At 40.8% G+C, this 576,716-nt stretch overlaps 1 protein-coding gene and 1 long non-coding RNA gene across 5 annotated transcripts; both read right to left on the reverse strand.

Moving 5' to 3' along the window:
• Positions 1–122,388: 122,388 nt before the first annotated feature.
• Positions 122,389–378,782, reverse strand: LOC123837417 (uncharacterized). The gene is made up of 3 exons (XR_010413411.1): positions 378,728–378,782; positions 299,519–299,570; positions 122,389–122,545 (listed from the first exon to the last, which is right to left on the reverse strand). It is a non-coding gene; the product is annotated as an uncharacterized LOC123837417 (long non-coding RNA).
• An 18,906-nt stretch (positions 378,783–397,688) lies between these two features.
• Positions 397,689–503,469, reverse strand: RNF144B (ring finger protein 144B). 4 transcript variants are annotated; one of them, XM_045866315.3, is made up of 8 exons: positions 503,344–503,469; positions 463,921–464,122; positions 438,075–438,179; positions 427,610–427,670; positions 409,452–409,656; positions 406,831–406,975; positions 402,707–402,796; positions 397,689–401,351 (listed from the first exon to the last, which is right to left on the reverse strand). In XM_045866315.3, exons 2-8 carry the CDS (start codon positions 464,083–464,085, stop codon positions 401,211–401,213), a joined length of 912 nt encoding a protein of 303 aa, XP_045722271.1. In that variant the 5' UTR covers positions 464,086–464,122; positions 503,344–503,469; the 3' UTR covers positions 397,689–401,210. The 4 variants fall into 4 exon arrangements, with proteins under 4 accessions (XP_045722271.1, XP_045722270.1, XP_045722272.1 ...); XM_045866314.3 differs by lacking the exon at positions 503,344–503,469 and adding an exon at positions 476,469–476,962; XM_045866316.3 differs by lacking the exon at positions 503,344–503,469 and adding an exon at positions 476,024–476,396.
• Between the last annotated feature and the right edge of the window lie 73,247 nt (positions 503,470–576,716).

The following is a 576,716-nucleotide window of genomic DNA, read 5'->3' on the forward strand; positions in this document are numbered from 1 at the left end:
CTCTCCTAGGAACCAATGGCAGTTGGGTCAGCATTCTCTGTCTCATAGCAAAGAAACGTCTGGAGAATCCCATGTCTCTCTCCAGCGGCAGTGCCCTACATCTATCAGGAAAAATGTACTGGGTTATCTGTTTCGAGGAGGTAATGAAGTTCTGGCTTACCGACTAGTGTTTCACTAATAACACACCCCCTTCAAGCTATGTGTCTTTAAAAGAAAAAAAATGGCATTGTACTCTAAGCCAGAGTTTTCTAGGAGCACCTGGGTGGCTCAGTCAGTTAAGCATCTACCTTCGGCTCAGGTCATGATCCTGGGTTCTGGGATTGAGTCCTGTATTAGGCTCCATGCTCAGCGGGGAGCCTGCTTCTTCCTCTGCCTGCCACCATCCCCCTGCTTGTGCTCTCTCTCTCTCTGACAAATAAATAAATAAAATCTTAAAAAAAAAAAAAAAAGAAAGAGCTTTCTATCTACAACCATTTCATTCATTCATTCATCCATTCATACTGTATAGACATAAATTCTTATATATTTCTCTTTTATTCATTGGGTGACAATCCACTACATTACTGGTTTGGGTGCTCTAATCATGCAAGGCTTAGGCAATGGAACAGCTCTAGTGTTATTTTGACATATTCCCATCTTTCTCAAGAAACTCCATGCTTTCTTGTTCCACGAGACAGTCTAAGTTTATCTATCTTGCAGTCTCCTACCCCCAGCTCTGGATTCAGCCATTCTTCAAGAATCCAGGCTCCGGGCGCCTGGGTGGCTCAGTTGGTTAAGCGACTGCCTTCGGCTCAGGTCATGATCCTGGAGTCCCTGGATCGAGTCCCGCATCGGGCTCCCTGCTCGGCAGGGAGTCTGCTTTGCCCTCTGACCCTATCCCCTCTCATGTGTTCTCTCTCATTCTCTCTCTCTCAAATAAATAAATAAAATCTTTAAGAAACAAAAAAAGAATCCAGGCTCCTTGTAGTGGAAATTAGTATTCAGAGCTAATTAATAAAGATGGAATCATGGAATTAGAAAATCATGATTTGGCAAATGCTGTAGTAACAACTGCTTCAGACAAGAATCATCAGTGGATGTTAAAAACCACTGGTGAAAGTCTGATGAGGGATATTTACATAGCTTCAGAGTATCTCCCCACAAAATACTTACTAATGACAGAAAAAAAAATAGTATAACTTTAAAATAACACTAATAGGGGTGCCTGGGTGGTGCAGTTAGTTAAGTGTCCAACTCTGGGTTTCGGCTCAGGTCATGATCTCATGGGTTGTGGGGTTGAGCCCCCAGCCCCCCACCCCCCTGCACTCCCACACCCCGCCCCACCCCACATCAGGCCCTGCACTCAGCTGGGAGTCTGCTTAAGACTTTCTCTCCCTCTCCTTCTATCTCTCCTCCTGCTCACTCTCAGAATCTCTCTCTCTAAGATAAATATCTTTAAAAATATTTAAAAAACAAAGTAACACTAATAATAACAGAAGAAACCTGTTAGACACCATCTTAACGAAACAATAAAAAGTATCATCATCGAGTCATGGTTCAAAATGACCTCATGAGCCCCCTGATACGGTGTGCTGAGAGCACAGTCTCACTTTGGTGATAATCTTGCAGAAATACATAATCTAAGTCTAATAATGAGGAAACACAAAGACAAACTGAAAGATATTCTTACAAAATTACTGGTCCAAACTCTGAAAATATACCAAGGTTATGAAAAGCAAACAAAAATCAAGGAATAAAGTGGACAAGACAGAGTATGTAATGCAACTTGTGGTTGAATCCTGGCCAAAATTTTTTTTCCCATAAAAGGCATAAATGAGACAATGGCTAAAATTTGAATAAAGTTTAGATATTAGTATATTATCAATGTGTTATGATTTTCACAGTTGTACTGTGGCTATGTAAGTAAACATGATTCTTTTTTTTTTTTAAGATTTTATTTATTTGACAAAGAAAGAAAGCGAAAGAGTACAAGTAGGAGGAGCAACAGAAGGAGAGGGAGAAATGCAGGGCTCGATCCCAGGACTCTGGGATCATGACCGGAGCTGAAGGCAGACGCCTAACCAACGAACCACCCAGGTGTCCCCCCTTTTTTTATTTTATTTTTTAAAAGATTAACATGTCTCTTTCTTAGCTAATGTGCACTAAGATGTTTGGTGATAAAGGGCATCATGTCTACTACTTACTATGAAATGGTTCAAAAAATAGTATATATGTTTGTGTTATATCTGTGTACACACACATAAGAATAGGAGGAGAAAGAGGAAGAGAGACAAGGTAACAAAGATGTGATAAAATGTCAACAATTGGTATATCTTAGTGAGGGATACATGGAAGTGTTTTGTACTATGTTTGCAACTGGTCTCTAAGTTTGAAATTATTTCAAAATAAAAAGTTACAAAAGATAACACAAAAATAAACTCAAAATGGATTAAACACCTAATGTGAGACCTGAAACCATAAAAATCCTAGAAGAGAGCACAGGAAATTATGTCTCTAACATGGGTGGTAGTAACATTTTTCTAGATATATCTCTTGAGACAAAGGAAATAAAGGCAAAGATAAACTATTGAGACTACATCAGAATAAAAAGTTTCTTCCCAGTGAAGGAAACAATCAACAAAACTAAACAACAACCTACTGAAGAGAAGATATTTGCAAATGATATATCCAATAAGAGGTTAATACCTAAAATATATAAAGAACTTACACAATTCGACACCCAAAAAGCAAACAATCCAATTTAAAATGGGCAGAAGACATGAACAGACATTTCTCCAAAGAAGACATCCAGATGACCAACAGATACATGAAGAGATGCTCAACATCACTTATCATCAGGGAAATAGGAATCAAAACCACAATGAGATATCACCTCACAGCTGTCAGGATGGCTAAAACCAAAACACAAGAAATAACAACTGTTGGTATGGATGTGAAGAAAAAGGAAGCCTCTTGCACTATTGGTGGGAATGTAAACCGATGCAGCCACTGTGGAAAACAGTACAGAGGCTCCTCAAAAAGGTAAAAATAGGGAGCAAGATGGCGGAGGAGTAAGAGACCTGGATTTCGTCTGGTCTCAGGAATTCAGCTGGAGAGGGATCGAACCATTCTGAACACCTACAAACTCAACAGGAGATCGAAGAAAGGAATAGCAACAACTCTCTGAACAGAAAAGCGACCACTTTCTGGAAGGTAGGACGTGCGGGGAAGTGAATCCGAGGCGATATTCGGGAGGATAGACGGCGGGGGAGGGGCCTCTGTCAGCCGCTTCTGGCAAGTGATAGAGCCGCGGGGCACAGAATCGGAACTTTTAAGAATCTGCCCCACCGAGAGACGTCACTCTGGTGGCTAAGGGGGGGTGGAACCCCCCGGGACAGTGTGGTCTCGGGACCCTCGGGGTCACAGAAAGACCGGGGGTGCCTGAGGGCGGCAGAGCTCCCAGGTAACGGAGCGGGGAAGCCGGCTGCAGAGGCGGAGCCCAGGCGCGGGCCCTCAGCTCGGGGTTGCCATTGACCGTGATCCGCGGCCCAGTCGGGCCCCTGCTCCTCCAGCAGGGACCCCACAAGCGGCAGATCCGGGGAGACTCACCTTCCTCCCCTGGGAGGAGCCGCGCAGGAGTGCTCCGCAGGGATCTGCTGGGTTTGGAGACTCCACCCGTGGTCGGGGGCCAGAGATAGAAACGCGCGGTCACAGGCCGGGTGAGCACGGAGTGCGGCCGGAGAGCGGGGAGACGGGAGTGACTGACGGCTTTTCTCTGGGGGCGCACTGAGGAGCGGGGCCCCGAGTTCTCGGCTCCTCCGGGGCGGAGATTGGGAGGCCACGATTTTCACTCTTGGCCTCCAAACTGTACAGAAAGCTTGCAGGGAACAAAAGCTCCCGAGAGCAGATACTTAGTCCGGCCAGGCAAGGGCGGGGCACTTCCGCCTCCGGCAGAGACATTTGGGAATCACAGCAACAGGCCCCTCCCCAGAAGATCAGCGAGAACAGCCAGCCAAGACCAAGTTCACCGATCAATGAGAACGGCAGAACTCCAGCGCTAGGGGACTACTACACATAGAATCCATGGCTTTTTTACCATGATTCTTTAGTCTTTCAAAGTTAATTTTTTTAACTGTCTTTTTGTCTTTTTATTTCTTTTTGAATTTTTCTTTTTCCCTTTTTCAACCAACATCTTATCAATCCCTTTTTTTAAAAAAAATTTTTTATTTCTCATTTTTAGAGTCATATTCTATCCCTTCATAGTAGTTACCCATATTTTTGGCTTATATATATGTAAGTTGTTCTCTCTTTAAAATTTTGAGATAGTTTCTTCTAACAGATTAAAATATACCCTAAATCTCTAGTATATGGTGTTTTCTATTCCCCTGCCTGATCACATCCTCTCCCTTTTTTTTCTTTTTCTTTTTTCTTTTTTTAAATCCTCTTCTTTCTTTTTTCAAACAACTTCTTATCAATTCCTTTTATAACATTTTTTATAATTTCCATTTTTACAGTCATATTCCATCCCTTCATCATATCAACCCTTATTTTTGTACATATATAAGTTTTTCTTTCTTTAAAATTTTGGGAGGCACTTTCTTCTAAAAGACCAAAATACACCCCAAATCTAGTGTGTGGCACTGATCTATATACCAGCCTGATCATATTTGATCACATTCTGGTTTTTTTGTTGTTGTTGTTGTTTTGTTTTGTTTGTTTTTGTTTTTATCTTTAAATTTTTCTTTTTCTTTTTTTTCTTTTTCTTTTTCCTCTCTTTCCCTTTCTTATCCCACTGCTTCAGGTCTTTTCTGATTTGTTTAGAGTATATTTTCTGGGGACGTGGTTACTCTGCTAGCATTTTGTTCTCTCATTAATCTATCCTCCTCTGCACAAAATGACAAGACGGAAAAAATCACCTCAACAAAAAGAACAAGAGGTAGTACCGACTACCAGGGACCTACTCAATACGGACATTAGTACGATGTCAGATCTAGAGTTCAGAATCATCACTTTAAAGATACTAGCTGGGCTTGAAAAAAATATGGAAGTTATTAGAGAAACCCTTTCTGGAGAAGTAAAAGAGCTAAAATCCAACCAAGTAGAAATCAAAAAGGCTATTAATGAAGTGCAATCAAAAATGGGGGCGCTGAGTGCTAGAATAAATGAGGCAGAAGAGAGAATCAGTAACATAGAAGATGAAATGATGGAAAATAAAGAAGCTGAGAAAAAGAGAGATAAACAACTACTGGATCACGAGGGCAGAATTCGTGAGATAAGCGATACCATAAGACGAAACAACATTAGAATTGGGATCCCAGAAGAAGAAGAAAGAGAGAGAGGGGCAGAAGGTATAATGGAGCAAATTATAGCAGAGAACTTCCCTAATTTGGGGAAAGAAACAGGCATGAAAATCCAGGAAGCACAGAGAACCCCTCTCAAAATCAATAAAAATAGGTCAACACCCCGACATCTAATAGTAAAACTTACGAGTCTCATAGACAAAGAGAAAATCCTGAAAGCAGCTCAGGAGAAGAGATATGTAACCTACAAGGGTAGAAACATTAGATTGGCAACAGACCTATCCACAGAGACCTGGCAGGCCAGGAAGGACTGGCAGGATATATTCAGAGCACTAAATGAGAAAAATATGCAGCCAAGAATACTATATCCAGCGAGGCTGTCATTGAAAATTGAAGGAGAGATAAAAAGCTTCCAGGACAAACAAAAACTAAAGGAATTTGCAAACACAAAACCAGCCCTACAGGAAATCTTGAAAGGGGTCCTCTAAGCAAAGAGAGAGCCTAAAAGCAACATAGACCAGAAAGGAACACAGACAATATACGGTTAACAGTCACCTTACAGGCAATACAATGGCACTAAATTCCTATCTTTCAATAGTTACCCTGAATGTAAATGGGCTAAATGCCCCAATCAAAAGACACAGGCTAACAGGCTGGATTAAAAAACAAGACCCATCGATATGCTGTCTGCAAGAGACTCATTTTAGAACCAAAGACACCCCCAGATTGAAAGTGAGGGGGTGGAAAACCATTTACCATGCTAATGGACACCAAAAGAAAGCTGGGGTGACAACCCCTTTATCAGACAAATTAGATTTTAAACCAAAGACTGTAATAAGAGATGAGGAAGGACACTATATCCTACTTAAAGGGTCTATCCAACAAGAAGATCTAACAATTGTAAATATCTATGCCCCTAACATGGGAGCAGCCAATTATATAAGGCAATTAATAACAAAAGCAAAGAAACACATTGACAACAATACAATAATAGTGGGGGACTTTAACATCCCCCTCACTGAAATGGACAGATCGTCTAAGCAAAAGATCAACAAGGAAATAAAGACTTTAAATGACACACTGGACCAAATGGACTTCACAGACATATTCAGAACATTCCACCCCAAAGCAACGGAATACACATTCTTCTCTAGTGCCCATGGAACATTCTCCAGAAGAGATCACATCCTAGGTCATAAATCAGGTCTCAACCGGTACCAAAAGATTGGGATCATTCCCTGCCTATTTTCAGACCACAATGCTTTGAAACTAGAACTCAATCACAAGAGGAAAGTCGGAAAGAACTCAAATACATGGAGGCTAAAGAGCATCCTACTGAAGAATGAATGGGTCAACCAGGAAATTAAAGAAGAATTAAAAAAATACATGGAAACCAATGAAAATGAAAACACAACTGTTCAAAATCTTTGGGATGCAGCAAAGGCAGTCCTAAGAGGAAAGTATATAGCAATACAAGCCTTTCTCAAGAAACAAGAAAGGTCTCAAGTACACAACCTAACCCTACACCTAAAGGAGTTGGAGAAAGAACAGCAAGTAAAGCCTAAACCCAGCAGGAGAAGAGAAATCATAAAGATCAGAGCAGAAATCAATGAAATAGAAACTAAAAGAACAGTAGAACAGATCAACGAAACTAGGAGCTGGTTCTTTGAAAGAATTAACAAGATTGATAAACCCCTGGCCAGACTTATCAAAAAGAGAAGAGAAATGACCCAAATCAACAAAATCATGAATGAAAGAGGAGAGATCACAACCAACACCAAAGAAATACAAACAATTATAAGAACATATTATGAGCAACTCTATGCCAGCAAATTAGATAACCTGGAAGAGATGGAGGCATTCCTAGAGATGTATCAACTACCAAAACTGAACCAGGATGAAATAGAAAACCTGAACAGACCTATAACCACTAAGGAAATTGAAGCAGTCATCAAAAATCTCCCAAAAAACAAAAGCCCAGGGCCAGATGGCTTCCCAGGAGAATTCTACCAAACATTTCAAGAAGAATTAATACCTATTCTTCTGAAACTGTTCCAAAAAATAGAAACAGAAGGAAAACTTCCAAACTCATTTTATGAGGCCAGCATTACCTTGATCCCAAAACCAGACAAAGACCCCATCAAAAAGGAGAATTACAGACCAATATCCTTGATGAACATGGATGCAAAAATTCTCACCAAAATCCTAGCCAATAGGATCCAACAGTACATTAAAAGGATTATTCACCCTGACCAAGTGGGATTTATCCCTGGGCTGCAAGGTTGGTTCAACATCCGCAAATCAATCAATGTGATACAGTACATTAACAAAAGAAAGAACAAGAATCATATGATCCTCTCAATAGATGCAGAAAAAGCTTTTGACAAAGTACAGCATCCTTTCTTGATCAAAACTCTTCAGAGCATAGGGATAGAGGGTACATACCTCAATATCATAAAAGCCATCTATGAAAAACCTACAGCAAATATTATTCTCAATGGGGAAAAACTGAGAGCTTTCCCCCTAAGGTCAGGAACGCGGCAGGGATGTCCACTATCACCACTGCTATTCAACATAGTATAGGAAGTCCTAGCCACAGCAATCAGACAACAAAAAGAAATCAAAGGCATCCAAATTGGCAAAGAAGAAGTCAAACTCTCACTCTTTGCAGATGATATGATACTTTATGTGGAAAACCCAAAAGACTCCACCCCAAAACTGCTAGAACTCATGCAGGAATTCAGTAAAGTGGCAGGATATAAAATCAATGCACAGAAGTCAGTGGCATTCCTATACACCAACAACAAGACAGAAGAAAGAGAAATGAAGGAGTCGATCCCATTTACAATCGCACCCAAAACCATAAGATACCTAGGAATCAATCTAACCAAAGAGACAAAGGATCTGTACTCAGAAAACTATAAAATACTCATGAAAGAAATTGAGGAAGACACAAAGAAATGGAAAAACGTTCCATGCTCATGGATTGGAAGAACAAACATTGCAAAGATGTCAATGCTACCTAGAGCAATCTACACATTCAATGCAATCCCCATCAAAATACCATGCACTTTTTTCAAAGAAATGGAACAAATAATCCTAAAATTTGTATGGAACCAGAAAAGACCCCGCATAGCCAGAGGAATGTTGAAAAAGAAAAGCAAAGTCGGCAGCATCACAATTCCGGACTTCCAGCTCTATTACAAAGCTGTCATCATCAAGACAGCATGGTACTGGCACAAAAACAGACACATAGATCAACGGAACATAATAGAGAGCCCAGAAATGGACCCTCAACTCTATGGTCAACTCATCTTTGACAAAGCAGGAAAGAATGTCCAATGGAACAAAGACAGTCTCTTCAACAAATGGTGTTGGGAAAATTGGATAGCCACATGCAGAAGAATGAAACTGGGCCATTTCCTTACACCACACACAAAAATAGACTCCAAATGGTTGAAAGACCTCAATGTGAGACAGGAGTCCATCAAAATCCTAAAGGAGAACACAGGCAGCAACCTCTTTGACCTCAGCCGAAGCAAGTTCTTCCTAGAAACATCGCCAAAGGCAAGGGAAGCAAGGGCAAAAATGAACTATTGGGACTTCATCAAGATAAAAAGCTTTTGCAAAGCAAAGGAAACAGTTAACAAAACCAAAAGACAACCGACAGAATGGGAGAAGATATTTGCAAATGACATATCAGATAAAGGGCTAGTATCCAAAATCTATAAAGAACTCATCAAACTCAACACCCAAAGAACAAAGAATCCAATCAAGAAATGGGCAGAAGACATGAACAGACATTTTTCCAAAGAAGACATCCAAATGGCCAACAGACGCATGAAAAAGTGCTCAATATCGCTCGGCATCAGGGAAATCCAAATCAAAACCTCAATGAGATACCACCTCACACCAGTCAGAATGGCTAAAATTAACAAGACAGGAAATGACAGATGTTGGCGGGGATGCGGAGAAAGGGGAACCCTCCTACACTGTTGGTGGGAATGCAAACTGGTGCAGCCACTCTGGAAAACTGTATGGAGGTTCCTCAAAAAGTTGAAAATAGAGCTACCCTATGATCCAGCAATTGCACTACTGGGTATTTACCCCAAAGATACAAAAGTAGGGATCCGAAGGGGTACGTGCACCCCGATGTTTATAGCAGCAATGTCCACAATAGCCAAACTGTGGAAAGAGCCAAGATGTCCATCAACAGATGAATGGATAAAGAAGATGTGGTATATATATACAATGGAATATTATGCAGCCATCAAAAGGAATGAGATCTTGCCAATTGCAACGACGTGGATGGAACTGGAGGGTATTATGTTGAGTGAAATAAGTCAAAAAGAGAAGGACATGTATCATATGATCTCACTGATATGAGGAATTCTTAATCGCAGGAAACAAACTGAGTGTTGTTGGAGTGGGGGGTGGGGTGGAGGGATGGGGGGACTGGGCGATAGACACTGGGGAGGGTATGTGCTCTGATAAGCGCTGTGAATTGTGCAAGACTGTTGAATCTCAGATCTGTACCTCTGAAACAAATAATGCAATATATGTTAAGAAAAAAAAAAAGAAGAAGAAGAAGAAGGTAGCGGGAGGGGAAGAATGAAGCAGGGGAAATCGGAGGGGTAGACGAACCATGAGAGATGATGGACTCTGAAGGGCAGGCAGGGTTCTAGAGGGGAGGGGGGTGGGAGGACGGGTTAGCCTGGTGGTGGGTATTGAGGAGGGCACGTTCTGCATGGAGCACTGGGTGTTATGCACAAACAATGAATCATGGAACACTTCATTTAAAACTAATGTTGTAATGTATGGGGATTAACATAAGAATAAAAAAAAAAAAAGAAAATATCACTTTCCTTAGGGATTTAAAAGAATTAAATAATTACAAATTTAAAAAAAAAAAAAAAAAAAAAAAGGATTCTTCACCATGACCAAGTGGGATTTATCCCTGGGCTGCAAGGCTGGTTCAACATCCGCAAATCAATCAATGTGATACAATACATTAACAAAAGAAAGAACAAGAATCATAGGATCCTCTCAATAGATGCAGAAAAAGCTTTTGACAAAGTACAGCATCCTTTCTTGATCAAAACTCTTCAGAGTATAGGGATCGAGGGTACATACCTCAATATCATAAAAGCCATCTATGAAAAACCTACAGCGAATATTATTCTCAATGGGGAAAAACTGAGAGCTTTCCCCCTAAGGTCAGGAACGCAGCAGGGATGTCCACTATCACCACTGCTATTCAACATAGTATTGGAAGTCCTAGCCACAGCAATCAGACAACAAAAAGAAATCAAAGGCATCCAAATTGGCAAAGAAGAAGTCAAACTCTCACTCTTTGCAGATGATATGATACTTTATGTGGAAAAGCCCAAAGACCCCACCCCAAAACTGCTAGAACTCATACAGGAATTCAGTCAAGTGGCAGGATATAAAATCAATGCACAGAAGTCAGTGGCATTCCTATACACCAACAACAAGACAGAACAAAGAGAAATTAAGGAGTCGATCCCATTTACAACTGCACCCAAAACCATAAGATACCTAGGAATCAATCTAACCAAAGAGACAAAGGATCTGTACTCAGAAAACTATAAAATACTCATGAAAGAAATTGAGGAGGACACAAAGAAATGGAAAAACGTTCCATGCTCATGGATTGGAAGAATAAATATTGTGAAGATGTCAATGCTCCCTAGAGCAATCTACACATTCAATGCAATCCCCATCAAAATACCATCCACTTTTTTCAAAGAAATGGAACAAATAATCCTAAAATTTGTATGGAACCAGAAAAGACCCCGCAAAGCCAGAGGAATATTGAAAAAGAAAAGCAAAGCCAGCGGCATCACAATTCCGGACTTCCAGCTCTATTACAAAGCTGTCATCATCAAGACAGCATGGTACTGGCACAAAAACAGACACATAGATCAATGGAACAGAATAGAGAGCCCAGAAATGGACCCTCAACTCTATGGTCAACTCATCTTCGACAAAGCAGGAAAGAATGTCCAATGGAACAAAGACAGTCTCTTCAACAAATGGTGTTGGGAAAACTGGACAGCCACATGCAGAAGAATGAAACTGGGCCATTTCCTTACACCACACACAAAAATAGACTCCAAATGGTTGAAAGACCTCAATGTGAGACAGGAGTCCATCAACATCCTAAAGGAGAACACAGGCAGCAACCTCTTTGACCTCAGCCAAAGCAACTTCTTCCTAGAAACATTGCCAAAGGCAAGGGAAGCAAGGGCAAAAATGAACTATTGGGACTTCATCAAGATAAAAAGCTTTTGCAAAGCAAAGGAAACAGTCAACAAAACCAAAAGACAACCGACAGAATGGGAGAAGATATTTGCAAATGACATATCAGATAAAGGGCTAGTATCCAAAATCTATAAAGAACTCATCAAACTCAACACCCAAAGAACAAAGAATCCAATCAAGAAATGGGCAGAAGACATGAACAGACATTTTTCCAAAGAAGACATCCAAATGGCCAACAGACACATGAAAAAGTGCTCAATATCGCTCAGCATCAGGGAAATCCAAATCAAAACCTCAATGAGATACCACCTCACACCAGTCAGAATGGCTAAAATGAACAAGTCAGGAAACGACAGATGTTGGCGGGGATGCGGAGAAAGGGGAACCCTCCTCCACTGTTGGTGGGAATGCAAGCTGGTGCAGCCACTCTGGAAAACTGTATGGAGGTTCCTCAAAAAGTTGAAAATAGAGCTACCATATGATCCGGCAATTGCACTACTGGGTATTTACCCCAAAGATACAAAAGTAGGGATCCGAAGGGCTACGTGCACCCCGATGTTTATAGCAGCAATGTCCACAATAGCCAAACTGTGGAAAGAGCCAAGATGTCCATCGACAGATGAATGGATCAAGAAGAGGTGGTATATATATACAATGGAATATTATGCAGCCATCAAAAGGAATGAGATCTTGCCATTTGCAACGACGTGGATGGAACTGGAGGGTATTATGTTGAGCGAAATAAGTCAAACAGAGAAAGACATGTATCATATGATCTCACTGATATGAGGAATTCTTAATCGCAGGAAACAAACTGAGTGTTGTTGGAGTGGGGGGTGGGGTGGGAGGGATGGGGTGACTGGGTGATAGACACTGGGGAGGGTATGTGCTCTGGTAAGCGCTGTGAATTGTGCAAGACTGTTGAATCTCAGATCTGTACCTCTGAAACAAATAATGCAATATATGTTAAGAAAAAAAAAAGAAGAAGAAGGTAGCGGGAGGAGAAGAATGAAGTGGGGGAAATCGGAGGGGTGGATGAACCATGAGAGATGATGGACTCTGAAAAACAAACAGGGTTCTAGAGGGGAGGGGAGTGGGAGGATGGGTTAGCCTGGTGGTGGGTATCGAGGAGGGCACATTCTGCATGGAGCACTGGGTGTTATGCACAAACAATGAATCATGGAACACTTCATCTAAAACTAATGATGTAATGTATGGGGATTAACATAAGAATAAAAATATATAAATAAATAAAAATAAAAATAAAAAAAAAATAAGGTAAAAGTAGAACTACCCTACAATCTGGTAATCACACTACTGAGTACCCAAAAAATACAAAAACACTAATTCAAAGGGATACTTGCATCCCTATGTTTATAGCAGCATTATTTACCATAACCAAATTATGGAAGCAGCTCAAGTGTCCATCGACAGATGAATGGATAAAGATGTGATATGTATACATATATATAATGGAATATTACTCAGCCATAAAAAGAATAGAATCTTGCCATTTGCAACAACATGGATGGAGCTAGAGAGCATAATGCTAAGTAAAATAAGTCAAAGACAGATACCATGTGATTTCACTCATATGTGGAATTTAAGAAACAAAACAAGCAAAGGGGAAAAAAGAGAAACCAAGAAACAGACTCTTAACTATAGAGAACAAATTGATGGTTATCAGAGGGGAAATGGGTAGGGGGGATGAATCAGATAGGTGATGGGGATTAAGTGCACTTGTCATGATGAGCACCAGGTGATGTACGTAAGCATTGAATCATTATATTGTACACCTAAAACTAATATAACACTGTATGTTAGCCATACTGGAATTAAAATAAAATTAAGTTTTAAAAAAAGTAACAAAGATGAAATAATATTGGTGGTGCCAAAACTAAAGTCTGTGTCAAGAATCCCCGGGAGGCCTGGAGGAACTAGCCTAACACAAAGTCTCAGAGAATGAGCACTGTTAACTCAAATATCTCACTGGGCAGGTCTTTCATAAAGACCACTATGAGGAAAATAAGCCTACAGTTGGGCAACATGGGGGTACCCCTTCTACCACACTCAACAAAGTGGGAGAAATGGCATTTGTTTTCATGTACCTTGACCCATGATAAATTTAATGCCTTTTCCCATTAAACCACCCTCCTTGCTTGAAATTGAGTTTCAAGATTTTCAGGTTCCTAATCCTATAGCATTTGAATGTATCTGAATGAACTTTTCATGTGGAAATAAAATACCAACTTCTTGAATCATGTTTAAAAGGTGTATTGGGGAAAATGATTTATAATCTCAGCCCATAAAGTATTTTTATTCACATTATACAAGCAATTTTCTCAGCCCTAATAACTTTGTGGGCATCTGATAAATTCTGGGGATACATAACAGATAGCCCTCTAAGAATTTATGCAGGAGCCAAGACAGAGCCCTGATAAGTACTAATTTGAGTTAATCAACTATTATTAGAAAGGAAAGTATTTTCAGAAATGCATCAGAAGGAAATAAATGGAGCAACCTCTAAACATGCTTTTGGCATAGAAATTTAATTTCCTGTATTCAAGTGGAACAGCTTCTTTGGGCAAAGAAAGCAAAATTGGGGTTTTGGTTTTGGTTTTGTTTTTTTTTCTTTTTGAGTTGAACATGTTCCTTGTTTCTAAGAATATCAGTGGTCAGGGTCATCAGATTGAGCCCCACGCCACCCTCATGTTCAGCAGGTAGTCTGCTTGAGATTCTATCTCTTCCTCTGCCCTTCCCTGCTCATGCTCTCTCTCTTTCCCAAAAAAACTATACACACACACACACACACACACATATATCTCCCTGGTGTGTGTGTATATAAGTGTGTGTGTGTGTGTGTGTCTCAGTGCTATCTCCTACAAACAATCATAAAAACTTCATAGTGGTGAGACAGTCCCTCAAAGACTCAAAACCTAGATAGATTTGCACAGCCTTTACATGTTGGACAGGGAAGGAATCAGAACACGTCTGCCATTTTGTTGTATTTCCACTTTTATTTACTTTGATATTAGCCATAGGATTTCTGGGCATAGGCCTGATGGTTTCTTCAACCATTTTCTTTTTTTTTTTTTTCCTAGTTTTATGTATGTATGTATGTATGTATGTATGTATGTATTTATTTATTTATTTATTTATTTATTGCAAGAGTGATCTTTTTTAAATTTTATTATGTTATGTTAATCACCATACATTACATCATTAGTTTTAGATGAAGTGTTCCATGATTCATTGTTTGTGCATAACACCCAGTGCTCCATTCAACACATGCCCTCTTTAATACCCATCACCAGGCTAACCCATCCCCCCACCCCCCTCCCCTCTAGAACCCTCAGTTTGTTTTTCAGAGTCCGTAGTCTCTCATGGTTCATCTCTTCAACCATTTTCTGAGAAAAGAAAGCAGCTCTGAAATTTCCAGGCTTGTGGGAAGCATTAATAAATCAGATGGCAAAGGCAATGCATTTAAAACGCTCATTACCTCTCCCTTTCTCAGCCATCATGGTGGGTGTGGTTGACTGTTCCCCACCATGTCTTCTCACAAGACTTTCAGGATCAAGCCATTCCTGGCCAAGAAACAAAAGCAGAATCATCCCGTTCCCCCCGTGGATTCAGGTGAAAACTGGTAATAAAATCACATGCAGCTCCAAGAGGAGACATTAGAGAACCAAGCTGGGTCTATGAGGGATCACACAGGAGGTGGCCCCCATGTTTATGCTACATGATGGTCACATGCTCATATCACTCTGTAAACATCACTACTATCTAAACAATAGACACATTTTATCAGAACAATGATTATTCTCTGTTACTATGCTTCTGTACCAGTAGGTTGGTTCAGTAACAAATATGTGAGACCTCTTGTTTGAAAAAATAATAAAAAATAAAATAAAATAAAGTTAGTCATTAAGTATTCTTTGCTCAAAGACAGGGAGGTTTGAGGGACGCCTGGGTGGCTCAGTCAGTTAAGTATCTACCTGTGGCTCGGGAGTCGTGCGCTGGGCTCATTGCTCAGCAGGGAACCTACTTCTCCCTCTGCCTGCCACTCCCACCCTGCTTGTGCTCTCAATCTCTCTCTCTCTGACAAATAAATAAATAAAATATTTTTTAAAAAAGAGAGGGAGGTCTGAAACTGCATTCTCAACTGTGAATTCCCTAAGACTAAATTGTGCAATGGTTCTCACCTGAAGCTCTGAGAACAAGGCCATTTTAGACCATTTTCTCTTGAAACTATTTTGGGCCACTCTGCTCTTATATTGTCTTTGTCTAACTAGCTTCTCATTCTATTCCTGTAATGATTAAATTTTTCCTATCGCTGCCTATTGCATAGCTTTGCTCCTGTTACCATTAAATTTGTTTTTCGCTCTTGAACAAAATCCCAAGTAGTACGATTTTATTCTGTTTCGCATTTGTTACAATAAAAAGATTGATTTACACTACTGTATCTTACTCAGTGATTTTACTAGTAGTAGGATCTGAATCATTAAAATATTAGTATTATCAGCAATCGTTGTCAATGGAAAATGGGAGCCTGTTCTTAAAAAGCACCTGCTCTTTAAAAAAGCAGCATTGCCATGGGGTGCCTGGGTGGCTCAGTTGGTTAAGCATCTGCCTTCGGCTTGGGTCATGATCCTGGAGTCCTGGCATCGAGCCTTGCATTGGGCTCCATGCTCAGCATGGAGTCTACCTCTCTGTCTCTCTCTCCCTCTGCTCCCCACCCCCCAACTTATGCTCTCTCTCAAATAGATAAAATCTTCTTTAAAAAAATAAAAATTAAAAAAATAAAAGCATTGCCTATTTAAAGAATGAAACCACATTTCCCATCTCAATGAATCTGTTAAAACATATTCCTCCTGAAAATTGGCATCATTTACATCTCATAGTTTAAAATTTGACTCAAATGAGGGTACATCAGGGCATTTCCAGGTTTGCTACCATATTGAGTCGATGCTCTATTAATGTTCTTTTCAGGGGCCTTGAGTGGGAGATAGGATCCTTTGCCTAAAGCAATGGTCTTAGATTGGGAGGGGGTTAAAAAATGATTTTGTCTGCTTGTCACAACTGGGGGAGAGTTGCTACTGGCATCTAGTGGATAGAGGCCAGGGATGATGCAAAATTCTCTCATTACACAGAACAGCCCCCCGCCCCCGCCCCAGCAAGAATTATCCTGCCCAAAATGTCAGTAGTGTTGAGGTTGTTGGTGCAAAATGAACTAACCTTTTAGAATCCCTAAAAGTAAGGAAAGAGAGCTTTATTCAAGCCCCAGTTAGGACAACTGCCTGGAAAACATACTCTTCACTGGAAAGAAAGTGCTCCAGAGAATGAGCTATTTTTACAGTATAATATACTTTTTTATATCTTATAAAGGCTCAAAAGATTATAGATTAGCATATAGACAGGAATCACAAAATTTAATGTCAAGGAATGCAGGGAGTGAGAGCATTGATCCATATCTTAAGGTCAAGATGGTTTTCCTTTAGGCTACTCATTTACAAAGCAGGTGCACGATGGATGCTTGGTGGACCATAAATCGGGCTTTTAGTTAAAATGAAGTTTATGTGTAGTCATGCTGACTTAGAAAGAAATCTAAAATGACTTCCCTTATATCTCAGGCCTTTAAAGAGTATTTTCCTCTCATCAAGGTTGAGAAACTCTGCTCTAAGGATACTTATGTTGGAGAGATCCATAAAACTCTCTGGCAATGGAGAGTCAAAATGCTACAGGTTGAGGGAATATATACTAAAAAGAAACAAAGTATAATTAGCTGCTCTAATTCTACCTATTTAGCCCCACCCATTTGTTGACAGAAACTTGCAAAAGTCAGCACATGTATAATGGCAACCACAGGCCATTTGCATAGGTTGATATACCAGCACACCATGTCTTTATCAAAGCCCAGGTATCCACAGAGGATTACAGAAGTCATATATATTCTCAAAGTTTTACACAAGCTGCCTGTTTGGAAAACTACCCTGCTCTTTCTGAGATTAGTCTGGAAGAAACTCACTGGCCTGAGAAAAATCTCAGGACACCACCTCCTAACACTGTTAGGAGAAACACCCAACAATGGAAGCTTCATAGTTATGTGGAAAATATAGAGAAGCTTCTCTTTGACAAATATAGACATCTAGCCTGTACTTCATTTCTTCTACCTAAAGCCATAAAAGAATAGTTGACATTTATTTAGAAACTGACTGGTGAACTATTGGGTATTATTCTACGAAGGACTCCAGGTATTCTGTTGGCTGGTGCCCAGCTATTTAACAGACTGTAGCATTCAGTGCAACACTGTGACAAGCAAGCCCGGGCATGTTTTTATTTGTATTCATGTTACTTGAATAAGATTCAACTACTGTCACTTTCATTAATTAATGTGAAACTCATTAGTCCTGGTGCTATTATTAGAAATGTTCCCCTTCTGAGGCATTCAAACAATGCACTATCTCATTGCTGCTACTCATTTCCGAGTCATCACAGCAGATGACAGGGGGATAAAGGAGTAGAGTACCAGGTTCCCGATGGGTCTGTTCTGTTTTCAAAATATTTCCCACAAATTCCTATCTCCTGGGATTTCTTACGTCCTTCCTCGGTGACCACTGGGCACACAGAGAAGTGGGCTTAGCCCAGTGGAAAGCACAAAAGTGGCTTTCTCTACAGAAACAATGAAAGCATCGTTGATGGTGATGTTTAATTAAGAACCTTAACCTCAACTATGTAGTCGAATGAGTCTTAGAGTTCAAATAAAATGTAAAAATGCAACCCTTCCTTTTGATAAAAAGCACAATAGGAAATAGCACATATTGTTTACCAAATACCTCTAGAGAATAAACAACTCACTTTTTACTTTGGGCATTAAAAAAAATTGTCCACTCTAAGTATCTTTGTCTCATCCAGGGAAATAATCAGAACTTTAAATTCTTATCCAATAGGGGGGCACCCGGGCGGCTCAGTGGGTTAAGCACCTGGCTCTTGGTTTTGACTCAGGTAGTGATCTCAGGGTCATGAGATCGAGTCCCACATCGGGCTCTGCGCTCAGCACGGAATCTGCTTCAGATTCTCTCTCCCTATCTCTCCTGCTCTCTCTCTCAAATAAATGAATAAAATCCAATAAATAAATAAATAGATCAATGTTAAATGAATTCCTATCCAGTGTAACTTTCAGGTATGTAGGATGAATAAGCTCTAGAGATCTGCTATACAACATCATGCCTGGGGTTAATAATACTGCATTGTGCACTTAAACATTTGTTAGGAGGGTCAGTCTCATGTTAAATGATCTTACCAATATTTTTAAAAAGTATATTCACCCTCCCATAGCTCAGGCCCCCTTCAGGCTGAGAAACTGATGATGAAGTCAGAGGCACGTCAGTTCCATTCTTACCTAACCCTAACCCTAGTTCTAGACCTTCCCCTCCATCAATCACTACGTCTTGTTTCTAGACCTCCAGGGGACAGACTGCAATCCAGCGGCTGAAATGCAAGAGGGGACAGTTATGCCCAGGCAAATGAGAGGCAGTGGACCCTCCAGAAATGCACAAAACTGCCCAAAAGACAGACTCACTTGGACATTGGCCATGTCCAGGTGGTACCAACAGCAGATCACAGGGGTACCAGGCAGATAAGACTCTGCTCTTTCCTTTAATTCCTTTATTATCCCCTCCAAAGCCAGAGGCGTCAAAAATCACAGCCAAGAAGTATTGAAGAAATGACCCTACCCTTTCTCTGTTCTGTAGAATGCTAGCCTGGGTCAGGCCCAAAGTGGGCAAGGTTTACCTGGATACACATTTGAAGTCTTGATTAATATTCTGGACTGGACCGGAGTTGTGTGATTATTAGATCAGACTGAAGTTTTAATCTCCAAACAAGGGACCATTTGTTTATCATCTGAGAGGCAAGACCTGCCTAAGGGTTCATCTAGGGGCAGGAAGAGAACTAATCCACAGAGCGTGCTTGCAGGAACTGGAGATGCAGTGTGAAGGGAGAAGTATGCTGTTTTCTGCTTATACTCAACAGGGCCACAATTATTCACCAAACCAGTTACACTTTTATTTCATTTTTGGTGGAGTGCCTGCCATCCCAAAATGAAAGCATATCCCCTCTTCATTTGCACTCCCTCATCAATATCTCCCCAAACACCTTTTCACAGAACAGTTCCTTTAGAAACCCACAATGATCTGTCTTTATTCTGTCTTTATAATAGTAAGGGCAGGCTGAAAGCTAAGAACTCCAATGCACTAAGCGGATGGACACCGTGTAAGTACAGAACTGGGAAGTCAAAGCTATCTATATGCTTGTTCTGGATTAACTGTATTTACTATAGGGAGTTGGCTAACCAAGCACTAAGACATCACTTACTCAGGTTGACCATGTTACAGGAAGGAAACGGGATCAGCTAAAGAAAGATGCTTGCCAGAGTGTGCCCAGTGGGTGTTTTCCACTAGGACCCAGGCCTCGGGTTTCCTATCCTAATAACCTTGCTTCTGCCCACCTCTAGTCCTTTATTTGCACCACTGATGTTTCTCTTCTCTTGCTTCTTGCCAGGAGTTCAGCCTCAACCATGCTACATACAATCAGATATAGAGCGCCCTGATGCAGAAATAAATAGATCTATGTGTGCTTCCTTTCCCATGGTTTTGACAACTAATATTTTCAACCCATCATAATGGAGATGTGTTTGCCAAGGGAAAACTCTCTGTTCAAAACTCACAGAGCCCTTGTGCTCAATCCACCACCATTAGAATAGCACAAAGTGCATTAGGCTGCCATTTAAGACACGGTACAAGAGACAGGCATGTATCATATGATCTCACTGATATGAGGAATTCTTAATCTCAGGAAACAAACTGAGCGTTGCTGGAGTGGGGGGTGGGGTGGGAGGGATGGGGTGACTGGGTGATAGACACTGGGGAGGGTATGTGCTCTGGTAAGCACTGTGAATTGTGCAAGACTGTTGAATCTCAGATCTGTACCTCTGAAACAAATAATGCAATATATGTTAAGAAAAAAAAAAGAAGAAGAAGAAGAAGAAGAATGTAGCAGGAGGGGAAGAATGAATGGGGGGAAATCGGAGGGGCAGACGAACCATGAGAGATGATGGACTCTGAAAAACAAACTGAGGGTTCTAGAGGGGAGGGGGGTGGGAGGATGGGTTAGCCTGGTGGTGGGTATTGAGGAGGGCACATTCTGCATGGAGCACTGTGTGTTATGCACAAACAATGAATCATGGAACACTTCATCTAAAACTAATGATGTAATGTATGGGGATTAACATAAGAATAAAAAAATAAAGAAAAAAAAAAGAAGATAGCAGGAGGGGAAGAATGAAGGGGGGAAATCGGAGGGGGAGACGAACCATGAGAGACGATGGACTCTGAAAAACAAACTGAAGGTTCTAGAGGGGAGTGGAGTGGGAGGATGGGTTAGCCTGGTGGTGGGTATTGAGGAGGGCACGTTCTGCATGGAGCACTGGGTGTTATGCACAAACAATGAATCATGGAACACTACATCTAAAACTAATGATGTAATGTATGGGGATTAACATAAGAATAAAAAAAAAAAAGAAAGATACATCTATATATCTATATAAACTAAACATGTCTTTGAACATCTAAGTCTTAATATTTTCACCCATAATATCTTGGGCTGCTCAAATAGGGGAAAAAAAGGATAAAATAAACACTTTCCTTTTTAAAATGAAAAAAAAAAAAAGACACGGTACATGATGTGCACATATGATCATTTCTGCACTGGGTATACCATAAATCTCGCCAAATTAGACTTACTTAGTGCCAAGTTGATAGGTATTGCCAACTGCTCTCTCACCCTGGAAAATTATGGGATTTTTTTTTTTTCCTGCTGAAAGAAAGCACTCATAAGCAGAACCGCAAACACCTGCATCCCGTTCTTGGCCTGCCTCTTGCCTTGAGAACTGCTTTGCTCGGCCTGTAATACCTGTGCATGCTTCAAGGACCGTGGGCTCTATGGACATTATAATATCCATCCTACCTGCCTTTTTTTGGAAAAATTAAAAATACAACCTGCTTAGAGGAGAAATCATTTCTTTCAAATAATTGAACATCTGGGGATTTTAGTGGGGCATTTGGCACCTTTAACATCTTCAAACAGAATGCCTTCTCCCAGTTTATTACTGAAATAATATGCACAGCAATTTATAAAGTGATAACAGAGAAGCTATTATGCTTGGAGACAGAATCCTTGACTGGATAAGTAAGTAGACCTGAGTTAGGTGCAATGTCAGTCTTCCTACTCTTTAATACTGTAAGCCACTGATCTCTTGGACATCTTTAAATTTTCATGTATTTGGACTGGGGCCATTTGGTTCAGGTAGCCTTGTTAAAAAGGGATTTTCAGGTCTTTGCTGTGTTACAGCCCTGCCAAGTTAGAAAAATTCAAGACAAGGTCAATGTCTAGGACTCTCTTGTATTAAATCAGCAAGTAAGCTTATATGCATTGCAGATTCCTTGCCCATGAGATCTCTTGTCTAAAGCAATCTGCTGAAAGGTGATAGGGTTGAAGCATGGGCTAGACAACATGCATATGGCAGAGAGTTTGTAATATTCTAAGTGGCATCAACAGAGTCCCCCTGGGTCGAGATAGGAACAGCACTGGTAAATCAATAGTTTAATCCATCTGAGACAAGACTATTTATCAAAACTCTTTCTTATTAAACAGAATTCTGCTAAACAAAATCCTTTGCTGACTTAGTTGGCAGGAGCCATCTTGTATCATACGGCAGATCCTACCCACACTAAAACAGTAATCAACAGCTATAATCCCCCATATTTCTGTTCCGACAGAAGGTTTGCTAAACAGACCAAGTGTTTCCCTTATGCTTAGGCACATGGCTATTAAGTAAATTCTGACAAATTGAATTGTAATTATGGAAGATTTGGAGAGCAATGACATTATTCAAATATTAATTCATAACTGAAATCATTAAATCACATGCAACATTCAAACAATTTTGCTGAAATCTTTAACTCATCTGTACCTTTAAAAGAAAAATGTCTTTATATGATGCTTGGTCAAATATACAGAGAGAGAAATTTTTTAAACAGTCTTTGTATTGAAACCTACCTGGTTTTTATTATAAGCAAATGAAAAACAAAGAGATGAAACCATCAATAGGTTCTTTTTGGGTTCTAAAATACTCTGTAAAGGGAATGAAAAACAAAACCATTTGTTTTAATATATTGGAAACCTTCCCTAAACTTTCACCTTCTCTAAACAATGAAAGAGAGTCTGAGAGAGATACCAAAGAAAATCCTCCCTGGTGACCTTCTATACCAAGAACAAGGGTCAGCAGCAGACTTCATAGTAGACTCATCTCCTCACATGTCACAGCATGTCCCACTCTCGATGCCCACAGCAGGGAGCTACAAACCCTACTGAGGGATGGGATTGTTGTACCTTCTCCAAGGTGTCTCTCTACAGACAGGAAAACAACCATAGCCACCCCCATAATTCTACTTTTGGGAAAACTATTCTCTGTGGTTCCTACCTCATCCTTACAGTTTCCACCCAATAAATATTTCTCAACATGTGCAAAGGACACACGGTTTCCAGGACACTGGGAAACTGAAGGTGGGTGTGTTTGCTCAGGGGCACTTGAACACTAACTCTGCACTTGCCACCTACATGAGAAGATGGGTGTCCCAATAAGGCCCCTGGTTCAAGGATTAGAAGAGCATGATGTCTTAAAATACCCTTTTAAATGGAAGGCAGATGATTAATATAAACTTATCAACATGGAGATATTAAAGATATAAGGACAATAGATAGAAATTCATCTTCTCTCTCAATCCTGAAGGAATTTTTTTACCTGCTTAGAATGTGTCAGCAACTAGGCAATGTGGAGACAGAGGAACAGCCTTAGTCACAGGATAAGCTGCAGGTGTCCAGCCTCCTTGCTCATGGGAAGCTCTGTAGCCTTGGCTAAACAAGCCAAGTATCCTTAGCATTTTATGCTAAGTGTGTATGTTTGTGGTCATGGCTCTCTCTTCAACCCATAAACCATCTGCCTTGCAGCAGTAGGTTATACTTAAGAACACTAGAAGGAAAACTGGTCCAACAGCCTCATGCATCCTTGAAAGAGGGGTGTTAAAGACAAGAGAGATTCTTTCATTGTGTGAGGCTGTGAAATTGACCAAATGAGCTCTTTCTCAGAGTATGTTCTACTGTAGCCAAAAGTATTTGTTGCCTCCAAAGAGTACAGGGGCCTTGGCTCGATGTATGGTGCCCTGAAGAGAGCTCTGTTCACAACACTAGAGTCAAATTGAATTTCTCGGGCAAGTGTGATTGGTCTTATCACCTTCAACTATGTGTGTCCTAGGACGGACCTAGAGTCACAGTTCAGGAACTATCCAGATGGGAGACTAATTGGAAAGAAATAATGTGAGAATTTCAAATTTGTCTGCCCAGCCTGTTAGAACAGAGTTCTAGAATTAGAAAGAGGACCCTGCTATCACTTCATATCTCCACTGTTAGCACAAGAGGTTCCAGCTGCTAATGCTTGTCCATGCCCTGGTATTCCTAATCTCTTAGACACTTCTGCATCCTGAGCTCAAACTGGAGCATTCCAGCAGTCACCGAGCACCCACAGCTGGGCGAACCCTAGCACACTGTCAACAGATTCCCAGGTCTTGATAACATTGTATGACCAGTTTCCTCCATTTTCTGGGCCTAGATCCTAAAACAAGCAGAGGAATCAGTGGTCATTGCCAGTTCAGCAGTCAATGTCATGATGATGCACCCTTGCATTCATGCAATATGTCACCATCTACAAAGTGTGCTCATGAACATTTTCTTGTCGGTTCATCACAAAAATTTTATGAAATGGATATTATTATCTCTACATTATGACTAAGAACCCCAAAGCACAGACTCAGACCCAGGAAATTTGACAACAACCTTGGAGCTCTTTCGACTCCTCTACAACCGCCTCTCACCCTTCAGAAGTCTTTATTTACAAGTAACTTACTACACCGTGGCTTGTGCTTAGTAGAGACATGATTCTAAACTGAATTTTCTCTGGTGAAACTTGGTTGCCCTGGGCTTCCTAGCTCCCTCCGCCCTTAGTCAGCATGTGCTCAGGTGATATAAGCAAATTGATTAAATCAGTATCTTAAGCAAAAACATAATCAAAAGGCAAAAACTTGTTGAGAAAAAAAGTGATCCTTACAATGCACGAGAGGTCATCCAACATTTACACTGGTAGCAGGTGTAGAAAAGATGAGATTCCTTCCATGAGAGTATCTACCTCCAAAACATCTCCTCCTAGCATTTGTGCACAAAACAATTCAGCCATTGATCATGCGCTGAGAAACTTCTGAGTGCTGTGCACTCAGAGGTATAAGGGTGAATGTGACACAGTTCCTGCAACCAAAGATCTGTAGTCTACTAATCAGGCACTTAGTGTGGAGTAAAGGAGAGCTTGCATACGAGGGACAAGCCCAAGGACTATAGGTGCAAACAGAAGCCTCCCCTACCAGTCTTTGAGGGTCAAGGAAGAAATGCCCCCAACAAGCCACGTCTGAGACAGAAAAGATAAGTAGTAATGAATGTGGAAGGCAGCTATGCTCACCACTATACCACCAACGCAGTAGTAATGAATGTGGAATGGGGAAGAGGAAGTGGGAAGCTGAAATTCTTTCGGCTTGGTTAAGACTCTGTGGCCCCGGTATTTCTCTCTTGGGGCACTCCAGCTTTTACCAGCCTGCTTTTGGATTCCCATTCTACAAACTAGAAAAGGCTTGTTCAGAGAATTTGAGAGGCTTTTCCAAGGTTACAACGCTAGAAAAGGAGAAATCCAAGAACTATGGTTTTAGGGAAGAAAGAACATGGACTGGAAGTTAGGCAACTGGAATTCTATTCTGTCACCAAATCCCTGTGCCACATTCCACAGGTCATTGAACAGCTATGCTCCACTTCCCTTATCTGTAACGTAAGAGGATTTAACCGAGATGACCTCTAAAGTTTCTGAGTTTCGGTCTGAGAAAGTTAAATCTCTCTTGTCTCCAACTCAGATCAATTAAAGTTCAAGAAAGTCCTGCAAAGTAAAGAGAAACCATGAACAATTAATAATAATCATTGTGTATGTAGAAGGCCACTCCTCTCCTGGACATACAGAGAAGGGGCAATAAACCACACTATATCTCTAAAGCATAATAGAATCTTTGACGATAAATGTGCCATTTTGGACTAACCAGTCTTTTGGATTAACAGAAAATTGCAAAATGACACTTTGACAGTATTTCACCTCAGTGGCTGGTTGGGGATCAGGTCTATTAAGTGATTTTAGTGGCTACTTTTCATAAAATTATGTTTGTATTTCCTAGTTATTGTGCAGGCTGTGGGAAAGCCCACTCTCTAAGTGTAATGAATAAGGCATTCAAGTTTCCTTGGGAAAAAACTCACAGACTCAGGGAAAGAAATTATTTAAACACATAAAAATGAAAGAAGGCAGAAAGTGAACTGTTTAAGAATGTTTACGAAGTGCTGAGTTTTCAGACTTCTACTAGAGATAATTTGTTAAGGCTAAAATCTTGGCGTGAAATATTTTTTAGTGATAAAAAGCATCTCTAACAGAGTTTTCAATTTAGTGTTTTTGTTTTTTTACCACTGCCTGCTTTAGAGAAATTCATTTTGGATATATCTTGAAATTTAAAAAGGTAAAGTCATCTTATTTTGACAGTCACTTCCACTGGTATAATAGGCGTCAGGATATTTTTCATGTATATGACCACTGTTGAACCTCATATCATGTACACCAGGTAGTGTGTTAGTTTCCTCCTGTAACAAATGACCACAAACTAGGTGGCTTAAGACAACAGAATATTATACTCTCCTAGTTCTGGAGGATCAAAAGCCAAAATCAAGATGTCAGCAGGGCCATGCTCCCTCTGGGACTCTGGGCAGAACACTTCCTTGAGTGTTTGTAGCTTTCAAGGGGTGGCCTCCAATCCTTGCTGTTTCTTGGCTCACAGACAGATCACGCCGATCTCTGCCTTCTCTCTGTCTCTGTGTCCAAATGTCTCCCTTCTTATACAAAAAGCAGTTAAACTCAATTAGTGCCCACCCTAATGGCCTCATCTTAACTCAATTACATCTTCAAAGACCCTACTTCCAAATAATGTCCCATTCACAGTTCCATAGATAACAGTTTCAATATATCTTTTTGGAGGTTACAAGGTAACTCATGATAGATTGCCTTGGCGTGGTTTTTATTTCCATGTTGTAGCTAAGGAAACTAAGACCTGGAGCACCCATGTGGCTTCTCTAAGGTCATACAGAATATGGCAGAATAAACACCAAGGATCCCATCTTTAAACAGTTAAACCAGCCTTATTCTAGCAAAGGAGTATTATGGTCGTCGATAATGATTTGCCTAGAATCCAAACTTATATGATTCATTCATCTAGACAGCTGTCTTGCCACAAGTCCAAATTGCTTGAGTCTCTTAAAGGATGCTTGGTACATTCTTGGTTATTACCTATCAAAATCAAATCCAATCACCTTAGGGTGTAATCGTACCTCATTATATAACTTTGATAGGGAAAATAGTTTCCTTTCTGAAATAGATTTCATAGTGTCTGCTTTCAGCTAACTTAGGTGCAGAAATAATAGGCCATTCTTTAACTGCTTCCATTCATAACCCCAAACATTCTTTGGCTGCTGTAAATGGTGCTGAAATAAACCTGGAATATTCGGTGGTAAATGGAACATGCTGGAACCTTTCTCTTAAGTGTGTATGCCAAGAAATACTTCATTTGGGGTCATGGGATAAAAGGAACAAAATTAAAACAGATTCTTCAAGTGCCAGCATATGTGTCCCAAGGAAACTGAGCCATGCCCGCTTCTCAACCCTCTGTCCTATTTGTCAACTGTGTCCCCTAGCTAGACAACAGACTTCTTTTCATAGTCAGCCTGCTCCACACTGGGGTGGCATTTATTTACTGCTGTGTTGGTCCAGCTGTGGAAAAAGGATATGGGCCAGGGTACAAGGCATAAATTAAACCATCCCTTGGCCTTTCTTCTCTAACTCATGTGATTGTTTTTTAATAAGAATCTATTTGCGGGGAATTCTCACGGATCCCCTTTGCAAGACCAACTGCCTATTGGTTGAATGAATGATTTCTGATTGTATGGAGCTTCCCTGGGATCACTAATGTTCTAACCTAGAGATACAGGCAGGAGAAAGAGGGTCGGATGATCTACAAGACAGGAATGGTAAAGGTCAGTAAAGACAACGAAAAACTCAAACTCTTAATTGTGATAAATAGCCTTTATTTCATTCATTTATTATACTGAGTGTCTACTATGTATCAGGCACTATTCTGGTACTGCAGATGCAGTGCTGAATGAAGGGGACAAGGCCCTCCCTTTATCATGGTAGACACTTCCCCTTCCAAAGACATATTATAATGGCCCATACACTCTGTGCCTTCTGTTCCCGGGAGCTCAGGTAAATTGTTTACAAAGTGAGAGAAAGGGATAAATCATTTTTAAGTCTTCCTCCATTCCCACCCCCCATCAGCTGCTCTTCTACCCCACCCCCACATGCCAGACCCAACAAACTAGTGTGCATACCTGGAGCTGACATTAAAGATTCCTCCAGAATGCAGAAATTACAGGAGGGATGAATCTTTTGGAGATCAAAGTTCCAGAGTCAACACAAACTGAAGCACAACACACGTATAGAGAGTCCCCTCCTTCAGGAGAAACAGCAAGCACCAGACTAGTATTTCTTGACCACTAGAACAATATTAGCTGCGGTGCTCGCATTGCTTAGAAATAACAGTAATGCATAAATACTTGCTACATACATGAATGACCCTCCAATCCTAACATTCAATGATATTATGGCATTGCATGAGCTAGCTATTCAAAGGAAAGATTTCTTTCAACCAAAAAAAATAAATAAATCTTTCTCATCTGAAATTTGTTTCTTTGTTACCTTGTGAAATAAAAGATCACACTGTTTTGCTATTCGCTAGAATTCCACAAGGAACTGTGTCAATCTTTTTCATCACTAGAACCTCAGACTTAGGACAGCGTCTGGCGCTCAGAAAATATTGGCAGAATGAATGAATGAATGACAACAAATGAAAAAACTGTCATTCACCAACAACATCCTGAAGGCAGCTTGATGCAGCCCCGGGAGTCATTACAGCGTCCTCTTCCAGAAGGCCAAACACTTTTAAACAATTTTAAATATTTATTTAAACAGAGAGTTTAAGTGATTTTGCCACTTGCCTTGCTCTTCCTTTCCTTTTCCCCTTTCCCTCTTACCTGCGCAATGGAGGATCCCACGTCCCCATGCCTTCCCAGCACAGTCTGCAGGACCCTTCCCCAGCACCTGCACAGCCAGCCTGGGAACCTGGGCAAACTCAGAGGCAGCCTGCAGCCATTGTCTGGGCCATGTACTTAGAGAGTTCCCAGTCCTGGGGCACCTGGGTGGCTCAGTCAGTTAAGTGTCTGCCTTCAGCTCGGGTCATGATCCTGGGATTGAGCCCCGCATCAGGCTCCCCACTCCCCACTCTGCTTCTCCCTCTCCCTCTACCCTTCCCCCCTGCTCGTGCTCACTCTTTCCCTCTCAAATAAAATCTTAAAAAAAAAAAGTTCCCAGTCCTCAATTTCCTGCTGACCAATATAAGACCTTTTTATTAAAAACACTGGTTTTAAACCCCTCCTGCACCCATGAAATAACAAAGTACAAAAAGAAACAGAATGAATGATGCTAGATCCATTAAGGATTTGGGGAAACACTATTTAAACAATGAGGAATTAATTTGTAGTCGAAAGTCTAATAATATGCTCAAAAGGGGTTCAAAGGCATATATTTTTTTTTCAGTGTATTTTCTTGTTTCCATAAGGGTCCTAGCGTGGACTCATCTGCAATGCCCCTCATCTAGTATGAAGATCCCATTATACTTCTTACATATCAGAAGATGTGGAATCCAGAGAAAGTTCCATTTAAAATTCTATGCCTGGTCATTGCAGAAATCTTCAAGGCATCCATTTGCAGTTATGCAGCACTTAACGATTTATTCAAGAGCCTGCTCTGTAACTATCAATACAATCAGACTAATTTTTAAGGCTCAAAAACCTGTGGTTAAAAGTGAGACCTCATTGGCCGTATTGCCTTCATGGATTCTATTCCTCAGGAATGGAGGCTTTTTTAATTCTGCTTCTGTATCTTTAGGAGCATCTGCCTTGATGCAAGGCTATCCCAACTGCAAATGGAAATTCCCCAGCTTGCTTGTCTGTACTGAAATCTAGATGACCACCAGAACAAATAAAAAAGATGGTACCATTTGTCACACTGACAACTAGATATAGAACACGGTTTTTTCCATAGCAAAGTAACATCGACAAGAAAGTGAAGACTAAACTTGATTTGCAGATAAAGAAAACAAAAGTACAAACTACCAAAATAATTATGAAGGCAAAGCATGCAAAGGACTTGGTTATCTACCCTCAATCTTCTAATGTGCTATTGTGCTTCTTTCCACTAGTACTGGCCTTGACAGGATAACTTTCAGTTGTGGCTACTGGGTTACATGTTAGTTTATCAAGAAACCAAATTCCCACTCAAAATAATGCTGTCTGGGAGCTTTTTGGTGGAAATCACTTAGATTTGGGGATAATACAGACCAAGATTAAAATCCCAGTCTCTTAGTTATTTTCCCTTAGCCATGAATTCAATTCTCAATTCTTTCCTGTTAAATGGGAAAGATACACCTACATTCCTGAGTTGCAATGATTAACTGTAAGTGAATAATAACATAAAGCACCTACAATGGTTAATTATCAGTGAATAATAATATTAAGCACCTACCGCATAAGTGCTTGGCTTATAGATGATGCTAAATAAAGAGAATCTATAGTTTTCATATTTTTTATTCGAAATGGTATAACTAGTGATGATAGTGGATAGTGGCTCATTCCAGTTCAGTGAAGAAGGAATTTTTTAAGCAGTACCACTGCCCAAAGATCAGATCAACTGGGTTGCTTATTATGAGGTGGTGATTTCCCCATCATCAAAAGCCTTCAAGCAAAACCTGAATGACCTTTTTTCCAGGCATGATGAATGGGGAATTAGTATAAGGCTTATATCCTAGACCCTTTATATGCTGTTTCTATAATGTCTCGAAGTTCCTGATAGATTCTGGAATAATGAACACATTTTTTCTGATTAATTTTGAAAAGCAAAGATAATGATGTTAGACAAATGAGAAGAAATTTGTCATGAGACATTGAGTTCAGCTTAAATGGTAACTTTGCAAGTCCAAAAAAATTAGTATTCAGATTCATGATTTTTTTTCCAGCAACAGGCTTTAAAAAAATAGAAAGGTCTAAATGTTCCTCAGCCTCTGGCTTCCAGTTGTCTGTTTAAATAGCTCTCACTGTTCTACTTCACCTTTTTCTCTCTAGTTGGGAAGCAGACATGACAAAGGTAGTTAAGCAAGAGCTGTTGATTAGCCCTAGGAAAACATCCATTTACTTCTAATTCATCAGGATATGCCCTAGGAATTCTCTTTTCTCTCTCTCAGCCTTTCAGTTGGCTGAAATTCTCTCTCCCTTCTCCCTACTCTAACCAGAAAGAGAAAAAAAAAATCTCTCCTTGTCTCATGCACAGTTTCTGTCTCTTGTCTGAAGACTCAGCATGCTCAGCCCTACAGAAAATTGCCGGCCCTGAGAGGACTTCCCAGGGCAATTTCCTACAAGACTACTCGGTCATCAAATGGAATGAAACCTCGCCCCACTTGCCAAAAGAGTCTTCGTCTTCATTGCATTGCAATGCATGTCCTATTGTCAGATGGTAACTGTATGATCCTAGAGAAGAGCAAAACCTGGGAAGAGGGGGAGGGATGTGGATTCTTAGGGTTTCCATGCAGTGGCCTCAGGATGCTTTCTGAAATCCCTGAAACTGTGTGCAAAATTCCATGGGAGTGTATACTTCGCTGGATGAGATCCCATGGCTTCATCAGATTCTTAGCTCTGCATACAATACCAAAAATACTTAAGAATCAGTCTCTTACAGAAGAAAATATTTGCAAATAATAAGGGTCTAGTATGTGCATTATATAAAGAACTTCTTGCAATGCAGCAAAAAGATAAATAAACCAATTTAAAAATGGGCAGAAGATTTGAATAGACATTTCTCCAAGGAAGATAGCCAAATAAGTACTACGCACATGCAAGGTGACCAATGTCAGTTATTAGGGAACAGCTAAATCAAAACCACAAAGAGATAGGACTTCACATCCACTGAGGTGGCCATGACCCAAAAGACAGACAATAACAAGTGTTGGTGTGGACAGGGAAAAATTGGAATCTGGTTCCTTCTGACTAGTAGGATATTGACTACAAACCGGTGACACAGTTGGAATCTGACAAATTACCAATTTTCAAGAATGGGCATCTAAGAGCACTCTTATAAGCATCTACAGCTACTGGAATGAGAGAAGTAACCGTCAATGAGAAAATCTTAAATTTGGCATCACTGGCACATGATGAAATCCTGAGATTGTGTTTCTAAACTGCCCATCTTCTTCAATCTCACATGAACTAATGATGCCTTCCATCCTGCTGTTGTCATGAAGATTAATGAAACTGCACCCGTCACACAACTTGAGTCTTTGTCTGAAATGTTTCCTGTGATTTTAAGGTAACACTCATATGCTTTTTTTATTTACCAAATAAAATATTAGCTTAAGAATGTGTTTGGCTATATTGCTAAAACTATTGGTCCATTCCAATAAAATTGAGGCACCATGGACAGAAAACTCATTTGAAAACCAAGTGACCCAGTGTTTCGATTATCCATTACTGTGTAGCAAGTTAACCTAAAGTATAGTGGTTTAGGGTAACTATTCCATTTTGCTCATGATTCTGTGGGTCAGGGATTTGGAAAGGGCTTGGCTGAGAGTTCTGTCTCTAATCCATGTGTCATCAGCTGGGGTGGGTTTATTACTAATATGACTGACATTTCAGTGTTCTCTGGCTGTGTATTTGTGTTCTCTCTCTCTCTCTCTCTCTCCATGCAACATCTTACTACCCAGGGACCCCCCATGTGGCTTGAGCTGCTCACAGCACTCAAATCTCAAGGAAGTCACACTTCTGCATGATGCTGGTTTCCAAGACGGAAGAAGCAGAAGCTGCCAGTCAAGATCTATGCCCAGAACTGGCACAGCATCACTCTGTTGGTCAAAGCAGTTAAACAGCCTGCCCAGATTCAGGGGAGAGGGGAAATATACTCCATCTCTTGGTGGAGGACTGGCAAGGTCACATTACAGAACAGCAAGGAGGACAGGAGATGTTCTTGCAGTTGTCTTTGGAAAAAATACAATCTGTTATAGCCAGGTTCTCATCCTGGAAGAACTGCCATCAACATTTTAAAATGGACCCAAGTCACTCCTACTACCTGCAGTTGGTCTCCTTCCTTAGAAAATGCAGGAATTGGGCTAGGGTTCTACTTAGGATCCTTTGGTCGCAAGGAAGAGAGACTTGCTCAACTTATCTTAGGAAGAACAGAATCCTCAGAGGAAAACACAGCAGACTGCCACTAAAACAAGCAAACCCTCAGGCACCAGCTATGCCCCTTAGCCTCTCTTGGAATGCTGGACTGTGTGGTTTTCTTCCCTCAGCCACATGATGTTCTTATAAATCCGATCTAATCATCATTCCTAACCCTTTCTCGGAGGTTCACACTCTGTAGGGTCTACCTGCTTTAACCCCTAGTTAAACAATTACCGTCTTTCCTAGTTCCTAGTTCCAGATTAAATTCCACAGAAAATCAATTACTGTCCTCACCCCCCACCCCTTTTAGTCCTTCACATCTTTCTACTGTAGGCAACTGCATAAGCCTCTTGCCACTCGAGGGATTGGTTGCTTTTCTCTGTAAGTTACACCCTTTATGTAATCCACAGTGGCAGAGGATGGCAGAGGACGGGGAAGTTGGTGTTGAATATAAAGATGACATCACCGAGTGTGCACACACACACGAGAGCGTGCACGCGTGCACACACACACACACACACACAAATGGCCATCTAGAAGGCATGGTGATCCATGAGTAATACAACTAAATAATATCCAAAGTCATTCCAGTTCCAAGTGTGTATGGATTTTGTAAAGGTAATTTCCATTAGCTCCTGCAGTAACACAATAGCCTACTCATTTCACAATGCCTCACAGAGTGTTCTAAAAAAAGGATCTACTGAGCTGCTTCCATTCCCTAGAGAGAAGAAAGAGCGCTCCAGGGACCAGGCCTAATTTCCTATAGCCATTCTATTATCCCAGCTGTATCTATGGTTTCTATTAGCCCTTCTGTGCTATTGATCAGCCTGGTCACAATGAAAGAGCTTTATTGAATTCCAAGTAATGGAAACTCATTACACGGCCTAGATAATTAATTACCAATTCTTTCCTTTTAGTGAAATTGAAACTGGCTGTGGAGAGCGAGCTGAGTGAGCCCAGTAACGCAGCCTGTTTGAAGCTGTATTTAATGTGGATGAGGAACACTCTCTGCTGGCCTTGGAGATGTGTTTGATGTACTGCAGACCCTTGAAATAACCCAAGTACTTTACTTTAAAATAAACCATCTTTTCAAACAGGATCAATTGAAAGGAGGAGGCACTTAAACTATAAAAAGTAAAAAAAAAAAAAATGCCAATCATACAAGGTTATGAATGGAAAGCATCAATTCACCGGTACTTTTAAAGCAGGTCATCAGTGTTTTTGCAAACCACTGAGTAAATCAGAGGTGGGAAGGGGGGTGTCCATGTCTTTGACCTTGTCTTGCCCCATGTGACTGCTAGGTGCATTGCCAATGTAATTTTCAAATAGTGAGTTACCAAGCAGACATTAATACCTAACATATGTAGAAAACCGATTACCTCATCAGTGGGTTGGACTGAAGACTGAGGAAGATGATTACTGATAATGGCTGGCAATTTAAAAAAATCATTAAAAAATAAATTTTAAAAATAGCTGGCCTTGATTGAAGGCCTATCACGTGTTAGGCACTGTGCTAGGCCTTTTACATATATTATGTCATTTAAATTTTCATAATTCTACCATCTAAGTTATATCAATAGCTATTTTGAAGGTGAGGATAACAAAGTGCAATCAAACTGCCCCAAATCAAAGGGCTAACGTTCCATAAATCCAGATTTAAGTCTGCCTAATTGATAAAACCCACTCAATCCATTATGCCATGCAACCTTCCCCAGAATTAGTATGATAAGACAAACCATTTCAAAAATCATTTACAGGAAACAGAGAAAGACTTGTAGTTTATACAGAGATCAAAGTGCAACATGGAATAGACAATTAGGCCTGACGTTAGAAGCCTGAAAGGAAAAACTTCTTTTAACACCATCACAATCCTTCTTCCTGAGACTACAGGTGGCAAGATGGCAATATAACGTTCACTTCTGTTTTTGTAAAACTTGGCCCTAAGATATTTAAAGCCTGTATGACAAGGATAAAAGCTTCGAAATGATAGGTTTCCAAAGCCTTATTCAATCCTCTGTGTTATAAGAGGTGGAGAATTGTGTAACTCCAATTACACTGGATGAACTCGAAGCCAGTTCTTTCTCAGAGAAACACAAGTCAGACTCCACGAACCACTGAACTGGCCTAGACGTTCTTCATTCTCTGCATCAAACTCTATGATAACTATGGCATGTTGAACACACGCAGACAGCATGTGCTACTCCTCTCTCGTGCCCTGACCTGCTTCTGCAGCCACCAGTCCGGTTCTCTGCTCACCCAGAGTCACAAGTGTCTGGTCCCAAACCTGCTTGTATTCACTGTACGTGGTACAGTGACTATATATTTAATTTTTTATTACACAAGCCAGTGAAATGAGGAGTATGAAAAATAAGAGTTGTTGGTTGTGTTGAAGAAAACAACAAGGTGTGAAGGCTTTGGAATACATGGATATTGTTTAAAATATTGCTGTTGAGTTAGATGTGAGGCAATGGTTAAAGACAAGGATTTATGTAAAAACATACAATCATACAGCACTTAAATTGCTGCACAAATACTTCTAAGGACTCACTCCACTTTAAAGAATATTAAAAATAAAATGGACTAATAAGAGTTTACACAAGTAAGATAATTTAGATTATCTTATCAGTTGACTTGAACTCATTAAAAAGCCCTTGGCCTTACTTCAAAGCATGTACGTTCTTTCAGTGTAAAATAAAACCCTTACATGAAACAAGTTTTCAATCCCTACAATGACCATATATTTTTTTAATTAATTAACCAGTTACTGATCCAGCTTGTCTGGAGGATTTCTCAATATATCACAGATGTTTACCAAAGGTTTCTTCCAAGGAGGCAAAGTAAGACTTTATATAACACACATTTTGAAAAAATTCCTAACTTCCCCTTTGGACATCTGTCCCTTTTCCTAAAGCTCCAGTCCTTCTTGCAGCTATCTTATATCTGTCTAAACCCCTCAATACTCCTCATTCCTCAGCCATCTGGCTGTCACTGGCTTTCTACCTCCTACTGTCTGTCTCTCACCTTTTCTCATAGACCAGCTGAGGTCCTTCAGCTTTCTCCAGTTCTGCATCCCCACCCATTACCTGCTCAGCTTAAGAAAGACCCAGGAGGCCACCAAAAAATGAAAATAAGGACTCTTCTTTTAAAAATAAAGCAAAAGAAAAGGTTACAGCTGCATATATTTTAATATTTTACCCCCCTTACATTTGAATAATTTCAGCAGACCAACCCTTATTCAGTCTGAGAAAATCTCTCCAACGGACCTTTTACTTGTAAAATATGAAGCAAAGACCCTGTGCTGAGATAAATGTCTCTGGAGAAATTTGTCACCACCAAGCAGCCAGAATTCTGCTTTGATTATGAGGTAAGAAAATTAAAATACTCTGTGGAGGAAGACTAGGTAGTAATTTGGCAGGATGAATTAAGTCATGGGAAGATGGGGACAGGGAGGCACTGACATGGAAGCTTCTTAGTTAGGATATGATTTCCAGTGGTTCCAGTGACATGGGCCAGAAGCTAACAGAACAGTTCTTGAAGGATTTGATGTAGTTCCTGACATAAGCAGAGTTAGGGAGGAAAGGAATATCTACAAGAGGGGGAGAGGGAAACTTTTTAGATATTTTCTAGTTTATATTGGGTGAATAATTGGCCTGAAGTGAGGATGTGATGAAGCAAGCCAAGTAGCTATTTAGGGATCTGCAAGAAGAGTATTCCAGGCAAAAGCCACTCCAAAGTGTGATTGTCCTGAAGCAAAAATAGGCTTGGTATGTTTGAGGAATAACAAGGAGGCCAGGGCAGCAATAGATAAAATCCAAGAATGGGGATAACATAGTACTGTGTGGGCCACTATAAGCCATTTTTACTCTGAAATAATCAAGAAGACTTTAAAGAACTCTAAGACAAATCAAAAGTCCATATAAAACTGAATATTATGGAAGTGAATAGACATGATGTTCATTTTTCCATTATTCAAACGCTTACTATGTGCAAAGTAAGAACTACAAAATGAAAGTGATGCCCAGGTATTTTCAGACAAAAGTCTCACTTGTACAAATGAAAGACAAAACTTCAATCTTAGGTATCTACCAACTGGTGAAAGTGTAAGGGTAACAAAACGAACTTAAATTTTAAGAAAAAGTTATCAAAAGAAACTCAATGATGTCAGGTATAAACGTAAAGATGACCTTTTTCTAGACTTTAGCTACCTAATCTTACAAAATGAGGGATTTAAATGGCCTTTCACAGCACTGAAATTTGGGATTTGCTGCTAATATTTGATGGCCTGGGACTTATGTCTGAAATGAACGGGATATGTCTAAGTTCAAGTGTCACAAATCTGAAAGGAAGAAGAAGCAATCATTGTATATTAGGAAGGTATATACATACTTGCATTTAAATTCACCAACTGAGGGGACCTGGGTAGCTCAGTCGGTTGAGTGTCCAACGCTTGGTTTCAGCTCAGGTCATGATCTCAGGATCCTGAGATCAAGCCCCACATCATACTCCGTGCTCAGTGTGGAGTCTGCTTGAGATTCTCTCTCCCTCTCTCTCTGCCCCTCCTGCTTGTGCTGTCTCATTCTCTCTCTCTTTCTCTCAAATAAATAAATAAATCTTTAAAAAAAATAAATTCATGAACCAAGCAATTCCTTGAGAACAAAGAAGGGGAGGAACTAAGATCATATTGTTGTGAGAGATTTCCACATCTAACCCAGACAAATAGAGGTTACAAGATAACATTTCTGTAATAGAAATTACAAAACTGGCACAGAAGCAAGATAAAGAATCACTGGAGGATTTGTACTATCAGGGTATAGAAGGAATATACCTCAACATAATAAAGGCTATATTTGACAAGCCCATAGCTAAAGTCATACTCAGTAGAGAAAAGATGAAAGATTCTCCTCTAAGATCAGGAGTAAGACAAGGATGCCCACTCTCACTGCTTCTATTCAGCATAGTACTAGAAGTTCTAGCCAGAGCAATCAGGCAAGAAAAAATAAAAGGCATCCAAATGGGAAAGGAATAAGTAAAACTGCTTTGTTTGCACATGAAATGATCTTATAAAGAGAATACCATAAAGACTCTACCAAAAAAACTGTTAGAACTGGTCAACAATTAGCAAAATACAAAATCAATATATAAAATTCAGTTATATTTCTATACACTGAAATATCTGAGAAAGAAATAAAAAGCCAATCCCATTTACAATAGTATTAAAGACAATAAAATACATAGAAATAAAGTTAACCAGGAAGTAGAAGATCTATACACTGAAAACTATAAAACATTAATGAAAGAAATTAAAGAAGACACAGATATGGGCATACCTCATTTTATTGCACTTCACATTACTGTGCTTTGCACATTCATTTTTCACAAATGGAATGTTTGTGGCAACCCTGCCATTGAGCCAGTCTATCAGCACCATTTTTCCAAAAGCATTTGCTCACTTCATTGCTCTGTGTCACATTTTGATAATTCTTGCAATATTTCAAACTTTTTCATTATTATTATGTTCATTATGGTGATCTGTGCTTGGTGATCTTTGATGTTACTATTGTAATTGCTTTGGGGCACCACAAACTGCTCAACCCGGCAACTTAATAAATGTTGTGTGTGTTCTGAGTGTTCCACCAACTGGCTGTTCCTCCATCTCTCTTATTCTCCTTGGGCTTCCCTATTCCCTGAGACATAGATATATTGAAATTAGGCCAATTAATAGCCCTACAATGGCCTCTAATGTTCAAGTGATAGGAACAGTTTCATGTTTCTCACTTTAAATCAAAAGCCAGAAATGGTTAAGCTTAGTGAGGAAGGTACATCACAAGCCAAGACAGACTGAAAGCTAGGCCTCTTGCACCAACCAGTTAGCCAAGTTGTGAACGCAAAGAAAAAGTTCTTGAAGGAAATTAAAAATGATACTCTAGTGAACACATGAATGATAAGAAAGCAAATTTTATAATTTTATAATTAAATAAGATTACTTTAGCTATTTGGGGTCTTTTGTGGTTCATACAAATTTAGGATTTTTTTTTTTATTTCTGTGAAAAATGCCATTGGAAATTTCATAAGGATTACACTGAATCTGTAGATTACTTGAGTAGTATGGACATTTTAAGAATATTACCTCTTCTGATTTATGAACACAAGATATCTTTCCATTTACAGGTAAAGCAATCTTGAGCCAAAAGAGCAGAGCTGGACGCATCACACTCCCTGACTTCAAGCTATATTGCTAAGATATAGTCATCAAAACAGTATGATATTGGCATAAAAACAGACACATAGATCGATGGAACAGAATAGAGAACCCAGAAATAAAACCACACATACACAGTCAACTAATTTTCAGCAAGAGCACCAAGAATACACGGTGGGGAAAGGACAGTGTCTTCAATAAACAGTGTTGGGAAACTGGATATCCACATGCAAGAGAATGAAGCTGGATCACTATCTTCCTACACAAAAATCAACTCAAAAGGGATTAAAGCTTTACATGTAACTCTTTAAACCATAAAAATCTTAGAAGAAAACATAAGGGAAAAGTCCCTTAATATTGGTTTTGGCAATAATTTTTTTTTAATCTGACACCAAAGGCACAGGCAATAAAAGCAAAAATAAACAAGTGGGACTACATCAAACTAAAAAAATTCTGCACAGCAAAGGAAACAATCAACAAAATGAAAAGGTAACCTATGGAATGGGAAGAAATACTAGCCATATCATGTATCTGATAAGGACTTAATATCCAAAATATATAAAGAACACTTGCAACTCAATAGCAAAAAATAAATAAAAACCCAATTTAAAAATGAGAAAAGGAACGGAATAGACATTTCTCCAAAGGAGTCATGCAAATGGTCAATAAGTATATGAAAATACGCTCAACATCATTAAGCATCACAGAAATACAAATCAAAATCACAGTGAGCCTACTTTTCTATAGGAAGTAAATGGTGTTAATATTGATGAAGCTAAACATTTACAGATTTTCAAAATAGGGAATATTTATTGCAAAGGAAAAAAATCACAGTGAGATATCACCTCACATCTGTGAGGATAGCTATTATCAAAAAGTCAAAAGATAACAAGTATTGATAAGGATTTGGAGAAAAGGGAGCCCTTCCTTGTGCAATGTTGGTGGGAATGGGTATAGCCACTACAGAAAAAATACGGAGGATCCTCAAATACATAAAAATAGGGACTACCATGTGATCCAGCAATCCCACTTCTGGGTATATATCCAAAGGAAATAAAATCACCATCTTGAAGAGATATTTGCACTCCTGCTTCATTGCAGAATTTTTCACAATAACCACGATATGGGAACAACCTAAATGTCCACTGATGTATGAATGTATAATGAAAATGTGATATTCAGCCTTATAAAGAAGGAAATCGTTTGTGACAACATGGATGAAGCTGGAGGACATTATGCTAAGTGCAATAAGCCGGAAACAGAAGACAAATATTGCATGATCTCACTAACCAAAAAAAGGCCAAACATAGTGATGGAGAGAATAGTTATAATCAGAGGTTGGGATGTGGGGAAAAAGGGGAGATTAAAGAAATTCTCAGTGGAAAGTAAAATGCTTGTTGCCAGAGGCTGAGGTGAGGGTGTCATGAGGGGTTATTGTTTGATGGACACAGAGTTTCAGTTTTACAGGATGAAAAGCATTCTGGAGATGGATGGTAGTGATGGTTGCATAACAATGTGAATACACTTAGTACCACTGAACTGTACTCTTAAAATGGTTAATATAGATTTATGCATATTTTACCACAATAAAAAAATTTAAAATATGTCCTATAAATGCAAAAATTAAATAAATTCTAATTGTTATTAAGAAGAGAAAAAAATTTTTTAATATCATGAATTCCACTACCATCTTATGGACAGTCAGACGAACTTGGGTTCTTTGCCATTTAATAGCAATGTGACCTTGAATAAGTTACCAGTTACTCTTAACTACTCGCACTATTCTATAATATAAGCTGTTTTTATATTTTTTCCCATACCTTCTCCACACATGAATTCCTTTATTTTAGAAACTAAAATGACAAACCAGAGTAGCTACATAATTTGCCCTAGGTTACTTGGTTAGTAAACAGCAGAACCAGAACTAATACCCTGATTGTCTAATCCCTTAGTCCAGAAATCTTTCTTCTTTACCATGTTTAATATAAAGTACTGGACAATTTTTTATGAGGATAATGGTTGGACAAAAATAGATCATTTATTAGTGATAAGAAGCAGGTCAATTCAATCAGCAGAGCTCCAGAAAGACTAAGAAGTTGGAGCCATCTGTTGCTATGGCAGATGGAGAACTTAAGACAGGGAACTGTATGAAAGTCAGTAAAGAACAATTAGACCCTTAGGTTCCCATTCTCACACAATACAGAAGGCAAGGAAACTCCATCCCACACTGCAAGAGAACTATGAACTCTGGAGAACATGAGCCAGAGAACCCTGGTTTCTGTGACATCAGATTAGAAAAATCTGTGAAGGAGACTTGAGTCTGAAAACAAAGCCAGACACATACAAGTAAATTCTGTATAATTCCATTTATATGGATTTGAACAACAGGTAATATCAATCTAGAAGAATAGTTAAAATAGTCAGGGAGAGCAGAATCATTAATAAGGAAAGGGCATAAGGAAACTCTTGCAGGACAGAAATGTTCAACACCTTAATCTGAGCGATAAATGGATACAAGCTTTTGTGAAAATTGGTGTTGTATGCTCAAGTTTTGCATATTTTACTGAATATTTAGCATACCTCGATTTATTTTTTTAAAAAAAGAATACAAGGGGTCTGGTAGCATCAAATCTAAGCCTTTCAGACTCAGCAAAGTTTTCAAAAAAACATAAGAAAAAAGTCACTGTATATAATTGATTCCCTTGTTTGGGTTTTGCTTTTTATCCAGAATACTTGATTCTCAACTTTTCACAACTGAGCAAATTTTATCCTGAGCTTCTTATTAAGTCAGCCGTCCTTGCTTTTCTGGAACTTTCTTTAAAAAATTGTAAAATTAGCCCATCCCCATTCTATTCCTTCAATCTTAACCACTCTCTGTAACAATATTTGGATTTACATATTTTGAAAGAAGTACATAACACATTACTTATGCTCTTTAATAAGCCAGTCAGCACAAATGTCCTTGTCACTACGCAGCCTCTTTGAGAAAGAGTAGTTTGACCACATCCAGGCAGAGAGGCTTACCTATATAAAAGGAGAATCAGAATCTGGAATGAGTTCTACCCACTGTTATACAAAAGGTCCTAGAGTGCCTGACCCAGTTGCCCATCACAGAGACAAGTTTCTGTCACTAAACAAATGTGTTGTTCCTAATAATCCACTCTCATTTCAAGCCCTATGTAAAATCCTTTAAAAACCTGAGGAAAACACAAACACTCTTTGGAGTTCAATTTATTTTAAAAAAGGGAAATAGAAATAAAAATGTAAAAGCCAGAGATTTTCATATTTGTGTGTTTTACCAGTTAAAACACTGCACAGTAACTTTGGTGGTACCTAAATTTAAAGCACAAAAACATACCAATTAACTTTCATGTTTCTCCAGATGAGTGCCTCATTGTTAAATTTCTGCAGAAGTGAAATTATTTCATTGTTCCTGTAATATTTTGGTATTTATTTTATATTTTCCTTCCTTGAAAACAGAATGAACTTTTTAATTTCATAATTTTAAAAGAACATTTTGTGGTTAAAAATTCTGTCCATGTGTATTTATAATTTGTTTTCCCTTTGAAAACCACAACATACTTCTAAAGGTTATCAAATATTTGGAATATTTTCACAGCCATCAGTATATCATAGATTCCCCCTCCCCGCAGTGTCACATTACTCAGTGTTCTAGTTCCATTGTATAATCAGTAAGTAGGTTTGGGGTATGAAAATGATAACTTTGATAGGATTTCAAAAATGAACATGCCACAAGGGCCAACTGGCAGTGTTTCCAAGCTTACCAGGCCATTTTACAGTTCGTTATCTCCTTCCTGATATGTGACAATTTTAGGTTATAGGGATTAAGCTTGGTGTTGTCCAACCACGCCTCCATTGTTGCCAAGTAAGTGACAATAATGTACAATGTGAATGTGACTCACAGAGGGTATGAATTATTCTGCCTGATTCAGGCCACATCACTGATCCAAGTGAAGGATGGAAAATCTCCCAGTGAGAAAAAAGTGTATGTCTACCTCTACTTGGACAACATATCAAGAATCCATAAGACTAGAGAATTTATTTGACTCATCTGAATGTAGAACAAGAAAGAAGGCAAGTAGTGTTTCCTTTATTATTAATGTATGAGATACTACTATAGTCAATTTTGAATGCCTACTTTAACTACTCTTGGTCTTGAGATTGTTTTGGTCTTTAGTTTTACTGAAATACCCTCAGGAGGATCAAACTTTGCTTGGATGAATTCCAATTACCATAAAACTTCAACAAGCCAACTTATGAATATTTAGTCTTCTCCTCATGTTCAAAAACATCTAAATAAAGATGATAATATAAAGAAATGGCCCCTAACAGGCATGGTTATCAATTCTAAAGAAATGTCAGTGTCTATGAATTTGAGATATGAAGTGTATTTAATATTTAAAAGACTCTTTAACAAGGTATGAACTTTCCTCTTCAATTAATTATTGATCCAGGCACTCATCTCCCTTTCATTTAAAACTTTTAAACAAAGTGTCTCAAGGATTTGGATTTGGCACTAGAGGAGGAGGCAGTCATTGACTTGATTTTTTTGGAGGTATGATCAGGAAGGAGTTCTAACAATGTGAAAAAAACACAAAAAACCCTACACAAACATCTTCCATTACTCCTACATTTGATGTTGCTGATGCCATCAAGCAAACATTAAATAACAACAAGCAAATTCTGTTGAAATGTTTAGCTAAATGGAACCAAAACAGTCACAGTTGACAATTTCATAAATACATTAATTAGAAATGTCTCCAAATAGTATGTGATTTTGAATTATTAACATAAAACACTGCATTATAAATGACTGCAAATTGCATTCCTAGTGTTCTCCATGCTTAATTTATTATGCCGTAAGAAAATTTGCAAATTACTTCACTATTTTATACTTAATGGCTAGTTTTATGTGTATATTATTCATTTAAGATAAAATTAAATTGCAGTGTACATATATATGTGACATGTTACAGGAGACACTCAAAGCTGGGTCAAAAACCGGTTAATCTCACTTTTGCTATGGGTACTTTGCATTCACAGTGGTTTGCTGTTAAGATTCCACTTGAGTTCTTGGCTACCAGGCTCTGTCTCAGTGCTTACTCCTTTCTTCCCCAGGGATGCTGTCTAGCCGTAACGGTGCATGATTTTTACTAAATTGTGCAAAGCATGGCTTTTTGTCAGTGAGGACTTCCTGGTACCATACTTACAAACAAATAGAGGTTAAACTCTCTGAGTTGAAAGAGCTGGCCAAGCTTAACCTTGATGAGTGTTGTCACTCACACTATGAGGACAAATTCTGAATATTGACCTTTTTTTGAAAGGAATGATCCGTGTGAAATTTTTCAAATTATTTTTTACCTCTACAGATACCTTTCAACTTTCCCTCTTTCTTATGATTTTGTCTTCATTTCACAATTGCATTGCTCTTTTATCTAAATGCTTTTAGAAGTGATTTTTCACTTGTTTAGGTAAAGAACCCCTACTATATTAAACAAAACTTAAAAGCCATTAGTCCCAGTCTGAATGGAGTAAGCCTTATCCAGATATTTGAGAAGCTAACATAGCATAAAAATTTTAAGTTACATACAAAAATGGATTACTTTTATCTGAACTGTAGGCACCTAAAAAGGGAAACCTCTCCAGTTCTCCCTTCCAACACAGCTTCCTTCCCTCCTCTAGGGATACCAAAGTATGGGTATTTTCCATGAAGAGTGCTATTATGGTTAAAAAAGCATGAACCACACTAGGCTTCTCTACTCATCTTCATCTTCCATCTGTGTTGCCAGACCCATAATTGAACTACTCTCCACTCTTTGTTTCTGGATGCATATCATAACTGGTGGTATTATTCAGCCCTTACTTAAGGGACTAGAAGAGGCCCTTAGGCCTTGTGTAGTATAAGCCATATGCTCTAGCTTAATTTACTGGTGTTCTGAAGTAGAGACTCATGTATAAACCTAGCTAACAATGGAATGTTTTTCTCTGATATTGAGTTCCAGGCAATAGATTATTCATCCTAACAATATTATAACTATTGGACAAGGATTTTAAAATAACTATGATTAATACATTAAAGGATATGGAGGGAGTGGGCAAAGTTCATAAACAGATGAGGAATTTAAGAGTAAAATGGAAATACTAGACATAAAAAATAATTAGAGGGAGACGAAGAATCTTTTTGATAGGCTAATCAACAGACTAGATATAACTGAGGGATAAAATGAGTGAACTTGGAGAAAGGTCAATAGAAATTATCCACACTGAAACCCAAAGGTGGAAAGAAATGAAACAGGGTATCCAAGAGCTAATATATGTGTAATTGGATTTTCAGAAGGCAAAACAGAGAGCAGGTGAAAGAAATATCTGGCATGGTGATGGCCATGAATTTTCCAAAATTAATGTAAGAAAATTTTTTAAAAATCCAAAAATCTCTGCTCACACATGCACAATAGATATAGATAGAGAATACAGATACAGATTTAGATCTACAATGACTGAGAGTGTCCTTGATCCTTTCAGATAGAGACGGAGACTTTTTGAGACAACTAAAATCGGAAAGAATTTATTTCTAGCTGATATGTACAATGAAACATTCAGGGATGTTGTTCAAGCAGCCAGAATTTGATACCAGATGGAAATGTGGACCTACACAAGTAACTGAAGAGAACCACAAATGGTAAAACTGGAGGGTAAATATGAGACTTCTTTCTTACTGTTAATGTTTTTAATAGATACTGGCTCATCAAAAGAACAGAGTAACAGTGTATTGTGGAGTTAATAATATATGGAGAAATAAAATGAATGACAAAAACAACACAAAATCAATGGAAGGGAGGAATTGGAAGTATACAATTAAAAGAGTCTTATACTCTGAAGCCGTATAATATTATTTCAAGGAAAACTACAGTAAGTTAAAGATGTACATCATAAGCTATAGAGTGATCCCTCCCCAAAAATGAATATAACTAATAAGCCGATGGTAAAAGCAAGTGAAATTTACAAGTACTCAGTTAATCTAAAAGAAGGAAAGAAAAGCATATCAGATAAAGAGAAGGTAAATCACAAAATGGCAAATTTAAATCCAATCATAATATTAAATATAGAAAACCTTAAAGACTTCATCAAAAAACTGTTTGAACTGATAAATGAATTTAGTGAAGTTGCAGGATACAAAATCAATATACAGAAATCTGTTGTGTTTCCTTATATCATTAGAAGAAGAAATTAAGAAAACAACCTCATTTGTGGTTCAGTAAAAAGAATAAAATATCTAGGAATAAATTTAACCAAGGAGGTGAAAGAATTGCATTTTGAAAACTACAAGACATTAATGAAAGAAATTGAAGACACAAAAAAATAGAAAGATAATTTATGCTCATGGGTTACAAGAATTAATATTGTTAAAATGTCCATACTACCCAAAGCATTATACGGATTCAATGTAATCCTTCTCAAAATTCCAACAGTATTTTTTAGAGAAATACAACAAATAATTGAAAGATCTGTATAAAATCACAAAAGACCCCAAATAGCCAAAGCAACCCTGAGAAAGAACAAAGCTAGAGGCATCACACTTCCTAATTTCAAACCATACTACAGAGCTATAGTAATTAAAACAGCATAGTACTGGCATAAAAACACATAGATCAATGGAGCAGAATAGAGGGTCCAAAAATAAACCCACATATATATGGTCAATTAATTTACAACAAAGGAGCCAAGAATATATAATAGGGAAAGGACAGTCTCTTCAATAAATGGTGGTGGGGAAACTGGATAGCCACATACAGAAGAATAAAACTGAACTACTATCTTTTTTTTTATTATTATGTTATGTTAGTGACCATACACTACATCATTAGTTTTTGATGTAGTGTTCCATGATTCATTGTTTGCATATAACACCCAGTGTTCCATGCAATACATGCCCTCCTTAATACCCATCACTGGGCTCACCCATCCCCCCAGCCCCCTTCCCTCTGAAACCCTCAGTTTGTTTCCCATAGTCCATAGTCTCTCATGGTTCATCTCCCCCTCTGATTCCCCCCCTTCATTTTTCCCTTCCTTCTCCTAATGTCCTCCATGCTATTCCTTATGTTCCACATATAAGTGAAACCATATGATAATTGTCTTTCTCTGCTTGACTTATTTCACTGAGCATAATCCCCTCCAGTTCCATCCATGTCAATGCAAACGGTGGGTATTCATCCTTTCTGATGGCTGAGTAATATTCCATTGTATATATGGACTACATCTTCTTTATCCTTTCATCTGTTGAAGGGCATCTTGGCTCCTTCCACAGTTTGGCTATTGTGGACATTGCTGCTATAAACATTGGGGTGCATGTGCCCCTTCTTTTCACTATATCCGTACCTTTGGGGTAAATACCCAGTGTGCAATTGCTGGGTCATAGGGTAGTTCTATTTTTAACTTTTTGAGGAACCGCCATACTGTTTTCCAAAGTGGCTATACCAACTTGCACTCCCACCAACAGTGTAAGAGGGTTGATCTATCTTACACCATATAAAGAAACTAACTCAGAATGAATTGAAGACTTAAATATAAGACCTGAAATCATAAAACTCCCAGAAGAAAATGGGTGGTAAGCTCCTTGACATAGGTGTTGGCAATGATTTTTGGAGTCTTGACACCAAAAGCAAAAACAACAAAAGCAAAAATAAACAAGTGGGGCTACATCAAACTGAAAAGCTTCTGCACAGCAAAGGAAACCATCAACAAAATGAAAAGCAACCTACTGAATGGGAGAAAATCATTGTAAATTGTATATCTGATAAGCTAATAAACAAAATACAGAATTTATACAACTCAATAGCAGAAAAAACAAAAAATATGATTAAAAAATGGGCAGAAGACCTGAGTAGACATTTTTCCAAAGAAGACATACAGATGGCCAACAGGCACCCGAATAGATGTTCAACATCACTCATCATTGGAGAAATGCAAATCAAAACCACAATGAGACATCACCTCTCACCTATTAGAATGGCTATGCTCAAAAAGACAAGAAGTAACAAGTGTTGGTGAGCATGTGAAGAAAAAGGAACCCTTGTGCACTGTTGGTGGGAACATAAACTGAGGCAAGCACTATGGAAAACAGTATAAAGGTGCCTCAGAAAATAAAAAATAGGACTACTGTAAGATCCAGCATTTCCACTTCTGGGTATTTATCCAAAGAAAGTGAAAACACTAATTCAAAAAGATACACATACCCTCATGTACACTGCAGCATTATTAATATTAGCTAAATATGGAATATTATTCAGCCATAAACAATGAAATCTTGGCATTTGTGACAACATGGATCAACCCCAAGGGCATTATGGTATGTGAAATAAATCAGAGGCAGACAAATAGGATCTCTTTTATGTGAAATCTAAACAAATAAACAAAAAAACCAAGTTCATAAATACAGAGAACAGGTTGGTAGTCAATAAGCAGGAGGTGGGGTCATAGGAGAAATGGGTAAAATTTATTTTGTTTTAGTTTAAATAAATTGAATAATTTTTTAAGCCTTAATCTACAGAAAGAAAAGTACCAAAATCACAGCCTCTGGGCAATGATGACACCCATAAAAACTATGGGACAGAAAAAGAAACTGGGAAAACTGTACTCTACCCCTGGGAAAGGGGCAGGAATGTGTGTGAGGTCCAGCATTACCTCTACAAGAAGGCAAGAGTTCCTGTGATATCCAGAGTCCTAGTACCTGCCTAAGACTGCGATTTCATCAGAATATTAGAGAACTCACTCTTCACCAGCCCCCATCAACACATTAATAGGATTCGAGTGAAAATAATCATGGAATATATCTTCAGAGGTACAAAGGAAAAATTCTCTTCTGGGGAGCAGAACAAAGGGAAGACACAAAGCTAAGTGAAGAATAAACATTAAGTAAACCCATCTGGCAAACTAGCCTACATGCTAAACAGGGTATTGCTGAGGAATTTAAAGTTTGTTGTTCCACTGAAGGCAACCATAACAACAGACTTCAACCCCAGCTCACTTCCTTAGGAGATCACACCAACTCCCAAACCAAAGGCCTAGCAAAAGTAAAGGTATGCCCATACTCATACTCATCACTAAGAATAAAAAAACATTTAATTCAATACAACATATCCAGCTTTCAACAAAATACCACAAAGGACACAAAAAAGCAAGAAAAACAATTATTAGTGTCAGACACAGATATGACACAGATGTTGAAAATATGTCAGAGGAAAAGTAAAATAACACATAAGTAATATGCCAAGGGTCTAATGAAAAGAAGTAGACAACATGCAAGATCAGAATGTGACTTCACTGAAGAGATGGAAACTATAAGAATGAATCAAGTAGAAATTCTAGAAATCAAAAACACAGTAACAATGATGAAGAATAGCTTCAAAAGTCTCATTAGTAGAAGCAACACAACTAGGAAAGAACCCATGAACTTCAATAATGCAAAGAGAAACACTAGGAGGCCAAAAAAAAAAAAAAGTAAAAAATACATAAAAATAAAACAAAAACAAAAAACAGAACAGAGCATCCAAGAGATGTGGGACAATATCAAATAATCTAACATATGCATAGTTGGAATCCCAGAAGGAGAGAAGAGAGAGAACAGCTGAAGAAATATTTTAAGAAATAATGGCTGAGAATATTGCAAATTTAATGACAAACACCAAACTACAGATGAAGCACAGAGAAAAACAAGCTGAATAAATACCAAAATAAAACACACTTAGGAATATCATATTGAAAATGCTGAAAACCAAAGAAAAAGAGAAAATCGTGAAGGACAGTCAAAAGAAAAAAAGACATTATCTACAGAGGAACAAGGATCAGAATTACAGCCAATTTCTCAACATAAACCATGCATGCAAGAAAGAATGGGGTGACACCTTTAAAATATAAAAGAAAAAAATGTTCTGTACTCAGAAAAATATATTTGAAACATAAAAGAGGAATAAAGACTTTCTCATACAGACAAAAGTGAAGGGAATTAATCACCAGCAGACCTACTATAGAAGGAATATTAAGGGAAGTTCCTCACAAGGAAATAGGATATAAATCAGAAAGTTTGGAAATGAAGAACTTTGGAAATGGGACATGTCATTATGAAATCTCACAACACCAAAGAAGAAGAGATCCTTAAAAATTTCAGGGAGACAGGAATAATTGGGTGCATTAAATTCAGAATCATAAGTCATCATATATCTCATCAGCAAAAGTAGATGCTGGAAGACAATACAGTAAATCTTACAAAGAGGAAAAATTATTTTCAACCTAGGATTCTATATCCAGCCAAACACTCATCAGTTAAATGAGAACAAAGACATTTTCATTCCTTCTTAAAAAGTTTCTCTGAATATATTCCTAAAATTTTGTGAGAAAAACAAGGTAGAAAATGATAGGATCCATTAAACAGTGTGTACAACCAAGAAAGTCAATAAAGTTCCAGATGATGCCCATTCAGATCTTTAAAAACATTCAATCCAGACAGGAATGGAGATATTTCTAGATTTAAAAGAAACCAAAGGAAAGAATAAAATAAGAGTTTGGTAGTATCTGAGATAAATTCATTGGGCAGACTGTTTAACAAAAAGGAGAATCTTTTTTCTAATCTGAGACTCCAGATAATCTCATCTAAACAGTGCTGAGCCCATAACAAAGAAAATATAATCCTACTACACTACACTATTTGGAATAGAGGAACAAAATGATTTGACTTATCATTTTGAAAAGGGAATAATTTAGCCACTGTGTCAACAACAGACAGGATGGAAAAGAAGGAGAGGCCATTACAGTCTGGGAAACTGTTGGCAGTAGGGACACATGGTCAGCTTGTGGACAGAATTTGTTTGTTGATTGCCTATGAAGTGTGAGAGAGATGAGTGAGAGCTTGAAGATTTTTGCCCAAAGAAAATGGAAGATTGCTGTTGCCATTGACCAAAAAGGAGGAGCAAGCTCAGGCAAGGGAAAATATTTCATTTTGAACATGTACATTTGAGATGGTTATTAAACATCCAAGTACAGACACTCACTGGTCAGTTAGCTGTTAGATATCTAAATGGATTTAATTGTTGGATATATGAATTTAAACTTCAGGGGAGAAATCAGGTTGAATATATAAATTTGGATTCCAAGAGCATATAGACTAGGGGTGCATGGCTCAGTCAGTTAAGCATCTGCCTTTGGCTTAGGTCATAATCTCATGGGTCCTGGGATCGAGCCCCTCTCTGCTGAGCAGGGACCCTGATTCTCCCTCTTCCTCTACCCTTTCCCCCGCTCCTGCTCTCTCCTGCATGCTCTCTCTCTCTCTCTCTAATAAATGGATAAAATTAAAAAAAAAAAACAAACCACGAACTGAATGAAACCACTTGGGAAATCCATGTAGCTAGAAAATATTGAGCCTTAGAACATTACACATTACAGAGTTGAGTTAGATAAGCAGAAGCAGTCAGTGAGCAGAGAGGAGGATCAAGTATTCTGGAAAACAAGTGGAAAAATTAAATGCTTCAAAGAAGGAATGATAACTGTGTTTAAAATTGGATATGAGTGAAATAAGAAAACAAAAAAGAGACCATTGCATTTAGCAAATAGAGGTCAGTAATGATCCTCAGAAGAGCTATTTTGTGGTGTGATAGGACTGAAAGATTGGAGTGGGCTCAAGAGAAAATGAGAGGAAAGAAAGTAGAAAGCAGAATATATAACTTTTTTGTAACAGCTTTATTGACATATAATTCAAATAGCATACAATTCACCCCTTGGAAGTGCAAAATCCAATGGTTTTTATTATATCTTCATATACAACTATTTCCAGAAGTTTTGTCCTTAGATAAATGGAGTTTGAAAGACAAATTTTAAAAGGGAGTTTTTTGAGTTTGTGATCTCTGTAAGAGATTACAGGATGTATGCACACTGATGAAATGATCCAGAAGATAAGACCAATGATGAAGGACACAGAGGTGACAATTAATTGTTGGCATGTGTCCTGAAGTAAGATAAGGCTGGTTGTAACTAGGGTGCCAGTGGACAGGCTGGCTCTAGATAAGAGCACAGGTAGTTCCTTCATAGTCCCAGGATAGACAAAGGTAAGATGGTAGATGTGGGGGTCAGAGCCTTTAGAAGTTCTCTTAGCACTGCTTGTAATTCCTCAGTGAGACTGAAAACCATGTCATCTCCTGAGAGAGAGGATGGGGGAGGAGATGTTGGAGGACTTGAGGACAAGAAATAAAATAGTGGCTAGGAGGGCAAAAGTATGAATAAACTGTATGAATATAATATGAATACCAGGCAACAGAAAGGAGATCTTTGGTTTTCATGGTCATGAAAGTAAAGCAAGACCAGTCAACTTAGTAGCACATTTTCTTCAGACACAGAGCAGGTGAAGATGTAGATATAACCAGGAATGAGGCTTTGCCATGTGAGGAATATAAAGGGAAGGGAGGAGAAATTATAAGGGGAGTTGTTATAAAGATCAGCTCTTGAATCTAAACTAGCTTAGTAAGGAATTGTGGCCATGAGGGGTACATGGAGGCCAAAAGATACTAAAGCTCAAAACTCTGTCAGTCTGAATAGGGAAATAGAAATCAGAGTATGACATGGAGTGGATATTTCTCTATTTGACCCACAGTACAAAATGTGAATGGTAAAAAGCTGGATTATATCCCAACAAAGTGAGAGCTGGATAAATCTTGAGGTAGTAGGAAGGACAGAAGGTGGAAAGACAGGCAAATATACTAATAGACCTCAGAATCAAAGCAAGGAGTCAACAGGCACTGACTATAGTTAATGGAAGAATAAATAGAAACAGGTGTCCTTTGAAATTATAGTGGTTACCAGTCTAGAAATACTGAAAAACTAACTTTGGAGAAAAGAGGAAACAAACTGGGGTGGTATAAAGTGATTAAGTCTCCACCTATTATAACAGATCATATCAAAACGTAATAAAAGGAAAATAAATATCTTTGAGAATTTTGGGGATAAATAATACAAGATTATACCTAAGAGGACCCTCTCCTATGTCTGAGAAGATAACTAAAACCAGGGTTTGCCCTGAGGAGCAGAAATAATGGAGGGGTGGTTAAGACAAGTGGATGTTGCTTTTGATCAAAAGCTCACCTGTGCTCTTTGGATTTTAGCCATGATGAAGATATGACCATGATAAAAAAATCTATATATACTTAAAAATTCACGGTCTCGGGTGCCTGGGTGGCTCAGTTGGTTAAGCAACTGCCTTCGGCTCAGGTCATGATCCCGGAGTCCCTGGATCGAGTCCCGCATCGGGCTCTCTGCTCGGCAGGGAGCCTGCTTCTCCCTCTGACCCTCCCCCCTCTCATGTGCTCTCTCTCTTTCTCTCTGTCTCAAATAAATAAATAAAATCTTTAAAAAAAAAAAATTCACGGTCTCAAAATTTAATGGATCTAATGACTCCATTGAACTTTCTCTAAAGTATATAGAAAAGAGCATATACTTTTTCTGATGTTTGGAAAACTGCCATTTTATCTTGCAACTAAGAAAATAAGGTAGGCTGGACTCATAACCTTCTTACTTCTCTAGTCTTATTATGAAATCCAAAGTCAAAGAATTTTTATATTCTAAGTTTCTAATTTCACTTCTAACTCATAGGGGAGAATAAAAGAAGGTTTTGGCAGATTTAAAAAAAACCTAAGAAATGTTTCTTAACAAATGGATTTTACTCAAACATTTTGATGAGTGCAGTGGAAAACAAAGTAGTTGGGGGAAAAAAAGTGGTTTGCGGGGGTAAAGTGCTAGAAAAACACATCTTGCTTTCCCTGATTGCAAAATATTTGAAAATGAATTTGTGACTTTGTTGAATGTACAGAGCAAATCAGACTTTCCACCCCCAGCTTCTGGCTTGTTTGCAATGTGCCAGAATTTGGGGAAGAACAAGGGAATTATCGGCATATGGAGTATAAGGCTGTTGTCATGCCATGAGTTCACCAGATCTCTCTCAAGAAAAATCTGATTGATATTATTTAAATCTTTTTATTTTGAAAGTTTCACACATATACAAAACTAGAGAGAACAGTATGATGAATTCCTTGTACACATCAACAGCTTCAGCAATTCTCAGTCTTCTTTCAACTGTACACCCACCCACACCCCCTTTATAATTATTTTACTTTTTTTAAAGATTTTATTTATTTGAGAGAGAGAGAGCGCGCGCACACAAGCAGGGGGAGGGGCAGAGAGAGAGGGAGAAGCAGACTCCACACTGAGCACAGAGCCCAACTCTAGCCAATCTCATGACCCTCAGACCCTGACCCAACAAAATCAAGAGTCGGATGCTCAACCAACTGAGCCACCCAGGTCCCCCTATAACTATTTTAAAGGCGATATATTATTCCACCTTGAAATATTTCAGTGTGCATTGCTAAATGTTAGGAACAGGATTGTTTTTATTTTTCTTAGCCACATATTATCACATCTAAAAATTAATAAGAACTCCTTAATATCATCAAATAATCAGTATTCACAGTTTCCCTCCCCTCATAGTTGTTTGTCTTTTTTCTTTTTTTCATAGGTTTTCTTTTTAATGATATGCTTGAATTGGGATCCAAATGAGGCCTCCATATTACAGTAAGTTGATATGCCCCTTAAGCCTTTTTTCATGCAGAGGTTCCCCCTAAATCTTTTTTCCTTTCCAATTTTTGTTGAAGAAACTCAGTTGCTTGGGGTCTCACGGTTTTGATTTTGCATCCCCCTGGTATTGTTTAAACATGTTTCTTTCCTTTAAAATGACAGATCTAGAGGTGTTTAAATCGGATTCAGGATTAAAAATTGTAACAAGACTATTTCATAGGTGGTGATGTATACCGCTGTTTAGAGAAACACGTGATTGGTTGCCTCTTTTTGTGATGTTAGCAGCCCTTGGTAACCGCTGCTTAGATGCACTATAATTCATTATGATATTTAAGTGCTGATCACCAATTCCAGTGTGTGTGGGGGGGAAGGATCCCCACCAACAAGCAATTCTCAGTAGACCAGCTGGGTGTCCTACAATTCAACTCAATTCTGACACTATCTACTTGAAAGCTGCAGATTCCATTATCGAGGGCTCAATCCCACAAGCCTGCCCCTCCCCCACCCACTTTAGCCAAGGGTCACAAGGCCAGGTTTTTAACTGTGCTTCTACCCACCGGCTACCCCTCCAGCTCAGGAGGCCAGTCTCAAAGTCCAGGTTGTCACCTGTATTTCTGACCATTTAGCTATAAATTAGAGGCTCCCACGAGCCCCTCTTTGTGTTTGATTATTTTGCTAGAGTGGTTCACAGAACCTCAGAAAAACAGCTCACTTACATTTACCAGTTTAGTATAAAAGGATATGCTAAAGGATACACATGAACGTCCAGACAGAAGAGATGCATAGGGCAGGGCCCGTGGAAGGGGCATGGAGCTTCCACGCTCTATTCTGGCCGACCCACTCTCCCCGCACTTCCATGTGTTCCCCAACCCGGAAGCTCTCTGAATCCCATCCTTTTGGGTTTTCATGGAGGCTTCATTACACAGGCAGGACTGATTAAGTCATTGGCCATTGGCAATTGATCCAATCTCCAACCTCTCTCCCCTCTCCTCCTGGGAGGTCGGGGAGGAGGGACTGAAAGCTCCAACCCTCTAATTACAGGGTTGCAACTAGCTCTGGTCCCTAGGTGCTTTCCAAAAGTCATCTCATTAACATAACAAAAGACAGCATTATCTCTCAACACTTAGGCAATTCCAAGGATTTTAGGAGCTCTGTGCCAGAAATGGCAGGGAAACCAAATACATATTTCTTTTTTTTTTTTTTAAGATTTTATTTATTTATTTGAGAGAGAGAGAATGAGAGACAGAGAGCATGAGAGGGAGGAGGGTCAGAGGGAGAAGCAGACTCCCTGCCGAGCAGGGAGCCCAATGCGGGACTCGATCCAGGGACTCCAGGATCATGACCTGAGCCGAAGGCAGTCGCTTCACCAACTGAGCCACCCAGGCGCCCTAAATACATATTTCTTATTAGATCCTCTAATCCTATCATTTCTCTTCCCTTATTAGCTGAAATACTTCTACAAAAAGAAACTTTCCCTTATCAGCTTTTGATTTCTGAGATTCAGTTGTATAGGAAAGGCAGGAAAATACTTATTTTGGTTTTCAAAATTTGAGTAAGTTCCCTAGCTCCTCCAAAGCCAATTAGGTTCCCCTCCTGACATCATTATAAACTCATGGATTTAAATATAATTCATGTTTCAACCCTTTGCAGTTATTATCCTTATTCAAGTTCAAACTGTCCCATCTTTGGCTGGTGGGAGATTTTTCAAGTTGACTCCGAAGTCTTTCTGATCCAACCCAGCTGGTCTTTGATATCCTTGCTTTCTGCTGTGAGATGTCCCAGGCTCAGCTTATGTATTTTCTGACAGAGCCCTGAAATCAGCAATTTCATTAAGGAGCATTGGTAACTTTTCCTAGTAAATAGTATTGAAAAGTCACAGTATTTACATTGATGGGCTTGTGGTGCCAAGGTTGTTCATTATTTCTAGACCTTTTGATGGCAGAGATAGATTTTTAATTCTTTTAACTTTTAACATTGAAATAATTCTAGATTTTTTAGAGTTTCTGTGCACCTTTCATTCAGTTCCCCCTAATGTTAACATCTGACATAACCATGGCATAATTATCAAAACCAGGAAATTAATATTGACACAATATTATTAAGTAATCTATAGACCTCATTAGAATTCTTGTCCACTCTTCCCAAAAAGACCCTTTTCCAGTCCAAAATCCAATCCAGGGTACCATGTTGCCTTTAATCATCATGCCTCCTTCTCTAGTCTATGACAGCTTTTCAGCTTTTGAAGACTTTAATGTGGATTTTTAAATTTTTTTTAAAGATTTTATTTTTTTATTTATTTTTGCAAGGGGGATGGGGTGAGAGAGAGAGAGAGAGAGAGCATGAGCAGGGGGAAAGGCAGAGGGAGAGGGAAAAGCAGACTCCCTGCTGAGCAGGGAGCCCAATGCCAGGTTTGATCCCAGGACCCTGAGATCATGACCTGAGCTAAAGGCAGACGCTTAACCAGCTGAGCCACCCAGGTGCCCCTGAAGACTTTGTTTTTGCTTTTTTATGACCTGATTCTTTTGAAGAATACTGACCAGATATTTTGTAGAGCCCTCAATCAGTGTTTGATTACATTGCCCCATGATTAGGTTGAGACTATGTGGTTTTGTCAAGAATATCACAGCTGGGATACTGTACCCTTTTGAGTGTACCATATCAGAAGGTACATGTCAGCACGTCATTATTGGTGATGTTAACGTTCATCACTTGGTGGTCTCTGCCAATTTTCAACTGTAAAAATGACCATTTTTCCCTTTGTAGTTAAGAGTTGTAAGTACATACTAAGAAATTTTTCAAATCTTTTTTTCACTATACTTTTTCTGCTAGTTATAGTATCCATCAATGATTCTTGCCTGTAATACTTTTTTTTATCACGGTGTTTGATGTGGGTAACAAAGGCAAAGGAAAAAATTAAATTTCCTTACAACGTACAGCTCATTGACAAGTCCTTGAGACAGGAAGAATGACCTTTCTCTAGGAACTCAACTGCCTTAATGTTAATACTTCACTAAGGGCAAAAGACAATCAGCTTAACACTATCCTGACCTCCAGGATCCTCTAAGTCCCCTTTAATAAAATTCCTTTGGGGGCGCCTGGGTGGCTCAGTTGGTTAAGCGACTGCCTTCGGCTCAGGTCATGATCCTGGAGTCCTGGGATCGAGTCCCGCACTGGGCTCCCTGCTCAGTGGGGAGTCTGCTTCTCCCTCTGACCCTCCCCCCTCTCATGCTCTATCTCATTCTCTCTCTCAAATAAATAAATAAAATCTTTTAAAAAATAAATAAATAAAATAAAATAAAATAAAATTCCTTTGGAAACTTCCTCTATCTCTACTCCCCAAGATACATATTAGCAATCATCCTCCAAGCATATGGCCCGCTGATATCCATCTGAAGGGTCTCATGACTATGGTTTTACTAGATAGTAGTAAATGACCCCTCAAGGTCCTGGAAACTTTGCTTTTCCTTAAAGACTTATGCTATCCCTAACCCCTTTCCCACTTGAAAACATACAATCAGCCACCCCTCACAACCCCAGTGCAGCTCTTTCTGCCCCTCGGTCCTGTCCCATGCTTTAATAAAACCACCTTTTGCACCGGACACCTCAAAAATTTTTTCTTGACGGTTCACTCCTGGACCCCAACATTTCCACATCAGTATTTATGCAACATTAACTTTCTATTTCTGTCATTTCTTATACATTTTTTAAGATTTATTTATTTGAGAGTGAGCACATGTGCATGCACACAAGCAGGGGGAGAGGGAGAGAGGATCCCAAGTAGACTCCCCACTGAGCATAGAGTAGAAGCAGGGCTCCATTTCATGACCCTAGAGATCATGACCCAAGCTGAAATCAAGAGTCAGACACTCAAATGACCCAGCTACCCAGGCACCCCTCTTATACATTTATTAATTAGAATTCTACACCCCTGTCTGCCATTTGTCTGTTTATTCAGTTATTTATTTATATCAGTATGGACGAATGGATAGTTAGTTCCTTGGGTTATAATCCATTACTATCTTATTTATTTTATTGGTCAAACTGGTCCCGGATTTCCCCATCGGGAACTGCTACAAGTTGGCCCCTTTGTCTTTTCAACATGTTCTCCAAATCTTCTACATGCCCCCACACTATCTGGGACCACAAGATATTCCAGCCTCACCTTGCATTTTCCCTGTACCTGTTAATATACTGGTTGCTATGTGCCAGGCACTGATCCGAAAGCTTTGCACATATTAACTCATTTTATTCCCTATGGCAAGCCCATAAAGGACATATCCCATGATTGAATCCACTTTTCTGACAAAGAAACTGAGGCACAGTGAGTTTCAGTAAATTGCCCAAGTTTTCCACAGCTAGTAAGCAGTACAGCTGGGTGGCAAACACAATGCAGAATTCATGTTTTTAGTCACTAACCTGAAATTTGAACAGCAAAACAAACATATTATCTTATCTGAAACTTACCTTGAATTAATAGATAATGTACATATATCCTTGCACAGGAGGAAATAAACTCTGTCTTATAGTCTATTCACATCAGGTCAGAAGGTGGCTTCCTGGAGATACTTCATCACTTTTGGGCCTCTCAAGGGTGCCATATTGTCTCTTACACCTACTGAACCATTTGACTTAGCCTTTCCTCATCACCACTCCCAGGTCTACTCTGTTTCCTAAACTCTGGTTTTGAATCTTACATCATCAGGACTACACCATCCACTCCTTCGCCTTGTTGACTCCCAACTCATTCCCATCATTCCTCTGGCTCCCAGCTCATTCCTCTGCAAATCCTCTCCCACTCATAACCATTTTGGTAGTCTGGCCTCTGCATTCTTTATCTTCCTCCACACCAGTAATCCTGTCCTCCACCCTATCTCAGCCACACATTACCACTGTACCCTCATCTTGGCCTTAGCAGTAATTGCAAATACTCCTTAGGTCTTTATTCTAGCATACCACTATCTAACTACAGGCTCCTAACTTTTCCATAACATACCCAGTTCCAACAATTTTTAAACCACATTGGGACATTCCATCCATTGATTCTACCAGTGTCCTCTCTTCCCTCCTTACCTGGGGTAAATCCCTTGATCAGCCATTACAAAGCAACTTTTTTGCATACACCCTCAATACCTTAACTGCTCTCTCATTTTATTTTTTTCATTTTTTAATTTAAAATCAGTTAAGTAACATGTAGTATATTATTAGTTTCATGCTCTCTCATTTTAAGCTATTAGCTTGGCAAACTACAATGCTGATTAAATCCAACCATCCTTTTATTATGTGCCTCACTTGACTGAAGTAAACCCCACAGCCATGATGTCAGGTCTCATGCACCTTGAGTGGGTCCTTAATGCAGCCAGAATTCACACATTTCCCTAGACCACCATCTCCTGTTTTCCTAACTAACTCTCCCCTTCCTTCTCTTTTTCATACTTCCAACACCTCTTCCCTTATCTTTACTCTCAGCAGATGACCAAACTTACCTCAGATAATTAAAGCAATCACAAGAACTTGAAGTATCTTATACCAGTACATCTCCCAACCTATTAAATCTGCAGCACACATCCCAACCTCCTACTTGTTACTGTGTTCCTCTCTAAAACCAATCCAGCCTCTGGTGCGCTCTTACCTACTCACAGATGCCAAAACTCCAGCAATTCTCCATCTTCATCTTACGTTATTTTTTGTTCACTACCGGATAATTCCCACTAGCATATAAAATCACTGCTGTTTCTCTCACCTTAATGACAACAAAAAACCTACTCTTAATCCTAACTGTCCCACCCATCCTTTTCAATAATTACCATTTCTCTGTTCTAATTAGCATCCAGACTCCTTCCAAGATTTGTCTAGACTGACAAGGAAAAGAGAGGAGAAATAATAAAGCACAAGTGAGGATATTAAGAATGTAATTACTCAAACCATACATATTTTAGAAAATATTATAAATTATCTCATACAAATAAGTGTGAAAATTTAGATGAAGTAGATAATTTCCTAGTAAAAATATGGATTATAAAATGCAATTCAAGAAGAAATGGAAAATCTAAATAAAACATAGCCTTTTTTTTTTTTTAAAGATTTTATTTATTTCTTTGAGAGAGAGAGCATGAGCGAGCATGGGGCAGGTGGCAGAGGGAGAGGAAGGAGCGACTCCCCACTGAGCAGGGAGCCCAATGTGGGCATCGATCCCAAGACCCTGGGATCATGACCTGAGCCGAAGGCAGACACTTAACCAACTGAGCCACCCAGGTGCCCCAAAACATAGCCTTTAAATAAATTGAATCAGTAATCAAAATCTCCACCCTATTTCCTCCCCACCAAAACAACAGCAGGGGCAAACGATTTCATAGGCCAATTTTTTAACACCTGATGGAAGAGGTAACTTCTGTATTAGCCAACCAAATTACTATATGAAACCAGTATTATCGGGGCGCCTGGGTGGCTCAGTTGGTTGGGCGACTGCCTTCGGCTCAGGTCATGATCCTGGAGTCCCGGGATCGAGTCCCACATCGGGCTCCCTGCTCAGCAGGGAGTCTGCTTCTCCCTCTGACCCTCCTCCCTCTCATGCTCTCTGTCTCTCATTCTCTCTCGCAAATAAATAAAATCTTAAAAAAAAAAAAAACAGTATTATCTTGATAACAAAATCTGATGTAGTCAACATGAGAAAAAAAAAATTATAAGCCATAACAGAAAGAGATTTACTTATAAAGGTAGTTTTATTTTTTAATCCTGAAAAAGAAGTAGAATACTAGCCTGGGCTTACATGAAGCATAGATGCAGAGACAAATACTTTGATGCAGGTAGTTTGTTTTATAAATGATAGGAATTATCACAAGTGAGAAAGTGGACCAAGTAAGAGAGTAAAGAAAAACCAATAAAGTGAGCATCATGAGTGAATTACTGATCCTCCAAGAACCATGTGAAACATACTTTAGGATCATGCCAGGTAAAGGTGGAGAATCTGGAGGCTTTGTCCAACAATTCTCACCCCCATAGGCTTCAAACAGGCTTTTGGGTTCTGGATAAAGCCCGTAGGCAAAGAAAAAAGAAGCGTTGAAGTGGGAAGCTCACAGAAAGTTAAAAACCTCTTCACCTGAAGCTGCAGGTGAACTCATGTATACATAAGGTCATCACCTGCTATCAATAATGAAAAAGTGCTTTCACTCCTTTTCCTTTTTAAAGAGATACTTTGACTGTGATATCACCTTACCTTTGCTTCCAGAGTACTTATTCTTTAGAATTAGTCTTTATAACTAGTGCTCTAAGGAAAGGTGCATTATCTCTAAAAATCAGGTTAAGAAAACATATTCACAATGGTTTTTAACCTGCAAAGTGATACTAAAAGTAGCCAGTCAACTGTGACTCAACTGTAACATTGAATTTAGCTCCTGAAGAGTGTATTTATCAAAAATTGCCAAGTTTCTGATATTCTTGAGTAAATGAACATGGTCAGCCCGATTAGTTAATTGGCTTCAGTTCATCATATGTTCTGCAGAAGGTCATACCTCAAAAAATATCCACTTAGTATTACTTTGTGTGGGCCTCTGAAAGTGGATAGCAAAGACCCAGACACATGAGATCCAAAAAATGTTAGATTTCATTTGTTTGTTTCAGTTGGTCTCAGGCTATTCAGAATACAAAATAGTTAACCATCTCAAAAGAGTTAACCATCTCAACCCTTGCATATGAACCAATGAAACTAAGCCTTCTTAGCAGTAGACATTTCTATAAAGGATAAAGAGACAAAATGGTTGAGTGCATGGACAAAGAAGAATGTGACACCAACCATCCCTGTCCTCCCAATCCCATGCCAAGGCTCCAAGACAACAGGAAGTCATGGTCCAGGTGGCCTCTGCAGATGAGTTCCTACCAAAGCTCTGGTCCAGAAATCGCAGAAGGGTGTGAGTTCACTGTAAGGGCACCATCTGAGCATGAAGGAGGTGCTGGAGCATTAGACAGACCACATAGCTGTGGCTCAGATTTCACAGGTTCCCTCCTCTGGCTCTTTTCTATCAAAAAACAGGGTCTACCCTTCACTGGTTCATCTTCCCAAAATTGCTATGCCAAAAGAGTGGACTTAAGTTCTCCATAGCTTCTTTACTTCTAAGAGCTGCTAGGAGAAGAGGGAGGCCATGTAGTTTGCTGGGTAAGAGCAAGGTTTGAAATAGTAGAAAAGAATACACTCTTACAATCAAATCTTGCAGACCAGTCAAAAACTGTCTCTCTCGGAGTACAATCTGAGGCTTAGTTTAAAAGCTCTCATTTTCTCTCTTTCCAAGATAATCACAACAGTGATCTTTAATAAAATTCCTTTCTTCTTTCTTTTTCTGCATGACTTTCTTTCAGAAGCCAATGATAAATTAAGGTGGTTCTCCCCAAAATGGGATACAAGTATGGCTACACAGCTCTTTTTTAAGATAGGTCATCCTTAATCATTAAAACATCCAAATACGGGGCTTCTTCCTATCTCCAAATATTTTTGGTGAAAAGATTTAAAATTTGAACAACCACAAATACATTGTTAAATAGAATGCAAAAGTCACATTAATTAAAATAAAATATTAGATTCCAAAAATATTTTTTTTCTTTTCTACAGCAGCTGGTATCTGACTACAACCACCACCATCACAACCAACACCACCCTCACCCCTACCAACACCACCACCAACACCACCATCACAAACACCACCACCACCACCCCCCCACCAACACCACCACCAACACCCCCACCACCAACACCGCCTTCGTCACCACCACCTCCAACACCACCACCACCCCAACTCTTTTCTCCGCCATTGATTACTTTGGGAGAAAGATTTGAGAAGCACTGTTTATAGTGGCATCGTAAGGTGAATGAGGGCACAGTAATTTTATCTTATAACCTGAGACATTTGGAAAACATCCAGAAATCTGAGGACCATAGTTTCCTTGGTGGTTTATCGTTTAGCCTTTGTCTAGTTCTAAGTTTCTGAGGGTTACATAAGCTTGCATTTTTAACTTCTCCACATTGACCTCTGTGAGGAAATTCTTAATTTTTAGCTACTTTACATGTGTATATGCACCATTTTGGACATGTAACACACACACAAACACACACACAGTGAGAACTCTTGAGACAACAGGCCCAAAAGAGTAAATGTTGGAATTCAAGAGCTAGATCCCCCCAAAATACCCTGCTAAAGACAGTGGCAACTTATAGTAAAAATGTGAGGCTTGTACCACTAGCCCATAGAAACTTTCAAAAAAATGTTTTCCTAACATTTTGATGCTTCTCCCCAGACACTAAGCAGCCATGGCTTCAGAGAGGCCCTAATGTGGCAGCTCACCAGAACTCCAACAGGTTTTTTTTTAAAGATTTTATTTATTTATTTGACAGAGGGAGACACAGTGAGAGCAGGAACACAAGCAGGGGGAGTGGGAAAGGGAGAAGCAGGCTTCCTGCTGAGCAAGGAGCCTGATGTGGGGCTCGATCCCAGGACCCTGGGATCACGACCCGAGCCGAAGGCAGACGCTTAACGACTGAGCCACCCAGGCGCCCCACTCCAACAGGTTTTACTTCTTACTCTCCACCCTAGTTTAAAATGCATCCATTGGATGATGCATTCAAGCACAACACTGCTTTCCCATGCTAGCAAACGTGCACGGTAAAATGTTGCTTGCTTTTGTTTTATTTATTCACTTGTTTTTAAAATATCAAACTTGCTAATCCCTACTGATATAATACATATTACATATTAATTTGTAGCCATTTTAGAGTGCCTTAAGTTTCAAAATGAAAGAAAAAGACATACCTGCTATATAACACAGAGAGATAAATCAGAATCTCTGGCATGAGGTTGAAAAGGTGGGGGTTAGGAGTGATGACAAAAACGTTAAGCCATCCCTGAATTCTCTTGGGGCAAAGAGATCTTGAATCCCCGTGGGGTAGAGTATACTGACCCATTCTCCACCCCCACTCCCTATTCAGAAACAGAGGTTGTAATGATTAAACTTACTGATGAGGGGAATGATGTGAAGGCAGAAAAACAAAGGTTGTGAATGAAGCTCATAAAATACTGAGTATTTCAAACACTGATTTTCTGTCACAAGAGCCTTTAGATATCTCATAATTGCTTATAAGATACACATACCGGGCACGTAGTAGTTGCTTAATAAATAGTAGATGGATTAATCCTACCCATATAGTTACATAGGATTTAAGCCCAATAATTAACTACCAATAAATATAAAGGCAAAATGGTAACACCCAGTGCATAAAATTGGCAAATTTTATGCAAATTAGGTTCGTAAGAACCTAAGTCAAAAACTAAAGCCTATCTTTTCAAAGAAATGAGTGAAAATGTCTCTGGCCACCCCCACAACACAACATGCCACACAACTTGGGACAAGGAAGAAGAACAGTCAAGAAGTTAAATAGAGGGCATCTGGGTGGCTCAGTCGGTTAAGCGACTGCCTTCGGCTCAGGTCATGATCCTGGAGTCCCTGGATCGAGTCCCGCATCGGGCTCCCTGCTCGTCAGGGAGTCTGCTTCTCCCTCTGACCCTCCCAACCCTCCCCCCTCTCATGTGCTCTCTCTCTCAGTCTCTCTCTCTCTCAAATAAATAAATAAAATCTTTAAAAAAAAAAGTTAAATAGAAATGGGTTTAAATGGAACTCAGATGGATGACTTTTTCCCCCTATTGTCTCTACGTCTGATTGAAGAGAGTAGGCTCAGTCCCAAGAAGTAGCCTCCAAATTTTTCAGATTCGGCAAACCTCAAAGTCTACTGTCTGCTTTGATCAACCACTTTCTCTTGTCCTGGGATCTGAATGACTAGCTTGCCTTGGAGCCAAAAAGATTAGGATAGAGAAAGTCAAGTGGGAACACTCTCCTATTCCTATGAACCTAAGGAGGTGGGCTGTCTTGGGGGAATGGGGAGACTACAGTTTAATCCATTTCACATTCTTGATACAGGTGGTAGAGTCAGTCCTTGACATCGGCTGTCCCAATAGGCAAAGCTAGGTTAAGGCAGTAAATTCCTGTAGATAAGGGCCTGGAGTCCATAAAGGATTATCAAAAGAATGACTGGCCATCTCCTCCTGTCATTTCCATTCCACTTGATCCCTGTACTAAAAAATGATGCATGCAAAGGACGTATCACAGTGGTACTTCAATTCAAAGCTGAGAGGGACAACACTAAGGGATAGAGAGAATCTTGTGGGTTGTTTTCTGTTGTTGTTATTTTATTTGCTATTGGCGCTTTTGGATGTTTGCTTTCTCTTTGAATATCAACCCTTACTTATTAAATCAGCATTGCCTTAAGTTCTAAGATTGTCCCATTGTCAGCGAGGCTGGGGTTAGGATAATCGATAGCCTTGCAAGTTCCTGTAAGATCATTATCCTTTCAAAGGAAAAAAACCAGGTTCATGCATCCATAACTCTACATGCTTTGGTTTCATGAGTTCCAAAACCCTAAAAATTTTTTGCTTTTCCACCTATTGACTCTCCCTCAAATTCCACTCCTGGAACATCATGTTTTTAAGTTTAATGGAGTGCTCCTTATAAAAATATAAAACCCTAGTGAGGAGTAACACAGCAAAATGTTTTAGCCATTTCTATTTGCTTTGCTTTCTAAGAGCTGAAGAGCAGGCTTTGATCAATTGTAAAAGAGAAAAGAAATGAGATATTCAGCTCTACTGAGGAAGAAGCAGAAGAGGGCAATCAGAGTGGGTCACGGTCAGCAAGGAAAATCTGTCACTTATGACCTGATGGGAATGAAAATATGGATATCTAAGAGCAATATTCTGCCCAAATCTCTGATATACGAGGTAGCATATCATCCCCAGGGAACAGACCTGCCTAGATGATACATTCTCAAGATCAAGACATCAATGCCATTATAAGTCTTGTTTTATTTTGTTTTAAATCATTGTACATAATGTTTGGGATCCATTAAAACACAGAGTAGTATTCATAACAACCACTACTTATTGAGATAGATTCTGTTAGTAAGTTAATTCCTAAGAATAGATCTGTGCACCCTGGGACAATTCATGAACTCTTCTAGACCACAAGGGTCCCATTAAATGGATTACTAACTCAATATATTAAACAGTACCCAAGTGGCTTTACAAAATACCCAACTATTCACATCAGGCACTTTGTGTCCTAGGAGAATGAATCTGTCTTGTTGATCATTTATTTTGTGTCATATATTATACCCAAACTGGTGCTGTATAATTTTAGATGCCTGTATCAAGTTAAATTCTCAAAGCCTAATTAAATTGCAAACCACATACACACATGTGCACGTGCACACACACACACATACACACTCCCTGCAGGCACTTCTTTTCATATTCCTTCAAATATTATCTCCAGATATAAAGAAAGCAGGAACCTGCATTTAAAGCTATTTATTATTCTAAAGAAGTAAAGATCCAAACCCCTCTCACTCATGTCTGCATCCTCACCGTCTCCCACTCAGTAGGCATGTTTTTAAGCCAATCACATAATTCTTTCACCTAAGTACACTGGATACCATGTTTTCATGGAAGCACCCACATCATCACATCATCTGTGCACTTCTCTTTCTTTTCACAATTCACGCAGAAACCCTACCATCATTTCCTCATGGCACTCTTCACTCAGCTATTCCAGAAGGGAGCATATACACAGTAATAGAAGGACGTAGCAGAGAAAACCCCTTCCCAGAGAATGCTAGCTTCTTTGCAAGTCTCAGACCTAACACACAGGATCTTGGAATTGTACAACCCCACATAAGCATTCACTGCTGTATGTTTACTCTGGATCTTCCCCTTAAACTGTTCCTGTAATACATTTTTCTGTTCATTTTCTTGCTCTGTTTTCCACTCTCAGGTGAGTTTGTTTCTATTTAATCTCCCCTTTTCTTCCATCTTCGCTCTCCCCCTTTGAAAACATAGTCCATTTTTTTGCTGTGGAATATAATTACTAACTAACGTACAAATATATGGCCATGTATATTCGAAAGGAACAGCTGCAAAATTGCTAATATTAGGTCTAATTTAGCTACAATAAATTAGCAAATGTGTGGAAGCACAATGATGACAGCATAATTATAACAAAAGTCGATGTGTTGAGGTATATGGATGACCATACATACTAATTTTAGAGAGAAAAAAGAGCCCTACACCAAATGAAATGCATGCAATGAACAGACGGGACTAATAGCTCAGACATATATACTTAATGTGGCCAGTCACTGTAAAAACAAAAAGATAGATGAAGCTGTTCAAAAAAAATCTAGCGCTAACAAGCAATGCAGTCTGAAACCATTAACCGTCAGGGGTAATAACACTCAAAGTGCTGAAGTGCCGAAAACCAGCTTTCCTGGGATGGTGGCGCAGGGACCCGCACACACCTGTGAAGAGGGTGCTAAATCTATCTGCACATTCATTATAACAGAGGGAGGAAAAACAACACTAATAATGTAAAGTATAAACGGAAATAGCAGACAGCAGAGAGTGACATTTGCATGGTCCCAGTCAGCTTGTTAGCTGAAGTGGGTTTTAATTAGCTATTTTCCAGCAAGCAAACGAGCAAATTAGTGGCAGCTATAAACAAGAAGAGACAATCAGACCCAAAGAAAAGGAAAAATGATCAGGGTGCCTTTGCATGAGGTAGGGGAGGAGAGGGCAAGGAACCACGGAGCTTTGAAAACTTTCCCCATCAGAGAATTAAAGAATGTTTTCTCTTGAACACACCTTAGGGATTATCTAGGACTCCCTTTCTTTCTTTCTTTTTTCTTTTCTTTTTTTTTTTTTTTTTTTTTTTTTGCAGGTGAGGAGACTGAGGCCGGTAGAAGCCAGCTGACTTGTGCAAGGTTACACCTCTGAAAACAGACCAAACCAAAATGAGGGCACCTTCCAAGCCAGTGTCTCCCAGAATCTACTTGTGTGATATTGTGAACGGATCCACCCCTCACGAACACAAAGAAGTGCAAAACCCTCAGCAAATGTGGCCTGATTATTGACAGCTACAACTATTTAGGTTCAGCTACATCGAGAGAGAAAACAAAACAGGAAAGAAGATGAGAAGCAGAACAATGGCATCTTCCTACAGCCGAAAGCACGTTTTGGAAAAGTATTCTTCTCAACAAGCACTTACCTTGGAAAAGTATTGTCCTGAACAAACACCACAGAATCTGTCAGTGCCTGTTATGTACCAGGCATGGCATTCAGTGTTGAGGATGAAACTCTGTCAGGCGGGATGTGCAGACGAGTACAGGAACTTTACAGGGCAGTGGGCACAGGGCCTGGCACAGCGGGACAGACTGCTGTGGAGCCCAGCAGCCGTGCCACTAAGGTGAATGTGGGGAGTGTCCAGGAGCATCTGAGAACAAGGGCCATCACACCAGGATGTGAAGGATGCTCAGCAGGATGCCAGGCTCCCCACAACCCCATAGTAAGAGGCTATGTATTTAAGGCGGTCACCAATGTAAAAAAAAAAAAATCAAAGGAACCATTTGTCCCACTGGACTAGATAAGAGAAGGGCTCTAAAATGCATGAACAAAGAAAGGCACGATATAGTTTTTATCGTCCAATTCAACCTGATTCGCAACCTGAAATACGTCTTTAAAAATGAATAAGGTGAGGGGTGCCTGGGTGGCTCAGTTGGTTAAGTGACTGCCTTCGGCTCAGGTCATGATCCTGGAGTCCCTGGATCGAGTCCCGCATCGGGCTCCCTGCTCGGCAGGGAGTCTGCTTCTCCTTCTGACCCTCCCCCCTCTCATGTGCTCTCTCTCTCTTCTCATCCTCTCTCTCAAATAAATAAATTTAAAAAATCATTAAAAAAAATGAATAAGGTGATTGGGAAGGTAGGAGAAATCTTGGGGGTGGGGAGTAACAGAAGTCAGTGGTCTTATTCCCTTACATCATAAATTCGATCGATACATTAAGAAGATTTCAATGTATTGAAGCATGATATAACCCAAACAGAATGCAGAAGGGAAATACAATGGCCAGGACAAAAGACAAGAAGCAAACATTACCACAAACATATGCTACTGCAACAGATAATGAACTCAAGGACAGTTGGTATGAAAGAAATTAGGAAAATGGAGCCTGTCTTTACCAAGAGGCATCAACCTCTTTTCATAGAGTTATAGAATCACAATTATATGATACTGTATAGTGCAAAAAATAAAAAAATAAATAAAAAATTGCTCATCCATCCTGACTTCACTATGCAAAGAATAGTGCAAAAGAATTGCTCATCCATCCTGACTTCACTACCCAAAAATGGTTTCAAATATGAGACACAAAAAGATAGACACAGGAAAAATTATGCATCCTCACTCCACTGCACAGTGAAACGAGGTGAACATGCAGTGTCATTAATTTCTCATTCATTCAACAAACATTTATTGAGCTCCTATATGCAAGGTATTGGATTAGACACTGGGTAGGCAGACATGAATGACTCTAAAGTTTATTTAGGCATGCCTAATTCCTCTCCCACAGGTCAGATTTTTAAACAGTGTAAGACAGCTATCATGTTCTCTCATCCTTCTTTGCTTGATGTTAACCATATTCATTGTATCTTTTTCCATAAGATATTTCCAAGTCCTTTAGACTCTAGTATTCAAGAAATTATTTCTATCCTACTGAAACCAAGATGTTCAGAACAATATTGTCTGTTTATTACAAAGTTCAACATCATTTCACCTCCTTTGGTCTAGGTATTACTTCATTAATCTAACCCTAAATCACATCTGCTTTTTCAGCAGCTACATACAATATTAACTAAATTTAAGTTCACTATTAACCAATACCTCCAAAGCCTTATCACATAATAATATCACACATTTGAGGAGATTCAATTACAAGGTCTTATTCCAAAATATAAAATTTTGTTAGATTTTATCCATTTCTCAGCCTGTTAAAAATTGTGTGGATCCTGATTCTGTCATCTAATATATTCACTACATTCATGGTGTAGGGTGACCTACACCGACATTATGACATCTCCAAGTTCATTAAGAATCTTTCTACATCTTGATTCAAATATTGATAGAAACTGAGGAAGATAAGGCAAAAATCCCTTCACAGAGTATCATCAGAAACCTCCCTTATTGTTAATTGGTTATGAAACTGGTCATCTTAGAATCCAGTCCATTAATCATCCATGGTTTAGCTTGGGTTCCTCCAAGAAGCAGACCCTAAGACTAGGATTTGAGGAAAGATGGCTTATTCTGGGAGGTTTTCCTCAGAAAGTGCTGGTGAAAGAGAGTGATGAGTGAGAGAAAAAAGGAAGCCAATAGAAGGGGCTCGGCAGAGGGATGAATAAACAAGGGCAAAGGGCCACCAACTCTGGCCTTCTGGTGACTGAGTGCTAACTCCCCGGCCTGTCTGCAGGCAAGCACACTGCTGGGGACAGAAAAGTCCTCAGGCAGAACGTGGCAGGTGCTTGCAGTCATGAGCTATCAAAATGCTGATTGAGGAAGGGACAGAGAGGACCAACATATGTAGCTCTTCTGGTATGATTGCATGAGACTTCAAAAGTCTCCCTCAAATCAAGACATGTTATATCAATCCTACCACCCTCACTCCTTCATTCACCTAAATTTATTGAATTCTCTTCATTGCCTAATATTGTATACATGATGCTTATTGTCTGGTGGCCTATTACATGAGTGAACTTGTCCAAAAATGATATTCATTTTATAGCTAATACTTGATAATCCAATTAACCCTAGTGATTTTTGCTTACATATTTCCTGCCAATCTCTTAATAGCTTCCAATACTCTGTAGATCTGACACAGGCTAGGCTAATCTATTACAAACCTGCATTTTTTTTCTTTATTAATTTTATAAATCAAGCATCCTCAATATTACATTTCGTTCTGATCTTTAAAGTTTTTAAGGCTCCAGAAGCATTCTATTTCCAGGATGACAGATTAGATATTTCCCCATGACAAACAGACAACAAAACTAGAATTTCTGGGGGGAATAAACATAAACATCCTTACACATGCAAAGCTGAACTTATAGGAGTCAGGATGTTAAAAATGAAAATGGTTAGCAGGCTGCAAAACTTTGACTTCTTCAAGGGGGTATCTGTTAATCTCAGCAGTCAGGAGACTTGGATCTTAATAGTATGTTGGTGGTAAATTTGGGCTCACACAAATACTGGTGACCTGAAACTATTCCTTGATCCCAGCTTGAATAAAGTTAAATAAAGTTAAATGAATAAAGTTAAATAAAGGCTATGCCATTACTCCAAAGTTTGACTGGATAAAAATTCTCCTGTTAACAAAAAGAGAGGAAAAGAAATTCTTCTGTCTCATCATGGAATCTAAGTAAGATAAAATAGCCTCTGATAATTTGAACCATGCAAGTTTTGGGCCAAAGTTTACACTATGATCTGAAAAATCTTAAGGCAATAAAACTTGTTTACATGATACTCTAAAGGCAGATACATATCATTATATATTTGTTGAAAGCCACAGAATGTACAACACCAAGAATGAACCTTAACATAAGCTATGGACTTTGGGCAATAACGATGCGTCAATGTAGGTTCATTGATTGCAACAAAAGCAGCTATTCGGTCTGGAATTTTGATAGTGAGGGAGACTGTGCATATGTGGGGGCAGGGAGCATATCGGAAATCTCTGTACCTTCTGCTCAGTTTTTCTGTGAACCTGAAACTGCTCTAATTAATAGTCTATTTAAAAAATAAATTAAAAAGGAATAAAACCATAATCATTGAATATGTTGATTTAAAAAGGTAAAAGCCTACCTACACCAAAGACTAAAAATAAAAATACTGAAGGTCTGGATAATTATTATGTTGCTTCAATCAAGGAAAGATAAAATTCTAATTTTATATAAACTGTTCCAAGGAAGAAAAAAATTTAAAAATAAATGCATGCTAATTCATTTTATGAAGTTAATCCTGCCCTGATGCCAAAAAAAAGAAAAAAAAATCACAGAGTAAAGAAAATCACAGGCTAATTTCACCTTTGAATATAGATGAAAAATCCTAAATAAATCAAGCCTAATAAGTATTAAAAACAGTCACCACATCATGGCCCAATTGGATTTATACAAAGAATGTTAAAATGTATTAAAATTTGAATATCTATTAATTTTTACAGGTTCAAACAAGAAAAAATAACATCACAAGAGATATAAGAAAAGCAAATCTAATATTCTGAGGCCCATTTGTGATTAAAAACAGTCTTAGCAAACAGAAAATAGGAGAAACATCCAGAATCTCATAAATTGTATCTACCAAAACAAAAAATACAGTGGACAATGTGCTTAGAGGTTAAAATTTAGAAATTAACATGAGAAATGAATGTCCTACTCGGTACAAAATGTTAAATATAAAAATGATATATAGAAATATATATAAATAAAAATATATGAAATATATACATATAATACATATGTTTTATATATATATGAATTGCAAAGAAGCAACAAGAATGTCACTTTTTCTGACATGTGGCTTAGAGCCAAAACTCAAAAGCATTTTAACATACTTGAATTAATTAAGAGTTTAGGGGCATCTGGGTAGCTCAGTTGGTTAAGCAGCCGAGTCTTGATTTCAGCCCAGGTCATGATCTTGGGGTCCTGTGATCAAGCCTTACGCTCAATGCAGGGTCTTGTCTCTCTCCCTCCCCAGGCTTGTTCTCTCTCTCTCAAATGAATGAATAAATAAATAAATTTTTTTAAAAAATAAGAGTTTAGCAATGTCATGGGATCGACACAAAAAAATTGATCATATTTCTATACACCAGCAAGGAACAGAAAATGTAATCAAAGATGATCAGCAGCCATTCAGCAATCCCTGTAATGTAATCTTTGAGAGCCCTGGAATGGCATGTTTCTGAGCCACAGACTTGCGCTCATTTTGCACAGCTTATGTATGTACTCTTGTACCCTCTTTACCTATCCCCAGCCTCCTTTCTCTTCCACATAAGTCTTTGATGGCCTTTTCAGTCTGTTCTTTTAACAACTGCTTTCTCCTATGCATGCCTTAACTATTATACCATCAACTCCAAGCACAACAACTATCATTTCCTTGCTTTTTTTCTTGCTAACCAAACTTTTTGTTGTCCTCCACTATTTTCAAGTTTCATAAGGTGTTTTAATTTCTCTGAAGCTTCACATGGTGCTTCCATCCTCTTAAACTTGTCTTGGATCTCTTTCTCTTTTTTCATTCATTCATTCATTCATTCACTCATTCATCCATTCATTTAATTTAGACTAGAAGAGAGTCTTTACTATCTGCTTCGGTTTCCTTAGGTATCAATCCCCTCTCTTCTACATTAGAAATATTTGCATAGTTGGTACTGTGTTATTTCAAGGCTTTGTAAGATACGTGAGTATTCTGTTTTACAGTCTCATGCTGTGAATTTGCTTGTTTCCCCAAGTTAATCATGCTGCCTCTATCAGTTAGGAAGGTCAAGGTTAGGCTGTGTGAACTATTCCAAAATCCCAATGGCTTATGACAACAGTTATATCTCATGTTATTTGTGGGTCAGGGGTGGCTCTGCTTCCTGTTATCATTATTCCAGATCCCAGGCCAATGGATCTGCTTCTATCTAGAATATTTCCTGGCTCAAGAAAGAAAAAAAAAAGTTATTCTTATAGTTTCTGTTCTAAAGTGTCACATGTCGGGGCACCTGGGTGGCTCAGTTGTTAAGCGTCTGCCTTCGGCTCAGGTCGTGACCCCAAGGTCCTGGGATCGAGCCCCACATCGGGCTCCCTGCTGGGCAGGAGGCCTGCTTCTCCCTCTCCCTCTCCCCCTGCTTGTGTTCCCTCTCTCACTGTGTCTCTCTCTGTCAAATAAATAAATAAAAATCTTAAAAAAAAAAAAAGTGTCACATTTCACTTTTACCACATTTCTTTGGCTAAGACATTCATTCACATGGCCTCCCCTAATTTCAACAGGGTCAAGGGAAGGATCATTTGTCATAAAATCTACCACAGTCTATCTACCCAATCATCTGAGTTGAGTATACTGAGCTCAGCATTGTTAAACTGTCAGATCCTTTTATTTTCTTCTTCTTAGTACTTTACAAAATATCATTCCATTGCCTTTGGTCTTTTGTAGCCTCCAGTAATTAAGTCATCTGTCTTTCTTATTTTTGTTCTTTTCTTTTGTTTTGTTTTGTTTTCTGGCTACTTTTGAGATTTTTTTTTTTTCATCATTGGTTTACAGCAATTTGATTAGGATGCTCCTTAGTGTGTTCTTCTTTGTTTCCTCTATTTTGAACACGATGAATTTCTTCAATCTGTGAGTTTCCAATTTTTATCAAATTTGAAAAAATTTGGCCATTATTTCTTCAAATATTTTTCTGTCAACTCTCTTTTTTTGTAATCTCTAGGATACCAATTACATATATGTGAGACTGCCTGAGAGTTTACCAAAGGTTACTGGTGTTCTGTTTCTTTTGGTCACTTTTTTCTCCCACTCCACTCTCTACTTTTTGGAAATTTTTTATTGCTGTTTTCCAGGTCACTGATGTTTTTTCCTACAAGATGTAATCTGTTCTTAATCCAAACCACTGCACTTTTCAAGTATTTTATTTATAATTTTTAGATGTTTTATTTGAGTCCTTTCTTTTATATATCTTATTATGGTGATGCCTTCTTCAACCTCTTGAATATGGAACATATTTGTAATAGCTATTTTTTTTAAGATTTTATTTATTTGAGAGAGAGAGAATGAGAGAGAGAGAGAGAGAGCACAAGAGGGGAGAGGGTCAGAGGGAGAAGCAGACTCCCTGCTGAGCAGGGAACCCGATGAGGGACTCAATCCCAGGACTCCAGGATCATGACCTGAGTTGAAGGCAGTTGCTTAACCAACTGAGCCACCCAGGCGCCCTGTAATAGCTATTTTTAACATGCATATCTGCTAATGTAATCATTTCTGTTATTTCTGGGTCTGAGCCTATTGGTATTTTTCTGGGTTATGGATCATATTTTCCTAATTCTCTGTATGTCTTCCAATTTTCTTTTGGATGTAGGACATTGTGAATTTTATGTTCTTGGATAGAGGATTATCTTGTATTCCTTAAATAGTGTCAACCTCTTCATCTGGAGTACACCTAAATTACTTGGTCTTTCATTGTTTCTGTATAGGATTGCTTTTAAAATTCCTTAGGTTAAAGCAAAGCAGCCTATATTCTAGGAATAATTTTAACCCCACTACTATTCCCTTTTAAGGATTTTACCCAATACCTCATTTATTATGAATTATCTTCACTCTAACACAAACAGAAATGATAGCCCATGGTTAGCTTCAGAAATTGTTCAGCCTACTTATTTCCAATGGTTCTTTCTCTAGCTTTAGATAGTTTATTCTCATTCATGAGGAGATTACTACTCTGCCAAAGACTCAAGGGGACACCTCAGCAGATCTTCCAAGCTCTGTGTTTGTGGACTTCCCTTTACTCCAATATTTTGGTCTCTCTGAACTCCAATCAATGTCTCTCAAACTCAGTGGGTTTCCTTGGCTTTAATTGATTTCTTCTGTTCCTGCACAGCAGAGGGGACACAGCTTCTATGTGGTAAACTGGGGCAATCATATAGCTCACTTTATAATTGGGGATTGTAATCATCTGCTGTTATGTAATGTCTGAGAACAGTGACTTCAGATATTTTGTCTGATTTCCTAGTTCAGAGAGTAAATCTGGTCGCTGTTACTCCATCATAGTTTTATCTAGAATTCTCTTACCTTTCATTTGGTAAAAGAGTGATCTTGAGCACTATATATGATATGTTATTAAGCTTGTGGTGGTGGTTATGTTTTATATGATGACACTGATGACCAAGAGGGGTTTAAGTATTACCCCATAGTGTGTGGCTAGCATATGTGAAATATAATTCATACGTGCTGTTTATCTTGAATAATGGAGTGATATTATTAATTGAGGAAATATTTTCAGGCCTCAAATAACAAGAAACCATATTTGCTTGAGATGTTAATATGAATATTCCTCTGGGCAGAACTCAATTCAACACTGTGGGTTTTGAATGCCACTCAAACTTTGTTGGGGAAGAAAAGATATGTAAGGATATGGAGTTTATACATATCAAGCAAAACTTGACTTTTCAAAATAAAATATAATACAAAGGCATGTAAACACTTTGACCATACTTTCATAACTGTCCCTAAGTGAATTTAAAAGTGCATTGTTTAAATATCTGTCATGACTAAAACTTGCATAATTTTATCATAAAATTGCCTTGAAAAAACTTTTGCAGAAGTGTTGACTCTATGAAATTCTGAAAGGTTCATTTATAGAAGCCAACTATTTCTCTCCATACCAGTAGTCTCAGAGAATATAAGCTTATGCCTATGGCAGTTACTTTTAGGATTTTGCCCACATATATAAGTTTTTCATGGAAACCAAATAAAAGCAACAGAAAGCACAGGGAAAGTAGATTTAAAATGTACCAGGGCCCATTGCCAATCATATCCTGTTTTTCTTTTGTTTGTTTTGTCACCAGATACAAACTTTGGTATGAACTTTTTAATGGGTAGTGACTATTAAACCATGCAATACTTTTAAAGATTCTGGGGATCTTTTGTAAAATACATCCTTTAAAATACACACAAAAGAGCTTTTTATTCATAAAACAGCCAATACAGATTTTTATGAGTTCTATGAAATACAGTTAAAATGTTAGTGTTTGCTTATATGTTCCTCAATAGATATTAAAGATTGATGTTGCCAACACCAAAATTTGAAACAACATGGACCTTGATTAAAATTCACTCTTTCTTCTGACGCACTGCCCAGATTTCAACAGAACCTTCACCACCACCACCCCAACACATAGCAAAAGCAATCCTAGTATTTCAAGGCTTTGGCATCTTTTAGTTTTATTCCTGATTTTTTTATTATTCCTTGGGAAATACAGAATGCAAGATTTGAGTATATGAATATAATATTTGAATCGTCTATCTTTGAAATCTTAAAAGCGTGTTTGTAGTTTCAAAATTAATGTGCATACTTTTATGATTAATTTGATATGATTACAATCTCTCTTTTAAATTTTTCTTTCAAATGTCACCGGCATTCTGTATCTAAAATATCATAGTTTTTCTGCCTCACAGGATAAAGGTATTTCCAACTGCTTCTACATATTTTTTGAAAATTAAAAGAAAGTCATTTCTGGGGAAAAAAGCAAAATGCATAGATTGTTTATTATAACTGGCATTAATATCTCCTTTGGCATTATGGGCTGTTACATAATGACATAATAGTGGGGTTATTTTCATAACTTATAATATATGCCCTAAAGGCAATAAAAGGTTTTTCTTATGGCCCCAAAGATATTTATGCTACCTGTTATCCTGGTCTATTAGGCATTGTAATTATGTAATTAGATGTTCTTTAAAGACTATCTTAGGTACCTCATAGATTAGAATGGTTCCTTTGAAGCAGTTACCAGATCTGTTATATAATTACATAATTAAGTCCATGTAGTAAAAATCTTAACAAAACTCTTTAAAAAAATAAACAGCCTGCATTGGGGCAACAGATGACTTTGATTGCAAATTGGAAGTGAAAAGAAAGTGGTAATGCATCCAATAAGAGTAAAGGTTTCTCGATACTTGTATTTATATTGGGATCTCATTACTCAAAGGAAAGCTCAAGAGAGTTGGATCTGGCCTCTCAATCATTCTCGTGTTATTCATGACACTTCAAAAGAATCTTCTCTCCATAACCTGCCAATCAATCTTCCTCAGAGACATTCATAAATTAGGTATCGTTTGGGGGTCAGTAAGAAAGATAAAGGGTGATTAAAATATTAAAGTTCTTCATATTTTCATCTTATATATTTTAAGTCCATTGAATTCTGCCACACCAAAGCGATCTTGAAAAAGAACAAAGCTGGAGGTCTCCCAGATTTCAAACTATACTACAAAGCTAGAATAATCTAAAACAGTATGGTATTGGCACAAAAACAGAAACATAGATCAATGGAACAGAATAGAGAGTTCAGAAATAAACCCACACTTATATGGTCAATCAATCTTTGACAAAGGAGGCAAGAATATATATAATGGGAAAAAGTCACTTCCAGAAATGGTGCTGGGAAAACTGTACAGCTATATGCAAAAGAATGAAACTGGGCCACTTTCTTACATCATACAAAAATAAACTCAAAATCTATTAAAGACTTAAATGTAAGACCAGAAACCATGAAACTCCTAGAAGAAAACAGGCAGTAAGAAGTTGGACATCAGTCTTAGCAATACTGGCACGGGGGTCTGTCTCCTCAAAGACGACAAAAGCAAAAATGAACAAATGGGACAATATTAATATACTAAAAAGCTTTTGCATAGCAAGGAAAACCATCAACAAGATAAAAAGGCAATCTATTAAATGGGAGAAGATATTTACAAGATATATCTGATAAGAGGTTAATATCTAAAATATATAAAGAATTCATACAACTCATATCAAAAAAAAAATCCAATTTAAAAAAAAATAGGCAGAGGACCTAAATAGATATTTCTTCAAAGAAGACACAGATGGCCAACAGACACATGTGTTGGTGAGGATGTGGAGAAAATGGAACCCTCTTGCACTGTTGGTAGAAATGCAAACTGGTGTAGCCACTGTGGAAAAATGTACTGAGGTTCCTCAAAAAAATTAGAAATAGAACTACTACATAACTCAGCAATTTCATGTCTGGGTATTTATCCAAAGAAAACAAAAAACAATAATTCAAAAAAATCATGTTCGCTTCAGCATTATTTACAATACCCAAGACACAGAAGCAACCTATGTCTATCAACAGATGAATGGATAGAGAAGAGGTGGCGTATGTATATATAAGCGCCCCCCACACACAGACACACACACACACAATGAAATATTGCTGATCCATAAAAGAATAAAGTCTTGCCATTTTTGACAACATGAATGGACTTCAAAGGATTATGCTATGTGAAATAAGTGAGACAGAGAAAGACAAATACTGTATGATTTCACTTATATGTGGAATCTAAAAAACAAAACAAACAAAACAAAAATAGACTCATAGATAAAGAGTAATCTGGTCGTTGCCAGAGGGGAGGGGCATGGGGGTGGTGAGTGAAATAGAGGAAGGGCATTAAAAGGTACAAATTTCCAGTTATAAAATAAATAAGAGTTGGAGATGCAATGTACAGCATAGGAAATACAGTTAATGATATGTAACAGCTTTGTACGGTGACAGACTATAGCTAGATTCATCATGGTGATCACTCTGGAATGTATATAAATGTTGAATTGCTATGTTGTATACCTGAAACTAAGATGGTATTATATTTCAACTACTCCTCTATTTAAAAAAATAATTCTGCCACATTCTACATAGCCCTAGCATATGACCTAACCTGCCAATTACATATATGCATTTTCAAAGTAGAAATAATGCAAATTAAATAATAAAATAAAATTTGGAGTTAGTACTCACCCTAAAACTCACAAAGATAATCCTTTTAAGCACCACTGGTGCTGAAATACATAGACATTAGGGTCCTAAATTACCTGATAGAAAATCAATATATCTGAAATACATTGACACTACTCTTTGAGACTGGCCCTTGGGACACTGTATGAGACAGAAACAAAGATCAGTCTACAGCAGAGCAGACATTCAAGGCAAAAAAAAGCCATTAGTTGTCCTTTTAAAACATCTTATCTCTTAGACTCCACAAATCCCTGGGTCACCTCAACTCTTGCATACTGACCTCCACTGATTCTCAGTAACCATTCTACTGGGCCTCTTTCAGTTCTCCCTGCCACCAACCCCACGGGAAACCTTACGTCCTGCTCACTTCTTAATTGCCTTTCACTTCCCCACTCTCATCATCAATTCATCCTCTGTGACTCTATTTCCATTCCGACAACACTGATCAGTGACAGCACCAATGTTTACTTGCTGCTCATTCACAGAGAAGGACTATTTCAAACCAAAGAGCGTGTGTCTCCTCCGTATTAATTCACTGAACTGGTTTTCTATCACTACACAACAGACCGTCCTAAAGCTTAGTGGCTTAAAACAATGATTTATGATTATCTGTCACAGCTCTGTGAGTTGACTGGGCTCACCTGGGTCATGAGCACTTCTGGTCTTTCATGTGGTCATGGTCTGGTCTTCATGGTCAGTGGCTGGGGCCAAAGTTATCTGAAAATCTGACTGGACTTTCATGTCCAGACTGGCTTCCATACTCACATTTCTGGCGCCTCAGCTGAAGGAGTTGGAAAAAGTAGGAACTCGATGTCTCTGTCCATATGACTTCCCTACATCGCCAGCTTGAGTTCCTCACAGCATGGTAGTTTCAGAGTGATAGGTGGCTTCTTGCCAGAGTGCACATACGTTCCAAGAGACCAAGTGTAAGCTGCCTGTCTTCTCCTTATGACCAAGCCTCAGAAGGCATGCAATACAGCACCACTTCCGTGATAGTCTATAAGTTCCACAGGCAGAGACTACAAAATGGTACAACTGTTGGGAGATGTGGCTCCTTGGGGATCATATTTAGTTAAATAGATGATCCACACTTACCAAATATGTTGCCTCACTCATCAAATATATGATAATACAGGATATACAATTTACAGAATATGATAAAGCAGGCTGTTAGATAGTGAAAACATCCCTGAAGTTGCCAGGAGAGTTATAAAAATTGTTGCTGTGTCTGAACAGCTTCTACTTTGTATGAGCATCTAGCCCCACTGATGTTGGAGAAAATCAGTGTAGACTCTTCCTCCACAGTACTCACATTCCAGAGGAGTTCAAGTTCCTTAAAAAATAGTCATGCTAACTGTTTAAATGAAAGAGACACCAATTTGTCCATCAAATAATACTATATATGCATGTACATGTGCATACACACAAACACACACACACACATGCTATCTGCTGGCCAAAGTATGGTGAAACAGTCATATTCGTACCATGCTAATAGAAACAGAAATAGCCAAACCCTTTTTGAGAGAAATTGATAATAAGTTCATCTTGCTTGACCCAGTCATTCCAATTTTGGAATTGAGATAATTCAGAAAATATGCTAAACTACAGAAAAATCTTTTCACACAAAGACATTTATCCTAAGATTATTTATAAAAGTAAAAAACTATAAGCCACCTAAATGTCTAAACATAGGAGAACAAATAACCAAACTATAGTATATACTGAGGATAAATTTTTATGCAGTCAAGTAAAATTATGTTCCTGAATATGTTTTAATGATAGGAATAGTAGTTAACATTTTTTTAGCACTTGCTGGACACCGGTACATATAGTATGGGAATGTTTAATATATATTATGTTATTTGATTCTCCCACTCGCTCCCTAAAATACATACAATTATTATATTTATTTTATGGATAAAGGAACTAAGATTTAAAGAAGCAGAATCACTTCCCCAAGTTTGCAAAAAATACAGAAATCGGGATTTGAACCAACACAGTCTGCCTTTACATTCCTGCATTCATAACCATGTTGCTTATACCACTTCTGATAATAGCATTAAATAAAAACAACATGCACACAGGCACTCATACCATTTTAAAGGGAATACAGATGCAACTAGTTTACAAAATAAAATATGCAGGAAACAGCAAGGTTGGAAGAATATAAACTAAAATACTGATAACAGTTGCCCTTAAGTGGTGATACTCTGGATGGTTTCTCTTCTCCTTTACAGGTTTTTAGGATGTTCTAGAATAAAAACAGGTTTTTTAGTCCCTTTATGGGAGATGAGGATTTTTTTTTTTAATCCTGAGCTGCTATTCCTTTCTGTACAGATAAGAAGCCCAGCTACGTGCATATCTACCATAAATAACCTGAGGGTGTAGAATTTTAACAAAAACTAGTAAAGTTGGAATTAAGAAAGGAACCTGGAGAGGTCCTGGAAAGTTAGAAAAACAAATGCCACCTTTCACTTGGTAAGTGGTAAGCAGGGAAAACATTCTTTGCACAATGAGGATGGTTTAACTAAAGGCACCTGATAGAAGGAAGGTCTGACAGAGGCTTTGTCAATGGTCAAAGTGCAGTGGGGAATCACAGAGTTCCCAAGGGTTCCAAGGAGTTGGACCTTCCAATGCCTAGAAAGAACCAAGGTAGCAGAAGCTCTTCTGATATTAGTTGCAGATTATAGATGACAGATGCAATTGGAACTAGGTTTCTTGCCAATCATGTTTGATTAATTCTTACACTAAGCAAAAATACACACATAGATTTCAACATATACATAGATGTACAACATACGCATACATAGATTTCATACATATAGATTTCAACAATCTAATAATTGATTAAAATATATATGTTCACTGCTTTATCAAAAAAAATCATTTTCTAAATAATGAGACATTGAATGGAAAACAGACAAGTCCTTATTTTCTCATTGACTCCATCTGACCTTTTTAGTCTTGAAGACCCCAACCTTGTGGTGGTTTATCTGAACAATAATAAGACAACCAGGAGGAAGTAAATAGGTCTGTGGATATTAGCTTTATAAACCCAAATCCCTGATGGCAGCAGGTGTCACAGAACTGGAAGTAACATAACGAGATGGGAGGTTCCCTCCACCATCCTGCCCTGTGTTGGCACTCCCTTCTTTGGCAACAAGGAGCAGCAACACGGGAAGGGGGACCTTGAAAACAAATAGGCAAGAACTCATCCCAATTGTTAGATTTTCCTTTTCTTTTCAAATGATTTTTTTTTTTTTTTGGAACATCAACCCAAAGAAAACCCTAGCCTTGTAGCGCTCTGATAGCTTACTAAATTCTAAGGTGAACGGACATAAAGTAAGCTTCACATACACTTAGATTTAATTGGCTAATTACAGGGAGAGAAAGGTGAGGAAATACACATGTATCTGGAGGAGGCCCCATCAAAGGAACTAAAGGAGACTGAATAGCACACCGCCTGTGTTTCCTGTGGCTTGTTTCTGTAATCTTCTATTCCTCTTTACATTGAATCTCATTCGTTTCCTTGAAGAATTTGGAAATCAGGTCTAAAACCTTTAGTCCATATACAAATAGAGTACATTCTATGGCACACCATAGGATGGTACACACACAAAATTACAGACCCAGCTTAGCACACCTTCTACACGAGCTCCTCATACAATAAACAAAGCTGTTCCCTTTTTTTTTCTGGCCTTTGCTTCATCCAGACCAACTTTGTTGTAGGGATGCTTCTTAAAAAGGTGGAAAGTAATCACCTCTATTGAGTAAGTCAGCATTCTAGCTGTACCAGCTGCTTATCGTTGACACCTTGTTTTACACAAATGTTTGATTTTAAATATAACGTCCAAGTCAGGTTCCAGTATGACTAACTTAGTGCCTTCTTGAGGGATACAGACTTTGCCCATAGTAGCTTCCCCCACTTTTCCCTCTAGTATCCCTGGGGTTGGTGCCAAATCCAAATTAACACTGAACAATATAAATTTGAATGTTAGAGATGAAAGGAAACTTGGACACCAATAAAACCTGCCTCCTAATGATACTGTTGCTTTCCTGAGCTGAGCGAATTTTTAATTCTTGCTTTTCTCAGAGTTCACAGCCTGATCGTGGTCATCCTTAGTAAATTTCAGCAAGTACCTTCCATCCCTGGAAGACCAATTCCTTCCCTATTTGCTTGTTCATCATCCTCGTTCAGCCCTTTTCTTCCCTCCCAGCAAAGTCTACCCAACCCTTCAAAGTCAAGCTCCATTAATTCCTGACACTGACAGGGACCTTTTTCATCATTCCATCCCACAACCAAATGCCCTTTCTCTGAACTCTATGGCATGCGATACCCATACCATCTGTTATGGGTTGAAGTGTGTCCTCCAAAAAGTACCTTGAGATCCTAACCCCTGTACCTTTGAATGTGACCTTATTTCAAAATAGGGTCTTTGCAGATGTATTCAAGTTAAGATGAAGTCATTAGAGTGGGCTTTAATCCAGTAGGATTTGTATCTGTATAAGGGGAGAAAAGACATGGAAGAATATGTCATGATATGACAAAGGCAGAAATGGGGGTGGTGCATTTATAAGCCAAAGAATGCCGAGGATTCTTGGCCATTGCCAGAAGCTAGGAGAGAAAATCATGGAACAGACTGTCCCTCACTTGTGAAACTGGTAACACCCTGATCTCAGATTTCCACGCTCCAGACCTAGGAGAGAACAAAATCCTCTCATGTCAAGCCACCCACTTTCTGATACCTTGTTATGGCAGCTGTAGAAATGTACACACAGTTCATTCATTACCCTTTCTTTCAATACACTGGTTACCTATCTCTGCCTCCATGACTATATCCTTAACTTGTATGTATGTATGTAGGTATGTATGTATGCATGCATGCATGCATGTATGTATGAATGAATGAATGAATGAATGAATAAATAATAACTTCTCTTGGGGCAGAAACCACATCTTAGGTTTTTTTTTTCTTAAACAGAGATCTTTCCTATGTCAGGATTGCCAAATAAAATAAAAGACACCCAGTTACCTGGACACACTGTATTTTTATTTTCTAAATAAGACAATCCTAATTTATATATGAAATAGGTGATCAGTAAATATCAAGAAAATAAATGTGTGAATCCCTAGTGTATCAACTTTATGAAATATTCCTTCTTAGAATTTATAACAATCAGTCATCAACAGAGACTCTGAGAAATTCTAACTTACCTTCTATTAAATTTTGGTGGCCCACACCTGCAATACTGAGTAAAATACTATAAGGGTGTATCAGAAGTAGACAGGATCCAAAAAGGAACAATTAGAATGGTCAGAAATATGAAGACAGATGCCATTATGGAGACAGAGACTGAAGAGATTCGGACTCTTCCACTTGCCATTTGAAAAGATTGAGTTGAAAGATTCATGATTAAAGTCTAGAATCATAAGAGACACATTAATGAAAAAATGTTTAGAATCTAGAATGACTAGGCTGAGAATGAAACTAATATTAATTGATTACTTCTCCATGTGTCAGGCCCTTTACAGACATTAATTCATTTTACCTTACAGCGATTATGTTAGGAAGTAGGTATTAATACCCCTACATCTCAGGGATAGGAGAATGAAGTTTAGAGAATAGAGTCAGCATTCAAACCCAAGATCCAAGACCTGTGCTCATTCCACACTCTCTAAACCTAAACAATTTCTCTCTAAACTTTTGTTCCCTGAGCCGTGCAAATTGGAAATAATTAAAGGAAGCACATATTTACTATGTAGATAACACCTACTTAAAAATCCATTGATGCAAAGAGCAGACAGGCATCAAATATAAAGTGTTACAAAATTGATGGACAAATTTCTGAGTAAGAGAGCCATTAGTGGAAGAGGATTCACATAGCACTCACCTTTGAAATTGACATCAGAAACTGCTAGAGCTTCCAGAAAACCTGGCTAAATTGATGTGGGGTCTGTTTCAGGATACCTGCTCTGATTCTGTGTCACAGCAGAATTAGGTCACAGGTAATCCTGGCTCAGTTTCCTCTTTTGAAAATGATGGACTGTTTTCTAAGTTCCTATCCAGCAAACGTTTAAGAGCCTCTTATATGCTTCTTTCATTTCATAATTATATTAATTCTTTTCAACCGATGTACTGTTTCCTCCTACATCTTAACTAGAATGCTTCTTCTCTTGATGTCTTTATATTTCACATTTATTCAATTAGCTGATCCCCTCTGTCAGGCATTATGTAGGGCACTGGGATGTAAGTGAAAACAAGAGAGACAAGGTCCTTACTTTTCTTAAGATTACAGAACAAAAAGGAATAATTAAAATGGACAGAAATATAAAGGCAAATGCCATTGTCAAGAGACCCTAAACTAATAAACAATTACAATTTTAATGACTGTTTTGAAGGACGATTACAGAGTCCTGAGAAACTATTTCACAGTTTAACTTAAGTCTCTGGGGTCAAGGCAAACTTCCCTGAGGAAATTAACATGTAAATTTAAACTTGAAGGGGGAGGAGAACGTGGCCTATTAAAAGGTGAGTAGAGAGTATTTCTGGTAGAGGGAACTCTGTGAAGGCTCTGATTCAGGCAGGAGCCTGGGCACTAACTGGAAACAAAAGAGGGTCAACACAGCTGAAGCATGGGCAGAGAGAGGACAATAGCTTGAGATGTGACTGGACAGTCACAAAGGGTGATCTGGGACTGCAGTAAGCTGAGTTAATAAGAAGAGAATGAGCAAAACTTGCATGCTTATTAAAATATACTCTTTCTGCTGTTTGGAATAGATTGCGAAAAGAAGGCATGAAGGAATAGTAGGAAAATTGATTTTCCATCCCCTTTTAGATTAGGCATTTTTATTATTCTATTTATCTCCACCATTGGCTCATGATGTATACTTTTTGTGTTGGTTGCCCTGGTGTTTACCATGCACATCTTTTGTTAAAACTTTATCTTTGAATATTACACTGTTTCACGTGCAGTGTAAGGAACTTAGAACATTATATTCCCAAACTCTCCCACTCATCTTTTATGCTACTGTTGGCTACACACAACACACTGATACTCTTTTTGTTTAGACAGCAATTAAAAATAAGAAAGAATACATTTACATTTGCCTTCATGTATTCCATTTCTTGCGCAAGTCATTTCATTTTGTAAAGCCAAGTTTCTGTATGATATATTCCTCTGCCTGAGCCCTTCCTTGAACATTTCTTGCAGTCTGCTGCAAGGAACGTTCTCATTTTTTGCTCATCTGAAGAAAAACAATGTTTATTTTTCTTTAATTTTTGAAATATATTTTCCCAGGGTTTCAGATTCTGGGTTGACTGTTTGCTTGTCTGTTTGTTTTTCTTTTAGCATGTTAAAGGTATGACTCAATTGCCATCTAGATTCCATAGTTTTTTTAAAGAATTACAGTAATTCTTCCAATTCCCTCTTCCAATTCTTCCCTTCCCTCTTTGGTATAGAACACATCTTTCCTCTCGGAGTGCTTTCTCATTATCTTAGATTTTTCAGCACATTGGATGAAATTTATTTAGGAATGTTCTGAGGAGAGAGTATTTATTTAGCTTGATGTTTTCTGAGCCCCCTGGATCTGTAATTTTTATGTCCTTCATTAATCTTGGAAAACTCTTGGACATTATATCTTTAAATGTTTCTTCTGGGGGTGCCTGGGTGGCTCAGTCAGTTAAGCATCTGCCTTCGGCTCAGGTCATGATCTCAGTGTCCTGGGATCGAGCCCCGCATTGGGCTCCCTGCTCAGCAGGGAGCCTGCTTCTCCCTCTGCCCTTCCTTGTGCTCTCTCTCTCTCTCTCTCTCTGCTGTCTCAAACAAATAAATAAAATCTTTAAATAAATAAATAGTTTCTTCTGCCCTGTGTATGTTCTCGTTTCCTTCCTGGACTCTAAGTCAGGGCATATGAGAGTTTTTGACATTGTCCCACAGCTCTGAAAGCCTCTTTTTTGTTTTACTGTTCTTCTTCTGTGCTTCACTTGGGTGATTTCTATTGATCCATCTTCAAATTTGCTGATTCTTTCCTTACTTTTATCAAACCTAACATCAAAAACAAAACATTGTTCATCTCTGTTACCATGTGGCTGGAAAATTTCCTAATACTTCCATTTGATTTTTCTTATGGCTTCCATCCCTCTGCTGTAATTCTCCATCTGCTTATATATGTTGTTCACCTATTGCCCCTACAATATTCACCAGAAATATTTTAAATTCGCTGTTGGATAGTTTCAACAGTTGGGCATAAATTGAGTCTGGCTTTGTTGACTTCTCCGGCTCTTGATTGTATGTGTGTGTGCTTTGTTTTGTGTGTTGTTTTGTTTTGTTTGGAAGTCCAATGTTGTGTGTAGACTAAGCCAAACATGTAGACTACGGTAAATAATATTTATGCCTGGAAATGGGCACCTGTTTTCCTTTGCTAGGTCTTTCATGTGGTTTGGGAGTCCGTCTCATTGAGAACTGAGCTGGTTTGGGAATTTGGTGTTGCTGTGGTGACTACCATGACAAACTTCCAACTCGTTTAGTGTTATCTTATGCTTAGGATCAGGGATGGTCCACCAGAGAGTTTTCCTCAGTGTTTGTTCTGTGCCCTCACAGAGGGTCTCTCTACATGCCTGTGTTCCTTCCCTGCAGTGGACCACTATGACTTGTTACTCAGCTCTTGCTAGCCAGGTGGTGGGGGCAGATGGAACAATCTCCATTCCTGTGGTTCAGCTTCAGTCTGTGGAGATGCTGTGTCACTGGCTCTTGGATGTGGGGACTTCTTAGTGTTCCTGCCCCTCCCCCCATAGGAGATTTCTAATGGCTGAGACCCAGGGCATTTTCCTGCCCCCACTAAGGGATAAAATATTTTGTATTGTTGTTTCTGTTTCTCCATTACAATGGATTTTTTTTTTTTAACCTGTGGCCTTCGGGCCACAGGGTTTGGTACTCTTCTCCTAGAAGCTTGAGGTTTTTGATGTGTAGAGGACATAGGAAAGAAAGATCAAGGCAGGGTGCCTGGGTGGCTCAGTCATTAAGCATCTGCCTTCAGCTCAGGTCATGATCCCAGGGTCTTGGGATCAAGTCTCATATCGGGCTCCCTCCTCAGGGGGGGAGTCTACTTCTCCCTCTCCCACTTCCGCTGCTTGTGTTCCTGCTCTCGCTATCTCTGTCTCTGTCAAATAAATAAATAAATAAAATCTTAAAAAAAAAAAAAGAAAGATCAAGGCAGGACATTACACTTTCCCGCAGTGCTGCCATTACCCTCCTGAGGGCTTGCACTGAGGGAGGCTTGCTCCCCGGTCTTCCTCATGAGTACCAGTAGGTTCCCTGGAGGAAGAGGACACAAATGTTTCTGAACAACCCTTGTGTCTGTGGCTCTTAGAGTTTCCATACTCTCACACTAGCCAACACTCACCTTTCGAATGTAGTAAACATTTTAGCTGAAGCCCTTTTACACAACTGTATGAAGTCCACCACCACCCCTGCCCCCATGTAAGCAAATGCCCATGCTCCATCTCTCTTTGAAGGCACCAGTCTTTCCTTATATTTTATGTTATTTGTCCTGAGACCTCAGCTTTCTGATGGTTCCAGAAAAGTTATGAATTTGCCCATTACCTGGCTTTTTGATCTTGCTGTGGCAAAGGTGGGAATGGCCCCTTTCTAGCTTTCTCCATCCTAAATGGAAGCCAGAAGTTCCCACTTCCCTTTTAGTTATCACTGAATTTCTCTCCTTTTAACAGCAAAATCCCACAAAGGAATTGTCTGTTCTCATTGTCTTCAAGTTCTCTCTCCCCTTTTTAGGTTTTTGCCCCTACCACATATGAACATGTATAAACTGCAAGATGATCAATAACCTATATGTGGCAAATCCCAGAGTTGGTATTTAGCCCTCATTCCTACTCGGCATGTCAATAATTCTAGACACAGCCCACCTCTCCCGTCCCCTTGAGAAAGTTTCTTATTTGCCTCCCGGATGTCACCCTCCCTGGGCTCATCTCCTCCCTCAATGCCTACCCCTCACCATCTTCTTTGCAAAGTAGCTTCCTTACCTTTCCATCTGCAGAGATTCTAATGGAATGATTCCTAGGGCTTCTTTCCTCTACCTACATTCATTCTTTTGACCTCATCAGTCTCAGGGCCTTATATATCATCCACAAATTGATGACCCCAGATTTATATCTCCAAGCTTATAATTCTACACTTCTCCTCTCAACTCCAGACTTACCTGTATAACTTCTAACTCAGTATTTCCATTACTTGGGATGTCTCAAAGGCATTTTAAAAGGAACATATCCCCAACTGAGCCCCTGATCTCCCCCTTCCTCATCACACTGCTCCTCCAGTAATTTTTCCCATCTCAACAACTGGCAAAAATCCATCCTCCTAGCTACTAGGGCCAAACAAGTTTGCATCATTCTCAGTTCCTCTACTTCATTCATACTCCACATCCAGGAAGTCAACAAACCCCATCAGATCTGCCTTCAAGGTCCATGCAGAAGATGATCACTTATATTGGCCAGGATGACCACCTGATTCAAGCCACCATAGTCTCCATCTCTCTGCAAAAGCCTCCAAGCTGCTCTCCCTGCTCAATTCTTCTGAAGTTGGGCCCTGGTAAAGGAGAAGTCAAAATCCTGTTGCTGTGCTCAAAATCCTACAAACATGCCTTCCTATTTCACTCAGAGTAAAAGCCAAAGTCCTCACAGTGACCTGGAAGACCAACCCACGATACAGGTGTGACTCCGCCATCTACCACTTTCCCCTCTGCTCCCCTCTCTGCCCAAGAGGTTGCTCTGACTTTTATGTTGTTTCTCAAATATGCCAGGCAGACTCTGCTTCAGGGCCCCTGGAACTGCTGTTCCCTTTCCTGAAATGTTTTCCTACCAAAATGTGCATGTTTTATCCCCTAACCTCTTTCAGGCCTTTCTTTCCTCAGTCGACACTCCCCCAGAGGCCTTCCCCGCGGTGCCGTCTAAATCACAGCCGCCTCTCCCACAACCCCACTCGCCTCCTCCCCCGCTTCATCTTCTCCTCAGTCCTGACAACCGTCTAACATGCTATATATTCAATTCTACATCTGTAAATTGCCTTGATTTATCCCACAAGAATGTGAATGCCTAAAAGGCGTGCAAGTTTGTAAGCATTGTTTGCCATACCTTCAGCCTCCAACACCTTATCTAGTACATAGTAGGGGCTGGACAAATATCTGTTGAATCCATGAAATTTATCACAGGCTAGGATTTTTTAAATGGTTGGGAACTTCACTCAGCCTTCTTTCTCCCCCACCCCGCCAAAACCCTGAAATGGTGCTGCCATCCACCTTAACGCATCAGGACATTAGAAGGAAAAAGTTTTATCTCCTCCTCACACTGGCAGCTACGCACTCAGATTTACTGATCTCTAAGGGCACTTACGTATCTACTGTTTATTTATTTTGGAATTATTTTATTATCAGCTTTACATGGTTATAAACCGTTGCCAGGATGGAAATTCCTCAGAGGACTGTTATTACTCATCCTCAGGATGCTCCCTGACCTGACCTTGAGAAATAACTGCAGCTCCTTGCAGAAGCTGGAGATAATAAAATCTTCCTTACTTGCTTTGGGCCAAGGAGATTTCTGCCCAGCACCAAGAACAGGCTGCTGTTAGCTGTGGAGCTCTGCAACAAGTCTCATGAATCATCCCCAAGGCCCATGAGAGATACACCCTCCTTCCCATTAAGACGGACCATGGAATCCACCACAGCCAGGGATCTCTGAAGATTTTATTCATGTGTGCATGTCTATGTCCCTACAACAAATAAAAAGCAAACAACAAATAAGCAAAAAGCAAACGAAAATTCAATTCCTGCCTTTTTTTTAAAGGTCAAAAAGACCTTCAAATTATGGCAAGATATTCTACGTAAAGTTTCAAAAATAGAACAAGTTGCCCATAATCACAACATCCCAAGACAACCAACTTCTTCAATTTTGTGTATCATCTGTCTTTTTTCTATGAATATTTTACAGTTGTATTGGTTCACAAACCGGCCCCCACACACAAGGGTGAGGAGAGACTGCAGAAAGAGGCAGACCACTCCAGATTGGTAGATGGTGGTTTTAATAAGCAAGGGAACTTATTTACAAGGCTTGTCTTGGGCAGCTGTAAACAAGAAATCTCCATATCTGCCCACCAGAATCTTGAAAATTATTTCAGAGGCCTTAACTAGGTTCAGTCACATACACCATCCAGAAAGTCTCCATCTTACTATCTCAAGGCTGTATCCTTGAAGGCCTTCTTTGTGGGAAGGGTGGGCAGAAAATACATTCCAAGGGCAGGGGTGGGGAAACAAGCCTACATTTGACCTCCTCCAACAAACAGTAGGCTTGATGTATGTGCAGTTGCGTATCTTTTTTAAAACAAGTATTATAATCATTATCAAGGGGTTAACAAAAATTAATGAGCACAAACTGTGAACCATGTGTTCGAGACATGTGGCTTATATAACCAAGAATTAAACCCTGTCCTCAAGGGGGCTGTAGACTAGCACTATCCAATAGTAATAGAACACAAATCACATACATAAGTCCAAATTTTCAAAGAAATGGGTAAAATTAACATTATGGACATATTTCATTGAACCCAATGTGTCTAAAATATTATCATTTTGACATGTAATCAATGTAAAATTGTTGGGGCACCTCGCTGGCTCAACTGGAAGAGCAGGAGACTCTTGATCTCGAGCTCATGAGTTCAAGTCCCACATGGGGTGTAAAGATTACTTAAATAAACTTTAAAAAAAAAAAGAATATAAAATTGTTAATGAAATATTCTACTTTTTTTTTCATACCAAATCTTCAAAGTCTGGTGTCTCTTTCCCTCTTGCGGTACATCTCTATTTGGACCAACCCCATTTGCAGTGTTCAAACGCCGTACAAGGCTCAGAGCCACCATGCTGAACAGGCCAGTTGCAGCTCAAAAGGTCACTTTTCCAGGTTTCTAAGTTTTTATCTTCAGAATTATCATTTTTCATGCCTTCATGATATACCATTGGGTTTACATGATCATTGTTGGGTTTTTTTAAACTTTAAGTTAGCTCCATTTTATTTACAGTTATAAATCAGACAGCCCTGGATTTATTTTTCCGTATTTTGAATTAGTATTTAATTAGACTACCCTCACGGATGTGGAATGATTGAGGTAAAAGGTTCAAACATGGTAATGGCTTTTGGTGCACATTTTCAAGTTGCTTTCCAAAACACTGAGTGATTTCACTGTGCCTCTAGCAATGTGTACAAACCAGTTTCACTCGGCACACCCTGATGCTAGTCTTGCCATTCCACATCCTTCCTGACTTCCTTCCAGCCTTCTTGGGCATTCGCTTTCCAGAGCTATCTTGTTGTTGTTGTTGTTGTTGTTGTTGTTGTTGTTGTTGTTGTTATTCTGTTTGTCTTTGTTAATCTGGTTTCTCTGGTTTTGCTTGATTTCCTTGATTTAGGATATCCATTGGTTTTAGTGTTGTTGTTTTTATGTGAGAAAATAATTCCAGTTCTAATTCCACACTACTGCTCACAGAATTTCTCCTCACTTACTGGGCCAACCGCTACCCAGAAGGGAAATGCAGACTCAGAGCAGGGTGGGATTTTTCGATCACCTCCGTTCTTTCTCCTGTTCCCACCCCTGGGAGATCTTCTAGAATGGGAATATGCCGCAAAGTTCTGCTAAAAATTAATTAGCAAGAGATATATTTAAATGTCGTATTTGTTTTAGTAGCATAAACAACGTGAGAACCCAGGGTAATTGGGTCTGCCCATCTGAATGCAAAAGGTAACACCAGTTATGAAACCAGCATCCAAAGGAAGGAGAGAAAATAGAAGAGGAGAGACAATTCCATATATTCAAAGTAAGTGGATTCAGCCCTAAAAGAAAGGCCAGCTGAGGCCAATGCAAAAGAAATATTTATAACATCTTCTAGGTTTTAAGAAATAAGAAAAACCCAAGTTTGTGTTATTTCTGGTGATAGACTGGGTCTGCACACCTTTCTTGTCATTGTGGGTTAAAATAGTAAGACCACTTGTATTTTTGGCAGACTAAATAATACTGATGTTTTATTTGCATTTCTAAGAGAACAAAGACCAAATATTTCCCATAACTTTGTTTTTGGTTTGTGTATACATATTCTGTTTTTCCTTTTTCTTTGGAAATAATTTTAAACTTAAAGAAGAGTTGCAAGAGTGCAGGGAATTCCCATATACTACTTGACCCAGCTTCCCTGATGCTCACATTTCACATGACCATGGTAAAGTTATGCAAACTAAGCAATACCATGAACTGAACTCTTTGGATTTCACCTGTTCTTTCCCTAATGTCTGTTCTCTGTTGCAGGATTCCACGTCACATGCAGTGATCGGGTCTCCTGGGTCCTCTGCAGTCCATAACAGTTTCTGTCCTTTCTCGCCTTTCATCACCTCAACACTTCCAAAGAGCATTTCAGTAGGGCACTTTGCAGAATTTCCTTCAATTTGTGTTTTCTGATGCTTTCTCCTAATTACACTGGGATTATGGGTTTGGGGAAAGGATATGACAGAGCGAATGCCATTCTGAATGCATCATATCAGAGGGTGCCTGGAACCAACATGACCTACTACTGACGGTTTTGGTTGTATTTTCGTTATTGTGTCCTTGGTTTATTTTATCCATGGTTTTTCTCCAATTTTCTCAAAAAGCATAAAAGAAAGAAGAGTGACATTTGAATATAAATGAATATAAATGAGGGGCGCCTGGGTGGCTCAGTCGGTTAAGCGACTGCCTTCGGCTCAGGTCATGATCCTGGAGTCCCGGGATCGAGTCCCACATCGGGCTCCCTGCTCAGCAGGGGGTCTGCTTCTCCCTCTGCCCTCTTCCCTCTTCGTGCTCTCTGTCTCTCATTCTCTCTCTCTCAAATAAATAAATAAAATCTTTAAAAAAAATAAATAAAAAATAAATAAATGAATATAAATGATTATTTTTAAGGACAGTTACATTCTAAATATTTCCTTCAAACTTGTCACCATAAGAGACTTCAATGTCCAATGAAGCTACCACCATTTATTTTTCCATTTATATATATTTATTTTTAATTTTTTAAATAATTTTTGCAAGAATAGTACAAAAAAATTTTTTTCCAGAACTATTTAAAAGTCAGTTGACAGAACGCCACTTAACCCCTGAATCCAAATAAGGATATTCTCCTACATAACCACAATACAACCATCAAATAGAAGTTAACCTTGTTATGTTACTACCACCTAACCCACAGGCTCCCATCAAGTAGCCTAGCGTCCCAACAAAGCCCTTTAGAAAAAGGATCCACCCAGATATAAAGTGCATTTAGCTGCCATGTCTCTTTAAGCACCTTCAGTTCAGAATAATCTCTCAGTCTTCCTTGACATTTGAAAATTATAGACCAGTTAATTTGTGGCATGTCCTTAAGTTTATCAGAAGTTTCCTTATGATTAGGGGCAGCTGGGTGGCTCAGTTGGTTGAGCGTCTGCCTTCGGCTCAGGTCATGATCTTCAGGGTCCTGGGATCGAGCCCTGCATTGGGCTCTCTGCTCCATGGGGAGTCTGCTTCTCACTCTCTCTCTCAGGTAAATAAATAACATCTTTTTTAAAAAAAGTTTCCGGGGTGCCTGGGTGGCTCAGTCGTTAAGCGTCTGACTTCAGCTCAGGTCATGATCCCAGGGTCCTGGGATCGAGCCCCACATCGGGCTCCCTGCTCGGCAGGAAGCCTACTTCTCCCTCTCCCTCTCCCCCTGCTTGTGTTCCCTCTCTCGCTGTGTCTCTATCAAATAAATAAATAAAATCTTTAAAAAAAAAAAAAAGTTTCCTTATGATTAGATTCAGGGTAAGAACAACATGGAAGTGATCCTGGGTTCTTCTGGTTGCATCTTTATGTGTGGTACATGATGCTGCTAGGTGTTATAACTGGTGATATCAATTTTGATTGCTTGATTCAGATTTTATCTGCCAGGTTTCTCCATTGTAAAGTTTCTATTTTTCCCTTGTAAGTATAAAGTATGTGTGGGGAGATACTTTGAGTCTGTGAATATCTAGTTGTTCAACAGACTTCTAGCCATTAGTTTTAGCATCCATTGACATTCTTGCTTGATTCAATTATCACTATGATAGTTGCCAAGTGGCAATCTTCTAATGCCATCATGTTTTTCTCCACTTATTAACTGGCATTCTACTGTTTAAAAAAAAAGGCTTTTTCTTCTTCCCATTTGTTCTTCTCTAACGTATTTAAATCAATAGGTAGGGACTTTGAGATTTTTATTTTATTCAATTGGTTATAATCTAACACAACCATTTATTTTATTTTGTCGCTCAATTTGTCCCAGCTTTGATAATTGGTTGTGCCCTTTTAAGCTGGGTTCCATTACTTGTTGATATGTCTCTATGATTCTTTAAACACTCCCTTATGGCACCAAAAATATTCCAGGATCATCTTATATTTTCCCTGCCTGAACCCTGAAATCACCATTTCTCCAGTTCTGGTTCCTCAGAGTGGAGAAAGGAATTTACAAGTCATGAACACACAACATGGTGTGTTCACTGCTAGGGTGTTGCTATCCCCAGGCCCTCTCAGTGGACAGAGGCTCACACATGCACACACACACACACGCACTCACATCTGTATTTATTTCCATCACTAGTTGTATACACTGAAAACTGAGTCCACACTAATACCACTCATGAATATCCAACCTTCTGGGTTTTCATTTTCTCCCTTTCCAGAGTTGTAACTCCTTTCTCTGACAGTGAGCATGGACTCCCACCATTGTGAATGTATTCACTTACTAGATCAAGCCCCTTTAAATGTGGCCAATCTCCCCTCACCGCCACCACCACTGCCAGCTCAGCTCACACTACCACCTGCCTTACCTGCTCTCGGCTGCCACCCTGCTTGGATGACACTGTCCCGCACTGGGCTGCCACCTCTCTCACCCTCCTTACATGGCACACTCCTCACCACACTCAGGCTCTGATGCTCAGACCAGGGTGCCACGCCCCAATGTCCGCAGGCACGGATGTCTGCCTTGTTCAGCCCTACCTAATGGCTTTTATCAGGAATTAATCAGGAAGATGAGCAGGAATGGAGGTAAGGTTGGCAGGAAGGAAGCATGATTTGAAGTAGTTTGGACTCTTACTAAATGTGAGCTGTACTTTTTAAGGGTCTCATTACTTCATAATCATATACTGCCATGATATTCTTTAGAAAACCAGCTACAAATTATCAACCACTTGTTGCAGTCATCAAATCTACCTTCAAAGGATAAAGATCACTAAAGATAATCTAAAGATTATTATACCATCTCTGCCATACTCATCAGGATGACTACTATCAAAAGAAAATAACAAGAGTTGGCAAGGATGTAGAGAACTCGGAACTCTTGTACATTGCTGGTAGGAATGTAAAATGGCTAACCATTATGGAAAACAGTATGCAGGTTCCTCAACAAATTAACAATAGAATTACCATATGATCCAGCAATTCCACTTCTGGACATATACCCAAAAAGAGTGACAGCAGACTCAGGGATATTTGTAAACTCACATTCATAGCAGCATTAATCAAAATAGCCAAAAGGTACATGTAACCCAAGTGTCCACCGATGGATAAATAGATAAATAAAATGTGATGTAGACATACAATGGAATATTATGCAGCCTTAAAAAAGGAAGGAACTTCTGACATATATTTTAATGTGTGTGAAACTCGAGGACATTATGCTAAGTGAAATAAGCCAGTCGCAAAGAGACAAATCCTATATTATTCTATTTCTATGAAATACCTAGAGTAATAAAATGCACAGAGACAAAAAACAGATGAAAGGTTAACAGATGATGAGGGGAGAGAGGATGGGAAGTTATTGTCTAATGGTATAGGGTTCCAGTTTTGCAAGATGGAAAAACTTCTGGGGATCGATGGTCATGATGGTTGCACAATAATGCAAATGCACTTAATGCCACCGAACTGTATGCTTAAAAATGCTTAAGATGGTAAACTTTATGTCATTTTTCGGTCTCAGTTGTGGCTGCTATAGAATGCCATGGACTAAGTGGCTTATAAACAACATAAATTTATTTTCACAATTCTGCAGACTGGGAAGTCCAAAATCAAGGCAGCTGGGGTCTTCTGTGTTCTCACGTGGAGGGAGGGGTGAGGGAGCTCTCTGGGGTCTCTACAGGCACTAATCCCATTCATGAGAACTCCACTCTCATGACCTCATCAGCTCCCAGAGGACCCACCTCCAAATACCATCACACTGAGGATTAGGTTTGGACATAGGAATTGGAGGAGTGGCAGGAGCCCCGAAGAGTCAGACTTTGTCATGTATATTATCCATAATAAAAAATACTTTTTTAAATTATACAAGCTTTGAACATTGTTACAGAAAAGACGTTTTTGAAACATCCCAAGCACGCAAACAGCAATGGAACAAAGTATATAATTCCTGCACAATGACTACGCTGATAGAACAATCCCCATGTTTCCCTATTACCTTATGCAAACACATGTATTTCTAGGAATCCTAATAGTTAGCTATCTTTAAACTTCAAGAATAGAAAATCTTGGAGAAAGTATTCTGTTTAGGTCTTGGATAAGTTAATATGAATTCAATGTATCCATATATTTTTTTAAAAAACAGGTATTTTCAGGATAATTTCAGCTAAACATACCTGAAATGTCATAAAACTCCCTCAACAATATATATATATATATATATATATATATATATATATATATATATATATATATGAAAAGAAATGTCAAGAGAAACAACAGATAGTGCTGAGAATAAATTCTCCCAACTCCATAAATTATACAGTGGAGTCTATTTGAATAATGCAATCAATCCACATGAAGGTTTTAGGCAACCTGATTAATTCAACAAACCTTCATTGAATGCTACTTATGCCAAATACAGTATTGAGTAATGAGGCTATAGAGATGAGCCTGACCTAATTTCTAACCGCTTGGATTTTAAATATTCTAGGTGGGAGAAGACAGAAGGTAAGAGCAGAACTGGTAACTACTTAAACTCTGAATATATTATCTTGTGTAATCCTCACAACCTCCCAATGACTTAAATATTATTATTCCCATTTTTCAGATGAGCAAATTGAGGCTGAGAGACATTAAATAAATGACTCAAGGGTTAACTATTAGTGAAAAACAGAGATCTAATTTCTGTGTCAATCCATCTGATTCCAAAATCCATACTCTGTCTCCAGCTTTAGTATATGTTACATTATATCCAGCTGTATCACACAATATAGACATAGGAATAAATAATTACAGCCCACTACAACATTGATGATACTAAAAATACTTAGCTCCCTGGGTTAGGCTAAAAACCACTACCACAAAGTGGTTACTTACATAGTGGAATTTGAGATTATGTAGGAATTCTGTAAGTGACAAAGGAAGAAAGAATATTCGATGGCAATGGGAAACTAAAAATATTTTCTTTTTTCCTCAATATCAGGATTTTGTCCCTGGTAGAAATAATCTTCCTTATTCCTCCTTCTATCTGTCTCATTCCTCTCCTTGAAAAACTGGATCAAAACTCAGCAGTGCAGTAAAAACACTAATTTGAAAAGATATATGTGCCCCTTTGCTCATAGCATTATTTACAACAGCCAATATATCGGAACAACCCAAGTGTCCATCGATAAATTAATAAAGAAGGTGTGATGTATAAATACAATGGAACATTACAGACATAAGAAAGAACGAGATCTTGCCATTTGCAACATGGATGGACCTAGAAGGTATTATGCTAAGTGAAGTAAGTCAGAGAAAGACAAATACCATATGACTTCACTTATATGTGGAATGTAAAAAACAAAACAGAAATGGACTCAAATACAGAGAATAAACTGGTGGTGGCCAGGGGAGGGGGGATGGGCAAAACAGGTGAAGGGGATTAAGAAGCTCAAGCGTCCAGTGATGCAGTAAATAAGTCACAGGGACGAGAAGCATAGGGAATATAGTCAATAATGTTGTAATAACTTTGTGTGGTGACGAACTACACTTACCATGCTGAGCATTGCATAGTGTATATAATTGTCAAATCCCTATGCTGTATACATCAAGTTAGTATAACATTGTATGTCAATTATACTTCAATAAAAAAGTTTTTAATTGAAACATAAATAAAGTAATTGCTTGGGGGGTCCAAAAAAACCCCTCAGCAGTGAACAATTCTAAGTAAGATACCTTTTCTCATTCATGCATCCTTCCAATTCACTCTGGTCTACAGCTCACCCACAAGAAGGTGTCCCATTTCCGTGTTACTTATAAATGTTCTCAGACCTTTGCAAAGTGAGAATGCTTCTTTCACTGTTCCCTTTACATAAACAGATGCTTCTGGAAAGCTATGTTTTGAAGATTTTTTTTTTTTGTAATATGTTTCCACTTGGCATATCTCGGTACGTATCGTATCTGTGCTGTGGTGTACCATCTTCTGTCTGTTTTGTATCCCCACATAGAGTCTGTAATCATCTTCAGCACGTGAGGGATGCTCAGGAGATATTACTAATTGATTTTAAGTTTTCTCAAAGAACATTCATTATCATTATCATTATGCCCACACTGGAAAAGTGTCAGATGTCAATGTCTACTTGGTAGAAAGAAATTGACTCGTGAATGTTAATACCTCCGTGAAATATTTTTCTATACATAACAATTTTCTAGGAAAATGCTCTTGCGATGTAATGACTGCATACAGACTCATCCGTTCTCTGGGGAAGGAAAAGCACCCCTACAACACACACCTCCCAGACTTGGCTAGTGACAGGGCTAATATAGATGCCCAGAGCTACATCCCTTACCCAGAGCTGACACTCTTTTTATCCATCATACCTCAAGCATCAGAACACTAATTCATGTACAGGATAAGACAACTGCCAAATTATTAGACCACAGAGAGAAGCTCCTCAGACACCTGTCATGTTGATGAAAGCAGCACCGTCCTCTGACCTTTGCTGGTTCAAGGTCGATAATGAGACAAGTCAGGCAGGAAGAGCAGTGTGTGCCGACTCCATTAACGTGCGCTGTGTGCACTCAGGAGCACTGCATCTCCTGTCAATTAGTGCAGGGAAACTGGGGACTACTGGTTTCCAGAGATGTGGCATAGCGAGCCGTGGTTACCTTTGCTTCTGTAACCTGCTGCATTTTAATTAGCCCCAGTCCCCTGACTATTTCTTCAATGCTTCATTATTGCCATCCTCAAGAAACTCAAGTAAGGCTTTGTACATCTCACATCAATAATCGGAAGAAACGTGGAACATTCCAGTAATGGAGCTGGAGGACACTGGACTCTGGGCAAAGGCTATGTGCGGGGCTTCTCAGAACAATATAGTCAGTCGTGACTTTGCTCAGAGCTGCGTGGAACAGGACCAGTAAGAGAAGCACAGGGAGAGACGAACGGTTTTCTGGGAGAGAAGCCATGGGGATGCAGCTAGGAAAGAGACAAAAATAAACGGGTGATGGTGGCCACTCAGACCGGCGTGTCCATGGAGGAGTCAGCTCGTACTCTTACAAAGAAAGAAAAGCCATTAAACAAGCCATCTGAGCAAACAAAGGGAAAAAAGGAAGGAATTTTAAAAATATGAAGTGGAAAACGTCTTCATACTTTTCAAGCTTCTCTCTTATAAAGAGAAAATGGTCTGAACCTTTGCAAAACCGTTCTACCCGGATAGATTTAGAAGTTGAAAACATTAAAGGCAGCTGAGGCTTGTTCTAATCAACCAACAGCACGGTTCGCAGAGCTGTGGTTCGCAAACTTGAGTGAACATCACAATTACCCGGAGCCCTGGGAAAACACACACTGCGAGCTCACGCCTCCCCTCCTTCAGGTTTCTGACCAGGTAGATCTGGGATGGACTAGAGAATTCGTATTTCTAGGAAGTTCCCAGGTGATGCTGTTACTGCTAGTGGGGGAAGGGCACCATATTTTCTGAACAACTTTCCAGGAAACAGCTACCCAAAGTTGCAGTAACGCCTAAAAGAAATAATCAATCCTCGCCTTGTAAAACACAGACAGCTTTATATACGATCACCTAAGTTAGTTTTTAAAATGTTAGCATGAAGTTTTATATGCATTAACATCCCATTATTTTATTTAATTGGGTAAACTGAAATACTTGTCTTAGTGAGATTCTTTAGTGCAAAAATTTTTATAAAGAGTTCGTTGTAGAGTAAAAAGGGCATCTCTTTGCTCAGAGCATGTGTCTGTAATATCTTCCTCTTCACCTAAGAAATGTTGTTTTATTTATATGTATAAAGGATAACTCACTATAGGCCAAACTGCATGGGACAATGACCTGGCAAGTATTTGAAGTGGGTGTGTGTGTGTGTGTGTGTGTGTGTGTGTGTGTTAGTTTAGTTTTCTAGCCATTGCTTTATCTAAAAAAGTATACAAAGCTAAATATTAGACGTTATACATAATATCATTATGACGATGGAACAACCCATTTTAATACATGCAGACTTCAGTTACTCATCTATAAGATGTAGAAACCCACTTAAAAATCTTTGTTCCAGGGTGTCTGGATGGTTCAGTCAGTTAAGCATCCGACTCTTGTTGGTTTCAGCCTCTTTCATGATCTCAGGGTCCTGGATCAAGCCCCGCGTGGGGGTCCACACTCAGTGTGGATTCTGCTGGAGATTCTCTCTCCCTCTGCCCCTCCTGCACATGCATACTCTCTCTCCTTCTAATAAATAAATAAATAAATCTTTAAAAAAAATCTTGGTTCCTTCTTAAGATTCCATGACATGGAATTTCCTATTTTTCTATTTTTCCTATTCTAATTTTCTATAATATTCTATTTTCTGCTTGAGTCAGCATGTTTACTGCCTGGTGTGACATTCAGATTAGAAATGAACATTTTAAATTCTGAGTTCAGGTTCTTTGGCAAGTTATTTTTTTTTCTTCTAGATTAGCACCAAATTGAAACGACCTGTTCCTTTGCCTCTCCTCCACGTTCGTGCAGACAGAAGTTCAGATGCACTGCACATTCTATAAAACACCAACCCTGATACTCCTAGGATAAGTAATGCATTAAAAAGGTCACATTCAGAACCACAGAAAGATCAAGTCTTTTGAGAAATTCTTTCTATGGCAGAAATTGAAATTTCTTAGAAAGAGCCCTGAGAGATCATTATATTTTAATTCAACTGAAAAATCACTTGAAATTCACACTTTCTCCATCCACTTTATTTGACCTAAATTAGAATGTCCAGTGCTAATGACTCAGTAGCCTAGTATTCTGGAACTAATGAATTCTGAATCCCTCCTGTAACATCACATTTGTTGAGAGCTTCCAATCACGTCCGTGGTTCATACTGATTCTGTAGCGGACTGTTGGTCAAAGCCTGAGTCCATGGCGGCATGGCACCTACAGCCGACGTCTTGAACCAGGAGTGGGAAAACAGTGGGTGTAAGGATATGGTTCTACCTACTTGGTTTAGGTCTAATATTATTTTTAGAAATGTTTATTTGGAGGCAATAAGGTTTTCTCCAATCCCATCTTTCCCCTTTGGACCCAACTAGCCTATAAGAAACCAGACAATGGGGAGTAGAAATGTGAGTAAAAAATTGAAGTCCTCATTCAAAGTTTTCACGAGAGTTTCAGGCTTCTTCTACCACCAGAGAGCCAATAAATATTTAAACCTGCTGACTTAGACACCTTTGTCTGTGTCCTTGTACACGTAAAGCACGGCTCAAGATTTCAGAAACTGAAAGTCTAACCGCAACTCTTCTCCTTGCTGCCCCCAGCATTTCAGAATTTGAGTGGATCGCCCCTCTTTTTTAAAGCATCCATGGAGCCCCTCATTTTCTCTCTCATCCCCTTAGATAATAAAGTTAAAACAGATTTTCTCTCACACTTGGCACACCTCAGATCAAAATCACCAAGCTTCTATGTAGAAAATTCCTTTTCTTCAGAGTGGCACTTTCAGATGACAAAACGTGTGCAGATCATGAAGGGGGGAGGAGGGGAGAAGAAAAGCTCCAGCCCTTTCTGTTCTGATACTGACCTTCCACTTACACAGGGAACACACAGAGAGCTTGCAGGACGATTTTCAAAAGTATTTTCCTCTGTGGAGGAGTAAACTGAGGCCCTGAGGATTGCAGGAACTAATGTGAGAGCGAGCCAGCCCCGCACAACATGGTAAATCACTTCCTATTGGGTCTCTGCCGCTGTTCAGGGATCCCTGCAGAATTCAACTCTATCAGCGCTCTCTGTATAGAGATGACCACTAAATTGGTGGTTCAACGTTGTGTTAAAATCCTATATATTTTGAGCTTAGATACAGAAAAATAAAGACACAAATTTTAAGAGTGTAAAAAATTCTCGCATGCTAGAGTCACCCATATTTGATTCTACAAAGGAGTCTACTGACTTTTCATGACTCGTATACCCAAGATCTTATAGCCCAAGTTTTCATTTATCACCAAGTATTTTGGTAGCTGCTGAGACAAACCCAAGTTTATTGTTTCCTTCAGGCTGTCCGAGTAAGGGCTTCTATCCTCCTTATACAGACCTAAGGGAGACAGTTCCAGTCTTCACGGATCAAATCACTGAGACTACATGCCCGCACACAAGCAAGAATGAAGGGAGTTTATAAATGAAAGGGTGCTGTTGTTTTTTTTTTAACCACCTACTGTGTGAAGCATCACATTCCACCAGGAAGGGAACTGTAAAGGAAGAAAAAAGAGAAAAAGGAAAGAGCGCGTGTGTGTGTGTGTGTGTGTGTGCGCGCGTGTGTGTGTGATCGGACTGCCCTCTGGTGGACATAATTTATTTCTTTCTTCTTTGAAGATCTAACAAAGGAGAAAGGCAGCAAGAAAAAAAAAAAAACAGGGAAAGGACAAATTAGAACATGAAAAAGAAGAAAAAAAGGGGAGGAAAGGAAAGAATATAGACAAGAAAGTCAAAAGAAAAAAGCAAACTAAAAATACTGGAGAGCAGAAATCAGGGACGTCAAAAAGGATATTTGGGTTAAGAAAAGGAAGAAACAGGATTATGAGCAAAAACAAAGACCAAACAATGACTAGTCTCACCTCACCATTTGATTAATCCCAGTTTTACAGAAAAAATTAAAAATTCTAAATTCTAAATAGATATGGCACATTAATATTTTTCTCAATAGGTCTGCTTTGCTCATTTAAACTGTTTTCATAGCAGCTCTTAGACATAAAAATTAAACATTTTGTGAAACTTTGCTTTTTCAAAAAAGTTACAAATGTAAAATTGCTTTTTCCTTGCACTTTTATCAGTGGAACATAAATCCTGATAGGAACATACAAATCATAAACATACAGTGCTGTGTCCACTCCGTATTTACCACAAACAGGAGGGGAAAGCGACTATTGTTTTATTTTGTTGACAGATTGAATGATTTGCTCACACATTTTCTAGCTATTTAGATGCTTTGGAGAGAAAACAATGAAGGTTAAAATATTATAAAATTTAAGATGAATTGGCGATTTAAAACGTGTTTATTACATAAAGACTACAGTAGGATCTGAAGTCTTACTGACAACTGACAACATCCCTCATGCATTCTGTTGTCAAATTTTGGCATGGGTATCATTAATGTCAAGTATGACAAAAAGAGAAATTCAGAGAAAGCTAGAACCACCATCCTCATGCTTCCAACCCTACATTTCCCCAAAATACCACCAACCAGAGCCATAGTATCTCTGTCCTGGGGTGGGGGGGGGGGGCATGAGACCTTCACTGTCCACCCCTGTGCAAGGGATTCAAGAGTCCAGGAGAGCAACTCAAGTGCCCAGCCCCAACATTCCCATCAGCTGCACCACTGTAGAGCTCAGTCCCATTCGGGACTGATTATTACCCACTCCTTGCCACTGAAACACACACAGTGGCCTCCATTTTGAATTGACAAACGATCATTTTCTGCTGCTGCGAGACTGGAACCCCCTCTTAGCTAGTTAGCCAAGGGGATATTTGGAAAAGGGGCAAAATCAATTAGTTTCATCAGCCTTTAAGACATCTTGGGGCATGCAACCAAGCTAAAGCACAGCCAGTTAATCTGATCCTGTGCCAGAAATCATAGGCAAAGAGGAAACAAAAGGAAAAGAAAAACAACCATCAGACGTATTTTTCACCAACAGATCTCTTCCTTCTACCCCAGAAAGAGCAGCCAAAGAGGCTGCACTGAGCATTCCTCCCTGCCTACAGGTAAGACAGGGATGTGACCACACGTGCCTCCTCACAAATGCACCTGGGCATGGTTGCATCTCTTGGGCTCATTCTTGGCCAAGCTCCTGTTCATGGGACTGAAGGGAAATTCAAGTGGACAGTCATGAAGATTGACCTTTGGTCTACCTTTGGCTTTAACGCTCAGACATTTTGTTACTTTGAAACACAAAGCACCCTCTCTAGTTTACCATATTCCCATTAGGCACTTGCCTAAAGGTGCTGATAATGAACATGCATTTTACTTCCTAAGTGTTCAAATTTCTGGAGAGTGGTGTCATCACCTCTTGGCCTGCACAAGTAACCTTAGGATATGAATCTCTTTTCATTCCTCCTTTCCTTCACTCCCTTGATTTATTCACTTCTATCATGTCTTTCCATACTGAAAAGTAAAACCTAATTATCTTCACTAAGAACCTTCATTTTGCTCAAACATAAAAAAAACGAGCTTCACACTCTGCCAGCAGCCATCCCTGATCAAAAAAAAGAAAAGATCTCTCCCTCTCGGAGAGCAGGATACACTAAATACAGGGATCAGACAATAGGCAAGAGAGTTCCACAACGGTGGAACAGAAATTCTAAATACCATTAATGAAAAAAGTCTCCCAAATTTAGCATGATAAAGGTTTAATATCCTGGGTGGAATCCACTTCCCATTCTAAAAAAAACTTTTAGGGGCACCTGGGTGGCTCAGTCATTAAGCATCTGCCTTCGGCTCAGGTCATGATCTCAGGGTCCTGGGATCGAGCCCCGCATCGGGCTCCCTGCTCGGCGGGGAGCCTGCTTATCCCACTCCCCCTCCCCGTTTGTATTCCCTCTCTCGCTGTCTCTCTCTGCCAAATAAATAAATAAAATCTTAAAAAATAAAAAAATAAAAAAATTTCAGCTTGTAAGATTACTGTTGGAAAATAGTAGTAGCTTTGCAGGGGAGGCAGTATTGATTACAAATATGTTTACACCAGAAGGTAAGTCACAGGCTTTAGAACCAGACAAAAACAACAAACAAATATCAGATGCTTTCTTTTGAGAAATTACAAACTTATCAAAACCAAAAATGCGGGGGTTTTTGCTCATTAAGCTAAAGGGGTCAGTTTTTCTAATGTCTACATTGATCCATGATAGCAAATTGGACATTAGCAAAAATATGAATTATTTTTGATAATAAAGATGATGCATTTAAGTCTTATTTCTGCTTCGCAGCAATTTGGGGTGTTCACAAATAGTAATGCCAACTGTTGACATTTATTATTAAGTGTGAAGGGTAGGGTACATCTCTGAACATAAGCCAGGTTGCTAAAGCCAGAATGACCAGCTATATTTCTAACTATTTATAATTTATATTTATAAGATAAATTTCATGCTTTCAGCAATTTGAGAAAATCAAAAATGAACTCGATTTTTGAAAATTATATCCCATTTAACATAACTCTAGGAAAATGAAGGTTCAATCAATCAAGTTACTTAAAAGAACATTTCTATAACTAGATTAATTCATGTAATTATCTTTACCAGATTAATTTTACTTGAGACTTATAATTATTTTCCTAGTAATTGCTAACTTAGGCCCACAGCTATTGACTCTAAAGTTCCTTTGTCATTCAGAAAACATTTATTTACTACTAGGTGTTAGGAATACATTTTTATTTTTAATTGATGTTTTTCAGGTGCTGACACTAGAGAAAAGGAGACAGACGAATATCTGACATAGTTTCATAAATGTCTCAGCAATCTGTTACAGTAGTAAAATAAAGGGCTACCTAATCAAGCATGGAAGAATCAGGAAGGCTTCCTCGAAGAGATGATTTATGAATGGAATTTTTAATAATAGTAATAACAACAATGCTATTCTAAATGTTTCACCTTTATTTTTCATTTACTGTTCACAGCTGAACTGTGATAGATGCATTATCATCATCTCATGTTACAGGTAAGGAGATGGGGGAAAAAGAGGTGAATTTACTTGCCCAAGTCAGTATAGAGAGGAAGTAGAGGTTTCCAGATACCAATCTAAACTAGCCTGACTCCACAGCCCATTCTTAACCACCCACCATGAACACTTTCCAGTTTCAAGCAGAGGGAGAAATTCAAAGATCCTGAGGTCTGGGAAATCACCAAACATTTGGAGACCAGCTGGCAGATCGGCATAGTGAAAGCACAGGGCATAAGATGGGTATTAGTGCCCAATATCAATCTAAATTTATCCACGAGAATTGTAGGCACTGTTGGTTATAACCTTGATCCAGATGATTATACTAGTTACAAAAACTAGGTTGTACTGGGGTGACAATACAGCTCCAAAATCTCAGTGGCATAAAACAGATGTGTTTATATCTTGCTTACATGACATGTCCAGCCACTCACAAGGCTAATGTGGGCTCCATCTTAACTCTTGCCTTCCAGGACTGTTCTGGTAGGAAAAGAGAGGACTGCAAGGTCAAGCCCAGGCAATTAAATGCTTTGGCCCAGAAGTGACGTCTGTCACTTTCACTCACATTTCATTGTCCAACACGAGTTTCATGACCACACTTACCTTCAAGAGTATAGGAAGTTCAATTCCCCTTGTACTTTGAAGTTGAGCAGTAGAGGATATTGGTAATTATGAGTAATACATTCCACAGTTTTGGTTTTCTCAGTATTGAGAGGTAATAGCATGCAGCACGTCAAAATAGGATTTGAAGTCAGACATAGCCAGGTTGGAATCCCAACATCACAACTCATCAGTTTGTTTTCTTCTGGTTAAGGTACTTAACCCTCAAAATTACATTTTCTTTTTCCTAATTATAGAGGCATTGCCCTTTCAAGATTGTTGCATGGTTTAAATGAGATCATGTATCAAAAGCATAATGAAAGTGTTTATGACATAGAAGCCCAATAAATGGTGGATTTATTTTACATTGGTCAAGAATCTGCAACTTAGGAGAAGTGAAGAGCAGATTTACAAAAAGGATTGCAATATAATAGTTGATTACAGTGGTTACCTCAGTTTACATAACAAAATATTCAGTGAGGCAGCAGGAAATTAGAGTTCACATGCCATAAACAAGGGAGTCTCTACCTTGTTTCTTTCCTGTATTAGTTTTCTATTGCTGCATAATAAATTACCACAATCTTAGTGGGTTCGAGCAGTTCCCATGCAGTTAGCTCATGGTTTTGGAGGTCAAAAGTCCAGGCTGGGTTCAACTGGGTCCTCTGATCAGTTTCTCACCAAACTGAACCACGGTGTTGCTCAAGTTACACTCTCATGTGGAGATCAGGGTCTTCCTCCAATCTTATGAGGTTATTACAGAATTCAGTTTCTTCCTGCTATCAGATGGAGATCCCTGTTGCTTGCTGGCTGTAGGTCAGGAGCTGCTTTCAGCCCCTAGCCACTGTTCCATGCCACATAGCCCCTGAAGGCAGTTCACAGCATGGATGATTGCTTTCTTCTAGGCCAGTGGAGATACTTCTGACTTCTTCCTCTGTGATTAGAGAAAACTCTATGCTTTTAAAAGAATCACCTGATTATCTCATGCCCACCCCAGATAATGTCCCCTTTGCAATGTAACATCACATCATACTCAGAGGTTCCACCCACACTCAATGGGAGAAAACTATACAGAGGTGAGGGTCATTGGCAATCATCCTAAAATTCTGCCTACCACATTTCTTCACAATTCTTACATGTTGAGCACAGCAAGGTCTCCAATTATAGTAATTCATGGAGATAGAGCGTAGGAGGCATCTATGGTATATAACATACAATCCTTAGTGCCAACAAGCATAGGATTCCTAGAACAAATGATTTGTTTCTTTCATTTGGAAACCCATTCCTAAGGGAAATCTTCACATATTTGTTATGAGACAATTCTCCATGTGTCCTGCTTTTCTGAACATCTTTCAAACAGAGGCACATACTGTCCTAGACTATCTTTTAAAGGATATTATTTATATCCTTTATATCCTATTATATCCAAACAACCTTGGAATTTAGAGACTGTGTCTCTCTCTAGAGCAAAAGGCATGTTTGCTTACTAGCCTGTATGATAATATCTCCTTCCAAAGCAAAGGACAGACATGCCTACTGCCTATTATAAAAGATTCAGATTTCCCAAGACAAGATTCCTCCCCTGGAACACAGCTTACTGTATAAGAGACAACCATCTGGGTCCATCTGCTTCATCTCCATTGGAACATGGAGGCAAAAGGAAACTGACCGGTCTGGTGACTGATTGCTAAGAGTAATAAGCAGTCATTTGTCTCTGACCCAGAAGTCTTGTGTCTTCTGCCAACAGCCATAAAATTATGGCAAGCTAACATATTAGCTTGGAAGAAAAGTAAAATCATCGACTTTTCATAGTTCTTGACAATATTCAATGCTTTGAAAGACAGAATATAAGGAATGGACAGTGAAGAGAAAATTTGTACTCAAAGAAAAAAGCTGATTGCATTTATTTGTAAAGAATTATACATACATATCTTTACCTTTAGAGGATAAATATCTGGAAGGATGCAGTTAAAAATATCTAGATTGGTAGACAATTTGAGTGATTTAGATGGTCTGATTTTGGTCATTAAGGACAAAAAATCCTATGAATCTCACATGAATATTTTCAGTGTGTGTTCACTTTTCTTTTCTTTGGTACTATTAATACAGATCATATTATCTGTATTTGTATAAAAAACTTTTAAAACAGATTTTTCTTTAATCCCTATGTATAATTGGCTTGTAATCCTATAAATATTGCAATTCAAATTATTTCCAGTTTTTCTCACAAATGCAGAACACTTGTTATCACAGATCACACTTTTAAGGAAATATGAAACTTCATGCATATCAGAAACCATTCCACGATGAGCAGAATTTACAGATTACTTAAGGTAGACTTTATTTTTTCCATAGGATAAACTTTTTTTCCAAATAAAATGAAAGAAATTCTTGTAGAACTTCGATTCATCACCAAACTTTTACCCCAACCTCTATTCATTGGTTCTACTACTGAATATTGAAGTAAACACACCCACACTCACACATGCATGTTTGTGCATGTGGGCACATACCCCTAGATTCCTGTATAGAAAAGCAAATTTATTAAGAAGCACAGATATCTTTTGGAAATTCACTAAAATGTAATCTCACATCTAGACTGATATTGACATGTCTTTAATATTTCTTGCATATAATTATTTCTCATTGTCTAGCATCATATTAAGATTTTAAATGCTACAAGAAATGTCCTGGCCTCTGGTTTTAAATGAGTCAGTTTCTAGAAGTCGGGAGACCACAAGGACATCCTCTATCTACCATGCCCCAGATTCTTTAGTATGGCACAATTTGTTAGCTCATTACATTTTTAATTTTTTTCATTTCAGTTATCAGTGCAGCATTAAATCTTTGATTATGTTCAATTTGGGTATGGGATACCAGCCAGTTTGAGAGCCAATTAGTTTCTATTGCAGTTGGTCTAAATTAAAATGATAAACCCCTTTCCACAGTAGGCATCCACTCACCACTGGACTCTGCCCCATCACAAAGTGAAAATCACTAAGCTTGTTTTAAAACTAAATCAGAAGTCAAATGAAAATATTTCCTGTGTGCATGAACATTCAAGGGTCATAGTTTACAATGAGTTCATTTTGCAGGGAGAGCAAGGACTGAGTCATAATCTCTTAGATTAGAGCTTTTCATTTTATCCTGTTATTCAGTTTTTCTTTTAGAAACCAATTGACTCCATCAGACACCAATCATATTCACAATGGTATCTTTTCTAAATCATGGAGGCGAGGAGATATGTGTCATTCTTTGCCTTTAATTTATTTCAGAAATCGGTGTCAGGATACCAAAAAAAAAAATCAAGCCCAACTGGAAAGGGATAAGAATGGCAAATGGCACGGTATACAAGCCATTTTAAAAGCCTTAGGTTTGAAATTTTATTATATGAATTAGGTTCTGGAATTTAGGAAGCTAGTCTTAATTCAGTTTTGTTGAATACAAAATAATAGGTAGGTATAGATAGAGATATACATGGCCATACTTATATTCGTTACAAAACTTGCTTAAAACTTTGGGAAATACAAGAAAATGTAAAGAAAAAAACTGATATTATTCAGTACCATAACAGCCATGATAATCCCTATTAACATTTTGGTGAAATTCCTTTTCATTTTTTTTCTAAGTATGCAAACACATAACTATGGATTGGACACTGGAGTGTTGATTCTTACAGCGTTTTGTAGGTGGTCACTGTGTACTATGCAGAACCTCAAGGGAAGCACTAAGGTGGTCAGTCAGGTGGCAGAAGACAGGAGTGAAGGGAAAGCTAGGCCAGAACCTTTATTGGGGTTTCTACAGAAAAAGCACAGAGCAGGGCAAACAGTTTAGGATTGAGTCATTTGAATAATTCTGGTGGTCTTCGGGCACAAAAATGGTCTGTGGTTACCTGGTACCTGGCCCTGGGTTGCTTTAGGGAGGGGAAATACTGACTGTTGTGTGAGAGTTTGATAAGGATGTAGTTTGGGGAAAAAAATTCTTTTTAAATTAAACAAAAAAAGTATGTAGTTGGGGGACATGAGCTTGGGATTGGTTGGTTCGTACAGGCAAGGCGTGCTCCCGCCTGAGCCCTTTATTTTATCGCTAAGCACTGGCTCTTAGATTGCTCTGGGATGGCCAGTCTCTCCCCCTTTAGCAAGGCCACAAATGCCAGAGCATCCAGAATACAGAAAATAAGAAAATAGAGTTAATATAATTGGTCCAGTGATGGGTGGATGCCAAATAAGCAAACACAGAATTTACGAAAAGAGAACAAAAGGCATAGTTTCTTCATGACTGCCTAGCAATCCATCACAGAAATATCCTGCAATTTATACAGTAACTCTGCCATTTTTAGATGGTTATCTATTTTATAGTTGTTTGGTGTTTTAAACAATTCCACAATGAACAGAGAAGAAAAAGACAGAAAAAAAGACATGAAATCATTTAAAATGCTACATATAAATATATATAATTATACATTATATAATATATATGTATATAATACAATCATACATGTGATACCATTATGTTGTCATTATAAAATTTATGTGCTTTTGTCTATATAAGGAAATTGGAAAAGTAAGTTAGATCTGTCTTTACTGACTTCTAGAAATGTCTACAATATATTGACAAGTGAAAGGACACTGCAGAATAATGCATGTAATAAAATGCCTATTTCAGCAGATCAATCAACCAAAATCTCTTTATATAATATGCTATATATATTCATTTGAACAAGAAAAAATGTACCAAAGGGTATCTACCAGACCACTAAAATTGGTTTCCAGAGAGGAATGACAGGCTTAGGCAGAAGGCAGGCAAGGGAAAACAATTAACTTTGCTTCTGTACTTTTGTATTATATCATTTTACGTATTACAAGAAGAAGGTATTATTATAATTTCAAAATATCCAATAAAGACATTTTTGAAAGAAAACTATTTTGTGTTCATTTCTTATTTTTTCTTTCAATAAATTCCTAGAAAGGATTTACTAAGTTAAAAAAAAGTATAAATATATTAAGGAGATACATATAGATACATATTATATATACATGGAGAGAGAGAGAATGTTGTCATATGAGCTACCATCAGCAATGTACAAAGAAAAGTGTATTTCTTTATAATGCCAACACTGGACATTAACATTTTCAAATTCTAAAAAGAAATTATGAACATTTGATTGGTTTTGATTTGACCTGATTATTGGTAAAACTGAACTCTTTAACCATTTGTTATCATTAATGAGGATGCAATGGTAAAATATTTTCTTTTTAAAAGGAAGTTATTTTTGGGCGCCTGGGTGGCTCAGTTGGTTAAGCGACTGCCTTCGGCTCAGGTCATGATCCTGGAGTCCCGGGATTGAGTCCCGCATCGGGCTCCCTGCTCGGCAGGGAGTCTGCTTCTCCCTCTGACCCTCCTCCCTCTCATGCTCTCTGTATCTCATTCTCTCTGTCTCAAATAAATAAATAAAATCTTTAAAAAATATATATCATGATTAGATTTTTATTGGAATAGTATTCACTTGATAAATGAATTTGGGGAAAACTGCTTTATTAACCATCACATTTTCCTCCATTTATTAAAATTCTCTGTCATTTGGTGAACTCTGGTTTTAGTTACCTGTTGTAGCTCTTCTTAGATACACATTTGCTATTCTTAGGAATAAGATTTTTCATTAGATTTTCTAAATGGTTAGTTCAAGTTTATGGGAAGGTTACTAACCTGCGTGTGTTTTTAATCTGGCCACATCTCTGAACTATCTTTTAACTTGATCAGCCGTTTTGTTTTCTTGAAGTTCCTAGCTCTACCACAGATAATTGTTAAGAATTCTGTATTTTCCGGGCGCCTGGGTGGCTCGGTTGTTTAAGTGACTGCCTTCAGCTCAGGTCATGATCCTGGAGTCCCGGGATCAAGTCCCGCATCGGGCTCCCTGCTCGGCAGGGAGTCTGCTTCTCCCTCTGACTCTCCCCCTCTCATGCTATCATTATCTCTCTCAATAAATAAATTTTTAAAAATTTAAAAAAAAAAATTCTGTATTTTCCTTTCCTGTGAATATTTTGATCATTATGGCTTTATGCCTCAGTGCATTAACAAGAACTTCCACAATACTGTAAAATAATACTGATAATAGCAGGCATCTTTGCCTCAGTTACTGGATTCTGCGGAAGATAATCACTATTATGTATCACATTGACTTCTAGTTTAAAATGGATATCCTTAACTGACTGAGCCACCCAGGCACCCTCCCTAAAATAGATATCCTTTTTACCTAGTTTGCGAAGATTTTTTAAAAATAAGGAATGTAGCCTTTTTAGAACCTTAGCCCTTTTAGAACCTATTGAGATGCCCGTTAAGCTTTTTGTTTCCCCTTTTTGATCAACTAACTTGATGTATTAATAGTTAAAAATACTAAGTCATTCTTGCATCCTTTAAACACAGCTAATACCAGTTTTAGTGGATATAAGTAGTGTTATGCCTATTTTTGTGTATTTTTGTATGCCTGATATATCTTTTCCCATTTTTTCTACTTAAAACACGATTATTTGGTTTTAGGTACTTCTTATAAATGGGTTCAATTTAAAATCTAATCTAAGCATCTTCATATAACAAATACATATTGCCATTCCTGGGGCATTTAGTATTATTGGTGGACATCCTGGTTTATAGTTATTTTTCAAAGTTTGTTTTCTTTTGATGTTGGCTGTCTTATTATATTATTTCTTAAATTTTTTTTGTTCTTTTTTGCCCTGACCATCCAATCTATCTTAATTTTCCTACTGGTTAAATTAGGATGTTAAATCATATCTAAAACTCCGCTCTTGAGTGATCAAGAAGGAAACTGTGTATTGCCATCCTACTAGACAAGATAAGAAGTTCGGCATACATTTACTCCCTGGCCAACAATGATTCCCATAAACACAGATGGTTGATTTTTGCTCATGATGTATTACTTATTTATATTAAGTATCTTCTCTTTCAAGAATTATTTCTGACGTTTGATTCTAATTTTTTACTAATAACCTAATTCTAATTATTTTACTACTATTTGGACATGGGGTGTGAGAGCCTTCATTTATGCTCTTGTTCCTGGCCCCAGAGAGATGTAGGTGTGGGCCCTTTCACTGCCATCATCTGAAAACTGGTAAGGTTTTCTTCCTTTATGTTTAAAAAATATTAGAAGGGGGGCGCCTGGGTGGCTCAGTCATTAAGCATCTGCCTTCAGCTCAGGTCATGATCCCAGGGTCCTGGGATCGAGCCCTGCATTGGGCTCCCTGCTCGGCAGGAAGCCTGCTTCTCCCTCTCCCACTCCCACTGCTTGTATTCCCTCTCTTGTTGTGTCTCTCTCTGTCAAATAAATAAATAAAATCTTTAAAAAAAATAAAAATTAAAAAAAATATTAGAAGAATGCGGTCTTCACCTCTTTTTTTTAATAAATCTTACCCACCAACGGGCCCTTGAATTGGCAGATACAAAGCTTTCTTCAATCCAAAAAAGTGATCTTCTATTATTTTCCTGTTCAGCAGTTCTTGGGGATTGCTGTTATACCCAGATTGGAATATCTTGATATCGTGTTGGCCCAACTCATTTTCATATATTTATCCTTTTCCCTTGAATATCGGAATATCTCAGACTTTTCATCCTTCCTTAATTCAATTTTATGCAGTGTATAATCTATTTGCCACTTGCACTTCTGTTTTTGAAATATCAATCATGCTTTACGGTTTTAAGTACGATATCCTCATCTCACATTTTCCCTCCTTTATGTCTGTCTTCTAAATTTAAATGGATATCACTCCCATGTGAAAATATAAAATGTTCTATCTATAGTCTCCAGTTTCTTGTGGTAAAATTATTTCAGCAAGAGGCACTCCCGTGACTTTTTTTTTTTTAAGGGCAGCCCTGCCCCCATCTTTTTTTTTTTTTTTTCTAACTGCAGTTACTCTTTTGTGGTCTTCTGCCTTTGTTCCTTAGAGAAAAAGCCAGCTCGTGACCTGGCATGATGCCCCCTGCAGAAGCTTTCTGGTAACTGCATCCCCCTGGGCATGCGTGTTTGAGCAAGTGTCAGCAAGGTGCCCGCCTGTGTGCTCATGGCAAGTGGTCTGTCCTCACACCTTCACAGTGAAGTAGCGGACTTGGATCAAACTCCTCTCATCCAACATGCTCACAGAAGCCCGGTGCTCTCGCAGGAAGAATGAGAATTCTCCAAATGACTGGAACATGCATTAAACTCTTTCTAGTTTTCATGCAGAGGTAGGAATTTTTACCTGCTTTTATACTTTTCTGGTCAATTCTACTGAAAACTGAAGACAGGAATTTGATTTCTAGTACGATCTCACCAAAATAACATTTTTTTTTTGAGTCTACTGATCATTTTATTTTTTGTGTATGGGAAACTTCATCAGGAATATGTGCAACTACAATGAAAATAATTCACTTCAATCTCCAAATGGCTTCCCTTGAGGAGATCACAATCTCATAGCAAAACTTGCAGTATGATTTGCCAAAACGTTTAAGAAACTGTATAGCTGACCCTTGAACAACGGGGGTTTAGGTGCACCAGTTCCTCTCACCCCTGCATAGTCAAAAATCTATGTATAACTTTTGACTCCCCCCAAATTTAACTGCTAATAGCCCACTGGTGACCAGCAAACTTACTGATAACATACATTTGTATGTTATATGTATTATACACTGTATTTTTACAATAAAGCTGGAGAAAAAAATATTAGGAAAATCGTAAGGAAGAAAAAATATATTTACAGTGCCGTACTGTAAAAATCCACATATAAGGAGACCACACAGTTCAAAACCATGTTGTTCAAGGGGTCAACTGTAGTTCACTTCTACAAAGTTAAACTCTTTCTACATGATGGAAAAATTACTGATAGGATATAATGAATTGAATTAGTATTCTTTTAATTTTCAAAGGGCTTTTACATCTTTTATCACATTTATTTTCACAACAGCATTACAACATCATCTGGTAGATAGGATACATAATAAAAAGCACATTTTCAGATGAAAAGCCTATGATCCAGAGATAACTTACATAAGAATTCTGCCAAGCAGTGGCAAAGCAAGGACAGAAAGGAGTCATTTAATTAAGTAAGATAAGACTCAGGATATTTACTTAATTTCTAATGATTTCAAATAACATAAATAAACTCCTCTCACTCCAAACTTAGTTGCAGCCATTCATTCAACTCATTCCTGTATCAGATTCCTTACAGACAGGTTTGATTCTTGATATGTTGGCCCCACAAGATAAGGTTTACAAGGTACATAAGATAGACCACTGAAAGAAAATACAACACTATTTCTCTTTGAAAGAGAAAATTGACCTTACTTTAGAGGACATTAGAATACTGTCTGCCCAGGAACCAAACTCATTATGGCAGATTAAAGATGGCAGAAAATTCTTTAATTCTCTTCCCATCAAAAAAAGGGGGCCCATGCCCCTTCTCTTTGAATCTGGGTACTCTCTGTGCTTTGACTAACAGAAAGAGCAGAAATGGCCCTGGCAAAACCTTAAGAAACTGGTAGTTTCCATTTCTGGTCTTTTGAACCACTCTTTCTAAGCACCCATGTAAGTATGAATACCCTGAAACAACCAAGCTGGAGAGGTCCCGTGTAGACACTCTAATCAACAGTCCCAGCTGAACCTAGTTTTCCAGCCATTTCCACCAGACACCAAACACATGATTCTTCAGACCAGACCAGGCACCAGCCCACTACCAACAAACAGCTCCAGATGACACCACATGGAACATAAAAATCTCCTAGCCAAGCTCTGCCCCCAAATCATCATCTAGCAATGAAACGATTGTTATTTTAAACCACTGAGATAAGTTGTCATGCAGCAGAAAATCATTGAAATACTTGTCATCCTATTTGAAGAAAGTCTGACTATAGATGAAAGGCAGGGCTCCACTTCCCAACACAGAAAAGTCAAAGTAGAAAATACTTTTTCACATCCTTGGTGACTGAAATGCAAGTGTGTGACCTGAGTTAGTCAAACAGGAGCCTAAGTTCAAGACTCTGAACCATGAAAAGGAGTGACACAAAGGAGAGGTAAGGTTAAAGGAAATTCAGAATAACTGCAACAAATCAAAAAGTCATTTCATGCAAAAGACCATGAATAGCCAAGAAAATGTTGAGGAACAGTAATAAGGTGGGGAGCCTTGCCTTTTCAATATCAAGACTTTTCATTAAGGCATAGTAATTAGGATAGTGTGGCTTTGGCTCAGAAATAGACACTGAGACCAATGGAACAGAATACAGAAACTGGAAGAAGAACATGCATGTATGGAAACTCTCCTATATGACATAAGAGGATTTCTAAATTAATGATGAATAAACAGGGCTGAGAAAATTGTCTATGTCAAAAAATAAATAACATTGAATCTTTACCTCAAGCATATGCTGCAATCAATTTTAATTACATTAAAGACACAAATAATAGTTGAAATTGAAAACATTTAGAAGGAAATACAGGAGAATCTTTTTTTACCTCAGGGTAGGGAATAATTTATTAAATTTATTCAAAATAATAATCAGAAATAATGAAAATTAAACTATAACAAAATTAGCAATTTACCGTCATCAAAGTCCATAAATAAAAGGACACACTATCGACTGAGAAAGAGATCTGTATATAACTGACAAAGGATTAGTATCTAGCATATATACAGAATTTTTCAAATTAAAAAAAAAGACAACTCAAAAAAATACTGCCAAAATAAACGAGCAAGAAATGAACAACAACAAACAGGAATGAACAGTAAATACTTGAATCCATGGTAAACTTCAAAAGCAAAGAAGAAAATGCAAATTTAAACCACAGTGGGATGCTATTTTACACAGATTACATTGGAAATATCAAAAGTTTGACAAAAATCAAGTGCTAGAAAAGATATTAGCAACTTGCTCCTTGAAACACTTGTAGGGGAAGAGAAAATTGTTATTCTCACTTTAGAGAGGATTTGGACAACATCTAGTAAAAGTTAAGGCATTTACCTTAAAACCCAACAATTCCCTCCCTGTAAATACCTTATAAAAACTCTTTATATGTACATTAAAAATAAGTAGAAATATATTAATAGCAAGAAAACAGAAATCATTTAAATACAAATCAAGAGAAAACACAAACTGTGAGATATTAATATAACATTATTACTCAACAGTGAAAATGAAGGTATGAGACCTATACAAGGGAACACAGATTATCATAAATACAACACTAAATTAAAAAGCAAATTGCAGGGGTACCTGGGAGGCAGAGTCAGTTAAGTGTTGGACTCTTGATTTTAGCTCAGGTTATGATCTCAAGGTCATGAGATTGAGCCCTGCATTGGGCTCCGTGCTCAGTGCAGAGTCTGCTTGAGATTCTCTCTCCCTCTTCTTCCCCCTCTGCCCTTCACCCCTGCACTCTTTCTCTCTAAAATAAATAAATAAATCTTTTAAAAATAAATAAGTAATAAAAAGCAAGTTGCAGAAAAACATGTAGAGTATAATACCACTCAAAAACTTTTTTTAAAAAGCAAAACTGAACTACATATACAGACAAACACAGTAAATCTATTTTGGAGCAAGGAAAAATAAACAGCAAATTTCAAATAGTTATTACATAATGGAGCAGGATGAGGGATTTTTTTTCTATTAATGATCTATTAATATGGTGTATGATGTTAATGGATTTCCTAATACTGAATGATATAAGCATATCATTATTTTCTTAAATAGTATTATATTCTTAGTGTAGTATTAGATTATGCTTGCTAATATTTAGTGTTTTGCATTATTCATTAGTGATCTTGACTTAAAAATTTCTTTATGTGTGTATGTACTATATTAAATTTAGATGTCAATGCTTTATAAGAAGAATTTGGAAGTTTCCCATCAATTTCTATAAATTTGAACAAAAACAGCACTGAGACTGAGTTTGGTAAAATTCTACTGTGAAACTAACTTAGTATCTTGATTTTATGTGAGGTAATCTCTTGATAACTTTATTTCTTTAGAATTTCTAAACTGGCTTCTGAGTCCAATTTTGACAAAATTCTATTATCCTTGAAACTTAAGCATCTAGGTTATCATAAAAGCATGAAAAACAAAAAACTCTGAAAAACTTTAATCTTTTAATTTTTTAAAAAAAATTACTATTTCAATATATTCCCCTTATCACCTCCTTATCTGTGTATATAGTTTTTCTCATATTTTCCCTTGATAAAGTTAGCTGATTTTTTTATTAATTTTTCTCAAAAAGAAAATTTTGGTAAACTAATTAGAACTTAGATCTTCTGTTCTTCAATGCCTCATTAATTTTTGCTTTTATCTTTGTTAGTTCTCTTTCTTTGGCTTTTATTTTGTTGGGTTTTTTCCTAACTTTTTCAGCTGTGAATTTCATTCATTTATTTTCACTATTTTACTTTTACTGATAAAAGTATTTAGCTCTATGAAGTTTCCCCTACCTGCTTTAAATGTATTCCATAAATTTTATTTTATTTTATTTTATTTTATATTTTAGAGAGAGAGCATGAGCGGGCGGGGGGGAGGGGGGAGGAGAATGGGAGAGGGAGAAAGAGAATCTCAAGCAGGCTCCACGGTCAGTGCACAGACCAACATAGGGTTCGATCCCATGACCAGGAGATCATAACCTGAGCTGAAACCGAGAGTCTGTTGCTTAACCATCTGAGCCACCCAGGCACCCCTCCATAAAATTTTAATATATACTATTCTAATGATTAGTACTTCTTATAGATTCCATAATTTCTGTTCGTATTTTTTCATTTCACCCAAGAGTTTAATAGAAGGTTTTGTAATTATCAGTTTTAACCTTGGTGCTTCTGTCTCCTCTTCTCTTTTATGTACTTGGCTGGAGGGGGAGGAGGCAGGAATTAGGATACTGCTCACTCTCCAAAAGGCTTATGGCAGGGGCTTAAGTTGAACATACTGCTGAGAGTTGGGGTAAGGTGGTCCCCCTTAGCTGTGGGTGATGTGATCCAAGACCCCACTGGGTGCCTGAAACCATGATAGTACCAAACTCTGGTTTTTTTTCCTGTATATACATACCTATGACAAATTTGAATTTATAAATTAGGCATAGCAAGAGATTAATAATAACAAATAATAAATTAGAACTGTGACCATATACTGTAATCAAAGTTATGTGAACATGGTCTGTCTCTCAAAATGTCTTATTGTACTGTACTCACCCTTCTCGTGATGATATGAGACAATAAAATGCCTATGTGAGGAGATGGAGCATGGAGAATGACACAGATGCCATGACGTAGCTGACCATCAGTACTGACCCTCTGATCACATGTCAGAGGGAAGATCATCTGCATCCCGACTGCCGTTGACCACAACCAAAACCTGAGAAAGCAAAACCATAGACAAGGGCGACTACTGTATATTTTTCTACTTAAAAGCAGTTAAAGTGGCAATGTTATTTTTCTTCTGGTTAGGCTGACATTTTGGGTTATGTGGGCTATATTTGTTTCTCTTGTTGATCAGTACAGTTTTTTGGAGAGATTCAAACTTAATGACAACCATTTTCCTAGGCTACCTGGAAGTCTCCACCATTGCTTTTAACCTAAACATTTCATTCCTTTGAACCAAAATTTTAATATTTAACATTTAATTAATCTGTCTTTAAAGTTTCTTGTTTCTCCTATCTTTTTCTTTTCCCCGGAAACAAAATGTAATGTCCAATCTTAAAGCTATCACAGGTCAAAGAAACTCATGAATTATCTAGTCCAGCCTAAAACTACCACAGTTATCATTTCTACAACTGATCCACAAAAGGACAGGAGGGAGATGGCTATTCAGGCTCTGGTTTCTTATTTTCAAATTTTCAAGACAACATATGCAAAATTTAGAAAGTTATACATATTTTGATTTTTGTTTTAGAGTTTTTTTCAGTGAAAAATATAGTCCTAGGAATTTTTGCCCATTGGTCTCATCTCAACCCGCAGCGTGAATACCCAAGCATACATGTGTACCCCAGAGAACACAGGATGACACAGAATAAATGCTCGTCTCCAAATATAGGAAGGGAACGAAGAAAAAAACATTATTTTGCATTATACCAATACAAACTTATAAAGTAGAATGCAATATTTGGATAGTATTTTTAAATGAAATGTGGGTTCTCAAAGAAATGTGACAAGTATCATTAAGAGTACGTTAGTGGAAAATCTGAGAAGCACTTCTCATCTAGAGTAACAGAAAAAATCATGTGTCTTGTATAGAGAGATTGTACATATAGCCTCTAGGGCTTTCATGTCCCTGTGAATTTTCTGTTCATAATCAGCATTCTTATGTTCTCATATTGTTCTCTACATGAAACAGTTTTCACAAGCTCAACTATCCCAGTCTTATTTTTCTATTTACTTTCTATTTGCAATAAAATAAAATTCCTAGAGGAGTTACAACACTCTAGGTATCACCAGATATTCTTTTTTTTTTTTTCACCAGATATTCTTACATGATCTGAACTTTATGTATTCTTTTATATGTGCAGTCTAACATTTAATTAGGATTGTTTTTTAACTCTTGAATACTATGTTTGGTTCTTACGGCATTTGGAACTCCTAGGTATTTCTGATATGCATTGTTCTGTGTGTAAATATGTGTATAAATCAGTGTACCTACATATTTTATATAGATATTACATACATACCTAAAATATACAACTAATTTCTAGTTAGTTATAATATTAAATTTCATATTTGTCCACTTACATTTTACTTTGTCAATTTCAATTCCTTTGTCTAACTATTGAGATAATTTTGAATCTTGAATCTAAAAACCAGGGGTGCAGATGGGGGTGGAGATAAGGGTGGTTAGGGGTAAAAGTACTTGCATTTTTTTGAGTATAAGACCTAAAGCTACCCAAGATACTTACCAAAAAAAATTTCTTTAAACTAGCATTATAGATTGCCCCTACAATGCAAATAGGTTTCCCATAGGTTAAAAAAACACACTTTTGAAGTATTTATTTAATCCTCTGCTTTAAAATTATGGTGAACAGAATATGCCTGGATATAATTTCAGTGGCATTCAGCAAGAGAACCCCTCCTCCAGACATCAATCTCTATGATAAAACTATTACTCAGTTGCTGAGTTATATATGAAACCCCCTCTATTACTCTCCATTGCACATTTCTCCATCTGGTCCACAAGAATATTCTAATATACTTTGCTGACATGACATGGTGTTTTGTTTTGTTTTTTAATTTGGTAGACTTTGATGGATGCTCATTAACTAAGACATGGCCTCTCCACATGACTTTCTTATGGAGAAAGGAAGGAAAGAAGGAATGAGAGAGAGAGAAGGGAAGGAGGGAGGGAGGGGGGAAGGAAGGAAGGAAGAAAAGAGGGAAGGAGGGAGGGAATAAAGAGAAGGAAGGAGGAGAGGGAAGAAAAGAAGAAAGAAAGGAAGGGGAGAGAAAGAGAAAGTAGGGAAGGAGGAAAGGGGTAGGAAAAACAGGAAGGTAGAAAGAAGGGAGGGGGAGGGGAAGGGAAATATAGCTTCAGCATAAACCTTAGTGAATAGTTTGAAGTTGGGATCTCAAAGTAAAGCAATTGGCTTTAAATGGATGCTAGGAAGAACAAGAAAATTTCTCTCTAGTCAACAACTATGAAAAATTTGGTCAATAGGAAATCAATAATAACTTTCTTCTCCAAAAATAATAGTGCTTGAGACAAGGGCTTAATTGATAATGTTAAAAGCAAATATAATATCACTGAGAAAAAAATTAAAAGTTTTTCTAAAGAATTAAAATACAAAGAGCACCAAGAATCTAGTTATGATATATACAAAGTCATCACGAAAAATTTCTCCTGACATCAAAACGAGAAAGAAGGCAGGAAGGAGAAACAAAGTACTAAAAAACAGATGGAAGAAATAGAAAAATGATAGACTTAAATTCAACAATATTTGCATTATATATAAACGGACTACACAGTCCAAGTAAAGACAGAGATTGTCAGGCTGAATTACGGAAAAGGACAACTACATTCTCTTTACAAGAGATACATTATTAAATATGTATCACAGATATGAAATACATAGGTTGACAACGAAAGAATAGAAAAGTCTATAACCACGCAATCAATAATCATAAAGTATGGCTATATTACTATCAGGCCAAGGACACCTCAAGAATATGAAATATTATCAAAAGTCAAAGTCAGGAAGACATAAAAATCGAAGCACAGTATGAATGCACCTAACACCATAACTTCAAAATACTCCAGACCAGATGCTTTCCGACACCTGATTTTCTGTTAGGGAATACAGAATACTCAATGTAGGAGCTTTTCTTTCCAGCAGATTTTTATTTAGTATTAATATATATCTTAACATTAAATATCCCTGGGAAAGTTCCTCAGCCATCGTTAATAATAGTAATGATCAGGATAGCAAGAGCAACAACTACTACTAGTGTTTATATGCTCCCTATATTCCAGATACTATGCCAAGAAATTTACCTATCTTGTCTATGAAGATGTTATTTTTTTTTCCTGTTTCAAAGATGAGGAAAGTAAAGATTATAAAGAGGTGAAAGGATTTTTAAATAGTCATATTACTAGCAGATGGATGGGCTACAATTCTTCACTGCTCACACTGACATCTTAAAGTGAATTATTCTAATGAGCCAACAGGTTTTTCTCTTTCTAATAGCTACTTAAATAACTAGACATTTGATTTGAGATAGGGAAAAAAGTTAAGAATGGGAGCTTTGGAAGAGAGCAGACCAAATGAAGAAAATATCAGAGGGTATGGATAGAAGTCCATGAATTTCTGGGAATAAGGGGAAGTGAATCATACTGGTGGTACAGACATAGGTGGGAATCACCCCACATTTAGATAGCAAGCAATATTGATATGGTAGCATCTTTAGTCACTGATTACTGCCTGAGATTTTCCTTAATATATATGTATCATTTTAAGATGGATGGATGGAAGGAAGGAAGGAAGGAAGGAAAAAAGAGAGAGAAAGACCTTCCTTTAACACTGAATTGAGGGAATTATGATTAGTTGAGTGTATGGATATGTGCATTTATTGCCACCTTCTCCCAAACCTCACTAAAATGACAAAAGTAAGATTTTTAAAAAATGTTTAAAACCCTCCTGGACAAAGAGAATGAGAAGGAGACAACAGCAAACAAGAAATGTCAACTAATTTTGTAAAGATGGAAAGAGAATACAGGATTGATGTCAACTTAAATCAGAGCAAAGGAAGCACAAACCTATGGGCCCCCAGAGGGTAATATCAATGAGAAGCAAATTGGTTTATCCCTGAAGAACCTTTAAAAGGTTCAGGAATTGGAAAATAAGGTATTACACAACCTGAAGGTCAAGTTTGGAGGTAAGAAAGGGAAACTGACTTAAAATGTGCATAAGCAGCAGTTAAATTCTTGGTTTCTCTCTTCTGCCTTCCACTTCAAGGTAATTATCCATTTCTTATTCTCAAAGGAGAATAAGGGTCTCTTTCCTAAAGAAATGGAAACAGAAATGCTCCACCTTGAAGACATCAGGCACAGCTGAAAGCAAGGATAAGGTGCTAGATGGAAAAAAAAGAGATTAAATCTGTTTACTGAAAAGTGACACAGCCTTACCATCTCTTCCTCACCTAGTTGCCAGAATGCCTACAGATTGGATCCTAACCTCTTGGGCATTGTGGTTGACAGCTTTCCAAAATGCTTCCACATAATCCCTGTCTGCTGGCATTCACACCCTTGCTTTCCCTTGTATGTGGGCTGGACCCAGTAACTCAGTTCTAACAAATAAAATGTGGAAAAAGTGATGGAAAGATTAGGTAACTGAAGACTGTCTCATCTCGCTGACACTCTCTCTTGGCTTCTTGGCCTGCTTACTTTAATGAAGCAACTCATCATGTTGGAGAGACTCCAGTGGCAAAAAACAAGGCAGCTAACATACAGAAAGGAACTGAGGTGCTCAGTCCAACAGGCCACAAGGGACTGAATCCTACCAATAACCTCATAACTGAGCTTGGAAGCAGATCCTTCCCCAGTCAAGTCTTGAGATGACTAGAGCCCTAGCTGCCCCCCTTGATTACAGACTTTGAGGCACCCTGGGACAGAAGAGGCAACAAGCCACACCCAGATCCTGACATGAAGAAACTGTAAGATAAATGCTGTTTCAAGCCATTAACGTTTGGGGATAGTTTTTATGCAGAAATAGATAACTAATAAAGGCATTTTGGAACATCCCTCTATCAAAAACCTGAGTGACCAAGATAAAAGACCTACAGAAATGGACATCTGGTATACTCTCAACAACAACAGAAGCCTGACCACCCTACAGTAAAGTCCACAAGCCAATAAATTCTGCACAGCAATCCAGATCTACCAAATAGCTCTTTGATATGAACAGGAAACCAAGGATCACCAGAAGTTGACTGAAAGTTCCAACATGGAAGGCAGGCTAAAACAAATTTACAAAAGAAACTTTAAGGAAATAGAAGCAACTCACACACACAAAAAAAGGAAGCAAGTTAAGCTACAAATTAAAATTATTATCCTCAGAAAAAGACAGCACATCTATGAAACAGAATTCCAGAAGAAGACAAGAAGAAGAAGGGTGAAGGGGAGGAAGAGGAAGAGCATGAGGAGGAGGAAGACAGTGAGGTGGGAAGGGAAGAAAATAAATAAAAATGGTTCTTGGAAAATAAAAATAATTGCTGAAATGGAAAATTCAATAAGATTGAAAATACAATTGAGGAAAAATCTCATACTCTAAGGGTGATATGATATAGAAGGTAAAAAAAAAAAAAGACAATCCATCAAGTTTAATATCTGACTAATAGGAGTACCAAAAAGAAATACAAAAGGAGGGATTAATTAAAAAATACTAAATTAAACTTTCCCAAACTAGAAAACATATTTCTCCAGATAGAAAGAGACCCACGGAAAGCTCATAAAAAATGATAATAAACCACAGTAAGATACATAATCATGAAATTTCAGAACATCAGAGAAAAAACAAGAGCCTACAGTATCCTGGGAGAGTAGATGTAGATGATTTGCAAAAAATCTGGAATATGAACAGTACTGGAATTTTCAAAAACAATATTAGAAGCCAAAGACAAGAGAATAATGACCTCAAAAGTTTGGGGGAAATTAATTTTTTTAAAGATTTTATTTATTTATTTTGGAGGGGGGAGCAGAGGGGGAAGGGGCAGGAGGAGAGAGAGAGAGAATCTCAAGCAGACTCCCCACTGTGAGACTCCATCTCACAACCCTGAGATCATGACCTGAGCCGAAATCAAGACTCAGATGCTTAACCACCTGAGCCACCCAGGTTCCCCTGGGGGAAACTAGTTTTTAATCAAAAGTCAATGCCTACTACTGGGTATTTACCCCAAAGATACAAATGTAGGGATCTGAAGGGGTATATGCAACCCAATGTTTATAGCAGCAATGTCCACAATAGCCAAACTGTGGAAAGAGCCAAGATGTCCATCGACAGATGAATGGATAAAGAAGAGGTGGTATATATATACAATGGAATATATACAGCCATCAAAGGGAATGAGATCTTGCCATTTGCAATGACATGGATGGAACTGGAGAGTGTTATGCTGACGAAATAAGTCAATCAGAGAAAGACATGTCTCATATGATTTCACTGATATGAGGAATTCTTAATCTCAGGAAACAAACTGAGGGTTGCTGGAATGGTGGGGGGTGGGAGGGATGGGGCGACTGGGTGATAGACACTGGGGAGGGTATGTGCTATGGGGAGCGCTGTGAAGCGTGCAAGACTGTTGAATTACAGATCTGTACGTCTGAAACAAATAATATATGTTAAAAAAAAAAAAGAAGACGAAGAAGATAGCAGAAGGGGAAGAATGAAGGGGGGGAAATCAGAGGGGGAGATGAACCATGAGAGACGATGGACTCTGAGAAACAAACTGAGGGTTTTAGAGGGGAGGGGGTGGGGGGATGGGTTAGCCTGGTGATGGGTATTAAAGAGGGTACGTACTGAATGGAGCACTGGGTGTTATACACAAACAATGAATCATGGAACACTACATCAAAAACTAATGATGTAATGTATGGTGATTAATATAACATAATAAAAATAAATAAATAAGAAGTCAGTGCCTAGTCAACGACTATGAAAGCAGAAGAAACTGAAGTGCAAGGTCTAAAACAATTGTATACAAAGTATCTTTATACAGGAAGTTATTGAATGTGGTGAACAAAACAAACAAAAAGCAGAAACAGACCCATAAATACAGAGAACTGGTGGTTATCAGAGGGGAGCAGGGTGGGGGTTGGGCAAAATGGGTGAAAGGGAGTGGAAGATGCAGGCTTCCAGTTATGGAGTGAAGAAGTCACGGGAATAAAAGGCACTGCTTAGGGAGGAGAGTCACACTTCATGAGAAAAACTTATTTCTAAGTGGTACACATCAGGGAATGAATGAATAGAGAGAAAACGATCTAGGTATGAAGAAACTGAAGATGGGAAAAAGTGTAAGATAATCTCTAGAAGGCAGGCAAACAGAAGTGCCAAGACAAGACTTGTAGAGCAAGACCGGAAGAGATGCTGCCTAGCCTACAACAAGTGGATTCAGGGCTCCAAAAGAGGAAAACCATGATCTAACAATTTGCCTGATAAGGGCATTGAATAGCTGTTGGAGATAGGAGAAAAGTTTGTCAGATGCATGAGAAGAATTAGCATTGGTTTCATGTAAGTTAAGCAAATTGAAAGTTTGAGACAATTTTTAACTGCAGAAAAAAAAAGTTTTAGAAGAAAAACACCTTAACATAGAATACTATGTGACTCAGCAAGTGACTATTTCATGAAATATGCTATTTCATAATTATAAGATGTACACTCTGAAAATATTTTTAATAAAAAATTTGAAATGTAATTATATTAGAAAGGATAGGAAATACAGCGAGGAACAGAGGTGTAAGAGAGATAAACCCTTACATACCATAAAAGGAACTGGATATTATACCACTAAAAATGATAAACCAAGAAATGGTAGTAGAGGAATGTTATTTACAGTGTGGAATGGAATAGTCCACGAGATACACAAAGTAACAAGAAGTGGTTTTCTAGGAGATGTGAAATAGGTGAAAGAAAGTACTGGTGCACTTTATTATAAGTCTTTCCATTTGTCTTTAACAATATGCATGTATTACCTTAATTAAAAAGAGCTTTAAAAACAAAATAATTACACAAATCTGTTTCTCTCAAAGGATGGTTCTAATCTACAATTAAATGAAAAAGCCAAGATGCATCTGAATGTATGTGGTAAATTTCCTAATTTTCACAGAATCAGAAAGAAATACACTTCATATGTGTGCAAACAAAAGAGTATAGACAATACTGAAAAATATATACATATTGATTCTGATTTATTAGGGGAGCAGTAGAGTTGGAGTGGGGGAAGAGAGATCATTAACTTCCATGCAAAACCTTAACCTGCTACAAATGAGAAAATTAAAAATTCAATCATTTGGATCCTAAACTAGGTAAGTTCTTTTTTTCTTTCACCATAAAGGACATTAGTGGGACAATTGGTGAAATTTGAATAAATTGAGTAGATTCAAGTGCTACATCAAGGTTAATTTCCTGATTTTGATAACTATACCACTGTTCTCTAAGAGAATGTTCTTGCTTTAAGAAATATTTTGGGGTAAAAAGAGCTTTATGTCTGCAACTTTCAATCAATTCAGATAAATATACGTGTGTGTAGGCACGCACACAAATCAATACAGAGAGAAAAATAAAGCAAATGTAACATCTGAAAGATTCTGGATGAATTTAAGGGAATTCTCTGTACTATTTTTGCAATGTTTTTGTACATCTGAAGTCACTTCAAAATAAAAAGTATAAAAAAAAAATTTAACCATGTGCAAACAGACTCTCATGTTACACTCAGTAATATATCCCTGAGAGTGACACAAAAATACTGTCTTTTTGTCATAGTGTTATTAGGAAGATCCCACCATCGGATACTCATTACAGAAATCATTTAGGAGCCAAGAGATGTTATGTCGGTGCTCTTCCCAAGACAGAAGGAAGTTAAAATGACAAATAAGACTCACCACCCTGAAGTGGTTTCAAGAAAATGCACCATAATCGTTTTTAGAAAGAATTATTTGGAAAGGAAAATATTTTTTGCTCTGCTTCTCATATTGCATCTGTATCAGACAAGTTGATCTTATGAAAGATCACTGAAGTAGAATTTTAAAGCATAGTTTTTTTTAGGTGCCTCAAAACCATGAAAAAATTGAAATGGAGCCAGTTCCCCCAGATACATACTTGGAGCAATTGTTTTTCAAACTTTATTGAAGGCATTTCTGAACCAGGTCAGAGTTTTGTGTGGGTTAACATTTTCTAATATTTCACTCTCCTTCAAGGTTAGCCACTGAATACTAGGGCTAAATTTAACAAGGAACAAGCAAATAGTACTGGATGGTAAGCTCTGTTTAATTGGCCCTCAAATCCACCCACTAAAATATAATAACTTATATAATAATAAATAATAACATAATAATAAAAACTAAGGTCTTTATATTGAGGAGTTTAGTAACCTATAAGCATATATTCCATTACAACCTGTCTCTGCCTTATTTACATAATGAATATGATGCGTGGGAAGCGCAATTACTTAGCTGGGTAATTTAGGTAAGTCAATTTTGTTTCAGTGGGTGCCACTTTTCCTTATCATTAAAAAGAAGAGCATTGGACTACATGACTTCAAGTTCCTTTTCAGCTCTAAGAATATTTGTATTAGTCAGGGTTCTCCACAGAAACAGAACTAATAGGATGGGGTGCGGGCAGGGAGGGAGAATGAGACAGGAGTGAGATTTTGATTGATTTTAAGAAATTGGCTCATATGATCTTGGAAGTGCAAGTCTAAAATCTGTGGAATCAGTTGGCAGGCTGGAGATCCGAGGAAGAGTTGCAATCTGGGAGGGGGGAAAGATGGCGGAGGAGTAGGGGACCCTATTTCAACTGGTCCCTGGAATTGAGCTGGATATCTATCAGACCACTCTGACCACCCATGAAACCAGCCTGAGATGTAAGAAGATCTGGATCTCTACAAACAGAATATGGCAGGCGGTTGGTTTCGAGGTACGAAGTGGGGAGCCGTGATTCTGTGGGCAGATATCGGAGGATAAACGGCAGCGGAAGGGTGCCTGGCCGTGGGGACCCTACACCGCGGGTGAGCGACAGTCTCGCGCTGCGGACGGGGCACAAACTCGCACACAGACCGGTAGCGGTGGGGAAAGGACTTTAGGGCAGCCCCTGGGGCGGAAACCCTGAGCGGTGGGGTCACGTGTGTGAACTGGGAGCGGCTGGTGGTTTTAGAAGCACAAAGGGCAGAGACGTGCCCTGACCTGGAGGCAGGACTGGGGGCGCTGCGGAGGGGCGCACAACAGAGGACGCTGCAGCTTATAGCAGCACCAACAGAAACGGAGACAGTGTGGCCTGGAGAGCTCACTGAAGAACAGACTGCGGTCTCTCTGCTCTGAGGCAGAGGGTTGGAAACGGTCTCTTCTGCCTGATTCGCGGAAGAGACGCGGAAAGCCTCCAGGGAAAGCTGCCAGAGAACAAAAGCCCAAAAAACTGATTCCCGCTGAGCCCATCCCCGCCACAGGGGCGCAGGGCAACTCCGCCCAAACAGGGTTGCCTGAGTAACAGCGAGGCAGGCCCCTCTGGCAGGAGACAGGCTGGGAAAACAAGAGGCCAGCAACCCTAAGGTCCCAAGAAAACAGGTGCATCTTGCTCCGGTTCTGGTCAATAATTTGAACTCTATACATTCCCTCAAACACCCATCAACAGAATGACTAGGAGGAGGAGCCCCCAAAATAGAAAAGACTCAGCGATTATGACTTATGCTGCAGATTTACAAATGGATGCAGATATAACCAAGATGTCAGAGATGAAATTCAGGCTAGCAATTGTGAAGACAATGGCTAGAATGAAGAAATCAATTAATGGCAACATAGAGTCTCTAAGGGCAGAAATGAAAGGTGAATTGGCAGAACTTAAAAATGCTATCAATGAGATCCAATCCAATCTAGATAATCTAACAGCTAGGATAACTGAGGCAGAAGAGAGAATAAGCGACCTGGAAGACAATATAATAGATATAAAGGGAAAAGAGGAGGCCACGGAAAAACAACTCAGAATCCATGAAAATAGAATCAGAGAAATAGGTGACACCATGAAGCGTTCCAATGTCAGAATAATTGGAATCCCGGAGGAGGTGGAGAGAGAGAGAGGACTAGAAGATGTATTTGAGCGAATCGAAGCTGAGAACTTCCCTAATCTGGGGAATGAAACAAACATTGGAGTCCTAAAGGCAGAGAGGACCCCTCCCAAGATCAAGGAAAACAGGCCAACACCCTGGCATGTAATAGTAAAACTCGCAAATCTTAGAACCAAGGAAACCATCTTAAGGGCAGTTAGGGGGAAGAGATTCTTTACGTACAGAGGGAGGAACATCAGAATAACATCAGACCTATCCACAGAGACCTGGCAAGCCAGAAAGGCCTGGCAAGACATATTCAGGGTACTAAATGTGAAGAACATGCATCCAAGAATACTTTACCCGGCAAGGCTTTCATTTAGAATGGATGGAGAGATGCAGAGCTTCCACGACCGGCAGAAACTGAAAGAATATGTGACCATTAAGCCGGCCCTGCAAGAAATATTAAGGGGGATTCTATAAAAGGAGAAAGACCCCAAGAGTGATATACAACAGAAATTTACAGGGACAATCTATAAAAACAACGTCTTCACAGGCAACATGATGACAATTAATTCATATCTTTCAATAATCACTCTCAATGTGAATAGCCTAAATGCTCCCATAAAACGGCACAGGGTTGCAGATTGGATAAAAAGACAGGACCCATCCATATGCTGTCTACAAGAGACTCATTTTGAACCTAAAGATACATCCAGACTGAAAGTGAAGGAATGGAGATCCATCTTCCATGCCAGCGGACCTCAAACGAAAGCTGGGGTAGCAATTCTTATATCAGAAAAATGAGATTTTAAACCAAAGTCTGTAATTAGAGACACAGAAGGACACTATATCATTCTTAAAGGGTCTATCCATCAAGAAGATCTAACAATTGTAAATATCTATGCCCCCAACATGGGAGTAGCCATCTATATAAGCCAACTGTTAACCAAAATAAAGAGTCATATTGATAACAATACGTTAATTGTAGGAGACTTCAATACTCCACTCTCAGCAATGGACAGATCATCTAAGCAGAAAATCAACAAGGAAACAAGAGCTTTGAATGATACATTGGACCAGATGGACCTCATAGATATTTACAGAACATTCCACCCTAAAGCAACAGAATACTCATTCTTCTCGAGCACACATGGAACTTTCTCCAGAATAGACCACATACTGGGTCACAAATCAGGTCTCAACCGATACCAAAAGATTGAGATTATTCCCTGCATATTCTCAGACCACAATGCTCTAAAACTGGAACTCAATCACAAGAAAAAATTTGGCAGAAATTCAAACACTTGGAAGCTAAAGACCACTCTGCTCAAGAATTTTTGGGTCAACCAGGAAATCAAAGAAGAACTTAAACAATTCATGGAAATCAATGAGAACGAAAATACATCGGTCCAAAACCTATGGGATACTGCAAAGGCGGTCCTAAGGGGAAAATACATAGCCATCCAAGCCTCACTCAAAAAAACAGAAAAATCCTGAATTCACCAACTAACTCTACACCTTAAAGAACTAGAGAAAAAGCAACAAATGATGCCTAAGCCACACATTAGAAGAGAAATAATTAAAATTAGAGCAGAAATCAATGAATTAAAAACCAGAAACACAGTAGATCAGATCAACGAAACTAGAAGTTGGTTCTCTGAAAGAATTAATAAGATCGATAAACCATTGGCCAGACTTATCCAAAAGAAAAGAGAAAGGACCCAAAGTAATAAAATTATGAATGAAAGGGGAGAGATCACGACTAACACCAAGGAAATAGAAACAATTATTAGAAATTATTATCAACAACTATATGCCAATAAACTGAGCAATCTGGATGAAATGGAGGCCTTCCTGGAAACCTAGAAGCTGCCAAGACTGAAACAGGAAGAAATTGACAACCTGAATAGGCCAATAACCAGTAACGAGATTGAAGCAGTGATCAAAAACCTCCCAAAAAACAAGAGTCCAGGGCCTGATGGATTCCCTGGGGAATTCTACCAAACATTCAAAGAAGAAATAATACCTATTCTACTGAAGCTGTTTCAAAAAAATAGAAACAGAAGGAAAACTTCCAAACTCATTCTATGAGGCCAGCATTACCTTAATCCCCAAACCAGGCAAAGACCCCATCAAAAAGAATTTCAGACCAATATCCCTGAAGAATATGGATTCCAAAATCCTCAACAAAATCCTAGCTAATAGGATCCAACAATACATTAAAAGGATCATCCACCACGACCAAGTGGGATTTCTCCCCGGGATGCAAGGGTGGTTCAACATTCGCAAATCAATCAGTGTGATAGAACACATTAATAAGAGGAGGGAGAAGAACCATATGATCCTCTCAATTGATGCAGAAAAAGAATTTGACAAAATACAACATCCTTTCCTGATTAAAACTCTCCAGAGTATAGGGATAGAGGGAACATTCCTCAAGTTCATAAAATCCATCTATGAAAAACCCACAGCGAATATCATCCTAAATGGGGAAAAGCTGAGAGCCTTTCCCTTAAGATTAGGAACACATCAAGGATGCCCACTCTCACCACTATTGTTCAACATAGTAATAGAAGTCTTAGCAACAGCAATCAGACAACAAAAAGAAATAAAAGGTATTCAAATTGGCAAAGAAGAAGTCAAACTCTCTCTTTTCGCAGACGACATGATACTTTATGTGGAAAACCCAAAAGACTCCACCCCCAAATTACTAGAACTCATCCAGCAATTCAGTAATGTGGCAGGATACAAAATCAATGCACAGAAATCAGGTGCTTTCTTATACACTAACAACGCAACTGTAGAAAGAGAAATTGGAGAAACGATTCCATTTACAATAGCACCAAAACCCATAAGATACCTCGGAATAAACCTAACCAAAGAGGTAAAGGATCTATACTCTAGGAACTACAAAACACTCATGAAAGAAATTGAAGAAGACACAAAAAGATGGGAAAATACTCCATGCTCATGGATCAGAAGAATAAACATTGTTAAAATGTCTATGCTACCCAGAGCAATCTATACCTTCAATGCCATTCTGATCAAAATTCCAATGACATTTTTCAAAGTGCTGGAACAAACAATCCTAAAATTCGTATGGAATCAGAAAAGACCCCGAATTGCCAAGGAAATGTTGAAAAAGAAAAACAAAGCTGGAGGCATCACATTGCCCGATTTCAAGCTATATTACAAAGCTGTGATCACCAAGACAGCATGGTACTGGCACAAAAAGAGACATATAGGCCAATGGAACAGAATGGAGAGCCCAGATATGGACCCTCAACTCTATGGTCAAATAATCTTTGACAAACCAGGAAAAAACATGCAATGGAAAAAAGACAGTTTCTTCAATAAATGGTGCTGGGAAAATTGGACAGCCACATGCAAAAGAATGAAACTCGACCATTCTCTAACACCATTCACAAAGATAAACTCAAAGTGGATGAAAGACCTCAATGTGAGACAGGAATCCATCCAAATCCTAGAGGAGAACATAGGCAGTAACCTCTTTGACATCACCCACAGCAACTTCTTTCAAGACACATCTCCAAAAGCTAGTGAAACAAAAGCAAAAATGAACTTTTGGGACTTCATCAAGATAAAAAGCTTCTGCACGGCAAAGGAAACAGTCAACAAAACAAAGAGGCAACCCACAGAATGGGAGAAGATATTTGCAAATGACACTACAGATAAAGGGCTGGTATCCAAGATCTATAAAGAACTTCTCAAACTCAACACCCAAAAAACAAATAATCAAGTCAAAAAGTGGGCAGGAGATATGAAAAGACACTTCTCTGAAGAAGACATACAAATGGCTAACAGACACATGAAAAAATGTTCATCATCATTAGCCAGGAAAATCCAAATCAAAACCACATGGAGATACCACCTTACACCAGTTAGAATGGCAAAAATGGACAGGGAAAGAAACAACAAATGTTGGAGAGGTTGTGGAGAAAGGGGAACCCTCTTACACTGTTGGTGGGAATGCAAGTTGGTACAGCCACTTTGGAAAACAGTGTGGAGGTGCCTCAAAAATTTAAAAATAGAGCTACCCTATGACCCAGCAATTGCACTACTGGGTATTTACCCCAAAGACACAGATGTAGTGAAAAGAAGGGCCATATGCATCCCAATGTTCATAGCAGCAATGTCCGCAATAGCCAAACTGTGGAAAAAGCCAAGATGCCCTTCAACTGATGAATGGATAAAGAAGATGTGGTCCATATCTACAGTGGAATATTACTCAGCCATCAGAAAGGATGAATACCCAACTTTTACATCAACATGGTTAGGACTGGAGGAGATTATGCTAAGTGAAATAAGTCAAGCAGAGAAAGTCAATTATCATATGGTTTCACTTATTTGTGGAACATAAGGAATAGCATGGAGGACATTAGGAGAAGGAAGGGAAAAATGGAGGGGGGGGAATTGGAGGGAGAGATGAACCATGAGAGACTATGGACTCTGAGAAACAAACAGCGTTTTAGAGGGGAGGGGGGATTGGTTAGCCCAGTGATGGGTATTAAGAAGGGCACATACTGCATGGAGCACTGGGTGTTATATGAAAACAATGGATCGTGGATCACCACATCAAAAACCAATGATGTATTGTATGGTGACCAACATAATAAAATTAAAAAAAAAAAAAGGGTTGCAATCTGAAACCAAAGGCAATCTGCTGGTAAGATTGGTTGGAGGAGTTCAGTCTTACTTCTGTTCTATTTTTTCCTTTTTTTTTTCTTTTTTTAAATAGACTTCATGCCCAACATGGGGCTTAAACTCACGACCCTGAGATCAAGAGGCACATGTTCTATCAATTGAGCCAGCCAGGCACCCCTCAGTCTTACTTCTATTAATGCCTTCAACTGTTTGCATGAGGCCCACACACATTACAGAGGGTAATCCCCCTCACTCAAAGTCCACCAATTTAAATGTTGATCTCATCCAAAAACATCTTCATAGAAACATCCAGAATAATGTTTGCCAAAAATCTGGGCACAATGGCCCAGCCAAGTTACACATAAAATTGACTATCACAATACTTGATGTTATAATTACTTTAAAATTTAAAAGTCAAACGCAGTGTGAGAATCACTGTCAGATTTTTCTTAGAGAGAAGCCTAAGAAACTCTACCACAACTCCTTGGAAAACACTGTAGTTTTTAAACAATTAAGATGCTCTTTATCAATGTGTTTGAGCCATGGCATGGAGTGAACTTAGCTCGTAAACATAATTTTCAGCTACCAACAAGAAGGACGTCATATACAAGGCCAAAATACAGTGATTTCAAGAAAAGATACTGAATCCTACTATTGACTCCACCTCATATCTACTAAAGATGGTTCTGGCCTAAAGTCTCAGAATGATGGTTTGAACAGAATTCAGCCTATTATCTGTGTCCTTTCTTTCTAGAATTGCATGTGCCAGCTTCCTTAGTATGGATTCCCGCTCATCATTTCAGTGTTGTGATATCATATTTGGAGTAAGTAACAATCCTCCCATCACATTATAAGGAATATTTATCTCAGCAATAAAAATGCATTAACCAGCAATCATGTTATCACTTATTTAAAAATACACAATTTTGAAGTAAAAGAAAAATAGCAATGTAATACCAATACTACCAAAAGAAAATATAAATCTCTTTTATTTGCCTCTTAACTATTATTCTTCCAAGGATTCTAATATCTTGGAATATGGGACCAACTATAAAGCAAGCAATAGTCAGACTTCCACTAGTATTCTCCCCTTACCGCAAAATAACTCTGAGCAAATTTAATTTTTTTTTTAAAGATTTTATTCATTTGAGAGAGAGAGAATGAGAGAGAGCGAGTACATGAGAGGGGGGAGGGTTAGAGGAAGAAGCAGGCTCCTCGCTGAGCAGGGAGCCCGATGCGGGACTCGATCCAGGGACTCCAGGATCATGACCTGAGCCGAAGGCAGTCGCCCAACCAACTGAGCCACCCAGGTGCCCTGAGCAAATTTAATTTTAATCACCACAGTGCCCAACAAGAAAATATAAGTGAAAGAAGCCACAGTTTGAGAACATAGCCCCCCCTGGTCTTCACAACATTTCTTAGTCTCCTGCTCACACATTCACCTGAGGACTTTGGTTATAAAGGCAAGAAAGAACACACATGGTGGTCTAGTTCCAGAATTCCCAGAAAGAGCAACTTTCTTGTGATTAAAATGAGTGGAGAGTGGCCATCAGAAGGATGTTCAGTTTGCCTGCACATCTTCAGAGAACTTTGAACAAAGGAGGTAACTGTTGAGCTACCACCCACATGCTATTGAGCAGAGTTGATTCTCATTGTTGAATGTGGAGTGGGAGTTTAAGAAAGGAAAAACCTGGCGGTCCTCATTAATGAATATCCTCTAACCTTCCTCAGTGGCCTACTCCCAAACCCCCTCCTCCCAGACTGAGTGAAAACAAGCCATTCTTTGAAGTCCGAAGTTCCTCACTGAGTGTTTTGGTAAATCCATAGGTACCTTCTCAAGGTGAAGCTTTTCTATGATCTGGTCCTCTCAGGGGACTTTTGCATGAGGGGGCACAGCCTCGATGCCCCTGAACTATTTTTTTACTAAGCCTCAGCTCTCCATAACCAGATGTAATGACAAACTGTCAAGTTCAACAATATGAAATTTGCAATAAATACATAGATCAAATCATTATGTTGTACACATTGGACTCATATGTTACATATCAATTATAGCTCAGTGAACTGGGGGCAAAAAAACAACCTTGCATCTGTACCCACAGGTTAGGAAAGATTGTTTGCCTGCAGTTCCAAAGGCAAAAAGAGGTTATTTTTGTCATTAGGGCCAATACTAAAAGGGAATGATTTAAAAGGCATGAAAAAGTTCTTCAAATTGACAAAAGTATACAATAGCTGAGTGCAGTTGTAAGCAAACAGGAAGAAAGTTGGTACCACCCCATTCTTTTCATGAGGTGTTAACTGGAAGAAGGAGGTAGAGAGAATGAATCATGACCTCCAGGCCCATGGAATGAAAGGAAAGTACCAAATAAGTGGCTGGTCAAGGGCCCAGGTCAAGAAAGTCCCTTGCAGCAGACCTCTAACCACAGCTGTTCCCAGCAGGAGAGCACTGAGAAGGTGTTCCGGACCTGCAGAGCCCAATGATTCTCCTAACTCCCAAAAAAAAACCCTAGAAAATACCTTCATCCAAGGTGTCCCAGCTCCCCATCTGGGTCCCTTGACATGAAGTCCTCAGAGAGACAGGAAGTTAAATCTCTCAATAAGAAAGGGACTCTTACCACAATAGCCAAACTGTGGAAAGAGCCAAGATGTCCATCGACAGATGAATGGATAAAGAAGATGTGGTATATATATATACAATGGAATATTATGCAGCCATCAAAAGGAATGAGATCTTGCCATTTGCAACGACGTGGATGGAACTGGAGGGTATTATGTTGAGTGAAATAAGTCAAACACAGAAAGACATGTATCATATGATCTCACTGATATGAGGAATTCTTAATCGCAGGAAACAAACTGAGTGTTGTTGGAGTGGGGGGTGGGGTGGGAGGGATGGGGTGACTGGGTGATAGACACTGGGGAGGGTAGGTGCTCTGGTAAGCGCTGTGAATTGTGCAAGACTGTTGAATCTCAGATCTGTACCTCTGAAACAAATAATGCAATATATGTTAAGAAAAAAAAAAGAAGAAGAAGGTAGTGGGAGGGGAAGAATGAAGCGGGGGAAATCGGAGGGGTAGACGAACCATGAGAGACGATGGACTCTGAAAAACAAACAGGGTTCTAGAGGGGAGGGGGGTGGGAGGATGGGTTAGCCTGGTGGTGGGTATTGAGGAGGGCACATTCTGCATGGAGCACTGGGTGTTGTGCACAAACAATGAATCATGGAACACTTCATCTAAAACTAATGTTGTAATGTATGGGGATTAACATAAGAATAAAAAAAGGAAAAAAAAAAAAGAAAGGGACTCTTAACCACTTCACAGGGAATTATGAAAGAATATAAAGTTATATATGTTTTTACACATGGAGTTGGAATGATCATTGAAAAAAAAAAATGAAGCTCTGTGCACGTACGGAATTGTGCTAGAGACACAGGACACACGGCCTTGTTCCTAGATGACCGTGTCTTAAAAGGTGCTTCCTTAGGAAGAAAACATCCTTCAGCTGCATGGCATGCACTCCTCACCCATTCTGTTGAGGTTGGTTCTCAGCAATTGTGACTCAGAAATTAATTTCAAATAAGCAGATAAGGGACTTCCAAAGATATAGTTGCACTAATAAAAAGCATTCAGATGCTAATTCCTTTGCACAACCAAAGTGATTCTTAGGACACAAAAACAGCCATTAAAAATATCAGGTCCTTTCATACAAAATGGCCAAACAATATCTGCTTCATGTTAGAGGAAACAAACGGTTATAAATTCTATTTCATTCCTGCTTCTGTGGGAAATAAAAGCAATGCACGTAAGAACCAAACCCTTGGGAAATTGCTGATCAAAGGTATTTCAGTGTCACAACATTGCTGCTCAAAGTACACAGATTTTTCTGTGATTTTTTACAAGAATGTCTATAATTATTAATGATAGGGTAGTTGACAAGGTGCTCGGCAGTTTATTAAACATTTATGTTCCCTGACAGGTTTGCAATCTATACAAATAGGTTCGTCTAACTTTTCCAACATTGCCAGGCTGTCCCCTTATCCCCTGCACACTGGCCTCTTACCTTCTCTCTGTCCCTGTGTCACCATTCCTAAAACAAACCCATCAACCTCCTACACAGGAAGCACGTGTGTCTCTGCACCCCACCTCCACAAATAGCTTTACCTTTTTTCTTCTTTTCTTGACATTTTCCCTCCTTTTCCACCTTCTGTCCTCTACCCATCCCCCCTTGTTCACCCCTGGTCCCTCCTCTGCAGCCAAAGTTCCTACTTTCCACAACCATCTTTAATTATCTAATGTTTTTATGTAAACATTTGAAGGAAAAGAACATGCCAGAACATTCACTAGGCAAATAAAAACAAAAGAGAGAGAGAGGAAAGAAAGTACTTCAAAAGCAGAAAGCAGCACTTCGAGAACTCCAAACGTTTGTTATGGAGAATAATGAAAACTAGAACTCGAGGCCCTTCCTTCCTTGTGTGCCCTGTTGTTCTCAGTTACAGATCGAAGCAAGCAAATCCTTCTCTGCTGCAGCTCCAACAGAGACTGGAAAGTTCTGGAAAAGTTCTTCTGTGTGCGGTCGGAGATATTTTAGAAGTTGGACACTCAAAGGACAAAAGCGATAGACCAGAATAATGGAGGCCAACCCGGCAAAATAAATAAATAAGTAAATAAGTAAGCATGGCGAGGAGGGAAAATATGGTTTCATTAGAAAAAGCCTTTCTGGGTAATAGAAAACTAAAGAAATACTGAGAGAAATCAAGCAAAAGAAAATTAGGAGCCGCAAAACTGGAGATAAAGTAGAATTAGAGGTAAAAGAAGGAACGGCAGGATATAATCTGGAAGGTCAATTGATAAAATGTGTAGCAAGCACTGAACCAACACCAATCAATACAGCTCAGTATGAACCGAATCACAGCCTAATAACCACATCACATCCATTTTATGGTACTATCTATCACACGAACAGCAGGAAACAGTGGCAATTCAACTTACTGCACACTCCAGCGACCTGGCTTCCAAGCATCGTTTGGAAGGAGCAGTGCAGGAGTCCCTGTGATAAAGGGCCAAGGGAGCAGACAGCTTTCAGAACAAACCGCCTGTGAGCTCCTGTGAGCACAGATCTGGGGCAAGAGCGGGACAGAAGGAGCAGAGAGAGAAGGATGTGAAGCACGTCTGCTCACGTTCCAGGTGGAATGAGGACGTCCTGCAGGACCCTGCTCTGCCACATTCTGGGGAAGGGCTTGGGGCGCAGGCAGAGGCAGGGGTGAGGGACAGAGAAGGCTGGAGGAAACTTGAATCATGCACAGAAGCATGGAGAAGCAGGGGCTTGGGAGCTGGTCAAGATGTTCCCCAGAATGAGGGGTTTTATTTAACGTGTGCTTTTTTCCTATGTTTACATGGCTGTGGCATTTTGACTTTTCTCCTCGGGAGCGGTTGGGGGGCGGGGGGTGGAATCCTGAGACCAAAAAAAAACATATTAAGCAAAAGTCGGAGTACACACTATACACCCTAATATCAAGGCTGTTTGGCGGCCACAGGGCTGTCTGCACCATCCTCCTTCCTCCGGGTCTTCCGAGAGCCTGCACTCTTGACCTGGGACAAGGGATGCAGGGACAGCCACCAAACCTTCAAGGATGGTATCACACATCTTCTCAAGATTTGTTTCAGGAGAACAGTTTTTTTATAAGAAGTCAAAATAGAGCTTCGTTTTCTTCACGAGTATCATTCTCTGCCATTATCATTTGTTTTCAGTTTGTTACATTTTGACTTCCTTTCTTTAACAGAGATGTCAAGTCCATTGTAAGCTCTGGGTAGAGATGCATGGTACAAGTATTTCAGAGAATTAAATGCATTCCTGTGTCAGCATGCAGTCCCTTCCTTACCTCTGAAAAAGGACACAGATGGGAGCCCTGTCTCAACATTTGCTCTGAATACTCTAGGGAATATGTGAAGCATTTAAGCTGGTCAAACCACACATACCTGGTAAAGTATATGTGTCATAAAGCAGATTTATAATAGAAAATAATTTTCAAATGGTGTATAGTTTGATTTTAAGACCTCTCTACCATTTGCCAGCCACATTAAACAAAACAATAAGAAACTACATGGGCTAATTAAAAAGGAATGCAATATTCCACATAAGAACTTAGTTGAGGTGCTTTATGTAACCACAAGTCTTGACTGTTGGTAGCAGAGATTTATCTATGGAAAGTTTAGTGTCCTCAATTTTTCATAGGGACTCATGCCAAATATCCTCCCTTAACACAAATGCATTAATTGTTTTCCGAGGAATTTATGTTTTTCCCTAAATTATTTGGCAGCCCAGGTAAGAACATACCAAAATTCTCCACTCTTCTCCTCATAAGGGATGTAGAAGTGAGGGGCAGATAATAATAATAATAATAATAATAATAATAATAATAATGACTCTGCAAAACTGAGCCTTTCTAGAGTCAAAACAAACCTGAAAGCCTTCAGTTTCACCCCAAATTTAGAATCCAAAGTTTAAATCCAAATGCCTGAAATTATATCCTTTTGTTCTCTCATATCTATCTTCAGCCTCCAAATCCAGTGAATGTTTTTCCCACAAATGACCTTCCAAACATGTTAGATGACTTTCATGTTCCATTTTTTCCAAATTACATCAAGCGATTTTTAAAATGAGACTTAAAACACTCCATCTTGTGTTTCATCTAATAACAGAAATGTGCGACCTAATGACCCTGAAATCCTTAAAGCTGTGTCTTTTTCCTATGTAAATGATTTATCATAACATAACCTGTATGTTGTCACATTTGAATGCAGGTAGGTGTTATAACTAGACACTGAATGGGAAGAAGGTACACGAGTGTGTGAAAAGCCATGAATGTGATGGTGGAAGCAAGTCAAGGATGGGAATGAAGGGGAGAAGGAGAGAAAAGTAAAACTGCAGGTACACAGGCATTTGGAAAGAGGTGCATCATGGCTGGTTCCTTTAGCACAGATTTTACCTTTAAACTCAGGAACAAAAAAATTTAAAAATAAATAAAAAATAATGTCAGGAACAAATCTGGATAGGCAGAAATCAAAACATGAAAGAAGGAGGGAAATTAAAATGAGTACATCAGGAATTTAAATAAATTCAGGTGCCCAGATTTAAAAAAAAAAAAAAAAGAAAGGACTCCTAGAAGTAGGACACTATCTTTGTTGCGATCTTATAATCTTGGGAAATAGCATGAGAAAGAAGAGTAGAGACAGAGACCTGGTTTTCTTGATATTATCTCCTTGCAAAATGATTGTCATTAAAACCTAGTAAAATTTCATTTACTTCCAGAAAATGAAATGCACAAGTTGGGGGGATCTAACTTGGACTAGAGTCTAACAAAATAGATTTATGATACAAAAACAAACGAACAAACAAACAAAAAGCCTCCGAAAGCTTGTGTCCTTCTAGCCCTGGATGTGCTGGTGATGCAGACGGAGTCTGATTCTTTGTTTCCTTGTTGGTAAGACGCATTTAAAAACATGCACAGTTCTTGCCTCAGGATTACTGTGGCTTTCCAATGAAATATATGACAATATTTTGTAAACTGTACTATACCATGGAAAAACCGGGGATATTATCATCAATGTACATGAAAGAAGACTTTTTTAAGTTACAGCTGACAATCCACTAAGAGTGAGCAAACACCTCATTGGCCTTAACAGAAGCTCAGTGAGTGAAGTGATGCTGTTTTCATCCTTACTGGTTAGGCTACACTGGTAAAAGACCTCAAAGGAAATTATTTCCATCTTCTTATGTCTATATGGCTGGTAAGGAAGAAGGACCGCTTACCTTACTCTTTGTTGAGAACAGAACCAAAATACCCTAAAAGAAATTACAAGGAGATTTCATTTGGTTAGAAATTGACTATAGGGCGGAGCAAGATGGCGGAGGAGTAGGAGACCTGGATTTCCTCTCCTCTCAGGAATTCAGCTGGATAGGGATCAAACCATTCTGAACACCTACAAACTCAACAGGAGATCGAAGAAAAGAAGAGCAACAACTCTCTCATCAGAAAAGCGACCACTTTCTGGAAGGTAGGACGTGCGGAGAAGTGAACCCGAGGCGATATTCAGGAGGATAGATGGCGGGGGAGGGGCCTCCGTCAGCCGCTTCTGGCAAGTGATAGAGCCGCGGGGCACAAAATCGGAACTTTTAGAAGTCTGCTCCGCCGAGGGACGTCACTCTGGGGGCTAAGCGGGGGGTGGAACCCTCCGGGACAGTGGGGTCTCAGGACCCTCGGGGTCACAGAAAGACCGGGGCTGCCTGAGTGCGGCAGAGCTCCCAGGGATCGGAGCAGGGAAACCGGCTGCAGAGGCAGAGCCCAGGCGCGGGCTCTCAGCTCGGGGTGGCCATAAACCGGGATCCGCGGCACAGTCGGGCCCCTGCTCCTCCAGCAGGGACCCAACAAGCGGCAGATCCGGGGAGACTCATCTTCCTCCCCCCGGGGGGGGGGGCCCGCGGAAGTGGACCACAGGGATCTGCTGGGTTTGGAGACTCCACCCGGGATCGGGTGCCAGAGATAGAAACGCGCGGTCACAGGCCGGGTGAGCACGGAGAGCGGCCGGAGACCGGGGAGACGGGAATGACTGGCGGCTTTTCTCTGGGGGCTCACTGAGGAGCGGGGCCCCGAGTTCTCGGCTCCTCCGGGGCGGAGATTGGGAGGCCGCCATTTCCACTCTCCGCCTCCAAAGCTGTACGGAAAGCTCGCAGGGAACAAAAGCCCCGGAGAGCAAACCCGAGCAGATGACTTAGCCGGGAGGGGGCAAGGGCGGGGCACTTCCGCCTCCGGCAGAGACATTTGGAAACCACGGCAACAGGCCCCTCCCCAGAAGATCAGCGTGAACAGCCGGCCAAGACCAAGTTTACCGATCAATGAGAACGGCAGAACTCCAGCGCTAGGGGACTACTGCACATAGAATTCACGGCTTTTTTACCATGATTCCTTAGTCTTTCAAAGTTAATTTTTTTTTAACTGTCTTTTTTTCTTTTTTTTTCTTTTTGAATTTTTCTTTTTCCCTTTTTCAACCAACATCTTATCAATCCCTTTTTTTAAAAAAAACATTTTTATTTTTCATTTTTAGAGTCATATTCTATCCCTTCATAGTAGTTACTCATATTTTTGGCTTATATATATAAGTTGTTCTCTCTTTAAAATTTTGAGATAGTTTCTTCTAACAGATTAAAATATACCCTAAATCTCTAGTATATGGTGTTTTCTATTCCCCTGCCTGAGCACATCCTCTCCCTTTTTTTTTTCTTTCTTTTTCTTTTTTCTTTTTTTAAATCCTCTTCTTTCTTTTTTCAAACAACTTATCAATGCCTTTTATAAAATTTTTTATAATTTCCATTTTTACAGTCATATTTCATCCCTTCATCATATCAACCCTTATTTTTGTACATATATGTTTTTCTTTCTTTAAAATTTTGGGAGGCACTTTCTTCTAAAAGACCAAAATACACCCCAAATCTAGTGTGTGGCACTGATCTATATACCAGCCTGATCATATTTGATCACATTCTGGTTTTTTTGTTGTTGTTGTTATTTTGTTTGTTTTTGTTTTTATCTTTATCTTTTTCTTTTTCTTTTTTTTCTTTTTCTTTTTTCTCTCTTTCCCTTTCTTATCCCACTGCTTCAGGTCTTTTCTGATTTGTTTAGAGTATATTTTCTGGGGACGTGGTTACTCTGCTAGCATTTTGTTCTCTCATTAATCTATTCTCCTCTGCACAAAATGACAAGACGGAAAAAATCACCTCAACAAAAAGAACAAGAGGTAGTACCGACTGCCAGGGACCTACTCAATATGGACATTAGTACGATGTCAGATCTAGAGTTCAGAATCATCACTTTAAAGATACTAGCTGGGCTTGAAAAAAATATGGAAGTTATTAGAGAAACCCTTTCTGGAGAAGTAAAAGAGCTAAAATCCAACCAAGTAGAAATCAAAAAGGCTATTAATGAGGTGCAATCAAAAATGGGGGCGCTAAGTGCTAGAATAAATGAGGCAGAAGAGAGAATCAGTAATATAGAAGATGAAATGATGGAAAATAAAGAAGCTGAGAAAAAGAGAGATAAACAACTCCTGGATCACGAGGGCAGAATTCGAGAGATAAGCGATACCATAAGACGAAAAAACATTAGAATAATTGGGATCCCAGAAGAAGAAGAAAGAGAGAGAGGGCCAGAAGGTATAATGGAGCAAATTATAGCAGAGAACTTCCCTAATTTGGGGAAGGAAACAGGCATGAAAATCCAGGAAGCACAGAGAACCCCTCTCAAAATCAATAAAAATAGGTCAACTCCCCGACATCTAATAGTAAAACTTACGAGTCTCATAGACAAAGAGAAAATCCTGAAAGCAGCTCGGGAGAAGAGATATGTAACCTACAAGGGTAGAAACATTAGATTGGCAACAGACCTATCCACAGAGACCTGGCAGGCCAGGAAGGACTGGCAGGATATATTCAGAGCACTAAACGAGAAAAATATGCAGCCAAGAATACGCTATCCAGCTAGGCTATCATTGAAAAGTGAAGGAGAGATAAAAAGCTTCCAGGACAAACAAAAACTAAAGGAATTTGCAAACACAAAACCAGCCCTACAGGAAATCTTGAAAGGGGTCCTCTAAGCAAAGAGAGAGCCTAAAAGCAACATAGACCAGAAAGGAACACAGACAATATAGGGTAACAGTCACCTTACAGGCAATACAATGGCACTAAATTCCTATCTTTCAATAGTTACCCTGAATGTAAATGGGCTAAATGCCCCAATCAAAAGACACAGGCTATCAGACTGGATTAAAAAACAAGACCCATCGATATGCTGTCTGCAAGAGACTCATTTTAGAACCAAAGACACCCCCAGATTGAAAGTGAGGGGGTGGAAAACCATTTACCATGCTAATGGATACCAAAAGAAAGCTGGGGTGGCAATCCTTATATCAGACAAATTAGATTTTTTTTTTAATTTATTTATTTGAGAGAGAGAGAATGAGAGAGAGCACATGAGAGGGGGGAGGGTCAGAGGGAGAAGCAGACTCCCTGCCGAGCAGGGAGCCCGATGCGGGACTCGATCCCGGGACTCCAAGATCATGACCTGAGCCGAAGGCAGTCACTTAACCAACTGAGCCACCCAGGCGCCCAGACAAATTAGATTTTAAACCAAAGACTGTAATGAGATGAGGAAGGACACTATATCCTACTTAAAGGATCTATCCAACAAGAAGATCTAACAATTGTAAATATCTATGCCCCTAACATGGGAGCAGCCAATTATATAAGGCAATTAATAACAAAAGCAAAGAAACACATCGACAACAATACAATAATAGTGGGGGATTTTAACATCCCCCTCACTGAAATGGACAGATCATCTAAGCAAAAGATCAACAAGGAAATAAAGACTTTAAAGGACACACTGGAACAAATGGACTTCACAGACATATTCAGAACATTCCACCCCAAAGCTAGTGCCCATGGAACATTCTCCAGAATAGATCACATCCTAGGTCATAAATCAGGCCTCAACCGATACCAAAAGATTGGGATCATTCCCTGCCTATTTTCAGACCACAATGCTTTGAAACTAGAACTCAATCACAAGAGGAAAGTCGGAAAGAACTCAAATACATGGAGGCTAAAGAGCATTCTACTGAAGAATGAATGGGTCAACCAGGAAATTAAAGAAGAATTAAAAAAATACATGGAAACCAATGAAAATGAAAACACAACTGTTCAAAATCTTTGGGATGCAGCAAAGGCAGTCCTAAGAGGAAAGTATATAGCAATACAAGCCTTTCTCAAGAAACAAGAAAGGTCTCAAGTACACAACCTAACCCTACGCCTAAAGGAGCTGGAGAGAGAACAGCAAATAAAGCCTAAACCCAGCAGGAGAAGAGAAATCATAAAGATCAGAGCAGAAATCAATGAAATAGAAACTAAAAGAACAGTAGAACAGATCAACGAAACTAGGAGCTGGTTCTTTGAAAGAATTAACAAGATTGATAAACCCCTGGCCAGACTTATCAAAAAGAGAAGAGAAATGACCCAAATCAACAAAATTATGAATGAAAGAGGAGAGATCACAACCAACACCCAAGAAATACAAACAATGATAAGAACATATTATGAGCAACTCTATGCCAGCAAATTAGATAACCTGGAAGAGATGGAGGCATTCCTAGAGATGTATCAACTACCAAAACTGAACCAGGAAGAAAGAGAAAACCTGAACAGACCTATAACCACTAAGGAAATTGAAGCAGTCATCAAAAATCTCCCAAAAATCAAAAGCCCAGGGCCAGATGGCTTCCCAGGGGAATTCTACCAAACATTTCAAGAAGAATACCTATTCTTCTGAAACTGTTCCAAAAAATAGAAACGGAAGGAAAACTTCCAAACTCATTTTATGAGGCCAGCATTACCTTGATCCCAAAACCAGACAAAGACCCCATCAAAAAGGAGAATTACAGACCAATATCCCTGATGAACATGGATGCAAAAATTCTCACCAAAATACTAGCCAATAGGATCCAACAGTACATTAAAAGGATTCTTCACCATGACCAAGTGGGATTTATCCCTGGACTGCAAGGTTGGTTCAACATCCGCAAATCAATCAATGTGATACAATACATTAACAAAAGAAAGAACAAGAATCATAGGATCCTCTCAATAGATGCAGAAAAAGCTTTTGACAAAGTACAGCATCCTTTCTTGATCAAAACTCTTCAGAGTATAGGGATCGAGGGTACATACCTCAATATCATAAAAGCCATCTATGAAAAACCTACAGCGAATATTATTCTCAATGGGGAAAAACTGAGAGCTTCCCCCCTAAGGTCAGGAACGCGGCAGGGATGTCCACGATCACCACTGCTATTCAACATAGTATTGGAAGTCCTAGCCACAGCAATCAGACAACAAAAAGAAATCAAAGGCATCCAAATTGGCAAAGAAGAAGTCAAACTCTCACTCTTTGCAGATGATATGATACTTTATGTGGAAAACCCAAAAGACTCCACCCCAAAACTGCTAGAACTCATACAGGAATTCAGTCAAGTGGCAGGATATAAAATCAATGCCCAGAAGTCAGTGGCATTCCTATACACCAACAAGACAGAAGAAAGAGAAATGAAGGAGTCGATCCCATTTACAATTGCACCCAAAACCATAAGATACCTAGGAATCAATCTAACCAAAGAGACAAAGGATCTGTACTCAGAAAACTATAAAATACTCATGAAAGAAACTGAGGAAGACACAAAGAAATGGAAAAATGTTCCATGCTCATGGATTGGAAGAACAAATATTGTGAAGATGTCAATGCTACCTAGAGCAATCTACACATTCAATGCAATCCCCATCAAAATACCATGCACTTTTTTCCAAGAAATGGAACAAATAATCCTAAAATTTGTATGGAACCAGAAAAGACCCCGCATAGCCAGAGGAATGTTGAAAAAGAAAAGCAAAGCCGGTGGCATCACAATTCCGGACTTCCAGCTCTATTACAAAGCTGTCATCATCAAGACAGCATGGTACTGGCACAAAAACAGACACATAGATCAATGGAACAGAATAGAGAGCCCAGAAATGGACCCTCAACTCTATGTTCAACTCATCTTTGACAAAGCAGGAAAGAATGTCCAATGGAACAAAGACAGTCTCTTCAACAAATGGTGTTGGAAAAATTGGATAGCCACATGCAGAAGAATGAAACTGGACCATTTCCTTACACCACACACAAAAATAGACTCCAAATGGTTGAAAGACCTCAATGTGAGACAGGAGTCCATCAAAATTCTAAAGGAGAACACAGGCAGCAACCTCTTCGACCTCAGCCGAAGCAACTTCTTCCTAGAAACATCGCCAAAGGCAAGGGAAGCAAGGGCAAAAATGAACTATTGGGACTTCATCAAGATAAAAAGCTTTTGCAAAGCAAAGGAAACAGTCAACAAAACCAAAAGACAACCGACAGAATGGGAGAAGATATTTGCAAATGACATATCAGATAAAGGACTAGTATCCAAAATCTATAAAGAACTTCATAAACTCAACACCCAAAGAACAAATGATCCAATCAAGAAATGGGCAGAAGACATGAACAGACATTTTTCCAAAGAAGACATCCAAATGGCCAACAGACACATGAAAAAGTGCTCAACATAGCTCAGCATCAGGGAAATCCAAATCAAAACCTCAATGAGATACCACCTCACACCAGTCAGAATGGCTAAAATGAACAAGTCAGGAAACGACAGATGTTGGCGGGGATGCGGAGAAAGGGGAACCCTCCTACACTGTTGGTGGGAATGCAAGCTGGTGCAGCCACTCTGGAAAACTGTATGGAGGTTCCTCAAAAAGTTGAAAATAGAGCTACCATATGATCCAGCAATTGCATTACTGGGTATTTACCCCAAAGATACAAAAGTAGGGATCCGAAGGGGTACATGCACCCCGATGTTTATAGCAGCAATGTCCACAATAGCCAAACTGTGGAAAGAGCCAAGATGTCCATCGACAGATGAATGGATAAAGAAGAGGTGGTATATATATACAATGGAATATTATGCAGCCATCAAAAGGAATGAGATCTTGCCATTTGCAACGACATGGATGGAACTGGAGGGTATTATGTTGAGTGAAATAAGTCAAACAGAGAAAGACATGTATCATATGATCTCACTGATATGAGGAATTCTTAATTGTAGGAAACAAACTGAGGGTTGCTGGAGTGGGGGGTGGGGTGGGAGGGATGGGGTGACTGGGTGATAGACACTGGGGAGGGTGTGTGCTCTGGTAAGTGCTGTGAATTGTGCAAGACTGTTCAATCTCAGATCTGTACCTCTGAAACAAATAATGCAATATATGTTAAGAAAAAAAAAAGAAGAAGAAGAAGGTAGCGGGAGTGGAAGAATGAAGGTGGGGAAATCGGAGGGGTAGACGAACCATGAGAGATGATGGACTCTGAAAAACAAACAGGGTTCTAGAGGGGAGGGGGGTGGGAGGATGGGTCAGCCTGGTGGTGGGTATTGAGGAGGGCACATTCTGCATGGAGCACTGGGTGTTATGCACAAACAATGAATCATGGAACACTTCATCTAAAACTAATGATGTAATGTATGGGGATTAACATAAGAATTTAAAAAAAAGAAGAAGAAATTGACTATAAATACCTATAATCATTTTCAAATCCCATTTCTTATAGTTTTAGGCATGGGAAAAGAAAGAAGTTGGTAATTTGGAGAAGAATCCCCTAACAATCCTGTGTGTGAAAAGCATACTCTTGAGATGCAGAGGGTATAATGTGCCCAGCCCGGTAAGGCAGGAATCCCTTCTCTGAGAGGTGGGTGATTTTCATGTATATAAATATGTGAAGAGAGGGGTGCCTGGGTGGCTCAGTCAGTTAAGCGTCTGCCTTCGGCTCAGGTCACTATCTCAGGGTCCTGGGATCAAGCCCCATGTTGGGCTCCCTGCTCAGCAAGGAGCCTGCTTCTCCCTCTCCACCCCCCCCCCAACTGCTCGTTCATGCTTTATCTCTCTCTCTCAAATAAATAAAATCTTTAAAAATAGTAATAAATAAATCTGTGAAGAGAGTCAAGAGTTACAAAGCACACCCCTTAAATAGCCATCCCACAGGCCCATGAAGAACTCTTGCTTCCTTCCCTAACCTTCAAGAAACAGTTTTCTTTTTTTTTTTTTTAAGATTTTATTTTTTGACAGAGAGAGAGACAGCGAGAGCAGGAACACAAGCAGGGGGAGTGGGAGAGGGAGAAGCAGGCTTCCCGCCGGGCAGGGAGCCCGATGTGGGACTCGATCCCAGGACTCTGGGATCATGACCTGAGCCGAAGGCAGATGCTTAACGACTGAGTCACCCAGGCACCCAAGAAACAGTTTTCTAGAGTGAGCACTTCCCACTTCCCAAGAACCCCTTCCTTCTTGTTCTTTGAAAATCATCCCTCACCATAAACTGCCCCTAACTCTTGGGGTGTGAAATAGGGCAGATAAAAGGCACCCTCATCTATTCCCAACTGCCTCAGCTTGGAAAATAGAGCTGAAATGCATCCACATATATTCAAAGGCCTGTGACTTTCTGTAAATTCCTGATTGTTTTGAATAGAATATTTAAAACTGAGGAGAGAGAGACCAATCGTTGACCAAAAACTCAGCTATGATATCTGATGGCTAAGGAGAAAAAAGACCATGAGAAGACTGTCAGAAATAGAAAACAGTCCTCATACAGAACCCACTACCAGCTTTCTCAGTCTGTACTAACCAAAAGCCAAGCAGCTAGGAAGTTCTGGGGTTCCACACTGAACCTTGTGTGCAGCATGCTGACTTGACTAGCGGCCAGTGTGTGGCCAAGAAGGTGCCCCAAGGGCACTGCTCCCTGTGGAGGCAGTCCTTAGGAGGACCTACCAGAATTGCTTCCACTAAAGCCCTCCTGGCTTGCCATTATTGAGACATTCTCACAAGATCCCATCTCGCAAGTGCTGGATTCATATAGGTAGTCCTTTATCCAAGAATTCTGCAAGTATGCACAACAAATATCCAAAAATCACCCATAAGGTGAATTTACTCCTTCAATTATGTTACTTGTGTTCTATTCCCTTAGTTTTTCCTTGTAAAAAGAGGTTTTTTTTAAAACCATATTAGATTTACCGTAGAGTTTCTAGGCTTTGGGAAGGAGGGAGGAACCAGAAGGATTTGCTTAAGAGACTCGGGGTTCCCTTCTGGGGTGATGAAAGTGTTTGGAACTAGATAGAAGTGTTTGCACAACACTGTGAATGCACTAAATGCCACTCAATTGTCCACTTTAAAAATGGTGAGTATTATGTTACGTGAATGCCACTCAACTAAAAAAGGTATTAGAATGGGATTTAAGATTCAGGGAGCGAAGGGCCTTGCATTAATTAGAAAAATCAACCTCCTGGCCCGTAAGAAAACACGCCATTTCCTTCTTTGTTTCTTATGGAGAAACCCTGCCATGATCACCCTCAGAAGCACATGAAATCATCTTTCCCAACCCAGAGACATTTTGGCCCTGTGATGAGTTAGTCAACAGCGATTGTTCCTCTGGGGCCTGGCACTTGGCATTTAACATCTTCCTCCCCTTTGAGGTGCAGGGAACAATGGAAATACTGTCTTCCCTTTTCAGACATGTTACAACTCTCACAAAAAGATTGCCATGAAGAGGTTCTTGTCCAATGTACTGGTTGAAGTATGTCCAATTATTATTGGTATTGTACTTTTCCTCAATCTGACTTATCCAATGACTCATCTCTGTAGGATTCCTTAAACAAAACCTATTTGGAATTTAGCTAATCTGTCTTGGAAAACAGAATCCAAGCATAGAGATTTCCCATAGAAAGGGATGTGTTTGAAAAACTAAACAAAAAAACACCAAAGAGATCAGACTTGTGGTTACCAGAGGTGGTGGGTGGGAGGAGGGGGATTGGAGGAAGGTGGTCAAAAGGTATAAACTTCCAGGGGTGCCTGGGTGGCTCAGTTGGTTAAGCGTCCAACTCTTGATTTGAGCTCAGATCATGACCTCAGAGTCCTGGGACTGAGCCCTGTGTAGGGCTCTGTGCTCAGTGCAGAGTCTGCTTGCCCCTCTCTCTCTGCTCCTCCCCCTGCTCATGTGCACTCGTTCTCTAAAATAAATAAATAAAACATTTAAAAAGAAAAAAAAGGTACAAGCTTCCAGTTCTAAGATAAATAAGCACTAGGGATATCATGTACAACATGATGATCATATTAACACTGTTACGAGGTATACAGCAAAGCTGTTAACGGAGGAGATCCTAAATTCTCATCACAAGGGAAATTTTTCTTTCCTTTTGTTGTATCTACAAAAGATGATTGATGTGAACTAAACCCACGGCAGTAATCATTGCACAAAATATGTAAATCTAACCAACATGCTATACACCTTAATTTGTATAGTGACGTTTGTCGATTATTTTCCAATAAAACTGAGTCTGAAGGGTGTGTTTGGAATCACCTGGTATATTTTTTTTTTAAAGATTTTATTTATTTATTTGACAGAGAGAGACACAGCAAGAGAGGGAACACAAGCAGGGGGAGTGAGAGAGGGAGAAGCAGGCTTCCCGCGGAGCAGGGAGCCTGATGTGGGGCTTGATCCCAGGACCCTGGGATCATGACCTGAGCCGAAGGCAGACGCTTAACGACTGAGCCACCCAGGCGCCCCAGAATCACCTGGTATATTAGCCAGGGTTCTCCAGAGAGATAGATAAAGAAATTTATTGCCCAGTCAATTTATTGGCTCATGATTCTGGAGGCTGAGAAGTCCCAAGATCTGCAGTTGGCAAGCTGGAGACCCCAAAAGCTGATAGTGGAGTTCCAATCCAAAAGCCATCAGCCCTGAGACCCATGAAGAACCAGCGTTTTGGTTTTCAATTCAAATCCAAAGACAGGAAAAGAATGATGTCCCAGTCCAAAGCAGGCAGATCTTCAACTGACTGGGTGAGGCCCAACTACATTAGGGGGTGTGCAATGGACTTCATTCAGCCTACCAATTCAAATGTTAATCTCATGCAGAAACACCCCAGACACACCTGTGGCCCAGTCAAGTTGACACATAAAATTAACCATCGCACCTGGTCACAGAACTTTGGACCAGGTATCACATGCCTCACAGCTCCCAACACAGGGTCTTACCAAAAAAAAAGGTAGAAACTCAAATATTTGTTGACTGGGAAATGCAGCCTTTATTTTCTCCAAATTTGTTAATTATGAAGTGTCTCCCGTAAAAATATTCGAGTAGTCCTCAAGCCCAATGAACCGTTTAAAATAAACTATATTTACTTTATTAGCCTTGAATGAAGGGTGTAACTGCTTATAAAAATGAGCAAGGAGAGGGTTCCTGATGTCATAAGGCCACTTTCTCGATCCTTTTCAGACCTACAGAAGTGTCCAGAGATGGGCAGGTAAGGACCCAAAGGAGGACTGCTTCTGAAGAGAGCTGAAATATGTGGACTGAGAATGTTTGTTGTAATATGTTAATGTAACTAGCATAATTGGAAGGAAACATTCTACACCAGCAGAGAGAGGGTATATTAAATCATGCACTGGCATGACAGGTTTAGGGCATGGACTGAGGGGAGAAACCACCTAGCCGAGGAAAACAACCTGACCGTGCCCGTTGGTTCCAGGCAAGGTTGTCAATCTGTTTCTTGAGTTGTCAAATGGGGAAGGCAGCACTTACCATACAGTGCCTATGTCAAGTAATTCAGACATTACTCAATATAGTAGAAATGTTCTATAAACGTCAGCTATCTTTTAACTCTGTGGACATTTGGGAAATTTGTCACACACATGGCTAAAGAGTTGTCTTCTCCCAAGAACCACAGATCAGCAGGCAGAAGCCACAAAGACAGCTCCACGGTGTGATCAGATTAAGATCCCAGTCACCCTACCCAAGGTACTGGAGGCAACGTGGCCATAAGGAGTGGAGGCAGGTGCAGCTGTCTCTAGAACCCCCAAGTCCCTATAAGGGCGTGGGACATGTTAATGTGCTGCCCACACAAGGAAGGATGTGGTCAGATCCAAGAGCCCCTTTCCTGCTGTGGATGAAAGAGGAAAACAGAAACAAGCATACCCCAATCATCTCTAGGTCATTAATGGAAATAATGAACATTCACCTCATTCCTGATCCTCAAGCCAAGCTCAGCAGTGGTCAGAAGAGCGGCAGAGTCCATTCCCATGGGCTCTGAACTGCTTCTCAGCCTCATTCACCAGTTTCCTGGGAGGCCAACTTCCCCACTGAGGTCTATCTGCTGACTCTGCTTTTTTTTTTTTTTTTTTAAGATTTTATTTATTTACTTGACAGAGAGAGAGCACAAGCAGGGGGTGCAGCAGGCAGAGGGAGAGGGAGAAGCAGGCTCCCCAAGGAGCAGGGAGCCTGATGCAGGGCTCCATCCCAGGACCCCGGGATCATGACCTGAGCTGAAGGCAGTCGCTTAACCAACTGAGCCACCCAGGCGTCCCAATCTGCTGACTCTGCTTAATGCCCTTAGTGTTCAAAGTATGGTCCAAGGACACAAGTCCAATGTCCTCCAGCAACCATCTTCAATATAAACATAATAGTTCCTTTTACTTCCAGTGCCTTCCAGTGTAGTTGTGACAAAGCTAGCTTCCCATCCTCTACATGGCTAGATCAGACCCACAGGCTGAGTACAAAGGGGTAATACCCAGGCAGAGAGTCAGAGGCATTTGAAACAACATGGTGTTGTCTCCTCCACTCACCCACACTGATGTCTGAAAGACCCCAGCAAAGACGATTACTTGGAGAAAGACAGGATTTTGTTGCTACTGTTGCTAAAATTTAAGTCATTCCAGAGAAAAGAGATCCTCAAGCCTCTCAAATCATTTATCATGACACAATTTGGGAGAAGAGAGAGGGCAGGTTTTAGAAATGGAGGAAGATAAGGGGCGGGAGAGAAAAAAATACACACCAAGCACTGGACAGCTAGGTTCAGGGCTCAGGAGCACCGAGAGACACTGAGCATCTGACATAGTAAAGATAAGAAAGCAAAAGAAAGATAAATCTGGAACTAGAAGCAGGACGACACCAAAGAAAAGACCCCATCTGCTAAAGAGCAGCTTTTCCATTGCTCTTTCCTCATTTAGCAGAGGAGTCAAAACACACCCTATGGTTCACAAGAGAGGGAATGTAATAATGTCCTACAAGGTTAGTTGATAAACAATCAAATGTTTTACAACATGGGGGGAGGGGTGATAATGGCTCTTAATTGCTATGAAGATCATAAGTTGTTTTTTTTTTAAAGATTTTATTTATTTATTTGAGAGAGAGAGAATGAGAGACAGAGAGCACGAGAGGGAAGAGGGCAGAGGGAGAAGCAGATCCCCTGCCGAGCAGGGAGCCCAATGCGGGACTCGATCCCGGGACTCCAGGATCATGACCTGAGCCGAAGGCAGTCGCTTAATCACCTGAGCCACCCAGGCGCCCTGCCACATAAATTTTAAATGGTTCTTCAACTCTAACCTTCCCTGCAAAGCATTGGATCATGTTATTGGCCTCATGCACACAACTGGCCTTCACAGTTCCACCTTCTTGGAGGTCTCTATGTGCAGCTTGAGTCAATTAATTCCTAATGCATCAGAGCCCAAATTTTGCAGAGAGCATGTGTTGACTTGAGAAATCAGCATCCTACTGTGTGTTGAAAATAATGCTATAACCTCTCTCCACTATCATGCATACTCTGTTTTAGTGGTGGAATTAAACCCAAGGATCTGAGTTTCTCGTACATTTGGCATTTGAGCAATGCAGGTTTGAACTCTGCTGGTCTGCTTATATGCAGATTTATTTTCAATACAGTACAATTCTGTAAATGTATTTTCTCTTCCTTATGATCTTCATAGCATTCTTCTCTAGCTTACTTTACTGTAAGAATATAGTATATAATACATATAACATGCAAAATATGTGATAATCAACTGTCTATAGTATTCTGTGGCTTCTGGTTAAAACAGGCTATCAGGGCGCCTGGGTGGCTCAGTTGGTTAAGCGACTGCCTTCGGCTCAGGTCATGATCCTAGAGTCCCGGGATCGAGTCCCGCATCGGGCTCCCTGCTTGGCAGGGAGTCTGCTTCTCCCTCTGACCCTCCTCCCTCTCATGCTGTCTCTCATTCTCTCTGTCTCAAGTAAATAAATAAAATCTTTAAAAAAAAAAACAAAAAACAAAAAACAGGCTATCAGTTGTTTAGGGGACTCAAAAGTTACATACAGATTTTCGACCGTGTGTGGGGGGTGGATAGTACACCTAACCCCACTGTTGTTCAAGGGTCAACTGTATACCAATACACTTCGATTCAGGTAGCACCACATTAAACAGAACACTGAGATTTTGAAAGGAACTTACAACAATCTCGGTGATTTGAAGCTGTACATCTCAAACATTAATATGTACCCAAATCACCTGGGGGTCTTGATAAACTTTATTTCTGATTTGGTAGGTCTGAGTTTCTAACATGTTCCCAGGAGATGCTGATCGTGCTGGGCTACAGTCATGCTTTGATTAGCAAGTGAAGAACAACATGTGAAGGTAAACAGCGTCAGTTTCCAAGATAGAGTGAGAGTAGTATTAATACAGCTTCAGGGCGCCTGGGTGGCTCAGTCGGTTGAGCGACTGCCTTGGCTCAGGTCATGATCCTGGAGTCCCGGGATCGAGTCCCGCATCGGGCTCCCTGCTGAGCAGGGAGTCTGCTTCTCCCTCTGACCCTCCTCCCTCTCATGCTCTCTCTCATTCTCTCTCTCGCAAATAAATAAAATCTTTAAAAAAAAAAAAAAAGATTTTAGAGCTAGAGAGAGAGCAGGAGGGGCAGATGAAGAGGGAGAGAGAATCTCTAGCAGACTCCGTGCTGAGCGTGGAGTGTGAACGTGAGCTTGATCTCATGACCCTGAGATCACAACCTGAGCCGAAACCAAGAGTCAAAAACTTAACTGACTAAGCCATCCAGGTGCCCCAGGAAGAAACCTTCTAATAACTTCTAATTCTTAGGTCAACTTCCAGTGCTCTAAAATCCAAAATCCAAATGGCAAATTTGCACATGTGAAACTCCTTCCTGAAAGTTTCATCAAAACATTCAGCTTGGCAAGGCTTTCATTCTTCACTTATAAAAGGAGATCAAAGTTTCATTTTCTGATCTAGTTTCATTCAAGATCTGATGGAAAGTGGTGGTGATGCAGGTGCAGGGAAGAGGGTCTCCCTATCATCTGGAGACTAGATTAAAAGAAAATTGAAAAGATATTCTCTAATTCCACTCTCTCCTTTTATTAAGGAAACATCATCTTGATCTCTTCAGGGTCACTCAGTCACATTAATCACTGGAAAATGTGGTACTAAAATCACTAATTTTTTTAAAGATTTTATTCATTTATTTGACAGAGAGAGAGAGAGAGCACCCACCAGGGGAGCAGCAGAGAGAGAGGGAGAAATAGGCTCCCTGCTGAGCAGGGAGCCCGACATGGGGCTCAATCCCAGGACCCTGGGATCATGACCCGAGCTGAAGGCAGATGCCCGACCGACTGAGCCATCCAAGGCGCCCCTAAAATCACTAATTTTTAACTCCTGATTCACTGCTTTGCTTCTACATTCTTAAGGAAAACTTTCCATGTTTAACCTTTACTTTTTGGATGAGTACTTTACAATTATAAAACTTTATGCAAAGATGACAGAAACGGGCTTTAAACAAAGTTTGGCATCTCAAATGGCTTACAAGCAAAAGGCAAGCCTGATGACCTCCTCATAGGACCAAAGAGCTACAGTCAATAGGAAAACAGTGTCCAGGAGCAAGAACTGTTATGTTAAATATCCTGTCAGTGATGGGTTGCCTGGTCTTATAATAAATGTTCTAAAAAAACTAGTGAAGATGTAGTTATAGGGAAAGCCACACACCTAAAGAACTAGCTGAGGATAGGGATTATTTCAAAAACAAGGATTGATCAACAGATGAATGAAGAAGTTGTGGTATACACACACACACACACACACACACAATGGAATACTACTCAGCCATCAAAAAATGAAATCTTGCCACTTGCAATGATGTGGGTGGTACTAGAGGGCATTATGCTAAGTGAAATTAGTCAATCAGAGAAAGACAATTATCATATGATCTCACTCATATGTGGAATTTAAGAAACAAAACATACGATCATAGGGGAAGAGAAGAAAAAATAAAACAATGAAATCAGAGAGGGAGACAAACCATAAGAGACTCTTAAGTAGGAAACAAACTGAGGGTTGCTGGAGGGGAGAGGGTCAGGGGATGGGGTAACAGGGTGATGGGCATTAAGGAGGCTATGTGATGGAATGAGCCCTGGGTGTTATATAAGACTGAGGAATCACTGACCTCTACCTCTGAACTAATACACTATATGTTAATTAACTGAATTTAAATAAATAATTAAAACAAAACAAGAACAAAAAACAAGGATTCTCTTGTCCAACACCAAGGAAAATTGCTAAGGATGCTTCCTCCTGCACAGAAACAAGGTGCTTGTATTTGTCTTACAAAGAATGGAGACTTCAATTAAGTCTAAGACCAGGCAAGAAACTTTACATGAGCCCTGGTCCTGTGGGAAAATGTTACAAATTGACACACTGGATAATTCTCTTTATGCTGAATTTACTGCATTTTAAGCCTTTAAAAGAAATCTCTTATTTTGGTCTTCTACCGTATTATCGAACATTTTGGTCCATGATCTTCTCAAACCCTTGAAATGTCTGCTTTGTGTGTCTTATGAAATACTTACTATAGAAAAGTCCAGTTTTAAATGGCAAGGAGACATATAGAGATTAAAAAACTCTTCCTTACACTTAAGCAGCTCAAAGTCCAGGTGGGGAGACAGATGTGCACCCAAATAGGGCATGAAGAGAGGGGGCAGGCAGCTGATCTTGGTTTGGTATGAAATGTAGCCTCAAGCTTCCAAAATGGAATGTGTATAGCCAAGTGGTTAAGAACAAAGACCTACCATTAGATTCTCTGTGTTCAAATCCCCGCTGCTCCACTTACTATGTGTCCTTGGACAAATTACATAACTTCTTGGTACCTCAGTTTTCCCATGTGTAAAATCCTATAAGAATAAGGATGGGAAGATATTGATGAAGGAGATGAGGAAGGAAGGTGAAGATGATGATGGGGGGGAGGAAGGAGAGGAGGAGGAAACAGGATGAGTAATGGAACACTGATGGATTCCAACCTTCCTTTTTTAATTTTCTCCAGTCCTTGGGAGTAAGTTACCGTCTTTTCTTTTTCTTCCTCTTCTGCTTATTTGCCCTGTTTTTTGAAGTCTCTTTTCTCTCCCTTTATACATCATTCTTAACTTATTTCAGAGAAAATACCCTGAGCAGAATACAATGGAAGAAGAATTTCTAGCCCTTTCTGTTCCAAATTCATTTTTATCTCTTCCTGTGTCAACAGAAACTTTATGGAATCAACACCACCACGCTCTGTGGGAAAAAAGGAAAAGGTTTTGCTCCCTAGCTCCACTAGAAGCTGTAGGGTGTGAGGTCCCTGTGTAGTAGTGCATAGAATTCTGGTTTTCCTTTCTCTGTATGGAGAGATTACACTGTGTCTCTATGTGAATATGGACAGTTAGCATTTACCAAAATGTACCTGCCTACCTTCTCGTTAAAAAAAAAAAAAACCCTTTTTAAAAATGGGGTTATAGAAGGTCAGCAAAGGGTGGGTTTGGGATGTTTGGGTGGATTAAATGGGTATTTTGACAACATGGCTACTATTTTGGCATATTTGTAAAGTTCAGTGGCCATCCTTGCAGTTTAAGATGACATTTTTAAAATAAAACTCTCTCTCAATGATGACCTGAGCCCTACCACTCCATGGGAGAATCCACAGAACCTGTGGGATCTTATGTGGAATGGACATCCTCTGTTGTAATTTTGTTCCTATTTTTAAATTTTGTTGGTTTCCCTGGAAAGGAAAGATGCTTAGTTTTAAATATTAAAGTGTACAAGTTGGGGCACCTGGTGGCTCAGTCGTTAAGCATCTGCCTTCAGCTCAGGTCATGATCCCGGAGTCCTGGGATCGAGCCCCGCATCGGGCTCCCTGCTCAGCGGGAAGCCTGCTTCTCCCCCTCCCACTCCCCCTGCTTGTGTTCCCTCTCTCGCTGTGTCTCTCTCTGTCAAATAAATAAATAAAATCTTTAAAAAAAAAGTGTACAAGTTGCCGTTACAATAAAACTAAGTGTGTATACACACACACACAAAGAACAGTACCTTCCCTATAGAGTTGAAGATTAAATGAATCAAGATATGCAAAGTCTTTAGCAGAATGACCTGTCACAGAGTGAGCTTTACCTAAGTGGTAAGCTACTTCAATTATTCTTCTGAAGACTGACCTATTTGATTCCCGAGGACTTTGTGTAGCATAGAATCCTCCCAGAACCTACAGGGTAAGAGAGCAAACCAGAAGAGGGGGCCGTTCTTAATTTGCTCATAGTGAACATATGTCTGCTCCCTCCCATGGTTTTGGGAATAGTGAAACAGTTCATCTCCAAATGCCACAAAAGCCTAAGAAAAGTTTGTTTTCTGTGCCTAATATGTTCTCACTCAGTCATGTGGGCTCTACCAACGGTGGGGAACTTACTCGGTGTGTTTCCAAGCACTGAAAACAGGCTCAGCCCAGTGGGCTTAGTCTGTTACCCGAAACCTTGGCAAGGACTTCGTGCTCAGAACAGGACTGATTTACAGTAGGGGTAAAAAATAGAAAGGAGAAATATTAAAGTGCAATCATGTTTCTATTTAAAAGTGGTTACTGCCAGCAGTATTGCAAAATAATGCGGGCCAGCGACCAGAGAGCTGCACCTGCACCAATTCCAGCTGCAGAACCCTGGAACTCTCGCTGTGATTGCTCAGTAACTCTTGTACTTAGCACCACTGGCAAAAATTTGGCAGACCTTATATGCCCACAAAAACACACGTACACACTCATACTCACACATACACTGGCAGTTGGCTTAGCCCTTGTGCTAAGACACTCCGTTTAGGATGGTCAAGATGGTATTCTTTTATAACTACTTTCAGAAAATATTTTTCTTGTTAGTCTTTGAACTGAAACCATATGCAGCTTTATATCCAGCCATATTGAGTTCCCCCTAAATCAAGTGTCATTTCTGTTACGCATGTGCCTTTAACATCTGCACAGCTCTAGAGGAAAGAGCTGGTCTACCTCTAGGAAGAGCCATTAAAAAATGGTTTGACATTCATTTATGTAGTATGGTTTTCTGAGGAGTTCCTGGTGCAATAATACTACCATAATATTTAGTAAACTTATGGCAAATTGGAGAGCTCATTTTGGTGTCTGGATTGCAATAGCAGCCAGTCCTGGAAGTCCTTAGGAAGACAAAGAGTTGAGTATCAGCCCCACTCCTCAGCATCTGCCTGCCTGCTCGCCTGCCCTTGGACAAGATACTCTGGGGACCTCAGTTTGCTGATCTGTGCGACAGGAATTAAAGACCCTGTCCTGCCTAGCTCACCAGGATTGATTGCTGTGAACAATTTAATGGAACTATACATGAAGGGAGTTGTAGCTTACACCATTAAAGTCACTCAGCAAAAGCAAGAACTTATTTAAAACCCCATGAAAGAACTCAAAAAAGAAGCAATGTGTTGGCCTCCATCTTTCCTTCCCTGGAGGAACCAATCTTGATTGCTGCTGAAATCACCTATTTTCTCTTGCCAACAAATATTCTCGAAATATTTGATAACATGGTGATGAAAAACAAAATATTGATTGAATTTTGTCCCTACAAATACATTGTTTGGTAACTTAGAGGTCTCTTAAAAATGAATGGCTGGTAGGGGAGAGGGTCAGGGAACATGTATACAGTCTCTAAGACTCTCTGAATAAGACCAGAGAAGAGAGAGGAAGCTTAAAAACATAAAGAACAGGAGCACCTGGGTGGCTCAGTCGGTCAAGCGTCTGACTCTTGATTTCAGCCCAGGTCATGATCTCAGGGTCCTGGGATTGAGCCCCACATCGGGCTCTGTGCTCAGCAGGGAGTCTGCTCAGGATTCTCTCTTTTGCTCTTCCTCTGCCCCTCCCCCAGCTCATGCTTTCTCGCTCTAAATTTTTTTAAAAATATAAGCAAAATATGATTTTTTTTCTATTTTATTTGGATTTCTCTAAGTCAAATTTCCCTGACAAAATCAACATTTAAGTTTTGTACTTATATCTTTTAATATTTTATCCTCAAATAGAAAAGAGCAGCCATGCGAATGACTTATTTTAATAAAATGTGCTCAGTGCAATGAAAAGGAGAGATACTTAACACCACTCTTAGGAATCAGGAAAGGCTTCTTAAAAAGGAAATTCCTAACTGAGCCCTCAGGGAAATGGCAATCCCAAAGAAACAACACCCTTTCCAGCTGGAACAAACCCATATTTTCTCCAATAAACTTTGTAACGATATCGTCCATGCTTCACAGAGAACTTTCTTCATGCCCAGCACCAAAGGAGAGGCCTGAGGGATTTCCATCTTGCTGGCCATTGCAGAAAATTTGTTTAAATGATCCCCAATAGCATGGAGGAAAGCCACTTAAAACTAATTAAGTGTACACCTAGTTGCCTTGAACAGAAATCAGAGAGGTTCTGAAATATATATCTAAGCTATACCTAGGCTTCTACTCTTAAGTCAGATAATGACTACAACCGTGGTCAAGTTTATTTAAACCTCTAGGCCTCCATTTACCCGAGGGCAGAATTCTCTTAGTTTTTACTATTTGGATTGGTCTCAGAATTGTTTTTTATTTTAATTCCAGTATAGTTAACACACATTATTATATTAGATTCAGTTGTACAGTATAGTGAATCAACAATTCTATACATTATTCAGTGCTCATCATAAGTGCATTCTTTTTTTTTTTTTAAAGATTTTATTTATTTATTTGAGACAGAGAGAATGAGAGACAGAGAGCATGAGAGGGAGGAGGGCCAGAGGGAGAAGCAGACTCCCTGCCGAGCAGGGAGCCCGATGCGGGACTCGATCCCGGGACTCCAGGATCATGACCTGAACCGAAGGCAGTCGCTTAACCAACTGAGCCACCCAGGCGCCCATCATCATAAGTGCATTCTTAATCCCCATCACCTGTTTCACCCATCCCCCCCACCCATCTCACCTCCGATAACCACCAGTTTATTCTCTATAGTTAAAAGTCTGTTTCTTGGTTTGTCTTTTTTGCTTTGTTCATCTGTTTTGCTTCTTAAATTCCACATTAAAGCAAAATCATCTGGTATTTTTTGTTCTCTTATTTCACTTAGCATTATAACCCTCTAGATCCATCCATGTTATTGCAAATGGCAAGATTTCATTCTTTTTTAGGACTGAGTAATATTCCATTGTGTATATATACCACAATTTTATCCATTCATCTATCAATGGCTAGTTGGGCCGCTTCCATAAGTTGGCTATTGTAAATAATGCTGTGATAAACATAGGGGTGCCTATATATTTTGAATTAGTGTTTTTGCATTCTTTGGGTAAATACCCAGTAGTGTGATTATTGGATTATAGTGTACTTCAATTTCTAAATTTTTTGAGGAATCTTCATTCGGTTTTCCAGAGTGTCTCTACCAGTTTGTATTCCCACCAACAGGGCAAGAGGCTTCCTTTTTCTCCACATCCTTACCAACACTGGTTTTTTGTGTTTATTTTGGCCATTCTGACAGGTGTGAGGTGATAGCTCATTGTGGTTTTGATTTGCATTTCCCTGATGATGAGTAATGTTGAGCATCTTTTCATGTGTCTGTTGGCCATCTGACTGTCTTCTTTGGAGAAATGCCTGTTCATGTCTTCTGCCCATTTTTTAAATGGATTATTTGGGTATCTGGTGTTGAGTTGTATAAGCTCTTTATATATTTTGGATACAAACCCTTTGTTGGATATCTCATTTGCAAATTACCTTCTCCCATTCAGTAGGTTGTCACTTCCTTCTATTGATGGTTTCCTTTGCTGTATAGAGCTTTTTAATTTGTTTTAATCCTCTGGGCCCTTAAGATCTTCAGTTAGTTTTCATCTCTGTTCTTTTTTTTGTTAACCTCTATTCTGTTCATAATCTTTCTACAGGTAAGTGGCCAAAAAAATACATATGTGGACATAGCAAGTAGATTCATGCACACAGTGAGTTCAGAGCTATTTGCATCAGTGGGTGCTGGATGATGAACTCTGAAAGAACAGAAAAGATTTCAGGTGCCTCTTCTACATGCAGCCTCTCTGCTATGCAATGAGCTAGTTGGCCTATCACTTTCAAATCAGCAACTTAGGCGTCTCATTTCAGAAAGGAATTCATCAGAAACTCATTAGTAAGGCAATTGGTTTGACCCTGGTACCTGCTTAGTAATTTGTTCCTGGGTACTATACCATAATCAGAATTTAATGTTTCAAGGACCACAAGAAAATCACCTCAAAAGAACTGAAATTTGGTTCTGATTTTCCCACTAGCATTCAAGTCTTTTGAAAATATGTGAGCCTTCTCTATGTGCTCAGCCTACTAACACATAACTGAGAGCCCAGGGAGTGAAATCCTGACAGTTCCTATTAAGGTAAAAATGGGGTTACAGAATTCATTTTCAAAGTTTCTTTCCAGTTTATTTTTTTTTTTTAATTAAATTGGCACTACCAAATTTAATGACAAGGCTACCCTGCTGAGTTCAGAGCCCAGAAAGCTATTGTCTCCCTGGTCTATGTATCCTACTCTGCTCTAATGTTTCCTATAATGCGACTAATAACCAACCATCAGCAATAAATGCCTTGTCATCCCATTGTTGCACACAGCGATAGCTGGAGCAGTGATACTGACAAATGAACCCGCGTAATCACTTTGGATTTCTTTGTTACATTTCACAGTATGAAGACAGCTTCTGCTCAGCACGTCCCCAAAAAACAAACAAGCACTATTGCTGTCTCCTCCATCAATCTCTCCTTATTGTTGTCATTCAAACACCTGCACTGCCCTCACCGCCAACCATCTTCTCAGAAAAGTAAAACATCCCAGATCTTTGAGTGTAGACCTTTGATAATCCCTATCCCACTGTTCTTTTGCCAACTGTATCCAAGAAAGAAATGGGAATCCAGAGAGTGAGGGATAGAAAGAACACAAACTTTCTCTACTTTTCAGGCTGTTTTCTTTGGGGGAAAAAGAAAAGAAAAAAGAAAAAAAGAAAGCTCATTAAAATCCAGTTGAGTCTGACATTTTCCCTTTTACCTTTTCAATCTTTTTATAGTTTCAAATCATTAACTATCAGCACGAAGCTCAAAGGTAGCTCTCGCCATCTATGAAATGGTGACACATTTGACAATAATGCTTTTGAAGAGCCTGTCACATTCTCTCCCCAAACAAGTCTCATTAATGCTCAAACTGTCTTTCTTTTCTCTCTGCTTTTCTCCTGATTTCTCTCTAATTAGCTTGTTTTTTTATGTTCCCTCGTTCCACAGTTTGAACTTAAAAAAAAAAAAAAGAGGTGGATGTCATTTCCATGAACCCCAAGGCCAAGTTAATCAGCAGAATTAATGACTCTATTACCCATTGGACTGGGGGCGGTGGCGCTTAACTCTGAGCACCCAGCACTCGCCTTCTACCATGCTTCTTCATTTTGCACTGACAAATGTAAACTTTCGCTCTCTCAGAGCAAACCCTGAGGTTCAACCCATTTGTACAGCATTTCTTTTCCCTTCAGGGCGTGAATCTGGAAGAGAGGTTGAAAATGTAGCCACCTCTGTCTGCAGCGTCCATGCTGAGAAAGTGTCATGGTATTAAATGAGGATGGATAAAAGGAAGTCTCAGGAAATACTAGAAGAGTCATACCCTAGCATTCCCTGTATCACTTGCTACAATTGATAATTCCTTCCTGTAGAACAGTTCACAGTAAAAACACACTTCAGCGTTTTTAAAAGTCATACTGTGGAAGTAAAAGATATATGGAAAATTGAGTCAGCAGACAAGTTGGTTTGATCAATTTTAACAAATGTGATTAGAGGTTGAATAATTTTTGAAATTCATTTTCAAAAGATGGAGGGCAAAAACTTCAACTAGTTGTTTCCTCTTTGAACGAGAATCAACAAATAGTATTCTTTTATTATAAAAGTAAACACTAACACAAAACCAATTAAACATTTTGTATGTATTCAAAATACCTCATTTTAGAAGCCTCTATCTAGGAGCTGTCAGAAGATTAGGAGAGTTTGTACCTTTCATAACTCAACACAAACACCTTCCATAGAAGTTCTGAGTTTAATTTTTAATGATATTGCTATCAATAAAAAGATAAAGAAAACAAACACACATCTGGGCACTCAAATGGCTTCTAAGGAGTAAAAATACCAAGACCATTTCAGAGAAAAGACTTGCACTTTTCTTCAGCTATACCTCCACTCCCATGTAACGTAAGACGCTTTTTGGTATCATTTGTTGGGTTATCTTTGCCTAAGGAGATTATTCTCAGAAAAATTTCTTTTTAAGGTGAAAATCTTGTCCTGGTTGGGCTTGAATTATCTTGCGCCAAAAAAGAATGTCTGTACTTATTATGCCTTCCAACCTTTCCTTGTCCTTCACCCTCAATTTAGTCTACAAAATACAACTGAAAGGATATTGACAAGAATGATAATCTTAACACTGACTTTATTCTTTTGCCACATCTATTCATAGAAACAATACCATTCTTGTTCACTGGCCTTTTTATTTTTAATGAAGGGAAATCCTCAGGGCATTAAAAAAAAATTAAGTCAATAGAAGAACTCAAACTTCCAAGAAAAAAAAAAGGTTAGAAAAAAATGACATTTCAATGGTTATTAATGGGAGTTTTGTGTTACAAAAGGGTATTTGCAATACTTCGAAATGAAAGGAAGAATATTTGCATTGCTAGGAAAATACCACAATTAGCATAGCTATCTTCAAATATCATTGAAAACATAAGCCATCCAATTTCTCTTTGATGGGTAGTCAACAGGTGTGAAATAAAACGTATCATAAAAATAATACATTTTATTTACATAAGAAAGTGGCTTGAAACATTTCCTTTTAAGAGTCAATGTAATGCAATGATCTTTGTCCCAACTCTGAAAATCAGGAAATAAAAGTTCCAGTCCCAGCCGTCCGACCTGTCAACCCCTCAGAATGTTCATGGGTAACCAAGGGGTGGAGGCAGGAAGTGTGAATTTTACCAACTTCTTTGCCTTATCTCTATACAAAAAATAATAATATAACATGAAGCCGTATTATAGGTAAATTAAAAATAGCATATAAAAATCACTACAAAGATTCCTACCACAAAGAAAAGTTTCCAAGACCTCATTCAAAAATTTACACACATACACACACACACACATATTGAGAGTTCTATTTGTGTTTATCTATCCTTTGCCACAGATACACAGTCGTTTATCCCATATCTTCTTTCTCTTGCCTTTATCCAGGTGATACAAGATAATATACTTTGGGGAATTCCTGAAATGTCTTTGTGGTAGGTTGTCCTCCTAAGTGTTCTTGCAGCATCCTCTAGTTATCTTATATACCATTTATCTCATTTGGCTCTCTCTATGCCCCATTACAAAGCCATGAGGACAAGAACTGTGTTGTGTTTTCAATTGTACCCTAAGAACCTAGTACACTGTCTGACCCATAGTTGGCATGAACAACTTGTAGAATACACAAGCGGAAGAAAATTGAGTTGATTAACTTAAGCTTCAGTCAGCAATTATAAACTTTATTTTCCTTATAGAGCCATTGACAATTACCTCCAGGTTACCTAAAAACCTAAGACACATCCTAGAATGCATAAAAGTATGAGAGTATTTTTGTGTTAAGTTCAGGTGAATAAAGTTGATGGGAAGAAAACAATCCCATGTCAGACACATTACTTTACTGGCTACTTTTTACCCTTGACTCCTTTTAATACTTAAAATGTCAATAATGCAAACACATGAAAGAAAATATATGTGCTTCCAGGTTCATTGTAGCATTATTCACAATAGCCAAGATATGGAAATAAGCTAAGTATCCACCAACAGATGAATAAATAAAATATATTTATATTTTTATTTTATATTTTAACTAATAATTTAATATATATTCAACCTTAAAAAAGGAGATCCTGGATTTGCCACAACATGGCTAAATCTGGAGAATATTCTATTTAATGAAATAAACCAGACACAGAAAAAAAAATTACGTTCTCATTTCTATGTGTAATCTAAAAAAAAAGTCAAATACACAGAAGCAGACTAGAACACTGACAGAAGTTGACACTAGAACATTAATTACAAAGGATGGGGGTGTGGGGGAAATGGGCAGATATTGGTCAAAGAATACAAAACGGCAGTTATGTAGGATGAGTAAGTCTAGAGAACTAATACACAGTGTGATGACTGTAATTAATAATACTGTATTGAATACTGGAAATTTTCTAAGACAGTACATTTCAGGTGCTCTCATCAAAAAAATAAAAAGATGGTAACTATGTGAGAAGATATGTTAACATGATTGTAGAAATCATTATATATATGAACATGCTGATTAGTTCATATTATACACCTTAATTATGTGCAAATTTTTAAAAAGTAAATATTCAACATTTTAAGTTAGGATTTTTCCCTGCTGGAGTGGAGGGGGGTGGGAGGGCTGGGGAGGCTGGGTGATGGACATTGGGGTGGGTAAGTGCTATGGTAAACGCTGTGAATTGTGTAAGACGGATGAAGCACAGACCTGTACCTCTGAAACAAACAATAAACATTAATAAAAAAATTAAAAATAAATTGGGATTTTTCCCAATTTCCAGAAGAAAAAAATGTCTAATACTTGAACTCACTTTCCCCTGCTTGAAAAGAGAGCTCTCTCAGTCCTGACTCTACATTAGGATCACTTGTAGTACTTTAAAAATATTGCTGCTCAGACCCCACCCCAGAGATTCCAATTTTATTGGTCTGGTTTGGGGCTGAGGCACTGCCATTCTTATGTCCAGCCAGGGTTGAAAAGAGCTGTTCTAGAAAAAGATGGTGAGTGTCAATCAAGAAATAACATCTTTGCATTAGAGTTCATCCATAAAGACCTTCAGATGCTGTGGGAAGTCAGCACCTTCTTTCATAAGGGACATTCACCTTCTTTATTTCAGTGCTTATGACATGCATGAACTCCACAGGTAATGCCCAAGACCACAATAATGCTGAGAGTCACTAGTGAGTTCAGTGACAATGTAATTTCTATCATCGGAAGACAACGGCATATATTTCTCACTTCCAAAGCTGACTGGGCATAAGAATCACCTGAGAAACTTCTTAGGGGCAGACTGCAAGGCATCACAAGTGACTAACTGAATCCAGGATTTCCAGAGGTAAAGCCCTGTTATACATTTTTATTAAACTACCCAAGGGATTCTTACATGTTTGGCTTGTTAATAATTGTTAGACCTGCATAAAGTATGTCATAAATACATAGAAACATTTTATTCTGAACCCAAACCCTTTCTGTGGTGTGATAGAAAGGCAGTCTTTAGACTCCAACACATCTGTATTAGAATTCTAGCTTCACCTTAACCAAGATTTGTGCCCGTAAGTTACCTAAAGCCTCTGTGCAGCTGAGAAAGTGAGGATAAGAGTATGTCCCTCAAGAGTTGCTGTGAACTACCCCACGATGTAGAACACAATATAGATGGCCAATACATGTCTGTTCCTTTCTCCCCTCTCCTCTTCTCTGTAATGTGATCAGTGGAAAAAGAACAATAGAAATAGGTAAAATATAAAGTATGGCTGACAAATGAGAAAAATACAAATATAGGGTATTAAGAACATGTTAATCATTTCCTTTAAATCTAAATAATTTCCAATAATTAAAGGGTAAGAATCAATGCTAACTTTTTCTGGGATTCACACTACCTACAGATTAAATGATTTTCTGAAATATTTTGAACTCATAGCATAGCCATGTTTAGTTGATTTGGGTAAAGGGTTTGGAAACAATTCAGAAACTATGACTCATAACAAATTCATGAAGGCAAAAAGAAGATTCCATTTGAAATTGCAGGTGTTAATTATGAAAAAGAAAGATACAGTAAAATCAGGTCTACCTTGTAGTCCTCTAAGTAATTCACTCTTCTCAGAGAAAAGAACTTGACTTCTACTCCTTTATTTATAATATAAAAAGTCAACGGCCCCGTAAGGCTTCTACTAAAAATCCTCTTCTAAACAAGGCGAGTTCAATTCAACAAATATTTTTTGACCAACCAAACGTTTTGGCCATACAAATGCCAAAAACTTTCTCCTTTGAACTCCCAGGCTATCTGGAATATGCTTCTGCTACCACACTTTCACATCATTTTGTAAATATCTGTTTCCTTGTGGCTCTCCCCTACTAGACAGTGTTCCTCTAAAACAGAAACCAGAACATATTTATCTTTGAATTCTTCTTGCTCAACACAGCGCCTGACACAAAGTGGCTGGGGGAAGAAGAGACAAAAAAAATTGGAAGAAAGAGTGTTAATGTTATCCAGCAACAAGGTATTGTGTATTCAAATTATATGTTGGTATATATCAAGCACTGGACAAAGCCCAATCTCATTCATAAAGCAAGAGAAATCTAAATAAAATATTAGCAAGTTGACTCTAACAGTACACTAAAAGAATAGCTAATAAATCATTACTAAGTGGTGATCACGTCAGGAACACAACAATGGTTCATTGTCAGAAAATGTATCAAGGAAATTCACCATATTAAAAGGTCAATAGAAAAATTATTTTTATCTCAGCAGATGCCAAGAAGGTATTTGATAGAAAGAAACTCCCATAATAATAAAATTTAAACTGAAGTAGATACCAACTTCAGGATTAATGGTGAATCTCTGGAATCATTCATATAAAAGAACAGTAAAAGTAATTTCTGCTATTAACTCCATTATTTAGCATTCTCATATACATATACAACTAAACATTTTTGAAAACATAATTATGGGAAAGAAGGAGGGCAAAATTACCACTGTTTTAAAATGATATATTTGTAGGGCACCTGAGTGGCTCAGTGGGTTAAGCGTCCAAATCCCGTCTCTTGGTTTTGGCTTGGGTCATTATCTCAGGGTGGTGAGATCGAGCCCCACCTCGGCTCCACACTCAGTGTAGAGTCAGCTTGGGGTTCTCTCTCTCTCCCTCCCTCTCCTTCCCACTCTGCCCCTCTCCTCACTCATACACACTGTTCTCTCTCTCAAATAAAATCTAAAAAATAAATAAAATTAAGTAAATTGGCATATTTGTATACCTAAAAGAATCAAAAGATCAAACTGAAAAAAAAAATAGAAAATTAGGAATTCAGTGAGATGGTCAGATAGAAGATAATCTGTTGTCCTGTTTCTTCCAAGAAACTTAACTACATTGGCTACAGGCTCCTTCCCCACCCCCCAAATCAACCCTGAAGTATAGAGAGAAGGAGGGAGGAAGGAGAGAAATGAACATCCAGGCAGAAGGGAGTGTAATTTTGAAATGGTGTTGCATTGGCCAGGGTGGGGTGGGGAAGAAGCAGGTAGACTGGACTTGAGGTGGGAAGCTACTCATCTTGGCTTTAGGAGATAGAATAGAAAGGAAAACTTGGTATCCTGCTCTTCATTCTCCTATGCCAGTGGTTCTAAAAGTGCTATCCCAGGACCATCAGCATCAGCATCACTTGGAACTTGTTGAAAATAAATACTTGTGCCCAAGCCCTGGACTATTAACTAAAAAATTCTGGGAGTGACATATATGGAAGTTAAGAAAGAAAACAGATGAACATATGGGAAGGGAGAAAAGAAAAAAGGAGAGAGGGAAACAAGCCATAAAGACTCTTAATGGTAGAGAACAAACTGAGGGTTGATGGAGGGAGGTGGGGGCAGGGATGGGATAGATGGGTGATGGGTATTAAGAAGGGCACTTGTTATGATGAGTATTGGGTGTTGTATGTAAGTGATGAGTCAATGAATTCTACCCCAGAAACCAATATTTCACTACATGTTAATTACCTAAAATTTAAATTTAAAAAATACAGAAAATACTCAAAAATAAATAGTAGTATCAAGACTCAGAATGTGACACAATCTTACATAATAGGAGTGTACTTTCTGTACTTTCTTTCATTTTGTCCCTCTCTGCACACTGTCTTTGGAAGAGTCAGAAACCACTTTGCAAGCTGAGGGAGGAGAAGCATAAAATGAGAGAAGATACTGACCATACCCACTTACCAGATGTCAATAGCCTATCTGAAATCCTCAACTGAGAGAATGGAAAAGATTTAATTCTCAATCAAGTTTGGAATGAGGTGTTCTAATCCCAAATTGAGACTGTTCAGTGAGTACAGAACTTATCATTACCTAAAAATGACTACAAAGTCATGGGATTCCTAGATTTTTCATCCAGCAGCAGGAGAAAAATTTGCCCTATAGTACATATTCTGAATGGAGAGTGGGAAAGAAAAATAACATTACTTTTTATTATATCCACCCCCCCAAAAAAAAAAAAATTCTGGGAGTGAGGCCCAGTAATCTAGGTTTTCAAAATGTACTCCCCATGTTTCTCATGAATACTAAAGTTTGAGAACCACTGTCATCCTAATACTGCTTCTGGGGGGCAGGAGGGGAGGGAGGTGGGGCAAGGGGGAGTACAAAAGGTAAAACTCTGAGGTCTTATTTCATGGTGTGAAAAGTTATTACCCATAGTTTCCAGGTACCTGGGGTTCTCCATTGTTTGGCTCATCTATATCCCACCCTTGTGTTCACTAAGGATGACACAAATTGTGTTCTAGTCTTCTTTCATATGCTTCCTTTGACCTCATAAATACCCTAAGAAAAAAATGAGCTCACAGGCAAAAGTAACAAGGCATTTGAGGATCTTAATTATGCCCAAAAAAACAAGGTATACTGGATAATAAATTTCATCAGAAGCAAAAAATCTTACAATAGAGACCAAGAACTTAAAATTAGCCAATTAATTAAATAACAGAAAACATTAGCAATAGGAAACAAGAACAAGAAAATATAAAAAAGAACTACACATAAATCTTAGTCATATAAAATATGATGGTTAAAATGAAGAACACAATTGATAAGAAAAACAGCAAAATGGAAATAACTGAGGCATAAATTAGTGAATTCAGACAAATTCCTAAAAGAGAAGAACAATGATAGAAAAATATAAAAGAACAAGTAAGAGCTATGGAGTATCAAGGCAGAAATGGTAATACTGAGATCATCAGAGTGCCAGAAAGAGATGGAGATGAAAATGGAGAGGATGCCATATAGCAGTAATAAGATAGATAAATTTTCTGGAAAGAATTCAGATTGAAATTGAAAAGGCCCACAGATTTCTGCTTCCAGCTTTGATGGAGTTAACAAGGAACCACATTTACCCTCTTGAACAACTAAAAACCAGGCAATATACATGAAACAGTCTTCAGATATTGAAGAACAGGCAGTAAAGGACAGTGATTCCTGTGAGAAGGAAAACACACAGTTTGACCCATCATTTTCCCAACTTATTGCCAGAAAGAGTTCCCAGGGGACAACATAGGGAGGAAAGACCCAAACAGATTTTGGCAAGGAGGAAGGACCCAAAAAGATTTTGGCATTCTAAGGTCAGGAGATGGAGTTGACAATTCAGGGACATCAAGGAAGTTAGAATTTGTAAGACAAAGTACAAGAAAAGAGGAGACACACAGAGGGCAAGGCCCTGCAGATCTATAAAGGGTGAGTTTTCACATGAGTATTAGTCAAGGTATAAGAGAGGAAATTATCTGAGGCTGGGGGAGAACCCACAAGAAAAAAAAAAAAATCAGGGGAAACAATTCTCATTACTCCTACAAGGCCAGGGATATTTATGTTTCCAATGGCCAGTATAAACTTTGTAATGCATGGAACATCAAGTTGAGTGCTCAGACTGTACTGCCTTAGCAGAAGGACTAAATTTTCCCTCAACTAATGTTTGCTTTGGTTCTGTGGTACAATAAAAAGTACATATCTGGTCTTTGCCCTGGATTCTTGGCACAGAGCTTCAAGAACCCTTGGAATTGCCTGAGTGATGGTGTTACGCTGATGAAGTAACTCATGAATTGGGTGGGCCCTAGATGGCTACATGATGGGGGCTGGTCACCAGAAAAACCCAACCACAGAATGAGAACATTGAAATTTCAAGTTGTATGACCTCTCAGAAGGGGAGGGAAACTGGAGATTGAGTTCAGTCACATGGCTGATGATTTAATCAATCATTCCTAAGTAATGAAGCTGCCATAAAAATTCTTGGACATTAAGGCTCGAGGGAGCTTTCTTCTTGACCCATTGATATGCTGGGAGGGTGACATACCCCAATTCCATGAGGAGAGGGCATGGAAGCTCTGCAACCCCCCAACCTCCCCATCTTGCCCAATGTGTCTCTTCCATTTAGCAGTTTGAGTTGTTGCCTTTATAATAGTAACTATACCACTTTCCTAGGTTCTGGGAGTTGTTCTAGGGAATTATCAAATGAGAGGTTGAATTGTGGGAATCCCCAGATTTAAAGTCAAATGGAGAAGTGCTAGTAGCCACATAGGGTATGCAAAGAAGCAGGAAAATGCAACACATGAGAAAAAATAAAATTAATAGAAAAAGACACAGAAATGGCACAGATAAGAGAATGAGTGGAAAGGTAATAAAACTGCAACTATAGGTACACTGAGATGTTCAAGAAGATAGACAAAAGTACTAGTGCTTAAGGAGAAATGTGGAAAATATAACAATGAAACAAACTTACACAGATGAAAAAAGTACAATGTCTGAGCTGAAAACTACATTGGATGGGACACACAGCAAATTTGACACCACAGAAGAAAACATGAGGGAACTTGAAGACAGAGCAATAGAAACTACCTAAAACAAAACAAAGGAAGAAAAAGATCTAAAAAAAAAGTGATTAGAACATCAGGAAACTGTGAGACAAATTCAACCACTAACTGAAATTTAGAAGGAGGGTGATTTTTTTGTTTGTTTGTTTGTTTGTTTTAAATAATCACGTAGTTGGGAAAGTCTTTTAGCATATCATAAAAAGTCAGAAGCATAAAACAAAACACTGACAAACTGACCATATAAAACTAAAAACTTCATTATAAAAGGAAAACTAAGTATATTGAACCTATTTTTTAAAATAAACTGGGAAGTAACATTCACAAAGCATATGACAAAAGATTATTATCCTTAATATGCAAAAACCTCAAAGATATTTTTTAGGATTAAAAAATGTAATACAACAAGAATAGGCAATTATTGAAAGGAAAAACTTAAAAATGGCCAGCACTCACAAAAAGATGTTCTTATTTATCATCAAAGAGATACAAATTAAAGCAAACATAAATCATGCTACTAGCCTGGCAATGTTGAAAAATACCAAAATCTCTATTGAAAGGGGACTGGAAAATCAGGCACTTACGATGTGTTGATGAGAATTTCAATTCATAAGCCCTTTCTAGAGATCATTTTGGCAGACACCAATGCAGAAAGAAAAGACCAAAGGAAGAAGGGAGTGAGGGATGAGTGATGGTGGGAGGAAAGAAAAAGAACACGTTATTTAAGCAAATTATGAAACAAATAAGACAATACCCTGCAGCCATTAAAAATAATATAGGATCCTTCCCATCATGAATAAATGCTCAAAATCAGTATGTTATATGTAACTATATAAAGAATAGTATAATGTGATCCCAATTACATTAAATGGGTATAGAGGCACATTGTGTATATATGCATTCATAGACATCTAAAAGAGTTTTCACCAATATATTAACTGTAACTATACCTTGGTGAAGGAATCCCATGTGTTTTTTTATATTGGATTTGTATTTTCCAATAGCTTGAGTTTTTTAAAATAATAAGCATATTTCAGTTGTAAAACAATAATGCTATTTTTTAGATAGATGAGAAAATTGCTTAACAGTAACATGGTAACTGATTCGACTTAAGAGCACATATATAGAAGTACTTAAAAACCTGTCTTCTTTGAACAATCCTTCTATTATATTCAGTTTCTTCGATCCTCCCCCTCTTCACTTCAGAGAAGACAGAAGAGAAACAAAATCAGGAAGCATTTGATAATACTCCCAATTAGGAAACCTTTATTAAATTTTCTATATAGTGGTTTTAGCAACTGAATTTCATTTTAGGTTCATTTATGATATTTAGAGAGAGGCAAACAGAAGGCAACATTAGTACGTCATCAACATGTTTCAAGTATATACCAGGTCCAAGAAAAGCATTAGTTATGGCAGGCTAAGAAAAGAAAGAGGCAAAAAGTTGACAACAAACATTTATCATAAGTAGATAGAATGGAAGACCATGAGAGACTCTAAGAGTAGAAGTTAAAAAAAAAAAACCACTGAACATTCAGAATCAAGAACTATAGTATAGGATAGATTTGCAGAAGTCCAAAAGAATAGTTTAAATAAACTAAAACATTTATAAATCAGTGTTCATAGCCATTGTTCATTCATTCATCCTTTCGGTTCAGATCCAATCAGATTACTACCACTGGTGCAATATTTGGCACTGAAATGAACATTAAAACTAAATATTTATTGGCACCTTAATACTATCAGAGCCTTGTTCCAACTATGACCCAGGTTTGTTTCCATTAGGAAGTGCTGTATGATGCTTAATTCTGATCTCCCTAAAATCAAAAAATGCCATTAAAGAGATTTTATTTTCATTTCTAGCATCTGTTTTAGGATGCTGGCTCTCTCTTATATTAGTATCTGGCTATCCCATACTCTTTCAAATACTGAGGTTAACCTAGAGTGTTTTTACTTCAAGGTCAGTTTAACCAGTGAAGCAGATAATAACTCTCCTGAATTATTACACACTTCAAAAACAGATATTCTACATGCCTAACACTTGTACCCTAATTCTAGACATTTCCACTAAGGAAATCATTATGTAGGTGTATAAAGACTTATTTACAAATTCCAGTACAAGATTGTTTTGACAGGGGAAAAACAAAAGAAATGAAAGCATGCTACATGTCCAAACAAGAAGCCAGATAAAGAAATTTGGGTACAGACATTCCAAGCAGTCATTAAAATCCATTTGAGTTGTCTTTCTTTAAAATGTCAATTTTCAAAACCAACCTATATAGCAATAGGTATCATAAAAGAATTTATACAGCTCCCTTTACGGCTATGCCTTTCAAATGTTTGATCATCACAAGCTGACACTGTTCCATGTTGCACACTGGGAAGGCTCGATTGTGTGGCTGACACTTACAACTATCATCAGTGCAACCCTCAACTCTACCTCTCATCACATGAGGTATATGAGACCTCAAGTTGTCTTTAGCTCACACAAGTCCTATTGCCATGTTGTTTTGATCTAAGATCCCTTCCCTGGCCCACTTTTCCAGGTTGGCCAAATTGCATAACTAACCATAAAGGATCTTAGATGGTCCATGATTTAAAGTGGGTTGGGAAATGTTTGGATATATGTATTAATACAGAAAATTCAAGCTGTAACTCAAGCTGTCACATTGAGATGCCTGCTCATGAAGGGCACATGTGTGGAGTGGTCTTGATGCTGTTCCAAAGGGCTGTCATCACATTATCTAGGTCACACGACAAGCCATGTACTTAGAAATTGTTCACTCCAAGGTTTTGGATATAGAAGATATTTTGATCTGAAATTGATCATAATACTAAAAAAAAAGTAGAATTGCACATGCCACATTATTGGTCAGGATCCAAAAAAGATATATTTTTCTCCATCATGAAAAGTAACTAAAAAACCTTCGTTAGGAATTTATAATTATTTTACAGAGTCAGAGGATGATCCTGTTGATTATGACTGACTTCTTTTTAAAGAATTAATTCTATCATGAACCTCTGCTGAAAACTGTTGAGCCAATTATTTGGAACATAAATTTCCAGGCAATCTAGATTCTGGAGGTAGTTTTGCATCTAACTTAGTTTGGTTCAAGGATTCAATTTTACCCTTGCCGCTTCATGTTCAAGCGAGTGGTCCAATTATAACAGTAGCAAAGACCAAGGGATATGCTTTAGTGAAGTACTGGGAGAAACTGTCCTAGTTCCTCTGTCACTGCATGTTCAACAACCATTAAATTACCAATGGAAGAGGTGCCTGGGCGGCTCAGTCTGTTAAGTGTCTGCCTTCAGCTTAGGTCATGATCCCGGGTTCCTGGGATCAAGCCCCACATCGGGCTCCCTGCTCAGTGGGGAGTCTGTTTCTCCCTCTCCCTCTGCCCCTTCCCCCCCACTCGTACTCTCTCTCAAATAAATAAATAAAATCTTTTTTAAAAAATTACTAATGGGAAGCTATTTGAAATCTTGCTCTGATTCCAGAAAGGAACAATATAGAAGCAAAATACCTGGATTTTAATACAACTTATTTCAATGTGGCCCTTGAGACTCTGTTTCCCCATCTGTGAAACTGAGAGAAAGTCTATGTCAGAGAACTGTCATAAGAATTAAATGAGAATGTGCTAAATAAACCACAAAAATGACATTAACTTTTATTAATACTTCCACTGTCACATACCTGTGATGGTCAAACCTCAGCAGAGCTACTAACATTCTTCTAGAACCACATGGCCTGGCCCTGTGGCCCCCATATATCATCACTTCAGCTATCTATTGTTGCATTAAAAACTACCCCAAAACTTAGTGGCTTAAACAGCATCCCCTCCTTTGCTCACAATTCAATGGTTAATATTTTAAACCAGGCTCAGCTAGGTGGTGGTTCTTCTCCATACAGCGTAGCTAAGATCACTGTCTACATTCAGTTGGTGAGTGCATCATTCTGTACTTGCGCCTTTCAAAGCCCCTAATACATTCTACTACAATTGCCCATTTATGTATCTGTCTCCCCCAGTAGACATCTTCCTCCAAAAGAGAGACCATGGTTTGTCCACCATTAAATCCCCAGCACTTGGCGCGGTGTCTAGCACAGGGCAACTGTGCAATGTTGGCCGGATTAATCAATCAGCTTTCAGCAGCACAATTCCATTAGACCTTGACTACAGCCTTGTGAAGGAAGTGAAGAAGCTGATACAAATGAACTACGTGACTCGCTCATCCTGACTTGTGACCCATTGGTCTTCTCTCTAGACTGTGCATCAGTATCAGCAGCATACAGAGTCATCTCTTTTTCTTTAATCACTTTGTCTTCTGTGCCATTAAAGCAGAAAGCTCAGGACTTTCAGAAAGAGAGTTGGAGTAGAAAGGGCCCAAGAGACTGTTTTGTCGTAGTCCTACTCCAGCCTTTTCCACAAAGGAAACCAATCCAAAGACCAGTGACTTGGGGCACATCCTGGTCTAGAACTCAGGCCTACCAGTGGCCCCTTCATTTTCTTTCCTTTGGTAGAAAGGTAGAACAGTGCAATAATGGATTGATAAGCGCACCTTTTTGCCAGATTTGGGTCTTCGTCCCAGGCCTATTAATGGTATGCAAACAAACAAATTTGAAAAAGAACATAATTTTCCATTCATCTCTCCGTTCTAGTTCCACATGCCACAAATGGAAACCATTTGGTGGGGGCTCTAGGGGTGAGAAGAGATCTACAACGTGCAGCTCTGCATCGCTGCTCAGCAGGGCTGTCAGTAATATCTTACTTAACATACTGTCACAAAATTTTCCTTCAGTGTCACCTCGGTCGCTACTGTAACACTCCATAAGAAATAATGCCATCTGTTAAAACACACAAGGCAGGGAAACGCAGCTGCTGTCATCAAAGATGGAATTAACCAACACCAAGCAATTACTTTCCTTTTAAATTTCACAATTAGAATTTTAGTCTTGCTTCATTTGTATCACAAAAGTCACCACAACACTGTGCCTGTTGAAGTAACAACACCGCTCTCTTCATGAAAACATGGAGGAGGAGGAGTTTAGCTGGGGATAATGGTAATTGTTAACTCTGTTGCCTCTTTTATAAATATTTTTTAAAATCCCATTGGGCAGTGTTAATTATAGGTAGCAGTACTAAGAATAATGGATTTGCATCTAGCATTCACATTTAGGCTCTCTTAGTACACAAAGAAAAAAAAATCACCAAGTGAGGTTTATTGCTGATGGAATGATTGTTATGCTATATATCCAAGATCTTTTTTTCTCTCCTTGGTAGTAGAAGATTATAATGGAGAATGGACCCAGCTTATAGGAGACAGGTTTCTAATTTGAACAGAGATAAAATTCTGCCTCTCAGCTTTTATTCCATTCACTGGAAGGGAGCAGATTGCTGGCTAAATAACAGAAGGGTGGACCTATTCAGAGCTTGACTGCTGAGCTAACTCTTCAAAAAGCTGTAAGAGATCAACAATTGCCTTGGCCCAACTCCATTATGAGGGTGTCAGCAAGCTGGTGTTTCCTTTTTGATGCATCTTTTTGCATGGGAATTATATACTATATTTTCTGGGGGCAGAGCAGTAGGCAAAACCTGCCTTCACTGGTTTCCTGATGGGCAGAGTTCTCTCACAGGGTAGAGCAAAATCCGTGAACATCACAAAGGGTTAACTTCTCAGCTTTCCTTCAACTTCTGACCTGTTGATGAATCACCCAATGAGACCACATACCAATGACTCCACAGAGTGTGGAGTTATCAAAGTATTTAACTTGGTCCTTAAGAGGAAGCCTCTCGTGTCCACCCTTCTCATGGTACCTTTATTAATTCTTTAACTGTGAGTACAGTTTCCATCCCTTTGCTTTTAATGACCTTTCATACTCATCTAGTTCATAAACATAACAATACACATGGGTTCATAGGCAGAATGGCTCTCAAACCTGGAAAAAAAAAAAAAACAACACTTCATTCCTCCTTAGATTAAGTTCATTCTCAACTCTGTGGTCAAGACATATGCCTTCATAGCGAAGCTACTTATTAGATAGCATACACTTGGCATTTTATCACAAAATATCTTAAAAATTAGTTATTTCTCAAATTCATATAGAGCTTGACCTCCCAAAGACTGTAGATTCCTTTAGGGCTGAGATCATGCCCCATCAGATAGAACACAGTGCCATTGGTAAGAAAGGCTCAATGTTTAGGGACTAACAGCTTCAGACTTTAAAATCCAGGTTTTGTCCATTTTGAAATTATTTATGTTAGCTGTTCGATATCTCGGTTGGGGCAGGGCAGGGGGAGGGTGCCTAACAAAATTATTCTCACAAACAAAATGTGGCTAAATTCATTACTCATACACATGGATTTGCCTGGCTCTATTGACCAAAATCTTGACAAATACAATGATGTCTGATGTATTATTATGTGGAGAAAACTTAATTTTATCACAGACTGCAAGACTCTTCAGGTCCTTGAATACAAAGGACCCTATTTAGAAAGAAATTGCAATCTGTAAATATAATTCACAATCAAGGCTCTCAAAGTCACAAAATAGCAATGACTACATCTCTGATTACTAATTGAATCAGACACTACCAGCACTCCAGTGAAGACCAACCAGACATAGGAAGTCTCTGGACCACGCTAGTCTGTATCTTGCACCACAGACACATGCCCAGACCACCTTCAGTTCCAAAAGATGCTGTTTCTGTTTGTAGCATGATTTATTAAAAAAAAAAAAAAGGAAAGATGATGTGCTAAGCATTATACTAATTTTTTTAGCTGTAGTAATATGTGTCCTTTAGGACTAATAGCATGAATTAATAATGATCTAATTCGTGTCTCTCTTGGCCAATACCACAACCAAAACCAGTTGTTTGGTCACAACGTTGAGCTTCTGTATTATATGACCCCTTCTTTTTTGAGCCAAACTTAAAAGAACGTACAGCAATGACGAAAGTACCTAGTTAAGAAGCTAAAAAGAGGGGCGCCTGGGTGGCTCAGTTGGTTAAGCGACTGCCTTCGGCTCAGGTCATGATCCTGGAGTCCCGGGATCGAGTCCCGCATCAGGCTCCCTGCTCGGCAGGGAGCCTGCTTCTCCCTCCGACCCTCCCCCCTCTCGTGTGCGCTCTCTCTCTCATTCTCTCTGTCTCAAATAAATAAATAAAATCTTTATAAAAAAAAAAAAAAAAAGAAGCTAAAAAGATTATTTTCCCCATGAAATGTATAAGAAGAAATCTTAGGGGTCCCAGAGAGGAAAATATACACACAATCTGTTCAAACCACCCAATTTCTCATTTAATCCCCTCCTTGCATATCTCTTCATTTTTTAAAAACCCCTTGCCTTTCCTATCCTCCTACTGTTGTTCTCTTTTGGGTCCCATAAACTCACTATATATCCACACCCAGACTCAAGTTCTCACAGACATTTAGCATAAGCATTTCACGTAACATATGAACACTGCTCAAAGTAGCACATGCGGGAAAAACATAGACAAACCTTTTTCCCTTTGACCCAAAGCAATAATTGGGGGGAAAAATCTCTAAGTGTAAATGAAGTAAAACCTTTCCAACTTTAGGATTTATATTTTCTCAGCTATCACTGCTTCTTTTTTTTTCCCATTCTAACAATTTCTCTAAAAATGGACACCTTTATGTAAGCCAAAAAGTAGAAAAGAATAAGTTTAAAGACAGATGGAAGAGAGTCAGACTTTAGTTTTAATTCTGCCTCTGCACCCAGGTGTGAGAAGAGGTGGGAAATAAGAAACAACTTCGACTAGCCGAAGACATTATCGTTAGCTGGGGTCTCCCCAACTCCTACACACAAACACATACCAGATGGTTCCATGGCAGTCAGAAGGCTTGAAATGAAGCAATCATTTAGCCTGCAGCTGGAATACACAGTACTGCCCAGTTTAAGACACACACACACACACACACACACATGCTCATTTATTCAGATGGATAAAAGGATTTAATCTCATAAGGTATGAGGTTTTACTTTCTTTGAGTTTCTAAAAAATCTCAAACATAGTGAACAACACTCCCACCCCAGCCCAGCCAAACCGCTTTCAAAACCAAATTAAGATATATTCTATTTGAATATGTATCTGATAATTTCCTTAGTCTTCATCACATTTATACGGGTTCTTATGTTAGATTTGACAATCAACATGTCACCATGTTTTTGTGTTTGTCCCACACTGTCATATTTACAGTCAAGCAGCCAGTTTAGGAGAGTCCATGGGAAGGTTTTAAAAAATTCCAATCTACAATCAATTGCTCTAGTAGGTTCTCAGTGTTTAAGCAATCCCTCTAACTTTAGATCAGTGTGGCTTCTCCTAAGTATTTATTGGGTTTTATCCAGCGCACATATAATCATAGCCATATTTATGTAATTTTTTTTCATCAAATTTTTCAGCCACTGAAAACTTGTTACCTACGTAGGCCCATTTATTTCTCCTCAGATTCCTGAAAAGACACAAAACAAGGCAATAACTTAATTTATACATGATACTGCCCATCTAATTTTCCTATTTGTATAACATAAAGGAAGCCTCATAACTTAGGTAAACAAACACAATTTCACCCTAAAAATAGAGTATAAAAGTGGAGTGTGGGTGGTGGAGAGGATCCAAGTCTTCTGGTCCCACCAATATGTTATTTATTTAACAGCATGCAAATTAGTTAACAAGAATACATGCCGGGTTCCTGGGGTAAATAATTTCCATTCCTGTCACTGCCTAGAAACCATCCTTAAGTGTCTCCTAAATATTCATGCTATGGAAATAGGCCACAATATGAATTAAGGGGAACATCGCTCACTAAAGATTCTCCCCTAAGAAGAAAGGGTAAAAAGAGAGTAGAGAAAAACACAGTGAGAAGAAAGAAAAAGGAAATTTTTCCCATTTTTCATTTTTTTAAGTTTTCTACTTGGGCCTCTTGGAATTAACCTTATTTCATGGTCGGTTTGTGAGCATCATAGTATCATGCTCGTGGAAAGCACAAAGCTTCTGGAACTGTTAAAAAGCAGACTCCTGAGGAAAAGAGCTACATGTAATTACCATTGCATGTTATCCAGCCAAGTCACTATTCTGAAAGCAAAAAGCCTAATCCCAATTTAAATTATCACCATGTTTGTGCCCCATTGTGCAAATCAATGAGAAATTTCACAAAATATCCCATTAAAATACATAATTTGTGTTATAACATGCATTGAAAACACATTACAAGTCAAGCAATACCTTGGCCAAATAAGAGATGCCAAAATGTCAGATTGTTCCTGTGTAGTATTACACAAATCCGTAATAGTTTAAGCAAATAAAAGTGCTTTTTTTCCTCACACTATGCTATGGACTGAATTGTGTCTCCCTAAAATTATGTTGAAGCCCTAATTCCCAATGTGACTATGGCCTTTAAGGAGGTAATTAACCCAATAGGACTGGTGTCCTGATAAGAGGAAGAGATCAGAGACCTCTGTGTGCACAGAGAAGGGGCCATGTGAGGACAGGGTGAGAAGGCAGCCATCCGCAAGCCAGGAAGAGGGGCATCACCAGAAACCAATCCTGATGGCACCTTTTAATTTTTTTTTTTTTTTTGACATACAGAAAGCTGTACTTAATTACTGTATACAACTTGCTGAGTTGGGAGATAAGTATACACCCATGAAACCATCACCGTGATCTATGCCATAAACTCCTCCATCACCTCCAAAAGTTTCCTCCCACCCTCTTATTTAGTGGGTGTGAGAAGAACATCTAACAGAAGATCTATCTTCTTAGAAACTACTTAAGTGGGGGGTGGAGCAAGATGGCGGAGGAGTAGGAGACCTGGATTTCGTCTGGTCTCAGGAATTCAGCTGGAGAGGGATCAAACCATTCTGAACACCTACAAACTCAACAGGAGGTCGAAGAAAGGAAGAGCAACAACTCTCTCATCGGAAAAGCGACCACTTTCTGGAAGGTAGGACGTGCGGAGAAGTGAATCCGCGGCGATATTCGGGAGGATAGACGGCGGGGGAGGGGCCTCCGTCGGCCGCTTCTGGCGAGTGATAGAGCCGCGGGGCACAAATCGGAACTTTTAAAAGTCTGCTCCGCCGAGGGACGTCACTCTGGTGGCTAAGCGGGGGGTGGAACCCTCCGGGACAGTGGGGTCTCAGGACCCTCGGGGTCACAGAAAGACCGGGGCTGCCTGAGTGCGGCAGAGCTCCCAGGTAACGGAGCAGGGAAGCCGCCTGCAGAGGTGGAGCCCAGGCGCGGGCCCTCAGCTCGGGGTGGCCCTAAACTGGGATCCGCGGCACAGTCGGGCCCCTGATCCTCCAGCAGGGACCCAACAAGTGGCAGATCTGGGGAGACTCACCTTCCTTCCTGCAGGGATCTGCTGGGTTTGGAGACTCCACCCGGGGTCGGGTGCCTGAGATAGAAACGCGCGGTCACGGGCCGGGTGAGCACGGAGTGCGGCCGGAGACCGGGGAGACGGGAGTGACTGATGGCTTTTCTCTGGGGGCTCACTGAGGAGCGGGCCCCGAGTTCTCGGCTCCTCCGGGGCGGAGATTGGGAGGCCGCCATTTTCACTCTTGGCCTCCAAACTGTACAGAAAGCTTGCAGGGAACAAAAGCTCCCGAGAGCAGATACTTAGTCCGGCCAGGCAAGGGCGGGGCACTTCCGCCTCCGGCAGAGACATTTGGAAACCACGGCAACAGGCCCCTCCCCAGAAGATCAGCGAGAACAGCCGGCCAAGACCAAGTTTACCGATCAACGAGAACGGCAGAACTCCAGCGCTAGGGGAAAACTGCACATAGAATTCACGGCTTTTTTACCATGATCCTTTAGTCTTTCAAAGTTAATTTTTTTTTAACTGTCTTTTCTTTTTTTTTTCTTTTTGAATTTTTCTTTTTCCCTTTTTCAACCAACATCTTATCAATCCCTTTTATTTAAAAAAACATTTTTATTTTTCATTTTTAGAGTCATATTCTATCCCTTCATAGTAGTTACCCGTATTTTGGACTTATATATATAAGTTGTTCTCTCTTTAAAATTTTGAGATAGTTTCTTCTAACAGATTAAAATATACCCTAAATCTCTAGTATATGGTGTTTTCTATTCCCCTGCCTGATCACATCCTCTCCCTTTTCTTTTTTCTTTTTTCTTTTTTTAAATCCTCTTCTTTCTTTTTTCAAACAACTTCGTATCAATTCCTTTTAAAAATTTTTTTTAAAATTTCCATCTTTACAGTCATATTCCATCCCTTCATCATATCAACCCTTATTTTTGTACATATATAAGTTTTTCTTTCTTTAAAATTTTGGGAGGCACTTTCTTCTAAAAGACCAAAATACACCCCAAATCTAGTGTGTGGCACTGATCTATATACCAGCCTGATCATATTTGATCACATTCTGGTTTTTTGTTGTTGTTGTTGTTTTGTTTTGTTTGTTTTTGTTTTTATCTTCTCCTTTTTCTTTTTTTTCTTTCTCTTTTTTCTCTCTTTCCCTTTCTTTTCCCACTGCTTCAGGTCTTTTCTGATTTGTTTAGAGTATATTTTCTGGGGACGTTGTTACTCTGCTAGCATTTTGTTCTCTCATTAATCTATTCTCCTCTGCACAAAATGACAAGACGGAAAAAATCACCTCAACAAAAAGAACAAGAGGTAGTACCAACTGCCAGGGACCTACTCAATAAAGACATTAGTACGATGTCAGATCTAGAGTTCAGAATCATCACTTTAAAGATACTAGCTGGGCTTGAAAAAAGCATGGAAGTTATTAGAGAAACCCTTTCTGGAGAAGTAAAAGAGCTAAAATCCAACCAAGTAAAAATCAAAAAGGCTATTAATGAGGTGCAATCAAAAATGGGGGCGCTAAGTGCTAGAATAAATGAGGCAGAAGAGAGAATCAGTAACATAGAAGATGAAATGATGGAAAATAAAGAAGCTGAGAAAAAGAGAGATAAACAACTACTGGATCACGAGGGCAGAATTCGAGAGGTAAGCGATACCATAAGATGAAACAACATTAGAATAACTGGGATCCCAGAAGAAGAAGAAAGAGAGAGAGGGACAGAAGGTATAATGGAGCAAATTATAGCAGAGAACTTCCCTAATTTGGGGAAGGAAACAGGCACGAAAATCCAGGAAGCACAGAGAACCCCTCTCAAAATCAATAAAAATAGGTCAACACCCCGACATCTAATAGTAAAACGAGTCTCATAGACAAAGAGAAAATCCTGAAAGCAGCTCGGGAGAAGAGATATGTAACCTACAAGGGTAGAAACATTAGATTGGCAACAAACCTATCCACAGAGACCTGGCAGGCCAGAAAGGACTGGCAGGATATATTCAGAGCACTAAATGAGAAAAATATGCAGCCAAGAATACTCTATCCAGCTAGGCTGTCATTGAAAATTGAAGGAGAGATAAAAAGCTTCCAGGACAAACAAAAACTAAAGGAATTTGCAAACACAAAACCAGCCCTACAGGAAATCTTGAAAGGGGTCCTCTAAGCAAAGAGAGAGCCTAAAAGCAACATAGACCAGAAAGGAACACAGACAATATAGGGTAACAGTCACCTTACAGGCAATACAATGGCACTAAATTCCTATCTTTCAATAGTTACCCTGAATGTAAATGGGCTAAATGCCCCAATCAAAAGACACACGCTATCAGACTGGATTAAAAAACAAGACCCATCGATATGCTGTCTGCAAGAGACTCATTTTAGAACCAAAGACACCCCCAGATTGAAAGTGAGGGGGTGGAAAACCATTTACCATGCTAATGGACACCAAAAGAAAGCTGGGGTGGCAATCCTTATATCAGACAAATTAGATTTTAAACCAAAGACTGTAATAAGAGATGAGGAAGGACATTATATCCTACTTAAAGGATCTATCCAACAAGAAGATCTAACAATTGTAAATATCTATGCCCCTAACATGGGAGCAGCCAATTATATAAGGCAATTAATAACAAAAGCAAAGAAACACATCGACAACAATACAATAATAGTGGGGGACTTTAACACCCCCTCACTGAAATGGACAGATCATCTAAGCAAAAGATCAACAAGGAAATAAAGACTTTAAAGGACACACTGGAACAAATGGACTACACAGACCTATTCAGAACATTCCACCCCAAAGCAATGGAATACACATTCTTCTCTAGTGCCCATGGAACATTCTCCAGAATAGATCACATCCTAGGTCATAAATCAGGTCTCAACCGGTACCAAAAGACTGGGATCATTCCCTGCCTATTTTCAGACCACAATGCTTTGAAACTAGAACTCAATAACAAGAGGAAAGTCGGAAAGAACTCAAATACATGGAGGCTAAAGAGCATCCTACTGAAGAATGAATGGGTCAACCAGGAAATTAAAGAATTTAAAAAATACATGGAAACCAATGAAAATGAAAACACAACTATTCAAAATCTTTGGGATGCAGCAAAGGCAGTCCTAAGAGGAAAGTATATAGCAATACAAGCCTTTCTCAAGAAACAAGAAAGGTCTCAAGTACACAACCTAACCCTATACCTAAAGGAGCTGGAGAAAGAACAGCAAATAAAGCCTAAACCCAGCAGGAGAAGAGAAATCATAAAGATCAGAGCAGAAATCAATGAAATAGAAACTAAAAGAACAGTAGAACAGATCAACGAAACTAGGAGCTGGTTCTTTGAAAGAATTAACAAGATTGATAAACCCCTGGCCAGACTTATCAAAAAGAGAAGAGAAATGACCCAAATCAACAAAATCATGAATGAAAGAGGAGAGATCACAACCAACACCAAAGAAATACAAACAATTATAAGAACATATTATGAGCAACTCTATGCCAGCAAATTAGATAACCTGGAAGAGATGGAGGCATTCCTAGAGATGTATCAACTACCAAAACTGAACCAGGATGAAATAGAAAAACTGAACAGACCTATAACCACTAAGGAAATTGAAGCAGTCATCAAAAATCTCCCAAAAAACAAAAGCCCAGGGCCAGATGGCTTCCCAGGGGAATTCTACCAGACATTTCAAGAAGAATTAATACCTATTCTTCTGAAACTGTTCCAAAAAATAGAAATGGAAGGAAAACTTCCAAACTCATTTTATGAGGCCAGCATTACCTTGATCCCCAAACCAGACAAAGACCCCATCAAAAAGGAGAATTACAGACCAATATCCCTGATGAACATGGATGCAAAAATTCTCACCAAAATACTAGCCAATAGGATCCAACAGTACATTAAAAGGATTCTTCACCATGACCAAGTGGGATTTATCCCTGGGCTGCAAGGTTGGTTCAACATCCGCAAATCAATCAATGTGATACAATACATTAACAAAAGAAAGAACAAGAATCATAGGATCCTCTCAATAGATGCAGAAAAAGCTTTTGACAAAGTACAGCATCCTTTCTTGATCAAAACTCTTCAGAGTATAGTGATAGAGGGTACATACCTCAATATCATAAAAGCCGTCTATGAAAAACCTACAGCGAATATTATTCTCAATGGCGAAAAACTGAGAGCTTTCCCCCTAAGGTCAGGAACGCGGCAGGGATGTCCACTATCACCACTGCTATTCAACATAGTATTGGAAGTCCTAGCCACAGCAATCAGACAACAAAAAGAAATCAAAGGCATCCAAATTGGCAAAGAAGAAGTCAAACTCTCACTCTTTGCAGATGATATGATACTTTATGTGGAAAACCCAAAAGACTCCACCCCAAAACTGCTAGAACTCATACAGGAATTCAGTCAAGTGGCAGGATATAAAATCAATGCACAGAAGTCAGTGGCATTCCTATACACCAACAACAAGACAGAAGAAAGAGAAATGAAGGAGTCGATCCCATTTACAATCGCACCCAAAACCATAAGATACCTAGGAATCAATCTAACCAAAGAGACAAAGGATCTGTACTCAGAAAACTATAAAATACTCATGAAAGAAATTGAGGAAGACACAAAGAAATGGAAAAACGTTCCATGCTCATGGATTGGAAGAACAAACATTGCGAAGATGTCAATGCTACCTAGAGCAATCTACACATTCAATGCAATCCCCATCAAAATACCATGCACTTTTTTCAAAGAAATGGAACAAATAATCCTAAAATTTGTATGGAACCAGAAAAGACCCCGCATAGCCAGAGGAATGTTGAAAAAGAAAAGCAAAGTCGGCAGCATCACAATTCCGGACTTCCAGCTCTATTACAAAGCTGTCATCATCAAGACAGCATGGTACTGGCACAAAAACAGACACATAGATCAATGGAACAGAATAGAGAGCCCAGAAATGGACCCTCAACTCTATGGTCAACTCATCTTTGACAAAGCAGGAAAGAATGTCCAATGGAACAAAGACAGTCTCTTCAACAAATGGTGTTGGGAAAATTGGATAGCCACATGCAGAAGAATGAAACTGGGCCATTTCCTTACACCACACACAAAAATAGACTCCAAATGGTTGAAAGACCTCAATGTGAGACAGGAGTCCATCAAAATCCTAAAGGAGAACACAGGCAGCAACCTCTTCGACCTCAGCCGAAGCAACTTCTTCCTAGAAACATCGCCAAAGGCAAGGGAAGCAAGGGCAAAAATGAACTATTGGGACTTCATCAAGATAAAAAGCTTTTGCAAAGCAAAGGAAACAGTCAGCAAAACCAAAAGACAACCGACAGAATGGGAGAAGATATTTGCAAATGACATATCAGATAAAGGGCTAGTATCCAAAATCTATAAAGAACTCATCCAACTCAACACCCAAAGAACAAAGAATCCAATCAAGAAATGGGCAGAAGACATGAACAGACATTTTTCCAAAGAAGACATCCAAATGGCCAACAGACACATGAAAAAGTGCTCAATATCGCTCAGCATCAGGGAAATCCAAATCAAAACCTCAATGAGATACCACCTCACACCAGTCAGAATGGCTAAAATGAATAAGTCAGGAAACGACAGATGTTGGCGGGGATGCGGAGAAAGGGGAACCCTCCTACACTGTTGGTGGGAATGCAAGCTGGTGCAGCCACTCTGGAAAACTGTATGGAGGTTCCTCAAAAAGTTGAAAATAGAGCTACCATATGATCCAGCAATTGCACTACTGGGTATTTACCCCAAAGATACAAAAGTAGGGATCCAAAGGGCTACGTGCACCCCGATGTTTATAGCAGCAATGTCCACAATAGCCAAACTGTGGAAAGAGCCAAGATGTCCATCGACAGATGAATGGATAAAGAAGAGGTGGTATATATATATACAATGGAATATTATGCAGCCATCAAAAGGAATGAGATCTTGCCATTTGCAACGACGTGGATGGAACTGGAGGGTATTATGTTGAGTGAAATAAGTCAAACAGAGAAAGACATGTATCACATGATCTCACTGATATGAGGAATTCTTAATTGTAGGAAACAAACTGAGTTTTGTTGGAGTGGGGGGTGGGGTGGGAGGGATGGGGTGACTGGGTGATAAACACTGGGGAGGGTATGTGCTCTGGTAAGCGCTGTGAATTGTGCAAGACTGTTGAATCTCAAATCTGTACCTCTGAAACAAATAATGCAATATATGTTAAGAAAAAAAAAAAAGAAGAAGAAGAAGGTAGCGGGAGGGGAAGAATGAAGCTGGGGAAATCGGAGGGGTAGACGAACCATGAGAGACGATGGACTCTGAAAAACAAACAGGGTTCTAGAGGGGAGGGGAGTGGGAGGATGGGTTAGCCTGGTGGTGGGTATTGAGGAGGGCACGTTCTGCATGGAGCACTGGGTGTTATGCACAAACAATGAATCATGGAACACTTCATCTAAAACTAATGATGTAATGTATGGGGATTAACATAAGAATAAAAAAAAAGAGAGAAACTACTTAAGTATGCAACACAATGTTAACTATAAGTATTAATGCCACACTGTAGATCTCTAGGTCTTATTTATCTCATGTAACTAAAACTTCGTGCCCTTTTTTTTTTTTTAATTTTATTTATTTGACAGAGAGAGACAGCGAGAGCAGGAACACAAGCAGGGGGAGTGGGAGAGGGAGAAGCAGGCTTCCCGCCGAGCAGGGAGCCCGATGTGGGACTCGATCCCAGGACCCTGGGATCATGACCTGAGCTGAAGGCAGACGCTTAACGACTGAGCCACCCAGGCGCCCAAAACTTCGTACCCTTTAACTAATACCCCCCCATTTCCCCTTCCCCCCACAGCCCCTTGTAACCACTATTCTACTCTCTACTTTGGTGAAGTTGATTAGATTCATCATGTAAGTGGTATAATGTAGTATTTGCCTTCTGCAACTGGCATATTTCACTTAGTATAATACCCTTAAGATTTATGAAAGTTGTCACAGACAACAGGATTTCTTTCCTTCTCATGGCTGGGTAATATTCCATTTTATACACACACCACATCTTCTTCATCCATTCATCCATTGATGGACACTTAGATTGTGTCCATATCTTGGCTATTGTGAATAATGTTGCAAGGAACATGCGAAGGCAGATATCCCTCTGAGATCTTGATTTCAATTTCTTTTAATATGTACCCAGAAGTGAAATTGCTCAACCATATGGTAGTTCTAGTTTTAATTTTTTGAGGAACCTCCATACTATTTTTCATTGTGGTTGCAACAATGAACATTCCCACTAACGCTGTACAAAGATTCCCTCTTCTCTACATCCTCACCAACATTTATCATCTTTTGACACTTTTTTGATAAAAGCAATCCTAACAGGTGTGAGGTGATATTTCATTATGGGTCTGATTTGCATTTCCCTGATAATTAGTGATGTCGAACACTTTTTCATATAGATATGAAATATGTTAGTTCTTTGTGTGTCTTCTCTGAAAAAAAATTTCTATTTAGTTCCTCCGCCTATTTTTTAATTGGGTTATTTGGCTTTTGTTATTGTTTTTTGTCTCGTTTTGCTATTGTGTTATAGAGTTCCTTATATATTTTGGATATTAACCCATTATCAGATACATGCTTTGGAGATATTTTCTCCCATCCTGTAAATTGCCTTTTCATTTTGCTGACTGTTTCCTTTGCTGTATAGACGCTTTTTAGCTTGATGTAGTCCCACTTGTCTGTTTTTTCTTTTGTTCCCTATGCTTCTGGTGTCATACCCAAGAAATCATTGCCAAGGCCAATCCTGACAGCATCCTGAGCTTGGCTTTCCAGCCTCCAGATCTGAGAGAAAAAGTGTTCTGCTATGTAAGCCACCCAATCTGCAGTATTTTGTTATGGTAGCCCAAGCAGACTAATATATTCTTGTTCCACTAGACTTGAAATTTGTAAAATTAGCAAAACAAGTTCCTTAAATTGAAGCCAGCCAGCTTTATCAGCTTTACGAAAGGAACAGGGAAACTGGCTGCTAAAGTGAAAGGTCTACATGGGCACAGACCTTATATTAATGCAAAAATAAAAATTTATCAAGTGCTTTGACTATGTCATACACTATTCCCAGCATTAATGATATAATAATGAACAGAATAAGAAACTACCAACTCTCAAAGAGATTGTATTCTGGTGAGAGAGATAGTAAATGTATAAACAAAGAAATTAATAAAATAATTTTGATTAATGGTGGCATGAGAGAAATAAACCAATAACATGTGAGAGGGAGATCAAAGGGAGGGAGAGAAGGATGGGGGAGAGAGCAGTATTTCTAGAAAGGTGGCATCTGAGCTAAGACAAGCAAGGAAGTGATGAAGCCAGCCATAAAGATGAGAGGAAAGATCATTCTGGGTAGAAGGAAAATCAAGGGCAAAGACTCGGGGGGTGGGGGGCACAAACTTGATTTGCCTAAGGACCGGAAAGAGCATGAGTGTCCCTGGGAAATGGAAGTGTCCCTGAGGAATGGTGTGCAAGAGTTTGTGTAGGGCCACCATTATGTAAGGCTAAAGGAAGGAACTAGGAATTCACAGCACAGTACAAATCAATGGAAGCTTCTGGAGGGTTAAAGAAATTGGAAAAATTATATGATATGATTTATATTCCTAAAGATCACCTTAGCTACTAGAAGATGAATGATAAGGAAGGCAACACGTGATACTGGAAGACCAGTAGGGTGGCAGTTGTAATAGTTGAGGGGAACGATGAGAGTGACTTAGGTTAGAGCAGATGGGTATGGCAGTTGATTTGATATAACACATCCAGTTTGCGTATCTTGGAGGTAGAGTCAACAAGCTTTCTGATGTCTGGAGGGGTAAGGAAGAAAAGGAATCAGGAATGATTTCTTAGGTTCTCAGTTTAAGAGACTAAGCAGACAGTGGTGGATGTATAGGTCTAACTCAGTTCTCTATCTCCATAGTACCCTGCCTGGCTAAGAAAAGGCACTCACTTAATACTTGTGAAGGGAAGAGAGAGGAGGGAAGGGGAGTGGAGGAGAAGGGAGAAGGGGGGGGAGGAGAGGAGAACTTCCCTGACTATATCCTCATCCACAAGAAAATCACTGTCTTTTGCAAAAACCCAAGTATTTAAATAGAACAATGCCTGAGTTTTTCAATATATATTCCATATACATTCAGTATGCATTCCATAAAAGTCAACAGAATAAGTATTATGCCTAATAATGACTGTAAAGCATTGCAAAATTCCAAAAAGCTTTCTAAATAAAAGATTAAGTTCTCTTCCAATTGATTGGGAAATATATGTATCATTTTCTCCCAGACAAAATACTATCCATGCTACATGACTCTTTCCAGAGCCAAGTTTGTTCCCAAAAATCCATACTCTGACCGTGTCTTAGAATAGTTAACTTAATGTATTACTAAATTTGGAGACAGGTTATTTTGAAGACTCAGTCTTTAAATATGTCACTTCAGAACTCCGGTAATTGCCAGAAGGTTTTACTTTAACTTTTTTCTTAAGCTTGTAATTTGGGTAACTGCATTATTTCCTTATGAAAAATCATTGGAATGATCATTAGCTCAAAGTCTTGTCTTTTTCTTTTAATTGTGCATAAAAACGTACCCATGAAAATTTGCAGGAGTTGCCAAGGCCAAAAGATGCAACTTTTAAGAGAAGTTTAAATGAGCATCAGGATTTAAATGATATATTTCTATGTCTATATTTTAAATGCCAAAATGAGTAATAGTTTCCTCCTGCAAGTGATAAAGAGGATTAAACAACACGTAGGGTGAATCTGGAAAGTCGAGAAAGTTAGTCTTAATCATTTACTCAACAGACGAAACATTGTCTGGAAGGCACAGGGTAGGAGGAGGAGGAGCTGAGGTAGCCACACTGGAGGGAGCAGTTTTAATCCCCTGGGCAAGCAGCACAAGGGTATTACAACCTGGGCAGCATTAAATATAACTGTGCCGAATCATGCTAGTCAAAGATATAAGGACTTATCCTATACAGAAGTTCATGAAAGTGTGCCATGTCTAGTAATAGATATTTAATTTCTTGGTTCCTTGGTGGCTAATTTATTTTTTAATTTTGCCAAGCCCCAAGAAGGCACTTAAATGTTAGTACCTAATTCAGCATGATTATGGAGGAGTAAAATTTGGAAGAGTCACTGCAGAGAGAAATGATCAAGATGTCCCAGGTCCACAAGGATGCGATGCCTAGACACCCTGTGTCTGCCAATCCGTCTTCTGCCATCCCCACCAACCAGAGAACAATTCAGCCTGGGGAAACAGAAGAACGTGCACATTGCTCGGGAGACCTCTGGAAAAAACACATTATCTTGTTTTCCTCTGTCACCATTTTCTTCATAAAGTGATCTTTCAAAAATCAAACCATTTACACATTCAGATAATCAAGGGAGTTACGCTATAACCTCAGCCATATGGTTGACTTCCAAGTGCTCATCAGAGGCACCTCTCCTTCACTCCCTATTTCTTCAGACTCTAAAACCAGGATAGAATAGGAGATGTTTCCATGGTAAGCTCCAATATGACACAGGACAAATTCACAGTGAGCCCTGGGGTTCCTATTCTCCCACATCCCCTTTCACTGCAGACAGAACTGACAGCTCTGAGAGAATGTTCAGGTTCTGTCCTCCGCTGAACAACTGAGAGTAGCTCTCTTTCCAGAAGTCCTACTAAGAAAATACAAGATAAATCCAGCCCAGCAAGAACACTGCATAGACGGTCTATAAATTCAGCCCCACAAAACAGCCTTTGGAAGCCTTCTCAACTGTGCGTGCACATGCGCACACACACACACACACAGTCAATTCCTTGAGTATCTTTATGTATTTACTTCTTACCAACATTGTCAAAGTACCTATGTTACCTTACTGGCAATTGATTTTATGACTGATTCTATACAAGTTTACTTTCTGAACTTCTCTGGATGGAATGAAGCAGGTGTTTCATGAAATACTAGTAGGTACCTAGAACCACATAAAAAAATGAATACAGGGGCACCTGGGTGGCTCAGTTGGTTAAGCAGCTGCTTTCAGCTCAGGTCATGATCCCAGGGTCCTGGGATCGAGCCCCACGTCGGGCTCCCTGCTCAGCGGGGATCCTGCTTCTCCCTCTCCCTCTGCCTGCCTCCCCGCCAACTTATGCTATCTCTCTGTCAAATAAATAAATAAAATCTTTAAAAAAAAATGAATACACTCTGTACAATTACTTTCCTTCAGACCATGAAGACAGAGTTTATCTTAAATTGATTGATATATGCCCATTTTAAGTACCTATCTTCTTAATTGGCATAAGAAGAAATATTAGAAAATCTATGACTTCGGCAAATGCATATTTTGGTTACAGTTATTGATGACCAGGAGGGTGGAATGTCTATTGAGATTGGCTATATTTAGGCCTCCAAAGTACAGGCGTTCAGACAGCAAAAAAATCACAGCAAAGAATCCTAAGGCACATGACTTCCTTTTGTGGCGTAACATGATTAACCTGTCTCACACAATAACACTGGCTGTCATGCTGGGGAGAGGAACACCACTGTTGCTTGCCTTTAGAAAAATACATGAAAAAATATAAGGCTTATAAAACAGAAAAGTCTGGAAATATGAATCTGATTATTATAAGAAATATTTCATATTTTTAATTCAGCAACAAAAGCAATATGGGTGACAATTAGAGTTTTAGCCCGCAAGAATGCAAAAAGGAAAGAGAAATAATAGAAGGAGGTGTAAGAAAAGCAATTTTAATCAAGTGAGAAAGAGGGAGAGAGAACTGAGAAGGGGCAGCTTCCTCTCAACATTGCTTTCTATCACTTTCCAGAGACAGAGGAAGTCAATTATGTACCCAGCATCACCTAACGCAATTCTATTCTCTGGCTGACCTTCCCTGAACACACCTCTCAGCAGGATGTTTTGACAAGTTGCCCTGAACATCAGCAGAGAAAACTTTCACTACCTGTAGATCTAGAGAAGCTCATTAAAAACACACTGAGTGTGGCTTGGGGCTGTAAATTACTTTAAAAGTCTCAGATTTTTCTCTTCTCTCTCAAATTGTACAGATCTTAAGCTTTGCCACAGAAAAGTAGATCATAATATCTGTTACCATACCACAGCTTTATCAAGCTGCCAGTCATTATTCACCACAAAGAAAGCAAGTTTTATGACCACACTAAACCAAGTATTATCTTGGAAGGAAGGAAGGAGGGAGGGAGGGAAGAGGGAGTGGTGGTAAGGAGGGAAACAGGAAGGGGAAAAAGAGAAGATAAAAACTGTTCACTGGATAAATAAAATTTTAACAATTGATCAACCAGCATTTACTACACTAATTAGTATCTCCTAGAGGGATACAAATGTGTTTATATCAATTAAAAACTATCTGATATGACAAGAAAATACCCACGTATCTAACATCAAAAGCATTTCTTTCTTCTTTCTCTTCCTACCTTACTGTAGTCAGCACATGATGAGCACATGAAGGAAAGTAAAATAATTCATTATGTTGTCTCCGACTGCTTTGTACAGCTTTGTATCTTCAACATTTTTTGAATAAATACAAAGTCATAAATTAGCTTGTAGCAAAACAGAATTAATTGAATGTCTTAAGTAGGATCATCAAACCAAGGTTTGAGTCAATTTATCTAAGATTTCACTAATGTAGTTCCAGCTCATTATGGCAAGAACTGATGCTAGGGATGGGACATTATTAGATATAGAAAGAAAATATAAGATCAGGAAAACATGACTCTGCTTTTGCAAGAAAACTTCTTGAAGGTTATCTGATGTATGCAACAGAGCATAAACAACTCCCCTTCAAAGAATAATCTATGATTGAAAAATAAAGATGCTTTCATAGAATCTGAAGACATTTACACACACACCACACTGACACTGAGAAATCTCTGCCCTTCATTCTCTTGCCAGAAAACATCTTAGAAACACAGCATGGAACAGCAATTCGTGTGTGTGTGTGTGTGTGTGTGTGTGTGTGTGTGTGTAGGAGAAATAACCACACACATATAACAAAATGTATTTATGGAAAAGCAAAATATATTCTACATCTGTGTGTTATACATAAATATAGAGAGACATTAATCTGATTGTTTCCTTGAAAAATAAATTTTTCAGGCATCTAAATGAAACAAGAATAATTGTGCATGGCAAGAAAGAAACAGCAAAGTTGTGGGGGAGGGAGATTTTCCCAGCATTTCCAGTAATGGGATCAATAATAATCTGTGATTCTTCCAGTAAAAAGGCTCCCCCACAGGGGAACTTATGACAGTCACTGAGCATCCTGCCTGACCCAGGTCAGCCTACAGTTGCATGGATGTCCAGTTCTGTTCTATCCCTACATTTCATGAAGGTGAGTTTCTTTCCTCATGGACAAGATAACAAGATCTCAGAACTCCTAGTACAACTTTTTGTAAATAGTGACAATAAATTAAGAAAAACAAAATGTTAGACTAAGGTGTAAGTGATATTAGGTGGGCCCCAAAACACAAGGCTTTGGGTAGATATTTCATTTAGTTAATCCAAACATTAAAGAATCCATATAAATGGAGCAAAATATCATCAAGACTGCATAGTTGGGATAAAATAACCAGAAATAGTTAAAAGTCTGGCTTGGTAGACGAAGTCACTTGCTAGATTTGACCATAGTCAAGTTATGCAACCCCTCAGCTTCAATGCCTTCATCTGTAAAATCCAGATCCGTAACACAGGTTTGCTGTGAGGATTAAAATAGAGGATGTATTCAAAGCACTTAGCATGATACTTAGCACATAATACGCACTTGATACATGTCAGCTACGTTCTTCTTATTATTCACTAGACAAATTCTCATCTCTTGTGTCACTCAGCTTATCAGTATACCCTAATAGAGTAGATGTTGTCTTCAAAGTTACCGGGAGTATTTAACAACAGCAACAAAAATCTAGCCTTTATCATGGTTTAAAAAATTGAACTGGTTTTATAAATCAGGTTTAAAAACCGAACAAGATAGATTTTCATTTCTCAGCCAGTGCTGAAAAACCAATGGTTAAAGCAGCTTCATCCACCAGAAAGATCTGTGACATGGCTAACTTCATGATACATACGCTGCGCACAGCTTCGGATATTTATAAGGTTAAACATGTTGAATTTTGTGATGCCAAAAATTAAAATGTATGTGCATATACATATATATGTATATATGCATCAATTCCTTTCACTTGAACTGCATTGTTTGTAAGCCCTAAGTACAGAACGTTATACACAATTACACTTTGTGTCTTACCATTGCACCCTCTTACAACTGTGTTTTCGTATTTCCAGTTGAGTTGAAATTATAATCAGTGTGAGTTTCTAAAGTTTATACTCTTACAATGGAGAGAGGGTTGCTCTTTGCCGAATTAGAGATGACCTTGCCCAAGTGGGGGAAACAAAAGATTGTTGACTTGGGGTGCATTTATCTTTATGGCCAGCAAAATATTTCCCTGGTGCCCCCCAATGCTCCTCTCTGGTACTATGAGAAAGAAACTTTGGTTAGTTGCTCCCACTCACATCTGAGCAGAGCTGCAATAACAGCAAATGATCCTTGGAAATCACAATCACATTAGGCTGCTGTTCAAATAGCTTTTAGGGTTGTGATAATGGGAGGCATTCCTAATAACTGGTGACACTGCAAGACCCTGCCCAGAAGGCCTCCAAATGGCAGCGCACAATTTAAATTTTAATCTGGAAACAGTGGAAATGATGAGATTCCAGCTGGGGACCTTCTGGTCTGAGGGCCGGCGTTCAGCCTCCCCATTAGATGCCCCAAAGCTTCGTTGAGTTGATGAGTGAATGCCCCTACTCTCTTCACTCGTTCTCACTCCATGCCCACCTCCCACCTGATTCCCTGGATGGCAGGAGGTTGCGTTGCTTTGCTTCTGTGGAGGCGATCTTAGAGCTGATGAAGCATTCCCATGTCGCTGTGATCCAACCCAACACATCTGTGCTTGACATAAATGGAATGGTGCTTCCATTGTTCTGACAAGTGATTACTTTCTGAACTTTTCTCCTTCCATGTGTGGGGCGGGCTTTGGGACATACTTACCCACTTTAAGCTTGAAATGAAAGCTGGCAGATGTATGCCATGGGCAAGAGGAAAGTGCTTTATTTTTTCCTACAATAAGCAATAACCCTTAGGATAATCACTCAACACAAGTTAAACAGCAAAAGAGAACATTAGTGGGACCCTGTTGGCATGGAAGGCAACAGCTGACCAGCAATCACTGCATGTCATTACTTGGGAAGTCCACTCCCGATGCCACTACCAACTTGTGTTTCCTCAGTGTTTAGGCGGTAACACATGACAGATGAGAAAGCATCATAACAGGACATTGGAGGCAGAACTCTAGATTTTGATGTTTGGCAATGCCAGATTTGGTTTCCAATAAGCAGAGAGGGGGAAGAGAAAATCTTACTAACGGAAATAAAGTAGAGAAGAAAATGGTGAAGATTCTTATAATTCTCCTCTCATAGCTCCTCCTAAACCATTCTTTAAATGGGAACTTTTTTTTTTTATTCTCCATATATATCAGTGGCTCCCAAGAATGGTGATGTCTCTCTCAGACTAGGAGTGTGCATCTAACAAAAGGATGAACATTAATATATGGATGCCTGGAATACTCAGTGCAAACACAACTGCTTCCACTGGGCTCCATTAGGAAACCTATTCCAGTACCCCAATACCCTCAGCAGCAGAATTAGAAAGTTGTTTTGATTTTAAAAACACACACACACACACACACACAGGAGCAAAAGTCTGCAAGGTGGAAATGGGAATAAAAACCAGTGTTTTGGAATTTTTTCTTTGCAGATAGTCATCAAATGAGGTACAATATTTGCTAACAGAGGGTAATTTGAATTATCCACGGATAGTTCAAAAACACAAAGAGTTCATTACCCAGATATCTCTATTTAAAATAGATTTGCTTTTGTTCATCAGTGCAGTGCACATGGCTGGGAAATGGCAAAGTGCCAGAATGAAACTGCTCCTAATTTTCAGAGGAGGCCACCAGCTAATTACACAGACTGCAGGTGTGAAGAGAGAAGCTCAAAGTAATCAATAGCAGTAATTAATCTGCTAGACTGGAGCTAAAGAGCTAACAGCTGGACATCAGAAATGGACACATGCAACAAGATCAGCAATAATTACCTCTTTAAATATTGAATTTCCATAGCAACAATTAGGCTTATAAATAAAGGCTGGAAACCAAGGCTTTGAGGCATGACACTGCATGGCAAACACAACATTCCCCAAATCAACCCTTTTAATAAAACACCAACAATATGCTTGGGCTGGGTTGATCAGTTTTCCAGGGTTGGAAGAAGCTGAATGTAGCTCCTCCAGCCTCAGCCTTCTTGGCAGCCTATTGGATCTCTGAGTCACCAAGATGGCCCTAGAAGCTTGATTTGGGCAAGAGAGCAATGCCTTTCCATGTCACCTAGCACAGCAGAGCAACCAGCTACAAGACACATTTCTCATCTGTGAAATATGTTCCTTTAAAAAAAAAAATCACAAAACCTGCAAGCAAAATTCCTAACCAATGTGTTGGAAACATCAGTCTTTTAAAAAGCAACTGGGCTGTATTTTGAGGGTTTTATTTTCAAGACCAACATGATCAACAAGAGACCCAGACATTGAAGCTTCCATGACATTCTTTTGTTTTGTGGAAAGAATAAAGAAAACTTTTTGTTAGTGGATTTTGTATTATTTTTGAGCTGATGGGGAAGAAGAGGTTGTTACTGAAGGTGAACTAAGAGCCTGGCACTGTGCTACACATTTTATGTTCTTCATTCATTTGAGCCTAATATTGTTTTGTTTGACAAAACAAAAGGGGCACAGGGAGGCTAAGGACTTGCCAGGGGTCCACAGCCAACAGATTGAAATGGAAGGGTCATAATTTGAACTCAGCCCTGGGAGTTAAGTTATTTCATCAAAGTGCTCAAACATCTTTGGGAAGGAAATCTGTTCTCTAAAACACTGAAAATTGTTATAGTTTGAAATGCAATTTAAATTACGCTGTTTATGTTCTATCATTGTCACACACACACAAAAAAGAAAATCAATGATAACTTGATTACTCAATAAATATTTAATTTTCGGGGCGCCTGGGTGGCTCAGTCGGTTAAGCGACTGCCTTCGGCTCAGGTCATGATCCCGGAGTCCCTGGATCGAGTCCCGCATCGGGCTCCCTGCTCGGCAGGGAGTCTGCTCCTCCCTCTGACCCTCCCCCCTCTCATGTGCTCTCTCTCTCTCTCTCTCTCTCTCTCTCATTCTCTCTCTCAAATAAATAAATAAAATCTTAAAAATAAATAAATAAATAAATATTTAATTTTCTTTCACATTTTTTCATTTTGATTTTGGTTCACAACTTCCATGGCCCTTATTCAAACCAATAAGTATTCTGTAGAAAAATATGGACAGTAATTGCCAATAATTTTCTAATCCAGAATCAAATACAGTAGCTACGGAATATGGAATTAGCCAGGCGCATTTCCTCTTAAGCATTATCAAAATAGAGTAGTTTTTATTGAGATCCTATTCTCCACCAATTACTGAGCAAAGCACTTTTCATGCATTATCTCATTTAATTCTTATGATAATATTATAAACTATATAATTATCATCCATTCACACTTGAGGAAAAGGAGGCTCAGAAAGGGTACATAATATTCCCAGAGACACATCTACCAGTACAAGCTCCCCTGAGTTAGGACTCAGAATCAATCTACACTCTATTTCCATGGTATACCCCCTTATATGTTGTCACTTTCCTAAGCCATTAACTCCCAAAACACCAGTGGTGGCATCCTTCTGCACATCCCAAGTATGCTAAAGTCACTGGTAGCATGTTGCTAAGGCACATATGGTTAAGAGCTTAGACCTTGATGTTAAACTGGGTTTGAATTCCAGTGCTGACATCTGGTAGCTCTGTAATCATCGTTCTTCAACCTCCCTGTTAAATGGGCATAATAATAGAATCTGCATAGTGTTAAGCAATTAGCACGGATTGGGCATAGGAGGAGCTGCTTACGGCTGAAACATTACCATTGCTCTTTTTCTAACCTCTGCTATCTTCTCCACCCACCCCTTAATCCAGTCCCTCCTTTTTATTCCCACCACTGCTAATCCAAGTCAATCCCTTACTCTTGCAATCACGCCTTCTTCATCTCCTTGTCCCTGACATCTCTACCACACTATCCATATGGACAAAGGAAGTGCTGATTCTTGCTATCATGTACATGTGTGAATGAATGAGGCACATCAGCACCTGTATGTAAGCACGTGCATCTGTGTAGACCAAAACTCAGTCTGATAGCCTCAATACCACCAGAGACATGCCTACTGGCAAAATGAGTTCTAACACAATAACCAGCTCTGGGAAGACTGTGAGTTGTATAATAGCGCCCATTCCAGAATATCTCAGTAAAACTGAAGTAAAACTTAGGAACATGGTAAGTCTAGGCACATAAAGTAATTTTGTGCAATACATGGGAAGATATATAAATTTCCACTGCTCTCAAGCTATGCTGCTTTGCAACTGAATATTCAGTGCACACGCACACATTCCCTCTTCCATCAATTTCTTACTCCCATCACTATCCAAAGGGAATCCAAGGTGTGTAAGCAACAATGACAACAGGAAAAGGGACTACATTCTCTCAGAGCAAAGAAATAAAATCGAGAACTGACCAATTGAGTCAGTATTCTTCTTTAAGTATTAATCTATGCCCTATATACAATAGGCATTATTTTTGAAGCTAATTGAAACATGTTATTTTGTGACTTCTCTGTGATGTTTGGTCAGAAAACTAAGGGGACAAAGGATTGTGCCAAATAAGGGAACGAGTTTTGTAAACTTTCACTCTTATTTCAGTCTTTAAAGAACAAAATTTTGTGTGACTCAAGAAACTTTTATAGATAAAACACCCATGATTGTGTCATGTTAAATATTCCAGTTTTATATATAAAAATAATGGGTGATTTCTTTATAAAGACATTAATTTGGACAAATCCACTAGCCAAATTTGTAACTGAATAGACACTTTGCGAAAGCTCGACCTTTAAACTATCACTGGGAAAAAATAGGTATTCTCCTTCCAAATGCTGTTGATTTACTCATCACCAGACTTTCCATGAATGTAGAGCACTTCTACTCCACTGCCCAACAAGAAATAGTTGGGAAAGAGCACTTCTGGCCTGTCTGTCCTCACTTCCTCTTCCATATCCTAAGAGAAGCAATTTAACTGACACAAGAACCAAGGCAGAGAGAGACATGGACCAAAAAAGAAATAAAAAACACGTGAAGGCAAGCAATGCACTGGAGTATTTCCTCATGGGAAACCCTGCCTAGAGTTTAGTGACAGATGGCTTTTGGAGGACCACAGTAGTTCATAATAATACACACTTAATTTGACCTGAATAGGACACTGGGAGACCCTGGTTTTCCATAGAAGTTGGCAAGGGCTGTATGTGGTTGAACCCCAAAGATTTCCTGTTCTTTTTTTTTTTTTAAAGATTTTATTTATTTATTTGACAGAGAGAGACACAGTGAGAGAGGAACACAAGTAGGGGGACTGGAAGAGGGAGAGGCAGGCTTCCCGCCGAGCGGGGAGCCCGATGCGGGGCTCGATCCCAAAACGCTGGGATCATGACCTGAGCCTAAGGCAGGCGCTTAACGACTGAGCCACCCAGGCGCCCCAAGATTTCCTGTTCTTGAAAATAATCTCAAATCAAAGCAAAGTGAAGGTGGGTATTGTTGCCATACTAACACCAGGAGGAAATGAACTATGGCTGCTGATTTCCATGCCCTAGTGGGGCACTAGACCAAGGGTTGCTAAACTATAGTCGTGACTCGAAGTCGGGCCTCCTGCCATCTGTTTTTGTTTTGTTTTGTTTCGTTTTTTGCTTTTCTGCTCCTCAACTGTGTTTAAATTTATTTTTTATTACAGTAAAATACACATAAGAATTCACCATTTAACCCTACTCAGTGTGCAATTCTGGGGCATTATGAGCATTCACACTGTTATGCAACTCTGCGACCACTACCATCCATCTCCAGAACTTTTTCATCTTCCCAAACTGAAACTCCGTACCTGTTAAACAGTAACCTCTCCACTGCCCCTCCCTGAAGCCCCTGGTAACCACGGTTCTACCATCTGCCTCTCTGAATTGGACTACTCTAGGTAGCTCACGTAAGTGGAATCCTACAATGTCTGTCTTTTTGCATCTGGCTCATTTTACTTCCATAATGTCCTCAAAGTTCATCCAAAGGGTAGCATGTGTCAGAATTTCATTTCTTTTTAAAGCTGAATACTGTTCCATTTACATGTATCACATTTTGCTTTTCTGTTTGTTGATGGACACTTGTGTTGCTTCCACATATTTGTGAATTTGCCATTGTGGATAATGCTACTATGAACATGGGTGTATGTTTAAGTATCTGTCCGAGTCCCTGTTTTGGATTCTTTGGGGTATGTATCTAGGATGGAATTTCTAGATCCTATGGTAATACTATGTTTCACTTTTTGAGGAACCTGATTCCTGTTTTTATAAATAAAGTTTTATTGGAATACAGCCACGCTCATTTGTCCACATGTTGCCTATGGTTGATTTTAGGCTACAATGGCAAAGTTGAGTGGCTTTCACAGAAACCACATGGCCTACAAAACCTAAAATACTATCTTGTCCTTTACAGAAAACTTTGCCAGCCCTTGTATTACATCCCCTTAAGGCACTTATAAAAATACAGATGCCTGGGCACCCTCAGACACACTGAATCAGAATCTCCAGGGGAGGGAACTGTAAAGCTATGTTTTATATATTCTTTCAAAATGATTCCGACACAGCTAGTATCTCAGCATTTGGGGACCCATCTACTAAAAAAAGACCTCCAGAAACTGGCACAAATGTATCCAACTGCCCTAAATGTCAGCAACAATAGTATTCAATTAATCTCAGTACTTAATCAACTCTTAATGCACACCCAACAATTGAAAGCATGGACAGTGAGGATTTGGCAGAAGCTACGCCTGATTACAAAACTTGTGTCTGAAAGATGAACAGTTTGGGAACTGAAGGGAGCCCCATTTTGGACAGATGTATTTTAACACCACATAGGAGGAGGTATTTGAGCAGCCTCCCTCTTATAGATCCATGTAATCAAGGAGAATTTCTCCATCCCAGTGGTCTGTCATATCACCTTAACTCAGCATCTCTGCACCCCTTGACCTATTGATGGCCCCTCTGCTTTTCAGTGTGCACTGTTTTGTTTTGCTGTGCATTTTCAGAGTCTGCTCATCGACTTCCCTCTCCTATCTTTCTGGGGATCTCATGTCTCTCATCCCATCTTAACACTGGTGTGTGTTCATTTTTGAACCACAATGAAGAAGTCCTTTGTGCTCTTTTCTTTCCTTTCAGATGTTCTTTAACTCTTTGCATGAGTCCATGGAAAACACCACATTATAGCCTTGTGAGCTAAGTCACACTCAACCCAAATATCATAGTAATAGCACACATAAAATCCCACTGAAACAAATATAATTGAATGATAACATCTTTGGAGTATAGAAGTAAATATGTTAGCCTAATTAAAGTCACTCTTATTTCAGGCAACATACTTTATGAATAATAGTACAATCTAAGAATCTGGATTTTCCTTGGATATGATTAATAAATGGACTGAAGCTATTAACTGATTAGGGCTATGACCTTGGCAGCAGCATGTAACCAAAACCAGCCACATGTATAAGAAAAATGTGCTTTAATATGCTTTTAGGCAAGTTGAAAATATTTAATATGGCCCCTAGTGGGCACAGAGGAGACAGAAGTTAACAAAGTGTAGTCCAGTGGTCCTCAGCCTTGTTGAGTTTGCTGAACAATTTGAATATTAGAAATTTTGAAGGAGCAGATCCATCCACTATACACTTGGTCATCCTTCATACTTACGTAGGTGTTTGAGTAAAACTATGATCTTCCCTGATCGTGATCTCTTTTATTGTCCTGCGGGGAAATTCTTACATGCTCCCAGAAAACGAGCCATCTTTCTTGATTTTGGCTTGGTGTTATCCTCTACCTATTACAGCCAGTTGCACCTACTCTGCACTGATTTATACTAGCTCAAACCTTACCCATCGGACAGCACTAAACAGTGTGGATTCTCAATGGCAGCCAAATATTTTATGCCCTGATTAAAAGCTGTCAGCACAGTTGTAAAGGGTTTGAGTATTTTATAGAAAAGAAACAAAGTCAATGTTTAACCTTTTTCTTTTCTTTCACGACTGAGGTCCATTTCTTGAACTCCAGTCATTATTCTAAATCCCTCAAGTGCTTCTCTAGTACTGAACACTGTTTCCAACTTCTCTGAGTTCTTACTTTTTTTTTTAAAGATTTTATTTATTTATTTGAGAGAGAGAATGAGATAGAGAGAGCATGAGAGGGAGGAGGGTCAGAGGGAGAGGCAGACTCCCTGCTGAGCAGGGAGCCCGATGCGGGACTCGATCCCGGGACTCCAGGATCATGACCTGAGCCGAAGGCAGTCGCTCAACCGACTGAGCCACCCAGGCGCCCAATGAAACTTTATTTATTTTTTTTATAAAGATTTTATTTATTATTTGACAGAGAGAGAATGAGAGAGAGCACATGAGGGGGGAGGGTCAGAGGGAGAAGCAGACTCCCTGCCGAGCAGGGAGCCCGGTGCGGGACTCGATCCCGGGACTCCAGGATCATGACCTGAGCCGAAGGCAGTCACTTAACCAACTGAGCCACCCAGGCACCCACACTTTTTTAAATCTTCTCATTCACCCCCAGGTTAACTGCTATCTGTCTTTCATTTCAGACACAGTGATACTGTGGAATGTCCACGGGCTTCAAGGTCAACAGACCTGGTTCCAAACCCAATTCCTCACTTAGCTGCATAATCCTGAGCAACTTTATTAATTCTCAAGATGTTGTCTCCTTACTGATAAAACGTGGGTATCAACACTTAAGAGATTTTTTTTAAGAATTAAAAAATTAGAATTTAAGCTAAAGATTCAGGATAATGCATAAACATACCCTCAATAAAAAGAGGCATTTACCATTGTTCATACAGGTCTTGGTCAAATTACTGCTTTACTTTGGTCTCTAATCTCTCAATTCACACCTTGCTCCCTTCTGCAGTTGACCCTATTTCAAACCATTATCAACATTGCTACAAGTGTCGCTTTATGATCCAGCTTTGTTTCACCTCCTGCCAAAAGTTATTCAATGTCTAACACTTTATCCCAAGCAAATCTCCACTTACACTGCCCTGTGAGAGACTTTATGAGCTTCCTGTTGCTGCGTAAAACAAACTACCATGAGCTGAGTAGCTTGGAAAAAAACCACAAATTTATTATCCCATAGTTCTAGAAGTCAGAAGCCTAAAAATCAAGGTGTTGGCCTGGCTGCATTCCTTCTGGTGGCTCTAGGGGAAAACCAGTTACTTTGCCATTTTGTGCTTCTAAGTATCATCTGCATTCCTTGGCTCCTGGTCCTTCCTCCATCTTTTTTTTTTTTTTTTTTTTTTTAAGATTGTACTTACTTGTCTGAAGGAGACAGAGAGCACAAGCAGGGGGAGCAGCAGAGGGAGAGGGAGAAGCAGGCTCTCTGCTGAGCAGGGAGCCCAGTGCAGGACTTGATCCCAGGACCCTGTGATCATGACCTGAGCCGAAGGAAGACGCTTAACCAACTGAGCCACCCAGGCACCCTGGTCCTTCCTCCATCTTCAAAGATAGCAGTGTGGCATTGTCATCTTGCTCTCTGGCTCTGACCTCCCTTCTGTCTCTCTCCTCCACTTTAAAGGACAATTGTGATTATATTGGACCCATCTGTATAATCCAGAATAATCTCATTTTCTTAAGGTCAGCTGATTAATAAACCTAATTCCATTTGCAACTTTAATTTCTCCTTGTCATGTGACGTAACATATCCAAAGGTTCCAGGGATTGGGATGTGGACATCTTTGGGTTTAGGGGATGACATTAGTCTCCCTACAGCAAGGGCCATGTTTTTCTTCACCCCTGTGGTTTCACACATGCTGTTTCCTAGAATGCTTTTCCCCCCACTTCTCCAACTGAGTCAATCTCCTTTCATTTGAGACTCGAGTACCAACTCATTCAATAAGCTTTTCTACACCCTAGCCCTATCTGAATTATATTTCTCTCCTCCATGCTTATCTATCACTCTATACATTACTTAATATTTCTATGATTGACACTGCAATTACTGATTTATTTATATCAGACACCAGATAAAAAAAAAATGTATGGTCAGGGCCCAGGTCATTGTTTCCGAATATTAGCCATTAGCAGGGTGTGAAAATTAAAATATGTGCAGAGGAGGTATCTGATGAAAGAGCAAATACACCTTCAGAAAGAAAAAAAAAAGTTGTTTTATTCTTTGGTTTTGTTGGTTGGTTGGTGTGTTTTTGCTTATTTACTGATCTTTGCCTGAATTACATTTCAGTTCAAGTTATCAAATATGTGACTACAAGAAAAGTGTTAGCATAAAATAGAAATTAAGGTCCTTGTAGTTCTCAACACTGGCTTCACCTTGGAAATCATCTGAGGATGATTAAAAAATCCATGAGAGACTATGGACTCTGAGAAACAAACTGAGGGTTCTAGAGGGGAGGGTGGTGGGGGGATGGGTTAGCCTGGTGATGGGTATTAAAGAGGGCACGTTCTGCATGGAGCACTGAGTGTTACATGCAAACAATGAATCATGGAACACTACATCAAAAACTAATGATGTGATGTATGCTGATTAACATAACATAATAAAATAGAATTAAAAAAAAAAATACTGAAGACTCCAACCCAGCTTTGCAGATTCTAATGTGATTCCATAGTGTGACCTGGACATTGGGAGTTTTTCCCAGCTTCCAGAAAATCCCAATGTACAGCCCAGGCTGAGAATCACTGGTTAGACCTATTTCTCAAAGATTTCCTATGGGCAAAAAAAAAAAAAAGATTTCCTATAGCCATCTCAAGAGAAATATCCTGTATTTTAAGATTAATGATATTTTAATAATACACTAGTATTGCTTCTTGATCAGATATTCCATGACTACTGACAAATGGTGATATTGTTAAACACGATTTGGAAAAAAAAAAAAAAAAAAACTCCATGAGTGTGAGCTTACACTCCCTTTTCTGACAAATTCTTCACATTCTCTTGAAGAAAAAGAAAGCCAAGTTTTATGTGTTTTTATTAAGTGGCTTTGTGCTATGAAGTAGAAATCATCTCAGCCTCTGAGGAGCTAATTCTCCTTGTTGTTGCATGACTGGCTCATTAAACTTTACTGCTTGGGCCCCAGCTTCCTACCCCTAGGGCTTAGCCTGGGAGAATATAGAGATTCATAGAAAAGAAAGGCAAGTTCCTGCCTGTGGAAACTCTTTGAGGCTGTACAAGGGCAACGCCTTATTCATGAGGCCTCCAGAGCCCAGACTTTTGCCAAATCATCTCTATTTTTTACCAATCTGTCAGTTACCAAACTAAAAGCATCAATAATGATATCTGGGGGAAAATATTAAATAAGGCTCAAAAATAGCTGAATGTACGATATCTTGCTGAAGGGAAGTTGTCCCATGCAATCAGTGTTATACTCATCAGTGAACATTTAGTAACATCTCCTTTCCCTCCAACCCCAAATGTGAATGTGGCAGACTACACACTGGGGAAAGAAAACATGTTTTTCAATCTTCACAACTGTTTTGTACACTTAAAGGTTTAGAGCAGATTTAAGAGCATGGTACTTTAGGTGTGGTTTATAATATTTGCTAACATACTATTACCACCACCTTTGCATCTTATACTAAAAAATAACTTGAAAATGTTTAGGACACAAACGTATTTTTCCAATTATAAATAGCTATAAGCAAATCGCATAAACTAGAATATCTACTTTCTTGTATAAATTTTCTATTCCTGGGTAACAAATTACTGCAAACTTGGAGGCTTAAAACCATACATATTTATTATCTTGTAGTTTCTGTGGATTAGGAGTCCAAGCACAATTTAACTGAATCCTTTGCTCTGGGCTCCACAAGGTTGTTATCAAGGTGTCAGCTTGGGTTGTGGTATCATCTGGAAGTTGGACTGGGGAAGAACCCACTTCCAAACCCAGTCAGGCTGTTGGCAGAATTCATTTTCTTGCAATAAGATCTAGAAGCCAGTGCCCTGGCTTCATACTGGTTGTCAACTGGAAGCTGCCCTCCTAGAAGTTCCTAGAAGCTTCCTCCAGCTTGTTACATGGGCCTCCCAATATGGCTGACTACTTCTTCAAATCCAGCTCGAGAGAGTCTCTAGAGAAAGACTATACTAGCAAGACTAGGAGTGACATCTATTACCTTTGTCATATTCTATTGGTTATAAGCAAGTCACGGCTTGCATCCACCCTCAAGGGGAGTTGATTACACAAGGATGTGAACATGAGCAGGCAAAGATCATTAGGGGGTCATCCTAGGGCCTGTCTGCCACCCTTCTATGGCCACAGCATGACCCGTGGTAGTATGAAATGGAGATTAAGCTAACCCGTTCCAGCTATCCAAGACAATGATTATGAGCAGAGTTTCTTGGGCCATGAGACTGGGAACATTTCTAAGACTTTTGTGGGGACTAAGGAGGTCTAATTAGAGAACAGAGTTAGAGTTCTGTTGGTCCTTTGCTTAGAAAGATAAAAACAGGGGCGCCTGGGTGGCTCAGTCATTAAGCGCCTGCCTTCGGCTCAGGTCATGATCCCAGGGTCCTGGGATCGAGCCCCGCATCGGGCTCCCAGCTCCGCGGGAAGCCTGCTTCTCCCTCTCCCACTCCCCCTGCTTGTGTTCCCTCTCTCGCTGTGTCTCTCTCTGTCAAATAAATAAAATCTTTAAAAAAAAAAAAAAAAAGAAAGATAAAAACATAAGTTAGGAAATACCTGGATATTTATATAAGTAAACTATTCTTGCCCGGTCCCCAATCTAAGCAGAATATTTGAGGTTTTCTTTTCCTTTTTTTTAAGAGTTCAGTAAAAGCATTTGCAGAGTATTTAAGATAGCTAACTCAAAAGACCACCTGGTAGGATAAAACCTTGACATAAGGTAGAGCTCTGATTTCAGTTATGTTGCCTTAAACAAGCCAGATATTCTGTGAACACACATTGGATTCAAATGAATCAAGGTACTTCCTTAGCATCCTATGGGGGATGAGTGACTTGTCCACAGTCACACCATTAGTAGCTTAGGGTTTTATCTCCAAGTGTCACATGCCAGGAACACTGCCTTTCTGTCATAGTCAGCTGTTACCCTCCTCAATTCCTTACATAGTTGTGTGTATGTGTGTGTATCTCATTTCATCTTAAAAGTAAACTTTCAGCACCATTTGAGAGATGGGAAAACTGAACTTCTTGGAGGCAAAGTAATTTTGCAAACACTACAAACCATATATGCTAAAGCCTAAATATGGATTCAGATTTGTCAGATTTAAGCACTGAGATAAAGTAGTGCTGTCTCCATTACACCAAGCGAACTTCCCATTTCTGGTAAGGCCTCAGTGGTGACTCAGCAGGCAAAAGGTACAACAGGCTACATGAAAACTGCCTCTCTAAACATTCATAAAAGCTCTGTCATACTATCATTCTCATTTTTGAGCTTTCTACTGCCCATAGTGAAAGGGAACATTTGGCATATAACAGCCCATGGATCGGGTATCATAAACATGTAGTCACTTATCAGATACCAGCAACCACTTCACAGAGAACCTGATCTAATGCATTGCCCCAACACAGACAGCTAGGAAATTTCATTGGCCAATGCATAGGCAGAAAGAAGAAATGAGAAGGAAGTACATATTTTTCAACTATTTCATCAGCCAATTCTTTTAGGGACATTATCATTCTGGTTATAGATTGAATGTGTGTGCCCCCAAAATCATATGTTAAAACCCTAACCTCCAATGGGATGGTATTAAGAATTAGGGTCCTTGGGAAGTAATTAGGTTTACATGAGTTCATGAGGGTGGAGCCCTCATGATGGGATTAGTGCCCTCATAAGAAGAGACCAGAGAGCTCTCTTTCTCAATGTGTGTGTGTGTGTGTGTGTGTGTGTGTGTGTCCCCCTCTTGTGAGGACACAGCAAGAAAGCAATCATCTGCAGGCCAGGAAGAGAACCCTTACCAGAACCTATCCATGCTGCCCCCGATCTTGGACTTCCCAGCCTCCAGAACTGTGAGAAATGTTTGTTATTTAAGCCTCTCAATCTATAGTATTTTGTGATAGCAGCTGAGCTAACAAAGACAATTCCTTTTCCCACATGACATTCCTAAAAAGTAGGTGGTTTTCCTTCCTTTACAAGTGAGGAAAATGAAGGCCAGAGAATGAAAGAAATTTTTCTACATAATGAGCTATAGAGATGAATTCCAACCCAAGTCTAGGTGACACCAAGGCCTATGTACATTCTACTATGCCAGATTGTCTCCTCTCTACTTTACTATGAACAGTGTGACCACTGGCAAATCCTTTGCCTGCCATGAAACTCTAGTTAGATGACCCCTTAGCTCCCTTCCTTGAATTGTAGACTTTCATGATTCTGACTCACAGCTACTAGTTAAAAGTGTTATAGTGAGTGATGTCACCAAGATGGCAGAGTAGGAAACCCCAGCCTCCATCCCACCGCAAATGTCAATATTCAACAGTTATCCACAAACAAAAACATCTCTGGGAGAGCTCTGCAGTCCATTTAGAAATTTCAGCAACATGTTGAGACAAACAAACAAACAAAAAATCCTTGAGAATACAGCACAAAAAGGGAAGGAAGTTTTCCCTGTATCGTTCCATTCCCCAAGCTGGCCTTGCTCAGTTTCAAGAGTGAACTCCCCAGCTAGAAAGAGTTCCCCTCACAGGGAAAGGGAGAGGGGGATGAGAAACCAGTTTCCCCATCTTTTGGGGACAACTCAAGAAGATCTGCTTCCATTTCAACCAGCCCAGAGACTGCCAAAGCTGAGATACATAGAGGTATCTAGAAATAAGGAAGATAAGCAGGGGCTACCAATAGCAGCCACACGGTGGGAGCAATCTCAACTCCCAGTGACCTGTTCTGCAGAAAAACCTAGCAGCTTTAGCCATGAAAAAAACAACAACCAGCACAGCTAGGCAGACCTACTGCAGATTTCACTGGCTTTCACCCCACAGGTATTTGCATTCACTGAAGCTAGCTCCCTGAGTTTCTCCCTGTTCCCCTCCTCCCCTCCTTCATGCCCCCACCTCAACAGCAGCCAGCCTGGGCCTCTGCAGTTGCTCAAGTGCAAGACACCAGCCTAGACACCCACGGCTGGTCCCTACTGCCATGCACACACTCCAGGTTAGCCCCTCCAGCTGTGCATTTGCACTCTTTGAGCCTGACACCTATTACCAGTGTCCACTGCCACAAACAAGCCCATGGGGAGATCGTGCAACCACAGGAAAGCACACTGACATCCAGGGCCCCCTCAGCCACTTGTGGACCCAGATCATGCTTTGTCTTCTGCCACTGCCACACTCTAGTGCACCACTGCATTCATCTGCAGCCAGAAACCCCATCTGTGCACCTGTATGCCTCTGGCCCAACCCCCATCACTGGCCTCCAACTCTGTGCACCCGAGAAGACTCAGCAGCCACAGCATGACAGCCAGCCAGGGCCCATGCAGCTGCCAGTGCACCTACAACTGGCCCTGGCCCTTCCTGCCTGCCTCAGCCCCCACCACTATATATGTGTTTGCAGTTGGCCCTACTACTGCACAGAAGCCTGCTGCTCTTGCAGCCAGGCACATGTACACCACCAGCTCTAACAACTACCACTGCTTGTTCTGGTCTCTAGCTACTGGACCTGGAGGCAATGTTGAGAACCCCAAGAGCCCTTGCAGACTCTGTGGAACCCCTTGCAGCATTCAGCAAGGACCATGCAGTTGTCAGTGCTGTGGACCCCAACAACCTGAGTCAACAAGCCACTACACCCCCTGGACGTATTGCTACCACAATCTCCTGCATCTGGTGCACTGCATCATTAGATCCAAGGTCACAGCACGCTCCAGTGTGCTCCTACCCTTACTGAAGTCAATCCCTAAAGTGTGGAAGGTGTGACAGTTTCTTCAAAGGCACAGACTCCTATGCAAAGCTACGGAGATCATAAGGAATCACAGAAACAGAATTCTACCAACGGAATACAGTAAACCTCCAGTAACTGGCCCCCAAAAAAAGGAGATATGGAATTTCCTGACAAAGAATTCAAAATAATTGTTCTAAAGATGCCCAGAGAACAAGAGGACACAGAAACAATTTAACAACATCAGAGAAACAATACAAGAACAAAATGAGAAGTTCAGCAAAGAGTTAAGAAGCATAATAAAGAAACAAACATAAATGGAGCTGAGGAAAACAAGAACTAAACTGGAGAATTCATTAGAGAGCTTCAACAACAAAACAGATTAAGCAGAAGGAAAAAAAATCAGTGAACTCAAAGACACATCTTTGGAAATTATCCAGAGAAATGAAAAGAAAAAAATACAGAAAGTCAATGTGACTTGTGAGACAACATTTTACATCATTGGAGTCCCAGAAGGAAAAGAGAGAAGAAAGGGTATAGAAAGATTATTTAAAGAAACAATGGCTGAGAACTTCCCAAATCTGGGGAGAAATTTGGACATCCAAGTTCATGAAACTAATAGATCACCCCAAAATCTCTATCCAAAATAACCTTTTCCAAGACATGTTATAATTAAACTGTCTAAAATCAAAGACAGGGACGCCTGGGTGGCTCAGTCAGTTAAGTGTCTGCCTTCAGCTTAGGTCATGATCCCAGGGTCCTGGGATGGAGTCCCACATCAGAGTCCCTGCTCAGTGGGGAGCCTGCTTCTCCCTCTGCCTGCCACTCGCCCTGTTTGTGCTCTCTCTCTCTCTCTGACAAATAAATAAATTCTTTAAAAATAAAAGACAAAGAATTTTAAAAGCAGTAAAAAAAAAAAGTTCTCATAAAAGAAAACCCCCATAAGGCAATCAGCAGATTTCTCAGCAGAGACCTTTCAGGTCAGGAGAGAATGGAATGATATATTCCAAGTGCTGGAAGAAAGATATTGCCAACCAAGAATATTTTATCCAGCAAAGTTTTCATTCAGAAATGAAGGTGAAATCAAGACTTTCCCCAATAAACAAAAGCTGAGGGAGTTCATCACCATTAGAACTGCCTTACACCTGGGTGGGTCAGTTGGTTAAGCAACTGCCTTCAGCTCAAGTCATGATCCCAGGGTCCTGGGATCGAGTCCCGCATCAGGCTCCCCCTGCTCTGCAGGGAGCCTGCTTCCCCCTCTGCCTCTGCCTGCCACTCCCCCTGCTTATGTGCGTGTGCTCTCTCTCTCTCTCTCTGTCAAATAAATAAATAAAATCTTAAAAAAAAAAAAAAAGAAATGCTGAAATGAATTCTTCAAGCTGAAACAAAAAGACACTAAGCAGTAACATGAAAACCAATAAAAATAAACAATATGCTAGTAAAGGAAAGTATATAGTCAGAATCAGAATACTGTAATACGTGGGGAATCAAAGTGTACCACTATAGAATCATCAATCCACAAAGGAAGACAGCAAGAGAGAAAGAAAAGGAACTACAAAATAGCGTGAAAATAGTTGACAAGATGGCAACAATAAGACCTTACCTATCAATAATTACTTTAAATATAAATGCTATTGAGGACACGTATTGCATGGAGCACTGGGTGTTACACACAAATAATGAATCATGAAACACTACATCAAAAACTAATGATGTACTACATGGTGACTAACATAATAAAATAAAAAAACAAATAAATAATAAAAATGGATTAAAGGTACCAATCAAAAAAAAAAAAAAAACGGAGTGGTTGAATGGATATGAAAACCAAGAAGCAACTATATGCTGCCTATAAGAGACGCACTAAAGGTTCAAGGACACACAAAGGTTCAAAGTGAAGAAACAGAAAAAGATATTTCATGCAAATGGAAATTAAAAGGAGATCAAGGGTAGCTATACTTATATCAGACAGACATTAAGCCAAAAACTGTAACAAGAGACAAAGACAATCATTATATAATGATATATCAATTCATCAAGAGAATATAATAATTATAAATACATATGTACCCAACATTGGAGCACTGAAGTATTTCAAGCCAAATACCAATGGATTTGAAGGGAGTAATACAAAAGATAATAGTAGTGGACTTCAAAATACCACTTTCAACAATGGATAGATCATCCAGACAGAAAAATCAAGACACAGACATGAACTATACTTTAAACTAAATGAACCTGGGCGGGTGGGGGGAAGAGAGGGAAGCAAACCATAAGAGACTCTTAACTATAAAAAACAAACTGAGGGTTGCTGGAGGGTAGGTGGACAGGGGGATGGGCTTAATGGATGATGGGTATTAAGGAGGGCAACTGTGTTGAACACTGGGTGTTATATGTAAGTGATGAATCATTAAATTCTTCTCCTGAAACCAATATTACACTACATGTCAACTAACTAGAATTTGAATAAAAATTTGAAAGAAAAAAATAAACTAAAAGGACCTAACAAACCTATACAGAACCTACTATCCAATAGCAAAAGAATGCACATTCTTCTCAAGCACACATGGAACATTCTCCAAAATGTTAAGTCACAAAACAAGTATCATCAAATTTTAAAAGATGTAAATTATACCAAATATTTTTTCTTACTATACTGGTGTGAAACTGACAATCAATAGCAGGAGGAAAAAATTCACAAATATATGGCTAATTGGAACTGGAAAATTCTGGAAACTGGAAAATTCACAAATATATGGATATTAAACAACATATGACTGCACAACCAATGGACCAAAGATGAAAACAAAAGGGAAATCAAAAAATACCTTGAAACAAAAGTGGAAACATAACATACCAAAACTTATGGGATGCAGCAAAAGCAGTGCTTAGAGGGACATTTATAGCAACAAATGCCTACATTAAGAAAAAGAAAGATGACAAGTAAATAACCTCACTTCAATAAGAATTAAGCTGAAACTGAAAAGAAGGAAGGAGATAACAAAGACCAGAGTAGAAATAAATGAAATACAGAACAGAAAAACAATAGAAAAGATCAACAAAAATAAGACTGTTTTTTTAAAAAGATCAACAAAATTAACAAAACTTTAGCTACACTACCAAGAAAGAGAGAAGATTCAAATAAAATTATAAATGAAAAAGAAAACATTGCAAATGATACTATAGAAATACAAAGGATCATAAAAGACTATGATCATATGCCAACAAATTGGACAACTCTGAAGAAATAAATTCCTAGAAATATAACCTACCAAGTCTAAATCATGATGAAATAGAAAATCTGAACAGACCAATAACAAGCAAGGAAATTAAATCAGTAATCAAAAAGCTCCAAAAAACAAAAGCCCAAGACCAGAAGTCTTCACAAATTCTACCAAACATTTAAAGAAGAATTAATGCCAATTCTTCTCAAACTCTTCCAAAAAAAAAATTGAAGAGAAGGGAACACTCCCAATCCGGTTTTAGGAGGCCAGCATTACCCTGATACCAAAGCCAGATAAGGATGCTACAGGGAAAGAAAACTACATTCAACTCTGATGAATTATAAATGCAAAATCCTCAACAAAGTATTAGCAAGCCAAATTCAACAGCATACATCATGATCATACATCATGACCACATGGGATTTATCCATGGGATGCAAGGATGTTTCAAAATATGCAAATCAGTAAATGTGATAACACCACATCAATAGAACAGAGATCAAAATCATATCATTTCAAAAGATGCAGAAAGGGCATTTCATAAAAGTTCAATATCCTTTCATCATAAATACTCTCAACAAATTGGGCATAGAAGGAATGTACCTCAACGTAATAAAGGCTGTATATACCCAACCCACTGCTAACATTGTACTCAATGGTGAGAAGTTGAAAGCTTTCCCTCTAACATCAGGAATAAAACAAGGATGGCCACTTTCACCACTCCTATTCAATATAGTACTGGAAATTCTAGCCAGAGAAATCAGGCAAGAGATAAAAGGCATTCAAATCAGAAAGGAAGAGTTAAAATGATCCCTGTTTGCTGATGACATCTTATATAGAAAAAAATCTTAAAGATTCCACCAAATAACAACTAGACCTAATAAATAAATCCAGTACAGTTTCAGGATATAAAATAAACATACAAAAATCAGTGGATTCTATACATTAACAGTGTACTATCTGAAAAAAAAAAAGAATTCCATTTATAATAGCATCAAAAACAATAAATACTTAGCAATAAATCTAACCAATGAAGTTTAAGATCTAAACACCAAAAACTATAAGATATTGAAAAGAAATTGAAGATAACAAAAACACATGGAAAGACACCCAGTATTTATGGATCAGAAGAGTTAATATTGTTTAAATGTCCATGCTACCCAAAGCTATCTATAGATTCAGTGCAATCTCTATCAAAATTCCAATGCCTCATTTCACAAAAGTAGAGAAAACAATGCTAAAATTCATATGGAACCACAAAAGTCCCGAAATAACCAAGTAATCTTAAGAACAAAACTGCAGGCATTGCACTTCCTGATTTCAACTATACTCCAAAGCAATAAAACAATATGGTACTGTACTAAAAACAGACTCACAGACCAATGGAACAGAACTGAGTGTCCAGAAATAAACCCATGCGTATATGGTCAACTAGTATATTGACCATATATGTTTGACAAGCTAGCCAAGAATACTCAATGGGAAAAGGATAGTCTCTCAATAAATGGTGCTGAGAAAACTGGATAGCCACAAGCAAAACATTTAAATTGGACCCCTATCTTATACCACTTACAAATATTAACTTGAAATGGATTAAGGACTTGAATGTAATATCTGAAGCCATAAAACTCCTAGAAGAAAACATAAGATAAATACTCTTTGACATTTCTGACGTTTTTTTGTATAGGACATAAAAACACAAGCAACAACAAAAATAACAACTAGGACTACATTACACTCAAAAGCTTTTCACATCAAAAGAAACAATCAACAAAATGAAAAAGCAATCTATGAAATGGCAGAAAATATTTGCAAGCCATATATCTGATAAGGGGTTAACATCCAAAATATAAGAAATTCACACAACTCAATAGCAGAAAATAAACAATCTGGTTTAAAAATGGGCAAAGAACCTGAATAGACCTTGTTTCAAAGATGACATACAAAGTCCAAGAAGTACATGAAAAGGTGCATGACATCGCTAATCATTGGGAAGTACAAATTAAAACCACAAGGAGGGGCGCCTGGGTGGCTCAGTCGTTAAGCGTCTGCCTTCGGCTCAGGTCATGATCCCGGGGTCCTGGGATCGAGCCCCGCATCGGGCTCCCTGCTCAGCAGGAAGCCTGCTTCTCCCTCTCCCACTCCCCCTGCTTGTGTTCCCTCTCTCACTGTCTCTCTCTGTGAAATAAATAAATAAAATCTTTAAAAAAAAAAAAAAACACAAGGAGATAGACCTTATACCTGTTAGAATGCTATTATCAAAGATACAAGTGATCAAAATGCTGGCAAGGATGTAGAGAAAGGGGAACCCTCCCACACTGTTGGTGGGAATACAAGCTGGTGCAGCCACTCTGGAAAACAGTATGGAGGTTCCTCAAAAAATTAAAAATAGAACTACCATATGATCCAGCACTCAAAGATAAAATCAAAATCCCAAAGAGATACCTGCACTTCCATGTTCATTGAAGCATTATTCACAATAGCTAAGACATGGAAACAACCTAAGTGTCCTGCAATGGATGAATGGATAAAGACAATGTGGTTGTATATACGATGGATATTATTCAGTCATTAAAAAAAAAAAAAGACATTTACAATAACATGCATGGACTCTGAAGGCATTATATAATGTGAAATAACTACAAGAAAGCCAAATACTACATGATCTCAGTTACATGTGGAATCTAAAAACACTAAACTCAGTGGCGCCTGGGTGGCTCAGTTAAGCATCCTACTCTTGATCTCAGCTCAGATCTTGATCTCAGCGTCATGAGTTCAAGCCCTACATTGGGCTCCAACCTGGACGTAGAGCCTGACTGCCTGCCTGCCTGCCTGCCTGCCTGCCTACCTACCTACCCACCCACCTACCTACCTACCTACCTACATAACTAAACTCATAGAAACAAAATAGAATGGTAGTTGCCAGAGATTTAGGAATGGGGGAAATGGGGAATGTTGGTCAAGGATACAAACTTTCAGTTATGAGTAAGTTCTGGGGATCTAATGTACAGTACAAAGACTATAGTTAATAAAACTGTATTATACACTTGAAAGTTGCTCTGAGAGTAGAGCTTTAATATTCTCACCATAACAACAAAATTTTAATTATGTGAGGTAAAGAATGTATTAACTGAGCTTATTTATGATAAATATTTCACACTATATACATGTATCAAATCATCCCAGTGTACATCTTAAACTTACAGTTATATGTCAATTTTATTTCAATAAAGCTGGAAAAAATACAACAGAAGTGTCATAGCAGTTGAAGCAAGAATAAAACTCTTTTTCCTTTCTTTTTTAAACTATGAAATAATTTTTGAGAATATAAATGTCTATCTTTTTGGGGCGCCTGGGTGGCTCAGATGGTTGAGTGTCTGCCTTCGGCTCAGGTCATGATCTCAGGGTCCTGGGATCGAGTCCCGCATCGGGCTCCCTGCTCTGCGGGGAGCCTGCTTCTCCCTCTGCCTTTCTCGCTCGCTCTCTCATGAATTAAAAAAAAAAAAAATCTTTAAATGTCTATCTTTTTCTTTCTGGGAATTCAAAGAAGCCCATACAATAGATATTAAATGTGATGTATTCCACAACTACAATATAAGAAAACCTGGCTTTGCATGCATTTGGACTTGGCTATTTCTCAGTCACTTTCTCCTACCACATGCAGCATATGCAAGATCTTGCAGAGGCCTACCGGGCATATTCTGAGTGAAAATATGTAAAGTACACAAATATCTCAAAAGAAAGCATATCCATTCACAGTTTTTTGGAAATAACAAGCATATAATCTAGGAAGGCCTTAAAGAAAGGTGGATTTTAGCTAGAATTTTGAAAAGTAGAAAGAATATGGTTGAGCAGAGAGAGCGTCTAACTGTGGAAAGAGTTGGCCCAGGGTCCCAGTAGGTTTTTAGGAAAGTGATACAGGTCTGAAGGCTCATCAAAAGATATTTTAATAAAGGGATCACTTGCAGTGTTGTGGACAGGAATAAAGGAACCAGGGAGAAGCCATTTACATACCTACTGAATGGGCAAAAGGAAAAAGTGGTGCTCCAGGGCCCCAGTGAGAGTTGGAGCCTTGATAGGAGTCTTAGGCATGGAGAATATATTTGCTGCCAGAACCATGCCCCCAAATGAGAGGGTGAGAATGACCTCTCTTGCCTTTCATTCTCTTGCCAATGCCTCCCATGGGGCCAACACCAGTGGGAAGCTGGTCCAGCTGGAACAGCCTCCTGAGGAATGGAGGGATGGTGGAAGACTGGTCTGAAGGGTGCAAATGGAGAAAAACAGCCCAGGAGATGAATTTATCCCCTCTTCTCTAGATGCTAAAGAAGGTTAGGAGGACACAAGAAAAAGTAAACATTGAAAGGAAGACACCTTCCCCCAAGCAGGCAATCACAGGAGAGTCTAAGCAAGAGCTGAATTGTGTAGGGTAAGTAACAGCAAAGCGGTGTTACTCAGGACTCCTACTAGTAGTAGTTCACAATTACGTTCAAGTCAAGGCAGATTTCTTTTTAAAGTTGTTGCTTACCTCTTTCAAATTCTTAATGGATCAAGATAACTGGACCATTATTATTATTCACATTCTTTGCCTTGGGTGTGAAAAGATGATAAAGACCTGATTTTAGCCAGGCTCTCCTAAGCCCTCCTCTCAACTAGGTCCCAACCAGTTTTAGCAAAGAATCCTAAGTCCTTCTGGTGAGAATCTGCCCACCTGTAATATCTGACCAAGTTCTTCTTAGTAATTGTCCATCACCGGCCCTCTCACTCCACTGGCTACAAATCTCCAGCTGTCTTTTCTGTATTCAGAGTTGAGCTCAGTCCTACACTGAAGTCTCTCTCTTCCTACTGCAGTAGCATGAATAAAATCTGCCTTGCCGTTTTTAACAAGTATGTGATGCAAAATTTTTTTTTTGACACAGATGCTAAGGATGGTTCAGACAGGAGGCATGAGAAAGCACTGCTTCTCACTCCCAGAGCCTCAGGAGAGTGGTCTATCCCTGCACTTTTGCAGTCAAAGCATAAGCCCTCAGCTGAAGCTCAGCTTGGAAAACCCCTACTGGTTGTTGAATCCCTGAAGGAGTAACTCAGGGGCAGGCAACACAATCGTAGAGGGAATTTACTATGAAGATAAAGGAGTCAGCCATAGTGGTAGGATTTGTCCAGAAGCCATGACATCCCAAAACATGTCCAATGCCCATGGCTGTTGCCCTAATCTCTGACCCAATTCTCCCACTTTCTTGTCGACTCCATTAACTGCTTCTATCATTCTATTGAATAAATTTTACCTTACTGGCCAGTTAAAATAGCCAACATCAGTTTCTATTGTTTGCACCCCAGAAGCCTAATAGGCTGCACTATTACCTAGTTTCAATTTTATTTTTGTGAAAAACTAAATTTTTTAAATATTGTAAAACAAAGGCCAGTTAGTTTCCCAGGGCTGCCATAATAAATTGCCACGAACTGGGTCACTTAAAACAACAGAAATTTATTCTCTCACAGCTCTGGAGGCTAGAAATTCAAAACCAAGGTGTTGGCTAGACTGATTCCTCCTGAACACTCTGTGGTAGAATTTGTGCCTCTGCCCAGCTTCTAATGATTGGTGGCTATCTTTGGTGTTCCTTGCCTTATAGATGCATCATTCTAATCTCTGCCTCAATCTTCATATGGTATCCTTCCTGTGTGTCCAATTTCCTCTTCTTGTAGGGACATCAGTCACTGGACTAGGCTCCATTCTAACCTAGTATGACCTCATCTCAACTTGCAGACATCCACAAAGACCCTATTTTCCAATAAGGTCACATTCACAGGTACTTGGCATTAGGACTTGAATGTATCTTTTGGGAGGACACAATTCAACACACAACATAGAGGAAACTACTGACCATATAGTCCTGGAACCAAATAGAGTGAAATGAATCCAAGTCAGGGGTAATAGATTAGGGTAAGAGGATGAGAGAGAGAGAAGGTGGTGCAGAGGTCTTGGGAGAGAGTGATGAGTCAGTACAGGGAATCATGAGTGGTTGCAGAGCACACTTTCCAAGGCAAGAGTCTTGAATATTAGGTAAAATCAGGTTCCCTACTCTCCTAAGAAGAGCATCAGGAACTAGAGCTAATAGAAGAAGGGGAGAGGGGTAGAGGAAAGTAGTTATATTAAGGTAACAAAAGTTAAAAGTAGACTGACAATTTAAAGGAAATTTTAAAAAATTTAAAAACATAGAGGCCAAAGCTTCAAAAGAATTAAATATAAATATTCTGAAGCAAATATAACAATCTATAATGCTATGCCAAACATTCACATAGAAAATCAAAACTGTATAGCTTAGTAAAAATGTGAATGTAGTTTTAATGAGTCACTGAATAAATATATTCTTGTGAATTACTCTCATTTTTGAGCATACTATTTGCTAGCAAATCAGTCTCAAGATAATTGTACACAAACAGAAAGGGCCAAGGAAAAACCCCAGGCATTAATTCTCTAAAATTGTGGAAACTATAAATGAGCAAAACTTTGTTCTCGGGATTACTTATCCTACTTGAAATGACTGCTGTATTCAGTCCTTGGTCTCCTTTCATTTCTTTTTGATGTCTCCACAAATCAGTGACAGCTACAACATTTCTGCTGAGCCAGCACTTCCCCCCCTCAGTGATCTCAGTGTCTGGGAGAATGTTTGGAACTTTGTACACTCCTTGATATGCAAAAGAGAACCTTATTTCCAAGTGCCTTAAGCCAAGACAATGCTTGCATACATCGTGTGGCACAGAATAGAGATGTGGAATAAAATACTCTAAAGGGTTAAAGTAAAAAAAAATGGGGGGGGCAGAAAGAATTGCCACTTATCATTGGAATCTTGGGAACAAAGATTTAACCATGCATTTCCTTAAATCTTTGATACTGTACTTTCTACTGTAAGTAAAACAGTATTAAAGAAAAACATCAATAGCTGAATAAAATTAAAGGCAAATGGGGGAAATGGACATTTGCTCTCTCCAGGATGAAAACAAAAGGTTTGTGAAATGAATTTGGAACGTGCAACTGTTCTATTCCATTAAAGTATCTTTCTTCCTCTTTCCTTCCCACTCCTTTGACCAAAATATTACTCTTACACAGTCTTCACAACTGGTTCTAATGAGAGAATGGATCTGATGGGGTGCAAAATAGCTTGAGGCATGGATGGATGGGCACTCATGAGAAAGATGCCAAAGGGGATGGGGGAGGTTTGAGATCTGCTCCTTAGTCAACTGGCTCATGATCTTTGCACCACAGCTAAATGTACTCCTACCTCTCTGCCACTGATAGATGTAAGAGTTGCTATACTCCAGAATCATGACCTCCGACATTACCAACGGTAGCAGGCACTTTTTATTCCACAGAAACATGACAAGAAGGAAAGATATCGATAGGAAAATGAAGTCCTTTCACAGAAGGGAGATATTCATAGTCAGTATATGAGAGTAGAGGTTCCCATTAAGAAATGGCCTCCCTACTCCAGAGAATCCTAGCAAATGATGGAGAATCAATGGTGGGATGAGATTCGTGCTCAAAGGAGCAGGGGCTTCAGAGAAAATAGGCTGGGAACATCTACTGGAGAAGGCTCAAAGATATACCTCTAATCTTTTCAAAAGATTCATTTTTCTAGATTGATTCAACATTCTTTGTTCACCTTGAAAGGGTAGCACCCTGAACCCACTACCACCTGAGTCTAAGCACTTAAGAGTCTATTTTCTGTCTCCATCACTGCACGAAAGTAGCCACCAACCTTCCAAATAAATTCAATGGTCTTAATCCTTCCCTTTTCAGCCACCCTGTTGTGTTCAACTCTGTTGGTCCTGTCCTTCAAAAAACTCCCTCCTTACACTTCACTAGATCATACCATCCGCATGGTCCCCTTGTTGTCGATTACTCCTCTCTATCCTCCATTTCTTCTCCTTTCCCTGAGCAAAGAAATCCACCCCAAAGTCATTCATTTCACTTCTCTCTCATCTACTGTTCTCCCTGAGCAATGTCACCCACTCCCATGGCTTCAGCTATGATTGATTATATGTTTGACCTTCTAAAGAGTCTCTCCAGGCTCAAGTCCTCGAAGTAGCTCTAACCTGAATTTCCAACTGACTGCTATAACCTCTTTTAGTAAATGTTCCAGAAGCATCTCAAAACATATAGGTGTAAAACTGAATTTACCTTCCCACCACAAACTATGAACTTTGGATTTCTCTTAAAGGTACCAACATCTATCTCTTCCTTCTCTTTTCCTCTCCCCAACACCCAACCAGATGGGCCTGCAGATTCCCCTGGGACAGTCTCATTATTATCATTCCACTGATGTCTTTCTAGTTTGATAACTGACTGTCACCTGCCTGGCTAGTTGCCACAATCTGTAATGACCCGCCAGCCTCCAAAGAGTCCCTGTTCTTACCTATCCCTTATATCACTGACAGGACCCAGCCGCTCAACTAAATTTCAGTGCCCCTTTCTTGCCTCCAAGTGAAATAAAAATGCCTCAATCCCACCTCAATCCCCATAAATGTTATCCCCATCTACCTTTCTAGAATTCTCTCTCATGTTTGTCCCCACAGGACCCTACACTCCAGGCTATTGCCCAGTTCCTGACTGCTTCATCACTTCACCTTTCCCTTCTCTGCCCCAAATCTCTAGGTTCTCTCGATCAGAGCCTACACCTTCCTCCAAGGTCAAAGGTCAGTATTAAAGGCCATTTTCTTCAGGAAGACTGTCCTCATCCCACTTCACTTAGATTTGAAGTACTTCTCTTTGAACCTCCATTGTAGATTAAAGCATCTCCTGGCTTGTGGTAGAGTTTGCTAGCTATTTGCACATATTTTTTTTTCCTTTCAATCTATTAGATTCAAGCAGTCAGAAGAACAGAGACCCTGTTACATTTATCATTATATCTCAAGAATTTAGGCTAATGAAAATTTTTCTCATTGAATTAAATCTACTTTTCTCCCATAGAAATGAAAGTTTAAATAAAAGAAGCTTCTGTGGATGCTTTCAAATGACATTTAGATTCAAAATCAGTCACCTCTCTATATAGAGAAATATAATCATTCCTCCAGCTTGTAAGACAAACTAGGATACCCCTGATCACAAAATTGAAGCTGGTTACCACCTTCAAATAACTTGGAATGAGCTGAAATAAGGTAGAAAGGAACAGGTAGTTTTTTTCTAAGACATATCCTTCATTGCTACCCTACTAGAAAATCACAATGACACATTTTCCTCCTTGATATAAAAAAATAAAAGCTTATTTCTTTGTCTACTTGAAACAATATACAATCCACAATCCATAGTGAGATGCTCAAACCTGTAAAAAAAAAAAAAATGCCACCCATTATAGCACATTTTTTCCATCCTGCCAGGAGCTCAGGCTCACATCAATAGAAAAAAACTTGTGTTCTTTTACCTAGATATTTGAATAGTTCCAAGCAAATCATCTATCATACTGGTGAATTATTTCCCCCCACCTAAAAAAGTAACTGTAAAGAAGAAGATGTTTCAAGAACTTCCATCAAGACGCAACAAGATACAGTCTTTTTTTTTTTTTTAAGATTTTATTAATTTATTTGAGAGAGAGCATGAGAGGGGGGAGGGTCAGAGGGAGAAGCAGACTCCCCGCCGAGCAGGGAGCCCGATGCGGGACTCGATCCCGGGACTCCAGGATCATGACCTGAGCCGAAGGCAGACGCTTAACCAACTGAGCCACCCAGGCGCCCCTCCAAGATATGGTCTTTGAATGAACAAAGTTTTACTATCACATGGATCATCTTTGCAGACAAGAGGGGCCAACAAGCCTGGGGAGAGGAGAGAACCTCTTCTTCTGGACCTAATTGCCCCGGCTGCAATCTCATTTTCCATTACATTTTATTTAACTTTTCCTTACTTATATTGCATAAATTAACTCAGCAGCCATGCAGAATAATTTTGCTTCATTTGGATCTAAATTAATGAGCGTGATCACAAAGCCATGTGTACAATTTCAATGAAGATACACTGTAATTATTCTCTTGTATGGGTTAGCATTTCAGCCATGTGCTAATGTATTTTGAATACGTAGTATCTGAGGCTTTTGTGGTCTTCTGCCATAACACCCTACTGAAAAAAAAAATGTCCTCCAGTTAAGAGATGCTAAAATAAATTATTAAACACAAAGGAAGGAAGGAGAAAGGGGAAAAAAATCAAAAAGAAAAAAGAAAATGACAAAGGGAGAAGTATGCTCCCGGGCACTCATTTCCTCACATGAATTTTATTTCCAAATCGCTTCATTAAGTAATGCATTAAGTTGTACAACAATAGATCATATTTTTTTTCCCTCAGCATTTGAGAGAGGGGTTTTGCAGAGAGGAAACTCTGGGCATTTGAGCAGACGTAAGAAACAGAGAGGAGAAATCACAAAAGAGCACAGGCACTTATGTCTGCAGTCAGTCATGAGTTACACCGCTAAGTATCAGCTTGAGACTATGAATTATTTCTGCCCAGGCCATACAGTTCATGGAGCCCTGCTCAGGGAACATTAGACCCTGAGGGCAGGCAATTATATGTCTTTACGATTAATCCCAAACAAGACAATGATTCAGAAATAGACACATTCTCTTTTGAAGAGCTTTTAGTCATAAAAAAGTCATTTTTTTTCTTTCCTGCCCTTAGGGCCTCCCAACGCCCCCTCTCTCCCCTCCTCTATTAAAGGTATAAAACAGAGCTTCCACCTGCTAGCACTCATAGACCAATAACTTTAATTTTTGGCACTTATTTACAGGCTGAATAGACCCATCCACACCTGCTTTCCCCTTAATTAGCTGGCTATCTAAGGGCTGCAGATTGGAGGCTGCCAGCTTCCTGAACTAAGAGGAAGATCATTTACTTGCTGATATAAGAGAACTGGGGTGGAGAAAGGAGGAAAAAAGAATCTTTCTGTTAGAGAAACTAGAGAGGAAACCATCAGCCAGCGAGAGAGAGAGAGAAAACATACATGAATAAGGGAGCAAATTATATATACTATTACATGTATGATCTAGATAATGACATATGTAAGTATATATCCATATATATAGATATAGATATATAGATATATAGATATATACATAGGATCCTTGAAGCTAGGAAAATAAACAGCAGCCTTAATTGGCAGTGATAGCTGCTTCTACTTAAGAACATCTGAAATCTCCCAAAGAATTCCAAAGAATCTAACATTCTTTCCAGTTTATTACCTAAAACATCACCCTATATCACCCAGGCAGATGGAAGGAAAGTGACCCCCAATAAAGTAGAAAGAGGACTGGGTTGGGGTCTAAAGCCCCTGGGACCTTGGACTTCACTCTGCTGCTGACCCACTGCTGGAATTAAGGGGGGGGTGCCTCAGTGTCCTCGTCTGTAACAAGTGGGAATGGATAAGGTCGTCTCCAAATTCCTCTTTAGCTGGAATGATTTTGAATCAAATCCTATTGTCATTTCAGCCCTTTTCTGCAATAAGAACCACCCCTGAAATCACCCAGGACAGGGAGGGAGAACCGTAACAGAAGGAATAGTACATTGTAAAAACTAGTCACTTTTCACACCACTGGAATGTTTGAGGTTTCAAACCATGAGAGGTGCATTTTAAGGCTTAGAGGAAACTTTAATGATTTCCTCAACTTTCTCATGTTACACAGAAAAAAAAGAAAAAAGAAAAAAAAAACAAGACTTAAGATGATTAACTGATTTGTCCCAGGTTCATGGAATGCAGTCAAGACTAGAAATCAAGTTCAACTGCCTCCCCAGACAAGTAACTGGTGATTTTGCAGTGAAACAATCTGTATACGTTTGTCCTTAAGTTTCCACCAAAATAAAAGTATGCTCATTAGAAAAGAAGGGCATGGGGCGCCTGGGTGGCTCAGTCGGTTAAGCGACTGCCTTCGGCTCAGATCATGATCCTGGAGTCCCGGGATCGAGTCCCGCATCGGACTCCTGGCTCGGCGGGAAGCCTGCTTCTCCCTCTGGCCCTCTCCCCTCTCATGCTGTTTCTCTCTCTCTCTCAAATAAATAAATAAAATCTTAAAAAAAAAAAAATACTTTAAAGAAAAGAAGGGCATGCTGAGTGCTAAGGTTTAGGTGCAAGTTTATCTCTCCTTCATACAGTTTACAGGCTCTTTATAGATGCAATGGGTGCTCCATATAAATTTGGTATAAATAAAAATATACTACTCCCCAAAGGCCCTTCAAGATCAGTGATTGACCAGCATATCTTATGGCCCAATGTCCTGCAGGAATGCTGCTGGACCACTGCACTTCTCAGTTTAAATCACACTGACAATTTCCACTGCCCTTAAGATAATTACCAAACTCTGCACCATGGCCTCGAAGGCCCCCCGTGAGCGGACCACAGCTCACCTCTCCAGCTTTATCTCTACCTGATGCTCACCCCCAGCAGACGGCATCTCACAACCAATTGAAACAGGAATGGCCTGTTTCCTACTTCCTGATTCCCCAACTCATTTTCACAGGTGCTAACCTCCTTTTCATCCTATTGTTCCATATTTGTGTCACTTCTCCCAAAAAGTAATACATGTGACCCTCTAATGACCAGGTTGGAGCTAACAGGATCCTGGTGCTCACCCATCTCTCTCCCACCTCACAGTGAGCTTGGTAAGAGAAGGAATTTTCTTGTCCCCCATTGAATGTCCCATAATGCTAAGCACGGTGATGACTCAAAAACCCTTGTCAAATAAGTCAATATCAAGAGAGGTAAAACTAAGGTTACCTGACTATGAATCCCTTTGCTTATGGATATCTTTAAAAATGGACCATGTGTCTTCATAATTTACAAGACAAAATGTTCACGTCTTTGCTTTTATTCCCATAGGTGTATTGACCCGACGCCTTTGAGCTTCCTCAATTTCATGGAATTTACCAACTAAGATGCGGGCTGTTGATGTGGATTACTCAGTAACTGCAAATCTACCACTGTTCTCCAGTCTTGTAGAATGACCAGTTCAAATTCTGCCCGGGAGTCTACAGAAGGGAGTGACGAAGAGCTGAATTCTGGAGCCTGGCTACCTGAACCGAGTCTGTGCTCTGCCAACTCCTGGAACCTTGAGCAAGTTGCTCTCCCTCTCACTCCCCTCAATGTCCTCATCTGTAAAATGAGATATCAGTATCTACTTCGAAGAGCCATCGGAAAATGAAGTTAGTTAATATATGTAAAAATCTTACTCCATTATCTGGCATATAGGAATTGTTCAAGGCTTGCCTAATGTTTTCATTAGGATGATAATTATAATCATTATCCCTAAGCTTTTTATACATGTTGTCTCACTTAACTTTCATAACAGTGCCATGAGGGAGTCTTTGTGATCTCCGTTACAAAATAACACATCATGAAACATGGCAATGTCCCTGTGGAATCCCAGATGCTGGAAAAGTTGTATCTACGAATGTAATTCTACTATATATTGTTCCCCCCACCTCCCCTCTACCCTCTAAAAATAAGTTGCCCCTCAAACATCCTTACTCTATTAATGTTAATAGGATTCTCTCAGGTACAAAATCCTATTTTGTCTTCTTGGGAAGCATCAAAGAACCAGAGATGTATTTCTCTCCTGCTCCTGTCTCAAACAGTGCATCACACACACACACACACACACACACATCTCTAATGTCTGCAGGTACCCGATCTAGAATTCAGACAGGACCCATTTACTTTGTTAATTGTAAAATAAACTGCAGATTTCAAATGATGACCATATCTCCCTGAGGGGCACTCCCCATGCCCTCCCCATAGCTGCGTTTAGAGAATAGTGGCTCCTTTGGTAATAAGAATCCATAGAACTTCTCTCCCTGCAAGACTCAGATTACTTTATTCTCAAAATAGATCTGTGTTCCAAGAGTAAACTGTGACAACTTGGAAAACATGGAGTCCATAGAAACCATTTTTCCCAAAGGTGAGCTTTAGGGTAAATGAGAGAGAAAGAATGGAAATTTGGGAAGAAATAAAAATGGGCATATCTTTGTGTTTAAGGAGACCATTAAAATACCTTAAAATATTTCATCTGAAGATCTAGGTGTCTTTTAAAATTATGTTTGATATATTGATATATTAAATTTTTAAGATAGTTTAATCAAATAATTATAAAATTATTAAGAAATTTAGCCTTTCTAAGTGAAGCCAATATTCAGGAAGAAAACCCTAACAGAGAAAAAAAAAAAAAAACCTAATTGCCTAATCTTAAAAGAGTGAAAAGAATACAATGTTTGGTTTTCTGGACTCCATGTTAACTACTTAAAAGTGTTTTTGTTTTCACTGAACTTGCTGAGAGGAAAAAAAAAAAAAAGACAGGGAAAACCACCCCGAACACTGCTTTTTGCCACAGATGATCTTTAAAATCTTCACTTACTCCGAACAGTCACCTTCAGGGGTCTCTGAATCTTCCAATGTTCCCTTCCTATCATTTCTAGGCTTTTAAAAACTGTCTAACGGGGCACCTGGGTGGCTCAGTTGGCTAAGTGACTGCCTTTGGCTCAGGTCATGATCCTGGAGTCCCAGGATCGAGTCCCGCATCGGGCTCCCTGCTCGGCAGGGAGTCTGCTTCTCCCTCTGACCTTCCCCCCTCTCATGTGCTCTCTCTCAAATAAATAAATAAAATCTTTAAAAAAAAAAAAAACTGTCTAACGGTCCTAAGACGAGTGTTTTTCAAAGCTTGCCAGTATATGATATTTCTAAACCAGACAAATCGCTTTCATGTTGCAGACGAGGAGGATAAGCCGGAGGCGCGAGGCTGGGTCCCATAGAAGGCTTGTTGCCACAAGTTGGGGCTGCATCCGCTCCCGGGCTACGACCCTTGACCAGAGGCCTGGATGCAGCTTATTCTGCAAGAAGACAACGAAACCTTCCCCTATCCACCTCTGAGATTTTGTTTCAAAGCTAGTCAGATATGGTAGCAGCCTATTAGCCCATGTCTGCTTTCGCAAATGGGATAATCCTGCAGACTGTTCCTGGGGCTCTTCTGCTAACCCATCCACATGCACCCTTCACTCCTTCACTGTGTATCCAGGAGGCCCAGCTGGGTAGACCCCTCCATGAGCAAGATGGCCGCCAGTTCAGTTCTCTGGGGGGCACCCATCAGAGTAGACAGGGAATTAGAGATAGACCAAAATTAGTGTAGACTACTCCATCAGCAAGCTTCTTGCACTCTCCAGTGAAAAGAACCCAACAGAGTAGACAGGAAATCAAAAAGAAGAGAAGGTAGAGGTCAGGTGGCCATTCACCCAGCATCCTCTCTACACAGTCACCACGGGATGGCTCTGTCCCCAGACTGAAGGTCACAGCTCCTGTCAAGCAGCCTTCTCTACATACCTTCCTCTTTCAGAGTTCTGGGAACACTTCCACTCCTCCTTCCAGATTGTACCTTGTGGTTTCTCTACCATCTGAACACACTGTTGTTAACAGTCCCCTTATTCAATTCTGTCCAAATTACCCAATTTCCTGCTAGGACCTCAACTGACACAGATTATATTCAACTCCCACACTGTGAACAAACCAAGAGGATGAGGCCATAGCTACAGACCAAAGTCAACAAAAAGAAACCCACACAGGAGGCAGAGCCACCTAACTCGAGGAAACAGCAATGATCCCCGGAAGCGAGAAGGTACCCAACTTATTTTTAAAATGCTGTCCTGCACTGCTTGCCTTTAAAACAGAAAGAATGGTACATTTCCTCACAAACCATGCCCAATTCTAAATAAATGTCTTTAGAAATAGTTTAGTAGGAATAAATTCTAGGTGACAAAATATAAAACACTTAATATTGATTGTTTTAATTCTAGAATATTTTCCCCATCAAGTACTCTAGGATTTTAAAATATTTCAAGGGAAAGCATAAGAGAAATCTTGGTGTTTTTCCTCCACTCCTTACCCATCATGTTTTGTTTTTTTTTTTAAGATTTTATTTATTTATTTGAAAGAGAGAGAATGAGAGAGAGAGAGAGAGAGCACATGAGAGGGGGGAGGGTCAGAAGGAGAAGCAGACTCCCTGCCGAGCAGGGAGCCCGATGCGGACTCGATCCCGGGACTCTAGATCATGACCTGAGCCGAAGGCAGTCGCTTAACCAACTGAGCCACCCAGGCGCCCCTATTTTTATTTTTTTTTTTTAAGCCTTCATGTTTCTAAGTAGGTAGAGTCATTTTAACCCCACGTGAGAAGTGGAAAAGCTAAGGCTTAAGGAAATGGCACAGCTAACCACTGTTGGGAATAAACTTTCATCAAAGGTCATCCAACTCCTCCTAGAATTCATCACTCTCAACTTACCTAAAAAGCAAATATATGAATATCTTCTACGATTTTACTTATTTATTTGACAGAGAGAGACACAGCGAGAGAGAGAATACAAGCAGGGGGAGTGGGAGAGGGAGAAGCAGGCTTCCCGCTGAGCAGGGAGCCCGATGTGGGGCTCAATCCCAGGACCCCAGGATCATGACCTGAGCCAAAGGCAGACACTTAACGACTGAGCCACCCACATGCTCTGCAAGTATATGAATATCTTGACTCAAAGATAGTACTAAGTAATTCCAGAGAGAAGAATTCCTCTGACCCACGGCGCTGATAATCTTACCTCACAGTAACATTTTAATAGTCCATTTGGTCCTAATCCAAGACACAGCCCTGAGCTATAGCCCTAAATGAATTCCCCTCCACTTTTCATTTCTTCTGGGGAATTGGACTAATTATACTGACTACTTTGGAGAGAGCACTAGTTTGAAAACATTGCCTGAGGGATACAAAAGTTGTTTTATTTCATAATTAGGCATTTCTGTCCCAGGGGCATTTTATAGTCATGGTTTGAAATAACAGCCATTATTTTATTACAATTTTCTATTTTTTGCACATAAAAATATTTAGAACATGTTTTTAGCTGAGTTTTACTAGTCATAATGCCAGGAAGCGCCTGGCGTTATGGATGATGGAATTATCTTTGAGGGCTTCCCTTTAGTGTTATTTCTTTCTTATAGGCTACACTCTCTCAGCGTTTCATACTATGACTGAAATTTGAAGTGGAAATTGAATGTTCTGTTTGCAGAAGTGACCTGTACACAAGGATAAAGCGAACCCTACTCCTAGGTCTTTCTATTCCCTTGCTTCTAATCAGTGCTCTATCCTCTATGCCACATGGGGAACCACTTACATCTTGGGTGATGCTATATTAACAAGAAATAGAAATGTGGAATCCATTCATGGGCACAAAAGTAACAATTCAGAAACAACTGACATTAAATAATGCCCCTATCAGGGAACTGGATTAAATTTCCCTCTTGGGGGAAACTAATAACCACAAGATCGTGTGCATGCCCTGGCACACATGTGCATGTAGAGAACATAATAGAATTCTAGAAATAGAAGGGATTGTCTAATATAACTAGGCAATTTCTTTTAAACAAAACAGGAATTGCCTCTAGAATATCTATAAATTTCTCCATAAATTCTTCTAGGGAATTCTTCTGGGGACAGGGCACAGGTTATCTTACAACACTCACAGTGCTGGGACTCTAGGAGGATATTATTCCTTATGTAGAGACAAAAATGTGTTTCTTCTTCACTTCTGCCCACTAACACCAGTTCTTCCCTTCTCAGACATCACAGCCTGTAAGTGTTTGAAAAATACTCACCAAGTCCTTTCTAATGGAGAATGACCCTTTTTGCTAGCCAGTACCCATCCCCCATCTTCTTCTGGTCACAGTATCTAATTCTCCTTCGGTTCCATTACCTTCCTCACTCTTACCACATGTGGTTGCTTGCAAGGGTTGGAAGCATACAATACATACAAATTTCAAAGCGATAAATACATACAAATTTCCTGCCCCCATGCTCAGTTTCTAAGCGGGCATCTGACAAAGGCTATATCCATGAGACATAGTTCCACAATTTTTACAGAACCTTTGAGGAAGAGCAGCTCCTTTTCTTGCTCTGGGGTGTGAGATATGATGCACACTCAAAGCTTCAAGGCACCACCTTATGGAGAGAATTTTGCCTGAGAATAAAGCCAAATAAATCAGAGCTGAGAGAGGGGAAAGAGACCTGATGATGTGGTTTGCGATCTAGACATCAGCTGAACCTTTGGCCAGGATGACTCCTGGCTTTTCAGTTACATAAGTCAGTCCATTTCAATAGCTGTGTAAGGCAACAGGAGTCATTTCCAAGCAAAAGAGTCCTGAACCAATAGAGCCTTCTGGGTCTTGTCCTTTCTAAGGAACATCACAGTTCCTCCAGCTATTCTTTAAATGGTCTGTCTTCATAGTTTTTCACCATCTCCACCAACTCTCTGCTTGATTTGTTCCAGTGGAAATGAGCTGAATAAAACTGTTACCCAGAACAAAACCCAAATCATGAGATGTGCTCTGAGCAGTGCAGAGTAAATGTTGACCATTACTGATCTATATATGACAATTCTATCACTTCAACTCAATATTCCATGAATAATTTTGTGATGGTTAATTTTCTATGTCAATTTGTCTAGGCTATGGTACGTAGTTGTTTGGTCAAACACCAATCTAGACGTTGCTATGAAGGCTAGACTTTGAGTGAAGCAGATTACCCTCCATAATGTGGATGAGCCTCATCCAATCACAGCTGAAGGCCTTAAAAGAAAATGATTCTGTCTTCAGACCACGTTCGGACTCAAGACTGCAACACTGACTCCTGCCAGAGTCCCTAACCTACCTGAGTTTGGACTTGCCAGCACCCCCACCCCGCATTAATGCCCTGCGTGTGTGTGTGTGTCCCCGCATTAGTTCTGTTTTCTCCAGAGAACTGACACAAATAAGGATATCATACTTTTTTCTTGTTTGGAACTTTCAGGCAATGGAAACACTCAATTCTTTCACTTTCAGGAAGACTCCCCATCTTATATTTGCTCAATTCATTGTTTTGAACTGAGCTTATTATACTTTACACGTGTTTCCACTACGATGATTTCCATCAATTCAGATTTTTCAGAAAGATTCCTTCATCCAGCATATTCATTAAGGTTCCCAGTTTGGGACCTACACACATTTGGTAAGAAGGCTTTGATCTCTCCATCCTAGTAATTAGAAAAATGTTTGTTAAGCTATAGCTTATATCGGAGCCCTACTGAACACAACTTGAAGTTCCCATCAATCAGTATCCTATTGTGTGAGCTCTTTAATCAGTTATTAATCCACCCAACAGGATTATCACCCAGCCCACACTTTTCCATCTTCCTGTAAGAATATCATAAAAGTTCCCACCAAATGTGCTCTGGTAAGCGCTGTGAATTGTGCAAGACTGTTGAATCTCAGATCTGTACCTCTGAAACAAATAATGCAATATATGTTAAGAAAAAGAAGAAGAAGAAGAAGAAGGTAGCGGGAGGGGAAGAATGAAGCGGGGGAAATCGGAGGGGTAGACGAACCATGAGAGACAATGGACTCTGAAAAACAAACTGAGGGTTCTAGAGGGGAGGGGGGTGGGAGGATGGGTTAGCCTGGTGGTGGGTATTGAGGAGGGCACATTCTGCATGGAGCACTGGGTGTTATGCACAAACAATGAATCATGGAACACTTCATCTAAAACAATGATGTAATGTATGGGGATTAACATAAGAATAAAAAAAATAAAAAAATAAAAAAAAAACGTTCCGGGGGGGGGGGGGGGGGAAGTTCCCACCAAATGACCTGCAGAAATAAAAGAGCTCACGTTCATGGAATTCTATCTTTCCATCTAACAACCCATGCAAAAATAGTTACTTTGACATAAATTATTGTTTACGAACTCATTCTAACTGGCCACCATTTTCTTTCGTGAAGAATAATTTTTTTAGGATTTTATTTATTTATTTGAGAGAGAACGTGCACAAGCAGGGGAGAGGGGCAGAGGGGCAGAGGGAGAGGGAGAAGCAGACTCCCCACTGAGCAGGGAGCCTGATGTGGGGCTGGATTCCAGGACCCCAAGATCATGACCTGAGCCGAAGGCAGATACAACTGACCAAGCCACCCAGGCATCCCTTTGTGAAGAATTCTCATACATAGTTGATTTAGAATTTTGCCAGAGTGCCATCAAAATCCTAGCAAAGTAAGCTTAGGTCTGCATTTTTGCTCATTTTTAGAAATACCATCTTCTTTTTTTTTTTTTTTTAAAGATTTTATTTATTTATTTGCGAGAGAATGAGAGACAGAGAGCATGAGAGGGAGGAAGGTCAGAGGGAGAAGCAGACTCCCTGCCGAGCAGGGAGCCCGATGCGGGACTCGATCCCGGGACTCCAGGATCATGACCTGAGCCGAAGGCAGTCGCTTAACCAACTGAGCCACCCAGGTGCCCAGGTTTCCATCTTCTTCAAAGATGAGCAATACTGTGTCCATGATTGCATCTCCAAATTCTTTCATTACCTTGAAAAGTAATTCATCAAAAGAATGAATAGTTTCACACATTTGAAGCAAAGTGCTTCTCACCTTCTTGAGTTTCAGTTCTCTGTTACTCATGTTAGTTTTACTCTTTATAGTTTAAATGTGTTTCTCCTTGATGGAGAAGACAGAGATAAAACCAGGTTAAGTAAAAGGCAAATAACCAGGGGAAAAAAAAATACTATAACAGATTAAAGAGCCAAATGACTTTTATCTTTGTTCTGTTAAAAAGCACATAAAATCCGATATTTAAACCATCAAAACTCTAAAAGATAAATGAGTAAAGGACATAAACAGATAATTCATGAAATAGGAAATATATCTGGATCACAAAATATGGAAAAGTTTGTATCTTCCTAGTATTGCAAATACAAGATAAACACTTTCAAGCTTGGCCTGTAAAATTATCAGTCTTTTGAAAAAATATAATATACAACGTTGACAGTGAAATATCACCTATATTTTCACATATACACATATTGTGTGATCACATATATTGATAATGGAAATATAACACACTACTACTCTTTCACAAGTTGTATATCAATATTCTCAACATCCCAAGGAAATATTTTGAAATGCAAGACAGGGCGCCTGGGTGGCTCAGTTGGTTGGGCGACTGCCTTCGGCTCAGGTCATGATCCTGGAGTCCCGGGATCGAGTCCCGCATCGGGCTCCCTGCTCAGCAGGGAGTCTGCTTCTCCCTCTGACCCTCCTCCCTCTCGTGCTCTCTGTCTCTCATTCTCTCTCTCTCAAATAAATAAATAAAATCTTTAAAAAAAGAAAAAAGAAATGCAAGACAATCTTTAGCTACAAAGATTTTTTATTGTGTATTTATTCATGATTAAAGATACACACTATACAAGCAACAAGAAATATGAAATAAATTGTGGCTCATGATTACAATAGGATACTGTGTACCCATTAAAATGATTACTCTGAATTTACTGTAAAAGAAATTCTCATTTTATAATTTTTGGCTTAAAAAGAGAAAGTTGTATATATTCTATATAATAACTATGTAATACAAGTCGGCAAAACTCTTCTCTGAAAAACAAAAAAGCCTAAGAAGATAAACTAATGTGGTCATGACACACTAGATGCTAAATGAAAGAGTGAATAATTTTTACAAGGGAAAATTTTTTATTTTTTGGAATAGGTTTTATTTTTGAAGCTGGATTGAGAGGTTCTGTTTTCTTCAAAACCAACAGAACCTGAGCATGTTTTTGTAATAGCCATTCAAATAGTCAAGAAAAATCATGGTCACATTTTCAGAATCATAGAGGGAGAAAGTGCATCAGTCAAATAAGCATGATCTGTCAGATCTAAGAAAAGCTCGCCTTCAATCCACCACCCCCCAAAAAAAACCCTTCCTAGGGGTGCCTGGGTGGCTCAGTTGGTTAAGCGACTGCCTTCGGCTCAGGTCGTGATCCTGGAGTCCCGGGATCGAGTCCTGCATCGGGCTCCCTGCTCGGCAGGGAGTCTGCTTCTCCCTCTGACCCTCCTCCCTCTCATGCTCTCTCTCATTCTCTCTCTCTCAAATAAATAAATAAAATCTTAAAAAAAAATTTTTTTTTAAAAAACCCTTCCTAATCATGCTTCATCATAGGTTCTTTCTAGCCATACTTAAAGGCATTGTAACTACTCCTCAAAAGGTTAGCACTCAAGATTTTCAGTTATGAATTAATAGTTAAATCATGGTTAGCTAATAGAAGAGCCTCCATCATGAAAGAATGATCAGTGTTGAGGTTGGGGCATAGAAGGAGAAGATAAGTTGCCAGATGTAAAGCAGCCAATCCCCTCACTTTAGAATGCACCCGTCAGCCCTGAACACAGAATCCACATGAGTGCACTCAATACATGCTTAACACTTTGCATTTCTTTTATGACACCTTGCTTTCAGAACTAATACCATTCTACACTTAGCAGGAATAAGAAAAGCCGTTCTGATTTGGGCCTTACCATACCCCAGTTATAAAAGGACATGAGTTGTTCAATATTTCAAAATGCATGGTATGAAGTGAGAAAAAAAGGGGGAGGATTTCTATACAGAAGGAAGAGAGAAACTAAGATTATACTGTGATCCATCTGATGTTTATTAATAAAATTACACTGACAATGAGAAAACTTAAGGCCAGATACTATATTTTTAGAAACAAAGGCAATTTTCTGATTCCTATGTGTAGGTTAGAATGAGGAGTATATAAGGCAGAGGTATATAAGAGAAGGCCAAGTTTTTTTTGGTTTTTTTTTTTTTAATTTTTTATTATGTTAATCCCCATACATTACATCTTTAGTTTTAGATGTAGTGTTCCATGATTCATTGTTTGCATATAACACCCAGTGCTCCATGCAGAACGTGCCCTCTTTAATACCCATCACCAGGCTAACCCATCCTCCCAGCCCCCTCCCCTCTAGAACCCTCAGTATGTTTTTCAGAGTCCATCGTCTCTCATGGTTCGTCTCCACCTCCGATTTCCCCCTCTTCATTCTTCCCCTCCTGCTATCTTCTTTTTTTTTTCTTAAAATATATTGCATTATTTGTTTCAGAGGTACAGATCTGAGATTCAACAGTCTTGCACAATTCACAGCGCTTACCAGAGCACATACCCTCCCCAGTGTCTATCACCCAGTCACCCCATCCCTCCCACCCCACCCCCCACTCCAGCAACCCTCAGTTTGTTTCCTGAGATTAAGAATTCCTCATACCAGTGAGGTCATATGATACATGTCTTTCTCTGTTTGACTTATTTCGCTCAGCATAATACCCTCCAATTCCATCCACATCGTTGCAAATGGCAAGATCTCATTCCTTTTGATGGCTGCATAATATTCCATTGTATATATATACCACCTCTTCTTTATCCGTTCATCTGTCGATGGACATCTTGGCTCTTTCCAAAGTTTGGCTATTGTGGACATTGCTGCTATAAACATCGGGGTGCACATACCCAGAGAAGGCCAAGTTAATGAAGAGGGTGTTTCCTGAGAGTTGTCTGGGAGAGAAAAATCAAAGTAAAATGAGGTTAAGGACAGGAGAGACAGACTTGCATTGAACTGACCAGTGGGCCGGAGCCAAAATGACTGATGAGCAAAGAGGTCAGGAGAATAAAACAAGAAGCAAAGCATCAAGGAGATAAGGTGGAGAAGTCCAGGAAAGGAAGTCCATCAGACAAGGATTGAGGGGAAATTCCCTGTCATTCCTTAAAGGCTCCAAACTCGGTTTGGGAGAAATAAACTTACCATTCACATGTTCAAGATTTATTCATCTCCCAATAATGGAGAAGTGACTCAACTATTGACATGTTTTTTGATAAGATGAATAAAAGATAGATAGACTTTAAACCGGTGAATCATCCAAGCTAATGTCAACATCTGGTACCTTCTCTTTTCCAATGCTGCCCGATCCTCCATGATTCCTCTCCTGTAACACCCGGCCCCCGGGTTCCCCTTTGCTTCCCACTCTAGATGACCATGACCTCTAATTAAGGATTTTGCTAACGCCAGAGTTAGTCATATGAAATACAATTTCAGTATAGTTATAAAATTGCTCCTAATGTGAAGAAAGCTGGATAAATCAGTACCTATGAACACAATCAGAATGAAAGGCCCCAGAGGCAAGACATACTGCTCTGAATGATCCAAAATTGGCTTCTAAGCCTATTCTGACTGTGTGACTTTTTCTATCACAAATATATAGGATTCTCATGGTGACAGGATTTTCTTCTCATAGTGTTTCTAATGGCCTTTAAATAGCTTTGTCCATATAAATTTATTAAAAAGAAATGTCAGTGTTAGCATCCACAATAATAGGGCAATCTGACATCACGTTACCTGTTGATGCAATGCAATAAGAAGGCATAATATCACCCGTGAAGTCTTTTTGCCTTAAAACTGCTTATCTTGAAGCTAAGCATGGGGACACAATCAGACAAATCCAAATTCAACCAAGCAATTGAACTTGACTCTTCAAAACTCCCAGTATTATAAAAGATCCTAAAACACCTAATGGGAGAATCATTCCAGATTAAAAGAAACAAAAAGAACATGACAACTAAATGCAAAGTCTTACTTTGATCCTTACTCAGATCACTAGATTAAAAAATAAAAACCAAATGATACTGCAAGGAGACTGGGAAATCTAAATATAGACAATATTATATAATGATATTGTATCAATGTTACACTGGGATAATTCGTCATGCTTACGTAGAAGAACGCCTTTGTTCTTAGAAGACACATTCTCAGCTATTTAAGAGTGATGTTCACAACTTCCTTTCCAACAACTTAGATGGGGGGAGAAAGAAAATGCAAAGAAGATATACATATGCACACTATACATATACATACAGAGGAAGACAGAGACAGAAAGACCCAGGAAGAGAAATCATTGTAGCAAAATATTAAAAAGTAATGAAGAGTATATTGAAATATTCATAAGAGTACATTAGTCATCATAGTATTTACCATTCTTTCAGTTTTCCTATAGCTTTTATTTTTTTTCCAAAATAAGGATGGAAAAAAGACAAACAGAACAAATACATAACCCTGTGATATAATGGAAGAAACTCAGAAGTCTGAAGGCTGGGTTTTGCGCACAGCTGTGACACATGGTTCTGACCCTGAGCAAGTGGCCTCAGTTCTTGGGGCTTTTAGTTCCTTTTCTGTACAGTGAGATGGATGAACTGAATCATCTCCAAGGGCCCTTCCCTGTGATATGATTAAGCATTTGGGAATAACAATAGTCACATCTATGCATGTAAATGTATGTTGACATATGCCTATAGCATAATAAAATTGCTATTTCTCTTCATAAAATTACTCCTTGGTAATTTCATAATTTATAAATTATTCCTCCTCAGCACCTTGGCTAATTGTGTGTGTTTAATGATATTAGTCTACTTGGCTCTACGATGCTGTTTCTTATTCCAAGAATCAGACCTCTTATTTATCTTAAAAAAAAAAAAAAGAATTCTACACAAAATAACAAGCAAGAAAGAAACAATACAAGAGAGAAAGGAGGAAGGGAGAGAGTAAAAGAGGAAGGAAGAAAGGAAGGAAGGAAGGAAGGAAGGAAGGCAGGCAGGCAGACTAGGAGAAAGGGGAATGGGAAGAGAAGGGGAAAAGCAGGAGGAAGTTGGGGGCAGAAGAAGGAAGAATTGCAACCTGAAGACTGCTTCAAAGAAGCAGTATTTGAACACCAGAGCTGGACAGCAAAATGAGAATTGAGGTGTCTATTTAGTGGCACAAATCCCCCAGCTGATTATCTCTAATTAGGAGTTGGAAATGGGACCTGCAGCCACTTCATTAACCCCTGAGTATACTTATCTAATGCATATGTGTGAAGCTCTGTGGTGTCTACGAGGAACCAAAGCAGCAAAAGGAAGCAATAATGGATAGTCCTGAGAAAGAGAGTAGACCAGTTTTTAAAAATTATATATGTAACTCTCCCAAAACTTTTCCTGATGGACCATTTTAAAAGATAAAAAACCTTTTAAGGCTATTAAGAACTAGACCCATTTGACCAATATTCCTTTTTTTAAGATTTAGTTTTTTGGGGAGGGAGAGAGAGAGAGAGAGAGCATGAGCAAGGACGAGGGGCATAGGAAGAGGGAGGGAGAGAAAAAATCTCAAGCAGACTCCCCACTGAGCATAGAGCCCAACGCAGGGCTCAATCCCAGGAGCCTGAGATCATGACCTGAGGCAAAAATCAAGAGTCAGACGCTTAACCGACTGAGTCACCTAGGTGCCTCTTGACCAATACTCTTAATCTTAAAAGCAAAAACAGAAGAAAAGAAGCTTCCAAATTAAAAGCATATATTTTAGATTTCTATTTCAAGAATGAGAAAGCAGCACAAAACTATGCTCACAAAAGTTAAAATTTTAAAAAATCAATCTAACTTAATTTTTACTATATACTCTTTCGTATATTCTGATTTTTAAGACAATATGCTTTATTGCTGCACATTCTGATTTATTTTTACCATGGCCATGGATTATCTTTAAAAAATAAATTTGAAATCTTAGGAGGAAAAAAAGGAAAAGACTTCCATGAAAAATGGCATCATTATAACTGACATGAAGACATTTCCAGCACTATTATAAACTGAGTTGATAAATATATTCACATCTATAAAGTGATTCTGTAACTGGGAATGTTTTGAAACAAGAAAAACTATGATAAATAATGTGAGCTTGTAATCATTCTTCCCATCATTGGTTTGATTCTCTGTTGACTTTTCACTATTCTTGGTGATTTGCATTAGAGTTTCCATAAACCCACCAAAGGAAAAAAAAAATTTTTTTTTTAATTGGAGCATATAGATACTTGACCATATCATTAGCAAGGAGAGAAATGACTGGGTCAGAATAAAGACTTACTCTAGCCTGCTCTCCTTCAAGGGAAGTGAAGCCCATGCTCTCCCCCAATCTCACCCTCTTTATCCTGCTCCCATTTTCTTCATCTATACAATGGGCAGGGGGAAAGCCCATAGAAAGACTGTTACCCACCCACAATGACAGCATGTCCCAGACAATATTTCCAGTGTAGTACAGATGAGAACTTACTTTATCAAAATGACTGCCCACTTAGGATAGAAATGAGTACACCACTCAGAAGTTACACTTGTCAGGGCAGTTTTCTGCCTGAGCTTATGCTTCTCCATTTGGGCCAATATAGGACCCAGAATCTTCCCTGGAGTGGTCAAAGAGTCCATTTAGACCAGGTACCCAATAACACTAAGAGTTTTAGTAAGTCAACAGAAGGATATGTTGAAATCCACACTCTGAAATGAGACCCACTTGGACACACTAATGTAAACTGATCACAGGAATCGCACATTTCCTAAATTCAATATCCGGTTCCTCCTCATCTAGCCAACAGCCCCTCCTTTTCTCCAATCGGAATTCTTCCGGAGTGTGCTGATCCTCTTCCACTTGTCCCCACCTAGCACTGGAACACCTCCAAGCATGCCTGTCCCTGAGAGTTGTCTGGAAAGCTCAGGTTTTCTAGCCGCCAAAAGCTAAACAGTCATTTTAAATCATCAGTCTTTATCAGTTGATTCCTCCAGGATGTTTTCTTCCCATCAATATGCTGTGTAAAATGTGCAAAGTCTTTAAAATGTGAACGGCAGCCTACTTGTTAGTGGCACTGACTGCTAGATGCTGCAGCTCTCACTCACTTGTTTGCACCTACGGTCCTGAGGCACCGCTCCTGGACCGTGGTCAGGATTCTGCAGGAAGCAAGAACTAGAGGAGCATTTTAAGCCCCTTTGGCTGTGAAACACAACTTATCTGACCTTCACTGAAGAATATCATGACTATCCTTGGATAGCACTCCCCTCAATAGAAGCAGTGGTCTGGGAATGTTACTTGCAAGCATCACCCAATATATGGGGGCTACACTGGCATGCACCACAGCCTAAGCTGCTCCCTGAACCGTTTCAGGGGAGCGTGTGTGCTGATATTCACATTCCTCCCACCAGCTCAGCCATACAACTAACTATATAGCTGCTTGAGATAGAACTTTAGGATCACCAGAACACCCAACCCAAACTCTTCCTCACCCCTTAAAACTCTCCAGAAAACACACTGCTCCACCCCACACAGGAAAATACTGAGTGCATCTTATTTAAATCATCATTCTCCTATCACATCTGTATAAGAGGCAAACAAGTTACAGAATGCCTCCCCCCTCGGCCCGCCAACATCCTCTGGTGGATCTCAGACGTAAGCCGAATTGAACCGCAAAGTGCCCGCACTGTTGAAGAAGGAACGAACCTAGTGCCTCTGCCTAAGGTAAGCAGCCAATCAGAACAGTGGAACCAGCGCGAGGGGCGTGGCCCCGTGGCCGCGGAAGGAATTACAGCGCAAAAGGCAAATTCTTTCTGCCAGGGCAGTGGTCCTCCCAGCAGAGCGCTGCAGGCGTCCGCATAAATGGAGTAGAGCAGTTTGCGGAAAATAATCAACTACAACCAGTTGCCAAACCAATGGACACGTAGTTCTAAGGAACTGCTCCACGTAGACAGCCAGAGCAGAGGCCACTGGTTGGACTGCAACATGACTATGCCGGCAGGGTTTCCACATGTTACAGTATGCCCTGAACTTTGTTTTGTTCCATATAGATATGGAAAATACAATGAAATTAAGCCATCTACTTCCAATCAATATTTTGATAGGCCATATTAAATAATCCATCTTGCTTAAAGACTACAGCCAAGTCTCATTAGCTGCTGTGTTCTACTCCTTTCATTCTTGTTGGCTTTCTGGATTGCTTGGCCCTTCTCACTAAACTTTAAGGGAAGAGAAAGAGGCAGAACTTTGGGGAATTCGATGAAAACCTTTTGCCCTTATCCCTGCAGGTCTTTCTGTTAAAGTGTATTTTCCGGCTTAAAATAAGGTCTCCCATGAACGTGCCTGTCATGATTTTCAAAATAATTAAGAGTTGGTTGTTAAGGAATAAAAAGCACGAGGCATGCATGTTTACTTCTCCGCTTTTCCCCTCAACTCAATGGCTATTACAGGGCAGTGATAGTCCCCCGGAAACAGGGGTTCTTTTAACTGTACCAGAAAATGCATTTAAAAACCTAAACAAGCTAGCTGCAGCCATATCTTTGTTTGGCAACCTGAGTATTCTCTTCACTTAGGCCTGCTCATTGCAACACACAAAGGATTACTCTGCAGCCAGGGATAATAGCTGATCCCATAATCTGGCACTAACACTTAGAAAGATTAATTACCCTATTAAAATCTTAGACATTACTAAGAAAATCTTTGTATAAACCTTTTAGCTCACAACAAATGCAGGCTCCTTGGTGCCTTCGGTTTGTTATACAATATAGGTCCTCACCCTCCTACACTTGTTCACCATTGTTTCCAGCATCTTCAGGAATATCCAGATGCACACGCACAAAAGTGCACACACATCAGCAAACCTGCACCGAGCAACAGACAGTCGAAGCTGCTTCCTGATACAAAGGCATAAAGTGGGAATGTGGTTGGAACAGATAAAGCAAAAACTCCTCCCGTCTATAAATTGGCTGCTCTGGAGATTAAGTAGCAGGGGAAATTAAAAAAAAAGAACACGGATTCAAAAGCTGCTGCTGTGTCAGAAACCAGAGGTACCTAAGAAGATTCGGGTTGTAATCCCCCCACAAATTATATGCCCAATATGTGAAATGAGGGTTGAATTCTTGATGCTTAGCATCAAAGTCTCCCTTTGGAGTAAAACACCGAGGATCAGTCTCTAGGGATGCCTCTGGTTTTTTGTTTTGTTTTGTTTTATTTCTGTACTCTCGGTCAGCTGATCACGGTTCCCTTTTTTCATCAGGGGGTGTTCCTTCCCAGATTTCTTATGACATTTGCAAGGAGAACCCATTGGTTTCAAGACAGAAACATAACAAAATGCAAGAGGAAGCAGAGGCCCAAGCAAACAGGTTACAAGTCACCTGCAGGCTGATCACGAAAACCACCTCCATCCCGCTTATCAGTTATGATACTTCACTGACCATGTCAAACAACCCACGTCAAATGTTACCCACAGAAAAATGCTGAAACGCTGTCAATAGTAAGGTGGTTCAAAGCACAGTCTGTAGAGTCAAAATCCCAGCTCCTGCATGGATTGGCTGCGTGAGGCCAGGCAATGGGCATCATCTGACCAGCCTCAGTCTCAAATGCCCCATCTATAACTTGGAAATGATAGCAATACCAGATGCCTGAGGGTGTTGGGGGAGTAAGTAGCAGGGGAAGTTCATGGTGTGTCTGGCCCAACCCCTAACACATCACCAGCGCTCAGAAAATGTTAGCTGTCCCTGTTCCCTGTCCCTCCAGAGTGATTTCAGAATAACAGAGCAGGCGAAGGTCTAAATGAGGACTTTAGGACAAATCTGTCACTTGCCCCTTCCAGCTCAGGTTCCTAAACAGGTATCTTGGCTTTTCCTAAGCAAAGTTTTGACAGACTTAATAACGGGGATATACAAGAACACTAAACACATGGTGGGAAGAAGGGAACTGTTCACAAAACTGATAGAAGTAGAGGGGCACCTGGGTGGCTCAGTCCATTAAGCACTGCCTTCTGCTCAGGTCATGATCTCAGGGTCCTGGGATGGAGCCCCGCATCGGTGGAGAGCCTGCTTCTCCCTCTGCCTCTGTTCTTCCCCCTGCTTGTGCACATGCACTTTCTAATAAATAAAAATCTTAAAAAAAAAAAAAAACTGGTAGAAGTAGAAGACGCAAAGGCACCTTCACTCCCCTGACCATCATACCTCCCTCCCAATTCTCATTTATCTACTTCTGCTTCCATTTTTTGATCAAGTTTCACCTACCATCTCAAAGAACCACAAAGAAAAAAGACTTTCTCATTCTTTTTAATTGCAAATGAGAGGCATAAAGGATGGAAATTTCAGGAATGCCTCAAACCCCTGCAGCAATACCAGCACTTCCCAGAGAAAGGGTCCTTTGCTTTCCAGGTTAGTACAGAGAACGTCAGCCTTTACAGACTTGCCCAAGAAAATGTGGAGCCATAGATGGTATAAATAGAACAAGCATGAGGATTTTCCTTGCAGTCAACAAAGTTATGGTTGAAACATCAAAACAAAAAGAACACTTCTGATTTTAGCAACAAAGGCCTTCCTTCAGCTCACTGCTCTCACGAGGAAGTGTCAAGGCTGTGCTGTGGCATTTAGTTCTTGAAGCATCTGGACCTGGAGGCACAAAACTGGTCTCTCTGGGTCAGTGGAGAGCTGAAATTAGTGCTTTCTCCTGTTAAGAGTAAGCAAATTCAATTTGTCATGTACCTAGCAATCTTGCTCTTGAGACACTGGAAGAAAATCTCTGAGTGATTAAAATGAGATCCAGTGAGGACAGTAGTCTGGATGTTCAAAATTCTTCCTTCCCGACATTGTCAAACAGTGACTTTCTCCTGTTCTCTGGTGCTTATTTCTCAAGCGTTGCTGCCTACCAGTCTCAGATAAACAGAAACTGTCAGCTCAAACGCCATGGAGACAGAAATGCATACACCAGAGTTGTCCAATATTAGAGTAAAAATGAAATCCCAGCCACATGAGAGGGAGAGGGGAACTTGGCACTCAAAATGAGCATCATTCTCTTAAAGATGTGCACATCAGCAATTCTCTGGAAGATATTTATACAAATAGGCTTGAATTCCACACTTTAAAAATAAAAGACACCTTGTCACCAATCCAGGCTTATCAAGGTGGTCAGCTTCTGATCAGAAATGTCTGATCGAAACATCTACAGACAGAACATGTAGAAACTAGAAAAGGTGGCCTTCTGATTACTCCCCTTGTAGATCTGCTTTCACAGGTCAGAAACCAGCCCTGTCCTTAGAAGTCTTCCAGGTGAAAGGCCTCAAAAATCTATCATAAAAAAAAAATAAAAATTTAAAAAATAAAGCTGATTTGCAAGAAGAAGGAAAAAAATCTATCATTAGTGTGCTCCCACGTCTTCAGGGTTATAAGGACAAAATGCCTGCACACTGCCTAGGACAGCCTTCTGAAGAACATAAGATAGGTAGAAAACAATGTGCCATGTGCAGAGCAGGTACATCTAATGAATGGTTTATAGGAAGAGCTCCTAAATCAGTATAGTCTTGGGGAGCGAGCAGCCGGGATGGGTCAGGGAAGGCTTCCCTGGTTCCCCAAAGTCTGCTTCTCCATCAGCCTATGTATTTCTACCTTGGGCTCTATCCAGTCTGGATGCTGAGCTAGATGGAAACATGCAAGGCCATGGGCTCAGTGTCCCCATGTGCAGCCAGTACTCTTCCTGGGTTTCTAGATCCAAGTGCTGAGCCCAGCCAGGCCCTGGAGGGCTTCCCCTGAAGGTCAGACTACCATCTTGGAAGACACAGTCTGTAGAGCCAGAAAGGTTGAAATTCACACTTCTGGACCATCCCTTTCTTGCTATTGACCCCGAATGAGCTATTTTAACTTCCACAGCCTCAGGTCCTTAACTATTAAATAAACAAAATGCTTATTCCAAGGATTATGACAGACCACAGCAGTTAACTTTTAAAATTGTTAACAATGCCTGACAAATAGGAGCAGCGTTAAGTACATGTTAGCTCCCTTCCTCTTGTATTCCTCATCCCTCATCTCCTGCTCTCAGGGTTTCATGGATCTAAGGCAGTGGGGGAATAGCCTTGGGTGTGAGCAGAGGCACAACTCCATCCTGCTAAGTTCCACACAAGTTCAGAACCACCTGACTCCATTCTCTTGCCTTACTAGCCTGTGACTCCAGCACCACCACCACCACCACCACCATCACTGCTACCCAGACAGTGAGTGATCCGGTTCAGGCTCCTCACAGCCCACACCTCCTCATAGGTACTAAAGTAATTCATCAACCACTTCAGCCCAGCTCACCACTGTCCTGTCACTTGAACAGTGAGCTTAGACAATAAGATAGTGACAAGAGGTCATTCTGTAAAGAATCTTCGTTCAGCCGGAACTCCTCCCTCCTCAAAAGTAAAAGCTCAGCACACATAACTACACAGACCAACAGGAATCACCAGGGAATAGCACTGTTGCAAGACAGCGACAACAAACCTTCGTAAGTCTTTGTTGTGACATCATCTAATTTTTCACCCTGGCTTGGAAAAGCTGGGTCCACATTTTATGAATCCAGGAACTCACAGCAACAACTGACAATGAACTCAGACCCTGAGATTACCTGACATGAATTATTTTGTTCAATCTCATGACAACTCAGAGTTGGGAACTATCATTAGGCCTATTTTACTCATACAAAAGATAAAACTGAAGCTCTAGGCAGCTAATTAACTTACCCAAGTTAAAAGAAGTGGTGATAAGGACATCTTGAAGAGAATGGAGTTCATTTGGGGGGACTTGGTGCCAAGTCCCCCTCTCCTCCTCCTGTCACTGGGATTTCACTTTTATGCTAGTATTGGACAACTCTGGAGCACCTATATCTGTTCCCATAAGGTCTGCACTCACAGTTACTCGCTGAGACTGGTACCCACATAGCCAGAAAGTGCTTGAGCAGATCTCTGAACCATGGCATCTTGATGAGAGAGCTTAACCAGCATGTTGCATCAGATTCCTTTTGCTAACCTTAGGTCTTCTAGCTCAGATTCACCTTTTCAACAAATATTTATTGGTCATACACCATGAGCTAGTCACTGCCTTAGCACTAGAAACCTCATTTGTTAAGCTGTTTTCATGAAGCTTACTTTCTATTTGGATAAAGAGAATATAAAAAGACGAACATAGGGTGCGCCTGGATGGCTCAGTCATTAAGTGTCTGCCTTCGGCTCAGGCCGTGATCCCAGGGTCCTGAGATCGAGCCCCGCATCGAGCTCCCTGCTCGGCGGGAAGCCTGCTTCTCCCTCTCCCACTCCCCCTGCTTGTGTTCCCTCTCTTGCTGTCTCTCTGTCAAATAAATAAATAAAATCTTTAAAAAAAAAAAAGATGAACATATATAGTAAAGATCAGGTAGTGATAAATGCTATGAAGAAAAATAAAGTAGAGCTAGGGGCTATAGAGAGAAAGTACTAGATATTTAGGGTGGGCAGGTGATCACTTCATTAAATCCTGTGTCTTTTTTTTAGATTTTTTATTTATTTATTTGACAGAGAGAGAGAGCGAGCAAGCGCACAAGCAAGGGGAGTGGCAGGCAGAGGGAGAGGGAGAAGCAGGCTCCCCACTGGGCACGGAGCGCAATGCGGGGCTCAATCCTAGGACCCCAGAATCATGACCTGAGCCAAAGGCAGACACCCAACCTACTGAGCCATCCAAGCACTCCTCAATCCTGTGTCTTCAGGTAGGACATAAATTATTATCCCCATCCAATACATTGGATAATGAGTTGAAAAGCCAAGTGACTTGTCCAACATCCCAGAGCTTGCAAGAAATGAAGTATAAACTAAAAGCTAAATTTTCTACTTCCTACTGCCTCTTTAGTTGCCATATTTAGTCTAATACTTCAACCTGTAATTATACTTCCATATGTGCATTTTTAAGCACAGATAATCTCTATGTACTCATTTTTCCTTGTTGGTCCCAATAAAATGAGATCATCTAATAAACAGTGGACAAGGAAAAAGGTATCTAAAAAAAAAAAGAAAGCCCTCTGAACTCCTAAGAAACTGAACTGTCCAAAATGAATTCTCTCACCCTCACTTTTAAATACTTTGATTAATAGCTGATAGGCTGTGCTCCATTATAATACTCATGGATTTGGCTCTCACAAGTAGAAATATCCTGGATCCAATGTTTTAATTACTAAGGGAAAATAAGAGCCCCCCAAATCATGACTAACAGCACTGACATAATTTCCAATCCTGCTCTTTTATTTGTTTGGGCAATAAACAAATGAAATTTTAGTGATAAATTGATTGCTCTGTCCTGGGCTGTTAGACCATGGACATGATAATGGGCTGACTTGCAATTATGTGGTTTTGATGTGACAAATATTAATCAGTTTAAACTCTCTGAAGACTTTTTGGAAAACATGACCGGGTAGGGAAAGATAAACCCCATTCTTGTAACTGATTAAATGTCTTTATGGTTATTTTCTTCCCATGCCCATTTTTTTTTTTTTTTAATATTGGCAAGAGAACAGATAATTGACAGCTGCAAATCTCAACCACAAATGATATTACTCCAAACAAGCAGGGAAAGACTAAACCTGTGAACTGATAAAAATCCAAACTTTGGACTGAGCTTTTCCTGGGCTGGGCATTTGGTGAGCCAAAAATTCAATCAATCTGCAAGTGTTAACTATTGACTATCTGGCTCTGTAAACATGCACACGTAACACAGATGTCAACTGGGGTGACCCTGCCTCTGATTCTGCTACGTGTATAGCCCAGCATGCCTCTCTGTTTCTGGAGATTTTTAGGCGGCTTGCGTTTTCCCTTGACATCTTTGGTTCCAGCTCTCTCCTGAAATTCTAATAATGTATCTTTTCTCTCTTCTTGTGATCATTCCCTTCTCTCCTCTTTATGTCAACCCATTCATGGAATAGAGACCCTTCTTGATTTTCCAAAAAGACAACCCATACATGGCCGTAGGATGTAGCTGACTCTAATGAAAATTCAAGGTGATGCTGGCAGAGGCCATGGGAGGGTTATTTTACAACGCAGCACAGATCAGCAAAAGAGAGACTTCTGGTCATCTTCAAGTTCTATAGCTATCCCCATCATCACTCCACCAGCAGTGTGGAACTTTCCCTGCCTTCTATGAAGACTCCCGCCATTGCTAACATCCCCCACATCCACATTTAACTTCCTCCTCCTCTCTCCTCTCTACTTCTCTGGCCCCTATACTCCAAATTCCCTATTCAGTTCTCATTCAGTCACTCAGCGAAGACTTCTCTCACTCATACCATCTGGGCCATGAGGGCTTGCTTTCCCCCAACCAAAACGATCAACCCAGGCACAAAAGCCAAGCAATGGAAACTTCCCATCAAGGAAATTCTGTGGTCAACTCTTAAAGCAAGGCATTTTTTTTCTCCTCTACACATGTGACCCAGATAATATTATCTATCTTCTCAAAGGGTAGAAGAATGAGCATTACCTTCCTTTCTACCTACTTTCTACCTACAGTCATAGCCCATGACAGTTCGAGTGACTCTTCCTTATTCCCCAGCATAGTTTCCAATGCTAATTAATGTTGCCACCTCACCAGCTGTGGTATTTACATCTCAGTAAAAAAATGCTACCAAGATGAAGTGAAGGAAGGCCTAGAAACCTCATTTGTTAAGCTGTATTGCCCCAGCTGGCAGGCCTCCAACTTATGGCAGATTATGTATCTGCAAAAGGCACTGGAAGTCAAAATATTTTAAGATAGATTTTTTTTATCTTTAGGAACTGTTTCATAATAGTGGTATACTCCTGATCAGGAGCCTGATGCCCAAATTTTATCCAGCTGTCATCAGTCAACCCTTTGATCAGGTGAAAAGGAGACACATAGCCAATGTTACCTAAATGTAAGATATTTTTACTATTTTTTCATTATAAAAAGATTTTTCTGATTATATAGTGTATGCTTATTGTAGAAAAATTACCTGCAAACTCACTAACAGATAACCACTGTTTACATTTTGTTATATGTCTTGTAAGTTTATTTTCTCCACATATTTTTACAGATATGAGTCCCCTCAGTACATAATTCTGTGCTCTGATTCTTGGCACTTATTACATGTTGAGAGTTTTCCCAATTGTAAACATAATTAGTAATGCCTATATATTAATCCACATATATATACACTAATTTATATAACTTCACCTATTATTCAGCACTTAGATTTTTATAAATAGCAAATTAACACCATATTAAATCAACTGATCAACTCTGATTAAAATATGTGTATACACATTAAAAATATGTGTACAAAGCCAATTAGAGTACAGAGGGCAACGTAGTAAGTAATCAGCTAACTTTTCCAATTTTTTTATTGCAGTAAAATATGCATAACATAAAATTTACCATCTTAACCATTTTTAAGTGTACATTCTGGTACTATTAAATACATTCATACTGCTGCACAACGGTCATTCCCATCCATCTCTGCAACTCTCTTCATCTTGTAAAACTGAAACTCTATACCCATTAAACAGTAACTTCTCCTTCCTCCCTCCCCACCTCCACCCCTGGCAACAACAATTTATTCTAATTTTGACTACTCTAAATACCTTATATAAGTGGAATCACATACTATTTGCCTTTTAATGACTAGTTTATTTCACTTAATGTCCTCAAAATTTATCTATGTCATAGATGTCAGAATTTCCTTCCTTTTTAAGGCTTGAATAATATTCCATTGTATGTACTACATCTGCTTATCAATCCACCCATCCGTCAATGGCCTCAGGGCTGCTTCCGTGTTTTAGTTATTGTGAATACTGTTCCTATGAACATTGGTGTACAAATATCTCTTCAATGTTCTGCTTTCAATTTTGAAGGGTATATACCCAGAAATGGAATTGTGGGATCATATGGTAATCCTATTTTTAATTTTTTTAAGGAGGCATTATCTTGTTTTCCACAGCAACTGTACCATTTTACATTCCACCAACAATGCACAAGGGTTCCAATTTCTCTATGTACTAGCCAGTGCTTATTTTCCATTTTGTCGTTGTTGTTAGTAGCCAACCTAATGGACGTGAGGCAGTACCTCATTATCTCATTGTAGTTTTAGTTTGTATTTCCCTAAGGGTTAGTGAAGATGAGCATCTTTTCATGTGTTTATTGACCATTTGTATAACTTCTTGGAGAAATGTCTGTTCAAGTCCTTTGCCCATTTTTGGATTGGGAGTTTTTGTTGTTAAGTTTTAAGAATTCTCTAAATATTCTGGACATTAATCCTTTGTCAGATAGAAGATTTGCAAGTACTTTCTCCCATTCAGTGGACTTTTTTTTTTGTACTGTCCATATTGTATTTTGATGCACAAATTTTTTAATTTCCTTAAAAACCAATTTATCTGGTTTTTGTTTCCTTTGGTGTCATCTCCAAGAAATTATTGCCAAATGAAATGTCAAAGCTTTTGTTCTGTTTTCTTCTAAGAGTTTTACAGTTTTAGAGGTTACATTTTGGTCTTTGATTCATTTTGAGTTGATTTTTGTATATGGTGTCTAAGGGTCCAATTGCATTCTTTTGCATGAATCACATAATTTTTTATGTTATTTATTTAGCCTAGATGAGAAACAGTTTTGAAAAATGAAGTTGGAAAACAGGGAGATATCTACCTCTACCCTCATCCCCATCCCCACTACCCCATACCACTACCCCATACTGAAACCACAGAGAACAAAGGTGGGAGTGGGGAGATTCTAAGACCCAGAGGAAGAAAGATAGCATGCTTTCCAGTGGTGTATGTCAACCAAGCAGCATGGTTTCCACCCACCCCCCTCTAAGTGCCATAAATTAGTCCATGTGTGAACATATAGTAACTGATTCATGACACATTGATGCTAGCCATATATATATGATGTCATTTACTCTACTAATCATTTACTCTGTCCATACTCTACTACATGCCTCCAAATACATGATTCTAATTATGTTTGCAAAATTACACTCATTAGCATGCCAACACATATTGTATTCTTGTCTTTCTGAGATTTTGTTTGAATTCTCATCTAAGGGAAAAACCAACTACCTCACAGCTTAACATGTCCCAGTTCAACCATGCCCAATGTGTCTAGCATAGCACCATTCTGATGACTCTGGGACATTGAAAGCCAGGACATCGAGGGAATGTTATGGTGGTGATAGTATCTCAAAATGGTAGTTCTACCCTTTTCCAAATCCCAATTCTACCTCCCTGTCAACATCCTAAATTCTCTCTTATGGCTATTGGGAATGTCAAAGACCACTACAACCCTCTCGGAATGGTGGAAACAAGACTCGAATCCTATTTTCTCCCAAGTGCTTTCAAAGGATCAGCTAAGAATTCGTAGTGAAATTGCAATCTCTCATGACAATGTGCAAGAAACACTTTTCAGAGAGAATGGTCATTGGAATCACATTTCAGTCTCATAAACCAAACTAAAAGGATTTGGAGGGAATCAAGAGAAGAGCCCAAGGAACAAAAGTTTGTGCCCCAACAGCCAAGTTTATTTTGTCATGGCTCTTTATACAAAGAACTAGGATGTGAACATCTCAGCCTCCCCACTTCACCATTCACAACATTGTCCTTGCATCTTGTGAAGCAACTGAAAAGGAGCCCATCCTCTCCAGATGAGTCCTGAAAAGACTAAAGCAGAGTGACCGGCCTCGCACAGGACAACCCAAAGGTACAACATAACAGGGAATGCTAGGATTGTGTAATGCTCTGGGGCCACAGCCAATGAGATTAATGCTGTGCAGAATAAAGGGGAATAATAAAGTGGGTAAAAAGCCACTAAAATCCTGGGACTCCATGAGACTTCTCCTCCAGTGGGCTACTCCAAGTGCCAGCATGGCAAGTTGGCTTTCCAGGAGTTAGCACCATGTTGTAACCAATCACCTGTCTCCCGAGGGAACTAAAATCAGCCAACAAATCCATTATGCCTTCTCTTCCTCCAGAAGTTTCCTTGGTATTAAAAGCCAGAAAACACCATAAAAGACTTGCAGAGGATACCAGCACTTTATCAGAAGTCCCTATAAATGGCCACTCTTGGTATTTTCCTAAGATCCAAGCCACAAATGGACAAATCAAAGCAGGATGTACATCCTTCTCCATAACTGCCTCCCTCACCCATACTCATGCCCATGTCCCCTGGTTCTCATACCCCTGGTTTATTTCTGGATTTCCCTGCAAACAAACCAACCCCCAGCTGATTCTCATGCTTCAGTGGAAAGTCAGTGGTATGATTTGTGTTATGATCCAAGAGACTATTCACCCCTACACCTGGGAATTTGTCCAAAGGTCAGGGGTTGGGGGGGGGGGGGAATCTCTCACATGAAGCATAAGGGCTGAGGAAGAGGGAAATAGCTTTATTTTTCTTTGATTACTCAAATCAAAGAGATTATCTAACCAATATCCCTAAATAATAAATATCATAGTCCTTTTTTTTGATTCGGGGATAATTTCACAAAAGTCTCTGGCTTTGCTTTGTTTGTTTTTTTAATCTAGGTTCATTTCCCAGCCTGGCTCTCTTTGAACACTCACCATATTTTGAACCCCCCCAGGGCCTCCTTTAAAGAGAACTGTCCTAAAGGCCTAGCTGGCAGCCAGAGGACCCAGAGCCGGACCTGCAGGCTGGGGCTGGTGCACCCCATGGAGATCAGGCAGGAAGGGCTTGGCCCCCTTTCTTGGTGGCAGCTGGTTCCACCTTAGCAGGCAGCTGGCAACAGCCTCCTGTTTGCAGCCAGGGCAAAAAAACCGTGATTCCGATATCATCTTCAGCATCAACCAGCTCTATCTCCCTCTCCTTCCCGCCCACGCTGCTCCTGTCACCGTGATTATGGAGGCAGCAGTTCTGCAGTAATTAGGAGCCTCCTGAGCCAGCCAATCTCAGTGACGGCCAGACACCAGCTGCTCCATCACCAGAAACATCTCCTTGGCATCCCTCCCTCCTCAGCACTCTTCTGCCTCCCAGATCCTATCCCGTGCCCCGGGCCATGAGAATCACTAAGTCAGGCTGAGGCCAAGTGGAGTCTCTGCTACCCCAAGGCCAAGGTTATTTATTTCCCCCAGCTCACTGGGAACAGCCCCAACTCAAGACCAGGTGGAAAGGGGTTGGGTAGTCGGTCATTGTCAGTATCCCCATTGTTGAGGTGGGGTTTCAGGGATCACCTGAGCTACGTTTGCTCCAATTCTCCACCTCTTGACTTCATTGTTTGCATAGTGTCACAGGCTCCTCTGGGCCAACAGATACCTTCAATGCCCACATTTCACCCAACAATGATCCTGGGTCTTTTCAATTCCAGGACCTGTGAAATTCAGGATCTGAAGACACTGTCCCTGGGACAATCTTCTGTGGGACAGCATTCTGTGGGGATGCCCCAAGTAGCCTCTCCTCTGATTTCTATTTCTCTGCTCTTCTCTTTCTAGCATCTTCAACTAACAATAAGGCAGAGATGCTGAAAATGCTCATCTGTCTCCTGATGACAACAGGGGGACTCACCTGGCACCATGGGACATTGTCCCTCTTGGTGCTCTGATTCCAAGAGCCAGAAAAGAAGTGCAGTGATAAAACCTGATTATGTTAAGGGAAACCAAGGAAAACCCCACCACCTGGAAGCCCTCACTGATCTAACCACACTTCTCAAGACCCCAGAAGTCTGTTTTCCTACTACCCCACTTCCACTCTCTCCTCTCCTCTCCTCGTAGTCAAACAAGAACGTCACATTTCTGTGTTACTAAGGACAATGGGTATTTTTAAACTCCATTCCCCTCCCTATGACTCAAAATAAGTACAATGTGAAAAAAGGCTTCTCTACTCCCTGGAGCCAATTCACCCAACCTAGTGACAACCTCACTCCAGGAAGAAAGTCAGACTTGATGGAAGGAGTACAGTGGTATCCATGAGGTCTGTGTGGCCCTAAAGTACTGGGCAGAGTGGGGGGCGGGGGGAGCAACAGGATTTTCAAAGGCCCCCAGCCTTTCCTCCAGATTGTAAAGTGCCTAAGGCACCACTTTAATCCCTGATAGATGTAAAGGAGTCTTGGGGAAGCAGAGAAACAGGAAAAGACCATAAAGAAAGGGCTTGATTGTATTCAAGAAATGGCCATTCTAATAACTCTCCGCCCACAGGCTCTGCCGTCCTGTCCCTATCTCGGGAGGAAATGACCAGCCCTTTCCGGTGGGCTGAGCTGCGAGCAGCCCACAGGCATCTACAAATCAGAACAGGCTAGTCATGGGATGCCAGCAGAGCAGACAAAGGGTCACCCTGCAGGAAGATGTCACAAGCAGCACCTGGCTCTGCGCCTAGGTAATTGGCACATGGCTCATCGGCAGTATGGTGGTGAAGCCCGGGAAGTCACCACATCCAGACAAGAGAGATGTGGCCAGGTCCTGTGTGACTAGATGATCCACCAGCCAGGGCTAAGGCATGCATGAGATCTGTCCTCAGATGCAGGAGGGTGAAGAACCAACTCAGACTCCTCCAAGAGAAACTCTACGCCAGCCTACAGTGATGCCCTATACACATGCGCTTGGCTAAGAGAAGAGACAGAACAATTCCCATTTTGGAGGCATTTTCACAGCAAGGATGCACAACGCTTACACCAAGTACTAGGACACTGGAAAACTGTTGGTCCCTATAGCTCTCCGTATTTTAAAATAGAAGAAGTAAATAGTTCAACTCAGGCATGATTTAAAAAACAAAGAAACAAAAAAAAAAACCAAAAACCTAAACACAAAGTGTAAAGACTCAGGCTAAGGCTAGGCATCCATGACTTGAAAACTGTATTGATTCCTAAGTGGGAGTATTCTGCCCATGACACCTGTAATAGTTAGAACTGAACTAATTAATAAACCAATGGAGCTTTGCTGCTACAATTCTGAGGACTTGTTCAAATAATTCTCATCAGTTTCCTTTTGTGCCCCGTTATGAAATAACCCTTCACCACCCCCATGGGTACCATCCCCACCACTGCACCAAAGCAACACGCTTGCCTCTTCTTAACAGGTAGGTATACAGACGGACCACGTCCGTGCATCTCCAGCTGCGCAAACGCACCGCAAATAAGACCACAGCCTTTTTTCAGTTGCCAAATATCCTGGTCTTACAAAATGGATCCTAAACAGAACTTGTCCTTTTGGAGTCACCCTGAAACAACAAAAAATGGACTCTGGCACTGACTTGTCACTTGGAGGAGAGGTAAGAACAAGGCACGCCGTTCCTTCCCTCCCTTTTATCCCTCATCCCTTTGTTCTCTCGCTTTCTAGCTTGCTCCTTCTGTGGCACTAGGTTAATAGATGATGATTTTCACGAAAGCAAACCTGCTCCAAGCTTCAGAAATCTTGCAAGAAACTGTTCTTGTGATTCAATCTTCCAAACTTCACCGTGTTAATAATCCCTTTAGACTCATAAAGAGCTTATTGGAACCAGCATTGGAATTAATTGAATTTGTAGTCTCACCAAACAGAAACGGCAACTCTATTATTAGTATTAATTATGGCAGGTTTTGATATTTCCACTTTTTTTATATTAAAGGGACAGTATCAAATTAAACACAAAGCAGCCGCAGCTGTACCTTTTTGTCCTCAATTCATAGTTCTGTGACTCAATCGAAAGCAGGATATAAACCATGTATTTAATATCCATATCTTTGTTATTAATGGGTCTAAATTAGGAACAACAAAGTCTTCTCATTCTGTCGTTTATTTTTAGGCAGTTTTTTGTTTCCTATTAGAATTATGCTCTTTATGGAAGGACTGCTTTTTGTGTCCTACGTTCATTTTTATTTAGGAATATTTTCCAACCAAGCTTCCTTTCCAGATTCTAAGTTTTTACATAGTTTGGCTTCAGAATCTGGTAGAAAGATCAACATAAATGGTAAGGACAGCTTGCCCTGATATTTCTGCTACAGGTCATAACAGAATGGACTCAGAGCCAAGAGACCTAATTCTCATCCTGGCTCACCAGCAACCACCTGTGTGATTTTCCAGCATCAGTTTTTCCCTTCGTGTAAAAAAAAAAAAAAACCTACAACAAAAAAAGGATGGTTCTGAATATCACTATCCTCTCTAAACTTTTTCTGTTCCTACCTTTTATGATTATAATTACATGACGTTATAAAAGACCTCTAAATACCTCTCACTGGTGAATCATACATCGTTCTCTGTAATTGACTGTACTCCTTGCTATTGCTTTATGGGGATGAGAAAGACTTTTTTCCACCACTGCTTATTATCTAGCATAGTATCATTTGGTCAAGTTTTTGCCTTACACTGTGTGTGCTCATGTGTACAGACATGGGCCTAGGACGGGTGTATCTTCGTACGAATGTTGGAGAAGAGGGCCACAGTAAGAAGCAAGTACGGTTTCTGAGCATTTTGTTTAACCATAACAGGCCTGAGTTTCAACAGATTAAAAAACACGATTGAGGAGATACAGTTTTCTGCTTTGAGAATCAAAACTATGTCCCATTCTCTATGGTGCTCCCTGATGGTAAATAATCATCTAAACGAGCCAGTCGTAGCCATCGTTTCAATCGGGTTCTTCAGGGAGCATTTGCTAAGGGATGAATCATGGCAGTAGGTACTGTATCAAAGTCATAGTTCTTTACCCAAGAAGTTAATACTCCAGCTGAGGAAATACAGAATCATAGAATTTTAGGGTTGGAAGACTTCCTAAAGTTCTTCCAGTTCGACCTTGATCCCATGAAACTGTTGTAAAGATTCAATTCTTTAATTCGAAAGAAATGATCTTGCAGTAGGAGATCCCGGCATACTGCACGAGGCAGGGAAGATTCAAAGGAAAAAAAAAATGCCCATTCATTCCTTCATTCTATCATTCAACCAGCTCTCTGTTGTACTCAGTGAGATTTGTAAAAATAAGAAAATAATACCCACACCATAACTCCACTGAGCATAAAAGATGGGGCTGGTATACACTGATGAAACACATTCCTCTACATTTCCACTCCCTCAAGAAGCGGAAGAAAATCAGGTTCTAGGATAGATAGACTTGTGGTGAAAGCCAGGGTGACCGAGGACTGGAGAATCCAGCCCCTTGGCTGAGTAATTCCACGTAGTTGCCCTCCCTCTAGTGGTCAAAGTCGAGATGGCAGCTCTGTATTTCTGTTAAAGAATCTGGATGGAAGAAGGAATAGGGGTTACCCAACCCCCAAAGTTTTGACTGTCTGTTTCAGAACCTCAGAACTAAGTTACAGAGCAAGTTGCCTTACAAAGACTTCTTATTAATTAGAACATCTTGCTTGTTTATAATGATCATGGCACTTACAAAAGACCATATGTCTTTGAGACGCTGCTTGGCAAGACTTTTCCAATGTTTACCAAATCTATTTTGTATCCCATGCTAATAATAGTCCACTGGGTCCCCAGGCAAAGCGATGGAGACTGAGGACTTCTTGTTTCTCTTATTACTCAGTATTCCCCCTTCAGAATGTGAAAGACCTCTTAGTTCCTGTGGCTCAAAGTTTCCCAAATGCTGTTATTTTGGGAAACGTTTATTTCAAGGGCTAAATTGTAATCTTTTGACAAATCAACATTGAGCAATGTTCCGTTACTTTGTTATACACACATTTTAAACTATTTCTTTTAAATGACACTTTCATTTGAGTGGCAAATCATTTCGCTATAGTATCCATAATGTCATTCTATCCTCTAGAGCCACTGCATGTAATTCAAGAAAGGGGGTGAAACTGATGCCCAGTGTTGGTAATCAGTGGTTCAAACACACAGCTAGACTATCCCCACTATAATACTCTGACCACGCTGTGTGACTGAAAATAGGGAGAGGCTGCAGCAACAACAATCGGTTTATTTTGTTGACATCCCAATAAATAACATGCCCAGTTTGGTTTTTTCACTCCTTAGGTCTGATTTAGGTCATCCAGAAGACTCAGCTTGTTATTCATTGTGGAACAAACTTACATGGTAAATTAATATAGGGATCTAAGGATTATGTGGCATCCAAGATCTGTGTAATTCACGTGAGCCTTTGAAAGTTCATCAAACATTGGTTGTGTGCAGAATGCACGTCTGATATTAGTTTTCTTCCTTTGGTTAAGTTGTAGTGAATATATAAGGAAGTGTGAAGAATCTTTCTTTTCTTAAGGGTGATAGCTCCACAGCTCTGGGGGCATAATCCTCCGTTGTCACATACTTTATGTACTTGGAATGACTATCGCCAGGGCCGCCTTCCTACTTGAGAAATGGTGGCAATAGAACCACTAGAAATAGTTCATCGAGATGAAAAGTGGTCAATGAAAATACCTAGCAGCGCTCAGCATGGGTCAACCAGCACTCTGAATGCCTCTTCTCTAATAACTCACTTATTCCACACAGTAATCATATACTATAACTACCACTGACATCCCCCTTCAACAGAAATGTGCATTTTATCAAGGGTATCTCTAAGTTTTTTTAGCACATTATCTCATTAACTGTGACAATATTCTTGTGAGATTACTAAATACTTCATTTTGTATTTTCTTTATAATACCAACATTATATTCCATTAAGACATAGTACAGTGTCATGTTTTTTTTAAATATCTGTTGAGGTCTTGAGGGCAGGGCCCATGCTTTAAGTCCCTGGATTTTCTTTTCACAAATAACTTGGTTACATGCAGTGGGCGGATTCTCCGAATAGAATTTCTTTATGTCTAAATTTACTACTGAAGTTTTATTGAGCTATCAGAAGCGTTTGTGACATAAAGATCCCTTGTTTCCCAAAGAGGAAAGCAGAATTTCATTGGAAGTTTGTGAAACAACAATTAAATTTAACTCAGAGGCCTGTGGAACCATTTCCATCAGCTATAAAATTACTTTGGAATTAGTGAGCACTGAGGGCAAAGAAGTTGGAGAAAGTTCTTCTCTGATGTGAATATGCATTCTTCAGAGACCAAAAAAAAGTGACACTGTATATCCTGGTGCCAGAAAATCTCACAAGAGTTAACGGTGTGAGTCAGCACCTGAGGGACAGAGCTGTAACTAGCAGATCTGAACTGAAGCCAAACCCACAGAGGGGTGATACACGTCTCAGGTTTCAGAGAACACCACGACAATCTTCCCCAAGACACAAAATACTTTTCATAATCTTTTTTTTTTAAAGATTTTATTTATTTATTTGAGACAGAGAGAATGAGAGAGAGAGAGCACATGGGGGGGGGGTCAGAGGCAGAAGCAGACTCCCTGCCGAGCAGGGAGCCCGATGCGGGACTCGATCCAGGGACTCCGGGATCATGACCTGAGCCGAAAGCAGTCGCTTAACCAACTGAGCCACCCAGGTGCCCAAAATACTTTTCATACAATAACAGGCCACACACACAACAAGGTCATTATTTTTAAACCAGTTTACCAAAACTTCAGCCTCTATTTCCCCCAAAGCGTAGACATGCACCTACAAATCCATCTGTGCTTCTTTCTCCTTAGGATCTGGATGGTTTACAGATCCTGTCTTGGGAAGAGGTGGAAATCATTTTTACATGATATATGATATCATGTTTGCATGATATGCAACTTCAAAATTCAGTTGAAAAATAAGAAAAAAAAATATTATTCTAGTAAACAGATCACTTCATTCCAAGGTGTAAGGATGTCTTCCTGCAATAAGCCCTTTTGAGCAACTTCTCTAATGAGGGCTCTTGGCTGGAAACCATCAAGGAAGCCAAGTGCAGCCTCCTAGAAAGCTTACAGCCCAGGAATGTTGGGAAATAAGCCCCAAAACTTGATCAGAGTAACACAGAACAGTGCATGGCGATCACCATGAAGCGGCAGGGGATAGCCATGGGAGTTCAGAGAAGGGATAAAGTGTCTCCAGTTACAAGAATCCAGAAGGATTGGGGCGCCTGGGTGGCTCAGTTGGTTAAGCGACTGCCTTCGGCTCGGGTCATGATCCTGGAGTCCCGGGATCGAGTCCCGCGTCGGGCTCCCTGCTCGGCGGGGAGTCTGCTTCTCCCTCTCCCACTCCCCGTTTGTGTTCCCTCTCTCGCTGTGTCTTTCTCTGTCAAATAAATAAAATCTTTAAAAAAAAAAAAAAAATTTAAAAAAAAAAAAAAAGAATCCAGAAGGATTTCATGGAGAGGGTGAACTATTAGCTGACCAATGAAGAATGGTTAGAAATTTAAATGGTCTGGGCTGGGAGACCTTGGAGATAAGAGTTAGCCTCGTGAGCAAAGGCAGAGAAAGGAGAAGGCTCAGGGCAGGGACAGGAAAAAATAGTCATGCTTGTAAGAGGGAAGTGGGACAGGAGGATGGAAAAATCATTCTAAATACTTCCACCCATTTTTACGGTGTTCTGTAGCCAGAGCTGAAAACTCCTTAGAGCCAAGTCACAGAGAAAGGCCAGGTCCAGAAAGGAGTGACGTGCAACAGAAGGTCAAATCATTCGGGGACCTAGAGGCAGAACAAAGAAAAAGGAACCTTTCCAAACAAGTTAAAGTTCTGGGGACGTTAATACAAACAAGGCAATTAGGACAAATGCTGCTTGAGACAGGGCAGGAAGACTCAGCTAATGATACCAAGCTGAATTCTAAAGAATTGGATGAGGGCATTTTAAACGGGGGAACCTTTGACTCCGGAACTGTCTCTAAATGACTGTGATTTTATTGGTCCTTGGGGCACAAGGTCAAGACCCAATTTTTCTATCTAGTCCTCTACAATTATAATGAGGATGCTTATTATTTAGTAATGTCGTAGATTAAGTTTGAATGAACAGACCCAGTGGTCGGAAGGATAATGAGAGCATCCTCCACTCATCAAAGAAACACAACATTAGAATGAAGGGTTCACTCCTTTCCCAGGAAAAAGAAGAAAAGTTTTTCACTTGTTTTCACTTGACTTTTAAATGACTTACCCACGAGAAGGGGGGAGGGGGGCGCGAAGAAGCCTAAATGCAATGTGTGAGCACAATGAGAAAATTGGAAAATTAGGAGAATGTTTGGCTAAGTTTTAGATCCTGTGCTCTTTTTCCTGAAAAAATAGAACTTTCCCCAAACTGAAGAGTATAAAGCATTTAACATAAAGAATGAAAGCTTGACCAAAAGACATGAACAAGATTTTGAAACTGGTATGTCATTTGCTCATCTCTGATCTTGACAACCACTGAAAGTGCACGTCCGGTCAGCTCTGTTATGCTTTAAAAAGTTCTGGGTTCCAGGACAGACTGCACTGATTTGAGATTACTTCCTACACCTGGCATTTTGTCACCTTTATTCCCTAGCGCAATAGACAAGCACTCAAATTCAGTCCCGGCGTATGTTTTCATACTATGACCTCTTCTCTGGGTATTCGGCATCCACATTTATTTATAAAGATGATAGCTACTGAGCACCTACTATGGGCCTGATACTCTTTGCACCTGCTCATTTCTCTGTCATTCCCAGAACCAAAATTCTGCAGATATCCCTATTGACATAATTTGAAATTTAATTTCCAAGTGATCCAAGAGGACATGTTTCATATTTTGCTCCAAATAGCACTTAATTGGGGAAGGTCTGGAAAGGAAGGGAGGACAGGCACATCTACTAAAAGATAAGAACAGCTAGGCCAGCATTTTACATGCAGACATATTACCTTTTTAACAGAACTGCTCAAAGCCCTGAATTTTACCCCCCTCTAGCTTTAAGCAAATAATGAGTGCTTGGGAGCTTCAGTTAGAGTATCCGTCCTATTACGATTTTATATTCAAGTCATCATTGTATTACCAAGGATAACACCAGGTTAGTCTAAATTATCTGCCATCGAGACGGGAAAGGAAGAATTATCTTTTCTGCATCTACATGGAACAAAGTAAAATAGAATGTAGCCATGAGTGGCTTTGTTTACCGATCAACGTAAAGGGCCACATCAGAGAAAGTTTCAGGGTAAGCAGACTGTCTACACAGATCAAATAAACACAATTCCCCATTTTTCTCATTCAGTCTCAGAGCTAGTATTCGTCCTAGCTAGGGTTGTTAGTAAACACAAACTCAATGTGTTAACTATCCATATAGTCCAGTTCTCATAAGCTCTGTACAAAAAAAAAAAAAAAATTCAACCACCCTAGTTTTTTTTATATTTGCTTCCAAAAGACAAAATCAAGCAGTAGATACAGTCAAGAGAAAAATGGGTAAGTTTCATGTGGACCAAAAAAGTGTGGAGTGGTCAGTGGCCAGGGACTTTTAAACATATTATTAGTAACTATTAATAAACAGTGGTTGAGGGTCGCCTGGGTGGCTCAGTCGGTTAAGTGACTGCCTTTGGCTCAGATCATGATCTCGGGGTCCTGGGATCGAGCCCCACATCGCGCTCCCTGCTCCACGGGAAGCCTGCTTCTCCCTCTCCCACTTCCCCTGCTTGTGGTTCCTGCTCTCACTGTGTCTCTGTAAAATAAATAAATAAAATCTTTAAAAAATTAAATTAAATTAAAATTTAAAAAAATAATAAACAGTGGTTGAATGTCTACTACCTACAGCCCTGGGGAAAATACACATTTACCTATGTGGTCAACCAAGTTACAACCGGGACTCTCTGCTATGGTAGATGCTGGGGGAGCCAGGAGACAGACCGTCTTTATCTTTTGAAAGGACTTCAAGCTGATTAGAGACTCGAATACAGACCACATTCCAAGGAACAGAAGAGAGACAAAAAATAAGAGCATCAGGGCTCCTGAGGAAGTTCCAGAGTCCACAAAGCTGAGAACAACTATGTGCGCCAAATGAGGCCAGAGATGGGGGGGGGGGGGGGGCCGCAAAAATGACCCTGCTCTGCTTGCTGCCTCCACTGGTCCCCGCCTCACCACAAAGACAGAGATGTGCTCTTCCTAGGATTTTCTTCCCACTATGTGATAGATTCCAAACTTTTCTAATCGTTTGGGAACTCTCTGGCAGGGAGACCCAAGCCAAGAAGAACATGCCAAGGGGAACCCAAGTGAGAAAGTGACCAGAGAATCACAAATGAATGACAAAGGCTTTTGGGGACCACCATCTGCTTGCCCCTTTGAACCCGTGGATTCTCTGATGAAAATGAAGAAGAAATGAGCAAATAAGTAAATCTAAATGGTTTATAAACCTATATCCCAAGGGCAGGAATAGGCATTGATGCAATTTGGGGTTGCAACGAAGTAAAAATACAAATTGCAAAACAAAAAAAAATACGAATTGCAAAATGAGGATAAGTGTTGAAATCCCAGTGCAGTTTCCAACCATACCAAAGAAAGAATACAAGAATTATGAAAGAGACCCAAAAAAAAAAAAAAAGTGGAGAAAGTAAATGTTAAATGGTAGAAGAAATCTGAAATGGAAATTTTAAGAGGAAGCACAGTGAAATCTGTGAGTAAATCTAAACACCACCTCCCACCCTTTGAATCCTCCCTGAGAAAAGCCCTAAGAAGAATCAGCATTTATCTAAAAACTTAGACTCTGGGAAAACAATGAGTGGGGCCCACCAATAGTTAAAAGATCAACGACATTTCGTACTTAAAAGGCCCAAATCCACCATGAAGATTTAGAATGAAGTGCAAAGTTCAAATCAAAAATAGCAAGCAGCAAAACTCAACTGTCATTGTTGACTCAACGGTATACACTTTAAAGCATTAAAAATAGCAAAGGGAAGGATTACAGTCTCAAAAACTTTTTCAGAACATGGAAGCAAATGCCAACTGAAATCAAAAAGACAAGTTCCAACCAAAAAAATAAACATGCAATCCACTGATTCAAATGTCATTGATGAGGGAAAATAAGGTTGAGGAGTTGAACCGTCTTGAAAATCCTCAGCAACAGTGAAGACCGTACACATGGTAGGCCATTGAGGGGCAATAATTTTCTGACCCTGGTGAAGAGAATCACAGGAACTTACAGGGACATCTACAGAGGGTCCATTACACAGGGTGTGTAATATATCCTCAGCCTTAGAACTCCATTGCCTATAGGACAGTATTTCAAGTTGGCTAATTCTGCCTCTGTCTCTCTCTCTCTCTCAAACATACACACACACACACACACACACACACACAACATACCAACAAATGCCTGATATTCAACTTTCCCATTCCTTTCAGCAAATTCACGTGTCTTGCCCGTTCCCAGTTCTACGCCAAATGTTTTCTGATTATGACGTAGTCTAGTTAGTCCCGTGATCCTGTAAAGTTAATTGATTAGCTCTGGAATGAACAGCTAAGTCTGGGTGGTACAGTACATGGGACAAAGTAGTTTTGGTAAGCTTAGAGAAGGAGGAAAGGGGAAATGCAATGTCGCCAACATCTATTAGTATCTGTCTCTGCTTTTCCTAGCCTCCTTCTGAAATGGAGATTTTAAGAGGAAGCACAGTGAAATCTGTAAGTAAATCTAAACAGTTGAATTCTCAGAGATCTGACCACTCCAGCTTTGACCCTTTCTGAGCCCTGAGCCAGTCCTCAAAAGAAGAGGAAGCATATTAGGAGATCCCCTCAACAAGGTAACCACTAGAATCAGTTAATCTGCTGTCCAGTATCCACCTACAACCAAGCTTCTGACCCAAGAGTGATAGCAAGGATTTGAAAACAACAATGTTTGTCTCTTTTAAACATTGTATTCCCAGTAGTCTGAGTCTAACCAAGAATGGCTATACAGAAAACCTTCCCAGGCACACAAGACCCTTGCTGACATGCTCAACACCTTTTCACCTTAGGCTTTGAACTCCTGTCTCCTTACTGTCCTTTCGTGGATTTTTCTACACCCCTTGCTGCAAAGTGCCCCTACCCACTCGCCTCAATGCTTCAATACTGAGGTGCCCCCTTCTCCCAAATGCACGTGCCCAGGTACATATTCTCTGCCTGTGGCCCTATACACAGTTCAGGGGTAGCATCTACTCTCTAGCCATGTCACCCTGTTCTATCAGTCTATGGACAGTGACCATCTGATTATATCTTTACTGCTGTGAACCCACCTGATTCCTGGCATATCCAAGCTTTTAAGCAGCAATTTGCTTGTGCGGCTTTCCTGTTCACATGGAGAGGAAATGCCTCTGACATTGGCCATGCCAAATGTCCTTACAGCCTTGGAGATACCCCAGTCTTAGCTGCAAGGAGACCTTATGTAGGCACTCCCTCCTTACCCTCTTTCTAACTGCCCCTCCCTCATCGGCTTTAAGAAGCCTCAAACATTTGCACAACTCTCTCTAGTCCCCAGTGAAAAGTGAGAAGAATAGGAATACACTGGCTGAAATTCACAAAAAGTCTCACATTGCGTCCTCCTCTGGGGGCAGGCTGCGGGGAAAGGAGGTGAGACGGTAGAAGTCCTATGGACTTAGAGCGGGATAGATGGTTTACACCTTGCCAAGCCTAGGCTCATCACCTCCCCTGCACGCAACTGCAGCCATCATCGGGCACCGTGACACAGAGGCACAAGCCCCTGGCTGGCTCAGGGTGTCTGATGATGATCTCTAAGAAACCTACAAGTCTGACTTTGTGGGGGGACAAGAGAGATCTGCACAGAGCCTTTGAGATCACTGTGCAGGAGGAATAGGCATGTACCCGAAGACAGCAATTTAGCTTATCTGTGACTTGTAATTTATTATTTTTTAATCTATGAAAAGATGCCCTATTCACATTTCCTGGAAGCCAGGAGATCGATCCCCAAATATATGGAATATTCTCACATGGACACCCTCTTTCTCAAGTAGAACTGTTCTGTATAAACCCATAAGGCAGAACTAAAACCGATGGGTAGAAGGCAGCCTTAAGTTTAATATAGAAGAAATGTTTTATTCATTTTGGGGATGGTCCTAATATAGAATCAACTAAAAGCCTTCCACAAACACACTGCTTTCTCCCAAAGAGGTCTCGGAGATTGGGAGTGTTTAAGTCTGCGAGCATGAGTTGATGATGGATGCTACACGACTTTTTTGCATAAAGGATCCTTCCCAGGGCCTCTCGCTGCTTCCTGCCTCAGCCAACATCCTGTCCAACAGAAGTGCCTTTTAGCTCCCAGATCAAAGCCTCCCTGTGTGCAAAGTGCCCATTGTTCATTAGTGAAATGTGACTTGCACCTGCTCTGCTGAGGTGTATGGTTTTCATTGCGTCCCTCTCGGTTTCAGCAGGCTGTAGCGAGATCACAGGCCAGTCGCTTCGGTGACGAAGGAAGCCACGCTTGCCAGTCAAAGACTGGACCAGCTGTGCTGGTCCTGTGCGAACCAGGTGCCTACTGCTTCCCCAGGAACCTGCTGCCAACCCTTGGCAGCAGGGAGGACAAGCAGCTGCTCCTCCAGCCTCAGCCTTGTCTGTCTCCTCCTCAGTCTGAGGATCCAAGGCCAGTGTGCTGGGGGGCTTATTACAAAGGGGAGGAAAGAGAACTTTGAGAGAGATACAAAACGGATGCTCACGGAAGGTTGGCTGAGGGTGTGAAAAGCAGAAACACAGGTGATGTGGGAATGGAGACAAATATCAACCAGTCTAAACCTCTCATGTTCAGAACAGCATCATCCTCAAGATAGGGTGCATGCATAACAGGAAGGGAGCAATCCCAGGGAGCAAACTGTTTATTAGTACTATCAGTGATATTATGATTGATCATTGATTTTAAATCCATGCCAACATCAATCCAAACAAAACATTGATCATGATAAAAATTCACAATCTGAATTTAGATTAGCCGACAGTGCCATTTGCCCTGCAGGGATGCTCATTCTCATGAAGTTTCATGAATTAATATGGACAACGGCGGCAGGGAATAAGATCACCATGGGTTCTCTTGAGCTGTCCTGGTTACAGGTTCACTCTGTGTCATGACTCGGGAAGCACTACCAGGCTATAACTAAGCTGGGTGCATTTGGATCTTGCATTGTATAGTGTGTGTCCTTTTTCTAGAAAATATCTAAATGCCACCAAGCCACTCGGCCAATTTTCTATGCCCCTTGGATCCTACCATCTCATTAGATCCCAATGATGTTATTCAACTAGGTGGGACCGGGAGCAAACAACAGACTTGCCAAGTGAGGGACTTCCTTCCCCACAAGGTGCTTCCTTGTGCAGTGTCCTTGGAGCTGTGGCAAAGGGCTCCTTCCCAAGCAGTAAACCTCAGTCAGGAGGCGGGGGTTGAGATGCTGGGAGTGTAAATGACACTTTTGTGCCATGACTCATCCTTTCACTGACTTCATTCGCTTCTGTGTTTGTAGCCAGTTGGACAGCTGTGTTGGCCATGTGAAGTCAGAGAATTTTTTTGTTCCAAAGACAGGAAGATGGGGAGGGGGGAGACAGATAAAACAGTGGGTGCGTGTGTGTGGCGCCATAATTACAGCATGACTTCAGCTTCTCTTGACCAGCTAACAGTCACCACATTAGTCACCAGTCCTCAGAGGATGAGTCGGGTCTGGGTGGATTCAACATGAAGTGAGACGGGCCCAGCAATGGAGACTCGGGGCCAGGAAAGGGTTCTCATCGTGTCACAGTGAGGTGAGGGGCAAATGCCGACAACTGAAGGATATGGTCCTTAGCTAGAAACTGAGGAAACTCAGGCTATTACAAAAAACACAGGGGACAAGGACCTTGCCTTCAAAAGGTGTCCACAATTTGGGGAGAGAGACAACTAGGATTAGCCAGAAATGCAAGCAATGCTTTCAGACCACAGAGGAGGAAGAATTCACACTCTCTGCACCTAGATACCCTATGACAACCACAGTCTGTGTCCAAAACTGCCAAAACAATGCAAATGGGGCTACAGCCGACACATTCTTTCTAATGTCACTTAGACCCTGAGCTCCCCCTGTATGCTGTTCTTTGTCACCCATCAACACTCACCCTCTCTTAGCTCCTGCAAAAATGACTGCAAATCTCCAACGTTTGCTTCGAAACTGTGGCCCGGACCTCAACTTTTGAACACAGGCAAGAGCCAACTGTGGCCCGCAGCAGAAATGCAGCCTGCCACCAGTTCTGCAAATGAAGTTTTTTTTGGAACGGAGAATTCACTTTAACATAATGTCTACAGCTATCTTCCCACTACAATAGCAGAGTTGAGTAGCCTGTCACAGAGACTGAAGCCTAAACTATTGGCTATGTAGCCTTGCAGATAAACTAGTCTGTTCCCCTGCTCTAAAACATACCAGAACACATCTCTTACTTCGCCAAGAAAATGTGAAGGTGAATTCCTTCAACCTTTTGACACAACATCTACTTCATAGTCTACAGCTGTTTCTATTCCCACCTGGGCCGGCGCAGGTTCAGGAGAGGAAGGTGCCTCCTTTCTTGGTCAAGACCAATCTGTCCATTCTGGGAAGAGATGAATTAGAACCAGGAATTCATATCTTCCCTAAATACTCCTCACTCAGAATGAGATCAATGCCCCTCCTCAATGCTCCAAAAAGCATCCTGTGCACTTTGCACATTTTCTTTGTAGCATCTCCTCCAAGTATATCACACTATACTGATTCGGGATAGAATAGGACACAGTAATAGATTTCATAGCTGAGTACAGCTTTTCTTCTCAATCATGCAAAGTCTGATGGAAGTTGGTAGGAATTCCCTCCATCTGACAATCATGGCCCAGGTTCCCTCTACCATGAGACACTGTCAGGTCAATAACAGCTCATTTCCTGGGTCACGGCAGCATGGGAAGAGAGAACAAGAATTAGTGTACTGCCTCTTCAATGCCTCGACCTATGAATTGCATTCACATCTCATGACTGGACTAGTTACACAGTCCCATCTCCTGCAGGAGGCTGAGCAACACAACCACCTCTCCATTCAGGAAGAAAAATTCAATATGTTGAGCACCGGGAGCTTCTACCATCTCCAATCTCCTTTGTCTTTGGGCCCCAAGACCTGGAAGAGAGACAAGCGCACACTACGTACTGAACAAAGATTTTTTGAACTGTGTTGACTCTCCCTGGTGAGCTTAAGGGAAGTCTTCACAGAAGAAGAGATCAGGAAGTGGAGAAAAGGCCCCTTCCGAGCCCTAGCCCCAGGAAAGGAGTCTGAAACAAGAGAAGAACCAACAGACAGCATTGTTGAGGAATCCAAGTGAATGAATTAAGACAAGAATAGTCAATAGCATCACATGCCACAGAGGAAATAAATAAGAACATGACTGAAAACAGGCCATTGGATTTGACAATTAGGTCATTAATGGCTTTTCTCTGGTGCAGGCCAAATCTCATTATGGTGAGTTTTAAGAGGGAATCCAAATCATTCCAGCGAGCTAGAGTTTCATAGTATGAATGCTGCTCGAAACAGATGGCTGTTTGAGATTTGTGGATGTTTTGTTATTCTGAGATTTTTAACCCTAATAAAATTTCTTGCCATGAGATAGTAATATGGCTACCATTCATCACACACTTGCTATGTGCCCAGCACTCTGCTAAGTACTTTATTCACATTATTGCTAATATCTAATAACGATCCATGAAGGTGTTGTTATATTCTGGTCCCACAGTTAGTTCCTACTGCAATGAGTATGGGAGCCCAATCCTGGTTGGTTCCCAAATTTGTCCTTTTTCAACTACATCAGTCTCATTCCCCCAAACATACAGTGGTTAAAGCCATGGCTATTAGATCTGGGGCACTCCTTCAAGAATAAAATGTCAAGGTGGAGTGGCTCTCTGGTGTTGAAGGAGACTGCCCTTTTCATCTTTAGCCTCAAAATCATTCCATGCCAAAGCACAGTGATTGTTGCAGATATTCTAAATCAACCTTCTGAAGTTGTCCTCACTTGAGAGAAATTATACAACATATGCAGCATCCAAACTTTCTTTAGTGCTTCTCTGTTTGGCTTACATTTTACCATCTCAGCCTTCCTTTTACTTCTGCAAGTAATAATTTGGTAAATTATTCTTGATGTTGGTGAATTCTCAGATGTTTTCTCTTTCATGCAACATGGTGAACAGTGTGCTATATTTGGGTAATGACAGTAAGTGAACAATAAAATAAAAAGTATACTTCTCAAATTTGGCAGGGAAAACAGTGTCAAGTATACAATGGTTTAGTTGCAGTTGGATTGAGAGAATATCTTTGGAAAGTTCTCTTTGGGTCAACAGGGAACGGGGAAGGAAGACTTACAAGTGCTATACTGGCCATACCAAGAAGCAAGAAGTTCCACCATGGTTCATTTAAAGCTCCCAGAGAAGATAATGCTTATTCTCACCTTTGATTAGTCCTATAGTTCTGTGGTGCTTGATTGCTTCACAACCCCAAAACGACTAGACAAGTTGGCTCTTTCAATTCATATCTGTTATTGACTCCTTGTTTGATTGGGCCATTTGTTTGCAACATGACTCATGAACACAGTGTTCACCATACTTTCTGGATGGGAGATACTGGCATCTATTACACCTTGGTCTATAAGTCAGAAGTGTATGTGGCTTAACATTTATAGATTTCATTGTAATTTTTATTCTAAGCTTCACCAGGAATTTCAATGAAGTATTACCTTTTCAGAGTCTGAAAATTAAATGATTAAAATTAATCATTTTTATGTGCATCTTTAGGAATGAGTGTTAGAAAATATTAAGCAGAACATTATAGGTATGTTTTATTTATTAAAATATCCGGGCGCCTGGGTGGCTCAGTTGGTTAAGCGACTGCCTTCGGCTCAGGTCATGATCCTGGAGTCCCTGGATCGAGTCCCGCATCGGGCTCCCCGCTCAGCAGGGAGTCTGCTTCTCCCTCTGACCCTCCCCCCTCTCATGTGCTCTCTCTCATTCTCTCTCTCACAAATAAATAAATAAAATCTTAAAAAAAAATAAAATAAAATAAAATATCCAAGTTTCATTGAAATGGGCAGAGTCCTGGAAAGATACTACTTACCCTCATTGTGTCATAATATAGTAGAAAAAAAAATTAAGTGAATGGATTTGCATAAAAACATGCAAAGCACTATGTCCACAGATGCAAAATAACAAACATCTATCTTAAACTTCTGTATACTACTCAATACCCAATTTACAGAATAGGTAATTTGAATACCTCATCATAAATAGTTCACTTTAACAGATTCATTGAAGGTTTTCTTTAAACAGCTAACTTTTACATGTATTTCTACCATGATTCTCTGGAAGCTTGATCTCCCACTCTGTTCCAAACATTTTCCCCTCTACTGCTGACCCTTACTTCAGTCCTGGCCCCCTACCTTCAGTGGATGGACTGGACTTCTACTTCACAAAGTAGAAACCATCTTCCTGCATCCCATCAGCTTCTCCTTCTTCCATTTGTACAATGAAGGTAGTATCCCACCTCCATTCAAGATTCAACTCCTTCCAATAGATTCTGGGTCCTAACCCCCTACTGATTTCAGACTTGACCCCTTACCTTCTCCCCTTTTTTGCTTTGGACTTAGATCTGCAATTAAATTCATTTAATGTTGAATGCCAGCCTTTCGACCGAAGTTCCCCAATGCATTGTTTGGTTGGTGAGAGTTAATCCTCTGTTTCCTCAAAATGGGCTTCTATGGGTAATATTTCCTAAGTTCTTACAAATTTGAAACTGTTTTATAGCCTTTTAGAAATGAAAGACGTCTTGGCCATATATAAAATCTCTAGCTCATTCTTTCTTTCCTTAAATATAAGGATTTTTCCACCATCATCTGGGATTGTTTATATCTTTAGAAAAGTCTGATGCCTGCCCAGCTTCATTCCACCATAAGTGAATAGATATTTTCACCTGTTCACCCAAAATAGTCTTTCTTTCTTCTAATCACTTTAGAATATGTCTTGATGCTGACTTTTTTAGAAAAGTCAATTTTCCCTGGTATATGGTGAGCCCTTCAAATATGTAGATTCATGCCTTATTTTTAGAAAAGTTTCCCTGAATTATCAACTATTTGTTCTTTTGTTTTGGTCTTCTTTTGGGGAGACCCCATGTGTACATGTATACTTGTGTTTATTCCTATAGTTTTGTCTCTAAATCCTTTTCTTTTTGTATTTCTTGTTCACTTCATTTGCTTTTCTCATATCTCTTTTGTTCCCTACTGTGCTTTCAATGGTATCTACTCTTTTTGCGTTCTAATTTAGTCTTTACTTCTGAAAAATGTTTTTATTTCTTACATGATTTCTGCCAAACTAATTCACAGCTCTCTTTATTCATCATCTCCTAGTTGCCCAGTCCTGAGTCACTGCATTTTTGCTTTGTATACCTCCATTAAGAACTAGTACTCCATTAAGTTTTTTAAAGATTTTATTTATTTATTTGAGACAGAGAGCATGAGAAGGAGGAGGGTCAGAGGGAGAAGCAGACTCCCTGCCGAGCAGGGAGCCCGATGTGGGACTCGATCCCGGGACTCCAGGATCACGACCTGAGCCGAAGGCAGTCGCTTAACCAACTGAGCCACCCAGGCGCCCCATTAAGTTTTTGAGACATGTGATATTAACATTAAAATTTTTATCTGCTTCTTGGCAATAGTTTTCTGGTGCACTTCATTTGTCTATAGTGGAAAATCTTCATTTGTCTATAGTGGAAAATCTCAGAATTTATTTTTCACAATTTAATAACCATCTCTGTATAGATGCTCTTCCAAGACTTTGTTACTCATATTTGAGCGAGTTTAATTTTCCTGGACCAGCTATTTACAAAGGTTACAAGGGGGTAGAGAGAAGGACTAGGGAGTTCCAGTCTGCCAAGCTTTACAACTCATAGGCTTTTTCTGTTCCAGTCTGTTGCAATAGGCTACTTCCCTTAAAAAGGTTGCCTCTGCTCAACCACATTCCCTTTGCCTTTTAGGTTCAGAATGGATTCTACCCATGTGATCTTCTAGTTTCTTCACTAGACACTGCCACCTAGGACACATCTCTTACCTTCCAAGGTAGTAGCCCCACTTTTTGTTGGTGCATTTTGGCTTCTGCTTTCTGTAATCTGCCACCTGTGTGTCCCTCAGGCCCTTCCCATCATCTCACATCCTGTTCCATCTCATCTTGGATGAACAACATCCCTGCTTGCCCAGGACTGAGGATGTTCCTAGAACATGGGACTTTCAGTGCTAAAGCTAGGAAAGGTCCAGGCAAACTGGAACAAGCCAGTCATCCTGACTTCAACCTTGCTCCCTGCAGTTGCCATTCAGGATGGGATTCTCCCCTTCTGGAAGTGAACACTTACTGGCTTTTCTGAAATTCACCACAGCTGATGCCACCCACCCTCACTATCCTTCTTGATGCCTATTCACCATTTACCATGCAGCTTCTTGCCTACTTCCACTGGCCTCACTTGCTTTTGGCAGCACATATAATTTGCAATTTTAAGAGACATCTGGGTCTCCTGGATTCACCGAAAATGGAATTTGTGAATTTTTCTCTTTGACTTCTTTCTCTGTACAATTTCAGAGAAGTGGAAAAACTCAGATTAAGCCTCTACCATGTACCCTTGGAGATCAACAGGTATTTTCTGTTGTCTTCATAGAATGCCAGGTTGACGAGCCTCACTTTTGCTATAATTGAATTTCTTGACCAGGTGAACTCTGCAGTTAAGACTGTGGTGCTCAGAATAAGCAGACCATGTAAGCAACACCCCAGACTGAATGATGAGCCAACAAGATGAATTTCAGGATGTGTATGCTACACATTATGAAAGCGCATTAAGGCACATAAAAGCATAAAAGCATTATAAATACCAAGTGCTATGCAGATAAAAGTAATAAAAATAGTGTAGGAAACACTGATAGCTTTAAAAAAAAAAATGAGAGTTAGAGAACACCCTATATAGAATGTAGACAGAACACAGAATTAGGTTTTGAATAAGCCCTCTGTGAATAAGAAATTGCTCTTTCTTATGGCCGAACTCATCACACAAATATAAAAAATAGGCAGATTGAGTGGTCCTATACTCAAATCATTGTGCCAAGTGCCGTTGCATGGGTTATTTTATTTAATCCTAACAACTCTTCAAGGTAAGTGTAGTGAGACTGAGTGTGAGAAAAGTTAAAATAGCCAAGATCATTCAGCAAGCAAGGACTCAAACGTGGGCATCTCTGGGACATTGCCCACACTCTGCTTGCTCTACCACCCATGCCCCTTTTCCATCAAAGAGAAGAATGGAAGTTCAGTGCATGGAAGAAACCTTGAGGGAGATAGTAACTTAAAACAAGGGGAGACAGAAGTCACTAGTTTCTAACCAGATGTGGAAAAAGCTCGAGTGTAAATAGCTTAACTGCAGGAGGAACACAGGGAGCAAGAAAGTCAGCAACCTTATTAAGATTTTTAATACAGTTGCTTCGACAAGCTGGAGACATTGAACAACACACTGCATCTGGTTTCATCCTCTGACAGAAGCCCATTTTTGATGAAGTGGGAATAAAATTCACAAATAGAAGAAACCAGAATAGTTTACCAAATTTCTTCCTGCTGTTATGAAAAATAATATTGTGATAGGGAATGAGATTAAATCTTTCAAAAATCAAATTCAGTTTAAAAAAAAAAGAGAGAGAGAGAAAGAATGGCAGGCTAACTGGTCTCCCAGAAGGAATAGAACTATCAGGTCTAATTCTTAGAAAGTGGTTTGCAAAAAGTCTGATTCTTCATGTCACTGAGAAGCTATTAAAATTAGATACGCTCCAGGGCACCTGGGTGGCTCAGTTGGTTGAGCGGCTGCCTTCGGCTCAGGTCATGATCCTGGAGTCCCGGGATCGAGTCCCGCGTCGGGCTCCCTGCTCGGCGGGGAGTCTGCTTCTGCCTCTGACCCTCCCCCCTCTCATGTGCTCTCTCTCTCTCATTCTCTCTGTCTCAAATGAATAAATAAAATCTTTAAAAAAAAAAATTAGATACGCTCCAGGCATTTGAAAGTGTCAGCTTATAGCCCCTTCCCAAGTTATGAACATAGTGCCTCAAAGACTCAGGCGACCAGGATGACATCACTGGAATCATCTTGATCTTCAGTCAAACCTCATAGGGGCTCCACCAGGAGCAAAGCCATGTGCATGTTTGACCTTGGCATCTGCATAGCGCCCCATGAATGGCAAGAAATTTGGAGCTGCAAGCCTTCAGCTGATAGGAGGAAAGTGCATGATGTAGGAACTGACTGATGTGAAGGCCATATGCAGCCTTGACCAGAAGCCTCCCTAATATGCCATATATCTTCATTCCATTAATTTCCAGCTATTCCAGTATGTTATTCAATAAGGAAATAAAACGCTAACCCTTTATCTCCAGATACTGGTGCATTTAGATTTCATTAATCTTTAGATACTCCAACCCATACTGACCTCTTATTTCTCTGAAAATTATTCCTATGGTGATGCAATATAATTTGACCCTTAATTGCCTTGGGTTGTTTTTTGGGGTTTTGTTTTTGGGGTTTTTTTGGTGAATGTTTATGTAGGTAAACTTTGACTCAAACTACAGGAGAAGCTCTTTAAGCATTAGTTCCAAACATTGTGATAAGCCAGAGCAGATACTTAACATATATTAATTCACAGATCACAAGGGAAGGGAAATTTTAATGGAAGGATTAAAGGGAAGGAAATATGAAATGCAAAGCATACAGCATGTTGGGGAAGGGGAGCCTTCAGGAACTATAAAAGCACTGGGTTTGGGGCAGCCAAAGATGTACAAGAAATACTGGACACCCAGGAGAGGGCAGAAGTACTAATAGATGGAAAAAGGCATGAGAAATGTTGACTGCAGTGCCTAACTATTCATATACAAACTAAACCCTAAATTGAAGGTAAACTCTTTATTAACTTCCTGCATAGCTTCAGGAGAAAGACACATGGATAACAAAGAAAGAAAAGAACATTCTCCCTCTCTGGAAAGGTCAACCACAGAGATCAATGTGGTGACGTTGTCAAAGCCAACTTACGTTTTTATCCCAAAAACAAGTATGAGAATATACCAAAGATAAACACAATTTGTCCAAGGAAATAGAAATCAAGCCCTTGCTATATCTTCAGGCCACAGAATTAAATGTGTTGTCTTTTCTGCATTTAATTGACTCCATCCTCACCCTGCATTGGTGTTTCTGGTTTCTAAGTTTAAGAAAATTAGTATTAACAAATGATATAATGTGGGACTTCATATTTTATATATATAATATTGTATATACTAGACCATTCTCCATTTTCAGGATTTTCTTAAGTACGAAGCATCAATAACACTTCTATTAAATGAGCAAAAATGTTAAGAAACAGACAAGTCAGACCATACGGAAAACAATTTTCACTCTTAAAAAGCTTAATCATCAAAAGGACTTCAGAAGATGGAAGCATTATAGTAGATCCAGATGACAACAGATTTTAATTTTTCCTCCTTATTTCATCTTGGCTTTCAGGGAACAAAGTTGAATCTATAATGAGGCTTTTAAAATCTGAGTGACCCTAATTTGGTTTGACAAAGTTATACTTGATGTTAAGAAATTCTGAGTTGCAATGCTGAAAGGTGGTAGAAAGACAAAGAGGATGCAGGTAATCAAAGGTATATAATAGGCAAGCCTTGTTTCTTTTTTTCGGTTTCACCAGTCTCTAGATGTTCTAATCTTTTTTAATAGGTGTCTAACTTGTTACACTGTAGAGAGGAGGAGAAAGAACCCTGTGATCTACAACTGCTCTCAGGAAAATTTAAGGATGCCTACTTCCCAAAATGCTCACATTTTTTTTACTTTTTCTTTTCATTATACCAACAAAAATTATTGCATTCTGGCATAAAGTAATCTGAGTCACACAATGATAATTAAGACACTATACTTGTACCTAAAGGAACTTAGATAAAGAAGAGATTCTAAAAATAACTATAATTGAAGGTGGCAAACATAGTAGATCAAGGCGAGAATGAAGTTTGAGAAAGTACAATCCAGGGCCCCAAACTCAAGTTTCAATATTTGTTTCACTAAATGGGCTGCAATTATTGAATTCTTTGGCAACTGGCTCAATCTTTTTTACCCTAAATTCTGCAATCATCTTGCATGACTTTATTATCTTCATGGCCAGTCCAACTTTATGATTTCAGAAATTTCCTCTTCCGTGGCACTTTAGTTAACCTCTCCCATATTTGACATCACTCAAAACTATTCCATCTTTGACACTGCTCATTAATATAAGCCACCCTCTAACCACAGACTACTGTCATTCCAGCCTACATACTCAGTTACTCCCAACACACACATTCCTCAGTTCTGCTCAAACCTCTGGGACACTTACTACTTTCTCTTTTTCCACACCTTCCAGGCTTCATTTCCCTCTGTTTTCATCTAAGATTCTGTGGTTTATAATCTCAACCACTCTCTTACTAATCTTTTCCCCAGCTTTATTGAGATGTAATTGACGTAGAACATTGTGTAAGTTTAAGGTGCATAACATGATGATTTGATACACATATATTGCAAAATGAGTACCACAAGAGAATTAACATCTCTATCACCTCACATAATTACCACTTTTCTGTGCGTAGTAAGAACATTTAAGATCTACTCTCAGTATTTTTAACTATAATCACCTTGCTGTATATTAGATCCTCAGAATTTACTCATTTTATAGCTGAAAGTTTGTACCCGTTGACCAACATCTCCCCATTTCCCTCACCCCCAGTCCCTAGTAACTACCCTTCTACTCTGTGAGTTTCCATGAGATCAGCTTTTTTAGATTATACATATAAGTGAGATCATATAGTATTTGTTTTTTGTGCTAATCCTCAGGAACTTTCTTGCCCTGATATTTTTTTAATAAAGATTTCATTTATTTATTTGAGAGAGAGAGAATGAGAGAGAGAAAGCACATGAGAGGGGCGAGGGTCAGAGGGAGAAGCAGACTCCCCGCCGAGCAGGGAGCCCAATGAGGGACTGGATCCAGGGACTCCAGGATCACAACCTGAGCCAAAGGCAGTCGCCTAACTAACTGAGCCACCCAGGCACCCTTGCCCTGATATTTTTAATTGCAACTACATTAACAAAATCTCAACCATAGATGAATTCAAGTATCCCACACTCAGTAATGCCTTATAAGTTGCTAAGTATTAACAGAGGAATTCAACCAGGCTGACTGGAATCATCAAAAATTCACATCAGTGAGTTCATTTGGCCCCTAAAATCTGTCCCTCACCCCAAAGTGTCCCATTTTCCACTTCAATTTCAAAGTTTCTCAAGTATCTCTAATCAATCTTTCCTCCATCATATTGTAGATGACCTCTTGGAAAATATAGAAAGCATCAAATAAGAACTCCCTCTGCTGCCCAAAAAAGCCATAACCATACTCATCTTTCATCCTCCTATCTAAGATCAATTCTTCCATCCATATTCCAAATTCTATCCTCTTTGGTTTAATCAAGAACATTTTATTATTTGGGGCTCCTGGGTGGCTCAGTCGTTAAGTGTCTGCCATTGGCTCAGGTCATGATCCCAGGGTCCTGGGATCGAGCCCTACATCAGGCTCCCTACTCCGTGGGAAGCCTGCTTCTCCCTTCTCCACTCCCCTTGCTTGTGCCTCTTTTGCTGTGTCTGTCAAATAAATAAATAAATCTAAAAAAAAAAAAAAAGAACATTTTATTATTAAATATGTCTTTCTTGTATGGTTCCCTTTTTTATTAATCCCTTTCTATTAGATTCAACCACGTTCAAGAGTCTCCAGATTTTCAGAGTCTCCTTTGTACTTCTCACCTATTCTAACTAAACACACTCTGTCCTCCTTTCATGGAAAAGTTTTCCAAGGACTGTCAAGAATCAAAATTCCTATATCTTCATATCCCAAAATTCTTTATGCACTCCAATCTGGCTTCTCTCACATGGACCACTAAATTCCATCCAAATAATTGTATAAGGTATTCAGTTCAATGACTTCCATGGTATCAGTTCTAATGGACTCTTAATTTTTATTTTATTTGACATCTCAAAACATACAACATTGTTATTCACATCCTCTGATTAAAACATCTTCTTTGCTTCCTTGACCTAACACTCTTCTAACTTGACTTCTTGGTCAATATACTTCGGTCTTCTTTCCTGGGTACTCCTCCTCTACACACTCTTTAAATAATGGACTTCCTTGACCAAATTTCCATGGGCTTTTTCTGATTGTGTCAGAGTTTACAGAAATACTTCAAAAAAGTCATTAAACACCACCAACAACAATAAAAACAAATAACAACAACAACAACAAACTCTCAAGAGGGGAGAGAATCTAATTGCTAGAAGTGCCACATTATATCATTTTAAGTGTCCAGTTTTCAACAAAAAATTACTTGACAGCTGAAGACACAGAAAAGTATGGTCTACATAAAGGGAAAATGTAGTCAATAGAAACTGTTTCTGAGAAAACCCAACAGTGGACTTACTATACAAAGATTTTAAAACAGCTATTTTAGGTATGTCCAAATAAATGAAACAATGTCTAAATAATTCATGTAAAGTATGAGAACAATATCTTACAAAAAAAGAATGTCAATAAAAGAATGGAAATTCTCAAAAAGAACCAAATAGAAATTCAGGAGTTGACAAGTATAATAACTGAAATGAAAATTTCACTAGAGGGACCCAACAGTGTATTTTGAGCATGCAGAAGAAAGAATAAGCAAATGTAATGATAGGTCAGTTGAGATCATCCAGCCTAAAGAACACAAAGAGAAAATAAAGAAAATAAATGGAACCTCAAAGACCTGTGGGACACCAATTAAGCATACCAATACACATAATGGGAGTCACAAAAGGAGAGACAGAGGTAGAAAGAATATTTGAAGAAATAATGGCAGAAAACTTCCAAAATTTGATTTTTAAAAAAACAAGCTACATTTTTTTAAGATTTTATTTTTTATTTATTTTATTTACTATTTGAGAAAAAAAATAATTTTATTTTTGAGTAAAATAATCTCTACACCCAATGTGGGGCTCGAACTCACAGCCCTGAGATCAAGAGTCGCACGCTCTACTGACTGAGCCAGCCAGGCACCCCTCTACATTTCTTTGAAAGCTTTAAAAAGCTTTCAAGATAAACTCAAAGAGATCCACACTACACATCATAATCAAACTGGCAGAAGTCAAAGACTTCTTGAAAGTAGCGAGAGAGATGTAACTCATCATGTGTGAAGGGTCCTCAGTAAGACTCAGTGAGTTCTCATCAGAAAACACAGAAAACACCAGGATGGCTTATTCAAAATTCAGAGAGAAAGACTACCAGCCTGCCAAAAGGATAAAAGCCTAATATCCAAACTATCCTGTAAAAATAAAAAAGAAAGGAGGACATTTCTAGATAAACAAAAACTGAAAGAATTTGTCACTAGCAGACATACCCTACAAGACATGCTGAAGTGAGTCCTTTAAGTTGAAATGAAAGGATACTGAATAGAGCTCAAGTCCACGTAAAGAAATGAAGATATAAAGAAATAAATGTAACTCCATAGATAAATGTAAAAGATAGCATGAATGTATTTTTTTGCTTGTAACTTTTTTCTCCTAACTTAAAAGACAACTGTATACAGCAATAATTAAAAATTTATATTGGTGGGTACAGAATGTATAAGGATATAATTTGTGTGACACCATTAGCCCCAAAAGGAAGGAGAAAATGGAATTACATAGAAACAAAGATTTTGGATATTCTTGTAATTATCTCTATTAATTGAGATTGTTATGAATTAAGATGTCAATTATAGTCTCTAATGCAACCATTAAAAATAACCCAAAAATAAATTAAAAAATAAATAGCAAAGTGGCAGGCATAAGTCCTACTTTATCAGTATTACATTAAATGTATGTGGACTAAACACTGTAATCAAGGTAGAGATGGTCGAAATGGATAAAAACAGAAAATATGAACTATATGTTGTCTACAAATCATACGTTTTTGATTCAACACACAAATACATAGGAAGTAAAAAGACAGGAAAAGTTAACTGTGAAAACCATAGCTGAAGGGAGTTGGAGTGGCTGTATTAGTATCAGACAAAACAGACTTGAAGATAAAAATTGTAACTAGAGACAAGGAAGGATATTGTATGATGATAAATGGATAAATCAATCAAGAGGATACAACAATTATAACAGGACCCCAAAATACATGAAGTAAAACCTGAAAATTAAGGGGAGAAATATACAATTCAATAATAATGGTTGGAGACTTTGATACTTCATTTTTAATAATGGATGGAACAACTAGACAGAAGATCAACAAGTATTTGAACAACACCATAAACCAACAATACCTAATATGTATCTATAGAACATACCACCCAACAAGAGAAGTATACACATTCTTCTCAAGTACATGCGGAACAGTCACCAGAATGGACTATATGTTAGCCCATGAAGCAAGTCTCAAAAATTTAAAGGGCTGAACTCATATGAAGTATGTTCTCAGGCCACAACGAAATGGAATTAGAAATAGAAGGAAACTTTGGAAAATGCACAAATATGTATTCATCATTATTAGTAGAATAAAGGGTAAAAAGCCACAAGGCCCTTGATCTTGGGGTTGTGAGTCTGAGCCCCATGTTGGGCATAGAGATTACTTAATGAAAAAGCCACAAGATCATCTCAATATATGCAGAAAAATCACTGGATTCCAAAACCCTTATATGACAAAAACATTCAACAAACTAGGAATAGAAGGTAACTCCCTCAAACTAACAAAATGGAAAGCCCACAGTTAACATCACATTTAGGATAAAACTAAAAGCTTGAAAGATCAAGAGCAAAACAAAGATGTCTACTCTTGCCACTTCTGTTCAACACTGTACTAGAGCTTCTAACCATGCTAATTAGGCAAGAAAATGAAAGGCATGAAAATTGAAAAGGAAAAGGAAAATTGTATCTATTTGCAGATGACATACTCTTGTATACAGAAAATAAGTTACCACCTACAAACACACACACACAAAAAAAACTACTGAAACTAGTAAACTAGTTTAGCAAGTTTACAGGATACAAGGTCAGTATACAAATCAATTGTATATCTACATGTTAGCCATGAAAATTTGAAAATGAAAATTTTAAAAATCTATTTACAATGGCAAAAAAATAGTACTTAGGAACAGATTTAACAAAAGAAGTGCAAGATTTGTACACTGAAAACTACAAAACATCACTGAAATTAATTAAGGAGGATCTATAAAATGATATCCTGATTTCATTAACTTAAGGACTTATTTTAAGATAGTAGGTAACACTCCCCAACTCAAATCTACAGATTCAATACTTATCAAAGCCCCAGCTGTTTTTGTACAAGTTGACAAGCATATCTTAAAATTCACTGAAAATGGAAGAGACCCAAAATAACCAAAAGAATCTTGAAAAAACAATCACAAAGTTAGAACACTCAAGATTATTGATTTGAAAACATACACAAAGCTATATTAATCAAGACTGCTTGGTATTGGCATAAAGATAAAATATACAGATCAATGCAATACAATGGAGTGTCCAGAAACAAACCCATGCACTTATGATCAGTTGGTTTTTAACAAGAATGCCAAGATAATTCAATGGAGAAAGAATTAGTCTTACTACCTAACAGAGCTGGAACAACTGGATATCATATTAAAAGAATGAAGTTAGGTCCATCCTTCACACCACAGACCAAATGAACTCAGAACGCATCAAAAACCTAACTGTAAAGGCTAAAACAATAAGTTGTAAGAGGAAAACATAGACATAAAACTTCACGACCTTGGGTCAATGGTTTCTGAGATATGGCACCAAATGCTTAGGCAAAAACAACAGGAAATTGTGCTTAAAATTTAAAATTGTTGTGTTTCCAATGACCCTATCAAGAAAGTGAATGCAACCCACTGAGTAGGAAAAAATATGTGCAAGTGATGTATCTGATAAGGGACTAATATCCAGAATACACAAAAACCCTTAAAACTCAATAAAAGGGAAATCCACTATTATGGGGGCCAAAATTTTGTATAGACACTTCTTTAAAAAAAAAAAAAAAAAAAGGGCGCCTGGGTGGCTCAGTTGGTTAAGCGACTGCCTTCGGCTCAGGTCATGATCCTGGAGTCCCAGGATCGGGTCCCGCATCGGGCTCCCTGCTCAGCGGGGGGGTCTGCTTCTCCCTCTGACCCTCCTCCCTCTCATGCTCTCTGTCTCTCATTCTCTCTGTCTCAAATAAATAAATAAAATCTTTAAAAAAAAAAAAAAAAACTATTTTAAAATGGCCAATGATCACATGAAAAGATGCTTAATATCATTAGTTATTAGGGAAATACAAATCAATACCTCAATGAGATATCACTTCACAGTCACTAGGATGGCTATAATTAAGACAGACAACATAACAAGTGTTAGGGAGAATGTGAAGGAATTGGATCCCTCATACACTGCCGGTGGGAATACAAAATGTTGCAGCCACTTTGGAAAACAGTTCAGCAGCATCTCAAAAATTTAAACATGGATTTACTATATGACCCAGCAATTCCACTCTTAGGTATATACCCAAGAGAACTGAAAACACACAAAAATTTGTACATGGATGTTCACAGCAGTATTCGTAATAGCCAAAAAGTGGAAAGATTCTAAATGTCCACCAGCTGATGAATGGATAAATAAACTGTGATATATACATCCAAAATATTATTCAGCCGTAGAAGAAGTGAAACACTGCTGTATGCTCTACCATGGATGAACCTTGAAAACACTATGCTAAGTGAAAGAAGCCAGACACAAAAGGCCACATATTATACTGTTCCACTTATTTGAAGTTTCCAAACAGATAAATCCACAGAGACCCAAAGTAGGTTAGTAGGTACTAGGCTGTAGGGATGGGAGAATGGACAATGGCCGCCAGTGGGTAATGTGTTTCTTTGTGGTGTGACCAAAATGTTCTAAAATTAGATTGTGGTGATGGTTGCACACTCTGTGAATATACTAAAAACCACTGAAGTATACATTTTAAGTAGATGCATCTTTTGGTATGTGAAGTATATAGCTCAGTTAAAAGAAAAAAAAAAAGACTTCTGCCACTCAGTGATGCCACATCTAAGTACATATCCTACAGAGAAACTCTCAAAAGAAGACATGTACAAGAATGTTTATTCCTGCATCATTTGAGGAAAAAATAGAAACAGATTAAAGATCCATCAACAAGAGAATCAATAAATTGTAATTTTATATAGTGGAATACTCTATAGCAGTATATACGCACTGGAGGATGTATATGAATGCATATTGAGTGAGAAGCTAGAAAAGCAAAGAATGCATCATTTAAAGATATGGAGTAGAAACCACAAAAGCAATATTGTAAACTGCTTAAAGATACATATAGAAGTATAAAATAATCACCAAAATTAAAACTTCAAACTCAGGATACTTGTTACCTCTGCAGATGGCAGAAGAGGAATGGGATCAAATTAGTTACAGGGGTTTCAATTACATCTGTTAAGATTTTAACTCATGGGGCGCCTGGGTGGCTCAGTTGGTTAAGCGACTGCCTTCGGCTCAGGTCATGATCCCGGAGTCCCTGGATCGAGTCCCGCATCGAGTCCCGCATCGGGCTCCCTGCTCGGCAGGGAGTCTGCTTCTCGCTCTGACCCTCCCCCCTCTCATGTGCTCTCTCTCATTCTCTCTCAAATAAATAAATAAAATCTTTAAAAAAAAAAAAAAGATTTTAACTCGTAATGGAGAGAGGATGGAAAAAGGAAGAGATGAAGATAAATCTGAAGCAAATAAAGAAAATTATTATATGAATGAGCTGAGTGGTAAATATATTAGTGTTTATGCTTTCTTATATATGTGAAATGTTTTACAGTAAAATGAAAGACATACTCAGCTTTATATGTGTGTACATATACATACACACACACACGGATATGGATAAAGATAGAACCAAAACCTGACCAGCTTTAATTTGTCTTTAAGTCATCAGTACTTCAAAGTATAGGGAACAAAGAAATTAGGGCTGAAAGGGGCTTACTAGTCCACTGATGTATCTTGCTAATTAATTTTCTATAGAGACCTTTTTAAGATCACAGTTTTACTGTTTGAAAAATAAATTCATGATTATTCCCAAATTTGGAAACTATAATAATGCATATATGAAATTGTATATAATTATACTGCTGAGATAAAGCCACTGTTTACATCTGTCTTTTTTTTTCAGTCTTTTCTCCATGCAGACATGTATCTTTTTACATAAAATTAGGCTCGGGGCACCTGGCTGGCTGTCAGTAGAGCTCATGACTTGATCTTGGAGTCATGGGTTTATGTCCCACATTGGGCATAGAACTTACTTAAAAAATAATTTTTTTAAAATAAAAATCTTTAAAGATAAAAATAAAATTAGGGTCATGTTCTCACATGTAAATTAGATTGTCATTTGCTGAAAGCCTCCAATGGTTGTCTAATACCCTCCTATAAAATCTAAACTTTCTACCTAACCTTTGCCCTGAGACATATGATCTAGGCCTACATGCCTCTTCTCCCACTCTCCTGCCTATTCTACTTAAACCTCACTAGCCTTCTTGTGGTACTAAGCTTACTTCCAGCACAGGACCTTTGCACAAGCTCTTCTTCTTTCTTCCTGGGATGCTCTCCTCTCATAGGATTGTTTGAATTACTGTTCATCACATATTCATTCACCTACTACTTCTACTCTGGATGGGATAGGTTTCCCTTTGTCATTGAGATCAGGCTTGTCAGTGTGATTTGCTTAGGAATTTGCAATAGAATGTCAGTGAACATGACACAAAGAATGGTTTACAATATGCTTGTATGACAGGGCTTGTCCTCTTGTCCCTGTCGTCATCATGAGGAGAACATGCTCCAACTAACCTGCTTGTCCAAGAAGGATGAGACTCACATGACACAGACCTGAGCATAATTTTCAAGTTGGTGCCAAGCCCAGACAAGCTCAGACTGAATCAGCTAAACCCTGTCTACCTACCTCAGAAAGAATAAATTATGTGGAGAGAATTATTTTATCTTAAACCACTGAGTTTTGCAGTGATTTGTTACCCCGTATTATGGCAACTGTTCATGGATATACTCCATATCTTTGCATAGCTTAATCTTGCACTCCATTCAGATCTTGAAACATGTGCTCCCTGCTTTGAATCAATTTCTATCCCCTTAACTCTATTTTATATTTATCCATAATATTGGTCATAATCATACATGTATCTGTTTGTCATCTTCCCCACGAGAATGGAATTTTATGAGAGCAGAGACTTTATATTGCTCACTGCAGTCTCTCCAATACCTCTAACAGTGCCTTGCACATTGTTGCTGCTCAATAAACAATTGTTAAGTGAGAGAATATTGGGACCTCCTGCTTTTTTAACATTCTTCCCAATTATTCCCATTTCCAGATCATTAGACACTTAGTTTACTTATTTTTGCTATTAGAAATATCATTATGAAAATACCATGGTACATAAATCTTTCTCTATATCCCTGATTATTTTCTTAGAATGGCTAAATCAAAGGTCTTGAGCAAATTTGAGATTCTAAATGTATTTGAACAAACTTCTCTCACTAAAGTTTGCACAGACCTGTAGAAACAAATTTTCACCAATCTTTTGCTCAAACTTAATTTTATATTTTTTTAATCAATAAGGAAGTTGAAAATGGTGCACCACTGTTTTTTCATTTTTTTGTATTGATGAGGTCAAACATTTTTATATGTATGACACATTGTTACTAATTCTTTTAAAAAATGGTATTCACATCCTTTGCCCAGTTTTTCCATTAGTATGTCAAATTTTTTTTCTAATCTTAAGAATTCTTTATAATTTAAAGCTATTAAGCATGGTGGATTGTCTCAAACACTGCAAATATTTTATTCCAGCTATTCGTTTTCCTTTAAATTTTAAACCACTAAAGCATAGTAAGTATAATATTGGCTTTCATAGTAGGGTAGAACTGAATTTGAACACCAACTCAGCCTCTTCCTAACAGTATGATCTTGATCAAAGCTTTATCATCAGGAAGCTTCAATTTCTCATCTGTAAAATGTGAAGAATAACACCTACTATGTAGATAGATGTGAAGATTAAGGTAGCTCATATATGTCTAGTCAGTTAAGGTTCTGGTTTTAAACAACATTAACTCTGGGTAATTGAAGTGAAACAATGTATTGGAAAGATACTGAGACAGCTCACCAGATTATGGAAGAGGTGCAAAAACCATGGACAAAAACCATGGGCCCAGGGGTCAGTAGCAGGAGCCTTTCCATGGACTACCCAGCTGAGGTCCATCCATTATATGACTCAATTCCCGTTGGCTTTGTCCCTGGTCTCTACACGTAATACTTAAATTCCTAGTTGAGAGATATGGCCTAATCCAGATCAAATGCCCCCCCTCTATAATCAGAAAGTGGGGTTTGATTACAGAAAGGGTGGAAAGTATGTGAGGCACACAGCCCCTCCCAAATAATCAAGAAAGAGGGGAAGGGAAGGAAGGGAGAAAGAGAAAGGGAGAGAGGAGAGAAAGAAATGGAAGGAAAGGGAGAAGGAAGGGGTGGGGCAGGAGGGAGGCGAGCTACTCCTGTAAAGTGCTAAGCTCTGTATCTGCCCCTTTAGTAAATTCACAAAAATAGTAGCCATTCATATACTATGCAACATTTTTCTCTGGATTTTATACTTATATAAAAAAGAGAGAGAGATTCCATTGAAGTCAGAATCTTGAATAAGTTTCTCATGGTAAGTTATCTTTTGCTCTTATTGAACTCATTCCCAAGAGAGCCAGCCCTTGAATCAAGCTGAAAATCTTCAGCTTTCTAAGAGCTTAATGCTTAGTAGTAACCATAAAGCAGCACCAGGCCTCTTTCGTAGACTCTGTTTCCCTAGGATAGACTGTTCATGTTTAATTGTGTTCTTGAATAGTACAGAATCCTGAATGGAACAAGTATTTGAAGACAACCTTTCAGAAGATCCAGTATTTCAAAGCCAAAGTAGAAATGCCAGAATATGAAGCTTTCAAATTTATATAATACAACCAAGATGGAAAATCCTCCAAAGATATTATCCTTGGACAGGACTTAACCTTTCCAAGACTTAATTCCCCATCCTTAAAATAGGTTTAATGGTATCCACCTCTCATGATTACTCTGAAGATTAAAACACGATGAAAGTAAGATTTAAATTGTAAGTACCTTATAATAAAAATTCACTCTCCCTCTTTTCCCTGTGAGTCAATTGAAAGCACAATGAAGACCTCCATTGCCTGATTTTAGGTACATATATAAGTATATAGCATATAATGAATGGAGTATACTAACAAAGGCCATAATTCAGTTATTTAAAAGGAGGCCTACAAACCACCCTGCCAGCATCCCAACATGATGTTATTCCTCACAGCAAGCCTGCAAGTTCCATCTTACAGACGAAAAAAGTAAAGCTCAGAAAAGCAAGGAGCATGTCAAAATTCAAACACAACTCTGACTCCAGAGCTCATGTCTTTGCACTAAGCCACATTACCTCCTAAGAAGAGAAGATGATCCATAAAGAGATTATTCTAGGACTAGACAACACCATGGTCAACTGCTCAAGACTGTGATCTGTTCAGCCAGTGCTCTGAAAGGACAGGAAGCACCAACAAGTTGTTTATGTATCTAACCTCAGCCCCTGGCTTGGTGCACAGGTGACATTCCGTATGGATGTGTGCAATAAATCTTGTCTGCAGTTTCATGGAGGGGAGATTCCAAATACCACTAAACAGTTCTAGAAAAAGGGTTTGAGGAAACCATCGAATTTTAGCTTGGTGAAATTCCTTCATCTTCCCTTCCCCATCCAAAATAAGAAAGAGGAAGAAAATGAAGAAAGAAGGCCCACCAAGCCCTATAAATCTGTTACCAAGAGTTTGCATGGGTGGTAGCCTTTGACCTTTAATTTTTTGCTCTGATGGGTCACAGTATTTGAAGTCAACCTTTCAAAGAATCTGGTATTTCAAAGATGAAACGGACACTCTAGGTTGCCAAGTTTTAAAATACCGTAGACATCGAATTATTTGTATGATACAAACATGGCAGAAGATCATTCAAAGAGATTGATCCTAAAGTATACGTGATTTGGATAGTCACAGCCCTAAGAGGTAGTTCCAACAGTTCTCTGAATTGGAGCTAAAGAAGTATATGGCATACGTATCTATTTTATTTTAGCATTTGGAGATGAATTTTTTTTCAACCACACTTACGGAACAGAGTATCAGACTCTTACAGGGAAAACCAAGAGGGGTTCAAAATGCACAGAGCAACTCCTCTCTCTCCAAAGCACGCCATCCAGCTAGATTCTGAATGAGAGCGCGCTCCAACAGGATTGGCGTCAACCCCACCCATCCCTGGAGGAGTCTGGTTATTAAATTATTTTTCAAAGACTCGTCTTCCCCCCAGTCTTCAGAGGCTGTACAGCTGGGAGCCATTAGCTGTAATCAGTGGGCAGCCAGCAGAAAGAGGAAGCAGTGGGGGAATGCTCCGTCTTTCTGAGGCAGCCATCTGGGCAGAGTGAATTTGGTTTGAAACCCTAGGGGGTGGAGGAAGTTATTGGGATCTTGTTATATTTGGACTTGACTTCAGATCCTAAACAAAAGGTCTTTTTTCACCCGAGCTTTGCTTTCTGGAAACCAGAGTCAAGAGGGAGCAGAAGTAAGCTAGTGGCCATCTCGCAGGACATTGTGGTCAATGCAGACAAAGTCTGAATACAAAACCCAAACACTAGCTGGTCGGGAACCTATTTCTGGCTTAGAGTTTTGAAAGAAAGGAGGAACACATCCTACTGTGGGCAGTCTCTTTTTGTCTTCCCTGTCCAGGTGTGCAAAGAGAAACACACCTCTTCCACTCCCCACCCCACCCCCCACCAAAAAAATAGGATTATGCTTGTCTTTTAAGTTCTCCATACATATGACAAGATGTCACTTTTGACTTGTTTCAAAATAGAAGTACCGTATTTTTCATTTGATCCTCTCTCTCTTCTCTGAGGATGTTGGCAATATGTGTATTAAATGAAGAGCAAGAACGCACTTTGAGGCCAGAAACCTGGGTCGGATTCTGGTTCCACTACTTACCGACTGTGTGGCCTCCGCAAGCTAGGTCAGCTCTGGACCTCTTCTCCCCCATCTGTAAAATAAGGGTAAAAAATAGATGTATCCTAAGGTTGTTCGAATTAGTGAAGTTGTGCACCAAATACCCAGCATACTCCCCAGAACACAGGAAGCATCCAACAATTGATGACTTATTCCTGTTTACAATATTTACAACCAAACTCTTAGTAAAGGTGGTAAAATTCACCAAATGATTTCACAGGATTTTGAGAGGGAAACTTACAGAGTGAGTTAAATATGGCTTATCCCTCCAAATCAGAAGCCCCTAACTTGGGGATCTATGGACCCAAACATCACTTATAGATGTATTTTGGCCTCCTAGGATTTTCTTTTTTAAGATTTATTTTTATTTATTCATTTGAGAGAGAGAGCGAGCACCTGAACATGAGGGGCAGAGGGAGAGGGAGAGAGAATCTCAAGCAGACCCTGAGCTCAATCCCATGACCATGGGATCACAACCCAAGCCAAAAGCAAGAGTCAGACGCTCAACCAAATGCACCACCCAGGTGCCTCTAGGGTTTTCTTTTTTTTTTTTTTAATTTTTTTGAGCACCTTAAAATGCAGATTTCACACTAAAATATATTATTTCCAGCTTTCCTTGGAAAAATGAAAATTTAGCCACCCCAGGCCAGCATTCCTGGATGGCACAAAGGGCTAGGACTAACTGGGTACTGTCTCCCTCAGATGTGCTCTTCTGTCTGCCACAGTCCCCTCCCTCCCAACTGTGGGATTCTGACCCTGCTACCCTGACTTACCTTTTCAGGCATTTGAATCTGGGACACCTTTTCTAACCCTCTGCGCCTAAGTGCAGACGGTGAAAGTAAGAGAAACATGAAGGTGCTTTCTGAAGAATGCTGAGTTCGTAGTTGTAGGTCATGAAGGAAAAAGAAAATCATCTTGAGTTAGGGGATTAGTAGGACATGGGGCACCAGACCCAGTGACTCCCCCAGGCACTTGGAGACTTGTCATTTAATTTCAACAAGTCTCGAGTTCCTGACACATAAAAGGCAGCTAATATTTACTCTGACATTTCACAAGGTGGATACAAGGATCAACTAATGTAATGTATGTGAACAAACTGCAAAACGCTTTGTAGAAATGAAAGGTAGATTATCAAAGAGAATGGACACAATATTCAGAGGAAGAAAGTAATTTACTAGACCATTTCTAACAGATCTTTCCGGAAAATCACACAACTAAAAGAGGTCTTTAAAATAACTTAATCTAGGGGCACCTGGGTGGCTCAGTCAGTTAAGTGTCCGACTCTTGGTTTTGGTTCAGGTCATGCTCTCATGGTTGTGAGATCGAGCCCCATGTCGGGGTCTACGTTGAGCATGAAGCCTGTTTGAGAGTCTCTCTCTCCTCTCCCTCTGCACTCCCCCACCCTCCCCTGCTTGCACACACACTCGCTCTTCCTCTATCTAAAAAATAAATAAATAAATAACTTAATCTAGCCCTCAATATTACAAATGAGCAATCTGAAACACAAGAAGCAGCTCTCAGGAAGCTTACAATTTTTTTAAAAAGTTTACAATATAGTGAAAAAGAAATATTTGGAAAAGGTGTTCACTGAAGAGATGTCTAAAACCAGATGAGCCTCTATTAAGTCCAGGGGTAGAAATATTCACCAGGAGCAAATGTTTTTTAAATAACTTAAACAGTTTCTGCCTTGGATTTCAAACTCTAAGGGTAATAGGCATTTCCTCACTCTGGAGAAAAGGATGGAACAGGACATATGTTAAAAAAACAGGCACAGAAGATGTCTCTCCCCTTGAGTGCTGAGTTCCATGGATGGGACAAGACAATTTGCAGAAAAGAACTATATGTCTTTCTAAAGAGGGAAAACTCAATCCAAACTCCAAGATTCATAGTTAGGACATCTGTCAGAAGGACCAGACCAGAATGACCCTCCCCAGGGTCCACTGGCAAGAAAGGCAAGTCTCTAAAGGAACTCACCAAGAAATAAGGGGTCAAGGGTCAAACCAAGGATCTAAGAGTCTGGTAAGTGTGAGGGGAGGCTGGAAACCCTTTCATGCCATTTTGGATCTTTCTAAAACCAGACACCAAGACAGGATTAGATATGCAAGAGATTTATTGTGTGAAACGGTCCTCAAGAGTAGAGGGGAGATGGGGTGCCTGGGTGGCTCAGTTGTTAAGCATCTGCCTTCAGCTCAGGTCGTGATCCCAGGGTCCTGGGATCGAACCCCACATTGGGCTCCCTGCTCAGCAAAAAGCCTGCTTCTCCCTCTCCCACTCCCCCTGCTTGTATTCCTGCTGTCAAATAAATAAAATCTTAAAAAAAAAAAAAAAAAGAGTAGAGGGGAGGAACAAGAGGAGGTGAGGAGTGTGTCCAGACTAGGATGCAGCACTCACACCAGCAAAGGGAGGGAGAGAAGCAAGCAGGTGTAAGTCCTGAGGACTTGGGAGAAAATCTGGAATCGTGAGTTGGGACTGGGTCAGGAGCTTTATCCAGAAGGAAGTGGGAAGTATCAAGGCTTTGAAGGAGGGGTGATGCCATTAAAACCATTGGGAAGAGCACTGTGACCAGAGCCCCGTGCCTGGTGGTTTGAAGGCAGAGAAACAGACCTGCGGGTTATGGAATTAGCTTAGGCAAACTAACAAAAGGACGGAAATGGTTATAATACTAAATATGGAAGAGTTGAGTGTTAGGGAAATAGAGAATAAGCAAATTCCCATCACAGAGATGGTTTCCAGAAAGAGGGACTCCAGAGACAGGATGGAAATACAGATAAGAAACCAGTGTAAGCAGCTTTTATCTTAAGGATTCTATATTTGGACTAATCCTGCAGCAAATGAGGTTAAGAAATGTTTATGTTAGAAGATTTGCATGTAGAGCACTGTTTTCCTCTTCTCGGTTTCAGGGCACCCAGACAGAAGAAATTAAGTGTAATTAAATATAAAAAGTATCAATTAGCACTGATTTGCCCATCCTCCGAGAGAAATGGCCAGTTGGGACTGAGTGATCTAATCCTCAATCAAGCCTCCGAAGGAGTCAGAAAGCAGACATCCATCTAATCCCAATGGGAAGATATCACAGGAAAGTCAAGGGTCCCTGATAAGCAAACAGGATTCCGCCCCCTCCCAGGGCATTATGATGGTTAAAGTAATAACATTTGATGTCCTGTTAAATTATGCCCACAAATCTGAGAGCCTGGAGTGAAGTCCTGAATGATGTTTCACTCCCACCTATCACTGAATATTCAAAATCTTTCCATATCCGAAAAGAATAAGCCTGATAATCTGACAGAATAAACACATTTAGCAACAGGTCCCACTTTTGTTAGTTTTTACCAAGTAGATTCCAACAATCACTTCCCCATTCTCAAGGTGACTTCACATCGCAGTGCTGAATGGCATGTTCCTAGCTTGCAACGTTCTGTTCCTTCTGCAGTCACCCATACCAGCTCCCCCCCAATAGCTTTGTGATTCTGCTGGCCCATTTCTCGGCTCTCCTTGTTCAAGGAGAATCACATTTGTGCACCACCAGTCAGTGGTTTTAGGGCCTTTTCTGGTTGACGTAGTTTTCCTCCATTTTCCCCTGTCCTTAGTATCCACCTTACCCTCCACCAACAACATATACTCATCCTTTGGGGGATGTTCTGAATATAGGGCAGATGCTCTACCAAAGAGTTATTATACTGAGTTTAACAACATACAATAATTAAGGCAGCTGTTTATATAGTAATGCGGCATACCCAAACCTTACCCACTCAGCCCCAAATCCTGAGCACATCTGAGTTTACTCAGGTGCCTAGCTACCTCCAGTCTGAATGACCCCCGCCCCCATTCTTCTGGGATAACTCCTGCTTTAGTAGATAAAACAAAGGTTCCAGGCCACACACACTGCAGGAGATCTAGAGCGTCCCTCAGATCTAGATCTGGCCCTGCCTCCCTGGAGTCAGTCCACTCCACAGCCTGCCATCCCTGCTCCTCCATTCCCAGTATCTGTGACAGGTAGACCCCCCCCCCAGTCCTATCCCCCCTCAACACACACTGGACACCGTAGTTTTCCCACATTTCCTGAAACGTCTCTAACAAGAGCATGCATGTAGAATTCTGCTAACAGCTGGAGTGTAATGGACAACAGCCCAGGGCAGGAAAGGGCTTCCTTTCAGTATCAGACAAAGGTAGACGTATACTGGCCATTCTTGACTAAAGTAAATTTTTCAGGAGCCATATTCCAGCACAGACCACGCCCAGCTTCCCTCCACGTTCTTGGGAGCTCCTGCTGACACCACCCACCTCACTTCATTCCCTCCCCATTCACAGACCCTAGCCCCCTCAGTTTTACTCTACTATGCAGAACAAGAAGGCACTGTCTTTGTCCCCTCTGCCTCCTCCTCAATGTGCCCAGGAAGTCTTGTTTTTCTCAACCAAAAGGCTTATCATCAGGGCTTTTTCAAAGGCAGTGGAATTATTCCCATGGGAATAATCTGTCATTGCCTTAGAAGATAAAAATAGTAGCAACTTTTTCATTTCGTAGTAATTTTTTTGTTCGCTTTGTAATGGCGAAGCATGTATGAAGTCTTTTAATTAGGGCACAGGTCCCCAAAATTCACCCTGTGATGTCCTGGGGATGCTCTCCTGTAGGCCTGAGGGGTGCGGGACCCAGCCGTAGTCAAGAGCCATGCTAGCTGTGGGCTGACTCCACTCTGAAATCCATCCACAAGACCACCAACACCAGTGATCTCTCCAAGGCAGAGGAAATTTATTTTATTCCTTTGCCAAGCCATCTTTTATTCTACGCCCCCCGCCCCCCGCCCCCCGCCAGTGATACCCTATTCAAACCCTCAGCCAGGCAGAACATCCCCCTTGTCCTCCTATGGTGGCCATGCTGTCCAAGCAACCCCCAGACACCATTCCTCTAATTCTGCCGCAGCACCTGGTCGTGAGCTTGCTGGTTGCACCAGTGTGACCTCCATGTGCCACACGAAAGTTCTTGAAAGCTCCCTTTCCAGAGGACTCTCCAGGCTGACCCCTGCCATGTGAACTTAGCAGCTCTCATCTTCTAACTTTACCTACTTCTCTGTCAGTTTCCATCTCTCCTCACCTGCAGCCCTGTATTCATTTCCTGAGGCTGCCATAACGCAGAACCACAAACATGGTGGCTTAAAACAACAGGAATTTATTCCCTCACAGTTCTGGAAGCCAGAGGTCTGAAAGCAAGAGGTCAGCAGAGTTGCACTCCAGACAAAGACTCCAGGGAAGAGGCTCTCCTTGCCTCTTCCAACTTCTGATCCCTCCAGGAGTTCCTTGGCTTGTGGTCTTCTGAGTCTCAAATCTCCCTCTGCCTTTTCTCTTATAAGGATGCTTATCCCCTTGGATTTAGTGCCCACCCAGATAACCCAAGGTGATCTCATCTTGAGATGCTTAACTTAATACACCTGCGAACACTATTTGCAAATAAGGTCACATCTGCATGTTCCAAGCAGATGCAGGAGTGGAAGAGGAACAGGGGAGACCATTCACCCCACTATAAGCCTCGCACTTCTAGGAGTCCTGGGCTGACCCTTGGCTGTGAAGGACATCCTACCCACAGCCTTCACGGATCCTCCCCTGGCTTCAGGAAGACTCACTGAGTTGGCCCACCATGCACTACATGACCACAAGTAAACTTCGTTCCCTTCCCCCTGGGGCAGGTAGATGTTCTCTCTCTGCCACAAATTGCTAGTAGAGATCTAATTTCACAGGCTAGGACTCTACCACCGTGTAAGGGAGGGAAAGTCATCAATCTCATGGGACTTTTCCATCTCCCTCAGCAGGATGAAAATCTTAACTTTCTCCTCTCGCACCTCCCCTGGAATTTGTACATTATACCGCACAACAGCATTTTCCAAACCATGATCTACAGAACAGGGGACATTGCTGGCTGTTCCACAGGTAGATGTGCTGAGACCATGATCACACATGCAAGCTTATTAGTGCTGACAAGCCTACAATACACAGGCTAGAACACTTCTGTACTTTAGTAAAAAAAAAAAAAAAAACCTTGGTTAAACTCATTTAAACTAGTATTTCCCAAACTCTCTTGACCTTAAAGCCTTTTTTTTTTTTAACATAGTGTCTTAAGATTTCATGGAATACTAATGTCCTATAGAACACAACTGGGAAAGGTTTTCTGAAAACATTGGAAGTGTCATAAAATTAATAATGCGCAAGTTATTTTCTTCCTGTTCCCGACATTAGAATACATAGCTGTATTTTAAGTCCTCTCTGTATTACGTATCTAAAATTAAAGTCTTAATCTGGCCAGTTTTGATTTTCCTACTTAGAGCTGAGTACCCTGAATTAGCTGGCATCTGTCAAGGATGAAGGCACCAAACCGACACAGAATAACCCTCAAGATATTTTTGAAGCCAGTGACCCATCTTCATCTTTCCCCAGCCTCTTCCCACTCCTGGAAGCTTGTGCAAAGCAAGCATGGACTCGCTGTCCTCGGAGTAAGAGCGAAGCCATGAACTGTGATGATCCCATGTGCACTATTGCAATTTATATGTGGGAAGACTAAACCCGAGTTATCTTTCCTTTTACAGACACAGGATAAGATTTCAGTGATTATTTAGGTTTTTGGTATAAAGAAAAAACATTACAAATTACATAACAGACAATTTTCCAAGGTTTCCATGAGTCATTTCAGATTATAAAGCTTGATAACTTTAAGCGCAGATACCACACATTGTTCAAAAAAAAAAAAAGGGCACTTTCTTTGCGCTAATGAGCCAGTCATAGGTTTCCCCTCTATTTTCCCAGAACATCCCCCTTGTCCTCCTATGGTGGACAGCCCAGGGTGGTAGATTGAACACTGACCCAGGAGTCAGAAGACCCAGGTTTCAGTTCCCCTTGGATGACTGCAGACAATTCTTTCTGAACTTGGGAGTTTCCTTCTGGAGTTTCCAAGTACACAAAAAGGATGGACCCATACAGTGAATCCTCGTTAACTCAGGGATTCCATATTTGCGAACTCACCTACTTGCTAGTATTTCTAACCCCCGAATCACTATCCATGGTGCCTTCGCAGTCCTTCATGCCCATGGACAGATTGGCAAACAATCCTAACGTGCGTGTTACCTGCTGCTGGTGAACAAGGACACTCTGCCTTTGGTTTCGGCCCTCATACTGTGAACAAGAGTCCTTTTTCTGGTCTGCTTATTGCCACATTTCCCACACTGTTTGTACTTTTTGTTGATGATTTCATTTTTTTTTTTGATGATGATGATTTCACTGTTTAAAATGGCCCCCGACACGTGCACCCCAATGTTTATAGCAGCAATGTCTACAATAGCCAAACTGTGGAAAGAGCCGAGATGTCCATCAACAGATGAATGGATAAAGAGGTGGTATATATATACAATGGAATATTATGCAGCCATCAAAAGGAATGAGATCTTGTCATTTGCAATGACGTGGATGGAACTAGAGGGTATTATACTAAGCAAAGTCCATCAGAGAAAGGCAATTATCATATGATCTCATTGATGTGAGGAATTTGAGAAATAAGGCAGAGGATCATAGGGGAAGGGAGGGAAAAATGAAACAAGATGAAACCAGAGAGGGAGACAAACCGTAAGAGACTCTTAATCTCAGGAAACAAACTGAGGGTTGCTGGAGTGGGGGGTGGGGTGGGAGGGATGGGGTGTCTGGGTGATAGACATTGGGAAGGGTATGTGCTATGGTGAGCGCTGTGAATTGTGTAAGACTGTTGAAGCATAGACCTGTACCCCTGAAACAAATAATACATTATATGTTAATTAAAAAAAATTTATGTGTAATTCCACCAATGGAAAAAAAAATCACCGCAATCCAGTAGACTTTTTCAAGTGGCAGTGACAGTGAGCATAACCAAAATACCTAAGTAATTCTGTATCCTTCGTGCCTAAAATATAATTTTTTTTCTAAAAAAATAATAAAATGCCCAAGTGTAGTGCTGACCTTCTGTCTAGTGCTCTAGTGCAAGAAGGCTGGGGTAGGTCTTACATATGTTGGATAAGCTTCACTCAGGCATGAGTTGTAGTATTTTGGCCATGAGTTCAATGTTAATGAGTCCACAACATATATTCAATAAGGTGTCTTTAAATAAACACACATAAAATAAGGTCATGTATTGATCAGTTGATGGAAATTTTATGAGCAGATCCTCCCGGGGACTTAACCCTCTATTTGCCTTAGTGGCAAGAGTTCTGCATTCACTAATTCAATATTCACAATGACTTTATAGAATATAACTACCGTGAATAAGGAGAATCAACTTTATATCCCCAGCCTCATAAAGTAGCTATGATTCTTAAATGAGAAAATATATTTATTCAGCAATATTTAATAATTACAGTTGACCCTCGAACAAGGCAGGGGTTGGGGCACCAGCCCCTCCTCCCCCCAAAAATCCACGTATAACTTTACTAATAGCCTGCTGTTGACCAGAAGGCTTCCTAAGAGTCAATTAACACATATTTTGTATGTCCTGTATTATATACTGTATTCTTACAATAAAGCTAGAGAACAGAAAATGTTAAGAAAATCATAAAAGAGAAAAATACATATTTATTGAAAAATATCCACATATAAAGTGGACCCCACACACCAGGCTCTGTGCAGACACTGGACAAATTTCTGCCATCCTCTAGACCCGGCCCCTTGTCCTGCAGAGGGCAGAGACAGGGGAGCACTTGGAAAATATTACAACTTTAAACAGCAAGTTATTATGTTAACTTTTGTGTTAATATTAACAAGTTTTCCTAATATTAAGGCTATTTAAAAAGGCTTCACCTTCAAAATGTAGGCTTTGTTCTAACAAATAAACAAAAAGCTGAATCAGACCAATAAATATAGAAAATAAATGGATAGTTGCAGGGCAAGGGGATGAGCAAAATGGATGAGGGGGAGTGGGAGGTGCAAACTTCCACTTATGGAATGAATAAGTCATGGGGATGAAAGGCAGGGCATAGGGAACATGGTCAAGGGTATGTAATAGCATTGTGTGGGGACACTTGTGGTGAGCGTAGCGTAAATACAGAGTTGTCCCCTTGCTAGGTTATACACCTGAAACTAATGTAAAATTGAGTGTCAGCTATACTCAAAAGAGTTTTGTTTTGTTTTGTTAATGTAGGCTTTGTTCTTATGGAACCAGAAAGATTTGGAAAGTTAATGTTTTTGCCAAATCCCCTAATTTAAGCCATAAAGATGAAGAAAGAAAACATACCAAAAAAAATTTTCAGGAAAACTTCAGTATTAGATTTGCGTTCATAAAAAAGTTCATATTACCAGGACGCCTGGGTGGCTCAGTCAGTTGGGCATCTGCCTTTGGCTCGGGTCATGATCCCGGGGTCCTGGGATGGAGTCCCGCGTCGGGCTCCTTGCTCATCTCCCTCTGCCTGCCACACTCTCTCTTTCTCTGACAAATAAAATCTTAAAAAAGTTCATATTACAAGAATTATGGAGCACAAAACCTACAGAGCATTTTATAAAGAGAAGATCAAAATTTCCAAGGTCTTTAAAAAACTGAACTTGCATCAGGGACAAAATAGATGAATGACAAATATTGGGTCCCCAAAGGATCACTTTGTCCTCGGTGCACTAGAGGCTAATCAAATGCATAAAGACAACGCTGATATGAGCAGAGACTTTTAAGCAAAATCACGAAAGTACGGAAGTAAAACGAAGACGTTCACCTGGAATGAACGCCCTTCTCCACACCACTCAAACCACATCCACAGCCAAGACACAGCAGCAACGACAACAGGCCAACAGACGTGGGGCAAATGCCAGTACGAGCATATTTCAGCGGCTGCTCCATTGTTTGGGGCCAGTTTTCTCAATGAGACCGTGAGTCCTGCTATGGAGAACGTGGTAAAATGTTCCAGGTGTTGCAATCCCACCCTGAATGGTTATGCAGCTTCTCCCAACCCGTTTTCCCCAACTCCACTCTCAGCTGATTGAAAGGGCTTGGGTTTTGAAAACTCTAACGTGCCTCGCTCCCCTGGGTGGGTAGGCTGCTGTGTAACAAAGAACATGCCAGTTCATCTTCCCCTAGCACTAGGCGCAGCTGGAAGGAGAGAAAAGGAAACCCATTTTAAAACACTGTAAAGCTACTCTCTATTCCAGACTATGAGGCTGCTCTGTTTAGGATCTAAAATGTGCTTACTTTAACCCATCTTTGTTGACACAGTCACAAACTTCAGCAAATACTGGAACCAGACTCAACTAGATTTCTTGTAAACTTTCATATGTGAGCAAAATCCCCCTCGGATTTCGCCTAATGTTCATCTGCTCTAATTTTTTTTTTTTTTTACCAAGTTCTAAAAAGGAAATCTGGCATATTCTCTAGTCTGTATTTTACAGTAAACACACAAACACACAAAGCCAACTGGACAAGACATCCATTAAGCTATACTAAGTTTTGTCTCTTCATTCTCTCAAAAGCTCTTTTCTGATAGTCATTTGTCTTTATGTTTTATAAACAGTTCTTCTGGGGCGCCTGGGTGGCTCAGTCGTTAAGCGTCTGCCTTCGGCTCAGGTCATGATCCCGGGGTCCTGGGATCGAGTCCCACATCGGGCTCCCTGCTCGGCAGGAAGCCTGCTTCTCGCTCTCCCACTCCCCCTGCTTGTGTTCCTGCTCTCGCTATCTCTCTCTCTGTCAAATAAATAAATAAAATCTTTAAAAAAAAAAATAAACAGCCCTTCTAATCCATGGTACTTTCTCTGACTCCCAAAGTAATGAGGATTTGGGGTGGGGGGGGGACAGAAGCCAAAGCTTCACGTAGCAAGGTAGGGGTTTGGTTGGCCCGAGTTGGGGGGGGGGGTTGCCACATCTTTCTCAAAGAGCCCAAAGTGTGTTCACAATTGGCTGACTCTCCACTCGGAGAAATGTGCTGTCTTGTGTACAAAGCCGAAGGCTCGCGTCCTCAGACCATCTCTCTGACCTGTATCATGCAGAAAGCCAGGGTTCAGGGCTCCTGAACCCCTTTTCCCTCTTGCAACAACCGGCTATGTAACCTCAGGCTGATCTCTGGTCATTTCTAAGCTTCAGGGACTTTGTCCAGAAAATCTGAGTAATACCTTCTCTGCCTGAAAGCTTAGAAGTAGACCCTTCCCATTTTAGATCCAAGCTCCCTGAGCATGTAACAGGTCCTAAAAAGGCTGTTCCCAATGTGAACATCCCTGACCCTTCTTTCCTCTCCCCTCCACCCATTTCCCCACTCCCATGGCTGGCAGCCCCATCTCCAGCTGGCTGGAGACCCCCTGACCCCCACATGATCCCCACACTTACTCGTCCCCATGTCTCTGTTCCGGCTTCCCTGTCTTTCTAGATTAACCTCCCTCCACCTAGAATATTCAGACCCACTTCTCAAGGTACCTACTCCATTCAGCCTTCCCTGATTTCCTCCAGAAATAAATTCTTTCTCCCTCCTGTCCATTCAGTTCCTTATGGAACTTAACACATTCATGGTGTTAGAATTATTTATATACAGCCTCATCTTATTAGACATTGGCAGAAACCTCAGTTTACCCATATTTCTAGCTCCCTCTCCTTTCCACCCCAGTCTCCAAGTCTTGATTTTTCAATAGTAGTTCATTAAATAGTAGATTAATAAATAAAGCTTAGTAATTTACTTCCCTATGCCAGTCTCTCTTCATTTATGAGGGGGCAATAGAAAGTGGCAGTACATTTGCTGACTAGCTTGAGACCACTTAAACAAAAAGGAAAGCAAATATTCACTTTGAATTTAACAGTGTTACATGATATGTTAATCTTGTGGTCTCTTCCAGCCCCTTGATTCCAGTTATGAAAGGTTTTGGGAAAAGCAAAGTGTGTGTGTCTTACAGCTGGCCTCCTACGTTCAACCCCTAGGGGCCCAGTTCTTTGGAGTGTCCCCTAAGCCCAGCTTCAGAGCATGGCGCAAGGTGCTTTCCATCCGTAACAACTGAAACAAGCCTCTTTTTGTACCTGCAACCCAAACTCTGTCTCATATTCACAACTACAAGTATTGGTAGAAAGGGAAAGGACCTCAAATACGTGATGAAATGTCTACCTTGAAGTCAGATGGGAGGATTCATACAATTTGCCTCTTTCATAAGCAGATACATTCCTACCCAGTAAGGAACAAAGATGCCAAGGGTAGCTTTTCCTTTCTTAGAAACCAAACACTTTTCATCTCAAAAAGTCACACAGGACTTTAAGTCCTACAAATCAGTTTCCTTGCACACATGTAGTGAAATACCCAAGCAATAAGGGCTTCAGGAAGGAGTGGGGCCAGAAGACCTGTGTCTGAAGCCTTGAGCACATGGCTCACGTTCACATTCCTTCTCTAGTGCTTCCTGCAAAAGGCATGGCCCCCAATGCCCTCTCTGCTCTGGTCCCGGCTATACCCACCCTCACCCCCCACATCACTGGGCACCTGCTACATGCAGGAGCTCACCACTGCCTGGACATGCTGGGCATCTCCTCCACTCCATGCCTTTGCTCAGGGCTGATGCTCTCCTTCCTCTCCTCTGCCAGATGGAGACCTTTGAGGCTCTGCTTGCTGGGGCATTTGTCCCCTCATCTGTGCTCACATACGACTTTATTTAGTACTCAGCTGTCATGAGTGATTAAGTGGGTTATCTTGGTGGTTCCCACCACCCTAAAAGATGATGGCTTACCCATCTTTTATCTCCAGAAATTGGCATGATGCCTGACACCTAATCATGTCTACTCATACCTGTCCTCCCACTTCCATGGTATAGAAGGGTCACCTTGAATGTCTATGCAGCCCCAGACTCAGAATCTCATCCAGTGGGGCCATGTAGGCACCTCTCCGCACAGTACACGAGCAGAAGTGATGTTTGCCCATTTCGGACCAAACGGGTGAGGAAATGGCTATGCCCCCCTTCACCCGCTGTTTCCTTTCCCACCAGCTGGAAGCAGAAGATTCCAAAGCAGACAGGGTCACAAAATGGAAGGACCCAGATTCCCAGAATCACGGCATGGAGGAAAGCCTCCCACCAACTAGGAATACCGTCATTATATTGTTACGTGAGCAAGAAATAGACTTGTATTGCATTAAACCGCTGAACTGTGGGGCTTTGTTACAGTAGCTTTACTCTAATATTAATTCTCAAAAAATGCATTATTTTATTGAATTAGAGAATTCTGGGTAACAATGCTTCGTCCCTCTAAGGTCTAAACCATAAGGGAAAAGGAATGAAAGGGGGAGGCAGAGGAGGGAAGGGAGAAGAGAGAAGGAAGGAGGGCGGGATGAAGGAAAAAGCAAACGTATGCAAGAATACTTTTAGTCAAACCACCACCTCAAACATAAGTAGTCCATATCCTCATCATGGATGGAGTGCAAGTCACTCATTAATTTTGATGCAGTATCCACAGTGCCTAAGCATTCCCTGAGACACAGTGGACTTTCAATAAATATGTGAATTAACTAGTAAATACAATTATGCATTAATACCATGTCTTTGCTTCCTTATAAAATGACCCCAAGAAATCACATCTCCCTCAGCCTACAGATCATGGGTACTTAATCAGGTATGAAATAATTTCTCGCCTCCAAAGGTTTAAAAAACAACACATAAGACGAGAATATGCATCTCAATGCCTATGATGTGCGATGTGCGCCTTGAACTCATGTTCCCTGGGGGCTTTCTTCTAAAATAACAGCGTATTGCTTGTTATTAAAGAGCTGATACTTCGTGGCTGGCTCTGAAGTAGATAAAAGGCGGCATTTTTCTCCCTTCCTTATCCTAATCTCCAAAACAAGTTACTTATTATAAGAATTTTTAGAAAAACCTTCAGAAGATATTTTTGGGGAGGGAGATCAGGAGCAAGGAGAGATTTCTAAACAGAAATGAATAATCCAACCTTAATATCAAGTGGGAGAAGAGACCACATGTGGTGATGAGACCAATTTAATCTACATCCTCCGGTCCAATGGTCCAATTATTGCAATATGTGTGTGTGTGTGTATATATATATATATAATGCTAAATTTTGCCCAGTCCTGCTAATCAGACAGCAACTCACTGTGTCTGTTTATCTCTAAACCATTACCCAGTGGTACAGTAAATCTGCATTTCCAGAGATGGTCTAAAATAGAAACCCATGCTAGCTAAATTTGTTTTGGGACATATCAGGCAACAGCTAGAAATTTTTAAATGACCAACTTATATTCCACCGAGGCACTGAATGAATTGATTAGGGAAAAGCTAAAAATTGAATAGTATTTTCTGGAGTAGGCTAAGGTTAGTGCTGCCAGTGAAAATATGTAACTAGCAAGAGAACAGCTATCCATCAGAGCTGATTTTGAAACAGAAATGTGGAAAAAAATACAATTCAATTGAAGAGGGAAAGGTCTTATTTTCCCATCGAGATGCCCCTTTCCAACTCGGTCAATGATATAATTAAGTCCTCAGGAATACACGCAAACTCCCAGCACTAAAATTATGATCAGAGAGAACAAGTCTTCTCACCAGCCAGAGGTTATTTCTCAGTTACGACGCCCTTTGATCAGAAGATGCACACAAATATGCGGAGAAGGGTTGACACCCCATGGACCAATACCGTGTGATTGATTGGTTTCTAATATAGAGTGCGTGGTGCTGTCTCGAGGACTCTCTTGAGAAACAAGCCCAGCTATTGTTTGGCCGCTCTCCTGTTAGCAAGTGCCCTGCGGTAACCCTCGTGCTCTGAAATACTCATATTGGTTATTTCAAAGTTGGGTGCAGAATTGTGCTTTCCCGTGTCTGTCACTAATGACTTGCAGCTGTTGCTAATCTGTGCCTCTGATTTCCTTTGATTACTATGTGTATTGATGCCTGTGGTAAATAGGCATCTGCCAGGTGCCAGCACAATCAGGGGAAAAATATAAAAAGTTCCCTGTTTCAAATTCAATGTGACATTGTGCAAGTTGAGAGGCAGCCATTTAACTATTCAGAGGAACCCGCTTCCTGGGGCACCTCCGGCCTCCTGGCCAGGGACATTCCTCCCATTCCCCCTCTCCCCCCATGAGGCTGACTTTCTTTAGGATTGTTTTCAGCCAGAAGAAGACGGTTTCCGTACCACACGACATCAGCAAAGCAGAATATCTCAGTTGGGTGGTTAGGACCCAAGTTTCCAGTGAGTGAGTGGCTCGCTCAGCCAATTTAAGTTTTAAAGAACCTCACCTGCCCCAACAAGTTCCTAGAAGTTTCTCCACAATGGCTGTCCTGTGTTCCCCTCCACACCCCCCGCCCCGAGGAACAGTTCTTACTCAGGAAGGGGTCTGGACAGTATCACCATCTCCTTCAGGAAAACCAGGTGTTAATCTTTGAGAAAACAGCGCAAGATGGAGGCTTTCCCAGGAAAGACGCAACGGTGATCATAATCAAAAACCACCACCTGTAGGTCCAGTGGGAAGGAGCTTCTCTCAAGTGTTTTTTCTTGGTGTGTTTTTGTTTGGTTGGGTTTTTTGGTTCTTCGGAAAGCTATAAGAGAAGCAGAGCTCATCGACTTCTTACCCTCACACAGCGGATCTTAAAGCATAATATGGAAGAGAGAAAGGAGCTTCCGGTGTCCCCAGGTTGGGGTTTTTCCCTCATGGCTTCCTCAACCCACCTTTACTACAGCAGTAAGAGAGATGTCCTCTTACAGGCTGGCTCTCCTGCACCTCAAGGAGACTTACTCTGCTTTTCACAGTCCTCTCCCCCTTCACCTGTGTATTGCCATGCCTTGACAGGTTCACACCTCCAGCTGTTGATGCCCATCTGTTATTTATCATCACTAGCAAACAGAGTGAGAGTCGGGTCTACTTTGGAGTTATCTGTCAGGTTGCAAAGTGAAGCACCCCAAAGAAGGGACCAAAGAAGGAAGGGTAACCAACTGAATCCTAGAATACTGGGATAGAAGTCCACAAGATCCCAAGATACATTGACATTAAATAGGTCATTCGAAACTTACAAAGATCTAACAAGAAAATAAGTATCTGATGGATCTTTTTTAATCCCTACTTGGGTAATTTTAAAACCCAGACTGTGGCTGGGAGATGGATTTAAAAGCAGATCTCATGAATGTTTGTTCCTGTTTGATAGAAGACCAAAGTGACCAGTCTCAACACTTAATCCTAAAATGGCTTATAAAAAAAAAATCAGACAGTATATCCAAACAGTACAGAAAAGCTGTTAGAACATAAATGAAAGAGGACCTCATATCAAGTCAGAATAATTATAAATGCCTCTTGGCCCAGTGATTAATCATCATCATCATCACCACCTGGGCACTAAACGATTCAGAAAGAAACCTCTGAATCAAGCGAAGTACAAGATTAATTAAGAGGATATGGGGTGCCTGGGTGGCTCAGTCATTAAGCGTCTGCCTTCGGCTCAGGTCATAATCTCAGGGTCCTGGGATCGAGCCCCACATCAGGCTCCCTGCTCAGCAGGAAGCCTGCTTCTCCCTCTCCCGCTCCCCCTGCTTGTGTTCCCTCTCTTGCTGTGTCTCTGTCAAATAAATAAAATAAAATAAAAAGATTAATAAGAGGATATAGAATAATAAATTAACAAAAATGTGGGCCAACATTCTTGGAAAGAGATACCATTTCCTGGGTATTCCAACAATAAAAGTATTTTACTACACTGCATTTTAAGACAATGGATAAAAAAACAGCTCCCAGATCCAAACTAGAAGCAAGTCAACATCTAAAAGCGCCTCGATAGACTGAAAGACTTTATTTACTACGATATAGAAAACACTGCCAAGATGGGTGGCTGGAGGTAAAGACATCAGAGATTTGAGTTCTGCCACTGCCCTTTTAATCAAGTGCTCACAAAGTGCAAAAGCAGGTCTCTTCTCACGGACAGCTGGAGAACAGATGGAATCCGATGACGTGTAGAGTTGATAATCATCTAGAAAACCAGTAGGGAAAGGCTGGCTAGGGACACATATTACTCTATTAATACCAATCCACACAGCCACCGCCCCAATGTCCCCACTCCCCGAAGGAATGCAAGTGTCAGGAACAACTCTCGCAGCCTCAGGAATCATGGCAGTGGAACCCTTGATTTCCAGCTCCTTGATGTGACCTTTTATTACCAGGAGCCTTACTAATTGGCTTTAAATTGCTCTCGACACATCTGATCACAGCATATTCCAGAGAGACCTGTAAAAGGAACTCTGTTGAGGATCTGGACCCTGCACAAGCAATGAGGTTGAGCAGAATCCTATATTGGCAGCAAGAGCCAATTGCAGCCAAATGAAGTAGCCAGCTGGATCTTTTGTCTAGCAACCTCCCTCCTCCATCCTCGATAAAACACATGCCCAGTGGCTTGGAGGAATCAGAGATCACAGGAAATCCAGTAAGTGTGAACTCGGGAGCTGTCACCCTGCGCATCGCATTCATCACTGGGTAGAGGTGTGTGTATATCGAATGCTTAGTGTTACCAGTTCATTGAATTTGGGCCCTTGCAATGGCAACTGTCTTTTTTCCAAACATTTACACAGGAGTTTTGTGCCTAGGTTCCCAAACAGTGATGCAAGCGGACTTATCACTGGGCGGCTAAGCAGATTAAAAATGTAATAAAATTAAAATAAAATCAATTTTGAAAAAAAAAATGCTCAACATTGTATGCTCTCTTTTAAAGATTCCTAAAATACATTAGCACATTATGTACTCTGGGGAGTCCTGGGGTTCAATAAAACTTAACATCGTTTAATCTAGAATTTTCTAAATACATTTGGTGGAAAATTCCTTTATCAGGTGACCCCTATAAAAATACCACAAAAGTATTTCATGGCCATTCTATCTTAATATAGTCATCTTTCTGTATCAAAACAAAACATTTTATTATCGACAAGTTGGCAAAAGTATGGCATACTTCTATGATAGGTTGTCATCTATATAATTTGGTCTATAAACTGGCTATAATATTTAACTAATAAACCTTGGCAATAATCAAGAGGAGACAAAAATTACTGTTCAGTTGAAATCCTACGGCATGATGAGTTAGTATGGGGTCTTTTTTCCTTGTTATCCATTTTGTGAAATATTTTATTTGCATTAATGAAAATGGGCAGTGTTATTTTTGCTTTAGAAGAAATGTGATCCCAGGGGAATTCTGCAAATGTTTCATAACAACATTCATTCTCTGTGCCCTCACCCCCCAAAATCTCCATGTAAGTAGCTAAATTTTAAAGAAGACCTTCCAGGTAAAAAGCATGTACTAGAAAATGAGAGTCCTTGCTTCTTGTTTCAGAGGTTGTTAAATTCAGTTGATGAGACAAGAGAACCATGCTAATAAATAAGGGCATAATGCTCCAAACACTAGAAGAATAAAAGAGGGCTAGCTCTGACTTAAAACTGGGACTAGATCAGGCAGAGCTTCATGAAGTGGATGTCGCGGGAGTAGAGCTCTGGAGAAGGAGTTGACCATTAAGCCACAGATGAGGACAGCAAGAGTATTGCATGACTAAGGAGAAACAGTGTGGAATGAAAGAGACCAGTGGCATTTAAATTACTGTTCCGGCTCCTGAGTACTAGTTAGGACATTTGAAACGTGGGAATAGATCAAGTACATGATGAAGGGCCAGTGAAGGTTTTGAGAAGATGTCAAAGAGCGCTGTACCCAGGGAGAAGCACGTAGGTGGCATGAGGAGAGCGATCAAGAGCAATGGTTCCCAGGGCAGCAGCCTCAGCAGGTGCCATGTCGGAAATGCATATTCTCAGGCCCGCCCTAGACCTAGGGCATCAGAGACTCTGAAAGTGGTGCCCAGGAATCTGTGTTTTAACAAGTCCTTCTGGGGAATCTGATGCATGCTCAAGTTTGAGAAGTACTGGTCTGAAGACAAAGTCATTTACAACATAATTCTAGGAATTGTCTAGTAAACTGGTAAAGAGTTAATCCAGGTAAAATAATGGTAAGAAGGTAAAGAATAGATTGGGGGCGGGGCGGTGGGGGAGGGGGGAGACTGACTTCACCAAATTGTCAGAGATCTGGAAGGTACAAGATCATCGAATCTCTTCAAATACTGTCCTAAATTTCCCGGACAGATGACCACAGTTCCCTTTTTCCCCCCAGGTGTGATACTATAGGAGCACAACTGAACAACTCCTGCAGACTGACCAGCTACAAGGAAGGAGGGGTGAAGAGGATTCAAAAGAACTCCAAGTTTTAAGCCTCAGAAACAAAGAGACCAGCAAAGCAGGAGGCGATATGAATAGAACAGGATGGATCCATGTGTTTAGTTTTTACTATTTATACCCTTACTAGTGACAAAAGGATTTACAGAAGCTTATAAAAATGCATACTATGCAGTATGTTTAAATAACATAAGGTAAGGGCGCCTGGGTGGCTCAGTCAGTTAAGCATCTGCCTTCGGCTCAGGTCATGATCCATGATCCCAGGGTCCCTGCTCAGCAGGGAGTCTGCTTCTCCCTCCCCCTCTGCCCCCCTCCATGCTCTTACTCTTGCTCTCTCTCTCAAAATCTTTAAAAATAAATACAATAACAACCTCCGTTGGTTAAATTAGCTATTCTGTTTACGTCACAGAACAGCGCTCTTTGACATCTCAGGTTAAGCGACTGCCTTCGGCTCAGGTCATGATCCTGGAGTCCCGGGATCGAGTCCCGCATCGGGCTCCCTGCTCGGCAGGGAGCCTGCTTCTCCCTCTGACCCTCCCCCCTCTCATGTGCTCTCTCTCTCTCATTCTCTCTGTCTCAAATAAATAAATAAAAAATCTTTAAAATAAATAAATACAATAAGGTAAAACAAAAATTAAAAATGAGGCCAGATAAAAAATAAGTATAGAAAAATAAGATGAAGCCATGAGGGACCAGAAGAGGGCCACAAACTTGACTTTAAACTTCTTTGTACTCATGATCTCCAAAGAGTCAGAGGATCCATGAGAGTAAAGCAGATCAGTTGATTTAGCTCATTTCTTCTATACTGAAACCAGGGAGAAATTTCCACCTTAGACCATCAAAGAAGAGACTTAGAACATAACAAATAATGTTCTCAATACTGCTGTTGGAGATGATTTGGTTTAAGAACAGCAGGGGAAGGGCGCCTGGGTGGCTCAGTCGTTAAGTGTCTGCCTTCAGCTCAGGTCATGATCCCAGGGTCCTGGGATCGAGCCCTGCATCGGGCTCCCTGCTCGGCGGAAAGTCTGCTTCTCCCACTCCCGCTCCCCCTGCTTGTGTTCCCTCTCTCATTGTGTCTCTCTGTCAAAAAAATAAATAAAATCTTAAAAAAAAAAAAAAAAAAAAGAACAGCAGGGGAATTGTATGTGTCCACAGGACAATAAGGTGAACATTTTCTGCAGAAAGATGAGATAGTGAATCTGAAGCTCAGGAAGAAATATGAAATGAATGAATTGGGAATTTTCCCACATGAAGAAGTTGCCTGGTGGACAGATGACAACACAATAAAAGAAATACAATTGAAAAGGTCCTGTTGCTATTAGGGTTTATGACTATAATATAGAAAATACTGCCTAAACAGTGATTATTGTCACAAAGATTATTTATCAACAGGCTTCAAACATGAATATTTAATTAAAAATCTAAAAGTGTTTCCCTTTTGGGAAAAAACTAAGTCTGCTACATTTTAAATTTATAAACACTAGTCTGATTACCATTCAGAAAGATTCAATATCAAATGTCAACACTGATTTTCACCAACTGGCAATTGCCCTTAGTGACATCAATCTATAAAATTTCATTTATTGCTAATTTTAGAAGAACATGTTTATTGCATTAGATGTGGCAAATATATTTTTAAACTACAATCCAAAAAATGTGTTGGGAAATAATTCCTACGATAAATGTGATATGAAAGGAACAAACTCGTTGGTTAAATTAGCTATTCTGTTTACGTCACAGAACAGAACTTTCTGATAAGGCCATTTCCAAAAGGCAACTATATTCCAAAGATCAGCGTAAGACTGAGGATTGTTTGGCATGCAATTAGCAGAAAGTGATTCAGACTTTTATATCTGCACATATATATATATCCATATACATTATCAGAAGGATATGTGAAGTGGCTCACAGATCAGAGATATTCAGTAAGATCTATAAGATCTGCTAGGCCACTGCTCAGGGGACACTACCGTCTTCAAGATGTATCACAACTTCTATGTTTTCCATTCTATGCTTGGGTCGAGTTTCCCATTCCTAGGACAGAGAGCATGACTTCACATGCCCATCACTTGGCTAGAGAAAGGCAGGGCCCGGGGATCAAAAGCCCCTCCAAGCAGCCTTCCTTAGCACCTGAGAAGTGAGGTTGTGTTGTATCAAAAGAGAACAGGCAGGAGAAAAAAGAGGTCTACCACGTGCTGCAAGTGTACATTTCTGCTGGAAAAGCAAAAACCAGTGTGAATCTGGACATAAAACATGAATCCAATCATCATCCAGAAACTGGAGTATTTTCACATGCACATCCCTTGAGTATCTTAAGAAACCAGGAATTTGCTGCAGGGTATTATCAACTCAGGAGGGATCCTCATCAGATCAGGAGGATCTTTTTTTCTTCAATAAGAATGTGACAGAACCATTTTGCCTTATTCCTACATGTCATAAGAAGTAAAGTTAAATTAAAAGGAACAAGGCAGGGGCGCCTGGGTGGCTCAGTCATTCAGCGTCTGCCTTCGGCTCAGGTCATGACCCCAGGGTCCTGGGATGGAGTCCCGTGTTGGGCTCCCTGCTCAGTGGGGAGCCTGCTTCTCCCTCTCCCTCTGCCCCTCCCCCTGCTTGTGCTCTGTCTCTAAGAAATAAAATCTTAAAAAAAAAAAAAAAAAGGAAGTATTGTTCATCCTAGCTTGAAATAAGCCAACATTATACCAAAATATTAATGCAAACTTAAACAATGAAAATTAGGTCCAAGTGACAGAAGGTACAGTCTCAATGCCTTCTATACTGTTTCAACAGAGCATTATTTTGAATTCTGAGTTTTATAATTTAGAAAGGATGCAGCAAATTAAGACTATATATTCAGAGGACATGACAGGAGAGCAAGGAAATGATCAGAATAACAATGAAGGAAAACAGGACCATTTCATATGAGGAGGACTTGGAGACCCAATGGCAATGTCTTAAGCATACTACACTGTAGTGCACAGAAAACCTGAACGCGTTCTCCAAAGACAGAATTTAGTTCCCATTCTTCCGATTTTGCTGTGTGATCTGGAACAAGTTGCTTACCATCTCTGGGTCTTGGTCTTCATATCTATAAAAGGTGTTGTGTTGTGGCTAATGGCAGGGATTTTAATCAGAGAGACCCAGGTCCAGATCCCACCTTCACGGCTTACTGGGTAAGTGATTTTGGTCTGAATCTCTATAAAATAAGGACAAATAAAGATGCAATCTCCCTTAGAGTTTATTGTGAGGATTAAAGTACTGTAAATATCCTGGTACAGTGACGGATACATAGATCAAGTCAGAGTATTCAATTACCAATTACCAACCAATGGTAATTGTAACTATTTAGTAAGAGGATTCTATGAAATATTTGGAGTGCCATCCCAGAAGAAAGGGACAACATTTTCTGTGGTGTTGTAGGACCACTGGCTAAAAACAGGTATGTAGGTTTTTCTTCAATTAAAGGAATATATTTTTTTAAAGATTTTATCTGAGAGAGAGAAACAGGAAGAGAGCCGGGAAGGAACAGAGGGAGAAGGACAAGCAGACCCTACAATGAGTGCAGAGCCTGACGCAGGGCTCCATCCCAGGACCCTGAGATCATGATCTGAGCCTAAATCAAGAGTCAGACCAACCAACTGAGCCACCCCGGGTCCGCAAGAGAATGATTTTTCTATTAACTAGAACTAAGAAGAGAAAACGTTCATTTGTGAAGTAACAGGCTTCCCAACACTGGAAATATTCCAAAGACATAAGCTAAATAATACCAGTTGGATGTGGAACAGCTTTTTATATTTTGTATAAGTATATAAGGTCCCCTAATGGCCCAAATGTTCATGAATTTCAGCCGAGTGCGGTACCAAGTGCATTCACAGTTTATAATATTAATGTACCACTGCCCTCTAGTGTATAACCTAATATAAAATCATGAATACAAAAAAAGACAGAAAATGGCCCAAGCACCGTGCAAAATTTTTTAATCAGCAAAGGTTATCTTACTACTCATTGAATAAAACCTTCTCATTTTCAGAGGAGAAACTAGGAATAAAAAGCTAAGTGTTTAGCCCAGAGTCGGCTACCGAGCAGAGATGGGAAGGCTGGGCCCCTGGCTCTCAGGTCAGAGTTCTGCCTGTTCCGTCCCATCCCCGGGACCACAGCACAGGGCCCTGGGTAGCATCCCTCACCTGGGCCAGACGTCCCTGCTTCCAGCCATCCAACTGCACAAGTCAAGTTCCCCTCTGCACCATCAGCCCAGTGCGTCCTCAATCACAAGTTCAAACACTTACAACTATGTTGCTGAAAAAACAATGGTTAATGAGGCCTTGTTGACAAGAACAGTCCGTTATCAGCAAGCTAATGACCACTCGGGCCACAGCAGGGATGCCAGCCTGCAATTAGGTCTGCAGTGATGTACACACAGAAAGGGACTCTAGTTATAATTAAACCTGATCCTTTAGTCCAATTGCTCATTAGGAAAGAAAATAAAACAAAACACAGTCCCCACAACAAGAAGGCCGAAAGCTAGTCCTTTGGTCCAGGGATGGAATTCTAGGCCATTGATGGATTAAGCCAAGTATCTGCCTCCGAGTGAGCACTTACCCTTATATTCACATTCAGAATACTTTGAAATGAAGGGGGATGGTTTTTTCGGTCTCAGTGATTTTAAAAGTCATGCCACACGGGACGGTGAATAATCTTATTTTATTTTGCTTATCAGCACTTCCCAACTGTTTTTATTATGAGCTTGTATAACTTGTGCAATTAAACATTAAAAACCTAATTGGCAAACCCTCATTAAGTGATGAAAAAATATCCAGGTAGGAAATACAAGAATACATAAAAGCACAAATCTTTCATACTTCGGAGGCGGCCCTATTCTATTGGACAGCAAGGTCATGTCGTCAAGTTTAGCATGGGTTCTGGAACCAAACAGACCAGGGTTTGTAAGGACAGTTCTGCTAGTTAATGCCTTTGAGATCTTGGCCAAGTACCAAATGTCTTTAAGGAGGGTGATTTCATTTAGGATTAAGTGAAAGAGCTTATGTAAAGATCCTAGCAGATGCAAAAAATAAATAAATAAAGGGATCCAAAATTAGAAGCTTCTTCCTCTTCCCCTTACCCCTTTGCATTACCCCTTCTTTCTCCCCATAATGCCAAGAACATGCCTAAATCTAGAAAGAGACGGGTCTCACTAAGAAAGACCTACCTATGTAAGGTGTTGGGTTGCTGAGGTAAGTAGGAAGGAGGGGAGAAGAGCAAGCAGGTGCTGATGGAAATACATGGCTTCATTGGGATTTTAACTCCCCACAGTGTTGAGAAGGTGAAGAAAAAGTAGAGGATGAAGCTAACAGGATTACAGAAGACTGGTTTTTTCCATTTCTTCCCATGTGGTCCCCCCACTTCTTTCCTTCTTGCCTCTTTCATGTTTTCCCAGGGAAGTAAAAGATGAGGGGCTTTCTTATTCTTACCCCCTTCACTCTTCATCTGCAACTTCTTGCTCCTAAGCCTGCCCCCTGGCTCCTGTCCTTTTCAATCCATGTCACCAGCAGCCTCTAGAACCAAGTGCCTTCAAACTTCCTTTTTATTACATTATACTTTCCCATACACCCCTTCTATCTGTTCATCTCTACTGGCCTTTTATCCATCGGTCTAAAAGCCTTCTGAGGGCGCCTGGGTGGCTCAGTTGGTTAAGCAACTGCCTTCGGCTCAGGTCATGATCCTGGAGTCCCAGGATCGAGTTCCTCCTCGGGCTCCCTGCTCGGCAGGGAGTCTGCTTCTCCCTCTGACCCCCCTCCCTCTCATGCTCTCTGTCTCTCATTCTCTCTGTCTCAAATAAATAAAATCTTTAAAAAATAAATAAATAAAAATAAATAAATAAATAAATAAAAGCCTTCTGAGGGCTTCTCTACTCTTAATATTCAGTCTTGCAAGCCCTTAAATTGCCACATCTCCTCTCTAGCTAATAGAAAGGGGAAGGACTGTGAATATATAATTTTTTAAAGTGTTCCAGTGCTCAAGAGGCGTATAATTTAGCTCTGGAGGCAAGACTGCTACTTCACTAGAAATAATGGTGATCAATAAAAAGCAGCGTATAATTAAGTCCTAAATTGTGTTGCCAGACTTAGTTTCTACAGCTGGGGGGATGCAAGAAGAGGGAATGCCCCAAGATGGGATGATCAGGGACAACTTGAAGGAAGCACTCGACCAGAATAATACTTGTAGCAATTACTCAATAAATGTTTGTGATTTGACTTTGATTTGAGATGAAGCCTTGAAAATCATTATCATAAGATCACCAATCCTCCCTTCTATTTGACAATTACCCTTATTCATGGATTTTAAAGGTGCACATTATTTCCCATTTTAACAACTCTGAAACGAGGATATAGCTTTTCATTAATATCTCAGCATGTGTCAGAAATATGCAGTGCCTTTTCTTAGTGGCATATGGAATAATTGTAATAACTTACAACTGATGGCTTCTTAGATTCCATAATACACCAAATTCATTGAGCATCTAGTATGTCCCATGCTATTCTTGACTGAGGGGATGGGTGAACCTCAAATGTAAAGTTTCTCCTGTGAAGCTTGCATGGTGGTCAAGGAGATGGACCATAAATAAAGGAGCAACTGTGTGATGAACTGAAGCCAGGCACTGTGACCGAGCAGGAACTAGACTGAAGCCTACATCCCCATCTACTGTGTTAGGAAAGAAAAAATACTTAGAAGCAAACTTTTAAAATTCAAATTCTAGGCCTCCTGGGTGGCTCAGTCGGTTAAGCGTCTGCCTTTGGCTCAGGTCATGATCCCAGAGTCCTGGGATCAAGCCCCAGGTCAGGCTCCCTGCTAAGTGGGGAGCCTCCTTCTCCCCCTCTCTCTGCCCCTCCCCCTGCTTGTGAGTGCACACTCTCTCTCAAAAATCTTTTTAAAAATAGAGTAAAATAAAATTCAGATTTCATATATGGAGAAATTATAATTTGGGAGAAACTGAATATAATATAATGTAAATTGGATCTAAAAGTAGCCAATTAATGGAAAGACATCAAGCTTGGCAACTGTCTTCAAAGCCATGATACAATCCTACACAGTTTTGTCTTTTCAGCAATTTTGTCAATGGTTTGGGCAAACAAGATATTACATTCGTATCCAATTTGCAGGTAATAAATTTTGGAAGAAGAACAAGTACATGAGATGGAGTTAAGGCACAAAAAAATGACAGAATAAGACAGTGGGCTAAACCTAACTTAATAAGAACCACCAGGAAGTGCTGCTTTCAGATTAAAATTTTCATTTGCAAAAGAACAGGAGAATCTATGCTGAAACAGAAGTACAGGAAACAAGATTTGGGGATTTGGGTTGCTGACAAGGTCTACAGGAGATAAAATTTCTAAGGCTAAATTGTCCTAAGTCTGCTATGCTGAATACATCTTGTTCTCCTTGTACTGGTCTCCATCTGGGGTGAACATCGCATTCAGTGTGAGCTGACATCGTGTAGACAGAGGCTCAGCAAGACTCAACTGACAGATTTGCTTCTAAGAATCTATGAATCTCAAAATTGTATGTAACATTATCGAGTCTTTTTTAAGGAAGATTCCATAACTTCTTTCAGATTCTCAAAGTATTCAGAACCACGGTTTTTAAAGGAACGCTGGCCAACTCTTATGGAACCAAAGGAGAATCTGAGTTGATAAAGGGCCTGGGGGCACACACCACATGAGGGAAAGCCGAAGAAGGAACTACTTAGCAGAGAAAGAGGACAGTCTTTAAATATTTGAAGGAGCTTATTGGAGAGAACCTGGATCTAGTTTACATGACTCTGGAGGGTAGATCCAGAATAAAAAAGTGAGTCACTAAGGTAATTTCCCCACATCGTAGAATCAGAATTATCTTAATACAATAGGCTGTTTGTAAGATGGTTTCTTCCTGGAGGTGTTCAGAGACGGGCAATGACATCGTAAAATTCTACCCTTGATCTCAAGGGTCAGCAGATGTTTTCTATGAAGGGCCAGACAGTAAATAATTTCAGCTTCATGCATCATATGGTCTCTGACACAGTTACCCACCTCGGCCATTATAGCGTAAAAGCAGCCTGGACAATACATAAACAAAGGAGCGTGGCTGTGTGCCAATAAAACTTGATTTACAAAAAACTGGTCACAGGCTGGATTGACCCTGCATTGCAATTTGCCAATCCCGAGCCTGGATAGCTGTTCCTAAAGGCTCCTAGAACTCCAGAATTCTTCGGCTCTGAGATCTGAACCTGTAGGCCTATTTACCCACAACCATACACAACACCCACACAAACCCCAGATTTTCAGGACGGCTACAAAAGCAAATAAACAAGAAAAAGGAGGAGCAATGTTTATGGTGTGTAGGGAGCAGAAATGAACCCATTTACGAATTTTTGCTCAAAGACCTAGAATTTAAACTCATCCCGACACAACAGGGTCTTCCTGATAGATTCAGAGAACCCTGCACTAAAGAGAACAGGGTTTTTTTGTTTTGTTTTTTTGTTTTTTACAGCCACAGGTAGGAGGTGAGCAGGCAATTAGTAAGGTCTGTATCCTCAGCCCCAGCTTGTTACACTGCGGTCAATTACACAGCTTGTTACAAGTGTGTGTGTTTGCACCTGTTCAAGCCTTCAAATGTGCTGATCTCCTATTAATTAAACAACTCCTCAGAAGCAGGTTAAAAACATATTACATGCTGCCATCCTGCTCCTGTCCCAGCCTTCCCTCAGCGGCCCTTTATCTATAAGGGATCATCTAACAAGTATAAGGAGCAGTGTTCATTTGTAATTAGGGAAGGGCTCGTTATCCCCCAATTAATGCTGCCATCACTTAGTGAAAACAGTTGCTGGTACACAGTACAGATTAATGACTATTAAGGGTTGATGAGCTAAGCTCCCTCACAAAGGCAGAACAGCCACCTTCCACATGGACCGCTGGTTGGGAAAGGGTCATCAATAGTCTAAAATGAAAGACGGGCATGATGACCCTCCTCTTTCTTAGTGGGTTAGGAGACAGAAGTCCATAGCTAACCCGTACACCTTCCAAATGTAACATTTCCAGATGACTTGAGTTGTCAAGGATCTCTGGCTTAGAATCCGTGAAAAGCAGGAAACCACCATGGAAGATGAGTGTGGGAGCTGGTCTTAGGCAGAGAGAAGAATGGATACTGTATGTGTATACAGTGTATTATAGAACATCAGACATGAATTCTCCATTTCAATAGTCCTGTTGATTTTTTTATTTTTATTTTTTTTAAAGATTTTGTTTGTCAGAGAGAGATAGAAAGTGCACAAGCAGGGGGAGCAGCAGAGGGAGAAGCAGACTCCCCGCTGAGCAGGGAGTTCGATGCAGGGCTCGATCCCAGGACCCCGGGATCATGACCCGAGCCAAAGGCAGATGCGTAACCAACTGAGCCACCCAGACATCCCTAAATGTTATTTTTATTAGGAGCATGGAACAGTAGGTAAAAACAGAGGACTGAGTTTGGGGATTTGCTCCATTACAGACCTCGAGAATTGTTAGTGCTTCTATTACAGCAGCTCTTATGGCAAGTCCTAATCACCTCCATACATCACTCATACCCACGGCACAGCTTCGGAGCAGAGTCAATAAATCCACCTGCGCACAAGGCTCTAACTACATAATTTACCATGATTAATCTTTAATTTTTGAGACTCTAGGATCCTGGAAAGCAGATGGTTTGTAGCAGGTCTGTCATTCATTCTCTCCCTTTACCAGGGGCACCCCCAGAAAATAAAAAGTATATAGTCACCGAGCACCTCTAGATGCCAGCCCTGCGTCAGGCACAGCAATGTACATTCTCTCGAGTTGCGCTTACATAATAACGTTAATGTAAAAAAAATTCCCAACTTATGGGGCCCTTGGGTGGCTCAGTCAGTTAAGCGTCTGCCTTAGCCTCAGGTCACGATCCCGGAGTCGTGGGATCGAGCCCCGCACAGGGCTCCCTGCTCCGCGGAAAGCCTGCTTCTCCCTCTCCCACTCCCCCTGCTTGTGTTCCCTCTCTTGCGCGCGCGCTCTCTCTCTCTGTCAAATAAATAAATAAAATCTAAAAAAAAAAAAGCATCTGACTCTTGGTTTAGGCTCAGGTCATGATCTCAGGGTCATGAGATCAAGCCCCATGTCAGGCTCTGCACTCATAGAGGAGCCTGCTTGAGATTATCGGCCCCTCTCCCGCTGCCCCTCCCCCGGCTCATGCAAATAAAATCTTTTTTTAAAAATAATATCGTGTAAAAATATTCCCAACTTACCTAGTTGCAAAGAGCAACTGAGCTTCAAGTGCCCTATTAATACCCTAAAGATAGAAAATTCTGTTCCTCCAAACTTAGTCATCCAGGCTTCAAACGTGGATTTTTTTCCTCCACCAGATGTCATTACTAATTTTAATTTTTTTCACCTTAAAAACCTTAGTAACGGGGATATTGTTTTATTTTTTATCAGTCTGGTAATTTTTAAAAATGTATAATGCCCAGTGTTGACAAGGGTGGGAGTATACAGGTCCATTGGTGGAGGAGATGAACACTGGAAAACCATTTAAAAATATATCAAACCACATTTCTACTCCTAGGAATGTCGCCCTCAAAAGCACTCCCATGCTATGCAAAGTATGAGTGAAAACGCATAAAAAGCACAAATTCCCTTCAACTCAAAGATAATTAAATAAACCATGGTTTATCCACATGATGGGGAACAATGCAACTTTTGAACACCTTGATGTACAATTAGATGTACCCATAAAAAGACATTCAAGATGTATAACTAAGTGAAAAGGCAAATTGCCAAAGAACATCCTTCCACTCTAAAACAAATAGGGATAGTAATTATAGCAAAAACAACACAAAAAAATATATGTTCAAGGGGAAAAAAACAACTGTAGAAAAATAGCTCAAATGACTAAGCATGATCATCTTTGGGAAATGATAGTATGAAAGGAATTCCACTTCTTATGTTATTAAATATTTGTAAATTCTTACACAGAATATAAACCATATATGGTAATATCTGCTATAATTTTTTCTGAATAAAACAAAAATACAATATAAAAATATATAATATTCTATTTGCTTGTACTCAAAACAAAAAATGAAAGTTTTGTTAGATCTCCTCTTTGAGTGGAAGACTGACTCTTTAAAGTGACGATTTTTGGGGCGCCTGGGTGGCTCAGTCAGTTAAGCGTCTGCCTTCAGCTCAGGTCATGATATCAGGGTCCTGGGATCGAGCCCTGCATCGGGCTCCCTGCTTAGCTTCTCCCTCTCCCTCTGCCCCTCCCCCCGCTGTTCATGTGTGTGTTCATGTGCACTCTCTCTGATGAATAAAATCTTTTGAAAATTTTTTAAAAATAAGGTGACCATTTTGAATCTTGCTAGAAATCCCAAATTCTTGTTCTCAGCTTATCACTCCAATTGAAACACCACCAAAGAATTACTAGTGTTTTCACACCTACACCTTATCCAAGAAGTGGCAGAATTCCAAGTAATGTTGTGAATGGCAGTTAACTTAATATTCTAGGACGTTTGCCACTCTTCCGCTTAGGAGTCATCTTGGAAATTGGGCAAACACACTTAGCCTGTTCTCACGCAGATGTTCATGAACTTCTCCAGACCAGACACAAGGGGCCTCGTGAGAGGACTGTGGACAAGAGGAAAGTGGATGGATTACAGAAGCTCTTCAGCAGGACTCCTATAACTGAAAATAGGACTTCTGTAACTTTGCAGTTCAGAGGTAATCCCAGAGCCCTCGGGAAGGACATGGAACCTGCTAAAGTAACAGCTAGACCCTGTCCAACGTGCTTGAAAAAGTAACAAGAAGGAGGGGTAGAGGAGGAGGAGGAAGATCTAAAAGCCAGCAACCTATTCAGGCAGACACGGCCAGACATGCTTTCTCCTACATAGAGAGCCAAACAAATGCTTCAAGACTTCAAAAGATCATGAGAAAAAAGAAAGAAAAAGAAAAAAATTGATGGTACCCATCAACTCCATGTATCTATTTTCCAATACCAGGAGATACTGACAGAATACCTGAGTAACCCAGGAATATCATAGCAAGACTCCTTGGGTCGATCCTGAGAGCGAGCCAAGTTTAGAACTGTGGCATTCCTGCAGCCAAGAAATTCTCTCCCCCCACCCCCCACCCCCCACCCCCAGGAAAAGAGATAAAGAGAAGCCAGGAAGTCAAGAGAAGAGACAAAAAAAAGGAGGGGAAAAAAAAAAAAAAGCTAGATGGCAGTTCGTAGGACAAATCCCAGAAGGTTTTCCTTCCATTTTCAAATTTAAGTTGTCCTTGTTAATGGTAAAAAAAAAATTAGCATGAAAGTCCACTGAGGCAGTCACCAGAGTCCTAGGGAAGCTGGGGCGAAGACGTGGTGCTCATTGCTCAGCGTCCAGGTTCTATGAAGGCAACTGATTTGATTGACAAGATCCAATACATGCAGTGTAATTATGCAAGTGCTTGCACAGTGGGAGTCTTAAGATTTTTTAATGGTGCAAGTAAATGTTTTGTAACATCTCTGAAGCTTTGCAAGCTAAAGTTAAGTAGTATGGCCTCTGGCAATGGTCCACACATTTTGAAAGCATGAGAATCTCAAACGTCAAAGGACAGTCTTGCAGATCCCCCACAAGTAATAGTTCTACTCTGTTCATTTAAAAATATCTGACACCCTTCAGGGGCGCCTGGGTGGCTCAGTCGTTAAGTGTCTGCCTTCCGCTCAGGTCATGATCTCGGGGTCCTGGGATCGAGCCCCACATCGGGCTCTCTGCTCCGTGGGAAGCCTGTTTCTCCCTCTCCTGCTCCCCCTGCTTGTGTTCCCTCTCTCACTGTGTCTCTGTCAAATAAACGAAATCTTAAAAAAAGATAAAAATAAAAATAGCTGACACACTTTAAAAGAATGTGTGCCAATGCCAAACTCCAAAGATGTCAAAAGAATTTATGCTATAGCCCATAGTACCATTTTTAATAAAATATTTTTTAAAAATGTGTGCCAAATGCATAGATGGTACTCAATTATTGCAGGAATAAAAAAAAATAACACATAAAATAATTAACCTACAGTTTTTGGAGGGACTGTCCCCTGATCTACAGATTGGGCCATTCTCCTTGGAGTAGAAATTCAGAGTGGAAATGGAGAGCCTGCTTTACCCACTTGTCTATGTGCCGGAGCAAACCTGAAGCTATGAATCAAAAAGAGTCTAAGTCTTGCCTGGACTCCACCCAATCCCAAATGGAAACTGGGGAGCTTTCCATGCGGCAAGTGTCCTCTTAGACTTCAACTTCCACAAACGGTCAACCCTACTCCCTGCTTAGCTGTTAAGAATGTGGGTCTGTGCTCAGCCAGCAACATGGCTTACCTGTTCTTCAGCTATTGCTGAAAGGAATAACCTTGAAGTCACTGATGCTTAATTGTATCAAAACCTAGCTAAAGAGATATAATATTTATGAAAGAGGATTGGGCAGTCTCTTTTCCTCTACATTTATGCTCATTGATCTCACTTACATGTACAATGTAAAACAGTCAAACTCAGAAGCAGAGAAACTCCTAGAAGCATAAAACAGGTGCTGGGGAGAGGGGAAAGGAGAGAGGTCTTCGTTAAGGAGTACAAAGTTTCAGTTTTGCAAGATGAGTAAATTCTGGAGCATGGGGACTACAGCTAACCATACTATATTATATACTTGAAATTTGCTAAGAGGGTAGATTTCAATTAACCTCAACACACACACACACACACACACACACACAGAAAAAACTAACTATGTAAGGTGATGGATATGTTAATTAGCTTGGTTGTGGTGATTGTTTCAAAATGAATATCAAAACCTCAAATTGTACACCTCAAATATATGTAATTCTTGTGTGTCAATTATAGCTCTGGGTTTGTTTGGGTTTTTTGTGTTTTTTTGTTTTGTTGTTTTGTTTTGTTTTTTAGTACTTATGCCCACATCGATCTATTTTGTCAAACTGTGCTTCCCTAGTCTGGTCCCCCAACAGAACTGCTCTCACCAAACTGTATTTCATGTTTATACCACTGGCTCACATTACAGAATGTAATGAGTGACACTGATGACTTTGAGGATACTGTTGAGGAACTGTTCTCTATGGTATACAGGGTTCTCTGTATAAGGACCAAGGGAGCAGTTTATCTCCGTTCCAGAAAAAGTTACTTCTCCTAAGCAATTGCTTTTTTCTCCTTTAAAGATATAATAAGAATGCTAATGAGTGATGGTGTTTTTCTACTATGTTACAAAAACTCAGAGCTGATCTTGTGAACCTGAGTTTCCTCCAGTAATTTCAAAGCATTTTGAAATGGATAACATTTCGTGTACTGACCTCGCCCTCATTTTTACTGTTTTCTAATCTTCTGCTTCATTAGCCCCGATTTCCAATGGCGTTTGGTGCCGAAAGTGGCAGAATGGGGGACTAGATCTGCATCTGAGAACAAGTCTATACGTAGAGCCCATCCTGGGCTCCGAGGTTCAGCAGTTACTGCAGCTGACCACTTCCATGAAGAGCCTCCTGGAGGGCGCCTGGGTGGCTCAGTTGGTTGGGCGGCTGCCTTGGGCTCAGGTCATGATCCTGGAGTCCCTGGATCGAGTCCCGCATCGGGCTCCCTGCTCGGCGGGGAGCCTGCTTCTGCCTCTGACCCTCCCCCCTCTCATGTGCTCTCTCTCATTCTCTCTGTCTCAAATAAATAAATAAAATCTTTAAAAAAAAAAAAAAAAAGAGCCTCCTGGAAAGACGCATTCAGCTGTAAAAGCATGACCACCACCACCTCCACTCAGTGCCCCTTCCACCTCCAGAAAGACTGGAAGGAAGCTGGAGACACCGGTGGAGTGTGTGCAGGATTTGGGTGAAAAAAGAAAAAGGTATTGTCTCCATAAGGAGGAAAGGCTGCATCACACCCCAAAGAGCCAAGGGAAGCGCCTGTGAACTTGGAGAAAGCTCTGGAGCGTGGGATTCGCTGCAGAGCCCAAGCGCCAGGAATGGAAGGTGTGAGAGAACAGCACACACCCCTCTCTCCCAGGAGCCCCCCTCAAGACGAGGAGTCTAGGCAGCTGGGGTTGTGGGCTCAGCACACCTACTAAAGAGAGAATGTCGGGGCGCCTGGGTGGCTCAGTTGGTTAAGCGACTGCCTTCGGCTCAGGTCATGATCCTGGAGTCCAGGATCGAGTCCCGCATCGGGCTCCCTGCTCGGCGGGGAGTCTGCTTCTCCCTCTGACTCTCCTCCCTCTCATGCTCTCTGTCTCTCATTCTCTCTCTCTCAAATAAATAAATAAAATCTTAAAAAAAAAAAAAAGAGAGAATGTCGAGAGAATGTGAAGTTTAAAAACGAATAGCACGCAGCAAGTCACCTAAATGTGATTTACAGCTGAAGAGCTGAGAGATGGATGGAACTGGTCTGAGAGGCTGTGTAGCACCAACCGGAAAAGGAAGTTTTATGTTGCAGGTTCAAGAGCATGAACAGGTCTCCTGTTTAAGACCAATGAGTTGAGGCTTCTGACCCGGCCATCTTTATGCCCTTAGTTGTATGGGATCCATTCGTTTTAAGATTACCTTTAAAAACAAGGAATATAATACCATACCCCTGAAACTAACATAACACTGTGTGTTAACTGGAATTCAAGCAGAAACTTAATTACAAAAAATAAATAAGGAATATACATGGAAAGAATTTCTCTTAAGCTTTTTTTTATTGACATATAATGTATTATTTGTTTCAGGGGCACAGGTCTGTGATTCATCAGTCTTGCACAATTCACAGCACTCACCATAGCACATACCCTCCCCAGTGTCCATCACCCAGCCACCCCATCCCTCCCACCCCTCCATTCCAGCAACCCTCAGTTTGTTTCCCGAGATTAAGAGTCTCTTATGGTTTGTCTCCCTCTCTGCTTTCATCTTCTTGTCTCTTAAGCTTCTTAATATTACTGTGTACTGAGTTGAGAGTGGGGGCAGGGAAGGCACGGTACAGGTAGGAGAATGATGGTCTGGGAGCTTCACGGCGGAGCACTTCCATGCCCGCCCCTTGACAACGCTTTCCGTTTGTCAGCCACCAGCTCCCAGCACAGTGCACGAGTGTGGCATGCCTTAGGAGCCGTGATGCTCCCAAATCAGATTTGGGGAAGTATAATGCTCTCAACTTACCAATACCCTTTGACTCCCTTCCTAGATATTTACCGTGAGGAGTAATCAGATATACGCCTGAAGATTTTCAAAATCAGGTCCACCTCAGGTGCCTATCTGAGAGTTCCCTTATTTGCTTGATCTTCCTCCTCCTTTTCCCGCAGGACAAACCAGGTGTGTTTCTAGGTGTCTGCCCTCCACACAGGTGTCCTGTTGTCCCAGTAAAGCTGACAGACCCTCAAAGTTCTCTGGATTTTTGGAGGTGGCTTTTAACCCACCAGAATTTTCACAGAATATCCTCAAAAGTGTTTTTAACTTTCTCCTGCTAATACTAATATAAACTGCTCGTTGCTTTAAACTTCCACAGCGTCAAGCACAGATCTAGGAAATTTATATTTAATCTTTGGGATGTCATCATTTTATAGGGAGGACAACCCAGTTAGGAAGGCAAACCCAAGATACAGTATAACTCTAGGATTCCATCTTGTAACCTGACTTCTGTGACAACTATAACCTTGCTGCTCTTGACAAGTTTGGGGGAATGCGTTTTATACCCTCAGGCTATCAAAACTGCCACTGTTCTCCAGTTTGCCAAAAGACCCAGGCTGGGGGAAGAAGGAAAAGGAGGATGGACTAGAGAAAAAGGTCCACCCTAACCACCCAAGAATGTTCATCATGGCACCATTTTAAATGGAAAAAACTGCAAATAATCTTGAGGACTGATTCAATATGTTATGATACACTCAATATATCATTAAAACCATGTGTTGGGGCGCCTGGGTGGCTCAGTCGGTTAAGCGGCTGCCTTCGGCTCAGGTCATGATCCCAAGGTCCTGGGATCGAGCCCCGCATCGGGCTCCCCGCTCAGCGGGAAGCCTGCTTCTCCCTCTCCCACCCACCCCTGCTTGTGTTCCCTCTCTCCTGTCTCTCTCTCTGTCAGATAAATAAATAAAATCTTAAAAAAAAAAAAAAACTGTTTAAAAACCATGTGTTAAAAGACTAAAAGTATTTAATGACATAGAAAATGCTCCACTGAGATACTTTGGAATAAAAATCACACTATCTGCAGGGTAATATAAAACACACGTGTTGTATGTATGCAGATCTAAAAGACTAGAAGTATGGGACTCAACATTTTAAACAGCTATCTCTGGTGATGGAATTGGGGAGACTTTTTTTTTTTCCCCTTTGTGCCTTTCTAGATTTTCCAAATCTTTACAACAAACTTGATACATTCTAGTCAGAAGGAAAAAAGCTCCTTTGTAAAAAGGTAAAATATTGGGGCGCCTGGGTGGCTCAGTCGTTAAGCGTCTGCCTTCGGCTCAGGTCATGATCCCAGGGTCCCGGGATCGAGCCCTGCATCGGGCTCCCTGCTCCGCGGGAAGCCTGCTTCTCCCTCTCCCACTCCCCCTGCTTGTGTTCCCTCTCTCACTGTGTCTCTCTCTGTCAAATAAAGAAATAAAATATTTTTTAAAAAAAGGTAAAATATTTAATATTAAGATCTTCTGTGACATCACAAAAACCATACAATCACTGGAGTCAGCTGAAACTCCAGCGGCTACTAGCACAGTTTGGATGACACTAAGTGAACTCGCACTCCCCCATAATAAAACCTGATAGGACACCACAGTAACAATGTAGTATATACATAAGAACTGATAGTGTAACCAAATACCCTGGAAGTAGAATCTAACACGTGTCTACTCAAAAAGAACTTAGTATGGGGCACCTGGGTGGCTCAGTCGGTTAAGCGTCTGCCTTCGGCTCAGGTCATGATCCCGGGGTCCTAGGATAGAGCCCCGCATGGGGCTCCCTGCTCAGCGGGGAGCCTCCTTCTCCCTCTGCCTGCCACTCCCCCTTCTTGTGCTCTCTCTGACAAATAATCTTAAAAAAAAAAAAAAAAGAACTTAGTATATGATAAAGGTAGCGTTACTAATCATGCAGGAGGAGGAAGGATTATTTAATAAAGAGTGTGAAAATAGCCATTTTAAGAAGATAAATCACTACCTTATAATATACAACAATACATCATTTCGATGAACTAAGTTGCTAAATGTAAATGCTATACTCAGGAGACCTTAGAAAATGCACGTGAATTTGTGATCTCGAATTTAGAATACCTTTGAAAGCAAAATTTTAAAAGAAGAAAATAAACCAGAGAAAGAGCAATTTTCCTACATTTCTGTATATTGCTTCCTTACATCAAAAACCACCACAAAGGGGCGCCTGGGTGGCTCAGTTGGTTAAGCGACTGCCTTCGGCTCGGGTCATGATCTCAGGGTCCTGGGATCGAGCCCCGCATTGGGCTCCCTGCTCGGCGGGAAGCCTGCTTCTCCCTCTCCCGCTCCCCCTGCTTGTGCTCTCTCTGTGTGTCAAATAAGTAAAATCTTTAAAAAAAAAAAAAAAAAACACCACGAAGGAAATTTTAAGGTAAAAGACACGTTAAGGAAATCTGCAACATATACAACAAAGACTTAAAATTCTTAGTATGAAGAGATCTTATAGGTCAATAAAAAGCTTCATTTTTTTTTTTTTTTTTTAATTAGAGAAAGGACAGGATCAAGCATTAGGTTCCATTAGGGCAGGATGGTCTGGCTCATTCTCTGCTGACTCAGCAGAATGCTCCACACATAGTGAACCACCACTACATATTGATTCCATAAAAGAGAGATAACTTACAGAAGAGTAGATAGAAATGGCCCCAAAAAAGTCCATTTTAGGAGTCCAAAAATCACAGGTAATCAAGTAATGCAAGATAAAATAGCAATAACATTTTATTCTATCAACTTGGCAATTTTTTAAATAATGCCCACCTATGGTCAATTATGTGATAAAATGAAGGCTATTATCTACTCCTACTATGATTTTAAATTAGTTCAAACTTTCCACACAGTGATTTGTCCCTACAGAAATCTTAATGTTCTTCTGACCCTTCACCAATATTTTTATTTCTGGGTATTTATTCTGAGAAAATAGTCCAAATACACACAAAAATATCAATCTCTCCAATCATTTTAATGTTGTAAATTGGAAACAACCAAATTGTTAAACATAGGGAGTTGGCTAAATAAGTAGATACATGTGATAGGTTATGAAAATAGTTGTGATCTAGAATATTTAAATATATGGAAAACTGCATATTACAAAATAAGTTTAAAAAGACAAACATACATGTATATATTGATTTCCACTTTCTTTAAAATATGTGGATATATATGTTTACTTGGATAATGGAATAGATTTTTTTTTTTAAAGATTTTATTTATTTATTTGAAACAGAGAGAATGAGAGACAGAGAGCATGAGAGGGAGGAGGGTCAGAGGGAGAAGCAGACTCCCCGCCGAGCAGGGAGCCCGATGCGGGACTCGATCCTGGGGCTCCAGGATCATGACCTGAGCCGAAGGCAGTCGCTTAACCAACTGAGCCACCCAGGCGCCCAGATTTTTTTTTTTTTTTTTAAAGATTTTATTTATTTATTCATGAGAGAGAGAGAGAGAGGCAGAGGCAGAGGGAGAAGCAGGCTCCCTGCGGAGCAGGGAGTCCGATGCGGGACTCGATCCCAGGACCCTGGGATCATGACCTGAGCTGAAGGCAGCCACTTAACCGAATGAGCCACCCAGGCGTCCCTGGCAGAATTTTCTTAAATAGGAAAAGAATACACTGAACTTCATCCAAAGACATCTATAGACAGTCCTTGGCTTACAATATTTCATCTTATAATTTTTCAACTTTACAATGGTGTGAAAGCCACATGCATGTAGCAGAAACCATACTTGGAATTTTGAATTTGGATGGTTTCCCTGGGCTAGCAATGTGCAATATGGTCCTCATGATGTAGGGCAGCGGCCACCACAGCTCCCAGGCAACCACGTGATCACAAAGGTGAACAATCAATACATGGACAACCATTCTGGACCCACACAACCATTTCACTCTTCCAGTACAGTGTTCAATAAATTACATGCAATATTCAAAACTTTATTATCAAAGAGGCTTTGCATTAAATGATTTTGCCCAAATGTAGGCTAACGTAAGTGTTCTGAGCACTTTCGAGGTAGGATAGGCTAAACTAGGATGTTTGGTAAGTTAGCTGCATTACATACATTTTCAATTTATGAAATTTTCAATTTATGATGGGTTTATCAGGATGTAACCCCATTTTAAGTCAAGGAGGATCTGTATTTTGAAGATTTAAGACACAGATCGGGGGGAAAAAGATCTTATCAAAGCATATATCTGCTAAAGTACTGGTACCAGGAATATATAAGGAATTTTTACAACAATCACATAGTTTTTAAAAAACAGGAAATATATTTGAACACATACTTCACCAAAGAAGGTATATGAAGGGCAATTAAGCGCATATAAAGATGTTCAACAACATTAGTCATTTGGGCCATTAGTCCCAAGTAATACCACAGTGAGATATCACAATGAGATTCCACTGGAATGGCTAGAATTTAAAGACCGACCACGCTGTTTCTAAGAATGTGGAGCAACTGGAAATCTCATACACTACTGGTCGCAACACAAAATGCTTCAACCTCTTTGGAAAACAGTTTCTAAAAACCTAAACCTTCACCTCCCATAGGACCCTGCCATTCCACTCCTAGATATTTATCCAAGAGAAACAAAAGCGCATGTGCATGTCTACACAAAGACATACATGAATGTTCATAGCAGCTTTACTTGTAATAGCCAAAAACCAGAAACCATCCAAATGTCCAATAGGAAAATTGACAGAAATTGTGATATGTTCTTACAATGAAATACTACTCAGCAATAAAAAGGAATGAACTATGGATTCACACAACATGGAGGAATCTGGAAATAATGATTCTGAGCGTAAGAGACAAGGGAAAAAAAGATCCTAATTAGAAAGGTAAGATTCCTTATTACTCAGCCATCAAAAAGAATGAAATCTTGCTATTTGCAACGACATGGATGGAACTAGAAGGTATTATGCTAAGCAAAATAAGTCAATCAGAGAATGACAATTATCATAGGCTCTCATTCATATGTGGAATTTAAGAAACAAAATAGATGAACATAGGGAAGGATGGAAAAATAAGATGAAATCAGAAAGGGTGACAAACCGTAAGACTCTTAACTCTAGGAAACAAACTGAGGGTTGCTGGAGGGGAGGTGGGTGAGGGGTTGGGGTAACTGGGTGATGGGCATTAAGGAGGGCCCATGATGTAATGAGCACTGGGTGTTGTATGCAACTGATGAATCACAAAACTCTACCTCTGAAAATAATACACTATATGTTAATTAATTTTAAATAAAAAAAGATAAGATTGCATAAGATTCTCAAAAAGGCAAACTAATCTATAGAAACCAATGGTTGCCTTGGGCTAGGGGAGGGGCATGAGGTAGCTTGTGCAAGTGATAACTACATTCATTAACCTGATTTTGGTGATGGTTTCAGACATACATATGTATGTATATACAGACACAGATACATTTATACACATCCATACATACATATATATGTGATGAGGGAGCAGAAGGCTGGCTGAAGACAAAGCATAAGCTGACACCCTACAACCTCCCCCACCCCCCCACTCCTGGGCGGGACATGCGGTGTGACATTCTTCCAGGAATCTCCTATGGTAATGTTAATGCCTTGCTAGAGGGGAAAAACCGCCTTAACTTGACAATGGCAAGGCCTCTGGTAGCTAGTAGGTCCTCCTTAGCATATGAAAGTTCTCTTGAAAGTTTTATTGGGGTTTAATTGGCATACTATTAACTGTACATGTTTATTTTTTTATTTTTTATTTTTTTTTAAAGATTTTATTTATTTGACAGAGAGAGAGAGACACAGCGAGAGAGGGAACACAAGCAGGGAGAGTGGGAGAGGGAGAAGCAGGCTTCCCGCGGAGCAGGGAGCCCGACGCGGGGCTCGATCCCACGACCCTGGGATCATGACCTGAGCCGAAGGCAGACGCTTAACGACTGAGCCACCCAGGCGCCCCTGAAAGTTCTCTTGAAACCTCCTTTTTCCCCACCCCTCATAACCCTGGGGCAGCAGCTCTTTCTGCCCACGGGTCCTGTCCCCAAGCTTTAATAAGACCACCATTTTGCACCAAAGATGTCTCAAGAATTCTTTCTTAGTCGTCGGCTCCATCCCACTGAACCTCACCTATGTTCCAAAACTACATCATATGCATCTGTGAAACCATTAAGGTCAAGTATGTGTGTATACATGTATACATAATGGAACTCAAGTTGTAGACTGTAAATGGGTGTAGTTTATTGTCAGTTACACCTCAAAGAAGCTATAAAACAACATTAAATAAAAATCTATGGGGAGGGCGCCTGGGTGGCTCAGTTGGTTAAGCGACTGCCTTCGGCTCAGGTCATGATCCTGGAGTCCCTGGATCGAGTCCCGCATCGGGCTCCCTGCTCGGCAGGGAGTCTGCTTCTGCCTCTGACCCTCCCCCCTCTCATGTGCTCTCTCTCATTCTCTCTGTCTCAAATAAATAAATAAAATCTTTAAAAAAAAAAATCTATGGGGAGAAAAATTAATAAGTATCCCAGCCCTCAAGTGAGACTGCAGGGTTCCCCCCACCACCCCCCCGCACCACCACCCAGCGTGGCATACCTAACATTAAAGTCCTTTTGCCCAGACTGGGGAGCAACCTGATTGATCCACAGAGACCTGAACAGAGCCAGAGCGCTTCCACATCTATCGAAAACTTAGGTCTTAATTTTCCCTCTTACCCTTACCTATGGATATTGGGATTCTGGATGTTTTTCTTTTCTGTTTTTGTTAGGTTCCAAGTTTTCTTTCACGATCACATAATCCTTTCATAGTAAAAATTATTTTATTAATTTAAAAATGTTTAATGAAAAGACCAGTTTAAAAGATTTCTTTTTTTTTTTTTTTTAAGATTTTATTTATTTGACAGAGAAAGACACAGCAAGAGAGGGAACACAAACGGGGAGTGGGAGAGGGAGAAGCAGACTCCCTGCCGAGCAGGGAGCCGGATGCGGGACTCGATCCAGGGACTCCAGGATCATGACCTGAGCCGAAGGCAGTCGCCTAACCAACTGAGCCACCCAGGCGCCCCTAAAAGATCTTAATAGTAGAAACACTAAGTATTAAATGCTTAACCATAGTTGAATACCAAGTGGAAACATGCACCTGAAGATGGATAGACGATGGATAGACGTGGCTGTACAGAGAGATTTCAGAAGAAATCACCTTCGTCTACTTTAGAGAAAAGGAAATGAAGGAGAGCTCAGAGAATAATTAATTTTCTTTAGTAATGCTTTCAACTCTGCTGATACCATCTACTGCAAATCCTTGTCTTACCCTAATCAGCGGGGAACGGAGGAGATTCTGCCGCACCAGAGAAAGGCAAAGAGGCCTCCGGCAGTTTACCCAAAAAAAGCCCAGGCTGCTGCAGAGGTTATTCGAGCAGCTGCAGTCTTTGTTATGTGTGCACTATTTTGATGGGCACTGAGGGATGGCAAGGGCAATCTGACCTTGACAGCCGCAACAGGCAGGCTCGAAAAGCAAGTGGCAAGGCTCTGCTGTTCCACAGCTCTGGAATGCATGAAAAATCTTCACTAACCTCTTGGAATAATATCACCCTTTGGAGACATTGCCCACCCCCCCTTTTTTTTTTTTTTAATACTTTAAGTACCCAAGTGTTGCCTGCAGACACAGCGCAAACTTAATGGCTCTGTATCAGTTCACCTTCGAAGAGCCTTCTTTTTCCAGGAGATGATGCCACAGACCTGTCAAGGGCAAGAGAGATACCACCTTACAGAGGGAAGATCTGTGCTTCTCGCTTGAGCATGCCCCCAACCCACAGAGCTGCATATGCTGAACCATGAAGGGTGGTTGGGGTCCAGTCACAGCCCCTCGGACCCAGGAATCCCTCACATTTATGTCTGCGCATTACTAGCTCCCATCCCTATCCAGATGTATGTGGGCAAGGTGGGAGCGACACCATCAGCCTCAAGGCAACTGAAGGGTCAGTTTGAATTTTGAAGACATGAATTTTTGTCTCTTTCAGAGCAGCACCCATGTTCAAAGTTAACCTCACCTCTCAACAAATCGTTTCACCAACCTAAGTCTTGGCCAACACTGGACTTCCTTCTTACATCTTCTCGAAATGCAGAGAGCCGGACCTGCAGTCCAAGTCACCCTGATAAATCCCAACAGGTAGGGCTAATCTACTGAAGCGGGTCCTATTCAGTCTGCTTACCTCAAGGATACAGGCAGTGCTAATCTCCTTCGCCTTTCTTACAGATTTAAAGAGAAGCAGGGAGAGAGCAGAGTCAGATCCTTGCTCTGTAAGCAAAATAACTCCACCCACTGTGTTGTACAGGACCCACGAGATTTACACTCACCAATTAGCCCATTATCTTCCTTTTGGAAGGGCTTAAAAAAGGATGGCTGGGGAAACAAGAGAGGTGGACTCCAGAACAGCTTAGAACCAAGGTGGTCCTACAAATGATCAAGTTGGAGACCCGGTAGAATGGAGTGTCTCGACACAAAAATCCTAAAGATCTCCATTCACTACAAAGCTCAGAGATAGCAAGAGAGGACATCAAGCTAGGGAGATGGTATCGGAGGGAGAAGTCTCAAGTCTCCTCAGGTTCAAATAGGAGATGAGCTCAGGCTGGTGGCAGTGGTCTTCTACCCGTCCAAGGAGAGCCCCTGCTGCCAGGTTGCAGGAAGGTCTGTCATGGTGAAGTTCTGGATAATTACTTTCTATGGCTTCAGAAACCAACATTAGTTAGTTAGTTAGCTGTATCAGCTGGCTGTGCCACCCAGTTCTAAATGCCCTTATTTATAACCCCATTGGTGCCGGATCGCTTTCTTATCCAGAGACCTTATAACAGATGGGCAGTCACACGACAATCGTGATATTACCAGTCCACAAGCTTGCCCAAATAGACATCTCTGAGGTCTAAGAAAGAGCACAGCATACCTAGTCCCTTTTATATAATCCCAATTTTACAGATGAAGAAATTGAGCCAGTTACATAACTGCCTATCATCACAGCTAGGGCCAACAATTGAAACCAAGTGACCTAACTCCAGAGTTCACATTCAATCATGACACTGTATTGCAAAATGACCTATATAGGTTTCTAAGGAAAAATGCCCTACGTAGGGGCGCCTGGGTGGCTCAGTTGGTTGGGCGGCTGCCTTGGGCTCAGGTCATGATCCTGGAGTCCCTGGATCGAGTCCCGCATCGGGCTCCCTGCTCGGCAGGGAGTCTGCTTCTCCCTCTGACCCTCCTCCCTCTCATGCTCTCTGTCTCTCATTCTGTCTCAAATAAATAAATAAAATCTTTAAAAAAAAAAAAAATGCCCTACGCAGACCAAAGCAAAGGGAGCTTTGCTCTGGTTAGAAAATTAACCTCCACTCAGATGGTCACCCAAAGCCACAGACTTGGAATTAACAAAAGCCATCACCGTATCAAATCTCCAATCCAAACCATAAATCCTATCTATAAAATCCCCCAACAGATTATCCATCTCCTAGTGTTGCCACAAATACCACAACCAGTAAGAGGCAGTATTTACGGAGCATATACTCTGTGCATGCCTCTCCCAGGACTTTATGGACAGGATCACATTTAGTCCCTATTAAGTAAGAAGTACATAATTCCCGTTTTTCAGATGAAAAAATATGTCTGAAAGTGATTTGTCTATAATCACAGACCTTGTGATTAGCAAACTCAAGATGGCCCATTGGAAAGGGGTCTAGGAGTCAAGACGGAGGTGCCAGCCCCTTCCAGGGAAGGGGGGGGCGCTGTGAACAGGTGTCAGCCCCATGGCGACATGCGTGTCCCACAGGATTGCAGCCGATGTTCCCCATGCCATCAGTTTACTCTTTCTGCAAACTGCCTTTTTGCCCCCGCTTTTTATTTAATGTTTCACCTCTTACTCATGTCAGCAGATACTTAACGAGCACCCAGTGTGAGCCAGAGACTAATAGAAGCACTGAGGATACACCAGCGAGCCAAACAGAAATCCTGCCTCTCATGGAACATGTATACTGTTGGGGACGGGAGGAAGAACGTGTGTGTGCATGCAAAATATATGAGAGATATGTAAATATCCCTACTGTCTATAGATACCTTCTAGGCAGTTATGTAGCTGGCTCAATTTCTTCAGAATGTGTGTGTGCATGCAAAATATGTGAGAGATATGTAAATATCCCTATTGTCTATAGATACTTTCTAGTACCTCCATGGATAGGTAATAGACACAGAGAAGTAAATCTTTGGTACAAGTATTATGGTAAGAAAATGGAAAATAAGGCAAAGTAAGAAGGATTGAGAGTGATGATACAGGGAGGAGTGGAATTTTATATCAGATGGTAGGAAAAGTCTTTGCTAATGGAGGGACTTAGAAGCAGAGACTTTAAGTAGATACTTCATGTACTTTGGGGTCCTTAGATCCGGGAAGGGATGGGGCCAATAGGTCTCATCTGAACAGCCCTAGAGAAAGGTCTCTCTCTCTTCATTCATTCATCTTGGAGTATCTCAGACAGTGATTCCATTACACTAGACTCTGTGAAAGACCCAAAGAGGAAGAGCAACCAGTTGTCTTGAGTAGGGTTCCCTGGGAAATGGTCTCAGACTGGTATTTGTGTGCTGGAAGGAGTTTTATTAGGAGTGCTCTGGGGAGCAACATTGTAAGGGAGGAAGAGAAGCAACACTGGGCAGAGGGACATGCTGACTAGTCTCACGGGGATCTCTGTGGAGTGGGATGGCCCTACAGAGGGCAGGCCTTTGGACCTCTGCATTGTCCAGTCCCTGGATACAGGCTGTCCCCAAGAACAGAGAGAACCCTGGCTAGGCTGCTTCTACAGAGGGCAGTTAGAAGCAAGGGACTCCAAAAGTAATTAGCAGCCAACTCTTCAGCAACTGCAGACATGAGTAACTGAACTCCTTACCTGGAGGGAGGTCTGGGCCAGACACCACAGCACCCACTGCACTAACCGTCCAAGACATTCTCTGTAGGCAGTATCATAAGATGGGTAAGAACATCTTGGGTGAGAGCACCAGGGTAAATCTGACACCATTTATCAGTAGAACTATGGACAAGTTCCCTCTGTGCCTGGACTCCCTGGTCTGTAAGATTAAGGTAACAATGATGTCTATTTCCCTGGGTGGTTCTGAAGATTACAGGAGTTAGCACATATAAAATGCTTAGAGAAACACCTGGCCTACCATGGTAAGCGCTGAATAAATTTTTTTTGCTATCAGAGTATCCCCTGCACATATTACTATTTCTATTCTATTAAATAAGTTTGGATAACCCACTATCTCTTCTCTCCCTTCTCTGCTTTGCCGTCCACGTGGTTTGCACGGGGCTGGCTCCACCCCCCAAGTGCAGGGAATGAGCCCGTGAATCGGGCCTGGCCATTAGGGCAGCTCAGACCTTGGTGCCTATTCTGGAACAAGCATCCAACCTAAACGAAGACCAGCAACCCCTCCCCTGGGGCTTCCACTAGACTTTCATCAAAGCATGTTCTTCTCCCCTTGAAAATCCAGCTCAAAAGCTTATATAAAGATTCTGAAATTTCTAGGAATCCTCTTTTCTAAATTTTGGAGTGTGCCAGCCTAAAAATGAAGCCAACCAAAAAGAAACAAAGCCAAAAGAGGAGAGACAGATTCCTAATGAATGTGATTGAGTTTCTGGATCCTGTCATAGCTGAAACTAGCCTTCTGGGTTTTGTAAGGAAGAGAGAGAAAATGAAGAAATTCCTCTGTGAATTGGGTTTGGGCTGGGTCTTTTCACTAGCCACACCTGCCTATGTAAGCACAGCTGAGCCAACTGAAAGTCCACTCTGGACTCTGTAGAGGTGAGCATACCCTGGAGAGCAAGAGCCTGGGGTCCGGCCATGAAGAGAAAGAACATAAGCAAGAGACAACCACAGCCTAGAACAGCCTTGTCAAAGAATAACCCCTCACATGAGGGGATGAGAACGGCTCTGCCCCAAAACCCACATCCCCAGGCTAGTCAGGAGAACACCATCCAAGTCTGGAGAGCAATTCTACAAAGTACCTGCCCAATCTCTTCAAAACTGTCAAGAGCATCAAAAACGAGGAAAACCTGAGAAATTGTCACAGCCAAGAGGAGCTGGATGATGATTAAAGGTACTGGGGTGTCCTGGGTGAGATCCAGGAACAGAAAAAGGATATTACAGACAAATAAGATCTGAGTAGAGGGGCACCTCGGTGGCTCAGTCAGTTAAGTGTCCTACTCTTGATTTCGGCTCAGGTCATGATCTCAGGGTCCTGGGACTGAGCCCCACATGGGGTTCCACACTCAGCGGGGAGTCTGCTTGAGGATTCTCGCTCTCCCTCTGCCCCTCCCAACTCATGCTCACACACACACTCTCTCAATAAATCTTTAAAAAAATATAAAAGGAGAAGGAAGGTCATCTCTGCACTCTCTTCCAGTTAGTCTTTGCTCTGATGGTTGAGTGGCCTAGTAAGATGGCAGCAAAGCATAACCTTCCGGCAACTGGATCTGCTTCCATCACTCTAGTTTAAGCCTTTCCATCACAACGCCTCTCCCAATCATTTAGCACACCAGGCTGTGTGCAGGGTACTGGGGCTCAAATGTAAGCAAGCTATGGTCTTGCACTCAAGGAATTTGCAATCTAGGGAGTACTGGACAACAAAGGTGGGTCTCCCAGCTCTACTAGTCCGATGGCCTCCCCTGTAGAGCGATCCTTAGCAGTGGGGTTGAAGCTGTAAGACCTTGGCTTAGAGAACCCCTGAACTTCAAACAGTGGGTCATGAAAGGAGAAAGAAAGAAGGGAGAAAAAGGAGTTGGCTCAGTTGGCTGCTTTTGAAAAAGGACCACAGGCTCTTAAACCTACAGATCCACAGTCCCTTAAGTTAAATCCTTGAACCAGATAAGCTTTAGATCAGAGAATTTTTCAGAATTTTAGAAAGCAGCGAGGTTGCATTACCACGAGTTCCAGTGAGATCTGGGGCCACACCCCCATAATCAAATGTATCATCAAAGCAAAACACAAACATGCACTCAAAGCAGGAGAAGGAGAAGGATTATAAATAGCTTCATGAATTCCAGACAGGTTTTGCCATGAAAAAATGTTGGTGCCAAACTTAAGAGTGAAATTCTTGGTTTTCAGAGCTTTTGTAACCTTATTAACCCTTTCAGCTTCAACCCCAAGACAGAGTCGGTAGGGGTCTTCCCATCCACCTCCATTCTCCCTCAAGCTGTGTTTATCTCCTAACCCTGAGGATGATCATCCTTAAAGTTCCTTTCAAACTTCTCTCAGCCATCTGATAACATCAGTGTTTTGGAGGGAGTGGTCCTGACCTGGTTTCCCTTCCCAGCTAGTGCCTTAGTTCACACTCCCTACCCCACTACCCCCTGCCACCTCGCCCACACACTAATCAGTCCTTCTAAGCTTGAGTGTGCACCCCAAGCACCCAGAGAACTTACTAAAACAGATACTAAGCTCTGCACCCAGAGTTCCTGATTCAGTGGGTCTGGAGCAGGGCCCCAGAAATGCATTTTTAACAAGTTCCCATTTGCATCCCTTGGATGCTGCTGGTCCTAGACCCCACTTTAAGGACCCACTGCATTACTTGACCGAGCTTCCTCATTCCACACTGCAGTGAAGAAATCAATAAGCCCTCAAACCCATTTTTCATTCTTATAAAGCTCCCAAATGACCCCAATGTGTATTTGACGGCTCACAGCTGCCTGCCTATTTGACACATATAGAGACAAAAAGCCAGCTGGATACTTGTGAAAAGCTTGATTGCCATGGGATTGTAATGGGATGTCACCCTGAGAAGCCCAAGCTAGACTCTTCACTGGCGTAGGACTCAAAACAGCAATTCTAAAGGGACTTGGCGGGGGGGGGGTTAGATTTTGATTTTAAAGAAAATTCCTGAATTAAAATTATTTTCCCACTCCACTGTATCATGTTGCTATGGGGGGGGTTGCAAATTATTTTTGAAAGTCATTAAATGCTATTTTCCTTTTAACGTAAATAATTGTCAGCCAACATGGGAACCAGTGCACACAGACTCCCTTCCTTCAGGAATCAGGGAAGTTGTGCAAACTCTCATGAGTTGATTTTCTTAATTTCTCTACCTACAGGCCAGTTGCTAACATCAAGATATTTCTTTAACTTTTTTTTTCCCCAACTCTACTCCTCCATCTTCATCTTCTAGATCTTACCTACTAAGTCCAGAAGAATCTCTTCTTACTCTGTTTCAATTCTCAGGGGGAGAAATGGCCACATATGAGAAATAAAAGCTAAGACAGATCTACTCAAACACAAAGCTACACTTTTAGACACAAGAATCGGTGCCATCAACCTCTCAAATTTTTGGCGTCCTTCAATCTTTACAAAAGCCTTCATATTTCTGACAGTGCATTTATGCAAACATTAATGACAACCAAAAATATATTCTTGTTGAGTTTGTTATCTCCTTTATGATTTTGAATATTCTAGTACTACTCTTTTGACTTGTTTCATTACAAATATTATTTAACCTACATCATAGGTTTAATTTTGGAGGGTTAATCCAGAACACTATTTATGATTTATAAATTTGTAAGTCAAGGGATGTGTATTTTTGCGGCAATAAAGATCTACAAGCTGGGACGTCTGGGTGGCTCAGTCAGTTGAGTGTCTGCCTCTTGATTTTGGCTCAGGTCATGACCTCAGGGTTGTGAGATCCAGCCCCACTTCAGGCTCCACGCTGGGTGTGGCGCCTGCTTAGGATTCTCTCTCCCTCTGCCCCTGCCTTCCCCTCCCTACTCCCAGCCTCACACTCTTAAAAAAGAAAGAAAAAAAAAAAAAAAAAGGCAATTCATTCCTTTCTCAAGGACTACAGGAATTTCTGTAGTCCCCTAAGCATGACATACCGGTAATAACAGAGTCCCTTAATGAACATAGCTTAGCCAACTCCTAGATTATCAAGCTGAACCACTGGGTTTTCTTCCTCTACAAAAAGATCTTTGCTTTTCAAAAGAACCAACCATAGTTTCCTTTAAATAGTCAGATGTGAAAGCATATTTTGTCTCACACAAATTTTCACGCACACAGCTGTTGCTAAAAGCAAATGAGAAAATGAAATAGAAACGAAGGGTAAGTATCATCAGTCTTATCTTAGGCCTGTAGACTCTGCCTTATTAGATTGAGTCTCATTTCCTAACAGAAAGGTTCAAAGCACATGACTTCCCGTGTGGCTGTGAGATTTAACCTTGGCCGACACTGCTACGTCCCTCACCGCAGCTCAACAGTAAGCAGCCAGGTGAGATCTAGGACAAGGGATGGTTGCTGATGCCTTACACACAGGGTTACGAACGGCAAGGATTAAATGCCTAAAGAACAATTTGTTTCCAAGTATGTCTTCTGCAGCTCATCCTTAGAGGCAAGAGTTGTATCTTGGGAAGTTCTGCCCTAATGGGAACTATTCTAAAATTGGGGTTCAGTGCACACCCTGTCCCTCAGTTAGGGTCCCTGACTCTAACCCTAATTGGAGATATTAAGGATGGGGCCTATAAATGGATTTTTAACATTCTGCTTCATGCCTTAAAATGCTCTTACCTCACCGTATGTCCTAACTATCCTTTAAAAACAAAATCCAGCCCTGTTTCTAGAGAAGGACCAGGTTGGTACTTGTCCCTTAAAGACATACACCCCATACTCAGGGAACCTGCTTCTGTGGTACTAAGAATCCCATAATTCACTAAGACCGTGGGGTGTAGGTCTTCCTTCTATAGATGCCACTGTGCCTGAAATCATGCCATCAGTGGTGGCCTGAATATCTATTTGCTGGTGCCCCTATGTAGCAGGTGTCTCCTAGGCCAACTTGGCCCCTACCCTCAAATGACTCAGGGTCCTTAGAAGAGTCCCTTCTTTGGGGGTCAATTATTGTTCTGTCTCTGTACACCTGTTAATATGCAACTACTCATGGGTAAAACAAGGCATGCTATGGATTTGTTCATCAGGTCTTTCTTCCCCATCCTAAAGTATCTGAGAACAGGTAATTTGTAAAGAAAATAATCCTTGAAAAACCTCTAGGAAGAAATACAATGACCCACAGACCCCAGTTTGAGAAAAACAACTGTCACCTTAAGACGCACTTCACGGGGCGCCTGGGTGGCTCAGTCGTTGGGCGTCTGCCTTCGGCTCAGGTCATGGTCCCGGGGTCCTGGGATCGAGCCCCGCATCGGGCTCCCTGCTTGGTGGGAAGCCTGCTTCTCCCTCTCCCACTCCCCCTGCTTGTGTTCCCTCTCTTGCTGTCTCTCTCTCTGTCAAATAAATAAATAAAATCTTTAAAAAAAAAAAAAAAAAGATGCACTTCACTACGATCACTGCCCTCCTATGAGCAAGAGCCGTGCATCGGCCATGACTTCAGCGAAGCACTAGATGGCGCTGGAAACCCGCCGCAGAAGAGCAACCGCCCGCATGGCCTAGGCGGACAGCTTTCCCAAGCACCCCAGTGAGTGTTTCCCACCTACAGTGGGTGTTTCAAAAGTGGCCCTCGCCGGTCACCTGGCTCAGAGAAGAGCGGAGGAAACAGAAACGAATATCCTAACAAAAGAAGCACCTACCATTCCCACTGTCCACATTCTGATTTAATGCGCACGGCCAGCCCTTTCCAAGTCATCCTGAGTGCTCATTTCCTCGGATGCTGTTCAGTTAGAACTTCATCCAGCTCCCTTTCAGACCACAGTGGATCTGAAAGGCTTTTGCAAACTGTGGTGAGTTATGGACGAATCGCTATGAGCCCACAAAATGAACGGGAAAAGGAACAGATGGCTTAACATGTTACCCCTTCTAGAAACATCTGTATTTACATGAGAATGGTAATAAAAGGACAGGGTTTCAAACAAAGGAACAAATCTCTAATGGTTGAATGTAGGACACCGTAAAGAGATTTTAAGTTACCATCTCTTCCCCCTGGAAAAATCATCTTTCATAGCTTTTTTTTTTATTATTGTTATGTTAATCCCCATACATTACATCATTAGTTTTAGATGAAGTGTTCCATGATTCATTGTTTGTGCATAACACCCAGTGCTCCATGCAGAATGTGCCCTCTTTAATACCCATCACCAGGCTAACCTATCCTCCCACCCACCTCCCCTCTAGAACCCTCAGTTTGTTTTTCAGAGTCCATCGTCTCTCATGGTTCGTCTACCCCTCCGATTTCCCCCGCTTCATTCTTCCCCTCCCGCTACCTTCTTCTTCTTCTTTTTTTTTTTTTCTTAACATATATTGCATTTTTTGTTTCAGAAGTACAGATCTGGGATTCAACAGTCTTGCACAATTCACAGCGCTTACCAGAGCACATACCCTCCCCAGTGTCTATCACCCAGTCACCCCATCCCTCCCACCCCACCCCCCACTCCAGCAACCCTCAGTTTGTTTCCTGAGATTAAGAATTCCTCATATCAGTGAGATCATATGATACATGTCTTTCTCTGACTTATTTCACTCAACATAATACCCTCCAGTTCCATCCACGTCATTGCAAATGGCAAGATCTCATTCCTTTTGTACATCATTAGTTTTAGATGAAGTGTTCCATGATTCATTGTTTGTGCATAACACCCAGTGCTCCATGCAGAGTGTGCCCTCCTCAATACCCACCACCAGGCTAACCCATCCTCCCACCCCCTTCCCCTCTAGAACCCTGTTTGTTTTTCAGAGTCCATTGTCTCTCATGGTTCGTCTCCCCCTCCGATTTCCCCCGCTTCATTCTTCCCCTCCTGCTACCTTCTATCTTTCATAGCTTTTAACAGCCAGCTTTTCCTCCTCCTGCCTCAACCCCAGCTGTGCAACTGACCACATCCTGATGCAGTACTCGCTGTGCTCTTCCCTTCCCTCCATGCCCCTCAGCAGCCACACTTTCAGATTTAGAGAATCTTTCTTTCTGACCCTAAACTCTCCCTCCCTATATACACACACTCAACAAATCAAGCTAGCCACAATGTAAGCCCCAAAACTTAGCAATACTCTAACTCTTCACACCCCTTGATAACTGATAGTCTTTCCACCCAATACATCAGAGGAAAAGGGGATGCCATAAATTGCCTAAGTTCTCAGACCTAACTGGCAGGATTCAGACCTAAATGCAGATCCCCAGTTCCCAGCATCCCAAGGACTATTCTGGAAGCTACAAGAAAGATGGAAGAAAGAGTTCTCAAAAGCAAAGAGATCTGGGCAGTAAAACCAGGTTCTTGAATCCAGATTTTCTTTTTTTCTTTTTATTTTCAATTAGCCAACTTATAGTACATTAGATTTTGATGTAGTGTTCAACATTGAATCCAGATTTCTTAATCCTCCCCGAGGATGGCCCACAGGGGAAGTACATCCTCGGCTGCTGAGAGCATTACAACATACTTTTGGCATTTTTACTGAAATCCCCTCCTAGGACTTGACAGTAGCCCCACTCACAGCCTTTCTTCCCGATCGACCATTCCTACTAACCGTTCCTCTTTGGCACCACAGAGCCTCATGCCCTTCGTGGGCCAGCCCAGGCCTGACGTGCACACGGTGAAGCCTTTGTAAGACTGGCAGTCCTTCCCCACTGGGGTGAGTCCAAGGCCTGGGAAGAGATTCCCTTCTCTAGAGCAGGAAGGTGGTGCCCAGAACACCTTCGGTCCTGAACGTGTCAACGTGTGGCAGGAGGTAAACAAGGATTAAGAAGAATCGAAGACGACCTTGGAGAAGGGCCACCACCTCTCCTCTGAGGGTGCAATCCTGGCAATGGCCCCTCTAAAAAATGGACATCGGTATGAAATACTTTGATCTGAGAGCTGGGGAAGTGGCCATGGCTCTCCAGGGCACCCCACTCCCCTCTCCTTGTTAGATCCTATACCTAGAAAGGACTTCCACAGAAGTCACCCAAGGGCAGAAACAGAAGCAAGACATGAAGCTCATTCAATCATCCTAAGAACGTGTCAGGAAGCCTTGACAGCACCAAGGTAAGGCTGAGGTCACTGCTGCCCCAGGACTTACACTCCTGCTTACCTTACCAGGACTTACCTTGACAGCACCCAGGTAAGGCTGAGGTCACTGCTGCCCTCGCACACCCCTGCTCCCAAAGGACAAGGGGATACTGAATATACAGATGCATACATGTGCATCTGTGTATACATGTATTGAGGTTTCTCTGTAGCTACGTATACATACAGATACACATACACAACCCTCCATGAATGTGACTCAGCGGGACTACAAAGGGCAAAAAACAATACCCTACACTTTCATAAAGCTTTCTTACCTCTATCAAAAACTGTTTCAACTATGACTACATTGTTTCATTCCAACCTCACGAGGCAGACTGGGCAGATAGTATTAGCCCTATTAGAGGAGGAAATTAAACTTCCAATATATTGGGCTGGTGTGAATCAAAACTAGACTTCAAATTTAATGACTTATTCATGTCATCCTGCACCTAACAGATATTGCTTAATAATTGTACAATAATTAATTACAATTGTGCAGCTTGGGATATAAACTTTCAATGTTTTATAAATCTATCTAAACTACTTTTGTTGGGGTGCCTGGGTGGCTCAGTCAGTTAAGCATCCGACTCTTGATTTCAGCTCAGGTCATGATCTCATGGCCCTGGAATGGAGCCCCACATGTCTGCGCTCAGCAGGGAATCTGCTTGAGGATTCCCCGTCTCCCCTGTCTCCCTCTGCCCCTCCCCACCCCGGCTCTCACTCTCTCTAAAATAAATAAATCTTTAATAAAAAAAAAATAAATGTAAAGAATTATTTTTGTTGATACCCCCCCACAGATCACTTTTTACCTCTACAATTAAAATCGAAGTAAGAATGAGCAAAAATCATTTGGATTTTTATCCCAAAATAGCTATTGGTCTATTATTTTCAATCCTACCTGCATATCAGGAATCAACTGAGGATCTTTTTCAAAAATGTCAATGCCTTACTGTAGAAGGCTCTTTGAACAGAATGATGCCTACCCAAAATTGAGAGGCAGCATGATGTTTTGGAATCACACAGCCCAGGACTGACATCTAAATGCCATCACTCACTCCACTCACCAGCTATAGGACATGGACAAATCACTTAATCTCTTTGAATCTCGCTCACCATCTTGCTCCCTGCAGGGGAGTCTCTGGCCATGTTCATCTCCTCCACCCGTGAAATGAACTGGCCCACTTCCTCCACCCATCCCCTCATGTTTGGCCACCGCCTTCCCACTTTCTTTAGATACCCAAAGCTACTATCAGCCCGGCTTCATGGGGATGGGAGAGTCCCACCTCATAGTTGTCAGAATTCAGTAAGAACATACATGCCTTCTCTGGGCCAGACACTGCATGGGATCCATAAATGAGCATGACATGACCCTACCCTCAAGGAGTCCACTCCAGCAAATCACCTAACATGGTACCTGGTATACAGGTGCTCAATATTTTGTTGAATGGACGAATAAGTGAATAGTAGATTCTTTTTAAAGATTTTTTTTTTTTTATTCGACAGAGAGAGACAGAGCAAGAGAGGGAACACAATCAGGGGGAGTGGGAGAGGGAGAAGCAGGCTTCCCGCGGAGCTCGATCCCAGGCGTCTGGGATCAGGACCTGAGCCGAAGGCAGACGCTTAACGACTGAGCCACCCAGGTGCCCCAGTAGATTCTTAATAAATATCAATGCCTGGGCTTCACCCTGGCCAACTGAGGCAAATGTTTGGGGGTAGACAGGGCAAAGTAATTTTTTAAAGCTCCATGTAGGACTTCGCTGTGCAACTGTGGACTTGGGTGTATGAGTACAGTGTCCTCCAATGTGTACCCAATGCCAGATCATTTTGTACATCTTGTGTGTGCACAGGTCTATTTCTATAACTTTAAGATCTCCAAGTTTACCAGCTATGTAAAGGTCATTCTTTCCACAAACATTCAAATACAATAACTCGAGCTACTAACATATGGTGAGAAACCCACCCACTTCCCTGATTTCTGAGGCATCCAGGAAGCATGTTTTCCTGGTTCATCTCACTCTAAATCCCCATGGTCGCCAGTTTCTCAGTCCCACCCACCATCTTGCTTCCTGCAGAGACTGGCCTGTTTCTTCAGCCCATCCCCTCACCTTTGGCGGCCACCTGATCAGCCCTGCTTCATGGACCAAACCTTTACTAAAAGTTTAATAGAAGGAGACTACAGCTCCTAAAGAAAAATTTGCCACTGAGAGCTAAGACATCACTGTTCTTGAAGATTCTCAGTCCTGCCCCAGGAGATTTCCGATGCCTGGTTTGTTTGCTTCCCTTAGTCATCAATAATTTTCTACATTGCTGTATCCAACTCGACTTTTCCACCATCCTTCCTTCTGTCATAAATCCAAGAATTCTTCACCACCTTCCCATCAAGCTTCCACCCAAGAAAGTTCACGGTCCCTCCATTTTATTACACAAACAGTTTAGCACTTTGGTTTCCTCTTCTCCTGTAGGTCATTCGAGGAGGCTTAACTTTTTTTTTTTTTTTTTTAAACCAAAATATTCCATCTAGTATTTTCCTAAACAAAAGGTTCATCACCAGGTGCCTGGGTGGCTCAGTCGTTAAGCATCTGCCTTCAGCTCAGGTCATGATCCCAGAGTCCTGGGATTGAGCCCCGCATCAGGGTCCCTGCTCAGTGGGAAGCCTGCTTCTCCGTCTCCCACTCCCCCTGTTTGTGTTCCTTCTCTCGCTGTGTCTCTATCAAATAAATAAAATCTTTAAAAAAAAAAAAAAAGGTTCATCACCTTTTAGCATCTGGTGGGAGCTTTGAAGTTACTGGTTTTCTTTGACCTGTCACAGACTGACTTTGTAGACGGTGTTCCCTTCCCTCGTGACTAAGTATTTATAGACATATAACAATACACGTATAGATACAGATAGGATTGCGAGGAGGAAGTCATTGGCTGTCATGTGTAAGAATGGTTACCACCTGAGGGAACACGGGACATGACAGGGAAGTTTTGGGGAGTACAGAGAGAACTCTAAAGCATGTGGAGACAGCCTGGGGAAATCAGATAGTTCTGAGGCACAGCCAGAAAAGGACCAAAGGTGGGCCAAAGTAGTTGAGCATGGAGCCATCAGAGAATGCCCCAAGGCCTGTTTCACTTAAGGCAACCTGAGATCTTGCCTCAAGCAATCAAAATGATTTACAGAGAGCCCTCCTTGGCCTCCACAAGTGACACACTGAGAGGGAGGGGATCTACACTTCTGGGCAGCTATTCAATGCCAGGTACTGAGCTGGGTACTTTTATCACAACAAGACTTTGAGGCAAGGGATGAAAGAATTCTGAACATCCCCTATATCCCCAGATTGCACAATCTTGCTAGCGAGTTTTTTGTAGAGGGCAGGCAGCCTCCTACTCATGACCCTCAGAGTCTTAACTAGCAAGTCTGACAATTCTGGACTGTACATATAAACAGCTGTGGCAAAGTCTGGCCGGATATACAACCAAATCAGAAGGATTCCAGAAACAGGGTATCTTGCCATGAGGAATGATCTTGAATTTGGGAGCTACAGAAGAATTCAAATCATCTAGTTCACCCCTTCATGACATAAAGAAATCAGGGTCCAAGGGACAGAGATATCTTACTAGATGCTCTTGGCTTCTTAGCGGCATGGTGGAGACTACTCGGTCTCCTGGCTTCCTGTTGAGAGACCTTTGGTGAACACACAACCTACCATAAAGTGTACCATTAATCTTTATTTTTCCTATTAGTAAAAGCCTTAAGATGTAAAACACAGTAACAAAACCATGATGGAGAAGAAATACATTTCCTGACAAGTGTCATTTCCTTTCTGGCTACACTGCCCACTTCTCTCTTTCTCCCTGATACCACACCCCTCCATCCACCCCAACCCCACCTAATACACATGGCATTCATGTGTATGAATGTAGCTAATACATATCGCAATGCCAGAAGACAGCATCTCTTCATACAACCACCCATGAAGACAGCCTATAAGAAGGCCGTGGTTCAGCCTGACCCCAGAAGGAATTAACAACAAAACTCAGAGCCCTGAACAAAACATGGCCTCAGTCTTACTGGCTTAAGTAAGACTAAGCACATTTTCTCAACTTTACTACCTCTTTAGATCGGCTACTTGTTCTGCTAAAGATGGAATATCAATGCCGACCTTGCCTATTAAACCACGAGCTTATAAAATTCCCAGGATTTAGCTAAGATACCAGGCAATCCTCAAAGGGAGTGTATCTCAACCACAAAAAAAAATAAATTAAAATGCAAACACTTTCCAAGCAAGGGCACAATGAGTAGCACAGTGATTTGAGTGGGAGTCAGGAGACCTAAATCTAGTCCCAGCTCTTTTAGGGACACAAAACACCGTCCCTGTGGGCCTTGCTTTCATCACCTGAAATCAAGAACTTTGGACTAATAATCCCTAAAGTTATTCCATTCACATTTCTTTGGTTTCATATAATCATTAGGACATCCTCTGTACTGACTTGAGTGGTGGGACTTAGGTCATCCCGAAGAACAGACCTGCCTCCATAGGCCACCTTGGCAAAGCACCGTAAGAAATTGAATGTTGCTAAGAAAAAATGACATTTGAATGAATAGGGTCTCTTTCCTTGGAATTTGCCCAGGTCCCTGCTTTACTTGGAAGAAAACCCTCAGTAGCTCAGTGGCCATGGGCCACGTCTGAGGCTGTGGGATTCTTTTCCCACAAACACCGCCTTTTCCCTCAAACACTGCCTCACCCAGCACAACAGGGGCCTCTTCTGATGCTGGCTCAGGGGGTACTCACCCTGTCTGACCTTCCCCCACACACATTATTTTCCTTGGAACGTTCCTCATAAATACTTAACCACAGCCCAGCCCTGCTTATCTTAAATGAATGTACCAGGCATGGCTCCTCCTGGTCCAGAGCCAGAAAAATAAACACACAAACAACTCATGGCTACTTTAGTGAGGGCTTTCTGGGCAGTGAAGAAGAGGCAGAGGAGAAGGCTCAGAAAGGAAGAGGTCATTGGAAATACTGAATGGACAAACCAAAGAAGGAATACATAGTGCCAAGAACTCTCGGCTATCGTTAAGTCAGGATTAGGCAGTTATTTGGGAAGTAAGGGAGCAGTGGCCTCTCTACTACCCATATGTGAGATTAATTATGGGAGCTGATGGATACGTTCTACAATTGGCTAGCAGAGTGTACATTTCTCAAGTGCACACATTCAAGAGTCCCTCATACTCCACACATAATTTGGTGCACGATGCTATGGCAGCCTTCCAATTTAACATTCAGAGCCGCAATTTCAAATGTGGCCCAAAAAGCTGATATTAGTGCAACCTTGAAAGAAGAGAACACATCCAACAGGAGTAGTTAGGATGCATTCCATCTATCACAAAGTTCAAAGATGGCAGAAGAGGTAGAAGCTTTCTACATTCCCTTTCTCCATTCCATCACAGAATTTGAGCGTACCAAGTGTTGTATACTGAATGCTTGTATCCCCCAAAGTTTGTGTCCCTAAAAGAGCTGGGACTAGATTTAGGTGGATATTTGGGACATAAGGTCTGGATGAGGGCATGAGGGTAGGGCTCCCATGAGGACACGAATGTCCTTGTAAGAAGAGAGATCAAAGCACTCTCCACAAAGAGGTCATAGGAGAGGACAGTAGCCTACAAGCCAAGGGAAGAGACCTCACAATGAGACTTCCTTTGCCAGCACCTTGATCTTGGACTTCCAGCCTCTAGAACTGCAAGAAATCCATTTCTATTACTTAACCCAGCCAGCCTAGGATATTTTGTTACGGTAGCCTGAGCGAACACACCAAGACTCAGAAGTCACAGTCCTTCAATTAAGTGCTCTCCCAAGGCCTCAGGTGAATGCGATGGTGCCCGGGATGTCTTGAAACCTGAGTTCTATCAACGCCACAAAGGTTAAACAAATCCTGAGGGCCACAGGTTACGGAGTAGAATTTTCTGGACAAACAGACCTCTGCTGCCTCCTCATTCCTATCTTCAATTTCTTTTTTTTTTTTTTAAAGATTTTTTTTTTAATTTATTTATTAGAGAGAGAGAGAGTGAGAGAGAGAGCGCAAGAGGGGGAAGGGTTAGAGGGAGAAGCAGACTCCCCGCCGAGCAGGGAGCTCGATGTGGGACTCGATCCCGGGACTCCGGGATCATGACCTGAGCCGAAGGCAGTCGCTTAACCAACTGAGCCACCCAGGCGCCCCTCATCTTTAATTTCTAACATCGAGGTTCTCTGACAGACCACGAGGCAGGTCTGAACTCCTGACTCATCTGACCATTTAGCTTTCCCCTCGTGATTTGCAGTACACCATTCAGCACAGAGATAGGCACTATGGATTTTTCACCTGTGTTTTGTTGTTTTAATCTCTCTTCTCCCTGAAGATCAGTCATAAGCATCTCACTCGCAGAGACCACATCTCATTTGTTTCCAGCCTCCACAAAACCTGGCATAATATTTACCATGTAACAGGGAATCAATATGTATATGATTTATTGGTCAAATAAAGAGCAACAGTTTTTGTGGTCAGGTGAAGAACAATTTGTTACTCGTGTCAAGAGAAGGCCTGCCTTCTTGTACAGACAGGAGAAAGAGTTTTGTTCTTACTCCTCATCACACCTAAGAGCAACAACTGTTCCCATGTGTCTATCACTTCATAGCACACAAAGTACCTTCAAACATTCCCGAAGGTATTCTCCCCCACAGATCTGACAAGCGTGATCCTCAAATGGGATCCCCCTCCACTCTGAGAGGCTCATCAAGCCCACCTCACCAAACACGATCTATCTTCCTCCACTCCCCTCAAACATTACAGGTTTGAGACCACCAACTCTAGCAAAGTTACCATAGTTGAAGTAAAAGAGTGCTGTTTTTAAAGTTCTATATACTCACAGGTAGGAGACCTAAGGGAGAACCTCTATGTGACCTAAATGAGAAGAATTAATTTTTCTTGCAGACATGGTCAGATTCCTCACATTCAAAACTCCTTCTTGGTGGAGGGCTAGCTGGAGTCCTTCGTGCCTAGGAAGGTTCGAGAAGCAGACTCTATCTGGGGTGTACCCCTGCCATGTAAATTAGAGTGAAAGTCTCCTGGAGACAGATCAATTACCTATTTCTTTTATAAATAGAACCAGACAGCTTTTATGGGAAAAGTCAGTCATGAAAGGATAACATCATGTGCTTAGGCAGAGGGGTGTATGCAAAGGAGGAAGGAGGTTGTCAAAATTCCTTTGTCCAAAGCTACAAACAAATCTCCAATTTGTTACACGCAGTGAGTGCTTTCACTATTCGGGCAACCCCCCAAATTAGAGGGTCAGGACCAGGACTGTTTAAAAACTGAACAAACAGAACAGATTTACTTCGATAGGACAGAGCACGTCACACTTAGGACACGTCATAATTGCTTCATGAAATTTTATGTATCAAATTGTATTGGGTCTTCCTGTCAAAGAGGTTTCTTACTACAGCGGTGGACCAAAAACATTTGAGTGTTGTCCCCGCAGTAGCAAGGTTGCTGGGAGAAGTCGTACTGTTTGCCCTTTCTCCTTTCCTGCTAGGAGCACAACGAAAGAACAGCATTGTTTGTTTTCTGATAGAGCGCGCTCAACCCATGAGCAGCAGAGCAGGGTGGGGTAAGGCCTGGCATCCGGCCCATGAGTCATGGCTGCCTCGTTGCTGAGTGGATCGGCCTGGGGCTAGTTACTTCACCTCTCAGAGTCTGTTTGTTCATCAGCCTCTGGGGGATACTACCTAGTTCCCTCGGGAGTCTTGAGGACTGACTAAAATAGTACCTACAAAGTACCTAGCACGGTGCTCAGCAGATACTCCACAAATATCCACGCTCCCCACCCCACCCCACCCCTTCCAGAGGGCTTGGGGGACCACCTCTGCATTTTCCCACTTTTCTTAGGAGCCCTGCCAACCCTGAAGATGCTACCTAACAATCCAACCAAGTCAGGAGGGGCAGTCACTGAATCAAAAGGAGGTGGGCACATCACTTCCTCGGGTTTTTGGAAACACACTTCTCAAGGAATGTCTGAAACAAGACATCAAGATCTGTTATTTGTCTTAGTTTGCGCAAAGTCGAAGCCTAAGAGAGAGATTTTGATTGATGAATGGTTTCAGTGCCTTTGGAGTCTCTAAAAAACATCAATGTCCTATTTGAAGTAATAAAATGTGTCTCCTGGGGCACCTGGGTGGCTCAGTCGTTAAGCGTCTGCCTTGGGCTCAGGTCATGATCCCAGGGTCCTGGGATCGAGCCCCGCATCGGGCCCCCTGCTCGGCGGGAAGCCTGCTTCTCCCTCTCCCATTTCCCCTGCTTGTGTTCCCTCTCTCCCTGTGTCTCTCTCTGTCAAATAAACAAATAAAATCTTAAAAAAAATAAAATATGTCTCCTCCCTCAGACTCTACACTCCTGGTAATCAGAGGGTTTCCACAGCACCCAGAAAGAACTTTCAATAAATGTTAAAGGAAAAACAGACCAGGAGAAACTCTGCTCTTCTCCTTTCCTGACTTAGCCATTAAATCAGAGACTGTGGAAATCCATCCCGCCTCCTTCAATAAGGATCAGCCAGCTAAGCTGGTTTCAAACTCCATCAGGTGTTAAATTTTTTTTAACACTTATTTATTCCAGAGAGAGTATGCGCAGGGGAGAGGGGCAGAAGGAGAATCTCTAGCAGACTGTGCACTAAGTGTGGAGCCCAAAGTGGGGCTTGATCTCATGACCCAGAGATCATGACCTGAGCCGAAATCAAGAGTCGAATGATCAACCGACTGCGCACACACGCACCCACCCCCCAGGCACCCCAGGTGTTAAACTTTTCTAACTATGAAAGAGCAACTGTCCTGAATTCCAGGACCCCGGGGGAAGCAAGTTAATTCTAGGTGGCCTCCTGCTGGGTCACACACACACACACACACACACACACACACACACACACACCCAGAGTTTGGACAGCAATACAGGCCCTCAAAACCTTCCAGTTCCTCGCCAGCAACAGTTCTGTCTGTTCTCACTGTTGCCTTCTCTTGCTTTCGCTCTCCAGGTCCCTTCTTTCCTGAAACTTTCCCCATGTCTCCTGTCCAAACACTTGTATTCGTCTTTGCCTTGCCTGCTACCTTGTTTATACCCTTCCCAGATCACTGATGATGCTCTGACATGTGTCACAATTACTTAGACGCCTGTCCTCCCCCGGAAACACTGGGCACCCTGAGAGCAGGGCCTCTAACTCATTTATCACCCCTTCCCTGACCTTCAGCCGCAACATAATGCCTGGCCCACCATGAACATCCAATACAGGCTGTCTTTGATCAGAGTTCTCCTTAACTTCAGTTGTTCGCGTGCTCCTAAAACCAAGTGCCAGGGACTCCTTGCTTTGCCAACGTATCAGGAGAGGGCATTTTAATACACTGCAGAGAAACAGAAGGGCCAGGGAAGAATGGAAGCCAAGAGAAGGCCGAAAAGCTTTCTTCTGCACCATTCACAGCCTCACTTCAGATCTCTGCACGCCACATCTGCCCAGTCCACCTAGAGCCCCACCGCCTATTCAACTGGGATTAAGGGACTGGTTTTACCTGAAAAGCAGCTCACCCACACGGAAGCTTTCAAAGGCTTCCCGGATCTCTAATGAGAATGACATCTGCATTTTCATTTTGAATCCTTTCAACCATAGTCTCAAAGCGTTTTCTAACTAAAGAACTAATCTTTATTAAATCATCTGTCCGGCTCACCTCCCAGCCACCATTCCTAACATTCAGGTCTTCGGAGCTTGGCCCCTGAAGGAGGAGAGGGTGTCCTGCCAAGTCGTGACCGCCCACATGATCTCGGTGCATTCCACCCCTCCTCTGGTCACTCGAGTGCCGGCCCAGCGCTGCTACGGTCACCAGCTTAACACAGGACATTGCCTGGGAAGAAATGCTGGGAGCCCGTGGGCAGTGGCTGCAGAGATGCTTCTGACCTATGTTCTCACAGCCATGACAATGACAAGGCTCCTTTCAGTCCTCTTTCTTCCCCCGAAGGGCTGGAAAATGCGCTTTATGAGGCCTGGCTGAGTCAGGACACAGGGCTCTGGACTGCTCCCCCTCACGTCCCTCACCCACAGGATGCCCAAGGCACTAGCCTATGGCGAACCCTCATGCGGCCTCTTCACAAAAGCAAAAGAGAGGCATTTTTCCCTTTAGGGCTGAGGGTGGCTCTGACCATTACAGTGTGTTCCATTAGCAAGGGCAGCCAGAGGAGATTAGAGAGGGCGCCCAGTTTCGCTCCACAATGATCCCACCCAGTAGTAATTTGAAAAGGCTGAGCGGCCCAGGAGCTCTGTGGCTCCCCCTGAATTCAATCTGGCCAGCGCTCTATACTTCTCAGAAACAGTAGGAACCAAGGCTATAAACTGGTTACAGATGCTTGCAGAGACTCCCCTCCCTGCCACCCCAGACTTGAACAACCAGGAGACTATCTGGGGATTGTCACCACTATTACAGTTCTCCTCATCCCATGTGAGGCTACACAATACCTCCCAGACTCCCACAACAAAGGCACAGGGATAGGTATATTCACCCATCATGGTCTGTGGCCACACCATGCACCCAGCTGCTGAAATAGTAGCCCAGAGGTCACTTTTCCCTGTATCCAGTGAGTTAATTCTAAGAGGCTCTTACTCTTCTCTTCCCCTTCCTGCCATTGCTATGCTACATCCAACTAATTGGATTAGGTTCCTTTTCTCCCTGAACCTCCTTCCACGAAGCTGCTGGAGTCATTTTTCTAATGTTCAAGTCTGATTTCATCATTCCCTCGCTCAAAATTCTTCAGCAATCCCCATTCAATGTGGAGATAAAAACGGACTTTTTCAGATGGCTTCAGGATTTGGTCCTTCCCTACTTGTCCATCCACCCCTGTGGCTCACCTTCTCCTGTGACTGCAGGGACTCTCATTGGCTTTGGGCTTAGCCTAACTGCTAGACTCTTGCAACCTCCAAAGGAGCTCCCTTCCCTAGAAGGCACCTACTCTCTTGTTTGTTCCCAGTATTCAAGACCTCCAAATATGCGACTGACTTACCTAATGGCATTCTTTTTCCCACACCCAAACCAGGACACATGTTAGCCCATTCTTCTCTATGTTCTGTTTCTTTAGCCAGCCAAGGCCAGAAGTTTGAGAAGTTCCTTTTCCTCACTCCACTATTCCCAAGCAAGAAAAGCTTCAAGGGTGTTACACAGGGTGGAATCTGATAGTGAAGAATGAAGTGGAAGGCAGAACAAAGGAGCAAAGCTGAACTGGGTTCTTGGTAACTTTGAGTGACTGAGCCACGCCTGTCTGGAACCCACTCTACATCTAGACTTTTCGATTATATCAACAAACAAATTCCTTGTATTGTTGAATGTGGTTTGAACCAGGTTTTCCATCTCTTACAGCACAGAGTACCTTATCTGATACAGCAGAAATAGTATGCTCTTGGGGGGGGGGGGAAGCTTGCCTTAGAATAAATAATAAAATAAAACCAAGGGGGTTCAGTAAATGGGGCATTAAATAGAGGCGAGATGTTTGAATTCTACCATAGGATTTATGTGTGGAATCCAAAAAACAAAACCAATAAACAAACAAGAAAGCAGAATCAGACCCACAGATACAGAGAACAAACTGACAGTTGCCAGAAGGGAGGGGGGGGGGGGCGGTAGGGAGATGAGCAAAATGGGTGAAGGGGAGTAGGAGGTACAGGCTTCTAGTTAGAGAATAAGACACAGCATAAGGAATATAGTAATACTGTAATCGTGTTGTATGGTGACAGATGGTGGCTATGCTTGTGAACATAACAATGTATACACTTGTCAATCACTATGTTGTACACCTGAAACTAATGTAACACTGTGTGTCAATTATACCTCAGTTTAAAAAAAATTAAACAGTAAAGCTAAGGTGTGGAAGACACCTAAAAGAAGCTTGAATTCTAACTGAAAATTTGCCTCCAACTTTTGGGATCCTAATTTCTCATGCTTCGTTTTTCTACCTATAAATTGAGGCTATCCCTACTAACTCCTAATTTATCACACAGCTGGTAAGAATAAAGTCTAGAAAGCTATCTTAGTCTGTTCGGGCTGCTCTAACTAAATACCCCAGACTGGGTGGCTTATAAACAACAGAAATTTATCTCTCACCGTTCTGGAGGCCAGATGTCCAAGATCAGGGTGCTAGGACAGTCCATTTCTGGTGAGAGCCTTTTCCAGGCTGCAGACCGCCAACTCCTTGCTATGTCCTCACACGGTAGAAGAAGCAACCATGCTCCCTGCGGTCCCTTTTATAAGGGCTCGTTCACGCGGGCTCTCCCTTCATGACCTAATCACCTCCCAAAGGCCCCACCTCCAAATACCATCATGTTGGGCATTAGGTTTCTAACATATGATTTCAGGCCATAGTGAGAGTTTTGCTGCTTCTTCATACATTTGCATTTGGTCATTTAAAAAACATCATTGAGCATTTCTTATGTGCTTGGCAGGGAGTGTCATATATATGGACAAACCTGAGATATCCTCTAGGCTAGGCTTTGGCAAACTACAACTCACAGGCTGAATCTGGTCCCCTCCTGTTTTTGCAAGTAAGGTTTATTGGAACTCAGCTGTACCCATTTGTTTACAGACTGTCTATAGCTGTTTTCACCCTATAACAGCTGAATTGAGTAGTTGCCACAGAGACCATATGACCCACAAAGCCTAAAATATTTACTATCTGGAAGTTTCCAGAAGAAGTTTGCCAACCTCTGCTCTAGGTTGTTCACCACAGCTAAAAAGTGCAGGTTACCATAAACCCTCCTTCCCTGAAGAGCCCTAGTGAAGGACACTTCATCAACGTTTGTGTAACACAGTCCCAAATATCAAATTACACACCTCCAGAAAGAAGAAAGGGTTCCCCAGCATATATTCACTTGACTGAAGTTTGAATTTCCAGAATTAACTGGCACCACAAATGAAATGCAGGCCCCATGAACAATCATTAGGATCCTCCTTGGGAGATGGGCAAAACCCATTCCAGCTGGTGTCAATGAAAAACCAAGTGCGGACAATATGACTCATTAACAAAGAAGAGAGGTTTGGTTTTTCTCGCCTCCATCCTTTTCCCCGGTGCAGCTGGTTTCTCAGAATAGTGATCTGATTTCAAGAAACTACAGCTTGGGACTAGAAGGGGAAAAAAAATAAAAAGCAGCCCATTTCTAAGTATTAATGCAAAAGATGAAATCTAGAAATTAAGTCCCTGGTCTTTTTTTTTCTTTTTTTCCAAACGGGTCTATCGGTGACTCACAGGCTAGCTTCTAGCCTAAATACCCTGATTTCCATTGCGCACTTGAGGCTTTCTCAAAGCTCTTTTCAGGTGCGAGAGGGATTAGCGCCGAAATCACTCACACACAGTACTGTACAGTGGAGTGGAAAGAGCACAGGCTGTTGAACCCAACAGCTACCTAGGTGAATTTGTTTTGCCTCTTATAATGCATACAACACAGAAGGATGTATTTTTCTTCTCTGAACTGCACAGTCCTCAACAGTGTGCAGAAGGCTAATTGCTATTTCCTTGAGTTGTTAGAGAATCAAATGAGGTCACACCTGAAAGCATCTAACACAGTTGCAGGCAACGCACTGTTTTCTAGAAACGTGGCTTTCCTCCCTCTTCCCTTCAGCCTTCTACACAGGAGAAAATTAAAAGCATACCCTCCTCTGAACAAGAGAATCACAGCCTCCTATTGTTTTGAGTCTTGAGCTGCATTAAAAGAAAAACAAAAGTTAAAAGCTGAGAGATACAAAGAGATTTAATTGTGTTCTGGGACTTTCTCCTCCCCATTACTTCAACTCCCAGCCCCAAGATTAAAGATGAGAACAGGTTTCTATTTCTAAATGAACAGAATGCTGCAGGCATCAATCAGTAGGAACCACTAATGGAAACTTGGCCACCAGTACCTTCTCCGAGGCTGTCTGACACATTTGGATCTAATTGGCAGTCTGCTTTAGAGCCGCCAAAAAATACAGTGTCGTACACATCACAGATCAAAGGGGAGACAAACTTGCTAGCGGCCATGCGGCTTTGATTGCCAGAATCAGGCAAGCAGGTCTGTGGGTTTTGTTTAGGGACAGGTCAACGCTCACCACCTTATTTCAAGAAAACCTCTAAAAGACCCTGTTTTAGCTAGCTCGGACCCAAAACAGGAAGGAACAAGAAAAAGCATTCAGGGTAGCCGGCAGCTTGGGTGGTCAGAAAGAGAGACCAACTTATTTTCATGCTGCCACAGAGTATGTTGGAAATTAATTAATATTCTCTTCTGAGCTTTGACATAATGAGTGACTTAGCCTTTTCAATAAGAAATATGCCTCAGCCTGAAGCTCAGGAATGTCAATTATACCTAAAAACCCTCTTAAATCCATTATTTGTAGGAGAAAACAAAATTTCTCCTTCTAAAAACCAACAAAAAGAATGCTTCTTTCTAATTCCAACATGACACATAAGTACCTACTCCCCAGAATTTAAATGATAAATGTTCCCATTGAACCCTGTTTCTCTTTCGAGTGTCACAGCCCCCCTAAAAGTCACAGAACCCTCCTTTCAGATAAATACATACACAACACAATTTTGCATACAATTTCAGTATTGACAGACTTCCTGAGGACCTCCCAGGGATTCCCCTGGGCTCTATACTTCCTAGATTATACTTCCTAAATTAAAGATTCCTGTATGAAATGTATTAAACAGAAGGATAAAACCATTTACTAAATGAGGGTTTACCCTTGAAGATCTGTCATTACTTCTAATTTGTGCCAGTCATTATGGATTGCCTGTTCCTACAACGACCTCCAGCTCACCAGCCAAAGATTACTACCTTCTACTATCCTCTCAGACCCCATGGAATATTTGCTATACAGAACTAAGAGGGCTCTGGCCCAAATTCCTAGATAACCTTAATACAAAACAATGAAAAGAAGTCAGTGGAAAGCATTCAGATGTGGGAATTATTCATTCACTCCACAAATATTTACTGTACACCTATTATGTGAAAGACACTTTCAAGAAACTAGGGGTACCAAGTGAACAAGACTGCTATGATTTCTGGCTCCACAGAGCTTATATCTAGGTTCAAAACTTAGCCTTACATTTACCATATCAAGTTATCTGAAGATATTACAAGACTTGATTTTCTCAAAATGGAGGATTATAATTTGCCCCTTGTTAAGTGGTATAAATTTTGTTTTAAATGGTAATGCCAATGCACCTGACACATAGTGGACTTTCAAGTATTGTCCATTATTATTATCACTATGATTAATCATGGCAAGCATTAATTCTTCAGATTATGTATCACTGCTGAAAGATCTTCCAATATCCCTGCTCTTACCAGATTTATACATATTACCAAAGTATTACACAAGCATTGGAGGAAATGCCAAAGAGGAGGTCTGGGCTCAAGCCTACAGTTCTGGACCTTCTTCTACTAGCCTCAGTCGGGTTGTTTCCAGAATGTGCTCTCATTATTAGTCATTGATCACTTATGAATTGTTCCTTGGTTAAGATGGTCCTTTCAGTATGTTTGCTGCTCTGTTTCTTTATAAAGGCTGCTACCTTCCCTCTTCTAAGACATCAATGGCTTGGCCCCTCTATTTGTTAAAGTCCCTTTTAATCAAGTTGCTGTTGCTTATTTTCCACTTCAATCTCTCCATCACCGAAATATCCTATGTCACAAGGTAGCTTTTAACACATAGGTGACTCCATACTAGACCACATCACCTGCTAAACTTCCTTGAAACCAAGAAGCAGCAAGTTTATAGAGCCAAAAAACTCTGCAATCCAACTGCCAGGAAATATACAGTACCTTGATTACAGGAAGTAAGGCTGACTGACATCTGTCTTCAACATCAGACACCACACTCAGAATGTATTCCGTTCTATGGAATACTTCTAGGATATTAAAATCAATCCTGAAGGGCTATAAATTCATTCCAACTCCTACCCATGAGAAGTCCTGCACTCCCTGGACTGTTGAGAAGATTAAGGCTACGAATATAACGAGAGGGGAAGGGCCAGAGGAAGATAATGACGACCAGAGTTAGCATGGAGGGCTCAGCAAGAAGATGGACTAGCTAGCCAAGGAAACACAAGTCTAGGATTCTAGAAATAGAAAACCAAAAAAAAAAAAAAAAAATCCCATCGTTCTATGGGGGCAGAGAAACAGCACCTTGAAGTCAGACATGTCTCTAAATTTTATTTTTATTTTTTTATTTTTTAAAGATGTTTATTTATTGAGAGAGAGAGAATGATAGAGAGAGAGCATGAGAGGGAGGAGGGTCAGAGGAAGAAGCAGACTCCCTGCTGAGCAGGGATCCCAATGTAGGACTCAGTCCTGGGACTCCAGGATCATGACCTGAGCCGAAGGCAGTCGCTTAACCAACTGAGCCACCCTGGTGCCCCGACATGTCTCTAAATTTTAGTTCTCAAGGTAAACGCCAAAATGGAAATGTTAAAAATTTTCTAAGCAAATATTGGGAGAAAGTAAACCAGGAGACCTTCTGTAGAACATAAGGGATGAACACTGAAATATGACGTGAATTTTCAAAGAGATGATCCGTTTCAGAAAAAGAGTCACAAAACTCTATCCTATTGTGTTAATTATCAATGTGTTTGCCTCTAAGCTCCAAATCCACTCTTCACTGTCTGTTCTATAGAAATGGATATGGGCCCTTTATATATTTCTTCTTTGTCAGTTGGTACAATGCTAAGCTTTGTCGGTGGAGGGAGATGGAGGGACACTGGAGGCAAAGAGGTATTTTCTCTTCACGGTATGGTAAGTTCCTTTGCCAGGCTCCTACAGCTCCTGATTTCTCCAGCATGGGCACCTGCAGTGCATTGCTTCTGCATACCCAGCTCTGCAATGAACCGTTTCTATAATGCATGGCTTCTTCAGCACCTGCTTCCTACAGTGTGTGGGGGCAGCCAGCAGCACTCAGTGGCCCAGCACTCCCTCGACTGGCCTTGCAGTGATTTGCAGGGCACACACGGCCCTGTGGACGGCTCCCCAGCGCCTCAGAGGGTAGATCTCCAGCAAGACCCAAAAGCACAGCATCTCAGTGACTCTTCCAGTATCCCGTGAGCCAAGGCTGTGCTCACTCCAGTGAAGTCTGTATCTCAGCCCTGATGGAGAAGGAATGCTCCATCCCAGTCCTAGATGTAATGATGTCCCTTATATCTGATTTCTGAATTCTTCTGCGTTCTCTTTACTTCTTCTAGGCCAGTTCCCCATTACTCTAATCCTCTATTATAGATACTAAGTCCTTATGTTAAACTTCCCTTACTCCAGTTACTCTGTGGCTCTGTCTTCTGGTTGGGTCCTGAGTTATACATTTGCGTACCACCTATGAATTTATTCAGGTGCACAAAAGCCATCATTTTAAGGAAGTAAAGTGCTATTTCTTCAGGTAGAGTATCACAGAACTAGCATGTCAGAAATCACAAGAATGTTTGCAATCAAGATAGAAAATTAGAGGCACAATTATGTTAAGCCATTTCTGGGCCTATTCAAGGAAAATTAATCACTTCCTTATTTGTACCATCACTCCACCTAGATTATATTTGATTATATGTCTATCCATTTAGAGCATGTTCAGGGCATGGCTCATATATTACTTATTGTATCCCATACACCCAGCAAAGCGCTTAGCACACAAGAGGACTTTCCTAAACAATTTGTCCAAGGTAAAAAAACTACTTAATTTCAGAACCAATGTATTCTATTCTCCTTTCCAAAGTCTTATTAAATTTATCCTTTAAATTCTCAAGCAGTTGAGGGGTGCCTGGGTGGCTCAGTCGTTTAACGTCTGCCTTCGGCTCAGGTCATGATCCCAGGGTCCTGGGATTGAGCCCCACATCAGGGTCCCTGCTCAGCAGGAGGCCTGCTTCTCCCTCTCCCACTCCCCCTGCTTGTGTTCCCTCTCTCACTATGTCTCTCTCTGTCAAATAAATAAATAAAATCTTAAAAAAAAATTCTCAAGCAATTGAACACTCTATAATTAAAATAGCTCTGGGAAGGGTGATATATTAAGTGTTCTCTATTACTAATACTGGACTCTTCCTCCAGATTGGTTTGGATTCATTCTTTCCTGTGAATACTATTACTGAACTTTCCCTGGTTATTTGCTAGAAACCATATTCCATCTTAATCAGATGTTGTATTTATCTTCGTGTGAAAACTCTGAAGATATAATCGTAGATGAAACTGTATGAGGGAGGAAGGGGATAGAAAAACCGTTGTACCCTCTATATATACATATTAAATAAAAGAAACTCTAAAGATTTAAAAACTATATAGCACTTATCAAAAAGAAAATGAAAACTGCAATATTAGTAGCAAAGTTAAATTCAAGGCAGACAAGCCTTAACGGGGACAAAAGAAGCTGTTTTATTTTTCTATTAGGTAGAATGTAAAGGTAGGTGTAACAGTCATAAATGTTTTTGCACTAAACATAGTGTATGTGTGAGCTTAATTATATAAAACAGAATTTCATTTCAGAATGGGAGGCCTGCAGGAATTGAAGTATCTCTTTCCTTTCTATGAGAATCTATTTTAAATAAAGCAGTCATTTTTAAAAGTATAAGCCTTCCAAAATAAAGAGTAATGAGGGGAGGCCATCAGTGCAGAAGAGTTCAATAAATTTCTAGAGAATGGAACACAGATGGAAAAGCACTGACCAATGGATGAAGCAGAGCAAAAAGTAGCCACCTAATATATAAACAATGAGGGGAAAGTGCTCCTACAATGAAGCGACTTAACTTCCTCAACAGAACCCAAAGGGGATCTTGACTGAGAAGCAGCATATACAGCAGAGATAGGGAGTGAAAACTGGATCTGGAGGTAGGGAAATTGGTGGAAGACTTGTAAAAGGAAGAGCCAACTACAGCTCACTATCTGCCTTCCCCTCTTTAAAAAAAAAAAAAAATTTATTTATTAGAGAGAGAGGGAGATCATGAGTAGGGGGAGTGACAGAGGAAGAGAATCTTTCAAGCAGACTCCCTCCTGAGTGCAGAGGCTGATGCCACGGGGGCTCGATCCTACGACCCTGAGATCACGACCTGAGCGGAAACCCAGGGCTGGACACTTAACTGACTGAGTACCCCGGCGCCCCTGCCTTCCCCTCTTTTGCCAGAAGCTGAAGAAGGCATTTACCCCAAGGCCAAAATAATAGGTTAGATGATGATAATAGATAGATGATAGATGATCGATAGATGATAGATAGATAGATAGATAGATAGATAGATAGATAGATAGATAGATAGACTCTTCTCTAAAGAAAGTCAATAAAATGTCTGCTGGGCAAGAAATAGAGCAATCAGTGTGGATGTTGGTAATTAGAGAAATACATCCTAATTTAGAACTCAGAAAATTACAGTGTAGAGGTCAATTTCCTGACCACTCAGCTCAAAGAGAAGCCCCTCAGCCAAGAGAACTCAGTCACATACACCCCACTCCTGATCATTCACTTGACTCATCCTAAGTGTGAACAGACAACCAAGGAACAACAAACATTTAAGAGAAGCCTGCAGCATCAAAGAGACTGTGGCAAACTTTTTAAACAGTTTTTTAGAGAGAAAGCACAAGTGGGAGGGGGCAGAGGGAGAGAGAGAATCCCAAGCAGGCTCCATGCCCAGCATGGAGCCCAACACGGGGCTCGATCTCACAAGCCTGAGATCATGACCTGAACCCAAATCAAGAGTTGGACACTTAATCGACTGAGCACCCAGGCACCCCGTGGCAAACTGTTTTAAGATTAAAATTCTAATTACCATCCTTAGAGAGATTAGAATAGATACAGCATCGGCAACAGGATGCTATGGAAAAGGAGTGTCTGTAAATAAAAAGAAACTCTTGAGATTCACAACAGTTGTCAAAACACGCATTGAAGTAGAATGGTTGACAGGCACTAGAGAAAGTCTCCCATAAAGGAGAACATAGAGGATTCAATATTTAATAGGAGTGTTAGATGACAATGGAGGCAAAGAAGGAAGGAAATTTCCTTCCATTTTTGGAAAATTCCCAGGGCATGAGAAGACGACTTGTCTTAACATCAAGAAGATGTATGAACTAATAATAAGAACAAAGGAAAAATTCTCATATCTACAAATATGACTATGAAAGTTAAGACGGAAGAAAACAAATCTCCTGCAAACTAATTAGACATCGGAAGGTATGGAATTAATATCTATAAAAATCTGAGTGGGAAAAATTTACAATCTAAAATTCGGTACTCAGCCAAACTCTCAATTATCCAAGGAAGGGATAAAGTCGAGGGAAGACTAAAAAAAAAAAAAAAAAAATGCAGACAAGCAAGGACTCAGAAGTTTTGCCTTCCTCACATATCTTAGTTAAAGATGTACTCCAGGGGCGCCTGGGTGGCTCAGTCGGTTAAGCGACTGCCTTCGGCTCAGGTCATGATCCCGGAGTCCTGGGATCGAGTCCCGCATCGGGCTCCCGGCTCTCAGAGAGCCTGCTTCTCCCTCTGACCCTATCCCCTCTCATGCTGTTTCTCTCTCTCTCTCTCTCTCAAATAAATAAATAAATAAAATCTTTAAAAAAAAATATATATATATATATGTACTCCAGCCAAACAAGGGGATAAGCCAAGAAAATGAAAACCTGGGATTCAGGAAACAGTAGATCAGAACCAGGAGCAGGAAGGGACGTCTCAACATGACAGCTTTGGAACTGGCCTAGAGGTACAAGTTGAGGCAGGAAGATTTGGATGTAAGACCTGAAACCATAAAACTCCAAGAAAAAAAAACATAGGTGGTAAGCTCCTGCCCATCAGTTCTGGCAATGATTTTTGGGGGGATTTGACCCTAAAAGCAAAGGTGAGAAAAGCAAAATGAGCAGGTGGGACTACATCAAACTAGAAAGCTTCTGCGCAGCAAAGCAAACCATCAACAAAATGAAAAGGCAACCTACAAAATGGAAGCAATATTTGCAAAGTCTTTATTTTGATAAGAGGTTAATATCCAAAATGTATAAAGAACTCATACAATTCAATAGCAAAACAAAAACAACACCTACAATCTAATTTATAAATGGGCAAAGGACCCGAATAGACATTTTTCCAAAGCAGATATACAAATGATGAACAGGTACATGAAAAGGGGCTCAACATCATTAATCGTCATGGAAATGTAAATTGAAATCACAGTGAGCTATCACTTCACATCTGTTAGAATGGCTACCATCAAAAAGACAAAAGATAACACATATGGGTGAGAATATGGAGGGAAAAAAAAGGTATCAAGAACTGAGCCCATGGGACGCCTGGGTGGCTCAGTCGGTTAAGCGTCTGCCTTCGGCTCAGGTCATGATCCCGGGGTCCTGGGATCGAGTCCCACATCGGGCTCCTGGCTCAGCAAGGAGCCTGCTTCTCCTTCTGCCCGCCTCTGTCTCTCTCTCTCTGATAAAAAAAAAAAAAAAAAAAAAAAAAAAATCTAAAAAACAAAACAAAAAAAAAAGAACTGAGCCCAAATCAAGAGTTTGGTAGATGCTAGATGCTAGATAGATAGATAGATAGATAGATAGATAGATAGATAGATAGATAGATAGATGATAGATTCTGTTGGTAGGAATGTAAACTGGTGCAGCCACTGTGGAAAACAGTATGGAGGTTTTTCCAAAAATTTAAAATAGAATTACCACATGATCCAGTGCTCCCATTTCTGGGTTTATATCCAAAGGAAAAGAAAACAGGATATTGAAGAGATAATCTGCACTCCCATGTCTATTGTAGCATTATTCACAATAGCCAAAATAGGGAAACAACCTAAGTGTCTATCCACAGATGAACAAAAGAGATGTAATATGCACACATACATTTATGTACATGTATAGATACACACACAATGAAATATTACTCAACTGTGAAAATGAAGGAAATCCTTCATGCCATTTGTGACAGCATGGATGAATCTTGAAAGCATTACGCTAAGTGAAATAAGTCAAAGAAAGAAAAACAAATACTTCATGGTATCTTGTACACTTCAGAGAAAATACTTGTTTATGGAATATCTTCTGATTTTTCCCCACAAAGCAAGCCTCAGTATATTCCCCAAAGGGGACGCAATACAGGCTGTATGACCCCAATGCAAAAGCAAACAATCTTAGAAATGTGTCATATTTTTAAGGAAAGACAAAATACACCTGGAAACCAAGACCCGTCTTACCAAAACCATTTATTAAATAGAAATCAGTATGGTGATTATTTTGCAGAAAAGACCAACAATGACATTATTTATTAAAATTTGTTGGATGTTATCAAACTTATGTAGATAGGAAATTCATAGCTTTCTTTAAAGATTTATTTATTTATTTTAGAGAGAGACGGAGCACAAGCATGAGGGACAGAGGGGGAGAGAGAGAGAATCTCAAGCAAATTCTGCACTGAACACGGAGCCTGATGCGGGGGTTCGACCCTGAGATCAGGACCTGAGCCAAAACCAGGAGTCGTTCACTTAACTGACTACACCACCCAGGTGCCCCAGAAAATTCATGGTTTTAAATGCTTTTATAAGTCAACAAGAAAGAATGAAAATAAGTGAAAAATTCAACCCAAGAAGTAGAAAGGGAAAAAAAAATTAAAAGCTAAGAAAAGCAGGAGGGAAAATTACAAAGATTAAAAAATGAGTTAATGAATTAGAAAGCAAAATAAAATTCATCCAAAAATTCACTGTTTGAAAAAACTAAGAAAACAAACGTCTGGCTATTAAGAAACAACAGAGAAGGAACCAGATAAAAGCAGAATTTCTGAGAATCAGAGATTGTTTTTATTTATTTATTTAGATTTTATTTATTTATCTGACAGAGAGAGAGCACAAGCAGGGGGAGCGGCAGACAGAGGGAGAGGCAGGCTCCCCACTGAGCAAGGAGCCTGATGCGGGACTGGATCCCAGGACCCTGAGATCATGACCTGAGCCAAAGGCAGACGCTTAACCAACTGAGCCACCCAGGTGGCCCAGAGATTGTTTTTAATTAAAAGATTTCTCTGACTTAACTCTTCACCCTCTCAATACAACAGAAGTATCAGCAGAATTGATAGAGGAACATTTGTGTGTGCCCATATCTACGGATGAACTTAGGACAACAGTCCAAGCATTTCTCCAAGTTACACTTTTCCTTCCTGCTCATCGACTCATCAGCACAGAAGTGTGGAGGGCTGAGCCCTTCTGCTGCTTGTTACGTGGAAGGACATATGGGTCTCTGATCATTTTATGCAACTATTCCTTTTTTTTCTTTTCTCCTAAAATAATGGGTATTGATTGACAGGGGCCAAGCTGGCCAGAATTCAGTGTTCCCTGGTCTCTGTTCAGCTGTAATTAAGCAGAGCTCCCACAGCTGTGTCAGACTTTCTGCGAGCAAATGCTTTCCACGGGCAAAGGGCAAAAGAATATTCTAACGAGGATGGGCTAATCATCAGTTCTAAAACAGAATCACTGAGTTAAGTGGTTAATTGCTATAACCTTTAGTTCTTCACATGTAAGACAGAAGTATGTACCATAAGATTACCTCAGTAGATCTTCTTAGCAGACAGAGCGGCCGCTAAGTAAGGGGAAAGACACACCTTACTGCACTTTCAAAGGGAATTCCTTTCCAAGTAAATGAAAACAACATGGTCAATTGACGTCCTCAGAGGGCTGTTCTGAGGACTCAGCTCCATTTCCGGTCTTTGTTAAGCTGTCCGTGCACTACGGTGCTTCAGGCTTTCTCCAAAAAAGGAGAAGGTAGCTGGGTTGAAAGCATTTCTTAAACACTTAATGAATTCCTTTCTACAAGAAACCCTCCTGTGCCCCTTACTTCCTAAGAATCAAGCAAGGTTGTAAAACCAAGGAGCAATCCATCTCCCACACAGTTGTTCTACATTCGCCCTCTTTGCCCTGTTATCATGCCTCATGAGTAATTTTATTTATTCTCTGCTTTCTTCCAAAGAGGATTTAAGGGTAAACCCCGTGAGTAAGCTTCCCGTTAACAAAACATCTTTTTTTTTTTTTTAAGATTTTATTTATTTATTTGAGAGAGAGAATGAGAGAGAGAGAGCACATGAGAGGGGGGAGGGTCAGAGGGAGAAGCAGACTCCCCGCTGAGCAGGCAGCCCGATGCGGGACTCGATCCCGGGACTCCAGGATCATGACCTGAGCCGAAGGCAGTCGCTTAACCAACTGAGCCACCCAGGCGCCCAACAAAACATCTTCTAAGCTAGTTCTGGGTAAAGACTGAGAGCAATTGTATGGGGGCTTTCGGATTCGATTCAATATGTTCAAGCCAGAAAACAGCAGAATAACAGAATACTTTTTAAAAAGCACTTATTCTGTAAAGGTTATGATCACCAAAATGCTATTAAATTTTATAGGCATGAAACATCTTTCTCATTCGCTTTGTCTCCCCTCCCCCCTTTCCTCTGTGGACACTATTTTGCACCAGGCCTTAATTAAATAATAACCTGGACGACTGCTGTGGTTCTCTAACTATTCATGCCTTACAATTCAACCAACACACTGCTGTCAGATTAACCAGCAAATGTGTCCCTTTGCACAAATCACCCCTCAGGCGTACAGCCCTTAAATAACCCCACTGTAGAAAGACCCACCAACTCCTGAGCCTGGCAGCCAAGTCTCTTTTCTCATCTGTATCTGGCTCGCCTCAACGCTACAGGTGCTTTGTTTCAGCTTAATTAGACTATTTATCACCCCCCCCCCCCAAGGCACCTTGCCGTCACCACACCCCCCTCCCTCTCTGGAATGCCCTCGTCCCCTTCTTTGTGATCACAATCCTTACAATCTTTCAGAGCCTTGACCCACTACCAGCTCTGTGAACCCCTAGCCAAAAAGTTTCAGTAACATCTGTGTTCCTCCACATGCTCATAGTACATATCTCTGCCACTCACCTGGCATCTATCAGGCATGGCCTTACGTGGTTATATTCATCATTCTATGGCCCGGTGTGCTTTTTCTCCTAAACCAGAGTAAACCACTGGAGGTGAGCAATTGCCACACATTTGTCTATACAAAGGCTCTGAATACGTGCTTCATAATTAGGAGGGTAGTCTGAAAGCCTTACCTTCTTCAGTGAGCTCAGGCATAGATCCATGCTTCTCAAACAAGCTTAGGTGCACCCCAGGGGTACACAGTGGGTCCTGGAGGAAACAAGACTTAAAAAAGGAAGCATCTTTGAGAAGTTCATTTTACTTAGATAATTTACAATGTTATCTTTAAAATGAAATCCAAATGACATGGAGTAGATTGTAATTTTTAGATGAATTTTAAAGGCAGTAACACCGGGAAACAAAACAGAGGAGAGTTCAAGTAAATTTCTAGTCCTCAGTGGTTCACTTTGGGCAATACTTCCAGGTCACCTCCTCTTTCTGCCAGGGGTGAAGTCGTGTTCCTACACCAGCTGAGGATGTTTATGTGGAAACATTTGAGAAATACCCTGTAGATTAGGAATGGTTAATAGGGAAAGAATACAATCATTTCCATTTTAAGATGCAATCAGTACACATTTTTGTTTTCATTAAAACGGGTAACAGAAATGGAAGTCTGAAGATTTTTTTTTCTTTTTTTTTTTATTTAAAGATTTTATTTATTTATTTGAGAGAGAGAGAGAGAAACAGCATGAGAGGGGAGAGGGTCAGAGGGAGAAGCAGGCTCCCCGCTGAGCCGGGAGCCCGATGCCGGGCTTGATCCCAGGACTCCGGGATCATGACCTGAGCCGAAGGCAGTCGCTTAACCAACTGAGCCACCCAGGCGCCCCTTTGGTCTGATTTTAAAATGAACACCTTCTTGGGGCACCAAGGTGGCTCAGTCGTTAAGCGTCTGCCTTCGGCTCAGGTCATGATCCAGGGTCCTGGGATCGAGCCCCGCATCGGGCTCCCTGCTCGGCGGGAAGCCTGCTTCTCCCTCTCCCACTCCCCCTGCTTGTGTTCCCTCTCTCGCTTTGTCTCTCTCTGTCAAATAAACAAATAAAATCTTTAATAAATAAATAAATAAATAAATAAAATGAACACCTTCTTGATGTCAGTCCTGGTCACTATTATCCTAGAGAGGCAAAAAGCCATAAACACACTAGAGCATCCTTGGGAACTAAATTCCCTAGTAAATCTCGGGAGGATCATAGCAGAGGGAAACAAACTGAAGACTGCTTTTATTACCGATTGCACCTCACATACTTAACTGTTGGGTACAATTTGGGTCCACGTGCATAGAGATCATCAAATTACATATAGTCATAACACAAGGGTATGAGCGGCGTGGGGGAAAGCTGGTGACCCACAGACATGCCTAAAGCTAGCCGAGGGATAATCTGCTCCTCTATCAATTCCTATGACTCCGTCCATGTCCAGCAGTAAATAGCTACAGAAAACAGACTTTCTTCTTGTGCCACTCAAGAATGAGGACCAGGAAAATACTAGAGGAGGGATTTGTCACCAGCTAGACCCCAAGACCTGACCTTCACTGCCCACCTGCTTGTATTCACTCACCTTCGTCCCACATTTTTCCTTAAGCTCTTCTTTCCAGCTTATCGCTGAACTCAGGCAAATGGAAAGAGAATGATGCCAAGTCTTCCCTGTCTGAATATTCACCCTAACCCTCAATAGAAGGAACTCATCCACCCCTGCTCAGGGAGTCACGGCTTTGGAAGTTAATCTCGGTGATCTTATTTGCTGCAAATAAAGTTTCCTTTGTGGGACCACTCCACCTGCTGTATCTGGGACTCACCAAGGAGGGAACTCACGTGGGTTCCATTAGAAACTTGGTGCTCCAGATGGGACTGTTGGTCCTTCTGAGGTTCTGGCCTCTGGTCCCCTGGTTTCCAGTGGATGGAGCAAGAGGCTGTGGCAGCTCACCCGACAGAACCAGTTCAAGCTACAGGGACCAGGAGCAGCTTCCTTGGAGAGGACTCTCTTGTGAGGGCTGGCCTGGCATTCTGGCCTCATCTGAAATCCAGGGGCCACTCTGATTACTTTTACTCAAAAGGATTTATCTTGGGGTGAGTTACGCCAGATCCGTGGCACAGCTTTGGGAGGTAAAGCTAGAGTTGTCTCACAAAGTCTGGGCAAGCCGGCATAACAATCGGAATACTCTGGGCAAACAGGACCTCTCTGGTAAACACTCTGGGGGATTGAGCACTCCATTGGTGTGGAGTCTAGACATCCCCAGTGACAAAAGATCCCATGACACGGCCATTCAGAGGCTTGGATGCTCCAGCCTGGCGAAATGGGAGTGATCTAATAGAGACTAGTCTAGGGTCTAGGAGAGTGAAAGAAATCTCCATCCCACCTGGTTGTTTGGCCTGTTTGCTGTTGTTGTTCCCTGTTCAAATTTCCACCCTGGCTCTTGGCCCTTCTGCACCTCCTCCTTCCCTTACAACCCTGGACATAGGAGGCTATAGCGCTTGTCTTCCCTGGAAACATGCACCAGGAGCAGGTAAGAGCTCGATTTCATTGGTTGAAAGATAAGTACTTACAAACATTGGGCATTCTCAAAGTCAGAAAGGTAAAAACGAACCCAAAGATTTTTCAAGTTCTCGTCATCTGAGACAATCTTTGGTAAATTAAAATGGACATGTCTTTTGGAGTTACCAACATCAAATATAACAGATAATCAACTTTCATCCTATCTGAATTTATTAAGTTCATATTGTATCTGTTGTGATTTGTCAGCAAAAATGACTTAATAGGATGGTTGATTTTGTCTGTCTCCTAAAAACGTGATGGGTAATAAGTAAGAACAAGTAGGTTGAATAGATAAAAAGGTTTGCAAGTAAAATTTTTAAATAGCTTTCAAAACCTTTGATAACCTGAAACTTTGAAGTTTTGCTAAATTAAATGATGGGTTGAATTCATTGAATATCTAGGTTTTTTGGTTGGTGTTTTTTTTTTCAAATAAGATAGAATACTAAAGCATTGATTACAGAACGAAGGTTTGTCTGCTTTTGGCTTCATATTGCAGAGAAACTGAGGATACTTGGGTCTGTTAATAAAGATGCTTTATGCTTAATGAAATTATACTATGAAAAAATGTTTCTAGAAATTGTGAAATACATTCATAAATTTGTCAATCTAAAGAATTCTGGTGTAACAGTTTACCATTGGTTTCTATTTAGTTTTCACTGGAGACTGAGGTTTTTAAAAGTCAAAATCCTAATAAATATAATTGAGTCTGTTAGAAATTATAGGGAAAACAACTCAGTATGCAAGAAAAGTTAAGATGTGTTTCGATAAGATACAAGGAATGGGAATATATTGAGGGCGGGGGAAAAGAAAGTAATTTTGTCCTAAAATTAAGACTGACAGTTTAGAGAGAAGGCTGAGGACAAAATATGAATGAAAAAGAAAATTATAGAAGGTTTGTGAAGGGGAATCTTTCAATGAATTTTATTTGTGATCCGGACAAACTAAGGTTAAAATGAATGAGCCTTAAAAGTACACTAAGTCAGAATTGAGGTTCTGCTTCTCTCTCTCTTAAGATAAGACAAGGTTTTCTTGGATTGTTGACCTACTCTTTTTTTTTAATAAAGATTTTATTTATTTATTTGACACAGAGAGAGAGCACAAGCAGGGGGAGTGGCAGGCAAAGGCAGAGAGAGAAGCAGGCTCCCCGCTGAGCAGGGAGCTCGATGCGGAGCTCGATCCCAGGACCCTGGGATCACGACCTGAGCCGAAGGCAGTTGCTTAACCAACTGAGCCACCCAGGCGCCGTTTGTTGACCTACTCTTGATAAGAAACCGTAAACAAAGTTTTTCCTTATCTGCCCAGAAAAACACAGTCTCTATGCTTTGTCTTTATCAGGTCTTTGATTACTTAAAAAGTTAAAACTTCTCAATATTGAAGGGGCTAAGTTTTGCTAACAACTGTGTAATTCTCTGTAGAATATCATATTGCCAGCTTGGGTAAATAGATACTAAATATTAAGGTTTATAATGTTCTGTAATTCAATTTAGGCATGTGCTTTAAAACCTTTTGAGGTTTGTAACAAAATCCCTAAGATTCAAATTTAAAGGAAGCCTTTCTGACTAAATTAGGCTTGTTTATTTGGTATGTTCAATTAAATGGGAAACGTTGTCAAACAAATGATGATAAACCTTCTTAGATTATGTTGTTTGGGTAAATGCTATAACTGTTCTAGAAATTATATGAGACCCCTAAAGTTTTAATATGTCAAGTCATCGCTTGACATTCTAATTATTGAAATGTTGTGTGTCACGAAATTACCAGATTTCCTTGCCATCTGCATCATAATGAACTTCCATCAGATCTTTAACCATGGCCATTTTTGAGCTTTTCTTTGTCTTTTAGAGTTAATGTTCTAATGCTCTTGCAAAATATGTTTCATCTTCAAGGAGATTCATGAAAAGGACTTTTTGACAAACACAGATTTTTTGATATCTTTAAGGTCATAAAACTAAGCTGAGTAAGATTTTCCAGAACTAGTGGGAAAGCTGCAAATGGAACAAGAATTAGTAACATGGGACTAAATGAATTGAGGAAGATGATAATAGTTTTTATGACTCTTATTTGAAACACTGCTGGTTCCTTAAATGTAAGGAAGTTTTCTCTTCAGATATCTACGACTTACAAAAATATGATAAAGTATTCCTTTTTGAACAAATTGAAACATTTAACTTTTCTCCCTTTACCGGAACCCTCCAGAATTCTGAAACTCTTAATGAGTAGTTTTCCTTTCATAGCAATTATAATTATTTGCCTAAGTTCATTAGTATCTGTTCTCCTTGTAACAGGACACCATGGGAAACATTGGTTATATTACCAAGGCTCTGACTGGAATGTCATATTTGAGAGAGACCTGCATAGACTCAGATATGACTGGACAACTTGAGGGAACTAAGGTTGACTTTATGGAGTCAATAGAGACCCTTGGAATATTGACCTGATACCTTGCTTACAGAGTTCCCAGCAGCCTTACCAGGTGAGTGAAAAATGAGGGATGGGGTAACTGGGTGATGGACATTAAGGAGGGTATGTGATGTAATGAGCACTGGGTGTTATGTAAGACTGAGGAATCACTGAACTCTACCTCTGAAACTAATAATACATTATATGTTAATTAATTGGAATTTAAATTAAAAAAATAAAAATTTAATAAAAATTTTTTTTAATCCCAGGAAAGCAGTTTTTTGGGTTTGTTTGTTTTTTGCTGTTTCTGTTTTGTTTTGTTTTTGTTTCTTAGTAAGCTTTACAGACATCATGGGGCTTGAACCCAGGATCAAAAGCCACATATTCTACTGACTGAGCCAGCCAGGCACCCTCTAGCAAAGCAGATTTTAAAAACTTATAGGGTCAACTGCTATTCTTGCCAAGCTTATGTAAATTGCTAAAACTGGACTTGTTTTACCAATAAATCAGTCTTAATTTGGCTATCTTTGATGCCAATGAGGGTGATTTTAGAGAAAAATTATGTTTTAATAACACGTCTTTGTGGGTGTTAGATTCTAGTTCTGATTATCTAGTGTTAGTTGTGTGCCTATAAACCTGGGCTAGATCCTGAATTCTCCTAGTTTCTTAGGAGCTGAATATCTGTCTCTGACCTCCAAACTAAGGTTTCCAATTTTCTTTCATTCTCTTGACTTGGAATCATTGAAAACTAAAACTGCCCTTTTTCCTGAAGCTGGACAATGTAAACCTTCCTTAGGAAGGCTCCAGCCTTAGCATTACCTGATTTTGACAAGCTGATTTGTACGTACATGAAAGACAAGTAATAGCTGTAGGTGTGTTAACCCAAACGCTGGGGCCGTTAAAAAGCATGGTAGCTTATTTTTCTAAACAGTTGGACACAGTGGCCAGGGATTGGTCCCCTTGCCTAAGAACTGTAGAAGCCTCATGCCTCTTGGTAAAAGAAACAGAAAAACCATCAGCCAACCTATGACTGTTTGGACCCCACACCAGGTTTTGAGTTTTCTAGAATCAAAACAGAATGTTACAACATCAGGCCATCATAGAGAACCCCCAGATAGAGCTGCCACCCTACTCCCCAGTCATGAAGTACTTGATTAAATTTACTCTAGCGCAGAGATCTCCAGAGCGAACCTCTGTCCAATGCAGAGGAAGGCTGGTTTGTAGATGGTAGCAGTTTTATGGGAAATCGACTAAGAAGGGCAGGATATGCAGTAGCACCCCCAAATGCCCTCGTAGAGACGAAAAGATGGCCCCAGGCACCTCAGCCCAAAAGGCAGAAATATTAGGTAGAACCTAAGAATGGAGTAAAGACAGGGTGTTCATTATTTAGACTGGTACTAAATATGCCTTCTCCGGAATTCCTGCCCATGGAGCCACATGGAGGGAAAAGGGCTGCCAAGTCTGGGGAGATTTTGCATTTGCCACTAACTCCCACTCTACCACTATGTAAATTCTCCCCATCCTACTTCCAGGATGAGATCAAAGAGGCTATAGTATAGGGCTCCAATAGTCACAGGATGGATAGTAAACAATAATGCGAGAATCTGGGTACCTAAGCAGATTGCTTGGGGATTCCTTAAGAGTACACACAACTCACCCATCAGGGTAAGTTTCATACCTACTGTTAATAAAGATTATGTGCATGCATAATGAAGGAAGCAATGAAGGAAATTATTATTATTATTTTTAAAGATTTTATTTATTTATTTGAGAGAGAGAATGAGAGACAGAGAGCATAAGAGGGAGGAGGGTCAGAGGGAGAAGCAGACTCCCTGCTGAGCAGGGAGCCCGATGTGGGACTCGATCCTGGGACTCCAGGATCATGACCTGAGCCGAAGGCAGTCGCTTAACCAACTGAGCCACCCAGGCGCCCGCAATGAAGGAAATTATTGAGAGGATAACAAACCAATGTGTCTCCTGTAGACAAATGTACAAACCAGACCCCCCGTACTCCGTCTAGTTAGAGCAACCCAAATTTGGGGGACAATGCCAGGCGAGGATTGGTGAACAGACTTCACTGTAATGCCAAAGGCCCCTGGAGGGTCCAAATAACCTTTTGGTGTTCAGAGATTTATTTACTGGATGGATAAAGGCCTTTTCCTGTAGGATAGAAAGAGCTAAAAAAGTAACAAACGCCTTAAACATCAAATTGAGAGTACACTCTGCCTGGAGGCCTCAATCTTCTGGGAAGACACAACATGCTAACCGAACTCTGAAAAAGAATCTGGCAAAATTGTGCCAAGAGACACAGGAAAATTGATTAAAGTTACTACCAATAGCTCACCGTAGAATGAGAGCTGCCCCAAAGGGCAAACTAAAAGCTCAGCCCATTCAAAATGAGTTATGTGAGGCTCTTTCCAAAAGGCTCTGACTCCTTCTAACCTCCAGAGGTTTCTCTGGACCTTAAGCATATAACTAATCTCCAACAGGTGGCAGATGCATTCAACAAATACGGAAATTTTTGCCTCCTGAAATTTTCACCTGCATGGACCTGGGGACTGGGTGTACATCAAAACTTAGAAAAACAGGCCACCCCAGGATCAACTATACCCTATATGGACAGGCTCTGCCTACGGCTATTAACCACACACTCTTCCTTAAAATTAGAGAGAGTCGTGCCTTGGATCCACCATACTAGAGTAAAAAAGCATCTGCCCAGAGGCCCCAAAAGAAATGCTACCAGCACCAGATGACAGCAAATACTCCTGTGAGCCACTCACTGACGTGACACTCCTGTTCAGGACACGAAATCATTCTCTCTGTGACTGTCCAGCTTACTGTCAGTATGTGACAAAATAGACAACACTCTAGTCCCCTCTACCTTGGTCTGATTTTATTTTTTTTTTTTTAATTTTTTTAAAGATTTTATTTATTTATTTGAGACAGAGAGAATGAGAGAGAGAGAGAGAGAGAGCACATGAGAGGGGGGAGGGTCAGAGGGAGGAGCAGACTCCCCGACGAGCAGGGAGCCCGATGCGGGACTCGATCCAGGGACTCCAGGATCATGACGTGAGCCGAAGGCAGTCGCTTAACCAACTGAGCCACCCAGGCGCCCCTTTGGTCTGATTTTAAAATGAACACCTTCTTGGGGCGCCGAGGTGACTCAGTCGTTAAGCGTCTGCCTTCGGCTCAGGTCATGATCCTGGGGTCCTGGGATGGAGCCCCAGATCGGGCTCTCTGCTCAGCGGGAAGCCTGCTTCTCCCTCTCCCACTCCCCCTGCTTGTGTTCCCTCTCTCGCTTTGTCTCTCTCTGTCAAATAAACAAATAAAATCTTTAATAAATAAATAAATAAATAAAATGAACACCTTCTTGGAAGGCAGCTATGCTCACCACTATACCACCAACGCTAGCTGAACACCTTCTTGATGTCAGTCCTGGTCACTATTATCCTAGAGAGGCAAAAAGCCATAAACACACTAGAGCATCCTTGGGAACTAAATTCCCTAGTAAATCTCGGGAGGATCATAGCAGAGGGAAACAAACTGAAGACTGCTTTTATTACCGATTGGACCTCACATACTTAACTGTTGGGTACTATTTGGGTCCACGTGCATAGAGATCATCAAATTACATATAGTCATAACACAAGGGTATGAGTGGCGTGGGGGAAAGCTGGTGACCCACAGACATGCCTAAAGCTAGCCGAGGGATAATCTGCTCCTCTATCAATTTCTATGACTCCGTCCATGTCCAGCAGTAAATAGCTACAGAAAACAGACTTTCTTCTTGTGCCGCTCAAGAATGAGGACCAGGAAAATACTAGAGGAGGGATTTGTCACCAGCTAGACCCCAAGACCTGACCTTCACTGCCCACCTGCTTGTATTCACTCACCTTCGTCCCACATTTTTCCTTAAGCTCTTCTTTCCAGCTTATCTCTGAACTCAGGCAAATGGAAAGAGAATGATGCCAAGGCTTCCCTGTCTAAGTATTCACCCTAACCCTCAATAGAAGGAACTCATCCACCCCTGCTCAGGGAGTCACGGCTTTGGAAGTTAATCTCGGTGATCTTATTTGCTGCAAATAAAGTTTCCTTTGTGGGACCACTCCACCTGCTGTATCTGGGACTCACCAAGGAGGGAACTCACGTGGGTTCGGCTACAGTTACGATATATTTGTGACATCTGATATAAATACTAGAAATAAGTTTAGTAGGACCACTCTTAAAAATGTTACTCTCCAATGTTAAAAGCCCTAAGTGGACACATTTTGTCACAAATGAGAGCCATCCTCTGTGAAGAACAGCTTATTGTGTGTTTCAAGCAATCCATGGAAAAACAAACACATTCTAGTTCAAAAATCAAAATTTTTTTAAAGCACTTAAAAATATTTATGTAACTTTTAATTCTTAATTTACTGTTTGAAATCCGGAAGTACTTTTGTGTTCTACGTTTGAAAGTAGAATTTATTTCAGCCTGAATACAAATTTCACTGTATCTAAGTAGATGTACCAGCTATCCACCTATGTATTTTTTTTTAAGATTTTAGTTATTTATTTGACAGAGAGAGAGACAGCAAGAGTGGGAACCCCGGGGAGGGGGGGCGGGGAGTGAGAGAGAAGCAGGCTCCCCGCAGAGCAGGGAGCCGGATGCGGGGCTCAATCCAAGGACCCTGGGATCATGACCTGAGCAGAAGGCAGACGATTAACGACTGAGCCACCCAGGCACCCCTATCCACCTATGTATTTACTACTCGTTCACACACACACATTTTCACATACTGTCCTATCCATCAACACACATAGGTATATACCTTAAATTTAACTCAACTCATAGAACAAGGAATGTGTACCAGAATCATAGAGAAAAATTAATCAACAGCAAGCAACTGAATGTTAAGAAGAATCCTAAGACTGATAACACGCAGAATATATAATCCATTGTGTACTTCAAATAAGGATAATGAGGTTCTGACGTCTCTAATATAAATACTAAAAGAAACATGTCCCTGGAGATTCCCGAAGCAACTTTTGCTGTAAGTCTTTCCAGCCATTGAGAGCTATAAACAAACCATGAAGTTGAACCGTTGTTCTTTAAATTTGCTTATTTTAAATAAGCTGGTAATATTTTTCACAGGCATCTGGAATTATCCATAATTTGGTGCCTGGAAGCTGCTTCTGGCAATTACCAGTTCCTGGTCTAATAAGAAGTTCCCTTGTGCTAACTACTCTCATGCAGATGAAACTCGCAGTGGGGGCTGGTGATCTTTTCCTTCTTACACAAAAAATTAGATTTGAACTGGATCTAGAAAACAGTCACTTCCAGTTGTCTAGATGAGGAAACTGGAGCCAAGATAACTTGTATATCGTCCAAAGCCACAGGGGGCTAATAGCGCTCTCACACCTCCCTCTACTCCTCCATCTCTACTCAGAATGGCCATTCTAGCTTAAAACACCTGGTCAGGGTCTGCATTCCTGCACTGGGCAGGAGAGACAAGGAGCAGATGACCTTGATTTCTGGTGCAGGCCCCTCAACAACACGCAGCAACAGATTAACTCAAATCCCTTGCTTTAGTGGTCTGACTTGAGTGGAAACACCATCCTGTACTTTAAAACAGCTCTCACAAGGCCTTGTCCCTTCTGAAACCAACACAAGAGTCAATCCAATCCTGAAGCTTCTGAAGCTTTGTTGAAAAACATGAGATCAGGTTTTCCTCTAAGTCCGTTTGGGAAACTCTGTCTCCCGAAAAGACCAAAAGGACCTCCCAGCCAGAAGCAAGGATGCTGCTCACACCTTGGCCACACCAGGTTCAACTGAAACTGGAGACCAACAGTCTCCTTGTAGGAAAGCTGGGTTTTGCTCTTAACTCTTCCCTGAGTTTGTGAACTCTTCAGCTGATAGCATCATGTCTGTGAAGTGTTTGGCTTCACAGAGCAGGGAAACAGAACAGCCAAAGGCTAAATCACCCACTGAGAATGACCACCATAAACATGTCCTCCTTTGCCCCTTTCAGGGAAATCAGAGATGGAGCAGAAGAGAAAGTCAAAGAGACCTGAAGTGACTATGAGAAGAACTCAGTTAAAATAAAATGCAAACAGAACGCAGCCTTGAAAATTCCCCCGAGCAGACGAAACCAGTTTAGTCATACAAACAAAGCTTAATTTAGCTTATTTTGCAAGGCTAACTTAACCTGGGTCATTTCTTGCTTGTGCCTCTGAAAATCGCAAGCAAAACTCTTCCCTGAGGTTCATAGGAGGTCACCAGTGACAAATTCCCTATCATTTAAGAAAATTCTAATATTATAATCAATCACTGCTTTCTCACTATATAAGCTGCTTTATCACAATATGCTGCTGAGCCTAACATTCCATCTTTTAGTTTGAGTGCTCCTGGTTTACAAACTTTCTTTTTGGTGTGTGCGCAGTAATCTCTTACTCATTACTACTTTGGCGATTCACTGGTTTCACTTCTATTTCTGAACTTTTGCCATTTCGTGGCATGAGAAATGGGATCCAAAAAATACCCCCAATGAATCTGAGGCGAGTGAGCGAATGGGTCTGGTACCCAGAGAGCCCATGAGCTCACTGCTTTCTTATCAACCCTGAAATTGAACATTTAAGAAAAACATCTTAAGATAATGATTAGCCATTTCATGTCTAATCCAAACATAATTGTAAAAGCAAGTAATTAAATAAATGTAAATAAAAAATGTCTAACTTAAATCGAATAATAGATATTTATTGAATACGTAAGCCATTTAAAAATAAGGTAAACATTAAATGATAAAGATAAGTGTATTTACTTTGGGCTTTTAATTTTTGATAGATACAGACGATATTTAGGTTTATTAATGAACATGTTTTTTGCCATAATGAAAAAAAAATTTAAGGATTATTTATTTGAGAGGGTGTGCGCGCATGCACACGAGTGGGGGGAGGGGCAGAGGGAGAGAGAGAAACCCTCAAGCCGACTCCCCGCTGAGTGCGGAGGCCAGGCAGGCTCTATCCCAGGACCCTGAGATCATGACCTGAGCCCATATCAAGAGGAGGACGCTTAACCAACTGAGCCACCCAGGTGTCCCGAAAATTTCATTATGAGGAAGAACACACTTCTAGAAATTATGAAATGTATTTACAAATTGCTAATCTACTATGAGATACTAATAGATGATAGCTCACAATTGCTTGCTTCCAAGGTTTCTCTGGAAAGCAAAGATTATTAAGAGTTAAAATTTATAATCCATATGTAAAAATAAAACTGCTAGAAATAATAAAAATGGAAGAAAATGACTGTATATGAAAAGCAGGTAAGGAAAATAGATTTTTTTTTAATATTAAAGGAAAGGCCTGAAGGACATGATGTTGATTGGTTGGCTGTTTTTGGTAAAAGAAAAAAGAAAGCAATTTTGTCCTAAAGTAGAATGATTTTTCCAGAATAAGAAAAGAAAAAGAAGACAAAAGCTGAATGGATATAGAAAGTTGTAGGTTTGTGGGAAAGGAACCTTGAGAAAGAAATTTTATGTGTGGTCAAGTCTGACTAAGATCGGAATGGATTTATTTAAGTTAGAAAAAAAAGGAGAGTTTTAATGTCAAAAGTACACTGCTGTAAAATTTGAATTTGGTTTTCTCACTGTTAAAGGGACAAAGTTTTTTTAGATTATTGGTCTGCTCTTAAATAAGAAATTGTAAGCAAAGTTTTTTCTTTACCTTTAATGTAATCTGCCTAGAAAACTGAGATTCTGTGTTTTGTCTTGGTCAGGTCCTTGGTTATGTAAGAAAACGGAGTCTTCTCTAGCAAAAGAGCTAAATTTTTTTTACAGCTATGTAACTTTTTGTACATGTTAAATTTGATAGAAAATAAATAAGAAGTGATGCTAAACTTTCTATAGGGGATATTTGTATGAAAGTCCTAAAATCTAACATGTCCTGGTATAATGTTATCAGTCGTAACTTTTAAATGTATGTCATAGAAATAACCACATTCCCTTGTCAATTGCATTATAATGAACTCTTATCAGATCTTTAACCAGGGCCATTTTTAAGTCTTTTGTCACTTATAGACAGTTATTTTTTTACTCTTGATTCTTCTCTGAGAGCATTTACAATGAACTGTAAACAAAAGTACTCCATCTTCAAAGAGATTCGTGGAAAAGACCCTGACAAGTACTCTAAAATGCAGGTTTCTGAGAACTTGAAGATCATAACACCAAATTGGGTAAGAATTGCTAAAACTCTGATGGAAAACTGATTGATTCATAAAGCTGCTAACCCAAGAAGAAGCAAAGCAGGAATAATTACAGCAGATTGACTGAACTGATGAAGATGGTTATAACTTTTTATGATTCCATTTAAAACACTGCTAGTTCTTCAGTGTTTTGTTTCCTAGATTTAAAGGACCCCTTTTTCTCCTCTTTTAAGCTCTCTATAACTTACAGCAATTTGGTAGAGTGTATCTTTGCAACAAAGTTTGAAACGCTTATCTCTTTCTCCCTTCTTGATCCCTCCAGAATTCAGAAACTCTTATTAAATGTTCCTATTTTCATAACACAATATATACTTGCGTAAGTTCAATAAGAATCTGTTCTCCTTGAACCGGGACACGATTGGACAAGGCCTTGGCTTGGCTTCCTGGCCTCAAGTGACTTTTGAATGTCCAGTCTGAGATTCCTTATGAAGAGCTCCAGCAAAGCAGGTTTAAAACAGCCTACGTGGTCAATCACTATTCTTGCTGCAATTATGTAAATAATCAGGACAAGTTTAATCTGCAGACCAATAAGACTTACTGTGGTTATCTTTCATGAAGAGGAAGATGATTATATAGAGGAAAATTATCTGATATTTATGGATATCAGATTCGAAGTTGTTCGTTGTCTTTGAGGTTTTGTGTTCTACCTATAAACTGGGCTGAACTCTGAATTTTCCTAGTTCTCCTCCAATATTTGGCTAGAGCTCTCCAAAAGCTAACATTTCCAATTTTCTCCCACTCTTTAACTTGGAATTGCTATGAAACTAAAATTGCTCTTTCCCAGAAACCACGGAAGCTAAAGCTGGACTACTTGATAAAGACTTCAGAGAAATCACCACAACAGCTCATGGGTGGTGCGGTAGCTCGTGCCTATTGCAACGTGGCCACTCAGAAACATCATCAGAAACATTCACATCGCAAACCCGAAAACCTGACAGATGTCTACCACCTGCCCTCGCCCCATCTGAAGATGCTCACGACCCAACGTCCAGAAATCTTCTCAACAGGCTGTTCTCCAAACTCATAAGCAAGTTTTATAATCTGCTTGAACTATCAACCTTTGTTTACCTTTTATTCCATAGACATGTCTCTCATTAAATTACCTGCTTGCTCACACCATAGAGAAGCCTAATTTAGGTGGAAGCCCTCCTACAGTACCACCTCTTGAAACAAAACATCTCAGGTTCATCCTATCCTAAGTAATCATGAGGATATGCGACTGCTAATACATCGTGCTGTGCCTACGTACGTAAGTTCAAGAATTATAACCCATTTAAGTTATTTAATTGGCTAAATCTTGGCTCCTGGGAACCTCTGCTCTAGAGAATTTTACAATCCTTAGCTATTACTCTTTTTATAGTCATCATATCAACTTCTCCAGTGTGTTTTGTATTCTCTAGGGCTTTACATCGTCAGCAGCCACTCACATGCCAAATGGTATCTGTCAGGATCAGACAACTGGATGAAACCAACAATAACCACAGAAGTGATGAAGATGTTGATTGCATCTTGGCCTGATGATGCAACTGGACAAAAACCTCAAATGTGTGATTCTTCAACCTGACTACATCAATAGTGGTAACACAGAATAACACCATACTAGCTGATACTACTCTCAGCCTGCTAAGAGAATGACCAAAAGGGGGGAATTATTAAAATAAAAACAGAGACCAGTCTTGAAAATTCCCTGAATTGCTTGAGGCGCCGGGGTGGCTCAGTTGATTAAGCGTCTGCCTTCAGCTCATGATCCCAGGGTCCTGGGATCGAGCCCCACATCAGGCTCCCTGCTCAGCGGGAAGCCTGCTTCTCCCTCTGCCTCTGCCTGCCACTTCCCCTGCTTGTACACTCTCTCTTTCTGTCAAATAAATAAAATCTTTAAAAAAAAAAAGAAAATTCCCTGAACTGTAGTTTAAAACCAGTTTAGTCATACAAACAAAGCTTAATTTAGTTTACTTTGCCAGACTAACTTGACCTGGGTCATTTCTTGCTTATACCTCTGAAAATTATATGCAAAACTTGAGCTACTTCCCAAGGTTGGTATGAGGCAACCACTGACCAATTCATTTTCATTTAAGGGAATGCTACTATTATAAACAATCTCTGTGAAGAATAGACACTGCTTTCTCACTATTTAAGCTGCTTTATAACAATAGAACAATGAACCTCATTCCGTTTTGGTTCAGTGAGTGCTCCTGGTTGGCAAACTGTCTTTTTGGTGTGTGCTCAATAAACTTTTACTAATTATTTCTCGGGTGATTCGTTGGTTTTACTTCTGCTATTTCTGAACTTTTGACACCTCAACGTGGCTTGAAGGTACACGGGACCACAAGGAAGGCATGAAAAAGAACTGAATTCTGCCAACAATCAATGAGCTTGGAAAAGAACTCCGAGCCCCAAATGACAATAGCTAACCAAGACCTTGATCCCAGCAAGATGCTGAGCAGAGAGCTCGGCCACCTCATGCCGAATTTCTTTTTTTTTTTTTTTTAAGATTTTTTATTTATTTGTGAGAGAGAGAATGAGAGACAGAGAGCATGAGAGGGAGGAGGGTCAGAGGGAGAAGCAGACTCCCCGCCGAGCAGGGAGCCCGACGTGGGACTCGATCCCGGGACTCCAGGATCATGACCTGAGCCGAAGGCAGTCACTCAACCGACTGAGCCCCCCAGGCGCCCCCCGAATTTCTGATGTACAGAAACTGCAGTTAATAAACGTGTTGCTTCAAGACACTTAAAAAAAATTAAAATAATGCTAAGAGGTCCTCGTGGCTCATGAAAGATGTTTCCAGCTTTGCCACTAACCCACCGTATGAATGTCACCTAACCCCTGAATCTTACCTCCCACCTGTCAGTTGGGAGAGGGCTGTATTAATATGTACTTGATAGAGTGGTAGGAAGAGCAAAAGAAAATGTGTTTGAAGGTACTTTGCATACCAGATGGAATTGTGTAATTGTAAGTTTTTACTGTAAACTGCCCCCCCACCAAAATCATTGCGTTGATACGAATTCTGCATTTTTCTGTCCACATAGCTTTCATTTTAATTGAGCACACAATTAGATAAATCTTTATCTGTGAAACATTTCCTTGTGAAAAAGCAACATAAAGGCATTTTTTAAATCTAGAAAGACGATGTATTTTCTGAGGAGGTCATTCTTCCCTCAACACACATCCACGAGCTTGAAATGTATTAGTTCCCCTCTTCTCCTTTGGGAGCAGGGGGTCTGGCTGAAAACTGGTCACCCACGCTCACGGCCATAGAGCACACACCTCCTAAAAAACAATGTCCCTCTGACAGTTGTGATCTCATCTGACCCTCTACGCCTGAGCCAGGACGGAGGAAATGACAGTGTGGATAAACGGTTGGCCCCGGACCACACCACCCATCAAGAGCAATGTCATCTTACTGCGAGGAGCTGGGTGTCTGTCCCCTGACCCCCACACCGTCTGGACTGGCAGGGGGCAGGGAGAACAGAGGACACTGCCTGCTTGTTCCGTGCCCAGGGTGACATCAGATTTGCCAATCCTGTCCCAACATTCCATTCACGTGCCCTTGTGGTGCCAAAGTCCCAAGGCCAGGCTGGAATTCACGACACATCATGCAGGGCGGTGTGTGGATTACCGGACTTGTTTGCTTTTAGTTAAACAAACGGGACTGGCTCTAAAAACTAAGTCCAGACTGATCAATGATCAGAAGTCTCACAATTCGAGAAAAACTTCATGTTCATTTTATCTGAATGCATTCAGTGGCATTAATGTGAACCACCCCCCCATTCCTCCAAAAAGAAAATATGCCCCTTCAATCATCCAGGTGAACAGGAGACTTCATTCCCTTCTCATCTAAAGCCTGATTTCTAGTTTCAAAAATACAAAAAAAAAAAAAAAAGGATAGAATTGTATTGGTAAAATTGAAAAACATAGAGGCAGAAAACGGAATCTGAAGCACAACTTCTTTATACACAACAGGAATTCATTCAATAAGTTCATTATTTAGAGCCCCATTTCTTGTTTTTCGCCAACTGACGGATTTAACGATCAGCCACAAATACACGTTATAGCACAAGCCGGTAATGTTAAAAGGAGAGGACTTGGATTTAACAATCGCTTTGAGTGTTGACTGTCAACATCAAAGGAGGCTGTGGGCATATACTTTATATTGCAGAAAAGAGGCAAACAAACATGTTGGCATCTGAAGTAAGTACACGGACCCACCTGTAATTCTCATTCCACGGTTAGCAGGATACACACCACCTAGTTATTTCTTGACTAACTTACCCTCCCTCCCTTGCCCTTCTCCTCTACCTAAACCAGGGAGGGACTGGGGTTGACCTCAGGGGGGCCATTTGCCCCAGGCAGGCTGTCAGACACACAAAAGCACGGATGCTCAATAATTATTTGAAATAATAATTCTCTTACATATACCTCCACCGGCGCAGATAATTGAGAGAGGAGTTCATTCTCTTGGTACTCACAGATAGCGGAACGAAGGCCGGATCCAAATTACTAATGAGAGTGTTGAAAGTATTCTGAAGGAGTCTTACATTCTTTTTCTGGCTGCCACTCATCACAGTGTGACCCTTGGCAAGACACGAACACAAACCACTACTTTCTTTATGAAATGGATCTAATACCTACTCCATTTATCTCAGGATTGTTCTCAAAAGTTCTTTAAAAAGTATATGTAAATATATATAAATAAAACATAGTATAATTGCTATTGAATTATTTGAAGAAATTAATTTCTCATAATGTAGAGTTGGATACTGTCTTTAGGGTCTAAAAAAATAAATTTATTTTTATCTAACAGATGAAAATAATTGAATTACAGAAAAACCTAATTATAATTCTTCAGATTCACTAGGCTCATAATTTACATAGCAATGAGCTTGCTGCTTGGGCACTGATTAAAATCAGTGCTGTATAAAATGGTTCATTCAATCATTCTTTGGGGATGCAAACTCAAGTTTAGCAAACAATGACACTTTAAAAAAATGAAACAATGTTGACATTCTAGGAAAGGATTAAGCAAATTAAGAAACCATAACTGAAAAATCTTTTATTACTATCTTACTGATTTCCTCAAAACTGAATGATTAGAAAATGGAATTTGACTTACAAGTCAATCCTAAGTCTTTGTCCCCAGGATCATAGTACAACCACATAATGATCAATAAAGAGGCACCATCACCAGTAGATAGGAATGTGAGCTTTCCGTTTTGCAGAAACACAAGTTCTAGTTGGTAACCAACTTCTGGCACTCAGCGTTTGGGGATTCCTGCCTTGAATACTAATGAAATGGAAATGACCTTAAGTTAACCCTACTGTAAATCCCTTAACATTCTTAACGAGGGAATACATTCCTCCAACAGACTTGTGGAAGGTTAAAACTGACCATAGAGAGCACACAGCCCAAACCTCATTTTGTAGAACTAATGGCTTTGAGGCCTGGCAGCATTTTTTATCAGGATGATCAAAGACCTAAATTATTGGTCATTTCTCTGGATAATGATCAATGCCTGTGCACTGAGAGGGTGGCGTATCCCACTACGACAAAAATGTCTGCAACAAGTGAAGGCGTTATACTTCCTCTTATTTAACAAACAAGGTAGCAAGAGTTATTTCCATAAATGGTATCGCAGATTTGGGTACTTTTTGTAAATTCTGAACCTAGGATTTAAGAGTGCTTCGTTGGTTCCTGGAGGATAAAAGTGAATGTGTCTGGAAACGTGCAGCACAACAAAGGTTAACCACACTTGCTTTCCTGCTCTGCATTTATTGGGGCTACAGAGACTAAAACAGCTATTTTCCTCTCAAAGAATTCGGAAAAATATAATACAACAGCAATTTCTTAAATACATAACAAAACTTTCTGGATCATGAATCAACATGAGATGTAATAGCCTACAGATATCGATTGGACAGCTTTATAAAATGTCACTCATCTAAGGCATTATGAAATTGTTTTCAGAGTTACACATATATACACAGTTCTATATACATAAAGGCATCCATTCATGAACAATAAGTCAAGCACTGTGTAGAGAAGGGTAAAATAATACATAGTTAGATTCTGAATAATTTTTAAGAGACAATTTGGCATTCCAAGCAACAGTGATTTACATTCAAATAAACATGTAGATTTTCAAATCTAGATAGGTAAAGTTTTCGTGATGCAGGCTACAAGAAAATTCACACTGTGAATTATTTGTTTTTCAAAGGCCTCCTTATCGAAATAGAGATTTCAAGTCCAGAGCAAACACCCATTGCGTGAACAAACAGAATGCCTACGACTCTAAAATTTGCTTCCATATGCCTTTCCCCCTCACCTCCCTATCCAATAACAAGAGAAAAATTCCCAGAAGGGGCAGCAGCTAGATGTCATGCCCTTCTATCTGTTAATGTTTCTGGATGGGGGGAGGTTATTACATCCAGATTACAATTTGGTGAAGGAGTATTGATTTCTATTTCAAATAGGCTATACTACTCCAAACACGAAGATTTTTGCCACGACATCCAAACATGATCACATAGACCCACGTTTCTTCCTAGTACAGAAAGAGGATCACTAGGAGAAGATGGGGCTGACAGATAGAGGAAGGAGACAGGTTAAACTCTCTCAGTGGCCAATTATCCCAGATGAAAACATCAGTCTCTGTTAGCGAAGTTGTCAGCTCTCTCCTTTGCAAACAAAGTTTCTAGCTCGACTGACATCTCGCCCTTTCATGCACCAGAGATATATCTTGGTCTAATCCACCAACCTACTCCTCTTGATTCTGACAATCTTACACAGGCCAATTCATGTGCTATATAAGGAAGACGTCACGATTTTCCAGGCACTTTTCAACACAGAAAAACTTAAATCCAGTTGTTTAAAATCTGTTTCACAAACAACTCCCCACTCCCTAGCCCCTAGAAAAAAAGTAGCTGATTCTGTTACAGTTTCTCTGTGAGAAGACAAGTTCCTTCAGTTTTGCCAAGGAAACAGTATGGATGTTTTAACTCCAAATTTGGGAGCTCCACCTCTTATATCATAGGATGTTAGGTTACTCGAAATCAGCTCCTGTTTAAAGATTCTTTGTGGAATCGAGCTTAGAGAGTTCACTCGTGCTGGAGGACATTGCCATGACAGACGTTCTTGATACAAAAATGCAAATTCAGCTGAGTTCCTGTGATCCCCTGAGCAGTTATAAATGCCCTTTGCTATAATGAGGCAGTGTTAAGACAAAGCAAATTATTCAAATATATGTACACTTGTCTTTAGACTAATATGAAATACATCGATAGAAGAGGGTATTCTTGTTCTGAAGCGTTTACAGAGTTTCAAAGGAAAATAAAGACACTTAATATTGAGAAATTTCCAAAAAATGATTAAAAATGTTTTTGGTTGGTTGCCATTCAAAAGTTTTCCCAGAGTTCTCATCTATGTTCTATACACATGGTAAATAAAAATGTACACGACCAAGAGATGTACTATACATAAATCAGATATCAATATGTACGTGTGAACTAAAGTTCCTTAAATATACACATCCCCACTTAGGATACATTCCATTACATCAACAAAGCATCGTTCTTTAAGAATAGGTCCAGGATAGCAGCAATTTAATAACCTAGTTGCCCGGTTACCTCAGGCAAGTATGAGGGGTTCTGCCAGTCCCTGATGCGGGGTCCCTAGTTTCAAGGAGGGCTCTCTACGAGCATCTTACATATTCTCATGAAGCACCAGGCTACGTTGGCTAATGGCAATTATGTAATCCTGTCAATGGAGAAAAAGTTATCGTCTTTTCAAAACCCGTTTATTCAAAATCTGACCGAGGGATAACAGGAAAAATAAGTCGCAATAAGGCGATACCAACCCAAAGCATTTATGATACTTGAAGCATTTACATTTTATTTCTTACATTTTTTGTTGTTTTATCAGTGCCTTGTACTGATACTGAAAGTATTTGGATTGCCCTACCAGATGCTGAAAGAGCAATACGACACTCTGCTGAGAAGAGAGCTGTTCTGAGTTGTGTTTGGAAAGATGTAAATAACTGGATTATCAGTGTTTTTACAAATGGAGATGGCATGACATCACACTAGGCATTGTTTTAAAAGAGTTAGGTTTATGAGTCTATACCTTTGGGTAAGTTATGAACTTGCAACCAAAATTTACATATACAATATGCAAAAAGAAAACCCTTTAGGTTGATTTATAATAAACCACATTCGTCCCAGAAGGAAAGAGAGAATGGCTTCAAGGAAACATTTATTTTACGTGTACCACTGGATAGACTCACGCATGCCCAGTGGATGGAAATTCTGGGTAGGCAGCAACTTACGTGGACTGGTGTACACATGGACTTTGATACTCACTCTTGGTGTGTACTTCTAGGTCCAACTCTAAATGTGTGGGGTGCATGAACACAGAGCTCAGGAAAGATCTCTGTTACCTATGATGAAGATTAACCTCGGCCACTCGACCAGTATTTCATATAAAACAATCCTGTCAAACACAGCCACTGGCTGTAGGAGGAGAATTTATCACCTTCCCAAAGTTGCACTTGCCAAGGGAGAGCTACTCGATCAGACCCCATTGTTTTACAGGCTGCAACCCCTTCACTTGGAAGGGACAACTCTGTCTGCATAGCAGTTTCTCCTGCTTGAAGCTGAGATCACACATGGAGAAACCTATTGTGTTTCTGCCAAGTCACTGTGGGAATGCCTGGAACAGCATGCCCAGGAGCCCGCAGAGGCAGAACCAACAACATACCCGCTCCCCAAGATAAGCAGCCTGCTGCGAGGCGCTTAGGACAATTTCCCCTTCAACAGTGTTATCCTTTCCATCCTATGGGGGGCGGGGGAGTGGGTTTCTCCGGTGTTTCTCGTGGTGGTCAGATCAACACAGAACAGACTCTAGCTGGTCAGTTACAATGTGTGTTGCCAACCAAGATACTGAATGTTCACTCGGGCTCCTCGAATTTGGCTGGAACTTGAACAGTCCCAGCGGGATCCTTCCCGAGGATAAAATGACGGTGGGTTCGTTCCTTGTCGGCAATCCCAAAGCTTCCTGACATGCTCCCTAGACACGGCGGAGACTGCAGAACCCGGGTCCTTCTCTTCACACGGGCTCGGCCTTCTCTGATGCCAAAGGCAGGCAGGCAAGTTCAAAGTCTGGACACAGAGGCACTTTCAAAGTTTGGCAAGGGGGAGGCAAGTTCACTAAGTGGGGCTTTATCACTGTGCTTCTCATTGTAACCCCAGACGTCTGTGGCACGTGGATAGGAGCGGAGGCCTTTAGGTAGTGGATGGGTCGTGCTTTTTCTTCTTGCCCCGACAGGACTTGCAGACACAGCAGATTATACACGGGGAAGCCAGGAGCAGCAACGGTGAAGTCACCAGGGCAATGATGCCCAATCCCACCAGAATCCCCACCACCTGGAAATTCCGAAGAAAAGCCCACTTCAGCAGTTTGATCTTCCTATATGTATACTAAGCCATCAGCTACAGACTGAATGTTTGTATCCCCCACCCCCCAAAAAATTCCTATGTTGAAACCTCAATGTCCAATACAACGGTATTTGGAAATGAAGGCCTTTGGGAGGTAATTAGGACTCGAGGGCAGAGCCCTCACGATGGGATTAGTGCCCTTATGAAAAGAGACTTCAGAGCGCTTGCTTCCTCTCCCCAGCTCGGCACCAGGTGAGGACACAGCAGGAAGAAGGCCACCTGCAGACCGGGAAGAGGGTCCTTGCCAGAACCCAACCAATCCTGGCACCTTCATCTCGGGCTTTTCGTCTCCAGGACTGGGAGAAATAAGTGTCTATTTTTCAAGCCACCCAGCTTTATGGCAATTTCTTCTAGCAGCCTGAACGAAGACACGACCCCAGGCACATGAAACAGTTACAGTTATGGGCCCTTTCAGCAAGTGCCCCGTGTGACCTGAACCGGATATAAACCAGGGAGGCAGCAAGGACTAGATCGGAGGTGAGAGGAAGAAACCGGACGCTCACCTGAGCTCCGGCACAAGCTCCGTGTAACCCCGAATTGTTGCTGTTGGCTCCCTCCCTACCCGAGTCTCCTTGACAGCCTCATAGGGATGCTAACAATGATTCCTAGGCTATTAACACTGATGCCCTTAAAGGTAACGGAGTCTTTCATAAATATGAAGCACTATTAAAAATAAACCAGGGGATGCCTGGGTGGCTCAGGCAGTTAAGCGTCTGCCTTCGGCTCAGGTCATGATCTCGGGGTCCTGGGATCGAGCCCCACATAGGGCTCCCGGCTCAGCTGGTAGCCTGCTTCTCCCTCCACCTACTGCTCCCCCTGCTTGTGTTCCTGCTCTCACTATGTCTCGCTCTGTCAAATAAATAAACGAAACCTTTAAAAATAATAAATAAATTAAATAAACCAATCAACAAACCAGACTCCCTTTGAACCTGCCACAGAAACACACAATGGTGTGTGCAGAGGGATCTAAGCCTCAGCGGGGGCTCACAGGATTTTAGAGCACTGCCTTTTATATGAAATAGGACGTACAGGGCTTTAGGAAAGTCATCCTACCATTTTCCCAAGAGGAGAGAGTCTCTGCCTCGATTCTGGCAGTCACTGGTAATCAGTGGGCTGCTCTGGCACCCTGCCCTCTACTACTTATCCTCAAGGCGATCATGCTCCCCAGAACCTCCCAGGCTGGGATGGGTAAGTAGAGAACAGGGTGGGGAGGAGGATTAGGTGGGTTTTTTAAGCCATCTCGAGTCTGGTATTATCTCCTGCTCCCTTAAAGGTCAGGGTACCTGCGTTCGGTTCCACATCACCGAGGCTCTCGAGTGGCCCAGCTTATTCCTACACGGCCCTTTGTCATAATGTCTGAGGAAAATGTCATTCTGAAAAACAAAGACAGAGGTTTCAGTACATACGCTCTTTTGAACTGAGACATAAACACTAACCACATCGGATCACCTTGGTGGAAGCAAAGGCTCTTTCAGGGAATATAAATGGCGGCCTCCAGGGATTCCAAGGCTGCAATCTTTAGACTCTATCTCAGTAGGTTCACACATCACCGAGTGAAAATGGATCATAATCATCGAGACTCTTGACTGAGTCTAGAAAGGATTGGAGTCCTGCCCAGTCATCTCTGAAAGGTGGTTCCAGGACAGGTGCGACATAGAATGAGGATCGGGAGTGGAGGGCATGTGAGAAAAAATGCCAGCAGCTGAGATGGGAAATGCAGACATGGGGTCCTGAGAAGGTAACTAACTTGATGTGGGAAGAAGGAGAAGAAAACGACAACAGAGAGATGAACTCTGTTGGGAAGACGATGGCCACACTTTGGACATGTTGAACTTGAGGGACACTTGAGATATCCAAGCCACCCTGTTCAAAAGGCAGCTGATTACACAGATGAGAATTTTGGGGAAGACGGGAATCAGCATACATGGGGTGGAGAAAAACCACAGAAGTAGATGAGATCACCCAGGGAGACAGTGTAGACAGGCAAGCAAAGACAATGTCAAGGAGGACTACCCTGGGTGGCACAGTTGGTTGTTTTGTTTTGTTTTGTTTTGGCACAGTTGGTTAAGCATCTGACTCTTGGGTTCAGCTCAGGTCATGATCTCAGGGTGGTGAGATCGAGCCCCACGCCCAGTGCAGAGCCTGCTTAAGAGTCTCTCTCTCCCTCCTCCTCTGCCCCTCCCCGTTCTTGCTATCTAACTCTAAAAAAAAAAAAAAAGAAAAGAAAAAAGCATGAGTCAAGGAGGCACCTGGAAAGGAAACAGAAGTGGCCAGAAAGGTAGAAGGAAAGCAGAAGACATGCCATTACTGAAACAGACGTGGTCAAGACATCAAAGGCAGGGGAGAATCTAGGTAAGAGGAGGACTGAAACATCCATTGGATTTTACCCAAAAGACAGCACTCAAAGCCTTGGAAAAACACAGTCAAGGCTGTGACGATGTGGCCAGCTGAGCGCACTTCAAAGACTGGAGGTAAGTATCAACAACAAGAGGTGATTATGCTGTTTTGAGGCTTGGCTTCTAAGAGAAGGAGAGAGAGAGAATGGTAGTAAGGGAGACGTGTAGGCTTGAGAAAAGTGTGACTCGTTTTTAAATGGGACACACTGAGCACATGGAGCGGTTAGTGGAAATTGAAGGCACAGGAGAGAGAAGAGATAATGGAAGGGGACAAGTCTCTGAGGTCCCCAAGCAGATTAAGAACACTTCATCCTCAAAAAAAAAAAAAAAAAAAGAACACTTCATCCTCTGAACCAGCAGGGATGAGGACCAAGGCAGGAGCAAATTCGACACCCCAGCAAAACTCAAAAATCACTCCGTTTGGGCATCCGTCTCGGGCTTGGCTCTTGGACAATCATTCTGCTCCCAGACCCATGCTCTGAAACTTTCCTATAAACAAAGATCAACACCACCATCTGACACAGAACACTTGTCAAGAGAAAAACATGATTACCAACAAGCCAGTGCCCCTGGCGAAAACTGAGAAAATGAGATCTCAGAAAACAATGACCAGAAAAAGATGCTCCAGTATTTGAAGTCTGTGTATCCAGCCTTTTAACATCTGTACCATTTCAACTTGAGCACCGGAACAGTCCAAGTAACAGAACAGTGTGTTCTTTGCAACACCATACCCCAAACATATTTCAGCCAAAGGATGGGGAGATCTGGCACACATCTTTATTCCCTTATACTCTTGCCTCTTAAAAAGAACCTCATGGGCTCAGCTTCCTTGTGGATATGAACCCAATTAATGTTCTGGTTAAACCTGAAGGCAAATAGAAAAGATTTCTTTCCTTTGTAAAAACACAGGGGGTGTGCAATCAATGAAAACCTCGCCCAGAGTACCACACGTTTGGAAAATCATAATGGGTCTCAAATATCACACATACTTGTAATTCAAGGGGTTACGATAAATAGTATTAAAAAATAGAAATAAAAACACTTCTTTCAACCTGAGCTGCTGAGCTTCCACAGTCTAAAATTCAGTTTTCTTTCCCCCAATTTATAGCACTGCTTGAAATACTGAGATCAGGCTGTTTAAAATTCTTCCTCACAGATGTCATCTGAAACAACTTAGCTAATTTTCAGTTAAAAATCAGGCATGTGGTGACCAGCACGCATCCCGTATTAACCGCACACCGACTCACTGACTGTGTGATAGAAAAGCATCACCAGAGCTGCTCATCAAATTGAAGCAAACCAAGCAATTGAAATGAAAAGTTGAGTGGGGCGCCTGGATGGCTCAGTCGGTTGGGCGTCCGACCCTTGATTTGGGCTCAGGTTGTGACCTCAGGGTCGTGTGATCGAGCTCCGCCTTGGGCTCCATGCTCAGTATGGAGTCTGCTTGAGATTCTCTCCTTCTACCCTTCCCCCGGACTTGACTTGCACTGACTTGCTCTCATTCTCTCTCTAAAATAAATAAATAAGTCTTGTAAAAAAAAAAAAAAGAAAGAAAGAAAGAAAAATTAAGAAAAGAATGTCCACCTCACCATGATGGAGGGCTCACACTGATACGGACATATTTCATGAGTCCAGATTGCCAAAATAGGGACTATCTATTCCTATTTGGGGTAGCACACATGCTAGAAGAAACACCAGAACTGAAGGAAGATCTGTTCATCAGTCCTTCACACCACCTTTTACCTCTGAGGTTACCATGGACCTCGGCACGGGATTGAATGAGCTGCACCTGAACCGGGCAAGACGTGTTTCACGAATGGTGAGGGGAAAGAATCACTGGGGCAGACCCCTTTATCTGGGCATGGATCCCTAACCAAATGAGAGCAATACCACCGTCGTGCCAGTGAATGAAGTAGTTATTTAAGACATCCCATTGATTAGAGCGGCTTTCTTCTTTAAATTCAAAAAGAGGAAGAGAACCAAATTATGGTAGGCAGAAAATATGGTGATTACGTGGCAAAAGGGACTTTACAAGTGTGCTTAAAGTAAGAGCCTGAGATGGAGGAGAACAGCCTATATCATCCAGATGCGGCCAATCTAATCACTGTATCATCCAGATGTGGCCAATCTAATCATTGCATCGCCCAGATGTGGCCAATCTAATCAGCTCGCCCTTAGAGCAGAGCAGCTTTCCCAGCTGTGGTCAGAGGGAGCCGTGACAATGGAAGAAGGGGTCAGAGAGACGTGATGCAGCTAGCTCCAAAGATGGAGAAAGGGGCCACACACCAACGAAGGCAGGCAGCTTCTAAAGGCTAGAAAAAGCAAAGAAATGGATTCTCCCCTGGAATCCAGAAAAGAATGCAGCCCTGAGGACACCTGGATTTTAACCCAGTGAGACACGCGTCAGACTGCCAGAGGACAGAACTAAAGACAATAAATTTGTGCTGTTTTAAGCCACTTCGTTTGTGGTGATTTGTTACAGCAGCAAAATAAATGAATACACTGACAGTTCTTTACATGATAAGAGGAGACACTGCTCCCCAAAGCAGGGAACGTCCCTAAAACGAAAGCCTGCCTTCACAGCTAAGCTGACACAGCTAAGGGACTCAAAGAGACATTTGCTAGACATCTAAAGTAGCAGGTCCGGGGTGCCTCTGTGGCTCAGTCGGTTGGCCATCTGCCTTCGGCTCAGGTCATGATCCCAGGATCCTGGGATTGAGCCCCGCATCGGGCTCCCTGCTCCACGGGAGGCTGCTTCTCCCTCTCCGCCTGCCCCTCCCCCTGCTTGTGTGCTCTCTCTATCTCTCAAATAGATAAATAAAATCTTTTAATAAATAAATAAATAAAAATAAAGTAGCAGGCTCAGAAAGTATCCTTAAGAAAAATAACCTTCTTTTGCAGGACAAATATAGGCTCAAGATTTTGAAAGGAAAGCCTGTAGGATCCTGACGGTTGCACAGATACGATGGAGAAAAAGACCACAGGAGAAGACGCTTCCAAGTGGAACTTACGTCCAGGTTCTGGAGACAGTACCAGCAAAACGTGTGTTTGCAATTCTTGCACATCATCTGAGCACAGCCTTCGTTGCGTTCGATGTAAACCCGACAAACAGGGCACTGCTTAATGGGGGCTTCTGCGTCTGTCCCAAAGAGGGCCCTAGACACAAAATGGATGAAAATTATGGGGGGGGGGATCAAGAATGCTGCTAGAACCCCAAGGGTGTACAGTAACCAGGGCTGGGGAAGAGTGGGGGGAGTGTAATTAATTCAACAGTTAACTTTATGGTCACCAACTGAATTCCTAGGGCTCCTGATTAATTCACTTCCATGGAAGAGGGAGGGGGTAAAAATAGGGGAGACACAGATTATTAGTTGTTCGGATAACTCAAAACAAAAAAAGAACCTTAATTTATTTACCTTTGGCTTGGAGTGATGATATAATTGTATTTTCCACACCTGACTTAATTTATCATTTTGCCAAATTAGTATTTCATTCCCTGAGCACACACTGTCTAAATCAAAAACACAAGCATTCTGCTACACAACAGAAAAACTAGCTCTGGATCTGGCACAGCATAGATAAATCTTTCTGGTGATCTGGTTCCGATAAATAAATGGAAGAGGTCGGGGGAGGCAATAATCAATATTTGAAAATAAATGCCCAGTCTCATTAAAGAGACCTGCTTTAGACAGATGAATAGGTCAGCACAGGCTCACAGTCTTAGGGGACATGGAGAATAAGTGGAACACATTGGGGTGGGAAGGTTAGGGGGGCCACAGCGCTACACTGCATGTTAGCTACCGTTCATCAAAACCAGCCCCCAGGGGCACCTGGGTGGCTCAGTTGGTTGAGCGACTGCCTTCGGCTCAGGGCATGATCCTGGAGTCCCGGGATCGAGTCCCGCATTGGGATCCCTGCTCGGCGAGGAGCCTGCTTCTCTCTCTGACCCTCCCCCCTCTCATGTGCTCGCTCTCATTCTTGCTCTCTCAAATAAATAAATAAATCTTTAAAAAAAAAAAAACAAAACCCAGCCCCCAGCACACAGAGCCATCAAGTTCACAACGTGTTGTCAGATCCAGGATTGGATTTGGTACTCACAATAACCTTATTAGAGCAGTGGGACAGTTACTATCTTTTTTTTTTTTTTTTAAGATTTTTATTTATTTGACAGAGAAAGACACAGCGAGAGAGGGAACACAAACGGGGAGTGGGAGAGGGAGAAGCAGACTCCCCGCTGAGCAGGGAGCCCAACGCGGGACTCGATCCCGGGACTCCAGGATCATGACCCGAGCCGAAGGCAGTCGCCCAACCAACTGAGCCACCCAGGCGCCCGACAGTTACTATCTTAATTCTCTTCCCCACCACCACCTTTTTTTTTTTTCAAATAGAGAAACAGACTCATAGAGGCTGAGTGACTTCCATGAGGTCCCACAGATACCAAGTGACAATGTCAGAACTCAACCTCTCGGGGCGCCTGGGTGGCTCAGTCAGTTGGGCGTCTGCCTTTGGCTCAGGTCATGATCCCGGAGTCCCAGGATCGAGCCCCGAATTGGCTCTCTACTCAGTGGGGAGTCTGCTTCTCCCTCTGACCCTCCCCCCTCTCATTCTCTCTCTCTCTCTCTCAAAGAAATAAAATCTTAAAAAATAAAAATAAAAAAAGAACTCCACCCCTCTCTCCTCTGGGATCTTCACATTGTCCCATGATACCCACACACCTCACTGCCATGTGCAGAGGGTACTGGCTAAGAAGACGCATGCCTGCCATGTGCACTAGATCTATTTTTCCTCTTGGTTGGTTTGGTCCAAGATTCGAGCACACTATCCTAGCCAGGTAGTGCTACTATTCCTGAAGAATGGTTCTACACACTCTGAGGGTGCGGGCTGAGTCAGCCAACTGGACTGGAACACCAGCACCTCTGTTCTTGCTCATGCAGAATAGCCAGGGCCTCAAGCAAAGCAAGGGATCGAGCACAAAAGTCTCCCGCTCTGGGCCTTTCTGCTGCCATAAAATCCCTCTGTACTGAAAGGTACAGATTTAATTGCTTCTCGCTGTAACAGAATCTGAGCCTCGGCACCACCTTCTAGGCACCAAGTCCTGAGAGATGTAGCCTTTTCCTCTGGGGCCTGCGCACTGAGCACTGCGCTGCCCTGAAGGACTGCTGTTTCTATTGTGGTGCTCTCCTTGACAGGACTGGCTCGCCTCACAAGCTGCCACATGGTCGGGTCACAAAATAATTTCCGCACCGCTTCGCAAGCAGGAAGAACGAGGTGAATCCATAGCAGGTGCTCACGCCTCCTAAGCAAAAGGCTGTGGACAAGCCCCGCCTTGCTATTGAAAACCAGTGGCCCGTGTGCCTCCCCCTCCCTGAAGAGGAATCAAAATGTTTACAAACCCTAATTTCAGCAGTCTCAGGGAGACTGTCCAAGGGTCAATACCTAAAAGTCCCTCAGAAAGGCTCTGTCAGTTACTCTTTGTTAGCAACTTCCCAATTCGGAGACACGTCTCAGGGAAGTTCCCCAGGGAAATAACTAATCTCTAAATTCCATCACAAAAGAACTCCTTCTCCAGGCCACCTATTTGGGCTTTCTGAGAAAACCGGTGACGAATCCCAAAGACGGCTTCCTTTCTTACCCGTGCTCTGTTGGTAGGACGATGGGCTGACCATCTCTACAGGAGACTTCTGCGTGCCAAGCATCCTTGCAACAGGAGCAGAACTTCAGGTGACAGGAAGGGCACTCCACGCGCACAGGCTGTCCCGGGTCACTGGAGGCAACAGGGCACACCGTTTGACAGTCTGCCACAGGGCACCATGTTCGGTAGGGGTCCAGGTGGACTTCTAAAGCGCAAACAAAGAAAATGGGACGGTCTGTGTGTCTTTCATACAGGCCCAGGCTTTCTCCCCTCCGTTCTTCTCTTTTATAGGCTAATATTTATGGAAGGTTAGTACCACTGAGGGCAGTGATTTCTACTCTTGGTCTTCATAATGGACCCAAACCTTCAAGGTCACTCAGCCCTGCCATGTTTCTCAAAGTAGATGCTAGTGGAAGAGGCCACCACTGCCCTTATGAACAGACAGGGAGTGTTCTCACTAACCAAACTTGGCAATTCTTTTGGAATACTTCTCACCTTTCAGCACTCAAAGTAGGCAAAAATCTCAAGTCCCTGCTACAATTATTTGGGGCATTGTCTTGGAGGAAAATTGGACCTGAAGGTCCTACTGAAGCAAAAGGAAAAAAGAAATTTAAAAAGGATTTTGTCCTCTCCGGGACTGAGAAATAGGTAGTGAGGTTTCCTTACTATTTTTTAGAGGGAACTGAAAGAACAAGAAAGAAATCAAATAGGGACCAAACAGTGCCTGGTGTGGCTTAGCCAAGAAGTCAGATTGGCTGTCAATTTGGATATTCCGTTGTCCTACCATATGTTAGAGACATTTGTAAAAGACTCACATGCTCTAAAATCAAAAGGTTTCACAAACCATAAAATGATAGTCAGTTATACACTACACCAGCCACATCCAGGAAAGAATAGGAAGAATATGGAGTTGGGGGTAAGCCGACTGTCATTCTATTCAAACGTTTACAAATCTTGTGCGGTTTTCCATTTTTCTATTCAATAACAGACCTCACATTCTTGTCTTATAATGTGACCTTTAAGGGAATATATCATGTGAAAATGATGTTATTTGAGTAGAGTAGAGTAGCCCTTTTTTCTCTGAACCAATGTATTTTGCAAATTTTAAACCGATGAGATTCCAGTTTTAAACCTCCTAAGGCTTATGATTCTTGGAAATTCCCACACAGGAGGGAAACAGACCGAAAGAGTGGTGCGCAAAGGAAATGAAGGCATTAAGTATGAGCTTAGTTTTAAAGGTAATAATTTTACAAATTCAGTATCAGGGGAAATAAGTCCAAAATGTTCCAGCAAACACTGTCTCCATTAATCTCTCATCTAGAAAAGGCAACAATCAGATCCATGCTTATTATAGGTTTTCATTCAAAAAGAGCATCCTTACACATATTTTCTTACCTAATGATTCTGGGGAATAGGGGTTGGAGAATGATGAGCCAAATAAAATCAGAAAAGGGAAGCCTATGATTCAAAGGTGCTCAGACCCCAAGAGAGATGGGCCCTTGAAAGAAATCCCTGAAAGTTTGGGACAGGCTAGTTAGAAAGTCAAGGGGACAGTGACATACACCTATGCTCCAAGGTCTGACCTTTTATTTCCACACCATTGATACTTTTTTCCAAACTCTTATAACTGCTTCACAAATACTAAGTCCAGAGAAATGAAGTCTGGTATATAAATTAGAGCTAAGGATACCCACATCACCTACCTACTTAACCACCCATTCTAAATCACGGGTCTTTTAAAAGACTGACAATACAGAAGAGAAAGGAAAGACACATATTATAGTTAAATTTGTAGCATCCCTGCAGATCACCCTAAAAAGATACAAGGATACAACTTGTCCTCATAATTCTAATCCAAATTATTTGGTAGAAATTCTGACCTGTTTGTTTCTACCAACTTATTATTTCATGTATCTTGATTGCCACAATAAAAGCAGAAACAATAAATACGGGAGCAGTTACAAATTTTGATGAATTCCCATAAAAAAACAACAACAACAAAAACCTTAGGAAGCAAAGCAGCTGATACACAGTCCAATGAAAAAGCAAGGGAAGAGTCTGAGCCACAGAAAACAGTGATGCTCTGTATTTTTCTCCACTTTGACAGTACAGAAATGATCATGCAAAGGAGGGTGGTGGAAGGGGCAAAAGAGAGACATTACAGCTTTCTACTTATTTCGTTAGAAGTCTTGTTCTTTAGGAATAGCTTAGAGAGCTTAACCAACACCCAAAGTCGAGTTACCAGGAGATGGATTTTAACTCTATCCAAAAATGGTATCGGCTACTCAAGCCACCTCTGCATTATCCAGGCAACGTCTGTCCCAACTCCTTCCACTCCACCTCGCTGAGAACACTCATGTTCATGGACACAGAACACCGCAGACTTGCACGCTCAACCTTCCATGCAGCCACGGTGTGGTCATGTGACCTGGTTCTGGCCCAAGGGAGGTGAGGGGAGGTCCGTCAAGGGGCTTCTGGGACTAGATTTCTTCTGGATCCTTAGGCAAGAATCTCCCTTCAGTCTGTGTGCCTTTGAACACAGCCGTGGGAAGCCGTGATGCCTGGGCCAAGACAACTCTGGGAACTCTGAGGGGAAAATTACATGAGTTGGAGAAGTTGAGCCGCTACATCAACCACACCTGCAACAGCCTACCTCTGGATTTCCTGTGTGCAAGGTAATTCAGCGCCTTCACTGGTTAAGGCACTTCTAAGTCCGGCATTCTGTTCCTTGCAGATGAAAGCATCTCAACCCATAAGGTTACCTCTAGCAATAGTGAGCAAATGCCCAGGTCAGACAAGGACTGTTCTTCCCCTGCGGCACGTAGTTTTAAAGTCTTTTCCAACCCGAGGTTATAGGTGAGGCACATGGAAATGTGTGTATGCAAATAGAAATAAAATATATACTACACATATTGTCCCGTAGAAAACCTTATCTACCATAATAAAAATTTATTTTTATTATTTATTAACCTTTTAAAAAAAATTAACACACTATGCCAGACCCATAAGGTTTTTGTGTGGGTTAGTAGACAAATAAGGTACATCCATATAGTTGAACACTATGTAGCTCTAAAATAAGGTGAATCAACGTGACGATATGGAAAGATCCCAAAGTTATACTGCCAATTAAAAAATGCGGATTGAGGAAGAGTATAAATGAACCATGTTTATAAGAATATATATAGAGAGAAATATATTTTAACATTTTCAGAATATCTAAGAAGCATAAAAACAGTTATCCTTGAGTAAAGGTCAGGGGTTGGGAGAGGAGGCAAAGATTTACTTTAATACTAAACTTGAATTAATTTTTAAAAAATATTTTATGTATTTTATTTATTTGAGACAGAAAGAGAGAGAGCATGAGTTGAGGGGGCAGAGGAAGCAAACCCCCCACTGAGCAAGGAGCCCAACGCAGGACTCAATCCCAGGACCCTGAGATCATGATCTGAGCCAAAAGCAGCCACTTAACCAACTGAGCCACCCAGGTGCCCCTAAACTTGAATTTAAAAAGAAACAGGAGCAAATACTACTTCTATAATTTTTTAAAGCTAGTTTTAAAAGGCCCTGGGTGGCTCAGTCTGTTGGGCGTCTGACTCTTGGTTTGGGCTCAGGTCATGATCTCAGGGTCAGGAGATCGAGCCCGGCTTCAGGCTCTGCGCTCAGTGGGGAGTCTGCTCAAGATTCTCTCTCTCTCCCTCTCTGCCCCTTCCCCCTGCATCCCACCCCCGCCGCCCCCTGTGCTTGCACACTCTCTCTAAAATAAATAAATAAGGGCGCCTGGGTGGCTGAGTCTGTTAAGCAATCTGCCTTAGGCTCAGGTCATGATTTCAGGGTCCTGGGATTGAGCCCCACATCTGGCCTACTGCTCAGCGAGGAGTCTGCTTCTCCCTCTCGCTCTCACTCTCTCTCTCAAATAAATAAAATCTTTAAAATAAATAAATCTTTTTAAAAATTTAAAAAATAAAAGGCTACTATCAATCTGGTATATGAACAGCAGACTAATAATTCTGGATCTAAGCTGTCTTCTGGAAAATCATCTACTTTCTGTATTCAGATTTCCCCTCTGTTTCACATTCTTCTCCATGTGTACAATTCTCATTCTATGCTTTTCCTTACCCTAAAAATCCTTTCATCTGTAACCGAGTTATAGCCTATGCATTCTTAAAGGACCTTCTTTAAAGTACCTACTACATACTTGGTCTTAATTTTGGTGTCACAGAATCCGTATCTTGTTCATTGCTGTGCTCTAGTCACTTCATGGAGATGACCTTTCTCTCTTTAGGTTGTAGGCAAGGGCTACTTATTTTATTTGTGTGCCCCAATATACCTGACACAGTGATGGGATGCTTCCTGTTGATTTAAAGCAGTCATTCTTGGTTTTTGCAAAAGCTAGATATACTCCTCTGCTAACAATTGACTTACAATACATCCACTACTAATACCATCTTGAATTGCCTTGCACTGGAATTTATTTTCCATTCTCTTCTAGGACTCTCATCAACAGATGTACATGGCACACTAAAATCATCCAATACCAGTCCTGGGGTTGAAAGTATGTTACGATCATTATTAGACTTTATATCTCCACCCACCTCAATTAGGCTCTCTACATTTGGAAAGACACCAGCTTGACAAAACATGGAAATTTACATATAGCGCTTTCAAAATTAAACCTCCTTTATGAAGCGTCACTTATAAGGGTGACAATGAAAAAAAATGTCTAACATTAAAATGGATAATAATTACCCTTGCTAGAGCCCAACCTACTGTCTCCCTGTACCTAACATCCATTTCACCTTCCTGTCTCATGTCAGTCCTTGGATAAGTGATCCACATTCACTGATTCTCATTCCAATCCCCTCATATCCTCCTTAAGTCTCTAAAGTTTTTATTCCCAGCTCATTAATAAACTACTCTCTGAAAGTTAAAACTGCCATCCCTCTACTCATATCCAGCAAATGTTTCTCATTCCATCTTCTTTCTGATACTCTTGTAGCTCTCTTCCATAAGGCACCAGCCTCTCTATTTTCTTCCCACAACCTTCCTTCTCCTTTCACATCAATACTGCTTCCTTTGGTTCCATCAGTGGATGGTGTCTAAGATTCAGTTCTGGATTTCTCCGGTATGTACTTGTTTACAGAACCCACGCCATGACTAAGTCTCAATCTTGCTTTAATCTGGACTATTCCAAACTTCTTTAGGCTTGACTTCTTGTGATGATATGCCTGAAAACTTAGGCAAATGGCTATTACTCATTGTTCATTCAACAAATGATCAATTTCAGGGACTTTTTAGAGACCCTGGGCTTACAGAGATGAAAATAGAGGTTTGCTTCTCAGAAATCTCAGTGTGAAAAGGACAAGAGATGTTTAAAATAAAATGTAAAAAAAAAACCCAAAAAACCAAGAATGTAATAACTGACAGAGCACCCCACAAGATAACATAAATGAAATTATTATTATCTGTGAGCAGCTTTTAGGAGTGGAGGTAAGGAATGTTTAATATACAGAAAGTTTTTTTAATACAGAAATATATTAATGCTTTTCTTCCACAATGAAGTTTTCCCTTTTAATCAGCTCCCAACTCAGGAAGTAAAACTGGTCATTCCTAATCACAGAACAAAGCAGATGGCACATGCTGAGATAAAACACAAAGAGATTAAGTTCGAGAGAGCTAAAGCACCACATAAACAGAGATTTAAAAAACAAACAGTCCCTGGAATAGCAACTCTGTAGGCAGCCAGAGTGTGTAAGGTAGAAAAGGGAAAGAACAGTCTCCTTCCAGATATTGGAATAAAGACTCTGTATTTAAGAAGACACCGAGCAAGAACATGAGCAGTTGCCTCCTAAAGTGGGGTCTTTTTTTTTTTTTAAAGATTTTATTTATTTATTTGAGACAGAGAGAATGAGAGACAGAGAGCATGAGAGGGAGGAGGGTCAGAGGGAGAAGCAGGCTCCCCGCCGAGCAGGGAGCCCGATGCAGGACTCGATCCCGGGACTCCAGGATCATGACCTGAGCCGAAGGCAGTCACTTAACCAACTGAGCCACCCAGGCGCCCCTAAAGTGGGGTCTTGCCTGCATTCAAGAATCTACTCCACCTTCTCTCAACTTTGTATTCAGTGACCTCCCACTTGAGAAATCAGCCACGATGAGAGTATTTACACCACGGAAATTGGCAAACACTATAAATCAGAGCCTCCCCACTCCCCCCCAAATCTGCTTACCAACATATCACTGAACAAATTGACAGCAAATACTTAAATATATAAACCCTACTTCAACACCGTCAAGTGGGGGGCACAGAGTGGGCAACCAAAGAACAGAACTTAGCACAAGAAGAAGAGAAACTGAAACTACAACAGTGGCAGTTCCTTTGGCTATATTTGCTGGCCAGTCTTTTCCCCTTCCCGAGCATTCTACATATAGAAAAGTACTTATACCTGAAGGAACCTCTCATGTCTCCGATGGGTACGTAGCTTCCTCTTCTAAAGAGCATTTGGTATTTGGTCATATTCCCGTTTATTGTTCATTAATTGCTTTTTGTACATCTGACTGGGATCTTTAACTCCAGTGAGAGCTACCCTAGAGGACAGGTAGGCTGTTTCTCCCACTTAGAACCATAGCATGTCACAAGTAAATATTTCTGGATCTCCCTATCTGATTTCCAAGCACCCTTCACAGTGCCAATCAGATGTGATGCACTCAGTACACTCCTGTCCACCCAGCAGGTCAAAATTTTTTCCTTTATAAATACAGAGGGTCACGGGAGAAAACAGAGGACAGATATCTACTAATTTAAACCAATTACTTCTCTCAAAGAGAGCCCCCCTTCAGCCACCCTTTTATTTATTTGTTTTTAAGTTTTTATTTAAATTCCAGTTAGTTAACGTACATTGTAATATTTACTTGGAAGTGTAGAATTTAGTGATTCATCACTTACATACAACACTCAGTGCTCATCCTAACAAGTGCCCTCCCTAGTCCCCATCACCCATTTAACCCATCCCAACGTCCGTTTCCCCTCCAGTAACCCTCAGTTTGTTCCCTGTAGTTAAGAGTCTGTTTCCTGGTTTGCCTCTTTTTTCTCCCCCTGTTCATCTGTTTTGTTTCTTAAATTGCACATATTAGTGAAAGCATAGGGTATTTGACTTTTTCTGACTTATTTTGCTTATTAGCATAATACTGTCTAGCTCCATCCATGTTGTTGTAAATGGTTCTTTTTTTTTTGTGGTGGAGTAATATTCCATTGTACATATACACCACATCTTCTTTATCCATTCATCTGTGAATGGACATTTGGGCTCTTCCCATAACTTGGCTATTGTTGATAATGCTGCTATAAACCTCAGGGTGCATGTGTCCCTTCAAGTCTATTTTTTGGTATCCTTTGGGAAAATACTTCCTAGTGCAATTGCTGGATCATCAGCCACTCTTTTAAAGAGTTTAAATAAAAAAGCATGGCTAGGGCGCCTGGGTGGCTCAGATGGTTAAGCGTCTGCCTTCGGCTCAGGTCATGATCCCAGGGTCCTGGGATCGAGTCCCGCATTGGGCTCCCTGCTCCTTGGGAGCCTGCTTCTCCCTCTGCCTCTCTCTCTCTCTCTCATGAATAAATACATAAAATCTTTAAAAAAAAAAAAAAAAAAGCATGGCTAGTTAGAATCTGACGTGATTAAAGCTTAGAGAATTGTCCCTCAACACAGGAAGCACCCACAGTAGCAATACAATATCACATGTTTATGTAATGTTTGTTTTGGGGCACAGATATTCTTTACACAAGTACTTGACCTTATCCTACAGCTTTGAAATACTGTTCTGGTTATGTAAAAGATACTTGCCAAAGGAGGTGTGCCATTGTCTTCCTGATAAACCATTAAGAGCAGAGTAAATAACTACTCTGGGGCAAAAAGACAAATCTAGCCAAATTCCTGACAGTCCCCTCAGCTTTACATTTCTGTATTACCATAAGGAGCTGAGTAAGTTAACAAGGACTTAACAGAACATTCAAAAGAGTAGTGACTCAATTTCTCTAACTGGAGATGGAGATAGGCTTAAAGAGATTTATCCCTTGCAGTCAAACAGCACACAGAAGCACATTTCCATAGAAGTATAGAAATTCATGAAGGACATTTTTGAATGAGAAGAAAAAGTATATTGGTGCCTCTGGGCCTGAAAGTACAAAAAATACTTAAATGATGTGTTTTTTTCCTCTGCCTTCTTTATTTTTGATTCATGACAGAGACCTGTCTACTCAAAAGCACACTTTCTGCTTTTTCAACTGGGTAACTATTAATTTGGTTAGAATTGCTGGAGATAAGCCTCTGGAGCTGTTACATTTGTGAGAGAACCAGATGACACTGAGCAAACATTACTTCTGCTTCTGAGAGTTATTTATAGCTGTCCATTTTTAAAAAACACATTTAAGTCGATAGGTTAAAACCATGAATAAGCAGCCAATCCAATTTTGATCTGAAAGATTTCCAACTTATATCCAAATGATGCAAAAGAAGAGATTTACACATGTAATAAGGCATTTATACATGAAATTTTACAAGGAGCCAAGTGAGCAGAGTCATAGGACATAATGTGGGAATAGTCATCAAGGGCCTGATCACAGATGATGATGATAAGGCCTAAGCATGATGAGAAGCCACTGGTGGGGGATGCCTTTTTTTTTTTTTTTTGGTAGTTTAATTAACACAAATACAGTGTACACATAAGCTGTCTATTCATTTTCTTCACTATGCAGGCTATAGCATTGGGATTGTTGACTGTGAAGGCCAGCGGGACTGCTCTTTCCACAATGGCTTTGAGGCTCTTAGAGGAGACATTTTGAGCAATCTCTGCACAGTAAGATTTGTTGCACATCAGCAGCTCTTCAAGCTCTTGACGTTGTAGACTAGGAACTTCTGAAAGCCACCGGACAGCCTGTGCTTTGTTTTCTTGTTGCTCCCATAACCAGTGTTGGGCATCAAGATCCAGCCCTTGATTCTTCTGTGCACCCTACTGTCAATGCCTCTGGGTTTCCAACAGCTGCACTTAATTTTGACATATTGGTCTGACTGGGGCCAGATGAACTTCTTGGTCCTCTTTTTAACAATCTTGGGCTTCGGGGCGCCTGGGTGGCTCAGTTGGTTGAGCGACTGCCTTCAGCTCAGGTCATGATCCTGGAGTCCCTGGATCGAGTCCCGCGTCGGGCTCCCTGCTCGGCGGGGAGCCTGCTTCTCCCTCTGACCCTCCCCCCTCTCATGTGCTCTCTCTCTCATTCTCTCTGTCTCAAATAAATAAATAAAATCTTAAAAAAAAAAAAAAAAAAAAAAAAAACAATCTTGGGCTTCACCAGAGGTCTGAGGGCAGCCATGATGCCGAATAGGAGATGGCTGCCACCTCCACGGGCAGCACCGCGGAAGACAGGGGAGTGCCTTCTTGGTTAGGGGAGAGCCGTGATATGATTACCGTTCTTAGAAGATGACTCTGGCTACTGTAGGGAGAATGGATGGTGGTGGAACAAAGTGGCAACACAGATATTACGGTGATCTAATCTAAGACGATACACTGGAGTAGATGTTAGCGGTGAAAGTACTGACAATTTGGAGCATACTTTGAAGGTGAAACAGCCAAGACTTCCTTGGTTGCAGTCATCTCAAGATGCAGTTGGTTGCAGTCATCTCAAGATGCAGTTGGTTGCAGTCATCTCAAGATGCAGTTGGTTGCAGTCATCTCAAGTCAACAAGCACTGATCTAGAAAGCTTCCTGGAATGTAGTATTTATGGAATAAATGAAGAAGCAACGTAACAGAAGTGTAAGAAATGGTATCAGATCAATAGACGATGGTAATAAAAGATAATGGCGGCATACAGAGCAAGGTTCTATATTGCTCGGCCCTGCATTCAGATATTTCCCGCGAACAGAAATGGAAACAACAGGAACAGGGAGATTTTTGTATAGGGCACCTTGGAGTCTCTTGGAGAAGAGCACCTCCCAAAAGAACAGGGGTTCACACACACAAGTCTGGCCAGATTACACTGAAGAGCACAACATCTGCTCTTCAGATTGCTCGTCAGCCCGGCTCCTAGAAGAGCAGCCCCAAGTCAGTGTCCATAGAAGCTAAAAGAGTCATTTTATTTAAGAATTACTAAAATTTCAATATGCCATGAAGAGCACAATTTTGCTTTATTTCTGTCAGGTAACAGGATGTACCACGGATGGAACCTAGAGGCCAGATTACCAGAAAAGGAAAAAATACTGAAGGGGCATCAGATATTAGCAGTCCTAAACTAAACCAAAGAAGAACCAACTGATGGACACCAGGTGGAAGCCAAACTGCTGTCCGTGAACAAGGGCTTCCTCCCCTCACTCTTGACTCCACCCCAAAGAGCTGAGAGGAGTCAGAAGACGGGGGCGGGGGGGGGGTTGTAATAAAAAGTGTTTTAAAAATTTTGCATTAACCCTATACAGGTACAGGTTTTAAAAAAGTACACTTTTTATTACTATTATTGTGAATTCAATTCTAACTCCTGGCTCTTGGCCTCAGAAACAGAGTTTTTAGGTAGATAAACAAAATGTACAATTATCCCTAAAGTTTTTTGTTTTTTTTTTTAAGATTTTATTTATTTATTTATTTGAGAGAGAGCATGAGAGGGGGGAGGGTCAGAGGGAGAAGCAGACTCCCCGCTGATGCAGGACTCGATCCCGGAACTCCAGGATCATGACCTGAGCCGAAGGCAGTCGCTTAACCAACTGAGCCACCCAGGCGCCCCTATCCCAAAAGTTTAAGGTTTAGTTTCTTCCTCCTTCAAATTTCTATTCCAAAGTTGGAAGAAAATGAACTCATGCATATTCAACTAATTTCTCCTGCATCAGCAGTGATGAAAGCTTCATGTAGCTCTGAGATGGGGCTAAGTTCGGGAATCTAGAAAAAGAGAAACCAGGGGCCGGTGTAAATCATTCCCAGTGGTGCCCCCTGCACTTTGACATGAACATGATTTAGCAGTGATTAAATGTAATGGACTTACATCAGAGACAGACAAATTCACAAACTTCAACCAGAATTTACTTATGAAAATTAAAACTGATTACTGGAGTAAAGCTCCATGACTGATCTAAGACTGCTTGTTCATATAAATTATGCAAGGCAGGAAATGCTATTTAAAGCTATTTCTACTTCTGTATCCTGACAATTATTGAGAAATAGAAACATTCTGAGAAAATAAAACTGCCATGAGACCTAAGGGCCATGTCTGACCCCAGTGATCGCCTTCAGTTTTCAAAAACTGATCTCAAGACCCTTGGTTTCCCCAACTGAAACTATCAGCATTAGGTATGCAGAGTTTGCTTTTTATTGTTGTAAATTCTCTTAACTAACACGAGTGGGTTTTCCTCCACCGTGAAACTGTGCCAAAAAAGATAGCCCATGATTTCTTATTGTGGGAAACATGATACATCCAAGCTAATTATCAGCTAAAATAAAACTGTTTTAACTTTTATGACCCACTGCATTTTTAATTATGCCAAAGTTAATTTGCTTTCTGATATCTCAAAGAACAAAGGTCTTCTGTAAATAGTTAAAATGCAATTAAACTATACTGATCAGAATTAACATCTGCCATAGTAAATAAACTCCAACAGATGTGGCCATGAGGAGAGGGGATGCTGTCAAGATTGCTGAGGAGAAGCACAGAATTTCAAACCTGGAAACGTCTGAGTTTATCTAGTCTAACGCTGGTTTGTTAAAACCCACAGAAGTTAGGAGTTTGCTTTACTTATGGTTAGTGAGTATTTGCTGGGACTGGGCTGTTTTTTCTCCTAGAATACCATTCTCTATGTAAAAACATAATCATGTTATTAAATAGATTTCCATTTCCACTATCAGCACAGGAACGCTTTCTCTTTAAAGCAGCCACTTTGAATGTTCCAGGTCAGCAAGTCATGATCTCCTTGGAGGCAGACAGAGAAGGTGGATTTATGCTTTGAGTAACAGCATGAAGGAACCGGATATGGCCGGTGGTATAAGGAATTCGCTTTCTTACCACGGTGCCATACAACACTTTAGAATCTAGGACAATAAGGGTAGAAACATGCTGAAAAAGATACGGATTACGATGAAAAGGGAACAAAAGTGGTATTATTGTGTTATACACTCAGTCGAGGTATGATCTGGATTCTAGAAGATGCCTTCTTCATTTAGTTTAGAAAACTGGGATAAAGATAAGATGCGGTAGTGGTAGGGATGAATAACAAAAACAACAACACAATAATGACAGTAATTTATTGAGTGCGCACGGTGACAGACACACAATATTAACTCACTCTTTACAACAGCCCTAGCATAAGCCTTCCATTATTATCCCCCTTTTATAGATGAGGAAATGAAGTGCACACAGGGAGAGGCAAACACTTCACACTGTGCCTCTCATTTGGGTCCCCTTTAGAAATGCCACCCTACTCATGATAAATATCTTTTCTTGCAGATATGTTCATTCTTTAGCTGAAATGTCTAGAGGGTACTGTTTTAGATTTTTAGAACTGACCCACAAGAAAGAGTTGATGGTGAAGGAGAGGAAGTAGGAAGCTGAGGAGAAAGTGTTAGTGCCCAGAAGCACAGAACAGCTTCATAAGCAAACCCTAGACTTAGTCACACATTTACCGCAAAACACCAGAAAAGCAGGCTCAAAAAGAGAACAGGCAAAAGCTCACACACTCACACACACACACACACACACACACACACACACACTAAGAATGTGCTTGTGATCACAAACTATGAAAAGGAAGATACCTAATGAGAGGTGGGGAGGTGTTAAAAAATCAAACCAAACTGACAGTAAGGTCGTTAAAGTATCCCACAGCCCTAAAAAGAAAAACACCAAAAGAAACCAAATAAGCACACATGGAGCTCTGGTGAGATAAAACCTTCAATGATCGGACACAAAAGAGGGGCAGGGAGCATTTCCCCAAGGACAGATAAAGGCACGAGATGAAACTCAAAGAGCCATATCATAAATGCTGAGACTCACAGTGGAAGGAGGCTGGGACAAATGCTGAGAACAGACGGCTTTCAGAGAAAGATGAAGCCGCGACTTACAGCAGAGTCTAGAAATGCACCTGGCACACAATAGATACTCAGTCCACAAAAAAGTAGATACTGAAGATGTGAGCGAATGCAGTAGGATTAACAGGTAACAGGAAAATAACTTCCTATTTTACTTCACTTCTTTTCCAAGGAGAACACTATGACACTTGAACCATTTGTAGGAGTTTCCAGCTGCTATATGATAATACAAATATCCAAGAACAGACATGTTAACCTACCAAGACATGGAAGCAGTTTGCAACTATAATAAGTAAAACAAGGTCACAAAAAAATAGGAAAAGTGCTTAAGGAGTAGAGATGGAAAATCTTGACCCAATTTTCAAAAAAAAAATAACCAAAAAAACCCAAACTGTTTTGAAAAAGTAGATTCTGGGCAAGCAGATTCGAGAGACAAGCAAAATTCTAACATTAATCATCAGGCATCATGTGCTTTGAGAACGAGAAGAAAGCACAGCAGCGATCACTAACACATGCCAAACTTAGTATTCTCTTTTCTTTGTTAATATTGGAAGCCTGACACAGAAAAGGAAAGCCACAAACAGGGCAGTAGCCAACGGAAAGTCACAGATGGAAGGAGAGTGGATTCATAGAATAACCAATCGATGCCAAATGCCGTTTCTCCACTTTATGTAAACAGTGATGATTTAGGCTCATTCCTATTCGAAATATTTTTCCCCATGAAGACTTAGATGAAAACAAAGCTATAAAAGGCAAGCTAACCATATACATAACATAAAGCAGAGGACAATTAAAACACAGATGACAACTAAAAACTGAGAACTTGGTAGGCAATAAGAATTGGGCAAAACTAATGAAAATTTTTGGAATTCGGATACAGGGCTGCCACTGATCTGATTCTACATTTTTCCAGAGCCATGACAATCTCTACTCTAGCTGAGAGTCCCACCGGTGAGTTTTACTTTCCACCAGTTAAGTCATTTAGCTCATTCACAACATTAGTATTTAAAGCATTCCAAGATTCCATTCTAAACAGTTCCACATAAAATACTCTCATGGCAGGGACGCCTGGGTGGCTCAGTCGGTTAAGCATCTGCCTTCGGCTCAGGTCATGATCTTGGGGTCCTGGGATCCTTGGATCGAGCCCCACATCAGGCTCCCTGCTCAATGGGGAGGCTGCTTATCCCTCTCTCTGGGCCCCTCCCTCCCCGGTTGTGCTCTCTCATTTTCTCTCTTAAATAAGTAAAATCTTAAAAACAAACAAACAAAGAAAAAAAACCTTTCACGGAATAGACCTGAAAGTCACCCAGCTAATAAGTCTTGAGTTTGAGGTAGGATGTCTACCGAGTAAAAATGAGGTATACAATTTAGATAAAGACTATGCCAATCAAGTAAATTCCATTATGTAACACTGTATTAATTTAAATTTACTCTTACTTGGCATGCCTGTTTTCTTTTTTTTTTTAACACTTAAAAATGTATACTTTAATAAGCATATAAACAATTAAGTGAACTTGTGGAGAAGCTGACCAAGACACATATATTAGGAAATACAGGTGTCCATCTAAATTTTCTAGATTTCTTTTTTTTTTTTTTTTTGCAGAGTATTTATTCAAGTTGTTTACTATATAATTTCGCTTGTGCCATTTTGGAAGCCCTTTATTGTAAAGACTACTTTTTTGTCTGATGACAAATGGCAGCCACACTGTAAGTGATTATTCTGGACCTCCATGTTGAATGAATTCAATTTCTTTATGAGATACAAGTTTCCTTCTGTATTTCTGAGGTAATGTTTTTATTATATCTGCAGTGTCTGGTGGATCCTGATGCATCAGCAAATCTGGGGATTTACTTCTCTTAGAATGCTGTGAAATCGAAGAGTGAGACGGTAGTCCTGCTGATTTCAAAACTTGTGGTATCAGGGCGCCTGGGTGGCTCAGTTGGTTAAGCGACTGCCTTCGGCTCAGGTCGTGATCCTGGAGTCCCGGGATCGAGTCCCGCATCGGGCTCCCTGCTCGGCAGGGAGTCTGCTTCTCCCTCTGACCCTCCTCCCTCTCATGCTCTCTGTCTCTCATTCTCTCTCTCAAATAAATAAATAAAATCTTTAAAAAAAAAACAAAACAAAACAAAAAAACTTGTGGTATCATTAGGTTTAGGATTGTCTCTTCTGTCCCAGAACCTTATTTTTTTTTTTTTTAAGATTTTTTATTTATTTATTTGACACAGAGAGAGAGAGTGAGAGAGCACAAGCACAAGGAGCGACAGGCAGGCAGAGGCAGAGGGAGAAGCAGGCTTCCCGCGGAGCAAGGAGCCCGACACGGGGCTTGATCCCAGGACCCTGGGATCATGACCTGAGCCGAAGGCAGCCGTTTAACCAACTGAGCCACCCAGGCGCTCCTGTCACAGAACCTTATGAATGGAGTATGTGGCTTGACTACCTGAATGACCCTGCTGGCAGACACCATCTTGCTGCCCATCATGTTCCCAGGATGGGGCAGCAGCTTCCGGGGCGCTCGCTAGGCGCAGAGATAACAGGAGTCCTGGGCAGCTGGGGGCAGGCCCTCTGGCATGCCTATTTTCTAATAATAATTCTTTATTATGGATGATAATGAAGAAGTACATGAATTGATACTGAAGAATTACAAATTGCCTTCCAGAATCACCTCAGATCAAAATGTCTCTGGACCTTGGTTTCCTTTCTTATAAAATGAAGGAGTTGAACCAAATGGTCACCAGACTTAACATACTTCCAAATGTAATGTACTCCCATACTTTACAATAGTAAAAATGTCTTATTGGCAGTTCCTCGAACCCTAAACATAGAATTACCATTTGACCCAGCAACTCCACTCCTAGGTATATACCCAAAAGAACTGAAAGCAAGGACTCTAAAAAATACTTGTACCCCAATGTTCACTGCAGCATTATTCACAACAGGCAAAAGGTAGAAACAACCCAAGTATCCTTCAACAGATGAATGGTTAAACAAAATGTGGCATACACATACAATGGAATATTATTCTTAGCCATAAAAAGAAATGAAGTCCTGGGGCGCCTGGGTGGCTCAGTTGGTTAAGCAACTGCCTTCGGCTCAGGTCACGATCCTGGAGTCCCTGGATCGAGTCCCGCATCGGGTTCCCTGCTCGGCGAGGAGCCTGCTTCTCCCTCTAACCCTCCTCCCTCTCATGTACTCTCTCTCATTCTCGCTCTCTCAAATAAATAAATAAATCTTTAAAAAAAAAGAAATGAAGTCCTGATACATGCCACAACATGGATGAACCTTCAAGACGTTATACCAAGTGAAATAAGCCAGACACAAAAGGAAAATATTGTATGATTCCACTTACATGAAATATCTACACTAGGCAAATTTATAGACAGTAAGCAGAGTACAAGTTACCAGGGGCTGGGGAAAAAAGGGGAAATGGGAAGTTACTATTTAATTATAGTTTCTGCTTGGGGTGATAAATAGATGGGAGTAATGGTTGCACAACAGGCCACTGAATTGTACACCTAAAATGGGTGAAATGGTAAGTTTTATGTTTTTGATAGATGTTACCCTAATAAAAAAATATGGAATTATTCATATAGATGTAGAAGCTTAGACACAGTCTGTGTGATGCTAGGCAGGTCTCAACCTCTGCAATTGTCACTTTCTTCATCTATAAAATAAAATAGGGATAATAAAATCCATTATCAATTCATGGGATCTGTAGTGGGACATGGGTATCTGTGAGAAAAAAATAAATTCTATGTATGAGTCAAACTGTTTGATCAATTTATAATGCATCAAAGCAAAGATACGCAAGACCACCTATGAAAGACTCACACATGAGAGAGAAATGTTCCTCTTTCCTCCATCTTACCTCTTAGACTTTACTAATCCAGATTTAAAAGTTAGCAATCAGAAAATTGTATGTTCATGCTAGATGAGAGTTTATTTTATATACGCAATGAGACAATGCGTTCTAGTGGAACAATTTTCTATTTCTTAGATATAGAAAAGCAGACCATTTAGGGGCGCCTGGGGGGCTCAGTCAGTTAAGCATCCGACTCTTGGTTTCAGCTCAGGTTGTGACCTCAGAGTCCTGGGATGGAGCCCTGCATCAGGCTCTGCGCTCAGCAGGGAGTCTGCTTCCTCTTGCCCTCTCCCTCTGCCCCTCCTCCCGCTTGTGCACGTACACTTTCTCTCTAAAATAAATTTAAAAATCTTAAAAAAAAAAAAAAAAAAGAAAGAAAGAAAAACAGACCATTTAGTTCAAGAATGTACAGAGTGTGACAGGAGGGAAATGGCTCCTTAAAAAAGATCTTGGTAAAGGATCAAAAAATAAATAAATCTGACAGATAAATAGGCAATACAAAAAGAAAAGCTATATAGGGCGCCTGGGTGGCTCAGTTGGTTAAGTGACTGCCTTCGGCTCAGGTCATGATCCTAGAGTCCTGGGATCGAGTCCTGCATCGGGCTCCCTGCTCGGCGGGGGGTCTGCTTCTCCCTCTGACCCTCCCCCATCTCGTGCTCTCTCTTTCTCATTCTCTCTCTCAAATAAATAAATAAAATCTCTAAAAAAAAAAAAAGAAAGAAAGAAAAGCTATATAAATTACCCCAAGGCCAAAGTCAGAAAGAAAATGAGCCTGATAGATTGTGAATCGTATTAGAATGACACACACACACAGCCATCAGGGTGATTACAGGTGCGTTATCAAAAGAACAAATGGTGAATATTACAAGCAGCAGTAAAAATGTTTGGGTCGATGAAGGTTTTGAAGTGATCTTCAAGAGTGGGAAAGCCGGTGGTAAAACCCATTTGAAGGAACATACTGTTTTGTAAAACTATCCAACTTTTGAAGAACTTCTCTCACATGAGCCAAATCAAAAATATACAACAGCCAACATAAGGAAGCTTCTATTTCCTGCTAGTCTGCATTTTTTCTGCCTGTGGCTGAGAAAGCTGAAATGTTACGTTGCAATTACAGTTTTTCCCCTTTCGGAGTGCCCTTGTGGCTTTGTTGACAGCCCACAGCCTCCTTAGCCTTCTATGGAGGTGAGTGTGAAGTGACACATAGAAAGCCGCAACTCACCGTGGGGACAGAAAGAAGAGGGCATACATACCTCGTTCAAATTTTAACCGCTGGTAGAGCTGAAACTGATCCACAGGCACCAGGCAGGCAATCTGAAACCAGAGATATTAACAAGATGAGGTCTCTGTCCTCACTGGGGCCCAGAGTTCCAGCCTCCTAGGACCTCTCCTTCTTGTCTGGCTTACTTTTTATCAGTGGTTTGAGAATTTCTTTTTCTCTCCACAGTTCCCATGGTAAGACAAGCAGCAATTCCTGCAGCAGCCCCAGTCCTCCGCCACGGCTAGGAGTCACAACTCAAGGCACCCACGACAAGACTCCTTGGTCAAATTCTATTCTTACCTTCAGCAGCTGCTAGGACCAGACAACCAAACTTTCGGACTTCCCCAATTAGTTATGTATATATATGCAAGATGCTTCTTTATCACTCCACATTCATTTAAGAAATGTTTAAAAGATTATGGTTCTAGCTTTAGAACCTTAAAAACTAAGGTCAGGTAGATCGTGCCCCAGGAATTATGAAAACCTCATTAGTTTCCTCAGGAATAGAACCTTCTAAGCAACATGAAAATCATTTCTTCAGACAAAAAAAAAAAAAAAAAAAAAAAAAATCACTTCAGGGGGCCCTTGGTTGTCCCTCATTGCCATCCATGTCTTGCTAGAAAAAAAATGCTAAAGATATTTCTTGTGGCTCGATTCCTATTTCCATTGCAGATGGCGATATGAACCAAAGGTTTACAAGTAAATGACAGTGATTCAGACCTAACCAAATGACATTTCAGATTAATCCTTTTAAATTGCATTTCAAAGTCAGATGCAGGAAAAGCTAACTGCTCTTAAACTAGCATTCTAAAAATAATAGTTCCATTGACGTCAACTATATTGATGTTGCTGAAAAGATTTATAACTGAGAAGACCCAAGGATTTGATATCAGGCTTCAAAACATTTAGCAAGTTGATACAGGACACAGGCGTAGGCTTGGCAATTCTGACTCGAAAGCATTACATATCCTTTGGTATAAAATATATCTAGACGGAAGTTCCTGCAACTAATGAAAGGAAGTCTGCTTTAAGAAAACAAGAGTAAAAAAATGAGGCAGTTAAAAATTGTACTTAACAAATATAGTACATTTTAAAAGCTTTTCAAAATCGAATCCTCCTCCTCACAAAAAAAATTCAATTTATTTTGCAAATGAATTAAACGAAGTTAGCTAAAATGTATGAAGGACTGCAAAACAGGCAAGTTCAGTCTTCTCCATTCCAAGTACAGTAAAACATAAATTTAATTTAATTATAACATTTTTCTCCAGCTGGGAGGAAAAGGTTGCATTTTCATCTGGCACTTTAAATAACGCTCCTGAGCAATCACTGTAAAAAAATTATGGTTAATTTTATATGATGTGTGTTGTACCATACTTTTTTAAAAAGTGTGGTTAGACTTTTATTACACTGAAAGCCAGTTTTGTTTCATCTGTTATAATACTGCCTGGACATCTTTCTGAAAAGACAAAGGTGTCTCAAAAAAATGCTGAGTTGGAGACAGAAGACACAGGTAACCAAAGGGATGGGAGGCACTGAGGAATCTGAATTCAACTCCTGACTTAAGTCACTGCTTCATTGTGGTAGAGGACAAATAATCTAATACTACTTCAACTTTTGGGCCAAGGTGACTTGGAGATGATGTTATCTTTTGCCCAAGAGATCTCAGTGAGAGTCTGTATATCTATTTTTAACCACCGCCCCCAAAAAAGGCCTTTGATTCTATGGGACAGTCCTGTACTCTACTTGCCCCTGTCTAAAACAGTTTCTGGACTGATGAAGAACTTCTTCAAACCCCTCAAAGTCAACTCCTAAAAATTCTGATTTTTTTTTCAATGACATGTAATATATGTATCAGCTCTGTCAAATACAATTGATGGAAGACAAAGCAAACAGGAGATAAAGTACTTTAGACACAGATGAAATGCTAATGAGAAAGGTGACACAAATTAATGCAGTAAAAAGTCAAGAACAGTAGAGATGGATGTTTAATTTTAAATTAGAAAGATAAATTTCATCAGAGGACACATCACTGCCAACAGGGAAGTCAGAGGTCTCTAACTTTTTTGGTCTCTTATTCTACTTTAAATCTCCTATTTATTATTTTTTACAGATCAAAGATTTTTATGGAATTAAGACTTAATAAGGTAAATCAATTTTTTTCTATTGAAATTTGTGGTAAAAAAAAAAAAAAGTTAGTTCCATCACCACCATTCTCTTCCCAGACCCCACCACTTAGATTTGTACCTTCTCAGTATTCTGGTTGACAATGCACCAAGGGTAAAGCAGTGGCCAGAAACTTGGGGAGACAGATGAGGAAAGGGGGCAGAGAAGGAGCTTAAATTACTCAGAAGGCAATAAAGACACATAAGGTGTTTTGTTGTTTTTTTTTTAAATCTACTCCTTGGGAAAAAAAGAATCGACTCCTTGACCTTACCATTTGTTGGCTTTTACAGATTAGACTAGTTCTCTGAAATGTTTCTGTTATACCCATGGCTTTAGAGAAAGGTGGACCTTGTAAAAAAGACAATCCAAAGTATTAAATTCCCAGTTCCACTGCCATTTGGAGCTAAGTCACTATTGTTCAAGGTCTTTTACAATTATAAACCTGAAATAAATGTGTTAGGATGATTACTGAAGGCTCAATTAGATCACAGGTTAAAGGGCTACTGCTTTAAAAAACAAAACAAAACCCGAAACAATCACAAAGACTCTCAAGCTGATTGCAAAACTGGAACTCCAACAAAAGACATTATAAAGAGGTGTCTTGCGATATATAACTATTCTCTCCCTGCCAACAAAGAAATTCCAAATTGTTCAAAATCATATCAGAACATTCCTTTTTAACTTTTTTATTTTAAAATAATTTTAGACTGACAAAGAATTGTGAAACTTGGGTAGGGTTCTTAAATCCCATTCTCCCCAACTTCTCCCCAACTTACCTTACATAACCATAGGTAAGAATAATAAAATTTACACTGATATAAAACAAACTATCTGCGAGCCTTATTCCAAGCTCAAAAATTGTCCTACTTATGTCTTTTTTTTTTTTTTTTTCCCAGTCCAAGATTCAATTCAGGATACCTCCTTGCATTTAGTTGCCGAGTCTCCTTAGCCTTCTCCAATCTGTGGCAATTCCTCAGTTTGTCTTTGCCTTTCATGACCTTGACCTTTCATGACTTTGAAGAGTACAGGCTAGTTATGTGCTACAGTGTTCTCCGATTTGGGTTTGTCTGATGCTTTCTCATGATTAGGTTGAGGCTCTGCAGTTTTGGTAAGAATATCACAGAAGTGATGTTGAGCCATCCAGGAAGTACATGAGGACACCCATCTCATTACTGGGATTGTTGACTTTTTAACTTGGTTACGGTGGTGTCTACCAAATTTCTCCACCCTTTGTAATCAGCAAGTATCTTGTTCTTGTAGGTATACATTTTGAGATTCTGCAAATATCCTGTTTCTCATCATAACTTCGCTCCACTAATTGTTGTATCTATTGATAATTCTTGCCTACAGTAGTCATTACTGTGATATTTGCTTAATGATGATTTTCTATTTCCATCATTCATTCTGTATTTGTTTATTAGAATTCTACTGTAAGAAAGAGCTGTCCCGGATGCCTGGGTGGCTCAGTCAGTTAAGCATCTACCTTCAGCTCAGGTCACGATCCCAGGGTCCTTGGATCCAGTCCTGCATTGGGCTTCCTGCTCAGCGGGGCATCTGCTTCTCCCTCTGCCCCTCCCCACCGGCTCGTGATCTCTCTCTCACTCTCAAATAAATAAATAAAATCTTAAAAAAAAAAAAAAAAGCTGTCCCTTCTTCCTCATTTATTTATTCAGGTCGGTATGGACTACTCATATTTATTGTATTCAGTGGGTTCTAATCCACTAATGACCAGCTCCACATTCAAGCTGTAAAAACAAAAATTTCCAAGTATCTTCTCAACTATCAAGAGCCCACTTCCATCAGATCTAAGAAATTCTTATCTTGATTTAAAGTGATTTTTTATTGCTATTTCTCTTTTGAAATTTATGTTAATCTGCCTGTTAAACAAAATTTCTCTCTCCTCCAATCCAAGCATGAAAGACCACTTTTTCTCATCATCATTCTAGAAATTCTTTCCAAAAAGAAAGAAAATTTAAATCAAAGAGAAAATAACCTCAGTTTAATTTTAACAGAATAAAAGCAGTAACATCAGAACAAGAAGAACAAATAGCTACTAATTGCCCATAACTGCACTCTGTTTTGTTTTGTTTTTCCTGGTAAAAATGAACCTGAGGATACTTATTAAATACTCAGTTCCTACTTTACTGGAAGTATGGTTTTCTATTCCACTCCAACCATGGCACAAGATAACCAGGGCACTCAGAATATACATACACACGGGGTGCTGTAACTGTTATACATGATGGTTAACTGGATACATCTAATATTCACAATTGAGAAGAATAGGGAAAGTGAGGTATACCTTTGTTTACTACATTAACTATGATCATAACATCTAAGCAAGCATCACCACCTACATTGACACTAGCCGTACAAAAACTAAAGGAAATGGGGGTGGGGGGAGGGGAGAGCCTGTTTGCCAGAGAAGCATTTATGCTGAAAGTGATGTGTTCCCATAATACTGACAATTGGCCAATATCTTATATATAAAATACAATATGTATATAAAAGATTTTTTAAAAGATTTTATTTATTTGAGAGAGAAAGTGAGAGACAGAGCATGAGCGGAGGGGGAGGGGCAGAGGGAGAAGCAGACTCCCCGTTGAGCAGGGAGCCTGATGTGGGGCTCGATCCCAAGACCCTGAGATCATGACCTGAGCTGAAGGTAGATGCTTAACCAACTGAGCCACCCAGGTGCCCCCATATAAAAGATTATAATATATATTAGGAAAATGAAATGGTTAAAACATTGAGGTTAGGGATTGGCTTCATGCAAGTACCACTCATCAAGGTCTGGAAAGCCAGGACAGAAGAGAAAAAGAAGAAAGAAAAGCCTAGTCTTCACTTGAGTTTGGCCCTTTAAACTATACTAATGCTACAGTTGCTTTAAAACATTAAAGAGACCAAAGAATACAAGAGATCAGTATATTTGAAGATGGAATTGACCACGAAGGGATCATTAGAGCATGTCAAAGCTTTGGCAATGTTTGAGGTGCTATGACTTGCAAAAATACTGGCAAGAGAAATAGTCCTAGCTGTATGGATAAGTGTCTTATCACACGGATACAAAAACTACCTGGGTTTCCGGTCTCAACCCAGAAAATAAGAACTGCGCTTCCTAACCTCCTCCCATTCATCACTTGAGTGTACTAACCAAGCTCACATCTCCTTCTGTCCATGCCAGATACTGAAACCTGCTGGAAAAAACAAGACGGCAACACTGTCTGAGAGCCTGAAGGCAGGGCCACCTGGGAAGTGAAAAAGATGGCAGGAGCTGGAATGCCAGGCGGGAATTGTTCCCACCGCTCCCTGAAGAGGGCCGCTTTTGCTGTTGCTTTTTCCCCTGTTCTCCAGAGGCTTCAGGATGCCCTCCCACATCCTCCTCTGCCTTTCTCCCATGGCTCCCCCATGGGTAAAAGGGATTTGTCCATGTGCCCACCCATGTGATGCGTTCAACCCACTGCTGCTTACCCTTCTTATAGTTGCCTTTAGGTGAAGAAGAAGCTTAGAAACAGAAACATTATTCTCCACTTAGATGCAGTTTTTTTGGTTTTTTTTTTAAAGATTTTATTTATTTATTTGACAGAGAGAGAGACAGCGAGAGAGGGAACACAAGCAGGGGGAGTGGGAGAGAGAGAAGCAGGCTCCCCGCCGAGCAGGGAGCCCGATGCGGGGCTCGATGCGGGGCTCGATCCCAGGACCCTGGGATCATGACCTGAGCCGAAGGCAGACGCTTAACGACTGAGCCACGCAGGCGCCCCTCTTAGATGCAGTTTTAAAGCAAAGCTTTAAATCCATTCCAAAGCAAAATTCAACTGGAACCCTAAAAATATCTATCAACGCTGGCAGGGGCAGGTTCCTTTATCCTTCGCCACCCCAAGGTTCGACTCTTGTCCTGCTAACACGCTTCGCAGCCAAAGGTTATTAGAGACATACTTGGTCCCTTCCCATTCAGATCCTTAACCCACAGCAACAGGAACCTAGCTGCTTGGCTGGGCATCCTTATCTTCCCTCTGCCCCACCTCACACTGTGATGCTGGGAAGAAAGAGTGTGACAAGAGGACACAGCAAGTGGGGGCTGTGCTGAGGGATCATATGCGGGGAGCACGTGGCTCGCTAGAACTCCAGCAGCCTTGCCCAGAGCCACCCTGATAAACATGCGACATGAGTAAAATCTGTATTTATTTTGCAAATGTAGCTTCGAATTCCTTAGTACTCCACGCCCCCCTTCCTCTCTCCTAGTCCTCCACAGTGCCCCACAGCCTAAGCCCCCTCCTATAGAAATTCTGGAGCCCCCATTCTTGGCACGAGCAGCTGCCCCCATCCTTGCTCTGGGGCATGGGGGGGGGCGGCTCTCGCAGGAAGATGCAGGCTGGTCACTTCAATGCCCCAGGACTTGGAAGGAGACTTGGTTGTTGAGAAGCTGTCCCCTGCCTTCCACTGCCAACTGGCAGAGGGAAGAAGTTGAATTTCTCAGGCCATGTAATGGTAGGTATGCGCTCACCGCTCAAATTTTACTGGGCCACGACAAATGGCTCAGGCTCCGCCAGTGGGGGATGGCTCGTGACTTCCCTAACATGGTAAGGGAACAGCTCCAGTAGTCATCACCTTTTTAACAGGCCTATGAACTCCCAGGGCCTTGCCTGAAGTAATGCTGCCAGAACAGTCTGCCTCCCACCTCTCGTAATTCCATAGTTGACAAGATTCCCGGATCAGGTACATGAGAAAAGCCCACCACCAGCTGAAACTACCAGATGATGCAGGGAGGGCAAGTTTTACTTTTCCAAGGGCCCCCAGCCTCCCACCAGCTTGCGTGACATGGAAGCGAAGGTGCCTTTTCTACTGTTTTCCTCCAGAAGCAAACAGTACTTGGATTGGGCATTAAAGGCTTTGCTAATGGAGCTATTGCTGATGAATAAAAGTTCAGGGGCAGAGCCACCGTTGAGCTCATTTGGAAGCAGTAAGAAGGCAGGCAGGACCCACAGTGAGCGGGGGCAGAAGCAAGGAACATGGGCAACCACATGGGCTAGATTTACACTGGAAAGCATTTGGAGCAAAGAGCTTAACTGCCTGGGGTCCTCTGAAGATGAAGAAATGTCCTACCTACATGCATTTTATAAGACAGTGAATGATGAAGAACCATGTATTTTAACATAAACAGCAGCTGCGCAAGGGAACTTGAGTCTTAACCAGAACGATTTTTAACATGCAAAGTATATTTATGTGTTACCTGTATAATTAAACATTTTTTGAAAGTCAGAAGAAATAGTCGTAGAGACAGAATCCAGTCAAGCATAAGGCAGATAAGCCCCATTATGATATACTCAATCATATCTGGATTAAGAGCTACCTATTATAGGGGCGCCTGGATGGCTCAGTCAGTTAAGCATCCGGCTCTTGATCTCAGCTCAGGTCTTGATCTCAGGGTCAAGAGTTCGAGCCCCACACTGGGCTACACACACACACACACACACACACACACACACACACACAAAGCGGGGTGGCGCCTGAGTGGCTCAGTAGGTATCTGCCTTTGGCTCAGGTCGTGATCCCTGGGTGCTGGGATCGAACCCCACGTTGTGCTCTCTGCTCAGCGGGAAGCCTGCTTCTCCCTCTCCCTCTGCCACTCCCCCTGCTTTGCTTTGCCTGTCACCACAGGATGACACTGTGGGATTGTTTGGTTTCCATACAGCCTAAAAGTTAAACTGTTTTTAGAGTCAAACTGGGTACATGGAAGGAGTACCGGGAAAGTGGGATAAGAATGTATGATGGGAAAAGGGTAAGAAATAAGACGGAGGGGAGAACTGCAGGCGAATATGAAAAGAAAATTCTGTACTAAGAAAATCAGAAAAGTTAAATTCTGTTCCAGAGAGACAGACTCTCCTCACCCACTTGTCTGAACACAGCAGCTCTAACATTTGATACCCGAATTGTCAACAGCTAGTGGTTACCATTCATTTAAAAGTCTACAACAGGGGCGCCTGGGTGGCTCAGTCGTTAAGCATCTGCCTTTGGCTCAGGTCATGATCCCGGGGTCCTGGGATCGAGCCCCACATCGGGCTCCCCGCCCTGCGGGAAGCCTGCTTCTCCCTCTCCCACTCCCCCTGCTTGTGTTCCCTCTCTCGCTGTATCTCTCTCTGTCAAATAAAAAAAAAAAAAAAAAATCTTAAAAAAAAAAAAAAAGTCTACAACAACGCCATGCCATTGAACTTTCTGCAATGTTGGAGATGTCATATTCGGTGCTGTCTAATCTGGCAGCCATGAGCCACATGTGGCTACGGGGCACTCAGGACATGATTAGGACAACCAAAGGAATGACTTTTTAATTTTATTTCATCTTAATTTTTTTAAGATTTTATTTATTCATTTGACAGAGAGAGAGAGAGCACAAGCAAAGGAAGTGGGAGGCAGAGGGCAAGGGAGAAGCAGACTCCCTGATGAGCAGGGAGCCTGATGCAGGGCTCAATCCCAGGATCCTGGGATCATGACTGAGCCAAAGGCAGACGCTTAACCAACTGATCGACCCAGGCGCCCCTAATCTTAATTAATTTAAATGTAAGTAATATATGGAACAAGCGACTACTGGATTGGACAGCACAAGGTCTAGGATACAGGCCTGTGGTTAATCTCACTTGTCATCAGGTTAATGTCACTCTGCTAGATCAGAAGCTCCATGAGGATAGCACTGGGCCGATCTTACTCACCTCTCTATCCTGACCTGGAACAGGGCCTGGCACACTCTGCACACTTAATAAACACTGCTGACTGATCAGAATATGACAGAAGCAAATCAAAAAGGAAGCACCTTTTCTAGAAGGATTATGCATCAAAAGATGCTCCTGAACACCCGAGTCCTACTTTAAAACCCACTTCCAAGTTGTATAGCTCACCCAATCTTTCCTCACTTTAATTTCCTTCTCTACTTTACTCACACAAAAGAAAGTAATATTTCTCACCACAGGATGACATATTCAATATTACTTTTTTTTATCAAAAACATCCCATTATTTCCTGATTTTCCTAAAATGAATCACTTCTAAATCTTCTGTGTTTAGATATGCACCCTTGGGCAAATTACTTAAACCCCCTGGGCGTCCATTTCTAAGTCTGTTGAAGGGATTAGATGGTAAACCAGCTATGAAAGCACCCAGAAAGCACCTAATGCACAGCAGGTGAGCTATGTTTGCTATGTTTGCTGAACGAATAACTTATTTCCTCTGTTTCTTGGGACCTCTTCCCATAACAGAATCCATAATTTTCTAATAAGCCAAAAGCAAAGAAGTAAATGGAGCAATGCTTACAATCTTCCCAAAGATGGGCTAGCATTGGTTATCTTCTGAATTAAAGTAAGCTGTCCCGGGGGCCTAGGTGGCTTAGCCAGTTAAGCATCTGCCTTCAGCTCAGGTCACGATCTCAGGGTCCTGGGATCGAGTCCCACGTCGGGCTCCCTGCTCAGCGGGGAGCCTGCTTCTCCCTCTGCCTCTTCCCTCTGCTTGTGCTCTCCTTCTCTTTCTCTCTCTCTCACAAATAAATAAAGTGAGCAGGACCTGATGATTAAAAGCAGATTCAAGGGGCACCTGGGTGGCTCAGTCAGTGAAGCGTCTGCCTTCTCCTCAGGTCATGATCCCAGGGTCCTGGGATCGAGTCCCATATTGGGCTCCTTGCTCAGCGGGGGGCCTGCTTCTCCCTCTCCCTCTGGCCCCGACTTGTGCTATCTCAAATAAATAAATCAATAAATAAAACCTTTTTAAAAAAAAAAAAGTAGATTCAAGGGCAAGCTCCTGATTGGGGACTGAAGAAACAAAGGAAAGGGATTTATCACAATCTTAAGAAAATGGGAGAACTCATTCAAAAAGGATATTTCTGATGCCTGATAAACATCAAATGAAAGGAAATGATTCAACTCCGTCTACCTTTGTAGAATCGCAGTACTTCATATTGTCTATAACTGGTTAAAATCTGTCATCTGTTTATCTTTAAAGTATTAATGATCACAAGACCACTCACTCTTCAGCCTCCAAACGGCACATCTGGTAAACCTGATTTCTAGCACCTTCGCCTATTCTAGAGCTTCTTCGACACGAAGATAGCATTTATCAATAGAACTGAGGTAAGTAACAGTTTTAACAGTCTGTATGAAGAATCCATAGGTGTGTGGCAATAAAGTACTCCTTTAAAAAGTAAGCCTCTGTATTTTGTTTCTAGACCCCCCGCCCCGGCAGGGAAGTACATAGTCAAGATCCTAGGGAATAACGTCCACAGGCAAGAGGGAAGGTCATGGGACTCGTGCATACCTCCGCTTCCTGCAGGGTCCCGTGGTTCAGGCACACTGTGTCGGGGCAAGCAATGGGAGACCCACAGCCTTCTCGGATGGCCAGGTGCAAGTATTGTTTCAAGCACTACAAGTTAAGAAGAAAAAAGACAATTACCCACTGCCTTACAGTAGCACAAAGGTCCCATAACCACCATTGCCTCCTCTTCCTTCACTGGCAGTCCTGGGGCTCCTGAACTCGGGAAACCAAAGTTATCACCCGTGTGAACACTAAGAGCCATCACTTGGGAAAGAATGCAAGACAGGTGATTAATTACGTATGACCTCATCCTAAGAATAGTGAGTTTATGCAAGGCAACAAGTCAAATTCCTGCATACTGACACATTTTATCCACCACGGATGTGGGACAGAAGAAACCCTCTTTTGCCCTGATGGTAAAAACCTTCTTTGTCTTTTTTCTTTTTATTAACTTATGTGACTTCCCAGTTCCATTTTTACTTAATGGTCCTCTCCCTCAAAGTTTGCCCAAAAGTAGAACCATGTGACTCTCATGCTGAGCTAGCCAAACAGAATCAAAATACAGTTGACCCTTGAACCACATGGGTTTGAACTACACAGGTCCACTGACACGCAGGGTTTTTTCAATAAATACAGTACTGTAAGTGTATTTTCTCTTATGACTTTCTTAACATTTTCTATAGCTTACTTTATTGTAAGAATACAGTATATAACACATATACAGAATATGTATTAATCAACTGTTTATGTTATCAGTAAGGCTTCTGGTCAACAGTAGGCTATGAGTAGTTATGTTTGGGGGGAGTCAAGTTATATGTGGATTTTTGACTGCATGGGGGGGCCAGGCAGTGCCCTGAACCCCTGCATTGTTCAAGGGTCAATTGTAAGAGTAAGGCACTGACTTATCTAAGAAAACTCATTTTATTTTATTTTTTTTAATTTTATTTTATTTTATCTATCTGAGAGAGAGAGAGCGCAAATGGGGTGGAGGGCACAGAGGGAGAAGCAGACTGCCCGCTGAGCAGGGAGTCGGACATGAAGCTCGATCCCAGGACCCTGGGATCATGACCTCAGCTGAAGGCAGACACTTCACCGACTGAGTCACCCAGGTACCCCCGTCTTTATTCTTTTTCCCTATCTGAAAATAAAACGAATATCACAATGGCATTATTTCAGGAAACTAATCATGTATTTACCTGATTGAAATTACTGTTACAATGTACTACTGAAGTAATGACTAAAGCAAAGCATTTAAACCGGATTTGTATTTCTTCACGTACTTAATAATTCCCTTCTTCAAGGAGTCCGTTTTCTCCCCCTACGCTATTCATCACAGAAAAAATGAGAAAGTAACCCAAATATCCAAAATAGAAGAACATGTAAATAAATGATGCTAAATTCATACGATGACACGCTGAAGAATCATGAAAAATATTTTCAAACGATGTTTAAACACATGGAGAAAATGCTCCTGATTCAGTATGAATTGGAGAATAAAAGGTGTCTGGGAACAGGGGTCCTCTTGCGGAACTCTTCCTATAATTGGCTGCACGGTAGGTGCTATATTTTACCTCTTATTTTCTTGTTTGAGAGAAGGGTGAACAATTACTTGCTCTAGCAGTTTCGGTGCCAGACACGGTCGCTCGTGCTCAGAAGACTGGGAAGCAGAAGAGAGCCGTATCAAGGAGACACGGGGAAGAATGTCCACTTGAGAGGAGGGAGCAAAGCTGGCTTTCAAACAGGAGCGTCCCACCCAAGGACAAATGAATAAATGATGCGAAGGCCTGTCCCCTGGCTCTGTTCTGAGGACCTCTCTGCACTCCATCCTTTTTCTGGAGATGCAAATTCCAGGGAGGCTGGAATGGAGGTGTGTATGCTCCACATACACTCCGGCATCAGGATGGCTTTACGCGTCCCGAATGCAACACCTGAGAACGTGAGATGCCGGGGTGACCACCTTGAGCTCCCCGGCTGCCACTTGAAATGTGAGCAGAAAGACTCTAAAAACGTATGGTCTCTAGGCTCAAGGGGAGGGTATGTGGGAAAACAAAGTGAACCGTCGTGCAACGAGCATCTATCAGAATATCTGGGCATTAGCCACGGTGCCACACTAGCAAGTGATGATGGGAAAGTTACTTAGGCTGTGTCCCAGACCTGCTTCCCGTCACCGAAAAACCAGAAACGATAGTATCTGTTATGGTTACCTCACAGGGTTTAAAACCCACACACACACAAAACACAAACCTGAAATTTTACATATGGGCGCCCTTTGAAAAATTCACAAATTGCAGAATATTTGGTTTTATTTCTACTCTGCTTCACTTGATCTGAGACTTTCTATCAAAAACTTTGTGGGGAAATGTTAATCCTCTGACCTTCTGTGATTATCCCTTCTCCACTCCCTTCGGAGAACCAGTTAAGCCGCTGTGGTCCAGAAGCGTCGTAAACAGAACAGATATTTGCAAGAGGACAGCATACACACCTCCATTCCAGCCTCCCTTTAGAACTATTTCCATCTTCAGAAAAAGCTTAGAGTCAAATAGAAACGAAAAAGACTATGTGAGTCTTTACAGGCAAAAAAAAAAAAAGCAGTTCAACTTCTTTTGCAAACTTGTAAAGTGGAAATCTAAGCTTTCCCAAGAGTTTATCATAGATGTCCTATTTGGTTTTTTTTTTTAAGATTTTATTTATTTGTCAGCATAAGCAAGGGAAGCAGCAGGCAGAGGGAGAAGCAGGCTTCCCGCTGAGCAGGGAGCCCAACGTGGGACTCGATCCCAGGACTCTGGGATCATGACCTGAGATGGAGGCAGACGCTTAACGGACTGAGCCACCCAGGCGCCCCTGTTCTATTTGTTAATGTAACGTTCTTAGGTGTTGCATCCATGACGTGTAAACCCAGTACCTTCTGAAGCTGCCAACAAGGACTCTCCTGGCCACAATATTACATGACCCGTGATTTTAGGAGAGAAGTTAGAGCTGTATACACGGGCTACAGGGCATAAATATATATATATATGCCCTTTTTTTAATTCTAAGAAACACTGGTTCAGGATAGAGATGTGTCGCACAAGCAACTGAGTATGGGGATAGCATAGCGTGCATTTCTAGTCCGAGGCCAAGAGGAACAACAACCAGCCCTGTTATTGCTTCTTGTTGAATTTTCCAGCACCTTACGTTCGTTCTATGTCTCGTATCAGCTTTCACTAAGAATTTAATCTCAAGCCCTCCCTCTCTTCCCCAGTACTTCTGGCTGAAGCACAAAAGAAGCAAAAACATTCATAGGAACCCCCCTGCAAACCAAACCTAAGTAAATGGGTAACAATTCTGGAAGAAACAGGCATCTGTTTCATCTGACTATAAATAAAAACAGAAAGAAAGAGGGGAAAAAAAAACCTGCCATCATGTGTATTATCTTGTTGCCCCACTAGAAATTCAGCTAGAGGGCGCCTGGGTGGCTCAGTTGGTTAAGCGACTGCCTTCAGCTCAGGTCATGATCCTGGAGTCCCTGGATCGAGTTCCACATCGGGCTCCCTGCTCAGCAGGGGGTCTGCTTCTCCCTCTGACCCTCTTCCCGCTTGTGCTCTCTGTCTCTCATTCTCTCTCTCTCAATAAATAAAATCTTTAAAAAAAAAAAAAAGAAATTCAGCTATAAGTACAGGGACGTGGTCTTATTCTCTGATGGATTCCAGAAAAACATGTAGAAGGTACTACAAAACACATGACTGGGTGACTTAATAAGTTCCAAAATCCTCTCCATCCCATGTCCTAAGTACTGATTAGGCCTATTCACCTCTATCAATCTCTTCTGCCCCATCCTTAGACCACTTTCCATTACCTCTTACCTGGGTTTCTGCCTTAGTTCATTCACTAGTCTTCCTGGATCTGTTTTTGCCTCTTTCTAATAATTCTCCACATTGCTGGCAGAAGGAACTTTAATAAAATCTAAATCTGATCCCTTCTGTCATCTGCCTAAAACCCTTCCAAGACTGTAAATACTCTTTATGTCTCCTTTGTAGCACTTATTACAATTAGGACTTAAAAATTAGGTGGATATAGGGGCACCTGGGTGGTTCAGTCAATTAAGCATCTGACTCTTGATTTCAGCTCAGGTCATGATCTCAGGGTCCTGGGGATGGAGCGGGACTCATGTTGGGCTCCATGGTGGGTGTGGAGCCTGCTTAAGATTCTCTCTCTCCCTCTGCCCCTCCCTACATCTTAAATGTGCGCATGCATGTGTGTGTGTGCGTGTGTGCTCTCTCTCTAAAAAATTAGGTGTATATAATTATGTACCCCCCAAAGTCTCACTCTCTCCCCTCAGTCCACCTGTCAACATTACCAGAAATTTCAGCCTTTAGAAGTCTTTGATTAAAACCTTCTCTCTAGAATAATCCTGTCACCATTCACAAATAATTAGGACAGGAGGATAGTCAGATGAGGTTGTAGTTTCCTAGCAGAGGGCAGAGACTTGAAGAAAAGGATAGAAGACAGTTATGTTTCTATGGACAAGAAACACTGGAAACTATGGGACACTAATGGGAAGGGCAGCCAGGATATTATGATTTGTAATAAGAAATACAAATACATTCTTCCTATTTCTAGCACAGAGCTTCTAAAACCCTTGGAATCTCCTAAGTGATGGGAGAGAAAAAAAGTGTCTTTTGTTAAGGAGGTGACTTTGGGAATGCCCCTAGGTCACGTGGGGACTGGTTGCCAGGGGTACCAACTCTGTGAGTGGAGAGTTGGAACTTTTAGTCCTATCCATTGACCTCCAGGGAGGGGAGAGAGGCTGGAGGTTACATCATTGGCCACCAGTGACTGATTCAATCAGTCATGCCTATGGAATGAAACCTCCATAAAAACCCAAAAGTCTGAGTTCAGAGAGCTTACTGGTTGTTGAACACATGGAGATTTGATAAGAGGGCTATATTTAGGAGGACTTGGAAGATGCATGCTCTTTTCCCACACCTTGCCCCTATGCATGTCTTCCCTCTGGCTGTTCCTGAGTTATAGCATTTTATAATAAACCAATAATCTAGTAAGTAAAATGCTTCTCTGAGTTCTCAGAGCTGCTCTAGCATGTTAATTGAAGCCAAGGAGGAGGTCATGGGAACCTATGATTTACAGCCAGTTGATCAAAAGTGCAGTTAACAACCTGGGCTTGTGACTGGCATGCAAAGTTGGGAGACTTCTTTGATCCAGACTTGTTTGGATAAATGTCTATTCCTATCCTTTGCCCATTTTTAATTGGGTTATTTGTGTTTTTATTACTGAGTTATAAGACTTCTTTTTATGTTCTGCAGGTGTCCTGTATCAGATATGATTTACAAATATTTTATCCCATATTGTGAGTTATCTATTCATTTTCCCCGAGGAGGTCCATCATAAAGGTTTTTAATTTTGATGATATCCAATTTTTTTTCTTATGTTCATGCTTTGCCTAAGCTGAGGTTATGAAATTTTTTCTACTTTCCATATTTTCTTCAAAGAGTTTGCAAGTTTAGCTCTAACAGGTAGGCAGAAGCCATTTGAGTTAATGTTTGTCCACAGTATGAGGAAACAGTCCAACTTAATTCTTTTGCAAATGGTATCCAGTTGCAAATGGTATCCAGTTGTCCCCCACACTATTTATTGAAATACTACTCTTTCCCCCTCTTTGAACTGTCTTGGCACCCTTGATGGAAATCAGCTGACAGTAAACATGAGAATTTATTTCTGGAACTGTCAATTCTATTCCATTGATCTATCTGTCTATCCTTATGACAGTGTGACACAGTTTTATTATAATGCTATTGTAAGTTTGAAGACCAGAAGCAAGTTCTCCAACTTTCTTCTTCTATGAAATTCTTTTGGCTCTTCTTTTTCCCTCAGTTTTCCATATGAATTTTAGGATAAGCTTGTCCATTTGGGCAAAGAAGATATTTGGGATTTTGAGAGGATTTGTATCTATAGATCCATTTTATGGCCATCTTAACAATATTGGCATTCCTTGTGTATTGTGCTTCACAGATAGTACGTTTTTACAAATTGAAGTTTGTGGCAACCATGCATCCAGCAAGTCTATCAGTGCCATGTTTCCAACAGCATTTGCTCGCTTCCTGTGCGTCACACCTTGGTAATTCTCATCATATTTCAAGCCTTTTCATTACATATTATATTTGTTATGGTGATCTGCTGGTCAGTGTGACTCGTTGAAAGCTCAGAGGATGGTTAGGCATTTTTTAGCAATAAAGTATTTTTTAATTAACCAGAGTGCATAGTTTTTTTGGACATAATGCTATTGCACACTTAAAAGACTCTGGTATAAGACTATAGCGTAGGCGTAACTTTTATATGCACTGGGAAATGAGAGAATTCATTTGGTTTGCTGAATTGTGATATTTGCTTTGTTGAGTTAACTCTGGAACCAAATCCCCAATACCTCCTAAGTATGCCTGTATTGATCATGAATATCAAGTGTCTTTCTATTTAGTCTTCTTGAATTTCTTTCAATAATGTTCTGTAGTTTTCAGAGTGTAAGTTTTGTGCTTCTTTTGTTAGATTCATTCCAAGTATTTTATTCCTTTTGAAATTATTGCGACTCATTGTTGTTTTAATGCACCATTATCGTATTTTCTTCTGCTAGTGTATAGAAATACAATCAATTTTTGTATATTGATCTTGCATTCTGCAGTCCTGTTAAGCTGGCCTCAGTGTTTTTAAACTCTGTGACTGGAATACACAACCAAGTCCAAGAACCGCTAGTTCAATACAATCCATGCCCTCAAGTCTAATCAAGGAAGATCCGTTCATCGTCACTGCCTTTAAGTTATTTAGTAATATTCAGAAGTATGATCTCCATAGGAAGAAAGGACTCCTTTATAACCAACATCTCCATAGAGAATGCATGCATTTAGCTAGTTCCAGAAGAAACCGTAAAGGAAGCCTAAGAAGGCTTAAAGTGTTAAAGTTAAAGCTCTGATCGAGATCCTTTAAATACTTAACCTAAAATAGTGCTGCTGCTGTTTTTGGAAAAGGGTACTGAGATCCACCTGGTACGCTTGAGAACAAGTCATTCAGTATGGGAGATTAAATCTGGCCCCCAATCGAAAGTACCTCCAGTTCCCACCAAGCAAGAGCGATCAAACACTTCTATCTTTATCTCAAGTGATCATGAAACACCTAAATTAAGAAACTCAGTGATAGAAATAGCTCTGTAGAGAAACCCACTGGAAATGCTGAAGACAGATCCAGTCCTCACAACGAAGTGAATCAATCCTGCTAGACTGGAAGCTCAGTCAGAGCAGGGAGCAGGCATGAGCCTGGGAAGGATATGCTTTCAACACGAGTAATTCAAGAACTCTCCCATATGACCTTTCAGAGGCTCTCTCTTTCATCCCAGCAGGGTTGCCTTTCTTAAGAGAGGGGGCCCCAGTTCTCAAGCTGGTTCCAAAGAGATCCTTGTGTGCCAGGTGCTTACAACACAGTATACCCAGAAAAGCAACTGATGGTTCCAGGAGAAAGAAAATAAGAAGGCTTGCCAAGTTTACATCCTTCCATTTCCTCCAGAGAAACACTAGACCTCAGAACTGCCAGCCCTCAGCTGGCCCCAAGGCCCTAGCCAACAGGCCCAGGACAGGCAGTGAGAATAAGCACAGCCCAGATTAAACATCGGGAGATTCCGCTGAACTCATTTATCACTTTCTTCATCCTCCTCCTGTGCACCTAAAGGGTCCCTATTTGAACTCTCGGGCAGCCTTTCTGACTCTCCCAGAATGCACAGAAGTTCTCAGCAATACAGAAGGAAACAAACCCCAAATTAACAAAGGGTTAAGAAACCCCTTCACCCATGATGTAGGGCTATGCAAGTTACCTGCATAAAATACATCCATTCAACGAATCCAGGTAAACACAGTGAAGAACATAGTACCTTCATTCTACTAGAGAATGCACAGTGAGTATCCATCCGTTTTATCCAAACGATAGATGCATGATAAGGCAAGTACAGTAAAAATTTAATGTTGGAATCTAAGAGGTGGGAGGAATATAGATATTCATTGTTAAAATTCCTTCACCTCTGTTCTATGTTTGAACAGTTCCGTAACAAACTGTTGAACAAATTTTTAAGCTAAAAAGAAAATAAACTTACACCATTCACCAAATCTCAGATTTTAATGTTCCTTAAAGCAAGAATCATCTATATTTTATATAAAACCCCAATATCTGTATTGTATTTAAACCAGTTTGAATAAATTATAGTGAAATGAAATCTTATTAATGAAAATTAATGACGGCAACATTAATGATTATCTAAATTCTTGAAATTTTTCAAGAATATTTACATTGTGGGGTGCCTGGGTGGCTCAGTCGTTAGGCGTCTGCCTTCAGCTCAGGTCATGATCCCAGGGTCCTGGGATCGAGCCCCACATCGGGCTCCCTGCTCAGCGGGAGGCCTGCTTCTCCCTCTCCCACTCCCTCTGCTTGTGTTCCCTCTCTAGCTGTGTCTCTCTCTGTCAAATAAATAAAATCTTTAAAAAAAAAAAAAAAGAATATTTACATTGTATAAATGAGACAAGCTAACTCATCATCAATTACATTTTTTTTCTACAGGATATAACCTACATAAAGCCAGCATGCAAAATAGGTCACATCAATGACCCAGGGGTTAAACAACCAGTGATGCTGTTAGTTTCTTCAAGAGGATATTTTTTTCTCTACATAGACTATTGGTTAGAAAAGACTTACTTTCAGTTTAACATGGACATAAGCCTTAAGCTTGGGGTATGTGGGTGGCTCAGTCGGTTAAGCGTCTGCCTTCAGCTCAGGTCATGATCCTAGGGTCCTGGGATGGAGCCTTGCTGCATCCGCATTAATGCTCCCTGCTCAGTGGGGAGTTTGCTTCTCCCTCTGCCCCTCCCCCAGCTCGGGCTCTCTCTCTCTCCCTCTCTCTCTCTCAAATAAATAAATAAAATCTTTAAAAAAAAAAAATAAGACCTAAGCCTTAAGCAAACTTCTTCCTTGGCTACGTTTACAAAAGAGAATTTATTAGATTTAAGAAACGTGAACTCTGAAAAAGCTGGATTAACAGTGACTAGGTTGAATGTGAGCTATCTTGTAATATTCAAAATTAATTTAACTGATTTTATTCAACAACTCCACAGCAAAATCAGAATATCTTTCTACTTATAATAGAGATGGTAACAAACTTGCAACTATCCCTCATCTCATAATTTTCCCCCAAGACTTTATTCTGCAAAAACGGGAATGTTTCCGCCATTCCTAAAAAGCAAATATCTAGAAATCAGGAGATTTTGTAGGTGGTGCTTACTTTCACTTTAACTGCCCTCATTTGAGTCAGTCTTCCTTTTCTTTCTCTTAAAAAATCCATAGGCTTGCATATCCAAGACTGCTCTTGACTGTCTTGTTAAAATCTAACCTAGTTACTATCCTTGAATGGCCACTTTCCAAATTTTTCTTTAAGTTTTATTTATTGAGAGAGAGAGAGAGTGTGTGTGTGTGTGTTGGGAGAGGGGCAGAGAGAGAGAGTCTTCAAGCAGACTCCTCACTGAGCACAGAGCCTGACTCAGGGCTCGATCTCAGGACCCTGGGATCACGACCTGAGCCAAAACCAAGAGCCACCCAGGCGTTCCCAAATATTTTGAGTTAGTGCCATATTCTAGCAAATTAGACTATTAAGGCAAAGATCTTAAGTCAAAGCCATATGATGCTTCAGAAATGTATGTCAGTGCTCACAAAAGAGACAGAAGGAGCCTATGTATTTGAAAGCACAAGATACTGAGCAATTCATATGTGCTTCACCGAAAGACTGCTCTGCAAGGACCCTAGACCAGGACAAACCCCCTGGAGGATGAGCTGAAACTCAGATCACTGGGCTCCACCCCCAGCGTTTCTCATTTAGTAGGTGGGGCTCCAGAACTTGTAATTCTAATAGGTTCACAGCGGCTGCTTGGAGGACGACACTTGCAGAACCACTGGCCTATAACTAAAATTCCTTACATGAGAGGCAGGGGAAAGGTGGTCAATGGGGAGGAGAATATCTGCCAAACTCCAATGGTAGGTGTGATGTGTGTCTCAATATTCTGTCATCTACTCTTCACAGAAACTTGGAGACTGGTATTATCATCCTCATTTCACACTCAAGCATGAGAAAATACTGAGATCTTTACAAGTTGAAAACACTACTTTTTTTCCTTCAGAAGGTTCTCAACACCATAAACTTTAAAGCTCTTCAAAGACTAGACATCATTCCATATGAAAACAATTTGTATAAACACCCTACCTAGGAAAAGCAGATTTTACAGCTATAATTTCTTCCCCCATTGTGGTAAGGAAAGATCTCTGTGCTTTGGAGTCCCCTATCCATTCATTACCCTCAGCACACAGGAATCACTTGGAAACAAGTCCTCCTGTGAATATCAGTAACTTCCACAAATGTGACGTGCATTGGGTGTGGAAGAACATCAGTCTTTGAACCTGGAGGTCGGGCCCCGAACACTGACTTTAGTTTCAATATCTGAATCTATACTAAGTTTGCTGGGAGCTTCCAAGTGTGCAAACCAGATGCCTTAAACCTCTCAGCCCTTGGGGTGTCCTCAAATAATGTGCCTGAAGTCACATAGTTGAAAGTTCACAGCACACTGCTCAATCCCTTCGGTCTGGGGCTCTGGCCACAAGTGTGTTCAGATTCTATACATTCTGGGCTCTAGAAAACTTATTGGATTTTTTTTTTTAATCAATTGCACTTTACATCTTCTTTGTACTAACTAAACTTTTATGTACATGAAAACCAGTTGTCACTTTTGCATTATATGGGCCCTTGTCAAACTTTAAAACTACAGGTAGAATCGTAAAACCTAATCATGGGGCTCATCCACTGTGCATGTTAACAAATAAAATTAAGGGAGCACATACTATGTCCTGGGCAGTATATTACGAATTTTTACAAACATTGCTCTTATCATCCAAACAACCCTATGATTCAGGAATTAAGACTATGGATCTTGGGCAAGTAACTTAATTCTGCACTGGTTTCTTTTTCTTTCTTTTCTTTTTTTTTTTTTTTTTTGAGAGAGAGAGAGCATGAGAGCTGGGGCGGGGAGGGTGAGGCAGAGGGAGAGGGAGCGAGAGAATCTTAAGCAGGCTCCATACTCAGCATGGAGCCCAACACTGGGCTCAGTCCCACGACCCTGAGATCATGATATGAGCCAAAACCAAGAGTGGAACGCTTAACCAACTGCGCCATCCAGGCACCCCTGCCTGGTTTCTTAATGTGTAAACTGGAGGGTAAGAGTAAACAGGGGAAAAAATAGTACTCTTGCATTTTACATATTACATGGCAGGTAATTAAAGGCCTCTCTTGTCCTTCCTTGATTTTTTTTTTTAATAGATGAATAAACTGAGGGTCAAAGACATAGAATAAAAACCCTCCACCCTACAGTCATGTGGCTAATAACTCACAAACACTTACCAAAAGAGTCAAACCAAAAGGACATCCCTACTGGGGGTGGGAAATGCTTCAAAACCATTGAGGCTTTTGGTTAACACAGAGCTTATGTATTTCTATGGAAATGAGCACTGACTGGGTCTAGCCTGATCCCAAGAGGTGCCACGTCTACCTGAAATCCACCACATAACTAATCCTTGACGCACTTAAATAGTCAGAAAGGGGAGCTTTAGAGTTCACTGAATTTTCTAGTTTGCAACCTCTTTGGCTTCAACTTGTCTACATTTTTATAAGTTCCTTTTCCTACATAGTAACATCTTATCAGGGAACATAAACTTTTTTGTGTGATAATGTATCCTTCACCAACATTAGGCCAACATTATAAGCATTATGTTCTCATTCATTCATGTCTCCAAAATACAATACACTTCTCTTGATAGGACCCATTTTTCTAACTTGACAGGACTGTGGATACCAGGGTATAAAATCAGCTGAAACTGTACGAGCACTGGACATACTGTGTATTTTTTAGAGATAGACTCATGAGAAGAGCTTGTTTTGCTACAATTTGCTTCCTCCTGAAAAGAGGAAACATTGATTAAACAATGACCTATGTTCTTTTCACATCTCAGATTAGAGAAGGTAAAAAATTTGAAAATATCCAGAGTGTCAAAGAAGGGGGTTTTCCTACACATTTGGTGGGGGCTGTTGGCACAACAGTTTGCAGGGGGCAATTTGGCGACATACCAATTTAGAATGCACATACCTTTTTATTAGGCAATTCCACTGCTAGAAATTTTTCCTAAATAGATAACAGTTTCACATTTATACAAGTACAAAAATTTTTCATTTATAATAGCAAACACTTAAAAAGGAAGGTGGGTCTATGTACTCTTACATAGAAGCGTGTCCACAATACACGAAGTTAAATTTGTAAAACTCAAGTTAAAGAAAAATATCTATAAAGATCCCATTTCTCTATGAAATGATGTGTATGAATATATAACCATCCTTGTGTTCACATATTTGCACAGAGAGAAGGAGTCTGGAAGGCAAATTGATCATACAGTCGATACCCTGGAAGCTTTTGTTTTTGTTTTGTTTTAAAACGAGCATGAGGGCACCTGGGCGGCTCAGTCGGTTAAGTGTCTGACTCTTGATTTCTGCTCAGGTCATGATGGCAGGATCGTGAGATCAAGCTCCGCATCAGGCTCTGCACCAGGCATGGAGCCTGATTAGGATCCTCTCTCCCCTCCCTCTGCCACCCTGCCCGCCCCCCGCTCTCTCTCTCTCTCCCTAAAAAAAATAAAAAAATAAAAACCCGGCACATATTACTGGGTTATTATTAAGAGTAAAAACTAGTCTTTAAAAAGGAGAGAGCAAGGAAAAATGGGATAAGAAGGAAGAAAATAAGCAACTAAGGTTTCATGCTATTTCTGGTTACATCCTCCACCCCCATCCTCATACATGAAATTGGTGACCCATACTTTCTCATTTTGGCTGAAATCAAAGTCTGGGACCCAAAGCCCTTCTGGGTTCACAGTGGAAGAGAGGAGAGCAATCAGCCTTGTGCCCTTTCCTTCTGCCTCGTCCCTTGGGGCCTTCATTTGCCTGCTGACTTCCCATTCTACAAAGAGATACACAGATCAACTAAAACCCTGCACGGTCCACCATGAAATGACTGCAAACTCTGCCGAAGCAGTGGCCTTAACTGCAGTAGCTCCCTGGCTCGGGCGCCCTCGCTGCCACCTGACCCAAGTACTCCAGGCAGCTGGCAATCGTGTGAATGACTGGCTTGGGATAGAGGGCTGCGTGGGCCTCAAAAAGTGAGCTTACAAACCCCAACACCGGGGCACCTGGGTGGCTCAGTTGGTTGAGCAACTGCCTTCGGCTCAGGTCATGATCCCGGAGTCCCGGGATCGAGTCCCTCATCGGGCTCCCTGCTCAGCGGGGAGTCTGCTTCTCCCTCTGACCCTCCTCCCTCTCATGTGCTCTCTCTCTCTCATTCTCTCTGTCTCAAATAAATAAATAAAAATCTTAAAAACAAAAACAAAAACAAAAAAAACCCAACACCAGTGAGGCAAGTAAACGAGGAACTACCGTGTATCTACTTCATGATCCTTAAAGTAGGGATATGTTTTAATGACCGATGTGGGTCGTCCCTTGATGGATGGAATGAGCTAAAGCACTTCGAACAGTGCCTCATGCTGAATCAGGTGGATGAATGGTTGCTGCTATCATCAGTGATGCCTTTCTTCCTGGGCTTCTGCCCCAAGTGAACTTCAAGTCAAGGATCACATGGATCGAGGTCAGAGCGCTGGAATGGAAGGCAATACAGATACTTGGTGTTTTTCGGGTTTTTTTTTTTTTTTTTTTTTTTAAGATCTATTTATTTGAGAGACGGAGCATGAAGGCGGGAGAGGCAGAGGGAGAAGGAGAAGCAGACTCCCCATGGAGCAGAGAGCCCGATGCAGGGCTCAATCCCAGGACCCTGGGATCATGACCTGAGCCGAAGGCAAACCCTTAACAACTGAGCCACCCAGGTACCCCCACAATACAGATATTTGTATGAAATCCATTTGATTCCATTTTAATGCTAAATGCTTTCAGAGCACAGTCGATCATTTTTATGCTACGGTAGCCAATGCCACCAGGGTAAGAACCATGCTTGAATTTTTCACCAATAAATCCCCCCAGTTGAGTATTCTGCTTGTCAAAGTATTTGCTGACTTGCAATTGCCCTGACCAGGCAATGAGACTTCATCAGGAACTGAGCCAGTGGTGTGTTAAAGGAAGAAAAGAGGAAGATTCTAGAAAGAAGGAAAGACATGGAAGTGTGAAACATGTCCCATAAGAGGCAGCAGAAGGTGATCTGGACACTGTGCAACAGGACCTCAGCGTCAGCCCTAAGGAATAGGATTCAAGCAGGAGCGCGTGAAAGAATGGCAAGAGCGGCATTTTGACAGCAACAGTTTAAGAAATCGGACGTTAGTATCCAAATGCACAGGAAGGAGAAATCAGGACACGAAAATACTTTTCATACTCCAGACCTCAAAATTGCAGTCTGCCATAATAAACACAGCATATGTGGATGAGGGGAGTGTTCTCCACACTCTCATCAGCCCCCCTCATTTGCTCCCTTCCAGACCATTCTCCACTCTGTGCCAGAGCCGTTCTCCCTACCCTACTCCCAAACAAATCCTTTTGATGGCTCCATAATGCTTTTTTTTTTTTTCTAATTTTTTTTTTTGTAAAGATTTTATTTATTTATTTGAGAGAGAGAGAGACAGAGAGCATGAGAGGGAGGAGGGTCAGAGGGAGAAGCAGGCTCCCCGCCGAGCAGGGAGCCCGACGCGGGACTCGATCCCGGGACTCCAGGATCACGACCTGAGCCGAAGGCAGTCGCTTAACCAACTGAGCCACCCAGGCGCCCCATAATGCTCTTTAACAAGGTCTACAAGACCCTCTGGACATCCTCTCCAACCTCATGCTCAAGCACCCTCACACCTCCCACAGTATGTTCCAGGAACGTCTCTCAGTTCAGTTTCTCGGTATGCCACCCTTCCTTGGCTCTGTGCCTTCACCTGGGGCTGCCTGTCCTCCCTGGGGAGCTCTTCCTGTCCACAGCCTCACCAACACTGCCATCAAGCAACCTCTGAGTCTTCTCTTGGTCTCAGCCGCTCAGGAAACTCCCTGACCTCCCCAAGTCTAGTTTAGGTGCCTTCCCTTATGCTCCCACAGCATACTGTACTTCCCTCATCAGAGGGTCTGCTTCCCACAGGAGAACCAGACTGGTTACGCCTATCCACACAGCGCCGTGGCCGGTACGTGGCCATAGCAAATGGAAAAGTAGAATCAGGATTAAGATGAGAACAGACTGGGGCGCCTGGGTGGCTCAGTTGGTTAAGCATCTGCCTTTGGCTCAGGTCATGATTTTAGGGTCCTGGGATCGAGCCCCACGTCAGGCTCCCCACTCAGCAGGGAGCCTACTTCTCCCTCTCCCTCTGCCGCTCTCCCTGCTTGTGCTCATTTGCTCTGTCAAATAAATTAATTAAAAAAAAAAAAAAAAGATGAGAACAGGCTGGGGCACCTGGGTGGCTCAGTCGGTTAAGCGTCTGCCTTCAGCTCAGGTCATGATTCCGGAGTCCCAGGATCAAGTCCCACATTGAGCTCCCTGCTCAGCAGGGAGTCTGCTTCTCCCTCTGCCTCTCCCCTGCTTGTGCGTGTGCGCTCTCTCTCTCAAATAAATAAAATCTTTAAAAAAAAAAAAAAAAGATGAGAATAGACTTACAGGAAATTGGAATAAAGATACAACTACAAAAGAATAAACAGAAAAGCTTTGGTGACTCAGTGGCTGTAAGGGAAAGTTCTCTCACTCCACTCCCACTTCTGCTGGCTCTCTGGTCATGGTTTGCATGTTTGGCCAGACTATCATATTCTAATATGTGGTATGAAAAATTAAACTTTGGCAAGGTATACTGTGGAAAAAAAAAAAAAAGAGTCTCCACAACACACCAACACAGATTGCCAACGTACCATCTTTTTATAACCTTCTTTGTGAGAAATTAAATCTTGTTCCATATTCCAGTACCGCCCCCCTTCCCTGATACCATATGCTTTCCAAAGAGAATATAGAAACGCCCGAAGTACTTGTTCAACCCATGATCAAAGTCAAGAATGTTGTGCAAATAAAGCTCGTTCCAAAAGCTTGTGTCAATAAAAGGGATGGAGGGGTGGGGAATGAAGTTCTATTTATTAATATCCCCACAATGGATGGAGCACTGTGGGAAAATTTTTAATGAATAATCTTGTCCTAACAGTAAGGTAAGTCTCATTTAAATAATATAGAGCTAAGTGAGTAGAATAAAAATTAAATTTCAACCAGTTTTGTTCTGGAGAGCAGACCAGCACTAATAGGTAGAATTTATATGGAAATAGGTTTCAAATGGACATAGAAGAAAACACAGCTTAGAATTTTAAATTCTGTAGAGGTGCCTGGGCGGCTCAGTCGGTTATCCTCCTCTTGATTTCGGCTCAGCTCAGGTCATGATCTCAGGGTCCTAGGATCGAGCCCCAAGTCGGGCTCCCTGCTCAGTGGGGAGTCTGTTGGAGACCGTCTCTCTCTCTCTCTCCCTCTGCCCCACCCTCTGCTCGCGTGCGCTCTCTCAAATGAATAAATAAATCTTAAAAAAAAAAAAAGAATTAAAATTCTGTAATTGAATAGGCAGTGTCATAGTATGTCCCACTCCCGGAGGTTTTCAAGCAAAATCTCAAGGATCACACTAAAATTAGTAGAGACCTATGTACATGCTAGCTACATTCCAGGCACTAGACTAAATGCTTTACCCAGATTACCTATTGCAATCTTCTCTATAACCTTAGATGATTTATTATTATCCCTATATTCTATAAAAGAAAATGAAGCCTTAGACAACCCAAACACATGAGTGGCTACCATCCGCTGGTCCAAGCCAATATCACCTCTGGTCTGGATTATTGTACTATCTGCTCACTAGTCTCCCTGCCTTCGTCCTTGCCCCTATAGTTAATGCTCTATGCAGCAGTCAGGGTGACTGTGGTGGTTAATTTTATGTGTCAACCTGACCAGGTCACAGGATGCCCAGATATCTGGGTGCAACATTATTTCTAGGTGGATCTATGAGGGTGTTTCCAGATGAGACAGGTATTTAAATTGGTAGACGTAGGAAAGCAGACTGCCTCCCCACATGGGTGGGCCTCACCCGATGAGACTGAACAGACCCACAAGGCAGAGGAAGGGAGAATTCATTCTCTCTGCCTGACTGCATGAGCGAAGACATTGGTCCTCTCCTGCCCTCAGACTGGAACTTAAACCAGTGGTTCTCCTGAGGCTAGTCTCCAGCTTGTAGGCAGGAGATCATGAGATTTCACCTCCATAATTTCATGAGTGAGTTCCTTATAATAAATCTCTTTTTATATAGACACATGCATCTATATCTCATACTGGAGATATGTATATCTATCTCCAATAGATTTGCTTCTCTGGATAACCCTTACTAACACAGTGATCCATTTAAAACATGGTTAAATCGGGCACCGGGGTGGCTCAGTCAGTTAAGCATCTGCCTTCGACTCAGGTCATGATCCCAGGGTCCTGGGATCGAGCCCCACATCAGGCTCTCTGCTCAGTGGGGAGTCTGCTTCTCCCTCTCCTTCTGCCCCTCCCCCTGCTTGCTGTACCTAAACACCAAACACAATCCCAGTTTCGGACCTCCACACTGCTCCCCTCTGCCAAAAACTCTCTTTGGCCAGATACCTACACAGCTTGTTTCCCACATCCTCCAGGTCTCTGCCCAAGTAATCCCTTATCAGCGAGGCTTCCCTGACCATCCAACTGCCTCCCCTACAGCACTCGCCGTCCCCCTCACCCTGCTCTGTTTTAAGTCAGAGCCTCTATCATCATCTGACTTCCGTATTTGCTTGTCAGTACCTTTGCTTTGCACTACAGTGTGAGCTGTCTGAAAACCGGGCCTTGACTCCACTGTTCACCACTAGATCTTGACCCTCAGAACTATACATAGCACAATAAATATTTTTGTATATGTGGAAGAAATGAAGCCCAAGCAACCAGATTTGAGACACAGTCTCATAGACACCGAACCAGACCAACATCCAGAAAGAGGAGCTACAACAGAGTCACTCAAGCCCACAGAGTGTGGCTTCCTTTTGCTGCCCTTTCCTCTTGCTACCTTTTACCACTTGCCTTGAATAAGTGAGTGGTGAGCACTAAAGCATGGATGAGATCATGGGTCTAGAAAGCCAACTCCTCCTTGAGTCATCCCTAGTCCGTTTCTCATGCTGTTACAATTTGCTCCCACTTCTCAGATGCTATCTGTCCCGCAGCAGCTCCCTTGGTGGTGGGAAAATATAGGACCAAAATTTGCATTTCAAATCCGTGACTTCCCTGGTAAATACAAAGTCATCACAGCACGATCATCGGAACTCTCGAGTTTGAGCAGTGAGAATACTGAAGTCATTTATAACCAGTGACAGATAAAGCCACTGAAACCCTGACAAAGATAAATTCACTTTACCCATAAGATGAACCTTACACACCATACATATATTTTAGTACCAGAAACCCAACAGAATAAGAGAGGGCTTTAAACTGGCCACGTTGACTTCTGTCCATTTCATAGTACTAGAAGACAGGGGAATGCAGAGAACTGGAGAATTTGAAAGCTTCAGGAAAGGCAGGTCATGACCAGAGGAGGGGACAGAAAATTTTTGTGACCTTGCTGGCCTATGATGCCTCATGATTTCTTGCAGTTCCAGAGAATTCCCAATGAAAAAAAACTTAAAATGACGTTAGACTATACATATCAAGCCAACAAGTTACTCTATTACTATATGCTTATTGGGGAGAAGTAGCTTTTAAATAAATGATAGCTTGAGACATTTCCATCTGATCTCTTACACGCATCACAAATGTGCTGATCTATTCGTGGTTATGATTTTTTTAAGGTTTTATTTATTTTTATCATTTTTATTTTAATTCTGGTATAGTTCAGGTACAGTGTTACATTAGTTTCAGGTATACAATATAGTGATTCAAAAGCTCCATATATGACTCAGTGCTCATCATGATAAGCGCCCTCCTTAATGCCCTTTATTTCACCCATCCCCCCCCCACCACCCCTCTAGTTTGTTCTCTAGAGTTAAAGATCTGGTTTTTTTGGTTTGTCTCTTTTTTTCCTTTATTCACATTTGTTTTGTTTCTTAAATTCCACATATGAGTGAAATCATATGGTATTTGTCCTTCTCTGACTGACTTATTTCACTTAGGATAATACTCTCTAGCTCCATCCATGTTGTTGTAAATGGCCAGATTTCATTCTTTTTGAAGGCTGAGTGATATTCCAGTGTGTGTGTGTGTGCATCACATCTTCTTTATCCATTCATCTATCAGTGGACACTTGGACTGCTTCCATAGTTTGGCTATTGTAAATAACGCCTCAATAAACATAGGGTCCATATCCTTTCAAATTAGTGTTTTCAAACAAACAGGGTTCTGGAGGGGAGGGGGGTGGGAGGATGGGTTAGCCTGGTGGTGGGTATTGAGGAGGGCACATTCTGCATGGAGCACTGGGTGTTATGCACAAACAATGAATCATGGAACACTTCATCTAAAACTAATGATGTAATGTATGGGGATTAACATAAGAATAAAAAAATAAAATTAAAAAAAATTAGTGTTTTCATACTCTTTGGGTAAATACCCTCTTCTGTTCACTTTTAAAGTTACATTGCTTTTCCTCTAAGTCCTACTTCTACCTCTTCGGTTGAAGCACCCAGCCATCAGCCAATCTTTGGACAAATCCAACAGAGAAACCTCTCTCTCTATCCTAGTTGCGAGTCTGTGGGTGTCTCAGAATAGTAGTAAGGCTGAAATCACCTATATAACCATCTTTTTATAAAAGGCTAATGAGGAAGACAGTCAAGTCTTTACAGGACTTCCTTTCTCTAAAGCAGTTATGAAATACAGAACCGCTCAGCATACTGACGGAACTTGGGAAAGAAAGGAGTAACAATGCCAACTTACCAGAGACTTGGCACTGTGCTAGGGTCTGCCCTGGGGTTCCCACCTGATGCCTCCCACAACGCTCTCAGATCGCCATGATCCTCCCCTACCTCCCTCCACCCTCCAGGGGAGGACATTAAGGTTCAGAGAAGCCAAGGATCTGGCCCAAAGTCACACTCATGGATGGCGAAGCCTGCCCCTGAGCCTCAGGGGTCTCCCTCCCTCCAAATCTGCGTGGTTCACTGGAAAGGGAACATGGAGGTGGTAGTAGAAAGACAGCATTCCTTCCGAAATCCTACTGTAGATACCGTAGATTAGAATCCAGGAAAGAGGGGCACCTGGGTGGCTCAGTCGGTTGGGCGACTGCCTTCGGCTCAGGTCATGATCCTGGAGTCCCGGGATCGAGTCCCGCATCGGGCTCCCTGCTCGGCAGGGAGCCTGCTTCTCCCTCTGACCCTCCCCCCATCATGTACTCTCGCTCTCTCAAATAAATAAATTAAAAAAAAAAAAAAAAAGAATCCAGGAAAGAACCACTGCAGGTTCTCAGCTTCCTTTGAAAGTTACCACCCCGTGTGGGCACACACATGAGCACAAGTAACACAAATACACACACACACACGCACACGCACCAGCGCACGCACGCACTGCAACTCTTTTCAAACTGTAAACGTCTCCCAGGCCGTATGTGGGCTCTTCTTAAAGGTCACTCAACAGGCCCCAAGGAAAAGAAGGGCTTGGTCTAAAAAGTTTTATATTTCCTCTCACTTTTTTAAACATTGGAAAATCCATTTGGCTCACAGAAATGAATAGTAAAAGGAGTTCTAACTACTTAGAGCCAACAAAATGTAATGGAAAAAAGGCAAGAATATGGCTGGACGTTATTTTCTTTTTGCTCAGCACATCCTGTCTGTAATCTGAAAGGTAAATAGGCCATGCCCAACATACCGACTCTTTTCAGGTGAAATTATCTAGGTTATGAAAACAAGCAACAACTGTTTCCATTATTCTTTAATTCGTGACGGACAGAAATACCTTCCAAAATAAATCAGAGAGGCAAAAGTTGCTCATCAGGGAGCAAACCTACAAATTTTCCCTCCTTTGATAACTGACTTTTGTGAATTTTTTTTTCTTCCACTTGAATTATAATGGTGTGGTATTATCTGAAAGAGTATGGTGCAAATGCCAGAAAAGGAAATTTTGAATTTTCATGTTTGGGTTATTTAAATCCACAGGAGAAAGGGAGAAAGAGAGAGAAGGGAGGAGAGAGAGATTTTGCATACCATTAGTTAGCAGACTAACATCCCTGAGATACTTACCCTTCAAGGGCAAGAACAAGTAATTTCGTAACACCTCTCTCCATAACCCCAAAATATCAACTTCTTTGGCTCCATAATGCACCTCATGATCTATGAGTTCAGTCATGCTAATGAGAGCTATACCCATTTCTGTCCCGTACAGACTTCCTTGCTTTATACTACACTTTCTTCTGTATATTAAAGCTGAGCAAACAGTCTAACAGAAACCACCCTCAGAAACAGAACACACGAAGTTTCCTTTAACAAGAAACTAGCTATACTGATGGAGTATCTGAAGCAACATCCATCACATTCTGTTCTCTGGATGTCATTTAAATCAAGAATTACCTACACGTAAATGATTTAAAGCAGCATTTTCCAGCGCACAAATTGTGGGAAAGTTAATGGGTATTCAACTAAAAAGGTGGCATGGTCAAATGGAAATGCCTCCTCAGGAGAAGTTAAACAGGGTCCCCTTGCTTTTCTTTTAACCACAAGATTTCACAGAGCCTCTCGAGTGCATTATGTCCCTTCTAAGAAGAGAAAGAGAGAACATACCAGTTTCTGAGCTAATCTGACCACGGAACACTCTACTCAAGGATCACTCTGTTTCACAGAGCTGGAGGTCCATAGAACACATGTGGGTTGGGGGCACCTATTTAAAGGCCAGATCTCCCGAAAGATAAGGAATGAGCTGGCTCACATCCAATGGTCAAGTCAGACACTCCACATCTCCATACTGCTTCCCCAGGGCACACTGATCTTGGAAACAAAGAATTTAAGCTCACTGCAACCTGGTCAGGGATACTTCTTAGGGAAAACAGGACAAGGATAAAAGGTATAAAAAGCTTTATTAAATCTATGAAAGTAAGGGCACCTGGGTGGCTCGGTCATTAAGCGTCTGCCTTCGGCTCAGGTCATGATCCCAGGGTCCTGGGATTGAGCCCCACATCGGGCTCCCTGCTCAGTGGGAAGCCTGCTTCTCCCTCTCCCACTCCCCCTGCTTGTGTTCCCTCTCTTGCTGTGTCTCTGTCAAATAAATAAATAAAATCTTTAAAAATAATAATAATAAATCTATGAAAGTATACTGGATCCAGCAGGAGGACCATTCCATGTGGTCACCCTCCTAATGAGGAGGGGAGGGAGAAGTATCTCAGCAAAACTATTTTAAAGACACAGAATGCAAAAGATGCCTTTCCCAGCCAATAATTAGGAGATGTCATCCAATCATATTTAAAGCTGGAAATTAGTAGTATATGCCCTATTAAAAAATGTCACACGGGGCCCCTGGGTGGCTCAGTTGGTTAATTGTCTGCCTTTGGCTCAGGGCATGATCTCACGGTCCTGGGATCGAGCCCCTGAGTCAGGCTCCCTGCTCAGTGGGGAGTGTTTCTCCCTCTACCTCTGCCCCTCGCCTCTGCTCATGCTGTCTCCGTCTCTCGCTCTCTCAAATAAATATATAAAATCTTCAAAAAACAAAGTCACAAATTTCTTCTCAGCCTTGAAAACACAAAACACACTTGGTATCTTTAATATCAATATTTAATACCTAATATTTAAGTGCAAAATAAAATCTGGGGGATCAGACACATCCTTTAATAGCTTTTTAAAAGAAGAAATAAAAGGTCTAAACAATGAAAAGTTAGAGTAGTATTTCAGGTGAGTCTGATGCCAATTGCAAATTTGCAGACACTAATGTAATCAAGCACATGCAGCTTACTGTTTTGGTAGATCACAGGGAATGAGGTATCAGGAAGCCAGGGAAGGTTGACGTTTATAGGCACAAAAAGTTCCAGACTTGGAGGGATATCAAAAAACCAAGCCATCTGCCGTTCTGGTTAGGAGCACTCCCTCCCCAACAATGAGGAAGTATGATCGCAGACGACAGAATAATCTAATTGTCCTAACGCCTAACGTCAAATTGCCAAAGGAGAACTGAGAAGCCGTTGCGGTGTTTTTAACTGGGAACTAAGAGCTCTTGCAACAATGCTTGTGACAGGATCAGATACCACGTCTGCGTCTGTGTGTGTGTGTGTGTGTGAGAGAGAGAGAGAGAGAGAGAGACGCCTGTGCACAAACTGGAATCCTGAACTGCTTAGTCTCGTTGCAAAAACTCAATTCCAGATCCTGCTTTTTCAACATCAGTCACCCCGAGACAAAAATTTCCATCCTGCCTTTAACCAAGCGTTGCTTCTGACTCATTTGATTCAAGGATCAGGCAAGGGTCCGAAACATAGGTGAGAAAGTCAGAGAAATAATCCCTTCAGAGGCACGGCCCTCGGCAGCAAAGCAAAACCAAAGGAAACCGAAGCCACCCCTGGGTGACAAGGTTACTTCCTTAAGCAACACAGGCTGATGAGAAGAGGATGAACCAGCACAGATGTCAGCGAGGCCTCGGCCTGACACCCGATGAGAAATGCAACATCTCCAACCTGAGCTCCACCTCCCTAGCCCTACTCTGCTTCTTCCCGAAGCCCTAGTACCCAACCCTGTATAACTCGCCCATTTATTATGTTTATTGTTTATTATGCAACTGCCTTTGATCGAATGCAATCTCCTAAGAGCAAGGATCTCTGCTGGGTTTTGTTTCTTAAACTGCTAAATCCCAGTGCCTAGAACAGTTCCTGGGACATGGTACGGCTCAGTGGGGACCAAATGATCAAAGGGATAAACAATACTACTCGCTGTCATCTTTGGATCTCAGAATTGGAGACCTGAGGGAAGGATTTTAGTCACTTTCCTTTTACCTAAAAATCATCCCAAGGCTATTCCCTCCTCTAATCCTTAATCCAAAAAAAATTTTTTAATTGATATACACGAGCTTGAGAACATGTCGTGTTGATTAAATTAACTAAGCGGAAAGAGATGGAGCAAAATTTATTTCACCTTAACTTGTTATGTTGTTGTTTTTTTTAAAGTATGCTTAGTAAACATACCTCTTGATAAATGATTCTACTTCCTTAACGATTCCTTTCTCCTTGCTCCCCTTGATGTAAGCACTGGTCACTGTAACTGAACAATTCAATTTCCTTCGCAAGTCAGGGCATTAAACCCGCCTTTGTCTGGTGATTATTATACTTTTTGTATAATAAATATTAACAGTGTGCCCATATAAGGCCCACCAAAGCAAAGATAAATGTTAAATATTGTAACTCAGGCATCAGGCCTCTGCCATGCCGAGATCCCAGCAGGCATCCTGCATGAGTCTTAATCCATCTTCAGTTTAAAAATATAGTTGATGCAAATACAAACAGGAGAGAGGCAGGTAATATAAACAGAGGAGGGACGCCTGGGTGGCTCAGTCGGTTGAGCATCCGACTCTTGGTTTCAGCTCAGGGCATGCTGTCATGGGTCGTGGCATTGAGCCCTGTGTCGGGCTCTGTGCTGGGCGTGGAGTCTGCTTGGGGCTCTCTCCCTCTGACCCTCTCCCCACCTGTGTGCTTGTTCGCTTTCTCTCTTTAAAATAAATAAAAAGAAATCTTAAATAAATAAATTTTAAGATCATCTATTTCTGGGCCTATCAATATAGGCCCAGAGTAGCTCTATCTTACCACTTTTTCATTTTCTCATGAAATACCCCAACTGGGGATCCAAACAAAAATGTGTTGAGCCCAGACGCGGTCCACGAGCATCCGTTTGCAACTCTTATTTAAAGCCTCAGCTCAGAGATCACTGCCACCAGGATGTCCCTCCCACCCCCACGTGGGTGAGAGTTCCTTTGGTACATCGAGCTTCCCCTGATTTCACTAAACTTGAATGGCTCCTTCAATGTGTCCATCTTCCCTGTGGGAAGCATCTCATTCACTGCTATATTCCCAACATCCAGCAGAGTCCCTGGTACATGGTAGGAGCTCAAAAGATGTTTGAATAAATGAAAATTTGAATAAGACCACCTGGGTTCATGCTTCTAGCAGCCACTTCTATCAGCCTGTTTCCTATCTTCACACCTTAACCAACCAACCGTCAGGGATCCGTGTGATCAGGGTCACAGACATTGATATCAAGTGTCAGAATAAAAGAGACAAGCCCACCCCTAGAGATCTACAGGCTTCTCTTGTTTATGACAAATAAGTACCATCCGGCATATTGGGAAAATAGAAAAAAAAAAAAAAGAAGATATGACAAAGTCAAAGAGTTAGATCTCATGCGCTTTGTAGAAGATGAGCAAGTCTATGCAAGAAAATTCAATAAATTGCTACCTGCTTTCTCCATCATTCAAAATGCCTTACAGATGGTAGTTAACTAAGACATGTTAGAAATATTTCTATTTTGTTCCTTGCCTAGTCCTTGAAGAACAGATTCTGCTTATTTAACCAATAATTAAATTTCACACATACATTATCCTTTGCCTCAAAACCAGTAAATACCAGATTTACCACTCAAGATACTACTTGGAAACAGATCCAAAGGTGGAAGCACTCTCCAAAACAGAAGGCTGTTGTCGCAAACCCTGGCTTCTCAGAAAGCCACGGAAGCTGGTCCTGTCCTTTCACAGTGCTCCCCGCCCATCTGTATTTTCTCACGCTCGCGATGAAAGCATGAAGGAAAACTCACAGCTGTGCAGAAGAGACAGCGGCATTCCTGGAGTGTGGTCATCTTGTCCAGGGGCTGTTCGCATAGGCAGAGCTTGCAAGTGACAAGGGGAGCTGGAGCCAAGTCTCCTGCCGTCGGATTTTCAGTGCTCATGGTGAGATACTGGAACCTGTCGCCTGAGCCCATCAGCCTATCCTCGGCGTTCTTCAGGTCTCCTCAATCCCTACGGGAAGGTCCAAAGCAGAAAATATTATAGTCATTCATACAGCTGAATATTATATTCATTCAACACATTTGGGCCCCACCAGGGCAAACCTTCACCTTCCATGCTGTCTAGGCACACAGCAAAGGCCTTTCTGAGAACTGTGGGCTCCAGAGCTTGGTACCTTGGCAAGGTGCTCCTGGCGTCCTGACATTTACAACCTCACCATCCTGCCTCCTCTCGTGTAAATTACAGGAATGAAAAGACCACAGGGAACAAACACACCATTTAGGAGTTGCATCGCTACAATCCAACAGATTTAAAAAAAGAGAGAGAGAGAGACACTTGAAAATAGGATATCGCTCAAAAAAATTAAACAAGGAATTACCATATGATCCAACAATTCTACTTCTCGGTGTACACCCAAGAGAACTGAAACCGGGATGCAAACACATACTTGCACACCCAGGATCCTAGCACCATTGTTCACAACAGCCAAGAGGTGGAAACTATCCAAATGCCCATCAAGAGATGAATGGATAAACAAAATGTGATATAAACATCCAATGGATTAGTATTCAGCCTTAAAAGGGAATGAGACTCTGACACACGCTTACAGTATGAATCTTGAAGACGTTATGCTAAGTGAAATAAGCCAGACCCAAAGGGGCAAATATTGTGTGATTCCATCAATGTGAGGTACCTAGCAAGTCGAATTCATGGAGAAAGAAAGTAGAAAGGTGGGGCTGGGATGGGGGAAACAGAGTTACCATTTCATGGGTACAGACTTTCTGTTTGGAATGACGACAAAGTTCTGCAAATGGATAGTGTGATGGGTGCACAAGACTGTGAGTGTTCTTCAGGCCCCCAAATGACACACTTAAAATGATTGAAAGGGTGGGGCGCCTGGGTGGCTCAGTGGTTAAGCGTCTGCCTTCGGCTCAGGTCATGATCCCAGGGTCCTGGGATCGAGCCCCGCATTGGGCTCCCTGCTCTGCGGGAAGCCTGCTTCTCCCTCTCCCACTCCCTCTGCTTGTGTTCCCTCTCTCGCTGTGTCTCTCTCTGTCAAATAAATAAATTTAAAAAAAAAAATGATTGAAAGGGTAAGTTTTATGTTATGTATATTTTATACCAATAAATTTTTTTTTCAACAGGGCATCAGTGTTCATTGTGTTCCTTCACATACGTCATTTCATTTCAACTTTTGCAACCATGAGGATTATTTCCTTCATTTTATAGATGAATTGAGGTCCTAAGAAGTTAAATAATCTGCCAAAGTTCTCAGAACTTGGATATAGCAGAGCAAAATTCAAACCTCCATCTTCTGAGACCAAGCCCAGTGCCTGGTCCGTTATGTCATAGCTGCCTCACAAGCGGGTATTACATGGAGGGATGGAACAGGGGAGAGAGAAAGGAGGAAGGGGTAAGGAGAGAGGGATAAAAAAGAGAGAAAGAGACAAAAAGCCCATGACTACAAGTACCATAAGGTCACTGAAACTGTACAGAGTGAAATCTATCTCCAAACATGGCATGACTATAGAAAGGATTTTTCTACAATGAAAAATAAAAAGTAGAGCTGAAGCCTTTCCACTTGTGTTTATTCAGATGATCTTTAAAAGAGGTAAAATAATTGTGAAAATAATCTATAGTTTGGATCATATCAAGAAATTCCATGTTCTAATTAAAGAGAAGCAAAATCCTAAAGTTCTTACTATTTTAAAAGACTGTGGCCAATTCTAATAAATTTGGCCACAGAAATCATTGTAAACAGCCTCTCCCCCTACCAGAACCAGACTCTTTCTGTCCCCATTTCTGGGCAAAAGAAATTACATGTTTGGCATTTGTTATATAGCCCCACAGTGACTTACATCTCAACGTATAGGTACAAAAGTACAAAATCAAGGGAGGGCAAAACAAATTGGATTAGACAGAAGGAAAAAAAATATCTATGAGATCTAATTGCACTATCTTAATGTCATACCAGAAAGAATCAATAGTTACTAACTCTACTAACCTGAAATATTCAAAGTTTTTCACCTACTCCCTGAGTAGTAGTAGAGTGGATTAAAAATAAATTTGAATAGGAAGCTAACCAATGATTGGCTTCCATAATATTTCTTGGGAAAGGCCCAATAAGGTTCAAGACATGGTGTTCTTATTTGATTAACTATTAATGAGCTCTCATCCAAGAGCAAATCAACATGCCTATCAAATTCTGTGTTTTGAAGTTAAAAAAAAAAAAATCTCTCTTTAGGGTCAATTAGGAGTAAAAATGAGTGATTTTGCCTCTCCTCTTCCCAGTTTATGCACAGACAACTATCACCTGTTTGCTTCTCCAAGACACTGTATTTTAACTATACTGGAATTAAAATGTTAAAATTTAATACAATTTTAGAAGGAGGAGGAGGGGGAGGGAGGAAGAAGAAGGAAGAAGAAGAGGAAAAGGAGGAAGAAGGAAGAAGGAAGGAGGAAGAAGGAGGAGGAGAAGAAGAAGAAGAAGAAGAAAGGAGAAGAAAGAAGGAAGAAGAAGAAATGCCACCAGTAAATGCTTCCTGAGGAGGGAAGATGGGAATGACACAGGCCGAACCACCCACCACCACAAATGTCAATTACACGAAGAGCCCATTTGGAGGAAGCGGTTATGAATAGGTAAATCCTGTTGTTCCAATCTAACAGGAGATCTAGGTATTCTTCAACAAAGTCAATTATTTCTGACAGTCTCAACCTATATTATTTTTTATTTTTTAATTTTTTTAAATTTTTTTTTTTTAAAGATTTTATTTATTTATTTGACAGAGAGAGAGAGAGCGAGAGCAGGAACACAAGCAGGGGGAGCGGGAGAGGGAGAAGCAGGCTTCCCGCCAAGCAGGGAGCCCGATGCGGGACTCGATCCCAGGACCCTGGGATCATGACCTGAGCCGAAGGCAGACGCTTAACAACTGAGCCACCCAGGTGCCCTATTTTTTAATTTTTTAATGTAATCTCTACCCCCAATGTGAGGTTCGAACTCATGACCCCAAGAATAAGAGTTGCGTGCGCTACCGAGCCAGCCAATTGCCTCGATCTTATTTTTTAGAAAGAGACATATAACACCTGAGAAACGAAGACATAATTGACTACTTCTTAGATTATCTCTTAGCAATAGTCTTTTGAAGGCAGAACTAGAAACTGCGTTCATCGTGACCATCTGAAACATAATCTTATCTCTCGCCATATACACATTAAGTGCTCACTCCTTACTTTGTGAGTTACAAATCAAAGTTATAAAAATATAAAAATATCTATCACCTCCAAAAGTTTCCTCCTGCCCCCTTTATTTATTATTACTTGTGTGCGTGTATTTGTGGTAAGAACACTTCACATAAGATCTACCCTCTTAGCAAATGTTTAAGTATACAATATAGCATTGTTAAATAGAGGCATTATGCTGTTCCCCAGGCATATATTTATCTTCTCACTCATCAAGTTGTCTACATTAAATATGTACAGCTTCTTGCCCGTCAATCATACCTCAATAAAGTAGTTTAATATATATATACAACTTTTTAAAGTATATATTATATATAAAAATATTTTTATGACAAAAGCCTTTTCCAAAGCAGAGACCTGTCTTGTTAAAACCACAGCGGCAAATATTCCAAGCATTCCAAACAAGGCAGCGCTTGTGACTGAGACAGAGGAAGGAGGTCACATATTTCATCTCTTTGAGATGTGAGCAATCCAAAATGATTCTTCAAAAAGAAGTGATTTATTTTTCCAGGCGCCATAAACAGCAATTCCCTAAAGTGATGGCATTCAAACATTTGTCAAGCAATGGAATTCTACAAAAACACGGTCTTAAGTAAACTTCCACCATGGCAAGGAGATAAGGTGGCCCAGTGTTGGTGGAAGCAGTACCGGGAGCACTGGGTCAGGTCCCCTGGAGCTCTGCCTCAGCAGCCTCCCAGGCACCATCATGGAAGCTGGTGGCATTGCCAGGGACAGTTGGAAACCAGCTTCTTGGTTTTTCACTCTGGGCAAAATCAATAATGAATGTTTTTAAAATGAATGGCATACAGGGAGTGCTTCATAAAGAAAAAAAGAGCATCAAACAAAAAATCCTTTCCCCGGGGACACCTAGGTGGCTCAGTCAGTTAAGCATCTGCCTTTGGCTCAGGTCATGATCCCAGGGTCCTGGGATCGGGGAGTCTGCTTCTCCCTTTGCCTGCCGCTCTCCCTGCTCATGCTCTCTCTCTCTCTCGCTCTCTCACAAATAAATAAAATCTTAAAAAAAAAAAAAAGGAAATCCTTTTCCCATTGATTCATTACATATAGAGCTCTTCAAGCAATCATCAGGAGAATCCTGAAGTTCTCTCCCTCGAGATGTTGGTGAATGGCTCCCAGGTGTCCTAGCGGTCTTCCATTTATGTCTTATTGGGATTCCTCCGTCTCTGACATGGAACCACCAATAGTAGAAACTCACCAGCCCACCCAAACCACGAGCACATGGCATGAACCTCAGAGGGGGTGTCCAGAGGAAGGTGACCACACCCCTGCAGCTCCTGAACCTTTCACAGGACTACATCTTCACAGGTACATGGACAATCCACACCCACTCCCCTCCAGGTTCCAAGAAAAGTCTTCCCGTCCAGAGAGCCAGTAATTCCTTCTCACTAGCTTGCCCAACTTGTTCTGCCTCATACCTCATGTTTTACCTAAAATAAGAAAGGGACTTGAATGTTCCACACCACCCCCCCCTTCCCGCTTGTTTTAAAACAGTAACAATTATAACTGCATTTATAATTATTACAAATGTGACCGAGCCTCTTATTGGGTGTCAAGAACCCAATGAGAAAAGAATTTTGGCAGAGCACACAAGGGGTATATTGGGGAGGGGGAACGGACAGCTGCCTTTAGGTTTGAACTTTTTAAAGTTGGGGCAGGGTTGGGGGTGAGGGGCGGTGAGGGTGGACTTCACCCATAAGTATCACTTGCTTAAATATAAGCAGCCATGTAACAGGGCAGATGGGTTGGGGCATGCAAGCAAAGAAAGCCCCTCTAAAACATTTGATTTTGCACCAAATTACCAAGAAAGGGGAACCAGCAGTTCTACCTACCCCAACTGTCTCCGTACTATAAAGTGTTCATTATGTGAGAAGCTAGTACTATCTGATAGGAAAGAACAGAAAAGTCACTTTTCCCCTCATGTGTTTTCGTTAGAATTGCCAAGGAAAGGAATACCTCACAAACTATCCTGGAAGCACAGGATGTATAAGGAATTTTCATATTCTGCTGGCAGCCTGAAAAAGCAATCTGCTCCAAAAATGCAGAGGGTTGGAGAGCCAACATTTGAAGTATTTTTAACTAATGCAGTTTACGTCTGTTTCACTACCCAAAATCACAGCAATTATTTCATTGCACAAAAAGATAATGCAGTTGGAAGGGATAATGTTTCACCAGGATACTTATCTAGTTGTCCAGGAATTTTACACCATTCAGCAAAAACTGTAAAATTTAGATAAATGGATAAAGCACAGTTAAGGAGACCAAGGGAAGGAGAAAGTGGACAAAATGAATCAACTGGATATTACCGATGTAACAGAATATTTATGTAAAAATCCAGTTGATCTGTGCTGAGGTCTTAATTCTAAACTATGCTATGAAAGTCTAAGATTTACTCAAGAACAAGGCATAAAACAGAAGAGACACATGAATACACTCAAAATGTTTACTTGCCCATGTAGGACACTGAGTCATTCCTGTGAGGTAGCTGGAATAAACGATATGAATGCATGACTCAGGGAGGGCTAACAAAGGGAAAGGTTTTCAAGAAGGGTAGGTGCTGGGGAAGGTAAGGCTGAAGTGTTGCCTTTATAATGGAGAGATTTTCTCAGGAAGCCAATACTCTAACAGAGTAGAAAGATACAGCAATCCAGAGATTCCATCTCTGCCTTGTTAGGAAAGCTCTCCCAATACCAACTGAGAAGGACATGTCAGGCAACCAGATTCTACTCAGCAAAATCTGAAAATTAGTATCGTGTTGACCTTGGCACTTCCGCCCAATACAATTATTTATTTCGCTGCTAGTTCATGTCCTTAACAGAAGCTATTAATGACTCAAATAGTACTGACTGAGTCTAGAAGTGCTGGCCATCATCAGCCAATATCCATTTGCTGTAGTTCTACCCTAAATACAGTCTGGAATGGAAGGTAGACCAGCTGGCTGGTACAGCAGCCAGAACAGTGGGTACTAGTGTTTGGTGAGGCAAGGACTTATGGTAGACCTCCATAGTGGCCAGTGGTTCTCCTCTCTGCTTGCATCTTTGACCCACTCTGGTCATTCAAGGTCTAGAGGAACCAATACAAATCCAGTAATATCAAAAAAACAGAAATATTCTGTATCTCTTTAATTGTTTTTTAAAAGAATAATTCTCAAGGCTAATGAGTAGATGCCTGGCATCACATAAAGGACGCTTTATCATTATTTGCAAAAAATAGATTAGACATTATTCTCCAGTATAAACAAATCTAAGAAATACTTAATTCTTAGATGTGATGGAAGTAAATATTCACCTACTCGGGCCTTGTGAATTCGCAGTATTGTTGAAGACGACTGTTTACCATTGTGCCTCATGTGCTAGGAAAGGGGATCCCAGTATTCTTCCCCCTTGCTTCTCAGCCTCATTCAGAGGAAACCAGGAAATGAAAAAATACTTCGGTCTGTAATTCCTTAGCTTTAACATCTTCATCTCAACAGTTACCAGGATGGAAATAAGACTCTAAATGTGTAACATGGAAACTGCTATCTTCTAAAAATGGAACTGACGTGCAAATATATCCCTACTAACTATCACGCAGGTAAAAAGGACAGACACTCCATTAGGAGGAGCTTCTTTTTTTGTTTGTTTTGTTTTGTTTTTAATTTTATTATGTTATGTTAGTCACCATACAATATATCATTAGTTTTTGATGTAGTGATCCACGATTCATTGTTTTCATATAACCCACCCAATGCTCCATGCAGTACGTGCCCTCCTTAATACCCATCACCGGGCTAACCAATCCCCCTACCCCCCTCCCCTCTAAAACCCTCAGTTTGTTTCTCAGAGTCCATAGTCTCTCATGGTTCGTCTCTCCCTCCGATTTCCCCACCTTCATTTTTCCCTTCCTTCTCCTAATGTCCTCCATGCTATTCCTTATGTTCCACAAATAAGTGAAACCATATGTAAGTGACTGCCTTCGGCTCAGGTCATGATCCTGGAGTCCCAGGATCGAGTCCCACATCGGGCTCCCTGTTCGGCAGGGAGTCTCCTTCTCCCACTCCCCGTTTGTGTTCCCTCTCTCATTTGTGTTCCCTCTCTCGTTTGTGTTCCCTCTCTCGCTGTGTCTTTCTCTGTCAAATAAATAAATAAAATCTTTAAAAAATAAAAAAATAATAAAAAAAAAATAAGTGAAACCATATGAAAATTGACTTTCTCTGCTTGACTTATTTCACTTAGCATAATCTCCTAGGAGGAGCTTCTTAAATATTAGCAAGTACTGTTTCTAAACAGTCTCTTTGCTATTTGAAATTAGGTTATGTATAAAGTCTGGTACAGCTATTAATAAGATCTAATTTTCTTCCAGCTTTATTGAGATATAATTGATATACAACGTTGTGTAAGTTTAAGGGATACAATGTAATGATCATACATATGTGTGGGTATATTCATATCTGTCTATACATGTTTCAAAATGATTACCATGATAAGGCTAGTTAACACATCCACCACCTCAGACACTTACAATTTTTTTTATGGTGAGAACGATAAGATCTAATTTTTCTATTTTTTTTCCTACAAAATATATAGGAGAAATATATGGAAAGATTTGTGGACATAATGGCCAACGAAGTGGATGACATTGTGAAAAGCTAATTCTCTAAATCCTACAGAGTACAGGCATCTGGGATGGCAAATTTTAACATGTGCAAAATGCTGATCCTTCTAAAACGTACCATTTCTTTTTTCTTGCCTTCTTTCCATGTTCTCATTGCCACTATAGGGAAAGGCCCAGGAGGAGAAAATCCATTCCCGGCTTTTCCAACAATAAAAACTTATCAAAGAAGGTAGGAATGAGCATGAGAATAAGAGCCCAATGATATTTTTGGCATTGTAATTTCACATTCATCATGGTAACTCCCTCCTCGACTCCACTGTGCCCTGCCCAACCCCATTTTTTAATCAATGGTTCCCCTGTCTCCCACAATTATTCATACAGCCCTGCTGAATAATTTTCCTCCCCCTGCCTGGCATAACAACAAAGCTCAGAAGCAGGAAGGAACGCTGCTTAAAGGCAGGTCAGACAATGATGTAATTAACAGGGCAAGGAAAAGTGTTATTTCAGAAAGCCCCATAGGGCAAGAGATGGGCTGATTTCTTGGGTCAACACATTACCAGGAACTATAGTGGCTACAGCACAAATAGCTAAATCAAAATGTTTTCTCCAAGTGAATAAAAACACATGTATATATTACCCTGCCTTGTGAAAGTTAAAAGTTTCATACGGAAATTTTAATTAGAAACAAATTTAAAACTGGTTTGGGAGAGGACTCCCTTACATCCCACGCTAAACAAGGGGCAGCATGTGTATTTTTGTATGCCTTTGCCAAATTGGTTTCTTAAAAAAAATCAATAATGCAGGAAACCGAGTCAACCCACGAAGAACTGAATTCTGCACGTTAGATGCTAGGGATGTAAAGGTAGTTAAACCCAGTCCCAGCTTACAAAGAGTAAAGTAGTGGAGGAGATTGTTAACAGATAGTTTTATATATAATAATACACAGGACAATTTGTGGGTTTATAGCTTCAGCCATAAGTCCAGCAAAGAGACAAATGAGAGATGTCTTGTTCTATCTCCCCCCAAAGACAAAGAACCAGTTAATTAAAGGCCTGGGACTCAAACTCATGACTGCAGAGGAACTGGAAACCAGTAAGACACTGCTTTCAGAGTATGTTCTTTAACAGATGCTACAAGCCATGTGAATTGCAATCTCTCCAGCTGTGAATAAGAGAAGTCTATTTCACCGAAGTCATTGTGTTTTTCAGTTCAAGGATGGAGGTCTTGTCACATACGAGAAGTTTCTCATTCTGTGTTGCTAAAACATTGGCCACTTCTCTCTTTAATGTATTATATTAGTCTTCCGTGTTGTTAAAACTGCAGTGTGATGCATTGGGTTTAGAAGTACACAACGACCGAGCAAAAGCAAATGCCAAAGTTAATAAAAATAGAACATTAGTACAAGACCTCCCACATATACCTAAAGGTAAACAAGCAAATTAAAATGTAAATAATTAAATAAGTTAACTTTGGTGCTGTTATGCCCCTTCAAGTTACTTAATGCTTGGATGACATATGGGAAACATTATCCAAAAAAAAAAAGTCAAGATGAAAAACCTCTAACATACGCAGGTAAAACAACACAAATTAAAAACTGCCACTCCAGGGCACCTGGGTGGCTCAGTCGTTAAGCGTCTGCCTTTGGCTCAGGTCATGATCCCAGGGTCCTGGGATGGAGCCCCACATCGGGCTCCCTGCTCCGTGGGAAGCCTGCTTCTCCCTTTCCCACTCCCCCTGCTGTGTTCCCTCTCTCGCTGTCTCTCTATGTCAAATAAATAAATAAAATCTTTAAAAAAAAAAACAAAACAACAAAACTGCCACTCCAGAACAATGTCACTTCCAAGCTTACACCAATTCCTTCAGGACAGAGGGCGTATCTTACCCATCTTTCCATGTTCAGCATCTAGCCCACACCTGGCAAACAGTCAGTAGTCACTCGATCCCACAGTGGATAATTTCTTTCCAAGCGCATGGAGGAGAGAGAATATTAAAGGCCTGACTCTCATGTGCATTCCCTTCCAGCAATTCAAAGTCTAAAAATATTGATAATTTGCAACAGCTAAGGAGCTTCTATAAATTAAGGTGGGCCTATCTGGAAAACAAAATCTTAGGACTCAGGAGCAATGGCTGCAGATGCCTACTCCCCCCAAGCTCAAGGTGGAAAGCATGATTTGTGTGGCATCTTGGCTCCTTCCCCATATCCAAAATAATCAGTTGCACAAAGCAGGTTTAGTCCCAAAACTATTTGGACTTTGTTCCTCCACCAACATCTGGGTTCAGCATGATTCCTGACCTCTACCTCAAACTGGTGATTTCAAACACGAAGAACCTCACTCAACGAGAAAGTGATGTTGTAAGTCAAGGCCAGGGGAAACACGGAAGCCAGAATTCGCAGAAACACCACGGAGCAATGACTCTGGTGTCCTAATAAATGTTCCTAAATACCTAAAATATTAAAACTGCTTCTCAAAAACAAACATTTAAATACACTTTCTCAGATTAAAAGGACTCATACTGTTGAAGAGAAAGATCGTTTTCAGGAAGCTAAATGGTTATTATATAGATGAAATAAGCTTTTTTTCTTTTTACACAGAGCATAACTTTTCTCTCTGTTGTCAAGTTTGCCTCAGAAAACCTGGTTCACAATCTGGGAGACCGAAAAACTAATTATTAAAAACACACACACACACAAAAAAAACGACGTGTCTTAAACTGACCTAGTTTGGAAGCCTAGATGCCTTTAAATTGCCAATGAACTGAAGCCATTCATGAGAATGGAGCTTTTGAATGCTGAGAATGTTCTGTGGGGCTCAGCGCAAAGATATTTGGCATGAATGGCTGTAAATATTTGTAAAACTCTGGGTAAATGGACAGTGTTTGACCACACTCACACCTCACTTCCAGCACAGTAGTGCGGGAGAAAGTTATCTAGGGTGATTCGTTGGGGTTGGGTTGTTTTTTGTTTTTTGTTTTTTGAGGAGGGAGGTATATTTTCTTCTGTTTGTTTTGAATAAAAAGTCAAGCATCCCGATTCTGCTACTCTGACATCTTTTTTATACTTAACATTCTCTATACACAGTTACCTTGTATCTGTTTACTCATCAAGACAGTTTCAATTAGTCAGAGGCTACTTTAGAAACAGAAGGGTTTTTCTCTTTCCTATTTTTCCACGTGTGTGTCCACCACAAAGAAAAAAAGACCATCGCAGGTGTGCAAGGGTAGAAACAGGAGGCGTGTGACAACGTGGCCTTGGATTTAACACAATTATCTCAGTGTGGCCCGTGGGTCTGCTACATAGATCTTTCTTGCCCCCTCCACCTCTTCCTCAAGAGAGTCTCAGAAATACTTAAGGGGCCACTACTTATGAATAGGACTAAGGCTCCGTTCATAAGGGAAGGGAGGACAGAGTCTGGAGAAGGAGGGACCCACAAAGCAGTGGGATGTGAAAGGGACTAGGAGGCTCATCCCGTGAAAACTGCAACAGCCAGATACTTTTATTAGCCAGCAACTCAGTGAAGACTGGCTGGGTTCCTTTGGCCTCCTACCCACACCCTAAGAACTGAGTCATCTCTAAGTTCATTTATTTTGCTTCTGGGCCTAGGACCCCTCCCCACTCCCCCCACCACCACTACCACCACCAATCTGCTGCTTCAGAAATGTTAGATACATTGTTCTATAATTCAGACCTTGCAGTGTTCAAATAAACATCCCGAAATGCCACATTACAGAAACACAGACAGTCCTATGGGGACCCCCAGCTAATGTTTAGTAAGGCTGTACAGCAGCAAGAAATAAAGTGCCACACAATAGTGGCAGCAAGAAAGAGGAATTTTCCCAGACAGGAGAATTCGTTTCTGAGAAATCTGACTGTGAGACGTATATGCATCGGGAGTGGACTCACAGCAGAATCCCTGCAACTAGTAAGAAAAGCGAAAAGGTGCCCTGATAGAAGTCAGCTCAAGATCCCTTTTCTCTGCTGAAACGCAATCAGTTTCATTTTAACTTAAACTTGAGAATGGCAGTACAGGGTGAGAGAGAGCTTCACTCGGTGTTATCAGCAGTTACCTGACAAAACGCGATCGTGTGCGGCCAAGATCCCGGCTTACGCCTCGCTATGTATGTCAACATCGTGCTGTGCATTTCCAAAGCAACAGAAGGTAAGCGTCTGAGATGACGCCAACTCTTGGTGTCCCCTCCAGAAAGACACAGGGAGGTCTGATCTCTTGGATTTGCCCATCAGTACATTCTGCAGAGACTGTTTTGTTAGAAATCAGTTTCCCTGCACCTTGACCGAGGCGTCTATTTCTACAAGCTAACAGGTGTCGGAGGCGTTCGGAATGAATTGCGCGCTGTGCGGTTTAAGCACCGGAGGCAGGAAAGAAAGCTCCGAAGCAGGGAACCGTAGTCTCTGGTCTCTTTTTTTCTCTTTTTCTCTTTTTTTCCTTTTCCTAGTCCAGCACCCTGCCTGCCTCGCCCGGCGTGCGGCGTCTCGAGAGCTCGCGGAACCTACCTGGCACGAGGGCCCCGCGGGTCCGGGCGCCGCCGGGCTTCTCAGCAGCGTCCGCCGCGCGCCCCGCGGAGGCGGGTTCGCGTCATTCTCGCCCCGGCCCTCCGCGCTCTGCAGCCGGCCGCTCGGCGCTCCGCAGGACTGCGGCGGGACTCGGGCGCCCAGCCCCGGGGCGGGCGGCAGGGGAGGAAGGGGAGGGGGAGGGGGACGGCGACGAGGCGGAGGCGGAGGCGGAGGAGGCCCGACCGCGCACGCTGCTGCCCCGGCGAGCGGCCGCGCCGCCCCGAGCCCCGCGGAGCGTGGCGCGCAGCTCGCCGGCAGCAGCGCCGGGAGCCGCGCGGTGATTTTTACAGGAAGCGCAGGCGCCGCACTTCCTACTTCCCCTGTGGGTCGCACTCCCGCCGCAGGTGATGGTCTTTGAACCCCGTCCGAGCCCGGGCAGCGGCGCGCCCGCTCGCCCGCGCTCCTGCGCCCGCCGCCCGCTCGGCGCCGCTCCCTCTCGCCCCTCTGGGCCGCCGGCCGCCCAGATCCGGGGCAGGGCGTCCCGCGGCCGCCCTTCGTGTCCTTCGTCCTGCCCACACCGGGACGCTGCACCTCCTGGCCTTCAAGGCTTGCTGCTTGTCTGCACGTCTCCCGCTGGGCCACCTTTCCTTCTCTCTCCCACTTCTCAGGACCCCCCACCCCCGCCCAGCCTGCCTTCCCACCCTGGCAGAACACTGTTTTTTCTTTCTTTTTTTTTTTTAAAGATTTTTATTTATTTATTTGAGAGAGAGAGAATGAGAGAGACAGAGAGCACATGAGAGGGGGGAGGGTCAGAGGGAGAAGCAGACCCCCTGCCGAGCAGGGAGCCCGATGCGGGACTCGATCCCGAGACTCCAGGATCATGACCTGAGCCGAAGGCAGTCGCTTAACCAACTGAGCCACCCAGGCGCCCCGAAAACATTTTTTTTTTAAGATTTTATTTATTTGAGACAGAGAGAATGAGAGAGACAGAGAGCACATGAGAGGGGGGAGGGTCAGAGGGAGAAGTAGACCCCCCGCTGAGCAGGGAGCCCAACGCGGGACTCGATCCCGGGACTCCAGGATCATGACCTGAGCCGAAGGCAGTCGCTTAACCAACTGAGCCACCCAGGCGCCCTCATATAACCCATTTTGAATTTTCTTTTTCCTAGCCATTGCATTCTACAAGAGAGGGTATAAAAAGAGACTGTTTTCTTTTTCTTTTTTTTTTTTAAGATTTTTATTTATTTATCTGAGAGAGAATGAGAGACAGAGAGCACGAGAGGGAAGAGGGCAGAGGGCAGAGGGAGAAGCAGACCCCCTGCCGAGCAGGGAGCCCAATGCGGGACTCGATCCCGGGACTCCAGGATCATGACCTGAGCCGAAGGCAGTCGCTTAACCAACTGAGCCACCCAGGCGCCCAGAACACTGTTTTTATAGAAACACTTTCCAGGCACGTCGCATCAGAAACACCTTGTACCTGATTTGTGCTTTTGCGTCTACTGACAACATTAGAACGCGGGCAAATCAAAGCAGGACCGTCTTCGTTCACCTCCTCAAATAAAGGCACACCTTGATGACACAGGGATTTTGCTTGAAGTGCTTTCTCAACAAATGTATGTGGGAAACCCCCCCCCCCACCACCCCGTAACCTAGCCGGTTGTATTCAGTTCGAGAAAAGGTCACACAATAATCCAGAAGCTGTAGGGTATGCTATGATGTGCCTTCCTCACTCCAAAACCTTGGACACTTCATGTGTGTGATGTTTAAAACAGATGATAAAACCCACTCACTCCCCCCACCTGCTGCCCCCCCCCCTTCCCAGGTCCCAATCACAGTCCCAAATCTGTTGAATCACTACAATTTAGAAATGGCACTGCTCTGACACAGGAGTCTTCCCGTGCCTACTCTGCAACCTCACTCTACTTTTGCACGTCAGTCAGGAATGTGCTTCCTGAAAGGAAGGGGCTCCCTCGTCCTTTGTGGGGGGAATCTGAGCATGCCAGTGAAGTAGGGGGCAGTGGGCACCATTCCAGACAACACAAGTCTGCTGCTTCTCAGCCCTCCATGTTCAAGAAAACCTCCAGGTCAAAGCCAAGTGCTTGAAGAACACATTGTGCTGATGGTAGGCCAGGCGTAGGCCAGGCCTGGACCAGTCCATTGCCGGGGTGGGGAGGAGGCAGGCAAGGAAAGTAAGAGAACGAGCGCACAGCAGGGAGGAACCCAAAGGAATAGAATCAGAGGATATTTGAGACTGAAAAGTTGTTCTGGCTAGTTTAGTCCAAATGCCTAATTTTAAAGACAAGGAACCTGATGTCCAGGGAGATTTAAGTGGTAGGCTGGAACCAGATAGGACAGAGCTGGAATGAGACCTGAATTGTGTTAAGGGTAAAGGTACATGTTAATAACCACCCCCAAGGAGTCTAGTTTCAAACTTAACAGTAGCTTAGATTCTAATATAATCAACTCTGGGGCGCCTGGGTGGCTCAGTTGGTTAAGCCTCTGGGATCGAGCTCTGTGTTGGGCTCCCTGCTCTGCGGGGAGCCTGCTTCTCCCTCTCCCTCTCCTACTCACCCTGCTTGTGCTCTCTCTCTCTGTCAAATAAATAAATTAAATCTTCATTTAAAAAAATAAATAAAAATAAGTAAGAGAATACCTTGGTATTTTCTTAATGTAGTGGCCACTATTGATGGACAGGGAAGAGGAAAGATAAAGCACCTTCGAAGAGATTAGTTTATTCATTACTGTCAATACAAAACTTTGGCACCTTAGACCAAAGTTCAACGCAGAATCCACGTTTTACATTATCATGCAATTAAGTTATAATCTTTTGTCAACAGGATAAGGGAAGAAGCTGCTGCTGTGAAAACATACGTTAGGCAAAGAGAAAGGAAAAAAATTGTATAACTAAATAACATCAGCATCGATTATTTCCAATATGCAAGTTAATAGAAATTACATTAAAATTTTAATAGGACTAAGTAAACACATAGAACACTATAGTAGTATGTGAACAACTCTTTCAGATCCAGAATAAAATACCAAGGAATAAGTATAACCAAGGAGGCGAAAGCTCTGTACACTGAAACTATAAGATACTGATGAAAGAAACTTGAAGGTGCAAGGAATGGAAAGATGTTCTGTGCTCATGGACTGGAAGAATGAACATTTTTAGAATGCCCATGCTACCCACAGCAATCTACAGATTCGATGCAATCTTATCAAAATTCCAATGGCAATTGTCACAGAAATAGAACTTACAATCTTAAAATGTGGTATGGAAGCACAAAAGATCCCTGATAGCCAAAGCGGTCTTAAGAAAGAACAAAGCTGGAGGGATCACGGTTCCTCATTTCAGGCTATATTACAAAGCTATACACATCAAAACTCTTTCAGATCTGCCTAATGTGTCCACAGTGTGCATTCATTCATTCTCTTGAACATTTTTTTTATTCATTTGAGAGAGAGAGAGAGCAAGAGCGGAGGGCTGAGTGGGGGCCAGAGGGAGAGGAAGAAGCAGACTCCCCGCTGAGCAGGGAGCCTGACGCGGGGCTTGATCCCAGAACCCCAAGATCATGACCTGAGGCAAAGGCAGACATTTCACCGACTGAGCCAGCCAGGCGCCCCTCGAGTATCTACTGGTCTCCCTCCCAGACAAGCTGTTAGATGCTAAAAAGACAAAGATAAATTGGATGTGATTCCTGTCCTCAAAGAGCTCTTAGTCCAGGGAAGGAGTCAGACAAGAAAATCAATGATCAGTGTTCTATGATGAGTGAAATGGTAAACATGATGCTCTATGGGAGCACAGAGGAGAGCAATTCAGCTAAAGGAAAGGGGCTGGTAAAAAAGAAAGGCTTCCCTGAGAAAGTGACTTGAAGCTGAGTCTTCAAGCAGCCACGTGGGGAAGGAGGAGAGAGGAGAGTGAGCCTGATGCAACAGTCAGTGCAAGCACCTAGGTGGTGCTTGTCATGAGTCAGAGAAGAGGCATTCAGCATCAGAGAATGAAGGCCTGAACCATGTAGTGACAACTGGCCTAGAAAGGAAGGCGACAAATGGAGAGAGATTCGAGAAACAGAAGGGATGGGTCCTGGTATCTGATTGGATGTGGGAGGTGAGGGAGCGAGGGAGGAGCCACGAACTGAGAGTGGGAATAGAGGAGAAGGAGTCATATGGAAAATGATGATTCAGTTTGAATTCTTTAGAATCTGCAGTGCCTCTGGTACATTCTGGAAGACTTGTCTCATCGGCCATCAATAAAGAGATCTGAGGTGGAGAGTCTTTTAGGAATTAACATCATTTAGGTGGTGATCATGGATGAGCTCACCAGGAGCTGAGATCACCCACAAAAGGTAGCATGCTGTAGAGAGAAGCAAAGGCTTTGGACCCATACAAACTCTATTGCCCACTCATTACTGTGTAACCTTAAACAAGTTTTAACATACCCCAAACTCAGGTTTTCTCGTCTATGAAATAGGAATAATGATATTCATCTCGTAGGTTGTTGTAAGGGTAAACAAGAGGTTTGTAAAGTAGCTAGTGCAGTGCCTGAGGACACTACCCAAGTCTTTGGGGTTGGTCAGTGAACGTCACCTCCTGGAATTGTGCAGTACGCAACCTGCTCAGCTGTATAGCATGGCCCTGTCCTAATACACAGTAAGAACTCAGTCACTGTTACTCATCTAAGGAAGGGAAATGGGAAGCGGAAAGAAAGGAATCAGAAAAAAGAACACAGGGGCGCCTGGGTGGCTCAGTCAGTTAAGCATCTGACTTTTGATCTCAGCGCAGGTCTTGATCTCGGGGTCGTGATTTCAATCCCCGTGTTGGACTCCGTGCTGGGTGTGGAGCCTACTTAGAGAAAAAAAAAGAAAGGAAGAAAAGAGAACCCAAAGGAACCCCAGTATTTAAAGGGTAGGTAAATGGGAGCCCTCAAATAAACCTAAGAAGGAACTGCTTCTTTTAGATTGCAAAAATAAATGTAATATTTGATATCTTAGACTGAGAAATAAAATCCAGCCAACTACAATCTATAATAGCATTTTTCCTGAGCAATAACAGACGTGATACTACAAAGTGTCCACCTGAGACTGTAGTCATGCTGATATTCATAATGGAGAATCATTCCCTAATCTGAATTATAGACCTTCCTAAAGAAAAGCCAAACAAAATCTTCACATTAACAGTAAGTAATCCAAACTGTAACAGGAGTTCTACTAACTTGTGATATACCTAAAGTCATATAAGAGCAAAACCAAAATAAATCCAAAGCATACTCAAAGTTTTCACTACATAGGAGGCCAAAAATAAATATGGAAATAGAATTACTAGCTTTCTCAACATGTACGTGTAAGCTGCTACATAATAATACATAACATACTTTATGTAGTATATAATAGATATATGTTATAAAATGCAGAGGTCCTACATAAGAAGAGAATCAAGTGGAATTTCTTCTTTTCAAAACTGTTCTCTTTAATATAAAGAAAAATCAAGGGGCACGTGGGTGGCTCAGTTAGTTAAGTGTCTGCCTTCGGCTCAGGTCATGACCTGGGAGTCCCAGGATGGAGCCCAGCTTCAGGTTCCCTGCTCGACGGAGAATCTGCTTCTCACTCTCCCTCTGCTCCTCCTCCCGCTCCTGTTCTCTCGCTCACTCTCTCTCTCTCAAATAAATAAAATCTTTTTTTTTTAATCAAGATTCATTCTTAGGCAGTGGAAATTACTCTTCTAATATGCCTCAGTAGGTAAATTAGTAACACATACCTTACACGTGACATTTTAATTACATCCTGCACTAAAACCTAAATTAAAGAAAAAGGTTTGCTCAGTTTCAAAAAATCAGACGAAAGAACACAGTATTGGGAAACCAGCTTCTGCAATAAACTGTAATCCTGTGCACAGGAAAAGAAGTAAGACAAAGGTCACAGTGTTCTGCCATTGCCAATTTGGTCATTTCTCCTTTCCAAACAGCTATAACTTCGTTTGCACTTTCCTGGTGCATCTAATGGTGCTCATGTATACATTCAGTCAACATTTAGTGAGGGTATTAAGCACAGAACTAAGAGTAAGACACAATACAAAATAAGACTTAAGAACATTACCGAAAGGGCGCCTGGGTGGCTCAGTCATTAAGCGTCTGCCTTCGGCTCAAGTCATGATCCCAGGGGCCTGGGATCGAGCCCCGCATCGGGCTCCCTGCTCAGCGAGGAGCCTGCTTCTCCCTCTGACCCTCCCCCCTCTCATGTGCTCTCTCTCTCTCTCTCATTCTCTCTCTGTCAAATAATAAATAAAATCTTTATAAAAAAATAATAAATAAATAAAGTTTCATTGGGCGCCTGCCTGGGTGGCTCAGTCGGTTGAGCGTCTGCCTTCAGCTCAGGTCATGGTCCCGGGGCCCTGGGATCGAGTCCCACATCGGGCTCCCTGCTCGGCGGGAAGCCTGCTTCTCCCTCTCCCACTCCCCCTTGCTTGTGTTCCTGCTCTCGCTATCTCTCTCTCTGTCAAATAAATAAATAAAAAATCTTTAAAAAAAAAAAAAAAAGAACATTACTGAAAGAATGTGATAGAAACCATTCCCAAGATACGCTCGGGATGACATGACAGTCATCCAATTATCTCAGACTTGACAACAAAAGTTTTCAAAAAGCTGGAGACACGTCATGTGGTTCTATTTCAACCATACGAGAGCATCTGAACATCTCCCAGAGCGAGTCAAAACCAGCTGAGCCCCCAAAAGAAAAACTTGACCTGAATAATCTCATGCTGTCATTGCCATTACGCCACAGAAGAACCCACTGTGATTCGAGATAGAGAGCTTAACCGGAGAGCAAGACTCCAAAGGATTCAGTTGTTCAAGACTCTGAATATCCCACATATAACACCACTAGCAAGCCAGGGTTATGGGCCAATGAAAAAATGGGATTCAGCATTCTTGTTCATCACTGAACTGCAGAAAAAATGACTGCATTAACCCTGACTTCAGATTCTCCACTAGAGGGGCGCCTGGGTGGCTCAGTCAGTTAAGTGTCTGACTTTGGCTCAGGTCATGATCTCAGGGTCCTGGGATGGAGCCCCGTGTCCTGCTCCCTGCTGAGCGGGGAGTTTGCTTGTCCCTCTCCCCCTCCCCCCGCTCGTGTTCTCCTCAAATAAATAAAATCTTTTTCTTAAAAAAAGATTCTCCACTAGAAAGTCCAACGAAATAGTCTTCAGAATCGTTTTATTTGCAAGGATTGCATTAATCCTTCTACTAATATTAACACCTCCTACGAATTCCTGCATATCAGACAATCAATGAAAAGAAAATCCCCAATGTTCCCATACATCATCATCCCAGACATTTTGCCCATTGGTTGCCCTATATCCTCTGCCCTATATCCTCAAAATAGTGAATCATAAAGTCCCCAGTGAAACCAGAAGCCAGATAGAACTAACAAATACTATCATCTGCAACAGATCAAAGAAACCAAATGAAGGGCGTGGAAGCCGCGGCTAGATGGAAGCTGGATTGAGAAATGCAGGTACCTTGAGAGGGAGGGATCCTCTTCTGTATCATGCAACAGAAAAGTCTCCCCTACACTTGGGAAGCCTATTTCCTTTCCACACCCTCACCTTACCCCTGAAGTCCTCCAGACCTTCCTTAGCACATGTCATGGTATGGTCCTCAGGAGGAGCGTCTCAAGGACTTTGCTACGGATTAACAATTGTAGCAAAAACCACAGACTCTGTGCAACAATGCCTCCATCGCCAACAGAATGGAATCTGAGAGATCCTTCTTACAAATCAGTGTTCCTTAAGTGGATCCTTCTCATTCCCCTTGGCCTCTGGAGAGGAATCCTGGATTAGCAAATATATGAAGATCAGTTTAAGTAAAAATTGCGGTCACGTGACATGTCTTTGCAAAGTGCCCTTTTCCACATTATGCCTGACCCACTTACCTCTACTTATCTCGCAGAAGTCACTGTGCCACCTAGTTGCAGGTAATTAACAATCTTGTAAGGCCAGTGGTGGAGAAAATAATTGACTGCCCAGAGTCCTTTCTCCTCAGATGCATAGGTCTTTCCTTCCTCTTCTCACTCGCTTTCTCTTTATTCCTCAACTATGGCACCTAGCAAGCGCTCAAATTATTTCTATCTTCCTTGGTGGTCTGTCAGAAGTGTATCACACATGAACAGACATTTCTGCAGAGAAGACATCCAATGGCCAACAGACACATGAAAAAGTGCTCAACATCGCTCGGCATCAGGGAAATCCAAATCAAAACCTCAATGAGATACCACCTCACACCAGTCATAGAATGGCTAAAATGAACAAGTCAGGAGACGACAGATGTTGGCAAGGATGTGGAGAAAGGGGAACCCTCCTACAATGTTGACGGGAATGCGAGCTGGTGCAGCCACTTTGGAAAACAGTATGGATGTTCCTTAAAAAGTTGAAAATAGAGCTACCTTATGACCCAGCAATTAAATTACTAGGTATTTATCCAAAGGATAAATCCATAGTGATTTGAAGGGATACCTGCTCTCCAATGTTTATCGCAGCAACGTCCACAATAGCCAAACTATGGAAAGAGCCCAGATGTCCACTGACAGATGAATGGATAAAGAAGATGTGGTAAATATATATATATACAGTGGAATACTACGCAGCCATCAAAAAATGAAATCCTGCCATTTGCAACGACATGGATGGAACTAGAGGGTATTAGGCTAAGTGAGAGAAGTTAATCAGAGAAAGACAATTATCATATGTTCTCACTGATATGTGGAATTTGAGAAACAAGGCAGAGGATCATAGGGGAAGGGAGGGAAAAAATGAAACAAGATGAAACCAGAGAGGGAGACAAACCATAAGAGACTCTTAATCTCAGGAAACAAACTGAGGGTTGCTGGAGTGGAGGGTGGGGAGGGATGGGGTGGCTGGGTGATGGACATTGGGGAGGGTATGTGCTCTGGTGAGCACTGTGAATTGTGTAAGACTGATGAATCACAGACCTGTACCCCTGAAACAAATAATACATTATATGTTAATAAAAAGAAGAAAAAAAAGAAGTGTGTCATAGCCTGGTTTTCACTTCCCACATCAGCCCCTCACTCACCATGTGCTAAAGTTAACAGCCTATGTGTCTTGGGCGCCTGGGTGGCTCAGTCGGTTAAGCGACTGCCTTCAACTCAGGTCATGATCCTGGAGTCCCGGGATCGAGTCCCGCATCGGGCTCCCTGCTCTGCGGGGAGTCTGCTTCTCCCTCTGACCCTCCCCCCTCTCATGTGCTCTCTGTCTCTCTCATTCTCTCTGTCTCAAATAAATAAATAAAATCTTTAAAAAAAAAAAAACAGCCTATGTGTCTTGTAAGCATTTTTCTCTTGCTCATTTAAGCACGTGCACACACACACACACCACTTATCTCAGATCTGTGAATTATTTATTCATATTCTTTGTCCATTTTGCTTTAGAATAGTTTATATTTTTTCCTGTCCATTTGTAAGAGCTCTTTTTAAATTATAGATATTAACACTTTGCCTGAAATATATTTTATAAACACTTTTTCCAAACAAAGCTGATGTCTTGGTTTATTTTTCTCTTTCTTTCTTTCTTCCTTTCTTTCTTCCTTCCTTTCTCTTTCTTTCTTCCTTCCTTCCTTCCTTCCTTCCTTCCTTCCTTCCTTTCTTTCTTATATTACGTTAATCACTACACATTACATCATTAGTTTTTGATGTAGGGTTCCATGATTCATTGTTTGTGTATAAGACCCAGTGCTCCATGCCAAACATACCCTCTTTAATACCCATCACCAGGCTAACCCATCCTCCCACCCACCTCCCCTCTAGAACCCTCAGTTTGTTTTTCAGAGTCCATCGTTTCTCATGGTTTGTCTCCCCCCTCCGATTCCCCCCCCCTCATTCTTCCCCTCCTGCTATCTTTTTTTTTTTAATATATAATATATTATTTGTTTCAGAGGTAAAGATCTGTGATTCAACAGTCTTGCACAATTCACAGCACTCACCATAGCACATACCCTCCCCAATATCTATCACCCAGCCACCCCATCCCTCCCACCCTCCACCACTCCAGCAACCTTCAGTTTGTTTCCTGAGATTAAGAATTCCTCATATCAGTGAGGTCATATGATATATGTCTTTCTCTGATTGACTTATTTCGCTCAGCATAACACCCTCCAGTTCTATACATGTCGTTGCAAATGGCAAGATTTCATTCCTTTTGATGGCTGCATAATATTCCATTGTATATATATACATATATATGTGCGTGTGTGTGTATATATATATATATATATATCACATCCTCTTTATCCGTTCATCTGTCGATGGACATCTGGCTCTTTCCACAGTTTGGCTATTGTGGACATTGCTGCTATAAACATCGGGGTGCATGTACCCCTTCAGATCCCTACATTTGTATCTTTGGGGTAAATACCCAGTAGTGCAATTGCTGGATCGTATGGTAGCTCTATTTTCAACTTTTTGAGGAACCTCCATACTGTTTTCCAGAGTGGCTGCACCAGTTTGCATTCCCACCAACAGTACAGGAGGGTTCCCCTTTCTCCGCATCCCTGCCAACATCTGTCGTTTCCTGACTTGTTCATTTTAGCCATTCTGACTGGTGTGAGGTGGTATCTCATTGAGGTTTTGATTTGGATTTCCCTGATGCTGAGCTATGTTGAGCACTTTTTCATGTGTCTACTGGCCATTTGGATGTCTTCTTTGGAAAAATGTCTGTTCATGTCTTCTGCCCATTTCATGATTGGATCATTTGTTCTTTGGGTGTTGAGTTTAAGAAGTTCTTTATAGATTTTGGATACTACTCCTTTATCTGATATGTCATTTGCAAATATCTCCTCCCATTCTGTCGGTTGTTTTTTGGTTTTGTTGACTGTTTCTTTTGCTGTGCAAAAGCTTTTTATCTTGATGAAATCCCAATAGTTCATTTTTGCCCTTGCTTACCTTGCCTTTGGCAATGTTTCTAGGAAGAAGTTGCTGCGGCTGAGGTCGATAAGGTTGCTGCCTGTGTTCTCCTTTAGGATTTTGATGGACTCCTGTCTCACATTTAGGTCTTTCAACCATTTTTGAGTCTATTTTTGTGTGTGGTGTAAGGAAATGGTCCAGTTTCATTCTTCTGCATGTGGCTGTCCAATTTTCCCAACACCATTTGTTGAAGAGACTGTCTTTTTTCCATTGGACATTCTTTCCTGCTCTGTCGAAGATGAGTTGACCATAGAGTTGAGAGTCCATTTCTGGGCTCTCTATTCTATTCCACTGATCTATGTGTCTGTTTTTGTGCCAGTACCATACTGTCTTGATGATGACAGCTTTGTAATAGAGCTGGAAGTCCGGAATTGTGATGCCAGCTTTGCTTTCCTTTTTCAACATTCCTCTGGTTATTCGGGGTCTTTTCTGGTTCCATACAAATTTTAGGATTATTTGTTCCATTTCTTTGAAAAAAGTGGATGGTATTTTGATGGAGATTGCACTGAATGTGTAGAGTGCTCTAGGTAGCATTGACATCTTCACAGTATTTGTTCTTCCAATCCATGAGCATGGAACGTTTTTCCGTTTCTTTGTGTCTTCCTCAATTTCTTTCATGAGTATTTTATAGTTTTCTGAGTACGGATTCTTTGCCTCTTTGGTTAGATTTATTCCTAGGTATATTATGGTTTTGGGTGCAGTTGTAAATGGGATCGACTCCTTAATTTCTCTTTCTTCTGTCTTGTTGTTGGTGTATGGAAATGCAACTGATTTCTGTGCATTGATTTTATATCCTGCCACTTTACTGAATTCCTGTATGAGTTCTAGCAGTTTTGGGGTGGAGTCTTTTGGGTTTTCCACATAAAGTATCCTGTCATCTGCAAAGAGTGAGAGTTTGACGACTTCTTTGCTGATTTGGATGCCTTTTATTTCTTTTTGTTGTCTGATTGTTGTGGCTAGGGCTTCTAATACTATGTTGAATAGCAGTGGTTATAGTAGATATCCCTGCCGTATTCCTGACCTTAGGGGGAAAGCTCTCAGTTTTTCCCCATTGAGAATGATATTTGCTATGGGTTTTTCATAGATGGCTTTTATGATATTGAGGTATCTACCCTCTATCCCTACACTCTGAAGAGTTTTGATCAAGAAAGGATGCTGTACTTTGTCAAATGCTTTTTCTGCATCTATTGAGAGGATCATATGGTTCTTGTTCTTTCTTTTATTAATGTATCACATTGATTGATTTGCGGATGTTGAACCAACCTTGCAGCCCAGGGATAAATCCCACTTGGTCGTGGTGAATAATCCTTTTAATGTACTGTTGGATCCTATTGGCTAGTATTTTGGTGAGAATTTTTGCATCCATGTTCATCAAGGTTATTGGTCTGTAATTCTCCTTTGTCTGGTTTGGGGATCAAGGTAATGGTGGCCTCATAAAACGAGTTTGGAAGTTTTCCTTCCATTTCTATTTTTTGGAACAGTTTCAGAAGAATAGGTATTAATTCTTCTTTAAATGTTTGGTAGAATTCCCCTGGGAAGCCATCTGGCCCTGGGCTTTTGTTTTTTGGGAGATTTTTGATGACTGCTTCAATTTCCTTAGTGGTTATAGGTCTGTTCAAGTTTTCTATTTCTTCCTGGTTCAGTTTTGGTAGTTGATACATCTCTAGGAATGCATCCATTTCTTCCAGGTTATCTAATTTGCTGGCATAGAGTTGCTCATAATATGTTCTTATAATTGTTTGTATTTCTTTGGTGTTGGTTGTGATCTCTCCTCTTTCATTCATGATTTTGTTGATTTGGGTCATTTCTCTTTTCTTTTTGATAAGTCTGGCCAGGGGTTTATCAATCTTGTTAATTCTTGATGTCTTGGTTTATTTTGTTACTACTTCTACAAAATGGTTTTTGGTTATACATATTTAGATATGCCTCCTTTTTCTTAACCAGCTTCTGGGGTTTCCAGTCTTTTCTAAATTCACTGAAGTGCAGTTCACCTATCTTACTTTTTTTTTTTTTAATTTTTTTTAAATTAATTTATTTATTTGAGACAGAGAGAATGAGAGAGAGAGAGCACATGAGAGGGGGGAGGGTCAGAGGGAGAAGCAGGCTCCCTGCTGAGCAGGGAGCCCGATGCGGGACTCGATCCCAGGACTCCAGGATCATGACCTGAGTCGAAGGCAGTCGCTTAACCAACTGAGCCACCCAGGCGCCCCTCACCTATCTTACTTTCAGCTGTACAACAGAGTGATTTTACAATTATATACTTTACATAATGCCCACCACAGTAAGTCCAGTTACCCTCAGTCACCACATGATATTATTACAGTCTTATTGGCTATGTTCCCTATGCTGCACTGTTCATCCCTGTGACTTATTGACTTTATAACTAGAAGTCTGTAACTCTTAATCCCCCTCACCTACTTTGCCCAGCCGCCCCCCACCCCAGGGCAATCACCAGTTTGTTCTCTGTATTTAAGAGTCTGGTTTTTCTTTTTTTTATTGTTTATTTGTCGTTCTTTAGATTTCACATATAAGTGAAATCATATGGTATTCGTCTTTCACTGTCTTACTTACTTCGCTTAGCATTATGCTCTCTAGATCCACCCATGTTGTTGGAAATGGGAAGATCTTATTTTTTTTTATGGCTAAGTAATATTCCATTATATGTATACCACCTCTTCTTCCTCCACTCATCTATTGATGGACACTTAGGTTGCTCCTCTATATTGGTTATTGTAAATAATGCTTCAGTAAACATAGGGGTGCACATCTTTTCAAATTAATGTTTTTATTTTCTTCAGATAAATACCCAGTAGTGTGATTACTAGATCATATGATAGCTCTATTTTTAATTGTTTGAGGAACCTCCATACTATTTTCCACATTGGCTGCACCAATTCACAATCCCACCAACAGTGCACGAAGGTTCCCTTTTCTCCATATTCTCACCAACACTTGTTATTTCTTGTCTTTTTGACACTAGCTATTCTGACTGGTGTGAAAAGAGATCTCACTGTGGCTTTTAATTTGCATTTCCCTGATGATGAGTGATGTTGAGAATCTTTCCAAGTGTCTGTTGGCCATCTGCGTGTCTTCTTTGGGAAAATGTCTACTCAGGTCCTCTGCCCATTTTTTTAATTGAACTTTGGTTTTTTTGGTGATGACTTGAGGAGTTCTTTACATATTTTAGATATTAATTTGGGGTTTCCAGTCTTGATTAAGAAGGTTTCCCAAAGATCTGAATGATCTATTTCTGAATCTACTCTGTTCCAAGGGTCTATTTGTCAGTTGCTAGGCCAATAATGTCTTGATTATAGTGACTTTATAATATTCCTATATTTCATACTTTTCTTAGCTTCAATAGGGTATTTATCAATATAAAACTTTATGATCACTTTATACAATTTTTAAAAGCCCATGTAGCTATTCTATTTTTGAACTGTGGGAAACATATATTATGTATATTTTTATGGTTTTATTACTTAAGGGAATAATTCCTCCATTTCTTAGAACTCATTGCTTAGAGAAAAGCTTTCAGTTTCTACATTTATCTCACATCCAGCCATCTCCCCGTATAGTTTATTAATTCTACTAGAGCGGCTGTTCTGTTTCTAATTTAGTCTCACGTTTAGGGGTGTATACACAGTCATCTCAGCAACAAGAAAATGTTTTTTTTTATCTCTTCCATTCCAGTAAATAGATCAGCAATATAATTTGTTGTCTTCTTGCATTTCCTATAACATTAAAGACAATGATAAATAAAATGCTGGTCATAGGCATTCTAATCTAGATATTTATTTAATTATATTTCACCATATAAAAAAAGCTGTTGTGGGGTGCCTGGGTGGCTCAGTCGTTAAGCATCTGCCTTCGAATCAGGTCATGATCCCAGGGTCCTGGGATCAAGCCCTGCATCGGGCTCCCTGCTCGGTGGGAGGCCTGCTTCTCCCTCTCCTACTCCCCCTGCTTGTGTTCCCTCTCTCGCTGTGTCTCTCTCTGTCAAATTAATTAATTAATTAATTAATTTTAAAAAATAAAGCTGTTGTTAGTTTTTTATGAATAGTCTTTATTATGCCTAGTTTCCTTCTATTCCTCCTTAAGAGTTTTATTAGGAGTACTACTGAAGTCTACTAAATGTCTTCTCAGCAATGACTAATATGATCATGTTACTTTTCTTTTAAATTTTTGATATAGTGGATTCGGTAGCTGGATTTTCTCATATTGAAACAAATTTATATCCTGCAATAATACCATCTTGACCATATTATATTGTCTTATACTGGTATTAAAGGTATGCTGGCTTCATACAGTGAATTGGGGAGGTACTTATCTTTTTCTATGATCTGGAAATGTTTAAATAAAAGTGTAATTATCTGACTTTTTTTTTTTAAGATTTTATTTATTTGAGAGAGAGCATGCTCGTGCACATGCAAGAGAGAGAGAGCGTGCATGAACAGGGGGAGCAGCAGAGGAAGAAGCAGACTTCCCACTGGGCAGGGAGCCCGACCACAACCACACAGGGCTCTATTCCAGGATCATGGAATCATGACCAGAGCAGATGCTTAACCAACTGAGCCACCCAGGAGCCCCTAATTATCTGACTCTTAAAGACAGAATGACCAGACGAGGCATGAGAGACGATGGACTCTGAAAAACAAACTGAGGGTTCTAGAGGGGAGGTGGGTGGGAGGATAGGTTAGCCTGGTGATGGGTATTAAAGAGGGCACGTTCTGCATGGAGCACTGGGTGCTATGCACAAACAATGAATCATGGAACACTACATCAAAAACTACTGATGTAATGTATAGTGATTAACATAACAATAAAAAATTTTAAAAAAAAAGACAGAATGACCATAAAACTTCTCATTCAAACCAGGACACTCTGAGAATGAAAGAAGATGCTAATAAACTATTAAAATCAAGGGGCGCCTGGGTGGCTCAGTCGTTAAGCGTCTGCCTTCGGCTCAGGCCCTGATCCCAGGGTCCTGGGATCAAGCCCTGCATCGGGCTCATTGGGCTCCCTGCTAGGTGGGAAGCCTGCTTCTCCCTCTCCCACTCCCCCTGCTTGGGTTCCCTCTCGCTATGTCTCTCTCCATCAAATAAATAAATAAAATATTTTTTAAAAAAGGGCGCCTGGGTGGCTCAGTTGGTTAAGCAACTGCCTTCGGCTCAGGTCATGATCCTGGAGTCCCGGGATCGAGTCCCACATGGGGCTCCCTGCTCAGCAAGGAGTCTGCTTCTCCCTCTCCCGCTCCCCCCTCTTGTGCTCTCTCTCTCTCACTCTCTCTCTCAAATAAATAAATAAAATCTTTAAAAAAAAAATTTTTTTTTAAATTAAAATCAAATAACTTTTAAAATATATAGTGGTTGACAAAATAGTTGATTTGTGGACAAATATATTGGTGGACTGACAGAATGGTTCAATTCAGAAATTGTTTTCAGAAATAAAACTTTAAATAAATAAAATAACATGTTTGTATTCATTAAAACAATTTTTAAAGTTCTTTATATTGGTTTATTTTATTTTATTTTTTTTAAAGATATTTTTTATTTATCTATTTGACAGAGAGATAGCACAAGTAGGCAGAGTGGCAGGCAGAGGGAGAGGGAGAAGCAGGCTCTCCGCTGAGCAGGGAGCCCAATGCGGGGCTTGATCCCAGGACCCTGGGATCATGACCTGAGCTGAAGGCAGCTGCTTAACCAACTGAGCCACCCAGGTGCCCCTATATTGGTTTATTTTAATATTAAAAATATGGCAAGGGAAATTATTCTTGGTGCATATTCAAGTACTTAATCAGTTTGTTACTAATACTGAGTCATTGCTATTTTTATGAAAGATGTTATATTTTCAATATAATCTTATTTTTTATTTTTTAATAAAAATTGCTGCACTGTTCTTCAAAGGTATATTTCATAGTTAATACCTTTGAAATTATTGAACCCTTCAATAGACTCTTTTCTGTAGACCATAATATTTTTAATTGAGAGATACTTTCTCTTCAGTGCCCAAATACCAGTAAGCTCAGAGAAAATTCTACTGCATGGAGTATATTCTTAATTTTTATTTTTATATTGAGACATGTAAATATTTGAGCCAAAGTATTTTAAAAGATACTGTATTTTTTTTTTGTTTTTAATACCTTTCTTGGAGAAATACAAAAAAAGTCATCAAATGAATTCTATTTATGATTCTTCTTACTGTTTCATCAAGTTAGGTACCTTGAAATCACAGACTTTCTAAAATTCAATCTATTTTGAATTCTTGAGAAAAACACAACTGTATCCTACTAAAAATAGTATTTCTATCAAAAGAATCTTCCCTCAAGTCCAGATATTCTAAGTGCAGCTATAAAATTTCAAAATTAAACCCTGTATACTGTATTTGAATTCTTATCATTTACATTGCTCAGTTCCTACCTTATAAGGATAAATTCTAGTACCTTCCTGTTTGCAAGCTTTGTTTTCCATAACTGCAATTTGTAAAACTTCAAAACCTGAATATTTATTTTGCTTGCTCTGTTAACTAATACTTTGATTAAAATTTTCTAACTGATCTGAAACAAAATACAAATTTAGAGGACTCCTTTGCAAAAAAAAATGGTCAATACTATCAATTAGCACTGATTTACAAAGCAGTCTTAAAAGACTCAAAATATTTGTAAAATCTGATTGATGATGAGATGCAAGGACAGAAAACACATGCTGCATGCCAAAGGACTTTTCATATTGGACATCAGCTTCATCACAAAAATGTTGTAGTTCACCAACTTAGTGTATGTAGAAAAATATTTGTAAAATTTGGCTGTTATTTCTATCTTCATTGCAGTTTGTTTGAAAGAAATGCAATTATATACACACATTTCTGTTCCATGGATTTCCTTTTTTTTTTAAAGATTTTATTTATTTATTTTGTGAGAAAGAGGGAGAGAGCACAAGCAGGGGGGGAGGGGTAGAGTGTGAGGAAGAAGAAGACGACTCCCGGCTGAGCAGGGAGCCCAACCCTGGGCTCTTTCCCAGGACCCTGAGATCATGACCCGAGCAGAAGGCAGACGCTTAACCAACTGAGCCACCCAGGGGCCCAGATAAGATCAGTCCTTTTTTTTTTTTAAGATTTTATTTATTCCACGGATTTCTTATTCTAGTAATTCCATTGTGTATAATTTGACATTGTGCCCCACCAAAATCCTTATTTGTGTTCTCACTGAAAAAGCATTTTTCTCATTTTCAGCACTTGCCAGGGGCTGAATGTGAATACGGGGGTTGGCTCCAGAGGGGTGCCAGGCAGTTTCTGCAGGGGGTGACTAGAAGTGTTCTAAAACTGAATGACAGTGATATCTGTACAACTGCACAAGTTTACCAAAAGTCTTCCAACTGTGCACTTAAAATGGGTAAAACTTCTGGTACATAAATTTTACCTCAATACAGCTGTTAAAAATATAAATTTCCGGGGCGCCTGGGTGGCTCAGTCGTTAAGTGTCTGCCTTCTGCTCAGGTCATGATCCCAGGGTCCTGGGATCAAGCCCCACATTGGGCTCCCTGCTCAGCGGGAAGCCTGCTTCTTCCTCTCCCACTCCCCCTGCTTGTGTTCCCTCTCTTGCTGTGTCTCTCTCTGTCAAATAAATAAATAAAATCTTAAAAAAAAAAAAAAAAGATTCTCTCTCTCCCTTTGCCCCTTCCCCTCCCTCCCTTTCTTAAAAAAAAAAAAAAAAATATATATATATATATAAATTTCATTTTTTGATGGTAAACTTTTAAAACAAATTTAAATAGAATTCACAGTAATATTAAATATTTAAACTTCAGGGGAATGATTTTTCTAAAAGCTTTTCTGAATTATATGAAAATAATTACACCATTCAGGTAAAAAATTTAATTGATTTTCTTTTTGAAGCATGTGGTAACATTTATATGAAACTAACATAATCTGTGTGTTAACTCATCTTCTGCTAATGGAGCCAACAGATCAATAGCAACGACGTCACTTTTTATGTGTGCATAAGCAAACTTGAAGTCAAAAATGTGTGAAAACAGATTTAGAAGAGCCATTTGATCTAAATGAAAAGTCATGCTTCACAGAATAAAATTTAATGGCACCTTCTGCAGCTGCAGATGTTAAATCATGATCTTTGGGCAAAGCATTCTTAAAATAATTACAAATTTTTTAAGTAGATATGGATGTTGCTTCAGTAAATATGTGACTTACATATTCATCACTTTTTTTTTTTTAGATTTTATTTATTTATTTGAGAGAGAGTGAATGAGCAAGAGAGAGAGAAGGAGCAGGAGGAGGGGAAGAGGGAGAAGCAGACCCCCACTGAGCAGGGAGCAGGGCACAGGACTCCATCCCAGGACCCTGAGATCATGACCTGAGCCAAAGTCAGATAGTTAACTGACTGAGCCACCCAGGCGCCCCTCATTACCATCTTTCTTAAGAAACAGAAATTCAGTACTCAATTTTTCATGAAACTTTGCACCTCTTTAGCTCATTTTCTGCAAAAGGGGATTATTCCAAAGTCAATTTTAAAGTTATTAAACAATTAGTTTTTGATTTGCACCACAAAAAAATGACAAAACCACTGCACCTAGAACATTCAGGCTTCCCACACTTTGCATTGAAGTCAGCCTGGCAGCTTCGTGTTTTTTGCAGGCCATGGTGTGGGATGGAGAGGAGATGGTACAACCATCTGGTACACCTGGGAGCAGGACTAGCAGCACTGAGTACCTGTCCCATGACCAGCAGGCCCGGGAGGAGTTAGTGGTCCTTAGCCACCAACGTAGGAACATGTTTCATTTTATTAGCAAGCAATCTACATGCTGTCCTTTAAAGGGGGTGCAAGCTAACTTGCATTTGAAGAGAATTGGGGGGGAAATACAGGGTTATAGTTAAGCACGTGTTAAAATCATAAAGTCCAGAACCAACATCAAATGGGACAGGACAACAGGAACAAACTGAGACTTCTAATGATCTGTTTGAATCTTCCACATGAGTCGATACTGGTCATTTACGTTTTAGTTACAAATTGTCTGTTTCTTCTATATTTTCAAATGTATTTCTATAGAGTTTTGCACAGTTTTCCCCATATATTTCTTATAATTCTTTTGCACTCTCCTGCCACTGTGGTTGTGTCTGTTTCCTCAATCATAATCTTGAATATTTTTACTTTTCCCAATTTTTTGTCTTATTTAGCCTTTATGCTTTTTTTTTCTATTCTAGTAATTCTAACTTTTAACTTAATTAGTACCTTTTTTTTTCTTTTTGAGGGAAGCAGGTGTTCCATTAATCTTTTCTTCATGAATAAAATATATATTATATATGTAACATATATTACATATATATATTTACTGCTTTACGTTTCCCTTTGAGTAAAGTTTTGGGTATATACTATGCCCTAAAAATTGGGGTACAAAGTATAATTTTTACTGCTTTCTAAAGAATGTACTATTTCTTTTTAATCTACTCTTGATCAAAGGTTTATCTGGGAGAGCATTTCTTAGTTTCAAGTGGTATTTTGGGAGGTCATATTTTTATTATTGATTTCCAATTTAATTGGAATATATAATTAGGAAATGTGATCTTAAAAATCTCTACTTTTTATATTTGGTATGGTTTTGCTTTGTTTTCGTCCAAGTGGGTTGATAATTCTATTACTTCTAGTAATTGGGGTTTGGAAAAATCTCACATCTCCAAAGAAATAAACACTCTCTGAAAGGTGCCTTGACAACGTGTCCTGGTGAGCTGTCCTGCTCACCTAAAGTTCAGTCCCAGTAACAATGGTTGTGTCCCAGTGGCCCACTGCAAAAGAATTCGGACTTGCAAATCTGGAAGCATTACTCTTCTTTTTTTTTTTTTTAAGGTTTTTTTATTTATTCATTTGAGACACAGAGATACAGAGAGAGAGAGAGAATATGAACAGGGGGAGAAGCAGAGGGAGGGGGAGAAGCAGGCCCCCCCGCTGAGCAGGGAGCCTGATACGGGGCTCGATCCCGGGACCCTGGGATCATGACCTGAGCCGAAGGCAGACGCCCAACCAACTGAGCCACCCAGGCGCCCCAGCATTACTCTTCTAAGTAGAAAACAAGACAATTAATTATTTTTAACAGCCGATGATTATATCACCTTGGAATTTAATCAAAACTAACCAAAGGCATGCAATACTCCTGGATGGTACCCAGGAAACACGTAGTTCAAGTTTTCATTTTCCACCCTGGCATCTCAATTCCTCCTCGGCATTCATAGGAACCAGTAGACATCAGGTAAACCTGCTGCCCACCTACAAATCCAAGAGAAAAACATATTCTTGCATGTCTAGAGTGTCTCAGCATGATTCACTGAAACCTTGAGGTGCCAGGGGCTAGAACTATTTTTAAATGTAAGCAACTGCTAAGACAGGTAGTCCCACCAAGGCTTTGAAGAGTCTATGCTCACATCAGATCAGCCCTGGTGATCTAAGACTCACACAATGAGCACATTTAGTAGAGGAAATCTTATTTAAAATCACCAAGGAAATTCCAAACTCTTAGCAAAGAATTAGCGGATATTTCAACAAATATACACTTGGAGATGGGGTGTTGTGTTTGTTTTTTTTTTACAGTTTCTCTTAAAAGTTCATAAAGTGGAAGCCTCCTCAGGTCTGGCCAGTTGGGGGAAGAAACAGATGATAGTGTTGAGCATTTACTGTGTGCCAGGCAAGGTACTTGGTACTATTTTGTATCTGTTACCTCATATCTTCACAGAAGTCATTAGAGAGAAATATCTAAGTTTAATCACATTTTTAAATGTTTAGTAGCTGATATATCAGAAAAGGCTCATTAAAATATAGATTGGGCTATAAAACTGTTTCATGATATAGACCATTTAGGGTTAAATTATGACTCCTAAGTCAGATAGAATCCCCTAAAACTTCTAAGATCTTAGTTTGTGATGCCAGGAAACTTTTGTTTTGAACACAGACCAACAGACCCACCCATTTACTGTGAAGTAATTGTTATATAAAATTAATTAAGTAATGACTCACTGAATCAAATGACCTTTCGAGATCCAATCCCACCTCAACGACTTTTTTATTTGTCACAAAATTCAAAGTAGCATATAACCCGCTTACCTTTTCAGATTCACCTTCTGCCCCCTTTTCACTTTGCACCTAAGTACCAGCCATACGAAACTATTTTCAGGCACTCCAAATTTCTCCTTCACAAATTCCCCTGGTTCTCCATATACCCATGCCATTCCCTCCCCACCTTCTTCACCTGATAAGCAGCTCCTCCTGCCCCAAAATGTCACTCAAGGTGACCCACCCTCTCCACTTGACTTCCCTCCTCCCCCATCAGGCTCAATGGATGGCCTCCTCCAGTCTTCCATCTTTAGTAGAGGGTTCTCACCCTGAATGAAGGCACTCATTCAGCAAACATGTATTAAGGTCCTATTACCTACCAGGTTCGTTATGAGGTGCTGGAAATAGAACAATGAATAGAACATAACTTCACGTGGCATTAGGAGAAGTCAGTCATGTCTACCAGGCAGTGGGTGCCACGTGGCCCCAGGGAGGCAGCTTTTCGAGCCCCGCCCTGCAGAACAGGGAAGAGTCTGGGCAGAAGTGTGGGAAGCTGACAGGACGCTGGGGAAAAGGAACGGCATGAGCAAACAGGGAGAGATGGATAGCAGATAAGCTCTGCTCGTGGCCAAAAACATTTGGCTAGCCAAGGCATGCCATTAAAAAAGAAAAGAAAAGAAAAACTACTCTTTTATAGACTTTTTCAGGCTATACTAAAAGCAGATGATCTTCACAGAAAGTCACCTCTAACTTTATTCCTCATTGTTATTCATATCCAGTGCTTTCTTAATTCCAATGAGGCTCATTAGTAATACGTTAAAACTTCCAGATTTTATCTGAAGACCAAAAAGTGCTTTTATGACTGCCCCATAAGCATTCATGACTGAAGATAAATAGTTCAGCCGTGTGAGACATTGACACAGCAAACCGAGAAACAGGGTAAGGAAGGAAGACTCCTTCCCCTCCTCATGTAAAGGGGAGAGAGAGCAAATCAAGACAAATGATAGAAACTTTGGGGTAAGGCTCCTCGACCATCCTACTGGCGTTAGGGGGCCCCTGTCAAGCAACTTCCTTCTTTTTTTTTTTTTAATGTTTTTAATATTTTGTTACTTTGGATTTTTTTTTTAATTTTTTTTAAAGATTTTATTTACTTATTTGACAGAGAGAGGGAGAGCACGAGTGGGGTGAGGAGCAGAGGGAGAAGCAGACTCCCCTCTGAGCAGGGAGCCCGTCCCGGGATTCAATCCGAGGACTCTGGGATCATGACCTGAGCCGAACGCAGACGCTTGACCAACTGAGCCACCCGGGCGTCCCTCGGTCTTCCTTTTTTCTGACCATATGGGCCCACCCAGGCTGAAGCGCTCCTCCTCACTGATCCAAAATCGTATCCTCTTTGACCAACAGAGACAAAACTTTTCAGAGTCCCCCAGAGTATGATGTTGTTACTTAAATTCTGAGAAACAAAACAAGCAAACACAAAACTTCCCACCTTTTCAACCTTTCCTTGTTACACAGATTCCTGCAGGGCGACAGCACAGAGGCCGCGGGCCCAACCTCCGGCTACCAAAGTTGGAGGCAGGGAGGCAGAAATCAGAGCTCAAAAGCACACGGTAAACTTGAGTGCCTGCCTACCCAGTTCAGGCTAATTGTTTCCGTTTGGACAGTTCAGGCGGCTTAAGATGTTCCTTTGATAATCACCTCAACTTCTGCCTCTGATCCGAAAACATAACAATACATGTTCCAAATGGGCAGGAGGCAGGCACTGTGGTCTACACCATGCCCTGAATGACACGGTGCTTTTTATTTTATGCTGTCTCAAAAATTCAAATGAGGCCGAAATGGCAAAAGAGTGATGACTAGTACCCCTTTCCTGCAAGGACCGAGTAAAAGGCCTCAAGTACAGTACTCGCGCCTTGGAACCAATAAATCTATGTGAATTCCCGCACGCTCACTATAAACTAGTTTGTTATAGAGGAAGGATCTTTCCAACCTCTGAAAACGAATCGAAACCTGTTACTCTAGCAATATTACTGCATCTGACGCTCTCACAAACATCATCTTGTTGCCCACACACCACGCCCTTTCAGCTGGTTTTGTCATTCCCCTTTTACCAATGAGGAAACTGGGCACTGAAGAATGAATAGAATTTCTTTCTTTCTTTTTTTTTTAAGATTTTATTTGACACACACAGAGAGAACACAAGCAGGGGGAGCTGCAGAGGGAGAGGAAGAAGTAGGCTCCCCATGTGGTGCTCGATCCCAGGACGCTGGGATCATGACCGGAGTCGAAGGCAGACGCTTAACCGACTGAGCCACCCAGGCGCCCCCTGAATAGACTTTTCTGCGCTCAAACAGGCAGTGACTGGCATGACGCGGACTAGAGCCCAAGAACCAGGTCAAGCAACATTCTGCTAGCACATGCCGGCCTCTCAAAGTAAACTTATAGGTGAAATCAAGCTCCCCTTGTTCTCACATCAGGAACTTTTTTGTAAGGAGGCCAAAAATAGAAGGCTGATGTAAAACATTTTAATTCCATTTTTAAACACCTACTTAGGGCAAAAGGCCACCTGTTTTGCCAAAACAAATTAGACAATGTTCCTTATCTCAGCGGAAACCCAATCTTAACCAAGAAGAAAAATAGAAAACATACATTGGGAAGAGAGTCCAACAACTCTGAGTACATGAATTCTCAGCATTGGCCTCCTGCAAGAAGGAAGAGGCAAGTTTCCTGGAAGAGGGAACAAAGTGTATGACTCAAAGACTATTTCGGTACAAGATCCTGTTTCAACCTTGGTGTCCATCTGTTTGCTGAGAATGTAAAGTTGTCTGGGTCCAAGTCAGAGAAGGGGATGAAATCATCTACTAAAAACATTTCTGCAGGATCTCCACGAAGGTACGTTGTGATTATGCAACAGAGTCTGCAGTTAGAGGCCAGTGCCCACCTTCCCGTTACCTGTCTGGCCTTCTGTGTGGCCATGATGCCTCACCCCGGGGAGGTAAGTTCAGGGATTTAGCTAACCAAATGGGGAATGCTGTAAAACTCATTATTAATTGACTGCAGGCTAATTGAGGGGAAAATAAACAACTCAAAGAACTGCATGCGAGAAAAAAATAGTTACTAAATATTTTACACACAGGCATCGAATAACTCATAACAATACCGGGAGCCTGGGTGGCTCAATTGGTTAAGCGACTGCCTTCGGCTCAGGTCATGATCCTGGAGTCCCGGGATCGAGTCCTGCATTGGGCTCCCTGCTCTGCAGGGAGTCTGCTCCTCCCTCTGACCCTCCCCCCTCTCATGTGCTCTCTCTCTCATTCTCTCTCTCTCAAATAAATAAAATAAAAATAAAAATAAAATAAAATCTTAAAAAAAAAAACTCATAACAATACCTATTTATCAAATGTTGCAGCTAGGCATTCTTCCCTCCCTAGTCCTCCTCCCCAGACTCTCTCATCTTTCCTAGGGGAGTCACTAAGGACAGCAAACTCACTACTCTCGACTCTATTTTACTACCCTTCCTTTCGTGGCATCTAATATACCTGTACATTTCCACACCTGGAGCCCACACATTCACCTGCTTGCCTCTGTGGTTTCTCTCTCCCTCCTTCAGAGTAAGAGAAAATGAAGGTTCCAGAAAATATTGAACTTTAGAGAAGTTCAGGGGAATTAGTATTCAGAAAGGTAATGAATTCAGGGCTTTATTTTTTTTTTTTTTAGTATTTTATTTATTTATTTGAGAGAGAGAGATTGAGAGAACAAGTGGGAGAAGGGGCAGAGGGAGAAGCTGACTCCCTGTGGAACAGAGAGCCCGATGCAGGACTTGATCCCAGGACACTGAGATCATGACCTGAGCCGAAGGTAGACCCTTAACCAACTGAGGCACGCAGGAACTCAAATTCAGGGCTTTAGACACAAAGGAGTCCAGACTCCAATTTTAAGAGCAAGTAAAGTACAAGGTAATAATTAGCATTTCAGCTATATTGTAGACCAAATGATCATTTATGGTTGGGCTAGAAACCTAAACTGCCAAGTATAATATTGTTTCCATAGTAAAATGAGTTCCAAGTTCTAAACAACAGACCTGCAAACAAATTTTCGGAACACCTAATATTCATAGGTTTGGGCCACCTACCAAAAAATGTAACAATAAATTTTTCTCCTTGAGTTTCTTTCTCTTTGCCACTACAGAAGAATATGGAAAGTATATACATGTATATAACTGAGTGATGATGTTTGACCTCCTTCCTTAGATGCTCCTTCAGTTGAGAAAGGAGTTGGTGACCATTTGTTCCGAAGAGCCCTAGGTGAATTTATTCTTTCCACTGTGCCTGATGAAAGTAACCAGATCCACTTCTGGATAAGTAGTGACTATAAGGGAAAGGGCTCTCAACATTATCATAAAGAGATAGTAAGGACAAGAGGTTGGAAGAGGGTTTTATTTGCTTTATATTGGCAAAGGGAGTCAGAAGTTGAGCTCCAAGAAGGCAGGTGGTTTCTTCTGGGTAGATAATGTAAGTATACTCCTATATGAGAGTGTGTGTGTGTGTGTGTGAGAGAGAGAGAGAGAGAGAGAGAAAGAGAGAGTGTGTGTGTGTGTATAAAGGCAATTAAGGAACAAGATTGGAGGGACAATGATGATATAATGTACTTCCAAAGGGGGAAATCATTGACATAACAACATATTGGCCAAGTCTGTCATAAACTTGTTTTCTCTTCAAAGAACTATAATCATGGGTCAAACCTGGGGGAGGGGGTAGAGGGACTCTTAGGATTCTCCATGTAATCATTAGAGTACCCAGAATGGGCCGTAGTCAAACCAGATGAGTGAGAAAAGACAAGAGTCAGACATTCCTACCAGTAAAGGATGTTGCTCTCAGATCCCATGGTAGCCATGTCCAGACGATGTAATTCTGCCTCCTTGGCTAAAGCTGACTGGACCCAGAATGGATGTCTGCAGTAGAGCCAATCAGATGTTCTCTACCTGGAATTTGGAATTTGGATTTTAGGGACAAATAATCTCTGTGCTTGGCTGAAGCCATGCAGCAGCCATGATATTCTACCATCTATATGAGCTACAGAAAAATCCAGAGAAAGAACAATAAAGCAGATGTGAGAGAGGAGGTAAGATAAGAATCAGAGAAAGGGAATAATGGGTTTCCAGTTCTCAGTTCCGGTTCCTTCCAGAAGCCACCTGCATTCCTATCTTTGAGCTCCTCAAGACACTCTTTGTCCTTATAGCAAAGTCTCCTTTTTTGTTAAAGCTAGCTCAAATTTATTTCAGTTTTTTAAAATCAGAAACACCTTGATTAAACCACACTACCATAAAGTAAGTCAGCATCATGTTATGAAAAGAACATAGCCTTGTGAATCTGCCAGTGCTGGGTTCAAATCTTGGCTCTACTGAATGCAAGCGGTCTCATCTAGAGTGCGTTTCCTGACCTCTTTGGGCCTTGATCTCCTCACCTAAAAAATGCAGATAATGACTGCCATGTGTAGTTGTGAAAATCAGAAAAACATATCTAGAACCCCTGGCACATAGTAAATACAGATTAAATAATAACTCTTAGTGGAATTCATTGGAGCAATAATTATGGTAGCAGTATGGCATTACCACCGATATCTCAATAGGAAGGTTATATCTAAAACTTATGAATACAGGGGCAACTGGGTGGCTCAGTCAGTTAAGCATCTGCCTTTAGCTCAGGTCATGATCCCAGGGTCCTGAGATCGAGCCCCCCATCAGGCTGCCTGCTCTGCAGGGAGCCTGCTTCTCCCCCCCTCAGCCGCTCCCCCTGCTTGTGCTCTCTCTCTCTCTCAAATAAATAAATAAAATCTTTTAAAAAAATCTTATGAATACAGAAAAATGTTTTCCTTAAATTTTTTAGTTTATAAAATAATTCAATCCAAGTTGTTTTACTGAGATACTCTAGTAAATCTGATGTATGGGTTCATTTTAAAATACTTTTGAATGTATCCTCTTTCACAGATAACTTCTATATTTATGGGGAAAATCCTAGGGAAATCCCTGTAGCAACTCTAACTACAAGATCACTTCTTTTTTTTTTTTCACATCATCCCAACAGGGGCATGAACTCACAACCCTGAGATCAAGAGCCACATGCTCTACCCGCTGAGCCAGCCCGGTGCCCCCAAAGAATCACGTCTTTATCAATTCATCTTCTCCATCAGCTGACACATTAAAGAAATGGTTCTAGTCCTTGTGGAAATCATAGACCCTTTTGAGACTAGGATAAAGCTATGAGCTCTCCCTTCTGAAGATTCACATACATGCATAAAATGTTGCACGTTTTCTAGTGCGCATGGTTCTGTGAATCTCATGCATGAATTCCTAAGAATTGAACAGTCCGATAAACCGCTTTACCTGATATTTCTTTAAATAAGTCTGCATGTAATAAGTCAGGTATGACCCACAAATAAGAGATAACCTATATTAAGCCCCCCACCAACTCCCAGGCTAATACCCTTACTGAAATGCAATACAGCAGGTCCCCATGTGTCTTGGATATTCCAAGGTAGTCTTTACATACTTAACCACAGCACTTACTCTACCACATTTTAAGCATTGACTTACTTGCATGTCTCCCATACTAAACTGTGAATGAGGGCAGAAACAGTGTCTTTCATTTCCAGGATTATGCTTTATATAGTAAATATTCAATAAATGGTAAATAAAGAAGCATATGGTATTTTATAAATACAAATTACGACTTATGCTTGTCTTTGACTCAAGAAGTAGAAAATCCAAGATAGTCTGCAAGCAATAAAAGGATTTTAATCCGGTCCAGAACATCCCCCCAAATATCATTTCTACAACCCTACTAGGGCTGAAGAAAGTCTCTGCTTGGTCAATTCTAGAGAATTACTTTTTTTGGCAATGGAGCTCTACCCAGTGCATAATTCCTGGTCTTCTTTGATTCTCTTCTCTTCTAAGACATTTCTAAAATATACATCAACCATACACACAAACATGTGAGCACACACATGTACACACGACGTTTAAGTGTCAGATTTTCATGGAAATGCCTTGCACCCCAGTCAGCCAAAATATATTCATTTGTTGTTTCTTATATATGTTAAGGGTAGTGGTAGCAATGAGAAGGAGAATTAGAATAAAGACACTTCAAGACACAGCCCCCAGGGGTGCCTGGGTGGCTCAGTCGTTAAGCGTCTGCCTTCGGCTCAGGTCATGATCCCAGAGTCCTGGGATCGAGCCCCGCATCGGGCTCCCTGCTCCGCAGGAAGCCTGCTTCTCCCTCTCCCACTCCCCCTGCTTGTGTTCCTGCTCTCGCTATCCCTCTGTCAAATAAATAAATAAAATCTTTAAAAAAAAAAAAAAAAGACACAGCCCCCAATAAGATTTTCAATGAATACTTACCCAAAAACAAACTTGAAACAAGTTAAAGATAGATAATAGGGGGCAACTTTAGTTTTATCTCTATATTATTAGCGCCTTAATTGAATCCCAGATGATCTAGATACCACCTTCTTCCTCAAACATAGCCTTTTCGTTCATTCAGCAAATACTGAATAAATCCTCGTGTGCCAGGCACAGTGCTAGAACCTAGGGATACAAAGGTAAACGAGAAAGCCAGGGTGCTTGACTTCTCAGAGAAAAGACTGTCTTTCCTTCCCAGCAGAACAATTTTTTAAAAGTGATAATAATAAAGCATATGAGTGTCACGCTAAGAGATGCAGAGATTCTATAGAAGCACTTCACTGGAGCCCACATTTGCTCTGATCTGGAGCAATGGGTTCCAAGTATGGTCCTCATACCAGCAGCATCAGAGTTTCTTGCTGGTTTTAACAAGCCCTCTAGGTGATTCTGATTCACACCCAACCCCAGCACAGTTAAATCAGATCACTGATACTTTAACATGTCCCCAGGTCATTCTACTGCGGAGCGAGGGTTGAGATACTGGTCCATGGAGTGAAGAGAGACCTCCCTATGGAAATGACATTTAAGCTGAGACCTGGATGAATAGGAGTCAGGAAATAAATACTAAAAATGAGTGTCAAGGCAGAGAAAACTGCATGTTTAAAGGGCAGAGGGCAGAAAAGCATGGTGCATTTGAAGAATTTATAGAATTCAATGGGGCTGGATTATAGAGAAGTTGAGGAAGACTGCTTTAAGAGTAGAGTGAAGAGGTAGATCAGATGATTGAGAAGGAATTTATAAGCTTAAGAGTTGAACTAAAAACCCATGGAAAGTCTTTGTAAGCCACCAGATCTTTATTTTTTAAATATCACCCTGACTGCCATGTAGAAATACGTTGAACAGAAGCAAAATTTAATACAGGTGCCTCTAGCTAAGAATTTGCTTCAGTAGTCCAGGTGAGAAATGAGACCAGCAGTTGCAATGCAGTTGGAGAAAAGTAAACACCTTCACCATTATTAAGAAATAGAATTGGGGGGGGCGCCTGGGTGGCTCAGATGGTTAAGCGTCTGCCTTTGGCTCAGGTCATGATCCCAGGATCCTGGGATCGAGTCCCGCATCGGGCTCCCTGCTCCTTGGGAGCCTGCTTCTCCCTCTGCTTCTCTTTCTCTCTCTCTCTCTCTGTCTCTGAAGAATAAATAAATAAAATCTTAAAAAAAAAAAAAAAAAAGAAATAGAATTGGGGGGTGCCTGGGTGGCTCAGTCAGGCGAGCCTCCAACTCTTGATTTCGGCTCAGGTCATGGTCTCAGGGTCCTGGGATCAGTCCCTACGTTGGGCTCCACATTCAGCGCAGAGTCTGCTTGGGATTCTCTCTCCCTCTCCCTCTGCCCCTCCACTCATTCTCTCTCTCTCAAATAAATAAATAAATCTTTTTTTTTTTTTAAAGAAAGAAAAATAGAATTGACAGGACTAGGGGATTAGTAGGATGTTGGAGATCTGGGAGTTCAAGAACTCAGTGCCAACTTCCATGTTTCTGATAAGAGCAATTGGGTAGATAAACCCAAGTTGATATTTAAGCACATTGAATTCAAAATCAGATGTACAAGTGAAAACATCTAGTAGGTTCTTTGACAAGAGGTATAGAACACCCTGATTTAGGAGTCATCCGCTTATCTATGGTATTGAAGCCATGGATTGGAATGGCATAACCTAAAGAGTAATTCAAGTTTGAGGTGAAGAGGACTTAGATCCTAACCCCTTGGGAGCACTAAAGAATACAGGAGAAAGGGGTAACAAAGACAAAAATAGCCAGAGGGGTAGGAGGAAAACCAAGGGACCAAGTGAATGTAGTACATGAAAGCCACAGTAAGATAAAGCTCTGAGGGGCACCTGGGTGGCTCAATCGGATGGGTGTCTGCCTTTGGCTCGGGTCATGATCCCAGAGTCCTGGGATTGAGCCCTGCATCAGGCTCCCTGCTCTGCAGGGAGCCTGCTTCTCCCTCTGCCCCTCCTCCTGCTCATGCTCTCTCTAGCTCTCTCTCTCTCAAATAAATAAATAAAATCTTGGAAAAAGAAAAAAAAAGGAAAGAAAAAGCTCTTAGAAGCAAAGAGAAGCCTACAGAATCAAATGCTGGTAAAAGTTTAAGCAAGGTAATGACCAGATGGGTCCCCTGGATCCATGACATTCGAAAGTCAATAGTGACTTCAACAAAAGAAGTTTCAGAAAGTGGAAGAGATGAATCCTGCTTGGAATTGGGCTGAAAAATAAGCTGCAGGTAAGGAAATGGAGGCAGCAAGTAGTTAGCATAGTCAAGAAATTTTATTATAAAGAGGAGATAAATTGATACCTAGAGAGGGATGTGGAATTCATCAAATACTTTTTTTTAAAGCACGGTCAAGAGCAAATGTAGAAGACAGAGAAGATGCTGAGGAGTGGTAGAATAAGGAGTGTAGGTTAGACTCCAGTACAAGGCCACTAAGAAGATGGGAAGGGTCTGGACTTGAGCCCAAGAGTAGAATTTGCCCAAGGTAAGAAGGGACACCTCTTCCTTAAGCACTCATCGCTGGGTGAGACTTCACAATGGGGCACACACATCTGTATTCACTTTGCTTCCATGTTTTCATTAGGAGAGTGATTACAAACCCTGGAATATTTGCAAATACTATTACCATTATGATGGGAACTGCTGAGAATGAATCTTACTCGGAGCTTTTGGTGCATCGATGAGCTTCAATGTACATTCGCAGACAAGCCCCGGAGAACCTAAGAGCTGGTACCCCGGTCAGACCAACAAGGTAGTGACCAACTCATCCCAAGTGCACCCAGGACTTTCCCTGTTTTAGCACTGAAATCCCTGTGTCCCAGAAAACCACAATGCCAGCAAACTAGAACAAGCGATCAGATTAGATCAGGTTCAAATTCAGCCCCTGTGAATGTTTGCAATATGCTCCCTTTCCATAATAAGTCAGTTAGTCTTTCAAATAATAAATTATCAAACTTACCTATTTATATTTTTAACCCAAACTAAATCTTAGAGTTTGCTGCTTACAGGGCAAAGTAAAACTCCTTTTTATTCCCTTCATAGACCCTGTAAGAGGCAAGGCTAATGACATAATTCATTTGCTCTATGTCCAATCTCATTCTATAAGAACCTAGAATGTCCTGGACTACAAGTCCAGCTATAGATCTGCTGAAATTTTTTGCCCTTTTAAGAAAACTAAATGATTATTCAAAGCAAAGTAAAAAAATAATTGATCCACAACAGAAAGAAAATATTTTATTCAGCCCTTAATAATTCAAATTTTTGCTTGTTTTGCTAACTGGATAGGCTCTGGAGGAATAAATTACATTAGATACATAAATACTCAAATATAGAATGATTCAGCATTTTCATTACAGTACACAATATAATCTAGAAGGAACCTAAATTTAGGCTACTAATAAATCTAATGACTGTTGAAGGACAGGGAGGAGCCAGAGCATTTTAAATAAAAGAATTAAATTAGTGTAATTCAACTTAAAAATAATTAGCTAAAATAAGATGCTTTTACAAATATAAATTGCCTAATTCATACATTTAAAATAAATTGCCAAATGACAATTTCACCACAAAATAACAGTCTCAATAGGAGAGATTATATACAAAGCTTAATGCTTTTCAGAAGTACTAATGTACTGATATTTCTAAGTAATATATTTGTTTTGCCAGCTTTATTAAGTATAATTGACATAATGTTGTATAAGTTTAAGGTGTGTCATGTGTTGATTTGATACATTTACATATTGCTAAGTGATTACCATGTAGCTTTAGCTAACCCCTCCACCACCTTACAGTTAACTTTTTTTTGTGATGAGAACTGTACATTAGATCTTCCAAACTTATTCATTATGCACACGTGTGTGCACGTGCACGCACACACACAACCCCCCACATCTCTATTCATTTATCCATAAATGGGCCTGACACTGTTTCCCTATCTTGGCTATTGTCAACGATGCTGCAGTGAACACGGCAGTGCAAATATCTTTTTTTTTTTTTTTAAGATTTTATTCATTTATTTGACAGAGAGAGAGAGAGAGAACAAGTAGGCAGAGAGGCAGGCAGAGGGAGAGGGAGAAGCAAACTCCCCGCCGAGCAGGGAGCCCGATGCAAGGCTCGATCCCAGGACCCCGGGATCATGACCTGAGCCGAAGGCAGCAGCCCAACCGACTGAGCCACCCAGGTGCTCCGCAAATATCTCTTTGATACATGGTTTTCATTCCTTTCAATATGTACTCAGGAGTGGGATTGCTGAATCCTAGGGTAGTTCTATTTTTAATTTTTGGAGGAACCTCCATACTGTTTTCCACAGTGGCTGCACCAGTTTGCATTCCCACCATTGCCAAAGGAGGATTCCTTTTTCTCCACATCCTCGCCAACACTTGTTATTTCTTGTCTTTTTGATGATAGCCCTTCTAACAGGTGTGAGGTGATATCTCATTGTGGTTCTGCTTTGCATGTCCCCGATGATGAAAGATGAGCCTTCTTTCTGTGCACCCGTTGGCCATCTGTATGTCTTCTTTAGAGAAATGTCTATTCAGTTCCTCTGCCCATTTTTTCATCAGATTGTTTTTAGGTTTTTGTTTTGGTCTTTGGTTTTCGCTCAGTTGTATGAGCTCTTATCAGATATATAGTTTGCAAATATATTCTCCCATTAGTTGCCTTTCCATTTTGTTGATTTTTTTTTTTTTTTTTTGGCCATTCAGAAGCTTCTCAGTTTGGGGCGCCTGGGTGGCTCAGTTGTTAAGCGTCTGCCTTCCACTCAGGTCATGATCTCAGGGTCCTGGGATCCAGCCCTGCATCGGGGTCCCTGCTCCGTGGGAAGCCTGCTTCTCCCACACCCCCTGCTTTTGTTCCCTCTCTTGCTGTGTCTCTCCCTGTCAAATAAATAAATAAAATCTTTAAAAAACAAAAAAAAAAGAAGCAGCTTCTCAGTTTGACATAGTTCCACTTATTAATTTTTGCTTTTGTTGCTCGTGCTTTTGGTATCATATCCAGAAAATCATTGCCATGACCAACAACAAGGAGTTTTTCCCCCTATGTTTTCTTCTAGGAGTTTTATGGTTTTAGGCCGTGTGTTTAAGTCTTTAATCCATTTCAAGTGTGTAAGACTGGGGTTCAATTTCATTCTTCTGCACAAGGATATCCAGTTTTTCCAACTCCATTTATTGAAAAGCCGATTATTTCCCAACTGAGTATTACTGACTCCCTTGTCAAATATTAGCAGACTGTGCATGTGAGGGTTTATTTCTGGGCTCTCTATTCTGTCCCATTGGTCTATGTGTCTGTTTTTATGCCCGGACCATACTGTTTCAATTACTATAGTTTAGTATAGTTGTGTAAATCAGGAAGCATAATACCATTGCCTTGTTATGCTTTCTCAGGATTGCTTTGGCTATTTGGGTCTTTTGTGGTTTCATACAAATTTAGGCTTTTTTTTTTTTTTTTCTATTTTCATTGGAATTTTGATAGGGATTTGCACTGACTCTATAGATGGCTTTGGAGGGTATGGACATATTAATTCTTCTGATCCCTGAACACAGGATATCTTTCCATTTAGCAGTGTCTTCTTTAATTTCTTTCATCAGGGTCTTACAGTTTTCAGTGTAAAGATCTTTTACCTCTTGGTTAAATTGATTCCTAAGTATTTTATTGTTTTTTGTGTTATTGTGAATGGGATTATTGTATTTCTTCTCATAGTTTGTTGTTAGTGTATAGAAATGCAACTAATTTCTGGATGCTGATTTTGTATCCAGCAACTTCACTGAATTTGTTGACTAGTCCTAATTGTTTTTTGATGGGCTCTTTGGGGTTTTGGGTTTTTTTTTCAAGATTTTATTTATTTATTTGGGAGAGAGAGACCACGAGCAGAGTGAGGGGCAGAGGGTGAAGTGGACTCCCCACTGAGCAGGGAGCCAGATGCAGGACTGGATCTGGGGACTCCAAGATCATGACCCAAGCCAAAGGCAGACACTTAACCAACTGAGCCACCCAGGCACCCCTCTTCAGGATTTTCTATATATAAGATCATATCATCTGCATTTGCAAACATAGATAATTTTATTTCTGCCTATCCAAGAATGCTTTTTTTTTCCCCCCCTGTTTGGTCTGGCTAGGACTTCCAGTACTATGTTGAATAGTAGTGGCGAGAACAAACGTCCTGTTTTGTTCCTGAGCTTAGAGAACAAGCTCTCAGCTTTTCACTATTGAATAAGATGTAAGCTGTGGAGCAATTATATATGGCATTTATTATGTTGTAGTACATTCCTTCTATAACCTAATTTGTTGGGAGTTTTTATCATGAAAGTATGTTGCATTTTGTCGATTTCTGTGTATATTGAGATTATGATTTTTTTCTTTCATTCTATTACTGTGATGTATCACATTGATTTGTGTATGTTGAACCATCCTTGCATCCCAGGGACAAATCCCGCCTAATCATGTGCTTTTGATGTGCTGTTGAATTCAGTTTGCTAATATTTTGGAGAATTTTTCCATCTATATTCATCAGGGATTTTGGCCTATAGCTGTGTGGGGGTTTTTTTCTTGTAGTGTCCTTACCTGGCTTTGGTATCAGGGTAATGCTGGCCTCATAAAATGAGTTTGGGGGGCACCTAGCTGGCTCAGTTGGTAGAACGTGTCACTCTTGATCTCAGGGTCATGAGTTCAAGCCCCATGTTGGGGGTACAAATTACTTAAAAGTAAATTTTTTTAAAAAAAATGTGTTTGGAAGTGTTCATTCCTCTTCAATTTTTTAAAGAGTTTGAGAAGAATTTGGTGTTAATTCTTCTTTAAATGTTTGGTAGAATTCACCAGTGAAGCCATCTCATCTTGACCTTTTCTTTGTTGGGAGGGTTTTTGATTACAAATTCCATGTCCTTACTGGTTTGTTCAGATTTTCTATTTCTTCATAATTTGGTTTGGTACAATGTATATTTCTAAGAATTTATCCATTTCTCCTAGGTTTTCCAATTTGTTTGCATGTAACTGTTCATAATAATCTCTTATGATCCTTTGCATGTCTGTGTTATCTGCTACAATGTCTTCTCTTTCATTTCTGAGTTTGAGTCTTCTTTTTCTCTTAGTGTAGCTAAAAGTTGTCAGTTTTATTTATCCTTTCAAAAAACCAGCTCTTAATTCCATTGATATTTCTCATTGTTTTTCTGGTGTTTATTTCACTTATTTATGCCTTGGTCTTTGACATTTTCTTCCTTTTGCTCACTTTAAGCTTACTTTGTTCATTTTATTCCCTAGTTCCTTGAGGTATAAAATTGGGTTATTTGTGATCTTTCTTTTTTCTTAATATAGGCACTGATTGCTATCAAGTTCCCTCTAGAACTGCTTTTGCTGCACTCCATAGGTTTTGGTATGTTGTGTTTCCATTTTCCTTCATTTTAAGATTTTTAAATTTTCCTTTTGATTTTTTTTTTACCCATTAGTGTTCAGGAATATGTTGTTTAATTGCCACATATTTGTGAATGTCCCAGCTTTCCCTCTGTTATTGATTTCTAGTTTCATACCATTGTGTTTGGAAAAGATACTTGGTATGATTTCAATCTTCTTAAATTTGTAAAACTTACTTTGTGATCTATCAGATGATCAATCCTGGACAGTGTTCCATGTGCACTTGAGAAGAATAGTATTCCATCTGTTGGACGGAATGTTCTATATATGTTTGTTAGGTGCATTTGGTCTAAAGTATGGTTCAAGTCCAATGTTTCCTTGTTGATTTTCTGCCTCACTGATCTGTCTATCCTTCAAGTGAGGTACTGGAGTCCTCTACCATTAATGTATTGTTGTCTGTTTCCTCATTCAGATCTGTTGGTGTTTGCGAAATAACCTCCAGATCTGTGGGTGCTCTGACTTTGGATGCATATATATTTATGACTGTTACATCTTCTTGATGAATGACCTCTTTATCATTATATAATGTGTCCAAACTTATATGTTTTTGTCCCAACAATGTGCTGAAACTTCTCTGAACACCTGGACTTCCACAAAGGCTCTCCTGTCTGTGGGTGATTGTCTTAGACAGTGCTTCCCAGGGGCTCCTGGACCATGGCTGAGAGAGGCTGGAGCTGGTTCATGGACCACTGCACCAAGGTCTAGCTGCCTCTTACCTGATGTGCAGGGTGTCAAGTCTCCTCCCAAGTTCCCTTGGCCTATGGTGCTGAATCCCACAGCTCCCCCAAAGGCACTTTTGTCTCTCAGTCTATTTCTTACCTACTGACTATGTCTAATGTTATAATAATAATTGGTATAACTCAATGCTCATTATTTCCAAAATACTAAGATGCTCAAATGGGAACTGCTACCAAAAGAATAAAACACAGTATGTTAACTTTCTTTGTCATTCATAGTCAAATTGATTACACACACTGCTCAGTTATTTACTTCTTCTCACTCTCGAATTCCTGTTGGAAATTGATAGTAAATAATCCCAAAGAAACTGGGAGGAGGGTGAGTTTCGATACCATGGTCACACCTGAAACTTCTCTTACCACAAGACAAAAACTGATCTTACTGTTGACAAACACAGTCAGGAGTATTAGACATCAATCTATAAATCACAATGTTTATAGTATGCATTCTAAAATAAAACTAGGGGTTAGCAGGCTTATGTCCTTGAAGAAAGGACCAAAACTAAACGAACACTATAGGGAAGGGAGAAATCATTGTCAAATAGGTATAATTGGTATTCTGAGAAATTAGGTTGAGATTTTATCCCCATCAAAGCTTCTCAGAGGCCTAAGCATCAGTAGTATTAATGGAAAATAAAAATCTAAAGCTGCCCTTGTTCTCCCTCAATCCAGCTCAGCTACAGCTCAGCTTTTAAGAAATGTATTTACCTCCCTACACTCGGTTGCTAAACTCTTTGTAATCCCCAGGGGAAGTGTGGTTGAATTTGGTAAAAGGAAAGGAAGTGTGGATAGCTAATATTTCGCTCTTTCCTCAGAAATAAAGGCCCATTGTGTTGCCATCATGGATATTGTCATTGTTATGAGGCTTTCTGGGTTCTCAGAGTATGTTCATATCTACATTATCATTCTAGTCCCCAAAATTGGTCTCAATAGCTAAAACAGGAACTGTTTCAAATTAGTTATTTTAGATTATCCCTGGTACTGTTTTCTTCCCTAACAGAGCTACAGAAGTAGAATAAGTGCCCCAGTGATATCAGAAATCACAGTTCTTAAAACACCCTAGTTACTTAGAGAAACAGAGCATAAGTTAAGACAGTGGTTCTCAACCCAGGTCACACATTAGAGTCACCTAAGGGTGCTTTTTAAGAGAACAACACTGGTCTGTCTTTTTTGCTAAACCAATAAAATCTGGATCCCTGGGGGTAGGGCCCAGGCACGTAGTATATTTAAATAGATTCACTAAACAATTTTAATGGGTCCCCAAGATTCATTAAGAATTAGGTGTGACAGCATATAAAGGAAAAAATAGCAGTATCTTAAGACAGAAGTGCTTTTTTTCTCTTTCATATTAAAAATGATTTTTTTTTAAAAGTCCTCCCATACTAGTCCACGTATTACAGCTCCTTGAGTCATCCAGGGCCTCAGCTCATTCTCTTTTTGCTCTATAATCCTGTGCTGGGGTTCTGCTTTTAAGCCCACTTCCTGGGGGGCGCCTGGGTGGCTCAGTTGGTTAAGCATCTGCCTTCAGCTCAGGTCATGATCTCAGGGTCCTGGGATCAAGCCCTTCGTCAGGCTCCCTGCTTCTCCCTCTGCCCCTCACCCCTGCTCAGGCCCTCTCCCTCGAGTTTGTTCTCTCTCTCTCTCAAATAAATAAATAAAATCTTAAAAAAAAAAAAAAAAGATCACTTCCTGGTCCATGATGGATGCTGCAACTCCAGCCATCATATTCAAGACTAGAAGGAGGAGGGAAAGAGAAAGAACAAAAGAACGTGTGCCCCTCCTTTTGGACAACCTTTCTGGAAGCTTCCAAATGCTTATCCTCTATTGGCTGGAACATAATCACGTGGCCACACTTGGCTGCAATGGGGGCAGGCAAGTATAGCTTTTCACAGGGCTAAGGTTCTGTTGCTAAAAAAGAAGTTGAAAATGGAATTTGCGAAGGCAACTTGTAGTCTCTGCCACAGATGAATAAATCAGCAACTTAGCTCAGGCTCCCTCCATTCCATCTTGCTCTCTTTTGCTTGAATCAACCTCATTTTCATAGGATGTCCCAAATCATTACTGGCCTCCGAAAACAAAAGTGAGAGGAAACATGAAGTTCTAAAACTCGACACCGTTATCGTCTGCCATGGTTGAATAAACTCTGATGCCACCCTAGCCGGAGCAGTATCTGTTGTCTAAAATGTCACAATGGGCTCAGTTAGCTTCACAGACTGGGTTTAAGATCAAGGGACATGCATTCAGTGCACAATACCCATACCCCTTCTGGGTAAGGTACACATCAGGCCGGGTCTTTTTTAACATAACCCTCAGCTAAAAATAGAGACTGAGATTCTTCTACATCACGTTGAATAGCAGGTATACAAAGAGGTAGTCACTCTTGAAATATAAATTACCCAATTTTCTTACATATATTTGACCCCGAGGCCATTCTTAGAGACTTTGTGTGCGATGGAGCAGCTAAAGCAAGATACCTTTCAATAATGGGCAGAACCATGCTGCACAGTAAGTAGGTCACCGCAAATTTCCTAGTTCAGTGTCCCACTACCTAGAGTGTGCAGCTTGCCCTGAAACTCCTCTCCCTATCCCATGCCTGTCTAGGCACCCAGTGGCCTCAGGCTGCCCACGGTTTAGGGTCCTAACCATAGCATTCTCGTTGCAAAGCAGCTGATTCCAAATCCCCCACCCCAACTGCCAATTTTTCAAACCATCCTGGAGGACGCACACAATTGCCTCCCAGCAGTGATGGTAGTGTGAGGAAGACACACTGCAGAGCATGACCCATGATTGCCCCTTCTAGTTAATGTCTGGTGAAAATGTGTATCTATCTGAGACTCCATGAAGGAATGTTATGGGCTGAACTGTGTCCCCGCAAGATTCATACATTAACATCTTAACTCCCAGTACCTCAGAATGTGACTATGTTTGAAGGTAGGATCTTGGAAAAGGTAATCAAGTTGAAATGAGGTCATGAGGGCAGGCCCTAATTGAATATGAGTAGTGTCCTTATAAGAAGAGGAGATTAAGGGGCGCCTGGGTGGCTCAGTCAGTTAAGCGTCTGCCCTCGGCTCACGTCATGATCTCAGGGTCTTGGGATCGAGTCCTGCATCGGGCCCCATGCTCAGCAGGGAGTCTGCTTGTCCCTCTTCCTCTTCTCCTGCTCCTCTCCCTGCTCATGCCCTCTCTCTCTCTCTAAAATAAAGAAATAAAATCTTAAAAAAAAAAAAATAGAAGAGGAGATTAAGACATAAATATGTCCAGAGGGAAGACCATGTGAAGAGATGACCATCCACGAACCAAAGAGGGAGGCCTCCAAAGGAAATCAACCCTGCTAACATCTTGATTTCAGACTTCCAGCCTCCAGAACTAAGAAATAAATTTCTGTTGTTAAAGCCGCCCACTCTGTGGGACTTGGTCATGGCACCTTTAGCACACAAATATACAAGGATAACTAAGTATTTCAAATGGCACCAATTTTTGGATTGGTGGTCAGCCCCACTGAAATCAGACCAGTTGAACAGTTCTCTTCTTTGCTTGCAGGCAGGCCTAGACCCAGTCAATGGCAAAGTCTTATGTTTCTAATGGACATGAAAAAAAAAAAACCAGGGTGCCTGGCTGGCTTGGTCAGTAGACTGTGCAACTTTTAATATCAAGGTTGTGAGTTTGAGCCCCATGTTGGGCAGTAGAATTTACTTTTTTAAAAAAAATCTATAATTTGAGCACAAAAGAAAGCAGTACTGGATTCTAGCATAAGCATAAAATAGTCATTCATGAGTTCCTACTGATATAAATGACTGAATACATAAATGATGGAGAATAGTCCAATCTTCCATACAGAAGCATTCCAGATAATAGAGGTAGATACTTTAGCCTCAAGGAAACGTAGCGTAACTCCTCACTCCTTAAGTGTGGACAACGCATAGTAACTTCCTTCAAAAGAGCGTGTTAGAAGAAGGGAAGAAAAGAGTAACTTTCAAGTGGAGAAAGCTCGCAAACACTGCCTCAGCCAGGTAATCAAGCCCACATCAACAGTGACAAGCCATGTTGATCATATGTACTGCTGATAGGATATAATGAGAATGACACTTTCCTTCTATGGTCCTCCTCCTAAAAACCCATAACGCCAGTTTAATTATGAGAAAAACATCTGACAAATCCCAAATCCCAGTTGAGGGACAATTTAAAAACACCTGACCGTTTAGTCCTCCAAACTGTCAAGGTCATCAAAAACCAGGAAAGCCTGAGACACTTTGCCAAGAGGAGCCTAAGGAGAGATGAGGACTAAATGCAATGTGGGATCTTGGACAGGATAAAAGGACAGAAGGTAAAAACTAAAGAAGTCTGAATAAAGTATGAACTTTAGTTAATTAAAAAAAATAGTAATAAGAATCTACAGACAAATGTGCCCTATAGAATTTCCACAAGTCAGATTCCTTTCTTCCCCATTGTCAAGACTCTCAGAAACTGCTGGAGTCCTGGCTGGCTGCAAAGGAGGTGAAGCAGGTTTGCTCATGCAGTTGGAAAGGAAGAGGGGTTCATCGTAGTGCATGGGCCACAACGGAAATAAGCCTCATACGGTTATCCGAGGCAACTTGCAGTGGGGGTCAATGCGGAAATTAAAAGGGAGCGTATGACAAAAAGGCCGGTCATCTGACGAAGGCCAACTGGTCGCCACCTAGTCAGTGACATTCCCTTGGTGACTTCTCTGCCCTGAGTCGTCTCTCAGCCCTTACCGGTTCTGCAACTACTTCATCAGTATCTTAAAGTTAATCGGACTCAACGACGCTGACTCATCCTAACTAAACCCCAGTGACTACGGTATAGGAAAACAAAATGCCACCTTGTCAGGCAAACCCCACATGCTGGGCTTTGATGGGGAGGGGCCTGAGAGTCTGCATTTCTAACAAGCTCCCAGGTAAGGCCAATGCTGTTGGCCCAAGGACCACATTCTGAAGAGCGAGGGTGTGGACAAGCTACAGGGGAAACCAAAGTATCCGATTTTATTGGTGAGCTGAATATGAATGAGATCACAGGAGAGGTTGACTACTTAACTCCTTAATGCCATCAGGCTTTGGTTGCCTGAGGCATCCATTCCCACGACAGAGACAAGCCCACTAGGAGCACCCAGGGGTTGCATTATCCTGGCCTTTGAGCCTTTCCCATGATGGGGCTCGTGTGGGCACCACCTATTTTGCAGCTCCAGAGACTCTTCTTATCTACCTTTCCACTAATTAAATTTAATTAATTTAAATTTAAATTAACTAATTAAAATTAACTAATTTAATCTTTCCACGCTTAATCTCCTCCTCCTACCTCTGGTGGGAGAAACAGATTCTTGATAGATACATACAAATAAAATGCCTGCAATAACTTTATGAGCTGGTTTTGCAGACTGAGGAGTCATTCCCTCCAAAGGAACCTGCTACATCTCTGCACTGACCTGGTGTGTACAACTTTTCCAAGTTAGTTCTCTGAAGAAATGGTTATTTCTCTTAGTCTTCATGAGAAAGGGGGGACCCTGCATTTACGCTCTGGCGGCAGTAGAAAAGATTCTTGTTCCTATGCTATTTATGGAGCCACAGGGGAGTGCCAAGCCTGGGTGAGGCCCTGGGGATGCAGTGGTGAGCAAACACAGACAAGATTCCAGCCCTCCTGCCAGGTGGTCATCTGAGGAAAGCAGGGCGTCTTGTCGTTAGAACAGCTACGTGCAACGTTTCACCCTGCAAACTTCTACTTTCTCCTTTTAACCAGCTTCAGCTTCTTCTTCTAAATCCCTCGGTTTAACAAAGGTACTCCCTGCCAAACTACAAACTGCCCAAACTGGTCAACCTCATCGGACAACACTTTTCCCCGGTTTCCACGTCTGGCCTGTCACATTCGCGTGGCCACGCAGAAACCTAACAATAACGCCCATCAGTGTCCGCCAGGTCAAATCAAAGCATATTGAAACCCTAGGCCCGTCAAAGGCGAGCAGGTAATGCATTGACATGAGGTATACGAAGAAACAAGTTTCGAACAAATCGGTATAGCAGGAAAGGAAGGGACGATTCAACCACTTTCATACACGCCTACTTAGGGAAAACACTGCTCGGTGGGTGGTTCTCAAAGTCCAGCATGCAAAAGAATCATCTGGAAGTCTGTTGAGAATGTAAATTCTAGGGGCGCCTTGGGTGGCTCAGTTGGCTAAGCCTCTGCTTTCGACTCAGGTCATGATCTCAGGGTCCTGGGATTGAGCCCTGCATCGGGGGAGTCCACTTCTGCCCCCCACCCTCGAGCTCTCTCTCTCTCAAATAAATAAATAAAATCTTTTTTAAAAAAATGCAAATTGCAGGGTTTCACTCCCCCCACCCGCAGAGTTGAATTCAGCAGGCTGGGGCTGAGGCTTATAAATCCGCATTTTTAACCCACACCCCAAATGATCCTGAGAAATACTGACTTAAGTCTGATTCTCTGTTTTAGTGGATTTCAACCCTGGCTCACATTCAATTTCTGTGAGAGGATTAAAAAAAAAAAAAAGTCCCCACGCCTATACACCAAGATCCCAAAACAATCAAATCAGAACGCCCAGTGTCTGAGAACACGCCATCAGTGTTTTCTCAAGCTTTCTGGGTGATTAGTGTTCAGCGTTCCCAGGTGATGCTATTTGCCTGGGTTGTTAGACATCAGATTCCAAGCCCCGCCCTCAAGTTTCTGATTCAGTAGGTCTGTCTGGGGCAAGGCCCTCAAATCTGCTTGTCTAACAAGTGCCCTGGGTGATTTTCATGATAGGGTTTGAGAAATGAGTCCATCTGACTTAGCTGAGTCAGAAACCTCCATCTCCAGCATGTCTGCTCCAATGGACCTCTTGACTGCAGTTTTTAAAGACCCCATTCCAGGGCGCCTGGGTGGCTCAGTTGGTTAAGCGACTGCCTTCAGCTCAGGTCATGATCCTGGAGTCCCAGGATCGAGTCCCGCATCGGGCTCCCTGCTCAGCAGGGAGCCTGCTTCTCCCTCTGACCCCCCCCCCCTCTCGTGCTCTCTCTCATTCTCTCTGTCTCAAATAAATAAATAAAATCTTTAAAAAAAAAGACCCCATTCCATCCATCTAGTGGCCTCGATTTTCCCAAAGAGAGAGAGATGAAAGCCCACTGCTTTATACCATCTGGCTTCATTAGCCCCACTTCTATCACTAATATAGCTAATACAACTTCTATAACTAATGTAACTATATAACTAATATATAATATATAATAACTAATATATTATTAGTAATATGAAATTACCAATTTCTCCCACTTACTTAGCACTATGTACCAGGCATGTGGTCTTAACAGCACCTAATATATTAACTGACTTAATCTTCATGACAACAATATGGATAGGAACTCTTCTTAGTGCTAATCTATCAGTAAGGAAACTGAGGCACAGAGGTTAAGCAAGTGGCCTAAGCTCCCAAAGTCACCTGGAGGGTGAATCTGGACCCAAACAGCAGGGGACCGAGGTCCACTCTCTCACCCATAATGTTTTAAGAGTGCTCAGCAAACAAGAGTTTGAAGAGCCTCCTTGCACATCGCTTGCTGCCAGAAAAAGAACACAGAACAGATCCAATCAAGGAAGCTCATGGGTTTTTTTGTTTGTTTTTCATTTATTTATTTGTTTATTTGACAGAGAAACACAGAGAGGGAACACAAGCAGGAGGAGGGGGAGAGCGAGAAGCAGGTTTCCCGTGGAGCAGGGAGCCTGATGCGGGGCTCGATCCCAGGACCCCGGGATCATGACCTTAAGCAGGCGCTTAACGACTGAGCCACCCAGGCGCCCCAGGGAAGCTCATGTTTATTGAATCCCTACCTTGTGTTCCAAGCGCTAGGCTAAGGGCTTTATGTATATTATTGCATCTAGTTCAAGAGTCAGATAAAATCCCTATTGTCATGGACACACTGTACTACCTCACTCAGTAGTGGGAAGAGTTAACAGTTGTAGAATATTATGCAAAAAAAAGAAAAAGAAAAGAAAAGAAAACCCACAAAGCAGCCAAAGAGCCTTTCCAAGTGGATTTGGCAGACTGGATCCTGCAGAAAGAGCCAGCCGTGTGGGTGCGTGTTGGGCGCGAGGAGGCTAAGTGGAGGGTGACCAGGGCTGGCTGTGGAAGGGTTCGTGAAGGAGGCGGAAGCGTGGGCAGCTTTGGCTCAGAGAAAGGACAGGACTCCCTAAAGTCCTGGGAAGGGACAGGAGTTTCATTCAGACATTCTGCTTCTCAGGGCAGATCTGATCAAGTCAGGACAAACGGTGAGGTCCACCCACTTTGAGAACTGACATGACAGGACACTGCCTTTAAAGATAAGCTGATGTCTCCAACTCCTGCAGGAAACACAAGGGCAATTCCCTCGGTCCTGCCTGAGATTTCTCCCTGGGTAGCAGTACAGGACAGACAAAGGGCTACAAATCCAGAGCCTTTAACTCTGAGAACTTTACGCATTTGGCAAGTGGCACACGCTACCTGTGTCTTTAGGGGAAATAGTGGTGAGTGGCTGCTAAGCACCACCTTTTTCCTCTCTCCGGTTAGCGACATCACGTGACACCAGTCCCAAGCAACACATCTGTCCAAGTGATGTGGGGAACAAAGGCAGAAGAAAAATTACTAAATTTCCTTACTACTTACAGCCCATTGACAAGTCCTTGAAACAGGCAGAGTGACCTTCCTCTCAGGACTCAAATGCCTTGAAGCTGACACTTTGCTGAGGGCAAAAGGCAATCTTAGCCCAACCCCCAGGATCCTGTAAGTCTACTATAACATATAAAAATTCCTTTGGAGGGCGCCTGGGTGGCTCAGATGGTTAAGCGTCTGCCTTCGGCTCAGGTCATGATCCCAGCATCCTGGGATCGAGTCCCACATCGGGCTCCCTGCTCCTTGGGAGCCTGCTTCTCCCTCTGCCTCTCTCTCTGTCTCTCATGAATAAAAAAAAAAAAAAAAAAAATTCCTTTGGAAACTTCCTTTATCTCTACTCCCCAAGATACATGTTGGCAATCATCCCCCAAGCATATGACCCACCGATATACATCTGAAGGGTCTCATGACTAAGGTTTGATTAGACAGTAATAAATGACCTTTTCCCAACAACAGCTAGACCCCTCAAGGTCCTGGAAACCTTACTTCCAACATTCCTTAGAGACTTATGCTTTCCCCGAAACCCCTCCCAACTTGAAAGTATATAATGGGCCACTCACTCCTCATGACCCCAGTGCAGCTTTTTCTGCCCATGGGTCCTGTCCCTGTGCTTTAATAAAACCACCTTTTTGCACCAAAGACGTCTCAAGAATTCCAGTGCAATTTGCCAGGTCACAGGGGACACTGAGGTCTTGAAAGTACTGGAACTCGATGCTGAACAGCCGAACAGAAAGGGTCTAAAAGCAAGCAGAGACTCAGAGACACAGACAAGTCCCAGAGAGGCTGAAAATGGGAAGTCTAGGAGATCTCTAGAACATGAGCTCTTCAGTCTTTTCACGTGGGCTGCCGACAGCTCTGAGCCCAAAGAACGGGACCTGAAAGGTAGGCAAAATTCTGCAGGTGAATGAAGCCCACTCTTAACCAAAGTAGGGATGTAAATGCTCAATGTTTCCATGAGAGATGTGTTCCCCTTCAAGGCCAAGAACAAGTGAGTTAGGTATGAGAGAGAAAGAGAAACCCAGGAGTGAGGAGAGTAGATAAGGCAACAAAGTGTAATAAAGCCTACAAGAAGGTCCAATGAGCAAAAGGAAGCAATGCAATGATTTTCATTGAAGGCGATTAATAGTAAGAATAGATGAATATTTAAGATCGTTCTATACTTCATTCCTTCCTCACTGAGCTCCTACCATGATTTATCAGCAAGTTTGCAAAACAAGCATTACTAACAGGAAAAGAAAAAAAGGAAAAAAGCCTGATTGAAGCTGATTGAGGAGTTTATTATTTTTCAAACCTTCCATTATGTGTTGTATTTCCCTGGACATGTAGGGCTAAGCATATATATCAAGCAAATTAATGGCTCAAGTTTTTTGTGTGTGTATGTGTGGGTTTCGGTTTTGGTTTTTGTTACACCTCCTGAATCCAAGAAATAATAGCTGGCAACATTTATAATTTAACATTGTATCAAGGCAGACTACACTCACATATCCCATCTTTAATATGTTGCATCTTTAATATGTTGTAAAACCTGTATCTACTGCTCTCCCTTTGTACATTGTAAGGCCATAATCTCCTTTATGTGCTGTCCTGATAATAATGATTTCTCCATTGGCAAACAATGCGATACCTGCCTGCAGCCCACTGAATCTTCAAAGCTAGCCACACCACCAAGTGTTTAGTATGTTCTCAGACATACCAGATGAAAAACAAGCTGACTGTTTCTAAGAATTATTTGTACTTGCCCATGAGCAACAAACCTAGTGAATTCCTGACCCCCTCCTCCCTCCCACCAAAAAAAAAAGGTTTCGAAAACACCGATTAGCTTAAGGAAATGACAAATTGGACAAATCCCTATGAGAGCAAATTGCATTGGGGATTTTATAGGTCTCTTTGTCTCTCACTTAACTATGACAATAGTGGGGGGCATGGGAACTTTGTCTAGTTGCCCCCCCACCTCATATTCTGCATGGAACAGAACAAAGGCTCAAAGGCTCAGTAAACACTGGTGAAAAGAATGGAAGTTGCCTAAGGTAAAAACAAAACTTATATGCATTTGTGAACCATCCTTGCCTAAAACCACACATAAAATAGGACTTTGATTAGGCCCTCAAGCACACACTTACATGTCTATGTTCACAGTCATCTGGTGTTTACACCTTATTTAGTTGAAAGGAAGACACAGAAGAGAGCCATCTGACTTAATGACACTCATCTAGGAAACCTTGGGGCGGAACGTGCTGTTAGAATTCCCACAGAGAATCATCATGGAGCCGAAATGTACATTTCTCCAAGGAAATGGTTTGGCCTTTCTGAGACTCGTTTCTCTCATCTGTATTACAGGATTACCTTAAAAGCTTCCTATGGAAACGAAAGATGCTGATATTGGCTAATACTTATTGTGTATTTATTATTTGCTAGAACTGTACTAAATGATATAGACATAGTATTTTCTATATTTATGTTATATAAATATGTCATCTCATGGAATCCTCCCAACGACCCTAGGATTATTAACTCCATTCTATAGATGGACTTTTATTTTATTTTATTTTTAAAGAGTTTATTTATTCATTTGCCAGAGAGACAGAGAGAGAGAGAGAGCACAAACAGGGGGAGTGGTAGGCAGAGAGAGAATCAGGCTCCCCGCCCAGGCGGGACTCGATCCCAGGACTCTGACAATCGTGACCTGAGCCGAAGGCAGACCCTTAACTGACTGAGCCACCCAAGCTTCCCCAGATGTGGTCATTTAGACATTTAGCTAGTTGGTCCAGGCCACACAAGTAGCAAACACCAAAAGCAGGACTGAAATGCAAGTAATCTGGTTCCAAAGCCAGCCCCAGGCCAGTACGCCATATGTGTGTCAGTAGGCTTAGATTGTCTCTAGGCACAGAAAAATAAAGCGGCAACATTCATTCTTGCCCCTCAGGAGAGGAACTGGGTGTCTGGGACACTAAAGGGATCCTTTGTAACTTATATACCCTGCTATGTCCCTTGAACTTTCTACTTTATGGATATAGTCCCTATTCCGAAAAATAATATACTAAAAAAAGGGTTTTTGAAAAGTGAACTAGGTATAAGAGTTGACAAAAATCAGTAATACTCTACCCCTTATGTAAAGAGTTGGGGGAGTATCATTTCCATGATTTAGCACTAAAAGCATTCTGAAATCTTATAATCACACAAAGACCCATCCCAGTGCCTGCTTAATACATGCTTAAATTTCTAATATAATCATTACATTGGTTCTTTTTGCCTCCTGTTTTCCACTTATAAAGGTTTCTTTGTGCCAGAAGGGTGTCCACCTCAGGGCCTTTGCACTTGCAATTTACCCTGCCAGGAGCCTACCTCTCCCATTTATTCAGAGGCTCCTCCCTCACCTGCCTCCTTCCGGTCCACACTTAAATATCATCTCAATCACACCCTTTAAAAAAACTGCAATCCCTTTATTTTTTTTCCCACACCACAAATCCCCATCTGATGATACACTTTGCTCTTACTTATTTATTTTATCCTCTGTCTCCCAACCCAGACCCTTAGCATGTCAGTTCCTTGAAGGCTGGGATTTTTGCTTCCTCAGTTCACTGCTGTTTTCCTGCTCCAAGAAAAGTGGGCCCTCATTTGAAATTCTTGAATAAATGAATTGGCCGTGGCCTTAGGAATCCTCCTAAGTTGAATGTTCTGAAATTCTTTTTTCTTTTTAAAGATTGATTCATTCATTCATTCATGAGAGAGAGAGAGAGAGCAAAAGTAGGGAGGGGCAGGGGGAGAGGGAGAAGCAGACCCCCTCACTGAGCAGGGAGCCCCACACAGGACTCGATCCCAGGACCCCAGGATCATGACCTGAGCTGAAGGCAGACGCTTCACCGACTGAGCCACCCAGGCACCCACATTTTGAAATTCTTAATTTATAATAAGTATGCATCATGGTTATTTTACAGGGCCAGCTTTAGCAAAGGGTGAAGTATGACCTACATAGAATTTTAAGAAAGAAAATCCAAAGTGTCATAAGTAAAAGTCTACAAATTCATTCTTTGGAAGTTTCTCTTCCAAAACCCTTTTAAACTGGAAAAGGGAGTGCGTCACTGCAAGCTTGCTGATGTCCAGCTAGTTACTTCATCATCTTACACCCAAACTTCTTAGCCTATAAAAAGTTGATAATTATGGGGCGCCTGGGTGGCTCAGTTGGTTAAGCGACTGCCTTCGGCTCAGGTCATGATCCTGGAGTCCCTGGAACGAGTCCCGCATCGGGCTCCCTGCTTGGCGGGGAGTCTGCTTCTCCCTCTGACCCTCCTCCCTCTCATGCTCTCTGTATCTCATTTTCTCTGTCTCAAATAAATAAATAAAATCTTTAAAAAAAAAAGTTGATAATTATAACAGTGCTTAATTTACAATCCTGTTGTGAGACTTACATTGGTTTCAGTGAGGATTAGCTTAGGTATGAGTGAAGCCCTCAGTAAACTGTTAAAATGTAATGTATGCACTAAGTGTAAACTCTCAGACAGGGTGACATAAGTAAATGTCCCTCTCCACGTTACCACCAGGACAGTAAAAAATGAAGTGAAATTTAAGGAATAGAACAGAAAGTCAAATTTGATAGAAAGTATGAACTTAAAATGTCACTTAAACAATTAATGCCGAGTTCCCAAGCTTTGCATTTTTAAGTTTTCCAAAGCAAATTTGTAACAAAGCCTAAAGAAAATAGTGCAGCTTGGCTGCCAATAGGCAAAGGTTAAGAATTTCCAGAGAGGGGAGAAAAGAGGGTGCGGGCGCCTGGGTGACTCAGTCAGTTGAGCATCTGATTCTTGATCTCAGCTCAGGTGCTGATCTCAGCCCAGCGTGGAGCCTACTTTAAAAAATAAATTTCCAGAGAGGGGGAAAAAAAGAAATTCTTAATTAGCACATTCTATCAGAGCAAAGCACAACAACTCCAAAAAACCACCCAGAAAAACTCAATGGAAACAAGCCGTTTACTGACTTCAGTGAGGAGGCATCACTTGCTTGATAAGAAAACAAAAACGAATGAAAAATCAAAATTCTCTTGCTGCCTTTTTTACCCAGGTGAAAGCTTAAATGATGCCTTCCCTTGGAATATTATAAGTACATAATCTTGGGGCACCTGCCTGGCTCAGTCGGTAGAGCATGTGACTCATGATCTCGGGGTCATGAGTTTGAGCCCCATGTTGGTCTTAGCGATTACTTAAGGAAATTTAAAAAATTGTAAAAATTAAAAAAAAAAAAAAAAGAAGTACAGAATCTTTCAGAAGCCAGTCAACCTTCCTTTAAAGGGTATGGAGTGATGCCTTACAAAGCAGAGCCTGGGAGGCAGAGGTCTGAGCACCTGCACAATTCCCTCACTTTATAGAGAAAAAAAGGACACAAGCAGGTTAAATGGTTTTCTCAGCTCCCATATTCGTTCCTTAAAAATGGACACCAGAGTTTAAGTGTTTCATTTAATGTGAAAACTACTTTTTTTTTTAAGTAGGGGAGGACAGGGGGAGAGAGAATCTCAAGCCGACTCTGCACTGAGTAAGGAACCCAACACGGGGCTCAATCTCATGACCCTGAGATCATGACCTGAGCTGAAATCAAGAGTTGGATGCTCAACCAACTGAGCCCCCACCCCAGGCGCCCCTGGAAATTACTTTCTTGAGGAATTTAGCCCAAAGAAATTAAATACATGGGATTAAAGGGTTAAATAAATAACCTGGCTCACCTTCTTAGGGTTTTTCAATCAGAAACTTCTAAAGCTTCTTGCTATTTCAATTGGGGTTTTTCATATGAGGGAAAGTAATGGCCTTTTTCTCCCTCACAACTTGAAAATCCTGAGGCTCATATTTTAACACATATTCAAGTGATGATTCTGCATCTCCCTTGGGGTAGTCACTAGACCCTGTATATGTAAATGTAAGAGGCTCATCCAAAACAATATTTTCTTAGGTTTATTGTGACCATACATAAAACCGCCCCATCTTTAAATGGCAACTTTGATGCTTGTTCCTGCAATGATGTCATCCCTCTTTTGGAGAGATGTTCCTGCATCCAAACTGAATGCATTATCCCTTTAACCTTGCAATTATTCAGTGATCAGCATCATACGTACTGGAAGAGACGCCAATAAAGTCGAAGGGAGACTATTTAAGAATAATAAAACAACCTACAGGAAGCAAATAATAAAACAAATATCCACAGTAATAATTCCCAAGTGCTTGTATACCATTTTCAATTAAGAGTTTTCCTATTGCCTCTGAGGAAACCCAGTGCTTTGGATCAGCTCTCCAGGCAGAAACTCTCCCATGGGATGAGGCTTCAGAGAAGCCTAAAATGGCCCAAATGATCACAATGACACCTGCCAATTAAAAGAGCCTACTATGTGTTACGTAATTTACCATCCAGTGTCCCACCTCATCTGAACAACAACCCTACCAATTGGGAATTATCATCCCCATTTTTGAGATGAGAAAACAAAGTCTCAAAGAGGTCAGTCATTTGCCCCAAATCACCTAGCTAATAGATTAAGGAGCCAGGATTTATAAGGAACCCTGATCTTTCTAATGCTGAAGCCAGAATTCCTTCTCAAGAAATACCCTGTGAATTCCTCCCCCCCCCCGCCCCCACTCGCCTGAAATTCACACCTTTGTTTGCTCTCCTTAAACATCTCCAGAAAATGTGTCTGTTTTATCTGAGACAGTGACACACTCTTTGGCTAATGCATTCGCTAAGATGAGCATATCTGATTAACAATTACTGCCATCCAACAGAAAGTAGGCTCTGTGGAAGATGCCACAGGACAGGGAGGTTTTGCCCATGCCAGGGAAAAATGAAAGGATTGGGGGTCTAGCCAGCCTTCGGCAGTAGGAAGCACACCGTCATCCCATCATAGGTATCTTTTTCATATTGGAATTAACTACATGAATTACAGAGAGGCTTGGCCCAAACCTTTCTATTAAAAGAGCTCTTCTGTAAATACATTTGGGAAGTTCACAAATGCATATATCCTATGGATATGAAGAGACCCAAAGAACTTCCTGCTACTCCTTAAGAACAGCTAAGGGACATTCAGAAATTCCTGGCTGAGTGTTAACATTAAGTCTGAGGAGCTCGTTCATTTAACCACTATATTCAAGCATGTGTTATGTGTCTGTGCCCTGATATGATTCCATCTACCATGTCCCCAGACTCCATCAGGGAAACCAGAAGTGTCTTCATCTTTGGCCTGAATAGTTCATGGGCTGTTTTGGTTCTAGCTGGGGAAGATAATGGCCTGTGACTTCAGGGTTAGAGGAAGCAGAGTCTTTAAGCCCAGGGAGGATCCAGGAGGCTGGAACAAAGTTGTTTCAGGGCTAAAAGAAGCTTCACCTCTCTTGATCAGAGCAAAGAGTCAGGTGGGTGAGAAAAGCATCTGATGTTCTTTGCTCAGAACACAGAATATCCCTTGAGGGGGCACCTAGGTGGCTCAGTCAGTTGAGCATCTGCCTTCAGCTCAGGTCATGATCCCAGGGTCCTGGGATCGAGTCCCACGTCGGGCTCACTCCCTGCTCAGTAGGAGTCTGCTCTCTCTCGCTCACTCTCTCTCTCAAATAAATAAATAAAATCTTCAAAAAAAAAGAATATCCCTTGAGAGCTGCTTCCTGCTTTGCTTTGAAGAGAAAAAAGGTAAATGAGGTATATAATCATGCCGGGGGAAAATATAGGTAACTTCTATGTTTGAAAGAACAGATGTTAAATATCTGTTTTCCAAAGATCCTGATTACATACGGGCTTTTCAGGACCATGTCATTATATAGAAGCGGGATATGCTTATTTAACTAAGTACAGAGCACAGAGGAAATTATTAGCGATGGTAGAGTTTATGTGGGAAATTATCCCAGGAGCAATGACATAACCTAGAGGATTCGACCTGGGGTAAATTACCCAATACCACCCTTCTCTATATGACAAAACTATTTTTAGTTATAATTGCACAAGGCAACATAACAGTGATGGCCAAAAAAGAAGCATAGGCAGGGACGTTTTTATTTTACTTAACTCAGTGTATGTAATTGTGCGCCCCAATAATAAAGAATAAAAAAGAAAAGGAAGATTACCATTCAAAACAGGGAGAAAAGTGGTGGACCAATGCCCTTGAATGACTTTAACGTATTTTTGGAATAAAGAGAAAAAACCTTATATCTATGTATCAGCCTATCTTTATATATGAATGATGAATATTAATTTACTATACATAATAATATTACAGTAACCAAACAAGCTAGTTTCAATAAGAATGAAGTGTCTGAAAAAGTTACAATTTAGGTTAACTACTAAATCATCATATTGATATAACATGGCGTTTTCTGGTTTCTTCCTTAGTTTTAAAACAAACAGGGATTTTGGGACGCCTGGGTGGCTCAGTCGGTTAAGCGACTGCCTTCGGCTCAGGTCATGATCCTGGAGTCCCGGGATCGAGTCCCGCATCGGGCTCTCTGCTCAGCAGGGAGTCTGCTTCTCCCTCTGACCCTCCCCCCTCTCATGCTCTATCTCATTCTCTCTCTCAAATAAATAAATAAAAAGAAAAAAGAATCTTTAAAAAAAAAAAAAAAAAAAAAACCAAACAGGGATTTTAAGGGCACCTGAATGGCTCAGTCGGGTAAGCGTCTGCCTTCAGCTGAGGTCATGATCCCGGGGTCCTGGGATCGAGCCCCGCATCGGGCTCCCTGCTCAGCGGGGGATCTGCTTCTCCCTCTCCTGCTGCCCCTCTCCCCTGCTTGTGCACACACACTCTCTCTTAAATAAATAAAACAGGAATTTTAAAAGTAAAATCATATTTATTTCAAAATCAGTATTTCAAACATGTAAACTAAAATTTACACTTACAAATAAAAACTGGACCTCTTGGAGGGCCTGGGTGGCTCAGTCGATTAAGTATCCCACTCTTGATCTCAGCTCAGGTCCTGATCTCAAGGTCGTGAGTTCAAGCCCCACATTGGGCTCCACGCTGGGTGTGGTGCCTACTTAAAACAAAAAACAACCAAAAAAACCTGGACCCCTTGCCATTTGCACTGTTTCATTGCTTCAAATCTCAAGTAATCTCTGCACCCAATGTGGGGCTCGAACCCACAACCGAGAGATCGAGGGTCGGATGCGCCACTAACCGAACCAGCCAGGCACCCCTCACATTGCTTCAAAGTTTAAATGCAAATAAAAACTTCAAGTGGTCACAAGGACTGACAGAATTGAAGTAGATTTCTTCATTGGTAGCCTCACGGTGCCATCATTGCTTATTTTGAATCTATGGTGTAAATACAGAAACCTATCGTACTATGGGGTCAGAGCTGCGCCTGAAGCAAATTCAAACAATTCTGAACTTTCAGGAACTTCCTTTCAGAATGAATGTGGGCAGATCGCTCACGTGGATGCCATGATGAACAGCTCTGTGGAGAGAGGCCCAACTGGTGAGGAGCTGAGGCATCCCACCCAGTCAGTGGGGAGCCGAAGACTGAGCTGGGACCCGGTCAACCCTAGGCAAGCCTTCTACCAACCGCAGCTGGGGCCACTCTCCTCACTACAACCCTCATGAAAGACACTGAGCCAGAACCCTGAACCTAAGCAGCTCCAGAGCTGACCCTCAGAAACTCCTGCCATAAGAAATGTTCATTACTTAAAAAAAATAAAAGGGGGGGGCACCTGGGTGGCTCAGTCAGTTAAGCGTCTGCATTCGGCTCAGGTCATGATCTCAGGGTCCTGGAATTGAGCCCCGCATCGGGCTCCCTGGTCAGCGGGGAGTCTGCTTCTCCCTCTCCCTCTGCCCCTCCCCCTGCTTGTGCTTTCTCTCTCTCTCTCTCTCTCTCTCTCTCTCTCACAAATAAACCAATAAAATCTTCAAAAAAATAAAAATTTTTTTTAAAAAGTGAATACGGGTAGCTCAATGTTTAAGTAGTTCTCCAAATTAACTGCCACATAGAAACAATGTTTATCAAAGAATAAGTAATACAGGGGCGGCTGGGTGGCTCAGTTGGTTAAGCGACTGCCTTCGGCTCAGGTCATGATCCTGGAGTCCCCAGATCGAGTCCCGCATCGGGCTCCCTGCTCGGCAGGGAGTCTGCTTCTCCCTGTGACCCTCTTCCCTCTCATGTGCTCTCTCTCATTCTCTCTCTCTCAAATAAATAAATAAAATCTTTAAAAAAAAAAAAAAAGAATAAGTAATACAAATGTGCTAATTTGCAGTTCACATAAATATTATTAACATGGAATGGTAACCACAGTAATTGTTTAGAACTTGGGCCAACAAAAAGAGTTTTTTCAGGGAAGTGTATTTTATCACTGGCATTTGTTTAGATTTGTCACTGCATGGTGATATTAAAAGCAGACAAGAAAAAAAAAAGCAGACCAACTTTTAGTCAGTTTTATTATTGTTTTATAATTATACATGAGTCACCTGGGTGGCTCAGTTGGTGAAGTGGCCAACTCTTGATTTGGCTCAGGTCAGGATCTCATGGTCCTGGGATGGAGCCCCATATCGGGCTCCCTGCTCAGCAGGGAGTCTGCTTCTCCCTCTGCCCCTCCCCCCTGCTCATAATACTCTCTCTCTCTCTCAAATAAATAAATAAAATCTTAAAAAAAAAAAAAGAATTACAACAGGTAGAAAAACATATATTTAAACAATGCCTCCTGGGGTACCCGGGTGGCTCAGTCGGTTAAGTGAAGGACTCTTGGTTTCAGCTCAGGTCATGATCCCAGGGTCATGAGATCGAGTCCACATCAGGCTCTGCACTCAGCGGGAGTCTGCTGGAGATTCTCTCCCTCTGCCCCTCCTAACCCTCGAGTGAACTCATGCTCTTGCTCTCTCTCTCTCTCTCTCTCTCTCAAATAAATAAATAAATTTTAATAATAATAATAATAATGCCTCCCTCTCAAGAACACCGAAATACTTCAAAGGAATCTGCACTTCAACCACAGATGTGGCAACCATATAAAAATGGCTCAAACATAGGTATCTTTCATATTTTTGACTTGCCACTGTACATGCAATGACTTATTCCCATTTTCTTGAAAAAGATACTGCAGACACAAAAGTAAACCCGTGCCCCAGCAGAGGCTACAAATAAAGACACACCGCTACCGGCAAGTTGCAAACAAGTATTCGGGGGCGCCTGGGTGGCTCAGTTGGTTAAGCGACTGCCTTCGGCTCAGGTCATGATCCCGGAGTCCCGGGATCGAGTCCCGCATCGGGCTCCCTGCTCGGCAGGGAGTTTGCTTCTCCCTCTGACCCTACCCCTTTCAAGCTCTCTCTCTCTCTCATTCTCTCTCTCAAATAAATAAATAAAATTAAAAAAAAAAAAAGAAAACAAGTATTCGATCCATTTGGACAGCCTCACCAGCTCTCTCTCTCTGTCAAATAAACAAATAAAAAATTAAAAAAAAAAAGATTTTATTTATTTATGTGTGAGAGAGAGAGAGAGCAAGAGAGAGAACATGAGCGGGGTCAGGGGAGGGAGAAGCAGGCTCCCCACCAAGCAAGGAGCCCAAAGCAGGACTCTATCCCAGGACTCTGGGATCATGACCTGAGCTGGAGGCAGATGCTTAACCGACTGAGCCATCCAGGAACCCCAATCGGAAATCATCCATCTGATTTCAACTAGACAGTGACAAAGACATCTGTAATGTCTATTTCTCTTTTTGCATACACATGAACATATTTATGAACAAGTCCACTTATGAATAAAGGACCCATGTAGTGAAGACTGAAATTGTGCTGTATGCCAAAATAGCTAGGTTAGTCCTCCAACATCCCCTGAGCAGTGTGAACCCCGTAGATAGATCAAGGTTACCTGGCTAGTGGATGGCTGAGCCAGATTGTGCATGGGGTTTATCTAATGCCAAGGGTCAAGGTCTTGATCACCACCCCACATTTCCTCGCTACAAATCACCTACATGTCTAAACCAATCCCTTGCTTCTTTATGTACTAACATAATACGGTTATACTCTCCATGTTCTCTGCTGTAGGACTACAGCTGATTCCTTCTCCTGACGACTTAAGCCAGAGCCCCTCCTTCCAAACGGCAAATGCCCGAGTCCTAAGGGGAAGTGGAAAGGAGTCTGGTTTGCAGGACCCACAGATGTGGTCTGCAGTAGCGCTTTCGTGGCTTGGGGATTCCCACTTCCAGAGGTCCCCCGCCCCCCGCCCCCGTTTTCTAAGCAGCAAAAGGAAGAGGAACTTCCAGCTGAAAGGACTCAAGAAGAATTTGAGATAATTGAATACTTTCACGTGCTTCCCTCACTGAAGGTTTTTCTGATGAATACAGTATGAAAACAGAACTAAGTGGTCCCAATGGACTGAATCCAAAGAAAATGTCTTTCCAAAGTTCAGAGTGCATCGAATATTACCAAATTAAAAAAAAAAAATTTTTTTTGTATGAAGGAAAAATGGGGAGATGAGGGAAGGGAAGAGACCATAAGAAATCAAAGAGCCAAGGAAATACTCAGATGAGAGATGGAGGATCCCACGCTCTGCCGCTCTTCCTCTGAGTTGGTTAAGACTCAGCCCTAAGGGTCCCCGGCCCTGCTTGTCTTCCCCATGGAAAAAAGGAAATCCTATGTGGTGATCCACTTCATTTCTCTCATCATCAGAAACAGCCCCTAAACAACGAAGTCTGGGATCTGTGAATGTGGCACAACTTCCTTGTTTTTTAAGGAAATCATATCAAATTCTGGTTGGAGAAAAAAAAAATGGCTAGGCATTCTTTTAAAAGTTCAGCACAGTCTAAATTATGGGTTTGGACGCACAAGAATTTAATCTGATTTTAAACTGAATTGGTTGAAGCTGCTGTAAGGATGAACTATATAATTAGAGCAATCCACCCAGTTAATAGAGCTACACTGGAGGAATAGAGTTAAGGACAGAGACCAGAAGGCTTTTTTTCTGCTTTCTCCACTAAAGTCATTTTTCTCTTTGGTAACAGGAAAAGGAAACATAAATACTCTATCGCATCCTTAATGTGCAAACCTGACATTAGCTTTAAAATTGTATTTCTGTCAAAATGTAAATGTTATCAGTTATTACAAAATAAATTTATCCTTTTTATGGGGGAAGGGAACTTGTTCCTTAAAGCATTACTAAATGAATTTATTTACATTTAACACAGGCTTCACACACATCAGTCAATCTATCACACTCACAGTGCATGTAACAGGAAAGAATTCTTTTTTTTTTTTTTTAAGATTTTATTTATTTATTTGAGAGAGAGAGAGAGAGAGCACATGGGGGGGGAGGGTCAGAGGGAGAAGCAGACTCCCTGCTGAGCAGGGAGCCCGATGTGGGACTCGATCCTGGGACTCCAGGATCATGACCTGAGTCGCTTAACCAACTGAGCCACCCAGGCGCCCAAGAATTCTTTTTTTTAAAGATTTTATTTATTTGAGAGAGAGAGCGTGCTCACGACAGCGGGGTGAGGGGCAGAGGGAGAAGCAGACTCCCCACTGATCAGGGAACCATCGTCCCAGGACCCCGAGATCATGACCTGAGCCGAAGGCAGACACTAAACCAACTGAGCCCCACAGGCGCCCCCTAAAAGGAATGATTCTTAAGTGCGGGTTAAGAATTCCTTCCTGGGCGCCTGGGTGGCTCAGTTGGTTAAGCATCTGCCTTCGGCTCAGGTCATGATCCCAGGGTCTTGGGATCGAGCCCTGCATGAGGCTCCCTGCTCAGCGGGGCGTCTGCTTCTCCCTCTTCCCCTGCCCCTCCCCCTGGCTTCTGCTCTCTCTCTCTCAAATAAATAAATCTTAAAAAAAAAAAAAAAAAGGAATCATTCCTTTTGAAATGTCTTGACCTTTTCAAATAATTTTTTAGGAATTGATGATGTCTTCTTTATGAAACATTTTTAAAAGCCCTGCTTAATTGAATTACTATTCCCACTTAATTTTTAGGACCGAAAAGTATCTCAAAGTTTACTAAAAAGCGAGGTGGAGGATGCAGAAATCACATTTACACAAGACGAAAGAGTCTTTATTATGTCATACCAGCAGAAATTGGACATACCTGAGCGAATTTTAGAAACAAGGAAAGTCATGATGCCCGTGAGTTTGAATTTAAACTTAGAATGTCTCTCCAGTGCTCAAGCTAACCTCAAGATAACGCAAGTATCACTGTTTCAAAATACGGAAGAGAACGTATATTTTTCAAAGTGATTTGTTTTAATGTGTTCATCAAAATCGAAACACAAAAAAAACAATGCCAGTGATTGCAGTAGATGGTGAATATGACTTCAGGGGACAACTAACCGGTTAAACAAGAAACCAGTTTTCAGTTAGTGAAAGGACTGATCTAGTGATGCATATTCAATCACTCCAGGAAGATTCCATCAGTACATTAAAGATTAAAGTACTACTCAAAGAAAACAGGTCCTGTAAAGCTTTGACAATAAATATTAACTTATTCCTCATACAAATTACAGCTGAGACCAGGGTGTTCATGATACCAACAGCAACACTCCTGCTCAAAAATTAACAGGGCGCCTGAGTGGCTCAGTCAGTTAAGCATCTGCCTTCGGCTCAGGGTCCTGAGATCGAGCCCTGGGTCGGGCTCCCTGCTCAGCTTGAAGTCTGTGTCTCCCTCTCCCTCTGCTGCTCCCCCCGCCCCCTGCTTGTGTGCTCATTCTTTCTCTCTCAAATAAATAAATAAAATCTTAAAAAAAAAAAAAATTAACAGGGAACATTGTTCCTACTGGGTTAAAAGAATGAAAAGAGCTTAAGAAGGGAATTTCCAAGTGCATATAAAACGTGGTAAGGAACTAGAAGTTGGGACATGGAAAAATTGAAAGTAGTGAAGGTAACTCACTTACCAGGAAATGATATAAAAATAATCAACTCCTTCAATAAAAACATAATGCAGAATGAGGTCAGTGACACACACCTAGAACATCCTGCCTGTCTCCCCACTTCACACATCCTTCAGTCAATGCTGGCTACCTTTTCACCTACCAATCCAGTGTTAAAAAGCTAAGAAAGAACAACACGGAGGTGACAGGAGCCCGCTGCCCTCCTCGGAGAGTAGCCAAGTATGTAATCTCCGATGGGAGCCTTTTCAAAGTCACGGCCATAGACATTTAGAAGTGGCAGTGAGGGGGCGCCTGGGTGGCTCAGTTGGTTAAGCGACTGCCTTCGGCTCAGGTCATGATCCTGGAGTCCCAGGATCGAGTCCCGCATCGGGCTCCCTGCTCGGCAGGAAGCCTGCTTCTCCTTCTGACCCTACCCCCTCTCATGCTCTCTCTCTCTCTCTCTCTCATTCTCTCTCTCAAATAAATAAATAAAATCTTTAAAAAAAAAAAAAAAAGAAGTGGCAGTGAGCATGTGAGTCCAGCTGAATAGAACGTCGAGGGCCCCCCAAAGCCTTCTGTTCTGCACTGCCTGTGCCCGAGTCAGCCCTGGAAACTTCTTCACATGCCTCCATCACCCGAGAATCCACAGAGGAGGGCGGGAGGCTGCAAAATCCAGCTCTCCCCATTCCCTTTCAAGACTCCAGGTGGCCCAGGTACGTGGCACGTGTACGTGGCAGCCACTGAGTGGGCGAGGGCGGTGCCCCATCCGGTCCTGGTTAGGACTGGCAAGAGCAACCCAGCTCCTCCCGACCCCAGGTTCCTCTTCTCTCCCTCCTTCCCCCCAGGGGCCCAGGGCTCAGAAAGCTTCCTCCACAAGTCCACAAGCTCCAAAACTTCAGCCTCACTCTTCTCTCCACCAATTCCGATCTGCTGAGCGCCCGCGGGTGAGGCTACTTTGCATTTGCTCTCCCCCACCTCGACTCCCAGCTCTCTCTCACGGTCAAACCCAACCTGCTCGTCTCTGGCTTCCAGGCAGTAAAGAGAAGGAATTTGGGGAGAGGTTGGGGTGCAGCTTGTTTGTGTCCCTGATGCCGGATCAATCACACACATCACTTGCTGGTCTTAGGAAACAGCAAGGAAACAGCAAGGAAGCACCGGGGGAGGACTTGGAACTTCCCAAAGGGCAGGAGGAACCGCACCTTTGCTCTGCTTTCTCCCACCACTGCCCAAGGGGGCCAAGCTCAGACCCCCTCGGGCCACCTCTTCTCCAGTCTTCTATTTTCAACAAAGAAATGTGATTCACACACAGCCTGCGACACCGATGAATCTTGAGCACATTGTGCTAAGTCAAAGAGGCCAGTTACAAAAGGACAAATATCATATGGTTCCACTTCTAGGAGGTACCTAGAACATGCAAATTCATGAGACAGAAAGTAGAACAGAAGTTTCTACTAGGGGCTGGGAGCATTGAGGAGGGGACGGGGAGTTTCTTTGGGGGATGATTTTTTTTTTTAAGATTTCTTATTTACTCATTTTTTAAAAAAGATTTTATGTATTTGAGAGAAAGGGAGAGCATGAGCGAGGTGAAGGGGAGAAGGAGAAGCAGACTCTCCTCTGAGCAGGGAGCCCAATGTGGGGCTCGACCCCACCCGAGCCGAAGGCAGACGCTTAACCGACTGAGCCACCCAGGCACCCCGGGGATGACTTAAAAGTTCTAGAAATAGTGATATTGCACAACAGTGTAAATGTACTTAATGCCATCAAATTGTACACTTAAAAATCGTTGATTTGATGTTATGTATATTTAACCACAATAAAAAAATTACAACCAAAAAATGAAAAAAGATTAGTAAAGGGAGACAACCTCATACATCCCTTCCCCACTGCCTACCTCACCCATCCCTCACTAAAACCAGTCTTCGTCCATCTTTCTTCTCTGGGTCCACTATGCAGTGGACACATTTGTCGATCCCAAGAGGTCTGGCTCCAGAGCGACACGTGGAAGGACACAAAGAGGCTCTTGCTATCAGGATGGAGCTGTGAACAGAGTTCAAGCCATGTTTCCTCCTGGTATTGGAGTGGACCCCGTTCTTATTCCCCATGCTCCTCAATTCCAACCCTGAGCCAAACTCCCTAGGGCTAAATTAGTGGGTGGCCTGGAACCCACATTCTCGTTTTCAGGTAAGCCTTGATGGGACCCAGGAGAACCCATCCTCAGCCCTGAGTGGACTGCACTGGACTTGGGAGCTGGGGTTGGGACTCCTGGAATAACTGGACCAAGGGCTGGGAAAAAAATAGGCAGTGTTCCCTTTTTCTTCCTCCTTTACATGTGTTATCTTTGTAACACGATAATTACTCATTCATGAGATATTACTCACTAATTACTGTGCCATGTAACTGTCATATAGCATAATGGTTAAGCACATACGTCCAAAGACAAGCTTCTATGCTTTAAACACGTGGCCCTGGGCAGTCTCCTCAACTTCCAGAGCCTCCCTTTCCCTATCCATACAGTGGAGATAATCATCATGCCTCTCTCATAGCATCATGGTGACAGTTAAACGTGCCACACCTCAGAGATTTAGGAAGAATACCTAGCACGTATCGAGCACTCAAAGCAAGTCATTGTTCTTCTGAACTGAATCAGTTTATCACCCTCAGTTTTCATTGCTCATTGCCAGTGTGTGACAATATTTATTCCCAGCATTAAACACGTTTATCCCATGAAAGTAGAGGAACAGGATGCAAGAAGATGACTTTACTTTGTATAATTTTCTCTACAGTGTTTCCATCGCTGGTACTATAGTGACCAGAACTCCAGTCAGCCACCTTGGTAGATCCTGCCCAACTGAACTTGTCCACTTCTCTAGAATTCTCAGGAAAGGTACTCAAAAGAAAAAAAAATATATATATATAGGCTCCAAAATGGTCAACGGAGGTGAGTGGAGATGAGTGGCACAGAGGAAGTGTTTTATGGCAATGTTTGAAACTGTGGCCCAGCTATTCCTGTCCCCACTCCCTTACACTTCCAGTTACAAGAGCTCTAAAATTCCCTTTTTCGAATACAGTTGGAGTGGAGTTTCGGGCGCTCGCAACAGAGTCTTGATGGACAATCTCAAAAATGATCTTATTAAAAATGATAGTGGAGGGACATCTGGGTGGCACAGTCGGTCAAGGCATCCGACTTTTAGTTTTAGCTCAGGTCGATCCTGGGGTCATGAGATCGAGCCCCACATTGGGCTCCATGCTCAGTGCGGAGTCTGTTTGGGACTCTCTCTCCCTCCCCCTCTGCCCCTCCTGCCTGCACTCCCACTCACTCTCTCTAAAATAAATAAATCTTAAAAAAAAATGATAGTGGAAATATGCATATCCATTTGATTTCTCTCTTCCCCTGGTGTTATTTCTGACCTATTTTTGATGAAGAGTAACAAAGTTAATTTTTGGATAAATGCCAAGGGAATGGTTGCGCTCCTTCAGTAAATGAGGATTCTCTAAGGAACAGCGCAAATGGGTTTAGAAAGCACATCTTGAACTGAAGCCAGCGTGTTCATCAGACTATGAAGTGTTAGAAGAACCAAGAGCTTCGTCTCTTTTTTTTTTTTTTTTAAGATTTTATTTATTTATTCATGAGAGACAGAAACAGAGGGAGAAGCAGGCTCCCAAGGAGCAGGAAGCCCGATGCGGGACTCGATCCCAGGACCCTGGGATCATGACCTGAGCCGAAGGCAGACGCTTAACCATCTGAGCCACCCAGGCGCCCAAGAGCTTCGTCTCTTACAGGCATTTCAATCTGTATCCTCCCCTCGGCCCCCCTGCACAAAGGATGAGGCTCAGGCTCCCTCCATCCACATGGAGGAAAGACTGCTGTCCACCCGGGGAGCCCGTCTTCCCTTGGAAGACATCAGGTACTACCTCTTCAGTGATGTCTTCTCCCGCCCACAGTCTGAACTCCGGGGTTCCCAGGCATCCTCTTAGCATTTTCTTCTCTCTTTTTTTTAAGATTTTTATTTATGTATTTATTTGTCAGAAAGAGAGAGAGCACACAACAGGGGAAGCAGCAGGCAGAGGGAGAAGCAGGCTCCCTGCTGAGCGAGGAGCCCGATGCTGGGCTCGATCCCAGGATCCTGGGATCATGACCCGAGCCGAAGGCAGATGCTTAACGACTGAGCCACCCAGGCACCCCAGCATTTTGGATTTTCATCATGGGTTTATTTCTATGTCTGTTTTACCCACTAGTCCTTAAAGTGCCTGAGGGAAGAAACTTCCACATTCATTTCCCGCCTCACAGCACCTGGCACAGACCAGGTGCTCAAGAGAGGGCTGATGAATGGATGGATTGAGTCTTCCCGATGCCAACCCCCTTAGGCTTCCCCTGGAGGCCACCTTGCAGCCTCCACCTTCCTGCCCAAGTTCCATGGAGTGAGAGCTTCCCGGCCCTGCCTTATACCCCGCTCTCTGGCTCAGCCTCTGTGTGCTTTCCTCCACCACTCTGCTTTGGCTCCCAAAGCTCAGTGCAGGCATGACGAGTCATGAAGAAATTGTCCAGCGATGCAAGTTCCCATTGGGATCTCCTTAATTTTGACTTCACGATCACAGATGGGAACTATGAAATGTAGAGAAACTTTTAAGATCTAAAATGAGTTATCATCCAGGAGTTACTAATTGTAAATGACTGTACCCTGAAAGCATGAGCCCAAGAGACACATCAACACGTGCACGCACACACACACACACGCAAAAGATTACTGACAATTGTACAAATTTAGAAACATATTAAGGATCATTTTTTTTTTTATGTCTGTAAGACTGGACTGGTACAACTCCACCCACCAAATTATTTTCCTTCCAACAGAGACGAATGTTGCTAACATCTCATTTTTCCATGTAATGAGTACACCATTCAACAACATGTTTATTTTAGAAGTACGACTCAGTAAAGAGCGTCAGGGTTCTATAGAAGTTAAAGAAAAAAACAAACTGTGTAACAATATTGAATCAAACTCCAGATCACTAAACAGTCTGACCCCAATTACATGAGGGGCAGGTGACACTCATATCTGCCTAATGTTTATCTCCCGTGTGTTCATAACATCAGAAATGGACAAATTAGACTTAATTTAAATTCTTAAGTAATTTTGACCTCTCACTTTTTATTTAGGCTGAAGCCCAGCAGAAAAGTCCATGAAATAGAAACATTTGACCACCATTTTTGTCTCAAGGGAAGTTTGAGGTTGGGCAGCAGCTTTGAGTATTTTCTAGCTGTTTCTAACGGAAAACAAGCCATTATAAAGAACTTGATTAGGGGCCCCAAATGAGAGAGCCACCTACCTCCTGCTTTCTCCTGAATCAATTCTTCACAGTGTCACTCAATTTCAGGATTTGAGTTGAAGGTAATTTCTAACCATGACACCTATATGCAAACACAAATTTAAGACTAATCAAAGTACGTGTAAAACTAGAGAATTCCAGACTTGAAAAAGACTTAGGAGTTTAGTTCAAGCCCCTCACTTTACTAAGAAACAGACCCAGAAAGATTAGAGGATTTGCCCAAAGTCACAGACATGGGGACAGACCCACAGGCTCCAGACCCAAGGTCAGGCCAAATGTTTTCTATTCTCACTGCTTCCCCGAAGACCAGAGAATCTGCCTTAAAAATCCACCCTCACTTATCAACACTTATGGTAAGAACAATGGGTGCCACGTATATCTCAGATAATAGCACTCTGTTCATCTGTAAAGGACAACACTGTATTTGTTTTAATTAGCTATATAGCACATCCTTCCCTGCCCTGCCCCAAGAAAAAACAAAATCTCAATTAGGGAGGGCAAATAGCCAGCCTAACTTTAACCTTAAGACATCCTGAAGATTTTTTTTTAAAGAACATTCTGGGGAAAACAAAACAACATTTTGAAGTAAAACAAAAACAGGATAATCACAATCTCCACCATCCGGGGATGGGAGAAAACACACCATAACATTTATAGTAACTTTGTTCATGTTTTTGGAATATCAAAACTTCCTGCTATGGACTTCCCTAAATTTGACCATCATTCACTATTGAAATATATAACCTCAATGTGGAGCAGTATGTGCTTCCTTGTGGAAATTAAAGCAGGATTCTTAATTAGTCTAAAGTGCCCTCTAGTGTTCTTATGTGAAAACTTCTTTTAGGATGAGCTGCCATCCTACCTAATAATGGCTAGAGTCCCTTTGCCTGGGCCAGTCCTGGTTTAGGGCCTATTGTCCCACCAATATCTGCTGGATATTTTTACTTTAATGGAGAATTACTACTCTATCGGTCTAATATCTGCTGGATATTTTCACTATAATAGAGAAATACTACTAATAGCCACATTAAAAGAAGCTGGAATTGGCTGAGTAGCCCTCAACTTTGCATCTCCAAGCTTCCCCAGGGTCTTGTCCAGTCCAGGACTGTGTGAAGTGCATGATCATTGCTATGAACGAACGTTTGTGTCCTCCCAAAAGTCCTAGGTTGAAACCTTAATCCTGAGCGTGATGGTATTTGGAGGTGGAGCTTTGGGGAGGGAATTAGGTTTATATGAGGTCATGAGAGTAGAGCCCTCATGATGGGACTAATGTCAGAGTGTGCTCATTCTCTTTCTGTCCCTCTCCTTTTCTTCTCTCTCCCTCTTCTTGCTTGCACACATTGAGAAAAGGCCATGTGAGGATATAACAAGAGGACGGCCATCTGCAAACCAGGAAGGGGGATCTCACCAGACATGCGATCTGCCAGCACCTTGATCTTGCGCTTCCCAGCCTTCAGAACTGTGACAAGTAAGTTTTTATTGTTTCAGCCACCAGGTCTACGATACTGTTAGGGCAGCCTGAGCTGCCTGAGGCGAGCAGTGAGTAGAGAGGTCACTCTAACACGTGGTTAAATCTGAAGGATGACCAGCAACGACCCAGCTCCATTTTCCCCAATCTTTCCCAAACACGATGGAACTAAGGCTTCCTTTTCAGAACTGAGGGCATTCGCTTACGAAAGAAAATGCACTCCAAGTGGAGCCTCTGGGGACAGCTAACAACCCATCCAGCCTCTTGGCCATGGCGAGAGAACCGAGAACTGCCCTTTGTGTGCTCTTTGGATCTGTCAGCTGGGAGTGCCAAGCCCAGAGAGCTCTGCAAGATGCATGATGCAAGAGGCCCAGCCGGCGGGGACAGAGTGACAGGGTGACAGGGAAATCGCGGGTCAGGGACGTGTGAGATACTTGCAGGGCACAGACTCCAATCTGGACACTCTTGCCATAATGATGTGGTCCTTTCTTAGATGATGCATATCTACAACTAAATATGTTATTGTTCCGTAATGCTTTTTTTTTTTTTTATTTTGCCACAAGCTCTTTCAGCAGCAATAAGCTTGAAAGGGAAGCTTCTACTTAGTAAAATATTACGTGCTGAATTTCTACTTCTCAAGTCAGTTAATGATGAATGTGAAATTGCACCAAATGTCATCATTTGCCCCCCCAACACATACTGCCGTGGGGACAGAGTGCAATCAATAACTGGGTGAAAACCCAAAAGCATGAATCTGCCGAAGAAGCATTATAATGGACATCAAAAGTCACCACCTATTTAGGGGCGCCTGGGTGGCTCAGTCAAGTTAAGCGACTGACTCTTGATTTCGGCTCAGGTCATGATCTCAGGGTCGTGAGATCGAGCCCCAGTCAAGCCCCCAGTCAGCCTCTGCGCTGGGTGTGGTGCCTCCTTAAGATTCTCTCTCTCCCTCTGCCCCTTCCTTGTCCCTCTCTGCTCACCCACCGCGCTCTCTCTCTCTCAAAAAATTTACTAGCTGTCTTAAGAACCTTGTTCTTGTAGTTTATGATTTATCACATACAGCTATGGAAGGTGCTTACATAACATTTAGATCCAGTGATTATTCTTCCAAATTGACTTTGCCAATTTTTTATTTCAAGTTTTTGTGTTCATGTACAAAAATGAAGCAAAAGCGATAATGTGTTGATAGAGAAGTCAGAAGAATTTTATAAACAGTTCAATGTTGCTAACTTTATTCCAGTGTTATCAGGGCGGCTTTGCCTAGAGAGATCAATTAATTCCAAGAATGGTTTGAATTCTTTGTCATGGAATCAAAGTAAAGTTTTTGGAAATTTCATCTATTTGAGATGAAATATCTGACATTATTGTCACTCTTTCTATAAATAAAGTTCAACGTTAAAAATGAAAGTGTTTTGGGGGTGCCTGGTCAGTCAGTTGGGCTTCAGACTCCTGATTTCAGCTCAGGTAATGATCTCAGGGGTAGTAGGATGGAGCCCCAGGTCAGGCTCTGCACCCAGCAGGGAGTCTGCTTAGGATTCTCGCTTTCCCTCTGCCCCTTCCCCTCCACACTCCTTTTGTCTCTAAAATAAATAAATCTTTAAAATTTTTTTTAAAAATTTAAGTATTTTTGAAGTGCTAACATAAATAATTTTAGTGGAGCGTGGTGTCCATGGTAAAAATCAATATTTTAGGGCGCCTGGGTGGCTCCGTTGGTTAAGCGACTGCCTTCGGCTCAGGTCATGATCCTGGAGTCCCTGGATCGAGTCCTGCATCGGGCTCCCTGCTCGGCAGGGAGTCTGCTTCTCCTTCCGACCCTCCCCCCTCTCATGTGCTCTCTCTCATTCTTTCTCTCAAATAAAATCTTTTAAAAAAATCAATATTTTACTAAATTAAGATATCTCATTTTTAAATTAAGATATGGAGCAGATTTGGGGTGCCTGGGTGACTCAGTTAGTTAAACAGCCAAATCTTGATTTCGGCTCAGGTCATGATCTCAGGGTTATGGGATCCAGCCCTGCACTGGGCTCCCCACTCAGTGTGGAGTCTGCTTGTTCCTTGTCCCCACCCTCCGACTGCATGTGCTTGTATGCTCGCTCTCTCTCTCAAATAAATAAATAAATAAATAAATAAATAAATAAATAAATAAAATCTTTCTTAAAAAAAAAGATATGGAGCAGAATTATAATTGGAATTGGTTATGGTGTAAACGTAAGTCATAATTTCACCCAAAGACGTTGCAAACAGAAGCTATATTTTTCAAATTTTACAAATTTTGAATATGCTGAGTAATTAAACTGCATAATTTTTGTGATGAAACAGATGTCTAATTAAAAACAAACCAAAAAACCCACTACCGTATGATCTAGCAATTCCTCTTCTGGGAATATATCCAAAGGAAATGAAAACACTACCTGAGAAAGGTATGTGCACCCCCATGTTCATAGCAGCATAACTGACCACAGGCAAGATGTGGAAGCAGCCCAAGTGTCCACCAGGGATGGATGAATAGAGAAGCAGTGGTATAATGTACAACGGAATAGTATTCAGCCATAAAAAAAACAACAACAAGGAAATCCTGCCATTTGTGAAAACATGTATAGACCTTGAGGGCATATGTTAAATGAAATAAGGCAGAGAAAGACAAATACTGTATGATATCACATGTGTATGGAAAGAAAGAAAGAGGAAGGAAGGAAGAAAAAAGAAAAGAGAAAAGAAAGAGAAAGCAAGCAAGCTTATAGAAAAAGAGACCAGATCTGTGGTTACCAGAGGCAGATGGTAGGAAGAGGAGAAACTGGAGGAAAGCAGTAGAAGGTACAAACTTCCAGTTAGAAGGTAAACAGGCACGAGGGATGTAATGTACAACATGATAACTCAGCTAACACTGCTGAATGGCATACAGAAAAGTTGTTGAAGGAATAATTTCTAGGAGTTCTCATCAAAGGAGAATTTTTTTTCCTTTCTTTTCCTTCCTTTTATTTTTATTATACCTATATGAGAAGAAGGATGTTAGCTGAAGCTATTGTGATCATTGCACAACATATGTGAATCAAACCATCATGCAGAACACCTTAAATTTATACAGTGATGCATGTCGATCATTTCTCAGTAAAAATGGGGGGAAAACAGGCCACCTCAGCATAGCAGTGCTAGGCTTCTCTTTTTGCTGCCATCATCAGGTGGAATCCTCAGTAAATCAATCTGCATCCCCCTCCAGATGGTCTTGAGCTTTTTTGTAAATGAACCCTCTAGGTGTGGGGTGCATTTTGTTCAATATCAGAAATTTTAATCAAAGAATGCAAGGAGTACCCAAAAATCTTCAGCTTAAGCTTTGGGAGAATTACAATTATTGAACACAACCAGCAAAAAGGAAGACATCGAAACATGTCAACCCCAGCAAAGACGTGAATAAATTAAATGAGTATTCAAATCATGCCCAAGATTTAATTTTTACAATTCCATCATGGCTTTTTAGAATAAATCCACTTGTGGAGAGAAACTTTTATAATGCCCACTGGAATGGGACAAAATCAAGAGGGTCTGTAATTTTGTAGCATCTCAGTTTGGGGAAATATCAAAAGAATCTTGATGAATTTTGTCTTCTAGAAATATTTGTCAAGAAAAGGCACTCCAGGGGCGCCTGGGTGGCTCAGTTGGTTAAGCGACTGCCTTCGGCTCAGGTCATGATCCTGGAGTCCCCAGATCGAGTCCCGCATCGGGCTCCCTGCTCAGCAGGGAGTCTGCTTCTCCCTCTGACCCTCCTCCCTCTCATGCTCTCTGTCTCTCATTCTCTCTCTCTCAAATAAATAAATAAAATCTTTAAAAAAAAAAGAAAAGAAAAGAAAAGGCACTCCAGGGAAGTGGGTGTGGGTATGGGTGAAATAGATGACGGGGATTAAGAGTACACTTATGGTGAGCACAGAGTCATTTATAGAATTGTTAAATCACTATATTGTACACCTGAAACTAATATAACACTGTATGATAACTGTAGGAATTAAAATTAAAAACTTAATTTAAAAAAGGTACTTTAAGTGGAGGCAAAAAAATCAGTATCAAAAATCATATTTTATCTTATTTTAAGACAAAAATACTACAATTGAGAATACTCTCCATATAGCAGAATTCACTTAGTTTTTACCCGATAACTCAGTTCTTGTAGAGATTGGGTTGTTTTTTTTTTTTAAGATTTTATTTTTAAGTAATGTCTACACCCAATGTGGGGCTCAAACCCACAACCCCGATATTGAGAGTCACACACTCCTTTGAGCCAGTCAGGCGCCCCAAGAGATTATGTTTCTTAAATAAAAAATATTGTGGTTTACAGACAAGAGTCAACTGAAGGTGTCAGCAATTTCAACTTTGTGTTTTTTTATTTCTTTTAGAGAGAGAGAGCATGCATGAGCGGGGGCAGAGGGGATGGGGAGGAACAGAGGGAGAGGGGAGGGAGAGAGAGAATCTTAAGCAGGCTCCATACCCAGTGTGGAGCCCAAGGTGAGGCTTGATCTCACGACCCTGAGATCATGACCTGAGCTGAATCAAGAGTCAGACACCCAACAGACCTACTCTAGAGGCCTAGCCATATGAAACGATTTTGCCCTGTACCCCCCAATCGCCATGTTCCGCAGCCTTTCTCCCTGAATTAGGGACACACTACTGGTCCACACAGAATGTGCTTCCAGCCACTGAGTGAATTGGGTTCCACTCAGTTGTCTGGTAGCACAACTCTGAGGGTTCAGAGGTAGCACCTCTGAACCCATTACCCACATGGCCAAGTCTCTGTTATCTTCGGCACAGCTGCCCAGACTACAGCTGAAAACCCAGTTAACTGTCCCAAAGAACCTATAAGAGTCACTTAGCCCATGTCTTTCAAGGTGCTGGTGACTTCTGCATGTGAGCTCTTGTGTTCTGCAAAATCTTGTATTTTGCTTTCAGTGGTAATCTTGACACGAGTCGCCAAACTATAAGGTGGAGCTCTTCCATTCACATGAATTAAATCGTATTTGACCTCGGACCTTCCCGTCACTAAAATCACAAATTCCTTATAGGTCCCTGGCTATCCTATGGTACAGAAAATGCTAAGAAAAGCAAGAATAAAAGTTTAATTGTAAGTTTAGTCATTAAATTTCGCACGTGGTGCATATTCTGTTCTGTCCTTAAGTGTCACTGATGAGACTGGAAACTCTGAACTGAGGATTGTGTACCTTTTTTTTCTGATGCTTTCATTGTGTTTTAATTATGTTTGAGATGTACAAAAGCTTTCCCTTTACCAAGGAAAATAACAATAAAGACATTATTTAGGAGACAATTAACAATGTGCTACCAGACAATGAAAATATATAAAGTAACAATTAAGTGGATGAAGCCGAGAATTTTTTTTTATCTACCAAGGATAATAGAGTAAAATGATGCCTAAAGGCAAGAGGTTTGATTTAGATCAGGGGTACCCCCAAAGTGGGGATGAGGTGTGACTTGAGACAAAAGTTTGATTGCAAATAGTCCATTAGGGAGGTACAGAGATGACAGAGGAACAGAAAAGGGAAGATAAAGATGGATCAGGAAGCCACAACTAGAATTTAACTCCACCAGGAAACTCAGAGACAAACACAGATCTCACAATCGTCCCACCCAAGGGGTGAGGGAGCTCCACCCTGACTCCTATTAGCTACCGGTTCAGGGCTCCTGGGCTTTGGTGTTTATTCCTCAGCTTTTCCAGACACCTGCTGCTGAAAGTCCCCGAGCCAGTGCAATAAATGATCAGGTCTTAAAGGAAGTGGGCGGGGTTCTGACAGTATCTGCCCCACCCTTCCAAACATAAAATACATTCTGACATCCAGTTATCAGGCACATGCAAACACGCTAACAGCCTTCCCCCTCCCCACGCCAAAACAAATAGTCAAAATCTAACAGTGGCTGTTTTTTTTTCAGTATTTATAGCTAAGGAAAATACCGTAGTTCTAATTTTAAACATCCTTTCCCAAACAAACAAAAAAATCCTAGAATATCAAATAATTTAATATTATTATATGAAAGGGACAGAAATATTTAATTTTAACTTTTTTTCAATTTTTTTATTTATTACTAGAGAGAGAGAGCATGCACATGCATGCAGGGAGGGGGGGCCGAGGGAGACAGAGAATCTCAAGCAGACTCTCCACTGAGCGCAGAGCCCCACCCACGACCCTACTTAACCTACTGAGCCACCCAGGCGCCCCTAATTTTAATTTCTATTACGCTTTGGGTTGCAAAAGATTTTAAGAAAATCCAGGAAATTGGCCCTACCAGAATATAACAAGGATTTCTCAGCCTAGTCAGATCCAAAAGAGTGTCAAAGAATCATTTATTGATTGAGCTGGAGGTGAGTATAAACGACTAGAAACACAATTCAGCTGTGTATTTCCACACGTCAAAGAAGGGAAGGACCTGCCCATGGTCCCCTAATCATTGATCCAAACGGTTTTCTTATTTAAAAAGAAAAATCGGGGCCCCTGTGTGGCTCAGTCAGTTAAGCATCTGCCTTCGGCTCAGATCATGGTCCCAGGGTCCCGGGATCGAGCCCCTCGTCAGGCTCCTTGCTTGGTGGGGAGCCTGCTTCTCCCTCTGCTGCTCCCCCTCCTTGTGCTCGCTCACTCTCTCTCTGATAAATAAATAAATAAAACTTTAAAAAAAAGAAAAAGGAAAATCAAGGTTTTCATTTGGTTTGCTTGGTAATTTACAGACTATGCAACAGTGCTGTTCTCTCTCACACACACACACACATGCACACTCAGAGGAGTGAAGGGACTATGTTTCTCTGGAAAACACTGATATTAACAGAGTCTCTAAAACATCCAAGGTCAGGCAGATGAGCATTCTGAGACCCACCGAAAGGAATGCAGTTTTTCTCCAGATACCAGATGGCAAGTCTACAATGTATTGAAGAATTTCTCACCTAATTTTCACCGCTGCATATCACTCACCAATTTGACATCTATCCCCCTACGGCAAGAAAAATGCCAAGCATTCCCATGGTCGCATCCTGGGTGGATCTCAAAGAGTATTGGAAATAGCCCACGCAGCTGTTAGCTTCTCCAAATACACAGTGCAAGGCATTTAAATGCCCGGTCTGCAGTGCTGGCAGTGAGAGACAAGAATAACAGTTCCTTTTTTTTCAACCAAAGATAAATGCTATATTATGCCTGCAAAAGCCAGGGTCAGCCGAACTCCTAGGCAGAGAAGAGCACCAATGTCAACGGAAGGAAACGGTTTCTGGGAAGGATGCACAGCTTTGACTAATTGAAGGCCTTTCGAGGGGAAAACAACGTGGTTTTGTTACATTTTGGAAAGAAAAGTATTGCACTCCACTTCTTTTGAAAATTAAGAACTAGCTTTTCAGCGGGGAGCCTGCTTCTCCCTCTCCTCCCTGATCATGCTCTCTCGCTATCTCTGTCTCTCTCTCTCTCTCTTTCCAACAAATAAATAAAATTCTTAAAAAAAAGAAAAAAGGGGGGGACGCCTGGGTGGCTCAGTCGGTTAAGTGTCTGCCTTCAGCTCAGGTTATGATCCCAGGGTCCTGGGATAGAGACCCACGTCGGGAATCCCTGCTCAGCGGGGAGTCTGCTTCTTCCTCTCCTCCCAGATCATGCGCTCTCTCTCTCTCTCTCTCTCTCTCTCGCTATCTCTGTCTCTCTCTCTCAAACAAATAAATAAAAGTCTTAAAAAAAATAAAATAAAATTAAGAACTAGCTTTTAGGGCGCCTGGGTGGCTCAGTTGGTTGAGCGACTGCCTTCGGCTCAGGTCATGATCCTGGAGTCCCGGGATCGAGTCCCGCATCGGGCTCCCTGCTCGGCGAGGAGCCTGCTTCTCCCTCTAACCCTCCACCCTCTCATGTACTCTCTCTCTCTCTCTCTCGTTCTCGCTCTCTCAAATAAATAAATAAATAAAATCTTAAAAAAAAAAGAACTAGCTTTTATATATATATAATAAAATGTCAGCTCTGGTTTTCCCTGGGTGATGGAACTTCAGCGATTTTCCTGTTCTTCTTTACATACTTTAGTATCACTTCATTTTTTGACATGGATGTATAGTACTTTTATTTATTTATTTATTTTAAAGATTTTATTTATTTATTTGACAGAGAGAGACATAGGGAGAGAGGGAAACAAGCAGGGGGAGTAGGAGAGGGAGAAGCAGGCTTCCCCGCAGAGCAGGGAGCCCAATGTGGGGCTCGATCCCAGGACCCTGGGATCACGACCTGAGCCAAAGGCAGACGCTTAACGACTGAGCCACCCAGCTGCCCCTGTATAGTACTTTTACAATCAGAAAAAAATTATGTAAGCTAGGGCGCCTGGGTGGCTCAGTTGGTTGATTAAGTGTCTGCCTTCAGCTCAGGTCATGATCCCAGGGTCCTGGAATCGAGTCCCACACCAGGCTCCTTGCTCAGCGGGGAGCCTGCTTCTCCCTCTGCCTCTCCCACTGCTTGTGCTCTCTCTCTCTCTCTGTCAAATAAATAAAATCCTTAAAAAAAAAATTACATAAGCTATACTGACTTTGAAAAAAAGAGGGAAAGACAAAAATACGTAAAGACATAGGAAAAGAAGAGAAAAAAAGAGGAGAAGGAATGTGAACTCCTCCATTCACTCGACAAAGAATTCTTTAGTCAGACACGATCCGAGGGTACAACTCTAGATTGTGGTTGTCTTCATTAAGGAAACAGAGAAGAGGCTTAGACTAGGGGTGGAGAGAACCACACGGGGAGTAGTCAAAGAAGGCTGGTCTGAAGAAACACTTAAACTAAGAATCAAAGCTGACCCTGGGAAGAATAGTGGGGAGACAGCACATGCTAAGACCCTGGTACAGACCTTGGTAACTTCAAGATGACCAGTAGGGCTGACATTTAGAAAGAAAGAAGCAGAGTGGAATGGAGGGGCGGATTAGAGAGATAAGCAAGTGCCAATTCCTTCCTTCCGGCACCTGAAAGCCCAAGATAAGGAGTTTGCATCTTAATCTCAATACAGTGAAAGCCAGGAAAGGATTTTAAGCAGCAGAGAGAAGTCTGCTGGTTTTTATTTTACATTGGTCATTGGCACTGCCCAGTGGATTGGAGGGGAGACAAGAGGTGGGTGGCTATTTTATTAGGAACAGCAAGGCTGCCTCTTTCACCCCTGTATTTGTCCCCTACCAAATTCCCTGCAGCCTTCGATCCTACCCACCTGGCACCATGCCCCCAAAAGTGGAAGGCCCTAGGCACTCAGCTCCCAGACATCCCCGCAAACTCCAGCCCAAACCCACGAACCCATCCCAATGAATGTCCCCATGTTCGAGGCTCTGTAGTGGCCATCAGCACTCCTCTAGAAGGATGAAGCCCGATTCCCCCATAATCACCATCTTTTTTTATTCCTCCACTTACATTCTAGTCCACACTCATGCCACCTTCCCAGTTCCTGACGCCCGGGGAAACAGGGTTTTCTTTGCAAATAATTTTATTTCCTGGGATTGTGAAACGCCTGAGGTTGAAAAGGGCTTTAGAGATATTCTAATTCAACCCTCAGGTTTTTAGAACAGGGAAGCAGGCCTGGTATGGTTAAAAAGACTTTTCTAAGGTCTCAAAGGTTAGGATTTCTGACTTCTTATTTAGAGTTCCTTGCATGAGTTCAAAGCAATCTTTTAAAAATGAACACTTGGCAAGGGCTTCATGTTTGACAGAACAGATCTGTACACACCATCTTGTAGAATCATTAGTAATAGAAATAAATTTAGTAATAGAAATTAGTAATAGTAGGGCGCTTGGGTGGCTCAGTTGGTTAAGCGACTGCCTTCGGCTCAGGTCATGATCCTGGAGTCCCCGGATCGAGTCCCACATCAGGCTCCCTGCTCAGCGTGGGGTCTGCTTCTCCCTCTGACCCTCTTCCCTCTCGTGCTCTCTGTCTCTCATTCTCTCTCTCAAATAAATAAATAAAAATCTTTAAAAAAAAAAAGAAATTAGTAATAGTAATAGAATTAGTAATTAGTAATAGAAATAAATGGTGGTCCAAGTATAGATAAATCCAAGTAATAAATATAAAAGATAATCCAGGGGCGCCTGGCAGCCTCAGTCGGAAGAGCAAGCGACTCCTGATCTCGGGGTCGTGAGTTCGAGCCCCACGTTGGGCATAGAGATGACTAAAAGAAAAATAAACTTTAAAAAATAAAAATGAAGTAAACGGTAATCCAAATCTAGATAGAACAACATAGCAGATACTAATTGGAGGCTGAGAAGGATGAAGGGCTGAGAGAGAAAGTCAGCCAGGCTCAGATGCAGGTCTTCTGGCTCCGGGCACAACATAAGCTACAAAAAAATACAGCCCCATTGTTTGATGCAGTTAGTCCAGGGGCAAAGTTAGAGGTTTCCTATTTCTGCTCCTCATTATTGGTTCATTATACTTTCGTGTATATTCGTTTTATGTTTCTTCTGAAGATCAGACTTTTTTTTACTGTGGTTAAAGAGGGACTTTGTCCAATACTGGAAGTTTACTGCAATGAGGGCGAGGGCTTCTGAGCAGGAGGTAAAGTTTAAAGAACAAAGACAATGAATAAAAGAGATGCAAACTTTGCCCATTTATGGCTTAGTCAAGAGTTGGATACAGATGCAGAGACCCAATGCCATAATGGCAAATACCACTGCCAAAAGATGCCCTCTAAAATCAGTCTTCTTGTTTTAAGTGAAGCCTAACACAGCACAGTTCCATCGTAGTAGAAGAATGTGAATGGTTCCATAAAGTTCATTATTAAAAGATCTGAACGATATACAAGTTGGATTATTTGCACTATTTTTTTTTCAGCATTATTTGAGGGTTAGAATTTCAAATCCAATGTCAAAAAAATTCTAAGGGACAAAAAAATACGACCTTGATGGCTCTGCAGGATGTGGAAGAGATTACGGCTCAGAATAAATATATTTTGGAATGCATTGCATCCTGATGCTACAGTTAGTTCTATTCTGGTTCTGAAAGTGGAAAGGGGTCAGGGGCCCCACATAACTGACACTTAGCAGGAGCCGCCGACACAGGCTGGGCACCCACCCCTCACCCGGGAGAAATGGCTCACTCTTGACTTCAGAACCCAACAGAGACAGGTTACAGAACATTTATGCAAGAATTATTGCTTCCTTGCTCTTTAATTTGCTTTCATTTTGATGAGAGCTCAAACATTTTTTTTTACCCAAATATCAAACCTATCGGAGCGCCTCGGGTGGTTCAGTTGGTTGAGCATCTGCCTTCGGCCCAGGTCATGATCCCAGGGTCCTGGGATCAAGTCCCACGTCGGGCTCCCAGCTCAGCTGGTAGCCTGCTTCTCCCTCTCCATCTGCTGTCCCCTGCTTGTGTTCTCTCTCTCTCTCTCTCTCTCTCAAATAAATACAACTCTAAAAAAAAAAAAAAATCAAACCTATTATTGTCAACATCCCTGTACGATATGTAGGTACAGTTACTTAAGTGTGTTGTAAAACCTCTCAAGTGTGAATGAAAAATCAATCTGCACTTACCTCAAATGCTGAGTAACGAAAGAATATAGCTCACTCCCTTTGTGCATAGTTGGTGAGCTAAGAGAAATCACAAAGGTCTATCCACTCAAAGTCCAGAATAATGTAATTAGTAGGATTTTCCTTTTTCCCCATTGTACTGGGAAGTAGTTGACATACATCGCTATATGAGTTGACGTTGGACGGCACAATGGTCTGATCTGTATATATGGTAAAGTGATTAACACAGTTGGTTAACACCCATCATCTCTTTTCTTAATATCTTGCATCCGACTTGGAGAAAATAACTACGGTAACACCTCAAGCAAACAAAAGTACCAGCTTCCAGAAGGCTAGGAAAGAATGTCTAAAATAGCAAGTGTCCCACTGAAAATAATCATGCAAAATGCGCATATCTCTCATACCATCAAATCTGAACATATTTCAGGACATCCCCTGCTCACTGCATTCCATCCCATTTACTCTCCTCCCCAGCTAAGCCACCCAAGTTGTGACATGTGGATTCTGGCCTAGCTCAGTGGAGTGCTGGGAGCCCAGTGGCATAGAGGCAGTGAAATACCTCACCCCACATACCTTTCATACCTATGGAGAGACCCCAAGACTGTGGTTCACAAACATACAGAAAGCTTACAGTGCATGAACTTGGCCTTGGGGGCTTATGCATTCCTGAGAGTCCACTGAAATCTGAAGACGCTGGATCACCTTTCTAACACTGCACTTCATTGTAAGTCACCAATGTTTAAGATGAGGTAAGAGGACTAGTCAAAGATGACAAGATTATCCCTGCTAAGATCAGCATTTAAAAGCACTGAAGGGTGCTTTTGTACGTGGGACTTCAAGTTCAGTAAGAATTCTTGTGACTGTATTTGTGTTATTTTTATTTCTTTGGGTAAATGCACTGAGCTAAGATATCGAATGCCCTGAGCTACATATTTAAGATGCAGATGAAAGTAAAAAATGGAAATGTTTTAGGAATACAAAAATAGGTAACACTAGTCAAAATGTCACACCTCTGCTTTCTTAAAAATTGAGTTTTACATAAAGATAATTTTATTTGCCATTGAATTTAAGTAAGTGCCAGGAGCTCCATGCAAGTCAGTTGGCTTCTATTTTCAGGCAGTCTCTGATTCTTAGAAGTGGATTTTACAACCAAAAAGAATGACAGTCATAATGAGTAACTTTCCCCATCGTTATATCTCCCTGAGATAAAAAATATGCTACAATACTGACTATATCCCCTTGCAACACAATAAATCAATCAATAAATAAATAAAAATGAACAAACCAGAACATTGTCTACATGAAAGAAAACTGAGCTGACTTGCAGAGATCCCTTAGACCCTTTACCAAGCTATCAGTACAGCAATGAAATTAACATAACTTAGGGGGGTACCTCCCAGAGGCCAGGGGCTGTGGCCTGATGGTTCTGTGGCCTACCTGCTTTTTTTTTTTTTTTTTAAGATTTTATTTATTATATTTGACAGAGAGAGCGAGCAAGCACAAGCAGGGGGAAACAGCAGACAGAGGGAGAAGCAGGCTCCCCACGGAGCAAGGAAACCAAGGCGGGGCTCGATCCCAGGACCCCGAGATCATGACCTGAGCCGAAGGCAGATGCTTAACCCACTGAACCACCCAGATGCCTGAGTGTGGCCCACCCACTTTTGGCTTCTGGGAAAACAAAAGTCAAAAGCCAGAGCAAGAAACCAGTGACAGTTTCCACCATGAAGGAGGATGGCAATTGATTCTGAAGGCTTTGTACATGAGCCTTCCATCCAAACTGACTGCAAAGCAACCTGATGATTTGAGAGTTGAGGCTTTAAGTGCACCCACTGTTGCACTGTTATCAAAATGAGAGACTTATTAATATTCACCTGCCAGCATTTTCCCAAAGTCCTAGAACTCTGGCAGAGCAAGGCAAATTTGATCAAGCTGGCAAATCTCATGAAAAAGTGTTAAAGATCTTGGCATCCACATCTCTATATAAGAAGTTGGAGAAACTGAAAGGGCAAATTAAACATAACAGACATACAGTTGCATTACATCCCCAGGAAACTTTTTGAGTGCCAAAGAAGAAAAAAGTTCTTAAATACAAGGAAAATAATTTAAATATCAGAAAAACCTGGAAAATCTATTTTTAAAAAAATCATGGATAGCACTTACAAAAGAAGGGGGACTCTGACAGCACAATGTATCATATTCTGAGACCGTTTAAGATTTGGATGATTTAAGCATCACTTATTCCTTGAGTTGTTGTTATTCCGAGATATACTTAGATGTGATTCTTATATTTTAAAATTTTGTTGAAGAGCCCTAACCCAAAATAGTTAGCAGCGTGTTACTCTGATTTCCTGGAATTATAGACCAACAGAGCTAGAAAGATATTCGGGATGATTTATTTCAAAACCTATTTTTAGATAAGTGTCCTGATACCCAGACAGGATGAAGGTCATGCAGTGGCAATATGAAAACTAGGACCCAGAGTCCCTGATTCTTAGCTGCATTTACTGAATCTTCGTTGTGATTTAAAATGACAATAATTGAAAAAATGTTGAAATTGGCTGCAGCAGACCTCCCATGCAAGGATTGCTACCATTAGTGATTAAAAAAACCAAAGTGCAGAATCAAGATAATGGTACAGAAACAACTATCCATCAAAAAAAAAAAGAGGTACCCTCAATAAGCAAAAAAATTCATATTGTTTTTTGCCCTAAATTGTTAAATGTGTTGCCTAAACTTTTCATTTTCCTTTGATGCTATAAGCTTAAATTAGAAACATTTTCTCCCTTTAAAGAAAACACCCTTTAGCAGGTTTGTACCCTGAGGTTACCAACAAGTCCCAAATCTCAGTGGCTTAAAACAAAAAAAGGTTTTTGGTTTTTGGTTTTTTTTTTAAGGTTTTTGAATAAGTCACGGAAATAAAAGGTAAGGGCATAGGGAACACAGTCAATGGTCTTGTGATCCTGTTGTATGGTGGTGACAGATGGTAGGTGTACTCAAAATTTTTTAAAAGTTTTTCCCACTCAGGCTAAATGTCCATTCCAATTCAGCAGGGGGCGCTGCACATCGTTATCATTCAGGGACACAGACCAATGGAGCATCTACCCTAGACGCATCTCCAGGGGCGCCTGGGTGACTCAGTCGGTTGAGCATCTGCCTTCCGCTCAGGTCATGATCTCCGAGTCCTGAGATCGAGCCCCACGTCAGTCGGTCGGGCTCCCTGCTCAGCGGGGAGTCTGCTTCTCCCTCTCCCTCTGCTCCCCCCCCACTTGCGTGCACACACACTCTCAAATGAATAAAATCTTAAAAAAGAAAAAAATAGACACATCCCCAGAGGCCCTTAGACCAGGGACTAAATACTCAGAAGCGACGCATAATTCTTGCAAATCATTGGTCAAACTCATCACATGATGTGGCTCAGGAAATGCGATATTAAAGGCAGAACACCAGAAGTATTTGGAGAAGAGCGTTACTACCATACCCTGTATTTCTGAAATGTGAAAAACTGGAGACTGACCGTCTCTGACTGAATACACGTATTTATGAAGTACCTATTTTTTTTTTTATCATAAGCAGAAAGAAGCTAAAAAGAATGTCACTACGTGTCGAGAACCTCCAGAAATAGCCTTTGTTCAACCACCAGATAACCAATGACCCTGGCAAGCCACATCAGTTTTCTCTCTTGTAAAATAACCAGATGAGAAAAGCTGATTTCTAAGGTCTCATCTAGCCTTATGTGACCTACAATCCCAACTGACTGAGTTAATGAATCTGTACAGGAAGACTTCTCACTGGTTGCATTAACAATGCTAAACTCAAGATACATTCTCTTGAAGATGCAACATTCAAATACAGAAGCCTCAGTTGCCAAAAACCAGACAAAAATGGTAATTATTTGGTTGCTTTTCTTTTTCGTTCTTTTTTTTGGCTTTGTTGTATTTTCCAAATAGTCACAAAAGTAGAAAATCTCACTTTGTTCAAGGAACTATATGGCATATAGCTTGCATTGGGTTTGTTCCAAAGAATCCTACACCAACATCTAGGAATAGTTTCCCTAACCAAAGCAAAAGGTTTCTGTTCATTCTGGACCTGACTATACTTTACTATGCTTCAATGCACTCTCTTTCTGTTATTTTTTTCCCCTCTGCTTATATCTGTGTCTTTTCTTACAGGGTTAAGAGAATCCTAAATTCTACAAGGCAATTATGTAGCATCATACTTTTTCCTTACGGGGATCAGCCCGTGACATTTTATCTGAACCAAAGTCATTCTGTTCAACCAGCTGAGGAGATAAGGACACTCATATTTACCCCCAATCATTAAGAATATTAACAGAAAAAAATTTTTGTTTTACGTAATAGGGAAAGAACAGTAGAAACTCCTCTTTGAGAAAGGAAAATGTGAAATCAGAAATATGACTCCCTTTAAACAGTGAATCTGTTTTAATAAAAGGCAGATTATAAAGCAAATCAATTGAGCCCAAAAATACTTCATTTGAATTCTATGTTATTAAATATCTTGATCTGTGCTGTAAAGAAAGCTGGATTTAGGGGCGCCTGGGTGGCTTAGCTGGTTAAGCGTCTGCCTTTGGCTCAGGTCATGATCCTAGGGTCCTGGGATCGAGCCCCAAGTCAGGCTCCCTGCTCAGCTGGGAGTCTGTTTCTCCCTCTCCCTCTGTCCCTCTGCTCCCCTATGCTCTCTCCCCCACCTAAAATAAATAAAATCCTTAAAAAAAAAAAAAGAAAGAAAGAAAGAAAGAAAGATGGATTTGGGGTCTAGTGAATGAAAATAGAGCCCCAGGGCGCCTGGGTGGCTCAGATGGTTAAGCGTCTGCCTTCGGCTCAGGTCATGATCCCAGCGTTCTGGGATCGAGCCCCACATTGGGCTCCTGGCTCAGCGGGGAGCCTGCTTCTCCCTCTGACCCTTGCCCCTCTCATGCTGTTTCTCTCTCGCTCTCTAAAAAATAAATAAAATCTTTAAAAAAAAAAAGAAAAGAAAATAGAGCCCCAGTTAGCTACTGATCAACTCAGGTGGATGGTCTCAACTAAAGTTAAAACTAGCTATGCCCTTTTGTCCTCTACAAATGACAGATTCCTCCGTGGGGTTTCTTCCAACTATCCAATGTAAGGAAAAGACATTCTTGCTTTCCCATTGTCTCCAGGAACCTGCTTTATCTCCCTGAAAAAGTAAACTTTTATATTCGCATAAACCTCAAGATTTGTGAAATCATGTTTCAAAGTCATTAAACATGACCAGGGTGGAAGATGATGCCAAGTCATAAATTGCACATGCTGGTAATCACACTTTGCATATATATATATGAATGTAAAATAAACTTAGTGGGTTTAAAGAAATTATTTTCCTGCCTGGAGCCAAGTTTTGGTCCCACAGACACTGTGCAAATCTCAGTGTGGACCCTGCATCTCTGCGTGTCTCCCCCTGCTGCAGCTGTTTGCAACTAACTTGAATTATTATCATTAAAGAGCTTCTCACGATTTCTGAACCCAAAGCACAGTGCACCGCATTGTTCATTCATCTGCATTACAGAAAAGCAGAGGTTTGTTTTGAAAATAAAAGTCTCCCTAAAGCCCCAAGTCATTAAATCAGAAGCTAAATTGCAAGTTGGTGGTAATGAAAGAGGAGCTCAGAAAGAACTAGAGAAATAGAATCACTGAGGCTTAAATTGTCTAACTACCTACGTTCACCAAGACAATCTTAAATGAGAAGCATTTCTCTGCCTTCCAAGGAAACTCTTTCATCACCCCCAATTCAGGGGTTAGGCTAAAGAGAGGATTCTTTTTTTTTTTTAAAGATTTTATTTATTTATTTGAGAGAGAGAATGAGAGACAGCACGAGAGGGAAGAGGATCAGAGGGAGAAGCAGATCCCCTGCTGAGCAGGGAGCCCAATGCGGGACTCGATCCTGGGACCCTGGGATCATGACCTGAGCCGAAGGCAGTCGCTTAACCAACTGAGCCACCCAGGCGCCCTAAAGAGAGGATTCTTAACCAGAAAAGTACATCAGATGACCCCTGGGGAAACCTTCCAAACACACAGACCCATCCACACCATCCACACCTCAGACCCGCCAACTCAGAAGGCAGCATGTGTATCTTGAAAATGTTTCCCAAAAGGATTCTGATATACACCGTTAGTCTGCAAATTCTAATCTCTGAAGGCCCTCCAGCTCTAAACTCTACATTAATAAGCGGAGCCAATGAGAAAAGAGCTCTACAGAGTCGAATCAATAAGGCTCTGCCAGCAATCATGATTTATTGATTACCTGGTGGCGTCGCCATGAGAGAGAACCCACACCTGGTCTCCATCTTGGGGAGCAGTTGTCGCCAAGGCTTTTATACTAGATCTGCACCTCCCTGAGAGACTGCGTAGACAACGCGAAGACGCTTTGGCCCAAGTTCAGATTCTTGCTTCTTCATTAGTACCTGGATACCTAAACCTGCACTGGTTACTAAACTTAAACCTCGGGGCGCCTGGCTGGCTCAGTCAGGTTGGGTCATCTCGGGTCATGAGTTCGAGCCCCATGTCAGGTGTACAGATTACTTAAATTAACCTTTAAAAAAATAATAAAATTTGGGGGCACCTGGGTGGCTCAGTCAGTTAAGCATCTGCTTGAGGCTCAGGTCATGATCTCGGGGTCCTGGGATCAAGTCCCACATCGGGCTCCCTACTCAGCGGGGACCCTGCTTCTCCCCTCCCCTCCATTCTTTCTCTGTCTCTCAAATAAACAAAATTTTAAAAATAATAATAAAGGGGCGCCTGGGTGGCTCAGTTGGTTAAGCGACTGCCTTCGGCTCAGGTCATGATCCTGGAGTCCCTGGATCGAGTCCCACATCAGGCTCCCTGCTCAGCAGGGAGTCTGCTTCTCCCTTTGACCCTCCCTCCTCTCATGTGCTCTCTCTCTCTCATTCTCTCTCTCAAATAAATAAATAAAAAATCTTTAAAAAAATAAAAATAAAAATAATAATAATAATAAAATTTTTAAAAATAAACTTAAATCTTTTTGAGCCTCAGTTTTGTGGTGTGTGAAATGGGATCAAGACTCCCTCCCTCACTTGTGCACAGTGCCTTGTACATACAACAGGTGTTAGCTACACGTAACTTCTAAAACATAACATGCCTCCTCCTACTTCTGTCTCATTTCTCTAAAAATAAGCCTTTTCCTGTGTCTCCAAAGCCTTTTCTCCACTATAAAGCTAATAAAACATTTTGACTTAAAGAGAGAAAAACTGTAAAGTCTTAATTATTCCCACCAATAATGGAAAGGTGTATTACAGAGAGATGAACCACTACACTCAATAATGCACAAGCATCAGCTTATTTATTACTTTTTCCCAAACCCCACACCTCACCCTGGTCATCTCTTCCAGGTCAAACCCTCCAGTTTTCTAAATAGAAGGCCTTGGGCAAGTCATTTCACCTTAGGGACTTTCGGTGTGTCAAGTAGGAAGGTTAGTATTGTCAATATCTGCTTCAGGGAATTCCTGCAAGAGCCCAGTGAGGTCATGTGTATCGAAGTGATTTAATGTACATTTAACATTATGCAAATATAAAGGGGGGCTAGTACATAGCAGCTTTTAATAGCTTTTGGCCAGGCTTCTCAGATTTGACAAATGTGACTTGCTTTCCCTCATCTTCATCTTCCATCCCCATGTTATAAGGGAGATGGTAAAAACAAAACCAACCAACATAATGTGAAGACAGTATATTTACCCAATGATAAGTTAATTTGTTTTTTTTTTTTTAAAGATTTTATTTATTTGACAGAGAGAGACACAGCAAGAGAGGGAACACAAGCAGGGGGAGTGGGAGAAGGAGAAGCAGACTTCCCGCAGAGCGGGGAGCCCGATGCGGGGCTCGATCCCAGGACCCTGGGATCATGACCTGAGCCAAAGGCAGACGCTTAACAACTGAGCCACCCAGGTGCCCCAGTGATAAGTTAATTTGTAACCTGAATATCATATACAAGTTCTAGCCTCAAGAATGGATATCCTGTTTGGTTTTTATTGTGCGTGTATTTCGTTTTAATAATACGTACTGAGGCTTTTTTATTTCCCATAGCTCCCCGAGGCTGCTCTCAGAAGTTTTGTGGAATCACAATTAAACACACATATTTTAAAACTTTATATTTGCAATGTTTTCCAGTAATTTGAAAACAATAATAAAAATAAATAGCAAAGGTGCAATTTTCTAAAATGAACAAATTTTAATATAAGGGGCTATCTAAGCATACCAGAATTGCTAGAAATAAGAGAGAGAATATTGCAGCCCAGAGATCCCTAATATATTTTAAGATTTGCCCACTTAGTCTTGGTTGATTTGGGAGAGTCTCCTTAGATTCTTCTGTCCCCTGACAGGTGGTGCCATACATCTCTTTTTTAATTAAAAGAAATAATAAATCTTCACAACAATTTTGTAAAATCCCTTAAAACTGAGGGTCATTGAAACCTGGGTAGACAGTTACTCTGCTGTCCACAGAGGGTACCATCCTGAATTTGTACTGATGGCTCTAGGAGGCCTCTTCAGGAACGTAACATTTCTGTTGTGTCTGAGCTGCCTTTTACCACATCCTAGCATTATAGACCACCCCCCCACCCCCAACCGCCGCCGCTCCCTTACTGTCTGTTGCCTAAAGCCAAGCTCTCCAGTCTAGCAACAGACCTAGGCTCCAGAATTCCCTTCTCTCAGCCATGGTTTTACATATCCCCATCCTGGCATGCATGAAGTAACAAAGCCATACATATTAATTTGGATGGCTGCTAGTCGTTTCTATTTTTTACTTATATTTCAAAAAGCTTTGCTTATAGGTATTTTGAGTAATTTTGATAAATGCATATTTACAATCTCTGGCCTCTACTATATTGAGACCAAACTCATAAAGGAAAGTGTTCAACTGAATTATTTCATAGGTTTGTTACTTTATATTCACTAAGTAATTGAGTTAAAGAATAGCAATTAAACAGTTCAAGCTGAATTAAAACTATAATGATTAGATAATTTATTTGTGGTTTTCAGCAAGCCAGGAATAATACCTAGGAATAAAGTATAAAATCTGGAACTAGATTTAATAATACGTATATAATACTGATTTTTTATTTGCACAACTGCAGTAGGACATTAAAGAGAAGGCTCAAATGAACGGTGAGATATAAGCCAGATTCACACATGAAAGAACTCAACACTGTAAACACATAAATTCTCTCCAAATAAATCTACAGATTCAATGTAATTCCAATCAAAAGTAAAATGGAATTTGGGGGAGAGGGGAATCACAAAATGAGTGTAAGGACCAGTCAATAAGGCATGCCAAGGTGACTTGGGAAGCCCAGTCCATCTCCACCCTGGCCACCCCATCCCACAGCCTTCTCTGCTAACCCATATAAGCTTTAGATAAAATATAACAAATTATTTTTAAATGCATAGCTGGGCAGAAAGCAAGATAGGGAAATCTCCCAGAAACAAAAAAGAAACTCAAACCCCACAAGGGTGATTAAGAATTGAAGACAAAGGAGGAATACGAGAACAGATACCTTGGAGCGTCGGGATGAAGCCCTGGCATGAAGTCAGAAGGGTGGAAGACTAGAAAAACTCTCCTCTCAGGAGAAAAGCAGTACCAAAGCAGGCCACTGGCTCTGGGCTATACATGCGGAAAGGAGTCAGCAGCGAGAAATCAGAGACTTTAGCCTGCTCAAGGCACAGGAAGGAATTCAAATGAACTCTAACGACACAGGATTGGAAACCAGATCCCAAACTGAGGAAGCATGCAGACCTCAACAAAAGAAACATAACAACCCAGGGTGCATGGAACTCACATGGTGAACTCACAAAGATGATAAGGCACATGAACAAGCAAACCACTGTGAGAGAGAGAAATTAGCAGATGAATCAAAAAGGAGAATTTACTCCACCAAAGTTACAGGTGACAAGGCACTCTAAGAACTGTAATGTTTTTAAAATGTTTGACAAGATAAAGGCCGGAACAGAACAGGTAAGTCAAGAATAAGATTATCAGGAAGTAAAAGACCAAGATTCAAAAAGAGCCACGTAGACATCCAGAACTTAAAATATGGTTAATGGAAAAACAAAAGTAGGCCATTTTCATATGTTGTATTGTTTAAAATTTTTCTTCTCCTCTTCCCTTGGGGAAGGGGTCCAGTTCTCCATCTCCATCATGGGCTTGGCCACTGACTTGATTTGGTCAGTGGCGTGAAGGGACTCCACACCAGCTGTGAGCAGAAGCTTTCGGAAGCAGGGCAAGCCCACCAGCCCTCTTGCACACCACAAGAACCTCACACCTCAGACAGGGCTGCTCTCCTACGCCAGCCTGGGTCTCACCATAGGGTTGGCTGAACTTGACCCACCGCCTGGAGCAAAGATGGTGCATCTGACCTGCAGGCCCTGATGTGCAGAGTGAGCAAGAAAGAGACACCTGTTGCAAACCACTGAGGTTTGCAGGTTGTTTGTGCCCCTGTATTTTTTTTTTTTTTAAGATTTTTATTTATTTATTTGACAGAGAGAGACACAGCGAGAGAGGGAACACAAGCAGGGGGAGTGGGAGAGGGAGAAGCAGGCTTCCCGGCGAGCAGGGAGCCTGATGCGGGACTCGATCCCAGGACCCTGGGATCACGACCTGAGCCACCCAGGCATCCCCCCCTTTTTGTTAACAGTATTATATTAGTTTCGTTAACAGTATTATATTAGTTTCAGGTGTACAATATAGCGACTCAACACTTCCGGTCTCTCTCCAGTCTTGATAATGAGGGTAATGGAACAAAATCATGGGAGTAACATTTTATCCTCCCAGGCTCCAGCCATGCTCAAGGGGAAGGGGTTTACGGGGGGTGGGGGGGTGCAAAGATCTTGGGAGACATCTTAGGATTTTGCTTATCTCAGCGAAACAGCAACACTGGAAGATGTAATATGCCCCAGGTCATATACGGCCTCGAGCTCTTCGCTCCTCCCCTTGGGCGAAAGGAACTGCTTGGAGCATTTAGCAGAGCACTCGAACCATGTGGCATCACCCTCAGGATCCTTAAGGGCACAACTGGGTTTCCTCTAGACCCACAGCAGAATGACTCATATCCCTATGCCAAGTAACCACTTTTCTTCCATCTATTCGGGTCAATCTAATATCCTACTTCTGGATCCAAAATTCCACTTCTATGGAATAAACTGCCCTTGTTCTCGGTCAGTGTAAATACTTTATGGGTGACTCATACGTATTTCTCAAGTTGTCTTTTCCACTTTTAGGAACACATTAATAGAAACACTATTTAGATTGTTCCCTTGTCACTCCTTTACCATTAAAGACTTTGACTGAATAACTTCGCAAATTCTGGAAAGATAACATGGAAGCTAATAGTTTAAAGCCCTTTTAAAATTCCCAAAAGCTGAAAAGAGAAAGCCATTAGCATTTTTGTTTATTCTAGAGTGTATTGGCTTATGGGCATCATCTTTATTGTTTTACAGGAACACATGCTTTTTTTTTTTTTAATTGATCAACGGCAGAATACAAATGGTGAACGATCAATCTTAGCCGTTTATGGCTTCTGTGATTCTTTGGAAACAGAAGGGAGAAAATGTCTTATGGGCTTATTTCACAAAGGCAGTATCTCAGATCATTTCCCCAGCTGTGGAACAGACTGCGAACCTTATTCTTAAATTACCTGACGCATATTTTAATTGACTGATTAAATTCTCCTAGCGTCCTTTTAAGAAGTGAAAAAGTTATCATGACATTTCTGTTTAATTCCTGAAAAAACCTGCACTCCCCTCCATTCTCTTGTCAATTTTGGACCATTGAAAAACCGCAGATGGTTTCATCTGTACGACCAGGGCAGCGAACAAACAGGACTCATGGGATAGCATCAGAAAATGACTTTATCTGTTTTCTCCATCGCCCCTTTTACTATGTGTGACTTGTTCTTCCCTTGTCCTTGGGTGAAATTCAGGACAGCTGTCATGACTTTTTCAGCTCCTCTTAAATAAGGACACTGGAGTCACTCTAAATCCCCCAAATCGATCGCCATCCTGTAATTAATGTGTCCCATTAATACAGCACTCAAACTTCCAACTTCACGGAAAGTTACCCTTCTTCCTTCGGCTATGACCTACTAAACACCTTTACTGAACAACTGCCCCTTGTACTGGGAAAGGTGGACAGGGAAAGAGTCCTCTCTCTTTGGCCAGATTGCTAACATAGGTTATGCCACTTCCTGATACCAAAGGAGGGATGAGATGGGGGGCGGGCAGGGCGAAGAGGCAGCAGGAAAATTCTCCCTTGACTAACAATCTAACGCTGGTGATCTGTGAGCTTGGTGGTATTTAAAGCTTACTTTTTCCTCTTGAGCAAGGGTTGGGGATGGTGATGGGGGAATGGGGGTCGAGAGGTAGAGAACCTCAACTCTACCCCCATCACCTGCAGATCCCCTGGTGCACGTGGTTACTTATAGCTCTTTCTGAAGTTTACCTGCTGGGGTCCAGGTGGCCCTCTTGCACATGACCTGAGATGACCCCAGGGTAGCTAACTCTCCAGTGTAGGCTACCTTTGGTCCTTAGGGAACAACCCTGCAGTCCATGCTCTCCCAAATTATGGCACAATGCTCTGTTGATCTACCAGTAAACGAGCTAGCCAGTCTCCTGTCCTTTAGATTTCTCAGGCACCAATCTCTCATCTACTATGCCCTCAATCATTATACATTCCAAATGGTCTGCGCAAAACCCTGTTCTCTAGACTTGAGTGGAACAGATATGACCTCACACCCTTCTCTCAAGGTGGCCAGAAGTGGGGACTCAAACCCACTACCACCTCTCTAAAAATGATCTTCTAATCATTATTTTCTTAGCCTCTCCAGCCTGTTTTATCAGCTGGAAGTGGCCAATGAGCTAACCACAAACAATGCTAAGCTGATTTCCCTGTGCTTCCTCTTCCAACTCTGCACTGTGGTCTTACACCTGACTTTGGAATATGGCCTTTACCGTCTTGGGTCACAGCTAAAACTGAAAACTCAAAAGGTTTCATCTTGACGTTTCATGACATGGGGACTCATATTTCTATCATTTGGTTCATTTTTACTTTTTTCCAGTAGAAAATATACGTAGTCTGTTAGCTCACAAACTCCTGCGTGCAGGGCTTGAACTCCCAAGAGTTAAATAATCGCAGAAAGCGAGGTGTAGGCACCAGCCCACAAAGCATGAGAAGACAATGGCTGAGGTGAGGTGGGGAATAGCTGGAGTGCACAAAGCAAGAGTAAAAGATACAGAGTTCCCAGCTTGAATAGCCCACTGTACACTGGACTGAGTCCATGAGTTTTTGTTCTCCCAGTCCCGATCCTCCTTTATGACAGCACCACGTAGCATCGCCACCCTGGGAGTTATCCTAGGTTCCTCCCTCTCTCCCACCTGCCACCTCCAATCAGTCACCAAGTCCTATTAATGCTATTTATAAGTCCTCCCTCCTATCTAGCTGCTCCTCCCATCCCCCCGCCACTGCTTCCATGTGGGTCCTCATTACTTCTTACCTACGTTTGTTTTAAGATGGAGTGGGACGTGCTTATATGATCATGGAAAAGAGTCAATAGAGAAGAAGAGACTGAAAACAGTTGAGAGAGAAGACCATGAGTAAAGCCAGATTTCTAAAGGAGAAGAAGAGATGGAATCTTGAACCCAGGGGGAAAAAGTAAATCTTGGATGGGAAAAGAAAAACTGTACCATCTGAGATACTGACTTTCTCATAAAGCTATATTAATTCAATTTTTTCATGTCAATATTTTCTTTCTTTTTGGAAATAAACTGGTGTCAGACGGTAGTATTTTTAATGCCCTTACTTGAAAAAAAAAAATTTACTTGGCAAACTTTCATATTTTTTTTCTTCTGAAATTTTGCTATTCCTTCAAATCGTAATCTGCAATCTTGACTATCCATCTAGCTACTGAATTCTCTCTCTTCTTTCCTATCTTTTCCCTTTCCCTTAAGGGAGAAACATGTTTTCATTGGCTGTTTACACTTCCTATCTTCCTCCCTACACTTGTTAATCATCCCACTGCTGTCCTCCTTCTACTGCATCTCTCTACTCAAAGGGTCTGTGGCTGAGGTCACTCTAACCAACTGCCAAACCCAATGCTCATGACACGAATGAGAGTTGTTTCCATCCGAAATTTCTAAATTCCCTTTTTTTTTTAAAGATTTTATTTATTTATTTTAGAGACAGAGAGAGAACTAGCACGAGCGGGAGGGGCAGAGAGAGAGGGAGAGAGAGAGAATCTCAAGCAGACTCAAGCTAAGCGTGGAGCCTGACTCGGGGCTCGATCCCAGGACCCTGAGATCAGGACCTGAGCCGAAACCAAGAGTCGGATGCTTAATGGACTGTGCCACCCAGGCGGCCCCTGCTTGTCTCTTTTGTTGGCTTTTCCTCTGTGCCCTGAGGGCTGTTGAAGGTTTCTTCCTGCTCCAGGCTCTCCTGGGGCCATCTCATCCATGTCTTCTCCTACAAACTATGTTCTGACAATTCCTATATAATTATCCCCTGTAACCTGTACCATTCTGTGAGGTAAACATTACTTCTTCCAGGTGAAGAAATGAAGTTAGGAACATTAAAGTAATTTGCAAAGCTTCTGTTGCTAGTGTTAAGGAGTGTATTCAACCCACAATCTTCAGAACCCAAAGGCCATGGTCTTTGAACTCAAAAACAATTGTTTTAAGGATAAAATAAGGTAATGTATAAAAGTGGTTGAAAACTGAGACAAAGGTTTCTATCTTTTTTTTAAGTAATCTCTACACTCAACATGAGGCTTGGACTCATGACCCCAAGATCAAGAGCTGTTGCTCTGCTTACTGAGCCAGCCAGGCGTTTCCAAAGGTTTCTATGTTAATGCAGTTCAGGCATTGTATAATAAAAAAAAAAAAAAAATCCTTCATACCACCAGTCTCTTGCTCCCTCCCTTCTCTCTGAAGTGGTAAAGTAAATCACAGCACATTTCAACCTTCTCCTTCTTTTTTTTGCCAACCATGGAATCAGCCAGGGCTCCACACCATAGGTACAGGACCCCATCTTAACTCCTGATTCTCAACCAATAGAGATTACTTCTCCAAGATAGAGAAAGCAGACAGAAAATAATAGGTATATGAAAAGACTGTATTCCAAAAGGAGACTCTTCTAAGGAATTACCATAAATGGTATGTAAATAAAGTTGCTGTACAGTTGAAACTTGGATGGATCTTCTATGTGGTGGACTCAGTAAGAAGCAAAAGGGTGTCATAGCTATGAAGCCAAGGTAGGTAATCACAAAGCAGGAAGGATCTGAGATTTGGACAGACAACCGAAAATATCATTGCCAAGTCAAAAGTTGCAATATGGGAAATAAAGGTAACATATGGGAAATAACTGAAAATCTCAACAGAGTAGATGATGGGCTTGAGAAATTCTGCCAATGTTCAGAGAAAAGGCAAAAAGATTACATTTATTAATGAACATGAGATATGGGAGATGAATGCATAAATGTATGCATAATTCCAAAAAGAAAGATATCAGTAAAGAAATCATCAGAATTGAATACTGAGATGAAAAATAGATATTAAGTCTTCAAATCAATACTACTCAGAGAATACCAGGAAAAAATAAAACAGACTATCATCATGATATAGTCTGGTTAAAAAAAAAAATTTTTTTTAGTATTAGAGAAATGAAAACGCTTTAAGCGGACAGAAAAACGGATTACCTACAAAAGAATAGCAATCAAAAAGACCTCAGACTTCTCTTCTGCCACCCTCATTGCTAGAATTCAATCAAGCCATATCTAGAGAGCTTTGAGATAAGGACTGTGACCCAAGCATTTTATATAAAGCAAGAAAAACAGAAAGTAATCTCATCTGTGCAAGGCTTTCTGAAAGCAATTTCTTAAAAACATCCTCAGCTACACATGGCCTAAAAAATTTGCTTGAATATATACTTGAATTTGTTATGGTATGAATTTAATGATTGAGGAACAGTAATGTTATTAACCAGGTATAAGCAGTAGAATGACTTAAACAGAGTTAAGACTGAACAAATTTGGTCAATATGGGTATAAACCTTAAAGAAAATGTTAAAAGTAATTCTTTAAACAAACAAAAAATAATAAATTATTTCAGCATTTGATTTTAATAACCCTAGATTATCTCACTAGATTTTATCAACAAAAAACCAGGACATGGAGGAGACAGAGAAAGAGAAAGAGTAAATGTGTCCAATTTCTCACCTTACAGAAAGAAAGCTGTTAAATATCATTTTTTCCTGGCATTGATTAGGGAAAACGAGCTCATGTCTATATTAAAAAACAAGAAAAAACCTTAAAGGCAGCAATAGTTGGAATTTTTTAAAGATATGATCTATCAGAAGAATGAGCAAATACAATGTAGTGCAGATAGCTAAAGAAAAAACATTGAATGGCATGGGCAAATCTTACATTGTTAATTTTAAAAAAATAATGCATAGAAAAAAATCTTAATTCTGTAACAACATTCATATATGCATATATACTCACATGCATAGTTAAAAGCCAGAAAAGTTATGCCAAAATGTTAGATGTGGTTATCTCTGGGTAGTGAGATCAGAGATGATTCTGATAGTCATCTCTATACTCCTCATTGTTTTCCAAAGCCAAAATGTAAAATTAGTTCCATTGTCTGATCTGCTCCTTGGCCTTTTTCATAAGCCTACTTGCAAACTTAAATATATTTATATACACATTTATATACAATATTGCAAACACTCTTACATCTTTCTGCTCACACGGTTTCCCAGAAAATAGTGATAAAGTACCAAAGTATGCTAATAGAGAGTAGGATTTCAAAAAGAAAGAAGAGTCTGCACTAATTAAGTATGATGGGCAAGAAGCATTAAGTGACAAGAACTTCTTTGAAAACTTCAAGCCAAACTTCACAAGGCCCTTCTATACGTGAAGAGGAGGCAGGGTGAGGAGGGGGCTGGTAGGCTAAATGTTAATCCAGTAGAATAAATAACAAAAGCCAAAAGAAGCCTATTAAAATATATAGACTCATGAAACTAAAGGTAAAATTTTACTGCTCAAAAGTTATATTTATGTCAGATTCAGTAAGAAATGTTCTTTGTAGGGCAATGACTCTCAACCCTATCAGACTAATGCTTATCTTTACAATATTTTGTAAGTTTCCCTTCACTATCTTGCTATGATATTCACAGAAATAGAGCCTAATTACATACACAGTTTCAAAGCCAAACAAATATACTGCCGTAACGATAATATGAAGGAGGATAATATAAAAAAAGAAAGTAAATTTAATAAAGGAATACATAATTTAAAATGTAACTGCTCTGGCAGGCTGACACAGGAAGGCAAAATTTCTAAAAGGCCTTGAAGGAAATGGTGCTATACAACAAAGAATTGCTTGCAGACAGCAATGAAGACGTGGCAAATTGGTCACACTATAGATGTCTTGTAAATCACCAAAATTTCATGAAATTACAAAGAAAATGTATTTGTAAAGACCTCCTGATTGTTGATTGTTGACGACTAATTCCACTTTGGAACACATAATTTAAATTGTCTTTAATCATTAGACCAATGTAAGAATGTTGAGCTGCCCACACTGAATACACCTAAACTGAAACATTAAACACACATGAAGACTTTATAAAATATTTTCCGAATTAGGGTATTTGTCAGATATCCCCAAATGAGCATCCTACCATCTACAGATTCAATCAATAGCTTACACTCATTAGGGAAGTGGTGTGGGGTATCGAGAGTGATACATGTCATTGGTCAAGATGCTTAACTTCTCTGAATCACAGATTATATAAAGGGGATAATAATGGCTACTTCTGAAGGCTGTGAAGGTTTTTTTAATGTATATAAAGCATCTCAATAAATAATTGGCAGTGAGACGTACCATTGACAAGAACACTTCCATAGAGTCTATATGGTTTCTTAAGATTGGTGCCTACATATCAGGACAAACTCTTTTATAAGTGACAAAAGAAAAAGGTCTCAACACTAGGATCTTGGGAAGATAGATCTTTAAGACAAAAGATCTTGAAAGACACAGACATCAAGAAGTTGGACTTCCAAAATTCAAGCCTTAATTAAGTAGGGTTGTGAAGGCTAGAAACTCCAATGATGGCTTCCATTATTTCAGACTGCAGTCTCTGAGGAACGTTCTGAAGGCTAACCATTCCTGAATGATATAGTGATTTATTTTTATTTATTTATTTTTTAAAGATTTTATTTATTTGACAGAGAGAGACACAGCGAGAGAGGGAACACAAGCAGGGGGAGTGGGAGAGGGAGAAGCAGGCTCCCCGCAGAGCAGGGAGCCCGATGCGGGACTCGATCCCAGGACTCTGGGATCATGACCTGAGCTGAAGGCAGTCGCTTAACCAACTGAGCCACCCAGGCGCCCTGATATAGTGATTTAGTCAGTCCCCAGTATGTGCCCCACCACCCTACTCTTCTCTCCATATACTCATCCTTCTTAGGGCACTTCTTTTCTTCATCAGTAGGGTGGAAATTAATATAGCCTCATTCAATAAGGCAGTTTGTGATCGAGGCTACACTGAGGCTACCCTCTTTGCGGCTAAAGGTATTTCTTAGAATACTGTGCTAAAAATGTAACTGCATTCTTCAACCAATGCAAACATGTTCTAATTGATGGGAGGGGGGAAAAAAATTCAATCCAGAGCACCAGCAATTCCTCTGCGAGCTGGCGTGGCAGGGAGAGTGTGGGGATCAGTGAAGCATCAAGTTACAGACCAAATTAAAGGTCTGAAAGAGAGTGGCAGGGTCTAATCATCCACAGTCTGAGCTGCCAGACTTGGATCTACCACCCTTACTCGCTCACAAAGGACGGCTCCACGTATGCTAAGCACACAGCTTATTTAATATCTTTTATTAAAAAGGCCTTCAGTTCCAAATAGATCTTTATGGAATTATTTCCTTGAAGTTTTTAGTTCTATCATATTAAAATTTCCATGAAAAAGTAATCAAAACCTAATGCTTACAGTGTTCTGCCACAGAGAAAAATATTGTGGGGTTTTGTTGCTATTAAAAACATGTGTTACATATATATACATAATTATGTAAGTCCCAGACCCAGGGTACACACATCTCTACAAAAACCTTAGGAAAATAATGATAATAGTTTTGCCTAAGCCAACGAAATCCATAACATAATATTGTCTATAACACCCCTCATTAAGCCGATGCTTTGAAAAGGTCAGCAAACAATGAATATTTCTGCATATTTTGTGGCACGGCCTGCAAACACTAGATCCATAGGGATGAATTAAGGTCACTTTTAAAATTCAAAAAATTCGAGAATTTAAAATTCTCGACTTGGTTGGCTGAATCGTGCGCATCTGCACTCTTTTTCCTAGGGGAAAGTTAATTTTAGAAAGGAGAAAAAGTTTGCCAGGAAAACAATCATATTGGCTCAATACCTAGACAGTGACTCTTTTCTTAAAAGTTCAGAATGCTTTACAGTCTCCTACTTGTCCTTAATATCCTTGAAAGCAGGTACCAAATACCATTCCTACTTCATAATGAGCATCTCATTTCATAAAAAGTGGTATAATTTTTGATAATATGATACCTACTGAATGGTATTTTTTTTTTAAATGAGTCCTTTACCTCAATTTTCCAAAGACAGATAAAATAAAAATATTTCTTTACCCTGGTAGTTACTCTGAGAGTTTTGTAGGCACTTAGAACGGTTCAGATACGCATATATATGAAAAGCAGCAGAAGTACATCTATGACAAAGAGCAAGATGGAGAAACATTTAGTATCTGTGTAAATTCAAGTACAACCTAATGTACAGACGCTCTTGGGGTGCCTGGGTGGCTCAGCCGTTAAGTGTCTGCCTTCAGCTCAGGTCATGATCCCAGGGTCCTGGGATCAAGCCCCTCTCCCTCTCCCCCTGCTTATGTTCCCTCTCTTCGCTGTGTCTCTCTCTGTCAAATAAATAAATAAAATCTTAAAAAAAAAAAAATTTACAGACGCTCTTAACCAGTTCAGGGTAGAAGAGTTTGGTTCAAATAATTAGGAATGTGAACAGAATCTAAATTAATTTATATGATAATTCCTCCTTCTGGTTCCTAGAGATTCAGTGCATTTGGATCTTCGGCTTTAAAGTAACCAACATGTAGAGTCACCAGCCGTCACTGATGCAAACACAGTGAAGGAAGATTTTCTGATTTCCAGGGGAATAGGCCTCAGTCCTTTCTAATCGCCAGCATACTTTTGAAGGAATTCTTACATTGAAAAAAAAAAAATTGATGTTTAAAAGCTAACTCCTTAACGAGGGCTCTTAGAAGTATGCTATTTCTCTCCACCCTCTATTTGAGTTTCAAATCAACGTTAATCCTCCCTTCCCAAAATTGCCAACTCAGAACCAACCACCCCACCAAATTCATCAACTGGAAAGAAATCAGCCTTAACAGTTGGGTGTCCCCTCTCCCTCCTCTGCGGACCTTTAAGATACTTCGAAGAGATGATGGGGGGGAGAGCACATCGCAGACACAGAAGCCTGCGGGTGCACACCGCGCCCCCCCGCCCCGGTTTCTGAATCGGTGTCTGAGCGCTGGAGTGGGAGCTACTGCTTTAGGCTGTGATAAAGTTCTAGTAACACCGCATTCACCCAGAAAACCTAGCAAACTCATCACAGTATTTAATTTTCAGGGGAAAAAAAAAAAAAAAACCACAACCCAAAGAGCCTCAACCTATTGTTCGGTGCAGATAGGAAAGATAAGACGGCACACCTACTTTGACCAAGGGTTATCATCGCCCTCCTCAAAGTTCGGGTAGAAACAGAAGGGGGGGTATGTTTCGGAAGGAGCGCAGCTGTGATATTCCAAGCTGGAAATTACTGCGGAGTCTAGGGGAGAACTGTGCGCGG

The sequence above is a fragment of the Mirounga angustirostris genome, unplaced genomic scaffold (assembly GCF_029215605.1).
Source record: "Mirounga angustirostris isolate CCGP_5_RB_7025 unplaced genomic scaffold, mMirAng1.0.hap1 SCAF_8, whole genome shotgun sequence".
NCBI classification, from domain to species: domain Eukaryota; kingdom Metazoa; phylum Chordata; class Mammalia; order Carnivora; family Phocidae; genus Mirounga; species Mirounga angustirostris.

Coding starts and splice junctions, on each gene's coding strand:
- RNF144B (XM_045866315.3), bottom strand. CDS start 464,085: ATGGGCTCAGGCGACAGGTTCCAGTATCTCACCATGAGCACTGAAAAT. Junction 406,976..409,451: donor GTCCTACCAACAGAGCACGG/GTAAGAAAGGAA, acceptor TTTTGTGTCTAG/GGCCCTCTTTGGGACAGACG. Junction 402,797..406,830: donor ACTGTCTCCAGAACCTGGAC/GTAAGTTCCACT, acceptor TTTGTTTTTCAG/AATGACATTTTCCTCAGACA.